Source organism: Diabrotica virgifera, chromosome 9 (assembly GCF_917563875.1).
Source record: "Diabrotica virgifera virgifera chromosome 9, PGI_DIABVI_V3a".
In the NCBI taxonomy this organism is placed as follows: Eukaryota; Metazoa; Arthropoda; class Insecta; order Coleoptera; family Chrysomelidae; genus Diabrotica; species Diabrotica virgifera.
In genome coordinates this window covers 71,772,677-72,349,392 of record NC_065451.1, presented here as the reverse complement: position 1 = coordinate 72,349,392, position 576,716 = coordinate 71,772,677, and the positions used below count along the sequence as shown (strand labels likewise).

Genomic DNA, 576,716 nt, shown 5'->3' with positions numbered 1-576,716 from the left:
GTAAACGGTTTGAAATTAGTGTTTTTTAAGCATAACTGACATGGCATGATTGTGGTGATATGAATATATTTGTATAACAACCTGCAATAATTTTACTGATTTGAAATTTTATTTTTATATACGAAATAACTACACAACCATCCTGCCTCTTTGTAAATAGCTTTATATTAACATTCTTGAGATATGTCCAAAATGGCATGACTCAGAAAATCGTGTAAATTTCCACGAATTTCCTTACACATTTTTAACTATGTTTAGTGAAAAAAGTGTAACTAAACATCCTGCCATTTTGAATAATATCTACTTAAATTATTTATTTTATAATAAAATTTATTTTATGACTCAGAAAGTCACGGAACCAGGGTGAAAATTTTCCACAAAATTTTCGAAGAGACAAGTGCAGAGACGTCATGCCAACGTTTTTTCGATCGTTTTCAAATAATTATGTTTAATTTATTAAGTTGGCAGGACTCAGAAAATTATTTTCATTACATGTTCGTATATCCATATACTCCCTTAGTCCTTTTGCAACCCTCCTGCCCAAAAAATTTTCTTCATAAAATTGATAGTATCCTGTCATTCTATGGATATGGCAGTTCTCAGAAATTCATCGCAACTCCCCATTTTTTCCTCATGGAAAATCTAATTTTCACAGGAAAATGTCACAGGAAACCCGTGGATTTTTCCATAAATTGTAAGTACCGTTTCTAACCTTCCAGTATTGCAAAGGGCAGGACTTAGAAAATCGTGGTTGAAGTTATGTTAATATCTCCCAGTTTATCTGCTAAATACCTCTAGAATGACTGTTCGAGCAACTACAATCGTTTATTTCATTAACAAATTTTGTGACAACCTAAAAACCATAATATTAACAGTATTGTAACCAGTCTAAATGAATCATCCAGGCCACAAATTACAAACTGTAAATCGACTTGTTTCTAATCAGGAGTTGATTTGCTCATTATAATTTACTATACACAATATAAATTTTATAAATTTGTACATTTTCGTCCTACATAACAATTTTGCTATATTGTTTAATATTAAAGAGAATAATTTTACTGACATCACTCATTTGGCGATTGATTTGTTTATAACAATAGCCTAAACACAAATACTGAAACTGGCTATTCATTGTATTTCCCCCATTGTCAGGCTCCAAAATACAAGTGATTAACTCCATTTAATATTTGGAACAAAATCTATAATTCCACTAAATTGTTATTAACGGTACAGCATTTAAATACGTGTTACAATGGAAAATTCCTGTAAATTTTCTATTACATTAATCTGACATTGTTTATTTTCCATTAACGGTCGCAAATCATGTCATTGCGGACTAAAATCACGGTTTGGTTTAGTTCACCCAGAAATTTTTGCTTCAACTACTGTACATTTTGTACAGAAATAATAATTATCTGTTTATAATGTAGATACTATCTATATAAATATATTAAAATAGATATAAATTTAGATAAGCAAAAATTTAACAATATTCCAGAATAATGGTTAGAATAATAATTCAAATCCATTTTCAAAGTTAAGTTTTCATAGTACCCACATAACAATGATGTTCGCATCATGTTCTAAGCATATCCTACCAACATTCGTCGAAGTATATCCTTTTTAGTATATGCGTAGTACAAGCATAGCATGTACCATAAAAAACATTCTAAATTTCATGTTCTTTGCATGTGCCTCAAAGAATATTCTTGCACCGAATATACTGAGCACATTCGGGTACGTAGTATCTCGGAATGTTCGTAAAAGTTTATTCTTAGAATATACCTTAATCGAATATTCTTAGTATATGCGTAAGTATATGCAAAAGTATATACTTAACACATACCTACTTGTATATACTTTTAAAATATCTAAAAAATAATATACTGTATGTACGTACCTATAGGAAGAAGAATAATGTGAGCCTATAGATTATCAACTTCGCGTTAAGAATAATTAATAAAATTTATGTATTTTAGTAGGTACTCTGAACTATCTAATTCATTTTTTTAAACCGTTTTAATTGTATGGTAAAAAGTTTAAAACTTAATTCTATTGTGAAGAAAAATGAGAAATTCTCGTTTCGTTTTCAGTTGAAATGAATATACCATTTTGATTTGAGTTTATACCATAAGTAAAATAATTTTCGGGAATCCGGAAACGGCCATTCATTGTCATTCTGACCCTTGCATTGCATTTTATACCTGCACAAGGGAAGGGGGTAGGTAACAAAAGAGCAAAATATGAAAATAGTTTCCAGTACAGTTATGCATTTATGTCTACGCTGTTAGGTAGGACCAAGTATTTCTAGTAGCTACAAGGACTAAAACATTTTTAAGAATATAAAAAGCAGTTTGAAAATAATAAATTCATATTGGTACTTCAATATTTCCTAAATACCTAGTAAGTAAAAGTATGTATAATGTATATAGATACCTATAAATTTTAGTAATTTACATACATATTATAATATATTTGGCTATTATATAATTATATAAGCAGCATTTTTATTTTGATGTGCACATAATAACTAAATATATTACTTATATTTTATATATAGGCTACTTACCCATATAATATTTATTATACATAGGTACCTATATAACGTAACTAAAGTTTATATATTTTATACTTACTTTTTAGGTAATATTGTAGAATGTAATAACTACATTCTCATATGCAATTAGAGTATGTAAATATAATATATTAGTAGAACCAAAGAATACTAACACACCCTGTGGGTGTGTTAGTATTCTTTGGTAGAACCTATAGGATGAGATTGGGTGATGTTGAAAACATACTTCTGAGAAATACAGCACATCCTTGGAATATTCTTCCCATATACTAAAAATATGTGCGATAGTACATTCTAAGTATATAACTAGAAGGTATATAGCACTTCCTTGGAATATTCTTCCCGTATACTAAAATATGTGCGATAGTACATTCTAAGTATATAAATAGAAGGTTTATAGCACCTCCTTAGAATCTTCTAAAAAGTATGTTCTTGGTATATACTGAAAAGAAGTGCGGTAGTACATTCTAAGTATATACATAGAACGTTTAAGTACTGTAATGTAGTATATACTCAGTATATGCTCTGCACATTCGCAATGGTAATTACGCATATTCTAAGTATATACTTTTTCTGAAAAGTATGTTCTATGAATCTACTAAGAACATGAAATTGTTATGTGGGTAGAGGTTGAGATTAACACTTCTTACAGATTGTAACGGTCCACCCGTTATAATATAATTTTAGCTCTTTAATTATTTTTTATAATTATTTTCTCTTGACCTCCCAATTAATTTCTGTAACTTTCTCGTAAAGGACCACTTATGTGACGTCACACGTCGACGTCTGCGGAACAATTGTAGATTGCAATTCCGTGACATTTAATTCATGTTCTGTGGTCGTTTGAGATGCTCCTCTTGGAAGGTGAGGGAGAAGTTCCGTGGCACTTGTGGTTGGAGATTCAACGAGCATGGATGGATGGCGTGTGCAAATAGTAGGTCAAATTTAGAGGTTAGACCTCCAATATGTGAATTTTGAAGTTTGGATCACCAAAAACTTATTTCTGGAAGGAATAAGTAATTAATCCAATGGGATTTCTGCACAACATCATCGTATCACACGGTAAATAGCAATATCTGTTTTTTATAAATAGTTTTTATAACCACCTGTTGTCACTCTTGTTCCAGGTGACAAAATATATATTCTTTCTGATGTGTGCGATGTGTAAATTTAATCAGTGAATTGTTCTTTTAATTATTCTATTATCTATAAGTAATATCTTTTAATTAGTCCCATATCTATAGATAATATTCATCCGGAGAAAATTCTAATAGTTTTAATTTTTTTTGGTTATACTAAAGTAACTTCTAATATCATTGATAAGTACCCTATAATAATTACTTTAAAGAAATCATATTTATTCCAAATCCACATGTCTGTAATGAGAACTCACATAAACTTTGTCAAGGTCAAGTACTTCAGTAATTAAGAGGTCTCTTTTTGTGTGTTTTTTTATTACTATCTATTCAAAAAAAAAACACTTTCCTAGTTTTTCTTCCTTTTCTTTGATTTATTGTATACTTGGGAAATTGAAATAAACGGGAGTTATGTTTTTTGTAGCCACCCATGTGAGAACTTAAAACACCTCGAAACACCGTGAGGCCAATCTCCAACCATAAGTCGCCAGGGAATACGTCTTTTTGGGAACAAGCTATGGGAGCGTTCCAGCTCAATTTTCGTCTTGGCACCTGGGCCTACAGGAGTCATGGGGTCGCACCATCCTGGTGCATCATTTTCTAGGATGCAACCGCAACCTCGTTTGGGAACATTTAGTGAGGTGTTGTAGTAACTATTGGTTTTTTTTATATTTCAGACTATCTGTTAAATACACTATGTTTTTTTCCAGATTTAGGTTACCTCTGGTTTTTTTTGACATATTTGTATATTAGATTATTTGGTTCCCAAACTTTGTATCTACGGTAACTTCTTGTGCACAGGAATAAGCCTAGAGAAAATTAGGTTTTTAATACTTTACTATTGCTTTGATATTGGTTTATGTAATTCGGGTAAATTTATTTTTTAATATTACTAGCTTGTTTCCCAAATATTTTACTGTTATTCGCTTTATTCCATTTGTTCGGTTAATTTAGGTCATCGTCGGTATTTATCTCAACTTAATTTCTACTTTAGTCAATTGTATATTTAACTTTATTTATTCATTATTGTATTTTCCCTTAGTGAGGCTTGGGCCTATTTATTTGTATTATTTTCATCTTTGTCGGTTTCATTAATTGTACCATTTGGTAGAAGACTCATGTGAGTTGTACCCTATATATATGTAAGAGGTATTTAAGTTTGTAACAGATAACATTATTGTTGTTATCTTAGATATAACCTCTGTATAACTTTTGTCATGTTAGAGTCACAGCATAATATGAACTTGCTTAACTCAGAGATTGTTAAAAATCTGGTAGTTAATTTTAATAAATGTTTATTTATTTTGTATATCATGAATTTTATTATTCCTTTATGTTCATTATTACAGAGTTAATATATTTAATACTTGACATCAGTATAAGATACCTGGGAAAATGATCGAAGATCATTTTCATGGCTCCCATGATTTGTTAGATTTATTTATATTGTTCGTTTTTAGAAATTATTCATCTTCATTCCTCTTCAGTACATTATTCTTATTTTATTAGTTCACCTTTTAGTCATCATTACTATCTATATAGAGCTACTGTTCTTCGACAGGCATGCAAACGAGCCGTATCCATCCTTGAGTGTCAAGTGGTTTTCTTGCATCTCTTGCTAGCCAACTCTATTCAGTTTGCCTCTGTCTCTTCCCACTTCTACTTTTATCCCTTCTAATCCCCCTTTCTTCAGTACAACTGCAAAGTAGTATTTTATTTTATTTTTTCCGACTTCGTGCTTATTTTCATAAGAGCCCCAACTATTTAACTATTTAGTTATATTTACCTAGTCTTTTTTTTTCCTTACTTCTGTTGGAGTACCTATATCTTTCTTTTTACTTTCACTCCAACAGAAGTTTTCTTATTTTTGTTACAAGATATAGTCGTAAATAATGAAATGCTAGATTATGTGAGGTCATTAAGGGCACCCAAAGTCCAAAAATTTAATTTTTTAAGTTTTTTGGGTTATGATTAAAAATTATTCTCTGAAATCTTCTCTTTCCAACGGTATATAACACATTATAGTATAAAATATCCATGATTACAAAATTATTTGTTTTCTGAACGTCTGCACTCAACTTACCGTGTACCGGTAGCTTTATAGCCTATTAGAGTGTTTTACGTCTTTGCGATTTCCCGAATACTAGGTTTTTAACTTTTGATGTCAGATATCTCTGGTTCCTTAGACGATCGAAAGTCCAAATTTTTACAGTAGTTGTAGGTAGATAATGGGGGCTATGCTGTATCCTTTACGTAAAGTGATTACATACATGTGTAAAGTTCAGAATTACGTACATCAGATTACAGTCGTCAAAACATAAGTGTGTAAAGTGGTATGATGTGTCAAAAAAATTACGTATCATGTTATTTTAGGGTTCTGTCATGTCCTGACTGTCAGTTAATTCATGTTAACCCAACTTTTTGCTTGTTTTTAAGTTTAATGTTTATATTTTGAAAAGATGAATTTTGTAAATCGGTTATTTATGTAGTTAAATGCTGTGGCGGAAAGACATAATTTAAATCTAGAGTGACTTCAGTTACGAGATGGATTACGAGACAACCAGTAATCCGTTTTTATGAGATATTTCAGTGCCAAGAACTATTACTGTGATAAAATTAAATAAAACATTGTAATTACTACTAGATTAACAATCTTATATTTTTTATGTTTAGTGATAATGTTTAAAATTTAATGGACTAAGCTCATGTTGTAAGTTTTTATGCTTCTTTTAAACAATGCTTTTTTGTCTTAATTTCATTGTATTTACTGAGAAAAGAATTATAAATTTATTTTAGACTTGATGAAACAAATAAATTTTGCGAAAGCTTGATATTAATACATTCACTGACACAACTGCATATTTATGAAGTCACTCCTTAAGAAGATGTGACTACATGTGAAGTGTGTCCGTTAATGTGTCTACAGAGTTTTTTTTATTCTACCCCTTAACTTAATGACTGCAACCTCAAAATACAGATAACAGACTAAGAATTCAGTTTTTTCACCCATTTAGTGAAGATGTTTTGTTTACAAATCTATAAACATTATCAGTTTATCTACATTTCTGTATGCTATACCGCTATACCTACTAGAGGTGTATGCTAGCTTGGGAAAAGATCACTACAGGAGCAATGCAACCAATTTGTGACAATAATGTTAGAAGATCCTAACGATTCCAGAGCAACAACTAACACATCCAAGGAGGAAGCAACAGCTACCTGAGGAAAGGAATGTGGAATGTTTCAAACAATCAATGTTTAGAGTTTTTCAAACAAGGAAAGGCTAACGCAGACCTATTCTAACTTGGCTATACTGTACTGATGATAGCTAATGAGTCAGAGACATGTGTCTGTCTTCACATAGTATATCTTAAACATACTGTTTTTTTCCATCCTTGTTGCGAGACGTGCTGATATATACTTCTTACTTGATTTTACTGTCAACTCGCACTGACCATGAGGAAGTGGTTCAAGCACTTCAAAAAATAAAGGAATCGGAGGATATTCCTGGGGAAATGTGGAAGCCATTAGGAGAGGCAGGAATAAGTTGGCTAATACGTTTATTTAATAGAATTATGGAAGTTGGACAAATGCTAAACGAATGGAGAAGCAGTATATTTGTACCCGTTTATAAAAACAAAAAAAATACAATAATGAACAAACTACAGAGTCATAAAACTACTTAGACACTTCATGAAAATATGGGAGAGGCACAGTAAGTACTCAGTTCTTATTTATACTCGTTAGTTTTGGATCAGTAAACAAGGGAACTACATAGACCTGGATAATGCGTACCAAAAAAAAGTTGATTAATAGCTAGCTGAAAATTATTTGTTAATAGATTAACAGTGTCTAGTCATACAAACTTTGATGTATGGGAACAGGGGAAGTATTAATTGTGGAATAAGTTAAGAATTTGGAACGTCAGACTTTGAAAACGTTCCATGCATTTTGTCGGACAAAACTTCCAATTGATTTGTTTCCATTTCATTACTCTCATGCAAAAATCAGACTGGTGTTTATCACCAACTGGGCATTTTAATGAGTGGAACAAGAAGAACATGTCAAATGACAGGAATCATGTTGGTTAGTAATATCAGTCTGATTTTTGCATGAGAGTTTAATGAAAGGGTAACAAATCAATTGGATGTTCTGTCTGACAAAATACACGGGAGTTTTAGTAATCTACGTTCCAAATTTTTAAACTGTTCCACAATTAAAACTTCCAGTGTTTGCTTACATCAAAGTTTGTCCGACTAGACACCGTTAAGCTATAGGGCTTTTCATTCACAGTCATTTGTTTCGAGCTTCTGTCATATGCCGTATAATCCGTGTATAGAGCTTTTCATCGATTGTCATTTGTTTCGAGCTTCTGTCATGTGTCATATTATATTAATATATCTACGTCATACGTCTTTGGTTTGTATCACTGGTATATGCCAATAACGTATGACGTAGATATATTAATATTATGTGACACATGACAGAAGCTCGAAACAAATGACTGTGAATGAAAAGCCCTATATTATATAACATATGACGGGAACTCGAAACAATTGATGAAAAGCAAATTTTCAGCTTGCTATTAATCAACTTTTTTTGGTACGTGGGATCCAGGCATAGCAGGTTAAGGGTGCACTCACTAAGGAGACCAAAGGATGATATCCTCGCCTAGAACAGAGTATCCTACTACTCTTCATTTTCGTGAACGATCTCATTGCATTTAACATAATGCATCGGGCGATCCATGATATGGTACGAGGGATACCAGGGAGCGAGGGTCGGCGCCTCGTTGTGAGCACAACTTTACATTCCCTGGTACTTACTGTATCCTGATGATGTAGTGTTAGTAGGAAATAGTCAAAGCTACTTAGAACAAAAACAAAAATTCATTTTATGATATAATATATTGAAGTACTAAACAACTATAAAATCACTAAAAAATTAAACACTAAACCAATTAAACTAAATATCAAATACAGGTCTATCACACAAACAACTTGGTTTCACAAATAAAAATAACAGTATTTATTAATATTTTAATATAACATAAACATTTTCACATAACCAAACTAAACGGCAAGTAATTTTTGTTTAGAAAAGTTTAAAATTACGTTTACGCGTGCGTTTACCTAAAAGAAATTACATACGAAGGTAGGCAACCCCTTGGATATCATCGATACAGCATACCGATTTTACACACAAGATTACAGCCTGTAATTCGAGTTTACCGTACGTAATCGGTTTACGTAAATGATACAGCATAGCCCCCAATATCTAGTCCCGCGTAAAGTTTTATTGAAAAATGTACAAAAACAAGTAAAATAAAAAATAAAATCTTAACTTTTTTGGGTTATTTTTTGTAAGAGTATATTAAAAAATTTGAAAATAAATGTTTCTTTCACTGTAACTTTAAAAAAATCTACGTGGGACTAAACAATACATGTAGTTTCAAAATAAAACAAAAATTAGGTCACTAAGTGCTTTGGTTACAGAGCTATGTAACATAATGTTAACATTGTCGTTAAATGGGACTTTGGGTGCCCTTAAGGCCATGCACCATCGAGAAGGCAGTTTGTTGCAGCAGGCGACACTTTTTTGAACTCTTTTGCTAGACTTTGTCCTGGTGTGTTAGACTTATCATTCACCGGCACGAAATTCCGCCACCCAAACTTTTTGATTAAGTTTAACAATCTCTAACTTTACCATTTTGTACTACGATTTTTAAGATTCTTGCATTAGTTTTTAGGTACATGTATTTATGTCATTTTTTGTTATTCCGGTAACAAAACATTTTTGCTTAGATGGCATTATAAGGGGGTTAATGAATTGGGTAATAAGAATTGAAGGGCTGATTTTGTGTCATACTCCTTTTGTATTATCCTGGAGGTATATCTAAGGTTTTTTCAATTTACTGAACATCTCTATTCTTGTAAGAGTTGTAAATAAAACACTGCTTTGAAAGTTTATTTAATTAAACATATTAAACGGACTAAAATTAACAAAACAAAACAATTCAATAGCGGTTATGTCCACCTCTTGCAGCGACGACTACTCGCAATCTGTTTGACATCGAATAAATATGTGTTTTCCTTGCCTGGGGAATATCACGATATTCCTCTGCAAGGGCCATAACTGTACCAAATTTTCTGGAGGCCTAGGATGAAGGCGAATAGCTTTTTAAATGCATTCCATAAATGTTCAAAAGGATTGAGATTTGGGCTGCGTGCGGACCATTCTAATCTTATCAATATAACCTCTATTTTATGAGTCAATCAGTGTTTTTATTTACAAAAAATGGTACAGCTCCTACAAGAAAAAAGATATTCGGATTATTCAAAAAACAAAACTTTAGTGATGCCTTCGGGATAATATGACAGGACTATGAAACAAAACCAGCTGCTCCATTTTTCCAAAGAATTTTTTAAAGTTAGGAGAGAATACAATGCTTCCATTCACCCTTGTATATTGTCATGCAGGCAAAGTTTTTTGTTACCGAAATAATACCAAACGATACAAATAGATGTACCTATAAACTGGTGTAAGAATCTTGAAAATCGGAGCATAAATAATAAAGTTCTAATTTGTCAAACTTAATAAAACACTTTGGGTGGCGAAATTTTGTGCCGGTAAGTGTAATAATAGGGATGTTCACTAATTTTTAGATATAGTTAAATGCAATAGATTACAAGGTGTATAAAAACGTAACAATCATAAAACTGTTTAAAAATGTATATTTTTTAAGATAAATGAGTTCAAAATGTTGATTTTCTTGGAGGCTAGAAAAACGGTACCCTGCAGCGAGGCTACAGTCTGTGACGTCAGCAGTCGTAACGTCTTTGATCGACTAGTTTTGTATACTTATTTACGAAGTGTATTTGAATGTGCGCAGTTTTTTACGTATTTAATTATTAAAAATAAAGCCAAATAAGTGGTGTTTTGTTCCTGGGTGTGTAAGTACATCAAAAAACAGTTTTGACAAGATTTTTATTACCGTTCCAGCCAATTTAAAACAGAAAAAGAAATGGTTTGTTGCAGGTAGAACTTAAAAAATAACTAACTTAAAGAACTAACTTAATAAAATAAACATTATAGAAGTTTTCCAGAAACTTTCGGCCCTTGGTAATAATGTAATTGTTCTTTCTGCATTTACATTTTTCAAAAATACTTATTAATTTTCTCAGGATTCGAAAAAAATGAATGAATTTAAATAGCATTGAACCAAGATTTTGCACCTACCCCCTTAAAGAGTAAATGAAAAAGTTTCGGGACCTCAAATTTGTATTCCTTAAACTGGGATATTCCTAAAAACGGGATTCTAATAATACATACAGTAAAAGTAAACCTTCAAATAACTACATGTGGATGTAGGTATGACTTTATATTATATTAAAATCATTAATAATTTAGTGAAAAGATTGGTTGAAATGAAAATTTATAATACCCAAGTTCAAAAATATTTTTTACCTTGGAACAGTTGTCAACTCGAAATACGAAACAACCGAAATAAGATCTAGAGTTAAAAAGGACATAGCAACATTTAACAATATGCATGAGAAATATTTTCACCCATTGCGACATAATATCTCTCCCACTAAAAATGCGGCTGCTAAAATGTTATTATTTCCGGTCTTGCTATATGGCGCAGAGGCCTGGACAATAATGGAAACATTAATGAAAAAGCTAGAGGCATTCGAGATGTGGGTGTACCCACGTATCCTCAAAATATCCTGGGCGACCCACACCAACGTACAGGTATTGCGTCGAATGGGAAAACAAAAAGACATCTCTTTTACAAGTACCTAAGAAACGAAATCTTAAATATTTCGGTCATATCATGAGGCATGATAAATATCGTATACTCCAACTGATAACGCAAGGTAAAATAGAGAGCAAACGCGGACCCGGAAGAAAAGACACTCATGACTTAAAAACTTACGCCAATGATTTGGACAAAAATCGATCGAGTTATTCAGAAACGCCTCAAATGAAATTAAAATTGCCATGATGATAGCCAACGTCCACAACGGACAAGGCACATGAAGAAGAATAAAAATATGTTTAATACACCTAACCAAGGTAAAGTAATAACCAGCCAATGTATGTATACAATATGCATGCGTACAATGCATACATACAACTTTCTCTATTTTTTTTTGTGGAGTATTAAGCATTTATTTTTTTAGCTTAAAGAAGACATGAAAAATTATATGGAATATACACTCAGTAAAGCTGTGGTAGATTTATTTTTTTACAAGATGCCAATAAATCATACACCATTGTTACATCTACACTACAGTCGGTAGTTTATACGAATCGGCTTTCTGAAAACCTTCTTCCATTTTATTTGTTTATTTTTGTAAAACCCAAAATATGTCCTTACAAACAGTCTATCCACTTTAAACTAAACAAATTCACTATAAAACTCCACTTTAACCCTGATAAAACAAGAAGAGAAATAAAATGACCTGAAACGTCAAACAGGTAAACAGTAACACTATGAGAATGGCGCGCGCTTGGGGTATGCAACTAGTGACGTCAGGCCAATAGAGAAGCGTTCTTGAAATTTAAAATAATGCTAGATTTCTAATAAAGATTTTGTATAGGAAGGCTTTTTCAATTTTGTTGAAATTTTGGACAATTATTCCTAGGGTGTTTCTTAATCGTTTTACATGTTTGAAATTACTTTTTAATTTTTTGTGAACATCCCTATTGTTGTATTTTGAGTTTCCAGGTTCAAAGTTCCCCTCTGATATAGATTTTCGATAGATCACAAAAGAGTTCTAGACCTTTAAATGGAGTATTATCCCCTTTTGTTTGTTTGCGAAACTATCAGCTATCTCATTTCACACAATTCCCTTGTGACCTGACATTCACAGCACAGAAAAGTTACTTTGCTGCGTTCCACCAGCTGTCTGAAATATTTTTTACAGCCACAAACAAACTTTGACTCACAAATAAATGACTTTGAAGCCTTTAAGGTAGCTTGGCTGTCTGATAACATAAAGACTTTTGTCTACTTTTGACTACGAATGTCTCGGTTGAGAAATTTTTGAGCACTAATGTCTACAGCACATTATATTGCAAACCTGAAAAATAGTTGGGGCATTTCCAAGATATTTGGATAGCCTGAAATTGGGCCCAGTACCTCTCACTCCTGCTCTTTCATCTATCTTAGATCCATCCGTATTCCATACGAGTAAACATTCTTCCAGTTTCGGTTCAACTTCTTTACCCATTTGGTGGTTGTTTATGACCAATTCAAAGGGCGTTTCGAAGTCGAATTTGACTGGCATGACATCTTTGGGCCTTAGAATCTAATGGAATTTCTTCCAAGATTCTTAGGCCACCACCTCCAGGTTTCAGTATACTTGTCTGTCGTAGCTTTAAGGCGGTGGATATTGCATCCCTCCTTATATAGAACTGCAAAGAAAAAAGGTTCAGCATTGTGATTCCTAGAAAAGCTTGCCGCTGCACTTCTTGCAGCAGCTGTTGTTTGTTGTGTGACGAGTGATGCGTATTTAACCCTTGGCATAATAATTGCTTTATATGACCAGAGGGTCATCTTCGATTTTAGACAACAAGTCTTTCTAAATGTCTTGCGGCATTTCCCCCATTGTCAGGCTCCAAAATACAAGTGATTAACTCCATTTAATATTTGGAACAAAATCTATAATTCCACTAAATTGTTATTAACGGTACAGCATTTAAATACGTGTTACAATGGGAAATTCCTGTAAATTTTCTATTACATTAATCTGACATTGTTTATTTTTCATTAACGGTCGCAAGTCATGTCATTGCGGACTAACATCACGGTTTGGTTTAGTTCACCCAGAAAAGTTTTGCATCAACTACTGTTACAACTACAATGTACATTTTGTACAGAAATAATAATTATCTGTTTGTAATGTAGATACTATCAATATATTAAAATAGATATACTGGATATAAATTTAGATAAGCAAAATTTCAACAATATACCAGATTAATGGTTAGAATAATAATTGAAATCTAAGCATTTTCAAATTTGAGTTTTTCACAGTAGAGGTTGAGATTAACACTTCTTACAGATATTCATCTTCTTACACTACTATATAACAAGTTCTCCAATCGGTTTTATGTTTGGAATTAAAAAGCCTTCATTCTAAAGCATTAAAAAATAAAAACAGTTAGTTTTACAATACAGTTGCAAAAAACGGCTATTTTGGACTTTTCGCAGGCCGTTTTGCAATAACAAAATAAACTTAATTATACTTGTTATAGCTTCAATTGTCGGTTTTTTAATTTACTACAATTTTCTATTTAAAAGTTTTTATCTAAAATAAATATCCTAAGCTGTAAAATTAAAAATCTTTAAAAATTGCAAATTTAAGAAATAAAAACGACATTAATAAAAAAGCTCCCAAAATTTTTGGTTACACTTTAGTATATAGAAGTTATTCCTGGCATAGTTCTTTACAACACCTGATAGTTTTCAAAAATTCCTGAATTCTATCCTGAAAGCGACTTATTTATCACCCATAGCTTGGACTCACATGGTTGATTCAGAGCATACCTTTACACTTTTGGAAAGGCAGAAAGTGACATTTCAAACAAAGTGAGATATTGGACATTCTTTCACACGGTCTGACGGTGTGTTTCCATGCGATAGATGGATAAATAACCGAAAGGTGAATACTTGGGAGAATGCTAGGACATAGTTTGCAATCAGTCACGAAACTGATGGACGAGATGCTTAGGTCGTCGTTACTCAGCAGCTGTAAATTTGATGGAGATTTATAATGACGATAAAATCTCGAAACTAGCAAGAATAAAATTCTTTAAAGATTTAGGATCCAATTTTGTGAGATCACTGTAGGAAGATATAACGTAAAATCCGATTCTTAACGGATGTCGCAGGAAGATTTAAGAAAGGAATACTTTACAAGTACAAGCAAGCTAACAATATTTAGAGTGTCAACACGCTCTGACAAAGTCTCAAGCAATGAGGAGGAGACCCAAAAGATTTTTAACTAACAAGTCTCCGATGGATTCCTTGGTTGTCATTATGTCAATTTCAAAATGTTTCCCGAAAGAAAAGTATACGTGATACGTGTTTCTAGGTTTTTCCGTTATTAAAAAGGCTTTGTAAGAAGACCGAACTGAATCAAAACGCACTGAATGGTTGATAAGTATTATTATGCTCTCTATTTTCTCTCTGTTAAGAGATTGATCAACATCTTGTTAATTCGATTAAGTAATTAATTATTTTAATTACTACTCATGGAAACAAACCCAAAATTTAATAAAACTTTTCAATAAAATTTATTCTCAGGGCTAATTGATTTTAAAGTATTACCTTTAGTTTGTGGCTTCTAGTATTTCTCGTTGCTCACTTCATCCAGGACAAAACAAGGAAAATAAATGTACTTAAAATCATGTAAATTCTACAAATATTATTTATTTATATGCTATACCACAAATATATCGCCCTTGCGCGTGCAAAGGGAGATAAGTCCAAAACTGCCATTTTGAGATATAAACGTTTAAAGATTTTTATGAATTTATAAGCAAATTTTAAATAAAACAACTTAAATCTAATTAAAGATGAATTAAAAACTTTATTTAATTTTACAAACTAAAAGAAAATATTAAACTGTAATTTTGAAAATCATGATAACACGAGAAAAAAAATAATTATATCCAAATGCACAAAACTTTAGCGTACATAATCCTATCTGCACTAATATTCATCTAGTGTATCTTCTTCCTCTTCTGAACAGTAGAGTAGTCTGCAACATCGTTCTTCATCGTTCTGTGCAGGTAAGTTTTTATAGAAATCGCGAAATACGTCATCTATGTGTGGTAATAAATCCATTAGATTATTTTCTGAAGAAATTGGATTTGGAGATATATTTACATTTTGGTAGATTTAATGGAGGAGATGAGAAACCTCTTCTAAGAAAATTCATTGTTTTAAATGGTTCATCCTCTTTGTAACTATTTTTATATGAAAACAGTCCAAATTCTTTTTGATATCTAATCCATTTAACATCTTTCCAAATAAAGCGGTTACCGTCATATCTACCTTTCTTACTTGTAATGAACTCTTTAGTAAACTTGCAAAATCAATAAAATTATTTCTAGTCATTTCTGAACCTTAAAGGGATATCTTTTACCACACAGTCGAACAAGTCGATACCAGTCTCTTGGATGTTCAATTTGGCTTTCATATTTTTTCTTTTTTTTTTTCAATTATCGAATGGTCGCTATCACACTCCATTCTTGTGTGTCCTGGAATTAAAAATTTATGATCCAATGTATCGAGACCAGAATTAAACATTAAGACCGTAAAAATTGCAATGAGATGTGAGTTTTTATTCTGCCCTTCACAAGTGTCCAAATACAATGTTATTTTTCTTACTTCTGGTGGGATTTCTAAGAGCTCTTTATATAAACAAGAAGCTATTTGATTGGCTCCACGACCAGAAATGGTTTCATACCACATACAAGTAGTTTTGTTATTACCACAATAATGAATTGTAAGGTTGTACGTCCATAGTTGCCTTTTATAAAAACCTATTGAAGTGTTTAGGCTGGGTATGGGTAAACACTGCTGCAAATCAAAAGAAAAAACTCTCTGGGTCTTGTCATCTTGACAAATTATTTTTTTTTCTTTTTGCTCCATATGCAGCTTCTGCTTCTTCTTGATGCCGATTTAGTTCTCTTCTTATTTTTTCCTTTTGTTCTTCTTTCTTTTCATGCACTATAGTGTTATGTAACTTGTCACAAGTTTGACATGTATCCTTACTATATTTTTTATTGAAATGTTCATTGTATGAAAAGTAGTCTCATATATCTTTCTACTTACGGGACTTTGAGGTTGGATCCAGGTTTTATATTCAATATACATTCTGGTGAATGTCTAAAAAGAAGGTAAAAAATGTCTATCTCTAGTTTTTCACGACAATAATGACTTTTGTATGTACATAGGTATAAGACGTATGTTGCTTTATCATGTCAATTATGTTTGAACTTATTTTATTCGCAGGTAGATGGCTTCCCCTTTTATCTTCTTTTGTTATACCGGAAAAGCTAGTTTTTGTAATAACATTTTCTATAAACTTATTCGACAAATCAAATGTTTTTTGAAAGCACTGTTTACAAACTTCAACGAGCTCATCAGCGATCTTGAAGTGATACTGATAGCTACAGGCTCTTGTTTTTGATGAATTAAGTTTCATTGTCTTTTGTTCCTGTCTCAAAATAAGACTTGAACAATAAGCAACCATTTTATTATAACCCAAATGGTAATACAAATAGACTTAACTCCACTGGCACTGACCGACATTATAGTGTCAACAGAGTCTATTTGACATAAATTCCTTGAACACATTTCAAAATGAGTTATCTTCGGTACCACTAATAAGTTTTGCTCGTAATATTAAACAACAGAGATAAATCCTTTTGCCCAATAAAATTTCGATCTAAAACGTGTTCATTTATGAAGTTATCTCCATTTGTATATTTTCAGACTTAACTCCGTTTGCACGCGCAAGAGCGATATGATTCCACATGTATGCTAAAACTCAATTTTTTTGTAAAAATTTCTTATCTAATAAATTAATCGTTAATTCTACTATCTCATTTTTTTAACAAATTTCCCTTTAAAAGATTCGGTATACTGTTCTTATTATTATAAAAATAAAACAATTTTTTTTTTTTATTTAAATTTACGTGTCTCGACAACTATGGTCATTGACACGGGAAAAAAACAGTTACAATAATTGGTTACAATAGTTGGTTACAATAATTGGTTACAATATTTGCTTAAACTACAAGTTTTAGGTGCTTTTACAAAATTTATAAACATTTTATATTAAATTATACAATTTAGAGTCTCTCAGAAAAGCAATCAGAGAGTTCATTGAAACAGGTGAACTAAGTATATCACTAAGGGTACCAATAATGTTAAGCTGTCGCGGGTGGAGCTGAAAGTACTGCATTCAAGTAGGATATGTTGTATGGAAAGCCGCGTGTTGTTGCAGCTTTCACAGACTGGTGGATTTCCAGAACTCATGAGGTAACCGTGCGTGAGACGAGTGTGACCTATTCTTATTCGTCTGATTGTGGCTTTGTCTCTTCTTTTTTGTATGGGAATTTGCGATGGTCGAATTATTGGTTGTATTTGATGTAATTTTGATGTGCTTCTATTCCATTGATCTTGCCAATTTTCCAAAACTGATTGCTTACAGGATATTTGAGGTCCTGATGGAGCTGTATCTTTTCGACAGGATTATTAGGGCAATTAGCTTTTTTCGCTGCTTGGTCCGCTTTCTCGTTACCAGTAACACCTACGTGCGAAGAAACCCAGATTATGGAGACTGAGGTACCCGAAGTTAACAGCTGATGGCAGTGAGTGTGTACCTTATTGACTATTGGGTGTTGTGATCTTAAGGTTTTTAGTGAATGAATCGATGACAGTGAGTCGGTGCATATGGCTATACGTTTGCTGCTTTTTGGTGTGACTTCTAGAGCTTTATTTATTCCATATAATTCCGCTGTATGTATACTGCAGATTGTAGGGAGGCGGAATGACGCTATTGTTTCATTTGTAGTAGTAACTGCGCAACTTGTACCATGTTCATCTTTACTGGCGTCTGTGTATAAGATTGTATCAAACTTTTCCATGTCGATCATTTTATTGAACTCTTGTTTAATCATAAGGCTGGGTGTTTCCTTTTTGTCGTATCTACATAGACTAATGTTAAAACTAGGCTGCTTTCTGGTCCAAGGCAGGGTATGAGGGATACAGATCGGGGTCATATTTGAAAAATCTATGTTGTTAATTAACTGGTGTAATTTGCGGTCAATTGGGTATACAGACCTAGGTTTTTCTGTTGGATCTATTACTGTGTGTCTGGCAACAAGATTGGCAGCTGGATTTGAGGGGTTGGCAGAGACCTTTGCAAAATAATTCAGAAGGAGTCTTTGTCTCCTATCAGTCAGTGGAGGTTCATAGGCTTCGACATGGATGCCTTCAGATGGGCTAGATCTGAAAGCACCAAGACAAATACGAAGAGATGTGTTCTGAACGACGTTAAGAGAATTTAAGAGAGACTTGCATGCAGACATATAGAGTATGCTACCGTAATCAAGTTTGGACATAATTAGAGCTTGGTAAATTCTGAGTAATACTTCCTCTTCAGATCCCCAGTGATAGTGAGCAAGGGATTTAATTATGTTTATTCTTTTTAAACAATTAGCTTTAGTGGTTTGTATATGATTTCTCCAAGACAGCCTTTTATCAAATTGCATACCTAAGATTTTATGGTTATCTACTACACGAAGCGAAGTTCCATGTAGTTGTAAATTAGGTTGAGGAGACCTGTATTTTTTACTAAATTGGATTACTACAGATTTAGGTGGTGAAAATTTGAATCCTGTACTTTCTGACCAATTGGTAATAGACCTACCTTGACAAAATATAATGATATCATCAGCGTAAATAGCGTGTTGAACTGGTGCTTTTATCATAGTGCTTATGTCATTAATACAGATTAAGAATAGTGTGGTGCTAAGTATACAACCTTGAGGTAGTCCATTCTCTACAGCTTGTGTTGCAGACATTTTACCATTTATGGACACTTGAAACGTTCTATCCGTTAAAAAGTGATTACTAAATGTTGTTATATTACCTTCTAATTTGAGGTCACTAAGTTTTGCAATAATTATTGATTTTGAGGTGGTATCGAAAGCACTCTCTATGTCTAGAGCAACGGCAATTACCTCATTCTTGTTTTGCATGGCGTACGCAATTTCAGACTGAAGTGAAACCAAATTGTCCTTAGTGCATCTATTTGATCTAAATCCTGACTGAAATGGATTTAGTAACTTATGTCGTTCTAAGTACAAGTTAAGACGATTATTTATCATTTTTTCTAAGACTTTACATAATGAGCAAGTTAAAGAAATTGGTCGAAATGAACTGGGTAAGGCTGACATGCAGTAATTCTTTTTAATTGGAATCAAAATGGATTTTCTCCATAGTCTGGGAAACAGTTGATCTGTCCATAAAAAATTGTACAGATCTAATAATTTTCTTAATGTATCTGAATGTAGTTTTTTAATAAATATTGAGGGAATGTCATCTGGTCCGGCAGCAGATTTTTTTAGAGAGCTAACAACATCATAGAGTTCGTCCAGAGTAAACGGTAGGTTAAGTGGATCAGGGTTAGATGAGGAGGACTGAGGAGGGTGCTGTTCGTCTCGTGTCAATAAATGGTTAATTCTGTTTTTGGATTTTTCTAAAAAATATTGTGCAAAAGTATCAGAGATATTCTGGTCGTCTGTGATAATATTATTTTCGTGGATAAGAGCGGGTATTTTATACGTTGTGTTGCGTCCATTAATTTGTTTAATTTTGTTCCATACTTAGTTGGAGATGTGTCAGCGGTTATAGTACTGGAGAATTTAATCCAAGATTCTCGTTTACTTTCTTTTATGACTCGTTTTGATTTGGCCTTTAGTCTCTTGAAATTAATTAAGTCCACTTCTGCTCGTGTTCTGCGAAATTTGTTTAAGGCCTTTTTGCTAGCTTTAACTGCTAGCTTGCAAGATAGGTTCCACCATGGTACAGATTTATGGGATGGATTAATAGTGTACCTTCCAACGTGTTCCTCTGATGCTTGCAGTATGCATCTATTAAATTCATCAACATCCGTATCAGCATTGTTTTGATAAACAATTTCGTTAACTCGATTCTTAACAGATGCGCTGAAAAGCTCCCAATTAGCTTTTGAGATATTCCATTTGCTCTTAACATAAGACGGTTTAGCTTCATTATTAGTGATGAAGATAGGGAAGTGATTGCTGTCATAGAGACTATCAAGCGTGTACCAGGTAAGAAGAGGAGCTGTTTTAGGATCACTAATGCTCAGGTCAATTGAAGAGAAGGAGCCAGATTCTATATGAAAATACGTGCTACTTCCTGTGTTTAAAAGACTAACATCATGATTAATGATAATATCTTCAACGATCTTACCCCTACCAAACGTATTTTTAGATCCCCATATAATACCATGAGCGTTAAAATCTCCAACAAGAATAAATGGAGCTGGAAGTTGGTTAATGAGATTTAAAAGTTCAGCACTGGCAAGATTATAGTTAGGGGGAATGTAAACATTGCATATGACAATTTTGTTAGGGCACCATGCAGTTACTGCTACAGCTTCTAGCGTTGTGTTTAACAAAAATTCTTGGTGAAAAACATCATTCGAGATAAAAATGGTGGATCCGCTGGCTCTTAAATGCGTTGTCCTAATAAAATGATAGCTAGAATAGTTTTTAAGATACGGATTGTGTGTTGTGTTAAAGTTAGTCTCTTGTAAGCAGAGAAAGTCTGGGACGTGATCTGAGATTAATTGTTGTAAGCGTTCAAGACGGGGAAAAAACCCGTCACAATTCCACTGAATTAATGTGAATATAATTACAGATTATTTTAAGGAATTTTGAGACTGTTGAGATAATTGAGATACGTCTGAGTTGCTGTCTTCATCGCTTACGTCATGGGACATGCTAGATACACTTTCGGCATCATCAGGTTCCAGTTGGAGTTTAATTTTTTTATTTATACGTGTTATACGATATCTAATTGCCCGTTCTTGGAGAGATGGGTACAGAAATTGTAAATTTAAGATCAAAGATTTAATATCGCTCGTAAATTTCAATGCTTCAGTGTAAGGATCGTTATTTCCAAAGGTGTTTTCAAGGAAAGCTATCAGATTATCTTGTGGAAGTATGAATGCTTCTGGTGTTTTATTGTAGGCCTCTTTTATATCCTCTTTAGTTTGTTCAGTCAATCCGGTTTCTATTGGTGGGTTTGTCCTTTGTTTCTTTCTTTTTTCGCTTAATGGTTTTATCCTGCTGTATGTGGCTGGCAGGTGAAACGGGTGGAGGCATGCTAATAGTGTCATCTAGGGAACTGTTTTCATTCATGGCCGTTGATACTTCTGAGCGACCTCGTTTAAGGCCTGGTTTTACTGCAGTAGTTGTGTCCTGTTGTGCAGTATCTGTAATAGGGATCACGCTGGAGGTGTCTGTCGGCTGTGTGTTATCTAGTAAAAGGGTTGTGTTCGTGGATAATTCGGGATTTGAATTAGAAGTTTGGGTTACATTAACAGTTGGAGGATTAGAGCATTTAGAAGCAATGTGTCCTGGTTGTTTACAAATAAAACACTCCATTTTATCTGTAGATAAAAAGATTCTGTTGTCAATACCTTCAAAAGGTATTACAATTGACGTTTGTAACTCAAAATTATCTGTATTGGAAAAAACATATACTTGGCGTCTAAAGCTAAGGATGTGAGAGTACTCATCACCTGGGATACCAGCTCTTATAAAGGAAATCGGGGAGGCTAACTCAAGCCCAAGATTTTTAATGGCACTTTCTACTAAATCGTGCGGAACGGTTGGGGAAATATTTGATATGACAATTCTTTTCGTGGGGGAAACCAGTCTGCGAATATTTAGGGTAATGTTCCCTATCTGAATATTAGGATGCGATGTTAATAAATGTTCGACTAGATTGGAATTGGTAAGATAAATACATATCCTATCATGGGATATCCTAGAAGCAAACGAAATTTGTTTGGGACCGATAATGTCGCCTATAGCTCTAGCATAGTCATGTAATTTAAGATTTTGATCAGCATGTAATACTACCGCTTGGGTGTGCTTTGGAAACGAAGGTTTTACTATGGATGTAACTATGGATGCATACGAAGTTGTTTGTTTAGAAGTTGCATTATCTGTAGTTTTAGACATATTTGAAGCTGAACTGTTTTGCACGTTACTGCCCATGTAGTCAGAAGCAGAAACAATATTATGAAATATAATAATTATTTGTTTAGTTTAGAATTTTGTTGATATTTACGCATTTTGCCGGCACCACTGGTAGCCGGCTAGATCACTTTTCGATGTTTATGCTAGTCCATTAATATTATTGATGTTCCTAATTAATGTAAAAAGCAAAAAACTGGATCTAATTATAGTTCCGAATAAACTAAACAAATCTAATTTAAAATGTTCAAATACGTACGTTATAATTATTGTTATCACTCTCACTGGTAAACTCGTATTTCACTGCTATTAATAAACACAGCTGCGATCGTCGATGTTTACTCGTTGAGGTACTACAATCGAATCAAAACAAATTATGCTGTAAAATTGTTAAATTAAAACAAATATTGTATGTAATATAAAAGAATTCTCTCCTTTTTACAAATAATCTGACTAACCTTTTTTATCTTCTATACTTTGTATCATGGATTGTGTTGTCCTCGGTTCCCCCACACGTGCTCCTTCGGATGCTGCGACGCTCCTTATTTTCCAACTGCTTCACCAACAAACAGCACTCGCTCAAAATCTCTCCTCAATTTAGTCTCTCTGACTCGATACAAACAATATCAATCTTTATACTTCCAAGATTTTTTTCTCAGCTTGATATCTTGTGCAAAATTGATAAAAACCGGCTAATCGTTCCAGACAGAAACTGCAATCTAGTCGGACACGAGGAGATTTTACTTCTCGACTCGATCACGATATCGTCTCAAAAGAAATCTGCAGAATATCCACCAACTTAATCACTTCACACAAAATCACTACTTTCTGAACTGGACTGCTCTCTTCAGATCTTAATTACACAGTCACTCTTTTTCCTTCATCCATCTGAGACTCAAACACTCTGTTCTCCCTCCATCCATATCTTCGCCAATCACAAGCATTCTGTCTACACATTACTTCCCTACTTTCCTTTCCTAAAAACAAATAGTGTTTCCCGTCTTGTCAAATTCCAGGAGATACCAAAATTAATTTTTGTCTTACATGCTAGAAAAACCATATATTCTAAAACTAAACAATTTTGTTTATTGCCGTCTTTACTTTCTAAGAACCATTTAGAAACACTCTATTGTTTGCGTAAAACGCAAATACATCCACTTTCTAAAATCGAGCGTAAATTAGTTCCATTGTTTTGAATTGTTAAGTCCCTTCATAGAATCTTAACCACTAATCGTTTTTCACTTTCCACGAAACACTCCTTACGACTAAATATATTATTTACAAATTTTGGTCATATACAGGGCTATAAAAACTACGATCTCGTGGTCTTTGACATAAATTAATTTTCCAAATTCTTCCCAAAAAATTATACAACAGTATATTTAACTATTCTACCAACGTATGCCTTTAACGAACTTTAATCAGGAAATATGAAGTAAGTGTCGATAACGGTTAAAGTAAACTGTGAACATATCCATGCCATCGGAAGATGCTAGGAATCTATTCCACTAAATCATCAGCAGTTAAACCATCTAAACCGCTATCCGTTTTTACTCTTTACAAAATATGTATTCATCAAATGTAGCTTTAAATATAATGCACATTTTGCGCTTTAAACCATTCAAAAGATTATGTGATAAGTTGTCGACAAACCCTGCGTTAATTTATCCGGTATAGTGTCCTAAGTATAATACAAAATTTGTAAATTTAGGATGAAAACACTATCCATAAATTTTAGCTGAAAGTTTTAGCTAAACCTAATAAAGTATTTAATTGTAGCGATATTTCCAAGAAAATCCAAACTACGACTCCCAACTCCAGAAAACCGTCCAATCTGTTTTAATAATTTATGGTAACTCACTATCAATGCCAGTTTAAAGCCGCATAGAAACTTTTCTAAAGGTTTATGTGTCGACCTTCATTTAAAATGTTGTATTGTGCCAAAGAACGACATGGAGTCTAAAATATTACAAAGCAGGGAATATAACTGAAAACTTCCCAGAAACTTTGCGAGATTTACCTACTTTAGTCATGTATAGTGTATGGCTAACTTTGTGACTTTTCAATACGAGTATAGAATTCTCAAAGAAGCGACGAAAAGAACTTCGAGAGTATTCAACGTTTTATATCTATATATTTTTACGAAAATAGCCTTATTAATGGTTTTTACTTTAAAAAGTTTTAAACAGTCTAATCAATAGCTGTGCTCATTTTTCTTCTTCTTGTCATGCATTCTGTAATAGACGGCAGCTTTTAAAAGTTTAGCAGCATGAAACAAAACTCGCATATTTAGTTTAATATCTATACACACTGATCAGATAAAGATAATAAATAAAAAAGTATGTTAAGGCACCATAAAGATAGCATCTACATTGTCATAAACAATAACACTGGTAAACACACAGTTTGCTGCCGAAATTTTTTTTGCTGTTTCTAGGTAATTTGGGTCTGCCGAATCCAAAAATGCGACCAGATTTGCTCCATCCGATCGTTTTCAGAAAAAACGACAACAGATCCCATTTTTAACATATTATAGAGTAATTTAAAGCATTACATACATATATGTAGTGCTGCTACCCATCAAATAAACAAAACACGAATAAAAAGTAAGATATTTAGTACAACAATATACTTACAAAAATCATCACATATATCTGCAAAAAAACTTAACTTTTCATCTAACCAAACCAGCATCGCAGCACAAATCTGTTATACGGCGTCACCTAAAAACTAGCATAGACTGACAGAAATTCCTATGACAAAAAATAACTTCGAGACAGAACTAAATATCATTAGACAAATAGCAGTAAACAATGGCTATAACGAACAAACAGTTAACAGCATTTTAAACCAAAAACTCCATAAGAAAGCCTTGAAATTAGTGTATCCACCACCACAGAAAGAACCCAGTACCTTCTGCTCTCTCACATATAATGGCAAAATAACAACAAAAATAGCCAGATACATAAAAAAGAAAGGAATAACACCAGCTTTCAGAACTAACAACAACTTAAGCAAACATATTAAAAACAATAAAAGCCGAAAGAGAAAGCAACTACAGAGTGGTGTGTACAAACTAACTTGTGGTGACTGTCCGAAAACTTACATCGGTCAAACTGGCAGAACTTTTGACAAACGGATAGCAGAACACAAAAGGGCTTTCAACAATAGAAAAACAGACACTTCTACATACGCACTTCACCTTCTAGATCATAATCATTCTTTCAATGAAGATTTTCAAATTCTACATATTCAAAATAAAGGCCTTAAGCTATCACTTTTAGAATCAATGGAAATTAATAAATTGAAAAATACAGATATAATTCTGAATGACCAACTCGAGACAAACAGCTCCCCACTCCTCAACCTCTTCAGTTAAAGACTTAAAAACGCAAACACATTGTAAAATATATCACTTGAGAAAGGCACTTTGCCGAAACAGCTGTAGTAATAACATAGTTGTAATAAATTTTGTGGAAGTATAGAAAACAAACGTTTTTCAGTGTTTTATTGTGAGCAAGTAACGGTCGAATCCATCAATTATTCCTTTTATATGATTTTCTTGCAAAGGCTTTAAAAGGACGGTCCCTTTGAAGACTACAGCAGTAATCCGCCGTCACGTGAGTGCCCCATCTTCCCTGATACCGCGCTTCCATCGTTTTGATATCTTGGTGAAAGCGTTCCCCTTATTCCTCAAGTAGAAGGTCACCAAGATTTTCTGGGAAATGGTCTAAGTGGCTGTGAAGGTAATGAATTTTAATACTCATATACCGTGTATATTTCTTCCACTATATCCCGGCAATTTTCTGATTTATTGTTTCCAAGAAAATTTTCCACAACTTTCATAAAAGGGCACCATGAATTACATTTAATTTTTCAGTCATCGATTCTGTAAAATGCGAATATTTTAAAATTGTAGTATCTGAGGCCCATTAAATAGGTGTTCCGGGTTTCAATTTTTCTTTACTAAGTGCAGGGAATTTACTGGACAAGTATTCAAAACAAGGACGATTATGGTCTAGAGCCTTTACAAATTGTTTCGTTAGCCCTCGTTTAATATGTAGCGAAGGTAATATTATTTTTTTTCGGTCGACCAATGCTTCGTTAATTACGTTAGCTTCTCCTTGAATTAAAGCATCTCTAGAACGCCATTTTGTTCTACTTCGGTGTTGGTCCTTAGCCCTGCTATCCCAAAGACACAGGAAACAAAGATATTTTGTATAGCCACCTTGTTGTCCCAGGAGAAAGTTCACTATCTTAAAATCAACACAAATCGCCCACTGATGTTGGTCATACTTGATGTCTTTTAGCAACAGCGATATTGTTTTATATTCTTCTTTCATTTTTGTAGAATGCCCAATTTGTATACTTCCATATTTGTTGCCATTATGTAGAAGGACACACTTCGTTTGGAACTGTTGATAAAAACACGCCAGTGATCTGGTGTATACTCCGATACACCCATTTTTTCTAACAATCTTTTAAAATTGGTACAAAAAACCATATAATCTTGCTGAGAAAAAGAAAGGCAAAAGATCTTTTTCTCTATTATGGTAGTATGAAACTTTGGTGTCTGGGTGAAGAAAATTCTTTTTCCACCTTCCTCTACCGAAAGTATAATTTTCCGGAACTGATTGTAGAGAGCAAAGTTGTACTTTTCCTCCCTAGGGGAGAAAAGTAAAAGTGACGTCATGGTATTTCATTCATGAAATATAACTTATTGACGCCCTGTACAATATCTATTTTCTATTACGTAAGTATCTATACATTTTAACGTTTATTTATAAAACACCCTGTATTTTGCAGAATGGTAAAAAACAGTAAATTTTTACTTTGTTTTAACAATGTCTACATTAATAATTTGACTTATATTTGACATTTGACAGATATATTGTACCTACTTGTTAGTTTTAGTTTTAATAAATTTTGTTGGTTAGTTACATAAACAAATTAAGTAAAAATGAAAAATGACTTGTTATTAATTTGAGGAAGGTGGAAAAACCATATGTATAATATGGGAGTAAAGTGCCTTTTCCTCCCTTGAATGATTACTGCCCTCCGCTAAGCGTCGGGCGGTAAACTTCATTCTCGGGAGGAAAAGTAGCACTTTCCTCCCTTGTTATACAAATAGCTATTCCTTGAGTCTGGAGGCAAGCAACTCGGAAGGATCCTTTGGAAGGTTCAAATTTCTGATAAGATCGCTTAGCTATTCCTGTGTAAAGCGCTTAGGACGTGTTGAATCCCTTTCAAAATCACTGTCTTCCTCAAATATATTTGTTTTATAATTTGCTAAGTTTGTTTATAAACATATTGCAATAATTATAGTGGTAGAATATACAGAAATGTAACAGTATTTAAGTATTTGATGAGTATGTTATATCTCGAAAACTAGAGCTGATACAAAGAAAAGGTTTGTATTTTTGGAATGAGGACAGATAAATTAACCAAAATCAGTTGATTTTTTTTCCAAAAATTTTTAACCAATTTTTTTTGGTGGGCTGTGTAATCTGAGATAAAAAAAGGAAATACAGAAAGAAATAGTTAAAATCAGAAAAGAAGAAAAAAGTAAAGAAAAACAGAAAAATAGGCTGTAAAAAGTTGATTGTGAACGGGTAGGAATGGATATAGAATAAAGAAAACCGGTAATTAAAGGTCGTCCTTTACTTTATTAATTCATCTCGTTGTGGATCTACCTCTTCTTTCACAAGGTAAAGCAGTTTCACAAGGTAAAGTTATTTAGTGTTATTTTTACTAGTCTGGTAAATTTTTTTGGTACACCCGAATGTTTCATTGTTCGATACAATTTGACTATATCGATTGTCATATGCTTCTCTAAAATTTACAAATAAAACACGCAAAATAACCTTACTTTTTAAAAAGTTGTAACGGTTTGACGTTTCGAAATTAGTTTTGAACTCTTTAATTATTTTTATATTTATTTTCTCTTAATATAATAATTAAATTCTCTAATATTCTCGCAGAGGACTACTACTTACGTGACGTTACACGTCTTCGGCGTCTACGGAACATACTCGTTGAATCGTTCCTTGACGTTTAATTCGTGTTCCGTGAGAGTTTGAAGTTCTCCTTTTTGAACGATAGAGGAATGTTCGGCACTTGGCTGTTGGCTGTCTCGAGGAATCGCGGGTTGATAATTTCAACTAAATTACTTATATTTAACATCTCCAGTTTAATTTTTAAAGTGAAAAGTAGTTATTACCAATTGTTGTTTTGGAGAAAGCAGAGAAGTGTAAAACACAAATGGAATCTGGATAAGAATCACCCGGTAAAATATTTATTTATTCCTAATAATTTTTTTAGTTAGCCTTGTTTTTTGTTATGGAACATTTGATACAGTTGAGTCCGCGAGTCTTCACCCGTGCGTCATTAATACCTGGCGAGATAAAACACAAACTTTTATCTAGCATCATTCTCTTTCACGCATGAAACTCATGACAAACCAGCTGCCGTTTGTTATTAAGTAAAAACACATGTTATTTTTATGAACCATCTAGACTCAATGCATTGAAAAGAGATAGGTACAAAAAAGACGATTCGGTATGTTTTCATATTTTAAGCACAATTTTTTTGACGTTTCTGCTTTGTTTATTTTTGTGTCTGTCAGTCAGTTGAATTTTTTGCGGTTTTTGTCTAATTTTTGCGTTTTGAAGTTTCTTTATATTACACAAACAGTTGTTTTCACAACTAATTTTATATTGGGCTCTGAAATTTTAAAGTAAATAATTATATTTTGGCAATTAACCCATTAACCGCCAAGCAAAGAAATACTGCAAAAATATGTAATATATTTGATTAAATAGAGTAAAATAAATTTAAACAATAGTAAAAAAATTGTTTTACACTTTGATAATGGCAGGTGTCACAACAATAAAATGGTTCGTTTTCGAACCTTTGGCGGAACTGAGCTATAAAAATTGAAATACACAATTTTATTTTTTGTGAAAAGTCTCAAAACATTTAGAGTGTAAATGGACCTGGCATTTTTGATAAACAAAAATAGTATGGTTAGAACTTTGCCTACATCTTCTTCAGCTTCTTTGTCAAAAACGAAGTCGAACGGCCCTCTATCTTTTTTAGAAATTATTTTAGATGTTTCCAGTTTACACTTTTCAATCCTGTATCTCTCACTATGCCAGTTGCATAAATTCGACAAATCGACATATTGTCTACAACACTACACAACCTGCCTTATGTAGCCCCCCCCCCCCTTCAGCCCTAGATTATAATAAAACTGAATACCAGAATACCCGTCTTTCTAAAGGTACGTACCCACTATATTCGTAATATTGGACCACCAAGGCGGAGCGCACACTGTTGCACGATACGGGAGCGCCACTATGTTCACGAACCTCTTGCGCTCGCTGCAACTGCTCCAATCGATACGGTATGCGCTCCTCTACATATAAACCAACACCAATTGGAACGCCGAGGCAGAGCGCGCACTGTTGCACGGTCCGGGAGCGCCAACCATTCACTATGTTTACAAACCTCTTGCGCTTCGCGCTCCCTGCAACTGGTCACATCGATACGGCATGCGCTCCTCTACATATAAACCGCCACCTATTGGACCGCCGGGGCGGAGCGGGCACTGTTGCACGGTCCGGGAGCGCCAACCATCCACTATTTTCACGAACCTCTTGCGCTCCCCGCAACTACTCCAATCGATAGGGTATGGACCCCTTACATATAAACCACCACAGATTGGAGCGCCGAGGCAGAGTGCGCACAATTGCACCGTCCGGGAGCGGCAAACGTATCCACTATGTGGAGCAGTTGCAGGAGCTGAGCGCAATCATAGTGGATACGTGGTTTTACACATTTTACACATAAAAATGTCCCAACAAATTACTGCCTGTGCGTCACCTTGAAATTCCTGATCAGACAGGATTATAAGTCGACTTCCGCCAATGGTTCGTTATCGAACCATTATTTTCAAACACGAGATTTGATGACTCAGAAAACTTTTTTTGTTTTTTTACAACAATTGATGTACAAATAGGTTAAAAAAATAATGTTTTAATTTATTTGATCAGAAAAGTGTTATGCCAATAAAATTACTACAGTAAAAATAAAGTTGTGTCGAAGGATTGAAAATGTCGAACGTTTAGAAAATATTTTTGTGATGAAAACATAAGTTTGGAAATTAAACAAAATTAAATTTAGTTACACTTATATCTTCTGGTTGCTTAAATAATACAAAGATTTAAAAAAAATTAACGAATTGTCAAAAAAAAATTCTACAAAAAAATGGTGCGTTTTCGCACCGTTGGCGCTAAATGGGTTAATATTTAAAACATACAAAGCTAACGTCACTCACACAGTAAAGAAATGATTGTGTTTAGATTTCGGTCAAAGTGAATAAAATAACAAAAATAAAATATGTTATTAAATTTTTTTATAAATTGTTTATTTATTTATTAATCAATAATAATAAAATCATTTATTAAGCTACTTCAAATGTAGCTGTAATTCTGCACAAAAATTTTGAAGCAAAACTTACATTTGACATTCTATATATTTGATAACGTCAAATTTTAAAATAAAATCCGTAATCGGAACAGTAGCCACTTTCTGTCAGTTGTTGTTACGTGAAATAAATTTCCGACTTATTTCGTATGCATTAAATGATGACGCACGGGTAAAGACTCGCGGACTCAACTGTATATTAGGTTCATTGTTAAATTTCTTAGTCAACTAATTATTTGGATTTTATGTAGATTATTACATGTTTAATGAATATTCATTCAAGGAAAATTATATATTAATATACTTTTACGAAACATATGCAATTCTCAATTAATATTGGAAATACTTATCATTTCTCTGTAGGTTTTAAATTTATTGAACATCCAATATTTTTATAAATTCAATATATTTTTACAAATATCATATTCCCTCAGATAAATCATATTCAAATTTCAAATTCAATGTCATTATTTGTTCATATCTTCATACCCAAAATAGTTCAAGGTTGCGTGAGATTAGTTTTTTCTCCATTTAATGGTCGCTTTTTCTGTATTATTTCTTCTAAAAAGGTTTTTCTCATCTACTTATTTCTTATTCTCTTTACTTTTTGCTCACCGGTTTATATAAGAAATAAAACGAAGGATATGTTTTTAGCCATTTGGAAGAAATATACGAAGTCATAGCCCTTTAAACATCTTGAGAAGCCCTGAGACAGCCACAGCCAAGTCAATCTGGGAGTATGTCGTTGGGAGCAAGCTATTGGAGCGTTCCAGCTCAATTTTCGTCTGGACACCTGGGCTACAGGAGGTACAGTTTTGCACCACCATGGTGCTCATTTTCTGGGACACAGCCGCGGAACTTTTTTTGAGTAGGTCAAGAAGTGTGTCGGTTTGGAAACAGTTAGTTGGGACATTGAGTAACTATGGCGTGTCATATCACAGGCATTTGGTTGATGTACTATGTTATTAATTATCTTTTTTTTTTCAGATTTAGCTTACCTTTGTTTTTTATATAACGTATTTGTTTATTAATGTATTAGGTTCCCAAACTTATTTACGACCCTATGGTACGTTACATTGTGCACAATCGGTAATCAGTCCCAGAAAATTAGGTTTTTATAGTTTATTATTGGTTTGATATTTATTTTGTAATATTAATTGCTTGTGCCCAAATATTTTATTGTTCATTTACTTATCTTCATTCATTCGGTCAATTCAAGTAAGTTGCATATTATATTTCTTCGGTTCAATTTCATTCATAAATTTTTTCTTAATCCATTTTAGTATTTTCTCGTAGTCAGGCTTGTGCCTATTTATTTGTATTATTTTCATTTTCGTCGGTTTCAATTTAGTGGTACGTAGCAAGCGTACTATAACCATTTGGTAGAAGTCTCATGTGAGTTGTACCTTATGTATATGTAAGAGGTATTTAAGTTTTGTACATACATATAACAGGACTGTTGTTATATTGTATATCATGTTTAACGTTAACTTAACTTTTGTATAACATATGTCATTTTAGAGTCACATAATATGCACTTTGGTTTAACTCAGAGATGGTTAAAAGTCTAGTAGTTATTTTTAATAAATGTTTATTCATTTTGTATATTATTTATTCTTATGTGTGTGTGTGCGTGTGTGTTTGAGGAGATGGCTTGGAAGCTAGTCCTTTAGCCACAGAATGGTAGTAAAGGTTATTGGTTTTTAAATAATATATCCAACTTTAAAAAGAAAGTTACATATTAGCTCAAATATTTCTCTACTGTCTAAAGAAAGTAAATGGGTGATGTTTATGGGAGTCTGAATTTTAAGATCTGTTAATTTGAAATAGAACTGATCTGTTTCATACTTATGTTTACCGCACTTGAAAAGAATATGGTTGATGTCACATTGTGAAATATATTATCACATAAGCATAACCCAGAAGGGATAATATTTAACTTAGCTAAGTGAGCTGGGAATGCGCCATGATTGGTTTTCAGACGAGTTATTGTCGCTGTAGTCTTCTTCGACGTTGCGTATTTAAAAATATAGGGAAGATATTGTGGTAAGGTAGGGTGGATAGTATAGTACTGATTATTTGAGTTCGCTGCTATTTTTTTCCATTTTTCTTTCCATTTTATTAAAATTGTGTTATTATAACGTAGCTGTAAGTCATCCAGTGTGAATATAGGTAAATATAATCCAGCATGGGTAGCATCCTTAGCAAGCTGGTCAACCATTACATTTCCCTTGATGCCGGTATGACTTTTTACCCAAATAACTGTAATGTCTTTATTATATATTTTATTTTTGATGGCACACAGAATACTATTTCTTTTATGTTGAGTCATATTTGAGTTTAATTCTTTAATGACCGAGAATGAATCTGATAATATAACTGCTTTATTTAATTTGTGTAAATTTAACCAATCTAACGCTTTTTCTATTGCTACCGCTTCAGCAGTATATATTGAACAATGTGATGGAAGTTTAATTTTCAAGGATTCGCTTTTATGTGGAATGTAAACTGCACAGCCTGTGGCACCATCCTCTTTTTTGGAACCATCAGTATACATTATAACGTAATCATTATAGTCACTCAATATGGATTTAAATAAGTCTTAAGATTTAAGATTTAAGTGTCATTGGATAGATTTTTGAAAATGATTGAGCACGTATTTCTCAGTTTTTCGATCCGATGTTTAGTTCGCGAAATATTCGACCGTTCCGCTACTTTTGGGACACCCTATATATAACTAAAAATTTGTCGTTTTTCTCGGTTTAATGTCGTGTTTTCTTATTAATCCCCTCAAGATCCTACCAGTGTTTTGTTAATATATTACATTTAAATATATCCCTCTACCAACTCTCCCTTTAGCAAAGTGCAGAGAAAAAGTATGATATTGAATACTACTATATTCTTCCCCTATACCGGAAAGTAAGTATACATATATCTTATAGTCCAAGAGGCAGCGCTAAAAAATCTCTTTGAATTTACTAAAGCTAGATCTTTCACAGTTGATTACTGTGATTGTGTAGAGAAACATACTGCGGTCAGTCAAGCGAAACGTAGAACAGGGGTTACTGAGAGGGTATCAAAGTTGCTTTCCTACGTAGGTAATTAAATCCATCTACTAAGGCTGAAAATCAGTACACACATTCTAAATTAAATATAATAAAAGTTAAAAATGAATAACCATTTTCAATTTCGTTGCAAAACGAAAATAGAGCCGAACCATATTCTAGTCCAATCAGAGCATGCTGCAAGCACCTCGACCGGTTTCGAAACTTATCAGTCTCTCATCAGGAGGCACATATGCTGCTCTCCCTGATCCAACCAAAACAAACCCCAGCGTGCAGTCCCGGATTGCAACGAACGAAATGGCATAGATGCTCTAGCGGCAACTGCTACCAAAAAGACTAAGTTTTCACTCTAATGGCATATAAAACAACATAATGCTATTCTACACCCCACCAGAATGAAAACAATGGGAACCTTCTCTGGTTACTCCTCCGAGGCTTCTACAATTTGCAAGCCATACGGATGCTGAGACTAAGGAAGATGAGGGAATTCTACAATTTACAAGATGTAAATGGGACGTGAATTGACAGATGGGACGTGAATTGTAAATTGTAGAATTCCCTCATCTTCCTTAGTCTCAGCATCCGTATGGCTTGCAAATTGTAGAAGCCTCGGAGGTGTAACCAGAGAAGGTTCCCATTGTTTTCATTCTGGTGGGGCGTAGAATAGCATTATGTTGTTTTATATGCCATTAGAGTGAAAACTTAGTCTTTTTGGTAGCAGTTGCCTCTAGGGCATCTATGCCATTTCGTTCGTTGCAATCCGGGACTGCACGCTGGGGTTTGTTTTGGTTGGATCAGGGAGAGCAGCATATGTGCCTCCTGATGAGAGACTAATAAGTTTCGAAACCGGTAGAGGTGCTTGCAGCACTCCCTGATTGGACTAGAATATGGTTCGGCTGTATTTTCGTTTTGCAACGAAATTGAAAATGGTTATTCATTTTTGATTTACATTTACTCTGTGTGGAGCATGAAGGGAACCATTCTCGTTGGAACTTTACCGCGCTGAGCAGATGGGACGTGAATTGTAAATTGTAGAATTCCCTCATCTTCCTTAGTCTCAGCATCCGTATGGCTTGCAAATTGTAGAAGCCTCGGAGCTGTAACCAGAGAAGGTTCCCATTGTTTTCATTCTGGTGGGGTGTAGAATAGCATTATGTTGTTTTATATGCCATTAGAGTGAAAACTTAGTCTTTTTTATAATAAAAGTTATTACAGTCGGTCAGCTGTATGACGGAACAGAGCCGGTCGGTCGGCCCCGGTGAATGTACAGGGTATTCACTATATTTTGACCCCCTTGAAAACTCTTTTATTTGCAGAATTAGAAAAAAATGTGAAATACAATAGTTATTCGATTTTTTAAATTATGATTTTTTGACATATATTTTGTACTAGTGACGTCAAACATTTGGGCGTGATGGCGTAATCGACTATTTTTTTTAAGTGGGAATAGGGGTCGAGTGCTAGCTCATTTGAAAGGATATTCAATTCCCTATTCAGTAATATAAATATTAACATAAATAATTATACAGTGTGTCCAAAAATTTTTTTTAATTTAATTAATTGTTTATTTAATAATTCAAAAATTGGTTTTGGACATCCTGTATAAATAATAATCTTAATATTTACAGTACTCTATAGAGAATTAAATAACCTTTCAAATGAACTAACAGACGACCCCTATTCCCATTTAAAAAAATAGTCGATTACGGCATCACGCCCAAATGTATGACGTCACTAGTACGAAATATATGTCAAAAAATCATAATTTAAAAAATCGAAAACTTTTGTATTTTACATTTTTTTTCTAATTCTGTAAATAAAGCAGTTTACAAGGGGGTCAAAATATAGTGAATAACCCTGTACATTCATTGGGGCCGACCGACCGGCTCTGTCCCGTCATACAGCTTACCGACTATAATAACTTTTATTTATATTCAATTTAGAATGTGTGTACTAATTTTCAGCCTTAGTAAATGGATTTAATTACCTTCGTAGAAAAGCAACTTTGATACCCTCTCAGTAACCCTGTTCTACGTTTCACTTGACCGACCGCAGTATGTTTCTCTACACACTCACAGTAATCAACTGTGAAAAATTTAGCTTTAGTAAATTCAAATAGAGTTTTCAGCGCTGCTTCTCCGTCTATTATACGTGACATACTTTTGTTACCACTGCATATGAATGCGTGCATGTATAGGCCAATCAAGTTAGGTTTTTACTAGACATAACGAAAAAGACGAGGTTTGACAGTTGAAATGTGTAGTATGAGATATTACAAAAAGACTACCATCTTGGGATTCGCCAATTTTTTAGTGGAACATTTTTTAAATAAACAATCAAAACGTTAAACTTAGTTTTTTGCTCATAACTTAGAAACTTGTTTATTTAGAAATTTGACGTCCACAGGTAACTTTTTCAGAAAAAAAAGATACATCGAATGAGATATGCTAAATGAAAATCGGATAATAAACAAAAAAGTTATTGAAAAACGGAAGACAAAATCACTGTTTGTGAATATTGTTAATAACAATTTTATTGTTTATTAGAATATGTTTTAATATTACTAAAATTGAGGGCATTATGGTGTTTGAATGGTGTGTAAAAAATGGTCTAGATCTGTTAAATATTTTTCGCAAAATTAAATTTGTTTTTAAAATTTTTTGAAAAACGAGCTAATTTCTGAGGCTGGTTTAGTTAATATGGCTAAATGTATCTCAATAATTCGGGGCTCATTTCCTTCCTTAAGATATATACTAACAGCCTATGAAAAAAAAAGTAAAAAAAAATTACATATACGTACACAAAATTATTTGTTAATAAATAGCAGTTTTTAAACTTATAAACAATTACAATAATTACAAATTAAATGGAAATAAAAAATACGGAAAGCTGGTTAAAATACACAACTTCTAAAAAAAAATTTTAGGTTGTAGGGCTCTTGGGGTCTGAGATAGCCCCTTTTTTGAAAAAATCACTGTTACGTTAATTAACAACACTAAGATCTAAAATTAACCAATATTTTATATAAAAAAGTCCAAAGTCTTTAACAAAGTTTTTATCAAGAAAAAATGTTAAAAATTGTTTAAACAGTAGTGTTATAAACAAAAAGTATTTTGCGTTCCGACTAAAGTAAAAAATAGCGGGCGTAGTCGACTGACTGAATAGTGGGCGCGGTTGGCGACCGGCAGCAACTCCTAAAGTTACGTTATACCGACCACAAAAATCAACTTTAAAGTGCATAACAAATTTTCGTCATTCCTATGTTTTAGAGGTCTCCGAATCCGAATTGGAGTTTATTTTTTTCTAGAATTAGTGGAACATGTTCAAAATTAAATTTTATGCAAAAATGCGATAAATCAATTTTGATGAATTTTCAATTTTAACTCACTGTATTTTTGGTCGCTGTAAATATTTCCTTTTGAAAATTTTACTGTGTTATCTTTGAAGCATTTAGATAACCATAAGATTTGTCCAAAATGATTAAACACGTTAAAAGAGAAATTGTTAATTTTTAAACATTTTGTCGTCAGATTTCGTTAGTTTCATGTTTACTTAAAAAAGTTGAGTGACAAACTTTTTAGTTTATAATTTTAACTAACACAGAAATAAAATATAATTCATGAAGAAGTTTTCCAAAAAAATTTAATTCAAAATATATGCAATAGGAAAAATGTTATGTGATTTTATAGACGAGCGGCACACTGGCACACCCCAAGAAAAGCTTATTTCTCGAGATACTGATACTAATTTTGGTAATACTTTATATTTTTGATGGTGCTGAAAACGAAAATTAGGGTTGTATTGAATTTTACGTGGGGGAACATTATCAAAATCGCAACTTTACCCTAAAAATAAAAATCACGTTTTTTGCGTTTAACTTGCTAAAACTCAGTTCCATTGTAATATTTTTTTCTGAAATTTTTATAGTACATATTTCTCACCATTCTGAAGACAATGGGACCTGCTTCAATATTTCTGTCTTGCTATAAAGAAAGTTAAAAATTGTTTGAAGTAAAAGGTGCAGATTATTGAATTGCAATGTTTAATCGCAGTAGTTGAGTGACAAAATTTGAAATTTAGCTGTTTAATTAATTTTATGTTAAAATCTAGAGTACAGAGAACAAAATATTTTATAGAAAAAAAAGTGGTGTAACTTTTAATTTTAAGAAAAACGTGATTTCATTTTTTTTATTTTTAGGGTAAAATTTCGATTTTGACAATGTTTCCCCATCTAAAATTCAAAATAAAGCTCATTTTCGTTTTCATTGTCAAAATAACTGTCAAAGTTTAAATACATAATTCAAAGTTTCTCTTCGAATTTTGTGATTTAACCACAGATTATTTAACGTAGATAAAATTTGTTCAGTCCATTCTTGTATCGACATATCGAAGTAATTTAGTACAGCAAAAAACACCCTGTTCGGGACTGTGACAAGCCCAGTCCAGGAAAACTAATACACAGGTACGCAAATGATGATAAATATATTTTTCAAAATATGTTTCCATCCGGGATAAATACAGAGTTTAGTAATAATTCAATAACCAACCCACAAATGTATCAACAAGTCAACACACAAGGGCAACTAGCCATGAATGTACAAACCACGCCATATCTAATATCGATGTCGCAACCAGCACCAACTAAACCAATGCCACCTAACTTGTACCCTCCACTACCACAGACACAAATTCCATTAGTGCCGATCACATATCATAGTTCTGCTTCAAATTATCAATTACAACGATTGCCATCCACCAGTGAAGAAGAGGAAGAAAACAACGAACCAGCTAGCAGCAACGATTGGCAAGAAATTAGAAGCTCAAAAAGAAGAAAAATCAGAAAAACAACAGACAATGCAAACAGTACAAATATTATTGTAACAGAAAATAGATTTGAAGCGCTAGAAAATGAAGTAATCCCTCCCAAGGAGAACAACACAGGAAACCCTCCACCAATTTTCATACACGGTGTACAAGACTATCAAAAAATGGTACAAAAAATTAAGGATGTAGCAGAAAGGGAAGAATATCATACAAAAAGTTTAACCAACAATGTCGTAAAATTAAGTTGTGGCACGCCAGATACATATAGAAAAATGGTTAGATATTTTAATGAACATAACATTTATCACCATACATATCAGTTAAAACAGGATCGAGCCTATAGAGTTGTAATAAAATACCTTCACCACTCTACTAACACCGAGGATATAAAAAACGAACTCCTAAAACTTGGTCATAAAGTTCGAAATATAATAAATGCACAACACAGAATTACTAAAGAGCCACTTAATTTGTTCTTCGTGGATCTCGAACCGGCAGCAAATAACAAAGATATTTATAACTTAAGGGGGCTACAGAATAGAGTTATTGAAATTGAACCTCCCCGAACAACCAAAAATCGCATAATACAATGCATGAGATGCCAATCGTACGGTCACTCCAAGTCATATTGCAATAAACCATTTGTATGCGTCAAATGCGGAGGAGCCCACAATACCACAACTTGTAAGAAGACTAGAGAAACTCCAGCAAAATGTGCATTATGTGGTGGGGATCACCCCGCAAATTATAAAGGATGTGAACATTACCAAAAAATTTATAATATTAATAACAGGTATCATAACAAAGGAAACGTATTAAATCCAGCAATAAATCAAATACATACACAACCCAGAATATATACACAACCCAGGATTCAGAATCAGTATGAAAGTTACGCTCAAGCTGCAGCAAATAATCAGAACAATAACGAAGATACAGCGAGTATACTTACCAAATTTCTAGAAGAGTTTAAAAATTTATTTAACCAGCTAATGCAACAAAACAGTATGGTGCTCAACATGATTTCCATGCTAGTAAATAAAGTAAACTAACAATGTCAAAGTTCATAAGAATTGCCCAATGGAATGCCAATGGTCTTCCTAATCATAAAGAAGATATAAAACTATTTCTGGAACAAAATTTCATTGACATACTACTAGTAAGTGAAACCCATTTTACAGACAGAACCTACTTCAAGATACCTAAGTATAAATTATATTACACAAATCACCCAGATGGTACAGCCCACGGAGGTTCAGCCATATTGATAAGAGAAACTATAAAACATTATGAAATGCTAAAATACGAAACAAATCACATTCAAGCAACATCTATAAAAATACAAACTCTTCCATATGATATAACTGTCACAGCAATTTATTGTCCGCCCAGGCATAGACTTACAAAAGAAGATCTTCTACCCTTTTTCGAAACTCTAGGGCCAAAATTTATAGCAGGTGGAGATTACAACTGTAAACATACGCTATGGGGTTCACGCCTAACAACCACCAAAGGCAGAGAGCTAGCAAAAGTTATCCAGGATAAAAGCTACTCATTCCTATCGACGGGATCACCGACATATTGGCCAACCGATCCAAATAAAACACCAGACCTATTGGATTTCTTTATTACAAACGGAATATCTCAATCATATACAGATGTAGTACCAAGTTTTGATTTATCATCAGATCATAGTCCCATAATTGCCACAATTAGCACAACGGTGATAATCAAAAAACCAACACCTCGACTGCATAACTTCAAAACAAACTGGGATACATACCGGCTAATCATAGAACAGGAAGTAAATCTACTAGTGAGATTGCAAACTTCCGAACAAATAGAAACAGAAACTAATAATCTAATCAACTTACTTCAAAATGCTGCCAAACAGTCTACCCCTCAACCTGGACAAAAAAAATTTTCAACCAACATTCCTCTTGAAATAAAAAGACTAGTAGCAGAAAAACGAAAAGCCAGATCAATTTGGCAAAGAACTCACAGACCAGACGACAGGACAGTTTATAATAACAAAACAAGAAACTTAAAAACAGCTCTAGAACAGATGAGAAACAACTCATTTGAAAACTATGTATCAAACCTTTCGCGTCAAGATAACTCTATCTGGAAACCAATCAAAAACAAAAATAAACCAATAAATACTTCACCTCCAATTCGGAAAAACTCATTACCACCAGGACCATGGGCAAAAAGCAACAAAGAAAAAGCTGATTTATTTGCTGAACATCTAACTGAAGTCTTCAAGCCACACGACAATGACCAAGTAAAAGAAGTAGAGCAGGAACTAGCCTTACCAATTAATCAACGAGAGCGACTAACTTTAATTACACCGAAGGAGATCAAAGATGAAATTAATCATTTGAATGAAAAGAAGGCACCAGGCACTGATCTCATAACAGCAACAATGCTAAAACAACTTCCTAAAAAAGGTATAATGAAGTTATTGTACATATTAAATGCAATCTTAAGACTTAATTATTGGCCTATATCACTAAAAATTGCCCAAGTAATTATGATACCGAAACCTGGTAAAGCTTTAACGGATGTTTCATCATACCGCCCAATAAGTCTACTGCCAATAATGTCAAAACTTCTTGAAAAGCTGTTACTTAAAAGAATTATGAGCGACCTAGAATTCCAAAACTGGATCCCAGAACACCAATTTGGATTCCGGCAAGGTCATTCTACAGTGCAACAATGCCATCGCATATCAAATGTAATTAATAGAGCTTTGGACAATAAACAGTATTGCACAGCAGCCTTTCTGGACATTAGCCAAGCATTTGATAAGGTATGGCACCCAGGATTACTTTATAAAATCAAAAAATCCCTACCCAACAAATACTTTGACTTATTAAAATCATATCTAAATCACAGAGAATTTGAAACTAAAGTGGAGGATGAACTATCAAACCGTAACAAAATTCAATCAGGAGTCCCACAAGGTAGTATATTGGGTCCACTTCTTTATGTACTGTACACATCCGATTTACCAACCTCTCCACAAACCACCATTGGAACTTTCGCTGATGACACAGCAATATTTGCAACTGAAGAGGATCCAAGAGCTGCAGTATTAAAACTTCAAGAACACCTAGACCAAATTGGACAGTGGTTAAAGAAATGGAAGATAGAAGCTAACGAAACTAAGTCAACACATATAACTTTCACACTAAGGAAAGACCAATGCCCAAATATTAGCCTTAATCAAGTCAACATACCACAACAGAACATCGTCAAATACCTGGGGCTTCATCTTGATTCTAAATTAAACTGGAAACAACACATTTTAAAGAAGAAGAAACAAATTGAGTTGAGAGTGAAAGAAATAAATTGGCTTATAGGTAGAAAATCTCGACTCTCAATTGAGAACAAACTGCTGATTTATAAAACAGTCATCAAACCTATATGGACGTACGGTATAGAACTATGGAGTTGTGCCAGCAAATCAAACACAAAAATTATCCAAAGAACTCAATCAAAAATTCTACGCACCATCGCAAATGCCCCGTGGTACATTTCCAACCAAACCCTTCATACAGACCTAAACATCCCGTTAGTCAGCACAGTAATTCAAGAAAGAGCCAACAGACATCACGAGAAATTGGAAGACCACCCCAACCAATTAATATTACCATTACTGCAGCCACTAAACAACAGAAGATTGCGAAGATTATGGCCCATAGATCTTCGCTGAAACTGAGGTGAAACCGCTGGGTGATGTACCTCATAACGCCATTTTAGTGTACAATAATACATTGATATATGTTATTGTACTTGTTATCAAATTAGCTTATAGAATATGTAATTCTGATTGCTAATAAATGCTTACAAAAAAAAAAAAAAAAAAAAAATTTTCGTTTTCAGCAGAATCAAAAACATAAAGTAAGGCTAAAATTAGCCATTCAAATTGGTTGATATCTCGAGAAATGAACGTTTTTTTTTGGGGAGTACCACTCGTCTATAAGGTCGTGTAACATTTTTTGTCTGTTGCATATTTTGACTTGAAATTTTCCAGAAAACTTCTTCAGGACCTATGTTTTAATGCTGCGTTGATTAAAATTATAAACTAAACAGTTTGTTACCCAACTTTTATAAGTTAACAGAAAACTAATGAAAATATTGTTTAAACAATTTTCCGGCCGCGGTAGCTCTTGGTACCCTCTGGATTTGTTATAAGGAACTTTTTTTTTGAGTAAGCTTGTGCAAAAAATACGAATCGAAATAATTTACCTAACAGGGTCGACGATACAGCCTGGACTACACACGAATTCAAAATAGAGAAGAAAAAATGGCCTATACCTACCAATCGGGTTCTACTGTACCAAGTTTACTATTTTTTTTATCTATGATACCAAATTAAGATAATAATGTTTATCTTATTTTCATTGCAAAATTATCCAAAACAAAGCAGCTAATGGGATGTATAAACCTTTTTTGAAGTGGCCTTTTTATTGTCATTCTTTAAATCTATTTATTTAAAATATAATTTTACTAAATAAATGTGTAACTTAATAATATTCATAAAATGCAAGTTTCTACCAAAATATATAAATATAATATTAAGCTTCAAATCCGGTATACTGTCAGTGTTAAAAATGGGCTGCAACGGTCTAGCGCTAGCGAATGGTAGTCCGCGAATTTATTCTCATTCGGCTATGCCCATTATTTTTTTTACTTTAGTCGCAACGCAAAATACTTTTGTCTATAACACTACCGTTTAAACAATTTTTAACATTTTTTCCTGCTAAAAACTGTGTTAAAACTTTGACTTTTCTTATAAAATATTGGTTAATTTCAGATCTTAGTGTTGTTAATTAACGTAACAGTGATTTTTTCAAAAAAAAAGGAGCTATCTCAGACCCCAAGGGTCGTAGGACCTAATTTTTTTTTTTTGTAAGTTGTGTATTTTAACAAGCTTTCCGTATTTTTATTGCCATTTAATTTGATCTAATTTCTACGAAATTATTGTAATTGTTTATAAGCTTAAAAACTGCTATTTATTAACAAATAATTTTGTGTACGTACATGTAATTTTTTTTAATTTTTTTTTCATAGGCTATTAGAATACATCTTAACGAAGGAAATGAGCCCCGGATTATTGACATACATTCAGCCATATTAACTGGACCAGCCTCAGAAATTAGCTCGTTTTTCAAAAAAATTTAAAAACAAATTCAATTTTGCGAAAACTATTTAACAGATCTGGACCATTTTTTGCACACCATTCAAACACCATAATGCCCTCAAGTTTAGATATATTTAAACCTATTCTAATAAACAGTAAAATTGTTATTAACAATATTCAACAACAATGATTTTGTCGACTGTTTTGCAATAACTTTTTTGTTTATTAACCGATTTTGATTTAGCGTAATTCATTCGATGTATCTTTTTGTTCTAAAAAAGTTACCTGTGGACGTCAAATCTATAAATAAACAAGTTTTTAAGTTATGAGCACAAAACTAAGTTTGACGTTTTGATTGTTTATTTAAAAATTGTTCCACTAAAAAATTGATGAATCCCAAGATGGTAGCCCTTTTTTAATATCTCATACTACACATTTCAACTGTCAAACCTCGTCTTTTCAATTATGTCGAAAAACGGCTTATTTTTTACTAACTTGATTGATCTAGTATGTGAGTGTGAGGGTTACACAACATACGTACGTACATGTGGGTATTTATGTATGTGTATGCATAAATATATGTCCTTTGATATTGGCTTGATTATTAACTTTAGATTTAAACCAGAGCACTTAACTAACTCTTGTTTTTTGTTGTTTGTAGCATTTAATTTTACTTTAACCGGGACATGAAGATGCTGTGCAAAGTGTAGAGAGCGAAACCGGTCGTTAGTTGTAAAATAAATTGTTTGTGAGAACGTCTCTCTTTTCTTTACTACAATAATGTAAAATTGTTCATTAAAATCTTATATGGTGAAATATTATTGATTGCAGCTTTGAATTATATTCATCATAATACACCAGAATAATAATAGTGGAAATAATACATCAGACAAAAGTACATTTCCAGTGTAAGCAACAAAAACTAACTTTTAAATTCCTCTACTAGAAAATTAGCTGTTCTATTCGGAACAAAAATCCATCTTTTAAAATATCTAATATAATTGCGCCAAAATCAGCAAAACAAACTTATCTGAATAGAGGCGATGCGGAGATGCGATTCAAAACTGCTTTTAAATTCCGTCCAGCTTTTGCTGGTCGTTGTTTAATTTGATTCCCGGATAGGAACTTTTCCCGAATGGTAAATATTCTGATATTTCAAATGCATTTTAAAATGAAAGACCTATTTGAATTCCTGATACCTTTTAATGCAAAGGATATTATTGGCCCAGACAGCTGGGATTTTTCAAATGAAAAAAATCTCTCTGAATATATTACTCGAGCTATACTGATGGTAATGAAGATCATTTTCTTTGTAAAGGGAAATTTGGAAAGTTAATTTTAACCGGAGGGGGAGTGATTGTATGAAAATTACGAATATTATGAACAGAATCGAGTTTTTCTCTAAATTGGCTTTTGATGATGGGTATTGTGTCAGATTTAGTTTTTTTCAGACTTTTTTTATTATTACATTACTCCCTAAATTGATTATTATACAAGGTATCTGCAAAAAAGAAAATATAGTTAACAGATAATAAAAAAAGATTTTGCGTACTTTGTACGCCCGTAAGAAGTTATACTTCTGTTATTATGATTTCGACGAAATAATAAATGTATTTTAAACAATTCAATTGTATTTTTATTTACGACTTAAAATAATTTTACTGTTTAAAATAATACCAAAAATTAAAAAAAAAAAAATGTAAGGCTACGTAAGGTTTTCCCCAGCAGTCGGTCACCCCTTTTTTACAACTGTATCAAACACCAACCCCGTAGGTACATATTATGTATGCATCTTTACATGAAGAGAAACCTACAACAAAAATTGATAACCTCGCAACACTCGCATAGCCGCTTTCAATGGGTGCGTTCGGATGACCACAGCGGCTGACTGTCAGCACAAAGCAGCATAGTGGTAGTATCCAGCGCTAATAGGGAAAGCTTATTAACCTTTAACTACCCGCGCATCAAGTTATAACATAACTACACGCGTGGCGTACTTTGTACGCCACAAGAAAATACACTTAAAAACAGCGGATTTGTTTAATTTTTTTTTTAAATACACTTAGTTGTTTGTTATAAACCTTATTCGGCATCAGTGAATACTTGAGTTCCTCTTCAGCAAGCCAATTGGGATTTATAACTGGAATCATGGAATAACTGGATTCCATGATAAATAAAATTACTAATAAATTTTTTTTTAAATGTGATTTTTTACAGGAGAAAAGTATTGTTTACAAAGAAAAATATATTTTTTGCCATAATGACTAAAAAACAATTAAAATATGTACTTATATTACGACTTATAGTAATATACTGCCGTGCTTAGCGAAAACGCCGTATCTGCAAAAATCTGAAAAAATTAGATTTATACATTTTTCTAACCCAAATGTGCATATCTATCTTATTTGCTTACTAAAAATGACATAAGTTAAGACAAAATACATTAAACACAACGCATTTTATGCCGTATCTGCAAAAATGTTCATGGATACTTAGAATAAATGCGTCATCTGAAAAATACTTAGAAAAAATGCCGTATTTAAAGGTCACTTGCCGCGTTTATCCTAAGCAGGCACTAGATGCGGCGTTCTGCCTAAGTATTTGACAGATAATTACAGCATGTGTAAAATTTTAAGGTTAGTTTGTTTCCATTTTTCAACGTGAACGGTTGTTTGATATAATTTTTTAAATATGTCAAATAGAAAATAGGACAAAGTTAATGCAGCAGAAGGCTATTTTTCTTTATCAATAGAAAATCTAAACACATATTATGTTTGAGTTGTTGGTGATCAAGAAATAATGTGAGGTATAGCGGAGTTTCCTATGTGTATGAATATTGTTGTTAATGCGACATTGTATTATTACGTTACATCAGGCATTTTAAACAATGCAAATTTTATAAAGTTTGTTCGAAATAGGAATTTTGGTACGAAGTATTTTGATCACCGTACGTCGTAGAATTTCCAAATAAAAAATGTGTTATAAAAGTACATAGTTAAATTAATGTATAATAATTAATAATTAAAAATAAACTTGATCGTAGATGTTAATCCTTTCTGGAATGTTGTAAGGGAACGCCCCTTAGCGGCAAACTTATTAATTCCAAAACTATTTCCAACACTTTTTTTATCCATTTTCATGACACACTTTTATAAAAAATGTTTTTATTCTCCTTTTTCATCGTTATATTGTATTTATTATACAGTAGACTTCCTCTATAACGAGAACTGAAATGGCAGACTAATTACCTCGTTATACGCGGATCTCGTTATATCAGACAACAATTATATTGTGCATACATACCTATATCGTTGTCTAAAATATTAACTTTCTATTATATAGTGATGCCATTCGGAGCAATATAAGTTGCTAAATATTGTTTCTTGGACAATAAGGCTTCGCCATCATAAATTATAAATTTTTTTACAATGTTCAGTATCGGCCAATAAATAAACAGAACAGGAAGAACTTTATTGTAGGTAGGCGTGGATTTTTATTAAAGCACTACCCTCGATATCTTCAGTGGAGTCGGCCTCAACAGAAAACAGTGGAGGCATGTTGTCGAGTCGGCTAAAGGGTCGTTTAAACACAGCGATAAATCAAACAACTTATCAAGGTCAATCGAGTTGTTGCAACTTATCATTGTGTGTAAACGGTGCATCGCACAACTTATCAAAGTTGGAGTTGGGTTGAAGCTGGTATCGCAGCGTCTAAACAGCGTTTCAACTTGTCATCACAACTAGTTGCTGTGACTTATCGTTGTGTTTAAACGACGCTTAAAACCCACGAAGTGTTAGTAACGCAACGGAGTATTAAGTACTACTCTGGAGAAGCGCACAGATGTTGGGAATTTATGTATACAGGTAGGCAGTTGGGCTATTTACTTATAGCCATTACAGCGCTAAAAATAGATAAAGAATAATAAAGATACATATTTTACGATTTCATTTTTCCTCGTTATAGAAATGTTCAGTTCAATAGGAATTTCATGGGACATCTAGTGTACCTCGTTATAAGCGAAACCTCGTAATAACCGTGTTCGCTATAGAGAGAGCCTACTGTATTATAAAATAAGAAAATGCTTAGCGCAAACGCAGTACTGCATTCTTCCTAAGGAGGAAGAAGTAAATTTTTATGTAGTGTACTTAGAAAAAACGCAGTAACATGAGTTTTTAGAGTAAATAAAATATATTTTGCCAACCTTATGTATAAATATGAATTCTATGATATTTATTATCTATATAAAGTAGAAAACAAAAAAAAATTCTAAATAGTTTTCAACGGCTAGACATTTAAACAAAAACCGATTTTACTCAAATGCGATCTCTCTGCAGATACGGCATTTTTCCTAAGGACGGCAGTATAATCCTGGGGTATATTGTCCACCACCGGAAACAACAAATAATAAAATGTAAATTACGATCTTTCCAGAACGCCGATTATAACGAAACTAAAACCAAATTGTAAAGAACATTCCAGTGATAGGTTAGAAAAGTAAGCAAGGTCAAAAATTAAATTTTTAAATATATTTCCAGTAGAATTCTTATATCTGGCGTACAAAGTACAAAGTACGCCAGCACGTGTAGTTAAAGGTTAAATCTCTCAGCGGCTGACTGCCATCGTTGTTGTCTGAGAGCTATCGCTTTACTCGCTTTACTCAGCTGTCCAGTCGTCTTCCTGACGCGCCCAATATTTCGATCTAAATTTCGTAAACAATATGGCAAAGGACAACATAAAAAATTCGGAATGGGACGTTTCGATGCCGGCGGTTCATCGCCAGTCCATTTCATCGCAGTCATATCTCGCATTTCCTAGAATTCCTAATTAATACTAAAAATAACCAATAATTGTAACTGTCGAAAATTCGGAAATATATCATATAGCGATTAATTGACTGGCGATGAATCGGCCGGCATCGGCATCGAACTGGCGGCATCGAAACGGCGGCGATGAAACGTCCTTACTTACTTACTTTACTCCTCTTGATTCCATTTGGAACATAGGGCCTCTACAGTCCCCCTCCATTCATCTCTGTTTCTGGCCAGGGCTTTCACTTCTTTCCATGTTAACCCATTGTCTTCTAGCTCTCTGGTAATATTTCTTTTCCAGGATGTCATTGGTCTGCCTTGTTTTCTTTTTCCAGTTGGTTGGTAATCCAGGGCTTGTTTGGTTATATCATCTTCATTTTTCCTTAATGTGTGTCCAATAAACTTCCATTTGCGTCTGTTTATCGTTTTGGCTATCGGCTCTTGATTAGTTTTTCTCCAAAGTTCCTTGTTACTTATCCGATTTGGCCAATATATTTGCAATATTCGTCTAAGGCATCTATTTACAAATGTTTGAACCTTTTGTATAATCTTTTTCTCTATTTTCCAAGTTTCTGCTGCATACAGCAAAATACTCTTTACATTTGTATTAAATATCCTGATTTTGGTTTTGGTTGTTAATCTATTGGACTCCCATGTTTTCTTCAGCATATAGAACGCATTTTGGGCTTTAGTTATCCTTCCATTAATTTCCTCTTCTATTCCACCGCTAGCGTCAATTATGCTTCCCAGATAGCAAAACTTCTGTACATTTTCTACTTCTTCTCCTTCAATGAATATACCCATTTCTCTTTCCGTATTTATCTTCATAAGTTTGGTTTTTCTTGTGTTAATCTCTAGTCCTATTTTTCTTGCTTCTTTTGTCACCTTTTCTGTTTTTTTCTGCATATGTTGTCTTTTTTCGGACACCAGACATATATCATCTGCAAAGTCTAGATCTTCAAGCTGACCGAAAGCATTCCATCTAATTCCTGTTTTATTTTTCGTTGCCTTCTTCATGACCCAGTCAATTAAGATCAGAAATATGGTTGGAGATAGAATACACCCCTGTCTGACTCCACTGTCTATGTTGATTGGTTCTGTGAGTTTCCCATTGTGCATGATTTGTGCGGTATAGTTTTCATAGAACATTTTGATAATTCTTATACATTTTAATGGAATTCCATATCTCTTTAATATTTCCCACATTTTTTCTCTGTTAATCCGGTCAAAGGCTTGTCTAAAGTCAATGAAATTTATATAGATTTTACTCTGCCATTCTATTGTTTGTTCTACAATGTTTCTTAATGTGTTAATATGATCTGTGCATGCTTTATTACTTCTGAAGCCCGCTTGGTTTGGTCTTAACAACTGGTCTATAGTTTCTTTCATTCTTTCTAGTATCATCCTTGTCATGACTTTACTCACTGTAGAAAGTAGTGTTATTGCTCTCCAATTGTTGCAATTCGTTTGATCTCCCTTCTTGGGTATCTTTACAATTATACCTTTTTTCCAATCATCAGGTATTCTCTCCTCCTGCCATATTCTGTTTATTAGTACATACAGGATTTCTTCCGATGTTTCTCTATCTGCTTTCAGTAGTTCTGTGGTAATGTTATCTATTCCAGCTGCCTTCCCTGTTTTCAGCTGTTGTATTGCTTTACTTACTTCTTTTTTTGTGAATTCCGATTCGGTGAAGTTTAGTTCTTCCTTTATTTCTTCATTTTCCATTTCGTCTTCTATTGTTCTGTTGGCATATACTTCTCTAAAATGTTCGATCCATCTCTCAACTATTTCCTTTTCATTCTTCAATATTTTCCCGTTCTTGTCTTTTACATGCTCAACGTTCATTTTTCTGCGCAAGCTTAGTTTTTTCGTCGTTTTATATAGAGTTCCCATGTCGTTGTTTTTTGCTGCTGTTTCTGCTTTTATTAACAGTTCTTCGTTATATTGTCTTTTGTCGTTTCTCGCACTTTTTTTAACTTCTTTATCTTTCTCTCTATATTCTCTCTTCATTTGTTCCCTATCTCTTAGATCATTTTTTAGCATTTTACATTGATGAAACGTCCTAGACCCTACAATTTTGGTGAATTTTAACAATATTTAATTATACTCCAGTGTTCTAATATAAATTATGAAATACACACACCGGCAAAATTATCCAACCTGTTATCCGATTTGAGTGATCCTTTTAGTATGTTATAGCTTTATTATTTAGGAATATCGGTGTAATAATATTTTTGCTAGACAGGTAAATGTCATTTTATACCGGGTGTAACAATCATACTGTGTTTTTTCTTAAAGTTCGGAACACCATGTGGAATATTCTAGCATATATAAAATATTGAAATTAAAACTCAATTATAGCCTTAGGCTTTCTTAACATTTTCTTTTTTGATTCATTTGCTTTTGTTGGAAAATAAAAAAGTTATGAGCTGTAACAACTAGCCATGTTTTTCATCAATAAATCCCCATAGTAGGGGAGGAAAGTACATATGCTAAATTTGCAGTTACTCGAGCGTTATGGGAACCTATTTGATTGTGAAGAGTGGGTGCTAAAACCGAAAAAAGTTAAGATAAGGTTTCCATAAAGTGTGGGACTCACCATTTTTTAATTTGATTTTACATTTCCACCAATCGTTTTTTTCCAATTATAGCGCCATCTATCCATAATTGGAAAAAATGTTGCGAATAAAATTTGCTTATTTTTACGTCAAGAATCCAAATCTGCAATAAAAATTGGGGGCTCCTATTTAAGATTTTAAAGTAACCCCCCATCCCACCTCCGTGTGGGGACGTGTTGCACGTGGGGACGTGGGGGGGTGGGTGCAAAATTCAATAGATTTTTGAAAAATATTAAATACGTGTATTTTGCAGTTTTACGGTCTGATGTTCATTTCGCGAAATATCGTATTTAAAATTTTTAATTTACCCCCCACCGCTCTCCGTGGGGTGACGTGTTTAGTATTGTTCGATAGATTTTTGAAAAATATTGAACACGTATTTTTTAGTTTTTCAATCTGACGTTTATTTCGCGAAATATTCACTTTTTTTTTGGAAAGTTTGTGAATCATTCATTTTCTTACGCCCCGCTCAAATCGTCAGATTTTTGAAATATACAGTATTTTGCATGTACTTAACTTACCTTATCTTAATCTGACGACTTCGAGTTTTTCTAAGAATAAATTTTTTTTCGGTCCCCCTTAATGAATTCCCCGGTGTTAAGAACCAATATATGGTACAGGTACATTTACAGGGTTTCTCCCCATGTGATAATCTGACGCGCTCGAGTAACTGCAAGAATCTCCGCCTCCCTACCATTATCCCCTACCATCATTATCTGCTTAATTTAGTAAACAAGCCTAAAGTAATTCAATAGATGTATTAAATAAATAAAAAATGTAAGCGATGTCACAATGACGACCTCCCGTGGATTTCAGCTAAAGTAGCTTCGAGGGGTTTTAATGTCAAACGCTGAGCGCATATGCATTTCAATCAAGTATTTAATATTCAGAATTTACTTTTCCATAATTTTTTATAAATTTTATATATAGTATGGTATAGTTAGACCCAAACCCAGACATCCAAAGTGAAAGTTATCCTCCAACACCAAATTGTTCTATATGGTCCACATAAGGTTCAGAAAAAAGTCACACCATTTTGAGCGTCGGGTTTGGGGGGGAGAGGGGGGAGAAATCTGCAAATTCGTAGTTTTTTACGTTTTTCGTCAATATTTCTAAAACTAAGCGGTTTAGCATGAACAACCTTCTACACAAAATTGTTCTACATTAAATTTGAAATAAAAAAGGCCCTATGCATAACCCTTCTAAAATGAACGGTTCCAAAGTTACGGAGGTAGTATAGTATAATTGGTCCAAAAAAAGGCCTAACCCAGACATCCAAAGTAAAAGTTTTTCTTCAACACCAAATTGTTCTATATGGTCCACATATTGTTCAGTAAAGTTGCACTATTTTGAGCGTCCGGTTTGGGGGGAGATGGGGGAGAAGTCGGTAAATTAGTAGTTTTTTTATCTATCTTTGGTTCAAGAAGAGACAGGAGAACCACAAATACACCAAATCAATATCGTTGACTTATGCTTTCAAATAGTGTCTAAGCCGTCAGGATCAGACATACACACGGCTCAGTATAGCCGAAAAACTGAAAAACAAACTTTGAAAATTTTGGTTTTTCGACAATTACTCAAAATTTCAACCTACGAATTGCGCCAATAACTAAGCGTTTGTAAAATGACTCTAGACAAATCTAACGGTGTATACCTCATATCCGGGAAAATTCGAATTTTTAAGTTATAGGCTTCATAAGCATGATCAAATCTATTTCCTATGGGAAAAACGGTTTTTCAAGCTCAATAATTCCTGTAATTGCTTTAGTTATCATACTTGACCTTAGATGCATCATATACTACTTTTCAATATGTTTCAAACTCATGTTTAGTGATCAAAATCGGTTAAGCCGTTTAGAGGTTATTAAGCTACAAATGTATAATCCAATTAACAATTATTCCCAAAATGGTTTATGTAGTTGTAGTGGTTACGACGCTAAATTTGATCTGGCAACGGGCAATCCGAGTATACTTACCGACCATCCCAATATTTTTTTCAATCTATTTCGAATAGAAAAAAATCTAGTGTGCATTCGATGGACACTAGATCATTTGGTAGATAATGCGACAAAGGCGCTATTTATAAAGCTTAACGTTTAATCGAGAAACATTGCATTCAACTTCATACATTTAATATATAAATAACTTTGAAAACTCCTGATACAAGAATAAAAACCGCCAAACGCCGTAAACATGAGTGGCGCATACAATATTCCAGCTACAAAAGATCTGATATGAATATTACGTGGGGCGAAAATGTATTTTCATTTTGATGCAAAACAAAATTCTAGTTTTATTTTAAAATATTTTTCCATAATATTTGCTAAATTTGAATTAAACGCGCCACAAAAGGGTTTCAAAATTCAAACTGTATCAAAGTTACTCTTTTGTGTCGCGTTATACTTCAAATTAACCAAATATTATGAAACATTTTTTTAAAATAAAACTAGAATTTTGTTTTGCATCAAGATTAAAATACATTTTCGCGCCACGCAATATTCATATCAGATCTATTGTAGCTGGAATATTGTATGCGCCACTCATATTTACGGAGTTTAGCGGATTTTTATTCTTGTATATTTATACCAAAATAATCAAACGATAAACGACATCGACGTGCATTGCTTACTGAGTAGTGGGATAGAAAAAGGGGAACTGGAAGTTGAGACAAATAAAATGGGATCGAACACAGAAATCAGTCATCAGTGTTGGGAAACCGGTTTCGGTTTCTGTAAGCTTAAAATTTCAATTTCGCGTGCGCGGGGGCTAAAGATTTCTCCATGTTTTCTCTAAATTCATTATTTTTTCCAAAGGTAACTTATCCGGTTTTTCACCGGTTATTACTTTCAAAAGAGAAAACCGATTATAACCGGGGCAAAAACAACCGGAAATACCGATTTTTGTGGAATAAAAAACCGGTTTTAACTTATAACCGGCAAGTTTTTTCCAACTTTACTACAGGAAATTCATTTGCCCTGTGGATTTTAACTAATACAAATAAATTAACAAGACAATGAACGAAAATAAAGAAAGTTAATAGAGATTTATTAATATACTTCCTAGTTCATAAGCCTTTTGCATACATAATTGAAGTTTACAACTTTCTGTTTCTCCATTGTAAATAAAGTAAAATTAAAACTTGAGACTTAGTGCAGTCTCGTTTTTTGTGTGTTATTTCTAAACAAACGTAGCTTTAAAGGTCTATCGGCTTACGTCCCCAATTACACGTCGAACCCCTTTGGACAAACAAATACTTTGATTTAAGGACTGTGTTTAAAATTCAGGCAAGCGGTGACTTTGTTCTGGTCTTCTCATGCACCTTTTTGTACGCCATTGACTACCAATCGAATTTACAGTGAAAAACGGATCAAATGGAATTGTAAAAGAGCGTAATGAGAGAGTGCGGATTTTTAAAAAAAGTTTATTTCAAAGCAATATTTGTCTTTGATGAGAACGTAACTGGATATATAGATATAGGGAATTACACGTTCTTTTTTGTTGTATTTACTTTTTTAATGGACAACTTTAGGATTTAATGTACATCGTTGTCCTTTCTGCAGTTCGTTTTGAAAACCGTCAGAGTAATTTAAACATTCTTTGATAATTAATTAAAAGCGTTTCATATTGTATCAGTATACATGGAGATACACTGGTATAAACTATTTTAAATATTAGATCAAAATCACAGGACTTGAATCCTCTTCTTTATGTCGTCGATTCATTCTACTCTATTGTTTCTTACCCAATTCTTAATGTTTTCCAGCTTACATCTTTATTGTAAATCTGTACTGTTAGCTCTATCCCATAGTGTCTTACCATCGATTTTGCGAAGAATTTTCATCTCTGCTATTTATTTTTTTGTCCTCTCTGCGTTAGGTCTTGTTTCAGCCGCGTATGTTATTAAAAACAGTAAAAGCAACTTTGTTTCATTCAGGCAACCTGCTGCTCAGTTTGCACTATTCACTTAATCTTGCAGATAATACCATGCTTTTAGAACAAATAGAATAAAAAACCAATACAGAAGTAAAAACTTCGAGATGTATTCTGGTATAAAATCGTTTATTTAAAAGTATAAAATGTCATGGATTGCATAACGTTTTCGTTCTAAACAGAACATCTTCAGTGTCTAGAATGAAGTATTTCCACGTTAGTTTAAAGCAAAAGGTTAAAAATGTGACTGTTAAAATGAAAAATGTGGGAATACTTACATCCTGCCGAGTATTTTGAAACTAGCACACTGTAAATAGTGTTAACATCATCATATATGGTTTACATAATGTAATATGTTAAAATGTTATGACTACAAGTCGATGTTAATAGATAAAGTGGAACACATGCTAAAAGGGTGCCATGGTTCCCTGCTCGAAGATGCTAGGTACTTGCCAATTCAATGGGCACATACCAACTGAGAAATTAGGAAGTGGATATACAATTTGACAAGGGTGACATGACATGACAAGATAAAGCCAATTTTTGGTTAAAGTTTCATTTGATTTTGGATTTTTTAATAAAATGCAAAGGTTTGTCTGCAAAAATAATTTAAATTATTTGAATAATAAAATCTACTGTAAAGTTTAAATTAGCAACTCTCTATTCCAGAATCACTTATAGATTCATTAAATTTAATGCAGATATATTACATGGTTTAAGTTGTGACGTCATCGGATGTGAAATGACGAGATGAAAGTTGAGTTTTGTTGAAACAAGGAAATACACTACATAATAAAAGATAATTAGACTTGCGTGGAAAAACAAAGCTAAACAAACCGAAAAAACCAGAATTTAAGAGTATTTTTATGTGATGAAATGTTGGTTGCCTAACAAGGCAAGCAGGCAACAATAAATAGAATAAGTAAGTTTGGAAGCAGAGCTGCCCATAAATAAGTCTAAAAAAAGATTATCATCATAGGTAGAAGAAATATCAACTAGCCAGACATTGTCAGAATCACTGAAAAAAAGTAGTACATCAATTTGTGTATATGTTTTATTTAATGATCATACGTGAAACCCCCATTAATAGTGTAATTATAAAATAAATAATAATAATAATCAATAAAATAAAACTAGTACTCATACGAAGATACAATGCAATAATACAAACAATCACAATATACATAAAATATAAAATGTAACAAATAATAACATATTTAACACTAAATTTAACAAGACGTATTAACAATAATGAAACAGACGTTTTTACAACAATGAACATCATAAAGCCAGATATCTCTTCAGTTGATCCAATGAAATATTGAAAACATCAACATTACTACTATTCAATAATCCCATATACCTATCGACTGGGCTATGAAAACCTTAGGATGTTTTGTGGTAAGAGACACTGAATGTTTTATGATAGCGCAGGGCTCGATAGGGAACATTAAAATCAATTTCGTTCAAGAGACTTGGACAATCAATTTGTGCGTTAACACGTTCAATGCCAATAACGCGCTGGCGCGTCGATACATGACTTTAGCTAGGTGCCGACGATGCTCTCGCGCGTTCAGACTTTCATCGATTATTATCTTGGATTATTTCACTGGCGCTACAACAGGGCTTTTTATATTTTAAAGGCAGGTAACTAGAGGTATCAATTCTCTAATTTTGTTCTTGGTTTTTCGATTTACGACTTTTTGTCCCGATAGGATGTGTATATCTGTTGGCTTTGTATTAAGTGTAAATATCAGTAATAGCACATATAATTCTGCAAATGCTTATTAATTTATCGGATTACTAACCGTGTAAAAATTAAACATTCCCAGATTTCGGTATTTCCCCTATTTTCTAGAGTCGCTAATCGTAAAGCTTGGTAATACCCGGATAATTTCGGTGTTTCCCCTAAATGTTATTTGAGTTCTTTTACATCTCCTTTGGTTATTTTATATTTGAATGGCATAGGGTAAGCATACGGAAGTGCAAAAATGAATAACACTGACGATATTTTACAAAGTGGCTCAAATTCAAATAAAAAAATAAAATTAGATATGAAAAAAAAATTAACAGAGGAAGAACTTTTGAGATTATTAGAAACAAGCGATGAAGAATTTAGTGACTTTCTTGATTCAGACAGTGAATATTTACCAGAATCTGAGGATGAAATTGAAAATACTTTACCTACAGCACTTATTGAGGATACGGAAGATACGGTATGTTACAAAATTAAATGCAAATATTAACTTTTTATTAAAACATATTATTTAATTGTAGCCTAATCTACTCGTTGATGTTGATGAAAGCGATAAATGGAAAGAAAATTTTGATGGTATGAAAAATTTTCCTTTTTTAAAACACCAAGAGTTACTAGTAGAAGTTTCCGATAATAATCCAGTTGACTTTTTTCGGATGCTACTTACAGATGAATGTTTGCAGCAAGTATGTGATGAGACAAACAGGTATGCCGAGCACATTTTCTTATCTAATGCAGGGGCGACACATTCTAGGATTTTCGATTGGAAAATTTTGACTTCCGAAGAACTGCTAGTCTTTTTAGGATTAGTTCTACACATGGGTCATATTTCGTTGCCTAGGATTGAGGATTATTGGAAAAAGAAAGATCCTCTTTTTGCTAATGCAATTTTTTCCACTTTTATGGGCCGGAACAGATTTATGGTCATAATGCGATGTTTGCATTTTAATAATAATCCAGAAGAGGGAGAACAAGTACCTGAAGACAGAATTTATAAAATTAGACCGATGATAAACTTTTTCAATAAGAGAATGGAAGAAGTTTATTATCCTGATCGTAATTTGAGCTTAGATGAGTCAATGGTATTACACAGAGGACGACTTAATTTTAGACAATACTTAAAAAACAAAAAACATAAATATGGGATTAAGTTGTATATGTTGACCGAACCAAATGGTCTAATTTTAAAATTTTTAGTTTATTCTGGAATGTTTGACGATTCAGGTGGAAAAGGACATGTTAATAAAGTGGTTTTGCACCTTTTAGAAGGGAAACTAAATGTAGGCCATTGCGTTTACATGGACAATTTTTACAACAGCTTTGATTTAGCTAAAAATTTACTTGAATTTTCCACTTACTGCACAGGAACTCTTAGAATTGACCGTAAAAATAATCCGGCAGAAGTAAGGCAAGAAAAACTTGCTAAAGGTGCAACAATTGCCCGTTGCCGAAAAGGGGTATTAGTTGGCAAATGGAAGGATAAAAGGGACGTTTACTATATAACAACAGAATGTCAAAACACTTTACAAGAAGTTACAACAAGAAGAGGTCAACATGTAATAAAACCAGAGCCTATTATCAGATATAATAAAAATATGTCTGGTATTTACCGGCAAGACCAGATGCTTGCCTATTATCCGAGTCAACGAAAAACTGTACGATGGCCAACAAAAATATTTATACATGTTATACAGATGATGGCTATAAATGCCCACATACTATACAACAAGTACTCTGGAAAAAAGATTGGTGTTTACGAATTTCGTTTACAACTCGTTAGATCCCTTTTAAAAGTTATTAATTCTGAAGCCAAACTTGTTCCAAAAGATCATTCAGTAACAAAACGAGAGGTAAAGGATGTAAAGGGAAAAGTTATGAGAAAACGCTGTAAAACTTGCTGTCAACAAAATATTCGTAAAGATACAATTTACGAATGCAAAGCCTGTCCCGATACCCCTGGATTTTGTCTGGATTGCTGTCAAATATCCCACAAAGTTTAATGTTGTTTTATTTACTTATAATTTATGTTATTTTGTATTTCTTGTTTTGTTTTGTATTAGTAAATAAATGTTCCTACTGATTTTTATCAATATTATTTACAAAACGCACCAGCGCGTCGAACGGCTTATGTATACAAATACTAGAGTCGAGCGCCACTGACGCTCTGGCGCGTTCACCACCAACCCCTCTTGTATATATGTGCATTTAGTTTAAAAATACTTACTTTATTCGGACTTTTCCAGAAACTAATAAATAAACGTCTTTGTATCAAAAACAGTAAGCGGCTCCTGGTGAAAGCCTACCCAGAATGGACCGGCAGTTAACGTGTTAATCAACTTATATAGAAAGATTGCACCAGAGATGTCATGACGTAACATGAGAGGAAGTAGAGAGAGATGTGATTCTACAGTTGAGTAATCATGGTTAACTATGGTTAGATAAGATTTGAATGCGCAGTAACCAGTAACGTAACAATTTATTTTGGATGCTCTCGACCGTATTGATATGGTTTTAATAGTAAGGGGACCAAACTACCGAACAGTACTCCAACAAGGATCTAACAATTGAGCAATAAACCAATCTCGTTGCTACCACCGAAAAACACAATTTTTCATAACAAAACCTAGAAGCTTAGATGGCTTTACAGAAATAAGGTGTCTGCAGGTAATAACGCCAGGTTGGTAATATCGCCAACTCATGATTTCTCAGAAAGTATGTTTGCTAAATAATAAATGGCAACATGGATATGTTCCTCATAGTATTCTAAATCCCGTGATCATGTTTGCGATGACCTTAGATTTGCCAGCGGTGTTTATGACAGTTGAGTATCAGTGTTCGGTGTAGAAGGAGTACCGTTTATAATTTTACATCTTTTGTGTTTATTAGATTGGAGCGGCGTTATTGATGAGTAATATTATTTGCTTTCAGTGATTTGTACTTTGTTTCCTAAGGAATAAAATGATCCATTCAGATTTTTAAGATAGTTTTGCTTATCTTCGAAAACCAAATTACAAACAATTTATGTGCATGTCGGTAATATCGCCAAGTACAATGGATGGTAATAACTCCTTGGCGTTACCATCCCTTCTTGGAGTTTTGGTTGCCTTGGCAACTTTCTCCAGATACGTCTAAGGTTGTAAAAATTAAGTCATCGACAAGCAACAGTGATTCTAATGATATAGAGTTAAGTGAGATGGAAACGTCAGATGAAGAAAAACATGACACTTCATTTTCAGATACGCTAACCAGTCCAGATTATGGTACAAAAAGGTTATTGTACTTAAATACTTACTTATTGTTATTTTTCAGCAAATATATCATTTTGAAGTATAATGTTCAATTGTTAGACCGTATTTCATTCGAAATAATAGGTTGGCAAAATTGCCAACAAGGGTTGGAAATATCGCCAAAGATGACTTTTTTTTAAATTGTCCAGTAAATGTGTAAAAATACCCAAATTTTTTTTTTTAGTGGATTCTACGTAATTTCAAGTAGTTCATTGAACTGCTGAAGTTGTGACATTTTTTTTAATATGACCCACTATCCAACAAAAAAATTCTAAAGCTTAGCTTGGCGATATTACCTTCAGATACCTTAGTATTAATGCGTTCTACAAAAGAAAGTTTTTCGTCCATAATAACACCTAAGTCTTTAATGGAAGAAACGCTATTGAGTGGTTGGGTACATATAGAATAACTCGTTTCAACCCTCCCAACCTTATGTGTAAAACTTATGAAAGAGCACTTATTGGTATTAAAATGAAGTCTATTTTGAATGCACCAGGCATGTAGACAGTCTAAATCCTCTTGTAACAAATCTTGGTCTCTAATCGTTTCTATAACTCTCCAGAATTTTAAATCATCAGCAAATATTAAACACTTACTATTACGAAAGCAGTCAATTCATGAAAACCAAACAAGACCAACTTACAAAAAAGAACTTGATGCTTCACACGATCAAAGGCCTTAGAGAAATCTGTGTACATTGCAGCGATTTGCTTACGATCCTCCATCTGAGTAAGAAGGTCAGACTGATAGCATACCAAATTCATCGCAGTGGACTTATGTTTGCAAAATCCATGTTGTGACTCACTATCGACAAGACCAAGAAAGCTGCTTAGCTACAAGGCAGTTAAACAGCTTAGAAATGCATAGAAATGCTTAGATTGGATGCAGATACCACGGTAATTTTCAACATTATCCTTCAAACCATATTTATAGAGAATTGTATATTTTGCTACACCTACAACTGGCTAAATTATATCTATCGACAAACAGCTTTTTCCCATAAAGGCAAGATGTCACTTCACCCAGTACATGGCGTATAAACCCGATAAGTTTGAAATCAAATTTTGGCTTACAGTTAATGTCTAGTCCAAATATTTACTGCACGGATTTCCTTACCCACGGAAAGATGAACAACTACCAGACAATTAACTTCTAGGGGAACATGTAATTGTCCGTCTAATGGGACTATAAGGGAGAATAAGGGAAGAAATGTCACGATACATAAAAAGTATTACGAAAGAAGGCTACCAGCAGTATTGGAACGATAAACCGAGCAAGAAAGGATATTCCTCCGTCAATAAAAAACGAAAAGATGGAATGAATTATACAAATCAAAAATTTTCATACACGAAGACTTGAGCTAACCAGGAAAACCAGGTGTACCAGAGAAAAATGATCAAAAATGTTCTAGCGCTGAATTCTCTATACTCAAACAATATTGAAATAGGCATAGACAAAAAGGAGAAACCTAAAACCATTACCTACTACAACTATACAAAATACGGAGTAGACGTTGTAGATCAGATGGTCATACAGTGCTCAACCAAATCAGCTTCAAGAAGATTGCCGTTGCAGGCTTTTTTTAATATCTTAGATACTGTAGGAATAAATGCTTGGATTTTGTATAAGGAAGTTACTGGTTGTCAAATATCTGGGCAAACTTTCCTACTTCAGTTAGCAGAAGAATTGCGACCAGATCATCTGACTAAGGTCAGGACAATATCAACGGAAACAAATCAGAGATAAAACACCTCAATCAAATAATAAACGTAGGCAGTGACAGAAGCTACAATATCTCGGACATGCAATGCAGAGCGAGAAGTATGGCATCCTATGACTCATAATGCAAGGAGGGGTAGATAGCAGAAGAAGCATAGGAAGAAAACGAATTTCATGGATGAGGTTTGGATGCAGCTCAAAACAACTATTCAGAGCTACTGACTCAAAAATTAAAATAGCTATGATGATTGCCAACCTCCGTAGCAGAGATAGCACCTTAAGAAAAAGAAGAAGTGAAAAACTGGAAACTAAAACTAAAATAAAACATGTCAAAGTCATATACATCTGTAAAATTTGTGTGTAGGTCTTGTACAAAAAGCAAAATTAAAAAATTTTGTTACTACATAAATTGTGCTTAAATAATTAAATAATTTATTTAAATTAACTAATTGTTTTTGTTAGTAGGTATTAACTGAATATAGGTTTTTTTTCAATTAAAAAACGATACGAAAACGACTGGCGATAGAAAATTCTAATACCCGTCATTTTGACCCCTCCGGTGCTTCTAGGTATGCAAAAATGTTGGTGCTTCTAGTGTTAACTTAAATATCGACATAATAACAGAATAAATATGATATATTTTGTTTAACATAATTAATTTTGCTTTCATTTACCAAAACTACTTGTGTCTACTGGGTGAAGGTATATTTTTAAGTACGTACCTAATGCAATAAACAATTTACATTAAATTAAGTTAGTGGCTCCTTTTTCGATTTGATCAGCGTATTTTATTAAGAATCCATATGATATCCATAATGAATAGTTCTGCAACTGCTGGCAGATATTTAATTACCTCTGTGGTCCACATTAAAATTCCATTCGAATAGCATTCGTCCACAACGAATCGTGAGGTGAGCAAAGATGCGGAAATAAATAAATGTTTTTGACATTTATTAAGAGAAATTCCCGGCTTCATCCATATTCAGATACGGTTTTTGCATATCGCATCAGCAATGCTGTACGCAGCTATTTTTGCCAAGGATCGGCCTTTTGTTTACGCTCCGCACTTGCTGTTTCATAATTTACTTCAGGATATATTAGAATCTTTTGATGATGTACTGCGATATGTACACTCACCGGCAAGAAAAATGAGCACCCTTATAATTTCTGACGAAATTGCTCCGATCATTTTATTTTTCTACGATCCGTTAATATGGGAAAACTAAATTAGATAGAAATTCCTAAAGATAGCTATTTACGAGAAATTTATTACCTTTGAATTGAAAATTTGCAGATGTTAGAAAATCTCGACAATATGAATCCTCGTAAGGCGGTGCTTAGATTCTTACGTATACAACGATGCGGGGTGCATTTGCACCTTAACTGTATAAGTATGTGAACTTCGGGGAAATTGGTTTGAAATATAATTAGTACTTATTTATTATACTATGAAACAAAATTTTACAAAAAACTCCTCATTTCTTCTTAAAAAATAGTTATCTTTGCAAGACAAATACATGACATTTTTCAAAGAGTGACAACACAAAGTTTGTTCACATAATATATTTATACCGGGACTTTCGGCCTTTCTTCTCTGACATAAGTAACACCGACCTTGCCCCTTAGCACTGTTAGCTTCATGTGGAATATCAGAAATTTCCAATTCAGGATATGAAATTTTCATCTGCAATCTAGTCATTTTTCTAAAAAATAACATGTAAACGCAAAGAGTTTTAAATGCTGTAATGGATGGAATGCGTTTAGAATTGAATTGAATGCGAATAAAAAAAGGGACAAAAATTTCTGAGAGTTTTCGGTATGTGAAAAAATCGATTTTCATTTTGTAATTTCAAAGGGCTGTAACTTTTTTTGTGTGCACTATTGTATATAGGTAAGTGGGGTTTAATCAACCTATTTTTGACCCCAGAATCTGTGGTATAATTTATAACCAATCTTTTCGGGACACCCTGTATAAACACATACAATCATAACTTGATATCCACTATAAGTATACAACACCAGACTCCCAATATTCAAGTAAAAACATAGCTATTTACCTACAAGACATTTTGTCTTGTCAATTTGGCTAAAAATTGCGCAAATTAATAAACAACCACAATTTACAAAAACCTCTTATTGAAAACGATTTTCGGAGTGAAATATTCTTAGAAACGACAAAATAAAACAAAAATAAACGTAACATAATTTCTATTATAATCTACTGTCGTTTAATCCCACATAAATACAATAGGTCCTAATCGAACTAGAGCGTGTTAGTTCGAATTGGACAACCTCTGTAATATTTTGTAGTTTAAATAGAGAAATAATTAATATTAATTGGAAAGGATCACACTAGAGTAAATCTATTGTGTTGTGCACGTGCTCGTAATATTTGTGTGAGTAAAATTTAGTTTTACTGTACTCACTGACATAAGATATAAACATTCACAACACCTCTTTTAGCAAACAATTGTTTTTTGCTCTTATTAATAATTAAAATAAGCCTCTTATTGGAATAACTAATCACGAACGTACTATACACAAATAGAAGCTAAAAATAAATAGATTTTCAGGGTTGCTTTTGACTACGAAGGCACCCCAAATAAAAATATGAGTTCACTGACCGAAAATATCACCACAATGACAAACATCTCACAGCCGTTAAATCACCCCAAAACCATCCTTTCCAAAAAAAAGATCAAGCCATAGTGATCCATTCACATTTTTTTCCTTAATTATTTTTAATTTTTTAGAAAATTGCTGTTACATAATATATGTAACACTAGGACGATGTAGGAGCAAACATATTTAAAATATTTCCGATTATAAATTTCAAAATAACAAACAAATACAAAACTAGATAAATGAAAAGTCATAATTAAGTTATTGTAGATTAAAATCTATGCTGCACTTTATGCACACTCCCACATTGCACTTGCAACCCGCGGTACGCATATATGAACTGCAGCATTCATCTGCAAAACGTCTCCTTTTCTTATCAGGAATGTAGGTCAGGAGATGATTAATCTTATCATATCTTATATCTACGACTACTTTGGATGAAGATGGCTTGCCTCTTTTGGTTTGGTACCATATTTCGTAAGATACGATGTTACTAGATATATTCGAAATTCTAGTTGTGGCATAGGATCATAGGATCTATTATGCCCAGGTATGTTCAGCATCAATGTAAATAGACCATTATGTTCATAGTTATGTCCAGCATCAATGTAAATAGACACCACCATCATTTTTAGAGCCAATTTCTACTTGGTATCTAGCTACATGAGTATCTTAAAATAGGGGATGATGAAGAAGATCCAGAGTTAGAAATTAGAACCACGAAAAGATGTAATGAATATAAATATCTCGGATCTATAATATCTAAAGAAGGCACTACCAAAAGAGACATCGAAAAGAGAACGCAGCAGGGCAAAAAAGCGGTAAATATTCTGAGCTCTCTACTGTGGTCTAAAGATATAAGGCAAGAAACGAAATTGACAATCTATCGTACCTTGGTAGAGCCTATTATGACTTATGGGGCAGAAGTTTGACAGATGACAAAAAAAGATAGGAAAAGAATAGAAGTAGTAGAAATGGATTATCTAAGGAGAGCGTGTTGTATATCTAAAAAAGATCACATCAGGAATGAAGATATTAGAAGGAGGACACATACTGTATATTCCAGTGTAGATAAAATTGAAACTAGACAACTAGTGTGGTATGGTCACGTGAAACGAATGAATGAAGATAGATGGCCAAAGAAAGCTTTAAATTACATACCACACCAAAGAAGAAGAAGGGGAAGACCTTCAGTTGCCTGGGAGGAAAATGTACGGCACATCATGAAAGATAGAGCCATCAAAGAAGACGAATGGATGGACAGAAAACGATGGCGGTCGAAATGCGAGAAGCGGCAGAGGCTGTAGGAACCTCGCTGATAGATAGATAGATCTAGCTACATTCTGGTCCATAAGATCAACTTCAACTTTACTTTCACTAGTATTTTAGCTTTTGCTGATGATCTGGAAGTCTGAGCCTCGTCAATATCATCATATATTTCGCAATCTCTTTCACTATTTCGTAAAACAAGTTTAACAGTTTCTCTTAGAATTCTCTCGGACAGCCTGTTAAAATCATTATATTCCTCATCACCAAACTCCTCGTCTGTAAGCACATTCAATTCTGGGGTTTCAGTACCTATATATAGCATCAACGTCTAAAGTTTCAACGGCATCAATTATCTCCAGCGCCTCTTTCCAATTCCAAAAGTTCCGATTTTTGCTCCCATATGTTCCTAGCGTTACATAAATGTAACACCAAAAATTAAAGGAATTTTTTACAAAACCAGGATAAAATTTCTAAAAATTTATAATATCAATAAGAAAAGACATTAATTTATTCTCAATTGAAAATACTTTAAACAAGATATAATAACAAAAGAATAGTAAAAATAAACTTACTCACCGTCACATAAAACACTCAACTAAATAAACAGGTTAGATCAAATCCTCGAACCAACTGCTGAAAACTAGCAAACAAGTGTCACTTGAGAGCCTTACATCATCATCTAGTTAAAATTAGGATGACTTCCCGAATTTAAGGCTTAAGATTTTAGCGGTTTCTGCGTTACATATACGTAACGTTAGGAGCTTAAGGGTTAAATTATATTTTTTTTGCATACATATCATACTAGTGACGTCACCCATCTGGGCGTGATGAAGTAATCGATGATTTTTTTAAATCAGAATAAGGATCGTGTGATAGCTCATTCGAAAGGTTATTCAATGCTCTATTAAATATAAACATTAACAAAATGTTGTATTATAATCAAAATTTAACCCTCACGTACAAGTTGTACATACAACTTCAGTGAGGAACTGAGTTTATTTTATATGTACAATTTATTTGCTACAAATAAACTCCATTATTATATTATTATTATTATATTATAATTATTTATACCCATAAAAATGTTTTTGAATTAGATTAATTGAGACAAAAAATATGTATATAATTTATTTACTTCAGAAATTTATTTAAGACAGAAAAAATGTTTACTTGGTAAATACATAAATTGTTTTCGCTTAAATTCAATATTAAAGCTGCCACCCACCTGCCTCTTAGCAGTTTGAACATTTAATTTAAGCGAAAAGCAACGTTTATTTTTCAAATTAACATTTTTTTCTGTTTTCTGACTCAGTCAAATGTATTTTGCATTAAATAAATTACATCCATTCTTCCTTTTGTCTTAATTTATTTAATTCAAAAACACTGTTTTTGGGCCGCCTTATAAATAATTATGTAAATGTTTATATTGCCATAAAAGAGCAGAAATGTGAAGCAATATCAACAGTTAGACCGACTTATTGGCCAACAGATACAAACAAAATACCGGACTTAATTGATTTCTTTGTTATTAAAAATATTTCATCCAACTATGTATGTAGATATTAATGAAGGTTGGGATATGAATTCAGATCATTCACCCATAATACTCACTGTGAGTGACACAATTATCAGAAAGGATTGTAACCAAATACTAACAAATAAACTAACAGACTGGGAAAGTTTTAGATCAATCCTTGAGATAGAATTGAATTAGTACCATTAAAAAACCTGAACAACTAGATGAGGAAGTTGAGTTGCTTGTACAAAATATACAAAAATCAGCATGGGAAAGTACTCCTACTATAAGATCAAACGTCAAAGGAAACAACTATCTGAAAGAAATTAAAAAGTTAATTAAAGAGAAAAGAAAACTTAGAAGGAAGTGGCAACAAACCAGAGCACCCCAAGATAAAACAAATTTAAACAATGCTCGTCAAAAACTTAAAAGAGAGATTCAAAATATAAAAAATGAGTCAATCAGTTATTACCTGAGAGAGTTGACGGATGATAGTAGCACAGAGTACTCTCTATGGAAAGCAACCAAAAGGCTAAAAAGAGCAGTAACCCATTCTCCACCCATTAAACTAGAAGATAATAGCTGGGCTAGAAGTAATGAGCAAAAGGCAGAGAGATTTGCCACATATTTAGAAAATACATTAAAACCGCATGATGACCAAACTAATGATCAAATATCGATAGAGCCTAATCAGACAGAGGAGAGAATCAGACCAATATCCCCGAAGGAAGTAGCTGATGAAATAAAAGACAATATAAATCCTAAGAAGGTCCCAGGATATGATCTAATTACTGGAGAATTACTAAAAAACCAGCCTCGTAAAGCCATAGTCAAATTGACCAACATCATCAATGCTGCATTTAGATTGAGATATGTTCCAAATTTATGGAAAATAGCTGAGGTTATAATGATGCCAAAACCAGGAAAATCACCAAATGAAGTGTCTTCATATAGACCATTATCACTTTTACCAGTGATGTCGAAGCTTTTTGAGAAACTTCTGCTAAAAAGAATAAAACCAATAATAGAAGAGAAAAAAATGATTCCAAACCATCAATTTGGCTTCAGAAATAAACATTCTACGATTGATCAGGTACACAGAATTTGGCTTCGCTGGAAAGTCCACATTAAAAAGAAAAGGGAAGAATTAGGTATCCGTTACAAAAAAATGTATTGGCTGATGGGAAGAAACTCTGCATTGTCCACATATAACAAAATACTTTTATACAAACAAATACTTAGACCAGTATGGATGTATGGTTGCCAACTCTGGGGCTATGCCAATTCAAGTAATATTCTGATTATCCATAGATTCCAGAATAAAGTATTACGGAACATCGTTGATGCTCCTTGGTATATCCGAAATGTCGACCTCCACAAGGATCTTGAGATGGAAGATGTAGACAAAGTTATCAAGAAGATGGCAGGTAGTCACGAACAACGGCTCCATAGTCATGTAAACATCGAGGCCATCCAGCTCCTCGATAATACTGGGTTAGAAAGAAGACTCAAACGAAGAAAACCATTTGAGTTAGTGTAAAGTGTTAGTGTAAAAGCAGAGCATAGTGTTGTATTGTGTGTTAGTTTTAGTTTTAAAATGTTTTAAAAAAAAAATAAGAGGCACCATAGGGCTAAGATCTTAGAGTATGTATCATTTAGTAACATAAGTTAAAGAAGAATAAAACAGAACTTAAACAATTCGTGGAGAACATAATAAAAAACACTCTACAGATAAATATTAATGTAAAAACAGCTCATAAAATAGGAAGAAAAGTATGCTTAATTGAAATAAATAATGAAGACGAAAAAGAACAAATCATGAAAAACAAATACAAATTAAAAGAACTGCAGCAGGAAAAGGTATATATAAATCATTACATGACAACAAAGGAGCGTGAGAAGAACAAGCAAATAAGAAAAATGGCAAAAGAAGAAGAATTAAAAGAAAATAAGGTGAAAATTGGATACAATAAAATAACTATAAATGGCGAGATATGGAAATGGAATAAGACTATGAAAAAACTAGAGTAATAAATCCAAAAAACGAATAGCAGAAATTGAAAGCGACATGAAAAGAAACACAACGAACCTGGCAAATAAAATGGACACGAACAAAAATATATATGAAGCTACAAATATAGCGAGGAACAAAAATGGTGAGATATATAAAAATACGGAACATAAGGAAAATGAAAAGGAAATCATAAAAATGACTACATGGAACGTGCGAGGTATTAACGGTAAAGAAGAGGAAATAATTGAAGAGATGAAACTACAAAATATTGACTACTTGGGAGTAACTGAAATAAAAAAGAAAGGTAGAGGAATATTAGATCTAAATGATGATTACCGCTGATATTGGTCAGGAGTTGACTTAAAAGAATGGGGCGCGGGAGGTGTAGGCCCAATAGTAAAAACAGAAAAGACAAATAACATAATAGGTGAAAGATATATAAACGAAAGATTATTGGTAGTGGAAGTAAAACTAGATAATACAAATATAACCAGCATAATCGTAGGATATGGGCCAAGTGATAATGCCAAAAAAGAGGAAAAAGATGAATTCTTTGAAATATTACAAGCAGAGATGGACAACGAAGGAGAAAACATTATATTAATGGGAGACCTAAATGGTAGGGTGGGAAGAGACAATAAAGGGATTGAACGATACTTAGGGCAACATGGAGAGGAAATGAAAAATGATAACGGAAACAGAATCATAGATCTATGTATAGCAAATGATATGGTTATAACGAATTCAAAATTTATGCACAAAGACATACACAAATATACTAGAGAAATCTCATCGAGAAAAGAAAAATCCATAATAGACTATTTCCTAATAAAAAGAAAAGACCTAAAGATGATTAAAGACGTAAAGGTAAAAAGAGAGGCTGAAATAAGCAGTGACCATTACTTGCTTTTAATGGAACTAAGGGTGTACACACATAACACAACAGAAAAAAGCAAGAAGATAACTAAAGAAAAAATAAAAAGCTACAAATTAAGAGAAATAGATAGTAAAGAGGAATACCAGAAGTAGTTAACCAAACAGTTCGAGACTATAAAGGCAATTAACACAGGAATAGAAAATAAATGGAAGCAATTTAAGGAAATCATATTGAAAACAGCAAAAGAAGTATGCGGAACAATTAAAATCACAAACATATATTCGAAAAAAAGTAAATGGTGGACAGCGGAAATACAACGTAAAGTGAAAGAAAAGAAAAAAGTATGGAAAATGTATCTAAAAACCAAATCGGAGGACGATTTCGAAAAATATAAAATGGCCAGAAACGACGTTAAACAAGAAATTAAAACGGCAAAAAAGAAGTCTTGGGAAGATTTTGGACACAAAATGAATGAAAACTATTTTAATAACCAAAAATTGTTCTATGGTACATTGAAACAGCTAAGACAAAAGAAAACACATAGATTAAGAAACATAAGAGATAAAGAAGGAAATATATTAACTACAGAAAGAGAAATAATGCAAAGATGGAAGCAGTACTTTGAAAAACTAACAGAATGGAAACAATATCAACATGAAAAAGAGGAAGACATGATCGAAAATACAGAGGAAATGCAGCAAATAACAAAAGAGGAAATTGCAGAAGCCATTGATAAATTAAAATTGGGAAAATCTCCAGGACAAGATGAAATCGCAGCTGAAATGTTAAAGTACATGAGTGAAAATTCAAAAGAAAAATTCCGAGAACTACTAAATGAAATAATCACAGCAAAGGAAATACCATCTGATTGGAAAACAGATATAATAGTACCACTGTTTAAGAAAGGAGACGCAAGAAATTGCGAAAATTATAGGGGTATTACATTGACAAGCGTTCCTGCCAAAATATTCAATAGAATAATTGAAAAAAGGCTAAGGGAAAAACTAGAAATAAAACTAGAAGAATCCCAGCATGACTTCAGAAAAGGAAGGAGTACCCAAGATCTGATATTCATATTGAGACAAATAGGAGAAAAACTATTGATGAAAGGCAAAGAGATACACATATGCTTTATTGATCTAAAAAAAGCTTTTGATAGAATAAGAAGGGAAGATATATGGAAATGTTTAAAGAAAAATGGAATAGAAAAGGATATGATAGAAATAATTAAAGCCTTATATAAAAATAATAAAATAAAAATAAGGACTCACAATCAAAAATCTGATGAATTCCAGGCAAATATAGGACTAAAACAAGGCTGTGTACTAAGTCCATTACTTTTCTCAATGGTACTAGATGACGCAATAAAGCAATGCAAGGAGAAATCTAAAGACATGATATTGGGAAAATGGAAAATGAACAATGTACAAATACAAGAATTACTATTTGCAGATGATATGGTATTGTTAGCTGACACGGAAGAGAAACTGCAACAAATAATAAACACTTATATAAAAGAACTAAGAAAAATGAACATGGAAATAAACACAGATAAAAGTAAAACAATGGTTATGGCAACTACAAAAAAAGTGATAAAAATTAAGGTTGAAGGACAAGTTTTGGAACAAGTAAACAGCTACAACTACTTAGGTACAATTATTGAAGAAGATGGTAAAATAGACAAAGAAATAAACAATAAAATAGGAAAAGCAGGGACAATTTATAATACATTAAGAAATACGTTCTTTGGAAAGAAAGAGGTACCCAAAGAAGTCAAAACACAAGTGTACCAAAAAGTGGTTCGACCATCAATCGTCTATGGGACTGAGTCGTGGACGCTAACAAAGAACAACAAAAGAAAAATCAAAGCTACAGAGATGAGATTCTTGAGAAAAATAGAAGGGGTCACACGAAGAGACAAAATAAGAAACGACACAATAACTCAAGCTCTAAAGATAAAACCTATAGAGACAATTATAGGGGAACGACAGTTAGGATGGTTGGGCCACATCCACAGACTAAACGACACAAGAATAACGAAAAAAGTATATGAAGTCAGAGTACAAGGGAAAAATAAAGTAGGTCGCCCAAGAATGAGATGGGAAGAACAAGTTAGACAAGAAGCAGAGAAGAGAGGACTGCAATGGAGTATGGTAAAACAATTGGCTCAAAATAGAACAGCATGGAAAAGAAGTATCAAAGAAGCACCACAAGATTAAAACATATGGACAGAAAAATGGGTCAAATAAGTAATTTATATTTATTAAAATTTTATTGTTAAAATAAAAGTTTTGTATAATTATTAAAATGTATTGAAATGTAGATATTGAACTAGTTGTAAACAGCCCAACACCGAAAGGTACGAATGGGCTTAACTGATTAAATAAAAAATAAATAACAATAAATAAAGTTAAAGAAGAACTGATAATTGGTCAACTGATGACCAGATTTCAATAGTCTAAACACAGCTTGTGTTTAATAAAAAAAATGTATACAGTGCGTCCATAAAGTAACGCATAAATTCATTATTTCGTAAACCGGCGAATTTAAGGAAAAATCCTGAAACAGGTCGATATTTATTTTTAATTTCCGATTTTTTGACATATATATCATACTAGTGACGTCATCCATCTGGGCGTGATGACGTAATGGATGATTTTTTTAAATGAGAATAGGGGTCATGTGATAGCTCATTTGAAAGGGTATTCAATCCTCTATTTACTAACATAAACATTAACATAATTATTTATACAGGGTGTTCAAAAAAACATTTTTTAATTAAAATAATTGAGACAAAAAGAAGAATGTAAGCAATTTATTTAATTCAAAATGCGTTTTACTACTGTCAGAAAACAGAAAAAAATTTATTTGACAAATAAACATTGATTTTCGCTTAAACGAAATTATCAAACTGGCAAGAGGCAGGTGGGTGGCAGCTTTAACATTGAACATAAGAGAAAAACAATATTTATTTGTCAAATAAACATTTTTTCCTGTTTTCTGACAACAGTAAAACGTATTTTAAATTAGATAAATTACATACATTCTTCTTTTTGTCTCAATTATTTTAATTAAAAAATGTTTAAAAAATTGAAGAATCTCAGATGCAGAACCCACCAATTTAATAAGAATTAAAATGGTAGATAGTATTTTAAAACTGAGATTTTTCGTGTTTGAAAGTTCTTACTGGTACATCCTTAATCTGCGACTTTTTCAATTAATAAGACAGCTGACGACGTATATACAAAACGAAAGGGAAACGATCAAATTTCGCTTTCATTCGTCTAGGAAAAACGGAGAGCAGAGGAACTTTCAGTACTCAAATCCGAGTAAAGGAAATAAAAATAATAAATGATGGTTTTGCTTGTTTTCGATTCAGAGGGTTGCACACCAGCTAGACAGGCACTGTTTCTACCCTTTCAGGCGTCATCAGTAGCTTTCGATAGTGTGCCCACCTCTGAACCGAAAAACAGCTCCACTATCATTTTAAAGGGAATCTGAAAAATAATTCAAATTTCCCATCAGACGCGATACAGCGACATCTACTAACAAATTGAAGAATCTCAGATGCAGAATCCACCAATTTAATAAGAATTAAAATGGTAGATAGTATTTTAAAACTGAGATTTTTCGTGTTTGAAAGTTCTTACTGGTACATCCTTAATCTGCGACTTTTTCAATTAATAAGACAGCAGACGACGAATATAGAAAACGAAAGGGAAACGATCACATTTCGCTTTCATTCGTCTAGGAAAAACGGACAGCAGAGGAACTTTCAGTACTCAAATCCGAGTAAAGGAAATAAAAATAATAAATTATGGTTTTGCTTGTTTTCGATTCAGAGGGTTGCACACCAGCTAGACAGGCACTGTTTCTACCCTTTCAGGCGTCATCAGTAGCTTTCAATAATGTGCCCACCTCTGAACCGAAAAACAGCTCCACCATCATTTTAAAGGGAATCTGAAAAATAATTCAAATTTCCCATCAGACGCGATACAGCGACATCTACTAACAAATTGAAGAATCTCAGATGCAGAATCCACCAATTTAATCTCAGTTTTAAAATACTATCTACCATTTTAATTCTTATTAAATTAGTGGATTCTGCATCTGAGATTCTTCAATTTGTTAGTAGATGTCGCTGTATCGCGTCTGAAGGGAAACTTGAATTATTTTTCAGATTCCCTTTAAAATGATGGTGGAGCTGTTTTTCGGTTCAGAGGTGTGCACGCTAATAAAAACTACTGAAGACGCCTGAAATGGTAGAAACAGCCTGTCTAGCTGGTGTGCAACCCTCTGAATCGAAAACAAGCAAAACCATCATTTATTATTTTTATTTCCTTTACTCGGATTTGAGTACTGAAAGTTCCTCTGCTGTCCGTTTTTCCTAGACGAATGAAAGCGAAATGTGATCGTTTCCCTTTCGTTTTCTATATTCGTCGTCTGCTGTCTTATTAATTGAAAAAGTCGCAGATTAAGGATGTACCAGTAAGAACTTTCAAACACGAAAAATCTCAGTTTTAAAATACTACCTACAATTTTAATTCTTATTAAATTGGTGGATTCTGCATCTGAGATTCTTCAGTTTGTTAGTAGATGTCGCTGTATCGCGTCTGATGGGATATTTTGAATTATTTTTCAGATGCCCTTTAAAATGATGGTGGAGCTGTTTTTCGGTTCAGAGGTGGACACACTATCGAAAGCTACTGATGAAGCCTGAAAGGGTAGAAACAGTGCCTGTCTAGCTGGTGTGCAACCCTCTGAATCGAAAACAAGCAAAACCATCATTTATTATTTTTATTTCCTTTACTCGGATTTGAGTACTGAAAGTTCCTCTGCTATCCGTTTTTCCTAGACGAATGAAAGCGAAATGTGATCGTTTCCCTTTCGTTTTCTATATTCGTCGTCTGCTGTCTTATTAATTGAAAAAGTCGCAGATTAAGGATGTACCAGTAAGAACTTTCAAACACGAAAAATCTCAGTTTTAAAATACTATCTACCATTTTAATTCTTATTAAATTGGTCGATTCTGCATCTGAGATTCTTCAGTTTGTTAGTAGATGTCGCTGTATCGCGTCTGATGGGATATTTTGAATTATTTTTCAGATGCCCTTTAAAATGATGGTGGAGCTGTTTTTCGGTTCAGAGGTGGACACACTATCGAAAGCTACTGATGAAGCCTGAAAGGGTAGAAACAGTGCCTGTCTAGCTGGTGTGCAACCCTCTGAATCGAAAACAAGCAAAACCATCATTTATTATTTTTATTTCCTTTACTCGGATTTGAGTACTGAAAGTTCCTCTGCTATCCGTTTTTCCTAGACGAATGAAAGCGAAATGTGATCGTTTCCCTTTCGTTTTGTATATACGTCGTCAGCTGTCTTATTAATTGAAAAAGTCGCAGATTAAGGATGTACCAGTAAGAACTTTCAAACACGAAAAATCTCAGTTTTAAAATCCTATCTACCATTTTAGTTCTTATTAAATTGGTGGATTCTGCATCTGAGATTCTTCAATTTGTTAGTAGATGTCGCTGTATCGCGTCTGATGGGAAATTTGAATTATTTTTCAGATTCCCTTTAAAATGAAGGTGGAGCTGTTTTTCGGTTCAGAGGTGGGCACACTATCGAAAGCTACTGATGACGCCTGAAAGGGTAGAAACAGTGCCTGTCTAGCTGGTGTGCAACCCTCTGAATCGAAAACAAGCAAAACCATCATTTATTATTTTTATTTCCTTTACTCAGTTTTGAGTACTGAAAGTTCCTCTGCTGTCCGTTTTTTCTAGACGAATGAAAGTGAAATGTGATCGTTTCCCTTTCGTTTTCTATATTCGTCGTCTGCTGTCTTATTAATTGAAAAAGTCGCAGATTAAGGATGTACCAGTAAGAACTTTCAAACACGAAAAATCTCAGTTGTAAAATACTATCTACCATTTTAATTCTTATTAAATTGGTGGATTCTGCATCTGAGATTCTTCAATTTGTTAGTAGATGTCGCTGTATAGCGTCTGATTGGAAATTTGAATTATTTTTCAGATTCCCTTTAAAATGATGGTGGAGCTGTTTTTCGGTTCAGAGGTGGGCACACTATCGAAAGCTACTGATGACGCCTGAAAGGGTAGAAACAGTGCCTGTCTAGCTGGTGTGCAACCCTCTGAATCGAAAACAAGCAAAACCATCATTTATTATTTTTATTTCCTTTACTCGGATTTGAGTACTGAAAGTTCCTCTTCTGTCCTTTTTTCCTAGACGAATGAAAGCGGAATGTGATCGTTTCCTTTTCGTTTTCTATATTCGTCGTCTGCTGTCTTATTAATTGAAAAAGTCGCAGATTAAGGATGTACCAGTAAGAACTTTCAAACAAGAAAAATCTCAGTTGTAAAATACTATCTACCATTTTAATTCTTATTAAATTGGTGGATTCTGCATCTGAGATTCTTCAATTTGTTAGTAGATGTCGCTGTATCGCGTCTGATTGGAAATTTGAATTATTTTTCAGATTCCCTTTAAAATGATGGTGGAGCTGTTTTTCGGTTCAGAGGTGGGCACACTATCGAAAGCTACTGATGACGCCTGAAAGGGTAGAAACAGTGCCTGTCTAGCTGGTGTGCAACCCTCTGAATCGAAAACAAGCAAAACCATCATTTATTATTTTTATTTCCTTTACTCAGTTTTGAGTACTGAAAGTTCCTCTGCTGTCCGTTTTTTCTAGACGAATGAAAGTGAAATGTGATCGTTTCCCTTTCGTTTTCTATATTCGTCGTCTGCTGTCTTATTAATTGAAAAAGTCGCAGATTAAGGATGTACCATTAAGAACTTTCAAACACGAAAAATCTCAGTTTTAAAATACTATCTACCATTTTAATTCTTATTAAATTGGTGGATTCTGCATCTGAGATTCTTCAATTTGTTAGTAGATGTCGCTGTATCGCGTCTGATGGGATATTTTGAATTATTTTTCAGATTCCCTTTAAAATGATGGTGGAGCTGTTGTTCGGTTCAGAGGTGGGCACACTATCGAAAGCTACTGATGACGCCTGAAAGGGTAGAAACAGTGCCTGTCTAGCTGGTGTGCAACCCTCTGAATCGAAAACAAGCAAAACCATTATTTATTATTTTTATTTCCTTTACTCGGATTTGAGTACTGAAAGTTCCTCTGCTATCCGTTTTTCCTAGACGAATGAAAGCGAAATGTGATCGTTTCCCTTTCGTTTTCTATATTCGTTGTCTGCTGTCTTATTAATTGAAAAAGTCGCAGATTAAGGATGTACCAGTAAGAACTTTCAAACACGAAAAATCTCAGTTTTAAAATACTATCTACCATTTTAGTTCTTATTAAATTGGTGGATTCTGCATCTGAGATTCTTCAATTTGTCAGTAGATGTCGCTGTATCGCGTCTGATGGGAAATTTGAATTATTTTTCAGATTCCCTTTAAAATGATGGTGGAGCTGTTTTTCGGTTCAGAGGTGGGCACACTATCGAAAGCTACTGATGACGCCTGAAAGGGTAGAAACAGTGCCTGTCTAGCTGGTGTGCAACCCTCTGAATCGAAAACAAGCAAAACCATCATTTATTATTATTATTTAAAAAATGTTTCTTTGAACACCTTGTATAAATAATTATGTTAAAGTTTATATTAGGGAATAGAGAATTAAATACCCTTTCAAATGAGCTATAACATGACCCCTATTCTCATTTAAAAAAATCATCGATTACGTCATCACGCCCAGATGGATGACGTCACTAGTATGATATATATGCCAAAAAATCGGAAATTAAAAATAACAGTCGACCTGTTTCGGGATTTTTCCTTATACTTGCCAGTTTACGAAATAATGAATTTATGCGTTACTTTATGGACGCACTGTATATTATTGCATAGAGCCTTGAATGACCTTTCGAAGGAGCTATCACACAACTCCTATATCTGATTATCACTGACTTCTCATTAAAATATATTATCGATTACGCCATCACGCCCAGATAGATGACGTCACTAGTATCATATATATGCCAAAAGATTCTAATTTAAAAATAAACATTGACTTGTTTCGGGATTTATCTCCAGAGTCACCCAATCTCGAGAAAATGAATTTATCCCAACTCAAACGTCCTCACTGTATATTGTTTAATAATGTATAATTTGTTGTAATTTCTGTGTCAATGATTATTGTAATCGAGACAAGTTAATTCATATTAAAATTGGATCATAAATAAAAAGACATTTCAGATATTTTTACATTTTTATAGGTATTTGAAAAACCTGTTAAAAGGCCCTTTTTTATGCAGATGGAAACATAAAAGATTAACGTTTATGTTTTATTTATATCGGGGTAAATGATTATTTTTCTGCTGATCTATTAAGCTTTTTATCCAAATAATGCTGTTAAATCTTCCAATCTCTTTAATTGATATTACTTGGAAATCGCCAAAAAAAGGCAAATAAAAAGCAAACTGGAAGCTGTACGGGTTGGTTCATTAACTAAAATGTTTCCCTAATTAGAGAAATTGCTAGATATGTGAATTTTATACTTTCGAAATGGATTTTCACACGCCAAGCTCGAAGTTAACTTCATTCCAAAAAGGGGCTTTGTACTTTACGTTTTTTAAAAGCATGTCGACGAAAAAATTGTAGCTCCGATGAATATGTGCCCGCCGTTGAAAGAAATGTACGGTTGAAGGAAAATAGGTATCCGGTGGAAAGAATGATATAAAATTAAGCGATAGCTTTTAGGTTGTGTGGTGTTGTATTTTTTTGTATTGTTGAATACCGAGTGAACCTTGAACTTTAAATGTATTGGTATGAGCTGAAATAGGGAAAATGTAATCTAAATTATGCAAAGTGTAATATTGATTCTTCTTTTTAAGCTACTATCTCCTATCGAAGATTGGCTATAAACATGGCGATTCTTATTTTATTTACAGCAGCTCCAAACAGTTGGTTAGAGCTCAGACTAAACGATTCGCTGGGATTTCGTAACCAGGGGGTTCGTCTTCTTTACATCTCTTTTACCTTTTATTTTGCCCTCTATAATTAAACGCAGCAGACTATAACGAGGACTGCTTACCATAATATGACCGAAATATTCAAGCTTCGATAACACCAACGCTCAAAAGCTTCCAATGTCTTATTCTCTAATTGCTTCAATATCCTGACCTCAGATCCGCAGAGCAAAGTTGTAAAAACGTAGCAGCGCAACAACCTTATCCTTAGGCTTTTGCCACACGGGCGATTTTTTACGGGGCCGTAAGAGGCGTAAAAATAAGCGCGAAAATTGGTCCCACGGAGAGAATAGTAGATGGCCAAACTGAGCTGTAAAATATCGCGCAGCAACATCGAACCGGCGCGGCCCATCTTTGGCGTCGGCGTTGTGTCACAAACGAAGGGACGAATTCATTTTATTGGCCGTCGCGTACTGCGTGGTCAGACAAGCGTGTTTGACTACGAGCTACATTTTCGTTAAAAAATTAACTAAACCCATTTCGCCGGAATTATTTTGTTTTCAAAGGACACGGCACACATCTTATGGAAAATGTAATTCACTCAAATTCAATAAAATTTATATGAATAGATTTGTTTTAAATTAACGGTCAATTCTTATCATTGCGCCAACTCTTAATTATGATTATTTACGGCGCAAATTGCAATTAAAGTTTATCGAAATCACATTTTCGGAGTCCATAAATGTGTCAGTTACAATCACTATTGCTCTGGGTGCTATTCAAAACAGCTTAAACCCCGCTGGGCCTAAGCGGATTAGTGAAACTAATCCGCTGATTTATGGAGTACCGATAATTTGGGAATTTTAAAATATTTTTTCTCTCTCTAACTTATGTACGTACGCATTTGATTTCAGATTTATTTATATCAATTTCTGCTCTTATTATTGAAAATACAGAGTTGGCGCAATGATAAGAATTGACGGTTAATTTGAAACGAATCTATTCATATAAATTTTATTGAATTTGAGTGACATTATATTTTCCATAAGATGTGTGCGGTGTCCTTTTAAAATTTTACTTGTGTGGGTTTTGTGTTTTATTTGCACTGGTTTTCACAACCAACTGGCCAGTCAATTTCATAATAATATTTTAAACTATAACTTATCACTAACTCAGGGGAGTAATGTGTAGTGTGTGTATGTGTGTTGAGTAAGTGTCTTGTTACTTTGCAAAGTCGACGTCATTGTCTTTGCAAAGAGACGCTAATTGTATCCGAACGTCTGCGGTTCCTCCGGTGAGTACCGATCCCACAAGGACAGAACCTATTTTCATTTATTAATTTATAATAAACGAAAAATTTCTGACCCTGGTGAGATTCGAACTCACGACCATTCGGACCTTTCGATCAAAAGGTAGGCGCTCTTACCACTGAGCCACAGAGGGGGTAAAATTTTCTACTTATACATAATTATCAGTAGTAATCTTGTTCTTAATAAAGAAATATTCATTAAATTATTTTACTTTTTGAATTATAACCAGTCCTATAAACAGGACTCTGGGCGTTATTAGTCCAGGAACCGAAGCATTTCACCTCGCAATTTTTACAGAATGAGAATAAGTAGTGGATAGTTCAAGGATCAAAATCTATATGATGCCGAAAGGCGCTTTTACCATGGGGTCGGTTGCCACCCCATATTAAAGGTGGAAATTTTTTATTATATTTTGACAGCAAAAGTTGATAAAAACATTCATTCTAAGCAAAAAACGTTCTATACATTTTTTTGATAAAATTAATACTTTTCGATTTATTCGCTATCGAAAGTGTTAGTTTTATATAGAAAAAATCAATGTTTTTCGATATATACTCATTTACCAATCACTCAATTTTTGCCGTAGAAAAAATTTTTTCAAACCAAGTTCTTGGGAATTAAATAACCTACAATTTAATATTAAAACATTTTTTCGTATATCTGATGCTAATCTTTCTATTTTGAAGAAAATGGCATTTTTTACCAAACTACAAAAAGTCGTTATTCGCTTTTAACTCTAGTTCTTTAAAATCTAATCATTCTAAGCCAGTCAAACTTTTAAGATCTATTAATAATACATAAATAAAGAAGAATTAATAAGGCCAATGACTAAAAGCAAAGCTAACTGATATTATTATGCTTCCAATTAAATTTCTTTTTTTTTTGTTTTGAAAAAAATATATTGATTTTTTAACCGTAACCCTTTTAATTTTTACCTTAAAAAGTTTGTTAAAAAATAATTTGCTAAGTTTTTACAAGATCTATAAGACTGTTAATACCAAATCCTTTTAAAATCCTCAGTCGCAAAAAGTGGTGACTTTGAAAGGGTTGGTAAAGGTGATTTTTGCATGTAATTACAAGTTTTAATTGTCAATAGCTCACTCAATTTTTACCGTAGAGAAAATTTTTGCAAACCAAATTCTTAGGAATTAAATAAGCTACAATTTTTGTATTAAATATTTTTTTGTATCTCTGATGATAATCTTTCTATTCTGAAGAAAAGGGAATTTTTTACCAAACTTCAAAAATTCGATATTTGCTTTTGACTCCATTTTTTTTTTAAACTAATCATTCTAAACCAGTTAAACTTCTAGAACCTATTAATAATACATAAGTAAAGAAGACGAAATAAGGTCAATGACTAATTTTAATCAGGGTGGTGATTATGGGTTTGCTTTCGATCAGTTTTTCGCTGAAAAATATAGGGTCTGACATTCTTTTCATTATAAGCCACCTAATTTTTGAGCTAAAGACTTTTTTTATTTTTGAAGAAAGATATTTTTAAATACTTCAAATTAGTTTAAACAAGTGATCCTCGAAAAATGCATAGTTTTCCCGTCTTTTGACTTTGAAACTACAACAGTATTTAGCATTTGCCCAAGAATACATAACATATAATAAAGTATAGTTCGATTACTATTGGTCTTAAAGAAAATTTAAAAACAAGGTTTTGTTGATTTTTTCAAAAGGTACACTTTTTTAAGCAAAGTGGTTTTGATAAAACAAAAACTTTTTGAGTTATTTGCAGAAAACTGATTAAAAACATTAATTTTTTTAATATAAAACTAACACTTTCGATAGCGAATAAATAGAAAACTATTAATTTTATCAAAAAAAATGTATAGGACACTTTTTGCTTAGAATGAATGTTTTTACCAACTTTTGCGGTCAAAATATAATAAAAAATTTTCACCCCCGACATGGGGTGGCAACCACCTCCATGGTAAAAGCGCCTTTTGGCATCATATAGATTTTGATGCTTGGACTATCCACTAATTATTTTCAAATTTTCAAGCAAATCGATCCATTCTGTAAAAATTGGGAGGTTTTGTCCTATTTTAAGCTTCATTACTTGGACTATATAGTTATCATAATATTGAAAGTATGTATGAATAAATTTAAAACAGTTATGAGAATTAAAATTTTTATTTACATCTATTCCTGTTTTCAATTTCCACAGTATGTTAGTGGTTTGGCTTTACAATTTTCTCCTTGGCATGGTCTCTGTTTTTCACGTTTTTCCATTGAGTGTCTTTTCCCATCAAATCGTACGTCCATAAAAATTTTTAATAATAATAATAACGTTTTCACTTTTTGAAAATGCTGAGAAGGCGTTTTATCGAAAACACAATTCCACCGTGAGACCACGCCCTAGCCAAAACAACGACCTAAAACCTGTATTTTCATCTCGCGACACGCCGTAATTTACATCCACGTGTAGCCATGCTTTTTACAGCGCTTACTGCCGCGTAATTTTACGGCGCTTACTGCTCTTACAGCGCCGTAAAAATTCGCCCGTGTGGCCAAAGCCTTAGATCCATTTTTTGGTCACTACTACATAATAGATGTTTTATTTCCACAAATTTTGCCCTTGCTAGTTCTATACGGCTTCTAATCTCTTGTGTTTGTTTCGCGTTTTGACTAACCAATGTTCCTAGATATTTGTATAATATTTTTGCGTCAAAATATAAGAAATTTGGCCTGGCGCTGGTGGGATGTCCCTACCGATTTAGTATCATAATAACAAACAACAAACCCTCCAGGAGCGGATTCGTTAAAATTAAGGGGAAAGGAACAAATGCAAAATTTTGACGCCTGTCAAAATTTTCAATGTGTCTTAAATGTAATCATTTTTTTCGAATCCTGAGAAAACTAATATGTAAATATTTTTGAAAAATTTAAACGCAGAATGAAAAATTACTTTATTACCGAGGGCCGAAAGTCCCTTGGAATGAATTAAAAGTTTCTTTTGAATGAGATATTTAAAATTAAAAATCACACTAAATTTTCTCTTAGTTTTTCACCCCTGTAACTAATTCAAATAAACATTATAGAAGTTTTCAGGGACTTTCGGCCCTCGGTAATAACGTAACGGCTTAAAGCCGAAAGTTCGTACCCATCCCATTAACAAAAAAAATTCAAGTCTTCAAGTAGATATAATATTTTAATGGGGTTGGAATAATAAATATAAATTTAAATATCATATCATTATATTTATTACGTATTTATATCTATGTAGTTATAGGTGTATTATTATGTACAATGAAATAAGAGAAATGAACAAATTAAAGAAATTAAGGAAATTAATGATAATAACAATAAAAGATTAAAAGAGTGGTAGCAAAAATCAGAATTAAAAAGATAACATAATAAAAAATAACATAGAAAATAACATAGAAAAATAAAATTTGAAGTTTAGACGGAAAAAAATAAATACAAATTACAACTCTATGACACTATCGCTGTCATCTTCACTAGAATCGTTATCTAATGTTATAATTATTGGTTTAATATGTGAGGTTAATGTTCTGTAATGATCTTCCGTTTTTATAACATGTGAAACACAATTTTGCCACAGTGTTGGGGAAATCTTTTTTATTTCTTCTACAACATGTGACACAGATTCGCTACTAAATTTGGGAAAGCAGTTGTTTCGCCGTAAACTTTCCTTAAGTTGGCTCCAGATTAATTCAATGGGGTTGAAGACACAGTAGTAAGGAGGTAATCACAATACATTATGACCATCACGTTTGGCTAATTCGTTTATAACAAATTGTTTCTCAAACACTTTTGTGTGAAGAATTTCCAACATTTCTTTTTTTGTATACAGTCGGAAAAATGAAAGAATACTCATGAACGAACATATAAAACACGCTGTATTTTCCTCTCACCGTGTCACAAAGAAAATTGTCCAGTGCAAGTACATGTAACAGTAATTATTACATGTACTTGCGCTGGCCAATTTTTTGTGTGACACGGTTCCAGGAAAATACAGCGTGTTTTATATGTTCGTTCATGGGTATTCTTTCATTTTTCCTACTGTATGTTTCTTCAAAGTACAAATCATTGTCATACAAAAAATCAGATATCTGTTTTTTTGTCGAACCTACACCGGGGATTTTTCTAATTTGTTCGCTGTGATACGTTGCGTGATCCATTACAATTACATTTTTGGAGGCAAATTTGGCAACACCTTCTTTTCAAACCATTCCTTAGACAAGCTACTCGTCATATTTTCATGGTAGTCCAGCTTTGAATCTTTAATGTTTTTTTCCGATAGTAAAAAACTTTCCCCTCCAAGCCAGCCATTTTTGGATCCAATGTTCAGAATAATTATTCGCTCTGCAATGAAATAACCTGTAAATAATATAAAGTACGGCCCTAGTAGATGTTCCAAAACTATTGCCACCCGTCGCAAAGACAATTGAGGGATTAGTAACGTCAACTATTTATTATGATACTAAATCGGTAGGGACATCCCACCAGCGTCAGGTCAAATTTCTTATATCTTGACGAAAAGAATACTTATCTAGTTTTTCTCTCTGGATATTATTATTACTTTGTATTGATAATCTGTTGCCTTTTGGATGTAGAAGAGACAATTTATTAATCGTTCGCATGCTATGAGTTGGTCACACCTGGCTGACAATTGGACACCTCATACCTTTGGAGAGAAATCACCTGTATGTAAAAATGCCTTTTTCCTTAGGTACCGTCTCCTCTAAGGAGGTTAGTATTCATCACAACTATTTTCACTTTTGAGATTGCAGCTCTGAACAAGTCGACGGAACTGCAATTATACCACTTTCTCATATTGTTGAGCCAGGAAATGTGTCTTTTTCCAATACTTTGTTTTCCCTGCTTTTTTCGCTGCATTATGGTTTGTAGCAACACATATTTATCCACTCTCATAACGTGGCCGAGATACATACATCATACATAATCTTTATTTCAAATCTTGAATGGGTTGCATGTGAGAGTTCATTTTAAATGAAGTAAAAGTAAGACTTACAGAAATCTAAATTAAATCGATAATTTTTGATAATTTCCCGTCGTCAAGTATATTACGTCAGATGCCCTTCGTTGCTACGAAAAAATACATTCAGTGACATTAATGACAATAAATGTTTTAAAAATTATAAAAGTGATGACTTTCAACCGTCAAATTAATATTTATAACAACTGTTTGTTTAATTGTACTAATTTGTACTTACATAAATAAATTACAATAAAATTTTGGTTTTGAACAGTTTTATTCATGAAATAATCGCAACAAATTGTACTCGATCTCTAAAATTAATATAGAACTTTTGCCTAGTGACACTTTGACATAATTTAACTCGCCTTCGGCTCGTGAAATTAAAACTGTCAAACTGTCATTCGGGAAAAATTCAATAATTTTAGAGCTCTTGTGCAATTACTACTGATAATTATAACTCTTTTATCGTGGGGCTGCAGTATAAGTTCTTCTACATTCTCTTCTGTTTTTTTGTCAAAGTTTTTGCTCGCCTGCAGTCTATATTTCTTTTTGTTAAAGCCTTCTCTATGGTGTTGTTCCATGTTAGCTGAGGTCTGCCTCTTTTTCATTTGCCGTGCACCTTACACTCCTAGACTATTTTAGGAAGTCTCTCGTTTGGCATTCGATTAAGATAGCCAAACCATCGCAGCTGATTTTCTCTAACTCTATCCAGAACTGCTTTTGTTTGCAAGTGCTTTCTGATTTCCTCCTTTCTGATACGATCCCTCCTGGAGGCCCCAAGTACTCTCCTTAGGTATTTCATCTCTACAGCATATATTCTCGAAGCATTCCGTTGGTTTATTATTCATGATTCGCTGCTATTGGTTAGTGTCGCCACGTAGATGGAATTAAAGACATTTAAGTTCGTCTGTCTGGTGATTTTCTTTTTATTGAGCAGAGCCTTCCCTAAAGCATGAAAAAGTCTTTCGGTGTTTCTTATTCTGCTGTCTACTTTTGTTTTAATATTTCCATTTTTGTTAATGAACAGTCCTAAATATTTGAACCATGACACTTGTCCAATTGTTTCATCGTCTATTCTGATTTTGAAATCTTGTTGATGCGGTATACTCATCACTTGTGTTTTCCTGGCATTTATTATTAGTCCTCTATCTCTGAATGCTTTATTCCATGTAGCGAAATTTTCTTGCAGTTGTTTTGCTGTAGGTGCCAGAATAACGAGGTCATCCGAGTACGCCATTGCGTGTATTGATACCTGCTGCATGAGTCTGTATCCTATGTGATAGGCTTTTATCATTTTATTTATTTATTCATTTATTAACCATACATACTAAATGTCTCATTACATGGCTAAAAGAATATACATTTATAGCTGTATATTGTTAAATAGGTGACTTTCTGAGTTATATAAAAGTTATACAAATTATCTCATTATCATTTCCAGCATTGTAGAGGCTTGAATATTTTTTTTTTCACAGAGGTGTTTAAAATTTGACTTAGTATCAATTTATAAAACTTTGTCCGATACAAGGACCAATCTACATCAATTAAATTGTTTAATAACTTAAGTACATTGGCAAGGGGAGATCTTGTTGCAACAAGATTGTGAGTTGAACATTAATGAAGATCGTGTCCGACGAGGAGCAATATTGAATGGAATGAGTGAAAGTATATATAGGCTGTTAATTTTATTGTTAATTATATCGTATATAAACATAATTACCATTATGTCCATTCTTTGTCCTAGTGACAATATTTTAAACTCGTTTCTTAAGTAGGCTGACCTAACAGAGTTATAATCAGGCCATTTTTTGTGTTTTTTAAAATACAAACACCGAAGAACATTTTTTCTAATCCTTTCAGTGTTGACATATACTCACAAAACCATATTACGCTTGCAAATTAAAATTTACGTCGCACTAAATAGTATTGTCGCCAGGGGGGGTACAACGGCCTCCTTAATTCAGATGGACTTACCCAAGTTTTTTTTTATATATTTTGACCCGTAGAATACGAATTTTTTGGGTAACAGTTGATCCGGATGTCGATAAGATTGTTATAGACAAAGAACTTGAGGAATTACATAACAGCGATTTCTCGCAAAACAAAACATCTTTTTATATTTTTTGGGTCATTTTAAGCAACAAATATTCCTACAAGTTTTTTCGTAGAATGCATAGTTTTCGAGATAACCGCGGTTGAACTTTAAAAAAATCGAAAAATTGCAATTTTTGAACCAGAATAACTTTTGATTAAAAAATAAAGTAGCAATTCTGCTTACCGCATTTGAAAGTTTAAGTCAAATTATATCGGTTTTGATTATTTGCATTGCTAAAAATTAATTTTTTTATTGTTAAACTAATCTATAAACACATAGTGTTTCCCGTGCCTAATACATGCGTTTTAACGTATGCTACGTAGAAATTGCCTCGCTTGCACTCGTAGCTACTCTACCTACTCGTTCGATTTTAAATGAGAAATCATTGAAAACATCACTCACATACTAGGTGTTTATAGCTTTGTTTAACAATAAAATAATAAATTTCTAGCAATGCAAATAATCAAAACCGATATAATTTGACTTAAACTTTCAAATGCGGTAAGCAGAATTGCTACTTTATTTTTTAATCAAAAGTTATTCGGTTTCAAAAATTACAATTTTTCGATTTTTTTAAAGTTCAACCGCGGTTATCTCGAAAACTATGCATTCTACGAAAAAACTTGTAGGAATATTTTTTGCTTAAAATAACCCAAAAAATACAAAAAGATGTTTTGTTTTGCGAGAAATCGCTGTTATGTAATTCCTCAAGTTCTTTGTCTATAACAATCTTATCGACATCGGGATCAACTGTTACCCAAAAAATTCGTATTCTGCGGGTCAAAATATATAGAAAAAACTTGGGTAAGTCCATCTGAATTAAGGAGGCCGTTGTACCCCCCCTGGCGACAGGACTAAAAGTAAAATAGAGAAATTTTATTGTATTAATGTTTGTAAATGCCATTGTCTGTCTTCTAATAAATCCAAACAATTTGTTTGCCGCTGATTTATATGTTTCCCAAACGAAAAAACTTGATTGTATGTTACTCCCAAGTCTTTTACTTCAGTAACCCTAGCCAATCTCTCACCTCCCATCTCATAATCAAAAATAACTGGTTCCTGTAACCGAGTTATCGTCATAACTGTACATTTATTAATATTAAACTCTAACTTATTAACTATACTCCATTCGTAAATACTATCAATGTCTCTCTGTAACTTAATACAATCACGTACTGACTGAATAATTTTGTACATTTTTAAATCATCTGCAAATAAAAGACACTCAGTATATTTACAAATATAAGGAAGGTCGTTATTGAATATAATAAAGAGAAGAGGTCCTAAATTTGAACCCTGAGGAACTCCGGAATTGGCGTAAAACTTTCCTGATACATTACCTTTGTGTCGAACTACAAAACGTCTGTTTTCCAGATAGCTTTTGATGAGTTCAATAAAATTATTAGACAAGCCATATGTACTTAACTATTTTAGTAACACATCATGATTAACGCGGTCAACAGCTTTTCTAAAATCCGTATACGGTAGTATAAGGTTGCAATTTAGTGCTTAATGTGTCAGCAACCTGGTCTGCAAAAATAAATAAATTTGTATTTACTGACTTGTTTAGCACAAAACCGTGTTGTTGAGACATTATGTACTTTTCTATATATGAATATAACTTGTTATGTATAATCTGTTCAAAATGTTTGGCGGGAGCATACATTATTGCTATAGGTCTGTAGTTTTCAATGTTTGGTAATGTTCCAGATTTATCTATTGGTGTAGTAACTGCAGTTTTCCAAATTGTAGGAAAGACTTTAGAATTAACTATGCTATTAAAAATATGTACCATCGGTTCAATCAACCACTCACTACAACCTTTTAATATATTACAGGGGTGGCCAAACTGTGACTCGCGAGCCACATGTGGCTCTTTGAAGGATTATTTGTGGCTCTCAATAAATGTACCTGAATTACTTTTAATTTTTGTGTTTCAAAATGTCTTAAATTACTAACAACAAATATAAAAGACAGTGTAACATCAGGACTTCGACAAGGAGACCCCTTATCACTGTTGTTATTCAATTTGGCCTTAGAATATGCAATAAGTAAAATATAATCTCAACTGACAGGAGAATTTGCGAATCGAGGATCAAAACTATCGTTGGCCTTTGCTGATCATATAGGTGCAGTCGCTCATTCTACAAGAGACGTAGGTACGTGAGAGAGGTGTTTTCACAACTCGAGGAAGAAACAGGCAGTCGGAGCCTTCGAATAAATGAAGGGAAGACGAAATATATGCTAGTTACATGAAATAAAATAGTAGAATAAAAATCCAAGACCAAGAGTTAGGCAGAATATAACTATTAATGACCACAACTTCGAAGTAGTAAAAAAGTTTAAATAGTTGGGGGCGGTAATCACAGATGACATATAAAAAACATCGTCAGACATAATATGCTTTTATATTATAAAAGCTAAGATAAGATGGACATAGTGTTAAAGACGGGGTTTTTTGAGAGACGATAGAAGATCAGTAGGCCGTCCCAGAAAAAAGTGGAAGGATGATGAAGAATCGAAGTATCCTGAATTGTAAAGGATGCTTGTAGAATTATTTGCATATTTGAAACAACGACGTGAACCATTTTATTTCATTTTAAAAATCGTGAAATCCAAACAGTGAGAGAAAAATGTTCTATATTTTTTACAGTTTTTGGTGTAAAAAACTGATCAACAGGTAATTGTTTAACTGCGGCTCGCGAAAAATTTCAAATTTTGACAAATGGCTCGGACTATCAAGTAGCTGGGCCACCCCTGTATAATATATAAGGTGGAATACCGTCAGTACCCGCTGCTTTCTTTGGCTTTAATTTTTTTACAGCTTCTTTGAAATCATTGTAATCTATTGATTCAGTTGCGAAAAAATCATTATGCAAGTAAGAACTATTACCACAATCTAAATTATAAGTCGCTTTATCTGAGGTGTATGTAGATGCAAAATACTTAGCAAATAATTCGGCTGTATTTTCACCATCAACATTCTGACCTAAGTAAACAAAATTTCCAGCATGAGCAAAATTGGATTTTTTGTTTTTAATATAGTTCCAAAAATAATTTATATTACCCTCCACATTTTGTTGCACTTCCTTTAAATATTTATTCTCTTCTATTTTTATTAAGCATTTTAATGCACGTCTGCTTGCCTTGTATTTTTCTAAATAATAATTTGAGATATTCTGTAATTTTCTGAGTTTGTTTGTATTTTTAATTAAATCTTTTATTTCTTTTGTATACCAAGTAGGAAATAATTTGGAATTATTAAATGTTTTAAATCTTGGTACACAGTTCTGTATAATTTTATTCCATATTTTATAAAAAGTTTCTAAAGCTAAGTCTACATTTGTTTCATTTTTTACTGCGTCCCAATTTGTATTTCGGACATTATTAACCAACAGTTCAAAATATGCTTTTTTATAATTATATTCATTGGACAAATTTACTTCAAATTTTTGCTTATTATTTTTATTGTAGAATATACAAAAATTAAGAGTAGGGTGATAATGATCTTCCTTTACACATGGCGTTAAGTCTTGTGTTACTACATATTTTTGTATGCTTTCATTATTTCATCTGTAAGAGCTTAAAATCACAATGAGCTTAGTATGCCACCTTGACGTACCCCAACTATTGTCCTGAAAGTTTCCGATATCTTCTTTCCCTGTCTTACGTGTACCTTCGCATTTTCGGTATAGAAACTTTTAATGGCATTAGTTAGATTATCCGGGACATTTTTCCTGATTAAGGAATTCCAAATGATTTGCCTTGGGGTTTGATCAAAAGCACTTTCAAACTCGATAAATCCCATAAATATCTGTCCATTTCTTTCAACGGTTTTTTCAACTCTCTGCCTTAATGTGAAGACTAAATCTTGGGTGCTTCTTCCCGGTCTGAAACCGCACTGATTTTCTTTTAGATCTTCCTCCACTAAATTTCTAGTAGTCGCTCTTCTAGTACTCTTTCGTACCCTTTGACAGGGACACTAAGTAGCGAGATACCTCTCTAATTGTTACAGGATTTAGGGTCACCTTTCTTTAAATCAGCTCTACAATGGAGGTTGTCCAATCTTGCGGTACTGTTTTGGTTCTACATGCCGTATTAATCAGATATACCAATATGCTTTTTCCTGCTGGTGACAAAAATATTTTCATTTCAGGGAATATGTCGTCACAGCCTGCCGCTTTCCCTAACTTCAGCTGCTGGATTGCTACTTTTACTTCGTCCTCTATGATTTCTTTATTTCCCTCGGGTACCTCTCTCTCTCTCTCACTTGATGTCATCAATTTGGACCGTAGATTCGAAATTTATTAAATCTCTGAAATGCTCTCTTCATCTTTCTATTTTCTTCTGTTCTTCCAATATGACGGTTCCATCTTTTGAAAAAAGGTTATTTACGGCCACTTTCCTGTTTTGGATTTTGAGGTTTTTAAGGGTTCTGTAGAATAGCGTTTGGTTTTCCCTGCTATTGTTTTCCGTTGCTGTATCCAGGGCCGCCGAGAGAGATGAGCGGGCCCCGGTAAGAAGTGAAGAGCGGACCGCCGGCAAAAAGTGAAGAACGAAAATCATTGTTTAATTTTTATGGAAATAAAATTATCAATAATGAGTAAGTAATAAAAAATATTTCAGATATAACTTTTATTAAATTTTGATTATATTTTTAATTATAGTGAAAATATTTACAATACCGGAGCTTTTCGAGTTTTTTGATTGGGAAAGATGTGTATAATTTTCGAAAAATCGCATGATTTTACCAAATCATTCTCAATACACAAAGTTGCTAGGCCAGTTAACTGATCCTGTTTCATTTTAGATCTCATAGCATTTTTTATGATAGAAAGAAAACTAAAGGATCTTTTCCCCTTTTGCGACTTTCACCGGTAATGTGCAAAATATTATTGACGCTATAACGACGTTAGGAAATATGATTTCAATTTGGGATGTTTAATTTTATTAAGTAAATCTATTGGAGGAAGTTGAGATTCACAAATATTCTCCTTGTATATCGCTCTATCGCACAGTGTTCAAAATTGGTCAAAACGTGATCGAAACTAAATTTGTTTAAACTGTAAAAGTTATCTCGCTGAGAACTTAAAATATTTGAGGTATACCGTATAACGAGTATATATATAATAGGGGTCGTTTTTTAGTTTTCATCCATTCATTAGGGGGTATTTTACTTAAAAAATATCGTTATACAGGGTGATTCATTAATAATGTCCAATCTTTGAGATGTAGATTTTGGACCTCAAAATATTAGGATTTAACCCAAATCACTTAAATAAAATGTGGCTCCATACAGAGTTACAGGGTGTTTTATTTAAAAATTTAAAAACTATTTTTGCTCAGTGGTTTAAAACTTTTCGACGTATCCTTTTTATACTTGGCAAAAAGTGTAGGTACTGTACACCCTATACAATTATGTTAAACAAACGTTTCTGGCTATTACCGGAGGCGTACGACAGGGGACAGTGAATGGTTGACCCTTCCCAAATTCTACGCCACTGGCGGAAATGCCATTTTTGCGCAATTTTTCTATTCTCCAATACTCTCTATGCAAATAACATACACTTCATTCGCAACGATAAAGTCATTAGTTTTCGAGATATTTGAAGTTAAACATGTAACGGCACAGATATTTGATTAATGTATTGTGCCGCTTAATGTTAAACTTCAAATATCTCTAAAATCAATGATTTTATCGTTAAGACTGAAGAGTATATTTTTCATTCATAATGAGAAAATCATCAGTTTTCAAAATATTTGAAATTAAAAATTAAGCAGCACAATACATTAATCAAAATATCTGTGCAATATATTCTTGTTTCAAGTTCAAATATCTCGAAAACTAATAATTTTATCGTTAGGAGTGAGGAGTATGTTATTTACATAGAGAGTATATTCTCTATTGAGGAATAACACTACTTCATGAAAAATAAAATCTCTTTTCGTAACCCTAACAACTAACATGTGTTTGACATACTTGTAAACAATACGTACGAGTGCAATTAATTATTAATTCAGACAAATGCGAGCGGCGCTCGATGCAAACTTATGCGCATGTACTCAGTTGCGCACCTTTGCGCAGTTTGTCTTATATATTTTTTTATTCCTTACATTGTAGTCTTTCATATAGTGAAGGATATAATTTGGCACAAGATGGCACAATAAACGTAATACGCTGTCAAACATTAATTTTATCAAAAATTGGATAGGTTTTTAGACAGCCGATTATATCAAAATCAAAATCACCTTTCAGTAAAGCTAACTATGCTATTTTAATCTTTAAAGTATGTACTTTTATCTCAAATAATTACTTTTATATTAGCTATCCACATAAATGAAGTAATTATTAAAGTAAAAGGCAGCCTCTGAGGATTTAAATTTGATGTATAAAATTATATTGAATTTTGTACTTTTGATCATTAATACATCTGGCCCTAAAAAACATAAAAATCAATTTTTGCTGAGAAGTTGCATCATGAGTAGTACAAACAAACCCCTTAATTTTGGCATTCTCAGATTTATTATTTTTTTAGTTACGATCACGTTTCCTTCAATTTTGAACACCGTGTATCCTCTTCTTTATAAACTAGCGCAATATATCAATTTTTTTTTCTTTATACCTACTGTCGTTATCTTCATCTCAGAATGTTCATAAAATTTTAAATAGTGAATGAATTTCAATTGCTGCATTGAATCTTCTGGTTAAGTTGCTTATTAAAATCTATGACAATATTAAATATTTCACAGCGAACTATTGCATCGGGCTCAAAATAATTATCAGTCGTCAGTCGCCTCAATACTAGGCTCTATATTTTAAAATAGAGGTAAAGGTCATATTAAATATAGCTGAGAATTAACTAAACGCATTATACACATAAAGTGAGGAGCAAAAAAAACGAGAAAAATTACGCCTTTGGTCTGGTCGAAGCCGGGCCTCTTACGTCGCCGGGCCCCGGTAAAATGTACCGGTTGTACCCCCTCTCGGCAGGCCTAGCTGTACCAAAGTCTGGCCATTATTTTTGCTTTGCTATTTTTACTAAATTCTTTACTTTCTCTCTTTCTGATTGATAATATCTTTATGGTCCTTGGTAGATTTTGTTGATAGATATGTTTTCCTAACTTTAAATGTAGTGGTATCAGCTGAAATAGGGAAAATGTAATGTTAATTATGCAAAGTGTAATATTGATTCTTCTTATGACGGTTCCATCTTCTATCGAAGGATGGCTATCAACATGGCGATTCTTACTTTACTAACAGCAGCTCTAAATAGTTGGTTAGAGCTTAGACTAAACGATTCCCTTAGATTTCGTGACCAGGAGGTTCGTCTTCTTCCTCTTTTAACTTTTATTTCTCCCTCCATAATCAAACGCAGCAGACAATAATGAGGACCCCTTACTATATGCCCAATATATTCAAGCTTCCGCCTCTTGATTGTCTGTATAATTTCTTTCCTCTTATTAACCCTGTCAAGGACGTCAATATTGCTAATTTTGTCTACCCATGATATTCGTAGGATTCTTCGATAACACCAACGCTCAAAAGCTTCCTATTTCTTATTTTTTAATTGCTTTACTATCCTAACCTCAGATCCGCAGAGCAAAATTGTAAAAACGTAGCAGCGCAACAACCTTATTATCCTTAGATCCATTTTTCGGTCTCTACTACACAATAGACGTTTCCTTTTCACAAATTTTGCCCTTGCTAGTTCTATACGGCTTTTAATCTCTTCTGTTTGTTTTGCGTTTTGAATAACCAACGTTCCTAGATATTTGTACTTTTTCTATCTGGATATTATTATTACTCTGTATTAATAATATGTTGTCTTTTGGATGTAGAAGAGACAAATTATTAATCGTTCGCAGGCTATGAATTGGTTACACATGGCTGACAATTGGCTGACAATCACCTGTCTGTAAAAAGTGCCTTTTTCTTTAGGTACCGTCTCCACTAAGGAGTTTAGAAATCATCACAGCTATTTTCACTTTTGAGATTGCAGCTCTGAACAAGTCGTTGGAACTGCAATTAAATCATTTTCTCAGATTGTTGAGCCAGGATATGCGTCTTCTTCCAATACTTCGTTTTCCCTGTATTTTTCGCTGCATTATGGTTTGTAGCAACGCATATTTATCCCCTCTCATTACGTGGCCGAGATATTGTAACTTTTTTTATCTTAATCGTATTCATTATTTACTTTTCCTTTTTCATCTTTCTGAGGACCTCAACATTTGTTATTCTGTCCACCCAACTTATTTTTAATATTGTTCGGTAGGTCTACATCTCAAATGCTTCAAGTTGATCGCTTATTTATTTCTTTAAGGTCCAGGCCTCCACCCCATACAGCAGCACTGAATACACTTATGAACGTAACATTCCTATTTTGAGTTGCAAACTAAGGTCTCTAGTGCATAATAATACTGCGTAAAAAGTGTAGTGAATCATTAACCATTCAACATATTCTTCACAAATAACAAAAAAAATCTATACAATGTCTTACGAATGTGATGCTCCGCCAATTAGAATTTCTTCAGAATGTACTAAATTTCCTTCGAAAAATGAATTTGTATTACAATATTGAACATTGCTTTATTTTCCCTTTTTTTTATTTTTATTGTAAATTATAATGTAATGTAAATTTTATAGTAACAAAATTGGCTTAGTGTCAATAATGTTGTAGTTTGGACAGAATAAACTAAAAAAACAAAATATCCTAATTGCAGTAATTACTCGTAACTTGGCCACAGTAGAGGTGTTGAAGAGCCAAATATTGTATCGTAATCGTATCGGTATTGTAACGGTTAGTCACGTTACTCAAGTATTTTTCAAAATCTTTAATTATTCTTTTATTATTATTTTCCCTAAATCTCTTTTTAATTCTCTAATTTTCTTGTAATTAACTATTTACGTGACGTCACACTTCAGTGTACGGAACGTACTATACGCCACCTAGTGATGAATATGACTTCGTGTTCTGAGGTAATTTAATGTTTGCCTTGTCGGAGAAGCGGATTTCGCTCGTCACTTGACTTGTGAGCCGGAATAATGTAGTAGCCAAAATGGCGGAGAATTTTTCTAGAAATTAATTAAGTCTTTTTTCTACAGTTCCCAGTTTCTTTTTAAAATAATATTTTAATACGAAGCTGTGTTTTGAACCAGGGAAAATGGCAGTCAACTAGGAGTATTCCCGGTAATTATTCATTTTTTATATACCTAGTCATATTTTTTATATGACCGCTTATGGTAGGGGAGCCCAAGCGGGGATTTTTGCAGTTACTCGAGCGCGTCAGATTAGCATATGGGGAGAAACCTGGTACCCTGCAGATGTACCTCTACCATATATTGGCTCTTAACTCAGGGGAGTTCGTTAAGGGGGGTCCGAAAAAAAAAATCTATCCTTAAAAAAACTCGAAATTGTCAGATTAAGATAAGGTAAGTTAAGTGCATGCAAAAGAGTGTATATTTCAAAAATCTGACTATTTGAACCGGGCGTAAGGAAATGGGTGAGTCCCAAAAATTCACGAGAAAAAAGCGAATATTTCGCGAAATGAATGACCGATCGAAAAACTAAAAAATATGTGCTCAATATTTTTTAAAAATCTATCGAATGATACCGAACACGACTTCCCAAGGAGAGGGGTGGGGGGTAAATTAAATTATTTTAATAAGAATCCCGCGATATTTCGCGAAATGAACATCAGATCGAAAAACTGTAAAATACACTTATTCAATATTTTTGAAAAATCTATCGAATGGCATCAAACACGACCCCCCACGGAGGTGGGGTGAGGGGTTACTTTAAAATCTTAAATAGGAGCCCTCATTTTTTATTGCAGATTTGGATTCCTTACGTAAAAATAAGTAACTTTTATCCGAAACATTTTTTCAAATTATGCATAGATGGCGTTATAATCGGAAAAAACGATTGTTGGAAATGAAAAATTAAATAAAAAAATGGCAAGCGCCCACTAAAATGGAAAACTTTACTTAACTTTTTTTGATTTTAGGACCTACTCTTCACAACCCAATATATCCCCAAAGCGCTCGAGTGACTGCACATTTAGCATGCTTTGCTCCCCTGCCATTATATTGTCTTTGTAAGATATTGGATTCTCATTGTTGGATTCAAATCAATTTCTATTTGGCTTTTATTTAGATTAATCGATGTTTATTTAAGATTCATTCCAGGAAAATTCTATAATCTTTTTCTAATATTTTTTTAATTAAACAATGAATTTATAAATTAATGTTTTTGCACATCCAATATCTACAGATAATATTCATTCAGAGAAAATTCTAATAGTCTTAATTTTTGGTTCTAATTAAGCCAAAAATTTCTTTTAAATTCTTATAACATCATTAATATTCTTATAACATCATTAATAAATATGCTATAATTATTTTAAAGAAATCTTATATATTCTGTATTTGAATTCCAAATTCAGGAGTCTGTAATTTGAAATTGTCGCATATATTCCTTCATATTCTGTCAAGGTCAAATTTTTTCAAAACTATTCAATAATGAGAGGTTTTTTTATGTGATTAATGACCCTTTTTACATTATTGTTTTCCTAAAAACACTCTAATTTCTCTTTTCTTCTTTGCCTTTTTTCGTACATTTTTACGTTGAAACTAAGACTGGGGAAATATTTGTTTTAGCCTTTTGGAAAAGTAATATAAAACGAACATGGGAAGTCATAGACCTCGCCCACCTGAGAGGAACTTATTCCGGCTACAGTCAGTCAACCTGGGAGCAAGTTTGAGCTTTCCAGCTCCATTTTCTATCTTCTTCACCTGTGCTTGCAGGAAGCATGTTTTGGCACCATCCTGGTGCTCATTTTCTGGGCACCAATTGGGTTAGTCGTTTGAGGAATGAGTTTGTTTGGGAACAATCAGTTTGGTGAATTTGGTAACTATTGCATTTCATATCACAGACATTTGGTTGTTGCCCTATGTTTATTAATTACTTTTTTTAAGATTTAACTTAACTTTGTTTCTTTTTATAACATATTTATATATTAGTGTATTAAGTTCCCAAACTTATGTAAACGGTAAGTTACTTGTGCATAAGGTAATAAGCCCAGAAAATTAGGTTTTTGGACTTTATTATTGATTTGATTGGTTTAGGTTTTAAATTTATTTTGTAATATTAACTGCTTGTTTCCCAGATATTTTGGTGTTCATTTGCTTTTCTTCATTTGTGCGGTCAATTCAAGTCGTTTGTATATCTATCTTCACTTCAATTTATTTAACGTTCATTTTACTTAATTCATTTTGTTGCATTTTACTTTAGCCAGGCTTGTGCCTGCTGATTTATATATTGTTCATATTTGTTAGTTTTAATTTAGTTGTACGTAGCAAGCGTACCTACTATAATGATTTGATAAAGGTAGTCTCATGTGAGTTGTACCCTATATGTAAGTAAGAGGTATTTTATTTTGTAATATACAGGGTGTCTGCGTAACTTCTAACCATATAGGAAACTTTTTTAATATCAGTTTTACGAAAAAAAGTCATTCTTTATAAAGTTCTCTGCATAGTCTAAAACCTAAGATGCAATCATCAGATATCAAATTTTGTCAACAGTATATGAGGTATGTCAAAAAATATGAATTTCGTTCAAGAGCAAACTGCCTTTATATTTCAAAATATCAAAAAATTTTATTATGAAAAGTTATTTGTAATTAAAAACCATATTTAAATATGCAATAACAGCCTCCTACTTGAAAAAAAAAATTTCTGAAATTCTCCTAAATTACCGATTTCGAACATCATTTTTATTTATTAGACATGTAATAACTCTTTTATTAATAATTTTAGGAAAAAAAAGTTATTCTTCATAAAAACCTGTGCATGGTCTAAACCTCAAGATGCAACCATCAGTTATCCAAGTTTGTTAATTTTATACGAGGTGCGTCAAATAATATGACTTTCTAAATTCTTTCTAAATATCTTCATATTATTTGACACACCTCGTATAAAATTAACAAACCTGGATAACTGATGGTTGCATCTTGAGGTTTAGACCATGCACAGATTTTTATGAAGAATAACTTTTTTTCCTAAAATTATTAATAAAAGAGTTATTACATGTCTAATAAATAAAAAGATGTTCGGAATCGGTAATTTAGGAAAATTTCAGAATTTTTTTTTTTCAAGTAGAAGGCTGTTATTGAATATTTGAATATGGTTTTTAATTACAAATAACTTTTCATAATAAATTTTTTTGATATTTTGGAATATAAAGATAGTTTGCTCTTGAGTGAAATTCATATTTTTTGACATACCTCGTATACTGTTGACAAAATTTGATATCTGATGATTACATCTTAGGTTTTAGACTATGCAGAGCACTTTATAAAGAATGACTTTTTTTCGTAAAATTGATATTAAAAAAGTTTCCCATATGGTTCCAAGTTATGCAGACACCCTGTATAACATTACTGTTGTTATAATATTGAATAATATTTATGTTAAACTATAACTCTTGTCATGTTAGAGTCACTTAATATTTAATTTGGTTTAGCTCAAAGATTGTGGAAAAATCTAGTAGTTATATTTAATAAATATTTACTTCAAAAATGAATAACCATTTTCAGTTTTTAATATTTACTTATTTTGCATATCATTTATTCTTATTTCCTTATATTAATAGTTACTGAGCTAATATATTTGACAGCAGTGTAAGATACCTGGAAAGTGATCGAAGATCTTTTCCTGGCGCCCATGATTTGTTTGTTTTTATCCAATTTGTTCTTCATTAGCAATTATTCATCTTTATTCAGGTTCAGTACATTATTCTTATCTTAATATTTCTATTCTTAGTCATTATCACTATTTACTTTGAGCTACCGTCTTTGAAAGGCATGCAAATTGGCCGTATCCATCCTTGAGTGTTAAGCTATCGTTCTCTTGCATATATCGCTAGCCTAACTTCATTCAGTTTGCCTCTGTCTATCCATACTTCTATTATCATTTCATCTCACTCCTTTCATCTTTTCATTTCCCCACATAATACAAAAAGTAGTATTGTGTAACATCGGCTTCCACAACGTAGATGTCAACCTTTTCTTTTTGTACTTCATTTGTGTTCCATTAGCTACGTTCATTTTTGTTCCAGTTTTTAAACAATTAAATTTTTTACTGTAATTTTGCTGTATATTTTCAGTTGTGTTGTTTATGTTAAGTCAACTAGATGCAATTGTATTTGCAGAAATTATGTTTCCTTAACCCTTATCCGGACAACACATTTTACTTACGTAACCGGGCAACTCGGTTCCGTTGGGCCCACCATTGTTCGTGAATGTACTATTCATATTTACCCATATATTTCTAATATTCTTTTTTCATTTTTTACTAAAGTTAAATTTAAATTGTCTAGATTAATAAAAGGTGTTACTATAGTATGCGGTCTACCTTGAGGGTGCGATCTACCTGAAGGATTTGCCATATTTTCATGCCATACTTATCTGGTTTGAAGGCATATACTGCTTGAAAGGACACCTACCTCGATACGAAACACGTTGTTCATCTACCGTTATGTTTTTTCCTGGTAAATAGTATTTCTGAAAGTTTTGTTTGACTTAATTCCACACATCGCGTATTGCTGCTAATTTGTCGTTTCTTCTTCGTTCAGACCTCGTGTCCTTATCGTCAAATCAAACATATCTTAGCAAATTTTTGAATCGTTTTAACCCCATGCTACCTTTAAATATAGTAGGTCCATAAGACTTACTCCAAAGTATATCTACATTATGGATGTTGGCACTCAGCTGCCCTGCAGCCTGCAGTTAGTAGTAGTCCAATAAAGGCATATCTGTGGAGTCGCAATATTTCCAGTTCTCTATCCCAGGACTTTTTCGGCTTCTTCATTTGTACACTTCACTATTTCGTTTATAATTTTTTCGTCCACAAAAAAACAAAATGAATCAACAGGATCATCTACACTTTGACCATGCGCTATAGCGCTGGTTTCCTCGAAAGCGGCACCGACAAACTGCGACCGTAGCACTGCGATGAATTACGTCAGATTACGGTGAAAAATTCAAGGTTCTTCACTGCGGCAATGGAATGTGCAAACTCAGCAAGCGGTTACTTCCAACGCATCCTTGGAAACCACCGCTATTATTTTGCATGGTACAGTTTTTTATGAAGTCATTCATCGCAGTGTTACGATCGCAGGTTGTCGGCACCGCTTTCGAGGAAACCATCGCTTAACATTACTTTGTGCGTTTTGCTTTTTATTATGTCGCAAGATCGTACACGTCATGTCTGTTGTGGTTGACTCTTCCAGTTGATTCCATCCTTAGTTTCAAAAATTACACACTCTGAAATTTGGGAACTTGTAGCTACACACTCTTCTTCATTATCACTCAATACTACTTGCTGATCATTCTCTTCACTTGCTTCCGAAAAATGATCTTGAATTTCAGAGTCAATTTCAAGGCCACCTACTTCAGGAGATTTTTCATCATCGGAATCTCATAAATTATTAGCAATATATTGCAGTTCTGCAGCTAATAATGGTTTTCGGGACATTTTATTCGCACTATCTACTTTCACTCTAATTCAATCTAATTTTAGGAGCTTAGTTGTCGACACTAATATCGATATCAAACGATTGATAGCAGATGCATTATTTATTTTAAAATATGTATAGGTACCTACCTAACAATATTATTGCATTGCAACAATGATTATCAGCTTTTAAAATTAATTTAGAATAGATATAACACCTATTGTAAGTATCTCTTTGATGTTCACATCAAAAAGATGTTTACATTGTTTGTTACAGGTTTAGACTTTATTATTGGATTTTCGGAATCATAAAAGTCGTTTAAATAATCCATGAAAACATTGCCTGACTGCCAGAATAACTTCTGTAGCAAAGATTTAGACTTTAGGTACAAATACAAATAGGGTCCGATGGGCCCGTGTTGCCCCTTTACGTGACAAAATTCTTTCGACGCAATAATTTCAAAAATTATAATGAATATTTTGCAGGCCAAATCCTCCAGTCCCTGGAGGTAATCCCAGCTCAACCTCTTTCTGCATTTTTTTCCTCGGAAAAATTAACACTGTTGGCATGTACGCTCCACTCGGAGACATGCAAATAAGGCTAGTTACGGTTTCACCCCTTTCGGGCGAAGTTAGTGAGCCGACTTGTCGCTTTCCCTTACATGCTATAATTTTGGAATTGTTCTTAGGATTTACTATGATACCAGTTTCATCACAATTAAATATTTGAGCTGCTGTAAATTTGTACTTGTCTACCAAGTTCGTAAGCAACGAAAAAAAGCTATCCACTGCCACTTTATTGAAGCCCATAGCTCTAGCGCCAGATGTTGACTCAGGTTCCCGAAGTGATAAAGTAGGATTTCTCTTTAAAAATCCATTGACCCAATCTTGGCCAGCGATTTCGTTCTTAAATCTGTGGGGTAGGCCATTTCTTACAGCTAACTGATAAGCTAAGGTACCCAACTCTTTCATCGTTAGACCAAATAATCGAAACTCCATAATTTTCAAATAACTCATGAGCTCATGTTCTTGCCTTTAGGTAAAGACAGATTGACACTTCCCTGCTGTTTTGTCAATATGGTACCGTGGATCTTCCCTTTTTTCTTAACGTATCTTTCCAGGGTACTTTGAGAAACATTGAATTGCTTTGAAGCCTTAAAGTAACCTAATTGACCAGAAATAACTGATTCGACACTTTCGACAGCATTATTCATACTTTCAGTAGACCATAACTGTCTATTTGTCTTCCTTTTGTATACTCGAACCATCTGAAATAGAAGAAAAACGGTTACGAACCTAATATAGGCTTCATGTTTAATAAAAATAGTGTGGGGCGGAATGGGGAAGTACCCCAAGCACATAATTTATTTCAACAAAGTATAGTCACTTGAAAACTATTGCTAAGAAAACGTTTGACTAGACTAAACGAAAGCTAAATAAACACCCTACAAGTATTACCAACAAACATTGTAAAAAAACAAGCGTGTGCAACTTACCTTGGTCATAAAATCACAAACAGTTACAAATTATATGCGAAAAAGCATGCAACGATAGATTCACTTTGTTAACGGCAAGAGAACTAGGCAAACATGTCTGCCGGTCGTCACTCCCACTACACTGATGTACTTTTCCTTATCGCCGCTTGGCTGCAGCACGTCATTGACAATAAAAATACCAAACTTCATTCCGCCCTGGTACCCCATTCCGCCCCGCCTTCCCCTACATGTAGAATCCTGAATAGCAGATTTTTTAATGCGACGAGAACTTCAGTAATATACAACGAGGGCTCTCTGAGATCACGGCGTTTCTTAAGAAGAGTTACCAGGGGCATCATTTGATAGGGTCAGGGGGGGCATGTGCCCCCCCCCCGACCCTGAAATCAATTGTGATCAATTCTGTATTATGTTTGCATATACATAAATGTATTGTGTATATAATGCTTGCCCCCCCTATCAAAATTTTAAATGACGCTCCTGAGAGTTACACTTACCGCAGAGCACAGACGCCACAGACTAACTTGGGCTCTGTAACATCGAAATTCTCAGGAAGAATATAAATCTGTGCTCTTTACCGACCAATCTCGCTATTAAAGTTAGTCGCCGCTTACGTGTTTGGACCAATCCGTTAGTCCCAAGAAATCATCGAATTGTCTAGGAAATTCGTCCATTTAGAGGTTGTACTGTTACAGTGTGGGTAGAATTTTTTTTGAATTATAGAGATGGAATCATCATCAATAATATTCCACGCCGCTATTGGTCAAGACTTTCTTTTTCTTGATGATAATGCAACTGCGCACCGGTCTGACACTGTAGTTAAAGCTCGAGAAAAAATCAAGGTATTCCTCATTTGTCATTGTCATTACTCTCGGGGTCTTCTGATCTCAACTACATTAAACATGCTTGGGATCAACTCCAGAAGGCATTAGATGCACACGAGCCACACCCTGAAGAAATTGGGAAACCTATTGCGACAACTTTGGATGCAAATCAGGCAAGATGTGCGTAACAATTTAGTAGAAAGTATATCAACACGTTGCAGGAGTTATTGAGGCTCGTGGGGAAAACACCATCTATTAAACAATTGTTTGTTGATCCACTAGGAAAAATTTCCTGTAGCTGGCTGTATACCATTAATTTCAAGTAAAATTTAATAAAAAAATTTTGGCTTGGTAAAAGGTATATTAGTTTAAAAAGCTCCTATAGGGCTACAAACATAGAAACAAAATGTTTTCGCTCTGTAAAAAGAGCATCATCAGTGTTACAAGAACATGGTGAGCCAACCAAAAAATACAAAGGTCAAAGCCTTTAAAAAACATACTAAAAGTCTTATATAGTTGCTAACATGGCAAAATCCAAAGGATGGATAAAATTCCTATGGCTACGGCTCTAGGGCAACATATGACTCCCACACGTGGTAAGTGAGTCCCACACGTAGGACCGTAGCCATAGGAATTTTATTCGTCCTTTGGATTTTGCCATGAAAGTAACTATATAAGACTTTTGGTCTGTTTTTTAAAGGTTTTTTGACCTTTGTATTTTTTGGTTGGCTCACCATGTTCTTGTAACACTGATGATGCTCTTGTTACAGAGCGAACACGTTTTGATTCTATGTTTGTAGCCCTATAGGGGCTTCTTAAACTAATATACCTTTTACCAAGCCAAAATTTTTTTATTAAATTTTACTTTTAATTGTTTGCTGGATTTTGAAAATTGATTTGGATGTTACAAGAGATTTTGACAATTTTAGTTTTTATTTTTTTCGAAACTTTTGGGTTGGTAGATTTTTGATACAAAAGAGATGCAATGATATTAATTTATTTTATAATAAGAAAATGTATCATTTACGTTAGAATTTTTTTGTTTTTAAAGAATTTTCTGTAAATATCTCTAACTTTTGACTATTATATTCTATTTATAGATTTTTCTCCATTTTTAAAGCTTTTATACTTTATAAAAGATTTAAAATCTTTTCAGATACATGCAAACAAGGGTTGAAGGATTAATACGTCACAACCTTTTCAGCGGCCATCCATCTATATATCAAGTAAGGCTCCCATGTCTCGCGTATACCGTTATCCTAGGCAAACATCTTAAGGACAAAGGACGAGAGACTTCGTTAGGTCGTTTGTTTTAAGGGGCTCCTAAAGCCCGTTCGAAAGCAATTAAAGGATTAAAATAGGTTTAACGTGGTCTTATGACGACAAATGGGATTTGACACGATCTATCTGATTTTATTTGTGAATTGTGTGCCGGTGATTTAGATGGGGGATCGCCGCTGGAGATCGAAAAAACTAATTGATAATTTATTGAGGGTCCAACAGTTAGAGCCAACTACACTTTTAACGCTACACTGATAAAAATTCTACTTATACAAGATTTATTCATTAATAATTGTTATGTATTTTTGCGTATAGATAGCATTGCTATGTGTGTTTTTTTGTAGAGGTAGGAAAGGTACTCCGTCAAAATAGTACCGTCGAAAAAGCTCCGACAAAATAGCCCCGACATAATATCCCGCACACAAAATAGCTCCGACAAAATAGACTTCAGACAAAATAGCCGTAGAAAAATAGCTCGCCCACAAAATAGTCCCATCAAAAATAGTGCAGTCACTGAAGGTTTTCACCTCCGATTTCGTTGAACCTCCATCGATTTTCATGAAAATTGGTGAGCAGTTAGAGTTAGAGTTAGAGCAGCAGTTTGTAGTCGCTTTTAATCCTACTATAAAACTGAACCAATTATAATATAGGTAGCGATGGGGAGTTCGTAGTCCCCCCTTAGGCTTTTATTAGGAAATAAACGGGAAAACCCATCGTTATACCTGTCCATGTAATAAACTAATATTTGTCTGCAGAAAATCCAAATTTATTATATTGTTGTAAAATTCTTTTCGGTAGTATCGGTACATTTGTCTAAATTTAAATACCTACGCACCAATCATATCTACAGATGTTGAAAGAATTTTTCCACATACATATAAATAATATCTCTACAGATAGAAGTGGACCAAAGTTTATAAGAAAATTTTGAAAAACATATTGTTTAATTGTTTTTATACTAATGGCCATGAATAAAAAATATAATAATATGTTAATCATTTTTCGACTTTTCTATTATATTATAGTTTAACACTTTTGTAAATTTTTATTTATTGTTAATCATACGATAATTAAAAATAAATGTAATTTAATGTTAGTGTCCTCTATTCATATTTATTTCATATCCATGTTTACTTACAGGCTTATTTTTTTGACCCTAGCTTATTTCATAAAAGCTTATTTTTGCGTCATTTTTTGCTTATAAAGTGCTTATTTTGACCTTTCTGTCATACTTATAATCCGGGCTTTAAAATCATAACAGATCAGTAAGTAAGTATCTATTTAGCTGAATGCATTTTTGTTTTCAGTAGGGTTATTGTATGTTTATAACATAGTAAATACTCTTAAAAGAGATTATTTTACTACGTATGCATTTGCACATCTTTACATTCATGGTATTCGGAGAATGTTCATATATTCCTACATTCATTTTGGAAGCCTTCTAAAGCATCTGTTAAATTAAATTATCATAGTTACCAATCCATTTTTCATGTAGTCATATTTTGTCATTCAAATTTATGGTCAAAAATACTTTACATACTTTGCCATCCAGCCTAAGATGTAAAAATCCATTCGTTTGATATAGTTACATATACAGACCCATATCTTTGTCGGCAGCTGAAAGTTTCAGTAAACAAATATTTACCTTTCAAAGTATAATACATAACGTCGAGTCAGAGGAGAAGGAACATACTTTATTCATACTTCAAAAAGCAAAAGCACCAGTCGCTTTTAAACCTTTTAAAATTTTTCACGTCGTGGAAAGCTTTCCACAAATAATTTTATAAAGTTTAAGCCGAAATCTTTATTGGAAAATACCTATGGTAGTGACATTCGCTTGGCATGTGTAATTTTTCATTAATGGGACCGGAGATTTAAATCATTCAGGAAAGGAATGTGGGGTTCGTACAGTGTATAAAATACCGTGGTTTTATTTACTGTTTACGTGGAGTATTTAATTTTATCGTTCAACTTGACGAAATGTGAAAATATCGGAATAAGAGTTTTAAAATAATATTTATGAAAAAATATGCTTTACATCTAGTTTAGAAAAATATAACAAGGGTTAAGAATGTGAGGGTAGGTAATAATGGAACAATTGATTGAATGAAACACACTCTTTTACAATACATGGTTTTTGTCGATTTACATTAGTCAGATTTTCAAATTAGTCCAGAAAGGCACTGCGCATCCGCTAGAAAAAATATTATGATTCGGATTTTTTGTGCAATCTTACTCAAAAAGGACTCCTTTTAACAAATTTGCATGTTGCCAGGACCAAAAGGTGGTCAAAAATTGTTTAAACGTTTTTTTATGTTTTTTTCCTAAAATTATTTTTTTTTTGCATGGAAAAAAGTTTTTTTACGTTTTTTGGATCATTCCAAACAGAAAAGGTCTTAGTGACTTTTCTCTAAAAATGATAGTTTTTGACATATAAGCGATTACAAATTGAAAAATTGCGAAATCGGCCATTTTTAACCCTCAAAAACTATGTGAAAAACTGAAAATTTTAATGTTGCCAAGGTGGGTAGATATTCTTTAAACATCGATTGATGAAATCCCGAAGAGATTTTTATTTTTAAGATAATATTGTGGCATATATGGTATACTAGTGACGTCATCCATCTGGACGTGATCACGTAATCGATGATTTTTTTAAATGATAATAGGGGTCGTGTGCTAGCTGATTTGAAAGGTTCTTCAATTCTCTATTCAGTAATATCAACATTTACATAATTGTTTATACAGGGTGTCCAAAAAATTTTTATTAAATTAAATTATTTGACAAAAAAAGAAGTAGAAGGACAACCTGTATAAATAATTATGTAAATGTTTACATTACTGAATAGAGAATTGAAGAATCTTTCAAATGAGCTACCAGACGACCCCTATTCTCATTTTAAAAAATCATCGATTACGTCATCACGCCCAGACGGATGACGTCACTAGTATACCATATACGCCACAATATCATAACTTAAAAATAAAAATCGACCTGTTTCGGGATTTTTCCTTAAAGTTGCCGGTTTACGAAATAACGAATTTATTCCTTTCATTTGCACCACACTGTCGGTGGAAAATAGTGTCACGCACGCTTGATTATCAATTAAAAAACAAAGGAGTTTTGAATATTGTATTGCAAAACACTCTTCGGGATTTCATCAATCGATGTTTAAAGAATACCTACCTACCTTGGCGATATTCAAATTTTCAGTTTTTCACATAGTTTTTGAGGGTTAAAAATGGCCGATTTCGCAATTTTTCAATTTTTAATCGCTTATATGTCAAAAACTATCATTTTTAGAGAAAAGTCAATAAAGACCTTTTCTATTTGGAATGATCCAAAAAAACCTAAAAAAAACTTTTTTCCATGCAAAAAAAATAATTTTAGGAAAAAACAAAAAAAAAGTTTAAAAAATGTTTGACTACCTTTTGGTCATGTCATACATTTGCATGTTTGCAACATTCAAATTTGTTAAAAGGAGTCTTTTTTGAGTAAGATTGTGCAAAAAATCCGAATCAGAATATTTTTCCTAGCGGATGCGCAGTGGGTTTCTGGGATAAATGCTATTACATGGAAACGGGATTAAATCTGGGATATAAAGTCACCCTATAATGAGCCCAAAATGTAGCGTAATACACAATGAGATCAACAGTGACGAATTTAACATACTTACTTGAGTCAGACAGGGATGCGTGCTTTATCCGTTTATTTTTATCACAGTTGTAGACAATATTCTCTTCAATCCAGCACAGATTCCTATATAAGAGGCATTAAATGGAGGTTAACCACACGCCTATGCGATCTAACATAAGTCAATCATATCTGCTTCTTAGGACAAAGGTTTCAAAATGTGTGTGACCAATTGGAGACACTTTCCACTGAAGTCAATAAAATAGGTCTCAAAATGAATAATCATAGAATCAAATTCATGAGAATAAATGCAACAAATAACCTACTATTTACTATTAACAACATGCAGATTGAAAATATCGAAAATGTTACGTATCTTGGAAGTGTTATAACAGAAAGCGGAGGTACATAAGACGATATTTATATGAGGATACAAAAATATTAACAAGCAGTCAGTACACTCAACCCGGATTGGAGATCTGCCCTGTATATACCACAAAGAAAAAAATCCGAATAATTAAATCAAATGTCATTTCTGTTCTATTCTACGGATTTAAAACATGGAAAGTAAAACACCGTTATAGACAACCTGCACGTCTTTGGTGACAAACCCCTATGAAGAATTGTTCGTATTTTCTGGCCTAACATAATCGGAAACGAAGATGATCTTGTAACGTTACAAACGTCACATATTTGATATTTTATTTTTAAATAATTATTTTATTCTATTTTCTTTAATATTTCATTAATAATAATTATCTTCTATTCGTTTTAACTTGCTTTTTCGTTAAAAACTTGTTTGGCGCCCTCTTTTATTATCCTCTTTTATTATCTTCTATTTACTATATCTCTTTTTATTTAAGTCATCAAGTCATCATACTAAACGTACTCCGTATATCCTTACTCTCTAAATATCTGTCTTTCAATACGGAACATGCCTGCTACTTCATACGTACTTGGTCGTCATTTCAAATGTCGTTTTCAATGACAGTGACACTTCATCCCTACCCGCTGACAAACTGAAAATGGATGGGAAGAATTATTCCTTAAAGAGGCATGTAATTCGAATATAAGATTTATTTCACATCAATACTTAATATTCTCTTGGGGTGAGTTTTTCATACAGCCTTTGTCTAATATGTTTTATATCTAACCTAACCTTCAATGTCAAAGCATGTGTTCTGATATTTTAGTTTAAATATTTTTTTTATTTTCATATATGCACGTTTAAATCAAATTTTAACTTGTAGTGATTTTCAATCTTAATTCCATTTAATTTATTCTTGTCATCTGCTACTCTTTTTGTTTATTTCTTAAAGAATGGCAAACTTTGGCACATTGGGTTTAACTTCTTGATTGTCACTTATACTCATTATTCCTCTAGTTTTTTGAAATAAAAGATCACCGTTCTCCCTCCGGGAGTTTCAACAACCATCAATCGCCGGCGATAGAACAACGAGGATAAAATCACCAAACAATGAACTTCATCTAGACTGCAACCAACCTACACCTGTAGGCTTGGTGGCCCTGAACACCTACAACCCCAGAGCCCGTTGCAGAAAAAACAGCAGTACCATTCGACATCAAGAAGTTACCATCGAACCAACAACACAAGCCATACATAAGTATAATCCAGAATTGTTAGTTTTTGGCAAGAATTTGAATATGTATATTTATTAATGGCAAATGGACCCGAGGAGGTTCCTACTGAATTACTAAAGCTCTTGAATGATGAATCAATAGATATAATATTGCACTTATTTAACGCAGTATACAATACTGGTATTATACCTCAAGAGTGGCTGTTGTCTACATTCGTTACACCGTCAAAGAAATCCAATGCAAAAGAATGTTCAGAACATCGAACAATATCTTTAATGAGTTATCTACTAAAGATATTTCTAAAAATCATCCACAACCGAGTTTATCAAAAGTTGGAGTCAGATATTAGTAATACACAGATGGGGTTCAGAAAAGGACTAGGTACTCGAGAAGCTCTCTTCGGTTTGAACGTTCTTACACAAAGATGCCTAGACGTTAATCAATAAGTACATGCATGTTTTATCGATTTTGAAAAAGAGTTTGACAGAATACGCCACGATAGGCTAAGAGACATTCTTGAAAGAAAAGACATTGATCATAAAGATCTGCGAAAAATTCTCAACTTATATTCGAATCAGAAAGCTAACATCAAAATAAAAAATTAGATATCAAAAGCAATAGAAATACGTAGAGGAGTACGACAGGGATGCATTTTGTCACCACTGCTATTTAATGTATATAGTGAAAGCATCTGCCAGGAAGCCCTTTTGCAAGCAAATGAAGGAATCGTAATCAATGGAGAGGTTGTAAATAATATTCGATACGCGGACGACACTGTACTAGTTGCAAGAACAGTAAAAGAATGACAACGATTACTTCAAACATAAATATTGCTTGCAACAATTACGGCATAAACATTAATATCAAAAAAACCAAGTATATGGTCTTCAGTAAAATCATGACACAACCGACACATATTAGTATAAACGGCATTCAAATTGAAAAAGTATCAAGTTACAAATACTTGGGAACTTTAAATAAACGAAACTGGAGACCAAAACAATGAAATAAAAACACGTATCGAAATTGCCAGGGCCACCTTCATAAAGATGAGAAAATTCTTCTGCAACAGAGATATAAGCATCCATCTACGATTAAGAATGCTAAGAGGCTACGTATTTACCACGCTATTATACGGTGTCGAGGCCTGGACTCTCAAACAGAACAACATAAAAAATATTGAAAGTTTCAAGAAGTGGTTCTACCGTCGAATGCTGAAGATAAGTTGGTCTGAAAGAATCACAAACCTTGAAGTAATACGAATTATAGGAAGAGACCCAGAAATTTTGTTAACGATAAAACGAAGAAAACTCGAGTATTTGGGTCACCTGATGAGAGGTAATAAATACGCATTACTTCAAAATATAATGCAAGGGAAAAGAAAAGGAAAACGGAATCCAGGCCGTAGAAGAATGTCATGGTTGCGGAATTTGAGAGAGTGGTTTGGCTGCACCACTAATGAACTTTTTAGGTCAGCTGTAAACAAGGTCAGGGTAGCCTTGATGATTTCCAATCTCCGATAGGAGTGACACAAGAAGAAAAAGATATTTGTTAATGCATTTAGTAAGTCATATTTCTATTATATCTTTATCGAACAATAAACATGATAAGTTAAAAATATTGTTTTGTCTGCTTCCATTCCGAAACTTCATAGTTCATAATATCTAAGATTAGGACAAGACGAACACACACCCTGTGAGACTGAGCTAAGCTAGGGGTATAGCGATGGCTATCTTGGATGATTGACGTAATATTTTCGAATATTATTTCAATTAGCTGGGGTAGTCCATCGCCTTTTTCGTTTCAATCTATTACACCTGGCAGAACAAAAGAGGCCGGAAAATAAATGAAATAAAGTCCAGAAAGTGGCGTTGGATCGGTCATACAATTCAAGAAAATATAACTCAAGTATTGCAAAGACTAACTAGAGTGAAATCCGCAAGGAAAAATAAAAAGAGGACGCCCATCACAAACTTGGACGGGATAAGAAGTTAGGGACAGTCTTGGAATGAGGTGGAGACCTTTTTTTGGAAGGTGGGAATATTCTAAAGACCGTCTGGGAAGGTGTCTCAGGTGTGTCGGATTCAGTCCGTCCTATCTCTATCTTGCCGGGCCGCCTACCGACTAAACCCACCCCCTCTTTCTCCAGCCGACGGGTCTGGAACCGCTCTTAGCGAGCATATCTGACCCATCGACCTTACTCATAGCTCCCCTCCGGCATTCCAGGAACCAACCAAAGAATGCCAGTTGACAGTTACGAGCAACTCCAGTCATTCATGCTTTCATCTATGCACGCTTTCTCATCCATCCATTCATTCTGATATTAAGATGGGGCAGTCTATGTAGGTCTTATGTAAAAGGTCCTTCCCCACCGACTGCCCCACAACCATACAGACAAATATAACATAAAAGAAGAAAGAAGAATAAAAGAGATCAGAAAAAGAAAAAGAGCAGAGAGAGTATGAGGGAGAGAAAAGAAAAGAAAATTAAATGGAGAGAAACAGAGAATAGAAAGAAAAGATAGAGAACATGAACAGGTAAAAACGGAAAGTGAAAATATATGTTTAAAGAACGGTAAGAGTTAAAAATAAAATTAAAGAGATTAATTAATAAAATCCTATAAAATAATAAATAAAGGATAAAATCAGCTAAAAAGTAAAATAGATAAAATAAAATAGGCAGTCAGCGTGGTTAGGGTGTATAGGGTCCTCCCCCGCAACACAAAAATATTTTTTTGTAAATAAATAATATGGGTCATCCCGCCTGTCGCCGTCTCTCTTTTTATTCTTTGTGCTTTATGGTTTTTGTGACAAAAGCAATGACCAAGTCAAAGTCCCTCTTGCTCCCGATAATTCTATCCATGAGCTCTTGTGGCTCACCCAGAGGAGACCCCAGATCCACTGCCGCTCAGTTCGCCCCGCACGATATGCAGGGCACACGAATACGACATGCCGCGCGTCATCCACCATCCCACACTCAGGACATAGATCGTCCGCCGTTTTCCTTATACGGAAGGTATAGTTTCTGAACGATATATGCCCCGTCCAGAACTGTGTGAAGTAGTAGTTGACGCGACAATGTCGGCACTCGTACCACCTCACTACATCTGGAATCAGGCATCTCGTCCAGGCAGCCTTTCCGACTTCAGTTGCCCATTCCCTCTGCCACATCTCCAAGCTCCTCTTTCTTTCTTGTGTCCCTGAACCAATTGCCCCGTTGCCCCTCTAATGCATTCGGACCCTTTCTCTGGCCAAGATGTGCACCAGCCCAGACCCAGCCAACACTTGTAAGGCAATGGTTGAAACGGTTCTGTACGCGCTACTCACCCTAATCAGAGGTCTCCTCTGTGCTCTAAGAAGCATGTCTCTGTGTTTGACTATCTCTAGAAACTCGTGACACACTGGGGCCCCGTATAGTAAGATGGACATGATTGATTGCAACATTACAATTCGTTTTTGTAATCAGGGACCCCCGATATTTGGCATTAATTTGTTTAGTGTGGAGGTCCTTTTTTCTGCCTTCCGACATACCTCTTGTATGTGTGAGGAAAAAATTACAATCCCAAGGAGAGGAGGTGAAGACCTTAGCGCAAAAGAGAACTTGATGGCGTCTTTTCATTGAATCTCTCTGCTCCACTTAGCTGTCAAAGAAGCTTGATATAAGCGTGTTCAATGGAAACACGTCTTTGGTCTGGTTAGCCTTGGATACAATAATTTTCATCACTTAACTGGCAATTAAGCAGTGTTAAAAAGTGTGCAAATGAATACCAGTTATTCAATCGATTTACTTACTACAAATATGTGACAAATGAGTAACGATCATCGAAATTATGGAAACAGTGGCGTCCCGTCAGCAAATGGTACGAATATGCAGGTGAGTAATATGCTTAATTACTCACAGCCTACAGCAGCTTATACACCACAACCACAATGGTATATACCAACAGGACATATGCAAATGCAACCGCAGATGCAATATGCAGCCACAGCAAGCACACACAATCCATATGCAAGCTCAGCAAACAATACAGCAAATTATATATATTCAACACCTGCGGAACCAACTACTAGTGCAAATTATTATTATCAACAACCACAATGCTCTATTGCTACAAATTATCAAAATATTTAAATAAATAGCTACTCGTCCGAGATCAGCGAGTCTAATCAAAAATCACTAGGAAATAAATACCTAAAGGACAATGAAAACTATTCTGAAGTTTCAAAGCAATCTGACATCCAACAAGAAGTGATTCTAGCAGAAAACGAGTACCAAGAAGTTAAATCTAGAAAAAAAAATTACCAGCCCACAAAAACAACCAGACACGATCAGACAAAAAATATAGTTATGCTTCTAAAAACCAATACGAAGTGTTAGCCAACATTCCCGAAGAACCTAGTGCTAGAAATAAAGATAATGCGAAAATTCCGCCATTTATCCTTTATGGCGGTACAACAAAAAGTACAAGAACTTCTTAAACTTATCAAAAAATACGGTCCAAAATTTACCAAAAAATTCTACAAGATGACAAAATGAGGGTGCAACTAACAACCGTCGAGGAGTACAGAAACTTAAAAAAAGTTTTCGAAACAAATAAAATTGTCTACCATACATTTGTTCTCTCAGAAGAAAAACACTTCAGAGTTGTACTAAGAAACATACACCACTCTACACCAGTCTCAGAAATAACCAATGCACTTAAGGATCAGGGTCATCAAGTTATTAAAATTATGAATATCTACAACAGGGAAAACAAACAACCTAAAAATTTTATTTTCGTTGATCTACAGAGACAAGAGAACAATAAGGAGATCTGTAACATAACAAAACTACTAAATGCGAATGTTCGTTTTGAAACACCCAACAAGAAAACAACAATAGTTCAGTGCAAGAGATGCCAAAACTATGGACATACCAGGAACCAATGTACGTCACCTTTTCGATGCGTAAAGTGTGCGGGTAATCATGATTATCGTGCATGCTCAAAGAAAAAAGAAGACGGAAAACCAGCTACGTGCACTTTATGTGGTGGTGAGCACCCGGCTAATTATAAAAATGTCAGGTTTACATAGAAATACTAAACAAGAGATATCCTCAGAAAAATGAAATTTCTTACCAACAAAGCAATAATCTATCAACACAGATAACAACACAAGCTCCTACCCAACAAGCATTTCAATTAAGTAACGATGAAGTAACAAGGGGAAGACATACCTTCTTCCAAATCACCGAACAAAATGTACAAAATCTGTCAAACAATAACAATGAGTCCAATAACAGCTACCTTCTCAACATAATCTCCAGTCTGCAAAAAACTATAGAAGAACAACAAAAAACAATATCACTGCTAACGCACGAAATCCGACAAATTAGAGGAAAACTTATTTCTAGAAAATGTTGACACGACTTTTAAGAATAGCACAATGGAACGCAAATAGAATAATCAAACATAAATATGAGATTGAATACTTCTGTAATATGAACAAATTCGTTATTTTGTTGATTTCAGAATCACACTTATCTAACAGGGCTCAGTTTAAAATAACAAACTTTAACATATATAATGCAGGACATCCAGAAGCTGAGAGATTGAAAGATTGAGAAAGATGAGAATGCCGAGAGATTGAGAAAGGTCAATTGAAAGATGGCAGGAAGAATGGAACAACACGGAGCATGTGGCACAGTGGACAAAAATTCTGCTACCTAACTTGAAGGATTGGATGGACTGTGGTCACAGACGACTGGATTATTTCCTGTGACGCAGGTGCTCACAGGACACGGGTGTTTTAGAGCCTACCTCTCTAGGTTTGGAAAGGCTGACACTGATGAATGTCTATACTGCGGACACCCGGACACAGTTACACATACTATGCTAGAGTGCAACAGATGGATAATAGAAAGGAACAGAATGGAAAGAGAGACAGATGTTAATTTTGTGACAGTGCGAGAAATGATTGAGAGAACGACTGAAAATAAATTTGGTTGTACTAGCATACACAATACACAACTATATCCGTGTAGTGATCAAGAAGAAAGAAGAGGAGGAAAAATAGCTGTACCAACGATATGAGTGAGAGGGAAATATATTGTAAATAGAGGTAGAGGGAATAAGAAGTTTTGATTAGAGGCGAATTGGTGAGTTAGATTGTATGAGACAGATTGTGGTAAAGAAACTCTAAAAAAACATACAAACCAAAACCCAACTTTGAGACCAAGAAAGGGGGAAACGGGAAAAAGAAGGGCATCCTTGCTTACAGTCTGTGGATAAATGAAAGTAAAGTGCTTCGGAAGCGATGTCGACCTTGCAGCGGCCATTCCGCTTTCGGAGCGCTGGGTGACAGAGGAGGGTCTGGTTTAACAGGTAGCCATTCGGCGTTGCCTCGGCTACGAGAGAGCGTTTTTAAAGTACCTCGGGAACTACCGCTGAGGCTACGAAGAATGAATCCTGCACAAAACCTGGTTCTACACAACATCTGTGAAGCTTTTCCGCGTTGCTGCAGATAAAGTGAAGATTGCCATGATGATCGCCAACATTCGTCACGGATAGGCACATCGAGAAGAAGAAAATAGTATAATTTAAGGTATAAATTTTGTATTTTTTTGCCCTCATTTCACTTCCACTTCCACCCCGCTTCCACTTTTTTCCATAATTTTTTGACATTCGATATTGTACCATTATTTTTTCTTCTACTCCTTCTTTTTGCCAATTGTTTTTTTCTGCTGATTTATGTATGGCGTCTTTGATGCAGCTCTACTCCCATTTCACATCAACACATTCTTGATTGTCATCCATTATTAGATATTTTTCCACTTCTTCCTGATATTTTCTTCTTACTTGCTCTTCTTTTAGTTCTTTATTGTCCCATTTCATTTGTTTGATTTTATTTTTACTCCTTCACGTTTTTTGTTTTATTTTTGCTGTTACCATGATATGATCTGAGTCAGCACAGGCTCCTCTGTAGGATCTTACGTCCTTAATTGATGATTGTCTCCGCGTGTTTATCAAAATATGGTCTATCTGAAATTTAGTTAGCTGATCTAGTGATATCCATGTTGTTTTGTATTTGTCAGAATGTGGGAACTTTGTACTACTTATGGCCATATCTGTTCTTGTTTGCTAGGTTGTATAATCGTTGCCCATTTTCATTTTTCCTTTCATGTATTGTATATCTTCCTGCTACAATTTCTGTGTATTGTTCTTTTCCTATTTGGGCATTGCAGTCTCCCAGCACCATGATCGTGGCATCTTTAGGTATATTTTCTATTTTTTCCTCTATATCAACCTATCAATTTTCTTTTTCTTCTCTGTTCGCATTCCCTTCGCGCATATATGTTTAGAAGTCACATATTGCTTGGTTTTGCTTCTATGCTCAAGTATGTTACTTATCGGTCGAAATTGTAGTATTTTTGCCCTACATCTCCGAGTATCATAAATGCTGCTCCATATTGCCCTTGTCTTTCTCTCCCTAAATATCTGAGGCTAAGATTTTTGTTTTCAAATGCACCGCTTCCTTTCCATCTGATCTCTTGTACGGCAGCTACGTTTATTCCGTATCTTTTCAGTTCTCCTGCTGTCTCGTCCATTTTCCTGCAGTTAACATTGTTCTTATATTCCAGGTGCATATTTTCATTATTTTATGTTTTCTTTTTTGTTTCTTTTTCTTTTGATTTTTAATACTATTTCTAACATTATTATTCCCACCACCAATCATATGACTATTACAATAATTAATATTTTTATGTTCCTATTTCTAATCTTATAACTACTTAAATCTATACACTTTTTGTCAGTGTCCTCTTCACTTACAATATCTTCTCTCCCTGTTTCTAGCATGCTCCCTATATCGTTTTTTCCGTGTGACTGTATTAGTTTGTTTTTGAGTCGCTAATTCCATTACCTTTTTTTTCTGGCTCCATCTTCATTCCCTTGCGTCTACTGTAATCTTATTATTTCCCATTTCCCATATTATATGCCAGTTTTTTCCCTTTTTCCCTCATCTCTCTGCTTATATCTCTTAAGGCTTTGCTTTCTGTTGCTCTCTTTTTGTGATCCATATTTTCTCATTCTTTACGTCTTTCGGTTTGCTTTTATTTCGTAGTATGGCTACTTATTCTTCCTCATTTCCTAATTCAATTAGGCACTTGAAATTCTGTAGTGTTTCCTAATAATATTCATATAAAATAAATCAAAACTACCGATTTAGTAATTATTTAATGTTAATAACTATCGATAAAAAATCGAAAGCGGCCATCATGCAAAAGTGATCTGTCATCACTGTCATATGAAATTTTCAACGAAAACTTTTCGTTTATAAATTCGCAAGAGTGTGTGTGTTATTGCGTTGCCGCTCCTGCAATACTCAGATCAGATTTATCAATGGATTGTTTGTAGTTCTTTCTTCTGAATCCAAATCTGTCTTCGAGATAATCGACCTCAAAGTTTAAAATGTGACGTCACAATCCATTTATTTTCTGCCGACACACTACACCTCAGCTGAAATCGTTGCTAGTAAGTAGGCTAGTTTTTTTAATCTCGATTTGTTAAGCAAAGCATAGGTTATTTACATTTGAGTTTGACACTTCGTGAATGTCAAACTAAATTTTTAAGTATTAATAAAATATCAATGACATTTGATAGTGAATTTAATTATTATATAAAATAAGTAAGATGTTCAAAAATACAATTTGAGTATATTTTAAAAGCAATAATTTATTAACAGCTTTAAAAAGGTTTATACGAGTATACGGTCTCCCCTTTAATGATAAATGAACTGTTCCATTCGTTATGAAATAAAAATTGTTATTATAGTCGGTTCGCTAAACTCGACACTACTGGCTAGTGATTTTAGTAGATAATTTTTTTGTTTTTTGCCAATTTTGCCAAAATTGGCAAGATTACTAATTATTTAGTACTTATTAACTAAGTATTTAGTAATTATGTTTTTTTTTGCCAAATTGGCAAAATTATTGACTAAAATCACTAGCCAGTTGTGTCTGAGTTTAGCCGACTATATGAAATAATATTGTTTGGAATAAATAATTATGGTCTGATATGTGCAATTACATCCTTCTAATGGAAAAAAATATTTGAAGATTTTTCTCAAATTATGGATATCAACAACATTTTCATTTATAACTCTTTTATTTTTAATTTGACGAGGAAAAGTTATTCTTCATAAAAAGCTCTTCATGCTCTAAGATTTATGATCATATACAGTATGTCCCTGTAAGTTGTATCCATATGGAAAACTTTTTTATTATTAATTTTACGAAAAAAAGTTATTCTTTATAAATAGCTCTGCATGGTCCAAAACCTAAGATTTAACCATCAAATATAAAATTTTTTGAATATTATACGAGGTATGTCAAAAAGTTTGAATTTCACTCAAGAGTAAAGTAGCTTTATTTTTCGTAATATTGGAAATTGCTATTATGAAAAGTTGTTTGGAATTAAAAACTATATTCTAATATGCAATTACATCCTTCTAATTGAATTTTTTTTTAATTATGGAAAACTCATTATTTTTTCAGTTATTTTAATTCTGATAACTCTTTTATTATTAATTTTACGAAAAAAAGTGATTCTTAATAAAAAGTTCTGGATGGTCTAAAACGTACAATACAACCATATTATATCAAATTTTATCAATTTTATACGAGGTATGTCAAACAAGATAAATTTAGATCAAAAGTAAAGTACCTTTATAGTTCAGAATATTTAAATAAGAAGGATGTAATTACATACTGAAACATAGTTTTTAATTCTAAATAACTTTTCATAATAACAATTTTCGATATTGTGAAAAATAAACGTATTTTACTCTTGAGCGAAATTCATATTTTTTGACATACCTCGTATAAAATTGATAAAATTTGACAAAAGACGGTTGTATTTCAGATTTTAGACCATGCAGAACTTTCTATTAAGAATCACTTTTTTTCGTAAAATTAATAATAAAAGAGTTATCTGAATTAAAATAACTGAAATTAATGTTAGTTATCCATAATTTTTCAAAAAAAAATTCAATTAGAAGGATGTAATTTCATACTAGAATACAGTTATTAATTCCAAACAACTTTTCATAATAGCAATTTTCAATATTGTGAAAAATAAAGCTACTTTACTCTTGAGTGAAATTCGAACTTTTTGACACACCTCGTATAATATTCAAAAAATTTGATATTTGATGGTTAAATCTTAGGTTTTGGACCATGTAGAGCTTTTCATAGAGAATAACTTTTTTTCGTAAAATTAATAATAAAAATGTTTTCCAAATGGATACAACTTACACGGATATACTGTATAAAATTTTATTAATTTTATACGAGGTATATAAAAAATATGAATTTCGATCAAGAGTAAAGTGCCTTTATAGTTCATAACATTTAAATTAGAATGATAAAATTGTACATTAAAACATAATTATTAATTCTAAACAACTTTTCATAATAGCAATTTTCCATATTTGGAATTAAAATACGTAAATAAACAAAGTTTTCGCTATGATAATGCTCGCATTTTCAGTTTGTTATTTATATATTTGTACGGTTTTGTACAATAAATTTAAAGAAAATATAAGTATTTATTAATTTTGTTATGGTTGGAGATAAAATTTTATATGCACTACTGACTTGGTACGTAAATAACTGTTATTAAACATATCGGTGAAAATCGTCCTTATATCGGATTTTAGACCATGATAGGACTAATGACAACTTGATATTCCTACAGTGATTTACTGATCTTTGAGGCGGGTCAACAATATGGAACAAATAATGTTTGAAACAATATTCTTGCATGTATCGAATCCATCTGAATATGGAAAGTTATATCCTTTTTTCCTGCGTACTTTTAATATCGTTTCAAGATTAAGCATGTAGTGAAGTATCTTATTGAAATAATACTGTTATATAGAGGTTTTTAAAGAGAAAGAAAATCCACACATTATGTTTATTCTAAAAACAAAATATTTTATTGATCAAATGTAAAAATATATTAAAATTTACTCTATTTTGCTTTAAAAATTTTTGAGAAAACTTAAACACACTGTCCTTTTTGACATAACATTTCAGAGATTCAAGATTTCAATTAATTCAAACATATTATTGTCTATCTACTCTTCTCTTCCTTTTCCGTTGGAGCAGGTCCAGTTACAGTAAAACTGGCAATAAACACGTTAATAATGGTAATCGTAAACACTCCAGCAGTTACGTAAATATTTAATTTCTTAGCAGCGAGAGACTTTGATTTCCCTTGCATGTAAAACCACGCTTTGTATATCAAAATGATGCCAATAGCAAGTTGCAACACTAATGAGAGACAAATCAGGATGACGTTAACATAAAACGTGGAACTGTGTTGATTGTATTCTACCATATACCTTAGTTGGTTGGCGTTTGCGGTGATTAGGGCGATATCCATCATACCTGTAAAATAAAATACAATTTTAGAAATCAAATAAATAATAAATTGACAGTAAAATATTCCAACAAACAAAAATGAGAACTTACAGAATAATCGAGTTATTTTACAAACGTGTTCGTTAGAGGGGCCAGAACAATTGTACAGAAATACCTAAAACGGCGAAGGTTAATCAGGTAGCAAATCAAGGAGAGGGAACTTCAAGTGAGTAAGTGGGTGCAAATAGTAAATATTCGTTTAAAATGCATTGTGCACGAAATCAGAGGTTTTGCGATATTGTCAGATGAAATCGTTGTATAGTTGTTTATTTAGAATGCATTTAATATATTTTTTAAACATAAATATTAAATGTGTCATGGAACATAGGACACTAAGGCCCACTTGCTGATTCGGAGTTCAACTTAAGTTCAGCGCCATTACCGAGTTCATTAGTTAGTTGAATGTGGTAGCGTGAGGTTGTGTTTTGATTTGCAACGCGTCAACGGCTAGTTGTTGTGTTTATATGTTTTGTTATTGTTTTGGTTCTTTTTGGAGTGTTGTGAATTACTAGTAGTAAGTCATTTTACTTTTGCTTACTTACGTCGACCTTGTTTATTGTTGCAATATAAGTTTGAACATGACCTACAGCTGTGAGGAATGTCTTTCACATTTTTCAGATTCGGATAAATTAAATAATCTGAAATGTAATGGAGATTGTCATCGTTCTTTCTGTATGCGATGTACTGGTTTAAATAAATCCACCACAAAAGCCTTAATAGAACAAAAATTTTCCCATCTAAAACTTTTTTGTTAACTATGTGACTCACCTAGCTTAAGATATTTAAATGAAAAAATAACTAATCTATCTAAAAATCAAATACCTCTAGAAAATTTTGAAGCCTTAACACAAGTCAATAAAAAACTTTCTGATAATCTGCCTGTTTTTATTGAGACTTACGATTTGTTAACTAAAAATGACGATAAGACAAACTGGACTATCTTATTAAAAAAATTGACGAGATCCATAGAATAAATAACCTGCTGAACCCTGAAAAGGTTTTAAAATCTATAAGGCAGATGGAACATGATATTTTCAATGTATCGTCAATTTTTTACGGCGGTTCAGATGAGACTATAAAGGTTCAAATCCAAGACTCAACTTCTACGGAGATTAAGCTGGGATTAGAAAGACTCTCATCAAATATGAGTGAAATATCAAATCGAATTAGCAATATTTCTAAAAATCTATCTACCATCCCAACGAAAAAAGAGGTATTGAACAAAAAAACATTTTATGCCACCACAAGTACCCAAACTGAAGAGCATCAACGTTGCGAAGTAAGTCCAGAGCAAAAGTCAAAAAACACAGAAGATAAATGTCACTTTGTGGTTATTAGTAACTTAACCCCAATATACACCCCTATACAAGTGGTACACTATATTAAAGAGAAGCTAGGTATCAAAGAATATATAAAATGTTACGCCTTCGTTAAAAATGCCGACACGGCAGCTGGTTCTTCATTTAAAATTGCTATAAATCTAGATCATCTATCAACTTATTATTTAATAAGGATATTTGGCCACCTGGTGTAAATATTAAATGGTCCATTGAATCTGCATATTCCGAACCATCGCTTTCGACTGAGACATAAGAATCAGAAGAATATCAGAAGTTCTGTTAGCCTGGTAAATCCAACTACCAGTTTATGCAACAGCAAAGATGAAGTACAGATCACAAACATATGTTCAGACAAGCAGGCAATCGAAATTTGCAAAACTACGAATCCTTTCCATTCGCAGATTAATTTTATTAAAAAAGATACTCTAGAACCATCTATAAATCTGGATCCTTTGACTCCACCAAGAGTTAGATTAACCAATAACTCTAATATTCGATATCTTCTAGCAAGATTAAGGGAACCAGATATCTTAAAAGCCATTAAACTTCATCTTGCATTTCTACACGACCAACCTTCGTCAGTGTTTTATGAAGGATTTACCAACACAAGCGTTAAACTGTTTTTGGCTTCCGAAGGGCTTCCCACCAAGACCGAAGATCTGCGAAAAATTCTTCTAGAATTTAACGAAGTCTATGGAATTGGTCCAGATGAGGTGGAAGCTGATCTTGCTGCTTTTAGGTCCTTTCTAACTTCTGAAAGATTTATCCATTTACAAAAATCACGGGAATGCACCGAAATTACTATTCAGCTCTCTCTCCAAAACGAAATTTTTAAACATCACGACGTGTTCTGAAGGACTAGAATCCTCAAATTATAATATTAGTAATAACAACTTTAGCATGGTTCTGATTAATATTCGTTCTATAAGATACAAAACGGATGAATTGTTTTTGTTTCTGGAGGAATTAGGTTTTCCCCCGGTAGTGGCTGTTACAGAGCACTGGCTTGAAGTCAACGAGCCTTTTTTGTAGAAAAATACATCACAATTGCTAGGTATGATCGTCCAAGCTCAGCGCACGGGGACACCCTGATTTTATCCAGAAATAATGATTTTTCTTTGGTAACAAAACTTTCTGTTAAATGAAGCCCACTTTGAGTTTTCCTTAGTTTACAATAAGAATCTTAATCTTTATATTATTTGCATTTATAAATCACCTGTCTATTCCGTGGAACTATTTTTTCAGAACCTGCTAAATTTGTTAGATTACCTGCCACATAAAAGCAGAAAAATTTTATGCGGAGACTTCAATATTGATTATCCTGCTGCTTGTGCTGCTCGAATATCCTTAGTCAATATATTTGAATCGTATGGTCTAACAAAGCACGTTGATTCTCCTACAAGGATTACTAAAACTTCATCTACCATAATCGATTATATTGTCTCAGACTTCTCACCCCTTGATGTCCGCTCTACAATTCTTAATGCTGGTCTCTCTGATCACGAAGCAGTTTATACGAATTTTAATATTATATATCTTCAGCAAAACCTCCTTAAAAACCCGACGTTTAGGCAGGATTTTTTCCACCCGGAACTTTCGTAAATTCCAAAATTTATGCTTAAACTCTGAGTGGCAATTTTCTTCTTTGGACGTGGATTATAATTTCCGTGATTTTTTGGATAAGCTTGTATGTATCTTCAATAAAGCATTTCCTCTAATTAAAATTAAGCCTAAACATCATAAACCCTGGACTACCAAAGGTATACGAATATCAGCCAAAAATATGAGGTCACTGCTCTATATCAAGAAATTTACAACCAACGTCTCTGTCACTGATTATATCACCAATTACAGGGCAACCTATCTTAACCCTTAACTGGTCCGGCGTCGTCTGACAGACGATTCAATATTTTTAATTATTTTTTATTGCAAATTGGCACCTCCCACAGGCAAGTCGTTATATCTAATCCTTAAACTATTGGTGATTGACAAGTGGGTGTATTTGAGACAAGTTTCTCTCAGTTCCTAAAAAGTTGTCCCAACAATTAGGTCGAGGGTAGTTTCTCAGACGACGCCGGACCGTTTGTGTTACTTTTTTCTTGTTCAAAAAGAACAAGAGGACAATCAGACGGATGTTCTTATTTTAGAAAAACGCAAAAATTATAGTTTATGTCCGAGTAGAAAGCGCAGGATGACAAAATACCTGTGCTTGCGTTGCAAAAAGCCTGTTTTTTGGGATTAACAAAACCACTACCTATGTAAAAATTGCATATAAAATTGGTAAAGTTTAACTGATGCTGGAAACACATATTTTTTATCGATTTTTGTTTTACCTAGTTTTTTGTTTAGTTTGCAGTTTGAACATTTATCCTGGCGATACATTTTTTTTCATGTTGTTTTTTATATCTTTTTTATTTACTTTACGAAATCATGTACTTCTTCACAAATATTTGTACGGATTTCAGTTTTATTTTAATATTTTTTTCTTAACCCAAATAACGCGCAAATCTAATACGTTCACTTTTATATAGATATATCAGTGTATGTTTGTAGCATTTATTCTTAATAAAAAAATTAATTTTGAGTGTTGTTTTGCTTTCTTGAAAACAGTAGTTTCGCAGACGACGCCGGACCAGTTACGCTACTGATACAGTACCGGACCAGTTAAGGGTTAAACTTCTAAAATCAGCTAAAAAAGTGTACTATCAAAACCGCCTGGGAAGCACTAAAAATATTGCAAAAGAAACTTGGTCCATAATAAACGATCTTCGAAATAAAACCCACACTTCTCAAACATTTTCTCTTCCAGACCCGAAAAATCTAAATGAATACTTTGCTAATGTGAGTAAAAACATTACATCAACTATTTTGCCACAACAAGATCCCATTTCCTATCTCCCTAGTTCAAGAAAGGTCTCGAATTCATTCTTTATAAAGCCAGTTGATATAGCTGAACTTATCCAAACAATCAGTAGTATCAAAAGCAAATCTTCCTGTAGTACTGAGGGTCTATCGATAAAAATTTTTTCTAATCTCCCAGAAAATGTCTTAGAAGTCCTCATCTCACTTATTAATGATTCTTTTGAGAAAGGCAAATTTCCAGAGTGCCTAAAGACAGCCATCATTATTCCTCTTCATAAGGGTGGTGAAAAATCTAATACTTGCAATTATAGACCTACTGCACTGTTACCGGTACTCTCCAAAATTATTGAGAGACTCATAAAAGCTCGACTTATGTCCTTTCTAGTTGAAAACAACATGTTATCACAAAATCAGTTCGGCTTTTTAAATAATAAATGTACCACTGATGCCATGTTTTCTGTACTACATGACGTTTACCAAGCACTCAACAATAATCTTCACACTGCCACCGTTTTTTGTTACTACGCCAAAGCTTTTGATTGTGTAAATCACGACATTTTGATAAAAAAACTAAATTTCTACGGAATTCGAGGTATCTCTTTGAATTGGTTCCAATCTTACTTGGATGATAGGAAACAATTCGTTAGAGCAAATGATATAGACTCTACTCTCAAAAACATTGTATGTGGGGTACCTCAAGGTTCAGTACTGGGTCCTCTACTTTTACTTATCTTTATTAATGACATCACTAGTTTAAAAATCGATGGAAAAATATTTCTTTTTACTGATGATACCAGCATCACTTGGAGCAACTCTAATATTGCTACTCTTAATGCCACTATAACTTCTGATCTACTTATAATAAAAACCTGGTCGGACTCTAATTTGCTCTCGTTTAACGTAGATAAAACAGTGGCATTATCTTATAAAGGAGCTCTTCAACCCTTACCACTTAATAACAGCCAGATTAGTACCGTTGATTCTGTAAAATTTCTCGGAATTTTTTTAGACAGCAACCTTAAATGGTCCCTTCATATCGATTTGTTAAGGAAGAAATTATCTTAAGCTTGCTATGCTATAAGATCTGTTTCGAAGGAACTCAATTTAGCATCTTCCAAAATGACATATTGTCTTTGTTCGAGTCACATCTTCGATATGGTCTTCCTTTTTGGGGTTCTGGTACAGCTGCCCAATCCGATGTTATTTTCAAATTATAAAAAAGAGCAATACGATATATGTTTGGCCTCAGAAGAATAACACATTGTAGAAGCTACTTCAAAGATCACAGAATTTTAACTCTTCCTTCTTTATATATTTTAGAAACTGTTTGCTTAATTCGTAAACATCTACATGTCTTTCCAGCAAGACCGAATCATAACTACTTCATGAGAAATTCTACCTTTGACGTCTATTTACCGACTCCAACCTCTGAGTTAGTAAAGAAATCCATATTATATTCTGCAAAAAACTGTACAACCATCTCCCTGTAAAGCTGCAACATCTTTCTCCAAATTCCGTAAAATGACAAAAGCCTACCTATCTGAAAGACCATATTATTCAGTAGAAGAATTTCTTAATCAATAACTAAGAAGTTACTGTAAGTACCCTTTGTACGAGTAGTATATTTTTTATCTATGTTTGGGTGGCATATGCAGCTGCCTAACTTTTTGCCCGATTAGTTACAAGGTAGACTATGCAATTTGCAATTTATTTAAAATTTTAAATTTTGCAATTAATTTTTTCTGTTTACTTCATTATTATTTTTTTTGTGTTATATTGACGATTTATGTAATTTTAGTAAATAATTGTATTTTTATTGTTTTGTGACTTTTCATAAGCTTTGTCGATAAAATTGTACAATTTTTCATGACAATAAAGCGTATTTCTAATTCTAATTCTAATTTTAATTCTAATTCAAGACATGAAGTGCGTATCACGTACAACGGCACATCATGCCTTGAACTCGGTTTTGGCGCTGAACTTTAGTTGAACTCCGAATGAGCAAGCGGGCCTAAGTTCAGATTTCTGTGAAATTATATACAGTGTTTCAAAATTTACACAGAAGGAAACAAAAGAAATTTTGCTGTGAAACAGGTAACAAATACAAAACCCAAAAACCTTTGAAACCTGATTGATCTGAGAACGTGACCAAAATTTTCGATCAGTCTTACCTTGATCGTTTAAGATATTTCTGTAGATTTGTAACAGAAATTACGTACGAGAAAATTTTAAACAAAGAGTTAGAAGATATCCCGGCAATAACAGAAGTTGAAATTATATTAGTTCTGAAAGAGACGAGAAGTAACAAGGCACTAGGTGAGGATGGCATTGTAATCATCATCATGGCATCTACAGTCCTGGCGGAGTGATTGCCGCCCTCTTTGGAAAAATAATTTGAAAAATAGTAGATTTGAAAAATAATTATCGATAGACCATCAGTACTACAGGAAGATTTACTTTTAATACTATTGCTTGGTAGGATCAGTTCAGATTTATTAACTGGTTTTATAAAGAATGAATTCGAGACCTTTCTCAAATTACAGAAACAGAAATGCCTTATTTATGTTTAAAAGAAAAACATTTTTTAACATAATAATTAATTGTTACAATGTAATATGTCGTTCTAACAACTCTTATAATGTAAACAATTAATAAATGTAACAAAACCTTTACGGACTTTTTGTCTACTTTTTTTGTACTTAGTTTCACGTCAAAACTCAATGTCAGTATTAAGTAAAATTAAGCACCCGACAAAGATTTCTTATAAATTATATCTTCAGAATTGTTAAATTTTTCTGTTTACCAGAAGCCATTTTGAATTCAAAGGAAGTTCGCTTTATTATTGATTTTTTATTATAGACAATTTATTCACAATTAATAAAACTGGCCTTCGCTTTAATTTCCATGGCTACTTGATAAGCCAGTACGGTTTAGAATGTTATCAGGAAGAATATTATAGAGAGTATTGCCTTTTGGGTACACTGTTTAACGTTTTCTCAGTCTAGTTATGATGTGTTCTGATTGTATGCCACATGCTAAATAAATAAATCTATTTATACAGGGTGATTCATTAAGAATGTCCAATCTCTGAGTTGAAGATTCTAGACCTCAAAATATTAAGATTTAACCCAAACCACATAAAAATAAAATGTAACTTGTTACTACGTTACAGGGTGTTTATTAAAAAAATTAGTAATTATTTTTACCCAATACTTTAAAAATTTTTAACATACCCTTAGTATACTTGGCAGAGAGTGTAAATACGGTACACTAGGGTGCATCGAAAAAATAAAAGTTGGAAATATTATATCTAATAGCGTGAACAAGTTGCTAGTTTTTAATTTTTTTTCTAAGCGAATTTTCTGACCCCCCCCCCTTCAACAACCTTGAATTTTATTAAATATCTGATTGTTACGGAAATTTCAATTTATATTATTTGCAATAAAATATATGCTAACTCTAAATAAATAAATAAATAAATAACTAAATAAATATATAAAATTTAAACGATACTTATTGTTTTTTCAGTCTCCCCAACCCCTTTGAAATGTCCCGCTTCGTGAGTCCGTGCGTGTAATTTTCACTTATGTTTGATGCGATGCTTTACTTTGTTATTATTGTTGTCTGTAAATTAAAGATTTTTAAAATAGATAAACCAGGACCATGGGGAATAAAATCAAGATGTGCTGTGGACCACTCCATTTTTGGGCAACCACCAAATATACCTGAAAATGTTTTACCGAAATACAAACAAGCGATGAAGTTTTGTGGTTGCAAGAGGATAAAAACTCAGCAAGAAAGAACCAGAATGTTCTGGTATTGCCAAACAGGTTGTTATTAAATTGTAGGGAATATGGAAAAAACCTTTAATTCGAATAATTTAACATACAAGAATTATTCAGCTTTTAAAAGCCTATCATGTCATGACAAATATATGAAACTTATGGGACAATTTAAGAACAGGCAAAACAGTGAATTTTACGAAAATAAAATTTAATGTTTTAAGAACAAAAGTAAAACTGCACGTTTCGATCTTGAAGCATGCTAATGTGACACTCTGATTAATTGTCTTTGTAGCAAGTCTCAAAGAGTGCCTCTGGATGAGCGCGAATTTCTATTAAATCAAAGAGGTCCCAGAAAAATGGTGATAAGCTCGATTGATAGGGAAAATAAAAACAAATATAATCAGAGAGAACAACGGTAAAAGAAGAAAGTTACCGACGCAAAGACAAAACTTTAGCTCAAGTAAAAAACAGTACCAGGTTTCATGGTCAATCGATCGTGGAAGAACACATAGCACTTGTGCATGAGCCAGGGTGCAAATATTTCGGATATGGGTATCCGCTGTCTGGTATATGAAAAAGTATCAAATCCAGCTGTTGCATGTGACAAAACAGTCGTAAATACTGGCGTTAAGGGTGATATTATACGGCTGTTAGAAGAACATCTTAAAAAACCGCTTCAGTCGTTTGTATGTCTGCCACATTCAAATGATCTACCCCTTGGACATCAAAAGAAGTTTGCCAGTGACCAAATCAAAAAACGTGACTTCAAACTTTCTCCTATAAAAATTTTTATTCAAACGACTACTTTGAGTTAATTAACTAACGAGAGTACCACCTTACAGAACCACCTATATTCTCTAGATTTTCGAGTGACAATCTGCGAGAGAATTCTAACTTAGACCCTTTTAACATTGAGATTGAGAAAAATCACTGCCACATACAATGTGTAGAACGATGTGTCAAGCTTGTGACACAAGCTTCTCTAGCAGTTTGTGGAGCGTATTCGAGGGATGGATTTATAAAACTCGAATTGATTCCAGAAAAAGTATCCTCACTTTAATACTAAATCGGAAGAGATCTTCGAATAGAATGGTTTTACCATATTTTTTGTAATATATATATATATACCTAATTTTGTAATTTTCTTTATATTTATTTTAGTCTTAAAAAACTTGGGTGACGTCAGGGAGACGGATAAGTTAGGCTATTTTGTTATAAAAAGAATGTTTTAGTATACTTTTCTTAAGTAAAATTTTGAATTGCCTTGTGAAACCAGAAAATATTTTCCAATTTAAACCGAATTTATTTATTCAAGTTCTATAAGGTATTACATTTCCCTTACAAAATAAATTCGAGTATTAATGTATTTTTTCTAATTTTTAGTTGCCGTGGGGGGCAGAAAATATTTTTTTATTTCAACTCAATTTTACTAAAAAACTAAATAGTGTGTTAGGCAACTTTTGTGAGCTATTACATTTTCGTTTCGAAATAAAATTTTTTTTCGTCTGTTAACATTTTTTCAAAATTTTTAATTGTCTTGGGGGGGGAGGGGGGCAGAAGATATTTTCCAATTTCGAAAAAATTTTACCAAAATACTTATCAGTTGATTGGGCAAATTTTGTAAGGTATTACTTTTCCATTGCAAAAAAAAATTTTTTTTTCGCCTTTTTCGATGCACCCTACTGTATGTACACTTTACTAGATTATGATAAATAAACGTTTCCGGCTACTACCAGAGGTGTATGACAGGGAACAGTGAATGGTTGACCCTTCCCAAATTTTACCCCACTGACGGAATTGCTATATTATATTATTTTTAAATAATATACTCTTCATTCGGAACGATGAAGACATCCTATTTTGGTTAATGTTCCCTTAGTTACCCTTCATTCTGTTTAACTTCAAATATGTCGAAAACTAATGATTTTAACGTTACGAGTGAAAAGTATTATATTATTTGCATAGAAAGTATTGAAGAATCTAAAACTTATGCTAAAATAGTAATTTCGTCAGTGGCGTAGAATTTGGGAAGGGTCAACCATTCATTTTCCCCTGTCGTACGACTCTGGTAATAGCCAGGAACGTTTGATTAAAATACTTTAATAGGGTGTACAGCACCGACACTTTTTTGCAAGTATGACAAGTATATGTCAAATACTTTTAAAGTACCGGCTACAAATAATTCTTAAATTAATTATGTCAGTGAAGAGCCAGATTTTATTTATTATGTAATTTGGGTTAAATATAACTATTTATATTCATTACTTCATAAGAATTTGGCGTATCTCTCATAGCATGTCATTTTAATTAAAACTGACAGTTGTCAGAATCGTAATCGAAATTTGCTATAAAAACAAATCAATTGTGTTTATTTCATTTATAACGATGTTCCATTTAAGAAAACTCAGAAAATACTCATTCCGGATTTCGACCAACCCTGTGTACTAAAATTAAACATTTCGCTATATTATTAATTTTTAATAATAATAGACTATACTTAAATATAAATAGAGATGTTGATATCAAATCAGTACAATTCTACAGGGTGTGAAGTTTGCTACAAAACTTATAATAAACCTTAATTATCTTTTAAACTACCCTGTATAAAATTACAAAACATCATATTTTAAGAAAGGAGACATCAGGCAGAATCAAAAATGTAAACATATACAGAGTGTCCCAGTTAAAAAAACGAAGTTACAATCAACTTACGGTATAACCGGAAGTAGCAAAGAGACCAAAATATTTTCATTAAATAGTTCATACCTCAAAACCCCTGTATTTCAATTTTCATGATTCGGTTACCTTTAGTTCTCGAGCTATTTCTAATAGGCCATTTATCTGCCTCACCCTGTACATTACAGTAAAATACCGGGTGTCCACTTATATTTTCCCCCATTTTAACTGCCTATAACTTCTAAAAGGCTCAAGATAGAAATATGCGGTTTTCGCTGATATGTTTTATTTAAGTAAAAGTTTTGTCTGAATGGACTGAATTTTTTATATCGCTTTCAAATACGAAAAGAAAAATAGCGGATTTTTTAAAAAAAACGTTGTTGACTTTTTTTTAATGGAACACCCAGTATTTTTTTTGGAAATTGAAAGAAAAGTCATTCACCTATCGAGCGATATAAAGTTTTTCAAAATCGGTTGTCAAATCACTGAGTAATTAATTTTTAAAATGAGAGGTGCAACGTGGATGTCACATACCTAAATAACATAACTAAGCAAATTGATACTATGTTATGTGATTTCCACATTGCATCTCTCATTTTAAAAATTAATTGCTCAGTCATTTGACCACCGATTTTAAAAAAATTTATGTCGTTGGATAGGGAAATGACCGTTTTTTTAGTTTTTAGGTAAATGACCATTTTTTATGTCGCTTTTAAATAAAAAATGGCGGATTTTTGGAAAAAAAGCGTTGTTGACTTTTTTATTGAAACACCCAGTATATTTTTTTGTAGCTTGAAAAAATGGTCATTTACCTATCTAGCGATATTAAATTTTTTAAAATCGGTTGTCAAATGACTGAGCAAATAATTTTTAAAATGAAAGATGCAATGTGGAAATCACATAACATAATATCATTTTTTGCACGATTGATCATGTTTGACTGTTTACCGTGACAGATTTTACGTCAGTAGGTGACATTTACTAGCAACTCGACGGTAAGTAATTAAACTCGAGGGTAATTTTAATTTATTTTTTGAAAGAATAAAGAAAACTAACGAATTATTTATTAATATTGAAACTTATGGTACAATTTGTTAAATTATTTAATGAAATTCCACTTGTTTGGGCTGCGGTTTCACTTCTAACAGAAACTCCTGCAGAATCGCATACATTAGTAGTATCCAACATTTTTTCTCTTCAAATACGCGATCAAAGTTGAAAACTTGGAAATATCAATGCCATCATAAAGAAAAACGGTGGATTTAATCATTAAATATTCTGCCCAGAGGCTTCCAGGAGCTTTCAACTGCATATGTCTTTGAACGAAATATGCCAATAGAGTATTTCCTTCTATTCTTAAATTCTTGCCTTCGCACCATTTTTTAAAACTTTGGTAGGTATTTTGATAACGGATTTTGGATTTTTCGGGAATAATTGCGGAACACCCTTCTTCCCAAGCCCGTTCAATTTCTTCAAATTCACTTTCGCTCATATTTTAATTTATAATAATCAAAATTGTACTTAAAATTATTGACAACTAAATAAAAACTCAATTCTCCATTGTTGTTATGCACCCTAGTTACTACCTAACAACCAAAGTATCTATCTTGATAAAATGAACGAAACTAGTCAATATGACGAAAATGTTTAATTTTATAATTTATAATGGTATCAATCGTGCAAAAAACATTATAAGCATGTCGAACGTTAAGGGTAACCGATCTCAGACAATAATTGGAGTCGTCGCTCCGCTCCTCCTCCAAACAATTGTCTTCGATCGCTATAAAACCCTTTTCAACCATACCGTTCTCCACTACTTAATATACTATTGCTTAGTTATGTTATTTAGGTATGTGATATCCACGTTGCACCGCTCATTTTAAAAATTAATTACTCAGTGATTTTACAACCGATTTTGAAAAACTTTATATCGCTGGATAGGTGAATGACATTTCTTTCAATTAACAAAAAAATACTGGGTGTTCCATTAAAAAAAAGTCAACGTTTTTTTCAAAAATCCGCCATTTTTCTTTTCGTATTTGAAAGCGATATAAAAAAATTAATCCATTCAAACAAAACTTTTACTAAAATAAAACATTTCGTCGAAAACCGCATATTTCTATCTTTAGCCGTTTAGAAGTTGTTATAGGCAGTTAAAATGGGGGAAAATATAAGTGGACACCCGGTATAAGATAATTTAAGTTGATGTTATGCCTATCCTCTTTGTGTAACATATCTCTCTTCTACGGCGCTACAGCCCAAGTTGGGCCTTTCCTTCCCCAGTATCCGCCTCCAAGTATCTCTGTCTCTAGCGGCTCTCCTCCAGTTGTCCATCCTCAATATCTCTTTAGCATCTGTTCTCACTTCGTCTATCCATCTCTTCCTTGGTCTTCCTACTGGCCGACGTCCCACCATAGTTCCATTACAACGTTCAACTAGGGGTTCTGTCATTATCCATTCTTATACGGTGACCTGTCCAGCGTAATCTTCGTATTTTTATATAATTTGCTACGTAGGGTTCTTTGTAATATTGATATAACTTTGGGTTATATACAAAAACAAAGTATAAATTTCCTGACCTGATTGCAGGGAGCAATGTCGTACTTCTCCTCCCTATGGAGACAAACTACTTTTATTTCCAAGGGAGTAAAGGTAAAAGTGACGTCATGATATATGTCAATGATGAAATAACTTATTGACGCGTTGAAATAGCTATTTGCATAACAAGGGAGGAAAGTGCTACTTTTCCTCCCGAGAATGAAGTTTACTGCCCGACGCGTAGCGGAGGGCAGTAATCATTCAAGCGAGGAAAAGGCACTTTACTCCCATGTTATACATATGATTTTTCCACTTTCCTCAAATAACAAGTCATTTTTTCATTTTTACTTAATTTATTTATGTAACTAACCAACAAAATTTATTAAAACTAAAACTAACAAGTCGGTACAATATAACTGTCAACTGTCAAATATAAGTCAAATTATTAATGTAAACATTGTTAAATCAGAATAACAATTTACTGTTTTTTACCATTCTGCAAAATACATGGTGTTTTTAAATAAACGTTAAAATGTGTAGATACTTACGTAATAGAAAATAGATATTGTCAATAAGGTATAATTCATGAATGAAATACCATGACGTCACTTTTACTTTTCCTCCCTAGGGAGGAAAAGTACAACTTTGCTCCCTACAATCAGGTCCGGAAAAGTATACTTTCGGTAGAGGTAGGTGGAAATAACCTATTTCAACGTTTCTTTATAGAACACTATGTATTTTGCAGAATGGTAAAAAACAGTAAATTAGTAAATTGTTATTTTGATTTAACAATGTTTACATTAATAATTTCACTTTTATTTGGCAGTTGACAGTTATGACTGTACCTACTTGTTAGTTTTAGTTCCCGAATAAATATTATTAGTTAGTTATATAAGTAAATTATTTGAAAATAAAAAAGTTACTTGGTATTTGCGGAAGGTGCAAAAATCCTATGTATAAAGTGTCTTTTTCTCCCTTGAATGATTACTGCCCTCCGCTACGCGTCGGGCAGTAAACTTCATTCTCGGGAGGAAAAGTAGCACTTTGCTCCCTTGTTATACAAATAGCCATTTCCAAAGTAATAAAGTATTTATCACTTTGTACAGCAAAATTATACCAATGTATAAAGATCTATTGCTTACTTACAAGGACCCACAATCTTCTTCTTCTTGTAGTGCCTATCCGTTTCGGATGTTGGCGACCACCATGGCAATCTCTACTTTGCACACTGCTACTCTGAAAAGATTTGTAGTGGTTGTGTTGAACCACGTACGTAGATTTTTCAGCCACGAAATCCTTCGCCTTCCTGGTCCTCGCTTTCCCTCTACTTTTCCCTGCAAGACCAGTTGCAGCAGTCCATATCTTTCACTGTTCCTCATGATGTGACCGAGGTATTCAATTTTGGCTGTTTTTATTTTGATTAACAGCTCTTTTTCTTTTTGCATTCTTAGCAAAACACCCTCATTAGTAATGTGGTCGGTATAAGATATCTTCAGGATTCGACGATAAAGCCACATCTCAAAAGCCTTAATTTTCTTGCAGGTGACGTCTGTGAGAGTCCACGACTCAACTCCGTACAACAGTATAGGAAAGATATAACATCGTAGTAATCTGACTTTTATGGGTATCGACAAATCATGACATTTGAACAACTTTGACATTTTTTGAAATGCAGATCTTGCTTTCTCTATCCTACATTTGATTTCTATAGAATGGTCCCAATTTTCATTGACGTTCGTACCAAGGTAGGTATATGTTTTTACTCTTTCTATTTGTTGATCATTCACTCTGATTCGTCCAAATTGCTGTTTGTTCTTAGAGATAATCATACATTTTGTTTTCTTAGTGTTTAGTGAAAGTCCGTATCTCTGACTGACCTCCGCGATTCTGTTCATTAACTCCTGCAGGGCTTCAGAACTGTCAGCGAATACCACAGTGTCATCTGCGTATCTTATGTTATTGATACATTCTCCGTTAATTCGAATTCCGGCCTCAGCATCATCCACTGCTTCTTGAAAGATTTCCTCAGAGTAGATGTTAAACAGCAGTGGGGATAGTATACATCCCTGACGGACCCCACGTTTGATTTTGATATCGTCGGATTCTCCTGCCTCTATCCGGATAGAGGATGTTTGATTCCAGTACAGATTGCTGTTAATCCTTAAATCATAGGTGTTAATTCCAATATTGGTTAATATCTCCATCAGCTTGTCGTGCTTTACTGTATCGAACGCTTTATGGTAATCAATGACGCATAAATATCGCAATATACGTCTCTACATCGTTGAAATAGCACTTGTATACTAAATAGAGCCTCTCTTGTACCCACTGCATTTCGAAAACCAAACTGTGTTCGGCTGATTTTTTCTTCGCACAGTCTATATATCCTTTGATGTATAATTTTTAGAAATAGTTTTAAAATATGGCTCATTAAGCTGATGGTTCGGAAATCACTGCAGAATACGGACTTTGTTTTCTTTGGTAAAGCAACAAACGTCGACTTCAAACATGTTTTTGGTATTACTCCGCTTAAATATATGTTGTTAAATATTTTGGTTAGGCGTTGAGTACCGTCGGTGTTAAATAGTTTTATGAGTTCAGCATATGTATTGTCAGGTCCAGGAGCTTTGCCATCTTTTAGTTGTGATATTGCTCTTTCCACTTCATCTGATGTGATTGGTAAGTGGTCATCACATATGTAGGATGGAGGTTGTTCGGATCTAGTATCATCAAAGAGTTCCTGTATGTATTTTGTCCATATGCTGATTTCTTGATTTCTGTCTGTGATGATATTCCCCTGTTGGTCTCGCAATTTGCTAGCTGTGTTGGATTTCTGAAGACCAGCTGCTTGTTTCACCTTTTTATGCATGTTAAACGTATCATATTTTTGCTCTAACGACTCTATCTCTTCAGACTGTGATTTTAACCAATTTTCTTTGGCCTTTCTTATTTCAGTTCTTATTTGTCTCTGAATCTTGTTGTACATTATTTTGTTGTTTTTTGATTTTCTTCTTTCTTCCATAAGTTGTAGTATATTGTCGTTCATCCAACTTTTTCTCATCTCTTTCTTTTCTATTAGATGTTCTTCTCTGATGCTGTTAAAGGTTTCACATATATTTTGGAGTGATTCTTCGGCATTATATGTTTGCTCCATATTAATTAGCTTCTCTAAAAGAATCTGTGCGACTGTCTCTTTTGTTTTCTTATCTTTTAGTATTCTCATATCGCACTTTTTGTTGCTGTTCTTTTTGCAACCTTCTTGAATCTAAACCTAAATTTATCAACAACAGGAACATGATCTAATGATACGTCAGCACCGGGGTAACCCTTAACTGATAGGCATCCATTACGGAATCTCTTGTTCACCATTATGTAGTCAATTTGATTCCGTATCACGTTTCCTGGTTGATCTTGCGGGGAGACCCAGGTGTACAAGCCCACAATATGTGAGACAAACTAATGTTGAAACAACAGATCCTAAAGTTATTACAAAATGTTTTAACAGTAGTTTTCCTTCTACAATACTTTTTATTAAAGTGTTGTTTCTGTATTTAATAAGTTGGACGGGTTTAAAATTAATGGTTTTTGAAAAAAATAAGATCAAATTATAGAGCGCATTTTTAAATTTTCTTAAAAATCTTCCGTTTTCCCCATGTTACTCGAAAACAATGTGGACATGTATAGAAGTTAAAAGAAAATACTCGGAAAAACTATAAATAACATGACACGAGAAAACTGAAATGTAGCGAAGTAAAAGAAATAGTCAACAATACATTAAATAGAAAATTCAACGAAATCAATAATAAAACAGAAAGCACAGAAGATAAGATATAATCCCTTAACATAACGATAGACGATATTAAAGTTAATTTAATGAAGGACACAGAAGGTAAGAATAAGACGTGGATGACAATAAAGAAAAACAAAAACTATAACTCCATGTATAAAACATTACAACCAGAAATACAGAGAAAGATTAGAGAAGCCAAACAGAAAGAACTGGAGAAAAATGCCAAGAAATCGAAATTCTATAAAGTGAATACGATGACTTCAACGTGCATAAGAATGTCATAGAAATTACAGGCAAACGTAAAAACAGAAGAATAAGTAAACTTGTTAATGATAATGGAGAGATAATCGTGAACAAAGAGAATATGGATAATATCTGAAAAATATACATACGAAATTTATTTTTTGATGAGAAGGAGAACCAGTTCTCAGTACCTACGGAAACAGGACCACCTATACTAGTGGCAGAAATAAGAGCAGCCATAATATCACTAAAAAAGGGAGAACTTCAGGACCAGACAGAGTACAATCTGAATTTCTTAAACTTCTTTATGATGAATATTTAAGAATACTATGTAAAATCTTCAATAATATCTATGACATAGACAATATCCCAAAAGATTGGCTAGTTTCAGAATTTATTACGTTAACAGAAACAAAGATATGATTTTTGCGAGATTTACACCTGCTTTGTGTACTACCAAAAAGCATTTGATACAGTTCAACACCGAAAAATGAAGTATGTTCCAACAAAAGCCCAAATGGATGATAAAAACCGGAGTCTTATACAAAATTTATACTGGAACCAATCAGCCACAATAAGAACAAATCTCGGAGATGAACCAATGTCTCGGAGATGAACCAATGGAAGCGATTCAGATTCTACGAGGCGTTAGACAAGGCTGTATACTTTCAACTATATTAATTAACCTATATTCAGAGGAAATATTTAGTGAAGCCTTGGAAAATTGCAAATATGGAATACTCCTAAATGGAGAACGCCTAAACAACATCCGCTATGCAGACAACACCGTTATTTTTGCAGACAGTTTAAACACTAACAAACAAAGTAAATGAAGTAAGTGAAAGATTTGGGCTACAGGTGAATTTATATTAAAAACTAAATTTATGGTCACCAGCAAAAATAAAATTAGAGACGCTCAACTGCTTATCAAGAATACACCAGTGTACTGAGTAAAACTGTAGGTCGAACAATAGTAAACGAACAATGGGATCATTCACAAGAAATAAAATGTAGAATAGAGAAGGCTAGGAGTGCATTCAACAACATGGCCAAACTCTTTAAAAGCCACAACCTTAATCTGGAGATAAAAGTAAGGCGTTACGATGTTATATCGAGATGGTCGATCGTTATTAAACGAAGGAGAAAAAAAATTGAAGCCTTCGAGATGTGGCTATACAGACGAATCTTAAGGATATTATGGACAAACAAAATATCCAACGAGACGAAATCCAAGGAGAGGTGATGTATACCATTAAAAGGAGAAAGTTAGAATATCTCGGACACATAATGAGTAACGGCACTAAATACAGATCACTGAAGGTAATCTTTCAAGGCAAAGTATTCGGAAAGCGAGGAATTGGGAGAAGAAGAATATCATGGTTAAAGAACCAGAGAAAATGGTTGTTCACAACAACATCTAATCTATTTAAAGCATCAGTTAATAAAATAATTATTATAACCAGAACGATGGCCAATATTCGAAATGAATAGGCACCAAAAGAAGAAGCAGTGCTTTTAGACTGTCTGCAAAAATAGCGGTGTCGTCTGCGAATCTTATGTTGTTTAAGATTTTTCCGTTTATTGATTTATCCTATTCTTTCTCTGATATTGCTTCCTTAAAAATAGCTTCGCTGTGCAGATTGAATAACACTGGAGACAACACTCAACCATGTCTAACACCTCTTTTGATTTCATTAAATAAATGTTGTATTGCAAAACATTTTATACTTAAATATTTTTACGTTTTACTTCATTTTTTCAAAAGTACTGAAAAGAAATATAATGCATGTGGTATTTTTGAAAAGGTAGTTGAACAACCTTTAAACTGAGCTATTACTCATCCCCATTTTCAATAAAGATTTTAAGGGTTGTGTCCGTCCCCAATAATGGGTTGATGTAATTTAATTGAAAATTGGTCTACAAATTGTCCACCTTACAAATGAATTTGACGTATTTTTGCATATTTTTAGATTTTCTCTACAGACCGAATTATAAAGAGCGGTACTTTTTTAAATTGACACTCTGTATAATCTTCTTGTACATATATGTAATATCTTGTATATAATACAAAATATAATAAGTTTCAGTTGAAAAATAACACATTTAATCGAAGAGAAGTTAAAAATTCCCGGTCTAAATTTTTTGACTTATAATTAAATTCTCTCAAAGTTGTCCTCGTTAATTGCACAGTCTGTATTGTTTCTACAGAAAAAATGTATTCAGATGCTAATACCGCATTTATATTCAATTTGAAAAATTTACTTTGCCATAAAAGAATGCTAAATAAGGATTTTTTTGTTATTTTTCATTTAAGGGTTGATTACGAAATTGATTTTTAAAAGGGGAACGTTAGGCAATGAGAGCCAAAAAGTAATTTTGATTTCATTTTAGGGATGAAATAAAATAGTAATTATCAATTCATAGATTTTAGAAAGTGGACCAGGATCGTCCAATCTATTTGGCTGGTAGCAGTGTTGACTATAATTTGGAAGAATTAATATTTATTAATTAATAATTAATTAATATTATTAATTAATATTTAAGAATGTATGTCTTTCTACATGATTATAAGTATTTTCTGTTTTTTTTTGCCGTAAATCACAATTTATATTTGTAATTTGTTGTCAATAGTCCTTATTACAATCTAAACAGAGATAAGAAACAAGGTATGTTACGGACTACGGAATGGTCAGAGTATTAGTTATTACCTAAACTCCTTTAGACAAGCGGCAGCAACCCCTAAAATGACGTTATACCGACCACAAGAATAAACTTTAAGGTGAATGACCAATTTTGGTGATTCTTTATGTTTTAAAGGTCGATGAATCTGAATATGAAGTTTATTTTTATTTAGAATTTGTGGAACATGTTAAAAAATCAAATTTTGAAATATGTTCTGAAAAATAATTTGTTAGAAATAATATTTCTAACATAACAAGTAAACAAAAATACTATAAAATAAAAAATCGTATTTAAATTCGTATTGTGAGATGAAATCTAACACGCGACTGTTCACGTTACAGAAGTGAGCGCGATTACTCCCGGGTTAATGCAAATGAATGAAAATTTGCAGACATATGCATTCGCGGGAACAATACACGAATAGTCAATAAAAAATTTGTATTAATCGTTTAAATAAAAAAAAAACGATTTTAATGGAAAATGCTTAAGTTCTCTTGTTTTTTACAATGTAGAAACTTGAAACTTTTACAGATTGTAGCTAATTATATGAACTAAACATAATTTCCCTTTTTACGTTAACTGTTTACATTATGCTTCATAAATAAACAATAAAATTTCAAATTTTTTGCTGATTCCGACTAATTTTCTTGTTGGTACATCATATTTATAAACAGACTAAGCGGTGATGATGTTGAACGCTTATAGGTATCTTTGTTTATATAAACATCAGCGCTTATTCGTGTCAAATTTCAATATGATACTAAACAAAACTTGAACCAAAACTCGAATTCAAAAAATTCGTGTTTTTAACGTAGTCTTAGAAAAACCACCGGTAGAGACGTTTCGTGCTACAATAAGTATCATTAAAATTCGTAATTCGCGAGAAATTAACAGGGTCTACACCGTGCAATAATAGTAAAGCATTAGAAGCGATGGGAAAACTGTAATAGGTATAAATAATGATTTTCATTTAAGAAATGTATGAAGAAATTATAGAAAATGTACAATGTATGTATCAAATGTTGAAATAAATGCAAAAAATGTGTCTATCATATACATCCTTTTTTTAAACATGACGATATATTTTAATGTTTGTAAAGCGTAAAACTAAAAAGTAAAAAATAAAAAAATATGAATTTTTTTAAACGCTTTCTTTTAGTTTCGAGTGACTAAAATTAAAAATATTATAAAAAATCAACTAAAAAGCAAAACCTAAAAAAATTCAAATTCGAAGGATTATTCGAAAAAAACTGTTAGACAGATTAAATATACAAAATCTCACACATTCGTTAAAAAACTGAAAAAATCTAACACATTCTTAAATAAAAGCGTGGGGCGCGAAAAGTAAAAAAGTATGTATCCTCAAACCGTTTATACGATGAAGATGCGCCACACGCTTTTCTAACGAATGTGTTAGATTTTTTCAATTTTTTAACGAATGTGTGAGATTTTTGTATATACAGGGTGTATCATTCATAATTTTCCATATAGTAACTGGAGAAACCTTAGTACAAAATACGAAGATTTAACCTAAAACACTTAAATAAAATGTTGTTCCTTACTGAGTTACAGGGTGTTATATCTAAAAATTTAAAAACTATTTTTGCTCAGCATTTTAAAACTGTTCAACGTATCCTTTTCATACTTGGCAGAAAGTACGGCTACTAGACACCCTACTAAATTATGATAAACAAACGTTTCTAGCTACTACCAGAGGCGTACGACAGGGGATGGTGAATGATTGACCCTTCTCAAATTCTACGCCACTGGAGGAATTACTATTTTAGTGCCATTTTTAGATTCTACAATACTTTCTACGTAAATAATATACTCTTCATTGATAACGATAAAGTGATTAGTTTTCGAGATATTTGAAGTTAAATATGGAACTGCACAGTTATTTTGATTAATTTATGATATGATTCATTATGATTAAAATTTAAAAATTATTTGTACCCAGTACATTAAAGCTATTTGACGTATCCTTATCATACTTGGCAGACAGTGTAGGTACTGGACACCCTACTAAATTAAGATAAATAAACCTTTCTAGCTACTACCAGAGGCGTACGACAGGGGATAGTGACTGGTTGACCCTTCCCAAATTCTACGCCACTGACGAAATTGCTATATTAGTGTAATTTTTTTATTTTGTAATACTTTTTATGTAAATAATATACTCTTCATTCGTAACGATAAAATGATTAGTTTTCGAGATATTTGAAATTAAAAATGAAGCGACACAATACACTGATCAAAATAACCGTGTCGTTTCATTTTTAACTTCAAATATCTCGAAAACTAATGACTTTATCGTTACGAATTAAGAGTATATTATTTTCATAGAAAGTATTGGAGAATCCAAAAATTGAACTAAAATAGCAATTTCGCCAGTGGCGTAGAATTTGGAAAGGGTCGACCATTTACTTCCCCCCGTCGTACGCCTCTGGTAATAGCCATAAACGTTTGTTTAACATAATTTAGTAGTTTGTATAGTACCTATACTTCCTGCCAAGTATGAAAAGGATACGTGGAATAGTTTTAAAATGTTGATCAAAAATAATTTTTAAATTTTTACATAAAACACCCTGTAACTCAGTAAGGAACCACATTTTATTTAAGTGTTTTAGGTTAAATCTTCGTATTTTGTGCTAAGGTTTCTCCAGTTACTATATGGACAATTATTAATGAAACACCCTGTATAATCTCTCGTAACAGTTTTTTTCGAATAATCCTTCGAATTTGATTTTTTTTTTATTTTTTGCTTTTTAGTTGATTTTTTATAATTTTTTTAATTTTAGACACTCGTAATTAAAGGAAAGCGTTTTTTTTTATTCATATTATTTTTTTTTAATTATGCCACTATTGCATTCAGCGAGCGCTTCTATGTGTATATACAGGGTGTCCCGAAAAGATTTGTCATAAATTATACCACACATTCTCGGGTCAAAAATAGTTCGATTGAACCTAACTTACCTTGGTACAAATGTGCTCATAAAAAAAGTTACAGCCCTTTGAAGTTACAAAATGAAAATCGATTTTTTTCAATATATCCAAATGGACATGTATCATTCATATGGCAGGGACATCTTAAAACAAAATTATAGTAAAGTTTGTCCACCCCATAAAAATTTTATGGGGGTTTTGTTCCCTTAAACCCCCCCAAACTTTTGTGTTTTTGTTCCAGATAATTCATTATTGTGGTACCATTAGTTAAACACAACGTTTCTAAAACTTTTTTGCCTCTTAGTATTTTTTCGATAAGCCAGTTTTTATCTAGCTGCGGCTTCTTTTTTAATATATTTACATAAAAATTTTATGGGGGTTTTCTTCTTATAAACCCCCCAAATGTTTGTGTACGTTCCAATTAAAACTATTATTGTGATAATATTAGTTAAACACAGTGTTTTTAAAACTTTTTTGCGTCTTGGTATTTTTTTGACAAGTCACCTTTTATCGAGATGTGGCTTCTTTTTCCAAATATACTTACCTAAAAATGTAAATTAAAAAATAAATTTTCAGATTATAAACAGGTCTCTATAATCGTAATTAACCATATAAAAATATGTGGTGGATTCGACAACTATTCAAAATATGTCGATAAACACTGGCTCATCGAAAAAGTACTAGAAGGCAAAACAGTTTTAAAAACATTGTGTTTAATTATTGGTGCTACAATAATCATTTAATTGGAACATACACAAAAGTTTGGGGGGTTTAAAGGAACAAAACCCCCATAAAATTTTTATGGGGTGCACAAATTTCATTTTAATATTTTTTTAAGACGTTGCTGCCATAAGAATGCCACATGTCCATTTGCAATAAAAAACCTCTAAGAGTTTTCGATATATGAAAAAAAAATCGATTTTCATTTTGTGACTTCAAAGGGCTGTAACTTTTTTTGTGTGCACTATTGTATATAGCTATATAGGTAAGTGAGGTTCAATCAACCTATTTTTGACACCAGAATGTGTGGTATAATTTATGACCAATCTTTTCGGGACACCCTGTATAATAATATGATTTTAGCATTCAACACAAATCTTATGATTACGAGTACGATGACTTATCTCGATTTATATTTGGATCCGAATTACCGCAAAACAGAGCTTTCCGTCATTACACATTAGTTAGAGACGAATGGTTTTCTTAATATATAAGTCCATAGAAACAAGTCTGTAATAAATCCGAATATTATAACAAGGTCAAAGTCAGCGATATATTTGATTCGAAATATCCCACATCCCGCAGCATCCGTTACGCTCATTATAACAAATTCGATATTACAGTATTAATTTTGTAATTAACACCGTACATTATGAAGTCGGGAGTCGCTCTCTTAATTATGTTGCGGGTCTAATGGTATTATCTATTGTCGAATCCAATATCTAAGCAACCAATAATTTGATTCCCGGAGCTGATATGTTTGTTTTAATTGGTAAGCCTACGTATGTTGCGATATATGTTCTAATGAAGGTACCTACTGTTTCCAAATCAAAAGGGAATGATTAAATTTTGTTATTGGAGATATTGATAATTGGGTTATATGATCTTAGTAGAAAGAAAACAATCTGTAGAGCTTCCTACGACAAACAATTTCTATATTTTTATGTTTTTACATTCAGGTGAATGAAGGCAATGCATGAGAGGCTGATAAAACTGAACCTTACAATTATGGTACAAAAATTAACAAATATAATAAGAGTATTACTCCTGTCGCCAGTAGGGGTACAACGGCCTCCATAATTCAGATGGACTTACTCAAGTTTTTTTATGTATTTTTACCTGTAAAACACGAATTTTTTCGGTAACAGTCGATCCGGATGTCGATAAGTTTGTTATAAACAAAGAACTTGAGGAATCACATAACAGCGATTTTTCGCAAAACAAAACATTTTTTTTTTGAAGTTATACTTCTTTACGCGCGATATGAGGGTGAATTTTAATAGGATTAAAACCTTTGATCCCGGCGCAGTCGCATTAAAACTTTGTTCTGATTGGATGTTCAAATGACATGACAAAAATTATCCAATATGGCAGCTGTGGGACTGTGGTTTGGTTGTTGCGTTTTAAAATTTGTAGGAAGAGAAACAACAAACAAAAAGTTAGTTAATGGATATACTGCCTTTTAAATAGTTTTCATATTATATTTTTGGACTTATTAACATAGAAGAGATGATTGTTGCATGCCAATGTGAAAGCCCATCAAACTGTGACTAGTATGAGTGCCGCAAAATTACTGATAAATAACCTATTAGCTCGAAAGCGTAGAGAACTGTGGATAACAACAATCAACCGGGACGATCTACGATCTCGCTTATTCAAAGCTAAAGAATCTTACACTGGTAAGTGTTTTAAAAATAGTTGATCAAATTTTGTTATGATATTTGAACATAGCACGATGCAAGTGATTGCGAAATTTATTAGTCGTTATATTGATACATAGTATGTAATAATTTTATTTACATAATTTGATTACCATCAAAATGTCTATCAATATTCACCTAATATATTGTTTTCTTATTGTATGTTTTGTTGTATTTTTTTAATTCTAAATAATTTCAATTCAAAATCAAAATAATTTGCTTTACATAATTCAAAAATGTCAAAAAGTTTAATCCGTTTAGTTAGTCGATCTTCGCACATAATGACACACTGTCTTTGTGGCGAAGCGTTTAATGCGAGTGAACCTCAATACAACGCCAATAACAGGAGCGCTGGTAAGTTGGTTCGAATCCCAATAGAAACTTTTATTTTTTTATTTTTTTTATACATTTTATGATTGTAAGTATATTTCTTATATAATTTTATTTTCAGAAAATACGTATTTAGTTAAAAAAATTTCCGACAGTTAATATTCAGAAATCATTTGTGGCATTTTTAATGTGTTTGTGTGTGTTTTATTCTTTTATTATTTTAACTTTTGGCACTGTTTTAATAAAAATGTTTGAGAAGTAGTAAGTATAAATTAGTTTAATATTTAAATAAAATATAAATGAAAAGTATATTAATTTCGTTTAAAATCATAAAATCATATAATAGAAGTATAACTTCTTACGTGCGTACAAAAGTACACACACATTATTGTATTTTCGGGTCATTCTAAGCAAAAAATGTTTTACAAGTTTTTTCGTAGGATGCATAGTTTTCGACATAAACGCGGTTAAACTTTCAAAAAATCGAAAAATTGCAATTTTTTAACCGAATAACTTTTGATTGAAAAATAAAATAGCAATTCTGCTTACCGCATTTGAAAGTTTAAGTCAAATTCTATAGGTTTTGATTACTTTCATTGCTAAAAAATATTTTTTTATTTTAAACAAAGCTATAAACACATAGTGATTGAATGATGTTTTCAATGCATTTCTCATTTGAAATCGAACGAGTAGGCGCGCATACAGACAATTTCTACGTAGATTACGCACATTAAAACGCATGCATTGGACACGGGAAACACTATGCGTTTATGGCTTTGTTTAGCAAATAAAAACTTAATTTTTAGCAATGCATATAATCAAAACCCATAGAATTTGACTTGAACTTTCAAATGTTGTAAGCTGAATTGCTATTTTATTTTTTAATTAAAAGTTATTCGGGTTCAGTTCAAAAATTGCACTTTTTTGATTTTTTGAAAGTTTAACCGCGTTTATCTCGAAAATTGTGCATCCTACGAAAAAACTTGTAAGAACATTTTTTGCTGAGAATCACCCAAAAAATACAAAAAAATGTTTTGTTTTGCGAAAAATCGTTGTTATGTAATCCCTTAAGTTCTTTGTTTATAACAATCTTATCGACATCCGCATCAACTGTCCAAAAAATTCGTGTTCTACGGGTCAAAATACATAAAAAAACTTGGGTAAGCCCATCTGAATTAAGGAGACCGTTGTACCCTCCCTGGCGACAGGTACTACTACAGTACAGGTACTGACTATATATGATGTAGTGACTGGTAATGTATTGGTTAGTGTAAAAGATAATTTCTTTGAGAAAATACACTCAGAAATTATTAAAGAAGGCAAAGCACGGAAAAATACACCTATTCATGAGAGACTTAAACAGCAGAACAGGTAGAAAACAACACAGAGTCATAGGTGAATTTGATGAGGACAGTGTAAATGATAATGGTACCAGACTCTATGCGGACAAAACGAAACAAAAATTGCCAGTGGATTCTTTCAACACGTAGATCTACACAAATAAATGTGTACACAAAATACATAAAGTTTACAGTCTATCGTAGACTACAAAATCGTAAGAAAAAAGACAAACACCATTTTTAACAAGATGTATTAGTATACAGAGGAGTCACCTGTGGCAGTAATTAATACTTAGCAAAGACCAAGATTACATTTGGATTAGTGAAACCACAAAAATTATAGTGAGAATATGAATTGGAGAAATTACCACAAAAGAGATAAATTCTAAAGGGTAACCGGTGAATTGCTCTAACGCAAGTTCTCGAAATCAATTGCTCGAAAACGAATTGCTCGACAGGAAAATTGCTGGAAATACAAATTGCTCGAATAAAAAAGAAAATTAGATAGAGACATAAAGTAAGTGTACGCGATGGACTTCCTAAAACAAATAATTTTATCGAAGGTTGGCATCGCTGATTCCAAAAATGCAAATAGGTGCTGACCATCCAAGCATTTGGAAATTTATTTCCATCCTAAGGCTAAGGCTCCACGGGCGAGAAATTGACGCTAGCAGTAGCCGTAAAACGAATTTAAGGTTCCGCGGAACGGAATAGGAATAGCCGAACTGAACCGACTACGCACAAGTCCTGTAGTCGGTACAGTTCGGCTATTCCTATTCCGTTCCCCGGAACCTTAAGTTCGTTTTACGGCTACTGCTAGCGTCAATTTCTCGCCCGTGGAGCCGTAGCCTAAAACGTGAACATAGTTTAAATGAACTAAAAACTGAACAGTACATAAGTAACGAACAATCTGAAGAGTGTTAATATAGAATAATGGTGGGGTGGTATAGAAGATATAGAGATAGTTCTGATAGATTATAAAGATGTTACCAGGAAGTGGTTCCACGAAAGGTTTAAGATTTATTGTTTACATCTGGAATTTCTCATTTTTTTTAATAGCAGAAATATTACAACCATATAAAAATGTCTCTAGATGGTGCAGCTACAGAAGCCATTGGGCACCAAATTCAGAATCTGAGAAGAGTCTTCAATTTCGTTTACTGTAATGTGCCGGTTTTTAAACGAAAAAAGTATAAAAACCAGAAATTTGGTGTCATCTTGCTAAGGAACGTCGAATAATATATTCTTGCTTGTACATTTTTGGCGACCTTAAAACAGTACTTCTGGTTGTTTGTGGAAACGGAGTTGCAAGAACAAATTTCTCACCTCTAAAACCCCTCCAATATTATCTACCATCTTTGGTTTATAATCTCTCATTCGACACCTTATTTTTTGTCATATCTCTCTATCTACAGAGACAGAGATCTAAAATTGGCATTGATGATTTACCTACTTCGCTTTTACGTGTTCTAGGCCTTACTTTATGGTGTCGAGTCCTGGATTGTGAATAAAATGGATCTAAACCGCTTTGAAACTTTCTAAATGTGGTGCTATAGATGAATTTTAAAAGTTTCTTTTGTGTAGAACATGCGAAACTCCACAATACTAGAACGTCTCAGCAAGACTACTGCGATTATAAAAAGCATTAAGAAGAGAAAGCTGGAGTATTTCGGACACGTATTGAGAGGTAATAATACGATAATAATAATACTTGTGGGAGTTTTTTGTCAGTTCTTCTATCAGGCGCGGCCCCCTGCGAATGGGGTATGCTTTCTGGGTATTCGTAGCGCCAATACCCAGAGAGTAGCAGGGATACTTGCAGTGGAACAAAACTGACACCTGGCAGTAGGTATAAAATGTATACCCATGAAAATGGTGGATAATCATAATTTATGTTTAGGGCCGTTGCCTGGGGATCACCAGGGTACGTCTGGAACCGGCGCTGGACGTGACAGCATGCGGGACGTCGGTGGTAGGGTGTTGAGGAGGCGGGCCCTTGTTATACAATCAGATACAGCCCAACAACAACAACCACAAGCGAGCCAAACAACAGCAAGAGCTCCACCCGCCGAAGGTTCTGCGCTGGAGCATCAGCCGGCGCTCACTCAAGCGGGACGACTGAGGCAGCGCATGAAATGGACTGTGTCCATTAATGAAAACATTTTGCGCTTCTGCTACAAGCTGACAAACCTCGGTCAAGAAACAATCGGCTACCGACAACAGATGTATGCCGAATTTTGCAGGACGTACCCAGATATTCAAGTATCGGAGCAACGAGTATCAGACCAATACCGGGTAATCATAAGAAATAATCTTATTCCAGAGACTAGACGCGATACCATCAAAAGCGAAGTCCAACGGGAGATTAACAACCAAGGGCTAGTTTTAGATCAAGTCCCCAATGAAATCCCTGATGAGCAGATTCCTGAGCTTCCCATACCAGAAACTCAACCTGATAATACACCTCAGGAAACCAACGAGTTACGTAATAACCTAGTAAACGAAATGGCTCGCGGCGTACAAGCGTTTAATGAAACAAACCCACTAAGCAGACCACCGCTACCAAGAATAAACTCGTGTAAGAAACTAGGTGCGCTGTTACAAATTGTGAACACTGAAGTCCTACCCAATTACGTCGTAGAAGCTCACACATTAGAATATTTGCATATGCTCATCCACTGTGCAGCAACATTAATTGCTAATGTAATGGGTATTGCGATTAGAACCCGACGGGGTACTAATAACGGAAGAACTGGTAATAGAATTGCACCCTGGGAAAAAAAGACTGCTAGGGAAGATTGAATTACTGCGTAGGGATATTGGTCAAGTCACAGAATATTTATGAGGAGTACCAAGTAGAAAAGTCATTAGGAGAGCTGAAGAATTAATGCGGAGCACTGCAAGACACTCGAGATACGATCCAGAAAATAACACAGCCCAACAATGTCTGGATACATTAAAACAAAAACTCTTCGTCTATTCAGGGCGACCTAGGAGGTACAAAGTTAGTAATAACCGAAAATGTGACAATGCACTTTTTGAGAATTCCGAGAAGGCGTTCTACCGAAACCTCAATTCCACAGTAGAAAGTGTCGACAAGTCTTACCCAAGCCAACAATAAATTCATGAGTTTTGGGGAAATCAACTTTCAACACCAGCTGCTTTTAACAACAATGCTGACTGGATAGAAGATACGGCGCACAACTGTCACCACTACGTCACTGCTAAATACGAACCATCCACGACTGAAGAAGTCTCACATGTCATCAAAGAGCTTTATAACTGGAAATCTCCTGGACTAGACGGAGTTCAGAACATCTGGCTTAAAAAGTTTTGGTGTACTCATGAGTGCTTATCAACATTAATTAATCATGTTATTTCTAATCTGCAGGAAATAGAACCAACGACATTACCGCGGCATTTAGGAGGAAGAGGACTTATGGATATAGGTGAGCAATTAGACAAACAGATTGCTAATTTAAGAACTTATTTTCAGATGCAGGCTGAGACATCTACTCTACACCGCGATATTTGCGCAGTAGATGACACAACACCGATCAAACTGAGGAAACCAGAAATGCGCATAAACCATCTCATTAAAGACGAAAAAATGCGCACCTGGATGGGTAAACCTCTACACGGGCGACATCCCAATGAAGTCAGCCAAGACTATGTCGACAATACAGCGTCGAACTATTGGTTGACATCAGGAAATATGTTCCCTGAAACGAAAGGTTTATTACTGGCCATTCAGGATCAGGTTATGGCAACCAGAAATTACCTGAAATATATCGTCAAAGACCCTCAGGTTCAAAACGACAGAAGCCGATATGGATGTCAAGCCCAATAAACCATTTAACATCTTACAGGGGGCTGTCAGGCATTTGCTGCAACTGAATACAAGGAACGGCATGACGCAGTGGGAAAAATCCTTCATCAAGAGATAGCTTTCAAGCTAGGACTTCACCAAACGGACCATCTCCCATATTATCAATACATCCCTGAGAGTATGCTTGAGGATGGCAACTGCAAGCTATACTGGGACCGCACTGTGCTCACGGACCAAACAGTGGCACATAATAGACCAGATTTCGTACTAGTTAATAAATTAACAAAGACAAACAACTAGTAAATTTACTGAAAAGATCGCCAAGTACAAAGATCTGAAAATTCAAATACGAAGACAATGGAGAATGCAAAGTACCCAGACGATACCTATTATTATGTCTACTACTGGAGTCATTCCGAAGAACCTCCTCGAAAGCATAAAAAAGCTGGGTCTAAATGGGTATCTTTACAAGACCATGCAGAAAGTTGTACTACTCGCAACGGCCAGATGTGTACGAAAATATTTGGGAGATACACCTGCATTCCAAGTCACCTAGGGCTCGATAACACGGAAAGAGTCCCACCAGAGCTCAATTCTTTTGATACCGAAGGTATCTGGGATGAGTCAATTTTCCCCTTAGAGGGAGTGTGAGCCATATGGCTAAATCTAGATACTTTGTTTTATCGATATTGACGTCCAATCCCCATCTTGAATATTCCTCGACCAACTTACGCATGATCTCTGTCGTTTGCTATTACGACCTGGTCGTCGGCGAACTGGAGCGTGTAGAGGCATGCATTGTTTAGCTCGATATGTACTCACTTCATTTACTTTCCCCTTCCAGCCTTTAAGTGCTGCTGCAAGGTAGATTTTAAACAGTGTCGGAGATACGCAACATCCTTGTTTAAGCCGCTTAGTTACTGAAAACTGTTAGTAAGTGAGTTTCCTATCTTTACCCGTGAACGTGATCCTGCATATAGATTTTTTAGCTTACTGGTGAAAAATGTAGAACTTCCCACATCTTATTTAAGGGTATATTATCATAAGCTTTTTGTAGGTCAACGAATGTCAGGTGCACTTCTCTGTTTCTGGATGTTTTTTTTTTGCTATATTTTTTTGTTTTAAACTAAAAATACGTTGTCTCTACAGCAGCGGCGAGCTCTAAAGCCCCCTTGTTCTTCTTGAACATGGGGGCTTGACATCGCAATAATGCTGATACATTACTGCGATTATAAAAAGCTTTAAGAAGGAACAGCTGAAGTATTTAGTACAGGTAATGAGAGGTCCCAAATATAGGTTGCTACAAAATAATATGCAAGGGAAAATAGCAGGCAAACGCAGTCCAGGACGAAGGAGAACCTCATGGTTGAAGAACTTACGAGATTAGTATTGGTTTGATACAAGCTTGCGTGGCCCATTAAAATGGCCCGGTCAAAACAGCCCCGTCAAAAGAGCCCCGTCAAAATAGCTTGGATACAAAGTAGCCTCGACAAACTAGCCCGTAAACAAAATAGCCCCGACAAAATAGATCTCACACAAAATAGCCTCGGCCAAGACAGCCCCGGCTAAAACAGCCCCGGCAAAAACACCCCCAATAAAAGTTTTACCTTTTAACTGAGTACTATTTATTTTCTCATCTTCTTCTTACGATGCCGTATCCTTAAGGACTTGGCCATTACATTTGCCCATTTAATCCTATTTGCAGCCACCCGGAATAGTTCTATGGAGGTCATATTCGTCCAGTGTCGTAGGTTTTTAAGCCAAGTGTTGCGTCTTCTTCCTGACCCCTTTTGCTATTTTATCATAACATCAAGAATTTAATAAATCCTCGTCAAAAACATTATTACAACATATCCCAAAGAATTAGTAAAACAATACTAAACAATAAATAGATAATGTTTCAATATAAAAATTATAATGTTCAGTACCTATATTAATTCGAATATGATAAAAATACATTACAAAAAAAAATAATAAAGAATTGACATTTATATCTCCAGATTTTATTAAACTCTTCTAATCCAGAACTACGGAATCATCGTAATTTTCAATTAGTGTAAGAACTTGATTATTGTAAGAACTTGACCTAACAGAAGACACAGGGTTCGAGTTCTCTGAAAGGACCATTTTCATTTAATGTGGTTAAGATAAACATCTGAATAGAGGACAATTACCATTTCCGAAAAAATGTATTTTTAAGAAATTATTTCATGACTAGTGATGTGAGTTGATAATATTTCCAAGCGAATATTCGCGAACATTGGAAAGTTTCCGAGAATATTCGTCTATAAAAATTGGAAATCTCCTGACAGCGAATATTCCCGGTAACTTTCAATGGAAAATTCTCGAGAATATTTCCGAGAACTTTCAAGAATGTTTCCGAGAACTTTCCATAATATTTCAGAGAACTTTTGGGAATATTGACAAGAACTTTTGAGAATATTTCCAACAACTTTTGAGAATATTTCCAAGAGCATTTTGGACTTAAGAGTCAGTGACGTAATTTGAATTTACATGGAAGTAGCGCTATTTAATTCACACGGCCGGCGAATTCCACTGCTAATTACAAAAGGAACGTTCTTTTGAACATTACCTTCATTAATTTTATACTAAAAATGCCTAAAGCTATACTAAAATCACAATAAAGATGCACTAGAAATAAACAAACCAAGACACGTTGAATGTTACGAGGAGTACTCCCAAATCATGATATACAATGTATAAACTTTGCAAATCATGATTTGGGATTTACAATGTATTATTGTGTTTTCAATTTTATCAATCAAAGGCAAAATTAAATTTTTTTTTTAAATAACGCGGGCACATAAATTTGATACACCCTGTATATTGAGCTGTAAATATTTATTAGAATTAAGTTTGGATGTAAGTGGATTTCTCTTTTTAATGAGCTTTCCGATGAACCATTAAATACTTTTGTGAATAATTAAAGTGAAAAGGACGATGTATTTAGATTTAAAATGAAAATAGATTGTTTATTACGAGAACTATAGAATCCACAGGTAGATGTAATTATCACTTTCTGGGAAAGTGGTTTAAAAAGAAAGTTTGGAATTTTAATATCTTTGTTCAACACGAGTAAATGTTGTAGAGTTTCCCCGAAAGTAATTAGGATGGTCGGAATAATTTTGAAAAAGACTGTTTGTTTGTCGAATGGAAAAGATTGTTTATGATTCTTGGCAAGTTGGAAGGGGAAAAGTGGTTTGAATGATTGAGAGAGTTTGAAAAAGAAGTCATTATGTTTTTGGCATCGCTGAGGAGCAGTTCGACGTTTTCGTGGATAGATAGTTAGCAAGTACCAGTGGCTGTTTGATAGTGGAGAATAGTGTTGAAAAGTGAAACGAGAGACAGATCAAATTGAGACGAAATACCTCTTTGATTCTGTATTATTGTGAGAAGGAGAGCAGAGAATTTTTGGAGTTTGGTTTGAATCGAGTACGTGTCAAAAGAGGCCCGGCTTGTTGGAGAATTGGTGCTGGTATGCTGATAGTTTTGAAGCTGGAGAACGGAGAGGGCTTTGATGAGTAGCCTTTAACATAGTCAACGAGGGAGAGCTGTTTTGGGTCACGAGAGGACATCAGAGTGAGTGAAGCAAAAGGTCAGTCAATTTATGTGAAAGAGATTTTTATGTTCGGAAACTAAATTTTTGAGTAAAAAGCATATGAATTAAAATTCCAATATTTCAAAAAGTAAATAGTAAATATAGGTAATCTTGCGAATACATAAATTTGTTTTGTTTAGTTTGTTTTACCAAAGTCATCGGGAACAAACCTATAAATTGTTTTTTTTTAACTATAATAAATTTAAGTGGTAAAAATTTCATTCGGACATCTGTGTCCACAGGTTTCTAGATTTGAGAGATTTTAGAGTATTGGTTTTGATAAATAAAAGATAATTTTGTATGTTTATTTTAATATTTTGCTTTATTTCTTTTCCCTATTTTATCCCGATTAGGATCAACTAAGAGATACTGAACCCACGAGAGAAGATAAGTATAACGTGAGATAATTTAGATTTTTTTTAATAGTATAAAAAGGCACCCTGAGATTTTTTATTCATGTTTATGTATGATTTGCGACAATTAAATAATTAATCAAATAAATAATAATTAATATAAAATTAATAAAAAGCAGATCATAACAACATGGCGAACCAACGTAGGACATTAAAGTATCTCTGGTTGTGAATTTGAAGGGAATAGGAAACGGAAAAACAGGTGAAGGAAAATTTATTTGCCCGTCGGAAAGAGTTTGATATATTTAAAATTTTTTGAAGTATTTGTTTGACTTAATTTTTTTATCTAGGTACAATTTTACATAATTATTTTAATTTTTGATTGATTTGAATTTTGAAATATTTAAAAATTTGTGGGATAAATTGATTATATTTGGGGAGAGAAAAATTTTCGTCTCGACAGCATACAAGGTATTTTCAAATTTCAAATTATTCGGGGATAAATTTTAACTACATGTCGATAACAACCAGAAGCAAAAGCAAAGAAAACAAAAAACAAGAAGAACATTTGGAACAAGAAGAAAATATAGAACAGGAAGACATTTTCGAAACAACAATCATGGCATCAGAACAACAGGAATTATCAGGAACAGATAAATTATTACAACTGATGCAACTCCAGTCACAAAAAATGGAACAAAAAATGGATGAAACACAACAAAAAATGGGTCAAAAAATGGATGAATCAGAACAAAAAATGGATAAAAAAATGGATGAATCACAACAAAAAATGAATCAAAAAATGGATGAAACACAACAAAAATTGGATCAAAAAATGGATGAAACACAACAAAAAATGAAACAAGCAATAGAAGAGAACAACAAGAAAATGGAGGAACGCATAGGAAAGTATGAAATGAAAATTAAAGATCACATGCAAGAACAAGAAATGAGAATGAAGGATCACATAAAAGAACAAGAAATGAAAATTCAAAATAAAATGGAGGAGTTAACAAATTGCCAAAAAAAGGAACTAGAAAATTTGAAAAATAAGTTGGAAAATGCTATTCAAGTAGACAGAGAAGAAGTGAAAAAAAGAATCACAGAAATAGAAAAACAAGTCACCGAAAACAGGACGCAACAGAATGTCGGAGAAAGAAGAGAAACGATTATCCATAGTACAGAGGATGTGAAAATAAGATTTGGCGGGGATGTAAAAAAATTACACCCAGTAATTTTCATAAACAATTTAAAAAAGAAATTACGATACATCTGTAATTTCGAGACAGCCAAAGAAACGATAAGGAACTATCTTAAAGATGAGGCGAGTTTATGGTTCGATAGCAAAGAAGAAGAATTGGACAATTGGCATAAATTCGAACAAAAGTTCCTGAGTTATTTCGGGGGAAAAATACAACAGCTAGAAATAAACAAGGAATTGCAAAATGGGAGGTACCATGATAGAATGGGTATTTCAGAGAAAACATATGCACTACAATTATATAATAATGCAAAACATCTACAGTACAATTATTCATCCGAACAGCTAGTAGAACTGATAGCCAGACATTTTGAAGATACCTTAGAAGATCACATAACTTTACAAAACTACAAAGATATCGACAGTTTGTGCCAATTCCTACAAATACGAGAAGCAAAAATGAGAGAAAGAGAAATAAGAAGATCGCAAGATAATTATAGACAACGCGAAAATCGAGACTATAGAGATAGAAGACAGAACTTTAGGAGAGATTATACAAGAAGAGAAAACGAAAATAGAGACAATGGATGAGGAAACTATGAACAAAGAAATCGGCAATGGAACGAAGACAGATATCGAGAAAACCAGAATAGAAATAACACCCGCACAAATCAAGAGGAGAGAAATGATAATAGAAGGAATGAACAGGAAAATCGTGGAAAGCGATACGGTTCCGACAGACAAAGAGAAAACAGAAGAGCGGTAAACAACACGCAAATACATGAATATGAGGATGAGAGAAAAAGCGACGGAAGAAGAAGCGAAGGAGAACAGCAATCGTTTTTTTCACGAAGGCGCTCACTAAAAACAAAAGAACAAACAGGAATTTTTTGTCACCCGAAGGAATTTATTAAATTAGCAGGAAATAATGATAAAGGAAGTGGATATAATTTAAAATTTGTAGATGGTTTTATCAATGAGAAACCGATTAAAATTATGATTGATACTGGGTCAGAAATTACTTTGATTAACAGGAAATTAATAGAAGAGGTTGATTTTATGAATTTGATTTACAAAATTCCCAGGGTAAACTTAGTGGGCGCAAATAAACGGACTTTGGCAAAAATAAATGAAGGAATACGAATAAAGGTTCGATTGGGGAAGAAATTTTATGCACTACAATGTGTTATAATGCCAAACATGATGCATGATATGATCGTAGGAGTGGATGAATTGTCAGAAAAATATGTGGTGATAGATTTCAAAAATAACACGATGAAAATCACAGATGGAAAAGAAGAAGAACCGAACATTCTGAAAATGGACAAGGAACATGAGAAAAGAAAAAAGGAAAATGTAGACAAAAAACAAACGGTGGAAATGAATTTGGCAATGAAGCAAGGACAGGGAAGGAAGAGGAGAAAGCAGCAGAAGATAAGTAAAAACAATGAAGCCTGGGATTCCTCGAAAAAAGAGATGAGCCCAGAAGAAGAAAAAGAAGAAAGAAGATTGATAAAAGAAAATGAAGATTGGGATTCCTCGAAAAAAGAGATGAGCCCAGAAGAAGAAAAAGAAGAAAGAAGATTGATAAAAGAAAATGAAGATTGGGATTGCTCGAAAAAAGAGATGAGCCCAGAAGAAGAAAAAGAAGAAAGAAAATTGACAAAAGAAAATGAAGCTTGGGATTCCTCAAAAGAAGAGATGAGCCCAGAAGAAGAAAAGGAAGAAAAAATATTGACACAGGAAAACGAAGCTTGGGATTCCTCAAAAGATGAGATGAGCCCAGAAGAAAAAGAGATCAGAATAGAAAAAGAAGGCGGAAAAGATACAATTGAGACTGCGGCATTTAAAGAGGAAGTATGCAAAGTAGAGAAGACAGAATACACAATAAACATGTGTAAAGAATCGGAGGAAAAAGAAAGAAAATTGATATGTGGAGAAGAAAAGGAGAAGGAACTGCGTGTAACATTGAGGAAATGTGAAAATTTAATAAATGAAGAAAACAGAGCAGCCAAAAAGTATGAAAATTCATTTGAGACTAAAGACTTAGAAAATTTTCGATCGAAAAGTTACCCTATCCCATCTAAGTACAGACACTGGGAAAAAGAAAGCAATTGTTTTTCAGGTTGGACTCAATATTTTGACACAATAGAAAAGTTGGAAAGAAATCTTTTGTAAAAGGTATAAAATTTTTTTTATTAAAAATCCCTTAAAAGTGCTACATCACAACAAAACGTTTTCGATTTTTATAAAAAATCATCATCAGTGTTCGATCTAAAAATAAGTATAACCGATTTAATGAATATAAAGTTATTATTTAAATTTTGACAAAGGTTAGAGCAAGTTGGTTATACTTACAAACTGGATGCTAGCTGAGCCACAAAAGAAAAATATCTGGGTAAAGACCCTTTACATAAAATATAGATGCCTTAAAAGTGCATACTTCAATAAAAAGGCCTGTGATGGTCACATGGCAAACAGGATAATGCCCTAAGCTAAGGTATACAGGTTTCCCAACACGTGGGATCCAAATTGAGTTGATCACATTTCAATGACTTAATGGCAACTGAATGCGAAATGAGTGATGTTTCTGAAAGGTGTCAAAAGACAGATGGACAACGTGACGTGGAATTTACCCTGTATTACGACAGCCAACTAATTGTTAGTAAAATATTTAATGAAAATTTACATAGTAATAACCAACATCAACAAAGTTGTGGCTATAATTACATTTAAGTAAGTACCTTGAATATGTAAGATGAACGTGAAGTATGAAATGATTTTTATAATGAGAAATAGCCAAAATCTATGCAGCCATCTATACATGTTCCTATTCAAATTGAAGTAAGTCCAACTGTGCTGTTGAAAATTTGATTTACTATGAATTAAAAGGAGTGTTTGGTTTAATTGTACCAATGGCAGAGTAAATTAGAGAGTCTGTAGTAAATGGAAGTCTGATATTAAAGTAGTGTTGAAATTAAGATAAGTTGTATGAGTCACAGGAGGCAACTGATATGATATAATGATATGTGAATTAATTGGTTAAAGTACCTGAGTGTTGATATTGGAAGTGAAGAAGAATATAAATTGAACTAATACCCTGGCAAAAGTATGAGGTCCTTTAATGTAACATAAGCATCTAGGACTAAACATGTTTATGAAGTAGGGATTTTTTCTATTTTTTATTTTTTATACCAAGTTATCGAGTTGAATTGAAAAGGTTTCAATTCAACTTATTCAAGCAATAGAAAAGTGTTGTTGTCGAGAGAAAATCATATTTTTGTTGCACTTATTAATACTGATTTTATCTCAAAACAAGGCGGGGATGTTATTGTGTTTTCAATTTTATCAATCAAAGGCAAAATAAAAATTAAATTAAATTTTTTTTTAAATAACGCGGGCACATAAATTTGATACACCCTGTATATTGAGCTGTAAATATTTATTAGAATTTAGTTTGGATGTAAGTGGATTTCTCTTTTTAATGAGCTTTCCGATGAACCATTAAATCCTTTTGTGAATAATTAAAGTGAAAAGGACGATGTATTTAGATTTAAAATGAAAATAGATTGTTTATTACGAGAACTATAGAATCCACAGGTAGATGTAATTATCACTTTCTGGGAAAGTGGTTTAAAAAGAAAGTTTGGAATTTTAATATCTTTGTTCAACACGAGTAAATGTTGTAGAGTTTCCCCGAAAGTAATTAGAATGGTCGGAATAATTTTGAAAAAGACTGTTTGTTTGTCGAATGGAAAAGATTGTTTATGATTCTTGGCAAGTTGGAAGGGGAAAAGTGGTTTGAATGATTGAGAGAGTTTGAAAAAGAAGTCATTATGTTTTTGGCATCGCTGAGGAGCACTTCGACGTTTTCGTGGATAGATAGTTAGCAAGTACCAGTGGCTGTTTGATAGTGGAGAATAGTGTTGAAAAGTGGAACGAGAGACAGATCAAATTGAGACGAAATACCTCTTTGATTCTGTATTATTGTAAGAAGGAGAGCAGAGAATTTTTAGAGTTTTGTTTGAATCGAGTACGTGTCAAAAGAGGCCCGGCTTGTTGGAGAATTGGTGCTGGTATGCCGATAGTTTTGAAGCTGGAGAACGGAGAGGGCTTTGATGAGTAGCCTTTAACATAGTCTACGAGGGAGAGCTGTTTTGGGTCACGAGAAGACATCAGAGTGAGTGAAGCAAAAGGTCAGTCAATTTATGTGAAAGAGATTTTTATGTTCGGAAACTAAATTTTTGAGTAAAAAGCATATGAATTAAAATTCCAATATTTCAAAAAGTAAATAGTAAATATAGGTAATCTTGCGAATACATAAATTTGTTTTGTTTAGTTTGTTTTACCAAAGTCATCGGGAACAAACCGATAAATTGTTTTTTTTTAACTATAATAAATTTAAGTGGTAAAAATTTCATTCGGACATCTGTGTCCACAGGTTTCTAGATTTGAGAGATTTTAGAGTATTGGTTTTGATAAATAAAAGACAATCCTGTATGTTTATTTTAATATTTTGCTTTATTTCTTTTCCCTATTTTATCCCGATTAGGATCAACTACTAAGAGATACTGAACCCACGAGAGAAGATAAATATAACGTGAGATAATTTAGATTTTTTTTTAATAGTATAAAAAGGCACCCTGAGATTTTTTATTCATTTTTATGTATGATTTGCGACAATTAAATAATTAATCAAATAAATAATAATTAATATAAAATTAATAAAAAGCAGATCATAACAGTATATACATTGTAAATCATGATTTGGGAGTGCTCCTCGAACATTCAATGTGTCTTGGTTTTTGTGATTGTAGTATAGATATAATGCATGGGAATATTTCAAAAGTCAAATAATAAATAAAGAGAAAAAATTCAAAACTACAATAAAGTTATATCATTAAAACTTCCTGTAAAAACTAGATGGGGTTCAATCCTCAATTGTATAAATAAACATTTGCGTCTAAAAGTGCTTTACCGAGGCTTATGGTCATAGAGGGAGAAAATTTTAAATATTCATGGAATGTTAAACAGAACTACTTGGATGATGAAATATTTTGGATAAAGTTGCAAAAAGTAGCAGTTGTGCTAACACCAGTTGTGAAATGGACTGGATGCTTTATTGGAAGGCAATATGTTTAAAATATCCCAGGTTGTCGAGGCATTTAAGGATACAGAAAATATTTTTACTTAGTATATTCCATTACTTGCAATCAGTAAGTCTGAAGAAAAGGAATGCTTATCTAAATTAGAAAATATAAAAAAATTGCAGTGAAACCTTTGCACTATGCTGCAAACTTAACCTGGTTCTTCTTTAACAGAACAAAGCCTCACTGGTGAAGAGCATATATTAGCTATGGAGTGTATAGACAAGATATTAACCAATCATCCCAAGTTTATTGACAAAAAAGAAAATATTTTTACAGAAATGTATAAAGTTCTGTAGTGTAGTACGCGCTGGCGTATTTTGTACGCCAGATATAAGAATTCTACTGCAAATATATTTAAAAATTTAATTTTTGACCTTGTTTATCTCTCTAACCTATCACTGGAATGTGCTTTACAATTTGGTTTTAGTTTCGTTATAATCGGAGTTCTGGAAAGATCGTAATTTACAGTTTATTGTTTGTTGTTTCCGGTGGTGGACAATATACGCCACGATTATATTAATATAAGTAGTAACATAAGTACATATTTCAATGTTTTTTTAGTCATTATGGCACAAAATATATTTTTCTTTATAAACAATACTTTTTCTCCTGTAAAAAATTACATTTCAAAAATTTTTTTATTAGCGATTTTATTTATCATGGAATCCAGTTATTCCATGATTAGAGATGCATCAAGTCAAACTAGTTTGATTTTACTCAACAAACTTGACTTGACTTGAAAATCAAACTTTTTGTATAAAAAAGATTGACTTGACTTGATTTCGATATCTTTAGGTTTGACTTGAATTCAAACATCTTCAAACAGTTTGAATATTACGCAACGTGTTTATTTGTTCAGTGGCGGATCAACGGGGGGAGTAATGGGGGGGGGGGGTAGGGGAAATCCAAAAAAAATTTTTGACAAATTTCAATAAACATATAAATGTATTGGTTGATATGATATTTAAACCGCAGACAGACAAATAAAACCCAATACACGCGCCAGTTAGGATAATAATTATTAAGAAAGCTTATAGCGTCTTATAGTATGATACAATTGATCCAAATAATGGCATAAACCAGACATCCAAAGTGAAAGTTATCATCCAACACCAAATTGTTCTATATGGTCCACATAATGTTCAGAAAAAAGTCACACCATTTTGAGCGTCGGGTTTGAAGGGAAGAGGGGGAAGAAATCTGTAAATTCGTAGTTTTTTACGTTTTTCGTCAATATTTTTAAAACTATGCGGTTTAGCATGAACAAACTTTTATACAAAAATGTTCATAATCCTTCTAAAATGAACGGTTCCAAAGTTACGGAGGTAGTATAGTATAACTGGTCAAAAAAAGGCCTAACCCAAACATCCAATGTAGGAGTCTTCCTCCAACACCAAATTGTTCTATATGGTCCACATATTGTTCAGTAAAAAGTTACAACATTTTGAGCGTCCGGTTTGGAGGGGAGATTGGGGAGAAATCGGTAAATTAGTAGTTTTTTTTACGTTTTTCGTCAATATTTCTAAAACTATACTTTAGCGTAAACAATGTACTATACAAAATTGTTCTACATAAAATTTAAAACAAAAAAGGTCCGATATATAATTGTTATAAAATCAACGCTTCCAGAGTTACGGAGAGTGAAAAGTGGAGGTCTTCGATATTTTTTATATTTTTTGGGCAATTGATGATTTTGGGTGGTGAGGTTGACGTTTCTTCAAAGGCTTATCACTAACATGCCACTGAAATAGGAAATTTTATTTACAAAACACAATCATGTTAAAGAAAATTTCTTTCATCAATAATAATATTATAAATTGCCCAAAAAATATAAAAAGTATCGAAAACTTCCACTTTTCACCCTCCGTAACTCTGAAACAGTACAAAAACAGTAGTTTAATTTCTGTACAAAAGCAGATCTTTGGTCAATGGATTTTATTTGGCTTTCAGTACAATCAGTAGATTGTATAAGTTGGTGACAAGGAATGTGCACCAAAACTTCTTTACAATATTAGGCAAAAATTACAATACTGGGGTTACCAGCTTCCTACGCCGAAACAGAGCGTAGTTATAGCACATACTCTTTCATACATAATAAAAGGAGAAATAGACTGACTATAGATAGAGCAGGGAAGTTAATGTATAATAGCTCATAATCAAAAACTTATAAAAGACCATAAACCTGGAAAAATGGTAGGTGATGAGAGTCTTTCTATAACTCATGTGTTGGAACCAGGGCAAGACTCTAGATCCATATCAGAAAATGAAAGATTAAGCGAGACGGAGAGAGACTCTTCATAATACAAAGTCCAGCTTGTGTGAAGAAAATTTCTCTGTGTTTATAATTATAATTCCTTAGAATTTTGTAGTTTCTTCTGTTATTATTAGTTATAAAAAAGTTCCTGCTTTAATACTATACAGGGTGTCCAGAAACTCTACCGACAAACGAAGACAGGAGATTTTTCAGATAATTTTAAGATAATTTAACCCAATTCACTTAGTCCGAAAATGCTTCCTAAGAGAGCTAGAGCTCTTTGAAGATGGCGTCTTGTAATTAGTTTTTCTTAAATACCTCCAGAACGCTTCTATTTAGAAAAACAAAAATTGGTACGCATATTTATTTTCAAGATATAAATCTAATCCATCCATTACAAATTTCTAGTGCCGATCATAGGCGTCCGTTTTGGGTAGGGCAACGGTTATTTTATCGCATAACTTTTTTCTCTTTAACTTTTATGCATTTCTGCCAGTGGATTATTAAATTGTAAAGTATTCTAGTGCTAAAAGGTACTCTTGTTTTAAATCGGTAGGACACACCGTTTTCTAGAAAAATCGATTTGAAAATTTTTCGCTTTTTGAATTAAAAAAAAAATTAAAAAAAAACTGTTTAGAAAGACGAAAACTGGTACATTTATTTATACTCCAGAGATAAATCGATTTCATTAATTGCGAATTTAGTACTGGTCATAGACGTCCGTTTTGGGTAGATCAACAGTTATTTTATAGCATAACTTTTTTGTCTTGAATTTTTGAGCGTTTTTGACACTAGATTATTAAATTATGAGGTATTTGAGTACTAAAAGTTACTCTTACTTTATGTTGGTAAAATACTTAGTTTTTTGTTGAAAAGTTCTTTCAATTTTTTTTAAATTCCAAAAACGAAAAACTTACAAATTGATTTTTCTAGAAAACGGGGTGTCCTACCGACTTAAAGCAAGAGTGCCTTTTAGTACTAGAATACCTCACAATTTAATAATCCGGTGTCAAAAATGCATAAAAGTAAGGACAAAAAAGTTATGCGATAAAACACCCGTTGCTCTACCCAAAACGGACGCCTATGACCGGTACTAGAAATTTGCAATGGATGGAATCGATTCATCTCTGAAAAGTAAATATGCATACCAATTTTCGTTTTTCTAAATAGAAGCGTTCTGGAGGTATTTAAGAAAAACTAATTTCATGACGCCATCTTCAAAGAGCTCTAGCTCCCTTAATAAGCATTTTCGGACTAGGTGAATTGGGTTAAATTATCTTAAAATTATCTGAGGAGGCTCCTGTCTTCGTTTGTCGGTAGAGTTTCTGGACACCCTGTATACAGGGTGTTTCATTAATAATTGTCCATATAGTAACTGGAGAAACCTTAGCACAAAATACGAAGATTTAACCTAAAACACTTAAATAAAATGTGGTTCCTTACTGAGTTACAGGGTGTTTTATCTAAAAATTTAAAAACTATTTTTGCTCAACGTTTTAAAACTATTCGACGTATCGTTTTCATACTTGGCAGGAAGTATAGATACTATACAAGCTACTAAATTGTGATAAACAAACGATTGTAGCTACTACCAGAGGCGTACGACAGGGGATAGTGAATGGTTGACCCTTCTCAAATTCTACGCCACTGGAGGAATTACTATTTTAGTTCCATTTTTAGATTCTCCAATACTTTCTACGTAAATAATATACTCTTCATTGGTAACGATAAGGTTATTAGTTTTCGAGATATTTGAAGTTAAATATGAAACGGCACAGTTATTTTAATTATTTTATGATATGATTCATATGATTAAAATTTAAAAATTATTTGTACCCAGTACTTTAAAACTATTTGGCGTATCCTTATCATACTTAACAGAAAGTGTAGGCACTGTACACCCTACTAAATTAAGATAAATAAACGTTTTTAGCTACTACCAGAGGGGTACGACAGGGGATAGTGGCTGGTTGACCCTTCCCAAATTCTACGCAACTGACGAAATTGCTATTTTAGTGTAATTTTTTGATTTTCCAATACTTTTTATGTAAATAATATACTCTTCATTCGAAACCATAAAATGATTAGTTTTCGAGATATTTGAAATCAAAAATAAAGCGACACTATACATTAATCAAAATAACCGTGTCGTTTCATTTTTAACTTCAAAGATCTCGAAAACTAATGACTTTATCGTTACGAATGAAGAGTATATTATTTTCATAGAAAGTATCGGACAATCCAAAAATTTAACTAAAATAGCAATTCCGCCAGTGGCGTAGAATTTGGAAAGGTTCAACCATTCACTTTCCCCCGTCGTACGCCTCTGGTAATAGCCAGAAACGTTTGTTTAACGTAATTTAGTAGTTTGTACAGTACCTATACTTTCTGCCAAGTATGAAAAAGATACGTCGAATAGTTTTAAAATGCTGAGCAAAAATAATTTTTAAATTTTTAAATAAAACACCCTGTAACTCAGTAAGGAACCACATTTTATTGAAGTGTTTTAGGTTAAATCTTCGTATTTTTTGCTAAGGTTTCTCCAGTTACTGTATGGACAATTATTAATGAAACACCTTGTATAGGAATAGAGATTACCTGAAGTAAGTTCCTATACAATCAATTTTAGTTTGTTTATTGTAATGTTACCTTTTTATTTTAATATTTTATTAAATAAAATAACTTTTTTAATTTTAATAATTATAATGACTAATAACAAAATATTCAGAGTATTTTTTAAATTAAGTTAAATAAACTTTAAAAGTATTTTTGGACATTTAATTTATAACAGATTTTTGCTGTAGTCGGAATACAACAAAAATAAGTAAACTACTGATTTGTATAATTTATTATAATAATTTTAATAAAAATGTAATATTTCCATAAGTTTCCGAAAGTTTCCAATATGCCCGGAAAGTTTCCGGAAACTTTCCGGCGTTCGAATCTCCCCGGAAATTTTACATCATGACTATTTATTTTCTGAAGAGAGATTTTTTGTCGGGACTATTTTGTCGGAGCTATTTTGTCGGGGCTATTTTGTTGGGGCTATTTTGTGGGAGAGCTATTTTTCCGCGGCTATTTTGTCTGCAGACTATTTTGTCGGAGCTATTCTGTGTGCGGGATATTATGTCGGGGCTATTTCGTCGGAGCTTTTTCGACGGGCTATTTTGACGGGGTATCACAAGCATGCTATTTACGGTGGCAGTGAATAACACTAAGATAGCTATGCTGGTAACCAACGTTCTAAAAGGACACGGTACGTGAAGAAGAAGATATCTATTCTAATAACGTAGGAGTTGTGTTACCGAACGGACAGAGAGAAATTAATAATTTAAGGTTTTTAGATTTTATCGACGTCTCTATTTGAATTTGAATATATAGCCCCGACATAATATCCCGCACACAGAATAGCTCCGACAAAATAGTCTGCAGACAAAATAGCCGCGGAAAAATAGCTCTCCCACAAAATAGCCCCGTCAAAATAGCCCCGACAAAATAGTCCCGACAAAAAATCTCTCTTCAGAAATAGTCATGAATCATGAAATAATTTCTTAAAAATACATTTTTTCGGAAATGGTAATTGTCCTCTATTCAGATGTTTATCTTAACCACATTAAGGTGACACAGTAGCGATCAACAGGTAGCCAAAACGCGTTCCAAGATTGAGGCTGTAATTTTGAATATTTTTTCGACATATTTGGCACACGTATTCGTAATATAATAAAGAATGGCGGTACAGAGCCAAATTTAAAAAATATATTAATAGGTGGAAATTACTCTGTAATTAAATAAAATATTAAAAAAACGAGATTGTACCCAGTGGCGTAGCGTGAGTGTCGGCCGCCCGGGCGGAAGACAATTTTGTGGCCCACTTATTTAGGTATTTTAATTTATTTTGTAACATTACATACATTAATTATAGAAAACTTTTCGGCGAGAACAGTCATCATTATTTTGCATTATACAGGTTGGATTTTAAATAAAAAAGTTTACCTTTTTTAAGATAAAGATTAAAAGTATTTAAGATTAAAAGTTTTACAATCACGTTTATTAATACAAAAATTCTTTTACTTTAACCAATTAGATACATTGATATAACTTAGGTACCTACCACTTAAGATTAGGTACACCTTGACGATCGACAAAATTAAATAAAATTAATTTTTACTTAGAACTAGAACGATACTATAATGCTATATTTTTATTTCTATTGAAAAGTAATATGAGTATTTGTTAGAATTAAAAACAAAACTTCCGTCTTCAATTAAAAATTTATACGTCTACCTTTCTTAAGAGCAAAGTCTTTTATTGCACCATCAATGTCTATCGCATCACACACCTCTTGCTCAATAGACAAAATAGCCAAATTAGTTAGTCTTAGTGTACTAATTGTCGATCTTAAACAATTTTTATTCATTTTCAATTTTGAAAAATTGCTCTCACAGCTGGTGTCAAATACTCGTGGCTCAGTGGAGTAGGCTCTTCAGATAATGTAAACACCAATAGCAATTATAGACTTTATTTAGAACACCGACACTAGGGTAGTTACCCCGGGAGAATGTTGAGTACTGATTGTGACTTGTACGAGATTTAGTTGAAGACTCTTTCTCTAGCTGAGATATCTAGTTTTATAGAAGCTGAAATTGGGTGCGTGATTTGTGTATCTAATGAAAGTAAATAGTTCTACATTCGTCAGCACTTTTGCATCATTTCCAAATTATATTGTTTAATATTGACAAATTAGTATATAAATTAATGATCCACATGTATAAATATACAAACAAATTATTTCGTGCGATCTACTGGGTGATATAATTATACTGTTCAATATCGGAGATTAATTCTGAATATTTGATATTGGACAGCTGGCCTTGCTTATAGCAACTGTGAAAAATATTCGGAACATTATTAAAATATTGGACAGAGTATCTTCCAGCTTGGATTTAACAATAAATTTAAATAATTCAGGTGAGTCTGCATTAATCAATTTCGTTCCCTGTAGCAGCAACGAAAGTCCGCAGTCGAAGTTTTTCCAGCTTGAAACCCTGCTCGTCAATTTCGTCAGATGCGTAGTCTAGATTACATTCAGTGTTGTCTGGATCTAATAATATATAGCCGGCGTAAGATAAACAAACTTATCCGTTAAATTCTGTTGCTGTTCAAAATGCTCACGAATTTCTACAATAACTCTATCTAACGAAGAAAACAGCTTTCGTCTCAACTCATTTTTCCGTCATCGAAAATATGCTTTCTTGGTATGCGCATCCGAGGTTTAATGGAAATTCCAAGTTGTTCATATATATTTTTGCATACCCTACAGCGCAATTTGCCCATTCCTCTCTTTTCTCTGTCAATATCATCTGCAAAGCATTTATTTTCTGAGCGCACAATCTTACGTCAAGTCTCCTTGTTTGTATTTTTGTGCATCATTCACTTCATGTAGCACCGGTTGCCACATGCCCAAAAAAGAAAGAAGGGAAAATGACTGCATCGAAACTAGTAAAGCACCTGCATCTGTCCTAGTGTATAAGCTTTCACCTGCCTCTGTCAGTTATTTCCAAAGTGACGAGAATGTCTTTGTAATGATGCCATGTCACATTTACGGCATCGCCTCTTGCATTCCACCGCGTGTCCTGAATCCTTCTTTTGCCTGTAGCTGCTATCAGAACTTCCCAAGGATGTGTCGATGAGAAAAAAAAAATTAAGTAAAGTTCTAAAGTGCCGAAAAAAGTTGTGCTGATTTTTAGTCATAAACGGGAAATTCCCACAAGTCAGTATAGACGTTGTTGCCAGTCGCTACAAAATATCATTCAAAGAAAAGGAATTCCCCGAATTCGTCACAAAATAAGTATGTAATGAAAAATTCCGTGCTCCTTTCAATCGGTCCGAATTTGTAGTTGCGATAAAAATATAAAATGGTTCAAATATTTACAAAATATTTTTATTATTCATTGTTAAATTTTGCCGCCCCCTAAAAACTGCCGCCCGGGGCGGACCGCCCCTGCCGCCCTGCTGCCCCCACTGCGCTACGCCACTGCCTGTACCGCCATTAAGAAGAACAAAAAAATACACTTTCTTCAAATAAACTTTTTTATCCGATCCTAGATTTTGTGTCATTTTGGAACTACTAATGAAATAAAAAAATTTAGTAGTTTAAAAAAATTTATTTGAAGAAAGTGTATTTTTTTGTTCTTCTTAATGGCGAAACAGGCTCGTTTTTTTAATATTGTATTTAATTTCAGAATATATTTGAATTATATCTCTAGTTTTGGCATGTGTAAAATGAATTGTTTTATTCGTTTGTTGAAACGCTTGCAATTTGGAAATGAATTTTATTCTGTACTCGACGAACTCAACGGGCTTTAAGTAATGATTTTTAAGTTGAAATGCAATATTTCAGCAACGCTTTTAAATATAAAACCATTTGGTTGTTATTAATGGTAGGGGAGCCCAAGTGGGGAATTTTTGCAGTTACTCGAGCTCGTCAGAAAATAACATGGGCAGAAACCTTCTTCTTCTTATTCTTCTTCTTCTTTTTGTGACTTGATCTGTTTTTTCAATGTGCCTCTACAGGCACGTAGCTAGGATTTGTGTTTGAGGGGGGTCTAAACACAACTCAGATTAAAAAAAATTATTAAAAAATCCTTTATAAAAGATAAAAAAATTATTAAAATCTCTTAAAGGGCTACATCAATCACAGAACGTTTTTGATATATAAAATATCATCATCAGTGTTAGAACTGGTTGATCACATGCTGAGTCACCAAAAAATACCAGTGTATAAACCCTTTAAATGGTATAAAATTAATTAACATTGTTACTTAAAATTATAAACGATTGATAAAATTTATAAAGATGAGGCCCTTAGACACTGTATGACTACTTATCATCTGTTTAGCAACCCACGTTATGGATGAGTCATACAGTACCTAAGGGTCTTATCTTCATAAATGTTATCCATCGTTTGGAATTTTAAGTAAGTAACAATGTTAATGTAACAAATTGCATATAATTTAAAGGGGTTTCAATAAAAAAAAATTTGTGATTGATTGTAGGTATATAGCCAGTGACAGGAAAATTCTTTCCTTGTGGATCACATTTTTTGTTAGATTAGAGGGTAGGGTATTGAAAAAAGTATTCAGAATAAATTTTAGATCCATATGCAAAATTTGAAAAAACTATTTTAATACTTTTGCATAATGCATGGTAGCATCTAATAGCATATCTAATTTGCTATTTTCTGATTTAATTAAAAAAATATTTTTGAAAATAATAAAATATTTTAACCATGTAAAACATATATTTTTAAAATTATTAAAATCAGTGTTTACTACTTTTAGCGCGGTAGGTAGTGTCAAATTTTACCGGAGCATTTTAGCACGGCTGGTTTCTTTTTATTTAGGTAGGTGTTCCAAAGCTTATTAACAAATGATGTGTCAGCTGGCCCAAAAACCGGGGATTTTAGACAAGAATAGGTAAAATATGAAATTTTATGGACAAACGCTACAACTTAAATGACAAATATTTATACACGTTATTCAGAACATTTGATAGCCTTGCTTACTTGGCTCCTACCTTTCACTCAGGAGATCCAGGTTCAAATCCTGGCACGGAAAATTATTTTTTTTTAAATTGACATTTTATTTTGAAAAATAATTATTTTTATAATACCACGTTTTTATTATTTATACGAGACAATATAAAAAAATCTGTTTGTCTTTTATAGAATCGCAAACTATGCATTTTTGGTCATAATAATATTATGATTGATCTTAATAAGCAAATTTGTTGTATGTACATGAACCTCTGAAGGTTCCTGAGTTGGTAAGACCAACAATCTAAGTGGAAAGTGGAAAGGGAGACATTATTTGTTATTTTTTGGGCAAACTGTTTTTTCTTAATTTTATATGTTGTAGAACCGAAAGATACAACCCTAAATTTTCACTTTTCTCTCACCAACCCTTTTTAATAGCAATCTAAATATTTCCCTATTCTCTATAATACATAAAAATGAATGTTTGTCTGTACCTATGTCCCTTATAGAATCGTAAACTATGCATTTGGTAGAAAAAAGTATAGGCACGCAATATTTTTTAGTATTTTTTGGCTTTCTGGTAATTTTTAGGTATTAAACTTTCAAACATTATTTAGTTTTAAGGCGGTACGAAGTTTGCCGGGTCAGCTAGTTAATAATAAAAAAATATTCTTGGACTAGTGTGGCAAAGATTAAAAAGTATAAATCAATAATTTATGAATTTTAGATTGTAATAAAAAAGCGTCAGCTGCATCATGTACGTTGCAAAAAATGTTAGCTGGCCAAGTGGACATGCCGTGGTATTATAAAAATAACTATTTTTCAAAACAAAATGTCAATTTAAAAAACAAAAAGATTTTACCGCGCCAGGATTTGAACCCGGATCTCCTGAGTGACAGGTAGGAGCCAAGTAAGCAAGGCTATCAAATGTTCTGAGTAACGTATATAAATATTTGACATTTAAGTTGTAGCGTTTGTCCATCAACTTTCATATTTTACCTTTTCTTGTCTAAAATCCCCGGTTTTGAGCCAGCTGACACATCATTTGTTAATAAGCTTTGGAACACCTACCTAAATAAAAAGAAAACAGCCATGCTAAAATGCTCCGGTCAAATTTGACACTACCTCCCTGGCTATTTACTAAGATATAACATCTATATGACGGCAATAATATCACCCTAGTAAGTTGTTTTTAATACCTAATTTCACCATTGTTTCTTTAATATTATTTTAGCGTCCCTGATGATGTTAGTGACTAGGTACTAACGAAATATATGATTCCGTAGAAAAGGGTATATGTACCTGGTCTTCTATTCAGCTGTATACACAATAGTTTTTGGTTATTTGATGTAATATATCTGGCTTTAATTCAACGTTCCAATGAAGGGACCAAAGAGCCAACAAACTGAGTCTTTCGTTTCCCATCTTGTTTCTGGTAAAGTTTTTACTCGTTTCATTGTTGAGAACGATCGTTCTAAACTGGCCGTTGTGACAGGGATAGTTGCCAAAATTGTAAAGAATTTGTAAATGTTTGGAAAAAATCTTTATTACAATGTTCCATTACGCGGAGAACTTCAGTATTTGGTTCCAAAGAAGATATTGTATTACAGTTACACCATAACATATATTCAGATTTTATTGCTGTAAGGGAAGTGTCGCGAAAGTAATGGGCAGACAAATGTTGCCTCTGTAGAGGCAAATCCAGGTAAAAGAAAATTTGAAATTCTGATAGAATTTTTTCGTTTTTGCTAAATCTGATTTTTAAATTGGATATAAGTTGATCCATACACTGAATAAAATAGAAATAATCCTAATAAAAAAAAATAACAATAATTTCGTTCACTTTTTCAAAAATAATAATAATAACTTGGGGATAAATTTGCTGCCTTGGTACCAAAATTGAGGGGGTTTGGGAGGGGTCCGGACCCCATGGACCCCTCCCTTGCCTACGTGCCTATGCCTCTAGTAAGTTGTCGTTCCAACGTTTTCGTGGTCTTCCCACTGATCGTCTTCCTATTTCGAAACAGTCTCTTGCTGTCCTGACTACTGTATTTGTTGTCATTCGGCTTATGTGGTCATACCATTCTATTCTTCTGTTTCTTACCCAGTTATTAATGTTATCCACCTTGCAGCTCCGTCGTATATATGTACTTCTAGCTCTGTCCCATAGAGTCTTACCATCGATTTTTCGAAGGGTTTTCATCTCCGCTGTTTCGAGGAATTTTTTGCCCTCTCTGTGTCGGGTAGTGTTTCCGCCGCGTATGTCATTATTGGTTTTATGGCTGTTTTGTAAATTCTGCCTTTTATTTCTTTTCCGATATTCCTATTTCTCCATATTGTGTCATTCTGACAACGTGCGGCTCTGTTTGCTCTATTCACTTGATTTTCCACTTCTGTTTTGAGCCTTTCGTAGCTAGATAGTGTGATGCCTAGGTATTTAAACTCCATCACATGTTCTATTATCTGACCTTCCAGCTCCAATTTACATCTTATTGGATATGATGGTATCTTCTTCTTCGCGTGCCATATCAGAATTATCCGACGTTGGCGATCACCATTGCGAAGGCTTCTCGATCTTCTGCAATATGGAATAGTTGTCCTGCATTTGATATCTGAGTCCATTCACGAATTTTTTTTTAACCAAGAAACTTGTTTTCTTCTTACATCTCTACGGCCCTATATTTTGCCTTTAAGGATCAATTGTAATATTTTATATCGACTTCCCCTCACTATATGTCCCAGATAAGACATTTTTCGATGTTTAACAGTCTTTAGCAGTTCTCTATCTTTGTTGACCTTCCTTAGTACTTCTTCATTAGTTTTTCTTGCTGTCCAGGGTATCTTCAGCATCCGTCTATGAATACACATTTCCAATGCTTCAATTCTGTTCATAATCGATACTTTTAGCGTCCACACTTCTGCACTATACAAAAGTACGGACCAAACATAACACTTGACCATTCTTTGTCTTAGTTCTAAACTGAGATGATTATTGCAAAGAAATGACTTCATTTTCGTAAAAGTAGTTTTAGTCATTGCTATTCTACGTTTTATTTCTATGTCTGGATCTAGTCCATTATCACAGTTCCCAAATATGTCATTTTGTGAACTTTCTCAACTTGGACTCCGTTTAATTGAAGCTTTGCATCGGGATGTGAGTCACGACTAAACACTAAAAATTTGGTTTTGTTTGAGTTTATTTTAATGCCCATTTCCTCTTCTACCTTGTGAATACGATTAAGCAGAATTTGGAGACCTTCAATATTATCTGACAGAATTACTGTATCGTCTGCATATCTTATAACATTAAGTAGTTCTCCGTTGATTTTTATTCCATATGGCTGTCTCTCAAGTGCCTTTTTAAATAACTGGTCCGAGTAAACATTAAACAATGTTGGTGACAAAATGCAACCTTGTCTGACTCCTCGTTGTATGGAGATTTCATCGGTGTAGTTATCTCCAATTTTGACCGTAGCAGTTTGATTCCAGTACAAATTTTTAATGACACGAATATGTTTGTCATCTATTCCGATTTTTTCAGTATTTGCATTAATTTTGCATGCTGTACCTTATCGAATGCCTTTTCGAAGTCTACGAAACATGCAAATACATTTTTTCTTTGATCACGGCATTTTTGTAATAGGATGTTAAGCGCAAAAAGTGCTTCCCTGGTACCCATGGCATTTCTAAAACCAAATTGGGTATCTTCGAGATCTTCTTCGCATTTGCGTCTAATTCTGTTGTGAAGTATTCTTAGGAAAATCTTAGGAGTGTGGCTCATTAGGCTAATTAATCGATGTTCTGAGCATTTTCTCGAATTGTGTTTTTTAGGTATTGCGACAAAGATGGATTTGAGCCAATCTGTGGGAATCAATCCGGTGTTATATATCGAATTAAAAAGTCTTACTACTACTTTTATGTTATCATCCTCTATTAGTTTCAGCAACTCAGTTGGTGTATCATCTGGACCACAAGTTTTTCTAATTTTAGCACTATTTATAGCGTGTTCTACTTCGCATTTCATAATTTCTGGGCCGTCAGTACAGTTTTGGTAGAATTCGGCAATATTATTCCTATCATCTTCAAACAACTCTGATATTATATACAGTTGCCATTCTTTTCTTATTTCGTGCTCATTTACAATAATTTTGTTATTATTGTCAACGAGCACAGCGGGAACTCGTTTTTTAAATATGTTACTTATTTCTTTTAGTTTTTTGTGTACATTAAATAAGTCGTGTCTAGATATCACATCCTTCATTTCGTCGCACCTTTCTCTCATCCATTTTTCTTTGGCTAATTTGATCTCCTTTTTTATTCTTCTCTGCAGGTGTCTATATTCTGTTTCATTAGACTTGATCAGCCGTCGTTGTTCCATCAATTTCAAGATGTCGTCTGTCATCCATTTATGTTTCTTGAATAAGTTTTTTCTATAATCATTGTTTGTGGAGATTTCGTTAACTTGACTTTTAAATTCACTCCATATTTCTTCTGGATCTTCTAGTTGTTCTCCGATGTTTTTTATTCTATTGTTAAATTCTTTTTTAATGCTATGTTTTATGTTTATATCGTCAAAGTTAAGTACATTGGTTTTTGGTTTTTTTCGCTGAATTCGTTTTAACCTTAGTTTAATATCTGCTACAAGGGGTTGATGATCAGATCCAATATCTGCCCCAGGAAATGTAGTGACTTTTTTGACAGCATTTCGGAAACGCTCATTTACAAGTACATAGTCTATTTGACTTCTTGAAGACTCAGGGTTTCTGCCATCATCAAATGGGGCTTTCCAAGGGTATAGTCGTCGCTTGGGTAGTTTATACCAGGTGTTTGCAATGATCATATCGTTTTCTTTACAAAATTCATACAATCTCTGTCCTCGATCGTTAGGTTGTCCAAGACCATAAGAACCTACAGTCTGACCTCGTCGACCTTCTCCAATTTTTGCACTGAAGTCGCCTATAATATATACAATTTCTTGTTTATTAAGTTTCTGCAAGATGTCTTGGATCTGATCATACAACTTCTCGACTTCATCGTCATATTTTCTATCTGCAGTCGGGGCATAGATTTGAAGTATGTTAGTTTTAAATGGTTGAGTATTTATTTGGAATAATATTATTCTATCCGAGACTGGTACGAAATTGGTCACATATTTACTCATTTCTGATATTACTAATATACCTACACCATTTTTGTGATGCGGATCTTCTGTGCTGTTACCGGAATAATATAATAAACTTCCGTCCTTTTTACAAGTTCCTGACTCTGGCCATCTCATTTCGCTGATTCCCAGTAGGTCTATTTTCATTCTTTTCATTTCTTGAATTGCGTTGTCAAGTTTCCCAGCCGCAAATAGACTTCTAACATTCCATGTGCACATTCTAAAATTAGATTTCTTTATTTTTAGGATTTCTTCTCTAGGTTTTCGCATGTTTACGACCTGAGAGGCCTCGTGGTATAAACATGTCTCTCCTCCCTGCCGAATCTTGGCCTCCGCTTTCCATGATTAGTAACGGTTTGCAATTGAAGTGTCAATTCTATGGTGATTTTCCTGGGGGTGCTCTATGAGCCATTAATGCAGTGGTTCCCCTTTGCCTTCTACATTCTTATGCCGTTGACCATTATTTGTTGATTCATCCGCCTTCGGGGCCTATTTCTCAACCCCAGGACAAAAGAGTGCCCTGCCACTCACCAACTCATCCGCCCTAAGCTGTTGATCAGTAAGTGGGGGATTACTTATACCGGCAATCACTCGGACGTCAGAGCCTCATTTGTTATCTAGCAGGATGTACCGGATGACCATAATCAAGATCATCACGCGGGCTGGTATAACCATTCGTTTTGTCTTTTTTCAGGAAATTAACATGTTAAATTTTCTGGCGGTTATGTTAAATTGGTGCAGCATGCGCTGTAAATCATCTTCACTTTGAGAGATTAATATTGCATCGCTTGCATAGCAGATTATTTTAAGTTGTTTTTCTCCCATTTGGTATCCTTCTTTAGTTCTTACTTTTTTTATTATTTCTTTTATGATCAGGTTGAACAATAAAGGACTCGAGGAATCCCTGCCTAATCCTATTGCCGGCTTCAATTGGGTCAGTTAGTTTATCTTCCACTTTTACTTCTATTGTGTTGTTCTGGTAGACGTTTTCGATCGTTTTAATTATTCCTAGAGGTACAAAAGAAAAATGGAGTATTTGATTCACATCATGCGAAACAAAAAATACCAGTTCCTTCAACTTATAATCCAGGGTAAAATTGAAGACAAGAGAGGAATAGGACGCAAGAAAATGTGCTGGCTCCGAAACATAAGGCAATGGACAGGGATTAACGACATACAATATCTGATACGCATTGCAAGAAATAGAGAGTTAATGGAAAATGTGATTGCTAACATCCATTAGTGGATTTGCATTTGAAGAAGAAGAAGAAGTACAAAGGGACTCCTTGAGTATAACAAATGGATAACGTCCTTTAATTTGACCCTGTCAAATGCTTTCTTAAGGTCCACGAAACATAAATATTCCGGACTGTTGTATTCCAGCGTTCTCTTGAACTTTCCTCATTACAAATATAGCGTCAGTGCATGCCCTTTCCGACCTAAAACCTTGTTGTTCATCTGCTAATGGTATAATTTCATTTTATTTGTTTGTTATCACTTGGTTGTTAATTTTAATGTTGTGTTTAATAAGTTAATTCCTCTGTAATTCTCCGGATCCGATTTGTCTCCTTTTTTTGAAGAGAGGTATTAGGATGCTTGATCTCCATTCTTGTGGTATTCTGTTTTGTTCTATTATTTTTTGTATTAGTTTTAATAGTTGCTTAGTTAGATGTTGTCCTTCGTACTTTAGGAGTTCGTTCGATGTTCTGTCCTCTCCTGAAGACATATGACTGGACAGAAACCTTGTACCCCGTAAATGTGCCCCCTACCATATATTGACTCTTAACCTTCCGATGACCAACCTTTTTTTGTTACACGGATGACCAAGGGGGAGAAAAAATGACCCCAGGTCAAAAATGTAAAAAATGACAATTAACAAAAAAATGAAGTTTTTTTTTATGGCATGGACTTTATGTCATTCAGCCAGTCACAACATCAGTATTAGTGTCATGTGTAGGGTGTATGTTGAGTAATTGTCTTGTTACTTTGCAAAGGCGACGTCATTAGCGTAAAACTACTTGGAATTACACATTATAGACAGTATTTTACTAAACATCAACTTCAGAATATATTTTTTATTCGTAAAATATAGGAAATTTTTTATATTTCAAAATATGAGGATATCGAGAATGATATTAAAGTCAAATAAAAAAATAATGAGTTAAATATTGAAAATACTTTTGAATTTATTAAAGAAAAACCTAGGTACGCTGGGTTCACAATTTCCCCCGCTTGGTCATCCGAAGGTTAAGACAGGAGATTTGGTAAAGGGGGGTCCAAAAAAATATCCTTAGAAAAACACGAAATCGTCAGATGAAGACAAGGTAAGTTAATTACATGAAGAACAGTGTATAATTCAAAATCTGAAGATTTGAGCGGGGCGTAAGGAAATGGATGAGTTACAAAGTTTCACAAAAAAGCGAATTTTTCGCGAAATGAGCATCATATCGAAAAATTGAAAAATACGTGTTCAATATTTTTCAAACATCTATCGAATGATACCAAACACGGCCCCATTTATAAAATGGAAAGTCCCCACTAAAATGGAAAACTTAACTTGTTTGGTTTTTTGGACCTAATCTTCATAAACCGGTAAGTCTCCATGACGCTGTAGTAACTGCAAATTTAGCATCCAACGCTCCCGTACTATTATATCGCAAATCCAAGTCGGGTACATTCAGTTTGTAACATATTATTTGATATTTATATTCATATTTATGAATAATTTTATTATTTATGTGAACATTTCCAGTATTAATACACCGAACAAAACAAGTTAAAAAATATACGATTTAGCCTGATCAATAAAATAATATCAAAATATAATTCGGTACAGATTGGAGCAAAGTTTATATCAAAGTTTAGGTAAAAACAAAACAAATTTTCAAAAAAGTAGGATATGATTTAAACAGGGTGTCCAGAAACTATACCGACAAACGAAGACAGGAGATTACTCTCATAATTTTACGACATTTTAACCCAATTCGTCTAGTCCGAAAATGCTTCCTAAGGGAGCTAGAGCTCTTTGAAGATGGCGTCTTGTAATTAGTTTTTCTTAAATAACTCCAGAACGCTTCTATTTAAAAAAACAAAAATTAGTACGCATATTTATCTTCCAGAGGTTAATCGATTTCATCCATTGTGAATTTCTAATACCGGTCATAGGCGTCCGTTTTGGGTAGGGCAACGGTTATTTTACCGCATCACTTTTTGTCTTCAATTTTTAAGTATTTTTGATGCTGGATTATTAAATTGTGAGGTATTCTAATAATAAAAGGTACTCCTTATTTAAGTCGGTAGGACACACCGTTTTCTAGAAAAATTGATTTGAAAATTTTTCGTTTACTGAATTTGTGAAAAAAAAATTCAAAAAAAAACGGTGTATTTTACCAACCTGAAGCAAGAGTGACTTTTAGTACTAGAGTACCTCATAATTTAATAATCTAAAGTCAAAAATTCTTAAAAACTAAAGTCAAAAAAGTTATGCGATAAAATAACCGTTGACCTACCCAAAACGGAAGCATATGACAGGTACTAGAAATTCACAATTAATGAAATCGATTCATCTTTGAAATATGAATAAACGTACCAGTTTTTGTCTTTCTCCCGAACCTCCCGAAGTAACCTAGCCTTAACGCGGTAAGGGCGCACTGCCGCGTCGGACGTGTAGCACGTCCCGACTCGTGGGAACTACATGGATAGACCAACACAAAAAATACCGATGGGGGACAAAAATGACGAACACCGGCAAAACATACAGGAAAATGAGAAGGAAAACGATTCAAAACCGAATGGGGGAGAACAGTCGCTAGACGACTTTAGAAAGGATGGAGAAGAAGAAATGACCAGTTTCGAAAAAGAACTCTTAAGCACACACAAGGAACGAAGGAGAATGAATAGGTCGACTGTCCAAAAGCAGTCAACATTAGTCGGGGAGACAATCGATTTAGAAGACAGCGAGAACGACAAGGAAGATATAGGAGAGGAAATATCGCAGGCGGATGCAGAAGAAATGTAGGAAGGATTGCGAAATGCCCTTCAACAGAGTGTGCTAGCCACCATCTTGCTTGAAGAAGCAAGAGATGGAGGGAGTATAAACACAAAAAAAAAGAAAGGGGGACAGCATAGAGAGGATAAATGACCTCAAGAGGGAAAGACTAGAGAAAAGTATAAAATTCCCGAACGAAACAAGAAAAGAAAAAATAAATAGAAAATTGCAGGAACTATTCGAGAAAGTAAGCGATAAACTAGGGGAGGGAATGGATACTGAAATAAGAAAGCTGTTTGGGATTATAAAATCTACCAACAATAAAATAGACGACAGCATAGACGAAATCAACAAAACCCATGAAGACACAAAATGTGAACAATGTAAACTAAAAGTTGAAAGAAAAAAACAGAAAGAAGAACAAGAAAGAATTACAAAAGCACTACATATGGGGGGAGGGAAAATAATTTTCCGAAGCATATGCGATAGTAAATGGGAGGAAAAGGTATTTACGAAAACAAAATGGGAACAGGGGGGGCTACTGGAGTCAGTTGAAAAGAAAACAAGCTTAATAATAATCCAACAAAATGCTAAAGATAAAGGGGTCGAAAACATTTTAAAGGAGACAGGGGAGGACCTAGCAGATATGTTAGAAAAAGGTGAAGAAGGAGAAATAGAGCACTTAGAGACCTCCAAGAAAAGAGATAACAAAAAGACAACCTGGTACACCTTTGTGGCCAGGATAGGGAAAGAGAGGGGAGGAAGCCTATACGACATGGCAGAGAAGGCAATAAAAGCAATGAAACGTGTAAGCGAACTCCCAACGGTCGTACGAGCGGTAATTGGAAACGATCTGAACAAAGAAACAGTAAGAAAATCACTCGAGTACGCAGGACAAAGCGAGGATATTTCCTGGGAAATAATTATAAGAGGTAAGGAAATAGGTGTAGAGAGGAAAGGAGACCAAGAAGAAGCCCTCCTAATAAAGATGGGAGGGAGGAAGTACACTGAAGTCATAACGGAGATGAGAGAAAAAATTGATATAGGGAAAATGGGCCTACAGATAGAGAAATTAAAGAAAACAACGGAGGAGATTTACTAGTAAAACTAAAGGGGAGGGGGCAGCACAAAAATTAAGAACGGAGTTGGGTCAAAAAATGACTGGTATGGATACCGCAATACGTAGAAAAGAAACGTATTTCATGATAACGCGTTTAGATCCGGGGGTTAGTGAAAAAAGCCTAAAAAAATCCATAAGAAGCTACACGGGCATCCCAGAGGAGGAAGTTGATGTAAGAGTCCTTAGAACAAATAAATATGGGGAGCAAGTAGCCACAATAACCGTACGACCCTCCAAAGCAGAGGAGTTGAGGAAGTACGGCTCGATAAAGGTAGGTTGGATGATATGATCAGTCATGGAGAGGCACAACCCGATACGGTGCTACAAGTGTCTTAAGTTCGGTCATAACACATATGACTGCAAAGAAGAAAGTAGAGCAGCTTGTTGTTACAACTGTCTGAAAAATGGACACGGCAGTAAATTGCACAAACAAAGCCTTTTGTTTAGTGTGCAAAGAGGAGGGGCACAGGATGGACAGGATGGCCTGTCTAGCCTACAGAGCCCTAGTTTACGGAAGGAGAGGAGAGGGAGAACCCCCCTTAAAAAACGAATAATAAAGAAACAACAGATTTTTTGCAAAAAAATGGCCTATCCAGCCTACAGAGCCCTAGTTTACGGAAGGAGAGGAGAGGGAGAACCCCCCTTAAAAAACGAATAATAAAGAAACAGATTTTTTGCAAAAAAAAGGTGGGCCCATATACAGCCCACCTAGGGTATATATTTTATTTATTTATTTATTTATGTATATTATTAACTATTTTATCTATATTTTTATTTATTTATATTTATTTATTAGTCAATTTTATTTATACTTTTTTATCTATTTATTCATTTTATTTATATCAAATTTCATTAAATTTTAAACTTCTTAAAAATGGAGAATCCGATGTAGGGGCGACTCTCGGGAACTGAACCAAACGGACCTCAAGGATCAACCTGATATACGGATATTGCAGGTGAATGTGGGCAGGGCTCGAAGAGCACATGACCTTGTCAACGCAAAAGCCTGCATGCTAGAATCTGATCTGCTCATCGTCCCCGAACCGGACAAAAAGATAACCTCGGAAGGTGGATGGGTACAAGACAACGGAAAAAATGTGGCGGTGCTCATTAGAAATAGGGATCTAGGAGTGCGGGGTATTGTCAGGGGCGGAAATCATAATCCTCATTAAACTGAGGGACTTCAGCCTTCTGGCATGCTACGTATCTCCGAACATCCCTATGCAGAGATACCAAAGCATCGTAGACGAAATAATGAGTGCCGCTACAAACGAAAAAGACGTGATCGTTGCCGGGGACATCAACGCGAAGTCAAGGTTGTGGGGTTCCCCCATAAATGATAAAAAGGGGGAACTCTGGAATGAATGGATAGCCCAGGCTGGCCTCCAAGTTCTGAACAACAACAAACCAACTTTTGTGAGAGGGGCCAGCCAGACACACATCGATGTAACATTAGCAAGTGAAGGGCTATCCCGCAGAATACACGACTGGGATGTCCTCGACGACCAGCTGTTTACCCACCACCTATACATTAGGTACGAAATTAAGGTGAAGGGGGGAATAAGACGGTCGATAGGACACACTGACATCTATTTTAACAAAACCACGTACCTATCGGAGGTCAGAAAGATCAACGAGGAAGAGATTTCTGACCTTGGCCAACTAAAAAGAGCACTAAAAGATGCAGCAAAGTTGGCCACCGTGAAGAAAAAGAATGATAAAAAATCCCCCTATTGGTGGACGGATGAGATTGAAGATCTACGGGAGAGATGCCTCAGAGCTCGCAGGAATTATACGAGAAGCCAGGGCAGCCTCGAGCTCAAAGAAATATACAAGGAATTAAAGAAAGAATTAAATAAAGAAATAAAACAGGAAGAAAAGGAAAAGTGGCAGGCCCTTATAAAAGCGTTGGACAAAGATGTATGGGGAGATGCCTACAAGATAACCATGAAGGCCGTGAAAATAATCGCCCCATATAAATTGGATAAGGACCAGCGGATGGAATCGGCTGAACTCCTCTTCCCAACCAAAGACATCCAGAATTTTATAAAAACATTTCCAAATATGGTGGAGGAGTTTACAGAAGAGGAAATAAAAACCGCTGGTCAAGAGATGAAGACAGGGAAAGCTCCCGGCCTTAACGGGCTGCCACCAGAGGCAATCAAGATAGTAGCAACGGAGAAACCAGGTTTGATCAGAAGAATATGCAACGACCTACTGCAGAAACAAGAGTTTCCCAAAGACCTAAAGGAAGCGAACCTAGTTCTGCTCCTAAAACCTGGGAAACCCCCCGATTCGGCATCCTCTTATCGGCCAATATGCCTCCTAGGCTGCCTTGGTAATTTCTATGAGGCGCTTATCAAGAAGAGGCTGGAAGGCGTGTTGGAAGATGAGAGAGTGCTATCAAACCAGCAAATGGATTTAGAAAAGGCCGATCGGCAGTCGATGCCGCGGCCTGGATAAGGGACACGACTAGAGTAAGCAAAAAAAAGTGGGTGGTCCTTGTTCTGTTGGACATTAAAAACGCTTTCAACTCGGCAAACTGGGGCCTCATTATAGACAGAATAGTCGAGAGTGGGGCTCCCGAGTATGTGTCCAACATAATAAAAGACTACCTATCTGAAAGAACCGTATGTATATCCAAGAAAAATAAGATGAAAATGACCGCGGGTGTACCCCAGGGGTCAGTCCTGGGACCCTCACTATGGAATATATTATATAACGCGGTACTAGAAGTAAACACGGAGAGAGGAGTAAGGGCGATTGCATACGCGGACGACCTGGCCTTACGAGTCGAAAATGATTGGGGCATAATAGAAAAAGTAAACCGAGCAATAAAAAGAACCGTGGAATGGATAGAAGAAAATGATCTAAAACTAGCAGTAGAGAAAACGGAAGCGATAATCTTGAGGGGACCGAGATATAGAGAAAATATATTATTCCAGTACAAAGACTCCGTAATAAGACCCCAGAAAACAGTTAAATACTTAGGAATAACTTTTGATGACAAAATGAAATTCGGACCACACATAGAAGAGGCATGTCGGAAGGCGGAAGAAAGGACCTCCACACTAAACAAATTAATGCCAAATATAGGGGGTCCGGGATCACAAAAACGAGTAGTAATGTTACAATCAATCATGTCCATCTTACTATACGGGGCCCAAGTGTGGCACAAGGTTCTAGAGATGGCCAAATACAGAGACATGCTTCTTAGAGCACAGAGGAAACCTCTGATCAGGGTGTGCAGCGCGTACAGAACCGTTTCAACCATTGCCTTACAAGTGGTGGCTGGGTCTGTGCCGGTGCACATCCTGGCCAGAGAAAGGGTCCGAATGCATCAGAGGGGCAACGGGGCAATTGGTTCAGGGACACAAGAAAGAAAGAGGAGCTTGGAGATGTGGCAGAGGGAATGGGCAACTGAAGTCGGAAAGGCTACCTGGACGAGATGCCTGATTCCGGATGTACTGAAGTGGTACGAGTGCCGACATCGTCGCGTCAACTACTACTTCACACAGTTCTTGACGGGACATGGATCGTTCAGGAACTACACCTTCCGTATAAGGAAAACGGTGGATGATCTATGTCCTGAGTGTGGGGTGGTGGATGACGCGCGGCATGTCGTATTCGTGTGCCCTGCATATGGTGCGGGGCGAACTGAGGTGCAGCTGGATCTGGGGTCTCCTCTAGGTGAGCCACAAGAGCTCATGGATAGAATTATCGGAAGCAGGAGAAACTTCGACTTGTTCATTGCTTTTGTCACAAAAACCATGAAGCACAAAGAAGAAAAAGAGAGACGACTACAGGCGGGATGACCCATATTACATATCATATTATTTATTTACAAAAAAATCGTTTGTGTTGTGGTTGGTAGTCAGCGGGGGAGGACCCTATACACCCTAACCACGCTGACTGCCTATTTAATTTTATCTATTTTACTTTTTAGCTGATTTTATCTGTTATTTAATATTTTATTGGATTTTATTAATTAATCTATTTAATTTTATTTTTAACTCTTACTGTTCTTTTATTTTCACTTTCTACTTTTTCCTGTTCATGTTCTCTATCTTTTCTTTCTATTCTCTGTTTCTCTTTCTTTTATTTTCTCTTTTTCTCCCTCATCTCTTTTATTCTTGTTTCTTTTTCTTATGTTATATTTGTTCGTATCGTTGTGGGGCAGTCAGTGGGGAAGGACCTTTTACATCCGACCTACACAGATTGTCCCATCTTAATATCAGAGTGAGTGACTGAGTGGGTGGATGAGAAGGCGTGCATAGATGAAAGCATGAATGATTGGAGTTGCTCGTAACTGTCAACTGGCATTCTTTGGTTGGTTCCATCTTGGTTTGGGTGGCGTCCTGGCTGCCCCACTACCCCGCGCGCGGCGACCGGTCTGGTGCGGCGCGCGGGGGCGGGGGGCGGCCAGGCGGCCGGCTAATCCGTGGAATACATGCTGGGAGTGCCGGAGGGGAGCTATGAGTAAGGTCGACGGGTCAGATATGCTCGCTAAGAGCGGTTCCGGACCCGCCGGCTGGAGAAAGAGGAGGTGAGTTTAGTCGGTAGGCTGCCCGGCAAGATAGAGATAGGACGGGCTGAATCCGACACACCTGGGACACCTTCCCAGACGGTCTTAAGAAGATTCCCACCTCCCAAAAAAAAAAAGTTTTTGTTTTTCTAAATGGTTATTTTTTCAATTTTTTTTTTGGAAATTCAAAAAACGAAAATTTTTCAAATCGATTTTTCTAGAAAACGGTGTGTCTTACCGACTTAAAACAAGAGCACCTTTTAGTACTAGAATACCTCACAATTTAATAACCCAGTGTCAAAAATGCTCAAAAGTTAAAGACATAAAAGTTATGCGATAAAATAACCGTTGCCCTACCCAAAACGGACGCCTATGGCCGTTACAAGAAATTCACAGTGAATGTAATTGATTTATCTATCGAAGATTAATAGTTATTTAAGAAAAACTAATTACAAGACGCCATCTTCAAAGAGCTCTAGCTCCCTTAGGAAGCATTTTCGGACTAAACAAATTGGGTTAAAATATCTTAAATTTATTTGAGGAATCTCCTGTCTTCGTTTGTTGGTAGAGTTTCTGGACACCCTGTATAATTTACTATTTTATTGGGAAATAAGCCACAATTTTAAATTTATTGACGTTTCGACTTTCACTTCGGAGGTCGTTTTTAGTAAATATATGTATTATAATTTTTTGTAATTGGATTTGTATTCGTTGGGAATGAGAGAATTAGTATTAAAATATGATGAAAAGAAGATTAAAAAGCAACCTTAATATTATTTGTACACTCTTTCAAAATAATTCATTTTGGTATCAATTTCGATATTAAAAAAGGTGATATATATTGATCAAGTTAATATTTTTTGATAAACGATGACGTTTTTCCGATGCGCAAATAATCTTCCATATGCAAAACCTCTAGACCCAGAGCCGGGATAGATAAAATTTTCTAATTATTTTAGGCACCGTAAGAGTCCCAAGCAACGATTGTCAATGTGAATTTCTGTCTTATTGATAGTTTTAATACACGATTGGATACTCGTCGATATTTTTGTGATTGTATCGTTAGTAAATGTATTAACTTTTGGTACATTTTTCATCTGCCATGTAAGGTGATAAACGATTGAACTGACCTAATAATCCTTGAATTATGTGTGTTGTAACAATAGGGCTTTTCATTCACAGTCATTTGTTTCAAGCTTCTGTCATAAGTGGTATAATCCGTGTATATTAATATTATACACAGATTATACAACATATGACAGAAGCTCGAAACAAATAACAATCGATGAAAAGCCCTATATAAAACATCATTTTGGTCGGTAGCCTGATCTGCTTTCTGCAGATATCACATTATCGATATCTTTCGGAGGAGTATGACAACTAACACTTACAGATGAAAATTTCATAAAATTAAAGAATTAATATTTTGTTCGATATAAGTCCAAAAGTTAAACTGCAGCACTTTTTTCCATGAAATTTGTTGCTCGTTCTACCAGTGTGCTCAGAATTTTTGTAAGGCTTATGATTCGTGAGTAAAAATTCCGTTTGTAGATACCAATTTTTTGAAAATTCATATTTTGTCCAATCCGACTCCAAAGATTAAGCTGTGCTTAGAATTTTCTCCTGCTTACGGTTCGTGAGAAAATTTCGCAAAACTAATCATTTATATTTTGTCCAATTTCAGTCCAAAAGTTAAAATGTTGCACTTTTCTTTTATAAAATTTACCGCTAAATCTAAACGTGTGCTCAGAATTTTTGTAAGGCTTACGATTCGTGAGTAAAAATTCCGTTTGTAGATACTAATTTTTTGAAAATTTCGTAAAATTAAAAAATTCATATTTTGTCCAATCTGAGTCCACTGATTAAGCTGGTGCACTTTTCGTACATAAAATTTGCTCTTCGTCCTTTTCATGTGCTTAAAATTTTCTCCTGCTTACGGTTCGTGAGAAAAGTTCCATTTAGAGATATTTTTTGAAAATTTCGCAAAACTAATAATTTATATTTTGTCCAATTTCAGTCCAAAAGTTAAAATGTTGCACTTTTCTTTATGAAATTTACACGCGTGCTCATAATTTTTGTAAGGCTTATGATTCGTGAGTAAAAATTCTGTTTGTAGATAATAATTTTTTGAAAATTTCGTAAAATTAAAAAATTCATATTTTGTCTAATCTGAGTCCAAAGATTAAGCTGTTGCGCTTTTCATACATACAATTTGCTGCTCGTAGTTTTCGTGTGCTCAGAATTTTCTCCTGCTTACGGTTCGTGAGAGAAGTTCCATTTAGACATATTTTTTGAAAATTTCGCAAAACTAATAATTCATATTTTGTCCAATTTCAGTCCAAAAGTTAAAATGTTACACTTTTCTTTTATGAAATTTACACGCGTGCTCATAATTTTTGTAAGGCTTATGATTCCTTATGATTCGTGAGTAAAAATTCTGTTTGTAGATAATAGTTTTTTAAAAATTTCGTAAAATTAAAAAATTCATATTTTTTCTAATCTGAGTCCAAATATTAAGATCCACAAGGAAAAAGTTTTCCTGTAGTTGGCTGTATACCATGTGATACAAAAACAGTAAATCCTGTATAAAAAATCTTTTTTTAAAATATACCCTTTATACAGGATTTACTGTTTTCTTTTTAAATATTAAGCTGTTGCTCTTTTCATACATACAATTTGCTGCTCGTAGTTTTCGTGTGCTCAGAATTTTCTCCTGATTACGGTGTGTGAGAAAAGTTCCATTTAGAGATATTTTTTGAAAATTTCGCAAAACTAATAATTCATATTTTGTCCAATTTCAGTCCCAAAGTTAAACTGCAGCACTTTTTCCATGAAATTTGCCGCTCGTTCTACCAGTGTGCTCAGAATTTTTGTAAGGCATATGATTCGTGAGTAAAAATTCCGTTTGTAGATACCAATTTTTTGAAAATTCATATTTTGTCCAATCCGAGTCCAAAGATTAAGCTGTATCGCTTCTCGTACATGTAAGTTGCTGCTCGTTCTTTTCGTGTACTCAGAATTTTCTCCTGCTTACGGTTCGTGAGAAGAGTTCCATTTAGAGATAATTATACTAATTTTTCACTCCAAAATTGTGAGAGTTAGGGCGTCATGGGCAACCCCCTTATGACGCACTGGTATGAAAAATAGATAACAACCTATTCTCAGTTCTATAGAATATACCCGCAAAATGTCATAAAATTCGGAGTTTTTTATAAATTATAAGTATGTTATATAGATGTAAAATTTAAAAAATAACGGTTGGTGATCGAAAAGTGAAAATTTAGGGTCGAATATAAATTTTGGTTCTACATCACGTAAAACTAAGAAAAAACAGTTTGTCCAAAAAAATAAAAAAAAAAATAAAAAAAAATGTCGGGGCAATCCCCCTTTTCACTTAGGTTGATTGTACCAACTCAGAAACCTTCCCGGGTTCATATACATCTATTTTGCTTAAGTTGATCAGGTGATCAAATGCATAGTTTGCGAGTCTATAAGGTACATACATACAATCATTAATTTTAATTTATATTTTTCTTTTGGTGCCTATTACTTTCGAAAACTGGCGATCATTCTGGCTATAATTATTTTATTAACTGGTGCTTTAAATAGATTATGTGGCGAACCATTTCCTCAGGTTCTTTAACCATTATATTGTTCTTCTTCCAATTCCTCGCTTTCCGAATACTTTTCCTTGAAGGATTACCTTCAGTAATCTGTATTTAGTGCCGTTTCTCATTATGTGCCCAAGATATTCTAACTTTCTCCTTTTAATGGTATACATCACCTCTCTTTTTTCCCCATTCTTCGTAATATGGTCTCGTTGGTTTTCTTGTCCTTCCATGATATCCTTATAATTCGCCTGTATAGCCAAATGTCAAAGGCTTGAAGTTTTTTCTCCATCGCGTCAGTGAGTGTCCAGGATTCAACTCCGTAATATAATATAATATTTAGAAGACATAACATCGTAGGAGCCATACTTTTATCTCCAGATTAAGGTTGTAACTTCTAAAAAGTTTGGACATGTTATTGAATGCACTCCTAGCCTTCTCTATTCTACATTTTATTTCTTGCGAGTGATCTCATTGTTCGTTTACTATTGTTTTTTATTATTGTTTACTATTGATTTTCTACACAATTTAAAGAGAAGTATAACTTCTATCGTGCGCAGAAAGTACACACACATTCTTTTTTCTATATAATAAGTCCAAAAAATATATAAAAACTGTTTAAAGAGTCAGTTAAATTATAAAATCATTTTTGTTTCTGTTCTCACAACTTTTAAACACAACTTATTTTACCCTGAAAGTAAAAAAAATCACGCTTTTTTCCGTTTACCTCGCTACAACTCTGTTCCATTTAAATATTTTTTTTCTGAAATTTTTACAGTATATAGCTCTAACATTTTTGAAGATAAACGATACCTGCTTCAAACTTTAATAATTCTTATTCTGATAAAGGTTATGAATTTTTCAAAGGAAAAGGTGCGGATTTGTGCATTGCAAAGTTTAATCGCAAAATTTGAGTGACCAAATTTAAAACTTAGCCTTTTAATCACGTTTATGTTAAAATAGAGAGTACAAAGAAGTTCTCTGGAGAATTTTAAATCAAAATGTTTTATAGAAAAAAAAAATAGTGCAACTTTTATTATCCGCATTAGAAATCCCCAATATAACGGTAATTTTTCTAGATACTGACCATGGGCGGTGAATGGCTAATTTTGGTCTTAGATTATGTTTTTGACGCTGCTGAAAACGAAAATGAAATTTGTTTTAAATTTTAGGTGGGAAAATATTGTCAAAATCGCAATTGTACCCTAAAAATAAGCAAAAGTGAAATCACGTTTTTTTGCATTTTACTCGCTACAACTCTGGTTTATTTTAATATTTTTTTCTAAGTACACTCTATTATGTTGCTTACTTTTTGAAGACAATGGTATCTATCTTAAGCTTTTAGTATTATTTTGGTGAAAGTTATGAATTTTTTTAAAGTACAAGGTGCAGATTCGTGAATTGTAAAAATTAATCACAAAAGTTAAGTGGCAAAATTTGAAATTTATCTTATTAATTATGTTTACGTTAAAATATAGAGTATAAAGAAGTTTTCTGAAATGATTTAGTTAAAAAGGTTTTATAGAAAAAAAATGGCGCAACTTTAAATATAGACGTTATATATAATAACGCTTATTTTTCGAGATACTGACCATGGGCGGTAAATGCCTAATTTTGGTCTTATTTTATGTCTTCGATGGTGCTGACAATGAAAAAGAGGTATATTTTGACTTTTATATGAGGGAATATCAATAGTCAATATCGCAATTTTAACCTAAAAATGAAAAAAATAATGGAGTCACGAATTTTTACCTTTGACTCGCTGCAACTCTGTTCTATTTTAATATTTTTTTCTGAAATTTCTACAACATATATTTCTCACCTTTGTGAAGACTATGAAAGCAACTGTAGTATTTTAGTCATTTCTTCATACAAGTTATGAATTTAAAAAAATCAAAGGTGCAGATTCGTGAATTACAAAGTTAAATAGCAAAAACTTAGTGACAAAATTTAAAATTTATCTATTTGGTTACGTTTATGTTAAATCATATAAGTCTGGATCCCGCGTATGAAAAAAAAGTTGATTAATAGCAAGCTGAAAATTTGTTAATAGCTTAAGGGTGTCTAGTCGGATAAACTTTGATATATGGGAACACTGGAACAGGGGCAGTTTTCATTGTGGAACAGGTTAAACATTTGGAACGGTCACACCACGAAAACGGCACATTTATTTTGTCCGACAGAACAGACTTAAACTCTCCGAACAGAGATTAAACTCTCATGCAAAAATCAGACTGCTATTTATAACCTGTCATAATTCCTGTCATTTGACATATTCTACATGTTCCACTCATTAAAACGCCCATTTGGTGATAAATAGCAGTCTGATTTTTGCAAGAGAGTTTAATCTATGTTCGGAGAGTTTAAGTCTGTTCTGTCGGACAAAATAAATGTGCCGTTTTCGTGGTGTGATCGTTCCAAATTTTTAACCTGTTCCACAAATAAAACTGCCCCTGTTCCAGTGTTCCCATATATCAAAGTTTATCCGACTAGACACCCTTAAGCTATTAACAAATTTTCGGCTTGCTATTAATCAACTTTTTTTTCATACGCGGGATCCCGACCTAATAGAGTCAAAGAAGTTTTATGGGGAGTTTTAGATCTAAATGTATTATAGAAAAAATATGGTGCAACTTTTAATTTTAAGAAAAACGTGGTTTAATATTTTTTATTTTTAGGGCTAAATTGCGATTTTGACAATGCTCTCCCACCCAAAATTCAAAATAAACTTGATTTTCGTTTTCAGCACCATCAAAAACATAAAGTAAGATCAAAATTAGCCATTCACCACGAATGATCAGTATCTCGAAAAATTAGCGTTATTCTGAGGATTTATAACGTCGATGTTAAAAGTTGCTAAATTTGTTTTCTATAAAACAGTTTGACCCAAAACTTTCCAGAAAACTTCTATGTACTCATGTTTTAAAAATAATTTAATTTAAGATCTATATTTCAAATTTTATCGGTCAAATTTTGCGATTAAACTTTGCAATTCACGAATCTGCACCTTGTACTTTAAAAGATTCATAACTTTTACTAGAATAAGACTAAAAGCTTAAAGCAGAAACCATTGTCTTCAAAGAAGTGTACAAACTTTGTGTGTATAGTGTACACACTTTAGAAAAAAATATGAAAACGGACCAGAGTTGTAGCGAGCTAAACGCAAAAAAAACGTGATTTCATTTTTTTTTTATTTTTAGGGCACAATTGCAATTTTGACAATATTTGCCCACCTAAAATTCACAATAAGTTTTATTTTCGTTTTCATCAGGGTCAAAAACATAATCTAAGGCCAAAAGTAGCCATTCACCACCCATTGTCAGTATCTCGAAAAATAAGCGGTATATTGGGGATTTCTAATGTCGACATTAACAGTTGCACTATTTTTTTTTCTATAAAACATTTTGATCTAAAACTTACCAGAAAATTTCTTTGTACTCTCTATTTTAACATAAACGTGATTAAGAAGCTAGATTTTAAACTTCGTCACACAACTTTTGCGATTAAACTTTGCAATGCACAAATCCGCACCTTTTCCTTTAAAAAATTCATAAGCTTTATCAGAATAAGAATAAAAGCTTGAAACAGACACCTTTGTCTTCATAAATGTTAGAGCTTTAATATTATGTACTGTAAAAACTTATTAAAAAATATTAAAATGGAACTGTAGCGAGGTAAACGCAAAACAAGTGATTCTATTTTTTTTTACTTTTGGGGTAAAATTGCGATTATGACAATGTTCCCCCACATGAAATTCAAAATAAACCTCATTTTCGTTTTCAGCACCCTCGAAAATATAAAGTATGAATAAAATTAGCCATTCACCCTTTCGTAGTCAGTATCTCGAAAACTAAGCGCTTTTTTGAGGGTGTACCGCTCGTGTATAAAGCCTTTCCTTTAACGTAGATTGTTTCGTGATAACTTCTTACGTGCATACAAAGTACACACACTCTTTTTTTAATATTGGAGTATTTTAAGTATCTTATGGAGTAAAACTGTAAAGCTTTTAAATATCGAGTTTAGAACTGCAAAAATAGAGGGTTCCACCCTCTGAAACTTGGTCAATATAGAAAAATATGCAAAATGCATGTCCCTAAAAATATGCAAAAAACGTCAAATTAATCTGTGAGGGGGACATTTTGTTGACCACTTTTCAACTAAATTACATCAGCCCTCTAGCGGGGGCGGACACAATCCCCAAAATGTTTAATGGAAAAGAGGGTTGAGTAATACCTCATTGTAAAGATAGTTCAACCACCTTTCCAATAAAGATTTTGGGGGTTGTGTTCGCCTAGCTAGAGGGTTGACATAATTTAGTTGAAAACTAGTCTACAAAAGTCTCCATTACAAACAAATTTGACGTGTATTTGCATTATTTTAGATTTGATGCTAAAGGGACCAAATTGACAAACTCTATAAATCATTATACTTTCTAGAAAATATCTTTAGTTTGCACCTAAACTTTGTAGTCCATTCGGGTTAGACGAATAACAGGCCTAACCTTGCATTAGGAGCTGCCCCAAATTTTATTTTTCTAATCTTTAGGGAGGGTCAATATTAGTATAAATTTAAAGTTCGACTGAATTCCACGGTTGCGTTAGCCGCCATCTTGATTTTAAACGAGAACTGTTTTTGCTCAATATCTCCGCCATTTTAAATTTTTTGACAAAAAATGTAGAAACTGAAATTGTTGAAAATGCGATTTTATATAATTTCATTAATTATAATTTTCTTCGTGCGGTCGATATTTTCCGAGTTATGAGGGGAAAATAGTGAGAGTTTAATATTGAATTATTGAATTTTCTCGTTTATTATTAGTTTTACAACAAATATGTACCTATACAGAAATGAAGAGAATTACATTCTACATAATTTTGATCTCTTTCATTTTTTTGCTAAAATTAATATTTAAGGTAGCACGTATGCGGTAATGGCGCGAGCGTAAGACCGGATTGATTTTATAGCAATTGTTTTTGTTCAATATCTACGCCATTTTCAACTAAAATTGTTCAACATAAAATTTCCTACAATTTCTTTTTAACAATTTTTTTCATGCGGTTGATATTTTCCGAGTTACATGGGAAAATAGTAAAAAGTGGTGGGGGAAGCATAATTATTTAATTGAATTTTGTTTCCGAGCTGCCCCAAATTTTATAATTCTATCTTTTAGCCGAGATCAATAGTAGTGTAAATTTAAAATCTCGACTGAATTCCGCGGTTGCATTAGCCGCCATATTGATTTTAAATGAGAACTGTTGTTGCTTAATATCTCCGCCATTTTCAACTTTTCAACCTAAATCGTGGGAAAGAAAGTTGTTGGAAATGCAATTTCCTACAATTTCTTTGGCACAATTTTTTTATACGATCAATATTCTCCGAGTTAAGGGGGAAAATAATGGAAGCGGAGGGGAAGCATAATTATTGAATTGTCTCATTTATTATTAACTTTACGACATAATTGTAAATAAACAAAGATAAAGAGAATTATATTTTATACAATTTTTGAAACTTCCAATGAAACATCAACCACACTAAGTACATAAAAGACATAAAAAGACATTATATGCATTAAGTTCACTTAATTTTATTAGCTAGCGGGTTTGATTGGTTGAATTTGCCTGTTGATATTTTAAGTTTTATGTCAGCTAATATATCGTGATGTTTCAACAATTTTTTTTTAATTTTGGTCCCTGTTGGGGGGAATTTTCCCATTTCTCCCCTTGTAGACCCGCCACTGGTTCTCTCGAAAAATTGTAGTAAATCGTAATTGCAACAATTTCAGTTCTTACACTTTTTGTCGGAAGGTTGAAAATGGCGGAGATATTGAACACAAACAATTGCTACAAAATCAATCAGGTCTTACGCTCGCACCTTTACCACATACGTACTACCTTAAATATTGATTTTATCAAAAAAATGTATGGCATCAAAATTGTACCAAATTTAATTCTCTTCATTTTTGTATAGGTATATATTTGTTGTAAAACTAATAATAAACGAGATAATTCAATAATTCAATAATTATGCTACAACTGTCACTATTTTCCCCTCATAGCTCGGAAAATATCTACCGCACGAAAAAAATTATAATAAATGAAACTATAGAAAATCGTATTTTCAACAATTTCAGTTTCTACATTTTTTGTCAAAAAATTGAAAATGGCGGAGATATTGAGCAAAAACGGTTCTCGTTTAAAATCAGATGGCGGCTAACGCAACGGCGAAATTCAGTCGAGATTTTAAATTTATACTAATATTGACCGTCCCTAAAGATTAGAAAAATAAAATTTTGGGCAGCTCCTAATGCAAGGTCAAATGCTATCCTGATTGGGCTATTGGTATAAAGTTTGTTTTAACCTTAGTCCAGGAACCGAAGCTTTACACCTCGCAATTTTTACAGAATGGATCGATTTGCTTGACAATTTGAGAATAAGTAGTGGATAGTCCAAGGATCAAAATCTATATGATGCCGAAAGGCGTTTTTACCATGGGGGTGATTGCCACCCCATCTCGGGGGTAAAAATTTTTTATTATATTTTGACCGCAAAAGTTGATAAAAACATTCATTCTTAGCAAAAAATGTTCTATACATTTTTTTGCTAAAATTAATAGCTTTCAATTTATTCGCTAAAGAAAGTGTTAGTTTTATGTCAAAAAATTCAATATTTTTAGATTACTTACTCACTTACGATTCACTCGATTTTTACCGTAGAAAAATTTTTTTCAAACCAAGTTCTTGGGAATTAAATAACCTACAATTTGATATTTAAACATTTTTTGTATCTCTGATGCTAATCTTTATATTCTGAAGAAAATGGCATTTTTACCAAACTACAATAATTCGTTTTTCGCTTTTAACTCCAGTTTTTTTAAAACTAATCATTATAAGCCAGTCAAACTTCTGGGATCTATTAATAATACATAAATAAAGAAGAATGAATAAGGCCAACGACTAAAAACACCGCTAACTTACATTATTATGCTTCCAATTAGATTTCTCCTTTTTGAAGTTATACTTCTTTAGGCGCGATTGGGAGTGAATTTTTATTATTCTGTGCGCATGCGCACACAGACAGTATGTCGTTTAGTTGCTAAATCTTTCAAGTCATGTATAAATATATCAGTGCAAAAAAAGGTGTGAAAAGAATATATTATTGATTTTTTTTTGGTAAATATATTTATTATAGTTTTTGTGTCTTTGGATTTGTCTTCCTCAGGAGTAATGTAAGTATTATTAAAACATTTATATTTATGTATTATACTACTTCACTTCGTCTGTTTGTTACCGTGAATTATTATTAGAGACTGGAAAATATGCACTAAAAAATGTCTAAAATATGCATGCAATATGCATTTTAAAACAAGCTGAATATGCACAATTAACATGCAAATATGCATTTATATATGCACTTATTTTTATATGAATAATTTTATGGTTTACGTTAAATACATAAATAAATAAAAAATAATAAAAATAAATAAATAGGTTTGAATTTAAACCAAATTGTATTATTATTTCTTAATATATTTTTTTAACTTCAGGTTTTGTGACAAATAAAACGGCAAAATATTTTATTTTGACCACAAGATAAATAAGAGTACAATAAAATAAATGTACATATTTTTATTGTTACAATATTGATTCATATTTTCTAAACTAATATTATAAAAAGAGTACAATAAAACAAATTTACATATTTTTATTGTTACAATAAATAATCATATATTGATTCATATTTTCTAAACTAATATTATGTCTTCTATCTGTTAATATTTGTTTATAGGCAGAAAAAGATCTCTCAACGTCACAAGATGTAATTGGGGCATATTTAAACTTTGCTATTAGAGACGGATCCATATTAATATTTTCATCGAAGTTTCCAAAATTGATTATATTATTTATTGAACGCAATAAAGTGAAACCCTCATTTTTGTTTAAAACGTCATCAAGTTTATCTTTAATTTTTACTCCAATTTCCCCATTCAGATTTGTTATTTTCTGTTTAACCGAATCAACAATAGACATACTATTGTGAAGACATAAATTTTGAGCCTCTAATTTTGTAATTGAACTTTCAATGATATCGAAATTCGATTTTATATACAACAATTGATTTTTAATAGACTTTTCTTTAAAAATATTTTGACAGTTATCAATAGCGGTACAAGTCGGATCAAAACTTGAAATAACGCTTTTGATGTCGTCGTAGTGTTCAGATAAAAATATAGCACTTTTAAGCCAAGTTCCCCATCTGGTTAATACTGGTTCTGGTGGTAAAGGAATATCGGGAAGCATCTCCCTATATACCTGTACACGTAGTGGTGCTTTCAGAAATATTTTTTTTACATTATTTATTAAGGTGTTTACATTGGGAAATTCAATTCTAACTTTCTCTGCAACTCTGTTTAGGCCGTGCGCCAAACATGTACAGTGAATTAAATTAGGGAAAAAGATTTTAAGATTGGATGCAGCTTTCATCATATATGAGGCGGCATCACTAAGCATTAATAATATTTTTTCAAATGGTACTTGATCAGGTAAAAAAAAATTTGTTAGGGATTCGTTAACAAATCTAGCTATTGTAGCATAGTTTGTTTTTTCCAAACATTTTACACTAATTAAGTATGAGTTTTTAAAATCGCCAGAGTCGTTAAGAACTCCAACAATTAGATTCGCAATTTGTCGACCCTTTGTATCCGTTGTTTCGTCGACGGAAATCCAAAGATAATCGGCTTTTAACTGATTTTTAATACTCGTCATCACATCTTTGTAACATGCACTGACATATTTTTTCCGAAGAGTTGAAGAACTTGGTATTTGAGCTGGTTTATCTTTAATCTTGCAATAAGTTTTTAAAAAGTTTTGACACGATTTATGTTCTAACTTGTGCAGAGGGATATTGCAGTTCAAAAAAAAATGGCATAAATCCTTTGCAAAGGTTTCTTGCCCAACTGACGTATTCTGAATCTGCAAACTGTTCTGTAGAATCTGCTGGCGAGGTTTATTATCATTTTTTGATAGCTTAGTTTGGTGAAGTGAAGTTTTTATGTGTTGAACTACTTGGAATTTCTTTTGACATGGAATCTGGAATATAATGATAATGATGTTTTAGATGTTTTCGTAAATAGATACCTACATTAAAATGATCAAACTTTTTAAACCTCCCCCAATTTTTTTTTATTTCTCAAAGTGAAATTGAAATCGTCAAACAATAAAGTACAGTCAGTGTACCGTAGTATACAGGGTGGGCCACTCTCAACACCTCGCTCTGTATAAGCCAAACCGTTGCGAACTTTAAAAAACAGTTTTTGAAGAAATGGGACGGTTTGTCATTTTAGAATAGACAGACACATAGATGTGCAAAGAAGTTTGATAAGTTTAAAAATCTATTGAAGTGGAGAACTTACCTTTTTATCACAAATGGTGCAAAACATACTTTCACTGTCGATAACTTTTAGATGATTGTTACTTCCAATCCAACTTCTGAGAAGACTTGATTTTTCCCTTGCTACTTTAGGCATTTTCACAATAATAATAAAATGATTTTTTTACACAGTATAGTCAATAACTTGCAATCACAAAAGTTGAATAATCGGCGATTGATTTAAGACTAACCATTCATAAAATAAAATAATCTATCCTACCCTTAAAACAGTGTTGCCAACTCGACCAATATAGTATTTGCCAAACCTCACAAGAATGATGGAATGATCAGTTCAACAGTAGGTATTCCATTATCAACTAATAAAAAATCCCTATAGCAAGCATAACCCAGTACAGATAAATTATTTGTTTTAAAAAATGCTGAAACATGATCCTGTAGTTAATAGTAATCTCATGGTCCACAGACATAAGTACTAATATAAACATTATTGAAGGCGAAGGGATTTGCTGATGTAGGTGTGTATGTGTGAATGGTTAAACATTTTTTGTTAGGAATCAGATTTGACTCACTGATATCAGTTTCAAGTTCCTGTGAGAGAGTTCCTAAGTTGTTTTAGTAATTGTAAGGCCAACATAAAAATTTGTTCTGAATTAGAAGATTTTCGATTTTTACTAAATAATTTTTATATTATTTAATATGCTAGAAAATATGCTATATGCTAAACAAGAAATAAATAAGCTAAACAACACAAAAATATGCCAAATCTAGCATAAAATAAGCTAAATTGGCAACGCTGCCTTAAAATTTCGTTTTGGTTGGTTTTCCCAGAATAATTCATAGTTGGCCGACACCAGCAGAAAGTACAGGTAATATTTGTAATGTTATTCAAAATATAATCGGTATTTACTTAGGTAATTTGTAAATTCTGAGAAGTCTATAAATCTTAAATATCCGGATAATGATACCTGCAGCTATAAATAACGCCCATTATGTTTATGGGTACAACAACAAAGGAGCTTAACAGCAAAATATTTACTTTCACATTTTATTTTAATGGATGTTGATGTTACTAATATATACCTTATTTTTAAATGGGGTAGAGTAAATTCCCATCAAAATATGCATTTATATGCTCTTAAATCTCCAAATATGCAAGGCATATGCATTTATGAAAAACATGAGAAATATGCAGCATATATATGCATATGCATTTTGCATATAATCCAGTCTTTAAATTATCATTATTTTCGAGACGATACAAACACAGACCTCGTAGCATGATTGGTATAGCATTCGAGAGGTCTTGAGTTCAAATCCGGACCATTCCTATTCTTTTTTTATTTTTGAAGTTATACTTCTTTGCGATCGAGAGTGAAATTTTATAATGCCGGGCGCATGCGCACACAGCCAGTATGTATTTCGTTGCTAATCTTTCAAGATATGTATGTATCAGCGCTGTCAGCGCAAATAAGTCATATTATATCATATAAAAGGATATATTAGTGTTCTTAGTAAATGTATTATTTATTATAATTTTTGTGTCTTTGGATTTGTTTTCCTCGGGAATAAGATATTTTATAATAATAGTAAGTATATTTAAAGTATTTTTGTACACTTCACTTGGTCTATTAAATTTGTCAGTATGTATGAGAAATCTTGTAACCTGTCAAAGCAAAAGGTATATAGCTCAGTGGTAGAGCGTGTGACCGGAGATCAAGAGGTCCCGGGTTCAAATCCCGGACGATTCATATTTTTTTGGTATCGTTTTAATAAAAAAATTTTAAAAGTGGTAGGTAAAGAAAGTTAGTTTAATATTTAAATAAAATACAAATAATCTGTTAATTATATTAATTTCGTTGAAATCGTAATAATAGAAGTATAACTTCTTACGTGCGTACAAAGTACACACACATTCTTTTTTTTTTGTTCAAAAAATATACTGATTTTTTAACCGTAACTTTTTATTTTTTGTCTTAGAAAGTTTGGTAAAAAAGAATTTTGTAGGTTTTTACAAGATCTACAAGGCTATTGGTATTAAATCCATTTAGTATCCTCAGTCGCAAAAAGAGGTGACTTTGAAAGAGTTGGTAAATGTGGTTTTTGCATGTTATTGCAAGTTATAATTATCAATAGCTCACTTAATTTTTGCCGTAGAAAAAGTTTTTGCAAACCAAGTTTTGGAAATTAAATATGCTCTAATTTAATATTGAAACATTTTTTCGTGTCTGTGATGCTAATCTTTCTATTCGGAAGAAAAAAAGGAATTTTTTACCAAACTACAAAAATTCGTTAATCGCTTTTAACTCCATTCTTTTTAAAACTAATAATTCTAAGCCGGTCATACTTCTAGGATCTATTAATAATATATAAATAAAGACGACAAAATAAGGAAAATGACTAATTTTAATTAGAGTGGTGATTATGGGGTTAATTCCGATCACTTTTTTACTGAAAAAAATAGGGACAGACATTCTTTTCATTATAAGTCACTTAATTTTTGAGCTAAAGATTTTTTTTTTATTTCTGTGGATAGATATGTTTAAATACTTTAAATTAGTTTCAACAAATTATCCTCGAAAAATGCATGGTTTTCCCGTCTTTTGACTTTGAAACTACAATATTTAGCATTTGACGAAGAAGAGCTAACATATAATAAAGTATAGCTCGATTACTATTGTTTCTAAAGAAAATAAAAAAAAACAGTTTTGTTTATTTTTTCAAAAGGTACATTTTTGTTAAGCAAAGTTGTTTTGATAAAACGAAAACTTTTTGAGTTATTAGCAGAAAACTGATTAAAATCATTAATTTTTTCGATATAAAACTAACACTTTCGATAGCGAATAAATCGAAAACTATTAATTTTATGAAAAAAATGTATGGAACGTTTTTTGCTTAGAATGAATGTTTTTACCCACTTTTGCGGTCAAAATATAATAAAAAATTTCCACCCCCGCGATGGGGTGGCAACCACCCCCATGGTCAAACCGCCTTTCCGCATCATATAGATTTTGATCCTTGGGCTATCCACTATTTATTCTCAAATTTTCAAGCAAATCGATCCATTCTGTAAAAATTGCGAGGTTTTGACCTATTTTAAGCTTTATTACTTTTTTTTTTTTTTTTTGGAATGAGGTGGAAAGATTCGTAAATTGACTAGTGAAGGTGTCCCTAGTACTGTTGGATTCAACCAAACCAGAGACATACGCCGACGGCACGGTGTCAAAACTAAGTGACAGAGGGCCCCCTTCGGACATCCCTGCCAGGTCACCTACCAACTAAAACCACCCCCTCTTCGACCCGAGGTATCCCTGGACGAGTTCATTAGCGAACGAAACATGGGGATACCCCGCGCAGACCGGATTAAAGGTGCCCTTAGAGCTATTTATTATATCTACAACACTTACCTAATAGCGGTGAGCGTGTAGGGAAAATATCTAGTTCCCAAGCGAAGGAACTTGGAAACATTGAGAACAAAAAGAGAAGGTAACTCGATACATTTTTATACAATAAAGAAGAAAGAAAGAAATAAAGTTTTTTTTTTATTTTTTTATTTTTTTTTACAGTTGACCGCTATGAAGGAGGTAGACTCCCTCACCCAGCTTGTTCTAATCTTTCCATTATAGACTTTCTTTTCATGATGCTTGTTATATGGTCGATTATACACTCGAAATTCTCTTTGCTGGTCATTGCAATCTGCATGATGTTGTTGGGCGAGATAGCGCCAAACCTATTCTGCAGCCTTTGTTGTTCTACGACGAAAACATTGCACCGGAAAATGCAATGTTCCGCATCGTCCCTCTCGTGACACGTGGTGCATATATCATCGTTGGTTTTTTTGATGCCATATATGTAAGACCTAAAAGATCCATGACCCTTCAGGAACTGAGTAAAGTAGTAATTTACCCGTTTAAATTTACAGTTGTACCAAGCTACAACATCGGGGATCAGTGTTTTGGTCCAGCGAGCCTTCGTGGTCTGTACCTCCCATTCCCTTTGCCATTCCATTAGCATGTTTACTCGTATGGTCCTTCTCACCTGTTGTAAGTGGCCATCGTGTGCTTCATACAGCATTTGTCTCTCTTTGGCTAACAGGTGAATAGGAAGAGTGCCCGCTATCACCTGTAAGGCCAACGTAGAAGTGGTTCGGTACGCGCTCACCACTTTTAAAAGAGGCTTCCTTTGGGCCCTTGTTATGATATCTTTGTACTTCTGGTATTTTAGTACGCTGATCCAGACGGGGGTTCCATATAGAAGGGTCGACTGCACCACTTGGAGGTACAAACTTCTCTTGTTGCTGCTGGGCCCTCCAATGTTAGGTATTATTCTCTGGATAGCTGCCGTCCGTTCGTCTGCCTTCTTAACCACTCTTAATAAGTGTTTCGTGTATCTTAGGCCTCTGTCCAGGTCAATACCCAAATACCTCGCACAGTTCGTCGGCTCTAGTTGGCTACTACCTATTTGGAAGGTCAAGTCCGGCCCATTTCTTGGAGCTTTAAGGATGACCACTTCTGTCTTGTGACCTGCAAGTTCAAGATCATTATTTTCCATCCACCTGTTCACTTTCTCGCAGCATTCGTTTACGATTTCCACAAGGTCCCAGTACATGTCGTTGGTGACCAATATAGCAAGGTCGTCCGCATAGGCTACTGCCATGTTGTTTCTACCGTAATCGATATTTAAAACCCCATTGTACAAGACATTCCACAACGTTGGACCTAGTACAGAGCCTTGCGGTACGCCGGCTGTTAGTTTCATCTCAACATTTTTGGCCACTGATACATGTCTCTCGCTTAAATATCTTTTTATAATATTGATCAGGTATCCCGAGACATTAGCGGTTTCTAATTTAGTAATAATATGGGCCCAGTTGGCCGAGTTAAAGGCGTTCTTTACGTCAAACATTACTAAAACGGCCCATCTTTTTCTGGTGTTCTTCACAATGTCTGTAATATGCTTGACCGCACCTATAGCAGATTTTCCTTTCCTGAAACCGTACTGTCTGGTTGAGATGATGTCTTTTTCTCTCAGCTCTCTTTCAAGACGGTTTTTAACAATATTCTCATACAACTTTCCTAGGCAGTCGAGTAGGCATATCGGTCTATAGGCGGTGGCTTCTTCCGGGTCTTTGCCGGGTTTGAGTATTAGAGTTAGTCTCGCGAGCTTGAGCTGGTTAGGAAACTCTTGTTTTGTCAGCAGCTGGTTCAATATGGCTCTGATAGCGTCTGGCTGTGTTTTAACTATTAGTTTTATCACCTCTGGTGGCACACGATCGGGTCCTGGGATTTACCTACTTTAATGGACTCTGCTGTTTTTATGAGTTCCGCATTACTTATTTTCTCCGGACAGATATGTGGATTGTACGTATGTTCAATGCCGGGCTTGTTGGGAAAGAGAGTGTTAGCTATTTCTATCCTTTTCTCATCACACAGATTGTATGGGACCTCGAACTTCAGCGTTTTGGTGGCTATTCTATAGGCATCGCCCCATACGTCATTTTCCAGTGCCTCGCACAAGTCTTGCCAACATGTGCGCTTTGCGTTCTTTATAAGTTTGTTTAGTTCTTTCTTGACGGATTTATATTCGTCTTTTGTCTGCTGGGTCCTGTGTCTCTGGGCGATTCGTCTGAATTTAAGGTATTCTGTCCGTTTCGACTGAATTTCGTCATTCCACCAATAGGGTACGGTGTATGAGGCGGTTTTGCTCCTACTACTTAATTTGTATGCCCTAGTAATGGAATTCCTGAAGGTGGGAAAGTCAGTGGCTTCTCCCCGTAGATTACTAATCAACTCCGCAAATCTTGCTTTGTTGAAGTCAAGTATCTTCCTGCCGTTCTTTTTTGTTACCTTTGTGCCAATCTCGAAGAAGATGTACTTATGGAAGGTAAAGATGTTATCATCTAGCACGTCCCAATTCGTAATCTTTTTAGCGTAGTTTTTGGATGCCAGGGTAACATCTATGTGGCTCCGCGATTCACCTCTTTCGAACGTGTGTTTCCCATTATTCATCACTACCATATCGGTAGAGGCAATCCATTCGTTCCATATATTCCCTTTGACGTCATTTCTTGGGGACCCCCACCATATGGACTTGGCGTTTATGTCGCCAGCAATTATATAATGCTTCTCTGTTATTGCCGCCTCTATGATGTTTTCGACCTTCTCTTGGTATTGTGTGATGTTGATGTTTGGTGAGATATAACAGGCTATAATAGCTACATCATTGAGTTTTAACTTGATGAAGCTTTCTTTCTTGGTGATTTTGCTTATGGACAGGTTCCTATTAACCAAGAAGATGGCGACGTCAGCCCGCTTGTCGGCGACCCAACCAAACTTTTTAGAGATGTTTTTATTAGGTTTAGGGACTATAATGAGGTCTGCTTTTATTTCCAGAGATATGGCGTGAATCAGATCATGTCCCACCTTGGCCCTTCCGATATTTACTTGTAATATTTTGAGAGTATTCGCACCGCTCGAAGCCATTTCAGATCAATTAAATGTCTATATCTGCTTAGAGTGCTTAGTCGGGGACTCTCTAGGCTCTGTCCCATGGGTAGGTGGGTCACCCACCGTGGGTGTAGGGTTTACATCAGGTTCCTCATTTGGGGTTAAAGAGGATGAACGACAAGGCCGTTCGGTCCGTTGTACGTGTTCGGCCGCCACGCTGTCGGACATGGAGCCAAACTGCTCCACGAGGGTGGAGTGAGACGCTTCATGGAAGACCTCGTCGTCGGCCCTCGCGATATCCTCATGTGAAGGCGTTGAAGCACCAATCCTTGACTCATCAGTTTTCTCTGAGTCTATGTCCATTTCGGTCGGAGTGGGGGTAGGGGGGGTGATGTTTTTTGTAGGAGTAGGGGGCTGGTACGCCTGTGTAAGGGGAGTCTCAAGGGTCTTCGTTTGGTCTGCCAATCGAGCTCTCTGGAGAGCCGACCGGAATTCCTTACATTTACCGCTGCCAATACGGTGTGAGTCTTCGCAAATCACGCAATAATCCGCCTCCACACAAGATTCGAAGGTGTGACCGTTCTTTCCACACTTCGGGCAGAATCCAGGACGGTCAGGGCCATTACACTTGCTCACGTCATGAGTATATGACCAGCATCTCTGGCACCTCTTGATGCTGTACCTCCTTTCCACCTCACAACTCACGAGGCCGACCTTCATGTTTCCCATATCTATGATTCTCCTTGCCGCTTCCGCGGAAAGGACGACCGTCGCTGCCAAGGTGTTATTCCGCATGGGACGCAAGTGTTTGATGGAGTAGCTAGGTTCCCATTTACCCAGCTCTCTCGTAAGAGCAACCTTGAGGTTCTCTGCATTCGTATTCAAGGTCATCCCTCTAACGTGGATGACGGCCTGTCTCTCCTGGCCTATCAGTTTGGCTGATACGCCGCTATCCTTGATAATAGCCTTTTTTATCATCAAGGCCGCGTCCTGATCTTTGTCGATTGTAATGAGTAGATTGCCATCACCAGTGCTTCTAAGGCTACGAACTGCCTCCTTGGCCTCGCTGTTTCCCACGGCTTTCTCTACTCCAGCCAGCAGCTGGGAGTAGGTCGCATCCTTCTTAGACACAATAAATCCAAACGTCGGTCTTTCCCGTCTGGTGGCTGTAGTGAATACTAAGACGGATACATGGGTGGTGTTCCGGAAGATAACTTCCGCCATCTTCCTCAGATCAGGCACCGGCATATAGCTTACGTGGTGCAGGGCCACAGTGTCATTTTCTTGAGTTTCCTCCCTGACACGCTCGAGTGCGAGCCAGAGCTCTTCCGGTGTACCGGCTGTGACCTTAATCACTTTGTGTGATTTCGTTTTTCTTCTGTCGCCTTCCCGGATGGTGATTGAATTTTCCATAACCTCGAAGTCCCCTTCCAGTGACGATAAATCGGGATACCGGTCTCTATACAGTCTTTGAATACTAAAATTCATCTTCCTGTCATTGGGCTCCAGAGCTACCACCTTCACGCGGCAATTGGATTCCAATGGGTTTGAGACCTCAATTGTCGTTTTTTTATATATCTTCTCAGGCCACTCAAAGTGGGCGTGCCTTTGGAAGTCCGCAAAAGTGTTGACTGCTTCTAGGCTCGCCATCTTGACCGCCCCGGGAGGGCCGTGCCATGCGTCAGTTTGCGTGCCGCAATCCATCATGACGGGTCTTGGCACATCAGAGCCTTCAGCGCATGCAAGGTCACATTGGACGTCTGAGTCTACAGTTATTTTTTCGATAGGCTCAATAGCGTGACTATTCAACCACTCGCGGATGTGCTCCATACGATGGGTTGCATGCCGCTTCTGGAGCTGTCTATGAAGATCTTTTACGGGTCTTGCCGTATTTGGGTACTCTTGTATTAAGGAAGCAAGTCGGTGTATCTGTTTTGTCATATCCTCTATGTATTCAAGCAGCTCCATTGCTTGACTACACGGTCTCTTTTTATATATTTCGGAAATCGACCTAGTGTACGAGGCCTTTCTCTTTAGATTCTGGTCGTCAGGAAGAGAATTTGTTCTCCTCCTGGCTGTGTCTAGTTTTCTTCCCGGCTTACCGCCCGGGTCGCCCGCTGTTTCTTTGAAGGGTTGATTAAACATGTAAATCCCACGAGTAGCTAGGGAAAAAAGAATCCACCACCGCAGAGCCCCGCATGTGGTGGTAGGGCTGCGTACAACAGGGTTTCGCCAGGTGCCCCGAGGGAACCGTTCGTGGCCACGTATCGTGTGGTCATCCATCCTTCGGCACGGTGTCCCACACCTTGGATTACGGATTTTTTCTCGCTGGTTTACTCCATCGGATTTTTACAGGTTTTCTCCTGTTAGGTATGAGGAAAGGATAATTGGGTAAGGTGTGACATGTCGGCTATCCCTGATAGGTGTGTCGAAAAAAAAAAATTCGAAATAAGTGCGTGGTGGTAACCGTAGCCTTGACCCCCCGCACCGACGAGTACGTCTGGTGCGCGGGGCCCCGCCGCCGGTCCCGACTGGGATATGCGAATTGAGTTTGCGGGTTGGGGCAGCCGTAGGAAATTAGGAAAGGTGCATCCCCTGAAGGGGGCGAAGGCGTCGCAACTTTTCGCCTCAGTTGCCACGCCTTTTTAGCGTCCAGCGGCGGTGTCCGGTGCACAGGCGCTAGACGCTAGGGACTGTGTTTGGTTTCACTGGTCGCGCTCCCCTCACAAATTCAGGGACCAAGACCAGTTACTTGGCCCTCCCACCGACGTCGAGGAAAAAATTACAGTCCCAGGGAGGGGCTTTATTACTTGGACATTCTGTACTGAATTACATTTTGATTTTATTTTATTTAATTAGGTTATTGATATACTTCATATTTATGAAATAGTTTACTTTATTTCAACATTTCCGATATTAACACACCGAACAAAACAAATCGATAATATTCACTAATAAATAAAGGATACATTATGTAGTCTAAAACAGTAAAACCCGTTTGAAAAGGCTAATATAACAATATCGTCAAAGCTAATTGTCGACAAATGGCTATTTTAAATAGCTTTGTTTACAATGAGAAAATTTGCAACTTTGTTTTTGTCATTTAACAAGCCTGCAGGCCATTTATCCGCAGAATTATAATACATTTCGTTGACAGCAATGCAGGGTTTAAATTTCTGTTTAATTAGTAAGTGACACAAATAAAACATATACATAATATGTTACTGCAGTCGAACCTGCTAATTATGTTCTATAGAATCAAAACCTACTAGTACTAGATCCATGTTTTGAAATTTTTCAAGAGACGAAAAAATATTAAAAATTTAAATTTTCCAAAAAGTATCCGGGATTCCTCAATCAAAGGGGCATCAATAAATATCATAAAATGGCACATTAATTTATTATAGTAATTTCTCTGCAAGGCCTTACATCTTCAGAAATTTGTACTTTTAGTTTTGGATTTAGCAGATTTTAATTCTAAGACCACAATATCCAAATCCACATGTTTACGTGCTTTTAGGCGCAATTAATGCATTAAAAGTGGGTATGGCCATTCCACGAACATACGCCTGTTTTGGATTATTTCGACAACGAATATTTTACTGTGCAACATAAGAAGTACGAAAGTAAATGGCGCTAATAATTATTCCAATAAACAACAATGTAATTTGCAATTTACTTTCGTTCTTCTTATTTTGCACAGTAAAATATTGCATTTTTGCAAATTTTGCACTGTAGATTAATATACTTGAACTATCAAAATGTGGAAAAAAGGGAAAAACAAAAAATTTAGGAATAAGGAGGTTTTGATTTTGATGTGCTCAATATATTAGAATACCGGTTATAAAAATACGATTTATTATAATAATGACACTTAATAGCATATTTTTCAGGTAAGCGAATATCTTTTTATGTACAATTTTCAAAGAATTTAAATAATGTATGGTTTACTAGGGTGTGTCATATTATAAATACTTCCCCAAAACATCCACTGGATATAAAGTAATTTGCGATTTATCTAAAAAATTTATATTGCCCACCCACTTCGTTGCCTGTTCACAAATTATTAGAATCGGTTAATTTAGAATTCATCCAGAGGCCTACATAAGTGTTTGCAAGTTTTGCATTGCATTATTAAACGATTCTCTCTCTCTCTCTCTCTCTCTCTCTCTCTCTCTCTCTCTCTCTCTCTCTCTCTCTCTTCTCTCTCTCTCATTTTGGCATCAATTGGTGCTACACCTAGACTTCCGCTAATATCACTCATTTTTAATTTTATCATTTTTGTCATTCCACTGATCCATCTAAGCATTCTCATTTCCGCCACATGCTTTCGTTATTCCTCTTTCTTATTAACTGCCTAACATTAAGTTCCATATATCCTAGCCGGTCTTATGGCTGTTCTATAAAATTTTCTTTTCAGCTTGTTTGGAATTTTATTGTAATACAAAACACCGCTTCCTTCCACTTCATGCATACCTAATTTTAGTACATGCATCTCCATCTATTTCTTCTGTCTCTTGCACCTGTCCTAGCACTGGTCGTTACACCCTTATACATATCTCTCACAATTTTTACATATTAACCCATCATGACCCGAGTTATTTTTAATAATAAAAAAACATTAACTAACTAAAAAACATGTGTTACATAATTGTAACGCTAGGTCACTATAGTACCGTAACTAACATAAAACAAATTCTTAAGAAAGACAATGAAATTTATTTTAAAACTAGAATGTCTTCCTATGAAAAGTATAATTATTGCAGTCAATACACATGCCGACATAACATTTGCTACACATTGTTCGAGTAATACTGCTACACTCATCTGCTGCACAGCGACGTCTTTTGTTGTGAACACTACCCGTGTTGAGCTGCCCCCCCCCCACTTGCAAAAATTAAAAAACGAATAGCCCTGATTTATGAGCTATTTATGAGATCTCATATTCCGCAAACTAAAAATTTTGAGCTCATTCCACTGAGCAGGAATTTAATAATTTAGGGGGGGTAGCTGAGTCAGCCCCCCCCCCACTACTTAAAAATAGGAATATTGAATCGGTTTTTGCGGCAGAATTACGAGCTATTTATGAGCTCTTGAAATTATATAGTTGCGATTTTTGAGCTCATCCCCTTCACCCCCAAACAACCCTTTAATTGATTTAACTTAAGAGAAAAATGCTGAGAAAACTTAAAATATATCGTATTGAGGATATAATTCCTACAGCGTATATACTCTAAGAATAAACTATTAAATCACGTGCATTTCGATTATTGAGCTACAACCCCTTCGCAAGAAAACCACCCTATCTTCCCGGCTTAAGAGAAAGTTGTACTTGAAATGCATTAAATTAATTATTTGGCGACTACATATCATTTAATAATTTATAAGCTTTCAAATTACGCGCATTTAAATCGGTAAATTGCAATTTATTTTATATAGTGCAGTCACTGAAAGTAAAAATCAACGATTACCTTCAATTTCGGTGAACCTTCATCGATTTTCACGAAAATTGGTCAGTGGTTAGAGGATACCCCAAGAAACAAAGGTGACATGATACCACCTTGCGCCTTTACCTTGAGGGTGGATACCGCCCCTTCTCGGGGGTGAAAAATTATTTTACAAAAAATAACTGCACAAATCTATAAAAGAACAAATTATAAGCAAAATGTATTATATAAAGTGATTAAAATAAGTCAATACTTTTTAAGTTATTAAAGATCAAAAATTTTAATTATTCGTGAAAAAAATGCATGTTTTGAAGCGGTTTTTCGTAAATCACTGAAAAACTAAGTTTTTACAAAAAAGTTAATAGTAGTTTTATTCGTATAGCTTATATTCTAAGAATAAACTCTTAAATCACGCGCCTTTCGATTATTGAGATACAACCCCTTCGCAAGAAAACCATCCCATATTCCCGGCTTAAGAGAGAGAGTTGTACTTAAAATAATTTAAATTAATTATTTGTCGACTAGATATCGTTTAATAATTTATGAGTTTGCAAAATATACGCATCTCAATTATTGAATTGCCATTTTCTTTCTATAGTGCAGTCACTGAAGGTAAAAATCAACTATGACCTTCCATTTCGGTAAATCTGCATTCATTTTCACCAAAATTGGTGAGCGGATTTTGATGCTATCAACTTTTTCTGGAGCTCATTTTGGATAGGTATTTCTAAGTACTTTGATAAGTATTTAGTACCTAAGTGTTATAAAATGCATCTCTTTCCCGTTATTTAAGCTTGAATCCTTAGATTTGAACAGTCGCAGAAAAAAATATATATTTAATTACCAATAACTTACTTTAAATTAACATTAAAGGGTTTTTCAAGTAAGCAATTTACTATATTTTTTATTGGCTTCAATTTTAGTGATGAACACTTTTTTGTAAAAACTTACAGTATTTGAGTAATTTATGAAAAATCGCTTTAAAACACGCATTTTCTTTCACAAAAATTAAAATATCTGATCTTTAATAACTCAAAAAGTAATAATTTATTTTAATCACATTATATAACAAATTTCGCTTACAATTTGTCCCTCTCTCGATTTGTGGGGTTATTTTTAATAAAGTAATTATCACCCCCGAGAAGGGGTGACATATACCCCAGGTTAAAACCCTAAGTTGTTATTGTTAATTCGTGAAAATGAATGGAGATTTACCGAAATCGAAGGTCGTAGTTGATTTTTACCTTCAGTGACTGCACTATAGAAAGAAAATGGCAATTCAATAATTGACATGCGTATATTTTGCAAGCTCATAAATTATTAAACGATATGTAGTCTCCAAATAATTAATTTAAATTATTTTAAGTACAACTCTCTCTTAAGCCGGGAATATGGGATGGTTTTCTTGCGAAGGGGTTGTAACTCTATAATCGAAAGGCGCGTGATTTAAGAGTTTATTCTTAGAATATAAGCTTTACGAATTAAACTACTATTAACTTTTTTGTAAAAACTTACAGTTTTTCAGTGATTTACGAAAAACCGCTTCATTACATGCATTTTTTTTCACGAATAATTAAAGTCTTTGATCTTTAATAGCTTAAAAAGTATTGACTTATTTTATTATTTTTATATAATAAATTTTGCTTTTAATTTGTTCTTTTATTGATTTGTGAAGTTATTTTTAATAAAATAATTTTCACCCCCGAGAAGGGGCGGTATTCACCCTCAGAGTAAGGGCGCAAGGTGGTATCATGTCACCTTTGTTTCTTGACGTATCCTCTAACCACTGACCAATTTTCGTGAAAATCGATGAAGGTTCACCGAAATTGAAGGTAATCGTTGATTTTTACCTTCAGTGACTGCACTATACAAAATAAATTGTAATTTACTGATCTAAATTCGCGTAATTTGCAAGCTTATAAATTATTCAATGATATGTCGTCGCCAAATAATTAGTTTAATGCATTTTAAGTACAACTTTCTCTTAAGCCGGGAAGATAGGGTGGTTTTCTGGCGAAGGGGTTGTAGCTCAATAATCGAGATGCACGTGATTTAATAGTTTATTCTTAGAGTATATAAGTTATAGGAATTATATCCGCAATACGATATATTTTAAGTTTTCTCAGCATTTTTCTCTTATGTTAAATCAATTAAAGGGTTGTTTGGGGGTGAAGGGGATGAGCTCAAAAATCGAAACTATATAATTTCAAGAGCTCATAAATAGCTCGTAATTCTGCCGCAAAAACCGATTCAATATTCCTATTTTTAAGTAGTGGGGGGGGGCTGACTCAGCCCCCCCCACTAAAGTATCAAATTCCTGCTCAGTGGAACGAGCTCAAAATTTTTAGTTTGCGGAATATGAGAGCTCATAAATAGCTCATAAATCAGGGCTATTTGTTTTTTGATTTTTGCAAGTGGGGGGGGGGGGGGCAGCTCAACACGGGTGTGAACACTGGCTGTCCCAAAAATGTCGCTTATTAGGTTTGCAATCGTATCCACTCACGATGAGAATGTCAATGAATTTCTTCCGAATTTCTGTGCGCATCTATCTGGACAGTTTTTAAATATGGCATACCTACTTGTTCTGCTACTAACATCTGGATAATATTATCATCTAACATTTTTTCGAACAGAGCAACAGGATCTTCGATATCTTTTTTATAACTTCGCACAACAAAAGGTCGTACATGTGATGGAACTAAATCACAATTCTCGTTCCAGTTGGTTTTACTGTTCAGCTTAATTTTTGTTTTGGATGACGACCCTCTCTTCCTGCTTTTCAGGATGCTCATTTTCTATAGTTTCTTTGTCTGTGTTTTGTTCACATGCTTCATCTAAAGAAGTTTCGTCATCATCACCATCTGTATATTTTTTAAATCCAATTTACACTTTATACAGAAGTTGACGGCCAGTGGCCAGTTAGATTGTCTAAAGTGCCTCCCTCATCCTCATTTCCAGAATCCTCAACTGTTAGTCCACTGGTATCCGGAGGCTCAAATGAAGATTTCATTTGCATTATCTATATTTGCTAATTCCGTTGCTTCTTGTAGAATTTAGACTCGTTTAGAAAGAAATAAAAGGTATTAATACTTATTTCAAGAACGAAAACGATGCTCCGGTACTCCGGAAAGCCTAGCGTTACATATATGTAACTCTACAATTCAAAGCTGGTTTTGTCAAACATACAGAAAGTAATGAACTATTTTCACAGACAACAACAAAAAAGCACTATTTACCAGTATTTTTGTAACAATATCATGCGGTTTACTCTAAAAATAAGGTTTTTGCAGCACTTACTCGAAACGAATGTTATGCTCCATGATACTTGTTAAATTATGTATACATAGTTCAGACTTCAATTACTCACTAACTAAAACAACTGTCAGTCTGGCTTTGCACGGAAGGGTTTTGTTTGTTTTGAATGCCTTGCACTACCATCTAAGTGATGGTAGCCAAACTGAAACTTCATATAAAGTCCACTAAGTACCTCTGCAAGCGTTAGATAAAAGTAACATTAGGTCATAATGGGTTAACCAGAAATTCCTTTCATTGAGTGGCCACCACAGAACCTCTCGAGGAACAGGGCCTATTTTACCACTAGGCCCACATTTTAATGGGGCCCGAAAACATCACAATAAGAGAATTTTTATTGAAAAAACAAATTAAATTTTATAAATTATTTTATTTTACGAACAGGAAATGATAAATGATAACAAACTAGGTTAGAGTGATATTCATAAACCATAAGTCCATAAACCATTCTTAAACCATAAACCATCATAAAACTGCAATAAGAGTTGTAGGTATAATAGATTGCCTTGTCGGCACCAATAACAATAAGCAAAAATACACCACTCCGAAGGAATAACCAGAGATAGGATTAAAAAGAGCTATCGTCACGTATTGTCATATTTATTTAAAATGCACTTTTAAATTAAATATTTAGTTTGATTTTTAATGCCGTTTTATGCAAAGATAAGATATTGCTTGCTTGTATGTATTAGTTTTCAGTACTGTGCTTTTTAAGTTAGTTCAACTAATCTATTCATTAATCATTAGTCGTTTTATTAAATTTCTTTAAACACTTATTTTTCTTATCTAAGTAATCGTTTCGTTATTATCATGAGTTACAATCATTTAAGTGACAGTGAAAAACGAAAACAGCAAAAATAAAGAGAACGGAAACAGCAGGCACAAAAAGATGCAATATTATCTTATTTTACACCTCAAAACAGTGCGCAAAAAGGAAGTTCGTCCTCCCATTATGTTCTTCTTCTTCTTGTTCTATGGCACTACAACCCAAATTGAGCCTTAGCCTCCTTTGTTTTTTGCCTCCACACTTTTTTATCTGTGGCTGCTCTTATCCATACACGGACTTCTAAAAATGCTTGTGCATCGCTGGTTACTGTGTCTTCCCAGCACTTTCTAGGCTTTCCAACCTGTCTCTTTCCCTGCATCCTAGCGTTCACTGCTTTTTTTGGTAGCCTATCCTCTCCCATTCTTATCACATGTCCAGCCCATTGCAATCTTTGTATTCTAATGAAGTCTGGCAGGGGTGTTTCCTTATAAAGTTGATAAAGCTCGTTGTTGTATCGAATTGTGAAGATTCCGTTTTCCCTCACAGGTCCTAGTATTCTCCCCAGTACTTTCCTTTCGAATGTGTCGAGTTTGTTTTTGGATGTTTCTTTTAGGACCCATTCTTGACTGCCATAGCATGCTATTAGTCGAATTAAGGTTTTATAGATTCTCGTCTTTATATTTCGGTGGACACTTTCAGATCGAAATATATTGGAGAGGACTAAATAAGCTCTGTTTGCCTGCGGTATTATTTTCCATATTTCTCCATCTTCTGATCTGTCGGCATATATTTCTACTCCCAGGTATGAAAACTTTCCAACCGTTTCAATGTCACCTTCAGATATAATGCTTTGTGGGACTATATTTTTTCTTGTCGTCTGTATCATCATTTTTGTTTTTTTCTATGTTAATTTCCAGACTTAGCCTTTTCGTTTGCTTCTTTAACTCTGCATATGTTTCCTGCGCTCCTGTTCATGTTCTACTCATAATATTAATATCATCGGCATAAGAGGCCAGTTAACGGTTCTGTTGGTCAGGAGGTTTCCTCGTCCAGTTTGCAGTTGCCTAACCGCATACTCCAGTGCCAGGTTAAACAATGTTGGGGCCAGCCCATCTCCTTGCTTCAATCCCTGCGAGACTTTGAAAAAGTCTGTCCGGTGGTTTTGTACTCGTACACATGTCTGATTTTCATACATTGTGGCTTTAATGAGTCTAATTAGCCTGTGTGGTATTGCCAATTCAGCCAATATATGAACAGCTTATTTCAGAAAGGGACCTAAGTCAGTCTTTTGTTATTTTTTGTTAAGAGTGGATTCATTCACTATGATGGTAGACATACAGTTTATTGTAGAAAGGAACCAGGTTAAATATATTATAATAATAGACAAATCGTATGGCGTACTTTTCGTTTACTACAGAAAAGCAGTTTATATCCTGGCATATACATATCTCGAAAGTTAGTAACATGAATCGAGTCCCTTTCTGAAATAAGTTGTTCATATAGTATAGTCTGTCCCATTTTACTGAGTCATATGCCTGTTTGAAGTCTACAAACATGTTGTGAACATGAATTCCGTGTCCCATGATTTGCTCAAGACCTGCTTGACTGTAAATACTTGATCCATTGTCGATCTTCCCCGTCTGCAGCCCGTCTGATACTCTCCAATTAATATTTTCTACTAGTGGTTGTAGCAGCTGGTTTATAATATACTTACGTGAGAACTTTATAATAATATGCTGTACATATTAGAGAAACTCCACGGTAGTTTTTGCACTTTAAACAATTCAACAATGTTAAAAAGAAAAATTTTATTTATTGTTAATAAAAATTTAAATTCTGGTTCAACTATATTTCTATTAAATAATTAATACATTTAAAAAATTATTATTATTACTATTAAATTTTAGTTAGGGGCCCGAAAATTATGTAGTGCCTCGGGCCTGATTTGAAGTAAAATAGGCTCTGTCGAGGAACTCTATCATATGCTTTCTCAAGATCAGTGAATATAATATGAGCGTTTGCTTCTTTATTCCTGTATTTTTCCACCAATCGCCCTATAATGACAATTGCATCTGTTGTTGATATGCCCTGCATATAGTATAGTATAGTTGATCCAAAAGATGGCATAACCCAGACATCCAAAGTGAAAGTTATCCTTCAACACAAAATTGTTCTATATGGTCCACACATTGTCCAGAAAAAAGTCACACCATTTTGAGCGTCGGGTTTGGGGGGGGGGGGAGAGGGGGAGAAATCTCTAAATTCGTAGTTTTTTAAATTTTTCGCCAGTAATTGTAAAACTATGCGGTTTAGCATGAACAACCTTCTATACAAAATTGTTCTACATTAAATTTGAAATAAAAAAGGCCCTATGCATAATCCTTCTAAAATGAATGGTTCCAAAGTTACGGAGGTAGTATAGTATAACTGGTTCAAAAAAAGCCCAACCAAAACATCCAAAGTAAAAGTTTTCCTTCAACACCAAAATGTTCTATATGGTCCACATATCGTTCAGTAAAAAGTTACACCATTTTGAGCGTCCGGTTTGGGAGGGAGATGGGAGAGAAGCCGGTAAATTAGTAGTTTTTTTACGTTTTTCGTCAATATTTCTAAAACTATGCTTTAGCGTAAACAATATTATATACAAAAATGTTCTACATGAAATTAAAAAAAAATATATATGTTCGATACATAATTGTTATAAAATCAACGGTTCCAGAGTTACAGAGGGTGAAAAGTCGAAGTTTTCGATCCTTTTTATATTTTTTGGGCAATATTTATGATATAACTATACCAAAAACCCAGACATCCAAAGTGAAAGTTATCCTCCAACACCAAATTGTTCTATATGGTCCACATAATGTTCAGAAAAAAGTCACACCATTTTGAGCGTCGGGTTTAGGGGGGAGAGGGGAGAGAAATCGGTAAATATAAAAAGTATCGAAAACCTCCACTTTTCACGCTCCGTAACTCTGGAACCGTTGATTTTATAACAATTATGTATAGAACCATTTTTGTTTAAAATTGTATGTAGAATATTTCTCAATAGAACATTCCTTACGCTAAAGCGTAGTTTTAGAAATATTGACGAAAAACTTAAAAAAAACTACTAATTTACCGACTTCTCTCCCACCTCCCCCCAAACCGGACGCTCAAAATGGTGTAACTTTTTACTGAACAATATGTGGACCATATAGATCAATTTTGTGTTGAAGGAAAACTTTTACTTTGGATGTCTGGGTTAGGCCTTTTTTTGGACCAATTATACTATACTACCTCCGTAACTTTGGAAACGTTCATTTTAGAAGGGTTATGCATAGGGCCTTTTTTATTTCATATTTAATGTAGAACAATTTTGTGTAGAAGGTTGTTCATGCTAAACCGCCTAGTTTTAGAAATATTGACGAAAAACCTAAATAACCACGAATTTGCAGATTTCTCCCCCCTCTCCCCCCCCCCCAAACCCGACGCTCAAAATGGTGTGACTTTTTTCTGAACATTATGTGGACCATATAGAACAATTTGGTGTTGGAGGATAACTTTCACTTTGGATGTCTGGGTATGGATCTAACTATACCATACTAATAAATCCAAATTCATTCTCGAATATTTCGGTTTGTTTTTCACGTATCCGTGTATCCACTACTCTGTCCCATATTTCATGGTGTGACTAAGTCGTGTTACAGCCCTGTAGTTTCTATATTATTATATATACATAAGATTTTGTTTTTTGAATTATCCGAATATCTTTTTCCTAGTAAAGGCTGTAAATAACTACATTGTTTTAAGTGATCGAAGATTCATTTAATTAAAAATTTCAAACGCTCCAAAATTAACATTAAAAGAAAACAATTCAATAGCGGGTATGTCCACCTCTTGCAGCAAAGATTGCTCGCAATCTGTTTGACATTGTATAAATACGATGTGATATCCTTACCTGGAAAATAGCCCGATATTCTTCTACCAGAGCCATAACTGTACCAAATTTTCTGTAGTCCTAGGATGACGGCGAATAGCTATTTTCAATTCATCCCATAAAAATGCTCGATAAGATTGAGATATGAGCTGTATGCCGGCCAGTCCAACGATATCAATCCAACGTCTATTTAAGATATTTATGTTTGAGTTAATCAGTGTTCTTATCTCCAAAAATTTGTGCAGCTCTTACAAGAAAAGAGATAGTCGGATAATTCCAAAAAAATCTTAGTGATGCCTTCGGAATAACACGAAAGGACTATGAAACAAAATCAGCTCTTCAATTTCCCCACAGATTTTTTTAAAATTAAGAGAAAATACAACGCTTCCGTTCAGCCCCGTATAATACCATCTAAGCAATTTTTTTTGATTACTGAAAAAATAACAAACGATGTCAATACATGAAATACATGTGTGTACAAACTGATGCAAGAATCTTAAAAATCGGGGTAACTACAAATAAAAAATTTATAAATTGTCAAATATTTATTGGCGGAATTTTGTGCCGGTGAGTGTATAATTTAATGTAACCTAAATGACATAAAAAATAACTTCAAATTTAATACATTGCAGGTATCTATAATTGAATTGTACTAATAATTTATTATTTTAATTGATATTATTTACACTGAATCCTTTGATTTAATTATACAAATAATTTTGCTGCTTAATTTAATATAAATCTACTTGACGGTTTATTTCAATGAAAGCATTACAAACGATTAAGTGAATAACAGTTTAGCAATAATTAATTTAGAAATGCAGGAATTGGAATAAAGCTAATCAATATAAAAATATATTTACAAATTTAGGTAAAATTTTAACAAGAGGTAATAATATAACATACACGATGTGAAGAAAAGAAGAAAGCCCTTATGTATATCGCACCTCCCCTCAAATAGTGTCGCAACTCAAAAAAAGATAAAAACAGTTTTATTGCAACAACAGTTTAATTAAAGGGTTGTTAAAAACCAAACGGGTCTATGTGACATTAAAAAAAATGAATTAAGCGCATATATCGAAAGTTAAAATTAAACATCACTTGCTGGCAAAATGATCCAATTAATTTTTAAACGTTCTGCGCCACCTCTTGGTAAGGGGAAAATTAGGTTTACAGATGTTCTTTTCAGATGTTCTTTTCAGTAGTGGCAAAGTGATTCAAGCGCGCTTAGACCGTTATGCCGCTGATTATTGTCAGTTTTTGTTGATTCTTATCCACCTTGTTTTTGCAAGTTTCGTATAGTTTTCCAAAAAAGTTTCAAGTATATGCCATGAAACAAAATGATTTTGTCGACTTTGATTACCTTCATAGGCTTATGTGTGATCCAAAAAAAGACATGGAAAAGCGACCAATAAAATGGCGAGGAATCGTGTGGTTTGAGTACAGATATGAAAACTTTTTATTCCTTGTGTTCCATACAACGAGGCATTCAAATAATTGCCTTGCTTTCCAATCTGAAAAGTGCTCATTACTTAACGTAGGTAATTACTTAACGTAGGCAGTTTATAGTACAAGTATTTGTCGTTACATAACACTAGAGTCATTATATGATTAACCAAAATCAACGGTGCACCAAACATAAACAGTGTCACATATCGACTTGTGCAAGGCATTTTTTCCATCTAAGATGTGAATAAAACGTCGTTTGTCGAGTTAAGACAGTATATGTCATTACTTTATCCAGAACAATCTGTGTATGTGCTCAAGAAAAGTGACACATTTGTCACTTATTTATCTTTCTTTTTGCAGTATTTTTTGGTTAATATTGTTACTTGCATTTAAAGTTACATCATTAGAAAGTATAAGTCTGTTACCCAGATAATATTTCTTCTTCTTCCTCTTTATAAGCAATTCTGTTCATTGTTCTTGTTCTTTTTAATTGGCGGATAGATACTTCTATGGAACGTTGTCACTCCATCTTTTGCGCGATCGACCGATACTTCTACCTATTGGTGATTTATTTCTTGTTATTTTGACCACATGTGTCTTCCCCATTTTGGTTATGTAGTTATTTCAGTCTTTTTTGCAATTTTGTGTCCATTCGTTTATACACTGTACGTCACATTGTCTTCTTATGTCTTCATTCCTCTTTCGATCTCTCAGCTCAGCGTATTTCCTGTAATTCTTCTCAGTATTCTCATCTCTGCCGTTTCCAGTAGTCTTTGTGTTGTGACTGTATCGGGTCTGGTTTCTGAGGCATACGTCATTATTGGTCTTACACTAGCTTTATAAATTCTTGAATTCATCTCAGTGTTAATATATCGCCATATCGCCGGTTCGAAATAAGAGTGACTTAACTGCAAAATGCCAAATTTCTCAGGAGAGCAAAAAAAAACGATTTTTAAATATTCAAAATAGGGAATAAATGAGGAGAAATCGTCAAGGAGCATCGGTATGGCGTTTATTCTTACAATGATGGTTTTTATTTTCATCCCCATTGGTTCGAATTTCATTATCTCAGTTTAATCCCTCCATTTTTAACCCTATCTACAGTTGCGTCATTCTTGATCTAAAAATTTTTTCTGCACAAAAAAAACTATTTTAAAATCTTAAAAAAGGGGTAAACCCTGTAGTTGGCTGTATATCTTCAATATAACAACGTGGAATAAAGTAAACACTTATGTTGTATGTAGGCGTATGCTTATGAATTTATTAAAAATTCTTAAAATTTATCCACAAGGGAGTGGAAGTACAAAACGTTTTCGGTCAAACTGACCATCATCAGTGTAAACGTCCAGTGTAAAATTGTAACTAGCCACTTCAATAGGTGTAGAAACCTCTAAATTATATTATTGTTACATTCTATATTAAAAAGTAGTCGACATAAAGTCGATATCTTAAGATTTTAATGACCACATGTGAACGTATTTCATCCTTGCTCGAAAATTGCACGAGGTACTTGTGTTCTAGTGAGAGGTTAACGACCAACTTGTTATTTTTAATATTTATTATGCCGTTTATTCTTACAGCGATAGCTCTTATTTTTATCCCTATTGATCCGAATTTCATTATCTTAATTTAGTCCCCCCATTTTCAACTCTATTAACAGTTGCGTCATTTTTCATCTGAAACAAGGTCTAAAATTGTACGTATTTCAATAACGACGCAACTACCCTTTGGTGGCTCGGCACATAGTTACAGTTCTGCATCTTTTGTATCATAACACAGTATTTTAGAAGTTAATTACGCAATAAACAAGAATTGACCAAATTTGCAGTTACGTCATTCTTATTCCGGACCGGCGATATAGTGTTATTAAGGCATCCTTCTAATCTATTTGCTTTTTGTACTTGGTCTCTCACTTCTTTTTCCAGGTCTCCGTAACTTGACAATGTAATTCCAATGTATTTTACTAACATTACTTGTTCATTACTTATAAAATCAATTACCTGAGAACGGCAGTTCTCGTCAGTGGCGCACACCTACACCCCCTACACGCGACGCTATATATTATATACACGAAATTTTCGATTTTTTAAATCTGACTGAATTGAAAATTGGGCCAACTCCCATCTTAAAGTTCAGGAATAGACTCACCCACTCATATGTCAACCATCCATTTTGGTCCAAGGGTGTGGATTTTACGGCCCTTCCTATTTAGGGCCTGTTTTTCGTTCTCGTCCCCAAAACTCCCAAAAACTTCGAAAATTTAACTCTACACTAAAGTAGGTACACAACGGCATATTTTTGGCGGTATATATGTTCGGTTAAAGAAGAGACAGGAGGACAGTAAATACACCAAATCAATAGCGTTGAGTTAAGCTTTCAAATGGTGTCTAAGCTGTCAGGATCAGACATACACACACACGGCTCAGTATAGCCGAAAAACTGAAAAACTAAACTTTGAAAATTTTGGTTTTTCGACAATTACTTAAAATTTCAACATACGAATTACGCCAATAACTGAGTGTTCGTAGAAGGACTCTAGACGAATCTAACGGTGTATACTTTATATCCGGGAAAATTCGAATCTTTAAGTTATAGGCTTCATAAATATGATCAAATCTATTTCTTATGGGAAAACCAGTTTTTCAAGCTCAATAATTCCTCTAATAGCTTCAGTTATCATACTTCACTTTAGATTACTTTACTAGTCGATACTAAAATACTACTTGTCAATACGTTTTAAACTCATGTTTAGTGAACAAAATCGGTAAGCCGTTTAGAAGTTATTGAGCTTCAAAAGTATAATCCAATTAACGATTATTCCCTAAATGGTGTATGTAGTTGTAGTCGTTAAGACGCTAATTTGATCTGGCAACGGGCAATCCGAGTTCATTTACCGGCCATCCCAATATTTTTGTCAATCTATTTTAAATAGAAAAAAAACTAGTGTACATTCGATGGACACTAGATCATTTGGAAGATAATGCGACAAACGCGACCATTTATAAAGCTTAACGTGTAATCGAGAAACATTCCATTCAACTTTATAAATAATTTTGAAAAACTCCTGATACAAGAATAAAAAACCGCTAAACGCCGTAAAAATGAGAGGCGCATACAATATTCCAGCTACAAAAGATCTGATATGAATATTACGTGGCGCGAAAATGTATATTCATTTTGATGCAAAACAAAATTATAGTTTTATTTTATAAGATTGTTTCATAATATTTGCTAAATTTGAAGTAAACGCGCCACAAAAGGGTTTCAAAATTCAAACTGTATCAAAAATACTCTTTTGTGGCGCGTTTTACTTCAAATTGGGCAAATGTTATGAAAAAATCTTTTAAAATAAAACTATTTTTTTGTTTAGCATCAAAATGAAAATACATTTTCGCGCCACGTAATGTTCATATCAGATCTTTTGTAGCTGGAATATTGTATGCGCCACTCATTTTTACGGCGTTTAGCGGTTTTTTATTCTTGTTTCTATTTTACATCTGATTTCATATTGGTCCTTTACTGATTACTATTGTTTAGGTTTCTGAGATGAAATTGTCATGAAACGACTCATAACGTTTGTGAAGACATAATGAAACAACTATAATATCAGCTTCCTTTTAATATAAAGTTTCTCTCTGACAGAATATATGAAACCCAATAGAAACAGAACAATCTTAAAGTCAGATATTATGGTGTGTTGGAAAATTTATTTACCAAACCAGCTTTTTTAACATGGACAACGCCGTTTAATATGTACGCCGTTTTGTTGGCTAAAAAATTTGATGGAGGTTTCCAAGAAAACTAGTCTTAGTGCTAACACATAAACTTTATGAACCTTAAACATATTAAAACACCATTTATTGTTTTCTATTTTAACATGAATAAAAAATGGGCCTAGATCCCGCGTACCAAAAAAAATATTAAAAGCAAGCTGAAAATTTGTTAATAGCTTAACAGTGTCTAGTCGAATAAACTTTGATGTACGGGAACACTGGAACAGCGGAAGTTTTAATTGTGGACCAGGTTTCAGGTTTCGAACGTCAGACTACGAAAACGTCTCATGTATTTTGTCGGACAGAACTTCTAATTGATTTGTTACCCTTTCATTAAACTCGCGTGCAAAAATCAGACTGTTATTTACCACCAATGTACTTCCTATCATTTGACATATACTACGTGTCGGACTTATTAAAATGCCCAATATATTTTTGTCGGACAAACATTTTTTCATATATTATATAAAGTTCGCTATTGTGAGCGGCAGTGGAGTAACGCCATAATCGTTGGCCTCATACGCCAGTGCACGTGGGTTCTAGCCCTGCCAAAGACAAACCATTTTCATTTCCAATAATGACACGAGCCGTCTCACCGTGCCACGGAGAGCACGTAAAGCCGTCGGTTCCCCTGGGCTAGTGTACATCAGCACTAGCTACTTAAAACAGGGTTAAAGATGTAAATGGCGCCGGAACTGTCCGAAAGGATCTCCCCGGCAAAAATGCCATACGACATTATTATTATTATTATAGTTCGCTATTGAATAAACTTAAAAACAACCTACTAGTTTTCATAATCATAAATTTGTTAGGATGACATATTCCACATTTAAAATTACGTTCAACAATTAAAACTTCCCCTGTTCCAGTGTTCCCACATATCAAAGTTTGTCCGAATTAGTCTAGGCGCCAAATAGAGGTCACCGTGTCCTTTTCAATTCTCATGGACAAACTCAACGGTTTCTTATGGATTTTTGGCTGCTGATTACGAATTTCGAGGGTGGATTTCGATCCGAGTGGTCAAAAAATTGTTTTAAACAATTTAATTGTTTATAAATTATTTATAAGGCTCTGGCTCATAAACTAAAAGAGATAAAAAAAAATGTTTCAAATAAAATTTGTTCCTTAGTAAAAAACGAAGAAAAAACGTTTACTAAACTTAAATCCGACAATTAGAACTCAAGATATTGTAAAATTAGTGCACAATGCAAATTGCAAAATAAGTATTTTTCGAAGCTTTATCAATCGTAACTCGGCTTCTGTGCATGCAAATGAGCCTTAGAAGGTCTCATTTTAAAGCTTAATTAAGAGGCTTCCAAACAAAGTATGTTAAATTACTTGATCCTCATTTTTTTTAAGTTATACCCGTTTGACATTATAATTTTCTTAAAAAAATTGTACATTAATTTGTTTATAAGGGTTTCAAGCAATTTTGAGCTATAAACATTTATACTTTAAATAATAATAATGATACAAGAACTCAAAAGAAACAAATTGAGCTTATGAAAATGTTCGTAAATTTATTTTTGGCCAAGATGTCTATATTTTAATGGCGCGCTATGAGGCGCAAGATTGGCTCACAACGTAAAGTTTCACGCGCTAACTTCTCGATGCAAATTATAATTTCTATGTATATATACGTTATCTTCATTTTTAATTTTTGAAGATCCTAATAACATTTTATCATATAATTTTTATAATTAAATCATCATACTGTAGGTACCTCGTATCACCTTTCATTCTATTAAATTTGTCTTCTATTTTTTATAATAAATGAGAAAAAAAAAACCATTAGAAACTAATATTTCAGAAATACGACTAAAAAATAAGTTGATATTATTTAAAAGACTAAGTTTTTCAACCTAATAAAAATATTTGTAAATTAAATACTTTTAAAAGATTTTTAATTGAAAAACTTTATTGGCCCATTTCCTGGTGACAACCTCCAAGGCTTCTACAATATGCAAGCACATGGATGCTGCAGTGAAGACTAAGGGGAAGGAATTCTACACTATGCAATTCACAACCCCCGTCTGCAGCGTGGTAAAGTTCCAGCGGAAAATGGACCTAGTTACTCTATAGGAGTAATACTAATAAAAATAAAAATGTATACCATTTTTATTCATTCAGTTGCGGTGCGAAACCAAAACTGTCTTAATTTTTACTCAGATCAGAGAGTGCAGCCAGCACTCTAGAGAAAAGCAGCCTATGCAGTCTTTGATGAACCTCTAAAAAGAGGTGAAATCGTCGATAAGAGTGCTGGCTGCACTCTCTGATCTGAGTAAAAATTAAGACAGTTTTGGTTTCGCACCGCAACTGAATGAATAAAAATGGTATACATTTTTATTGATATTATTTATTATCACTATTTTTACAGACATTTTCTTTCATACATCTGCATCGAGATATACAGGGAATTTCAGCTTTTTTACATCTGCATAAGTTATTAGAGCAATTTTTACAGACACATGGTGGTACTAAATCTAATCTTGGAAGGCATTAAAATTAAAACTTTTTGGGGCTTCAGAGTTTCGTTATCTATATGATATTCATATACAAGTGGATCAAGTTCTTTTGCAGTATCTTCGAGGCACTTTAATTGTGTGTACACCACATAAAATGCTCATTTTATATGCAATTGGATTGAGTCTGATATTGCTGGCATATCTTGCAAACTTCTTTTGGAAGTCTATTACTTAAACTTTAAAATGAAACCATGAAAAGCTCATTTCAAAGCGTAGAACCCGAGTTACGATCGATAAAGCGTCGAAAAATACTTCCTTGACTGTGAGCCGATCTTGCGCCTCATAGCGCGCCATTAAAATATCGACATCTTGGCCAAAAATAAACTTACGAATATTTTCATAAGCTCAAATTGTTTCTTTTGAGTTCTTCTATCATTATTGTTAATTAGCGTATAAATGTTTATAGCTGAAATTTGCTTGAAACCCTTATAAACAAATTAATGTACAATTTTTTTAAGAAAATTATAATTTCAAACGGGTATAACTTTAAAACAAATGAAGATCAAGTAATTTAATAAACTTTGTTTGGAAGCCTCTTAATTAATCTTTAAAATGAGACCTTCTGAGGCTCATTTGCATGCGTAGAAGCCGAGTTACGATCGATAAAGCTTCGAAAAATACTTATTTTGCAATTTGCAATTTGCATTGTGCACTAATTTTACAATATCTTGAGTTCTAATTGTTGGATTTAAGTTAAGTAAACGTTTTTTCTTCGTTTTTTATCAAGGAACAAATTTTATTTGAAACTTTTTTTATCTCTTTTACTTTATGAGCCAGAGCCTTCTAAACAATTTATAAACAATTAAATTGTTTATAACAATTTTTTGACTACTTGGATCGAAATCCACTTTCGAAATTCGTAATTAGCAACCAAAAGTCCATAAGAAACCGTTCAGTTTGTCCATCAGAATTGAAAAGGACACAGTGACCCCTCTAGCGCCTAAACTAAATAAACATCATTACTATTAACAAATTTTTCGCTTGATATTAATGATCTTTTTTTTAATACGCGGGATCCAGGCCTAAAATACTATACTGACTTACCCTGAGCAACGGTTTTCTTGGCTGCAAAACTATTTGCAGGCTTTTTAATTTCCTGATCTTCCGCTGCCTCAACATCCACATTACCACCATCGTCAGCTTCTTCTTCTTCTTCTTGAAGCACTGATCTCTTTTTTCTTCTGCCATCAGTTTCATCTTCATCATCGTCGAGTGCCTCATCTTCATCTTTTTCCTCTTCTTGGTCTTCGTCTTCCTCTTCTGACTTTACTTTAGTTTTACGTTTTGTTTTCTTTTTGGGTGTTTCATTGTCTGGTTCTTCTTCTTCGCTCTGATCTTTTGTAGTGGTTTTAGTTCTGGATTTTGTTTTCTTTTTGGGTGCTTGATTGTCTGGTTCTTCTTCTTCGACCTGATCTTGAAAGGTACTTTTAGTTTTGGATTTTGTTTTAGATGCGGCTTTATTGTCTTCATCTGCAAAGTACAAAAAGGGGTGAAATGTAATAGAATAACATTATTAGCCCGTTCAATTTGGCTTTGGTGTAAAAGTCTAAAGTTTATTTATTTATTTTATATGATAATATCAAACTAATTATAATAATATCTATATTATAAGTAATAATATATATTATAAGTATTATAATAATAATACTTATAATAATGACAATAGTTTCCCGTTTTATACCGCTGACGCGGCTCTGGGATTATAGCAGAGCATTCTGCTAACTATATCTAGGACCTACGGTATACATAGGGTGGAACGAAAAAATTTTTTTTATAATTTCAATGTGTAGTGGTGATAAAAAGTTGCATATAGTCATTGTTATGCCACAAATAAAATATTTTTGCAAACAAAATATTTTTATAGGTGCCGCAAAAGGGTTGAAAGTTAGAATTTTTAGTTAAATTTTGCGAATTTTGATGATTTCAGTTTGGTGAAAAATAGCTATTGTAATGTCTTAATTTCTATTTTAAATGATAAATACACACTCTAAAACCACGCTTTCAAGATAATTTTAGTATTAACTTACCACAATTCGCTCTTTATTTTTACTAAAACTGGCAAAGCTTGAACTTGATTTCCACATTTAAGAAATGTTTAATTAATAGTAAATATTTATTTTATTCCTTAATATAACTTAATATTCTAACTATAGTAGAAGGGCACATTTCAATAGTAGATGAACCTGTATCAACCGGGTCTAGGACATTTCGCCGTCGCCGTTTCGCCGTCGCCATTTCGCCGTCGCCGTTTCGCCGTCGAGCCATTTCGCCGTCGCCGTTTCGCCGTCGAGCCATTTCGCCGTCGCCATTTCGTTGTTAGCATTCGTACTTATAATTTCGGGATGATCATTACTTGTATATAAGATTTGAATAGTTTCCGAACGATTATATACTATCACATTTGCATAATGAAGTTTTTTTATTTTTAATACACTAAAAACAATTGAAATTGAAATCCCTTTTCTCAATATTAAGATTAGTCCGAAACTTCAATGCCGATGGAGATATTTTAGAATATCTTAGAGGACTTGCCCATAATTATGAAATGTATCTTTTTAAATATTTTTAATACTGTAAATATTTTATTTTTCAGACGAAAACAATGTATAGTTGAATACGAAAATATAACTTGGTTTTACGTGGTTTTACCAGCAGCATCAGCATTTTATTTACACTGACAATTAGTATAAAAAAAATTAGTATGTTATCACTATCACGTTCTTGTAAACTTAACCAATGCCGGGATGGCGACGACGAAACGGCCGACGGCGAACTAGCTCGACGGCGAAACGGCCGACGGCGAAGTGGCTCGACGGCGAAACGGCGACGGCGAAATGGCGACGGCGAAACGGCCACGCCGAAACGTGCTAGTCCGGTATCAACCTTCCTAGGGCATATAACTAATGCTTCCGGAAGAGGCAAAGCTATAAAATATAGGGGAATGGAGCATTTTAAAAAGGTGACAATCCTTTGAACACTTCCAATATAACAGCTTCCGGGTGTGATGGAACTGGCACTAATACTGGTGTTAACAATGGAGTAATAGCTTTAATAGAAAAAAACCTAAATAAGCCGCTGAAATGGCTGATTTGTTTGTTCTATACCAATTAATTGCGTTTGCGTCATTTGTTTTGCACATTGGATGGAAAAACTAAAGACCCTAATTAATTTGGAGGGCTTTTAGGGAAACAACTCCACATGAACAACTGTGGTTAATTTCGCTCCCATACAAAACAACCTCCCTATTCTAGATATTAAGGATGATCTAAGCACAGATCCAAAATATTTACTTGAAATATACAAAGCAATCTCCAGTGATGGATGTCCTTCTGATCTTTCTTTAAAAACTCATGGGAAATTAAATCATTTACGATGGCTTACGTTGGCCAATCGCCTTCTTCGGATATATGTTGCAACAGAGAATCCTTCAAATAATCTGAAAAATGTAACTATGTATTTGATGAAGGTGTATGCCATAGGCTGGTTTTATATCAAACTGAAACCATTTTGTGTAAATGGATCAAAACATCTATGGAGACTTATCAAATTTTCACGTTATCTTTTTTTGTAAAGAATATCTCCAATATCCAGTAAAGAATAATTGATCCAGTAATTCAAAGGAATGGTTAGTTCTCTCACCCAGAAAATGTGCTTCTCTCCATGTTATGTGACAAGAAAACACATAAGGGAGCTAGGTCTGCGGCGACTTTTGAAGGCAAGATCGGAACTCATAAATTAAGGAAGTTTGTTGTCCCGAAGCTTAACTTTAATGCCAATGACTACATTGATATAATCAACTGGATGTAAGAAGAAATTAATGAGCTTCCTATGACAAAACATATATGTAACTGACGAGGACTTAAAAAAGTATATAAGTACAGCAAGAGACCCTAGTTGTTGTTGGAATTCAACTTTATTATTTTTGTTAAGTGTTAGAATACACATGTGGGGTCTCTCTTCATGGCTGGGCCAATTCTCCGAATGCATTAGGGCGATAAACTCTTACCTAAGATTGCACATGTTACAAGGGATGTGAATGCCAGAACTGTACGTTAGTGTTAGTTCTGCGTTCGATAAGTAGTCTCGAAGTATACGTTGTAGAAGACACATCTTAATTTCTTTGTTTGTATATTATTATAATACGGTTCGGTTAAAATAAATAGTTTGTTTAGTATTATTTGTACCTTTTATTATCTACTATTTCTAATAGGTTCTGGGCTCAGTTACGTTGTTAGCTCACCTGTATTAAGATAATAATTAAAAGTGTACAGTCGCGAAATTTTCGTGTTAACCGAATACATAATGGCGGAGAGTGCGAAATATAACGTCGAAAAGTTGAACGGCAAGAACTATCAATCCTGGAGTTATTTAGTGAAAATGTTACTCATCAATGCTGATCTATGGGAAATAGTTTCGAGTGAGTTACCGTTAGAAGCAGATCGAAGCAGTTCTTGGAAAAAACAAAATGATAAGGCTTTGTCAACTATAGCCTTACTTGTCGACGTTAATCAATTAGTGCATATCCGGAACAGGGAATTCGCGCGAGATGCGTGGGTAGCGCTAAGGGAGTATCATCAGAAATCAAGTTTGTCTAGTATGGTGTTTTTGTTAAAGCAAATCTGTAGGCTATCGCTAGAGGAGAATGGTGATATGGAAGCACACATTAGTTTATTCCTAGAATCGTTGAATAAACTGGCCGCCTTAGGGGAAGAAATTAAGGACAGGTTCTCAGCAGGAATTTTGCTGGGAAGTCTTCCAGACTCATACAGTTTTTTGATTACAGCGCTGGAAAGTAGGCCATCGAGTGAATTTACTCTAGAATTTGTTACGAGTAAATTAATAGATGAGTACAGGAGACGTCAGGGAGCTTTGGGAAGAAATCAGGAGGAGTCGGTGATGAAGTCAGTATACGAGGGTAACAAAAATAATGGTACTGCAAGGGCAGAAGCAAGGCAGTATTATTTTTGTAACCGGAAGGGCCATTTTAAACGAGATTGCTTTAAGTACAAAGCGTTTAAAAAGGAAAAGGCCAATAAAGTCGCTGAAGGTACTGTGATGCATGTTTTATGGTCAATTATAGCTCAAGGGACGGAAAAAGGGATTCTGCTTCGTGGTATGTGGACTCAGGAGCTTCGAGCCACATGGTTAATTACAAAGGATTCTATACCCAATTTGACGGTAGCCGAAAGGGCGTTGTAAGTTTGGCGGAGAAATGGCAATACTCCGAGGTTCAGGGTATAGGAACAGGACTTATTGAGTGCGTGACTGGATCGGGAGTGGAAAATTTAAAAATCGACGAAGTGTTGTATGTGCCGGGATTAGACTCAAATCTGCTTTCGGTGAAAAGCTAACAAGTGCGGGACATAATGTGCAATTCGATAAAAACGAGTGTAAAATCGCTTTACACGGAAAAGTCGTCGCGAGTGCGGTGCCTTCACCGGACTTATACAAACTTTCAACTGTGGACCATGGATTGAGTGCTTTGGAGCACTCCAGCAACTGTCAACATGCATGGCATAGACGGTTTGGACACAGGGACATGGATGCAGTCAAACACTTAATGGAAAAGAAAATGGCAGTCGGGATTGATATGACAGACTGTAGGATTAGGGAAACTTGTGAATGCTGTATGAAAGGTAAAATTTTACGTAAGAGTTTTCCAAAATTTTCTCATAGCAATACATTTAATGTTCTTGACTTATTACATTCGGATATTTGCGGGCCCATGAAGACTGTTACTCCAGGGGGTAAACGTTATATTTTGACTTTAATTGATGATTTTTCTAGATATACAACTATATATTTATTAAATCATAAAAATGAAGCGGTAAAATGTATAAAAGAGTTTATAGACTTTGCGAGTAATCAGTTAGGTAGGGTTCCAAAAGTAATTAGGTCGGATAGGGGTGGCGACTACGTAAATAATAATTTAAGGGAATCTTTAAAGGGTAAAGGTATAAAAATTCAATATACAGCAGGGTACTCTCCAGAATAAAACGGGGTTGCAGAGAGAAAGAATCGATCTCTAGTTGAAATGGCTAGGTGCATGTTAATCGATGCGGGTTTAGCAAAGAAATTTTGGGGGGAAGCGATAGTGACAGCAAATTATTTGCAAAATCGATTACCTACTAAGTCGAAAGAAAAAACGCCTTATGAATTGTGGCATAAAGTAACACCGAATGTGTCGTATTTGCAAATATTTGGGTCTAAGGTTTATAGCCACATTCCCAAAGAAAAAATGAAGGATAAATTTGATCCAAAAGGTGAGTCGCTGATATTTGTAGGTTACTCTGATGAATCAAAAGCATATAGATTGTTAAATGTAGATACAGAACGTATTGCAATTAGCCGTAGTGTGGTGTTTTCCAAGAGAAATATATGCGTCGAGAAAAAGGAGGCAAAAAGTGAGGAAATATCCATTGTGTCCATGATGGAACGGGAAAAAATAGAGCCAAACGACGTAGAAGACAGAGAGGTTGCAAATTTTGAAAACACGGAGGAAATAGAAAATTCTACGGATACATCTAACACGTATGAGAGCTTAAGTTGGGAACAATCCCATGACGATGACGGTGATTCTAACTATCAATTAGATACAGATCTCGATATACAGAATTCAGGTGATCGTAGATCTAGCAGAGTAAATAAAGGTGTTTCACCTGAGCGCTACATAGCAAAGTTGACAAAATTCCAAGAAGAAGAACCAATAATCTTTAAAGAAGCGCTTGAAAGAAGTGATAGTGAAAAATGGAAGCAAGCTATGCAAGAGAAAATCACGTCTTTAAGGAAAATTTTTTGTAAAAGCAATATTGATACATATTTATATATCAAGGTAATAAATAATGAAAGGGTTTACGTACTTATATACGTGGATGACATTTTAATAGCAGCAAAGGATTCACAGGTAATAATTGATATATTTGAAGAGAAACTAAAATGTAATTTTTATATAAGGAGTTTGGGATTATTACAAGATTATTTAGGTATGAAGATTGAAATGTGCGATAAAGGGATATGTAGTTTAAATCAGGCCAGTTATATTGACAAATTGCTGAAAAAGTTTATGATGAAAGATGGAAAAGAGTTCAATATACCGCTGGATGTTGGATACTATAAGCCTAGCAGAGAAAAGCCGGTGAAAAACAGTGAAATATATCAACAACTGATCGATGGTTTATTATATATTGCGGTAAATACTAGACCGGATATATTGGCAAGCGTCACCATACTAAGCCAACAGAATAAAAATCCAAATGAAGTAGATTGGAACGAAGCAAAGAGGGTGTTAAGATATTTAAAGAAAAGTAAATATAAAAAGCTTATTTTAGGACAAGAAGGGACAGATAGTGCATTATACGGCTATGCAGACGCTGACTGGGCAGAAGACAAGGGGAACAGAAAATCAAATAGCGGGTATATATTTTTATTACGGGGTTCGCCTATAAATTGGGGATGTAGAAAACAGAATTGCGTGTCTCTATCATCAACTAAAGCAGAGTACATAGGATTGGCTGAAGGATGTCAGGAAGCAATTTGGTTAAAACAGGTTATAAAGGAATTTGTGGGTTTAGAGCCGGAATTAGTTATATAGAAAAAGGGGTTGTGAACTTTAGGTATTGTCCTACCGAGGATATGATAGCCTATATGTCGACTAAACCGCTGAATAGGGTTAAGTTAGAGTACTTAAGTAGTAAAGGGGGTCTGTTTGACTAATTCAAAAATAATTTTAGTTGCGAGGGGATGTTAGAATTCAACTTTATTATTTTTGTTAAGTGTTAGAATACACATGTGGGGTCTCTCTTCATGGCTGGGCCAATTCTCCGAATGCATTAGGGCGATAAACTCTTACCTAAGATTGCACATGTTACAAGGGATGTGAATGCCAGAACTGTATGTTAGTGTTAGTTCTGCGTTCGATAAGTAGTCTCGAAGTATACGTTGTAGAAAACACATCTTAATTTCTTTGTTTGTATATTATTATAATACGGTTCGGTTAAAATAAATAGTTTGTTTAGTATTATTTGTACCTTTTATTATCTACTATTTCTAATAGTTGTCAGGTGCAGTGTGTGGATTTTCCGTGTTTTCCCTGTCATACACAGGCAGTCAAAAGAGTCATAAACTCGTGACTGAGTCATCTCTTAGTGGCTGTGGTTTTGAAGTAAAAATGGCTTTGTTAGAACAAAGATTGCTTCCCAAAAGATTATGTCCAAATTTGAAATAAAAAAACAATTTATGTAAGTATCAAGATGAATATTGTAACCAAAGAAATTTTATAGCAATGTGTACAAATAGCAATGATAGCAATGTTAACTGTTATTAGAAACAATATTTGACTAAGAAATGTTAGCTGTGGCACCAGGTCCAATATATAAAATATTTGAAACTTTCTGTATTTTTTTGTTAAAAACCTATCTTTTCAAAGCTTTTGCGGCACCTCAAGATGTAATCCTAGAACAAAACTATTTTGTAGTTTTATTGTAGACATAATTAAGGATGTAATTCACACTATGCGTGCCAGGCACCGGCAAGCGACGGGCTTTGCATTTGCATGCGACATTCTTTTCGAAACAATCTTTGCCTAGCATGTGCCGTGAAGGTCACGACAGTGTGAATGGTACATTCCATGTCAAATCACTCAGGCAAAAAATTTTGGAGCTCCGATTTGTCTGAAAATTGGTATATAGCTTCTGCGGGACGTAAAAATAAGATATTTAAGGTCAAAAAATCTTCTTCTTCTTTTTTTCTCAAAATGTTATTTTATGCGGTTTTACAGTGATTTGGTGTTTATTTAAACAAATTTGAATTTTCTGTCGTAAAGTATCAATGAAAAACATAATATTTTAATACAAAGGACTCAAAAATGTCATTATATGGTATTATAACAAGTTATTTTGAATCAAAACAAGTTTTTGATCAAATTTTATAGTGTAAAAAACGTTAAAATACCGTTTTTTACATTTTCCTCCATTCCCAAAATACATCATCATCGATTTGGCTGAAAATTTGCCCACAGATAGCCAAAAGATAGTACTTTAAGTGGTTAAAAGGATTTAAATTATATTACAATACCAAAAAAGTTACATGTAGTAATATCAGACTCAAAAGTAGGATTAGTCCAGTCGGGATAGCATTTGACCTTGAATGCCGAGCTGCCCAAAATTTTATTTTTCTGATCTTAAGGAGAGTCAATAGTAGCCTAAATTTAAAATCACGAATGAATTCCTCCGTTAAGTTAGCCGCCATCTTGATATTAAAGCAGAACCTGTTTTGCTCAATATCTCCGCCATTTTTAACTTTTCGACAAAAATGGTAGGAACTGAAATTGAACTGAAATTGATAAATCGTATTTACAATTATTAAAATTTCATTTTAACAATTTTTGTCGTGAGGTCGATAATTTCGAGTTAATTGTACTTACAGTAGACGCCTATATTTTTGACTGTAATATTGCATGTATTATAAACTTTTTTGGTTATTATAATATAACTCAAATCCTTATCACCACTTAAAGTACCATGTTTTGTCTATCTGTGGGCAAATTTTCAGCCAAATCGGTTATGACGTATTTTGGGAATGGAGAAAAATGTAAAAAACGGTATTTTAACGTTTTCTACACTATAAAATTTGATCAAAAGCTTGTTTTGAATCAAAGTAACTTGTTATAATGCCATATAATGACATATTTGAGTTCCTTTTATTAAAATATTATGTTTTCCATCGATACTTTACGACAGAAAATGCAAATTTGTATAAATAAACACCAAATCACTGTAAAATCGCATAAAATAACATTTTGAGAAAAAAAGAAGAAAAAGATTTTTTGACCTTAAATATCTTATTTTTACGTCACGCAGAAGCTATATACCAATTTTCAGACAAATCGGAGGTCCAAAATTTTTTTTGCTCCAAAATTGAGTGATTTGAAATGGAATGACCCGAATACCTTACCGGCAAGCAATCTGCAATCTTGGTTGTTTAAAAGCAGTTTCATATTGAGAAAGACGGTCAATCATTACGATAGAGGATAGAGAATAGAAGTATTTTCTTTTTGAAAAGGTCCCTCAATATCCGCCAATTTTTCTTCTTCTTTTGGCATCATAACTCGGGATGGGTCTTTGCCTGTCTGGCTATGCCCTTCCATTCGGATTTCTCTTGTGTACTTTTTCTCCATTGTCTTATGTTCATGGCTTTCATGTCGTCTTCCACGTCATCCATCCCTCTCGTTCTGGCCCTTTCTTTTTTTTTTTCGCCTTTCATTCGGCTTCCATTGTAATATTTTCTTTGTTGTTTATTCATTGTTTTTTCTCTGCACATGTCCCAGCCATGACAGTCTTTGACTTTTCACAAATTGTACAATATTGTAACCTTCATTAAATTCATTAACCTCGTTGTTTCTACTGATTCTCCATGTGCCGTCTTCCTCTTGCACCGGGCCATATACTTTTCTCAGTATTTTTCTCTCGAATGTCTTGAGTTGGGCTCCCTTTTCGTCATTGCTCTGCTCAGGTGTCACAACCATACGGGTCTAATCAATGTTCTGTAGATAGTCATTTTGGTTCTTTTGTCTAATAATTTCGATGTCATCAATCTTTTAATAGCATAGTATGTATGCTTCTTCTCTGGAAATACGTGCATTAATTTCGATCCTTACGGAATTCTGCTGATTTCTGTACCCAGATATCTGAAGGCATCCACACGTTCAAGAGTATTGTAACTATAATAAATTAATTTCACTTAATAAAATGATATATGCTAATTTGACCGATTTTCAGTGCAAGGTTATTTACTAAAACATTTTTTGCAATTTCCCTAAAACTTCTTAAGGTGGACAATATTGGTTTTGATTGACACCTCCTCAATTGTCTATTGTGATATAATTTTCATTGTTAGGTGTTCTTTTGACGGTCATGTCATTCGTTTTTGCTTCGTTTATTTAGAGCTCCCTTTTTCGTGCTTCAGGATCAATGTTTTAGAACGCTTCAGTTAGTCGTGTTAAATTGTAGAACTACATCGTCTGCATATGCAGTAATTTGTACTGTCTTGGTGTTTAATTGGTTTTTCTGATGAGTGACTCAAAAATTAGGTTGAATATTATGGTTCAATATGCAGCCATAAGTTGTTAAATACATCCACTGTCATTCGGTTATATTTAAAAAATTTGTCTGGTCGTCTAAAAGTTCGGAGTGTAAGGTTGCAAATTCTCCTTCTTTTGTGCGTTTTTTAGCATTTTAAGAACCTAACAACGTCTTTTTTTTATTTCTGCAATATTTGTTTCCATATTCTGTTCCTTCGTCTAATATCAGAGCAATTTTTATTAACGTTCAATTTCAACATTGTTCACTACACAAAGCAACCAACCCGCGACAAGCCTTTCGCAGTGTGAATTTTCTCCGAAAACCTTGCCCGTGCCTTGCCGTTGCCGGCCCGGTTCCTTGCACGTCTAATGGGAATCAGGCTTAAGGCAACTTTCGAGTGCTATTAGAAATTTCTTTGAAAAAAAAATGTTTTTCCTATCCTTTGGTTCCACCCTAGAAGGAAGATAACAGGGCCAGTGCTATGCTTCAACCGCCTATTATTACCTCTGGTTTTACCCAAGGTACTCATTTTATTCAGGCTAAATCGACCTGGGGCCTATAGACATTTTAAAAATGTCTAGTTGTTCTTGCTGGCGCTGGGATTTGAACCTCGGTCTACCAGCACGGTCGGCCCTGATAATACTTAATAATAGAAATAAATAAATTTAATTTTAATACTTATAGAATAAGCATTCCGCCTGTGTTACCTCGGTTGCTCGAAAATCTTAACAGCACGACAACCGGACCAAAGCGCGTATAAAATAGGAAGATTTTAAAGGTGAGGCCAGCGATTTTCTCCGATGTAGCCGTAGCTCAGCGGTCAAGATACTGGCATTCTATACCAGAGCGCACGAGTTCGATACTAACAAGGACATTTTCATTTCTAAAAATTATAATGAGCCGTTCCCATGCTTCGAAGGGCACGTACAGCCGTCGGTCCCCTTAGGCTAGTGTACGTCGACACTAGTGACCTAAAACAGGGTTAAAGACGCAACTGGCACCGGAATATTCTGAACCGATCTCTACGACAAAAACGTCATACGATACCCCGGTAAAAAAGAAATACACTCAGAGAACCGACCATACATCGGCAGGTGCAGGACAGAAACATTTGAAGACGACTTTAGCAAGGTAAAGTACCACCAGAAATGAACATCGAATTACGATTAAGAAAGTAGGAGCAAAATTTTGGACCAATGCTTTTTAAATACATTTTTTTGATTCCTGAAAAACCTAACAAATATTTTCAAAAAATTTAATAGCAGAATGAAAGATTACATTATTAACCGGGGCGAAAAGTCCCTTGGAATAGAAAAAAAAGTTTTTTTGGAATGAGATATTTGAAATTAAAAATCACACTAAATTTTCTCTTTTTTATCAGCTCTGTAACTTATTAAAATAAACATTATAAAAGTTTTCGGGGACTTTCTCCCCTCGGTTATAAGGTAATATTTCATTCTGCGGTTAGCCTTCCTCAAATAACATAGGTTTTCTGAATATTAAAGCTAACATCGGGTCCTAGAGACCGACATAAAAAAAATGTTTCCATTGACACACTTTCAAGCGTAGGATTGTGTTTACTCCCTGAAGGACTAAAATTAAACATAAATGATACCTATTTTTAAATTATTAAACCTCTTTAACATTAGAAAAGTACCAATGAAAATAAAATAATCACATAACATCTAATTTGTCAAAAACAACCTGAATATTTCCATTGCTGTTTTCTTGTACCTAGTGTTACCCAAATGCAAGACCAAGACGAGACTTAGATAGTCTTGGTCTTGGTCTTGCGCCACTACACCTGGTCTTGGTCTTGGTCTTGGTCTTGGTATTGCGCTCCCGGTCTTGGTCTTGGTCTTGGTCTTGCAGCAAGAGTCTTGCAAGTCTCGCAGTTGCCCATTAGCATATTGCATATCTTAGAACAACGTAACAGAATAGGTACATTTTAAGATTGAATATCATAGCCATAGGAAAAACCAACCAAACTAATAAATATCTGACACCGGGTGGGGGTTTGAACTCACGGTGTAAGTGATCCGGGCCCATATTCTAACTAACTAAAGTTTATTGGAAACATGCATTTTTTAGTGTATTTGCTATTCACTATCTGTGATTTGAAAAGCATTCAATTCAGTGACAGATCTGCACAGTATGTTAATGCCAGTTCTAATTTTTATCCAATACGTTGGGTTGGACAGACCAGTATGGGTTTCAGATTTTATGGCACGTCAGCTGCTTCACAAGCAAAGTGAAACTTACTCTTCAATATCTCACTTGTTAGCCTTATATATAAGGCTATATAGCCGTATTCTTTAACAATATCGCTGGAAAAATGTTGTTGCTAGACAGGTGAAGTGTCATTGTATACCGGATACCGGGTATACCAATCAAACTGTGTTTTTTCTCAAAGTTCGCATCATTTTGTGGAATATTCTAGCATATAAAATACTGAAATTAAAACCCAACTATAGTCTAATGTTTTCTTAACATTCTGTCTTTGATTCATTCGCTTATGTTGTATAACAAAAAATTTAGGTATTTTATCAACTAGCCATGTTTTTCATTAATACAGGGTATTTTTAAATAAGTATGGCAAACTTTAAGGGGTAATTCTAAACAAACGAATCATGTTACATGGGTCATGTATGCATGCCAATGGTGAATATTAAATTCTTAATTGTATGTCAAAAATGCGCAATAACTACCTCATAAAACTCACCAAATTTCATTTGCATATTTCAACCGGTTTTAGAGCAATAAATAATCAGTTTGTAAGAAAAATTTTAATACCCCTATTTCGGAAACGAAGCATCTGCGGACATACCCTCCTATTAGAGGTGAAACTCACAAAGTGCACTTTTTTGAGATTTTGACATTTTCATCAATTTGAACTCAATACGGTACTGTCCAGCTCTGTGAAATCAACTGGGGCTCTATTCTAATTGCTGAGATAATTTTATGGTATACTTCACTAAGTGCATGATTGTGAATTTCGGTTTCAAGGTAAAACCCAATGAAACTTATTATTGCCCTTAGTGAATTTTTCCTTACAATCTGGAGTGCCGAATCAGTAATACATATTATTTAGTGATCTTTCAAACAATACATTATTAAACATTAACTGTTTATTATTTTTGTGTTCATTATCTATTCGGCGATTGATTAAAGAAATGAGCTTATATTATTTCTTTGTAGCAAATATTTTACATAATCTATTTTGCGATCAAGCAGGCGACTTGTGTGTTATATTGTATTGTTGAAACTGTATATTATTCGTGTGCATTACCTGTTCGGCGATTGATTAAAAAAATATGGGTTTAAATTTCTTTGTAACAGATAGCCTATGCTCACATAATGAATAACATTATCTATTTTATGGTTAAGCAGGCGACTTTTGTGGCTGTCGCCGAAAATAATGGCATTTATTTTCAAACAACGAAACTTACTGTTCATTTTTTAAAGAATAGACGGTTATTTTTGATAGATCGTTAGTAGTTGTAAGTCAGCAAAATTTTGTATAGGTACCTTTGTATGTATAAAATGTATGTGGATATTTTAACAGTAACATTACTTCTGTTTCTATCACATGTGATTTTCTATAGAGGCAACTGTTTTGTATAAACTTATTTATGTACTTAATAATTATTTATTAACTTTGTATTCATTACCTATTTCATTTTGAATCCCAACGTCATGATACTTTATGGAGATAAATTCATTAACTTCTCAATATCCAATAATTGTGCTCATGGAAAAACTCATTAAGTACAAAGTGTAGCTATTGAATTTTACCTCTAATAGGACATACCTATGTTTATAAATCATAATCAAACTGCCATTATTTTTGGTGCTGAATTAGCCTGTAAGGTTACCATACTTATTTAAAACACCCTGCATTGATGAAAAACATGGCTAGTTAAAAAAGTACCTAAGTTTTTTATTATCCAGCATAAACGAATGAATTAAAAAACAGAATGTTAAGAAAATATGTATTTAAAAACACAGTTTGTTTGGTACACTCGTACCAAAAACCTGGACAATTAAGTTCAGAGCAAAGAAATCATCTGCTGTTAAAGATGTGCAAAATATTTTATTCTCCTATATACTCCCTAAAACGACCTTTAGTTCTAACCGCAAGACGCAAGAGTCTCGCAGGCTTAGTCTTGTTCTTGCTTAAGTCTTGCATGCTAAGTCTTGGTCTTGGTCTTGCTAAAATTAGGCGGTCTTGGTCTTGGTCTTGGTCTTGCGAAAACGCAAGACCGATTTTGGGCAACACTACTTGTACCTAGGTTCACTTTTTACTCCTGGCAATTGGGTTAATAAATTATCAGCACTTGTTTGCACGGTCTTTCGTTAATTTAAATATTTCTTTCATCGAGTAGATCATGGATCTAACATGGATCTCTGAGACAAGATTTGCCGATAATTGCATAATTAGTTGACACTGAAGACTCAAACTTAAACACTCAAAACAGGCACCTGAATCAGGCAGCTACTGATGGCGACGAAGATTCACGAACGATTTGGATATAATCGTAAAAACTCTAACTGGTAGGTCTCACAGACCCAATGTTAGTCACGGAAGATTAAATTTTTCAAAAATACCTAGCTTCCTCAGGATTCTAAAAAATAAATGCATTTAAAAAGCATTGGCCCAAAATTTTGCGCCTACGCTCATAACATGCTGAAATATTAAATTGTTGACCAGAAAATTATATCGTTTACCCACAAAATCTAGGAGAAAGGGAAAAGGATAATCAAAATACCAAAATTTCTTACTCATTTACAGTGGAAAGTGCAATAAAATTATAGAAGCTTAACCCATTCATATCAGCTCCACTGACGCGTACGCGCGTCCATATGACTATAGATCAGTGTCATAAGCATTTAAGGTAAGCGTCCACAGGTCCGCATCGTACGCATCGTACGCATCGGATTAATTTTTCATACTGCGTCCACTGTATCGGCAGCGATCGGATTGCCGATGCCACTACCTGCTAGGGTAGAAAAATTACTAAGGTAGACTTCAAAATTTGTTGTTTATTTATTTATTGGTTGTTTATTCATTGGTTGTTTATTTAATTTAATAATTAATTTATGCATATTAACTATATTAAATATAGTTGTTAGTATGATATTTTAATGTATCTGTTTAGTAATAAAAATCCACAAAAACGTAAAATGTTGAACGAAATACCTATCTACAAAACGAAACATGCTAGGTACATACAATCTAATATTAAAAGAAAGCCTGTAACATTTACTACAAAATGCAATACTAATATACAATATACAGGGTGTACCATTTAAAACAATGAAAAAAAAGTGTATTTGCAAATAGTGATCACATTGTATTTTATATTTATATACCTATGTCAAAGATATTAAATTATTTAAAAATGACACTATACTGATAAAACTCTCATATGTCATTTTAAATATTTCAGCTTATACACCAATTCTCTCGGTAGACCGCAAGCTATAGCAGAAACACGACGGTAGAACGCATAGTGTCACCCATTTTCTAACTAATTATACATTTTGATATAAAGGAATACACAAAGCTCTTACAATCTGGTTTAAATGGAAAATAGTAACTACATCAATAAAAGTTTTTTAAAGATTAATAATTATTAAAGTTGCCTTTCTGAAATCGGTAAAATACTTTCTATGTTTTTAAAGAGTTTGGCCAAACTGTACTTGTAACACTCTTTGAATGAGTAATAGTTTTAAAATGAGTAATATTTATGATATTTTAATCCCCATAATCAACTTATCATGGGCTGTAATATTTTTATCTGAATATACCTATCTATAGGTATATAAAATAAAAGTAAAACTGAGTTTACTTGTTTCATTACGAAGAAGAAGATCGTCAAATGCAAATTAGTGCGCACCTACATTGGATCCGTTTTTCTCCGATCAGATCAGATCAGATCAGATCAGATCCGACAGGCGGTACCTACATTGGATCCGTATTTCTCCGATCAGATCAGATCCGATCAGACCGGTTTTCCGGCGAGGGTGCCTACATTCGTTCAGTAATCTTCCGACCACCGACCACCGACAATGATGAAGATGTGTTATTAATTTGTTGGCTGTTGTTGGAAAACAACGTTCTTAAAAGACGCAGAAAAAAACGTAGATGGATGTATATGTATACATTTAATAAACACAGATCTTTAGGAGAATTTAATATAAACGAAAATCTACGTAACTATCCTGATAAATTTAAAATCCTATTTCCCATTTTTTCGTCACAAGAATGTAAAATAATTCATGAGAAAAGAAAAAATATATTGATTTATTACAAACTAGTATCCATCCCAATAAAACTATTTACGTAGAGGCACACAATAGGGTGTTTCCTATTCTGTGCGAGAGGTAAAGAGATTTTGTAACCATTATATTCAAGACAACATTATAAAATATCTATCTTGTAGAGATACATTATTACAAAATTAAATATTAAGATTTGGAAACTATTTATTGTTGATTTATTTCATGAAATAGTTAAAACAAAAAATTCAATTAATTATATCCAAATACCGGAATGAAACCAACCACTTCTTGATGAGAATAGGAGAAGCTACTCCCGACATCGGCCGATATCGGATCTGATTTGATCTGATCTGATCGGAGAAAAACAGATCCAATGTAGGCACTCCCATTTAATACTATGGGTTTATTTTTTATTCCGACGTCGGATCTGATCGGAGAATAACGGATCCAATGTAGTCACCCTCATTTAATACTATGGGTTTATTTTTTATTCCGACGTCGGATCTGATCTGATCTGATCTGATCGGAGAAACACGGATCCAATGTAGCTGCAGCCTTAGCCGTAGATTAGCTCCCACTGGGCCAAGCGAAATTCTGAACAGAGCGCGTGGGGTGCGTCCATTGGTCGGCATTCCGAATGATTCATCGGCACGCATCGCAAAAGTTGTCTCTAGAAGCAACCCTTCGGCATTACCGATGATGCGATCCGTACGATGTGGATCAGTGGACGCAGTTACATAAGTTTTTGTACAAGGCAAACTAAAATCCGTTGCGTACTATGCGTGCGATGCGTACGATGCGGGTCTGTGGATGCTTGCCTGCTAGGTAGGTTGTTACGCGGGTGGTCGCGCGTGAGATTTTCTCTCACATGTCCAACTTTTGCCTTTCTTTACAAAATTTTACAAAAAAGATGAGGTTTATTTAACGATAAAGCCATTTGCTTTAAAAAGACACGATGTTTTTTTGTTTTATTATTATTATCTTTATATAAAATGTGACTATTGATGCCGCCAATATTTAACATTGAAAAATATATAGTAAATGACCATCTACAACTAACCCGTGAAACAGAATATAGGATTTTCATATCATCGAACACATCCTCGGCGCCTTTTATTACATCATAAAAGGATATTATTTTAGGTTTTAAGGGGAAAAATAAAATTAATTTTTATACACAGTTGGTGACGCGGGTGGTCGCTTGATCAGAGAATCTCTCATATGAAGCACACTGACTCAACAATATGGTGATACCAAGTAAACTGAATCACTATCTGAGCGGACGAGTCTATTAGATTGTCAAGGGAGGATAATTAGGAGACTAGAATGAACTATAGCGCGTATAATTTCCCAGAAAAAAAGTTGTGCGCAATTTTCTAAAACCGTGAGAGAAAATCTCATATAGCGACCACTGGCGGCTTAAACGGAATTATTTCTGCGGGCGCAGGAGCTAAGGTTGAAAATATTAAAGCGGAGGTGAAACCTTAGGTTAAAAGTGGACTATTTACTGGACAAAAAATTTGAGAACAACATAAAATACTGGTTTTGTAGCTGGTAAGTATATAAATTTTTATTAAAAATTTCTTAAAAAAGATCTTTTTGTTCAGGCGCCGTGTCCGTATTCAGACGTTGGCTGTCGTCATGTTTATAAGTTCCTGAAACCTCTCTCTATCGGCTGTTGCGCGAAATAATTCTTCTACCGTGGAACCACACCATTGTCTAATATTACGTAACCATGAAAGTTTCTTTCGACCAATCCATCTCTTTCCCTCCACTTTTCCTTGTATTATAAGGCGAAGTAGATGGTATTTAGGCCTTCTAATTATATGGCCGAAGTATTCTGTTTTTCTCCTCTTTATGATGTTTATGAGCAGACGTTCTGAATTAGACGTTCTGAATTCATCATTTGGAGAACATTTTCATTGGAAATATGCGAAACCCACGATATCTTTAGGATTCGTCGATAGCACCACAGTTCGATTGCTTCTAATTTATGTAGCAATGTGGTTTTTAACGTCCATGTTTCACAACCATACAATAATATAGACACACGTAACATTTTAGGACCTTCTTGCTAATCTTCATCGACAGGCTTCGGTTACATAAAACTGGTTGCCAGGTTATAAAAGCCTTACGTGATATTTCAATCCTGGTTATTATCTCTTCATCACAATCGCAATTTACATTTAACCAACTGCCAAGACATTTAAAATGGTTTATTTGTTCTATCTCCTCTCCATCAAGAGAAAACATGCCTTGATCTACATTTAGCTTTCTAACTGCCATCCACTTTGTCTTTGAAATATTGATTTTTAGGCCTCTCCGATAACTTGCTTCACTGACTAGATTTACTAATGTCTGGAGATCGTCTAATTTTTTTGCAAGAATGGCTGTGTCGTTAGCATATCTGATATTGATGATTACTTCCCCGTCCAGTCTTACTCCCTCTTGTCTGTCGTCCAAAGCCTCCCTAAAGATTTCTTCAGAGTACAAATTAAAGAGACTGGGTGACAAAACACAACCCTGTCGCACACCACGTTTGATGGGTAGTTTTTCAATACGACTATCTCCAACTTGGATAGATGCTACTTCTACTTGATTGTAATGTAAGTATTTTAGCAGTCTTATATCGTAGTGGTAATGCTTTTCTTTGGTAATGTTATAAACAATGACTCCAACCAATCATCTGGTATTTTTCCTTCGTTGTAAATTTTGTTAAAGAAAGTGGTTAAGTAGGTAATGTTTTCCTTATCCAAAAGTTTAAGTAGCTGAGCAGGGATTTGGTCTGGTCCGGGTGCTTTATTGTTTTTGGCTTGCTGTATTTCTTTTCTGACTTCAGAGTTCAGTATACTGGGACCTCTGTCTAACTGGTTGCCACAGGTAGTATGTGGAGACTAAAGACTAAAAAACAGATCTAAGTTGGACTAAAAGTACATCAGAGGTTAACGAACGTTTTCGGTCTTAACAGACCATTATCAGGTTAAACTCTAGATCATGGTAGTTGAAACGAGCCACAGAAATTGGTCACATGACCTTTAAATTAACAATTTTAACCCCTTTTGGACTTAATCAGATGCGTCTATGTTTAAAGATTAAAAATTTTGTACTGAAGTTTTCATCTTTGCTTAAGACTACACCGTGCACTTGCTTGTTAAGTGAGAAAGCCAGAACCAACGGAGACTTCAGTCAGGTCAGAATTAGGTAGGTATAGTAGGGTAGGGCGTGGCTAGTTGAGCAATTTTTCACTTAATTGATCATAGCTCATCAACGATAAGTCCAAATTGCTTGTTACGCATACTGAGAGGAAAGTTATTTATTCCTTTCTAAAAGGCTCCATAGTAATATATTTCTAATAATTTAACAACTACAACGGTTTACGTAAAGCAAGTCCTACTTACTCAACGTACCCCATAGGTGAGGTAAGTTGAGCAAGGGTTTGGGGCAAATTGAGCAGTTAGAAAATTTAGCCAAACTATGGCATACATGTTTACTATACTAAATTGGCAATCGAGATGCAGTAGAAATAAACAAACCAAGACACGTTAAATGCTACTTGGAGCACTCCCGAATCATAATTTACAATGTATATGCATTGTAAATCCCAATCATGATTTCCAAAGTTTATACATTGTAAATTATGATTCGGGAGTGCTCCTAGTAGCATTTAACGTGTCTTGCTTTGTTTATTTCTACTTCATCTTGATTGTAAATTTAGTATATACCTTAAATAAAACTACTATTTTACAGTTACCTTTTTGTTAATAATATTTTATTGACATAGTGAAAAAAAGACATTAACGAGATATCAGAAACCTAATCAGCATTGTAACTGTTGCAATTAACGCAATCGAAAGAATATCCAGAATTAAGTGCACATTTTGTATGCGCCCATTCCTTACAAACTTGGTACTGGATCCATTTTTTCCTGGTAAACTTTCGGTATAGGCTTCGCAGCAAATCAGGCAGCTATAGTCATCTTCGTCACTGGACTGATGTATTTGTTTAGAAACATTTTTCCTCTTTTTTTTATCAATCTTCTTTAGCTTCTTATTGCGTTGTTCCTCTTTTGCGTTAGTTGAGCAACTATTGCTCAACTAATCCCAACCAGACAATTTGAAACATAAGTGAGGCTATGAAAAAAACTGTTAAAACTAGAACAAATTCTTTAGTAAATATCAAAAATACATTAAATTTATGAAACTATAACACTTACCTGATATAAAATAGATGATATTTAACTGATACAGAAGAAATATTCGAAAATACAAATTTTTTACTTTTGAACCTCAAAATATACAAAGCGTGCTTCTATCTCATTCGATCGACAGATCGCAACTGGCGGCTGTGTTGCCAGATGAAAATTTTTTGTAACAGTAGCATAGGACATAAAAAACAGGAGAAAACAGGAGATTTTAATAATTTCAAATAAAACAATAAAATTTAGTTAAATTGAACAAAATAACTATCTTATGGCTATTTTTCAAGGCCATTAATTAAGTAATTAATTAAGCAGTAATTAATAGAAGTAAAGCAAGACAGTCCATGACTAGTTTCTGACTGATTCGCATGCGCAGTTCCGTTTTCAAGCGCTTGAAAACGGAACTGCGCATGCGAATCAGTCAGAAACCAGTGATGGACTGTCTTGCTACACTTCTATTAATTACTGCTTAATTAATTACTTAATTAATGGCCTTGAAAAATAGCCATAAGATAGTTATTTTGTTCAATTTAACTACATTTTAAATTCAGGTTTCACAAATGTTTAAACTTATTGTCTGATAACGCTAGATAATCTCTCAAATTTAATACCAACATACCATATTCTAGTGGAAAATATAACAGAAGATTTGAGATTGAAAACAGAAGAACAGGAGAAGAAGTATGAAAACAGTAGATCTCCTGCTAAAACAGGAGATCTGGTAACACTGGCGGATGTGCGATGAGTTTCTCTCGACCGCCGGCTTCTTTTTGCCATTTGAAGTGCTGGCGTGCGGTGTGTAGTTACTGAGATATTTTGATTGCCCAACTTACCCCTGTGCTCAACTAGCCCCGCCCTACCCTACCTATCAAGATATTTTATAGAACCTTAATCCTAAGCTTATTACAATGTGTGGTTAATGAATGGTGTGGTAAGTTTTCGGCCCAGGTAGAAATTAATAAATTTTAATCAACGGTAATACCACGAGTCCTCTAAATTTTATCGATACATTTTTTTGTTTTCACGAAAACTTCTTTATTTGGTAAAATTACGAAAACAAACCGAATGATAAAATCACGAGTCCGAAGGACGAGTGATTTTATCCATTTCGGTTTGTTTGAGTGATTTTACCCTAAATAAAGAAGTTTAAGTATGAAAACGAAAGAATTTATCAAGCAAAATTTAGAGGACGAGTGGTATTTGAAAAGATTATTTTGTGAACCAATATATATTATTAGTAAATACGGGCATCTGTGAAATATTTTTAAGACAACTAGGATCAATGTCTTAAGTAGGTTATAGATAAATTATTTTATGATTTAAAAATGAACCAATTTATTTATTATATTGTTAATACATAAAAAACTGTTAGTATTTTTAAAATATCTATGTACCAGGGCTGTTCATAAATTAAGTTAGTAAACACAGGTACATAAGTTTTATCAGGGAAGAGACTGTTTTATCAAGGAAGAGGCTATTTTATCAGTATTACACTCAATGATTGGCTAGAACGACGCGTGGTGATTGGCTGAAAAAGCAAAAACGTCAGAATTTGACAGGTGAAAAAAATAATCTATTGTACTTTTAATTACATATTATATCTGCTATTCAGTGTGTACACTTCTCGAAATTTAACGATACTATTCAAATACGAATGACTTTGTAATATGATTAAGATAAGGTTTTCTAAAATATCTTGATAGGTACGATACTATACGAGGGCGAGGGCCAGGAAGGAGAAGACACTCGTGGCTTTAAAATCTGCGGAAGTGGTTCGGGCTCACATCAGTCGAACTATTCAGAAGTGCCGTAAGCAAGATCAGAATTGCCATGTTAATAGCCTACGTTTGCAACGTACAGGGCACTTGAAGAAGAAAAAGAATTAGAGATAACTATTGTAATAGGGATACAATGACTATCGGACAATTACATTAATGAGCCACACATTGAAAACCTTCCTTAAAATCATACATAACAGAATCCACGTGAAATTAGGACAAGAAATAAGTGATTCACAGATGGGTTTTAGAAAGGGTCTAGGAACTAGACAAGCATTATTCGGAGTCAATGGGTGCGTTCGGACGACCGTAGCGGCTGGCTGCCAGCAGAAATCGGCTGAGTGGTTGCATCCAGCCGTGATAGGGAAAGCTTAGTAAATCTCTCAGCGGCTGGCTTCCAGCGGTGACGTCTGACAGCTACTGCTGGCTCAGCTGTCCAGCCGCTGTGGTCGTCCGAACGCACCCAATGTTCTGACACAACGATGTTTGGATATGAATCAGGATATATATGCTTGCTTCATAGATTTTAAAAAAGCTTTTGACAGAGTTCAACATGAAAAGCTTTTAAGTATTCTTAAGATCAAAAACATAGATAGTATAGATCTACAAATTATATCGAATCTGTATCAAAATCAGAAAGCAAGAGTAAGAGTCGAAGGAGAACTGACAGAGGAAGTAAGTATACTTAGAGGAGTTCGACAAGGGTGCATACATTGCATCTGATTGTAATACTTCTACTTGATTGTAATGTAAGTATTTTAGCAGTCTTATATCGTAGTGGTAATGCTTTTCTTTGGTAATGTTATAAACAATGACTCCAACCAATCATCTGGTATTTTTCCTTCGTTGTAAATTTTGTTAAAGAAAGTGGTTAAGTAGGTAATGTTTTCCTTATCCAAAAGTTTAAGTAGCTGAGCAGGGATTTGGTCTGGTCCGGGTGCTTTATTGTTTTTGGCTTGCTGTATTTCTTTTCTGACTTCAGAGTTCAGTATACTGGGACCTCTGTCTAACTGGTTGCCACAGGTAGTATGTGGAGACTAAAGACTAAAAAACAGATCTAAGTTGGACTAAAAGTACATCAGAGGTTAACGAACGTTTTCGGTCTTAACAGACCATTATCAGGTTAAACTCTAGATCATGGTAGTTGAAACGAGCCACAGAAATTGGTCACATGACCTTTAAATTAACAATTTTAACCCCTTTTGGACTTAATCAGATGCGTCTATGTTTAAAGATTAAAAATTTTGTACTGAAGTTTTCATCTTTGCTTAAGACTACACCGTGCACTTGCTTGTTAAGTGAGAAAGCCAGAACCAACGGAGACTTCAGTCAGGTCAGAATTAGGTAGGTATAGTAGGGTAGGGCGTGGCTAGTTGAGCAATTTTTCACTTAATTGATCATAGCTCATCAACGATAAGTCCAAATTGCTTGTTACGCATACTGAGAGGAAAGTTATTTATTCCTTTCTAAAAGGCTCCATAGTAATATATTTCTAATAATTTAACAACTACAACGGTTTACGTAAAGCAAGTCCTACTTACTCAACGTACCCCATAGGTGAGGTAAGTTGAGCAAGGGTTTGGGGCAAATTGAGCAGTTAGAAAATTTAGCCAAACTATGGCATACATGTTTACTATACTAAATTGGCAATCGAGATGCAGTAGAAATAAACAAACCAAGACACGTTAAATGCTACTTGGAGCACTCCCGAATCATAATTTACAATGTATATGCATTGTAAATCCCAATCATGATTTCCAAAGTTTATACATTGTAAATTATGATTCGGGAGTGCTCCTAGTAGCATTTAACGTGTCTTGCTTTGTTTATTTCTACTTCATCTTGATTGTAAATTTAGTATATACCTTAAATAAAACTACTATTTTACAGTTACCTTTTTGTTAATAATATTTTATTGACATAGTGAAAAAAAGACATTAACGAGATATCAGAAACCTAATCAGCATTGTAACTGTTGCAATTAACGCAATCGAAAGAATATCCAGAATTAAGTGCACATTTTGTATGCGCCCATTCCTTACAAACTTGGTACTGGATCCATTTTTTCCTGGTAAACTTTCGGTATAGGCTTCGCAGCAAATCAGGCAGCTATAGTCATCTTCGTCACTGGACTGATGTATTTGTTTAGAAACATTTTTCCTCTTTTTTTTATCAATCTTCTTTAGCTTCTTATTGCGTTGTTCCTCTTTTGCGTTAGTTGAGCAACTATTGCTCAACTAATCCCAACCAGACAATTTGAAACATAAGTGAGGCTATGAAAAAAACTGTTAAAACTAGAACAAATTCTTTAGTAAATATCAAAAATACATTAAATTTATGAAACTATAACACTTACCTGATATAAAATAGATGATATTTAACTGATACAGAAGAAATATTCGAAAATACAAATTTTTTACTTTTGAACCTCAAAATATACAAAGCGTGCTTCTATCTCATTCGATCGACAGATCGCAACTGGCGGCTGTGTTGCCAGATGAAAATTTTTTGTAACAGTAGCATAGGACATAAAAAACAGGAGAAAACAGGAGATTTTAATAATTTCAAATAAAACAATAAAATTTAGTTAAATTGAACAAAATAACTATCTTATGGCTATTTTTCAAGGCCATTAATTAAGTAATTAATTAAGCAGTAATTAATAGAAGTAAAGCAAGACAGTCCATGACTAGTTTCTGACTGATTCGCATGCGCAGTTCCGTTTTCAAGCGCTTGAAAACGGAACTGCGCATGCGAATCAGTCAGAAACCAGTGATGGACTGTCTTGCTACACTTCTATTAATTACTGCTTAATTAATTACTTAATTAATGGCCTTGAAAAATAGCCATAAGATAGTTATTTTGTTCAATTTAACTACATTTTAAATTCAGGTTTCACAAATGTTTAAACTTATTGTCTGATAACGCTAGATAATCTCTCAAATTTAATACCAACATACCATATTCTAGTGGAAAATATAACAGAAGATTTGAGATTGAAAACAGAAGAACAGGAGAAGAAGTATGAAAACAGTAGATCTCCTGCTAAAACAGGAGATCTGGTAACACTGGCGGATGTGCGATGAGTTTCTCTCGACCGCCGGCTTCTTTTTGCCATTTGAAGTGCTGGCGTGCGGTGTGTAGTTACTGAGATATTTTGATTGCCCAACTTACCCCTGTGCTCAACTAGCCCCGCCCTACCCTACCTATCAAGATATTTTATAGAACCTTAATCCTAAGCTTATTACAATGTGTGGTTAATGAATGGTGTGGTAAGTTTTCGGCCCAGGTAGAAATTAATAAATTTTAATCAACGGTAATACCACGAGTCCTCTAAATTTTATCGATACATTTTTTTGTTTTCACGAAAACTTCTTTATTTGGTAAAATTACGAAAACAAACCGAATGATAAAATCACGAGTCCGAAGGACGAGTGATTTTATCCATTTCGGTTTGTTTGAGTGATTTTACCCTAAATAAAGAAGTTTAAGTATGAAAACGAAAGAATTTATCAAGCAAAATTTAGAGGACGAGTGGTATTTGAAAAGATTATTTTGTGAACCAATATATATTATTAGTAAATACGGGCATCTGTGAAATATTTTTAAGACAACTAGGATCAATGTCTTAAGTAGGTTATAGATAAATTATTTTATGATTTAAAAATGAACCAATTTATTTATTATATTGTTAATACATAAAAAACTGTTAGTATTTTTAAAATATCTATGTACCAGGGCTGTTCATAAATTAAGTTAGTAAACACAGGTACATAAGTTTTATCAGGGAAGAGACTGTTTTATCAAGGAAGAGGCTATTTTATCAGTATTACACTCAATGATTGGCTAGAACGACGCGTGGTGATTGGCTGAAAAAGCAAAAACGTCAGAATTTGACAGGTGAAAAAAATAATCTATTGTACTTTTAATTACATATTATATCTGCTATTCAGTGTGTACACTTCTCGAAATTTAACGATACTATTCAAATACGAATGACTTTGTAATATGATTAAGATAAGGTTTTCTAAAATATCTTGATAGGTACGATACTATACGAGGGCGAGGGCCAGGAAGGAGAAGACACTCGTGGCTTTAAAATCTGCGGAAGTGGTTCGGGCTCACATCAGTCGAACTATTCAGAAGTGCCGTAAGCAAGATCAGAATTGCCATGTTAATAGCCTACGTTTGCAACGTACAGGGCACTTGAAGAAGAAAAAGAATTAGAGATAACTATTGTAATAGGGATACAATGACTATCGGACAATTACATTAATGAGCCACACATTGAAAACCTTCCTTAAAATCATACATAACAGAATCCACGTGAAATTAGGACAAGAAATAAGTGATTCACAGATGGGTTTTAGAAAGGGTCTAGGAACTAGACAAGCATTATTCGGAGTCAATGGACGCGTTCGGACGACCGTAGCGGCTGGCTGCCAGCAGAAATCGGCTGAGTGGTTGCATCCAGCCGTGATAGGGAAAGCTTAGTAAATCTCTCAGCGGCTGGCTTCCAGCGGTGACGTCTGACAGCTACTGCTGGCTCAGCTGTCCAGCCGCTGTGGTCGTCCGAACGCACCCAATGTTCTGACACAACGATGTTTGGATATGAATCAGGATATATATGCTTGCTTCATAGATTTTAAAAAAGCTTTTGACAGAGTTCAACATGAAAAGCTTTTAAGTATTCTTAAGATCAAAAACATAGATAGTATAGATCTACAAATTATATCGAATCTGTATCAAAATCAGAAAGCAAGAGTAAGAGTCGAAGGAGAACTGACAGAGGAAGTAAGTATACTTAGAGGAGTTCGACAAGGGTGCATACTTTCACCACTCTTATTCAACGTCTACAGTGAAGAAGTCTATTTCAAGAAGCTTTATTGGATATTGTGGAAGGTATTTTGGTCAACGGAAATAGCATTAATAATATTAGATATGCGGACGATACGGTCATATTTTCAAGTGACATGGAAGATTTACAGTACATAATACAACATGTATACAATGCATGTGAAAGGTACGGACTGCAAATGAATCTCAAGTAAACGAAATCAATGATATTCTCAAAAAAACCACAAAATGTAGATAACCTGACCATCAATATACAACGATCGAAATAGTAACAACATATAAATATTAAGGAACGTGGCTAACCGAAGATGGAGATCAAACAAAAGAAATCAGATCTAGAATAGAAATGGCAAGAAACACGTTCATAAAATTGAAGAAGTTACTTTGCAACCTTAACCTTAATCTCGAAATCCGCACAAGAAGGCTACGTTGTTACGTTTTTTCTACTTTACTATACGGCATGGAAGCGTGGACAATAAAACAGTCTGAAATCAAAAAATTAAACTCCTTTGAGATGTGGTGATACAGCAGAATTCACAGAATATCGTGGACTGAAAAAGTAACTAATATAGAGGTGTTACAAAGAATGAAGAAAGAATGTGAAGTCATAAAAACTGTTAAAATTAGAAAGATTTAATATCTGGGTCATATAATGAGGGGCGAGAAGTACGTATTACTTGGGTTAATTATGCAAGGGAAGATACAAGGGAAGAGAAACCCAGGGCGACCCAAAATATCCTGGCTAAGAAATTTTAGAGAGTGGTTCGGTTGCAGCTCATTAGAATTATTCAGAAGTGCGGTCAATAAAATTAAAATAGCGATGATGATTTCCAACCTCCGATAGGGGAAGGAACCTGAAGAAGAAGAATGTAATAGAGAAACAAAAAAGATATGACAGAATAACGTGGTCCAAAACGTACGAATAATAATGTTAAAGTAGAGTTCATATGTTTTTGGAAGCAATCCATTATCATAGACTTTAAGTCGCATTATTTTCAGTAGTAATTGCACAAGAGCTCTAAAATTATCGACTTGTTTCCGAGTGATAATTTGATTGTTTTATTTTCACTACCCGAAGGGGAAAGAAATTGTGTCAAAATGGCACGAATGCAACAAGTAGATAATAATTTTAGAGATCGAGTGTAATTTGCTGAGATTATTTCATGAATAAAACTGTTTTTTAAATCAATTTAACTAATATTTTATTGATATCTTCACCTGAATGTTTGCTAAACCTGTTTCTTGGTGTTCTCTGTAATAAGTTGTAAAACGCTAATTGTCATTAATGTCACTGAATGTTTATTTTTGCGTAGTAACGAAGGGCATCTGACGTAATTACTGACGACGGAATATTATCAAAAATTATCGGCATTAATATCACAAAAGAGTGAAAATAAATTGACAATAATGCGACAATTTTTCGAAAACTTGCTGTCTGAATATAAACACAAGAGCCCGCATGGCTCGAGTGGCAATTGCCCAATGACAACAAGTTTAAGAAAAAGTGGAGCATTATGTTTTTATTTATTCTTACTGTCGGGTGATATTCGTAAGGTTATTTCTTAATACACACATACAAAATTTAAGTCTTTGGTAGCATATATTATTATACTATATACAATTAAGTATATTACAAAAGACAGCAGAACATGACAAGAGAACTAAGAACTAACAAGATAACAAGATAAATAAGAACGTATATAAAAATTCTAGCAATTCTAGCAAAAATTCTAAATTTTCCAGCATCCTGCGAGGATTTAAATTCCACATCCTTAAAGGAGTCTATGCAGTTCAGAAATTGAAATCAGGAGAGGATTTAGGCAGGGATGTATTATGTCTCCCTTACTATTTAATGTATATAGTGAAACCATTTTTAATGGAGCACTATTAAGTCAAAGTGAAGGAATAATAATTAACGGAAGATCTATTAACCACGTAAGATATGCAGATGACACCGTGATTATGGCATGCTCTGCTGAACAACTCCAATTACTGCTCAACAAAACAAACAGTTTCTGTGAAAAATACGGACTAAAATGATTATAAAAAAAATACCAAGTTTTTTGTAAAAGGTATTTATTAAAATACCCTAAATAAGGGTCACAATACAAAACGTTTTCGGATTAAGGAATCCATCATCAGTGTTGTCAGTTGGCCATTGAAATCCAATATGTGAGGTTTTCTCCAAAAAACTTCCAATCACGTGGGAAGAGTCCTGTGTTGCCCTGGGTAACATCCAGGCATATCTTTAACATCAGATGAGCTTTATATAAATATGTAAAACAACCATATCATTTATATTTAAAGGGTTTTTACCGAATACATTTTGGTGGCTTAGGCAACACTGATGATGGATTTCTTAATCCGAAAACGTTTTGTATTGTGACCCTTATTTAGGGTATTTTAATATATACCTTTTACAAAAAACTTGGTATTTTTGTGATTTATGGTATACAGCCAGCTACAGGAAGTTTATTTTCCTCGTGGATATTATAAAAAAAGACCAAATACATGATAATAACAAAGAAAACAAATGTACAAACAAACATACATTTGGGGAATGTACCTATAGAAAGAGTAGATAAATACAAATACCTAGGAACCTGGATTTCAGACAATAATGATCAAACAACGGAAATAATGGCTAGAATAGAAATAGCAAGAAATGCATTTGTAAAAATGAAAACAATTCTCTGCAACAAAGACCTTAGATTAGAACTGAGACATACAGCTTTGAGATGCTACCTGTTTTCAAATACTGCAATATGGACTTGAAAGGAAAGCTGGACATAACACATAAGCTGGCTGGAAAGCCAGAACACATAAATAAGCTATAGTCCTTTGAAATGTGGTGTTAGAGGAGGATGCTCAGAATAGCATGGACACAGAAAAAACTAACACGGAAATATTGCGAGAAATGGACAAACAATACGAAATTATAAACACGATAAAAATACGAAAGTTACAATATCTAGGACACTTAAAGAGGGGACAACGATACGAACTACTAAGACTGATCATACATAGAAAGATAAGAGGAGGAAGGAGTTTAGGAAGAAGGAGAGTGTCATGGTTGAAGAATTTAAGGAACCGGTTTAAATGCAGTTCTATAGAACTCTTTAGAGCAGGGGTAGATAAAGTGAAGATAGTAATGATGATATCCAACCTCCGATTAGGAAACGGCACTTAAAGAAGAAGAAGAAAGAAGTCTGTGGCTCGGTTAAAACCGATATAATATAAATCTTGAATAAGTTTGATGCTTTAGTCAGGCCATGGAGTTGGAGTATCTACATTGTAAAAATGTGTCCTTTATGCTATGGCATGCTGGACGAGCCATACAGTCTGTAGTCAACAGGTATGAGTGGGAACACAAAGTGTATCAATACTCATACGCTTATGAAACGCATCTGGCGCATCATAATAGTCTTCACCTTTTACTCTTTTTCAACTTGTCTTGAGTGGAATGTCTTTAATCTTTCCTATCAGACTCTCTTGCTAACTCTTGTTTCTTCCGACCCCGAATGGCGATTAGGTTTCCAAATGCAAACGGGTCACTATATTTCCTTCTACTACAGCCTCTAGTAACCAAGCGATTACCGGTATAAGTAATCCCCCATCTACTGGCCAACGGCTTCGGGCGGATGAGCTGGTAAATGGCAGGGCACTCTGTTGCCCTGAGACTGAGAAATTGGTCTCAAACGCTGATGAACCAAGAAAGCGGTCAACGGCATCAGGATGCAGAAGGCAACGGGAAACCACTGTATAAGGTATCCGAATGGATTCCCTTGTAAAAAACATCAATGGCAAAGTTCCCTAATCGGATTCAGGGGGGAACAGTGGCGAAAAAAGTCTTGAAACTGAAAAAGAAAGTTATAATAGCTACTTGGAATGTAAGAAGCTTGCATGCAGCCAGGAAATTAATAAATATGACTACATCTGAAAATACTTGGTATCAGCGACGTACAGTGGAAACGATCCGGCAAATGTTTAACTAGGAACGGCATGTTCTACTATTTGGGAACTGATGATACAAACCACCGGTATGGTGTCGGAATAACAGTCGAAAGGGAAGTCAAAAAATCGGTACTAAGTTTTACCCCATTTTCGGAACGAATCATAGTAATCCAAGTAAAGTCGAATAAAGCAAACATTAACATTATTCAAGTTTATGCACCGACGGCGGAGAAAAAAGATGAGGATATAGAAGATTTCTACACGCAACTAGAATACATTCTGGAATCGACCAACAAAGAAGAAGTCACCGTAATCATGGGTGATTTCAACGCTAATTAAGAAAAAGGAATGGATGACACACGAAATTTTGTACCTCATGGAGGAAAGGCGAAAAAATAAAACTAACGACAAAATACAAAGAATATAACCGAGAGATTAAGAGAAAAATCAGAGAACCCAAAGAGAAGTGGGTTCTGGAAAACTGCAAGGAAATAGAAGAATATGAAATAAAGTACGATAGCTTTAACATGCATAAGAAGATCAAGGAAATAACAGGTAAAAGAGTAAAACAAGCATCCATCGTAACAGACAAAAAAGGTAAAATAATTACAGATTCAAATGAAAAACTGAAGAGATGGAAAGAATACATTGAAGAACTGTTTGCAGACAAAAGACCCGAAGGCTTAGGAAACTCAAGACATCAAAAATGACCCATTTTTAAGGTGTCTCGATTTGTTGGCCAGGAGTGTAAAAGTGCATAAACATGTCAAAATAATTAAGGCCAAACTAAACGATCAGAACCGACCTCCGGAGCACCTGGTTCCCAGGGTCACTCCTAAGGCACGTCATCTGGAGGTTCGAGTATTATCGACACTACATTATTGCAAACAGATTACTTGGAGGTCCTTGGAGTCGCTGAACACGAATACGCCATCAGAACCACTCCCGAAGCTCCTGGTGCCCAGTGACACTGCTAAGGCATGTCATCTTCTGGAATTTCGAGTGTTTTCGGCAATAAATTGATGCAAGTAGACTACTTAGGAGTTTTTGTGGTTATTGAACACGAATACGCCGTCTGAACTGATCCCGGAAGTACCTGGTGCCCAAGGTCACTCCTAAGGCACGTCATCTTCTGGAAATTCGAAGGTTTCGGCCTCGAACCACCAGATGACGTGCCTTAAGAGCTACCCTGGGCATCAGGTGCTACGGAGGTCGGTTCTGATAACGTATTCGTCTTCAGTGACACCGAAAACCCCCGAGTGACAAAATCTGGACCTTAATACACTTATTTTGACATGTTTATACACTTATTGTTGAATGCATTTTATGCACTTTAAAATTCAACTACGCATTTCCACCCATTTTTCTATGAAAGATTTTTTTCTAAAACCTCCTGGATACAATAAGTCGGTAGATGCTGCATTTTAAAACCGATTTATTTTATGCTAAAAGCACTGGTCTAATAGCGCTACCAGTATTTTTTTGTTCGAAGTTAATAATCATGCTTTGTTTGCTCATAATCGGTACATCTTAAACGTGCTGAATTCCAATAAACCAAACAGTAGGTTGACTCACAAAATGGATAGATATCAACCAGTAGAATAGGCTGGCTTCAACAAAGTATTTAGTAGGTACAGCAAACCATCTGCTGACAATATGAACATTGATCCTCCACCAACTCAAAAATGCAAAAATCGTCGCCATTTTAAAACCAGGGAAAAGTAATAATTCACCGAAAAACTACCGCCCCATCGCACTCTTAAGTATGGTGTACAAATTGTTCGAAAGACTGTTGTATAACAGAATCAGCAAAACCATATCCCAACACTTACCAGTGGAACAGGCAGGATTTCGGCCAAACCGCAGCTGCACAGACTAGGTACTCGCCCTGACCAATTATGTGGAATCAAACTTTCAAAAGCAATTAAAAACAACCGCTGTCTTCATCGATCTATCTGCTGCTTACGACACTGTGTGGCGACAAGGGGAAATATACAAATTAATGCGAATAATCCCATGCAGAAAGACCACTGAGGTTATTAACGCCATGCTATCCAACAGATGTTTTAAAGTTATATTGGGAGACAAGACTAGTACCCAAAGAAAACTGAATAATGGACTTCCACAAGGATCCGTGCTGGCTCCCATGCTTTTCAGCCTCTACATAGCGGACATGCCAGAAACCACATCAAAAAAGTTTGGATACGCAGACGACTGGACGCTTGCCGCAAGTCATAAAGAATTCGTGGTCACTATAAAACATGTGTCATCTAACAAACGATTTAAACGCCCTAGGGAATTATTTCCGCAAATGGAGATTGCAACCCAATCCAACTAAGACAGAAGTGTCCTGCTTCCATTTGAACAACAAGATGGCCAACTATCAACCTCAAATCCATTTTGAGGACAGACACCTTAACTATAATAAACACCCAAAATACTTAGGTGTTACACTTGACAGAACGCTAAACTTTAAAGAGCATCTTACTAAGACTGCTGCAAAACTCCGAACTCGTACCAACATCCTGCAAAAGCTCTGCGGCACTACATGGGGCTCCTCAGCACCCACACTTAGAGCGACAGCATTAGGACTGGTATACCCCGTAGCGGAATACTGTGCACCAGTATGGATAAACAGTCCACATACTCACCGTGTTGATGTACAACTCAACCAAGCCATGCGAACTATATCGGGCACAATCAAGGCCACGCCCACTTACTGGTTACCAGCTTTGAGTCATATAGCTCCACCACCCATCCGCCGGGAACATGCCCTTGTCAGAGAATTTACAAAAATCAATACTGATCCTGAGCTCCGCTCCCATGTCGGAACTTCCGCCAGAGACATAAATAGGCTCCGTTCAAGACACCCGCCTCTAAAAACAGCAAAAAGGCTAGTAGATCAAAACTTTAATGTAACTGAACGGTGGAGAGAACAATGGGAGAATAACGCTGCACCAGCTAACTGGAACATGCCATGTATTACAAGCAAACCTGAGGGCTTCAACCAACCGAGACGAATTTGGACCACACTCAATAGAATAAGGACGAACTGTGGCAGATGTTCCGACTCACTTTTCAGATGGGGAAAAATACAATCACCAAATTGCGACTCCGGCGCCGAAAGGCAAACAGTAAAACACATGGTAGAGGAATGCCCGATTAGATCCTATAACGGCAACCGTTCGGATTTCCTGGTTGCTACAAAAGAGTCAATCGAATATATTTATAATCTAGATGTTTGTTTGTAGAATATTTTTGTATTTACTGTTGTTTGTAATTTATATATATGTATATATATGAACCTGTGATGTAGCCATACGCTAAATAAAATAAATAAATGAACATTGATAGAAAATGCAAATGAATACCAACTGCCCGTTTTTCATTCCTTCGTAGACTATGAAAAGGCATTTAACAGTATCAAGATATGAGCCATAGAACAAACTATTCATAACTGTAGAATACATTCGAGATATAAAACGCAACTATAATAGTCCAACTAGATGAAAATGCAAATCCAATTCCAATTAAGAAAGGTGTTAGATAAGGCGACTTAATATCGCCAAAGCTGAAAATGAGAAATGGCAATGAGACAGAACAAATCCAAAAATATATCTATGTAGGTCAAATTATAAACTTAACAAGGAGAAATAAAATGTGAAAATTACTAGAATACCAAGACTGGCATGGGCATAATTTTGAAAACTCAGTTCGATACTTCAGAAATGCAAAATACTTCAGTACTCGAGGAGCAAAGCTTTCAACTAGTGCATGCTTCCTATCATGACATATGGATGTCAAACCTGGACCCTAATCAGGGCAAATATAGATAAACTTAGTCACAACATGAAGGAATTAGAAAGGGAAATGTTAGTTAAACGACTGTCAGGTAAAAAGAGGAACCGGTAAGGTCAAAAACAAAGGTCGAGGAAATCACAACAAAAGTTATCAAACTCAAATGGAGCTTTGCTAGACAACAGATCAATGCTTGAACGCTTTAATACAATATTGGAGACTCTAGAAAGGTAGATGACATTAAAAAATTAGCCGGAATTGAAAGTATGTTGTTTACGATAAAGATTGATAAATGGAGTTGGGGAAGGAATATGTGAAACAGTGAACCATAGAAAGCTAAGATGAGAAAAAATAATCGATTAGCAACTAAGTTAGATAACTACTAGATATAGCAGACCGGTTTTAAAACGCCAACCAATATCAAATCCCGTAATACATGACGTTCATAAAAAAATTACAGAATCGAAGAATATATTACAGATTTAGTGATTAATCTCTAGGTACTATAAAGGACACCACTAGGTTCCACTATTGTATACCTAGATAAATGAACAATAAATAAAATAAGAGGTACACATCACGCTATATAAAGAATAAAAGGTTAGGTATTACCATCAAAGACATAACCTAGGTCTAGAGCTGCATTCCCGGGACACATTTCCCGGGAAATCAGTAAAAAATGGAAATCCCGATTTCCGGGAATTACAGATTTCCCGGGATTTTAAAATATTTTATTTTAAATTATGAGCGGAGAAATAACTAAGTCACAATGAATAAATGATTCTGATACAATTATTATCTCTGCTTAAGAGGATGGGTACGTATTTTCGGCTGTAATGCTATTCAAATGGGGATTAATTTTTTTCGAATCCTGAGAAAACTAATAAGTATTTTTAAAAAATTTAAACGCAGAATGAAAGATTACGTTATTGTCGAGGGCCGAAAGTCCCTGAGAACTTCTATAATGTTTATTTTAATAAGTTACAGGTTACAGGGGTGAAAAACTAAGAGAAAATTTAGTGTGATATTTAATTTAAAATATCTCATTCAAAATAAACTTTTTATTTATTCTAACGGACTTTTGGCCCTCGGTAATAATATAGTCTTTCATTCTGCGTTTAAAATTTTCAAAAATATTTATTGGTTTTTTCAGGATGCGAAAAAAAAAATGAACACAATGTCCGTGGTAATATTTCCAAATCTATCTTTGTCATACAACACACTCAGTCGAATATAATATTGTCAGCATACTGTCAGTCAGACAGGGAAAATCAGTGATAATTTTAAATATTTGACATGGCATCGGGAATATTTTGAGTTGTTGATTAAATAATATTGATATATAGTGTATTTGATAAATAATTGATTTAAGACGTGAACCTAATAAAAAGTTATTTTTCTACAACCGTGTTAAAAATGCAATTTTTAGCACTCCATACGTGCGTTAAAAATGTTACTTTACGGCACTAGTGCTTTAAAATTTTTATGGCACTGCAATTCGTATTGACCGTATAGGAAATTTTGATGTAATGTCAAAAAAATATAAAAATGGAATGTTAGTCAAATTCAAGTAAAAGTTTTTGTAGATATTGTCCTGTAATTACGTTTGTAGAAAAAATATTGTATGGTATGCGTGTTAAAAACTACATTTTTAAGGCACTCATGTGAATTGCAGATTTTCACATGCGTGCCTTAAACGTGTACTTTTAACACTTATATCATAAATAACTATTATTCTGTATTATTTGTGAAAGATCCAAGCAGAGACTACATCAGGATAATATATTCTGTGATCCAAGTATTTTGTTCTTAAAGATGTTAAAAATTGTAAGCATTCCATAGTAACAATATATTATTAAAAAATCACTTTAGCACTTTTTCTCGATTGAGTATTAGTTTTGTTAGACATATAAATCATTACAATCACTGAATACATAGTTACTGAAAAAATTATCGAGTATAATATCACAAGAGAGTGAGAATAAATAGAAAATAATGCGACAGTTTTTCGAAAATTTGTTGTCTGGCAATAGACACGAGAGTCCGCAGGGCTCGAGTGGCTATTACCCAATGACAGAAAATTTGAGTAAAAATGAAGCATTATTTTCTTATTTATTCTTACTGTCGTGTGATATACGTAAGATTATTTTTTAATACGTATATTATGAATATTTTCTTAAATGTGACAGTTGTCAATACTAGGAAACTGGTTGCCATTAAACAGAAACAATCTAGTTAAAAAAATTCTATCGGTAATTTTCTACAGTAGATAATTCTCAGTATAATTTTAGTCTGATTGGACAGAATTAAACACGTGATCAAATATCTTACTATACGATTGGAAGTTAAAATAATTAAAAAATAATCACATTTATTAACTGAATTAATAATTTGCAATTATAAAAATAACAGTTATCCAAGAACATTCAAAAGCCATCTCTTCAAATTAATGATGACATTTTCAAGCAGAACGACATTCTATAATAGTAATGTTTACATATCCCATACCAGTGTGAATTCTACTACACGTAATTTGCCGTGTAGACAGAAAAAGTAGGGATACCCGTAAAATATTTGCGAATTAATTACCGATGGCCTTAATAATCATTTTATATCATTTCACTTAAAATATTTATCATACAGAAGTAAAAACTTCTTTTGTATATTGGTATAAAAAGTTTTATTAAAAAACATAAAAGTCCTCCAAAAGGATTTGCAAAACGTTTTCAATCTGAATCAGATCATCCTCAGTGCGTTCTGCTTCGTAAAAGAAACTAGCAACTTTTTGAAAAAGGTTACATCGATATTAATGGTTTACATAATAATTAAGTGATATTTGTAGCGACTCCAAGTCGATGTTACAAGATGAAATGTGCTGAAATGTGCTAGGAGTGCTCAAAGGGCAACATGGTTCCCTGCTCGTTAAGAACTTGTGGTTCTTGCCAGTTCAATGGCCACAGACCAACTTTGATTGACACAGTCCATTGAACTGGCAAGAACCACAAGTTCTTAACGAGCAGGGAACCATGTTGCCCTTTGAGCACTCCTAGCACATTTCATCTTGTATCATCGACTTGGAGTCGCTACAAATATCACTTAATTATTATGTAAACCATTAATATCGATGTAACCTTTTTCAAAAAGTTGCTAGTTTCTTTTACGAAGCAGAACGCACTGAGGATGATCTGATTCAGATTGAAAACGTTTTGCAAATCCTTTTGGAGGACTTTTATGTTTTTTAATAAAACTTTTTATACCAATATACAAAAGAAGTTTTTACTTCTGTATGGTTTTTTAACTATGGTATACAGCCAGCTACGGGGACTTTCCCGTTGATTTTAAAATATTTATTTTTCAGTTATATTTTAACCCGGGAGCAGTCGCGCTCACTTCTGTCACGTAAGTAGTCACGCGTAGAGAGAAAATCTCACGATACGAATTTAAGTGCGAATTCAAAAGAAATTTCTATGTTATAATATTTTTATTGACTTGTTACGTTAAAAATATATATTTGTAACAATTTTAAAGCTAATTGGTTCTCACCGAAGCCCTAAATTTCACAAAAAATAAATAAAAAAAAAAATAAAAAAAAAAGAATTTTAGAAAATTCCCACGCATTACTACAATCTTCCTCGAGGCATTTACGAGTGAAAAGTTATGTTACAAAATTTTTCTTCAAGTTATCACGGAAGGATAAAATTAACTAGTTTTGATGGGAAATAAGCCACAATTTTACTAAAAACATGATTTTATTAACGTTTCGACGCCCAAATCGGGTGTCGTTGTCAAAAAAGGATAAAATGTTACGATTTTTTGGCGCGACTGCTCCCGGGTTAAACCTTCCAATTTTGGGGTAAAATCAGAATGTATCACATCCCTCAGCATAAACATTATTTTGTTTATGCGACGATCTGATTCATTTTGAAGCATCCAGAATTATAACATAAATATGTATTTTGAATTAAAATTATGTTTATGGAGAATTAGTACATAGGAAATTTAATACGTTATTAGATTAGTGCAAATCAGCTGACTGGACGTTTAAAAAAATACTCACTTCACTAAAAAGCATCAGACCTACATCAACAGAAAGTGCGTTTTCAACTTTAGCAAATTTCTGTACAAAAAAAAGAGTCAGCCTGAAAGATCAAACACTCAACAATTTATGTTTTTTTTAAAACATATTTCAATAATAAAAACAACGAAAATTCAGATTAAACAAATTTATAATTTTTCTATTTTTAAAATTTTCTTTAAAATTTTTAATTTTCTGGTAACATTTTTAATTTGTAATCAAAATTTTTATACTAATTGCATTGAAAAATTAGAACAAAAACACTGTCTTCTTTTTATTTTTAAATTTCCCGATTCCCGGGAAATCCAAATTACTAACTCTCGATTCCCGGGAAATCAAAAGGGGCCGGGAAAATGGAGCTCTACCTAGGTCTTTGATGTAACCTAGTAACCAAAGGTACCAAACCTAAAAATAAGCAGAAGAACAAGAGTCACGGATGCAGTTGAAAGAATCTTTTTCTTCTTCAGGTGCCATCTCCGCTACGGAGGTTGGCAATCATCATAGCTATTTTAATTTTTGAGGCAGTAACTCTAACCAAATAGTTGTTTTGAACTGCATCTAAACCATTCTCTCAGATTCTTCAGCCATGAAATTCGTCTTCTTCCGATGCTTCTTCTGCCGTCTATCTTTCCTTGTATTATAAGTAGTAGGATGCCATACTTCTCGCCCCGCATCACATGTCCGAGATACTGTAGCTTTCTTTCTTTAATTGTAAGTTCAACTTCCTTTTTTTTACCTATTCTTCTCAGTAGTTCATTGTTCGTAATTCTATCTACCCAGGAAACCCTTATAATTATTCTATAGGTCCACATTTCAAAGGCGTTAAGTCGTCGCATTGTCTCTACATTTAACGTCCATGATTCAAATCCATAGTATAGTACACTGTATACGTAACATTTGTTCGGCGTACTTTAAGAGCTAATGTTAAATCTTTGCTACATAGGACCGTTGACAGAATACCCGTGGCTAAATGGCCTGGTGCCGGACATGTTGCCAGATTGACAGATGATAGATAAACTAAAAAGATTCTGGAATGGCCACCAAGAAAAGAGGCATATCGAAGCAGTGAACGACCACCGACCAGATAGATGGATGATATAGAAGAGGGGTCGGCAACCTTTTTCGGATGGCGAGCCATGTTCAAAATAAAACCTTTTATACGGGGCGCATATTCAAATTTAACTTAAATAGTCTTCTTCTTCTTCAGTCTGTTTGCATCCACTCCTGGACAAAGGCCTCCAATGAGTTCTTCACTTCTCTCTGTTTTGTATTATTTAGTGCCAGGTACTCCCCACTTGTGATTTGATATCGTCTAGCCATCGTTGTTGTGGTCTTCCACTACTAAGGCTTGCTCGCGTGGTCTCCGATGTATAATGTTTCTCGTGCACATTTCGTTGTTTTGTCATGTCACGTGTCCTACCTAGTTTCATTTCATTTGCACAATTCTTCCAATTACATCTTCTACCTTCGTCCTGCTACATATGTCCTTATTTTTGTATATATTTTTTAGAGATACTCGTAACATAGCTCATTCGATGGACCTGTGTTTTTCTTAATCTATGCAGAGTGAGTTTTATGTATATAACGACTCAATAATCTCGGAAACAGCTTGCACGATTTTTATAAATTTTTGTGTAAGGGTCTTGTGATACGGCCGATATTATCGGCTATTAACGTATCACAACGTATCAAAACGGATCTTCCGTTTTTCTGAAAATCTAACGAACTTTCTTATTTGAAATGGGACACCCTGTATATTTTTTGCAATTTTAAGTCCTTAAGAAATGCTGATTATTTTTTGTCTCTATATGTTTGGACGGGGTCGAGTTCGCTCCCAATGGTAAGAATTTTACCTGAACTAAAAAAGGTAGAGTCCGAATTGGCTCCCATAGACAAAATTTATTTTACCTAAACATGTCGAAAATATCACCCAGCGTTGTCACTTCTTTCAAATTTTCTCTTTTTGTTAGAAACAGGTACCTTCCTAGAAATATCTATGGGAAAGGAGGAAGACCTAACCCTTCGGTCCTAACTTAACTTTCGGGTATTAGAGTGTAGAGCGCAAACCGGCCGATTTCAGGTAAGAGCGCAAAACGGTCGAGCGCATACCGGCCGACACCGATAATTTGTGTTAAAATTGCCACATATGCCAATGTTGAACTAAAACAAACTCTAAAAGTATTTGTCTAAAAGTATAATTTTCCTATAAAAAGTCTATATCACTATGTAAATTTCCTAAGCAGTATAAATATTACACGATTTGGCAACAATGTCTAATGTTTCCGCGATTATATGAGAGCCTACCCGCATTCATGCGGGAGCCAATTCGTACCCTTCTAAAATATACCTGAACGAAGCGGAGCGAACTCGACTTCACCCATATGTTTTATGTCCCTATACCTAAATTCCATAATTTCGTCGTTATTGTTATATTTATTTAACAAAAAATTTAAAACAAGTTATAAAAATTAATTTTCTCGGCCCGACCAGACATTATTTTAGGTTCTTTGGATCATTTTAAATAAAAAAAGGTCCCTTGTAATTTTTCTCTAAAGTCGATCGTTTTTGAATAGTTATAAACAATTTTATACAGAAAAAACGAAAAATGACGATTATCAAGGCTCAAAATCCGAAGTAAAAAATATAACTCTTGTAATTACAACCTAAATTCAAGTTCAAACCTTATTATACGCAGTTTGGGCTTATTTCATTTTAAAAGATTGTTTTTTAATTGTTACTGCAGCATGTTCGCCCGTTCTCTCATAAGCGATTCATTTACACTCTTCTTAAAAAATAATATTTTAGAATAAAACATGCCAACAATTCTCATGGGGAGCTGATAGAAGAATTCTTAAAATGTAATTTAGGCTCTTCGTGATTTCAAAAATAATGTTTTTTATTTATGTTTTTGAGCATTGAAAATCGTCATTTTTCATTGTTTTCGGTATTAAATTGTTTATAACTCAAAAACGTTCAAACGTACAAAAACATTCGTTGTTTTCCGAATTAAATTGTTTATAAATTTAGAGAAGAATCTTAAAGAACATTTTTTGTTAAATAAATGTAGCAATAACTCCGAAATTGTCGCATATAGGTATAGGGAATATTACATAAAAATAATTAGTCTTTTTTAAGGACTTCGAAACGCAAAATATATACAGGGTGTCCCATTTGAAATAAGAAAGTTCATTAGATTTTCAGAAACACGGAAGATCTGACAAAAATGTAAATACCACCATAATATCGGCCGTATCACAAGACCTTTCAGGAGAAGATAATTGAGGCGTTCCATACATAAAACTCACTCTGTATATTCATTTTTCATCTGTTTTAAGACATTTATAACTTCCTATTTAGTCATTTTGGTAGTATTTCAGATCCTACATTTAATATTTCTATACCGTGGTTTTCTGGTTTTGCTACGCTAAATGAGTAGGTATAATTCTGTATAAATAGTAATCTCCAACAATATTTTTTATTATCTTATTTTTGTCGTTTTAGTGACTCCATTTTTATCTTTTATCTGGTGTATTTATTGTCGGTTTTCACTACTTATTTAGAGTTTTTAACACTTTCAAACTCTTGTTTTTCCTTATAATATTTTCAATTTGTTCGGTGTTGGTGTCCGTGATGTCTTGTCTTATTCTTTTTCTTATTGCCTTATTAAGTTTCTTATATTCTGGTGAATTTCGGTCCCTGCAACTTCTGTCCTTAATCGTATTATTTTTCATAAATTTGTTGATTTTTCCTAAAATTGTATTAGTGCTTTGAAGGGATGCACAAAAAGTTGCAAAGCGCCGCATGCGGCCCGCGGGCCGCAGGTTGCCGTCCCCTGATATAGAATATAGAGAGCATCACCACCCATTTTATGTGAGAAGCTCAAGATAGAAATAGGTGGGAAATTTTACGGGAGGCCTAAGTTCAACAGTGGACAAATATAGGCTAATTGATTGATTTAATAATTTAAACTTTTATTTCTTTTACTTTTCTATAAATCAAAGTTACCTTTATCAATAATCTATAAAACATTTTACAAAAGTTTACAATTATAGTAGACACTATAAAAATATTATACATTACAATAACCATTTTAACAACTAATAAACTTTTCCTTAAGATATTTAGTTCACGAGCTTTTTTTCGTCATATTCGTACTTCCGGTGAGCTTCAGCTAAAGAGAGTAAAATTGGATAGAAATCCTCAACGTCTCGTCTGGACCTGGCGAGTGGTTTTCTTTGATTCAGATTTTCGGCTATGAATTTATTTATGTAAAAGTCCAAAGAGTTTTGGCATCCTCCAACCAGATGGCATATATTGTAAGCTAATACCGGATAGAAGAAGACTAATAAGCCTGCTATAGCAATACCCACCGCAAACATTGCAGAGGTACGTAGAACGCTTGTAGAGATTCCCCAAGTGGTAGACCATAGACTCCTTGAAGAACTGTCAACTGGTTCAAGATCTTTGGAACCAACATCAAGTGATTTTGTCATGCGCGATTTTTCATTTACTGGTTGGATCTGCTGGACCTGTGCTGGAACATCATTGTTCTTAGAAGTGGATAGTTCCTCTGCAAGAGACTTCACACTTTTTGCTAGGTTATTGGGCGGTCTTTGGGTTATTGTTATTACTTCAGATGATACAGAAAGAATATTTAAAACGGTGACAATTGCAATGACTAGATATACTGCAGTGGTAGATTTCATCTGTAAAAAAGTATGGTAATTAAAATGTGACATCATTATTTGTTAGTAAATATTCCTAAATTAACAACTAATCATTATGATTCAGTGAATTTGTACTCTACGCCCTAGTGGGAATGTTTTGGGGTAGTTCTGATTTCTTCCATTATATATGGATTTTGGGCTGCTGAATCGGAATATGAGGTTTGCGGACAAAATTTCTTGCCGGAACATTGAAAAAATCGCGAAGAAAGCGAAAAATTTCAGCTTTTTTCCACTTTTTTGCTCAAATCTCGAAAATAATTACCTTTTAGTTAATGGTCTGTTAACAGAAATTAAAGTACTTAAAATTATCTACAAATATAACTACAGTGAAATCGCGATTATCCGAGCTAATTGGGACCGCGCATACCTCGGATACCGAAAAACTTGGATAACGCGGAGATCGGGTATTTGCTTAAAATAAGCGAAAAATTCAAAAGTTATGACGTATGTAATTAGTTTATTATGTAAAATTGAAGTAAACCTGTATACATAGTAGGTATATTGTTAAAATATATACATAAATAGGAAAATATTTACATACGTACTGGATCATTTTCATGTTTTAAAAAAGTCTTTGATAGATTTCTGCCCCAGCTAACAGTGTTCGTATATATAACGTCAAACAAACGTCAACACTTTGGGAGAAGTTACGACAAAAGTTACATCAAATTTTACCTAAAATATACGTATAAAAGTCACAGCGATGTTACGTAACAATTTTACGTTATTTCTACGTAACCTTTTTAACGTCACAAAAACGTCACTTTTTAGGAGAATTTTCGGTATAAATGATATTTATAAATAGGACTTAAAATTATTGTGTAAATAAAACCACATACATGATGCTGACACATTTATTAAATATTTGAAATAAACATTTATTACATATATATTTGACATTTATGTCAGAAAAAGAGAGAAAGTTATTAATAGCTACTTTATATTACAATACATAAACATACCCTTGAAGTAATCTTCATTCGTAAACTGCACACTTTCATATAAGGGCTAGGCTGCTTCCCCATTTTTAGAAGATATTTCCATACATTTCGTTTTTCAACTAAACTGTCATTGAATAGAATTCTATTTTGTTTATCTTATTTAGGGAAGGAATGAAACGATAAATTACTATTAGGTACACTTTATCCAAGAATCACATTAAGGCACACAACAATAATAATTCGATTTTTTGACATAACTCCATACTCCATAAAAACAAAAACGATTTTAATCTGTTTTCATCACGGAAATGTAAGGTTAGGTATTAATGGAAGGTTCGAAATAAATACGCGATGGCGCTGTAATCTCAAACGAGATCTTATACGTGTCTATACCTACCAAAAAGCCACGTGTTAGAGACGAATAAATTAATACGCATTAAAACTTACCAAACAGCCACGTTTCAGAAACGAATAAATTCATACGTATAATATACGTATTAAAATTTCGTATCCGTAACGTCATTTTTTGATAGATGTTACGTAACAATACAAAAAAACCTAAATTTAACGTTAATGTAACGTTATCTTGCTAGCTGGGGCGTCAACTTCTGGCCTCGTTTTGACGCTGCGATGTTACGCCAACGCTAAAGATGAAGGACATCGGTAGGGGTTGACTCTTCCTGTTGCTCAATGTAGGCGAGGGCAGCTCCAATCACCTTCATTCCTTCGGAGTGAGATATTTTCTCGACCATCTCATCTGTGTCATCCTCAGTGACATTGTGTGGGTTGATAACCATGACGGCGATTGCATCATCAGTCAGTTCCATTTGCTGATCTTGCATAATCCACTCGTTGACGTCTTCATCATTTATCGGCAATTTCGTTGGTAACTGATTAGCGAGGTCTACTATTTCAGCAATACAGTTTATTTTTTTTTCCATCACTTTTTGCTTTAATTTGAAATAGCTTTCGCCATGACTTTTGCAAAGTTGATACTCTCACATCATCCCACGCTGAAGCTATCCAGTAAGACACATCCTTAACGGTGATCTTATTAAGGGATGCTATCACAGTCATTCCCTCATCCAACCAGGTCAACAACACCTGGAGAAGCCTTCGACGATAGTTCCGTTTCATAGCCTCTAAAACTCCTTGGTCCAGAGGTTGAATGAGAGATGTGACGTTTGGTGGCAAGAACACAGCTTTAATGTCACCGCTAACCAACGAATTTGCATCTGGATGAGACGGCACGTTGTGCAAAAGAAGAATAGCTTTTCTTGGTAGATTTTTCTTTTTTAAGTAGGCCTCAACAACGCAAACGAACTCGTCAAAAAACCAATTTTCAAAAATTTGGCTTTTTGAAAAATTTTTTCAAAAATTTACTGCCTCGGTTAATCCAGAGGCTCGGTTAGTCGGGACTCGGATAATCGCGATTCCACTGTATTTACTTTTTTTTCAGACGAACCGTTTGGTCTAAAGTACAAGTTGAAAATTGCCAATTTTTAACGGTCTCGGCAAAACCCACTTTTTACATTCCAAAACTTTAGTTTTTATTAGAATGCTGTCATTTGATACATTTCTCCTAGTTTTCTGTACAAATAATAAATGTTAGTTCATAATATGAATATGGTATGTCTCTTCTCACTGCTTCCATGAATCCATTCCATCCTAAAATACCGAGAATGTATCTGCTTTTCCCTTAGAGCCACAGAAGATCAGGCACAGATGGAGTCACAGTTTCAGTTGGTGTGAACATTCCCTTCGGATCTTGATTTCTGATAAACCTTAAGGTTTTGTCCTTTCAAAATGTATTACCTCAGGTGCGGGTTTAGTTTTTAGCCGAGGAATGGATTGGTTAGGAGCTATTGCATGTTTTGGTGCAATACAAGAAATGCCACCCATGACGTAAAAAGTGTGGTATCCGTCGATTGTATGAACGTTAACCCTTTCTGTCCCAACGCTGCATATATGTATATGTTTTTGAAAAAGTGGGTCTGTATTCCCAGCCGCCGTATATATACATTCAAGGTGTATGGTCTCAATTTACCAAAGCCGAAAATATGCGTTGCTTATAAAATTTTAGACTCATTGGTGTCCCAATGCCGTAGAAATATGTCAGAAAATGTTAGATTATTGTCCCCAAAGCCTCAATGTTGGCGCCTAAGACAGGTCATGCGGACCCATTGCCGTATATACAGGGTGTCCAGAAACTCTCCCGACAAACGAAGACAGGAGATTCTTCAGGTAATTTTAAGACAATTTAACCCAATTCACCTAGTCCGAAAATGCTTTCTGAGGGAGCTAGAGCTCTTTGAAGATGGCGTCTGGGAATTAGTTTTTCTTAAATATCTCCAGAACACTGTTATTCAGAAAAACGAAAACTGGTACGCTTATTTTCATTCCAGAGATAAATCGATTCCATCAATTGCGAATTTCAATTACCGGTCATAGGCGCCCGTTTTGGGTAGGGCAACTGGTATTTTATCGCATAACTTTTTTATCTTTAACTTCTAAACCTTCTTGATAATGGATTAATAAATTGTGAGATATTCTAGTACTAAAAGGTACTCTTGCTTTAATGCGATAGGATGCACCGTTTTCTAGAAAAATTGATTTGAAAATTTTTCGTTGATTAAATTTGAAGAAAATTTGAAAATTTTTGTCAAAAAAAGATGGTGTATTTTACTGATTTAAAGTAAAAGTAACTTTTAGTACTAGAATACCTCATAATTTAATCATCAAGTGTCAAAAATACTTAAAAAAAAATTAAAGACAAAAAAGTTATGCGATAAAATAACCATTGACCTATCTAAAACGGACGCATACGACCGGTACTAGAATTTCGCAACTAAGGAAATCGATTTATGTCTGGAAGATAAATAAACGTACCACTTTTCGTTTTTCTAAATAGTTTTTTTTTTAATTTTTTTTTTTCAAATTCAACAAACGAAAAATTTTTAAATTGATTTTTATCGAAAACGGTGCATCCTACCGACTTAAAGCAAGAATACCTTTTAGTACTAGAATACCTTACAATGTACTAATCCAGCATAAAAAATGCTTAGAAGTTAAAGATAAAAAAGTTATATGATAAAATAACCGTTACCCTACCCAGAACGGGCGCCTATGACTGGTACTGGAAATTTGTAATTAATGTAATTGATTTATCTCTGCAATATAAATAAGTGTACCAATTTTAGTTTTTCCAAGTAGAAGCGTTCTGTAGATATTTAAGCAAAACTAATACCATGACGCCATCTTCTAAGGGCTCTATCTCCCTTAGGAAGCATTTTCGAACTAAGTGAATAGGGTTAAATCGTCTTAAAATTATCTGAAGAATCTCCAGTCTTCGTTTGTCGGGAGAGTTTCTGTACACCCTGTATTTGTTCACATATTTTAGATATATGCTATATTGTAGCACTAGTGGCAACGCTTATAGGTAGCTGCTAGAAGGTGAAGGAAGCTAGAAAAGACCAGAAAAACAAAGAAGCGAATCGAGATACATGTGTGCAAGATGTGGAGTCGGCCTTTGCGTAGTGTCATGTTTTGAGAAGTGCCACACAAAAGAAAACTTTTAATGTTAATTTACATTACATTATTTTTTTTAAGTTAGTTACATTTTTTCAAGTTGGTTTTGCTCTCTGATGAGTACTTTTAAAAAGAAAATCTTTAATTTGGTTAAAGAAATCTCATTAAAAAACATGTTTTGGTCATTTATTTGTTTATTTATATGCGACATATATATAAGGCAATGGGACTCTAAGCATGAAAATACCTTTGGGATTGAGGGACCAACATGCAAATTAAGGCCTTGCGTAGAAAGGGTTACAATCAGCGTTTTCGTACACCTGTTGTGTAAAGCACGGCTGGTCAATGTCTGCGGATCGCCTGCGATCGCTGACACTTCCAGATAAGCAACGCGCTTGCTCAAAGTCTTGTAGCGGCAGTAAGGCCCAGATACTTGGTCTCACCATTCCTTACAGGGTTGGGCGTTTCTCTACAAAAAGTACGGCTCAAGAAAATAGGTTGATGTAGTTTCCTCTTTGGGGTTTTGTTCATCCTATACAGAAGCTGTATAGGATCCGCAGAAAATGGACCTGCCGTGCTTTATACAGCAGGTGTACGATAACGCTGATTTTAACGTACATACAATCGACAAATGCCACACTTTTCATGTCATATGTAGCATTTCTTTTACCAAAACATGCAGAAGCTTCTAATCAATCCATTCCTCGGATAAAAAAGAAACCCGCGCCTGAGGTTTATGGAAGTCAGGGAGCTGTTCAACTAATTCATTTTAAAAGGACAAAACCTCAAGGTTTATCAGAAATCAAGATAACAGATCCGAAGGAAATGATCAGTATGATCATACCAACTGAAACTGTGACTCCATATGTGCCTGATCTTCTGTGGCTCTAAGGTAAAAGCAGAGACATTCCCGGCCTCTTAGGACGGAATGGACTCATGGAAGCTGTCACAAGAGAAACAACCTACGAACTAACATTTATTATTTGTACAGAAAACTAGGAGAAATTTATCAAATGACAGCATTCTAATAAAAAATAAAGTTTTGGAAAATAAAAAGTGGGTTTTGCGGAGACCGTTAAAAATTGGCAATGTTCAACTTGTACTTTAGACCGAACGGTTCGTCTGAAAAAAAGTAAATAGTGATATTTGTAGACAATTTTAAGTACTTTAATTTCTGTTTCCAGACTAAAGCTGAAATTTTTCGCTTTTTTCGCGATTTTTTCAATGTTCCGGCAAAAAATTTTGTCCGCAAACCTCATATTCGTATTCAGCAGCCCAAAATCCATATATAATGAAAAAAATCAGAACTACCCCAAAACTTTCCTAGTCAAAACACAATTTTATTGAATCATTAACCAAAATCCACAAGAAAAATATATTCCTGTAGCTAGCAGTATACCATTATTCACAAAAAATTAGTAAAATCCTTTATAACGGATTTTAAATGATTACGAGTTAAATAATAAAAATGATAAATAAGTATGTTGCGATTTTACAATTTATATATGCCTATTGTTACATTACGTTACAAAATTTTACATTTTTTGTATAACCTACTACAGCAGTATGACATCACCACTACAATGTAGCTTGAATCAACCAACAAGCAAATACTTCAAATGCAAACACAGACGTAAAAAGTGTGTATAAACCTCAAACAAGTCTATGTAAAGATGAAAGTGGGCAAATAATCAGTGACCAACAGAAAGTCACAGAAACCTGGAAGCAATATTTTCAGACCCTACTTGGGACACAAGTAAACATGGAAGATGAAATGGGTACGAACTACATAGAAGAGAATGAAGTAGAGAATGGAGTAGAAGCTGCAACCATAGATGAAGTTTTTGGAGCTATTAAGGCCCAGAATAAAAATAAAGCCCCAGGAGTTGTCGAAGACCAGCAGAATTGTATAAGGTAGGTGGCGACCACCTAGCAAGTCACATTCACGCGCTCATCAAAGACATACGGCAAGAAGAGAAAATATCCGACAACTGGAAGAAAAGTATAGTATGCCCGATTTATAAAAAAGGAGACAAACTCCAGTGCAAAAACTACCGTGAAATTTCTCTACTATGTACAGCATATAAAGTCCTCACGTATATTATAAACCAGAGCGGCTTCAACTACTACACCGAGAGAACAATTTCTTTTCTCCTAAAACACCGATTTCTTTGAGCAATATTTCTTAAAAGTTAACATATCCTATTAACTTAAACATACCGGTTCACATATAAAGAAACGAGTTTTTTAAACACAACTCAATAATTTCTTACAGATAATTTCTTCAATACTAAGAAATGCATTAATGACTACATTTAATTTTCTTATCCTAAAGTTTTTATTTCTTAAATTGAAAACTACAAATATTTTGCAGTATAAGAAATACAATGTTAAGTTAATGCATATTTATATTTGTGAACAAGAAATTTTCTTGCAATTAAATAAATATTTTAAACCACAAGAAATAATTCTTCAGAAATACCCTCTGTAGTAACTGTGGTTATAAAATAAAAACTTTGTCATTAATGCCGAAATGTTACTTGCAAAGAGATTTTATTCCACAAAAGAATTGCGCAGATTAACTATTTATGATTTAGTCGTCAGTGTTTGTCAAGATGGCGTGATATGTTCATGTTCATATAGATGGATGTTGGATTTATTGGTGTACTTTAAAAATTAACGGATATTTTGAAGGTACGTACATATATAGGTATTAAATAAAAGTAAATTGAGTAATTTAAGATGTAATAATAATATTGTTGCGCATCCGAATGGTTAAAAAAGAAATATAATAGTATCTTTATATGCTTTTTAGGTATAATGATGGACGACTCTGAAATAAAGGAGATTATTATTCTAACTGGGAAATATGCCACAATTTAAAGCTGGAACAGAATGATATAATATATAGCTTCAGAACAATATTAAGAAAGGAGTTATTAACCAACTGCGGGACCTTCCAGAACTTCATACATGTAAGTACCTTTTTAAAAATGTGTATACTTATGTATCAACTATAATAGGTTTCTTGAATGTATCGTCTTCTATAAAAGTATACAATATAACGCTATATCAAACATGGCGGGTGCAACGCTGAGGATTTTTTCTGTTAATTTATTTGAAATAAAGAAATCAGTTAGTCTAAAAGAAATATATGTTTATGGTTAAGAAATGTTATTGCCGAAAACCGTGAATTAGTTAATATGTATTAAATGACTTAGATGTAAACTAATAATACTTTCCCGTAATAAAATTTCTTAATGATTAGGTATGCTGTCTCTTTTAGATTATAAAAATTAAGAAAATTACATATTATTATGTCTGCTTCAATGTTTTACATTGGTTGTATTTTCCCTCTTGTTTTAGCTAACAATGTTTATTGTGTGACTTAATATTATACAGATAAATAATTAATATTTCATTAACAAAAAGAAAAAAATAAACAAATATGTGTAGGTTAAATAATGCCATATGTTTGAACTAAATATGATTGATTATTATTAATATTAATAGTTCTCACGTGGGGCCGTGTATTTGTTTTTTTTGTATTTCCTAAATTTGTCAAAATAAATATCTATATCTTTATAAAAAAAATTTTATTAAAGTAAGTTTACTCTTTCTACATAACGATTTTGTTTTAGTGAATTGCTGATATACAAAGTGCTATTAACAAAAGAAGGAAAATTTTAGGAAGTTGGATTTGCCTCTCCATCCTTTTATTGTTGTGTAGAAGCCAGTGGTTTAAGGGTGGAGAAAATATTTGTATGTAATAATAACGTTTTATATCTTGTTTTATTAATAAATAATGATTTTACCTTAACACAATGATTTATTTCGCCGTATGTAATATCACTTTATTTTCAAGAAATATTAACTTAACTCTAAATATACGTTTATCTCTGCGAAATATATTTCTTAACATTAAATAAATAAATTATTAATAGTAAAATAATAATATTCCTTACTAAGAAATATTATTACTCAGAAAGAATTGTTTTCTAATGTGTAGAAAATATATTTTTATGACTAATAAAATTAATTAACATCAAGTGTAATTTCTTTCTGATAAATGGGTTTGAAGTTTGCCAGAAAGTGATAGTTCAATCATGTTTAAGATATATTTCTTTGGCTATAGTAGAATTTATTTGAAATATTTTAGAAAATTATATCTTACATACAAAGATATATTTCTTAGGCAATATGCCAAGTCGATCTTTCTTACATATTAATAAAGTTTCTTTATGTCAAGAATTTTTTTCTCTCGGTGTAGCAGAAAATATTATTGGAGAGTAGCAGACCGGTTTCCGACGGGGAAGATCGACACTGGATCAAATATTTACAGTCAAACAGATCTTGAGAAAATCATGGGAACACGATATTGATGTTCACAACGTATTTGTAGACTTCAAATAGGCATACGACTAAGTCAAAAGGAACTAACTCGACAATATATTGGCTGAATTGGCAACAGAACAGAAGCTAATTAGACTCATTAAAGCCACAATGGATGAAACTCAGGATATTAATATTATGAGTAGAAACATACGCAGAGTTAAAAACGCAAAGAAAAAGGCTAGGTCTGGAAATTATCACAGAATAAAAAAAAAATAGCGATACAGACGAGAAGAAATATAGTCCCGAAAAACATTATAATACATAAAGATGACATTGAAACGGTTGGAAAGTTTACATACCTGCGAGTAGAACTATATGCCGACGGATCAGAAGATGGAGAAATACGAAAGAGAATAACGGAAGCAAACAGAGCTCAGTTTGCCCTCTCCCATATATTTCGGTCTAAAAATGTGTACCGAAATACAAAGATGAGAATCTATAAATTCTTAATTCGACCAATAGGGGCCAATTCTTCTATGGCAGTGAAGCATGGTTCCTGAAAGAAACATCCAAAAACAAACTCGACACATTCGAAAGGAAAGTACTGAGGAGAATACTAGGACTTGTGAGGGAAAACGGAATCTTCAGAAGTCGATACAACAACGAGCTTTATCAACTTTATAAGGAAACACTTGTGCTAATAGGCCGGACATGTGATAAGAATGGGAGAGGTTAGGCTACCAAAAAGAGCACTGAATGGTAGAATGCAGGGAAAGAGACCGGTTGGAAAGCCAAGAAAGCGCTGGGAAGACACAGTAAACAGCGACTCACAAGCCCTTTTAGGAGTCCGTGTATGGAGAAGAGCAGCCACAGACAAGCAAGGGTGGAGGAAAAAAATAAAGGAGTAATCAAAAAGTAGTTATTAATCAATACCCATTGCCCACGTGCACAATCCTATTTATATTTTGCTTTTTGGAATATTTAAAAACAATTAAATTTTCTTCATTATATTTAGAAGAAAAATTAAAATTGTCATATGGACAAAATAGAAGACACGATTTTAAAGAAGTATATGTGCAAAAAGATTTTTCTGGACTAATTTGAATTCTCCAAATACTTACGATGTCAGTGACAACTGCAGAAGCAGAACGATGTTTCTCTACCTATATTGAAACGTATCAAAACTTTCCTTAGAATAGTATGGGTCAGGATCGACTAACTGCACTCGCCATGTTGTCAGTTAAAAAAAGATTCAAGAAATTTTAAGTTTTAATGAATTGGATCTTGAAAAATTTATCTAAAAAAACAGGCGATTTGACCCTCATTACAAAAATTTCTTGTAACATTTAAACAATAAATTTTAAGTTAATAAAATACGTTATTCATTGTAATTTTTTAATAAAGTCCTTTGACTTTTACCATTTGACGACACTCAAAAAATTTTACCTTTTACCTATAGGCAAATACAGCTGCAGAACAGGTCCACGTTGTTATCTACTTTTATATCTTAATATGTGTTCACCCCCAATGCTTTACACCAGGCGCCGCCACTACCCTAACTAAAGCCTCAGCTAACCCTAACTACACCCTAAACTGAAAGTGACACAGAGAAGAATGGAGCGATCCATGTTGGGAATAACTCATCCATGTTGCGAGACACAATAAAAAACGAAGAGATCAGGAGAAGAACAAAGGTGACTGACGTCATCGAAAGGATAGCCAGATTGAAGTGGAGATGGGCAGGACACATAGCCAGAATGACAGATGGGTGATGGACAAAGCACTGGCGAAGCGTCCATGTAACCACTGTTACCATTGGTAACATTTAAAAATCTTGCAAATAAATATTTTATGACTACTACGAAATAATTCCATTTATATTTTTTACCAACAGAAATATTTGTTAATACGTAGTACCTACCTAATTCAGTAAATAGCCAACTAGACGCACGAAAATATTGGCGAGATTACATGTGAACACATTTGAATCCGTTGCACGTTATTATACTCTATTACCATTTCTAGTTCCGGTAACGAAAGATGATTCTCGCTATCGCCCGGGACTGAAAATTTTGAAGGAATGACGGCTCCAGAGACGGCGCGGGCACGCTGTGTATATCAGTATTGTAACTATTTTACAATCTGGTAACGTTAGTTTAGTAGCTATTCGTGCATTTGAACATAGAAGAATGTTGCTGCGTAATCGATCAACTACTTGAAAAGTTATTGTCCTTGTATATTTTTTTATATATATAATTTTGAAGAAAAAAATGAAATTATTGAAAATATAAGATTTAAAATATAAACACTAGTTTTCAAATTTTTTTCTGTTTCCTACTTGTTTATTTTTGATGTTAATTTTATTGTAGAATAATCTGCTTAGTTTGTTTATTATTTATTGTTATACCTATTACATGCATATAATACATGTATACATAATTAATTTGTTTAATTAATTTTATCCCACAGGATTGAAAACAAAAACTTATATTTGGGAGGTTAAAAATAATTTTTATCTACTTTATGTCATATTATGTATAAGTTTTTAGTTTGTGAAAACTGTCATTATAGATAGCAGTGCGTGAAGGATTTAAAGTGTGCCTGAAGTAACAATGTATTTTAAATGGGATTTACTTTTTCGCACACTTTCAATGAGTTTTTTGGCACACTTTCATATAATCAAGTATCCTTAACTTTCGCGTTGTCATGGCGATGACAATATGAGCAGTGACTTACAATTTACAACAAAATTCTTGACAGTTTTGTGGTTTGAAAGTAGTTAGGATTTTTAAATGTCAAAGTTCTAAAAATTGTAGAATAGAAATGAATTCCAGTGACGAAGAGTTACAGTTTTTTTATTTGTTTATCGTAGATAAAATATTGTATGAAACTGCGCGTGAAGTACTTTTTGCTAACTTACGCGATGTATAGCACTCGCTCCGTTGTCGCTCGTGCTCTAAATATCGCGTGCGTTCGCAAAAAGCATACTTCACGAACTGTTTCATAAATAACTATTTTTCAATAAGATTTTTTTTACATCTAGTTTTGGTAACACTTTAGAAAAAGTCACGCTTCGCCACTGGGACAAAGAGATTATTGGAATAGAGACCAAAACAAGACAAGAGAAGCATCGATCGACCGTTACAAGATGGACCGACGATTTACGAAGGATAAATAAAACTTAATGAGAGCGGCGCAGGATAGGTGGGGTTGGAAACAAGGGAAGGAGGCCTATGTTCAGCCGCAGTATAAAGAGGGACAGTAAAACCACTTCTCTGTCGGCACTTTGATCTCAAGAAGTAATACCGGCAGTACGCAATTGATAATTCACCAGTGGTGGATGCGGGTTTTCCCTGTTAAAACCCCTACGTTTCTATGCGACTAGCAATGCGAGAGTGGGGCAAAAGCGACTAAAAACATTGCGCGGTCGCCATGCGTGACTACAGATTTTACTTCCAATTTTTCGGAGAATGGTTCTACTGTCCCTCTTTATACTGTGGTTCAGCAGTGGAATTTTGATGCTGGATGATGAAGTAAATTAAAATATCATTTAAAAAGCATAAAACACCATATTTTATATTATGTACTATCAAGTGAATAGTGGATCGACCCATACGAAATCCTGCTTGTTCTTCTGCTTCAGAATCTAAGTATTCTTACTCGATTCGATTCTTTAAAACCTTTCCATATATAGAAATAGAAATATTTATTGATCCTTTCAAGACATTTTTACAAATGTTTTTTACAGTTGTACTTGTTATGTACTTTTACAGTTTTTTTTTGAGTGAATTTGATGGCCTTGGCCGAGCCAATTAGCCAGACATTTTGTTATTTTAAAAACAAACCAATTTGATTTTTCAATCAGAGGAATTTTTTCTGTATTTCTAACTCTAAATACATAACAAACTAACATTATTATCTACAATTATTATCTAAATAATACTCTGTTTTGGTTGTTCATATACAGTAATATAACTTTTTCTACAACCACTATTCAAAGTGCACTTTTCTGCACGGTTTTATGTTAGCAAACTTGACATTTTCTCACAGTATAAGATATTTGACATTAGTGTGCAGAAAAGTGACGTTTCTGTGCCGCAAAGTGACGTTTCTGTGCCGCAAAGTTCTTTTCTGCACAGTTGACTACCTCATTCTGAGTAACGTTATATTCTGTTTACATCCGTGGACTACCGCATTCTGAGTAACGTTATATTCTGTTTACATCCGTGGTTAAACTTTAGACAAATATATAACCTATAAGACAATTATTATATTTAACTATAGCATAGAAACTAAATTATGGATGTTACAACTGTTTTATTTTACAATTTTATTCTTATTAAACATTTTATAATTATCAAATAACCAATAAGGATTTAGCAACCTGTGCAAGAGACGTCGAATAAAGTAGGTTTTGTGTAAATCCGTGACTGCATAAATATAATGTCAATAAGGCATAAATTTAAACAAATTAAGGCAGTGCATTAATTTTTTAACTGATTTCTGTGCAATTTATTTAGGTATAAGGAATTTAAATTGATTAGTAGGTATTAATTAAATACAGTTTAAAATTTATCACATAGGTACCTATTATAATTAATCGTCGTTTGGAAATTGTGATTTTTTATTTTTAGGAAAAACTGTGCTTGTAGAAAAGTATAGTGTGAAACACGTGCAGAAAGGTAATTTCTCACTCGTTTGAATTGCGGCACTCGCTTGCGCTCGTACCGCAACTTTTCAAACTCGTGAGAAATTAGTACCTTTCTGCACTTGTTGCACAATATACTATTGTCCTATACAGTAATATTTGGTTTTTTGTCATATACAGTAATACTGCCGTGCTTAGCGAAAACGCCGTATCTGCAAAAATCTGAAAAAATTAGATTTATACATTTTTCTAACCCAAATGTGCATATCTATCTTATTTGCTTACTAAAAATGACGTAAGTTAAGCCAAAATACATTAAACACAACGCATTTTATGCCGTATCTGCAAAAATGTTCATGGATACTTAGAATAAATGCGTCATCTGAAAAATACTTAGAAAAAACGCCGTATTTAAAGATCATTTGCCGCGTTTATCCTAAGCAGGCACTAGATGCGGCGTTCTGCCTAAGCATTTGACAGATTTTTACAGCATGTGTAAAATTTTTAATAAGGTTAGTTTGTTGCCATTTTTCAACGTGAACGGTTGTTTGATATAATTTTTTAAATATGTCAAATAGAAAATAGAACAAAGTTAATACTGCAGAAGGCTATTTTTTCTTTATCAATAGAAAATCTGAACACATATGTTTGAGTTGTTGGTGATCAAGAAATAATGTGAGGTATAGCGGAGTTTCCTATGTGTATGAATATTGTTGTTGATGCGACATTGTATTATTACGTTACATCAGGCATCTTAAACAGTGCAAATTTTATAAAGTTTGTTCGAAATAGGAATTTTGGTACGAAGTATTTTGATCGCCGTACGTCGTAAAATTTCCAAATAAAAAATGTGTTATAAAAGTACATAGTTAAATCAATGTATAATAATTAATAATTAAAAATAAACTTAATCGTAAATGTTAATCGTTTCTTTTTTTTTATATTAACTCCATTGAGTACAACAATCTGCCCACTGGGCATTAAGCATTTGTTATGGTAAAAAATCGTTTCTGGAATGTTTTTAATTTTAAAATTCAAGAAACGCCCCTTAGCGGCAAACTTATTAATTCCAAAATTATTTCCAACACTTTTTTTATCCATTTTCATGACACACTTTTATTATAAAAAATGTTTTTTATTCTCCTTTTTCATCGTTATATTGTATTTATTATACAGTAGACTCCCTCTATAACGAGAACTGAAATGGCAGACTAATTACCTCGTTATACGCGGATCTCGTTATATCAGACAACAATTATATTGTGCATACATATATCATCTAAAATATTAACTTTCTATTAGTGATGCCATTCGGAGCAATATAAGTTGCTAAATATTGTTTCTTCGACAATAAGGCTTCGCCATCATAAATTATAATTTTTTTTACAATATTCAGTATCGGCCAATAAATAAACAGAACAGGAAGAACTTTATTATAGGTAGGCGTGGATTTTTATTAAAGCACTACCCTCGATATCTTCAGTGGAGTCGGCCTCAACAGAAAAGAGTGGAGGCATGTTGTCGAGCCGGCTAAAACCCACGAAGGGTTGTAACGCCACGGAGTATTAATTAAGTACTACCCTGGAGAACCGCACAGATGTTGGGAATTTATGTATACAGGTACGTAGTTGGGCTATTTACTTATAGCCATTACAGCGCTAAAAATAGATAAAGAATAATAAAGATACATATTTTACGATTTTATTTTTCCTCGTTATAGAAATGTTCAGTTCAATAGGAATTTTATGGGACATCTAGTGTACCTCGTTATAAGCGAAACCTCGTAATAACCGTGTTCGTTATAGAGAGAGCCTACTGTATTATAAAATAAGAAAAAGCTTAGCGCAAACGCAGTACTGCATTCTTCCTAAAGTCAAGCGTCCACAGACCCGCATCGTACGCATCGTACGCAACGGATTTTAGTTTGACAATCGATAATGCGATCCGTACGATGCGGATCAGTGGACGCGGTTACATAAGTTTCTGTACAAGGCAAACTAAAATCCGTTGCGTACGATGCGTCCGATGCGTACGATGCGGGTCTGTGGACGCTTGCCCTAAGGAGGAAGAAGTTAATTTTTATGTAGTATACTTAGAAAGAACGCAGTAACATGAGTTTTTAGAGTAAATAAAATATATTGTGCCAATCTTATGTATAAATATAAATTCTATGATATTTATTATGTATATAAAGTAGAAAACAAAAAAAATTCTAAATAGTTTTCAACGACTAGACATTTAAACAAAAACCGATTTTACTCAAATTCGATCTCTCTGCAGATACGGCGTTTTTCCTAAGGACGGCAGAATATAACTGTTACAAGCTAACATTGTTCAGCTACACAATTTTTTATAGGTACCTAACACCTAAAATAACATATTTAGACTCACATTTTTAGACATTTTAGACTTTGTATATACAAAACAATTTATACATAAAAAATAAAATAGTTTATAATAGTTTATAGGCTGTCGTCAAAGAATTTTTTGACTGAATAGTAGCATTTGGCTAATAATAAATTTTTGATTTTATTTTTGTAACTGTTAAAACTAGCAATCTCCTGCATTTCATCGGGAAGTTTATTGTACAATTTCATTCCCATAAATTTAAAACTATTTTCTAATCTTGATGTTTTAAACTGGGGTATTCGGAGCTTATTACAATTTCTTGTATGGTACATGTCGATGAGCATTAGTTTCAAATTGATTGAAATTTTCTTTGACAAACAGAAGAGTGTGGTAAATGTACAGACTATAGAATGACATGATTTTGTATTTTATAAACGTTGGTTTACAAGTTTCCCGAAATTTTAGCCCGAATATTTTTCGAATAATTTTTTTCTGAGTTACAAAAGTTTTAGAGCTGTCAATAGAATTTGCCCATAGTAGTATGTTGTAACTCATATGACTGTAAACAAGGCCGTAATAGATATTGATCAGTGCTGATATCGGCATAGTATCTTTTATTCTAGAAATAGCATAAAACGATTTATTTAATTTTGTATTTATTGCATTGACTTGTTCAGTCCATCTCAAACGGCAATCTATATTTAAACCTAAAAAATTTGTTGTTGTAACTGACGAAATAAGTATATCGTCAAATTTAAATGATAATGAGTATACATTGCTAAGAACATTTTGGGAATGAAAATATAAAAATTGAGTTTTATCAACGTTTACTATTAATCCGTTTGCTTTGGACCAATCTACAAATGACCTAAAAACACCGTTGGATAATAATATAAGTTCCTCTTTACTAGGCGCAGAGATCGCTAGTGCAGTATTATCTGCGTAAATAGTAATAACTCGAGATTTAATGTAATCAGGAAGATCACTCATAAAAATAATAAATATAAGCGGTCCTAAAACAGATCCTTGAGGGACTCCTTTATCAATATTGAAAACTGTTGAAGCAGAATTCTGATATGAAACTAACATTTTTCTATTGCTCAAATAGTCTACTATCCAGTCCAAGAAATCTCCTCGGAAACCTAGGTTGTAAAATTTATTTTTAATAAAGTTAAAATCCAGACAACCAAAGGCACGGGACAAATCAAAAAAGAGACCTGCCACATGCCTTCCCCTGTCAAGATCTGTATATATATAATTAAAAAAATGACATGCAGCAGTCAACGTTGACTTCTTTGACCTAAACCCATGTTGATGCGGGGATATTATATCGAATTTGTCGAGAAAACAAACAATTTTATTATATACAACCTTTTCAAAAATTTTTGATAAAACGCTCAGCACTGCTATCGGTCTATAATTCGAAATTAATCCTGGATCATTTTTTTTTTGTGTATAGGAATAACTCTTGCGCTTTTAAGTGCGTCAGGTAATTTGCCATTAGCAACCGATAAATTAATTAAGTAGCTCAAAGGAGCAGATAGAGAAAATATTCCCGATTTTACGACTTTTGTGGATATGTTGTCCAAACCAGTAACCGGTGTTACCTTAGCCATAAATTTCATCCATAAATTTTTTTTTCATATTTTCACAAAAATTTGATATAAATTTATCAAAAATGAATAAAAGAGATAATATTGACAAGAAAAATGTTATATATGTTTGGAAAAAAAATTTAAACGGGCGATGTATTGACGGTGAGTAGATAATGCCACTCAAATTCAAAAATCCTTTATGGATGGTACGTTAGTCAACTTTTTTTCTCAGTTTTTTGTTAAATTCTCAAAGTAAATATAATAAAGCATAACATATAAAAAAAACGTGATGGAGGTATTTTCCAAAACAAGAGAAAAAAATTCTGAAACTTAGATGTATTGCGGGCTATTCGGTAATACGTCTCAAATTCAAAAATCCTTTATGGATGGATCGTTAGTCAACTTTTTTTCTCAGTTTTTTGTTAAATTCTCAAAGTAAATATAATTCAGCATAACATATAAAAAAATCGTGATGGAGGTATTTTCCAAAACAAGCGAAAAAAATTCTGAAACTTAGATGTGTTGCGCGGTATTCGTTAATACGTCTCAAATTCAAAAATCCTTTATGGATGGTACGTTAGTCAACTTTTTTTCTCAGTTTCTTGTTAAATTCTCCAAGCAAATATAATAGAGCATAACATATAAAAAAATCGTGAGGGAGGTATTTTTCAAAACAAGCGAAAAAAATTCTGAAACTTAGATATATTGCGCGCTATTCGTTAATACGTCTCAAATTCAAAAATCCTTTATGGATGGTACGTTAGTCAACTTTTTTTCTCAGTTTTTTGTTAAATTCTCAAAGTAAATATAATAAAGCATAACATATAAAAAAAACGTGATGGAGGTATTTTCCAAAAAAAGAGAAAAAAATTCTGAAACTTAGATGTATTGCGGGCTATTCGGTAATACGTCTCAAATTCAAAAATCCTTTATGGATGGATCGTTAGTGAACTTTTTTTCTCAGTTTTTTGTTAAATTCTCAAAGTAAATATAATTAAGCATAACATATAAAAAAATCCTGATGGAGGTGTTTTCCAAAACAAGCGAAAAAAATTCTGAAACTTAGATGTGTTGCGCGGTATTCGTTAATACGTCTCAAATTCAAAAATCCTTTATGGATGGTACGTTAGTCAACTTTTTTTCTCAGTTTGTTATTAAATTCTCAAAGTAAATATAATAAAGCATAACATATAAAAAAATCGTGAGGGACTTATTTTTCAAAACAAGCGAAAAAAATTCTGAAACTTAGATGTATTGCGCGCTATTCGTTAATACGTCTCAAATTCAAAAATCCTTTATGGATGGTACGTTAGTCAACTTTTTTTCTCAGTTTCTTGTTAAATTCTCAAAGTAAATATAATAAAGCATAACATATAAAAAAATCTTGATGGAGGTATTTTCCAAAACAAGCGAAAAAAATTCTGAAACTTAGATGTATTGCGCGGTATTCGTTAATACGTCTCAAATTCAAAAATCCTTTATGGATGGATCGTTAGTCAACTTTTGTTCTCAGTTTTTTGTTAAATTCTCAAAGTAAATATAATAAAGCATAACATATAAAAAAATCGTGATGGAGGTATTTTTCAAAACAAGCGAAAAAAATTCTGAAACTTAGATGTATTGCGCGCTATTCGTTAATACGTCTCAAATTCAAAAATCCTTTGTGGATGGATCGTTAGTCAACTTTTTTTCTCAGTTTTTTGTTAAATTCTCAAAGTAAATATAATAAGGCATAACATATAAAAAAATCGTGATGGAGGTATTTTCCAAAACAAGCGAAAAAAATTCTGAAACTTAGATGTATTGCGCGCTATTCGTTAATACGTCTCAAATTCAAAAATCCTTTATGGATGGTACGTTAGTCAACTTTTTTTCTCAGTTTTTTGTTAAATTCTCAAAGTAAATATAATTAAGCATAACATATAAAAAAATAGTGATGGAGGTGTTTTCCAAAACAAGCGAAAAAAATTCTGAAACTTAGATGTGTTGCGCGGTATTCGTTAATACGTCTCAAATTCAAAAATCCTTTATGGATGGTACGTTAGTCAACTTTTTTTCTCAGTTTGTTATTAAATTCTCAAAGTAAATATAATAAAGCATAACATATAAAAAAATCGTGAGGGGGTTATTTTTCAAAACAAGCGAAAAAAATTCTGAAACTTAGATGTTTGCGCGGTATTCGTTAATACGTCTCAAATTCAAAAATCCTTTATGGATGGTACGTTAGTCTACTTTTTTTCTCAGTTTCTTGTTAAATTCTCAAAGTAAATATAATAAAGTATAACATATAAAAAAAACGTGATGGAGGTATTTTCCAAAACAAGAGAAAAAAATTCTGAAACTTTGATGTATTGCGGGCTATTCGGTAATACGTCTCAAATTCAAAAATCCTTTATGGATGGCACGTTAGTCAACTTTTTTTTTCAATTTTTTGCTAAATTCTCGAAGTATATATGTTATAGTCAAAGCCCGAATTTCAGGCACTCCTAGGTTTGACTAGTCAATCCTCAGGCCTGACTGACGATCTCAGTCAAAGCCCGAAATAAATTACAGTTTCGGCCTTTGACTAGTCAAACCTAGGAGAGACTAAGTTGGTCAGGCAAAGGTCGAAATTTAATTTTATGAAATCGGGGTTTGACTGGTCAAACCCCGACCAGCTATTAAAATGTCATAATTTGTTAGATTAGGTTTAATTAAACGTCATTTTTTTAATTTTGATGTTTATTATTTTTATAATTTCGTAATTAAAATAAAATAAATAGTGTTGATTCTCACATGTTGAGGCATTATGGCATTTAGAGTTGCACAACCCGTTAGACCTTTTTTACACTTACGTAATTTTGAAGAGCATTTCTTATTGCAGTAGCATTTTATAAAGCCTTGTCCTCTAGACTCTAGACAACTTTAGAATCTATTGTACTAATTTCTCTTAGAGACATCTTAACGTCTGAAACATCTTCGAAATTAAGAAAATTCTCTTTGCATTCTCTTATTTGATTTCTTGAAAAAATAATGTTTATTGTTCCGTATTTTGTACCAATTCTATACAAACCGTCAATTGTTTTAGCTTTTATGATACCCAAAATATTTCGATCCATAATATCTCCTTTGGCTATATCAAAGCTGGAGATAGGTATTGTTACACAGACAGAAAAGATTAAAATAAATATAGGAAAGGCGATTGAAGGTCTCCATGCCCAGGCTAATACTTTGAAACAATTAAATGAAAAAAAAATTCCTCAAATTTCGATCGGAATAACTGTAACAATACCTATCCCCAGTTTTGATAAGAGCCAAAGGAGATGCTCGAAATATTTTGAGTATCACACAAGATAAAACAATTGACGGTTTATATAGATTCCTCAAATTTCGATCGGAATAACTGTAACAATACCTATCCCCAGTTTTGATAAGAGCCAAAGGAGATACTCGAAATATTTTGAGTATCACACAAGATAAAACAATTGACGGTTTATATAGAGTTGGTACGAAATACGGAACAATAAACAAACTTCTTTCAAGAAATCAAATAAGAGAATGCAAAGAGAATTTTCTTAATTTCGAAGATGTTCCAGACGTTAAGTTGTCTCTAAGAGAAATGAGTACAAAAGATTCTAAATTTGGAGGACAAGGCTTTATAAAATGCTACTACAATAAAAGATGCTCTTCAAAAGTGTAAAAAGTCTAACGTATTGTGCAACTCTAAATGCCCTAATGCCTGTACATGTGAGAATAAACACTATTTTTGTAATTTTAATTACGACAATATAAAAATAATAACATTAAAATTTAAAAAATGACGTTTTATTAAACCTAATCTAACAAATTACGACATTTTAATAGCTGATCGGGGTTTGACTAGTCAAACCCCGATTTCATAGAATTAAATTTCGACCTTTGCCTGACCAACTTAGTCTCTCCTAGGTTTGACTAGTCAAAGGCCGAAACTGTAACTTAATTTCGGGCTTTGACTAAGACCGTCAATCAGACCTGAGGATTGCCTAGTCAAACCTAGGAGTGCCTGAAATTCGGGCTTTGACTATAACATATATACTAAATCATAATATATAAAAAAAAGTGATGGAGGTAGTTTCCAAAACAAGAGAAAAAATTCTGAAACTTAGATGTATTGAGGTAACAAACGCGACGTCAAAGGATGTATTAAAAGGCATTTTCCAAAGTCTTTATAACGACACACACACACTTTACACTTACACTTTTTAGCATTAAACACTTATTTTGACTGTCGCACTTGACGGACTTCAATCAACTGAAACCTATTTTCTTTTGACAATATATATATAATTTATTGAAGAATAAAAGCCATTAATTAGAAAGTTAACTGATTTTTCTGAAATTACATTATACAAAAGTCACGTTGAAAACTAGACAAGGAACTCGTTATCATAATCTCTAAACAACTCTTACCCGATAATTAGGGCTAATTAATATTCACTTTCAGTGGTAAAACCCTACTAAAATAACTATAAATGAAAAACTAGTCGTTACTAATGACCACAATCCCAGGTAATAAAATCATATTATCTTAATCCCTCAAGAATGGTATTTTCCAAAAATTTACACAAAATATAAGAATATTAGATCTGTCTATAAAACAATTGTTAAGAATGTATTTGGTATTCCTACTTATTCTTCTATAATAACTCAAAATAAAAAAAAATAATTTCAATTTTTCTAATACAAATTCGGCTAATTGACGAAGTCCCTGATCACACAAACAGCCCACACACATAAGAAATTTTTGAAAATGAGACGCATTACCTACACGCCGTTTAAAAATTTTTCCCTCGCTTTCGAATATACCTTGATCACGATATTTTATATCTCATGCTTTATTACACGTACTTCCAGAAATTTTATTATATGTACTTCCAGAATTTAACTAAAAATTTAAAAAAATGTTAACTAACGTACCATCCCCAAAGCATTTTTTTTAAGACGTATTCCCGAATAGCCCGCAATACATCGCAAGTTTCAGAATTTTTTTCGCTTGTTTTGGAAAATACCCCCATCACGATTTTTTTTATGTTATGCTTAATTATATTTACTTTGAGAATTTAACAAAAAACTGAGAAAAAAAGTTGACCAACGATCCATCCATAAAGGATTTTTGAATTTGAGACGTATTAACGAATACCGCGCAATACATCTAAGTTTCAGAATTTTTTTCGCTTGTTTTGGAAAATACCTCCATCATGATTTTTTTATATGGTATGCCTAATTATATTTACTTTGAGAATTTAACAAAAAACTGAGAAAAAACTTGACTAACGTACCATCCATGAAGGATTTTTGAATTTGAGACGTATTAACGAATACCGCGCAATACATCTAAGTTTCAGAATTGTTTTCGCTTGTTTTCGAAAATACCTCCATCACGATTTTTTTATATGTTATGCTTTATTATATTTACTTTGAGAATATAACAAAAAACTGAGAAAAAAAGTTGACTAACGATCCATCCATAAAGGATTTTTGAATTTGAGACGTATTAACGAATACCGCGCAATACATCTAAGTTTCAGAATTTTTTTCGCTTGTTTTGAAAAATACCTCCATTACGATTTTTTTATATGTTATGCTTTATTATATTTACTTTACGAATTTAACAAGAAACTGAGAAAAAAAGTTGACTAACGTACCATCCATAAAGGATTTTTGAATTTGAGACGTATTAACGAATACCGCGCAATACATCTAAGTTTCAGAATTTTTTTCGCTTGTTTTGGAAAATACCTCCATCACGATTTTTTTATATGTTATGCTTAATTATATTTACTTTGAGAATTTAACAAAAAACAGAAAAAAAGTTGACTAACGATCCATCCATAAAGGATTTTTGAATTTGAGACGTATTACCGAATAGCCCGCAATACATCTAAGTTTCAGAATTTTTTTCGCTTGTTTTGGAAAATACCTCCATCACGATTTTTTTATATGTTATGCTTAATTATACTTACTTTGAGAATTTAACAAAAAACTGAGAAAAAAAGTTGACTAACGTACCATCCATAAAGGATTTTTGAATTTGATACGTATTAACGAATTGCGCGCAATACATCTAAGTTTCAGAATTTTTTTCGCTTGTTTTGAAAATTACCTCCATCACGATTTTTTTATATGTTATGCTCTATTATATTTACTTTAAGAATTTAACAAGAAACTGAGAAAAAAAGTTGACTAACGTACCATCCATAAAGGATTTTTGAATTTGAGACGTATTAACGAATACCGCGCAATACATCTAAGTTTCAGAATTTTTTTCGCTTGTTTTGGAAAATACCTCCATCACGATTTTTTTATATGTTATGCTTTATTATATTTGCTTTAAGAATTTAACAAAAAACTGAGAAAAAAAGTTGACTAACGTGCCATCCATAAAGGATTTTTGAATTTGAGACGTATTACCGAATAGCCCGCAATACATCTAAGTTTCAGAATTTTTTTCTCTTGTTTTGGAAAATACCTCCATCACGTTTTTTTTATATGCTTTATTATATTTACTTTGAGAATTTAACAAAAAACTGAGAAAAAAGGTTGACTAACGTACCATCCATAAAGGATTTTTGAATTTGAGACGTATTAACGAATAGCGCGCAATACATCTAAGTTTCAGAATTTTTTTTGCTTGTTTTGGAAAATACCTCCATCACTATTTTTTTATATGTTATGCTTTATTATATTTAGTTTGAGAATTTGACAAAAAACTGAGAAAAAAAGTTGACTAACGTACCATCCATAAAGGATTTTTGAATTTGAGACGTATTAACGAATACCGCGCAATACATCTAAGTTTCAGAATTTTTTTCGCTTGTTTTGGAAAATACCTCCATCACGATTTTTTTATATGTTATGCTTTATTATATTTACTTTAAGAATTTAATAAAAAACTGAGAAAAAAAGTTGACTAACGATCCATCCATAAAGGATTTTTGAATCTGAGACGTATTAACGAATACCGCGCAATACATCCAAGTTTCAGAATTTTTTTCGCTTGTTTTGGAAAATACCTCCATCACGATTTTTTTATATGTTATGCTTAATTATATTTACTTTGAGAATTTAACAAAAAACTGAGAAAAAAAGTTGACTAACGTACCATCCATAAAGGATTTTTGAATTTGAGACGTATTAACGAATAGCGCGCAATACATCTAAGTTTCAGAATTTTTTTCGCTTGTTTTGGAAAATACCTCCATTACGATTTTTTTATATGTTATGCTTAATTATATTTACTTTGAGAATTTAACAAAAAACTGAGAAAAAAAGTTGACTAACGTACCATCCATAAAGGATTTTTGAATTTGAGTGGCATTATCTACTCACCGTCAATACATCGCCCGTTTAAATTTTTTTTTCCAAACATATATAACATTGTTCTTGTCAATATTATCTCTTTTATTCATTTTTGATAAATTTATACCAAATTTTTGTGAAAATATGAAAAAAAAATTTATGGATGAAATTTATGGCTAAGGTAACACCGGTAAACCAGTACTGGACTTGTTTTTAAGATTTATAATTGCGTCTTCAACGTCTTGATATGTAACGGGTGTAAAGAAAAAAGTTTTGTCCGAAATTTTAGAACAAGTACATTTTGTAGATCTAGACAAGCCAAAATATGATTCAAGATTATTTTCAGTTACAGTTGCAAAATATTCAGCAAAAACATTAGCGATATCCTCAGAAGATGTACCTAATATCGCCACCGTTAGAGTTGAGAGTTATATTACATTTTTTTTTGTTTTCTACCTGTTGCTTTATTTACCAAATTCCATGTTGTTTTAGATGTGTTATCTGATTGCATGATAAGCTGTTCATTAAATTGCTTATTTGCATTTTTAATCAGTTTATTATAATTTCTTTTGGCTTCTTTATATGCCTTTTGAGAATTATTATTTTGAAGTTTTTTAGATAACCAATATACATTTTTTACATGATGACCGGCTTTCTTTACTTCTGCGGTTACCCATTTATTTTTACGGTTTTTAGTACTACTTCTCTGTGTTTTCACAGGACAATAAACATTCATGTTAAAAGAAATTATATCTACAAACTCGTTCATGGCCAAATTAATGTCATTTTGACTATACACTTCATCAAAATTAAGTAAAGAAAAACATTTTGAAACTGAAATAAGCAATGATCTGATAAATCGCGATAACAATGTATCCTTCGTTCTGTTTTATGAAAATTTACATTATTGGATTCAATTGTAAGTGTAAAAATTTTATGATCGCTGAAATGACCCTCGTATACATTAGATTTACAAAAATCAATATTAACATTTGTTAACATGTAGTCAATTTTAGTGGTATGTCCTAATTTATTTGTGAAAATCCTCGTAGGGTCCACAGAAGTAATATTCTACTGATAGCTCCGGTTACAGCTGTTCCTCGGTAATTTTCACAATTATAATATAACCGGAATAACTGTAACCGGATCTATGAGTCGAATATATGGAAAGGTTTTAAAGAATCGAATCGAGCGAGAATACTTAGATTCTGAAGCAGATGAACAAGCAGGATTTCGTACGGGTGTATCCACTATTGACCACATTTTCTCCTTAACCCAGATAATAGAAAAAATATGGCACGGAAACAAGAAATTCATATGTTGTTTGTCCTACGGAAAGCCTACGACAGTAAGTGTTCCATTGAAGAAGCTGTTGCAATCAATAGGCCTATTTGCGCTTCATGCCCTAAACGTATCCTGAACTTACCCAGAGGAAGATCGCCTGCGCATTAGGTTTTCGGAGGGAAAAATTAGACCTTATTGAACGTCCAATTTTGTAATGCGCAGGCTTTCTCCCTCTGGGTACGTTCGGGGTATACAGCGCGAATAGGTCTAATGAAAAGCACGAATATTGATATAGAATTAATAAAAGCGATCGAAGTGCTATACAATCAACCAATAACAAAAATAAGACCGGGAATACAAATAACAACATGATTTATAACATCAAAAGGATTAAAGCAAGGCTGTTGCCTGTCCCCTACTTTATTTAAAATATACCTTGAAAGGGCTTTAAAAAGATAGAAACAAACTGTAAAATGAAGCATAATGGGGATACCAGTCACTAACACTATGGTATATACGCTTAATTTTGCAGACGATTAAGTAATAATAATGGCTCAAGATTTTGACGATTGAAACTATATGGCACGAAAATTAATTGAAGGGTATGATATATGGGGTCTAGAAATAAACAAAAAGAAAACCGATGCATTGGAGAAGAACAAAAAGATACACACACAAAAAGACACCACGATAAAAAGAAAACGCACCACCTTTAAAAAGTATCTACGCAAATCCACAGAAAAGAAAAGAGATTGGATGACAGACGAAATACTAAACTTAATGAACAAAAGAAGAGTATATAAGGACAAAAAGAAGAGTATATAAGGACAAAAATAAATCGTTATACCAGGAAACACAAAACGAAATACGGCGACAAATTTGCACAGCAGAAGAAAATTGGTTAAAAGAAAAATGTGATGAAATAGAAACGCTACAACATAAACTTCGACAGCTTTGATGTACACAGGAAAATAAAACAATTAACTAGAAAACCAGAATACAAACAAAATATACTAGTTGATGAAAAGGGAGATATAGTAATGGATACAGAAAACAAATTGATGGTATGGATAAACTATATAGAGCAGCTGTTTAACGACAACCGAGACACAATAGATAACGAATATTTCGTTGAAGAGACTGGACCAGAAATAACAGAAAGTGAAGTAAAACACACCATTAAAGAACTGAAAACTGGGAAAGCTGTAGGACCGGACGAAATACTGACAGAAATATTCAACTTATAGCCGACTGCAATATACATGTAATTGTCGAATTATTTAATATCATATTATACAGAACAGGTATATTACCTAAAGAATGGCTTCTATCAGCATTCGTGACTATACCGAAAAAGAGAAACGCCAGACAATGTTGCGAACACCGTACCATCAGTCTAATGTGCCACATACTCAAAGTATTTCTAAAGATTATTCGTCGTAGAATATACAAAAAGTTAGAACAAGACATTGGACAAACTCAGTTCGGATTTAGAAATGCTCAAGGAACCAGGGAAGCATTATTAGCAGTAAATGTGCTAATACAGAGATGATTAGATGTAAACCAGGACATCTATGTCTGCTTCCTGGATTATAACAAGGCATTCGATACGGTGAAACATAATCCGTTAATAAAACTACTGAGAACAAAGAACATCGACACACGGGATATAGGAATAATAAATAATCTGTATTATGAACAAGAAGCTGTCATAAGAATAAATAATTTAAACACCAATCAAATAAAAATCAAGAGCCGTTAGACAGGGCTGTGTCTTGTCGCCATCACTGTTTAATGCATACTTAGAAAAAATATTCAAAAAAGCATTAGAAGATGAAGTAGCAGGCATAAAAATAAATGGCCTACCCATATGTGAAACTAGATACGCCGATGACACAATACTAATAGCAGAAACTATTACAGATCTACAAGTTCAAGTATTACGTAACGCAGGTTGGGGGGGGGGGTCAAAAATCTTCACAAATTGCGTTACGCAATAGTTAAACTCCCATAAGAGTGCGTTACGTAGGGGAAGGGGAGGTTAAAAATCTTCAAAAATCGAGTTACGTAATATGTACTTGAACGCTCCCTAAGGTTGTTGCAACGAGTGAAGAATTTGGTCTGACACTAAACAAAAAGAAAACGAAATTCATGGTTATATCAAAGAAAAATATTAGAAACATCAATCTACACGCAAATAATAAGACGATAGAACGAGTTCAGAATCATAACTATTTAGGGACAAACATTAGTGAAACAAACGATTATACCAAAGAAATCCGAATTAGAATGGAAAAGGCTAAAGTGCATTCACTAATATGAAGCAAATATTATGTAGAGACCTCAGCCTAAATCTTAGAAAGCGAGTAGGTACTAAAATGTTATGTATTTTCTGTTTTTTATATGGTGTGGAGACGTGGACTCTCAATAAACAATGTCTCAATAGATTGGAAGCATTTGAGATGTGGACGTATCGAAGAATTCTGAGAATCTCCTGGACATACAGAATAACCAATGAGGAAGTACTAAGGAGAATACAGAACAGCAGGGAGATACTGGATTTCATCAAAATAAGAAAACTTTAATACTTGGGTCATATAACACGTGGTGATAGATATGAACTCCTAAAGTTAATTATGGAGGGAAAGATTCAAGGAACGCGCAGCATAGGTAGGAGAAAAATGTCCTGGCTGAGAAATCTCAGAGAATGGTTTTGGATGCAGCTCAACTGAACTGAACTGTGAATAGCAATAATGATTGCCAACCTTCGTCGCGGAGATGGCACGTAAAGAAGAAAGAAGAAGACCACGATAAAGCACTACTGTGACTACGAGTATCTAGGTATCACTATTTCGCACGACGTTAGATGTAAGATGATTAGACAAAGCCATAAGAGAAAGAAATACGTCGTCAGAGAGAAAAGCCATCACAACGTTAAACAGCATTTTATGGGACCAATCCATCAGCAAAGAAAATAAAAACAGGATATATTAGACTATAGTAAAAAGTATCACTCTATACAGCTGTGAGTTATGGGCACTGAAAGAAAGAACACTGGCAACGTTGGGAGCAACGGAAATGGATTTTTGGAGAAGAGCCGCTGGAAGATCTAGAAGAGAAAGGATTACCAACGAATGCATTAGAGAAATAATGGAATCAAACGAACAATCACGGATGACTTAACAACAAAACAACTTATCTGGTTCGGACATATTATACAAAGAATGGATGAACAACGAATACCAAAGAAATATTAAAATGGCAACCAGAAGGAAAGAGAAAACGAGGTAGACCGAGAAAAAGTTGAAACGAAGGAATAAATAAAGAGATGAGAGAGAGGGCCATAGAAGAGGACCCATGGAACAACCGGACGAAGTGGGGATTGGAAGTCGGAATACGACGGAGAACGTTAAAAACCGACATGTAGTAGTATTAATCACCATGTTTTATATGCAATACCAGGTTAATAAGTTATAACTAGAGCTCGGGAAATATGGACTTAAAAAACCCTAAAATATGCATGCAAATATGCACAAAAAACAGTTGAAATATGCACTAAAATATTGGTCCAAGAGCTGTGAGAAATTTTTGAGTAGGTATTTTAGGCAACCTGAAATTATTTCAGGTGACTTTTCCATGATAGCCTAATACAAAAATGCCGGTCTGGCTGGAGGATCAGCGGTTATTTTCCCCAAAAATCCCCCCCCCCCCCCCAAAGTTAAACAAAAGGGTAAAAATTGTTATAACAAAAAATATCATTGACGTGACTTTAATACAAATTTAAATATTCAGATATAAAGAAAATAAACAGGCCAGGCGATTTGAGGGCGATTTTAACTCTGCAAGATACTTGCATGGGCGCTCCAGGATTATTTTCAGGGGATGCATCTGAACTTCAGAAGATTTCATCTGAATCTGTACATACTATTAACGACTATAAAATACACAACTATACATGCATAACTATGTACATTCCTTTCGGACAGGTAGGTGCAATTGTTATTTTGACAGGGTATATTTTAACATTAAAAATAAACATTCTAAAAAAGACAGTTTTTTTGGTGAAATTTTCCAACTGCCAGATGATCAAACAAATTACGCGTACATATAAATGAAACGCGTTATAGGTAATCAGCATTGTGAGAATGTGAGAAAGAGCGTATACCGATAGCTGTTTTCGTCCTATGTTGTAGCTGAGCGAGTCCGTTCGCTCGAGAAAAATCACGTTACCTGGCGATATCCATGTTGTTGTTCCTCGAAACGTTAGAGTATTTATTATAATATATTGTAGTTTTTTAAGTAATTTTTCTTCAATTAAAAAAAATAATACGTACTATACAATGGATTTTGCAAATATGATAGAAAAAGACAAATTTATTATTATAAATACTATACCGGTAGAAAAGTATAAAACTACAAACTAAATTAATTTTGTGTCCGAATCTTGTACTCCTTCTTCAAACTCCTCAGCTGAGCTTAAATATTCATTCTCTTCTTCTTCGTCAGACTCTCCTCGAGACTCAGATTCCTCTTCTACATGATGTGTAAATAGTTGTAATATGTATTTATAATTAATTAAAAATTAATTAGTGATTAAGTAGTTGAGTTGCTACGTATTCTACGTCCTTTTATACTGAGTCGAAGCCTGGACAATCACGGGCACATCTGAAGAAAAACTTGCCGTTGTTGAGATGTGGAGTTATCGAATAATGTTAAATATATCATGGACGGAAACATTAATAAAGATGAAAAAGGCAAAAGAAATACTCAACATTATGAAGGAAAGAAACATGAGCTACTTTGATCATACCTACACTAAGAAATAAACAACGTGATGTGATTGGTTATATAAGGAAAAGTATTAAGCATTGGTAATTTTTCATTAATTCTAAATACATATTACAACTATTTACAGATCAGGTAGAAGAATCTGAGTCTCGAGGGGAGTCTGACAAAGAAGAAGAGAATGGATATTTATTTTTGCACATTTTTCTTTCCTTCATAGTGTTGAGTATTTCTTTTGCCTTTTTCATCTTTCTTAATGTTTCCGTGTTTGTTAAGTGTTGTGTCCATGATATTTTCTACATTATTCGATAACACCACATCTCAACAATGGTAAGTATTTCTTCAGATGCGCCCGTGATTGTCCAGGCTTCGACTCCGTATAAAAAGACAAAGAATACGTAGCAACTCAATTAATGAATCACTGATTAATTTTTAAATAATTCTAAAGACATTACAACTATTTACAGATCATGTAGAAGAGGAATCTTAGTCTCGAGGGGAGTCTAACGAAGAAGAACAGAATGAACATTTAAGCTCAGAGGAGGAGTTTGAAGAAGAAGTACAAGATTCGGACATCGAATTAATTTAGCTTATAGTTTTATATTTTCTACCTATATATTTATAATAATAAATTTGTCTTTTTCTATCATATTTGCAAAATCTATTGTATAGAACGTATTATTTTCCTTTAATAAAAAAAATTACTTAAAAAACTATAATATAATATAATAATTACTCTAACGTTTCGAGGCACAACAACATGGACATCGCCAGGTCACGGATTTTCTCGAGCGAACGGACTCACTCAAATACAACAGAGGACGCAAATAGCTCTGGGTGTACGCTCTTTCTCACACTGCTGCTTACTTATAGCGGTTTTCATCTATATGCACGCGTAATTTGTTTGATCACATGGCAATTGGAAAATTTCACCCAAAAAAACTGTCTTTTGTAGAATATTTATTTTTAAAATAAAAAAATACCCTGTCAAAATAACAATTGCACCTCCCTGTCAGGAAGGAATGTACATAGCTATGCATGTATAGTTGTATATTTTATACTCGTTAATAGTATGTACAGATTCAGATGAAATTTCTGAAGTTCAGATGCACCCCCTGAAAATAATCCTGGGGCGCCCATGCAAGTATCTTGCAGAGTTAAAATCGCCCTTAAATCGCCTGGCCTGTTTATTTTCTTTATATTTGAATATTTAAATTTACTTTCAAGTCATATCAATGATATTTTTTGTAATAACAATGTTTACCCTTTCTTAACTTTGGGGGGGATTTTTGGGCAAAATAACCGCTACCCTCCAGCCAGACCGGCAGTTTTGTATTAGGCTATCATAGAAGAGTCACCTGAAAAATTTTCAGGTTGACTAAAAAACCGACTCAAAAATGTCTCACAGCTCTTATACTATATGCTTTTATGCATTTAATGCATATACATAAAAAACGCAGTAATTCTTGTATTAACAGTATTTAATGTTTTTATGCTGAATAACAAAAAATATGTATTGAAATTTTTATCACCTACATCTTTATATTCATTTATTCTTTATATTTATCATCATCCTCATCATTCTTTATTATATTATTATTAAAGTTAAAACTATACATTATTAAAGGTTGTTCTAAATTTCCTAAAGAAAAATTGTGGCGTATATCTGATAATAATTGTTTATACGCGAAAAACTTCTTTATACTTCACCCTGTTAAGCTGACCTTGTAGAAATTAAAATACAATTTATGAGCTATCAAATACCTACCGTAGATTCAATTCAAAATTTTGGGTTCGTTACACTGTGCAGGAATTCAATATTTTTGTGAGGGGGTTGACTCAGCCCCCCTCCCAGTACTTAAAAATCGAGATATTTAATCGATCTTTGCGGCAGAATTACGAGCTATTTGAGCTTATCCCCTTAAGCCCCAAACAACCCCTTAATTGATTCAACTCAAGAGAAAAATGTTGAGAAAAATTAAAATGTATCATATCGCTGATATAATTATTACTATAATAGCATATAAATTCTAAGAATAAACTTTTAAGATACGCGCATTTCGATTATTGGCCTACATCCCCTTTGCAAGAAAACCTTCCCATCTTCCCGGCTTAAGAAAGAATTGTAGTTAAAATGAAACAAATTAATTATTTGGCGGCTGTATATCGTTATAATAAAATAAATAAAATAACCGCACAAATCGATAGAGTGAAAAATTCTAAGGAAAATAAATAAATCCATACTTTTTGTGTTATCAAAGATCAAAAATTTTGGTTTTTCGTGAAAAAGTGAATGTTTTAAAGAGTATTTTCATAAATAACTCAAAATATGCACTTTTAATAAATGCATATGCACTTATAAAATTTATCCAAAATATGCAAATATGCACTTAATATGCATTTTGCATATTTCCCGAGCTCTAGTTATAACAATAATATTTTTTCAAAACTAATTGGGAATTATTATAAAACAAAAGTCTAATAAGTGTTATCAAAAGTATTATATCAAGAAAAATATACAGGCTGCATCCAATAGCTGTACTAATAAAGGAGGAACTACATAAATTGCATACTGAAGATTTAGTAAGAAAAATAAAAAAATTATCACTGGGAACGTTTTTCGAAAGAAATGGAACATGATTTTTATGGTCTCCAAAAGGAAATATGGCGCTTTATAAGAGGTCAAAGAACGGAGATAAAGGAACTAATAGAACCAAAACACATAGAAAAGGATACATGGATTGACTATCTAAAAAAGCTCTATGCAGAGAAGAAACAAATGATGCTAGAACCGGAAACACCAGAAATTACCACAAATGAAGATGTTAATATAAGTGCACAGGAAGTACGAAAAACACTCGAAAAGCTGAAGAACAGAAAAGCTGCAGGTAAGGATGGAATACCAAACGAATTACTGAAATATTGTGGAGCAGCAATGACAGAACAATTAACAATATTAATTAACAAAATCATAAAAGACAATAAAATACCGGAAGAATGGAGAACGAGCGAACTAATTCTACTATTCAAAAAAGGAGATAAAAAGCAGCCAGAAAACTACAGAGGTATCAACTTGTTAAATACTACCCTAAAACTTACAACGAAAATCTTACAAGACGTAATAAATAAGAGGATAAGTTTAGCAGATGAACAAGTGGGTTTTCGTACTGGAAGATCGTGTACAGATGAAATATTCGTCATAAATCAAATTACTGAGAAATCACTAGAGTATAATTTAATAGACCAGCATTTTTATGTCTGATTGACTTAAAGAAAGCATATGACAGAGTAAGAATCAAAGATGTAATCCATCTTCTGTATAATAGAGAAGTCCCTCTAGATATCATAAAAACTATTGAGAACATCTACCAAAACAACAAAATGGAAGTCAGAATAGATGGACAACTTACATAACCTATAGATATAGGCAGCGGAATAAGACAGGGAGACTCATTGAGTCCTATGCTTTTCGATTTAATCATGGATGAAATCATCAAAAACGTCAACAAAGGAAGAGGATATAGAATGGGAAACAAAGAAGCAAAAATACTCTTGTAGTAAAGAAAAGAGAGACGTTCTCACAAAAAATTTATTTTACCACTGACGACCGGTTTCGCTGTTTACAATTTATACAGCATCATCAGGTCCGGTTAAAGTAAAATCAAATGCTACAAACAACAAAAAACCAGAGTTAGTTAGGTGGTCTGGTTTAAATAAAATTTAATGATACAGCCAATATCAAAGTACATATGTTCATGCATGTACATGAATACCCACATGTATGTGCGCATGGTGTATAATCCTCATACTCACAAACATGCACGCATTCATGTGCAGTGGCAAGCAAAAGTATGTCAAGTATATGATATATACTTACTTTCCGGTTTAAGGGAAGAATGTAGTAGTATTCAATATCATACTTTTCAGTGCACTTTGCTAGAGGGATGGTTGGTGAAGGGAAAGATTTCAATGTAATATATTAACTAAACATCGGTGAGGTCTTGAGGGGTTTAGTAGGGAAATACGACATTAAACCGATAGTCTAATTTGTTAGTTATATATAGTGATGTTATTTTAATTTAATTATATATGGTGATGTTATTTTAATTATTAATGTAGCTTTTAATTATATATAATAGTTAGATGTTGTGCTGGGTGTGCGACTTTTAGAACAGATTGGTCGTTTATGTAATAGATGTGATCTGTTTGTGAATATTTATTTGCTATGTTTAAAAATTGAAAATGAAGAAGAAATTGAACAATAGTAATTTGTTAAAACTTTTTCATATAAAAATATTAAAAATTGTCAAAAAATTTAGTCAAAATGTAAAATCATTCATAAGTGACTCAGAGTTAAAGCTAAGTGTTAAGGCCATGTAGTAAGTAAATTAAACTTATTGTAATGGGAAGTTATATTTATCTATAGTACAATAAACTATGGAATATCACTAAGAAGTTTAAAAAAGTTAAAGTGTAGAAAAGATTTATAATGATAAATGAAAAATGAAAAAAGCTTTGTAAAAACTTTTTATTTCTATTTCTATTGCATACTAATATTTGTTGAGTTAACTCAACAAATATTACTATGCAATAGAATGTATACGAGCGGTCTTGCTCGGAATCGTCCCTTAATTGGTTTAAGGTATCGTTGTAGCCCATATATTGTTGGAAAATAATCAGAATCATAAAATAAACTCTTTATTTGACGTTTTGGTTTCTAGTTCGGGTTCCGTCACTGGCTATATATTAGAAGATACGTATAATTAGATCGATCGTCTAAAAATCAAGTTTTTGGTGGTAAAAAGTGAATTTTAAAACTTATAAACAACAATTAATAAAACTTAATTAATAGTTAAATGGTTTAAAATATTTACATAGTTAAAATTCATAATATTTTATTGTGGAAGTGTAAATTTAGTTTATTAACCTACAAACAAGTAAGACGCGTGGTGACAGAATTTAATAAGGTACTCAAAAATAACAATAACATAAACATAGGCGTAACAATTCAAGGTAAGAATATTCCATATTTTTATTATTAAAAATAGATTTTGGATCCTCTGGACGGTTGGATGGTTAAAGTATTGGATTATAATAGTATAAATATTCTTTAAACCATAATAAATAAAGTAAGCCTAAAATCAACTTAAAAATCAATTTAAAAATAAAATATTTGATTTAAAATCTAAACAAACTACATTTAGCCACTCAAGGAAAGGCGGTTCCTCCGCAGGGTCGACTTGGGATAAACCTTTATCGGTGAGTGGTCGTGTAGGGAAAGGTAAAAACAAATACATCGTCATGGAAAAAATAATGGAAGAAATAATAGAAAAACTTAATAAAATGGAAGAGAGAGAGATTAGGGTAGAAAATAAAATAGATGCTATATCAATCGAACTCAATAAGCTAAAATTAGAAAATGAACTGATCAAAAAGGAAAACCTGGAAATCAAAGAGGAGATGAAATTGCAAGAAAGAAGAATCGAGGCTCTAGAAAAAGAAGTAAGAAAGAAAAACATTGTGATACATGGTGTAGACGAAACAACAAATGAAAATAGAGCAATCCTAAAAAATAAATTCAAAGAAATAACTAATAAAATGAACATTTCAATAGACGAAAACGAGGAGATACAAGATATCTATAGAGTAGGAAACCAAAATAATAAAAGCAGGCCTATAAAAATAGAACTTAAACATGTGTCGAAAAAAATAGAGATACTAAGCCAAACACGCAGACTCAAGGGCAGCAAAATATTCATTACGGAAGACTACTCAAAAGAATACCAACAGAAAAGGAAATTTATAATCCACCAACTGAAATTGGCTAGAGATAAAGGTTACAGAGGGTTTCTAAACTATAACGGGCTCAAAATAGATGGAGAAATATATACCCCGGAGCAGTTGCGATACAAAAATGATAACAATGGAGAAATTCAACCTGAAAATGGAGCAGAGGAACAAAAAACAAAGGGGAGAAAAGCGAGTGAAAGATCCCCAGGAAACGAAATACAGCAAATACCAAAATCAATAAGAACAGCAGAAGGGGGAGCATATAACTCAAAAAACTGAAAACACAGGCACCAAAAACTGCAAAGATACTAGTAAAAAAGACAACGCAAATGGAAAAGGACAACGAAAATAATGGAAAGGAAACAACAATAATAGGTACTTGGAATATCACAAGTTTTTATGGTAAAGAATTCGAATTGACAGAGGAAATGAAAACATACGGCATTGACATCCTAGGCCTGAGTGAAACGAAGAAGAAGGGAAGAGGAAATATGAGATGTGGCGATGGTTACAAGCTCTTCTACTCAGGTGTACAAGAAATGGAAAGAGCAAAAGAGGGAGTCGGTTTTATAATCACGGATGATCTGAGTGGGAGAGTTGTAAAATACCAAGCAATAAACTCTAGAATAATTACCGTAAGTATAAAACTAGACGAGTTAGTTAGCATAATACAAATATATGCACCAGTCGAGGGCACAGAAGAACAGAAAATGTCTCAATTCTATAGCGAACTCCAAACAGCTTTAGACGAAGTGAGAGAAGATACTGAGAACATAATTATTATGGGAGACTGGAATGCTAGAGTTGGAAATGACATCAACAAGGGACTTGGAAGCCTTGGGCGGTATGGAGAAAAAGCTGAGAACAGAAATGGGAAGAAGATGATACAATTTTGTGTAAATAACGACTTAAAAATTGGAAATACATTCTGGTATCAAAATATGGAGGACAGATACACTTTTGAAGCACAGGAAAGAAATGCCAAAAGTCTAATAGATTACATCGTGATTCCTGCAGAAATGAATATTATCAAAAATATAAAAACAGAAAAATTTGCAGAACTTAATACTCAACACAAGCTACTCGTAGCCGAAATGACTACAAAGAAAAAGCAATATATAGTCGATAAGTCATACACTAAGATAAATATTAAGAAGCTGAAAACAGAGAAAGAGAAAAGTGACTATAAACAAGAAATATATGAGGAATTGCAAAGAATGGAGCTGGAAAGAGAGCAATTGGATATGGAAGAAAGATGGAAAATACTAAAAGACACACTATATAAAACAGCAGAGAAAATTTGTGGAAAAAAGTCAATAAATAAATATCATAAGAGAACAGAATGCTGGAGTCAAGAACTAAAGAAAATAATAAAGGAAAAGAAGCAAGCCTGGAAAAAATATCAACAATGTAGAAATGAAAATAACAAAGTAGAATACATGGAGAAACGTAATAGAGCAAAGATAGCAGTAAGGAAAGCGAAAAATATGAGCTGGGAAGAATTCGGAAAAGAATTGGAAGCAAATTACAAAACAGATAACAGAAAATTCTGGAACCGTATAAAGGGTCTAAGAGGGAAAAAAGGTAGGGAACAGTATGGAATCAAAGATAAAAATAACCAATTGAAAATAGAGACTACAGAAATAGTAGAAGTATGGAAACAATACTACGAAGATAAATTCAAACACGAAGAAGTAGAAATATATGAAGCAGGAAGAAATAGACCAGAACTGGAGGAGGAAGAGGAACCAGAGAGTATAAGGAAGGAAGAACTGGAAGAAGCTATAAACAATATTAAACTTGGAAAAGCGGCAGGAGAGGACCAACTAGATCCAGAAATGATAAAATGGATGGGTGAAAAAGGAGAGGACTGGCTATTACAGATATGCAAGGAAGCATGGAGTACAGAGAAAATCCCAGATGACTGGAAGAAGAACATAGCTCTACCAATATACAAAAAAGGACAACATAATGAATGCGAGAATTATAGAGCAATATGCTTGTCATCGGTCGCCTTCAAGGTATACACGAGAATTATAGAGAAGCGTCTAAGATCAGTGATAGAGAAAGAATTGGAAGACGAACAGGCTGCATTCAGATCAAACCGTCAAACAAACGATAACGTCTACATCATAAGAAATATAATAGAGAGACAATGCCGTAAAGGGAATGAACTATTTCTCATGTTCGTCGATCTGAAGGCGGCATTTGATACGATAAACAGAGAAATATTGTGGAAAATATTGGAGAGCTATAATATACCAAAAAAGATGATAAAAGTCATAAAATCTATATATATGGATGTAGAAGGCCAAGTACAAATAAATGGAGAAAGATCAGGCACTTTTAAATGGGATAAGGGAATTAAACAAGGAGATGGACTAAGCCCCCTCTTGTTTATAATAGTCATGGATACTTTAATCAAAAATACCAAAGATCAAACAAGAAACCTTCAATACATAGTAGGATATAAAAACTTAAATGCAATAAAGATCAACTCCCTTCTATACGCTGATGATATAGTTCTAATCACACACACAGTAGAGAAAATGCAGAAACTAATAGATATTTGGCAAAAAGAGATACATAAATTAAAAATGGAAATGAACCTCAACAAAACAAAACTTATGATAATAAATGAAGATGAGAAAAGAGAAAGGAATACTAATATAATAGTAAGGGAAAAAGTAATAGAACATGTATCTACTTTTGAATATCTGGGAAATATAATAACAGATGATGGGAAAACGGACTTGGCAATAAGTAATAAACTGAAGAAGGCAACTAGCGTGTATTACTCTTTAAATAATACAATTTTTGGAAAGTCAGAAATAAGCAACAAAACTAAACTCAGAGTATATAACAGCATAGTAAATCCGATAATGACATATGGGGCGGAAACATGGATTGTCCAAAAGAAACATGAATCAATGATAAACGCGACGGAGATGAAATACATGAGAAAAATAGCCGGAGTTACGAAGTTTGACAGATTCAGAAATGAAGATATAAGAAGAGAGTTGGAACAAGAACCGATAATTAGGAAGATCGAAAACAAACAATTAAGCTGGTTTGGACACATACAACGAATGGAGCAAAATAGACTTACAAAGAAGGTACATGAAGCCAAAATGGGAAACAAAAGAAAAAAGGGAAGGCCGAGGAAGACATGGATGGACCAGATCCAAGATATACGTGAAAGGAGACACATCAGTATGAGGGATATGAAGAACCTGGCCACCAATAAAAGCAATTGGAAGAAGTGGATAAAAGGCGGAACCCGACATCCGACGCCCTGAAGGGCACTAAGGATTATGAGAAAGAAGAAAAGAAGAAGTAATGGGAAGTTATATTTATCTATAGTACAATAAACTATGGAATATCACTAAGAAGTTTAAAAAAGTTAAAGTGTAGAAAAGATTTATAATGATAAATGAAAAATGAAAAAAGCTTTGTAAAAACTTTTTATTTCTATTTCTATTGCATACTAATATTTGTTGAGTTAACTCAACAAATATTACTATGCAATAGAATGCATACTAATATTTGTTGAGTTAACTCAACAAATATTACTATGCAATAAAAATAAAAAGTTTTTTAAAAAGTTTTTACAAAGCTTTTTTCATTTTTCATTTTTCATTTATCATTATAAATTTTTTCTACACTTTAATTTTTTTAAACTTCTTAGTGATATTCCATAGTTTTTCATTGTACTATAGATAAGTATAACTTCACATTACAATAAGTTTAATTTACTTACTACATTGGCTTAACACTTAGCTTTAACTCTGAGTCAGTTATGAATGATTTTGACTAAATTTTTTGACAATTTTTAATATTTTTATATGAAAAAGTTTTAACAAACTACTATTGTTCAATTTCTTCTTCATTTTCAATTTTTAAACATTGCAAATAAATATTCACAAACAGATCTCATCTATTACATAAACGACCAATCTGTTCTAAAAGTCGCACACCCAGCACAACATCTAACTATCATATATAATTAAAAGCTACATTAATAATTAAAATAACATCACCATATATAATTAAATTAAAATAACATCACTATATATATAACTAACAAATTAGATTATCGGTTTAATGTCGTATTTCCCTACTAAACCCCTCAAGACCCCACCGATGTTTAGTTAATATATTACATTGAAATCTTTCCCTTTACCAACCATCCCTCTAGCAAAGTGCACTGAAAAGTATGATATTGAATACTACTACATTCTTCCCTTAAACCGGAAAGTAAGTATATATCATATACTTGACATACTTTTGCTTGCCACTGCACATGAATGCGTGCATGTTTGTGAGTATAAGGATTGTACACCATGCGCACATACATGTGGGTATTCATGTACATGCATGAACATATGTACTTTGATATTGGCTGTATCATTAAATTTTATTTAAACCAGACCACCTAACTAACTCTGGTTTTTTGTTGTTTGTAGCATTTGATTTTACTTTAACCGGACCTGATGATGCTGTATAAATTGTAAACAGCGAAACCGGTCGTCAGTGGTAAAATAAATTGTTTGTGAGAACGTCTCTCTTTTCTTTACTACAATAATATGGACTCACACATGCAACCCATTCATTATTTAAAAATACTCTGCTACGCAGACGACGCAATATTAATAGCCCAAGATCAAGATAGTCTGCAAAGATTAGTCCAATCAGATGCAAAATAGAAATTGATGGTATCAGTATTGAACAAGCAATGGAAGTATTATTATTGAAGTACCTTGGAATTACATTGTCAGGTTACCAAGACCTAGACAAAGAAGTGAGAAATCAAGTACAAAAAGCAAACAGATTGGCAGGATGCCTTAATAACACTATAATATGGCGAAACCGACATATTAACACTGAGATGAAGTCAAGAATTTATAAAGCCAGTGTAAGACCAATAACATATGCATCAGAAACAAGATCCAATACAGCCACAACACAAAGACTACTGGAAACGGCAGAGATGAGAGTACTGAGAAGAATTACAGGAAATACACTGGAAGATCGAAAGAGGAGCGAAGATATTAGAAGAGAATGTAACGTACAGTGTATAAACAAATAAACACTAAATAGAAAAAAGAATGGAACAACCACATAACCAGAATGGGGGAGACACGTTAGGTCAAAATAGCACGAGATAAATCACCAATCGGTAGAAGAAGTACCGGCCGACCGCGCAAAAGATGGGGTCACAGTCTTCCATAGAGGTATCAATCTGCCAATGAATAAGCAGAATTGCTTATAAAGAGAAAGAAGAAGAAGAAAAAGAAGAAGAAGAAGATTTATAAAATCAAGTTTCTCTCGGTCTCATGACATGTTGGAGTAGCAGGTAATGAAGCAGCAGACCGGAATGTAAAAGAAGCCATAAATGATAACAGTATCCCCATGTCGCTCCAATCTGTAAGTATGGATCTAAAAAGCTACTTCATAAAACATGTTTTCGAAAATTGGAACAACAAATGGAAATCCACATCGTCAAATCTTCAGGAGATAAAAAACAGGGTTGGACCATGGCAACCACCCGAGGTATACAGACGAAATCAAATAATTATTTCCCGTTCACGACTTGGACATACCCAGTTTTCTCATGAATATTTGCTGAAAAAAGAAGAACCTCCAATTTGTGATAAGTGCGGTTTACCCCTTACAGTGAAACATGTGCTAGTGGAAAAGTGTGAAAAGTTCGATAGCCATAGAATTAAATACCATTTAGCTAACAATATTAAAGACATTTTAGACTATAACAACGCTACTAAACTATTTTTGTTTCTAAAAACTGTAATTTACTAAACAAAGTGTAATCAACTGTTGCTATACCGCTAATAACCTTATTAGGTTAAAGCGTATTGTAAAAAAAGTCTATAGCCTATTTTTACAAATACTATGTACTTTAATTAGTTATATGTATACATATAGACAAGGTGGAAACAACGGGTTCGTTAGAAAAAATAGTCCCATGAGATTTTTTTGCATAATCACCACATTCGTGAGACATCCCAGAATAAGGTTCAAGAAGTCGCCTACGTGAAAAGTGGTCCAAATTTTTTTTAACAATTTTTTTTAATCAAATTGCAAAAATCAGTATTTTTGGCCCTTATAAATTTTTGTGAAGTTTTTTGGACCATTCTGGACAAAAAAGGTCTCTTGTATTTTTTCTCTATGAAGTTGATCGTATTCGAGTTATAAACAATTTAAAATCGAAAAAAACGAAAAATGGCGATTTTCAAGGCTTAATAAATTCGTTAAAAGCTATTATTATGAAAGTCAGAAAGTGACTAAATAAAAGTTAAAAGCCCCTCCTACAATATCCTGAAGAAATTTTTGTCATTGTCATTATTTTGTTACTAAGCTGTTATTTTTAAGTAATAATAATGAGCGCCTGCACGTATTAGGCGGCCGTCTATGGTGAGTGTAAGAGAGATGCCATTCCGGCAGTCCAATGGGGCATCTTACTCGCACTCACATTTACAGCCGCGTCAATACGATCTTACGACTTATTGTTAATAATTAAAAATAACAGCTTAGTAATAAATTAATGACACAAATTTCTTCACGATCTTGTAGGGAGGCTTTAAACTTTGATTTAGTCACTTTCTGACTTTCATAATAATAATTTTTAACCGAGTTATTAAGTTAAAAACAGCCATTTTCACGTTTATCAAATTTTAAATTGCTTATAACGCGTAAACCATCAACTTTAAGAAAAATTACAACAAATCTTTTTTATCCAGAATGGTCCAAAAAACTTAACAAAAATTTTTACTGGCCAAAAATATTCATTTTTGCAAGATTATGATTAAAAAAAATGTTAAAAAAATTTGGACCAATTTTCGCGTGGGCGACTTCTTGAACCTTATTCTGGGGTGTATTACAAAATGTGATTATGCAAAAAAATCTCATGGGAATATATTTTCCCACGAACCCGCCGTTTTCGTCTTGTCTAATAAGACATCTTAGGCAAGCTTAATGAAATTCTGAATTACTCCGCGAAGACAATAAATTAAAAATTAACAAAGAATAATAAATAGAAGTATCTTTATTAACAAAAAAAAAAATCAACAGCACTTACCTTTACTTAATAATTTTTTCGGTAGCCACCCCAAACGCAATTTGCAGACAAACTGTTCGAAAGCAAAGTGATGACTGAATGTCAGGTACATCGTACATCACAAATCACAAATACCTACCTTCTCATCTAACAACAAATTACCTGGATAAGCACTTAGGCCTACTGATAAAGCTTTGCATAAATCTTTTCTAGCGTTTCGTAACTTCCTGAGATGCCTCCCGCAAGGGTCATTGTTTATCGTACCCTTCACAAGAATTTCGGGTGAGTGGCGATACCGAAAACAGTGGGATACTGTTGTAATCTCAAGTTTGACGACAGATTGATTTGTCTGTCTGGTTCGTGTTTTTTCATTCGCATTAAGGATAAAGATGTAATAATACATAAGGTTGTAGTAAATGTAGTACATAACAATACAATATAGGTCTGGATCCCGCGTATGAAAAAAAAGAATGTGTGTGTACTTTGTACGCACGTAAGAAGTTATACTTCTATTATATGATTTAAACGAAATTAATATACTTTTTATTTATATTTTGTTTAAATATTAAACTAATTTATACTTACTACTTCTCAAACATTTTTATTAGAACAGTGCCAAAAATTAAAATAATAAAAGAATAAAACACACACAAACACATTAAACAAGCCACAAATGATGTCTGAACATTAATTGTCGAAAAATTTTTTAACTAAATACGTATTTTCTGAAAATACAATTATATAATAAATATACTTACAATCATAAAATGTATTAAAAAAAAAACAAAAAAGAAAGTTTCCACTGGGACTCGAACCAGCGCTGATAAGAGAGGTTGGTATTGGAATTCATTCGCCTTCTCCGCTTAGCCACGGACACTATGTGTCATTATTTACGAAGATCGACTAACTAAACGGATTAAACTTGTGATATTTTGATATTTTGAAAATTGATCAAATTATTTTAATTTTGAATTGAAATGATTTAGAATTGAAAAAATACAACAAAACATAGAGTAAAAAAACAATACATTAGGTGAATATTGATAGAAATTTTGATTGTAATCAAATTATATAAATAAAAGTATTACATACTATGTATTTTGGCAGATCAAATAGGTAGGTTTATACCCATGATACATTAACAATTATTACGTACCTGTTGCTTTTAAAAACTATTTAAAAGTCACTACAATATTATAAACTTTTTTGTTTCTGTCCTCACAACAATAAAACTAATATATTATACATTTGTTTACCTTTACCTTTACCTTTACCTCCAAACCACAGCTGCCATATCGGATAATTTTTGACATGTCATTTGAACATCCAATCAGAACAAAGTTATAATGCGCATGCGCCGGGCTGATAGGTTTTAACATATAAAAAAATCACCCTCTATCGCCGGTAAAGAAGTATAACTTCAAAAAGTTGTGTCTTAAGGGTGTCTACTCAGATAAACTTTGATATATGGGAACACTGGAACAGGGGCAGTTTTAATTAAGGAGCAGGTTAAAAATTTGGAACGGTCAGACCACGAAGACGGCACATGTATTTTGTCCGACAGAACAGACTTAAACTCTCCGAATAGAGATTAAACACTCATGCAAAAATCAGACTGCTATTTATCACCAAATGGGCGGTTTAATGAGTGGAACATGTAGAATATGTCAAATGACAGGTATTATGATAGGTGATAAATAGCAGTCTGATTTTTACATGAGAGTTTAATCTCTGTTCGAAGAGTTTAAGTCTGTTCTGTCGGACAAAATAAATGTGCCGTTTTCGTGGTCTGACCGTTCCAAATTTTTAAACTGTTCCACAATTAAAACTGCCCCTGTTCCAGTCTTCCCATATATTAAAGTTTATCCGACTAGACACAATTAAGCTATTAACAAGTTTTCAGCTTGCTATTAATCAATTTTTTTTTCATACGCGGGATCCCGACTTAATACGTTTTCAAACAAAGAAAATAATTATTCATAATATTCTAAGGGCCGGTTGTTCGAACGCTAATCAAGAAGTTGATTATAATCAATCATTTATTGTAATCAATTTTCTTGATGGGAATCAAATCGCGACATGAAAAATACATGTAAAACACTAATCAGTTATTGATTGTAGGTAAAACAGTAATTAAAATATAGCCGCAGCTCTTAAATTATTAAAAATTGCTTATTATTATTATTGATTTGTAAGTAAAAACAAGAAATTAACCTCAGAAAGAGTTTAATTATGTTTTATTTTAAATTAAAACCAAAATAATAAAATAAATCAGTCAACATAACCTCAAAATGCGACATCTGTCAGAAGTACGCTTAATCAAATATAATTGTAATTAAATATTTGATAATGATCAGTTTTGATTAGCGTTCGAACAACCGGCCCTAAAGCTTTTTTTATTTACACATACAATATACAATCCCAACAACATAGAGTTAGTAGTGGAGTAACGTATATACAGAGTGATTGATTAGTGGGGTAAAGCTCAATAGATCCGCTATAGTAATAGATAGCAATAAAAGTTAATAACAAAAATTTTAGCCAACTTCACATTACAAAATTTGTTAGAATGTTACAGGTCGTTCGATAACACAGTGGCAGACCAAACTTATGTTTTTTTAAATGGAACACCATATATTTTATTTTATACTCGAAATCCTCCTAACTTTTCTATCACAAAAATATAAAGGTTCGTTATGTTATACAGGGTATTTACAAAGTTATAACCAATTTTATATGAAAATCGTAATAAGTTCAACTACTTGTATAAATAAAAATAAGCACAACAGCAATGGTTTATTAATGCCACATTGTTTATTTATTGTCAAAATTTTCAAGAAATATTGACATTGCCAATTTTCTTTATATCTAATACAGGGTGAGTCAAAACGCAAGTACATTATTTTCTCAGTAATGTTAAATGAAACACCCTGTATTTTATATCATTATTGAAAAGTAACATTACCGTACTTTAAATTTTATATAACATTCCCTATGTCCAAATTTATTAGTTTTCGAGATATTTTCATTTTTCAGAGCAAATTATTTTAGGTGTCTAAATTTATCTAAATTTTAAGTAAGCCATAACTGAATTGATAGACGATTACTGATTATTATATCTCGTATTGCCGTTCTCGAATTACAATAATTACTTGTAGTCACAATTTTTTATAAGCTCGGTTATCGTAGTCACAATTTTTTATAAGCTCGGTTATCACGATTTTAAAGCAAATTCCCTGAGTACGGCTCCTACTTGTTCCTCCAGCGCTGTCCATCGTGCTCCAGAATACGATATCAACTTCTCATTACTACAATTTTTCTGAAAATTCTAGATCACCCTGTACGGGTGGGGTTATAGGGTGGGTTTGTAATTCTTCGAACGGCAATACTCATATAATATGGATCAATTTTCCTTAAGGTAAGTCAATTGATCATTTAATTATATCTCGTATTGCCGTTCTCGAATTACAATAATTACTTGTAGATGTTCAAAGACATAGATCTAGTATTTTCTACAACTTATATTTTTGCAACACCAAAAAACATATAATATAATTAATAAGTAGGAATATACTTAATTTTAAAATTAGTTACGACTGGAATCCACCGACCCTAAGATCCCCTTAGCGAATGCTGCAGGATCAGCTGACAGGAGTCGATTATAAAATTTCGCAAACATATTAGATTTTTGCGTCCAGCCAGTTCTAGACCTAATAACCACAATGGAAACTTCTGCCCTATAAGCTGCCGAAGTGGCTGAGTGTCGAGTGCTGTACCCCGAAAATTGAGTAGTATCAATGCCACTAGCCGCCAGTTGAAACAATTAAAAACTACTCTTTTTATCTAAATGTAACAAATAAAGAAAAAAAAAAATAGTAATAAATTTTACAAAAAAAAACAAACACAAAATACAACATTTTGTGAAGACAATTAAACACTACTTTTGTATGTAAATGTAACAATGTAACAAATAAAGAACGAAAAATAATTTATCAGTAATACATTTTCCAAAAAAACATGTTTGAAAAAATTAGAAGCTACATTTGATAAAATATTTTTAATATTTAATTACGTAAAGTGTTAAAAATTACCCCTAAAACATTTATGCACGTCTAAAAACGATCATTGAATGAACTAATTACTCTAAGAAGCATTTGTAAATTAACACATCGAAATACACTGTGTATTCTATTTCTTATCTCATCCCTTGTTGTTGGATGTGCTTTATAAACTTCATTATTAACGTAACCCCAAAAAAATCAGTCCAGTTTATTAAATTCTGGTGATTTGGGTGGCCACGCTACTGGTCCATTGAAAAATTAAAATATCTCGAAAACTAATAAAATTAGACATAGGGAATGCTATCTAAAATTTAAAGTACGGTAACGGTACTTTTCTACAGTGATATAAAATACAGGGTGTCCCATTTAAAATTACTGTTAAAATAATGTACTTGCGTTTTGACTCACCCTGTATTTGATATAAATAAAATTAGCAATATCAATTATTTTTGATAATTTTGACAATACGTAAAAAATATGGCATTAATAAACCATTGCTGTTTTGCTTATTTTTATTTATACAGGGAGTTAAATTTTACGATTTTCATATAAAATTGGTTATAACTTTGTAAATACCCTGTATAACATTTGAGAAACCTTTATATTTTTGTGATGGAGAGGTTAACGGGATTTCGAATTTAAAATAAAAGATAGGGTGTTCCATTTAAAAAAACATAAGTTTGGTCTGCCACTGTGTTATCGAACAACCTGTAATATTGTAACTAACTTTGTAATGTGAAGTTGGCTACAATTTTTGTTATTAACTTTTATTGCTATCTATTACTATAGCGGATCTATTGAGCTTTACCCCACTAATCAATCACCCTGTATACAAAAGCATTCATTTGATGTACATTCAATAATAAGATGTATACAGGGTGAATCATGAGGAACTGTGTATAGACCTACCTAGTATAGTGGCTCCAATGGGAAATAACAAATTATGAAAAATAAAAAGTATCTGCTCACATTGTTGAATAATATAAAGGTCAAATTTTGAATTTCGACTTTGACTTTCTGTAATAGTCTGAACACTTTTTTAAAATTTCCTTTCCTTCAAAGCAACACAAATAGAAAGTATGTTAGTATTACCGTTACCCCTGTTTATTATACTTTAGTTAAAAAGCTAAGACTTGATTTTTTCCTTTATTTCCAAGTATTTTGAGTATTTCTCTTGGTATCATCTTATGGATCTGGATTCCGCTTACCAAAAAAAAGTTGACTAATAGCAAGATGGAAATTTGGTAATACGGTTTACGGGAACAATGGAACAGGGGGAGTTTTAATTGTGTAACAGTATAAAAATTTGGAACGTCAGATCACGAAAACGTCCCATGTATTTGGTCGGACACAACATCCAATTGATTTGTTACCCTTTCATTAAACTCTCATGCAAAAATCAGACTGATATTACTAACCAACATGATTCCTGTCATTTGACATGTTTTTCTTGTTCTCACTCATTAAAATGCCCAGTTGGTGATAAACACCAGTCTGATTTTTGCATGAGAGCTTATACTCTGGGCTAATTAGCAAAATTCATGGAAAAGTTATTTACCAGCAATTTTATTGCTGGAATCGAATTATAAGATCCCATATATTAATAATATAGGTATGCAAAGTCCGCAGATAGTGTGCTACTTTTTTTATAAACAAAATGGCGCCGACAAATCGTATTTTCTTCAATTATTGCTCTATAACTCCGAAGATTTTAACTTTACAACAAGAACACCCAAATAAAAATTCACCGCAATTAAATTCTGCATAGAGATATGTTTTTTACGATTTGCTTCGACGAAAATTTTTCTCGGAAAATGCGGGTTTTCCTAACAAAAACTATAATTTTCAAATAAAGTTTTACGTAAGTAATTATTAATTAATAATTAAATAACTTAGTGCCATCAAAGCTTTCTTTATATAGATTGTAATTCCAGAAGCCGGTAAAAATTAAACGAATATTTTAGCAACAATTCAATTGTTAATTAACAATTTACGATCGCAATAATAACCAAAATAATCATGATACATTGATCAAACTTATAAAGATTATAAAGATGAGATGCTTATTTAATATTTTATCGACAAAATATAAATTTTTCTTTTTTTTTGCATAATTTTTAAATTTTGAAAAAAAAATAGTTATAATACGCTGGTTTAATTAGTAAAGTACAAAGAAAGGTTATTTACAAGCAACTTTATTGCTTTATTCGAATTATAAGATCCTGTATATTATTAATATAGGTATGCAAAGTCCACAGATAGTGTGCTACTTTTTTTATAAACAAAATGGCGCCGAGAAATCGTATTTTTTTTAATTATTGCTCTATAACTCCGAAGATTTTAACTTTACACCAAAAACACTCAAATAAAAATTCACCCCAATTTAATTCTACATAGAGGCATGTTTTTCCCGATTTGCTCCGACGAAAATTTTCCTCGTAAAATGTGGGTTTTCCCAACAAAATCTCGAATTTACAAATAAATTTTTTGGGCCAGTAATTATTTATCAATAATTATATAGCTTAGTGAAATGAAAGCTTTCTTGGTATAGATTATAAATTCAGAAGCCGGTGAAAATGAAACGAATATTTTAGCAACAATTCAATTGTTAATTTACAAGTTACAGTCGCAATAACAAGCAAAATAATCATAAGACATTGATCAAACTTAGAAAGATTATAAAGGTGTGATGCCTATTTAATATTTTGTCGACAAAATATAAATTTTTAATTTTTTTGCATAATCTTTAAATGTTTAAAAAAATTGTTATAAACAAATTAACATTTCTTAGAAATTGTTTATTATATTCTAATTTTAAAAAATACTTAAAATGCGTATTTCATAGGTCTTGAAAATGAATGCTTTAAAAAAATTTTCCAACCATTTGCAAAAAAGTTATGAAACAGCAAAATAAATATACGATTTCTCCATTGCTTATAATTTGTTTTAATTGTTTCAAAGCTTAAAAGTGGTACAATCTAATTACTTACAAAGAATGTCAAAAATTAGTGCAATGGTTATATTTTAATCAAAGATTAAAAATACTTATTTTGTAATTTTTAGCGCGAAAGTAGGCTTGATACAGAGCCGGAGATAAAACGTTCACTCGAAGCGACTGACACGCTTAAACTCGCGCGAGTTGTGTATGTGGGCGGGTAGCTACGGTACTGTATTATTCTACTTTCTCGCGTGTAAATTACAAAAAAATGTATTTATCACGTTTAATTAAAATATAACCATTAAACTGATAATCGATATTTTTTTATAAATAATTAGCTTGTACTTCAAACTCACTTCTACGCTTTGAAAGAATTAATAAAAATTATAAACACCGTAGTAATCGTATGTTTACTTTTCTGTTTCATAACTTTTTTGCAAATGGTTGCAAAAACTTTTAAAACATTCATTTTCAAGATATTTGAAATGCACATTTTACCTATTTTTAAAAATTATAATATATTAAAAACTCTCTGAGAAACGTTAATTTGTTTATAACTATTTTTTTTAAACATTTAAAGATTATGCAAAAAAATTAAAAATTTATATTTTGTCGACAAAATGTTAAATAGGCGTCTCATCTTTATAAGATTTCAAAGTTTGATTAGTGTATCATAATTATTTTGGTTATTATTGCGACCGTAAATTATTAATTAACAATTGAATTGTTGCTAAAATATTCGTTTAATTTTCACCAGCTTCTGGAACTATAATCTAAACCAAGAAGGATTTTAAGTCACCAAATTATTTAATTATTGGTAAATAATTACTTATCTAAAACTTTATTTGAAAATTAAAGATTTTGTTGGGAAAACCCGCATTTTCCGAGGAAAATTTTCATCGGAGCAGATCGGGAAAAACATGACTATGCAGAATTTAATCACGGTGAATTTTTATTTGGGTGTTTTTGTTGTAAAGTTAAAATCTTCGGAGTTATAGAGCAATAATTGAAAAAAACACGATTTTCGGGCGCCATTTTGTTTATAAAAAAAGTAGCACACTATCTGAGGACTTTGTATACCTATATTATTAATATATAGGATCTCATAATTCGATTCCAGCAATAAAATTGCTGGTAAATAACTTTTCCCAAAAATGGCCTATTCTCCGATAATCAGCCCAGACTATTAATGAAATGGTAACAAATCAATTGGAAGTTCTGTCCGACAAAATACATGGAACGTTTTCGTAGTCTGACGTTCCAAATTTTAAACCTGTTCGACAATTAAAACTTCCCCTGTTCCAGTGTTTCCATACATCAAAGTTTCCGACCAGACACCGTTAAGCTATTAACAAATTTTTAGCTTGCTATTAATCAATTTTTTGTATGCGGGATCAAGGTCTATTATACTGTAAACAGTAATTCACGAAAAGGATGTCAAAAATAGATGGAAAAAGTACTTTGACAGTTTATTAAATAAAAAACATAACACCAGTTAAGTTAATAGAGACAGTAACCGCAATGGTCAGCAAAATAAGAAACGTGGAAGTGATTCAAGTACTTCAAAAAATATGGAAAGCTATAAAGCAGTTGAACCAGATGATCTTCGTGAGCAACTGTGGAGAATATCAGGAGACGCAGGAACAAGTTGATTACCAGAATTATTTAATAGAATCGTGGAAGTTTCACAAATGTCAGACGAATGAAGAACCGGCATATTAGTACCTGTTTACAAAAACAAGGTACAACATACAACAAAGTACAAATCACAGGGCCATAAAACTAATCAGCCGCACCATGTAAATATGGGAATAAAGAGTAATTGATAGACGAATACCTAAAGAAGCCGAAAAATTCGGTAATCAGTTTGGCTTCATGCAGGGCTGATCAAAACCAGATGTAATTTTCATTATAAAGCACTTGATGGAAAAATACAGCAATAAGAAACAAATTATTATATGGTATTAATTGATTTTGATAAATCATACGATAGAGTTCCTCCACAGATTCTGTGGGGGCACTTAATAAGAAAGGAGTTCCCGATGAATATGTAAAGATTGTGGAAGATATGTATGAGGAAGTAACAACTTGTGTTAGCACAGGTGTGGGAGAGGCTGATAAATTTCATGTGAAAGTAGGATTGCACCAAGGCTCGGTGCTTAGTACTTAATTTTTTATCATTAGTTTTGGATGAGTAACAGCGAAACTACAGTGTGACATTCCTAGTTGCTTAATATATGCTGATGATGTAGTGTTAGTATGAAATATTAAAAGCTAGTTGGAACAAAAATGGTACAGTGGAAACCGGGTCAGTTCATCGCCGCCGTTTCGATGCCGCCAGTTCATCGCCGGCCGATTCATCGCCGGCCGATTCATCGCTGGCCGATTCATTGCCAGTCAGTTAATCGCTATCTGATATAATGCCTATTATATTTTCGACAGTTACATTTATTATTAGTCCTGTCGCCAGGGGGGGGGGTACAGCGGCCTCCTTAATTCAGATGGACTTACCCAAGTTTTTTTCATGTATTTTGACCCGTAGAATACGAATTTTTTGGGTAACAGTTGATCCGGATGTCGATAAGATTGTTATAGACAAAGAACTTGAGGAATTACATAACAGCAATTTCTCGCAAAACAAAATATTTTTTTGTATTTTTTGGGTCATTCTAAGCAAAACATGTTCTGGCAAGTTTTTTCGTAGGATGCATAGTTTTCGAGATAAGCGCGGTTGAACTTCCAAAAAAATCGAAAAATTGCAATTTTTGAACCAGATAAAAAAGCAATTCTGCTTACCGCATTTGAAAGTTCAAGTCAAATTATATCGGTTTTAATTATTTGCATTGCTAAAAATTAATTTTTTATTCTTAAACAAAGCTATTAACAGTAATAAACACCTAGTGCGTGAGTGATGTTTTCAATGATTTCTCATTTAAAATCGAACAAGTAGTACTCCAGGCTGTGGGTGAAAAAACGTGATATAATTCAGAAATTTTTGAAACCTATCAGGTGTTGTAAAGGACGATGTCAGGAATAACTTATACTAAAATGTAACCAAAAATTTTGTGCGGTTCTTTATTTATATCGATTTTCATTTGTTAAATTTACAATTTTTAAAGATTTTTAATTTTGCAACTTAGGATATTCATTTTAGAGAAAAACTTTTAAATAGAAAATTGTAGTAAATTAAAAAACCTGTTTAATTTCGTTAATACGTTATTGCAAAACAGCTTGCTAAAGGTCCAAAATGGCCGTTTTTTGCAATTGCCTTATTTATTGTAAAAATAACTTTTATGTATTTTTTAAGGCTCTAAAATAATAAGGCTTTCAATACTAAAAATAAAAAAAATTTGTAGTGCCCGATTGGTGAACTTATTGTTTAGATATTATAATTTGTTTATCCTAAAAGGTCAAATGTGCAAGGCTATAACTTTTTGAAAAAAAAAATCGTACAGAGTTAATCCAAGATCCACTCTCCTTCTAAAGACTTGTATTTTCATATTTTGATGTAAATAAATACGTATAACATTTTTCAACCTATTATTTCGGGTTTGAAATTAAGGGGGCAAATTTCGTTATAAACATTTAGAACTGAACCCGCCCCTGTACATCCTATGAGTTTTTAACTTGCAGGTTATTGTTGCTGAAAACAAAGTAAAGATTTAAAACTAAATAAAGATTTTCTACGACCAACTGAAGACGAGATAATTGTTTTTGTTTTCTTAAATCGTAGTGACTTTATTTATAACAATTAAGAAATTATTTCACAGTCATTTACTAAAGAAAGTCTTATATTATCTTAAAATAAAAATTATTTTAACTGAAAATTACATTTAATTATTAAAATTATTTTTAAAGTGTAATGGAGATTTATTTTTCGTTACGACTATGATTTATTGTGGCGGTTGCCCTTAGCAACGGCTAGCAACTTATAGTACATTGTATCACGGTTTTTGCTTTAAATTTTAAAGCACCGCTTGGATTGACATGAAATTTGGCAAACACATAGATAACACGTTAAAGAATAAAAATGATATTGGGCCTCTGTGTGCTTTTGTCCTGGGGGTGAGTTTCACCCCTTATGAGGGGTGAAAAAATATATGTTCAAAATAAGTTCGGAACTGGATAAAACGTCTAATTTTAAGCACTTTTCGTTCTATAGCATTTTTTCACCAAGTTAATACCTTTCGAGTTATTTTCGAGTAAATACCTTAATTTTTCAACAAGAACAAAAACACGTTTTTAGGCGGTTTTTGACAAATAACTCAAAAAATAAGTGTTTTATTGAAAAAATAGGTTTTAACAAAAATATAGAAAATTAAAAATTGAAAAAAATGATGTATGCATGAAATCTCTAGACCCAGTATAAACAAAGTTCTAGCTAATGACAAATAGGTTCATATCCGTTAAATTTTAAAGTGAATTATTTTAATGTGAAATAATCAAAAAATCATTAACTTTTTGGAGAAAAATCATTTTTTAAAGTACTTAAAAATATATGTATATCTGTTTTTAAAAAATGTTTATAGCATCAAAAGTAAGCAAGTTACTCTGAAAATAAAGTCGATCTCTTTTTTTTTGGTCAAAAATCTCGAAAGTCAACCCCCAATTATCTTCGGTTCAAATGGCTTATTTAAAAAAAATGTTTTAAAGTAAATCTGTTTTAATTTTTAATTAAAAAAATGTTTTTTTCTAAATAACTTAAAATTTATTAATGTGCCCAAAAATCACAAAGAGTAAAAAAAATTAGTTTTTGCTGTTACGAATATTTTTGGATTTTTTGCTTTTTTCGAAAGGCAAAAATTTGTTAAGATATGGCTGTTCTAAATTTGCATACACTCTTGATTATTGACTAGTTCAAGTCCTTTCAACTACTGCCCCTTCAAAAATAAGCACTTTGAACCGATGAAACTTACAGACATAAACGACACATACACGAGTAACACAACATTGAAGTAAAATTTATTAATTTCATTTTTGATGCTAATTAGGGGGTGACTTTCCCGAGTTTTTTGGCCAAAAAAAAGAGGTCAACTTTATTTTCAGCGTAACTTGCTTACTTTTGATGCTGAAAACTTTTTTTTTAAAACAGATATACATATTTTATTTTTTTAAACACTTTAAAAAAGTTGTAATGATTTTTCTCCAAAAAGTGCATGATTTTTCGGTTAGTTCACGTTGAAATAATTCACTTTGAAATTTGACGGATATGAACCTCTTTTTCATTAGTTAGAACTTTGTTTCTACTGGGTCTAGAGATTTTTTCAATTTTTAATTTGCTATATTTTTGTTAAAACTCTTTTTTTCAATAAAATACTTACTTTTTGAGTTATTTGTCAAAAACCGCCTAAAAACGTGTCTTTTTTGTTGTTGAAAAATGAAGGTATCTACTCGAAAATAACTCGAAAGGTATTAACTTGGTGAAAAAATGCTATAGAACAAAAGGTGCTTAGAATTAGACGTTTTATCCATTTCCGAACTTGTTTTGAACATATATTTTTTCACCCCTTATAAGGGGTGAAACTCACCCGTAGGACAAAAGCACACAGAGGCCCAATATCATTTTTATTCTTTAACCTTTAACTACCCGCGCATCAAGTTATAACATAACTACACGCGTGGCGTACTTTATACGCCACAAGAAAATACACTTAAAAACAGCGGATTTGTTTAATTTTTTTTTTTTTTGAAAAAATACCTGTTTGTTATAAACCTTATTCGGCATCAGTGAATACTTGGAGTTCCTTTTCAGTAAGCTAATTGGGATTTAAATGTGATTTTTTACAGGAGAAAAAGTATTGTTTACAAAGAAAAATATATTTTTTACCATAATGACTAAAAAACAATTAAAATATGTACTTATATTACGACTTATAGTAATATAATCCTGGGGTATATTGTCCACCACCGGAAACAACAAATAATAAAATGTAAATTACGATCTTTCCAGAACGCCGATTATAACGAAACTAAAACCAAATTGTAAAGCACATTCCAGTGATAGGTTAGAAAAATAAGCAAGGTCAAAAATTAAATTTTTAAATATATTTCCAGTAGAATTCCTATATCTGGCGTACAAAGTACGCCAGCGCGTGTAGTTAAGGGTTAACATAGTATCTATGTGTTTGCCAAATTTCATGTCAATCTAAGCGGTGTTTTAAAATTTAAAGCGAAAACCGTGATTCAATGTATTATAAGTTGCTAGCCGTTGCTAAGGGCAACCGACACAATAAATCACAGTCGAAACGAAAAATAAATCTCCACTACATTTTAAAAATCATTTTTAACAATTAAGTGTAACTTTCGGTCAAAATAATTTTTATTTTAAGATAATATCAGTTTTTCTTTAGTCAATGACTGTGAAATAATTTCTTAATTGTTATAAATAAAGTCACTACGATTTAACCTTTAACTACCCGCGCATCAAGTTATAACATAACTACACGCGTGGCGTACTTTGTACGCCACAAGAAAATACACTTAAAAACAGCGGACTTGTTTTTTTTTTTGAAAAAATACACTTAGTTGTTTGTTATAAACCTTATTCGGCATCAGTGAATACTTGGAGTTCCTTTTCAGTAAACCAATTGGGATTTATAACTGGAATCATGGAATAACTGGATTCCATGATAAATAAAATTACTAATAAAAAATTTTTTTAAATGTGATTTTTTACAGGAGAAAAAGTATTGTTTAAAAAGAAAAATATATTTTTGGCCATAATGACTAAAAAACAATTAAAATATGTACTTATATTACGACTTATAGTAATATAATCCTGGGGTATATTGTCCACCACCGGAAACAACAAATAATAAAATGTAAATTACGATCTTTCCAGAACGCCGATTATAACGAAACTGTGTGTGTGTGTGTTTATGTTTTATTGGCACTGGTTTAAGCAACCAACTGGCCAGTCAATGTGTTTTGAATTCTCTCTTTTACAAAATATATGCTTAGTATCTAAATTTAAAACTATTAGTACTACTGTTTTTTTTTACTCTGTTTTTTTTATTATTTTTTTTATTATATTTTTTAACATTTTTTTTATTACATTTTTTAATTTTTTTTTTTAGTTTTTTTTTTTTTTTTTTTTTTTTTTTTTTGTATATTTTTTTATCGCGCTAAGACCTAAACCCGATTCAACCTCGCGGAGGTTTAGATCTTAGTAACTTTTTATTTTATTTAATTATTTTTTTTTTTTATTTTTTTTTTCTTTTTTTCTTTTTTTCTCAGAGCTTTAATTTTAAACAATTAACATGGTTGTACAAAATTTTATAAACATCTAGATTGTTTGATTGTAAAAGGTATATAAGATTAAAAGGAAATTGTACATTAACTTGAACTAGATTGGCAAAAAAGTTTGATATTTCAATAAAATGTAAAGGACATTCTAACAGCATATGTTGTAGATCAGCTAGCTCTCCACATAAACATTCATCATTATCTACAAGTCCTATTTCTCTTTTGTAGACTGGAGTCAGACAGTGATTACTTCTTATTCGACAAATAGTTTTGATAAAGCCTTTGTTGGAAACTTGATTAAACCATGTCTTGATGGGAAGTGTAGGCTGGATTTTTTTGTAATAATTTCCTTTGTCTGAATTATTGTATTGTTCCTGCCATTTCGTCCGTTTGATAGATCTCATAATAGAAATTATGTCTCCCATAGGAAGTTGATAAGTATGCAGAGTGGATTCCTTCGTTGTTGCTTTTTTAGCCAGATCATCTACTATTTCGTTGTTTTTTATACCAATGTGTGCTTTTATCCAACACAATATTATATTTTTGCCCGATTTCAAAGCTTCACTGTTCATTGCTATGATGTCACTGATGATATAATTTTCTGCAAAATTATGTACATTATATTTCAATGTCTTTACAATGCTTTGGCAGTCTGTAAATATAACATAATTGAGTTCTTTTTGATTAATACATATTTTGTATGCTTCTTTGATTGCAATGAGTTCAGCTGTGAAAATTGTCATTTTATCAGGTAATCTGTTGTTTATTTTTATACTTTTTTGTGGGTAATATATAGCATATCCAACTTTTCCTTCCATTTTTGAACCATCCGTATATAATTTCTGATAACTCCCCCAGTTTTTTTGTACACACTGAAGGTGGTCTATTTTAGTAAGGAAGTCTGTCGCACGAATATTACTTAAATGACAGTTAACTGGAGATAAATAATCTTCATAATTTAGCTTTCGAGACGAGCTTTGTTCAATTTGGTGTATGTCGCCAATGGAATTAGAAACGTTGAGGAAGCTTTCCACAACTAAAAGCAGTTTCTTTTTTTCCCAGTAATAATGAGTTAGGTATGAGGTGGTTAAATGAACAATTTTATTTAATAGCAGTTTATCGTTAACCGCTGTTTTAACTATAAATTTCTCACTTAGGTATTCCCTGCGTAATGAAAGTGGAGGTTCATTAAGTTCACATTCCATGACCAATATAGGTGTGCTACGAAGATAACCAGTGCATAACCTAAGTGCCTTATTTTTGATCCTCTCGATTTTTTGGAGTACAGAGTTTGATGCTGAGCCATAAAAAATAGATTCATAGTCTAAGATTGATCTTATCAAATTTCTGTATAGTAATATTGATATGTTTGGATCAGCTCCCCAGTTACTGACACTTACAGTCTTCATGATATTCATTGCATTTTCCATTCTTCGTAATATGTAATTTGTGTGTTCTTTCCAATTTAATTTGGAGTCTAAAAATACGCCAAGAAATTTTATTGAAGTTTTATAAGGAATACTAGTATTATCAAATTGTAGATGGCTTTGAGGAACATATCGTTTTTTAGTAAAGGTAACAATGGTTGATTTACTCTCTGATATTGTTAAGTTATTATCGGTAGCCCATTTTTTTATAATATTCAATGTCGATTTAAGGTAGTTATTACATCTATCTATTGACTTATTTTCTGCATATATCGCAACATCATCAGCGTACTGTAGGATTTTTATGTGTTGAGGAAGTTTAGTTTCTAAGTCAGCAGTATACAGTATATATAATATAGGACTTAGGATGCTACCCTGAGGTAGTCCCAAAGATGTGTATCGGGAGTTAGATTGATCTCCATTTAATCTAACGTGAACTGCTCGATTAATGTATAAGTTAATGATGTTCCATGTTACTATCTCGGGTATTCCAATTTCCAACATTTTCGCGTATAGTATGTGAAGATTAACGTTGTCGTAAGCCCCTTTTATATCTAAGAACAAAGCACTAACTGCTTTCTTATAAGTAAAGGAACTATAAATGTCTATTAAAAAGTGGCAGAGGCTATCTTGTGTGGATTTACCTTTTCTAAAACCAAACTGACTTCTTGGTAATAGGTCGTTCTTTTCTAGCCAAAATTCCAGACGGTTTTTAATAAGTCTCTCATATGTTTTTAGTATACAGGAAGCCAGACCGATTGGACGGTAAGAATCCCAATTCTTTGATGATTTTCCTGGTTTTAAAACCGGGATAATAGTGTAAACGTGCCAATCGTCAGGAATCTTTATGCGGCGCATCCAAATTTCATTATATATATTTAGTAGTGCAGCCTTACCAATTCTTGAAAGATTTGATAGCATCGAGTAATGGATATTATCGGCACCTGGTGCTGAATTTGAGTTTTTCTTCAACGCAAAGTTTAGTTCAGTGGCAGAAAATGGTTTGACTAGGAAACGGATTGGTTCTGGATAGTCGTACAGAGCATTTAGTTGTAAATCAGGAATTACTAATTCTGCAGACGGCGGTGTGATATTTTGATGGAACTCTTCTATCCACGAAGCTTCCGACAGAATAACAGGGACTTTGTTCTTTGTTTTTCTATTTTTTATTCGGTTAACTTTTGACCATACATCTTTAATAGGGACTGACCTATTTAGGGATCCGACATAATCTCTCCAGCTATTTCTTTTAGTTTGTTTAGTGATCTTCTTGACATGTGCATCATCTTTTTTATACTTAAGTAGGTTTTCATGGTTTGGATTTTCTTTGAATATACAAAAACTTTCCTGTCTTCTTCTGACTGCTTCTTCACATTCTAAATCCCACCAGTATTTTCCTCTGGAAGTCGGTTTTTTTATTTTAAATTTGGGGATGCAGTAGGATGCAGTTGTATTCATATTGTGCAAAATTTGTTCATAAGAATTTATATCTTTAAATTGAGAGAATACATCTTCCGAATACTGTTCATATAATTTCCAGTCGGCATTCTTTAAATTCCACTTTTGTGAATATGGATTATATGTATGAGTTGGTTGATCCTCTAACTCTACTCTTATAGGTGTATGGTCTGAACCAAATAGGTCTTGAAGTGTTTTCCAAGTGATCAGGTGGTTTAAGTCAGGAGTACAAATGGTCAGGTCTATTGCCGATTTCGAGAAGTTCCTAAAGAAAGTAGGAGAGCCATCATTTTTGAATATTAAATTATTATCGTCTATACAGTCCATCAAGATTTTACCTTTCATATCTGTTTGGTTGTCTAGGCCCCAGGCAATGTGGTGAGCATTAAGGTCACCTCCTATTATAAATGGTCTTTCTATAGATGTTATGAAATTGTTCCATTGTTGTAACAATAACTTGGTTCCTGGGGGAACATACATAGATATAAATGTGACAGTATATGACTTAAACTTTATTTTTATTGCTACTTTATTGACGTTTATTAAATCTACTTTCATGGTGACTTCCTCGTAATATAGGTTTGAATTTATTAAAATTGCTGAGCCACCGCCAACAGTTACTGAAAAGCGGTCGTCTCTGACAATATTGTACCCGTGAAAGTTATAATACTTTTCTGGTTTAAATCTAGTTTCTGATAATAATGCGATATCAACTTTCTGGTCTTCTAATAGGTGGATAAGGTTTTCTCTATTAGAGTTAGCCGATCTACAATTCCATTGACAAATTACCAATCTATTCATTATTATATAAGAGAGAACTTAAAACTGATTGAATTGAATTTACTAGAACTGATTTTTCTGGAATTTCAAAATTTTTGTGATTTATATTAGAGATAATACTTGTAACTATATTTGATATTAATTCTGTTAATTCTTTTGATGGTTCATGTATTTTAGATCCTTGTTCTGGATTAAATGTAGATTGATACGAAGAAGAGGTGATAATACCACCAGGTCTGTTGGACATGGGGTTTAACTTTATTATTTTTTGATGTTCCATTGTTACTTGGTCTGGTGAGGAAGAGATAGGTCGTTTGTATTTTGGTGGTTTTATTATTGTATATCTATTTGAAACTGAAGGTAGAGCGAACTGATTGGAAGATGTTTGAGACGTGGACAATTGAGTAAAGGAATATGAAGAGGATGGTGCATTCATATTTGGAGTTTGATGAGAATTTATTGAGGAATTATTGGCTGCTATAGATGCATAAGTTATCTTAGGAAAGAGTTTAATTGTTTCCTTAAAAGATAAGCTGTTTTCAGACATATAATGTTTTATTTTCTTTTGGCGATCAAATTCTGGGCATATCTCCCATTCATTAGTGAAGTGTTCACCTTCACAGGATAGACATTTTTTGTTAAACGATGATAAAGAACAAGAATCGGAAAGGTGAGATTCATGACACTTAAAACAGCGAGGATTACTTTTACACTGCTTACTCATGTGCCCATACCTATAGCAGTGGTAACAGATAATTACCTTTTGCTGGTATTTTTCAACAGTGTGTAAGACATGATTAATTACTACATACTTTGGTATATTCTGGCATTTAAAAGACACAATAACTGATTTTGTTGGATTAAATATTACTTTGTCATCTGCTACTATTTTTCTTGTTATTCGTTTCACATACTCAACCGAGAATTTGCAATGGTGATCAAATTCCTTTATTCTATTTTTAAGATATTCTTCCGATATATCTGAATCTATATCCCTTACTACACCTAGTTTAAACAATTGAAATTTTGGAATGTATGCGGTCAGATTTTTTTGAATAAGGAATTTGGAAGTAACTAAAGCATTTGCGCTACTATAATTTTTAAATGAGACCCTAACTCGGTTGCGTCCGATTGAGTCAATTTTTTTTATATAATTGTCAATTTCTGGATGTAACGTAAATAGGATCTCGCCTATTTTAACAGCGTTTAATTTTCCTGTAAAATTTAAACTGGAGTTTTCAATGAAAATGTAAAAAGGTCCTAAATCAATTTTTTCGTATAAATAAACAGGCCTGGTTTTTTCTGGTTGATCTGAGTTTACTAAAGTATTTTGTTTTTCATTAATATTGTTAAGATTAATACTACTACTTATCTTATTTTGAGGCTGGTTGGGTAGAAATCCATTTAAATCTTGTAAATCACAGCTACTATCCATCGAATTCTCAATATCAGGCGGTTCGCCTCCACTAGATGACTCCATAGAGGAGTTTTCAAGTAACGTTTAACTTATGAACACTTTCAAAATGTAAACTAAATAAGGAAAAGTTTAACAAAACTAAACAAACTAAATTAGAACGGTATAAATCAAATAATCCGCCAAAAATTAATATTTTTTGGAGAGATTTCCAAATTTAAATTAACTTTGACAATTATTTTGACGTATCTGAATATCAATTTCGAAGACAGACTAAAATGCATTGATTTTAACGAAACTAAAACCAAATTGTAAAGCACATTCCAGTGATAGGTTAGAAAAATAAGCAAGGTCAAAAAATACATTTTTAAATATATTTCCAGTAGAATTCTTATATCTGGCGTACAAAGTACGCCAGCGCGTGTAGTTAAAGGTTAAGAAAACAAAAACAATTATCTCGGTTTCGGTTGGTCGTAGAATATTTTTATTTGGTTTTTAATCTTTATTTTGTCTTCAGCAACAATAATCTGCAAGTAAGAAACTCATTGGATATACAGGGGCGGCTTCAGTTCTAAATGTTTATAACGAAATTTTCCCCCTTATTTTCAAACCCGAAATAAGAGGTTGAAAAATGTTATACGCATTTATTTACCTCAGAATATGAAAACATAAGTCTTTAGAAGGAGAGTGGATTAACTCTGTACGATTTTTTTTAAGTTATAGCTTTGGACATTTGACCTCCTGGGATAAACAAATTATAATATCTAAGCAACAAGTTCACAAATCGGGCACTACAAATTTTTTTTATGTTTAGTATTGAAAGATCTTCATTTTAAAGCCTTAAAAATATATAAAAAATATTTTTACAATAAATAACGCAATTGCAAAAAACGGCTATTTTGGACATTTCTCAGGCTGTTTTGCAATAACGTATTAACGAAATTAAACTTGCAATAGCACAAGTTGTAGGTTTTTTAATTTACTACAATTTTCTATTTAAAACTTTTTCTCTAAAATGAATATCCTAAGCTGCTAAATTAAAAATCTTTAAAAATTGCAAATTTAACAAATGAAAATCGTCATAAATAAAAAACCGCACAACATTTTTGGTTACATTTTAGTATAAGTTATTCATGGCATCGTCCTTTACAACACCTGATAGGTTTCAAAAATTCCTGAATTATATCCTGAAATCGACCTATTTTTCACCCACAGCTTGGACTATAGGTACAGTTGAGTCCGCGAGTCTTTACCCGTGCGTCATCACTTAAAGCATACGAAATAAGTCGGACAGAAAGTGGCTACTGTTCCGATTACGGGTTTTAATATAAAATTTGACGTTATCAAATATATAGAATGTCAAATGTAAGTTTTGCTTCAAAATTTTTGCGCAGAATTACAGCTACATTTGAAGTAGCTTAATAAATTATTTTATTATTATTGATTAAAACATTCGGAGTACGAAGACTGGGTCAAGCGTGACCCGAAATTCACTTATTTCTTAATATTTCATGAAATAATTTTTTTACAAATCTGATTGATCGTAAGTTCTCCTTATTTTTTTCAATCTATTTTTCGTGTATCATTCGTGAACATGCAAATTGCAGTTTTTCCTCTACGTAAAATCTATAATGACGGGTCACTCCTGACCCGGTCTTCGGATTTCGAAGAATTTTTCAATGTGTTTGTAGATACACGTAAAACGCAGCCGTCTCTGTTTACCAGTGAATGTATTCAAGGGCAAATGATTATGTTTGTAGAAATATTAGTGGATAGTTAACCTTGGGAGCAAATGTAGTGTCTAATAGGCACATGTCCATTTCTGATTTATATACCAAGTAAACCAAAGAAATACGGTATAAAGGCTTAGACCCATTGTGACGCTGAAAATTTTTATTGCTGTAACTTTGAGATATATACTGGAAAGATTGGTGATCAATCTGAACGTAACCAAGGCCCAAGAGTTGTCAAAACACTTGCAGAACATTGGTATAGGTCTGGTCGAAATATTACAACTCATAATTTTTTTACCGACATTTTTTTATCTGAAGAACTATTATCCAAAAATTTAACTCTTTTGGGTACTATCAGAAAAAATAGAAAGAGTTTACCCAAATCATTGCTTGAAATGACAGATCGCTCACTATATTCTTTAACCCGCCAGTGGTCGCTATATGAGATTTTCTCTCACGGTTTGAGAAAATTGCACAGAATTTTTTTTCTGGGAAATTATACGCTCTGTAGTTCCTTCTAGTCTCCTAACTATCCTCCCTCGACAATCTAATAGACTCGTCCGCTTAGATAGTGACTCAGTTGACCTAATATCACCCAATTGTTGAGTCAGTGCGCTTCAAGTGAGACATTCTCTCATCAAGCGACCACCAGCGCTACGAACTGTACATAAAAATTAATTTTATTTTGGCACTTAAAACCTGAAATAGTGTAAAAAAAAATTGTAATTATTGTCATCAATCAATTTTTCCAGAGCATTCTTGTTATATTTGTGTGCTGTGCCGTAAATTATCAAGATACGGAGATTGATTAATATTTGTTTAATTCCGATTATTTCTTTTTATTTTATTATATTATTATCTATATTATGTTATATTATTTTTTTCTTATTATTAGTTAATAAAAAAGTTTAAAAGCTGTTTTAAAAATTCTATTTTGTAAAAAAAGGCAAAATTTGGATATGTGAGAGAAAATCTCACGCGCGACCACTTATGTAACAATCTACCTAGCGACCAATGCCGGGTTAAAATTTATGTTCACTAAAAACATTACCTTAGTTTCATATGTAACCAAGCCTAACAAGTTTGTTATATTATTATCGACCTTACATGATGAACATGAAATTTCTGATGAAAACCAAAAGTTTAAACCAAAGATTATTTTGGATTACAACAAAACCAAAAGTGGAGTCGATATTTTAGATAAATTGATCAGAGAGTACACATTTAAAAGAGCAACAAGAAGATGGCCCTTACGAATATTTTTCAACTTTTTGGATATTGCGTGCTACAATGGTTTCGTTCTCTGGAATACGAAAAATCCCGAATGAAACAGCCAAGTAAATATAAAACATCGCAGAAAACTATTTCTGGAGGAGCTTGGAAAACAGTTAACCTCGCCCAATATAAACTGAAGAGCGGAAGCAATACAAGAAGAACCCACCGGATACCCTAAATCCGTAATCGCTGCAATAGAGACCACCAGTGTTAGTGTAAAAAAGCAAATCGAAGTGCCGCAATCTGCAACAAAACGAGGTCGTTGTTATTCTTGTAGGGGTAGTGACAATAGATATTCAAAAAGGTGTGACATGTGTAAAAGATTTGTTTGTAATACCCATTCAAAACGCGAAGAAGTCCATATTGTCAAAATTAAATGCAACTACTGCCAAAAAGACCAGGATGGTGAACCATCTTAAAAAATTTAAATACAAAAATTTAGGATTATAATTTTTATGTTTCTTTGTTTTTTGTTAAATTAAAGATACTGTTTAATAATACTGACTATTTAAAACATCCTTATAAATAAAATGAGAATGGGTCACGCTTGACCCATCTTCGTAATCTAAGTAAGTCAAATAATCTCCGTACTCCGAAGGTTAATAAATAAATAAACAATTTATAAAAAAATCCAATAACATATTTTATTTTTGTTATTTTATTCACTTTGACGGAAATCTAAACACAGTCATTTATTTACTGTGTGAATGACGTTAGCTTTGTATGCTTTAAATATTAATTTAAATATTAATGGATTCCAGCAGTGCAATTGAAAAAATCAGCAGTTGTTCAGTCAAAAATATATCAGAGTTTTGGCCTATTGAAACAAAAATACTTATAGTTCATGCAACTGAAAATGGCTTTGACATCAGATTAGCATGGATACCAGGACATTCAAATATCCCGGGTAACGAAGAAGCTGACACCCTAGCTAATATAGGAAGAAATTTGAACATACCAATGGTCATGCCCCTCGATGTCCAAGACATATATACTGACATTAAATCTAAAGTGTATGATGATTTCAGAAATAAATGGAACAACCTAATCAGAATCAAAGACCATCAATACCGAAAAGTACAACCTACGTTTCCTAAAAATAAATGGTTTGCTATTCTTCCATTCATAGATCGAAGACACATCACTACAATTATTAGGTTACGTACAGGGCACTGTCTAACAAAAGAAAACTTGCATAGGATGAACCTGACAGACAATCCCTATTGCGAATGTGGGAAAATAGAAAATATTAATCACATATTTTTTGAATGCCCTATTAACTCCATTCCAAACTGGGATATCTACAATTTTTTCGCCAATAAAGGACTTCCCACCCCGATAACAATATATTCAATTTTACATAACGTAGATGAAGAATCAATCAGAGCAATTATGAGGTTTCTTAGCATAAACAGAATAAAATTATAATGCTCAACTAGCTACAACTTATTTATAATTCATGCTTATTACTAATAGATTATGTTTGTTATTGTACCTTGTACAAAAAGTAAATATTTAGTCAAAGTTATCACCATAGCCAATTTACTTCAAAAGAGATCAAGAAGTAGACATATTCGGTGGGCCCGACATGGTCATGAGCCAGTCAACGTCGTGACCACCAACCTGATCGAACTGGCCAAATTGCATAAAGCAAGGCCAATAACCAAGCAAGCAAGCAAATATTAATTGCCTAAATATAATTATTTACCTTAAAATTTCAAAGCCCAATATAAAATTAGTTGTGAAAACAACTGTTTGTGTAGTATAAAGAAACTTCAAAATGCAAAAATTCGACAAAAACCGCAAAAAGTTCAACTGACTGACAGCCACAAAATTAAACAAATCAGAAACGTCAAACAAATTGTGCTTAAAATATGAAAACATACCGAATCGTTTTTTTGTACCTATCTCTTTTCAATGCACTGAGTCTAAATGGTTCATAAAAATAACATGTCTTGTTACTTAATAACAAACGGCAGCTGGTTTGTCATGAGTTTCATGCATGGAAGAGAATGATGCTAGATAAAAAGTATGTGTTTTATCTCGCCAGGTATTAATGACGACTCGCGGACTCAACTGTAGAGTAGGTACTAGTGCAAACGAGGCAATATCTACGTAGGATGTATTAAAACGCATGTATTAGGTACGGGAAACACTATGTGTTTATAGCTTTGTTTAACGATAAAAAAAAATAAATTTTTAGCAATGCAAATAATCGAAACCGATAAAATTTAACTTGAACTTTCAAATACGGTAAGCAGAATTGCTATTTTATATTTAAATCAAAAGTTATTCGGGTTCAAAAATTGCAATTTTTCGATTTTTTTAAATTTTAACAGCGGTTATCTCGAAAACTGTGAATCCTACGAAAAAACTTGTAGAAACATTTTTTGCTTAGAATGACCCAAAAAATAAGAAAAAGTTTTGTTTTGCGAGAAATCGCTGTTATGTAATTCCTCAAGTTCTTTGTTTATAACAATCTTATCGACATCCGGATCAACTGTTACCCAAAAAATTCGTGTTCTACGGGTCAAAATACATAAAAAAAACTTGGGTAAGTCCATCTGAATAAAGGAGGCCGTTGTACCCCCTGGCGACAGGACTATATTTCTTTGTAGTATTAATTAGGAATTCTAGGAAATGCGAGATATGACCATTCCCGTTGCCATACTTTAATAGACTTTTAAGCTTTTATAATATAAAATATATTGTAATGATAGTCTTTTAAATTTCACGGTCAACATTTCCGACCAAGAAAAATTGTTTCTTAAATTCGAAAAGAACCCAAAATTTCTGTACAAAAATTTAGGGGAAGTAGAACAGTAAATATAATAATATTTTTTATCTTTTTAATTATCATAAGATTTGACCTTAATTTAACGTCGTGTCGTGTCATCTCCCATAATACAAAATCAACTGACTAACTGGCGATGAAACGGACAGCGATGAAATGGACTGGCGATGAACCGGCGGCATCGAAACGGCGGCGATGAACCGGCGGCGATGAAAAGTCCCATTCCGTGGAAACCAGCTCTTGAGGGGCAAAGTTTAAAATTTAATAGGATAAAACACACTATTTTGGAATGCCCGTTTAGAGATGCAGATACTGCAAATAAGGTGATGTCTTTGGATGGTGAAATGATTGGAAAAAGTAATAGTTTTAAGTACCTAGGATCGGTATTACAGAATAAAGGGGAAACAGATACAGAAGCATGCAATAGAATTAGGGTTCGATGGATTAAGTGGCAGAGAGCGAGAGCGAGAGGGGTGTAATGTGACAAAAAATGCCAATGAAGCTGAAGGGAAAATTAAGAGTATAGTTAGAATAGTATAGTAAGAATATAGTTAAGAGGAACGAGGAACAACGAGTGCGTGTGGAGGAAATGAGGATGCTTAGATGGATGAAGGAGGTGTCAAAAAAGAATACAATTAAGAATGAATATATTGGAGGAAGTTTAGGGGTGACACCAAGTGATGAGAGAGCATAGGTTAAGATTGTAGCACGACAAATTAAACAATCATAGAAATATACTTTGTGCTACGTAACTTTTCGGAGTGCCTCGGTAGCTCTAGTCTCAGAGACCTAGGAGAAGGGTTCTTAATAGACTTTAAATATCATAGAAAGTCAAATTCTCGGTGGGCGCCATAATAAAATATAGAATATAGTATATGTTGTGTACCTGTAAAAGTATAAAACTAAGAATGCCGACTATTTGAAATATTTGTACTTACCGTAGCTACTCTCATGCATGGTTACTTTCTAAGATGGATAGAGATTGGTAAAGAAAATCTGATAATTAAACAAACTTGCGAGAAAATGTAAAAGTTAAAAAAATAGCGCAAGTACCTTGTTCTTTTGTTTATCCGTGGTTGTTGCATAGTCCATGCGGCAGTTAAGGTGTTAAACAATTTCCTTGATGTCACGGCAAATTTGCTGTCACGGCACATAACTTCACTCATTTTGACAGATAAAGTACAGCTAATAATTATATCAATGTTGTAATTCCATTAACCGCTTTTATATTTAACACTTGGATATCAGTATTATTATTATTATTATTAAGTAAACTCTATTAACTAAAAGGAACGAAAAACTTTTCGACAAAATAAAACCAGATTTGAACTAGATTAAACCATTACTCGAAACTCAAAACTGGGCCGAGAATTTGCACTCTCTACGACCGTAGATCCAGCGGAACATCTGAGTTTACTTCGGCTCTGGAACTTTAACTAAACTGCATTAAATACATTTAAGTATCTCCATTCGCGACGGAAGCACACCTGACATCTATGTTAGACTCCCCAGAACTGATGTCCAATGTCTCTCGGAATCATCATCATCATCATCATGGCATCCACACTCCTAGCGGAGTGATTGCCGCCCTCTTTGGGCTCTTCCGATTCGTTTGTCTCGGTGAATCAATCCGCATTAACATTTTGGTTTTACAATTGGTTGTCTGACTTGGCATCTTCTACAATTTTCCTCCATTTGTTCCTGTTTTTGCTTCTGGTTACCCATTCTCTGACTCCCATCTTCTTAAGGTCCTCCACTATCTGGTTCTCCCATCTAGTTTTGGGTCTTCCTCGTGGTCTGCCTGATACATGTCCCATCCATTCTATATGTCCCATCCATCTGAGTCTCTGTGCCTTGATAAATCTGACGATGTCTTCTCCGTTCAGAAGTTCTCTTACTTCGTGGTTCATGATTTTTCTAAATTTATTATTACCTAAGTTTAGTGGTCCTGATATGCTACGAATTATTTTCCTTTCTAGGATCCTCAATCTTTCTTCCGCTTTCTGTGTCAGACACATTACTTCAGCACCATGTGTGATTACTGGTCTAATTGCTGCTTTGTAAATTTTCAGTTTTGTATTCTGAGTAAGCTTCTTATCTTTGAGGAAGTTACTGTATTTCCAGTAGGTTCTGTTACCTGCCTGGATTCTTTCATTAATTTCGATGCTTCTATTATTAGTTCCGTTAACTGAGACTCCAAGATATTTAAAATGTTCTACCTTTTCAAATTTATATTCACCAATATTTAAGCTTATCATATTAACTGGGTTTTTTCTTGAGCATATTAGGTATTTTGTTTTGTTTTGATTTATTGCTAAACCCCTTTTGGATGCTTCTTTGCATAACTTCATAAATTCTTCCTTTAAACCTTTTAGGTTTCTGCCAATTAATGCTATGTCGGCAGCATACGCCACAAGTTGCGACGTCGATGTTATAATCGTACCTTTTATTTCTGTAGCTCTTATTGTTCCTTCTATAGCGACGTTAAATAGTGACGTTGATAGAGAGTCACCTTGTCGTACTCCACTTGCTATTTCTATATTTTTGGTGATTCCGTTATCTGTAATTTTTGCTGCAGTCGATCCTTCCATTGTCATTTTCGTAAGCTTTATAAGTTTCATTGGTATATCTAGGTTTTCATGTCTTCTATTAGGTCGGGTGTTGTTAAGCTGTCAAAGGCTTGCTTGAAGTCTATGAAAAGGATGTGTAAGTCGATATCATGTTCGTAACATTTCTCAGTTGACTGTGTGATTATGTGAACTGCGTCTATTGTTAACCTTCCCTCTCTAAATCCGTGCTGGTAGTGTCCTATTTTAGTTTCAATGTATTTTGAGAGTTTTTGTCTGATTAATGATGTCAATATTTTGTAGCAGCTGTTTAACAGTGTTACTCCTCTATAATTCCAATTCCTCTATAATTCCTCTATACTCCTCTATAATAATGATCCAATTCTCACTCCTCATCTGAACAACAAATAGAAAAAACCAAGGTAAATACTAATCACGTTTCCAGAAAGCGGAGATTTCTTTCCTGGCCAACAGGAAGCAGTAAACAAAATTCTCATGACTCTTTCCTAGCTCAATGTTTTCTCATGAGAACTGCAACGTAATCATTAAATCGCAGCTGCTCCACTCGATGCAAACGAAACGTGTTATATAAACAAAACTCGCCTCTCAGCGATTAGGCTCTTTGAAATAAGGGAGCGTTCAAGTACTACGTAACGCGATTTTTGAAGATTTTTAATCCCCCCCTACGTAACGCACTCTTATGGGAGTTTAACTATTGCGTAACGCAGTTTTTGAATATTTTTGACCCCCCCCCCAACCTGCGTTACGTCATACTTGAACAGTCCCTAAAACCGCATCTCTCAGTATAGTAAACAACATTGAGACACAAATTACATCACATCAGTGGCGTAACAAAATCCGTCGGGGCCCCCACCCCGCCTAATTGGAAATGAGGCCCCCCTTAAAAAATTACTAAATACGACATGTGTAGCAAAAATCAAAAACTTATACAGTCGGTTCTCTAAATTCAGACACAACTGGCTAGTGATTTTAGCAAAAGTAATTTTGCCAATTTGGTAAAATTGGCAAAAAATAATTAATCAATAGGTAATAATTATTAAATAGTTAGTAATTTTGCCAATTTTGGCAAAACTGGCCAAAAACAAAAAAATTGTCCACTAAAATTTCTAGTCATTTGTGTCTGTGTTTAGCGAACCGACTATATTTTGAGATGCCCACTAAATGAATGAGAACTACGGCGATACCGTGTAATTTTCAGTGTCACCACCGAAGCCGCGAAGTGGTCAAGTCACTACTTTTCAAGTTATTTACGAGTGAAAATGTTTATTGTTTAACAAAAAAAAAAACACGTTTTCAGATGGTTGCAAATATGTAACTCAAAAAGTAAATATTTGATCGAAAAAAAATGTTCTTAAGAAAAATGTAGCTTATAAAAATGATAAAAATTAAGTCTATTGAACCAGTAAATGCAAAATTGTAGCTCATGAAAAGTTGTTCTTATTAGCTAAATTCCAAATCGAACATTTCAACGTGAAATAACCGTGACAATGGTAAAGCGCTAACGATTAATTTTATTTGGGGTGCTAATAAGGAGATATGTTCACGTTTCTTTTTCAGCAAAAAAAAAGGGGCCAACTTTATTTTGAACTCGCTCGCTTGGTTTTGATGCTAGAAGCTTGCTATGAAGCGATATACAAAAGATTCTATAAAAAATAAAAATAAAGCTTGTTTTTAAACATTTCAAAAAAGTTTTAATGAGTTTTCCCCGAAAAGTGCTTCATCTTTTTGGTAATTTCACGTTGAAATATTCGATTCGGAATTGGACGAATAAGAACCATTTTTCATGCACTACAACGTTGCTTTTACTGTGTCGATTTCTTTTATAAGCTACATTTTTGCTAAAAATATCTTTTCCATTATTTCATTTATAGATATTCTGGCCAATAGAAACCTACAAGCATAAAAATTACAGCGGAAATTTTTTTCGATAATTTTCTGTCGTCAAGTATTACGTCAGATGTCCTTCGTTGCTACGCAAAAATGAACATTCAGTGACATTAATGACAATTAATGTTTTACAACTTATCAAATAGAACACCATGAACTAGTATAGCAAATATTCAGGCGAAGATATCAAGAACACATTAGTTAAAATGATTTAAAAACAGTTTTATGCATAAAATAATCTTACCGAATTACACTCAAGCATTTAAAAATTGCCAATTTGTTTGGCCCTCGTGACACTTTGACATTATTTTACTCCCCTTCGGGTCGTGAATTGTCGCAAATTGTCAAGCAAATACGTCGTGACGCTGATAAAAGTTCAAAACGGTCATTTATTGGGTTATTATGCACTGTGTTTATGACAACTTACAGTTTTCATCATTGGTGGAATAGAATAAAATAGAACGAAAATTAATAAATTATTACATTATTACATAGTATGATATGAACAACTACGTGCACTACTAACTATTAGCGAATATATGTACAATTTTCTTAATACATGTCTATCTGATGGGCAACTGCAATTTCAATACAGCATTGCTTAAAAAACGTTGCCTATGTGTGGTTACTTACTTACTTTCCGTGTCCGGGACACCAACAACTTTAAATTCTGTATTTCCAATGGTTGGCCACATAGATGGCCCTGTCATTTGCTATAATTAAGTCTTGTTCTGTGCAGGTCTCTCTCATCTCTGTGCATGATAGTAGATGCCGGCTGGTCTGAACCGCGCCACAGTCGCAGGTATCGTCCTCCTGGTATCCCCATTTTTTCAGGTTACTAGCACAACGTGAAACGCCGGTTCTTAGTCTGTTTAGCGCTTTCCAACTCGGATACGGTAAATTGTGTCCAGCAGCCATTTCCTCCGAGGGAGGAAAACGTGTCGCGGTAGTTGACGCTTGCCATAGGTGTATTCGGCGCGTCTCTGGCGCTTCGGGGATGGATCTTGATGTTTTCAGGAAGCTTTTCCGAGATCTTAGTCTGCTTGGCTGAGTTTGGTGGTCATATAAGGGGTGTCTTCGGTCCGTCTCCTGCTTTTTCCGTTCTACCTCTGACGTGACCTTCCTCCTGATTGGTGGTGGAGCAATTCCAGCAATGGGGTATACCTCTTCGATAGATGTCGGTTTCAGGCAACCCGATATTATACGGACCGTTTCATTTAGAGCCACGTCGACGCTCTTTGCGTGAGCAGAGTTTGCCCATACTGGTGCTCCAAACTCCGCGGCCGAAAAACATAATGCCAAGGCAGAAGTGCGGAGAGTGTGTGGTTGTGCTCCCCATTTTGTATTAGTTAGCTTGCGGATGATATTATTTCTGGCACTTACTTTCTTTTTGACATCTTGACAGTGGTATCGGTAAGACAGAGTTCTATCCAGACGGACGCCAAGGTATTTTGGCGTCTTGTTGTGTTCCAGCATCTGACCACGCCATTTCACCTCCAGCGACCTTCGGGCATGCTTGTTTCTCAGGTGGAAAGCACATACCTGGGTTTTTGTGGGATTGGGTTTCACATGGTTTTTATCATAGTATAGAGCTAAGTCTCCCAGGGCATCTGTCAGTTTCACTTCGACTTCATTGAAGGTTCTTCCCTGAGCTGCCACCGCTGTATCATCAGCGTAAATAAATTGCCTTGTTTGTGGGTGTATGGGTTGGTCGTTGGTGTATATGTTGTATAGAATCGGCGCGAGGACACTTCCCTGTGGTAGCCCATTTTTTTGGTCCCTCCACCGACTGTTCTTGGACTGGAGCGTTACGTAGAAGCGTCTATTCTGGAGAAGACATTTCACTAACCTTGTTAGTCGGAAATCCTTTGTAGTTTCGTAGAGTTTTGCGAGTAGCCGTTGATGGTTAACTGTATCATAGGCGGCAGTTAGGTCTATGAACACTACTCCTGTTATTTCCTTCCGTTCAAAACCATCTTCAATATGTTGGGTGAGATTAAGAATTTGACTGCAGCAGCACTTTCCGGGCCTGAATCCTGCTTGTTCTGGAATAATTTTAGTCTCCACATATTCTGCGATCCGGTTCAGTATCATTCTTTCAAAGGCCTTGAAAAGGTGGCACAAGAGAGATACAGGTCTAAAACTCTTTGTATCCGCCGGATCCTTCCCTGGTTTTAAGAGGGCTACCACTCTAGCTTTTCTCCAGATTTTGGGGATTTGTAATGTACGGATGCACCAATTCATCATTTTTACGAGCCACTCTACGGTTTTTAGTCCAAAGTTCTATATTTGCTCTGTTCGTATGTCGTCCAGGCCAGCCGCTTTATTATCTTTCATTTGATGGATCGCGCCTCTCATCTCCTCTAGACAAAAAGAGGTACCTAGAACATCTCTTTCTTCGTCGATATTCCGTTGAGCTCTCACCTTATTCTTTCTTGATGTCGTCTTACCGTCCATTAGAAGATGATGGGCTATCTGATCGGGTGTGACTTCTGTCATGTTGACTGCCGGAGCAGCGGGATCGTTGCCAAGATTCCTAATCAGCTTCCAGGCACGTCTGCTGTTTTGTTTCATGTCCAGACTCGTGACCAGCTTGCACCACCTTTCCGTTCTGTTGGCGGATATCGCATGTATCATTTCCTCCCCAGCCTGTATTGTCGCTTCCGAGAAAGGGTCTTCTTCATATAGCTGTTCGTATCTTTTAAGTAGGGGTTTAGATTCTTCATTGAGCCCCGCTATGTACTCAGTTCGACAACCTCTAGGGATAAATTTCCGTGATACTTGCTTTACGATTTCTACAAATTTATCGTATGAATCAGGGCAAGGTTCTAGCTGGGAAACTTCTTGATCCAATGTTTCAGAGAATTTTTCCCATTTTGCTTTAGTAAAGTTGAACCTTCTCTTGAAAGGAACAATTTCGTATCTGATTGCCGCGTTGAAAAGACAAATTATTGGTCTGTGCTGTGTCTTTGGGAGGGCGCTTCCAACGATTTTTGTCACCTGGTCTCCAATTCTGTCGCTGACAAATATATTGTCTGGGTTGTAACCTCTGCGCCATCTTCCGCTGTTGAACGACGCAGGCTGCTTTGGATCGTGAATAAGTTTTAGGTTCATGCTTTCAGCCCACTTTTCTAGTTGTTCGCCATTGGAATCTGTTTCGTTGTAACCCCACGCGACACTGTGACAGTTGAAGTCACCCAGTACGAATTTGATTTGCTGTGATTGAAAGTTATTCGGTTCCTCAAAAGCAAAGTCAGCGTTTGGTGGTTTGTAGATTGACGTTACTGTACAGGAGTTTATCTCCACTGTGAGGATCTCGATGTCATTTTGATCTGTTAGAGATGTGGATGCTACGTCGATATCTGGTCTGACGAAGAATGCGCTACCATATTGGTCGTGTCGTCTCTCCAGTATGAGCTTCATACCCCGAATCCTTGATCTGCGGCTTGCAGTACCTCTATGGGTCTCTTGAACCAGTAGAACATCGACACCATGTTCTCTGCACATATTAGACAATAGGTCTTCTTTATCTGCTGATAGTCCTTCAATATTAATTAAGGTCGTCATCAAGAATGGCCTTGATAAAGACCGTTTTGATTTTGATTGCATCTGTGTTGTTGGTGCACCGGTGTTGAAAGGATTAGCCGACATTACTCGTTTCCAGGGGACGCCTGATTGTATTCACAAGTGATCACAATCTACGTGGAGGCTCCTTTCATGTACCCCTATAATAGTTTAACCACTCCTATGTGGTTAAAATAATATAACAATAACACATTTTTACATATTATTATATAAGTCAAGATGGGCCTCTGACATGTTGGGGCCCCCCGCAAGCTTCATGCTGCGCGGGCCTCAGTTACGCCCCTGCATCACATTCTGCAGAAAAACTGACCGTATTATATTCGATGCTCGTGAGAAACACAATGATAGATGATAAAATTTAATAGTTCTTTAACGAAAAACCATTAGTGCTGTTTCACATTATAAGAATTTTGATCGTGCGATGGTTAAAATCTACATAGTGGCTCGAGCAATCATATGGAATATTTCTCCCTTCACCGCTTGAAACGCTCGGAGAAGGGCGAGCCACTATGTAAATTTCAACCATCGTACAGTGAAAATTCTTATAATGTGAAACAGAACTTACACTTGCTTAAGAGGAAACAGTATCGATCAACAGGTAGCAAAAACTCGTTCCAAGATTGCGGCTGTAATTTTGAATATTTTTTCGAGATATTTGGCACACGTATTCGTAATATAATAAAGAATGGCGGTACAGAGCCCAATTTGAAAAATATATTAATATGTGGAAATTACTCTGTAATTAAATACAATATTAAAAAAACGAGCCTGTACCGCCAGTAAGAAGAACAAAAAAATAAACTTTCTTCAAATAAACTTTTTTATCCGATGCCTACATTTTGTGTCATTTTGGAACTACTAATTTTTTTTATTTCATTAGTAGTTCCAAAATGACACAAAATGTAGGCATCGGATAAAAAAGTTTATTTGAAGAAAGTGTATTTTTTTGTTCTTCTTAACCCTTAAACGCCCAAGGCTGGCTAAAAAATGTCCACCTAATGCGTATTCCCTTGTAACATATTTATTACGGGTTTAAAAATTTTAAAAAAATTATTTATTGTTAAATAGACAGCCCTTTGTCGAATGTTAATTTGGTTCTACCGATATTTTTGAAAATAAAAGTAGCATCTTGAGTTAAATATGGGTGGGCATAAAAAGTACACCCTTGGTAAAACTTTTTCCTAAAGGATTCTATATAATTTCTCGTTGGTAGGAAGATAATCCATATAATTATCGACTTATAATTACATAATCTACATAATTATCCGCCAATGAGGACGCTGAAAGAAAGAATTTGGAGAAAATCGACAAATCTGAATTACTCGCTTTTACTGGTATGTTAATTTTGATGTACATTTTAATTTTGTTGCAAGGTTTGTAAATTGTTTATATTAATATTTTAGAAGATGCTGTGTTTATTAAGCATAAGATTTTTAAGCCTAATTCATTTCCAACAACTCTCAATAAATATCTTAGCTATTTTCGAGGTGGACATTTTTTACCCACCCTTGGGCATACATGGAACCTAAAAAAGGTTGGGCGTTTAAGGGTTAATGGCGGTACAGGCTCGTTTTTTAATATTGTATTTAATTACAGAGTAATTTCCACATATTAGTTTATTAAGAATACGTGTGCCAAATATCTCGAAAAAATATTCAAAATTACAGCCGCAATCTTGGAATGCGTTGTCGCTACCTGTTGATCGCCACTGTTTCACCTTAATATCGGAACGATAAGTTTGCACATATAGGGTGATGAGTGACTGTCTTCGAGACCGTTACAAGATGGTTTGGTCATGTTCAACGCCAATATGTTAATCACCCAATAGTAATAATTACTGATCTATGGATTCCTTGAAAGAGGAGAGACCAAAGAACCTGTGGGGAGACGCATAGGCAGGACATGCCGATAAAGGAAATTGAGATTAATTTGACTCAAGATAGAAACTTATGGAGAAATGTAATTAGGGAAACCAACTCCGCATTTATTAGATAGTATAAGAAGATGTTCTAAATAAAATGTAGATACTAAGGGATTTGACAGGACACTTCTATCTAACCAGCCCTAAACATCCATTCTTGAACGTTGCTCCTCTTTTCTTTTTTTTTTTCATCTATATACTGGAAACCTTTATGTTTCATTTTACCAATATCGGAGTAAAATAACTAAATTTTAATGTTTAAACTAATTTTTTTTGCGTAAATTTAATTGTATTTTAATCGCAACAATAAGTAAAATAATTCATGCCAATCCTTCAGTGATATTTGCAGTTTGATCTCATTTATGCAAATTAATCAATTTATACAATACACATAATTACCGATCAATTATTTCGAATGAGCTTCTGCTGAGTTTAGAGATTTATAATATAAATTATATCGGTAGTCGGTATAATACAAGGATTAGCTTCTATTAACGATGTATACTATTACTCAATGATTTGGTCTCCCCCTAAGCTACGATAATTAAATTAATTAATATAATTAGTTTAGATTACTTACGGCAAATATGTCAAATATGAACAAAACAAAGTAAATAGTGTAATAAGTAATATGTCAGCTGGCTAGGAGGCGCTATTTAATTTTTTTAGCAATCTAGATTTCTTTGGAAATTATTAAATAGAAGTATGCATTTTTAATCCTGTATTACAAAATTAGACCAAATTTATCAACAAAATAGCGGAAACCGCATGTCGATACCTTTTTTCTATCTCGAGATATCTTAAGAAACGTGTAAATTTTAAATGTTACTGTCACCGGTGATAGTCTAGTCGCAACATAGGGGGTCCCGTGGGAAATTCTAACTCGCCCTGATTTGATGGTGGTATTATAGGTTTTTGTGGTGGAAGTGGTCTGCAAGTCTAAATATGGTTAATTGTTATTAACAAATTATGGTAAAATTAGGTAGTTTTCACGTATTATTAGAAGCCCTTTAAAGAAATTGATAGTGTTAAGGTATTTTTTGGGGTATTTTTTCGTCGCTGGATCGAATGCGACTAGTAGCAATTACTCAAAATATGTTCTTATTTTGTTAATAATAAAATAATTGTTTATTCGCCGAAAAGGTCGAAATAAATAATGCGCTATCTACAGCAAGTTTGTAGTCTTTTTCATAGTATTTGTATACGCTGAACCGATTGACACTAGTCGTGATAGCTTAAACCACGTTCCGACTCTGTTATTAATAAATTATTGCAAAAATAACGATTTATTTCCAGAGAATGGTAGTTCTCGCCAGTGGCGCACACCAACACCCCCCTACACGCGACACTATATATACACGAAATTTTCGATTTTCTAAATCTGACTGATTTGAAAGATGGGCCAAGTCCCATCTTAAAGTTCAGGAAAAGACTCACCCATTCATATGTCAACCATCCATTTTGGTCCAAGGGTGTGGATTTTACGGCCCTTTCTATTTAGGGTCTGTTTTTCGTTCTCGTCCCCAAAACTCCCAAAAACTTCAAAAATTTAAGTCCGACCTTTGCGGCTTCTAATAGTACTGATCATTACCTTTCCAACGCATATCTAATTTTGAAAATCGATTATACCATTCAAAAGTTACCGAGCTCAGAAGTATGATTCAATTTTTATTTAAAAAAGGGAAAATTATTGCGGATATGTATTATTGTGTATCAATTTGGCAATCAAAGATAGAATAAAAATTTATTTTTTTTTAATATAACGCGGGCACATAAATTTGATACACCCTGTATATTGATTTGTAAATATTTATTAGAAGTTAGCTTTCACGTGGTAGGTTTCTCCTTAATGAGTTTTTCCATGAAGAATTAAAGACATTTGTAAATAAGTAAAGTGAAAGGAACATTTATTTAAGATTATAATTTAAAAATATTGTTTTCTTATTACGGGAAAGGTAAAACCACAGGTAAATGTAATTATTAGTTTTTAGAAAATTAAAGGTAGAGAGATTTGGAATTTTAATTTTAAGGATTGTTTGAAAGAATGGCTGGGTTTTTCGAATGGAAAAGGGAAATGTTTCTGATTGGCTTGGCAATTTGAAAAGTGGAAAGAGAAGTTGAAATGTTGAGACAGTTTGGAAAAGAAAGATTATTGTGTTACCGGCATCCGAGAAGAGCAGTCAAAAGCTTTCGTGAGTAGTTCAGAAGCAAGTACTAGTGGTTGTTTTGATAGTGAGAGTAGCTGAAAAGTGGAACGAGAGACAAATCAAATCGAGAAGAAATACCTCTTTAATTCTGTAAAGTCCAAGAGAGTAAGTTACAAGAATTATCGTTATTAAAATTATTTGTGACACCAAGTAAAAAAGATACTTGGGTCTCAGGAGATTATTGTTGAGAGAAAGAGAGGAGAGAGTTTTGGAGTTTATTGAACGAGTACTGGCAAAAAGGGGCCTGGCTTGTGTTTTGGAGAAATAGTTGCTGGTATCCTGCTGGATTGTTTGCTGAGAACGGAGAGGGCTTTGATTGGTAGCCTAACATAATCAACAAGGAGGAGCTGTTTGGGTCAAGAGGAGACATCATTGTGTGTGAATCAAAAAGGTCAGTCAATAACCTATGTGATAGATTTTCTTTATAATCAGAAGTTAATTTTTTTTTACGTAAAAGCATATGAATTTAAGATTCCAACATTTCAAAAATTTAATAGGAAGTATAAGTAATTTTGCGAATACCAAATTTATTTGGTTAGCTTTTTTTTATTAATGGTATCAAGAACAAAGCGATAAATATTTGACTAAGTTTTCACTCTAATGGCACATAACATATCCCACCAGAATGAAAACAATGGGAACCTTCTCTGGTTACACCTCCGAGGCTTCTACAATTTGCAATCCATACGGATGCTGAGACTAAGGAAGATGAGGGAATTCTACAATTTACAATTCACGTCACATCTGCTCAGCGCGGTAAAGTTCCAACGAGACTGGTTCCCTTCATACTCCACACAGAGTAAATGTAAATAAAAAATGAATAACCATTTTCAATTTCGTTGCAAAACGAAAATACAGCCGAAACATATTCCAGTCCAATCAGAGAGTGCTGCAAGCACCTCTACCGGTTTCGAAACTTATTAGTCTCTCATCAGGAGGCACATATGCTGCTCTCCCTGATCATATGGGAGAGCAGCATATGTGCCTCCTGATGAGAGACTAATAAGTTTCGAAACCGGTAGAGGTGCTTGCAGCACTCTCTGATTGGACTGGAATATGTTTCGGCTGTATTTTCGTTTTGCAACGAAATTGAAAATGGTTATTCATTTTTTATTTACATTTACTCTGTGTGGAGTATGAAGGGAACCAGTCTCGTTGGAACTTTACCGCGCTGAGCAGATGTGACGTGAATTGTAAATTGTAGAATTCCCTCATCTTCCTTAGTCTCAGCATCCGTATGGCTTGCAAATTGTAGAAGCCTCGGAGGTGTAACCAGAGAAGGTTCCCATTGTTTTCATTCTGGTGGGATATGTTATGTACCATTAGAGTGAAAACTTAGTCTTTTGCTAGCAGTTGCCGCTAGGGCATCTATGCCATTTCGTTCGTTGCAATTCGGGACTGCACGCTGGGGTTTGTTTTGGTTGGATCAGGGAGAGCAGCATATGTGCCTCCTGATGAGAGACTAATAAGTTTCGAAACCGGTAGAGGTGCTTGCAGCACTCTCTGATTGGACTGGAATATATTTCGGCTGTATTTTCGTTTTGCAACGAAATTGAAAATGGTTATTCATTTTTTATTTACATTTACTCTGTGTGGAGTATGAAGGGAACCAGTCTCGTTGGAACTTTACCGCGCTGAGCAGATGTGACGTGAATTGTAAATTGTAGAATTCCCTCATCTTCCTTAGTCTCAGCATCCGTATGGATTGCAAATTGTAGAAGCCTCGGAGGTGTAACCAGAGAAGGTTCCCATTGTTTTCATTCTGGTGGGATATGTTATGTGCCATTAGAGTGAAAACTTAGTCAAATATTTATCGCTTTGTTCTTGATACCATTAATAAAAAAAAGCTAACCAAATAAATTTGGTATTCGCAAAATTACTTATACTTCCTATTAAGTTTTTGAAATGTTGGAATCTTAAATTCATATGCTTTTACGTAAAAAAAATTAACTTCTGATTATAAAGAAAATCTATCACATAGGTTATTGACTGACCTTTTTGATTCACACACAATGATGTCTCCTCTTGACCCAAACAGCTCCTCCTTGTTGATTATGTTAGGCTACCAATCAAAGCCCTCTCCGTTCTCAGCAAACAATCCAGCAGGATACCAGCAACTATTTCTCCAAAACACAAGCCAGGCCCCTTTTTGCCAGTACTCGTTCAATAAACTCCAAAACTCTCTCCTCTCTTTCTCTCAACAATAATCTCCTGAGACCCAAGTATCTTTTTTACTTGGTGTCACAAATAATTTTAATAACGATAATTCTTGTAACTTACTCTCTTGGACTTTACAGAATTAAAGAGGTATTTCTTCTCGATTTGATTTGTCTCTCGTTCCACTTTTCAGCTACTCTTACTATCAAAACAACCACTAGTACTTGCTTCTGAACTACTCACGAAAACTTTTGACTGCTCTTCTCGGATGCCGGAACACAATAATCTTTCTTTTCCAAACTGTCTCAACATTTCAACTTCTCTTTCCCCCTTTCAAATTGCCAAGCCAATCAGAAACATTTCCCTTTTCCATTCGAAAAACCCAGCCATTCTTTCAAACAATCCTTAAAATTAAAATTCCAAATCTCTCTACCTTTAATTTTCTAAAAACTAATAATTACATTTACCTGTGGTTTTACCTTTCCCGTAATAAGAAAACAATATTTTTAAATTATAGTCTTAAATAAATGTTCCTTTCACTTTACTTATTTACAAATGTCTTTAATTCTTCATGGAAAAACTCATTAAGGAGAAACCTACTACGTGAAAGCTAACTTCTAATAAATATTTACAAATCAATATACAGGGTGTATCAAATTTATGTGCCCGCGTTATATTAAAAAAAAATAAATTTTTATTCTATCTTTGATTGCCAAATTGATACACAATAATACATATCCGCAATAATTTTCCCTTTTTTAAATAAAAATTGAGTCATACTTCTGAGCTCGGTAACTTTTGAATGGTATAATCGATTTTCAAAATTAGATATGCGTTGGAAAGGTAATGATCAGTACTATTAGAAGCCGCAAAGGTCGGTCTTAAATTTTTGAAGTTTTTGGGAGTTTTGGGGACGAGAACGAAAAACAGACCCTAAAAAGAAAGGGCCGTAAAATCCACACCCTTGGACCAAAATGGATGGTTGACATATGAATGGGTGAGTCTTTTCCTGAACTTTAAGATGGGACTTGGCCCATCTTTCAAATCAGTCAGATTTAGAAAATCGAAAATTTCGTGTATATATAGTGTCGCGTGTAGGGGGGTGTTGGTGTGCGCCACTGGCGAGAACTACCATTCTCTGGTAATAAATCGTTATTTTTCCAATAATTTATTAATAACAAAGTCGGAACGTGGTTTAAGCTATCACGACTAGTGTCAATAGGTTCAGCGTATACAAATACTATGAAAAAGACTACAAACTTGCTGTAGATAGCGCATTATTTATTTCGATCTTTTCGGCGAATAAACAATGATTTTATTATTAACAAAATAAGAACATATTTTGAGTAATTGCTACTAGTCGCATTCGATCCAGCGACGAAAAATACTCCAAAAAATACCTTAACACTATCAATTTCTTTAAAGGGCTTCTAATAATACGTGAAAACTACCTAATTTTACCATAATTTGTTAATAACAATTAACCATATTTAGACTTGCAGACCACTTCCACCACAAAAAACCTATAATACCACCATCAAATCAGGGCGAGTTAGAATTTCCCACGGGACCCCCTATGTTGCGACTAGACTATCACCGGTGACAGTAACATTTAAAATTTACACGTTTCTTAAGATATCTCGAGATAGAAAAAAGGTATCGACATGCGGTTTCCGCTATTTTGTTGATAAATTTGGTCTAAGTTTGTAATACAGGATTAAAAATGCATACTTCTACTTAATAATTTCCAAAGAAATCTAGATTGCTAAAAAAAATTAAATAGCGCCTCCTAGCCAGCTGGCATATTACTTATTACACTATTTACTTTGTTTTGTTGATATTTGACATATTTGCCGTAAGTAATCTAAACTAATTATATTAATTAATTTAATTATCGTAGATTAGGGGGAGACCAAATCATTGAGTAATAGTATACATCGATAATAGAAGCTAATCCTTGTATTATACCGACTACCGATATAATTTATATTATAAATCTCTAAACTCAGCAGAAGCTCATTCAAAATAATTGATCGGTAATTATTTGTATTGTATAAATTGATTAATTTGCATAAATGAGATCAAACTGCAAATATCACTAAAGGATTGGCATTAATTATTTTACTTATTGTTACGATTAAAATACAATTAAATTTACTCAAAAAAATTAGTCTAAACATTAAAATTTAGTTATTTTACTCCGATATTGGTAAAATGGAAACATAAAGGTTTCCAGTACATAGATCAAAAAAAAAGAAAAGAGGAACAACGTTCAAGAATGGTTGTTTAGGGCTGATTAGATAGATAGATTAGATTGATAAGTGTCCTGTCAAATCCGTTAGTATCTACATTTTATTTAGAACATCTTCTTATCTATCTAATAAATGCGGAGTTGGTTTCCCTAATTACATTTCTCCATAAGTTTCTATCTTGAGTCAAATTAATCTCAATCTCCTTTATCGGCATGTCCTGCCTATGCGTCTCCCCACAGGTTCTTTGGTCTCCTACTCTTTCAAGGAATCCGCAGATCAGTAATTATTCCTATTGGGTGATTAACGTCTCGGCGTTGAACATGACCAAACCATCTTGTAACGGTCTCGAAGACAGTCACACATCACCCTATATGTGCGAACTTATCGTTCCGATATTAAGCAAGTGTAATGATTTTTCGTTAAAGGACTATTTAACTTTAACATATATCATTGTGTTTCATAAAAGATCAGTGCACTAACTTATATCAAATCAAAGCTCGAGTACCGCAGGGTAGTGTCCTTGGACCAGTTTTCTACCTACTCTACACAGCAGATCTTCTTACAAGCCAAAATATCATCACAGCCATATATGCAGATGACACAGCAATCATTGCAGCTCACTCAAACCCGTACATCGCCTCGCAACTGCTCCAGACAAATCTCGATAGAATAAAGATCTGGTTACAAACATGGCGAATTGAAGTAAATGAAAGCAAGTCACTACATATTATAACGTTCACTAATCGAAAAGATACGTGCCCAACCGTCTCATTAAATAATCAAGTACTACAACAAAGGGATGATGTAAAATACCTAGGTATGCACTTGGACCGCATATTAACGTGGAAGAAACACATATTCACGAAAAGAAAACAGTTGGGTCTGAAACTCAATAAAAGGCTGATAGAAAAAAGGTCACAACTGAGTTTGTACAATAAAATTTTAGTATACAAGGCAGTGATTAAGCCAATATGGATCTATGGTATACAACTTTGGGATCTGCGTCGAGATCCAATATCGACATCATGGAGAGATTCCAATCGAAGACCTTCCGCATTATCACAAATGCACCGTGGTACATGCCGAATGAATTCATCAATCGTGATCTTCAAATGAAGACTGTCAAAAAAAATTGCCAGTTATGCCCAAAAAGACGACAGACGACTACAAAACCACCCCAACAGGCTAGCGAAGAACCTAATGAGACCCCAGGCAAACAGAAGGCTAAAGCGTTACACTCCAAGCGACATACCAGCAAGATTTTAGATTTAAAATTTTCAAAAGTATTTTATTTATTATAGTTTTATTTATAGGGTTTTGTTTATTATTAGAGTCACAAATAATTTTTGTTAAGTACTAAAATTATGATTTCATAGGATATTGTCACTGGACAGTCTCCTGCAAGTCTCTTTTAATTTTTAAATAATTTACTTATTGTAATCATTATTAGAGATTGTAAATAAATGGGATGTTAAAAAAACTAATTGTGTTTCTCACGAGCATCGAATGTAATACGGTCAGTTTTTAAACCCTACAAAAACCTAAGTGTGTGCATTCCATCTCAACAACCATCTGGCGCATGTAAAACTGAATGTTTCTTGGGAGCGACAACGCTTGGAACATACTGATAGGCCCAAATATCTTGGAGTGATACTAGACCCATCACTAACGTATAAATTCCACTGTCAGAGCACAAGACAAAAGGTTTCTACGAGAAACAACCTTCTCCGGAAACTTGTAGGGAGCAAGTGGGGCGCAAACCCCAGGTCTTAAAGTCAACAGCTGAGGCCTTATGTTTCTCAACAGGGGAATATGCTTGTCCCGTTTGGGGTAGATCTAGACACGCCCAACAAGTCACCACGGCGTTAAATGAAACATGTAGAATAATGACTGGTTGCATGAAGCCTACCCCTCTCCCCTACTGTACCGGGCAGCTGGATTCGCATCACCAGACGACCGTAGATACGCCTCACAATATGTGGAGAAGTTCAGGCAAACTTTCGATGAAAGGCACCAATTATACGGGTTTGACGAACCACCAGGAACCAGCCGACTTAAATCAAGGAAAAGGTTTATGAGAAATGTCAGCGTCGAACCACCCGAACTGTTCCCCCTACATCCAGAACGATAGAACTGCGGAACTACGATCCAGAACTGGTTGGGTATGCAAGGGATTCATGGAAGTAAAGATACAATCTAGTGTTGGAATAAAACTATTAGACTCATGACATTATATTCTTCTTCTTCATGTATTGTGCCTCTTCACCAGTTCTTAACCGATTTTGAGCTTGTATTCACGACATTCTAATAGGTAAAATTTAATCTATACTTCTCAATTAATGAGTGACCTTTTGTGCTTTATTAAATCTTAATCAATATTTAATTTAATTGTGTTTATATGTTTATTTTGGTACATATTACTTATATAAAATTTCATTATGTATTCTGGTGCCTGGTGTAAGCTTATCCCAGCAAGGGAATTTCACTGGAAACTATGATAGTTATAATTTTTTTCATATTCATTAGTTATATTATTTTTTATTAATAATTGTTAATTTTATTATTAGTTATAGAAAAAAAATCTTCTTCTTCTTCTTCTTCTTGTAATAGGACTATGTCCTGTTTCTTCTGTTACAGTCTTTGCTGCGATCCGGAGCTCCAACTCTCGTACCATCGTTTTTTGGGTCTTCCTATGGGTCGCTTGGTGTTGGGCTTCTGTGTTTTCGCCCAATGCGCCATACGTTCAGGGTCCATCCGATCTACGTGGTCCCTCCACATGCGTCGTCGCGCTCTTGTCCATCTCACTACGGCCTGAACGCCTAGCTCTCTCAATGTGTCTTCGTTTCGTACTCTATCTCTGAGTGTGATACCTCTTATGGATCTTAGGGTTTTCATCTCTGTTGTTCTCATTATCTGTTTGGTCTTTGTTGTCTCGGCCCTTGTCTCAGCTGCGTATGTCAGTACGGGTCTAACACATGTCTTGTAAATGCGGACTTTGCTTTCGGTGCTCATATATTTATTCCGCCAGATTATATCCCTCAGGAACCCAGATATTCTCGCTGCTTTCATTGCCTGTTGTTTTGATTCTTGCCACAGATGCCTGTCGCTAGATATTTCCACACCTAAGTATCTGCAATCCATTACCTGTTCGATTATATGGTCGTCCACTACTAACTTACATCTGATTGGGTTCCTGGATATTACCATCGATTGGGTTTTCTCTTTGGATAGTGTCAGGTTATACTTTTCGGCGGTTATTTTGAATTTTTGTAGTAGGCGTTGTAAGTCATCTTCGTTCAGAAAAAAAATGTTGATTTATATTTTGGCCAACCCCCCAGACGACCAATGGTCATGGGGAAAATGTTTTATTAGGCGAGCTATTATGTTACTTTAAGCATTACTGTAGTTAAAAGCAATAAACATTTCTGAATCTGAATCTGAATCTACATCCAGAACGACCTAATGGAATGAACCTGGACTGGAGAACCTGGCGTACACTCAACCGCATACGCACAGGTGTTGCCCCTGTAAAACAGAACCTCATTAAATGGGGCATCAAGACAGATAACGACGCACTTTGTGAATGTGGGGAAATACAGAACGTGGAGCACCTGAGAGTATGCAGACTTTGCCCATCACAGTGCACCCTCGATGATTTATGACTCGCAAATACAAAGGGTGTAGACGTGGCCCGATATTGGGCAGAAAAACTGTAGTCGGATCCAGACACGAAAAAGTAAAGTAAGATTGGTAAAACCTGACATGGTTGAGTAGGGTAGGATGATAGGAAATGGAAGTTTTATTTTGGAGCTATTCCGAGAGACATTCGACATCAGTTCTGGGGAGTCTAGAGTGGAAGTCAAATGTACTTCCGTCGGCTTCGGCAGGCGGAGACAACTGAATGGAGATAGTTGAATGGAGATACTTCAATGTATTTAATGCAGTTTAGTTCAAGTTCCAGAGCCGAAGTAAGCTCAGATGTTTCGCTGGATCTACGGTCGTAGAGAGTGAAAATTCTCGGCCCAGTTTTGAGTTTCCAGTAACGGATTAATATTCCAAATTTGGATTTCTTTTGTCGAAAATTTTTCGTTTCTTTTAGTTAAGTTTACTCAATAATAATAATAATATTGATATCCAAGTGTTTAATATAAAAGCGGAAAATGGAATTTCAAATTTGATAAAATTATTAGCTGCACTTTATCTGTCAAAATGAGTAAAGTTATGTGCCGTAACAGCAAATGTGCCGTGGGTCGTGACATCAAGGGAATTGTTTAACACCTTAACTGCCGCATGGACTATGCAACACCCACGAATAAAGAAAAGAACAAGGTACGTGCGCTATTTTTTTTTAACTTTTACATTTTCTCGCAAATTTGATTAATTATTAGATTTTCTTTACCAATCTCTGTCCTTCTTAGAAAGTAACCTTGTAAAATTCCCTCATCTTCCTTAGTCTCAGCATCCGTATGGCTTGCAAATTGTAGAAGCCTCGGAGGTGTAACCAGAGAAGGTTCCCATTGTTTTCATTCTGGTGGGATATGTTATGTGCCATTAGAGTGAAAACTTGGTCTTTTGCTAGCAGTTGCCGCTAGGGCATCTATGCCATTTCGTTCGTTGCAATTCGGGACTGCACGCTGGGGTTTGTTTTGGTTGGATCAGGGAGAGCAGCATATGTGCCTCCTGATGAGAGACTAATAAGTTTCGAAACCGGTAGAGGTGCTTGCAGCACTCTCTGATTGGACTGGAATATGTTTCGGCTGTATTTTCGTTTTGCAACGAAATTGAAAATGGTTATTCATTTTTTATTTACATTTACTCTGTGTGGAGTATGAAGGGAACCAGTCTCGTTGGAACTTTACCGCGCTGAGCAGATGTGACGTGAATTGTAAATTGTAGAATTCCCTCATCTTCCTTAGTCTCAGCATCCGTATGGCTTGCAAATTGTAGAAGCCTCGGAGGTGTAACCAGAGAAGGTTCCCATTGTTTTCATTCTGGTGGGATATGTTATGTGCCATTAGAGTGAAAACTTAGTCTTTTGCTAGCAGTTGCCGCTAGGGCATCTATGCCATTTCGTTCGTTGCAATTCGGGACTGCACGCTGGGGTTTGTTTTGGTTGGATCAGGGAGAGCAGCATATGTACCTCCTGATGAGAGACTAATAAGTTTCGAAACCGGTAGAGGTGCTTGCAGCACTCTCTGATTGGACTGGAATATGTTTCGGCTGTATTTTCGTTTTGCAACGAAATTGAAAATGGTTATTCATTTTTTATTTACATTTACTCTGTGTGGAGTATGAAGGGAACCAGTCTCGTTGGAACTTTACCGCGCTGAGCAGATGTGACGTGAATTGTAAATTGTAGAATTCCCTCATCTTCCTTAGTCTCAGCATCCGTATGGCTTGCAAATTGTAGAAGCCTCGGAGGTGTAACCAGAGAAGGTTCCCATTGTTTTCATTCTGGTGGGATATGTTATGTGCCATTAGAGTGAAAACTTAGTCTTTTACTAGCAGTTGCCGCTAGGGCATCTATGCCATTTCGTTCGTTGCAATTCGGGACTGCACGCTGGGGTTTTGTTTTGGTTGGATCAGGGAGAGCAGCATATGTGCCTCCTGATGAGAGACTAATAAGTTTCGAAACCGGTAGAGGTGCTTGCAGCACTCTCTGATTGGACTGGAATATGTTTCGGCTGTATTTTCGTTTTGCAACGAAATTGAAAATGGTTATTCAATTTTCGATAAATATTTGTTTGAATTAGTTTAATTTATATGGTAAAAGTTTCTTTTGGACAGTTATGTCCACAGGATTTAATTGATAAATTTACAGAGCATTGCTTTTGATAATAAAGGTATTTGTATGTGTTTATTTATGGTATTTCTATTTATTTCCTTTTCCTATTTTATCCCGATAAGGATCAACTAAGAGATACTGAAGCCACGAGAGAGGATAAGTATAACCTAAGACAATTTAATTAAATTTTTTATGACAAAAGGCACCCTGAGATTTTTTCTAAATATTTTTTATGTATGATTTGCGACAATTAAATAATTAATCAAATAAATACTAATTAATATAAAAGTAATAGAAAGCAGATCATAACAGTATGTATGTGTGTTTGAAAGTTAAACCGATTTGAATTTTTTTTCTGTGTTTGAAGAGGGGATCAGGGTCGATTCACAACCGGTGTAGTTTTTGTGTGACCGGTGTGTGACTTTTACCATCCATAAGCAAGCTAGAGGACTTGGTAGGTACAAAACGGCATATTTTTTGGGGGTATATATCTTCGGATCAAGAAGAGACAGGAGCACCACAAATACACCATACCAATAGTGCTGAGTTAAGCTTTAAAATGGTGTTTAAGCCGTCAGGATCAGACATACGCACGGCTCAGTATAGCCGAAAAACTGAAAAACTATACTTTGAAAATTTTGGTTTTTCGACAATTACTCAAAATTTCAACCTACGAATTGCGCCAATAACTGAGCGTTTGTAGAAGGACTCTAGACGAATCTAACGGTGTATACGTCATATTCGGGAAAATTAGAATTTTTAAGTTATAGGCTTCATAATTATGATCAAATCTATTTCCTACGGGAAAAACGGTTTCTCAAGCTCAATAATTCCTGTAATAGCTTCAGTTATCATACTTGACCTTAGATCCATCAGATACTACTGGTAAATACGTTTCAAACTCATGTTTACTGATCAAATCGGTTAAGCCTTTTAGAAGTTATTAAGCTACAAAAGTATAATCCAATTAACGATTACTCCCGAAATGGTTTATGTAGTTGTAGTGATTACGACGCTAAATTTGATCTGGCAACGGGCAATACGACTTCACTTATTGGTCATTTCAATATTTTTTTCAATCTATTTCGAATAGAAAAAATCTAGTGTACATTCGATGGACACTAGATCATTTCGGAGATAATGCAACAAAGGTGACCATTTATAAAGCTTAACGAGTAATAGAGGAACATTGCATTCAACTTCATACATTTAATTTATAAATAACTTTGAAAAACTCCTAATACAAGAATAAAAAACCGCTAAACGCATTAAAAATGAGTGGCGCATACAATATTCCAGCTACAAAAGACCTGATATGAATATTACGTGGCGCGAAAATGTATTTTCATTATGATGTCAAATAAAATTCTAGTTTTATTTTAAAAGATTTTTCCATAATATTTGCTAAGTTTGAAGTAAACGCGCCACAAAAGAGTTTCAAAATTCAAACTGTATCAAAGTTACTCTATTGTGGCGCGTTTACTTCAAATTTAGCAAATATTACGGAAAAATCTTTTAAAATAAAACTAGAATTTTGTTTTACATCAAGATGAAAATACATTTTCGCGCCACGTAATATTCATAGCAGGTCTTTTGTAGCTGGAATATTGTATGCGCCACTCATATTTACGCCGTTTAGCGGTTCTTTATTCTTGTAGTACGTTTACTCACGGTTTTTGCTGTAAGATTAAAAAAAACCACTTAGATTTACATGAAATTTGGCAAACACGTAGCTAGAATGTCAAACAAAACAACTGGGGGTGAGTTTCACTCTTTTTAGCGGTTGAATTAAGAAAGCTTAAATATAAGTCCGGAAGTGCATAAACTGATTAATTCTAATGGTAGGGGAGCAATGTATGGGAGCACCTATTGGGTTGTGATTATTAGGTCCTTAAATCAAAAAAAGTTAAGTAAAATTTTCCATTTTATTGGGCGCTTGCCATTTTTTAATTTAATTTTCCATTTCCAACAATCGTTCTTTCCGATTATAGCGCCATCTATCCATAATTAGAAAAAATGTCTCGAATAAAAATCCAAATCAACAATAAAAATTTGGGGGTCCCATTTAATATTTTAAAGTAACCCCCCACCCCACCTCCTTGGGGTGTCCTGTTTGGTACCATTCGATAGATTTTTCAAAAACATTTTGAAAGTGTATTTTGCAGTTTTTCGATCTGCTGATCATTTTGCGAAATATTGCGGGGTTTGTATTTAAAATTTTCAATTTACCCTTCACCCCTCTCCGTGGGGAATCATGTTTAGTACCATTTGATAGATTTTTGAAAAATATTAAAGACGTATTTTTTAGTTTTAGAAGAAACTTTTTGACTCGCCCATTTCCTTAAGCCATGCTGAAATCGTCCGATTTTTGAAATATACACTCTTTTACATGTACTTAACTTACCTTATCTTAATCTGACAATTTCGAGTATTTTTAAGGACAGATTTTTTTTTCGGGCCACCCTTGACGAACTTCCCTGTGTTAAGAGCCAATATAATATATTATATTATGATAGAGGTACATCTGCAGAAGACCAGGTTTCTCCCCATATGATAATCTGACGCGCTCGAGTAACTGCAAAAATCCCCGCTTGGGCTCCCCTACCATAAGCAACATTTGTTCTATACAGTTTTTTCACTAAGTCAATACTTTTTGAGTTATTTGCGAGTGAATAATGTTCATTTTTCAACAAAAAAACCACGTTTTTGGTGGTTTTATAAGCACTTTCGAACTGATAAAACTTACAGATCATATAAATTCAACATAAGTAAAGCAATTGTGAAGCGGTAACGATTAATTTCATTTGAGGTGCTAATTAACGGGTGATTTTCCCGTTTTTTTATCAAATAAAAAGGGACTAACCTTATTTTGAGCGTAAGTTGCTTATTTTTGATACTAGATACTTTTTCAAAAACAAAAATAAAGTTTTTTTAAAAGCTTCAAAAAAGTTTAAATGAGTTTTCCTCAAAAAATGCTTTGGTTATTTTTTGTTGAAATATTCGATTTGGAATTTGACGAATATAAACCTGTTGTTTGTTCATTAGCTACAACTCCGCTTCTACTGGATCTACGGACCTCACACATACACCATTTTTTTTCACATTTTTATAGTCTATATTTTTGCTAAAAAAAATTGTTTGAAAAAATACTTACTTTTTGAGTTATTTGCTAAAAACCGTGGGTTTTTCGCATTTCTCCAGAGATTTTTTAGGTGAGGCATTCGCTGGTAGATGAATAGGACGTGGAAGCCTATTTTTGGCCATTCAGATCACCAGATTTAACTGCTTTAGATTTATATTTATGGGGATGGATTAAAGATCTTGTTTTTGGAACTAGGCCCACTACTCGAAAAAACATGATCCAGAGAATAAGAAATTCCATTCAGAGCATTCAAGAGCAGAAATTAAGACTGCTCTTCAATCTACCCTTGAAAGAGTAAATGCTTGCATCGAAAATGATGGGCAACAATTTGAAAATTTAGGTCGTCACTAAGTACCTAGTTGTTTTTATTGTTTTGATATATTTTATCGTATTGTTTGTCTTATTGTTGTTTTAATTCATTATATACGTTGACATCTGGAAAATGTTTTTTTTGATACACTGCATTTTTACAATCTACTCTAAACACAAAGTAATAAGTAAATAGTCTGAAAGTAAATTAACGTGAGTTAGGTACCACCCAGTGACGGTTCTCTAAGTATTATTCTTTATTGTGGTAGGTCGTCTGGCCATATTCTCTTTAGTCTTCTTTCAGCAAGTGGTTGGGTGAATAAATTATTTATCAAGTCGTTGGTGTGGTCAGTGGTGCGATTTTGATATTTTATTGAACGATTTTTTATTAAGTCCTTGATTAGTGGGATGTCCAGATCATTGTGGAGTGTCTGGTTGGATACATACCATGGAGCTGTACTTATCATACGGAGAATTTTGGATTGGAATGTTTGGAGTATCTTCGTATTTGAAGGTTTACTGCAGCCCCATAGTTCTATTCCGTAAGACCAAACTGGTATAAGTATAGCTTTGTACAGAAGCAGTTTATTTTCAAGAGATAACTGAGACTTCTTGTTAAATAGTCAGTTCATATTTTTTAGTTTAAGATTTAATTGTTTACGTTTAATTTTAATGTGTGTTTTCCATATGAGTTTTTCATCCAGATGCAATCCCAAGTATTTGACAACTGGCTTGATGGGAATCGGAGTATTTTATAGAAACTTGAGGACATGTAGATTTTCTGGTTGTAAAAGTAATTTGTACTGATTTTCTGGCATTAACATTTATTTTCCATCGCTTGAGCCAGTTTTGTAATTGGTCTAAATGATTTTGAACTTTTTGTGATGCTACATTAGGGTCGACATCCACTGCTAAGATTGCCGTATCATCGGAAAAAGTAGCTAATAAGGTATCATTTCTGGTTGGAACGTCGGCTGTAAATATCAGATAGAGAAATGGGCCGAGAACGCTACCCTGTGGTACGCCAGATTGGATGATGTGGTAATTTGAGAAGTTGTCTTCAATTTTGACTTGGAAATATCGGTCAGTCAGATACGATTTTAGAATAAAGTATAGTTGGTCTGTCATGTGTAATTTTAGTTTATAGAGGAGACCTTGATGCCATACCCTATCAAATGCCTGTTGTATATCGAGAAACACTCCAGCGCAAAACTTTTTTCTTCAAGAGTTGTTTTAATTATATTTACTATTCTGTGGCATTGTTGTATGGTTGAGTGTTCACGTCTAAATCCGAATTGGTGTTGTGGTATAATTTCGTTTATGGGGACAACTTGCTCGATTTTATGTAATAGTAGCCGTTCTAATACTTTCGATATTATTGGGAGTAGGCTTATCGGGCGATATGAATTTGCTTGTGTTGCGGGTTTACCAGGTTTCGGAATCATAGTAACTTGAGCTAATTTCCATTGTATTTGAAAGTAGCGAAGACTATATGCTGTTCTATATTACTGTTAATAACACCACTGCTTTTCTCGGTAGCTTCTGAAGTAATTCTCCTGTTATCAAATCATAGCCAGGAGCTTTCTGAGGATTTAGCATTTTTATTTGTTGTCGAACCTCTGTCGGAGTAAATGTTGTCAGAGGAAGAGATAGTTGACATGGAGTTTCGAGGTACTTTTTTATATCGTCATCTTCATCGTCATTGTTTTCTGGTGCTGAGACTACAGTTGCAAGATGCTCTGCGAATACGGTGGTTTTTTCTTCATTTGTGCGGCCCTAGGTCATATCTGTTTTTCTTAAAGGTGGATTTGTTATTGTCGACCGTTTAAATTTTTTTGTAGGTTTTCATATAGAGTGGTCTTCACGTGAGAGGTTCGAAACATAAAACTGGAAGGAGTCGTTTTTTTCCTCATGTAGTGCTCTATTTAGTCTATAACTTATCCTATTAAGGTACGTTTTATTTAATGGATTTCTCGTTTGTTGCCATGTGCGTCGGTCGAGCTCTTCTCTTTTCTGCTACAAGTGAGAGTAACAGTTATTTTTAAAATTTACACGTTTTTTAAGATCTATCTCGAGATAGAAAAAAGGTATTGACATGAGGACTTTGCTGTTCTGTTGCTAATTCGGTATAATTTTATAACAAAGGATTCAAAATGCATGCTTTTATTTAATATTTTTCAAAGAAAACTAGATTTCTGAAAAAAATTAAATAACGGATCCTAGCTGGCATATTACTTATTAGGCTGCTTCGAAATTATAACTTTACATTGACGAAAAAGAGCTGTTTTCAACAAGACCAAGTTTGCAAAAATCTATTTAGCAGAACCGGACTTGCAGCCATTTTTTTACAACAAAGTTCCCACTCACACCTTTTATTTGCAAAGGTGCAAACTTATGAAATCAAATATGCGCAGAACTTTATGACGAATACGTTGATCGGATTTTCAGTGCCCTTTCATTAGGCAAATTTTGTAAAATTTTGATTTTTTAATTTTTGATATTCAATTACGCCCTCTAGCGGTAAACTTACAATTATTATGAAAATTATTTCCAGGCTTTTCTCGAGGCAACTTTTGTTATACATTTTTTTTCTCAAAGCTATACTATAAACGGTTCCTGAGATATGGCTGAGAGCCATTCTTATTGGGACACCCGGTACATTACCTACGTGTAATAAGCACTGATGCTGGAATTAGTATTCTGTAAACGTTCTGTGTGATGTAACCCAATTTAAGGATTTTTTAATAAATAAATATTCCTTTTAGAAAGGAATTTAACTATTTTTTTATTTGAACAAAGATAATGAATTTTATTAATCCCAGACAGGTATATCAAGAAATTGAGAAAAAATATTATACATAACCATTGAAAGACACCTAATACAATCCTGTAATGACTTTAAAAGAATTGGCTGCAAGCAGCTCGCTTTATGGTATATTGATTGACAAGCTTCTAAGACCCAAGTTTTGTAGTTTAAAAAGACCCAAATCTTCTCATATATTTTGACTGATTAGGGACAGCCTCAAAAAGTTTTTGATACAGGTTTTTTTGCTGTGAGTTATATTATATTGACGTAGATATTGTATGTTAAAATAAACATGTTGCTGAATAAATTTAGTTTTAAAGCAATATGGGATAAGAATGAGGGATTACTTTTTTTGTTTTGATGGATTAACTTAATGTGTAATGTAAAACAAACAGGACTGCATTGAGGTTTAACATTACAGTATTTAGTTGACAGATTAGTATAGTTATTATTATCAATATCGGTTACAATTACATATTTATTCACTCTTATAAATGTATAATAAAATAAACTTATTTATTCACTCGCAAATACCAAAAAGTATTGACTTAGTGAAAAAACTTTCTAGAAAAAAAAAGTTGCAAAAAAAGTAGAAAATAGGGGTTGTTGTGTTGTTTGCTAATACGTAGTGGCAAAAACTTGAGGAAATGAAACGTGACCTTGTACTAGTTGGTCGTTGTTTATCTGCATTTGCGGAGCATACGCCACTGGCTGAGTTGTAAATTGGCCTGGCTAACTCATAGCTGGTATCGGAAATCCGTATAAATTCTGTTGTGGCTGAATCCGTTGAAACGGCGAAGCAACATTGTAGTTCATTTCACTGAGAGTTTTTTGGTAGGGGAGCCCAAGCTGGGATTTTTGCAGTTATTCGAGGCGTCAGATTATTACATGGGGAGAAACCTTGTACCCTGAAAATGTACCTCTACCATATATTGGCTCTTAATGCAGGGGAGTTCGTTAAAGGGGGGCCGAAAAAGAATCCATCCTTAGAAAAACTCGAAATCGTCAGATTAAGATAAGGTAAGTTAAGTACATACAAAACACTGTATATTTCAAAAATCTGACAATTTGAGAGGGGGTAAGGAAATGGGTGAGTCCCAAAGTTTCACAAGAAAAACCGAATATTTCGCGAAATGAATGACAGATCGAAAAACTAAAAAATATGTACTCAATATTTTTCAAAAATCTATCGAATGATACCAAACACGACTTCCCACGGAGAGGGGTGGGGGGTAAATTTAATATTTTAAATACGAATCCCGCGATATTTCTCGAAATGAACATTAGATCGAAAAACTGAAAAATACACTTTTATTCAATATTTTTGAAAAATCTATCGAATGGCACCAAACACGACCCCTCACGCAGGTGGTTTGGGGTTACTTTAAAATCTTAAATGGGAGCCCCCATTTTTTTGCTGATTTGGATTCTCTACGTAAAAATAAGCAACGAGTTATAGATGGATTGCGCTATAATCGGAAAAAACGATTGTTGGAAATGGAAAATTAAATTATAATATCGAAAGTCCCCACTATAATGAAATACTTTCCTTAACTTTTTTTGGTTTCAGGACCTACTCTTCACAACCCAATAGGTCCCCAAAGCGCTCGAGTGACTGCACATTTAGCATATTTTGCTCCCCTGATATTTTCAGTTTTGTTATTGAAATCACTTTCAATTTATCAATAATAAAAACCGAGTTTGTTATTTTTAGAAAAAGTACCGGGTCGTTCGAATATATGGTATTAAAAATATATTAAAATAATTAAAATCACATTAACGCGGTGGAATGCGGCCGCTTTGGTCTAAGGTTTGTGGTCGACTCACAAACTACAAAATATCACCTTTTTTCTGTAACATGTTAATTATGTGTATACCAAATTTCAATAAAATCCAAGCGGTTCTTTAAAATCAGGAGCAAAAACTGTGAATAAATGGACTAAGAGTGTTAATATGAAGTGATTTTCAGATAAAACTATTCACCTTCAATAATTATGAATCACTGATTTTTAGCAAAAACGCAAAAAATGTCAAATAATACTTGAAGGAGGAGATATTATGCCATACTTAACCTTCCCGAGAAAGGCACCCTCTCACCCCCGTATATCCCTTATTTTTTTTAATTACTTCCACATTTTTTATTTTATATTTGGATTCTCCTCTTTATGCTGATTTTAAAAATGTATAACACTTAATGCTTAAAGTCATTAGTTTATGAGAAAAATAAAAACAAAGACAAGAAAACTGGATTGAATAAAAATAATTTTTCTTAACAATTTTAAAGCATTCAGACTTTCACTAACAAAAATTTTAACAATAATTATTCAAAATTTCAGAAGTCATTTTGAATAAATATTGTTAAAATTTTTGGTACCTAGTGAAATTTGCATTCCAAATGTTTGTAGGTATATAATATATTTTTTAAATAATTGTTTTCAATCCAATTTGCTTGCATTTGTATTTAGTTTTCTTATAAACTAATCCCTGTAAGCATCATGTGTTATACATTTTTTTGAAATAAGTACAAAGAGGAGAATCCAAATATGGAATAAAAAAAGGTGGAAGTAATTTAAAAAAGATTTAGGGATGATACGGGGGATGAGAGGGTGCCTTTTTCGGCAAGTAAAAGTATGGCATAATGTCTCTCCCCTCAAGTATTATTTGACGTGTTTTTGCGTTTTTTCCAAAAAGCAGGGGTTTAATTTTTATTTAAGTTGGATAAGTTTATCTGAAGAGCACATAGATTAATTTATTTTGTCAAAAATACTCACAACTTTTACAGTCGGACATAAATGGACAGAATTTTAGAATTAAGCAGGTAGACTACAAATTTTCATACCAAACACACCATTTTGATACCCCAATCTTTTGATAATAATACATACATATAACTTCAAAAAGTTATGTATCACCTAAAATTATGCTCATTTGCATACTTGATTTCTTCATGAACAGATTAACGGATTCTGCTAATTTTTTTTATTATTCTAAGTTTTTATTTGGTATTTACACAGTTGGGCAAAGGTTTACTCAAACTTATTTTTTGTACTTATACCGGGTGGAAGAAAATAAATGTTTTTCTTATGTTAAGTTTGAGACAGCCTGTAGTGAGGACAAGGTACAAGTGTGAGTATACATTGAAATCGTATTGTAGGCTTATATTTTGTGAGCGTTTTGTTTTTTGAAAGTCCCTGATATCTTTAGAAACAAAGAAAATAAACGGTTTTATTCTTTAACATATTTTTTAACTGAAACAAAAGTTTGAGTCCCCTGTAGGGAGCAAATGGTACCAAGGTTGGTATGCAACGAAATTAAGTTGTAGTCTTATATTTTGTGAACATTTCATTTTTTTAGTTTTTATGATATCTTTAATGGTAGGGGAGCCCAAGCAGGGATTTTGGCAGATACTCGAGCGCGTCAGATTATTACATGGGGAGAAACCTTGTAACCTGAAAATGTAACTCCACGGGAGTTCGTTAAGGGGGGCCGAAAAAACAAATCTATCCTTAGAAAAACTCGAAATCGTCAGATTAAGATAAGGTAAGTTAAGTACATGCAAAACAGTGTATATTTAAAAACGTAAGAAAATGGGTGAGTCCCAAAGTTTCACAAGAAAAAAGCGAATAATTCGCGAAATGAATGACACATCGAAAAACTAAAAAATACGTTCTCAATATTTTTCAAAGATCTATCGAATGATACCAAACACGACTTTACACGGAGAGGGGTGGGGGGTAAATATTAAATTTGAAATTCGAATCCCGCGATATTTCGCGAAATGAACATTAGATCGAAAAACTGAAAAATACACTTATTCAATATTTTTGAAAAATATATCGAATGGCACCAAAAATGACCCCTCACGGAGATGGGGTGGGGGGTTACTTTAAAATCTTAAATGGGAGCCCCCCTTTTTTATTGCAGATATGGATTCCTTAAGTAAAAATAAGTAACTTTTATTCGAGACATTTTTTCGAATTGTGGATAGATGGCGCTATAATCTAAAAAAACGATTGTTGGAAATGGAAAATACAATTAAAAATGAAAGTCCCCACTGAAATGGAAAACTTACTTAACTTTTTTTGGTTTTAGGACTTACTCTTCACAACAAAACAGGTCACCATAACGCTCGAGTGACTGCACATTTAGCATACTTTGCTTTCCAACCATAATAATAACAAAGAAGTTAGAAGGTTTTACTCTTTAAGTAATAATAATAATAATATCGTATGGCATTTTTGCCGGGGAGATCCTTTCGGACAGTTCCGGCGTCATTTACATCTTTAGCCCTGTTTGAAATAACTAGTGCCGATGTACACTAGCCCAGGGGGACCGACGGCTTAACGTGCTCTCCGAGGCACGGTGAGACGGCTCGTGTCATTATTGGGAATGAAAATGGTTTGTCTTCGGCAGGGCTCGAACCCACGTGCACTGGCGTATGAGGCCAGCGAATATGGCGTTACTCCACGGCTGCTCACAATAATTCATAATAATAACAAAGAAATTAGTCGGTTTTACTCTTTCAGTAAAACTAGGTAATAAGTATTTTTGAAAAATTTAAACGCAGAACGAAAGATTACATTATTACTGAAAACTTCTATGTTTATTTTAATAAGTTACAGGGGTGAAAATTAAAGAGAAAATTTAGTGTGATTTTAATTGCAAATATTTAATTTAAAGGAATCTTTCTATTTTTTTCAGAAGGACTTTCGGCCCTCGGTAATAACGTAATCTTTCATTCTGCGTTTAAATTTTTTAAAAATACCTACCTACTTATTAGTTTTCTAAGTTCGAAACAAAAATGAATACAGTAAAAACAACATTCGAAAAAAATGAATACAGTAAAACACATTGAAAATTTTGACAGGCGACATTTTGCGCCTTTCCCCTTAATATATGTTTTGAATGATGACATGCGATAGGTGAGGAGGCCATGTCTTATCATACACTAAAATGAAATTATTTCCTATATACAGGGTGATTGATTAGTGTGAGGAAGCTCAGTATATCTGTTATAGCAAAAATTGCAAAAAAAAGTTATTGGCAAAAATTGTAGGCAGCTTTAAACTCCACATTTTAAAATTAGCTACAATCGTACAGGGTGTTCCATATGATGGTGGCAGACCAAACTTTTGTTTTTTTAAATGGAACATCCTGTATTTTATTTTAAATTTAAAATCTGCTTCACTTCCACATCACAACAATGTAAAGTTTTATTATGTTATATCGGGTATTTAAAAAGTTATAACCAATATTACCTGAAAATCGTATCAAGTTTAACTCCCTGTATAATTAAAAAAGAGCATAGGAACATTGATCTATTGCAGCCATAGTTTTTTAATAATTGCTAAAAATTATAAAACATATTCGTTTTCATAATATTCGTTAAATCAAATACAGGGTAAGTCAAAATGCAAGTACATTTTTTTCTTGGTAATTTTAAATAGAACACCCTGTATTTTATATCACTATCGAAAAGTACTAATATCGTGCTTCAAATTTTATGAAGTACTCCCTATACCTAAAGTTACCAGTTTTCTAGATATTTTTATTTTTCCATCAAAGTATTAATTTGGCAGATATTTTAACGTTTACCAATAATTATTGTGAGTTGGCCATGATTGATTTATCAGAAACTGACAGTTTGACATTATTGTTTATTAATTCAGTATTGGGGTACACCGTAAATTAGCAACAATTATTATTTAGTAATTCAGTAATTAATTCAATTTAAATTAGCAATAATGAATTTTACTACTCATGAAATGGTAGATATGATCTGGATTTTGGGAAATGCAATAAAAATTCATTACTATCAGCTAGAATTTATCAAGAACGGTTTCCAGATAGGCGGCAACCTAGATAAGATACATTTGAAAAATTGAAAGATCGATTTAACCGCACTGGTTCAGTGAATTATGAAAAACATGAACGAACAAAAACTAGTGTGACAGAGGAAAACTAAATGAGTGTGTTGATGACAGTTACAGAAAACCCACACACAAGTATAAGGAGTATTTCCAATAAACAAGAACTTAGTTACTACTCTGTTCAAAACATTCTATCTAAAAACAAGATGCACTCTTATCATATTCAAAAGCACCAAGAATTAAATAATGATAATTTTCAGAAACGAATAGCATTTTGTGAATGGGCCTTAGAAAAAATTAACGAGCAGAGAGATTTTTTTGATTATGTCCTATTTGGTGATGAAGCTACATTCCATCGAAACGGTTCTGTTAATAGGCATAACTTTCACTACTATTCAACAAGTAACCCATACCACATAGTAACATAGTCAAACAAGATGGTCTCTAAATTTGTGTGGAGGTACCGTCGGTAACCATGTAGTAGGACCATATTTTTTTGAAGATAATTTAAATGGTGAGATTTATTTAGATTTTATCGTAAATTAGTTACCGATATTATTAGAAGAGGTTCCACTAAATACACGTGAACAAATTTGGTTTCTACATGACGGCGCTCCTGCGCACCACAACGAATTAGTACGTGGTGAACTTAATGATAAGATTGGTGAAAGATGGATCGGAAGGGATGGACCGGTAAGGTGGCCCCCAAGGTCACCAGAGTTCAATAAAATGGACTCGTTTTTTTGGGGTTACGTTAAGAACGAAGTATATAAAATACCTCCAACAACAAGAGATGATATAAAAAATAGAATCCGAATTGTATTTCAAAATATTTCTTTACAAATGCTTAGTAATGTAAGCAACTCTTTCAATGGCCGCTCTCAAGTATGCATAGATGTTTTGGGAGGTCATTTTGAACACCTTACTTAAGTAAGATAAGTTAAAATTACTGTTGTTTTTTATTTTTTTGTGTTGTTATTTTTTTTTTAATTTTCCGTCGGTTATTTTATATAAATTATATTTAAAATAAATTGTTTTCTTTTGTGTGTCGTTATTTCGTTACTTATAATAAACAGGAATGTCAAACTGTCAGTTTCTGACAAATCAATCATGGCCAACTCACAATAATTATTGTTAAACGCTAAAACACCTACCAAATTAATACTTTGATGGAAAAATAAAAATATCTAGAAAACTGATAACTTTAGGTATAGGGAGTACTTCATAAAATTTGAAGTACGATATTAGTACTTTTCGATAATGATATAAAATACAGGGTGTTCTATTTAAAATTACCAAGAAAAAAATGTACTTGCACTTTGACTTACCCTATTTGATTTAACGAATATTATGAAAACGACTATGTTTTATAATTTTTAACAATTATTAAAAAACTATGGTTGCAATAGATCAATGTTCCTATACTCCTTTCAAATTATACAGGGAGTTAAACTTAATACGCTTTTCAGGTAATATTGGCTACAACTTTTTAAGTACCCGGTATACCATAATAAAACTTTACATTGTTGTGATGTGGAAGTGAAGCAAATTTCAAATTTAAAATAAAATACAGGGTGTTCCATTTAAAAAAACATAAGTTTGGTCTGCCACCATCTTACGGAACACCCTGTAAGATTGTAACTAATTTTAAAATGTGGAGTTTACAGCTGCCTACAATTTTTGTTAATAACTTTTTTTTGTAATTTTTACTACAACAGATCTACTGAGCTTCCTCACACTAATCAATCACACTGTATAGTGCGAAAGGGACAAAGTGTTCAAATAAATAAAATCTGTCCAATGTATCTCTCGCTATTTAACACATTCGCTACCAAGCGGCTCATATATGAGCCACACGGATATTTCGCACAGACCAGCGTCACACATTTGAGCCGGAGATCCCACCGCTCAAAATGTCGAATAAAATAGTTACGTTCGCAGATAGCGTATTGCGTTTTGGATGTGGTCTATAGAAAAGTGCGGCGCATATATGAGTCAGATGGTCTGTGTGCAGCTCCTACCGTTTAGTAGAAATTTAGCGAGCACGTGTGCAACATTGTCTCTGAATTGTGCTGTGTTTTTTTGTTGTTTTTAGTCCATGTAAGTATGTTTGTTTAGGGCGGAGGATGCTCTAAAGCTGTAGAGAAAGCAAATCCTCTAGTAGAAGGAATACTCCAAAATCAAACCCTGGTCCTCCAGGTCGGGGGTTGAGGCATCGGGTTAACTCCCCGTTACTCGGAAAAATTCAAACTGTTAAAAAACCTAGCGAAACGCCTCGGAATCGATTGATTATAAAACGACGACACATGCTACGGAAAAGGATGACGAATATTGGAACTTGGAACGTACAAGGGTTTAAACAAAAAATAAATGAAGTAATACACGAAATAAATAGACTGAACATAGACATCGCAGTGATTACCGAAACAAAACGAAAGGGTCAAGGATCAGAAAATATCGGAGAATATGATTACTTCTACAGCGGGGTACCAAAGGAGAAAAGAGCACAACAAGGTGTAGGTATACTTATACGCAAGAAACTAAGGAGATTCATAACTGCTTGGGAAGCCATCAGCGAAAGGCTCATAAAAATGAATCTAACTATCAAAGGAAAAAAGATTACGATTATTGGAGTATATGCAGTAAACGATGATGCACTGGTGAATATTAAGGACGACTTTTTTGAAAAGCTACATTCAGAAATTGCAAATATCGGCAGATCACGAGAAATTATAATCTTGGGGGACCTAAACAGTAGAACAGGCAAGAAACAGCACAATAAAGTCATAGGCCAATATGGTGAAGAAGCTATAAATGACAATGGTACTAGGCTAATAGCCTTATGCGAACAAAATGATATGAAAATCACAAACGGATTCTTCCAACACCGAGATATCCATAAATATACATGGACACAAAATACCCGAGGGCTGAAATCAATCATAGACTATACAATCATAAGACAAAAGACTAAATTGATTGTACAGGATGTGCGGGTATATAGAGGAGCCACTTGCGGCAGTGACCACCATCTATTAAAAACAAAGCTCACAATAGGAATAGATAGAGCAAGAGATTTAAAAGAAGCTGCAGCGGAAATAGAAAAATTAACAGAAAAGAAATACAACCTAAACAGCTTAGAACAAGAAAGCGTGAGGGATTTATACAGGAGTAGATTAGATAAAAAGTTAGAAACCATGCAATTTACCAGCAATGAAGAGCATTATCATTATATAAAAACATGTCTTCAGGAAGCAGCAACAGAGGCCCTCGGACTCCAAATAAAAAACCACAGAAAAACTCCGTATTGGTGGGACGAAGAAATAGAACAAGAGATTAAAAATAAAAGAGAGAAGTATAAAAAATTTCTGAACACAAGGACCGACGCCGATAAGGTAGAATACAAGAGGGTCCAAGCTAAAGTGCGAAAAATGATATGCCAAAAGAAGAATGAGGCTTGGGAGCAAAAGTGTAACATGATTAACACACATTTAGGAGGACGGAGAAGTACAGAAAGTTGGAAAGTATTAAAATCGCTACGACAGGAAAAGAAAAGAGATATAATATCAGCAATCACACCGGATCAATGGGACGAATATTTTGAAAAACTCCTAAATGAGGACAGAGCGGAATTTTTAAATAACAGTGATACCAGCAATGTAAATATCTTAGCCTCACCATTACGGGTAACAACAAAAGAAGTAGAAGAAGTATGTAAGTTTTTAAAAAATAACAAAGCACCAGGACCAGGGAACATACCAGCTGAACTAATAAAATATGGCACAACAAAATTATATGAAAACCTGGCTAAACTCTTTCAAAGATGCATCAACGGAGCGGAAATCCCAGAAGAATGGAAGACATCATGGATATCCACCATACATAAAAAAGGCAGACGGGATCAATGTGACAACTACAGAGGCATCGCTGTAACGAACTCGATCAGCCGAATATACGGAAAACTGATTAAAAATAAAATCGAAAACGAATATAAAGATATAGAAGCTGAAGAACAGGCAGGATTCAGGGCAGGGAGATCAACGGTTGACCATCTGTTTTGTATTACACAGATTATTGAGAAGAAACTGGCCGTCAACCAGGAGGTGCATCTGTTATATGTGGACTTAAGAAAAGCGTATGATAGCATCCCACAAAACAAATTATGGGAAGCATTAGAGAAAACCAATATAAGCGCAAATTTAATAACAGCGACGAAACAATTGTATACCAAAACTGCATCAAGGGTGAAAGTTGGAAGCAGGCTATCGAGAGGATTCCAAATTAGCAAAGGCCTAAAACAAGGGTGCTGCCTTTCACCGACATTATTTAAGATCTACCTCGAACAAACTCTAAAACTTTGGAAACGCAAATGCAAAAACATGGGATTACCGATCAGCAACAATACAATATACACTTTGTCATTTGCAGACGACCAACTTGTACTAGCGCAAGACTACGATGATATAGAATATATGACAAGGAAATTAATAGAGGAGTACAAAAAAGGTGGTTTGGAAATAAACATAAAGAAGACCGAATATATGTGTATCGGTGGGACACAGCAGGACCTTACACTGGGGAATGGCGAAATTATTAAACATTGCGACGCATATAAATACCTTGGTATGACCATCACACAAGAAGGAAGCGTAGACCGGACGATAGAAGAAAGAAACAACCAGGGAAGAAAAGCAATTACCCTTCTCAATAGCATCCTCTGGGACCAGTCAATATCAAACAACAACAAACATAGAATATACAATACAATTGTTAAGAGTATAATCACTTACAGCAGTGAAGTATGGCAAATAAAAGAAAGATACAAGAGAAAACTTGAAGCAACAGAAATGGATTTCTGGAGGCGCTCAGCAGGAAAATCAAGATTAGAAAGGGTAACCAACAACAGAATTAGGGAAATAATGAATTTGAAACACACAATAGTAGATGACATTAGTACCAAACAGCTTAGATGGTATGGACACGTACAAAGAATGTCCGAAGAACGACTCCCGAAACAAATCCTAACGTGGACCCCTCATGGTAGACGAAAAAGAGGAAGACCCCGCCTGAGTTGGAGAGAAGGCATAAATCGAGAAATGAGAGAAAGAGAATTGGATGAAGACCTTTGGATGGACCGAAGTGAATGGCGACTAGGCATCGGAAGACGTAGGAGAACGTTTTAAAACCGATATATATATATATATAAGTATGTTTGTTTTACCTAGTATTATGTATGGTATTTTGTATGATATTCCACTACAATTCAACGATTGTTACTACAAATTAAAGAAAACGCTGTCGGTCTAAACTTGAAAAGTAAGGTTATGTTACGAAATATTTCTTATTTCAGGTGTATGGTCTATTTCAAAGAAAGAAAATCATAAAAGGCTGTGTTTACTAAAATAAAATACTACACCAGCTTATTGTTTTATTGCCAATTCTAAATAGTAGTAATAAGCCTAAAAAAAGTCGATATGAGTTGCATAGTCTCTAAATAAAGATTTTGTACATATGCTGTTGCGATTACTAGATTTCGTAGGTAAGAAGCTTCGTATTGCTATTTCATATTTACACGTAACATACGTAGTAAAACCCCTTTGAATGTTGCTAGAGAATAACTTTTTCAGGGTTTTGCTGTGATGTATAAAAGAACTATTCTAACATAGAAGGAGCTTCAAGAAGAGACGGCCCGAATTATGAACTCAGAAAATGATGACAGTCTTTCTGATATACTAGAACCTGATGAAATTCCTGAAATGTTTTTAGATTCCGGCAGTAGCTACAAGCCTTCATCAGAATCGGGTTCTAGTGTAGAACAAAATCCAGTTAGTGACTCGGAACATACCAGTGATGAAGCAGTTAGTGACCTTGATAAAAATGTTCCTGAAATGGACAGTGCACCAGTAAATAATCAAGATGACAGCGACTGGCTCGAAAATCGACGATGAACCGGAGGTGTTTGATTTTTCAGAAATTGAACGTTTGAAAATAGATATATCAAAAGAATGTACACCCAAAGATATATTTGAACTATTGTTTGATGACGACTTGTTTAAAAAAATTTGCGAGTAGATTAATTTACGTGCACTGTCAGTTATTGGCAATATAATACCGAATCATTCTACAATGAATAAATGGAAACCAACTACTCCCCATGAATTCCGCCGTTTTCTCGCATTATGCATACTAATGGAAAACATAAAAATGCCAAACATTAAGTGCTACTGGAGTACGAATCCACTATATTCCCACCCAATATTTGGAAATATCATGTCGAGGAATAGATTCGAACAGATTCTACGGTGTTTGTGTTTTACCAAGAAAGATGATATAAAAACTTCCCGTTTGCACAAAATTGAAAAAGTTGCAGACCATGCTTTTGAAAACATGCGTAAAGTTTTATATCCTGGAAGAGATCTCTCCTTAGACGAAGCCTTGCTGCTTTGGCGTGGACGATTAATATTTCGCCAATATATTCCCAATAAGAGTGCGAAATACGGAATAAAGCTGTATGAACTTTGCACCCCAGAGGACTTTGTTTTGAAGTGTCTAGTGTATACCGGAAAGGACATAGTGAACAATGAGATTGGCCATGCACAAGCTGTAGTTACAAAACTTGCGGAGCGATATTTTCGAAAAGGTCACACACTGTACTTAGATAATTATTACAATAGTGTAAAACTTGCAGAATTCCTTTATAAAAACAAGACTCATGTGGTAGGAACATTGAGGAAAAACCAGAAGGGAAACCCAAAAGTGGTAATTAACTACAAATTACGCAAAGGAGAGAGCACTTTCAGAAAAAAGAAAAATTTGATGGTTTTGAAGTGGAAGGACAAGCGCGATGTGCTTATGATATCAACATTGCATGGACCTGGATCTCAAAAAACAACTAATAAACGAGGAGTAGAACAAGAAAAACCCAGTGTAGTAGTCGACTATAACAAACGTATGTCCGGTGTTGATAGAAGCGACCAAATGCTCTCATATTATACGACACCCAGAAAAACTATTAGATGGTACCTAAAATTATTTTTTCATTTTGTCGATGTATGCTTATGGAATGGTACCTATTTGCATAATGTTGCTAAGGAAAAAAAAATTACGTACTTAGAATTCAGGGAGCAGCTGATACTTGACTATCTTCAAATTCCACTTTCATCAAAGAAAAGTCAGGTAAAACCTTCATCTCATTATCCCAAAAAATCAGAAAAACGAAGAAGGTGTCGTATTTGTTCCTCAAAAAAAAAGGACCCTGACATTCTTTGTTTGCGAGAAATGTAAAGACAAATCTGGACAATTGATTGGGTTGTGCGTAGATCCATGTTTTCAAGAGTATCACGAAGGCAGCCAGTAAATGCTTTTTTTTTATCACACACATCAGATTTGTTTTTATTTATTTTCTTGTTTTTTTTGTTTTTTTTTTACCAGCATACCTTATTTTATTTCTGTTGTGACATAAATATAATTAAATTTATTTAAAGTTGTAAGTTTTTTTATGTCTCATATATGAGACATATGGTCTATAATATTACCGGTTATGCTATAGACCAGCGTCTCATAAATGAGCCGCATCAAAAAATCCCACAGGAATTGCATATTTTTATCTCAGATTAGGTAAGTTACAATCAGAAAAGGTTTTTCTTAGTGAATTTGTCATAATCTATGTTAGGTCCAGCAGGACGAAACCTAAATACACCCCTGGTAGCGAACGTTTTAAAGAGCCTCCACATAGACACCAAATCCGTACTTACTCTCAAGGAAATTCACCCCAAAACATCCCCGAGCCTCCATTAAACATTCTTGTCTCTCTTATGTTGCGCTGTGCATATCGATCACTTGATCGACAAATAACTCTTAAGGTGTCGACCAGAATTGTTAAAGTTATGTGTCTTTCTATTTTTAAAGTTTTGTTAACTGATTTTTTATTGTTAATTTAGTTTTGTTTCAGTTAAAACACGTCATATTAAAGAATACACTCGTCTATTTTCTTTGTTTCTAAAGATATCAGGGACATTCAAAAAACAAAATATTAACAAAATATAAGACTACAATACGATTTCGATGTAGGTATACCGAAACTTACACCTTGTCCTCACTACAGGGTGTCTCAAACTTAACATAAGAAAAACATTTATTTTCTTCCACCCGGTATAGGTTCAAAAAGAAGTTTGAGTAAACCCTTGCCCAACTGTGTTAATATATATATATATATATATATATATATATATATATATATATATATATATATATATATATATATATATATATATATATATATATATTGATGCACGTTAAGTTGTGACTTCCGGTATACAGAAGAGGCTGTCCGACTTCCACCTTTTCTACTAGGAATTATTTTTTAAAAATTGTGTATTTGGTAAAAGGGGGGCTTATAAAATGGGTCTACCTATTGAGGGGAAAGGATTTACCAAAATAAATTTTGTATATATATACGTATATACCGAAGCGTACAGCATACGTTATGGCTTCCATATATAGGGTAGTTCAAGGTGCGTTGTCACTTCCAGCGGTGTTGTCATATTTTGGAAGTCACAACGACTCGTCTGCTGATTTACCTCTTACTTAAAGCGTAATGTGTGATCTTTTGAAACTTTTACTGTGAATACAGTTGTGAATGCAGTTCTATGTTTTAAAGTTGTCTATTTAAATTAAAAGATTGATATTCTTTTGATTAAACAGGTTTACAAAAAAAATACATTTCGGAATATTTGACGAAACCATATGACTAGGGGGTTTTTGGGGTCGCTGGTCACGAATCCGGGGCCGCTGACCTCTATCACGTCAGGTAATGGTAATCTCAAGGTCAAATCAAGATAAACCGACAGTCGCTCTGAAAAAGTATATTAGGGGGTTTTTGTGGTCGCTGATGACGAATTTGTGTCCGCTGACCTCTATCACGTCTAGCTCAAGGTCATTTCGAGGTCAAATCAAGATAAATGGACACGATCGCTCTGAAAAAGTATATTAGGGGGTTTTTGGGGTCGCTGATCACAAAACTGGGGTCCGTTGACCTCAACCGCGACAGGTAAAGGTCATTTCAAGGTCAAATCAGTTTTGTGGACTTGTCCTGATTTGGCCTTGAAATGACCATTACCTTACGTGGTAGAGCTCAACGGACCGCAGTTTTCATGATCAGTGACTCCAAAACCCCTATATTTTCAGAGCGATTGTGTCGATTTATGTTGATTTGACCTTGAACTAGACGTGACAGAGGTCAGCGGACTAATGATTCGTCATCAGCGACACCAAAAACGCCCTAATATACTTTCTCAGAGCGACTGTCGATTTATCTTGATTTGACCTTGAAATGACCTTTACCTGGCGTGAAAGAGGTGAGCGGACCCCGGATTCGTGATCAGCCACCCCAAAAACCTCCTTGTAACATGGTTTCGTCAAATAGTCCGAAATTTAGTTTTTTTTTTGTAAACCTGTATTATTTATGATATGATTGATATTTATTTTACAAATACTAATATTTTATTATTGCTGCAAAATGAATTTTTTGGAATTAATTAAAAAAGTGTTATTAGTAAGTAATTTATTTATGAAAATTATATCAAAAATTTTAATAAATAAATTTGAACTTATAGGAAATTTTAATATTTATTATTTTTCTTGATTAAATTTTGAATTTTAGATTTTATTACAGGCACCGTCCTTTTAATTTTTGATGTACCAATAATAATGTGTAATAAGAAAATTAAATGGCTAAATACACCAGGTGGGGTTGAGCTGCTAAAAAGCTATCTAGGTCCATCTTTTTAGAGCAGATTAGTCCCAGTCTGCTACTCGATACTATTGACTGTGCTTCTCCAGTTCTTTCTATCCTCTGTCTTTTTCTGCTAGTCTCTAATTCCTGCCCTATATAAATTTTCCTTTACTTCCTGTAACCATTTATTCTAGTTCCTCCGCGTCTCCTTCTAATTCCGGGTTTCCATTGTAAAATTGAGTTTATAGTTGTTACGCTACCTGCTCTCCATATATGCCCCAACCATCTAACACTGTGCTGAAATCTGAAAATCTGGAATAATATCTACCCGGGTCGAAACATTTTTTTTAATATATGAAAATAATTATTTATGAAACAGTTCGTGAAGTATGCTTTTTACGAATGCACGTGATGTTTAGAGCACAAGCGACAACGGAGCGAGTGCTATACATCGCTTAAGTTCGCAAAAAGTACTTCACGCACAGTTTCATACAATATTTTATCTACGATAAACAAATAAAAAAACTGTAACTCTTCATCACTGGAATTCATTCCTATTCTACAATTTTTAGAACTTATTTAAACATTCTAATTTCTTTCAAACCACAAAACTGTCAAATTTTTTTTTGTAATTTATTGCTCATTATGTCATCACCATGACAACGCGAAAGTTAAGGATATTTGATTATATGAAAGTGTGTCAAAAACAGTGCGAAAAAGTAAATCCCGTTTAAAATACATTGTTACTTCACGCACACGTTATCCATTAAATAGATCTATGCAGATCGGCCTTATATCGGATCCTCTACTATTAGTCCGTTCGCTGACGGTAAAATATTGCAAAACCCATAAATTTTAAAAAACCGCTTAGATCAGGGGTGGGCAATTACTTTTAAGCGCGGGCCAAAATGAAAGTTTCAAAATGTCTCTCGGGCCGGAGGACTATACCGGATATGTACGCTGTGCTCACGCGAATTTTTTTGGTGTAGTTTATTCCCTGCCCAAGAAATAAATACTATAAGTATTATTTTAAAACAATTGGACAAAGAAATTTGACTGTTAATAATTAGAAAATGGTAATAATAAATTGTCCTACTTGGGAATACATGCGAAAAACTTGTGCCCAGTAAAATATGTCACGTAATTGAAAAAAAAATGGTCATCATATTAAATCATAAGAAGATCCAGAAAAAGAACCAGATAAAAAATGAAGATATTGAGCAAGTGGACAAAATGAAATACTTACTTAGGAGTCTGGATTACGGAAGATTTAAATTCGAAATCATAAATTCGATCAAGAATAGAGCAATTGAGGGTAGACTTTTTGAAGATGAGGACATTTCTGAGTCACCAAAGACTCAATCTGCAAATCTGATATTAGTTGATAAAATGTTGTACATATATCCACTCTATTCTTTTTTATGGTGCCGAAGCTTGGATTGTTAATGCTGACTTAATGAGAAAGCCGGAAGCTTTTGAGATGTGGCTTTTTGGGAGAATTTAGAAAATACCGTGGACCGATCATATACGAACAAAATGATGTTGCACGAAATGGAAAGAGACAGAGAACTTTTGACCTCCATTAAAAGGAGACAGACAGCATATTTACGGCACATGCTCAGAAATGATATGTACGAGTTGTTCGAAGGAAAAAGGGGTCCTGGTAGACGACAAATATTCTGACTGAAAACATTTGAGACTGGACCGGGTTAAACACACAGACGCTTTTAAGAAAAGCAGAAAATAGAGACGAATTTGCAATGGTGTTTTAGCCAACCTTTATTAGTGGAGTCGGCGTTAGAAGAATAATAATAAATTAATGGTAATTAAATAAATCAGTTATTGAAAGATTTTATTTTCTTATTTATTTATATTTTAACGATACAAATTAATTTATATTGATACATATTTTGTAAATATACCTAATGTTAAATAAAATTATAAAAAAAAAGGCAAACATTAAACGTTAAAATTAATAGAATACTCATTATAAGTATAACTTCTATAATAGTTAATGCGAAACGTGAAATCGCGAATGTTCATGTGATATTATTTCTTCAAAATTGGGATCCAAATCACCTGTAGCAATCCTTAATACCGAGTGTAGATTTTCGTCAGTAATTTGTGATCGATATTTATTTTTCGTAGAAACCATCAACGAAAAAGTTCTTTCACAAATATATGTCGAACCAAATAAAACTAGGTATTTTTGAACATAGTTTAAAAAATGTTTAAAATGTTCTGTATTCAAAGCACCGTAGAAAGCACTCAATTCGTTTGATTGAACATTTTCTTTTAATAAATTATTTGCCTGTAAGTCAATTAATTCTAGCTGAATTTCAACAGGAGCTTCTTGCACATCGAAATTGAAAGGTTGACTAATTAATGACAAAGGTTTTTCAATAGCTTTGAAATCTTGAAATCTTCTTTGGAAGTCAGTATGCAGGTCTTGTGTTACTGAACTATATTTAAGAAAATCAGAATTTTTCAATAATTCTCGTCGTGTTTGTAATGATGGGAAGTGGTTTAATATTTTTTTATTAAAGTTCTCAGCAAATAAGTTTAGTTTTATCATAAATGCTTTGACATTTGAGTGCATATTGAAAGCGAACTGGTTTTTCCCTTGTAAATTTACATTAAGTTCATTTAAATATTTTACAATATCTACAGAAAACGACAAATCGTTTAGCCATGCCTCATTTTGCAATTCAGGAAAATCATGTAGTTTTTCTTTTATCGACAAGAAGGATACTATTTCATCAAGCAAATATTGAAATCTGTCCAAAACTTTACTGATGCTAAGCCATCTCACCTCAGTGTAGTAAGGAATTTCGTAAAAGTCACTTTCAATTTCTTTCAAAAATTCAACAAACTGTCGATGATTTAAGGCACGTTCCCGGATAAAATTTACAACTTTTGTCACAACAGTAACGACGTGATTCAATTTTAAAACTTTTCTACATAACACTTCTTGATGAATAATGCAGTGTAAAAATAATATGTCTTGTTCTGGCTGCAACTGTTTTACTTTGTCGCTGATTCGTTTTAGTAAGCCCACATTTTTCCCTGTTAAACTAGGACAGCCATCCGTAGTGATGCTTACTATTTTGTTCCAAGGTAAATTTATTTTAACTAAACACTCTTCAACAGCGTTAAAGAAGTCTTCACCGGTAGTTGTATCTTTCATTGGATGCACACTAAGAAGTTCCTCGCGAATTTCACATTTTTTGTTAATGCCCCGAATAAATATTAATAATTGACTTGTGTCAGTAATATCGCAGGACTCATCCAACGCCAGAGAACAATATGTAAAATCAGCAATTATTGTTTTTAGCTGGTCGAGTAAATTTCCTGAAATATTTTCGATCCGTCGTACTATTGTTCTCCTTGACAGGCTTAAATTTTCAAAAATATGTTTTTTTTCAGGACAACATATCTCCGACACTTCTACCATGCACTGTTTAACAAATTCTGCTTCAGAAAAAGATTTACATAACTTAGCAATTTTGTGTGCAATAACATAACTTGCTTGTGTGGTAGATTTCTCGATGTTACTTTGTTTGCTAAAAATATTTTGTTGTTTATTTAAGTTTTTTGCTAAGTTGTCTGCAGCATTTTTAAGTTCTTCTAAAGAAAACGATGCATATTTTGGATGTTTTGATGTAAAATGCCTCTTTAAATTATATTCCTTGAAAACAGCAATGGTTTAATGGCAAACTAAACAAATTGCTTTCTTACCAATGTTCGTAAAAAGGTATTTTTCTGTCCATGCTTCATTAAAATTTCTGCATTCCAAATCAACTTTTCTTTTTTTAGATTGTATCATTTTGCAAATGCTTACAAATAAATATTTTAATACAATAAAATAAAAACAATGTTTTCAAATTTTACTTACAAAATGTCCTCCACTTTTTAAATTTATTATATATTTGCAAAATAACACACACTGTATCAAAAGAAAAAAGAAATATGAGGAGTAATAGGAAATACGACCAGTGCTAAATCAAAATAAACTTATACGCGTCTTTCGAAGTAGTTGTAAAACTTCGGCAAAAATCGGTAACAATGAATTTTATACTGAAGTAGGTATTCCAAACAACCATACTTAATTCAGATTTAATAAATAAAGAATCATATTATTGGGACCAAAGTGCTGAGGTATTTAGATCATAAACTGTCAGTGATATGGTTGAAATAGATACCCAAACACCGAGTGCTTGTCTTGAGACCTTGAGAGTTAAATACGATTATTAATGCCGAATAAACAATTATGAATCTCCGGGGATTTCCCTATATTTTAAAAGAAATTTAAAGTAAATAGTTACAATTAAACAGTTTTTAAAAATATAGTTAGCTAAGGCTGTTCGTAATTATAATACTCTCTATTACTTATATATTTAATAATTTATGTGAACACTATGCAAACTATTACTGTTGATTTCAACAAAATCACATAAAAGGGATTAAAAAGATTAGGTACTTGCGGGGTTTTTCAACGGGCCGGACAAAGTAAGCGAAAGGGCCGGACCCGGCCCACGGGCCGGCTTTTGCCCACCCCTGTGCTATAGCCTTATTCTTTAACTATATCGCTGTAATAACATTGTTTCTAGACAGGTAAATTATCATTGTATACTGGGCGTACCAATCAAACTGGTTTTTTTTTTCAATTTTCACAACACCCTGTGGAATATTCTAGCCTTTATACAATATTGAAATTAAAACCCAACTATAGCCCCAGGTTTTCTTAACGTTCTGTTTGTTATTCATTCGCTTATGTTGGATAATAAAAAAGTTAGGGACTTTAACAACTAAACATGTTCTTTATCAATACATGGTGTTTCTAAATAAGTGCGACAAACTTTAAGGGGTAATTCTGCATGAAAAAATAATGATCGTTTACTTGATAAAGCTATGTCCGCAAATGCTTGCAAATATAAAATTCTTTTGCCAAACGATCATTATTTTTTCATGCAGAAATTACCCCTTAAAGTTTGTCGCACTTATATTTAGAAACACCTGTATCGGTAAAGAACATGGCTAGTTGTTAAAGTCCTTAACTTTTTATTATCCAACGTAAGCGAATGAATAAAAAAACAGAATGTTAATAAAACCTGGAGCTATAGTTAGGCTTTGATTTAAATATTTTATAAAGGCTAGAATATTCCACAGGGTGTTGTGAAAATTGAGAAAAAAAACCCAGTTTGATTGGTACACCCGGTATACAATGAAAATTTACCTGTCTATCAACAATATTATCATAGCTATTTTGTTAAAGAATAAGGCTATAACATATTAAAAAAAATTACTTAAATCGGACAACAGGTTTGGGAGATACGAGACATCAAAAATTACCCATTTTTTTGGGGTGCCCGTTTTTCGTGCCGGTGAGTGTAGATTAAATTAGAAGTTCATTGTAAAAAAGGAAGTAAACAAAAACACGAGAAAAATGAATTTATATAAGTAAATAGGTAAGTAAATATTATAGATTAAAATAAGTACAGAAAATATATATAATTATAGAGATATATAATCACTTGATTAATTATTTATATGGGAAATAAGTAAATAAATAAATACTTTAAAATGTATAATATATGTCTGAATTGCCAATATAAATGAGTGAGATTAAATAAATTATTAGAAGAATTTTTTTGCTTAGCAACAACACTTTAGTTTATTTTAGTAATATTTTGTATTTTGACAACGGCACCCGATTTGGGCGTCGAAACGTTAATAAAATTATTTTTTTCATTTTAATTGTGGCTTATTTCCCATATAAATAATTAATCATAAAAATGCCACAAGGAAATAGCTTCAGAACAACATATAATCACTTATTGTACCTTCATTTAAGGCTAACTTTAAAAGTAAAGCAGATCTGCTATTATTCATGTTTAAAAACAAAAGGCACACAAAACACTAAGTACGATTAGGACCGCGAATCTACAACAGATAAATGTCTGGAAACCGTTACACAGAGTTGCCAAAAAACGGAAGTCACACCGAGCGGTGTGGTATACGGAAGACGCTACGCGTTGTGTACATAGCCTGTATAGTAGCACGGGAGCGACACTAGCGCTAGTGATATACCGTCGAACTAAAATCTGATCTTATGAGTATGTTAGATACGATATGACTTCCAGCGAAATTTTTAATATAAGCCTTCTGATACCATCTAGTAGCCAAATTCGTAAAAATATAGGCAAAACGTTGTGACTTCCGAAATCGGAAGTCATAACGGTATATATGAAGTAACAACGTATTACGAGAATCTACTTTGGAAGTCACATGGATACATGTATCAATATATATATATATATATATATATATATATATATATATATATATATTGTTGTGATCTTGCTTATTGATATGAGATAATATTTTTATCTGTCATTTAATTTAATCAATGCTTTAATACTAATCTAATTAATTTACCAGATCACATATCAATGTGTTTTCAATCTCAGGGCTTTTTATAAAATTAAGTACTTACATACGTGGCTTCTAAGTATTTCTTAATGGTTCCTAATCGGGATAGGAAAGAAAAGAGTAAAATAATAACACATATGGGTTACAATTGTAATCAAAATATTGTTTATTTTATTTAAATGGCAATCACTGCTTAATATTTGCTATATCTTATTATTCTTAAACATAACATTTACACATGGGAATCTTATTTCCTTTTTGTTTCCAATTGAAAGTTTTTATTAACATTTAACTATTATGATTTATTAGCAACAATTCTATTTAAGTTTGATGAAGCTTTTCTGATATTATTGATTATGTTTCTTCAATTTTAAATGTGGTATTTAATACGAAAAACCCATACATTCATGTCCAAACAAATGAGACTGACCTTTTTCTGGTGCACTGAGAATGTCTTCACACAAGACCCGTTTCCTGCTATCCTTGGCTGCAATCAAAACCTCGTCCTGGCTTCCAGTAATGTTCTCCTCTGAAACTAGCTCGTATAGCTCTCGTTTCCTGCTTCTGTCGTGATGCTGTGTTCTACCTTTTTCGAAACTGCAATCAGCTACCGGGAACTCTTGGCTCAAGGAGGTTCTTTTACTCTCAACCTGGCCTACCTCTCGTTCTACGATCGATAATCCACACTCACGGAACTACACCGGCTTTCTCACTCTCCGTACACTACCGTCTACTACTCGACTTCACTTCTCGACAGCTCAAAACATTCTGATCTCTATTTGTCATTCATTCCCCTACTTTCTAAATATCCCTTCCAGATTCACAAATCAAACTTCCACCACCAACTCTCATTCGCAGTATTCCTCAAAACCAATTTTTAAACTTTCTAAATATGCTTAATGGATTTCAAAGAAAATAGTTAATTCCCATTCTAAAATTACTTTCTACTATATACAAATTTTTAATGACCTATTCTCTATTTCCACTTAGTCTTATTTAGCATCGGCTAATGATCGATCCTTCCGCGAACAACGATAATGACCTATTAACGATTTCACTTGAGTCTTATTTAATCACTTCTTAAAATTAAATATAACAATTTGTTGTATACAGGTTGTTCTAAATTTATATGCCCGTGGTTGAGAAAATTGAAAATATTTTATATTAAATTGAATTCTGTTTATAATTATCAAATTTTAATTTTCATATCAAATAGAAATATAACAAATCCCCGCCTTGTATTCGATAAAATTTATCTGCATTTTTAAATAAATTTTCTCGAGGCAAAACCAACTCCCTGTATATTTCCTTACTTTAATCTACGTCTTATACCCCTTCTTCTTGTATTACTCTAATTAGTCCCACCTGTAGAGTAATTGTTTCCTTATTTTCAGTGTCCTCATCCTGTGTTAGAGTGTCGGCTATTATGTTGTCTTTCCCTTTTTCCCATATCAATCTTCTGTCTTTTTCCTCAGATTTTTCACATACTTTTACCGTGTATTCTGCATCCTCGTTTTCATATGCCTCCTCTTCAAATGCCACTGTTTCGATCATATCTTTTTCGCTTTCATTTGTTAGCTTTATTTCTTCTTCTCCTGAGCTCATCTCTTCTTTTGAGGAATCCCAGTTTTCTTTTGCTTTTGATACTCTCAAATTTTCTTCTTCTGGGCTCAACTCTTCTTTTGAGGAGCCACAGGTTTCATTTTCTTTTGTCTTTTTCTGACTTTTTCTCCCTTTTCTTCTTTGTCCTTGCTTCGTTGCCAAATTCATTTCCACTGTTTGTTCTTTACCTGATTCGTCCGTATTTTGTTTCTCCTGTTCCTTGTTCTGTTCTTCTTCTTTTTCTTCTGTTAGATTCATCGTATTATTTTTAAAATCTATCACTACATGTTTTTCTGCCAATTCGTCAACTCCTACTATCATGTCATGTGACATGTTTGGCATTATTACACATTGTAGTGCATACCTCTTCTTACCCAGTCGTACCATTACTCGTATGCCTTCATTTATAGTTGCCAATGTCCGTTTGTTTGCGCCCACTAAATTTACCCTAGGTATTTTGTAAATTAAATTTGTTAAGTTAACTTCTTCTATTAGTTTTCTGTTGACCAATGTTATTTCAGATCCAGTGTCTATCATAATTTTAATTGGTTTCTCGTTGATAAATCCATCCACAAATTTTAAATTAACTCCATTTTTCTTTTCGTTGTTTCTTGCCAATTTAATAAACTCCTTGGGGTTACAAAAGATTCCTGTTTGATTTTTGGTTTTTAGTGAGCGCCGTCGTGAAAAAACGCCGGTTGCTCATCGTAGTTTATATTTTCGTCATAATGTCTCTCTCCGTCATATTCATCTGTCTGGGTATTATTTACTTCTCTTCTATTTTCTCTTGGTCTGTCGGATCTGTTTCGGTTTTCTCGATATCCCTGTTCATTTTGTCTACCATTATTTCTGTTTTCTTGATTTGCGAGTGTGGTGTTTCTATTCTGGTATTCTCGATTTCTGTCCTCATTCCATTGCCTATTTCTTTGTTCATAATTTCCTCTTCCGTTGTCTCTATTTTCGTTTTCCCTTCTGGGATTAAATTCTCGTCTTGTATAGTCCCTCCTATTTTGATTTCTATCTCTGTAATCCTGTGTTTCTCGGAGCCTGTAATCTTCTCGCGACCTTCTTGATTTTCTTTCTCTTAAACGTGATTCTCTTATTTGTAGGAATTGGCATAAACTATCTATGTCTTTGTAGTTTTGCAATGTGATATGGTCTTCCAGCGTTTCTTCGAAATGTCTTGCAATCAGTTCGACTAATTGTTCCGATGGGTAATTATATTGTAAATGTTTTGCGTTATAGTAAATTTGTAATGCATATGTCCTTTCTGATATACCCATCCTATCATTGTATTTCCCATTTTGCAATTCCTTGTTAATTTCCAATTGTTGGACTTTTCCCCAGAAATAATTCAAAAATTTTTGTTCAAATTGTTGCCAACTGTCAAATTCTTCTTCTTTGCAATCGAACCATAGGCTTGCTTCATATTTTAGATGGTTTCTGATAGTTTCTTTTGCTGTTTCGAAATTTCCGATGTGCTGTATTTTCTTTTTCAGGCTATTTATGAACGGCACTGGGTGTAATATTCTTACATCCCCGCCAAACCTTATCTTCACGTCATCTGTGCTATGTATAACCATTTCTCTTCTTTCTCCTACATTTTGTTGAATATTGATTTCCGCAATCTTTCTTTCCATTTCTTCTCTGATTGCTTGAATAGCGTTTTCAAACTTGTTTTCCAAATTTTCTAGTTCCTTTTTCTGGCCATTCGTTAACTCCTTTATTTTATCTTGAATTTTCATTTCATACTTTTCTATGCGTTCCTCCATTTTCTTGTTGTTCTCTTCTATGGCTTGTTTTGTTTCCTTCTGATTCTCTTGCATTATTCTTTTTGTTTCATCCATTTTTTGATCCAATTTTTGTTGTGTTTCATCCATTTTTTGCTGTGTTTCCTTCATTGCTAGTTTTGTTTCCTCCTGATTTTTATCCATTGTTCGTTTTGCTTCATCCATTTTTTGTGACTGGAGTTGCATAAGTTGTAATAGTTTATCTATTCCTGATAATTCTTGCTGTTCTGATGCCATGATTGTCGTGTCTAAAATATCTTCTTGGTCTGAATGTTCTTTTTGTTTTTTGTTGTCCTTGCTTTGGCTTCTTGTCACTGACATTTGTTTTCAAGAAGTACTGTCCCCGCCAAATATGAAATTTTACTAGTATGTTACCAAGACGACTTTTTCTCACCCAAATATTATAAATTGTCAATAAATATATCAAATGTAAATATCGTAAAAATAAAATATTAAATCAGTTATGTAAAATTTGTACCTAAAGAGATCTAAAATTTTATGTTATCAAATGTAAGTATCTCACTTTTTACCACAGGCATATAAATTTTCAAATACCGGCTTTACTCTTTCTATCCTTCAAATTTGCCACTAGAAATACTTTACAATGCCCTCCACGTTGGACGACAGTTATTGTGATCTTGCTTATTGATATGAGATAATATTTTTATCTGTCATTTAATTTAATCAATGCTTTAATACTAATCTAATTAATTTACCAGATCACATATCAATGTGTTTTCAATCTCAGGGCTTTTTATAAAATTAAGTACTTACATACGTGGCTTCTAAGTATTTCTTAATGGTTCCTAATCGGGATAGGAAAGAAAAGAGTAAAATAATAACACATATGGGTTACAATTGTAATTAAAATATTGTTTATTTTATTTAAATGGCAATCACTGCTTAATATTTGCTATATCTTATTATTCTTAAACATAACATTTACACATGGGAATCTTATTTCCTTTTTGTTTCCAATTGAAAGTTTTTATTAACATTTAACTATTATGATTTATTAGCAACAATTCTATTTAAGTTTGATGAAGCTTTTCTGATATTATTGATTATGTTTCTTCAATTTTAAATGTGGTATTTAATACGAAAAACCCATACATTCATGTCCAAACAAATGAGACTGACCTTTTTCTGGTGCACTGAGAATGTCTTCACACAAGACCCGTTTCCTGCTATCCTTGGCTGCAATCAAAACCTCGTCCTGGCTTCCAGTAATGTTCTCCTCTGAAACTAGCTCGTATAGCTCTCGTTTCCTGCTTCTGTCGTGATGCTGTGTTCTACCTTTTTCTAAACTGCAATCAGCTACCGGGAACTCTTGGCTCAAGGAGGTTCTTTTACTCTCAACCTGGCCTACCTCTCGTTCTACGATCGATAATCCACACTCACGGAACTACACCGGCTTTCTCACTCTCCGTACACTACCGTCTACTACTCGACTTCACTTCTCGACAGCTCAAAACATTCTGATCTCTATTTGTCATTCATTCCCCTACTTTCTAAATATCCCTTCCAGATTCACAAATCAAACTTCCACCACCAACTCTCATTCGCAGTATTCCTCAAAACCAATTTTTAAACTTTCTAAATATGCTTAATGGATTTCAAAGAAAATAGTTAATTCCCATTCTAAAATTACTTTCTACTATATACAAATTTTTAATGACCTATTCTCTATTTCCACTTAGTCTTATTTAGCATCGGCTAATGATCGATCCTTCCGCGAACAACGATAATGACCTATTAACGATTTCACTTGAGTCTTATTTAATCACTTCTTAAAATTAAATATAACAATTTGTTGTATACAGGTTGTTCTAAATTTATATGCCCGTGGTTGAGAAAATTGAAAATATTTTATATTAAATTGAATTCTGTTTATAATTATCAAATTTTAATTTTCATATCAAATAGAAATATAACAAAATATATATATATATATATATATATATATATATATATATATATATATATATATATATATATATATATATATATATATATATATATATATATTTAGCCTCTCATGACGTCCCCCCATGTTAAACTGTAGTCTCTCGTGGCGTCCAGGTCTTCGTGGACTCCGATATACGGTTGCCACGAGGATTTTCTCTAAAATTTATCGCAGGTGAAAGGTACCACTTCCTACAATGCCTGAACAAAATATTGGCCGGATGTCCTCAGACACGTTATCTGTATAATAATATACACATTACTTGGAGCAGTTGCCGTCAGGCGCGCCATGTTCGCTTGCTGTATATCTAAAATCACTTTAACGGTTTTGATGACGTCCAAATATATATTTATTCAGTTTAAGGTTGTCGCGGAATCCGTATATATCAGTTTATGTTCTCATGGCTTCTACTACGCTGTTGCCACCTCAAATGTTGGTATTTAGACTTCGGATATTATTATAAATGATTATTGTAGTATGTTAAAACAGTTATTGTTGTGGCAGATTAATGATATTCTTTTTGTATAATTAACAATGTATTTTTTTACTGCAAACATAAAAAAAATTAAAAAGTATGTTCATTAAAATTGATGAATTTATCATACCAGTTGCCGAAACTGGTGGTCTAATTGCTCAATTATTGTAACATATTATAGAAGTGTTAAAATTTAATTCATAATTCTTTATTAGAAGATCCAGATTTAGAAATTAGAACCACAAATACATTTAAAGAATATAAATATCTCGGATCTAAAATATTTAAAGAAGACACTACCAAAAGAGACATCGAAAACAGAACACAGCAGGGCAAAATAGCGGTAAACATTCTAAGCTCTCTACTATGGTCTAAAGAGGTAAGGCAGAAAAGGACAATCTATCGTCCCTTGGTAGAGCCTATTATGACTTATGCGGCAGAAGTTTGGCATATCACGAAAAAAGATAGAAACAGAAAAGTAGGTAATAGAAGTGGATTATCTAAGGAGAGCGTGTGGTCTATCCAAAAAAGATCGCATCAGGAATGAAGATATTAGAAGGAGGACAAAAACTGTATATTACAGTTTAGATAGAATTGAAACGCGACAACTAGTGTGGTATGGTCACGTGAAGCGAATGAATGAAGATAGATGGCCAAAGGAAGCTTTAAATTACATACCACAACAAAGAAGAAGAAGGGGAAGGCCTTCAGTTACCTGGAAAGAAAATGTACAGCACATCATGAGAGATAGAGCCATCAAAGAAGACGAATGGATAGACAGAAAAAGATGGCGGTCGAAATGCAAGAAACAGCAGAGGCTGTAGGAACCTCGCTTATAGATAAATAGATAGAATTCTTTATTACAATATTTTTAATAATATAATTTTTCTATTCTCATATTATAACATATCAATTATTATGATGTCACCAACTGTATCATAAATAGAATAAGATAGATCATTAGATAGAACTAAGAAAGCAGGACGACCTTCTCCAGGAAGTACATAAAATAATGCCCTCTATTCGTAACGGAACATCATAAAAAATATGGGAGACTTTTAAACATTGTTTGGTCACACCAATTGATCATCAAAAGATAAATAATCCTGTGAAACGGAAACACTGGATAACATATGAAACCTTTCAAATCATTGAGAATATGAGAATAGAAGAAATCTTTGTCAAAGTGGTGTGCATAGTGAAAGGGAAAAAGCTAATTTAAGAAACCTCAATACAGAAGTAAGACGAAGATGCAAGGTAGACAAAAAACTGTACTATCAAAGTATATGCAAAGAAATTGAGAGACATGATCAGAATAATCACCCGAGAGATCTATTTAGAAAAATACGCTACTTAACAAGAGACTTCAAATCCAGAACTTGGACCATTGAAGACAACACTGGAAGTCTGAAAACAAACAGAGAAGATATAGCAGAGACATGGAGATCGTATTGCAGGGACCTATGTAAAGATGAATAACGCCAAGAACCTGTTAACCAAATCTTTGACGAGGTAGAAGAAGAACCTGATATACTTGAAAATGAAGTAAGACTAGTGATCATTAAGCTCAAATATAATAAAGCACCAGGTCCAGAAATGCTCAAAGCCACAGAAGAAACTGGCATAAAATTACTTCATCTACTCTGTAGCCAAATATGGCATTCTAAACAATGGCCTGAAGACTGGACAAAATCTACAATAACAACAATTCATAAAAAAGGCAGTTTCCATCAATGCGACAATTATAGAACTATTTCTCTTACATCACATGCCAGTAAAATAATGCTACACAATATAATCAATGAGACTAAAAACATTCCTTCAAATAGAAATTCCACAAGAGCAAACTGGATTTACCAAAGGTAGAGGTACTCGAGAACACCTGTTGAATATAAGACAGACAAGCGAAAAATCTAGGGAATTCAATATTCCAATGTACATGACATACGCTTTATAGATTATCGTAAGGCGTTCGACAGGGTAAAGTGGAGACACTTATGGCGAATACTAAAAGAAGTAGGTGTACTCCAACACCTTATTTCGCTTATAACTGAACTACACGAACACACTACTGGATCAGTCAAAGTGCTTGACACACTTTCAAACGAATTTCATCCAGAACAAGGTGTTAGACAGGGATGTATACTATCTCCACAATTATTCAATATATATGGAGATGATATTATGAGAAGAGCACTTGAAGGATGGGAACAAGGTATCTCAATAAATGGTCATAAAATAAACAACCTATATTTCGCAGATGACACAGCCCTTCTTGCAAATAGTCAATCAGAGCTGATTGATCTTATACGATTGGTTGAAATCGAAAGTCAAATATTTGGTCTGCAATTAAACATATCAAAGAAATGCGAGTAAGGGCCAAAATAAAGATGAAATTAGCCAAAGACAAAAACCGGAAAGTAAGCACAAGAAGAAGATACAATGTCGAAGCTTAAACAAGAAAACACAAGAATCGAATTCTCAAAAAGACTGAAATTAATCCGAACAGCAGTGTCCCAACATGAGGAAACAGTGAAAGAAATATGGAAGAACTTCAAGGATATTATGCAAAAACTGCAAACGAAATTATAGGGATGAAAAAAAGAGAAAATAAATGGATAACCGGAGACACATTGTACTCCAGGGAAATAAGGCAAAAATATACGTTCGGGACACTTGACCAGCTAGGTTGCAAATGGACTTTTTGGATACTAATATATACCTATTACATTATAAATACAAAAATGTCTTATACAGTTCGGACGATAATTTTAGTTATTAACAAATAAGGGTCAAAAATTACAGTATTTTCGTTTAAATCGCTACAGGTAAAAATAAGTAATTAAATATCTTATATCAGATACACTCGGAAAAATGAAAGAATACGCATGAACGAACATATAAAACACGCTGTATTTTCCTGTCACCGTGTCACAAAGAAAATTGCCCAGCGCAAGTACATGTAATAATAATTATTACATGTACTTGCGCTGGCCAATTTTTTGAGTGACATGGTGATAGGAAAATACAGCGTGTTTTATATGTTCGTTCATGGGTATTCTTTCATTTTTCCTACTGTAGAGTATTCATTTTTAGTAGATGAACAAAGGTTTAAAATGGCAGTTTTTGAATTTTGGTACGATTATTTGCTGCTTCGGAAATTGCAAAATACAACTTAAATTTCGAAAATAAAAAATTTGTTATAACTTTTGCAAAATTAAACTTAGACTGATATTACATGAAAAATTGGGTCAAACAGTCCATGTCCAGTCCAGATAATACACAAAAAATTTCATGCGATTCGTCAATTAGTTTACACTTTATTCAATGTGTTTATATAAAAAAGCCTTTTCTTTGCAATGATCAAGCATGCTTTTCTTCATAAAATAATAATGATACAGCAATTTTGTGGAAACCACATGAGAGAAGAATACTTATGTTTTCAAATTTTTTTAAAAAATAATAAAAAGTCATTTTTATCATTCCGAAAATATTTTAGTAAAATAGAGTCATTTTTGGCTTATAAACAATTTGAATAACTTTGTTAGTATTGACTGCAAACTAAATTAATCGACTTAGGGATCGAAAAAACCTACCGGTTATAACCTAAAACCAGTTTTTTTAATTCGAAACAACCGGTTTCACTGGTTGTTTTTTTGTCCCGGTTATAACTGGTTTTTTTCTTTTTAAAGTAATAACCGTTGGAAAACCGAATAAGTTACTTGTGGAAAAAAATTAATTTAGAGAAAAATGAAGAAATTTATATATACTATCGATCTTAATCATATAATATTATAAATATAAATAATAAATGCGAAGTAATCAACCCAAACAACCATAATTCAACTTTTATTTACTAATAGAGACTGGACGAAAGTGTCACATCAGCTTTTATGAAACAGTTATTTAGAATAAATGTTTCAAAGACTGCTGAAATAGTGCATATGATGATAATATTTACATAAAAGTAAGTGATCTGCTTGAAATTGATATTCCAACCATCATCAACTAAAAAATTGTTTATACTTGAGTACATACTTGAGACTCTTGTATGAAATGTGAATACCGAAATACTATTAGGAATCTCCATTATCTAATTTTTAAACAATATATAATTCTTACCAAATAAAAGGTAGGTATTATACAAACGTATTAAAAAATATTACCTACTGAAATTTTTTGATGGCAATAGATTAGCAAAATAAATACTGAATGGGTTTATCGAATTTATTTTTAAGTAAAATACCTATAAGTCATTTGGACATTTTTTAAAACTTGATAGATCCAAGGGACATTTTGCTAGATCGGTAGGATCATCACTTTTGGGAATATCCCAATTATTAACAACGCAATATACGCCGACGCCGTCTACAACGAGCGATGAATCACAGATTGGTGTACTCTCGCCCATTTTTAGGGTAATTTGAAAGCGCCTGGGAAAATTTTTATAGGTGGAATTGGTTGGGGAATTTTTCGGGAGGAAAATTGAGCAAACTAAAGTGCAATATAAATGTAACATCATAACTTATTGAGTATTTGCTTTTGATTAAAAAAACCGAACACCTGTTTTTGGAACAACCAATTTTTTGCCCGGTTATAACCGCCAGGTTAAACCGTAAGTTAAAAAAACCGGTATAACCAAAAACCGGTTTTTTGTTCAACAACCGCCATCCCTAGACTTTAGGATTTAAAAAGCTGGTACTTTTAGATTATTATTATATTATCGGTTTATAACGTTCTCCGTCTTCCGATACCCGTTCGCCATTCCTCTCTGTCCGTACATTGATCTACTTCCCGACCTCTTTCATCCATGGCTTTGTTTATTCCTGCCTGCCAACTTTTTCTCGGTCTACCTCATCTTCTTCTATCTTGCGGTTTCCAGTTTTGCACTTGTTTTGGGATTCTGTCTTCATGCATTCTTTGTACGTGACCAAACCATCGTAGTTGTATTTCGTTGATTTCGTCATTTATTGTATGTGTGACGTTCATTATTTCTCGTATCCGTTCATTGGTGACATGTTCTCTTCTTGATCTTCCTGCAGCCCTTCTCCAGAAATCCATTTCGGTGACCTCTAACATTCGTTTTGATTTTTCCTTCATATGCCATACTTCGCAGCTGTATCTTATAATACTTTTCACTACGGCGTTATAGATCTTTTTCTTGTTTTGTTTTTTTTCTGCTTGTCCCAGAGTACTGAGTTTAGGAGCCTAATTGCTTTCCTGTCCTGAGTGTTTCGTTCTTTAACGGCTCCGTCCAGTGTTCCATCATTCGTGCTTTTCATATTCATACCCACGTATTTATATTCGTTACATTTACTGATTGTTTCTCCTCCTTCTATCGTCGAGGAAATAAAGCATTTTGACTCGCAATTTTTTCGTCCTGCATGGATTTACTTAAAATTTTCGCAGAAGGTAGGGAATAGTCCAAGGATCATTTTCTATATCATGCCGCTGTACGCTAAAAGCTTGGGGTGGTTGCCACCCCATCTCGGGGACGGGAAATTTTTATTACATTTTAACCATGTAAATCTATGTAAGGAGTAATTCTAAGAAAGAAATGTTTTTTACATTTTCTTCGTAAAACTAATATTTTTCGAGTTGTTCGCGCTTGAAAGTAACAGTTTTTCGACGAAAAAATCGACTTTTTTAGTAGTGCAGTCACTTAAGGTTTTCACCTCCGATTTCGTAGAACCTCCATCGATTTTTATGAAAATTGGTGAGTAATTCGAGAATACCTCAAGTAACAAAGGTGAGATGATGCCAACTTGCGCTTTTACCCTGGGGGTGGATGCCATCCGTTCTCGGGGGTGAAAATTATTTGATTAAAAATAATACCATAAATCGACAGAGGGACAAATTATAAGCAAAACTTGTTATATAAAGTTATTAATACAAATCAATACTTTTTGAGTTATTAAAGACCAAAAATTTTATTTTTTCGAAAAAAATGCATGTTTTAAATCGGTTTTTTACGTATTCCTCAAAAACTATAAGGTTTTGCAAAAAATTTATTATTACTGAAATTGAAGATAATAAAAAATTTAATATACTCCTCACTTAAAGAACTAATGTTATATCAAGTGAGTTATTGGCAATTTAATGTGTATTTTTTCGATGAGTACTCAAGTCTAAGTATTCAAGCTTAAATATCGGGAAAACGATGCAATCTATAAAATATACCTGCTAAACATTTGTCAAATTACTTCAGAATACCTATCAAATGAGCTTCGAAGCAAGTTAAAAGCGTTAAAATTAAGCAAGTTATGATGAAAATAAGAGAACCCTTTGGAATTTTTTAAGAAAAAGTGAAAAATAAATCATACGCGATTTCCACAAAAAATAAAATTTATAATAATCCTTATAAGAACTTCTTCATATTAGCATAAGTAATGATTTAAATAATTTTGACCGGTTTAAAATGCATATTTTTGAAAAAAAGGTATAATTTTAAGAAATTATAATTTTTAAAATTATTGTAATTTTAATATTCTTTTGATAATAACTCCAAAAATACTCAATACACGTAAAAATGATGTATAACCAAACTTTATATCTTTTTGTCACAAAAAACTTTACATGTTTTGTTATTTCTACAGGGTAAAAAATAACCGAGATAGAAACGTTTAAATCTTAAATTTTGCTGTGAGAACCATGCAACCGGGGCCATTTAACCTTTTATTTTTAAAAAAGTAAGGGGTTTAAGAGATTAAGATTAACTTGGTGAAATAGCCCTTGAAATTAACTTTTAAACGGTTTTTAGCTGAACCTCACATCGTAAAAATGAACGGAGTTATTAAAAAAAAAACAGTAACATTTTTGGAGACATTTTTAAAAGATAAATTTTGAAAACATTTTGGAGCATAAATTTTAATGCTATCAACATGTTCGGGGGCTCATTTGATAGACATTTTTAAGTACTTTGACAAATATTTAGTAAGTTTATGTTATAAAATGCATCATTTTTCCGTGATTTCAGTTTGAATACGTAGATTTTTTTACTTGCCGAAAAAAATATACATTCAATTACCTATAACTCACTTTTAGTTAAAACTAAAAGGTTTTTCTAGTAAGGAGTTTATTTCATTTTTTATTAGCTTCAATTTTAGTAAGAATAACTTTTTTGTAAAAATTTATAAGTTTTTGAGTTATTGATGAAGAATCGGTTTAAAACATGCATTTTCTCAAGAAAAATTAAAATTTTTGATCTTTAATAACTCAAAAGTTTGGATTTATTTTAATAACTTTATATAATAAATTTTGCTTAGAATTTGCTTCTCAATCGAACTATGAGGTTATTTTCAATAAAATAATTTTCACCCCCGAGAAGGGGCGGCATCCACCCCCAGGGTAAAAGCATTGAGATAGCCTCTAACCACTCACCAATTTTCATACAAATCGATGGAGGTTCAATGAAATCGGAGGTAATAGCTCATGTCCAACTTCAGTGACTCCACTATAGAGGGTTTTTTGAGAATACCTCGAAAAATATGCATTTAATAAAAAAAAAAACTGTAGATATCAAAAATTTATCTTTTAGTAACACAAATTAAATTAAACTTAAATAATCTTTTTTCGAGTATACTGTTAGACCTTTCAAAAAATAATAATATGAAGCTGCTAGCATGAAAATTAAGAGACCTATGATCAAAAAAAGGTCGGTACCTGGTATTCTCTATGAAAAAATCAGTGAAAACAACCCCCCAACTACCCTTCTAATTAAAAATTGATCTTCACCTTTCTGTAGTTCCTTTTATATTTGTATTATCAATACACCCAAGAAGTTTGACCTATTTAAAAGGCCCAATTTTAGAAAAAGTGGAGTTTAAAGAAAAATTGATTTTTTGCAATTTCCTATTTGTCACCTTTTACTTCAAAATATCTCCGAAAATACTGGAGATACGAAAAAAAAATATGGACTACTAAATTGTAGCTTATTATTTAACAAGTAAAATTCCCTTGTGCATAGATTTTCATTACAGTGAACAGTTAGCGAGATATAGCTATTTAAAACCTCTATTTACGAGCAAACACCCCCTTATTTGAGTCATTTAAACCCACCTCTTCACAGTTCACAGTTTTATAACTCTTCAAAAATCCTACAAAATAATTTTTGAAAAAACTTTTTATCGCCAAAAATGAAGGAGACAATTTTTTTTGAAAAATTCGAATAGTCCGCTTATGAATCATTTTCAATGTATGTTTATGTATAATACCACAGAACCGGTTCGTATACTGGAAGATGACTAAAAAACTATTTGTATTTGTATTTAACATATTTGAAAATTCGTATTTTTGTGAAAATGAATGTTTTTGTAATTCTTTAATTCTACTTTTTTTTCTATATAGATCTATTAAATTATCTACTTATAAAAATTATGATGTTATTAAGGGTGGTTTTTAAGGGTTGAAATATTATGAAATTTTATCCTAAAGTATAAAACAATCATTATTTAACCAATCAAAACCAAAGTTTACCCGTAATATAGTTTACAATGTTTTTATAGAATTTTTGTCAACAAGGGGTAGGTTACACCCCTAAAATAATCAACGCCCTTAAGCATGATATAAAATATGAAGTTCAGGGTGAGATGATCCTAAATCCCAATTTTTTATGTAAATCGATGCAAGCCGAAATGATTCTTCTAGGATAAGTAAATTTTTTATATATAGCTCTAATAAGGGTGGTTTTAAGGGTTGAAATATTATGATAGTATATCTTAAAGCATACAACAATCATTTTGTACCTAATAAAAATCAAATGGTGACAATATTAAAGTCTAAAATGTTGTTTTATAAATTTTTACAATTAGGGGTAGTTTTCACTTTTCACATTTCTATGTTTATATTTGTATTCTCCATTGCCTCCCATACCTTTACCAAAGCTACACTGTCGTATGCCTTTTTCAGATCAATATAATCTACGAAATGAATCTCTTGGTTAATCGCGGTTTTCTTTTCCATGACTTGTGCGTCCATTTCCTTGTGTTCGTCTTCTATTCAGTTTTTTAAGATCCTTCCGTATATTTTAATTTTGCTGATTGTTGGTGTAACGGAAATACCCCTGTAGTTATCACATTGTTTTCGATGTGTACTTTTACATAAATGTTAAAAAAAACTTTTACCTTGATTAATTACGGTCAAAGTTAGCCACTTTTTTTATTTAATTCACGGCTAGTTTGTTTATAACAATTAAGAAACCTAACTAGCACTATTTTGAAGTTCAAGGTACGTACATATATAGTTTATGTGTAAAAGTTTGAACAAACTTGAACAGAGTGGTTAATATATCTTTAAAAATGACGTCCTAACGAAATCGACTCGTGGTCGGTGGAGGGGAATTATTAAAATCCGTGCACTCAAAAAATGAAATTTACTTTTCAAAGATATGTTGCGTTTAATATCTCCGGAGTTTTTTGATGGACTTTGATCATTATTGTTTTAATTTATATACACTTATAGTCTTGTAGAGTATGTTATGTATACATATACCCACCTAACAATACAAAATGTTATGGGGCCCCTCTTATCGCTCAGGGATATGAAAAATAAATTACGACCGATTCTAAGACCTACCGAGTATACATATATAATTTCTTAAAAATGGTTCAAGCGGTATCGGAGGATTATTGGCAACTAACATTACGACAGGAGAATTTTATAGATGTAGATAAATAGATGGCTATTAAAAAATAGGGGTTGGTGATAGAAGGGTGAAAATTAAAGGTTGTATATATTTTTAATGGTACATAATATAAAATGAAGGTAGACAATTTTCTCCAAAACAATAAAAAACTGGCAGGGGGCAACCCCCCTTATAACTTATGGGTATAAATAATAGATTACCACCTATTTTCAGTCCTACAGAATATACGTGTAAAATTTCATAAAAATCGGTTAAGCCGTTTCGGAGGAATATGATAACTAACACTGTTACAGGAGAGTTGTATGTACATAGAAGTAACTGTGAATTAAGTAAGTAATAAAAGTGCCTAACTTTGCTCGTAATTAACCTAGGCGAAAAGTTTTTTTTTTGAAAATTCGTGTAAAAATATCAGCTTTTCAAATCCCAACGCAGATTTAGTCAATATGTTAATATGGTTATTAAAATTGTTTATAAGCCAAAAATGATTCTACTTTCGTAAAATGTTTTCAGAATGCTAAAAATGACTTCTTATTGATTTTTTAAATAAGTTAAAAATATAAGTATTCTTCTTTCCTGTGGTTTCCACAGAATTGCTGTATTATTATTATTTTCTGAACAACGACATTGCAAAAAAGCTCTTTGTGATAAACAAATCGAATAAAATTTAAACTAATTGACAAATCGTCTTGAAATTTATTGTGCATTATGTAGACTGTTTGACTCAACATTTCATGCAATATCAAAGTCTTAATTTCATTTTTGCAAAAGTAATAGCAATTTCTTTATTTTCAAAATTTAGTTTTATTTTGCAATTTCCGAAGTAACAAATAATTGGATCAAAATTCAAAAATTTTAAACCTTTGCTTATCTACTAAAAGGTGAATAATCTAAATAAGATATTTAATTACCTTATTTTTACCTGTAGCGATTTAAACCAAAAACTGTCATATTTGACCCTTCTTTTTTAATAACTAGAATTCTCGTCCGAACTGAGACGGGCATTGTTGTATTTCTAATGTAATAGGTATAACTCCAAAAAACCCATTTGCAATCTGGCTGATCAAGTGTCCCGACAAAAACCTTATTTTTCTGGACTATTGCAACTAAGAGAAGAAAGAACGAAACTTAAAGAAAAAATGTTACAAAAAGAAGCAACCGAAGAAGGAAAAGCAGTAGAAAGAAAATAAAAGAAAAAATATAGCGGTTAAAAAGCAAGCCAGGAAAGACAAAAGATACTATGTATATGGTATGGTAAAAATGCCACAAAAAGCTGCGCAAGAAAACGACCTGAAGATACAGTACAATATCATCCGAAATTTGACAGGGAAAACACTAAACAGTAATAAACAAGTCAAAGATAAACAAGGAAATATAATTAAATCAGAACATAAAACAATACAAAGATGAAAAAAACACTGCGAGGAAATATGCTCAAAACACCAGATATAGACGAAGATAATGTAATACAGGAAACAAACATTAGAACAGTTGAAATTACGAAAGAAGAAATACAAAACACACTGAATCAACTAAAAAAATGGCAAAGCCGCTGAAAGCGGCAGCCTACCGATAAATTTAATAAAGGCGGACGCAAACAAATTAGTAGAAATGTTACACAAACTCAAGATATGGGCCGACCAGGAGCTCCCACAGAAATGGAACGAGGGTGTAACCATTAACGTACCAAAAAAGGGTGATTTAAATAAATGCGAGAATTGGCGAGCAATAACACTGCTAAGTGCCACATTCAAAATAATGTCAAATATCATATTGAATAGACTAAAGCCAGAAATAGACAAGAAACTAAGACTAAGAAGCAACCAAGAAGGCTTTCGTGCAAAACGCTCCACTATCGATCACATTGGTTCTCTGTCAGTACCTTTGTATCTTGTACCTGTACCGTTGTATCTCCTGTACTCTATAATTATCTTGGAACAAGCTAGGGAATGGCAAAAAAATATAAACATAATGTTTACTTTGACTTTGACTTTGAAAAGGCATTCGATAGTGTAAACAGAGAACAAATGTGGAAGATTCTAAAACTATATAGACTACCAACAAAATACATAAACTTAATCAGACTATTTTACAAAAATATACAGCCAGACTAGAACAATCCCCGACATTATTTCTAATAATAACGGACTGGATCGTGCAGAAAGTAAGCGATAATAACTATTGAAATTGCATGACTAGTTGGAGGATTTGTAGTTCTCAGATGACATTTTTCCCCTAACCGAACATAGCAGCCATGAGCAAAAGAAGCTTGCAAAATACTCCAAGGTAATGGGCCTGAAGATTAAGACAAAAAAAAACAGCAACCACGAAACTAAAATTAAAATACAAGGAAGCAAATACGGGAGGTAGATAACTTTACAAATTATCTGGCATCAATCATGGAAAAAAAGGCGCTAGCAAGTAGATCAGATGTAGAAAAAAGGATAGTAAAGGCACAATATGCACTCATTATATAATCATAATGCATTAAGGAAAATCTGGAACACACGCGATATATCAGAATTAACCAAAATCAAAATATTTTCAGGAAGAGACAGGAAGAAACAACTAGCAAGAAATTACAAACCTTTATAAATAAATCGTTGAGGAAAATCCTAAAAAATATACTGGCCAGATAAAATAAAAAACATAGATCTACGGAGAAGAACAAAACAAGAGAAAATAACAGTCACGATTATAAATAGGAAATGGAAATGGATTATACTGACTCTGAGGAAGGATCAAAATAATATAACCAAACAATCACTCGAATACCAACCAGACGAAAGAAGAAGAAGAGAAAGATCTGATAATAGGTGAAGAAGAATTGTAATAAGAGATCATGAAGGAATTGGCCTGAGATGGAGAGAAGTCAAACAGAGAGCGAGAAACAGAGAGCAAAGAGAAATACTTGTATAGCAAATTTCGAAAGAATAAAACAGAAAAGGATGCGCTGGGAAGGGATTACAGGAAGAGATAGATAGATAGATAGATAGATAGATAGATAGAGAGAGAGAGAGAGAGAGAGAGAGAGAGAGAGAGAGAGAGAGAGAGAGAGAGAGAGAGAGAACAATAGCGATTATTTATCAAAATAAAATTTAATAATAAACCTAACCTAGCCTATCGAATGGCTCATCAAACAATTATTAACTTTAAAAAATCAACATTTGTCAAGGGTATATAGTGGTATTGTTAAGTATATTACATTATAACTTATTCCATCAAAATCTTCCGAAATCCATAATTTTCTTCCATCGAAATAAAATAGAAAATTTAACAGTTTAGAAAATACATCATTCATAACTACACCCAAGAAATAAGTTTTTCTAACCTGATTTAAGAGTATAAAAAAAAACGAAAACCAACAATTTACAGCAAATCCTTATCGTATATCCGAGCAAAACCACCTAATTGGCAAAAGTTATAAATAGAATTTGTCTGGGTTCTACAACTAAATTTGCACATAAACACGACCAAGGTTAAATATTTTACTTGATATTATAAGTACATTGTTGCCAGTATAACGGATGCCAAAGCGAGCGCTAACTGTATGAAATTATTCTTGTTAATATACACGCTGTATATTGATCGGAAGTCACGAAGAGTCAAAACTATACGGAAGCCACGAGGGACGCAAATGCAATATATATATATATATATATATATATATATATATATATATATATATATATATATATATATATATATACCAGCGCTAACAGGCCTTATAGGCCTACGGCTTCTAAATTCTGAATAATATTTCTCCATTCTTTTCGGTCCTCTGCACTCTTTCTCCAGTCCTTCACCCCGATTCCTTCCAAATCCCTCTCTGCAGCCTCTAAGCATCTCTTCCTTGGGCGACCTCGTCTTCTTTTTCCCAATGCTCTGTCATTCAATATTCGTTTGACGTTTCTAGTTTCTGGCATTCGAGTAATATGTCCCAGCCATCTAACTCTTTGGGCTCGTATTTTTGTCGTTATTTTTGGTCTCCCATACATCCTCATTACTTCTTCATTTGTTCGTCTCCTCCAGGTTTTCTTCGCTATCTGTATACCTCCAAAAAATTTTCTCAGGACCTTCCTTTCCCATATCTGCATCTTCTTCTCCTCTTGTTGATTCATTACCCACGTTTCGCTCGCATACAACACTGTGGGCCGTATTATCGTTTCATACATTCTGATTTTCGCGTTTATTAATACATTTTTTGCTTTTAATATCGTGTTTAAGGCACCCACAACTCGACTTCCCATCAATAATCTTTTATCTATTTCTTTTTCTTCCCTTCCAGTACTGGTTACAGTCACTCCCAGGTATTCGAATTCTGCTACTTCCTTAAATTTATATTCATCTCCTTTTCTTTTAATTTTTATATAGTTATCCTCTTTATTTATATCTCCTTTCATTACCATGTATTGTGTTTTTCCTTGGTTGATTCTTAATCTATACCTTTTTGCTTCCGCTTCGAACTTTTGGAATATTTTTTGGAGATGTTCCTTTGTTCTTGTTAGGATGACTAAATCATCAGCGTAAGCTATAAACTGCTGTCTGTTGTTAAATATGGTACCGCTTGTACTAATTTTTATCCTTCTTACTATGTGCTCTAGTACCAAGTTAAATAAGTCTGTAGATAGAGGGTCACCCTGTTTCAGTCCTTTATTCACTGTGAATTGTTTTGAAAAATTTCCTTCCAGTGTTATCCTGTTTTTTGTATTGTTGAGCGTCATTCTCACTAATTTAACCAGCTTTCCTGAAATACCCAAGGATCTCATTGCTTAACTATGTTAATACCAAAGGTAAATATAAAATAATAAAAAAAATTAGCGGAATCCGTTAATCTGTTCACGGAAAAATTAACTATAAAAATGAGCATAATTTTAGGTGATGCATAATAGGGTGGATCGATTATCGCAATATTTTAAAAAAATTAACACATTGATTTGGAATACCCACCAAAAGTTTTCTTTAGTAACGACAATAAAAAAGTGTTATTACAACTTTTTGATAAAATTACATCTTCTGCCCTCTACCGGCCTTTGAAAAACGAAAAAAAATGTTGGAGTAATAATCACAAAAAAAAAGAATGTGTGTGTACTTTGTACGCACGTAAGAAGTTATACTTCTATTATATGATTTCAACGAAATGAATATTCTTTAAACAGTTTATTTTTATGTTATTTAAATATTAAACTGATTTTAATGCTTACCACTTTCCAAAAATAAAAAAAAAATAGGAATGGTCCGGATTTGAACCCAAGACCTCTCGATCTCTAGTCGAATGCTATACCAATAAGGCTACGAGCTTTGTGTGTGTATATATATGTAGTCTCGAACATAATGACAATTCCCGGTAACAAACAGATGAAGTGAAATATAATAAATGTTTTAATACTTAATACTAACAATCTTACTCACGAGGAAAGCAAATTCAAAGACACAAAAATTATAATAAATATATTTACTAAAAACACTAATATTATATTCTTTTCTCACCTTTTTTTGCACTGATATATTTATACATAATAACTTGAAAGATTTAGCAATTAACGCCATACTGTCTGTGTGCGCATGCGCGCAGAATAATAAAAATTCACTCACAATCGCGCCTAAAGTAGTACAACTTCAATAAAAAAATTGAGAAATTGAATTGGAATACCCACCAAAATTTACCTTTAGTAACGACAATAAGAAAGTATTATTACGACTTTTGCATAAAATTACATTTTCTGCCCTCTACAGGCTTTTGAAAAACGAAAAAAACAATTTTTTGGCATTATTAACAGAAGCCCGGTCCTAGCGGCCCTGGTTTGTTTAGTCTATTAGTCCCATCTTCGAGGTGCGGGGGTGCTGCGACTTTGGACTTTCAAGAAACAAACTGAGAAGAGAAAGAGATCAATCAAGAAAAGGTTTTATGCAAAACTCCCCCTAAACTTTGAAGGCCATATATTTTGACGGAAGGAAAGATAAAACCTTCGTTATCGAAAATATTGAAGACAAGCCCCACAGAAGAACCGCACTTGAAGAGCACGTTTCGTTAGTTCAAGAGCCAGGCTCCATATTTTTAGGTCACACAGTACCCCTTTCTGGATCGGCTCTAAGCATTTGTCAAAGTATTGTGAACTTTTTAGAGAGTTATAGGTAAAATCTAGAAAAACTAGTATACTATAACTATATTTAAATTTAAGAGGGAGGGTAGGGAGTGGATAGAAGAATAAATATGATATAATATTTCAAAAATATTTCAATTATTGGATATCATTTTTATAATAATAACATGTACGTATTACTTAACTTTTCAATTAAAATCATAAGTTCGTATTTTTAATTTTTTTTATTTTTTCAGCCCCCGGTAGAGGACAGAACATGCAATTTTTTTGAAACAATAATTGGCAACTTTTGCGCACTATTCCAAAAAAGATTTCGAAACTTCGATTTTTCGATCTACCCTAATAATGCATAACTTTAATGCATAACTATAATGCATAACTTTTGAAACTATGTTTATTATCAATATACATAATATATTTGTTATTTTCTATTTGTATAGGTACTTATAAAATGATGACGCATCAAGACATCAATAACTAAACATGTGTATGTGTAAACATCTACCTGAAACCACAAAACCTCAATTTGCTTCTCAGTACAAACAACAAATTCACCATGACCTTCCTGTAATTAATTAAAATAAGATACAAATTTTAAAATATCCTCTACAAATCTGAGACGTCATAATAATGTTGAAATAGGAAATTCATTTAATTTTCTGTCTCTAAACGAATTTGGTGAAAAAGCTTGGTAGGAAATTGGAAAATTGGATAACGAGTTCTGAGAGTTTTAAAAAATTCATTTTATTACGTTTAAAAATCGTAAATTTCGTCGAATTATTAAGAGGAAACAGTAGCGATCAACAGGTAGCGAAAACGCGTTCCAAGATTGCGGCTGTAATTTTGAATATTTTTTCGAGATATTTGGCACACGTATTCGTAATATAATAAAGAATGGCGGTACAGAGCCCAATTTAAAAAATATATTAATATGTGGAAATTACTCTGTAATTAAATACAATATTAAAAAAACGAGCCTCTACCGCCATTAAGAAGAACAAAAAAATACCCTTTCTTCAAATAAATTTTTTTATCCGATGCCTAGATTTTGTGTCATTTTGGAACTACTAAAATTTTTTATTTCATTGGTAGTTCCAAAATGACATAAAATCTAGGCATCGGATAAAAAAGTTTATTTGAAGAATGTGGTCTTTTTTGTTCTTCTTAATGGCGGTACAGACTCGTTTTTTTAATATTGTATTTAATTACAGAGTAATTTCCACATATTAATATATTTTTCAAATTGGGCTCTGTACCGCCATTCTTTATTATATTACGAATAGGTGTGCCAAAAATCTCGAAAAAATATTCAAAATTACAGCCGCAATCTTGGAACGCGTTTTGGCTACCTGTTGATCGCTACTGTATCACCTTAAGTACTACAAATAAGATGTAAACTTCCTGATATCAGTATTTAGTTATAAAGGGTATATGGAAAAAATAGGCCATAATTTAAAACACATACTTTTGAGGACAGGGAACGATCGAGCCGATGTTGCCTGATATAATCCGGTCTCGATAAAGGATCCTTTAAGCTATGGGAACGATTGTACCGGTGCACAGTGTTACGATTAGAACCAGCTAGGTGGACAAAATTATTTTTGAAGTGAAAACTTATTTAGGGACGTTGTGCGATTTTTGGATAGGGTAAAAAGTATTGAATTCGCGACCGTCATCGCGACCGTCATCGCTTCGGCGAAATAAATTTTTGTGCTTATCAGTATTATGTGTATGTATTGTTATGATCTGCTTTCTATTACTTTTATATTAATTATTATTTATTTGATCCATTATTTAATTTACGCAAATCATACAAAAAATATTAGGAAAAAATCTCAGGGTGCCTTTTGTCAAAAAAAAAAAAAAATAATAATTAAATTCTCTTAGGTTATACTTATCCTTTCTCGTGGCTTCAGTATCTCTTAGTTGATCCTTATCGGGATAAAATAGGAAAAGGAAATAAATAGAAAAATCATAAATAAACACATACAAATACCTTTATTATCAAAAGCAATGCTCTATAAATTTATCAATTAAATCCTGTGGGCATAACTGTCCAAAAGAAACTTTTACCATATAAATTAATCTAATTCAAACAAATATTCATCGCTTTGTTTTTGACACCCTTAATAAAAAACAAGCTAAACAAACAAATTTGGTATTCTCAAAATTACTTATACTTCCTATTAAGTTTTTGAAATGTTGGAATCGTAAATGCATATGCTTTTACGTAAAAAAATTAACTTCTGATTATAAAGAAAATCTATCACATAGGTTATTGACTGATCTTTTTGATTCACACACAATGATGTCTCCTCTTGACCCAAACAGCTCCTCCTTGTTGATTATGTTAGGCTACCAATCAAAGCCCTCTCCGTTTTCAGCAAACAGTCCAGCAGGATACCAGCAACTATTTCTCCAAAACACCAGCCAGGCCTCTTTTTGCCAGTACTCGTTCAATAAACTCCAAAACTCTCTCCTCTCTTTCTCTCAACAATAATCTCCTGACACCCAAGTATCTTTTTTACTTGGTGTCACAAATAATTTTAATAACGATAATTCTTGTAACTTACTCTCTTGGACTTTATAGAATCAAAGAGGTATTTCTTCTCGATTTGATTTGTCTCTCGTTCCACTTTTCAGCTACTCTCACTATCAAAACAACCACTAGTACTTGCTTCTAAACTACTCACGAAAACTTTTGACTGCTCTTCTCGAATGCCGGTAACACAATAATCCCTCTTTCCAAAACTATCTGAAAATTCAACCTTCTCTCCTTCCCATTCCAAATTGCCAAACCAATCAGAGACATTTCTTCCTCCCCATTCTTTTTTTCATTCGAAACACCCACTCATACTTTCAAAAATATTCCTACCATCATAATAATTACTTTCCGGAAATTCTACTAAATTTACTCGGGGTTCATCTCTTCGGTGAAATAAATTGGTACGTATATTTATTATTTGTATGTATATATAAATTGAGTGGAAGTATTTAAATTTAAAATAAATGTAAAATCTATTTTGGAATGGGGAAAGAGGATTGATTTCGCGACTATCATCTCGACCGTCATGGCTTCGACGAAATAAATTTTGTACGTATATTATTGAAGTGAAAACTTCAATAATACTTGTGATGTGGGACGTTGCGCACTATTTAGATGGGGAAAAAGTATTAAATTAGCGTCCGTCATCGCTTCGACGAAATTATTTTTTGAAGTGAAAATTTCTTTAGACACGTTGTGCAATTTTTAGATGGCGAAAATGTATTAAATTAGCGACCGTCATCGTTTCGACGAAATAACTTTTTGAAGTGAAAATTTCTTTAGGGACGTTGTGCACTTTTTAGATAGGGAAAAAGTATTGAATTAGCTGCCGTTATCGCGACCTTCACCGCTTCCGTGAAATAAATTTTTGAAGTGAAAACTTCTTTAGGGACGTTGTGCACTTTTTAGATGGGGAAAATCTATTGAATTAGCCACCGTCATCGCGACCATCATCGCTTCGGCGAAATAAATTTTTGAGATAAAATTTATTTAAGGACGTTGTGCCCTATTTAGATGGGAAAACGTATTGAATTAGCTGCCGTTATCACGACCTTTACCGCTTCCGCGAAATAAATTTTTGAAGTGAAAACTTCTTTGGGGACGTCGTGCACTTTTTAGATGGGGAAAATCTATTGAATTAGCCACCGTCATCGCGACCATCATCGCTTCGACGAAATAAATTTTTGAAGTGAAATTTTATTAGGGACGTTGTGCACTATTGAGATGGAGAAAATCTATTAAGTTAGCGACCGTCATCGCGACCATCATCGCTTCGGCGAAATAAATTTTTGACATAAAACTTATTTAAGGACGTTGTGCCCTATTTAGATGGGAAAACGTATTGAATTAGCTGCCGTTATCACGACCTTTACCGCTTCCGCGAAATAAATTTTTGAAGTGAAAACTTCTTTAGGGATCAGTGGCGGCTCGTGACCTCAGTATGCGGGTAGGCTACACATATACTTCGGATAGGCGACAAAAAATATCCTACAGTTTGTTATACATTTTGAGCCGTCTTGCAATACTAAATGTAATCTATGAGCGCAACAATGTGTAAAAATTGCTTTTGGAGCATCTACTTTAATTTTTGATTGTAATCCGTTTAAAGAGCCAGCCATTACACTTGCACCATCATAAAATTGAGCAATTAATTTATTTTTGTAATCATATGGCTCAAGCACGTTTGAAATTAAACTATATAGAGCGTCTGCGGATCTTTTATCGCTAACATCAAAAAACCCTAAAAATCTTTCTGTTACCTGACCAACTTTGTTAACAAAACGGATTGTTAAAGTACACTGTGATTTTTCGGTTATATCAGTAGTATCGTCAGCTAGTATAGAAAAAAATTGGCTTTCATTAATTTCTGTTGAAATTTCATTTTTTACGTAATCGGCAAGACAATCTATTAAATCATTTTGTATTGTTTTTGACAAACCCGTGAACACCCCTTCTATTTTTTAACATGATCCTGGATTTCCTGATGCGTTCAACTACTAAATTAAAAATTTCTTTAAAATTACCCATGTTTGAAGAATTATGGCTCTCATCACGACCGCGAAATATAAGTTCTTGTTTTGCTAAAAGAATTGTAACATCAATTTCTTCAACTTCTTCAATCTTTTTCAAATTCTTCATTATATATCTTATTAGATAGAGAAATATGTCCAGCGAAAGCACTGTCAGTAGTTTGTTTATTTTTTTCTAACCGTTTTAAATCTAAGCAATTGTTTAAATGTTCTTTCGAAGATTCATGTTTTTTTACACTAGCTGATAAATTTTTCAAATCTGAATATCCCTGACTCACCCAAACATTTTGCTTCAAATTTGAGAGCAACAGACAAGGCCAACAGAAAAGTGAATTTTTAAAATAACTTTTGCTTAGCCATTTATGATTTTCATACAATATTGTTTTAAACGATCTCCAAAATGGTTGATTGTCTTTTGTCTTATCTGTGGATAAAATTGTTAAATTTTGTAAAGGTCGGCCCATTGAAATAATTACTAATCTTTCTTGATTTTGGCGCCTTGAAAAAGGCGTCTCGATCAAACTGCATATTACATCGTTTAAAATATTCATATTCGATGACTAAAGTTTTTCCACCAATAAAACTAACACACCTACGTTTCAACAACGTCAAATATTACTTATTTTATTTATGTATCAAATAATAATTTACTATTCGAATAAATTGATAAGTTAACAATTAACCTCGCTTTAAATTTTTAATTATCTATATAATCTAATAACACATTATTCAGTTTTCATAAACAAATTTAAATTGTCCTACCTAGTTTTATTCAATACTTAACCTACTAATAACAGCCAAAATCAAAAAACAATTATTTTAAAACAGTTTCACAAGACACAAGAGAAGCAACTGATAAAATTTTGTAGGTCCGGCTATAAGACTCTGTGCCTATCCGCCCGTTCAAAATCGTAGAATACGGTCGCTACGAGCAGACCTGCAGCAGGTCTGCTCGCGTAAACAGAGAGAGATCGCACGTCAATTCGGTGTTGGCGTCGTTCTATTTCAGGCTACGTTCCCGAGTGCCTGACCAAGGAGAATATAGAATCTATAAGTACTACTGATACTACAAGGAGCGTACAATAATTATAACTACGGAGAAAATTTTTTGGATATTTTTAAAAATAATTTGGATAATTTTTGCTATTTTATTGTAGATATTGTGTCAAAATTTATAAATTACAATTTTGAAATAAGTAATTTATATTAATAATTTATATTATTGTACTACATTTGAAGAGGGTAGGCGGCGCGACGCCTACCTTGCCTACCCCGACGGGCCGCCCATGTTAGGGATGTTGTGAACTTTTTTGATTGGGGGAAAACATTGCATTTGCGACCGTCATCACTTTGCCGAAATAAATTTTGTACGTATGTATATTACGTGTATAATATATATAAATAGCTTAGGACGTACGCAACGCGTATATAATAAAGGTATATCACTTCTGTTTGGATGGGGAAAAAGCATTTGGATGAGGTGGCGACCGTCATCGCTACGGCGGGATATTAGTAATTTATATACTATAAGTTGAATTCGCTATAAGTTCGACCGAAGTTATAAAGGTTGGAAGAGGGATAGTGTGTGTACACGAAGACGCTTGGTTAGAAATTTTCACTTCTGTCGGCACTCTCACGAGTGCCTTAATTTATTTTAATCATATTAACATTTGTGTCGAGCAATTAAATAATTTTATAATAAAATAAAAGATTTTTATTAGTTAAAAACCAAATCATAAAGGTTCTAGACAAAGAGGTTCTCAAAAGACCTCTTTGATTCGGTTAGGCCTGAAGAATAAATAAAAAAATTAAAAACAAAAGTTTTACTATACTTAATACATTATAAATACAAATACATTATAAATACAAAGAAGAATAACTGGACTGGAAGACATCATATAACGCATTATGAAGTTGAAGTGGAAATGGTCAGGACACGTCGCAAGACAGGGACAGCAGATGGACAAGGAAGATTTTAGAGTGGCGGCCAAGGGCTGACAAGCAAAGTCGTGGAAGACTACCCACCAGATAGACCGACGACATTAACCTTTAACTACCCGCGCATCAAGTTATAACATAACTACACGCGTGGCGTACTTTATACGCCACAAGACAATACACTTAAAAACAGCAGATTTGTTTATTTTTTTGTTGACAAAATACACTTAGTTGTTTGTTATAAACCTTATTTAGCATCAGTGAATACTTGGAGTTCCTTCTCAGTAAGCCAATTGGGATTTATAACTGAAATCATGGAATAACTGGATTCCATGATAGATAAAATTACAAATAAAATTTTTTTTGAAATGTGATTTTTTACAGGAGAAAAAGTATTGTTTATAAAGAAAAATATATTTTGTGCCATATTGACTAAGAAACAATTGAAATATGAACTTATATTACTACTTATATTAACATAATCGTGTCGTATATTGTCCACCACCGGAAACAAAAAAATACTAAACTGTAAATTACGATCTTCCCAGAACGCTGATTATAAAGAAAATAAAACCAAATTGTAAACCACATTCCAGTGATAGGTTAGAGAGATAAACAAGGTCAAGAATTAAATTTTCTAATATATTTGCAGTAGAATTCTTATATCTGGCGTACAAAATACGCCAGCGCGTGTAGTTAAAGGTTAAAAGAATAGCTTGGCTGTGTGATGAAATACAAATCCATACATAAATAAATATTCGTCTGATGACGACAATAACTCAGATGTGCTTTCTTCATTCTCAAGTAGATTTGACAGCGAGGCACTACTAATCAACTTTAAAACCTCTGGGTACAATTTGACCAGATTTTTTTTTTTGGAATTTTTCAAAGGCTCTCCATCAGTGGATCAGATGTTATAAGCAACATTGCAAGTAAATCTGTAAGTAGTCGTGGTATTTAATACATCAACAGTTTCTGTTGTATTGCTCCCGGAACCTGCGACAATCTTTGTTCCTTACTTTTTGACCTTCTTTTGAAAGCTGCACAAGTGGAATTAATGCTGATTTGATTATGTACTTCCATACCATGAATAAGTATTTTATGCATAGTGGCTGGCATATAGTTCCATGAATAATGGCTATGAGCAAGTTCTCTGGATTAGAGACAGAAATTTATAAATCTCTAATAAAAATTTTGTGCTCGAGTGTGCTGGTTATAATAAGTCTTATTATCAATGGTAAAGTTGCAGTTATTACATATAAATAATAGTTAAATATTAATCTACAATACAGGGTGTCCAGAAACTCTACCGACAAACGAAGACAGGAGAATCCTCAGATAATTTTAAGGTATTTTAACTTTAACGCAACTCACCTAGTCCGAAAATGCTTCTTAAGAGAGCTAGAGCTCTTTGAAGATGGCGTCTTGTAATTAGTTTTTTTTAACAACTCCAGAACGCTTCTATTGAGAAAAACGAAAATTGGTACATAAATTTACCTTCCAGATATAAATCGATTACATGCAGTGCGAATTTCTAGTACCGGCCATAGGCGTCCGTTTTGGGTAGGGCAATAGTTTAAGCATTTTTGACTGGATAATTAAATTGTGAGGTATTCTTCAACTAAAAGGTATTCTTCAACTAAAAGTTACTCTTGTTTTAAGTCGATAGAATACACTGTTTTCCAAAAAAATCGATTAGAAAATTTTTCTTTTTTTTTTAATTTTCAAAAAAAAAAAAAAATAAAAAAAAAACTATTTAGAAATTCGAAAACTGGCTCGTTTATTTATATTCTAGAGATAAAACGATTTCATTAACTGCGAATTTCTAGTACGGGTCATATGCGTCCGTTTTGGGTAGGTCAACGGCGATTTTACCGCATAACATTTTTATCTTTAATTTTTAAGCATTTTGACTCTAAGATATTAAGTTCTGAGGTGTTGTAGGACTAAAAGTTATTCTAGCTTTAGTTTGGTAAAATACACCGTTTTTTTGAAAAAAAAATTTATTTCTTTTTCAAATTCAAAAAACGAAAAATTTTCATATCGATTTTTCTAGAAAACCGTGGGTCCTACCGACTTAAAGCAGGAGCACCTTTTAGTACTTCGGAGTAGGTGAATTGAGCTCAATTGTTTTAAAATTATCTGAAGTATCTCCTATCTTCGTTTGCCGGTAGAGTTTCTGGACACCTTTTATAACGTTATGAAATACGTCCACCGATAATAGCAATTTCCTATTTATTAGATACATTGGTAGTAGGTACAAATTGCTGCGTATTATTTTTCGGAAACGAATAGAACTTGAGTTGACTATTTCCTGTTGTATTTTTACAATACATAATGCAAAATTTCTTAATATAGTCGGTTCACTAAACTCAGAGACAACTGGCTAGTGATTTTAGCAAGTAATTTTGCCAATTTCGTATAATTGGCAAAAAAAATAATTACTGAATAGTTAATAATTACTAAATAGGTAAAATAATTACTAATTTTGGCAAAATTGGCAAAAAACAAAAAAATTACATACTAAAATAATTAGTCAGTTGTGTCTGAGTTTAGCGAACCGACTATAGTAGGCAATCAATTATTCAACCACGTACTATTGGTATAGTTATTTTCCTAACAAGTGCAGAAAGTCATTATTTTCCGCACGCGACTGCAGTTTGCCGAACGACGCGAAGCGGGAGTTCGGCAAGTAGTCAAGTGCGGAAAAGAGACTTTCTGCAAGAGTTAGGAACAATATTTTTTCTAAGAGTCTTTAAAAAATTACCAAATCTTAATCAGTTAATTTACTTAATATGAAAATACATACACAAATTAATTCTTTGACAAGGTTGTCAAAACCAAACTTTCAATATAATTAGTTAGCATGGCGACGATCTTGGTTTCCATGACGATGATTCAAAACGACTGTTATTGTCTACCGATTTGACTTTCGAATATTATGCCAAAATAATTTTATTTCATCGAATTGTCGCGTTAGTTTCATTAAAACAGGAACACAATAAGATATATTTGAAATAAATTAGTAAATAATATCTAAATATTAGTTTATTGCATGTATTATAATTACTTTAAGGCCATATTAACATATCTAAATTAACACGCGTGCGGAAAAGTAAAAACCGCGTGCGGAAAAGTAACACGCGTGCGGAAAAGTGAAACTTTCTAAACTAAAATGCGTGCGCGAAAGTAGACATTTTTGCACGCTCGTAGAAAAAAAATAGCATTTAGGCATTTTTGTTAATTATAATTTTAATCTCGAATAGTTGATATTTATATTTTTTACTAAGTAAAATAAAAAAGGTCGTAGAAAAAGTATAATATTCTTCTCGCATGTAAGGGCTGATGAATTACGACACTCGCCTACGGCTCATGTCGCAAACTTCATCATCGTGAGTAATAGCCATCATTACATGCTCGTAAAATAATATAACTATTAACACATTGTGTGCCACGCTTTAAACGGGTTACTACTCTCAGGGGCACTGATATCCACGGCCATGAAAATTGGTCATACGTGTATATCAAAAATGAGCGACGTGGCCCCTGGCGAAATATCTCTGTCTCTCATAATATATGAGCGACGTGGCACGCAATGTGTTAAACAATTCTGTAACTTTATACATATACTTTATACAAAGTTTTTGATTAAGTTTGATAATTTATAACTTTATTATTTGTACTCCGATTTTCAAGATTCTTGCCAAGTGTATAGGTACATGTATGAGTATCTTTTGGTATTATTCCGGTAACACAAAAATTTTGCTTGAATTGCATTATACGGGGGTGAATGGAAGTGTTGTATTTCCTCCTAACTTTAAAACATTTTGTGGAAAAATGGTTTTGTTTCATAGTCCTGTCATATTATCCCGGAGGCATCACTAAAATTTGGTTTTTTGAATTATCCGAATATCTCTTTTTTTGTAAGAGCTGTACCATTTTTTGTAAATAAAAACACAGATTGACTCATAAAATAGAGGTTGGATTGATAAGATTAGAATGGCCCGCATGCAGTTCAGATCTCAATCCTATTGAGTATTTATGGGATGAATTAAAAAAGCTATTCGCCGTCATCCTAGGCCTCCAGAAAATTTGGTACAGTTATGGCCTTGGTATTATCCGGTTATATTTATTTGAGAAAAATGCGATAAACAGCACTATGACCGACGAATAACAGGATAGTACCGACCTATATGAAACATAATAATATGGTATATTTTATAAGAAATTGGTTCTATAAATTTGTATTGTTATAAACAAAGCTTAATTTTATGTCTTGATGATTTTGTGTAAGTTTAAATTACTTTTATCATATTTCTGCAATGCATTTTCTATAAGATGTTCAAACAATAATTGGTTTGTATACAAAAACTAATTAATAATTGAGCGAACGGTAGGTAGTGAAAGATAAAAAAATATATACTTAATTAAGTAGTTTATAAAACCTTGAAATAAAAATTAAAAGTTTATCTATTCAACACTTATTTACATTATTATTTTCTCTTACGAACTGATTTTCAAAGATTTGCACTTATTGCAACAATAAGTGAAGTGTTCATAATAAGGCCACGTTTTTCTTAAAAAATTGAAGCAGTAGTTTGGTGTTGAACATATGTTGATAATCCCTACACCTGATTATGTAAGAAAATATTCCGGGTAAGCTCAGTATTGAGAGAAAGTTGTCTTGGTATTACACTTCGTCACTTTCTTCCTCTGAATCACTGTTCTCCACATTGATAATAATTTTGTTTATAACAGGAATGTTTTTAAGATATTCTTTTTCGATATTTTTTACGTGCTCTATTGCTTTCTTCCAGTTATCCTCAGAGATATTTTTAAATTCAGAATCTATTAGTTTCACGACAGTGTTATAACATTTTGGACTTACATTTTTTTGTCTCACATTATATTTCAGTTGAGACCATAACAACTCTATTGGATTTAAAACGCAGTAATATGGTGGTAGTCTTAAAGTTGTATGTCCATTTTTACTTGCTGCATTATCAATAATATATTCCTTTACAAATAATTTTGTATTAAGTACCTCTACTAATTGGTCTTTAGTGTACCAATTTTCAAAATATAAATCTTGTGATAATAAAAAATGTCATCATCTTGCAATTCATCCTTTCTAGCGTATTTATTCGGAATTTTTTTAAGTTGTCTAGAATGATATGATGTATTATCTAAAACAATAACACTGTTGTCTGCTAAATTTGGTAATAAGTTATTTTTAAACCACGATTCGAAAAGTTCACCCGTAATATCTTGATGATAGTCCAAACAACTGTCTTTAATGTATTTTGCACTTAATATAAGCTATCGGTTACCCAACCATCTTCCCCTCTACAATGCAAAATGCATATTCGTTTGCCCCTGGAAGGTGGTACATTAACTTTGCACTTTACATTGTCATTACTCCAACCTTTGCCAATTGTTTCGTTAGTGTCAAACCACGTTTCATCTAAGTAATAAATTTTTCTTCCGCTATTTCTGTACTCGGTTATCTTTTCCAAATATTCATTACGCCATTTTATTAAACGGGCACTTTCCATTATAGTATGCCGTTTATTGATTGTTTTATACTTAAAAAAAATTTGATAGTAAAAATTATCTTAAAGTTGATTTACAGCAATTAATAATATTTATAGATTTTGATTCAGCTAAAATTTGGTTAAGTGTGGGTATAATATTACCTGCAAACATATTATAAATGGTTTCTGAAATGGGACCTAAAAGATGTTGCTCAATAGATCGATGTAGTCCAAACTCGCTCCTTTTTTGTCTATTTGTAATGCCCTCTTTTATAATTCGATATACAGTAGCACATGAAACTTTTGTTAAAGCCGCAGTTTTTAAAACACTCTCGTGCCGTTCCAGTTCTTCACATAATCCATTAAACACATTTAACACAATTTCTTTAGCGTCTTTGGATAAATGTTTTCTTTCTGGCTTTTTAATACTTCCTCTACTTGGTCCAGCAACATTTTCAGGATTATTTGGTGGTAGAATTTCCTCATTTTCTTCAACAATTTCTACGTCATTATTCTCAACAATTTCTAATGCACTATTCTCCCATGGAAGCCACATTTTTATTTACTTAATTTTTTTCTGATAGCGAAATCGTCACTAATAAATGCGTGCTCTCTTTACAGAGTTTAAACTAAAAATTATAAATACACATAACAATACCGAAAGCCACATCAGTCTTTTTGGCCGTTCAGAATTTCGTGGCAATTTAAAAACCTTTGTCAGCACAGCGCAGGGCTGTGACAAGAACCCGACAATCGAGTAAGAGGAGTCATAAACTCATAAACTTTTATTGATAATAGGTATAAAAAGGAGCTTACATCGGCAACTTTTAGCAGCAGCGTAAATAAAAACATTATTGTGATTAAAGATAAAAACATTATTTTGATTAAATAGACATATAGTCCAGAAAGCCACTGCGCATCCGCTAGGAAAAATATTCTAATTCGGATTTTTTGCACAATCTTACTCAAAAAGGAGTCCTTTTAACAAATTTGCATGTTGCCAGGATCAAAAGGTGGTCAAAAATTTTTTAAACGTTTTTTTTTTTGTTTTTTTCCTAAAATTATTTTTTTTGCATGGAAAAAAGTTTTTTTGGGTTTTTTGGATTATTCCAAATAGAAAAGGTCTTTAGTGACTTTTCTCTAAAAATGATAGTTTTTGACATATAAGCGATTAAAAATTGAAAAATTGCGAAATCGGCCATTTTTAACCCTCAAAAACTATGTGAAAGACTGAAAATTTGAACGTTGCCAAGGAAGGTAGATATTCTTTAAACATCGATTGATGAAATTCCGAAGAGTTTTTTGCCATACAATATTTAAAACTACTTTGTTTTTTAATTGTTAATCAAGCGTGCGCGACACTATTTTCCACCGACAGTATGGTGCAAATGAAATGAATAAATTCGTTATTTCGTAAACCGGCGATTTTAAGGAAAAATCCCGAAACAGGTCGATTTTTATTTTTAAGTTATGATATTGTGGCATATATCGTATACTAGTGACGTCATCCGTCTGGGCGTGATGACGAAATCGATGATTTTTTTAAATAATAATAGGGGTCGTGTGGTAGCCCATTTGAAAGGTTCTTTAATTCTCTATTCATTTATATAAACATTTACATAATTATTTATACAGGGTGTCGTTCTACTTCTTTTTTGTCAAATAATTTAATTTAATAAAAAAATTTTGGACACCCTGTATAAATAATTATGCAAATGTTTATATTACTGAATAGAGAATTGAAGAACCTTTCAAATGAGCTAGCACACGACCCCTATTCTTATTTAAAAGAATCATCGATTACGTCATCACGTCCAGATGGATGACGTCACTAGTATATCATATATGCCACAATATCATAACTTAAAAATAAAAATCGACCTGTTTCGGGATTTTTCCTTAAAGTCACTGGTTTACGAAATAACGAATTTATTCCTTTCATTTGCACCATACTGTTGGTGGAAAATAGTGTCGCGCACGCTTGATTAGCAATTAAAAAACAAAGGAGTTTTGAATATTGTATTGGAAAAAACTCTTCGGGATTTCATCAATCGATGTTTAGAGCATATCTACCTACCTTGGCAACATTCAAATTTTCAGTTTTTCACATAGTTTTTGAGGGTTAAAAATGTCCGATTTCGCAATTTTTTAATTTTTAATCGCTTATATGTATGTCAAAAACTATCATTTTTGGAGAAAACTCACTAAAAATCTTTTCTATTTGGAATGATCCAAGAAACCTAAAAAAAACTTTTCCATGCAAAAAAAAACAATTTTAGGGAAAAAACAAAAAAAACGTTTAAAAAATTTTTGACCACCTTTTGGTCCTGGCAACATGCAAATTTGTTAAAAGGAGTCCTTTTTGAGTAAGATTGTGCAAAAAATCCGAATTAGAATATTTTTCCTAGGGGATGCGCAGTGGCTTTCTGGACTAATAGCAGTTATACTTATTTAAATATAATATATTATTTATAATTGTACCTAATGAAATTATATTTTACAGTACTTATTTTTGCGTTTTTCTGAATACTATCCTGTAACAAGGCAAAATATTAAAGAGGAACTATTAAAACAGATGTTATTTGATCTAAGCACATGGATATTTTGTTCGGTATACCCTTAGAGGATGGAAAATTTTACACCACCCTCTGGTATACCACTTGTACACCAATTCGTCTATCTCTTTAAATTTCTCAAATATCGGTAACCGAGCAATAGAGGAATATCGGGCTATTCCCGAGGCAAGGATAACACATCTTTGGCCGCACCTACATTGGATCCGATTTTCTCCGATCAGATCAGATCCGACGTCGGCCGACGTTGGAATAGAAAATAAACCCATAGTATTAAATGGGGGTGCCTACATTGGATCCGTTTTTCTCCGATCCGATCAGATCAGATCAGATCCGACGTCGGCCAACGTCGGAATAAAAAATAAACCCATAGTATTAAATGGAAGTGCCTACATTGGATCCGTTTTTCTCCGATCCGATCAGATCAGATCAGATCCGATATCGGCCGACGTCGGGAGTAGCTTCTCCTATTCTCATCGAGAAGTGTTTGGTTTCAATCCGATTGGTTGCAAGTTGAGTTGCAAGTTGGTTGCAAGTTGGTTGCAAGTTGGTGGCAAGTTGGTTGCAAGTTGGTTGCAAACTGGTTGCAAGTTGGTTGCAAGTTGGGGGTTGCAAGCTAACAGGTTTAAATAAATTCAATGTCATCATGTCCTTAACACATCTTCATCGGAACTCATTGTCGGTGGTCGGTGGTCGGAAGATTACTGAACCAATGTAGGCACCCTCGCCGGAAAACCGGTCTGATCGGATCTGATCTGATCGGAGAAAGACGGATCCAATGTAGGCGCCGCCTGTCGGATCGGATCGGATCTGATCTGATCTGATCGGATCGGAGAAAAACGGATCCAATGTAGGTGCGCACTTTATTCGGTGCCAAACAGATTGCGAGCAGTCGTTGCTGCAAGAGGTGGACATACCCGCTATTGAATTGTTTGGTTTTGTTGTTAATTGTGTTTTGTTTTGTTAATTTTAGTGAGTTTGATATTTTTACTTAAAAAAAGCTTCAAAGCAGTGTTTATATTTACAGCTCTTACAAGAAAACAGATATTGGGATAATTCAAAAAAACCTTAGTGACACTCCCAGGATAATATAAAAGGAGTATGAAATAAAATCAGCCTTCAAAATTTTCCCACAGAATTTTTTAAAGTTAAGAGAAAATACAACGCTTACATTCACCCCCGTATAATGCCATCTAAGCAAAAAGTTTTTGTTACCGGAATAACTACAAACGACATCAATACATGTACCTACAAACTAATGTAAGAATATTGAAAATCAGAATACAAATTAATAAAGTTATAGATTGTCAAACTGAATCAAAAATTTTGGTTGGCGGAATTTTGTGCGGGTGAGTGTACAAATAAAGGAAAAAGAACAAGAGGAAGACCGAAGCTGAGATATTTAGAACAAATAGAAAATGATATAAAAACCTTAAAAATAAAAAACTGGAGAAAAAAGCACGAAACAGATCAGAGTGGAGAAGAATCCTGGAACAGGCCAAGATCCAGAAAGGGCTGTCGAGCCAATGATGATGATGATGATGATGAGTGTACAAATAAACAAAGTTTTAGTTATGATAATGCTCGCATTTTTAGCTTGTTGTTAAATAAAATTAACTTCCATCAAGAAACGGTCGAATCCATCACTTATTTTATAGTCCTTGTAAATTTACATAATTTTTTAGCATACCCTTAAATATTGATTGCTTTCCATAAATACATTATTAAAAAGATTGACTTGATTTTCATCTTGTGTTACCCTAACGTCTAGACGAACTTCATTAAAAAATAAACACAGTCAATTAGTCCAATGACAGCTCCACCTATCGAACTGGTTATCAATCATCGTCAACGAATTTGAGGGTGAAATCAATAATTCAAGCATTTCTAACGACAATAATCGACTGTACTTGTAGTCCAGAGAAATAAGGTTTTTGTCGGGACACTTGAGCAGCCAGGCTGCAAATGGGTTTATTGGGTACTATTTATATCTAATACATTATAAATACAAAAATGCCCGTCACAGTTCGGTCGAGAAACTTAGTTATTAACAAATAAGGGTCAAAAATGGCAGTTTTTCGTTTAAATCGCTACTGGTAAAAATGGGGTAATTAAATATCTTATTTGTAGTATTCTTCTTTTAGTAGATGACCCAAGGTTTAAAATGTCAGTTTTTTAATTTTGGTCCCATCATTTTTTTCTTCGGAAATTGCAAAATAAAACTAAAATTTCGAAAATAAAAAAATTTCTATATCTTCTGTGAAAATGACCTTAAGAGGAAACAGTAGCGATCAACAGGTAGCTAAAACGCGTTCCAAGATTGCGGCTGTAATTTTGAATATTTTTCGAGATATTTGGCACAGGTATTCGTAATATAATAAAGAATGGCGGTACAGAGCCCAATTTGAAAAATATATTAATATGTGGAAATTACTCTGTAATTAAATACAATATTAAAAAAACGAGCTTGTACCGCCATTAAGAAGAACAAAAAAATACACTTTCTTCAAATAAACTTTTTTATCTGATGCCTAGATTTTGTGTCATTTTGGAACTACTAATGAATTAAAAAATTTTAGTAGTTCCAAAATGACACAAGATCTAGGCATCGGATAAAAAAGTTTATTTGAAGAAAGTGTATTTTTTTGTTCTTCTTAATGGCGGTACAGGCTCGTTTTTTTAATATTGTATTTAATTACAGAGTAATTTCCACATATTAATATACTTTCAAATTGGGCTCTGTACCGCCATTCTTTATAATATTACGAATACGTGTGCCAAATATCTCGAAGAAATATTCAAAACTACAGCCGCAATCTTGGAACGCGTTTTTGTTACCTGTTGATCGCTACTGTATCGCCTTAAGATTTTCGTATTGCACGAAAAGTTGAGTCAAACAGTCCATAATGCACAAAAAATTTGAAGATTAGTCAATTAATTTAAATTTTATTCGATTTGTTTATCCCAAAAGAGCTTTTTTTCGCAATGTTAATAATAATGCAATAATAATGATATAGCAATTCTGTGGAAACCACGTGAAGGGAAAATAGGTATGTTTTTAACGCATTGAAAAAAAAAATTCATTAAAAAGACGTTTTATCACTCCGAAAACATTTTACTAAAGTAGAGTCATTTTAGCTTATAAATAATTTGAATAACTTGGTTAATATTGACTGTACTGATCTACTTTGGGATTTCAAAAGCTGGTATTTTTACACGAATTTCAAAAAAAATCTTTTGGCCTAGGTTAATTACGGTCACAGTTAGCCACTTCTACTATTTAATTCACAGTTACTTCTATATACATAAATTTCTCCTGTAACAGTGTTAGTTACCATAGTACTCCAAAACGGCTTGGCCGATCTTTATGAAATTTTACACCGATATCCTATAGGACTGAGTATAGGTTTGTTTTAATCTATTTTTATAATTAAAAAGTACATACCACCCTTAAATTTCACGTTTTTATCACCAACCCCTATTTGTTAATAGCCATCTATATATTTACATCTACAAAATTCTCCTGTCACAGTGTTAGTGGCCATACTCCTCCGAGACCGCTTGACCGATTGTTATGAAATTATATATGTATATTTGGTAGGTCTTAAAATTGGTCGTAATTATATTTTTCATATCCCTGAGTGGTAAGGGGGTTCCCCCAACATTTTGTAATATTAGGTGGGGATATGTGTACATAACATACTCTATAAGACTACGAGTACATACAAATTAAAAAAATTATAATCAAAATCCATCAACAAGCTCCGGAGATATTAATCGCAGCATATGTTTGAAGAATCAGTTTCATTTTTTGAGTACACGAATTTTAATAACTCCCCTCCGCCGACCACGAATCGATTTCGTTAGGACGTCATTTTTAAGGCTTTATTAACCACTCTGTTGAAGTTCAAAGTTTACTCAAACTTTTACAGATAAACTGTATACCTTCGTCTTCAAAATTGCGCTAGTTAGGTTGAATATTTGTTGTAAACAAAGTAGCCGTTAAGTAAATAAAAAATTGACTAACTTCGACCGAAATGAACCTGGGTGAAAAGTTATTTTTTGAAAATTCGTGTAAAAATACCGGCTTTTCAAATACCATTGTAGTTTTAGCCTACAGTCAGTATTAACAAAGTTATTCAAATTGGTTATAATCCAAAAATGACTCTATTTTAGTAAAATGTTTTCGGAGTGATATGAATAATTTTTAATGATTTTTTTTAATATGTTGAAAATATGACTATTCTTCTTTAATGTGGTTTCCACAGAATTGCTACATCATTATTATTTTCTGAACAATAACATTGCGAAAAAAGCGCTTCAAGATAAACAAATTGAATAAAATTTAAACTAATTGACGAATCGTCTAAAAATTTTTTGTGCATTATATGGACTGTTTGACTCAACTTTTCGTGCAATATGAATATCTTAAGGTAATTTTCACAAAAGATATAGCAATTTTTTTGTTTTCGAAATTTTAGTTTTATTTTGCAATTTCCGAAGCAACAAATTATGGAACCTAAATTCAACAACTGCCCTTATAAACGTTGGATCATCTACTAAAAGAAGAACACCATAAATAAGATATCTAATTACCCCATTTTACCTGTAGCGATTTAAACGAAAAAACTGCCATTTTTGACCCTTATCTGTTAATAACTAATATTCTCGTCCGAACTGTGACGGGCATTTTTGTATTTATAATGTATTAGGTATGTAGTACCCAAAAAACTCATTTCCAACCTGGCTGCTCAAGTGTCCCGAACATGGTATATTTTTGCCTTTTTTCCCTGGCGTATTAGTGTGGGTCAGTAAACAAAGGGGAAATACCACGATATAAAGACACAGGGGAAATACGGGAAATACCGTGTAATCGGCGATACCGTGTAATTTTCAGGATCACCACCGAATTGCATGAACATTTGGGTTTAGGTTCCTCTTATCCTCCACTTCACTTTTAGACTTGTGCCGCTGGTTGCTTTTACTTTGGGGTGAAAGCCATCCCTTTGCAGGGATGAAAAATATACGTCAAAATAAGTCCGCAAATGTATAAACTGACTAATTCTATGCAACTTTTGATTTATAGAGTTTTTCACAAAGTCAATACTTTTTGAGTTACTTGCAAGTGAAAATGTTAATTTTTCAACAGAAAAGCTAATTTTTAAACAGTTTTTCGCAAATAACTCATAAAATAAGTATTGTAGCGGTTATTTACTGTGTAATTACTTCTAATTACAATAAAACCAGCGGTTCGTAATTTATATACGACTTTATTTTTATTTATACAAGTTTACTTTACAAACTTTAGCTTAAGACTAACTCTATTTACAAATATGTCCTATTTATATATGCGATACAGATATTCCAGAAATATCTATATATCTCCAGCTATGTCCATGTGACTCGACCGCTTGGACGTCATCGGCGCTGCATCGGCGTATCTCGAAACATCGATAGTGTTCTGTCTGTCCGGAGACGGGAGCTGGTATACGAGGGTAGGTCAATAATTATTTTGTTACACTGCTCCCCTCTTAAGATCTGAGCGTCCCGATCAGCAACTCTAGATGGCCCAGGATGGCGGAATCTACAGGATTCTCCAGCTCTGCATACACCCCTAGAAAAGAAGTAACAGTCTACTGTCTTTGAAGTGTATGACATCTTCGGGTTCATGCAACACACAGTAATCCGTACGCCAGTTTCTCTGAAGATCACTTCCAGCATGCTTCTCACAATCTTCCAATCCAGATTTTCTACTGCATGGCCAATTTTTGGTAAAGCCAAATCTTTGATGTCATAATTACAGACCATTTTCTTCAAATTAGTTAGAGCACGCCATATGTTCTCGTAGCTTGGCGTGTCCGTATAAGACTTCCTGGTCACTATATACAGCAAAGATCGAGGACCATCTTCCAATCGCAATACTCTTCCAATTTTAGGTTGTTGATTCCTTAACTCGTCCAGGCGGCCGAACTTTCTATTGAATACGGACGAGATTCCTTTAGTCATCTCGAGGTCTTGTGCAACACAGTGGGCTAGAGAGACGTTTTCTGGAACACCAAACAGATCTTGCTGAACTTCTGTGGTCACGCCGAATCTAGCACTCTTTCTTTCTGCGTAATTTGACATAAATTCCTTAAAACTTGGCTGTGGTGCATCTTTCATCTCCTGTTGGAGGACTCGGGCTTCCTCTGTTTCATTTGAGCCAGCATATGGTGCAAGACGATTTATGTGAATAACTTTTGGTTTACCGTTTGGTAACTTCTTAATTCTGTATATTACGTCATTTATTTTCTTCTTAACTTCATACGGACCTTCCCATTGTCTTTTCAGTTTAGGACACAGGCCTCGACGACGTTGTGGATTATAAAGCCAGACAAGATCACCTACTTCGAAGCTTTCATTCTTGCAGCGAGAATCATATTGATCTTTCATTCTGTCACTGGCTATCTGGATGTGTTGTCGGGCAAGTTCATGAATGTTGTTCATTCGTAACTTCAGGCGGTCTACGTATTCTTCGCCTGCAACATATTCCTCGGAAGGTCTGCAGCCAAACTCTAGGTCGCAGGGCAAACGAACTTCACGACCCAACATCAGGCAGGTTGGTGTTTGACCTGTAGTTTCATTCACGGCCGAGCGGTAGGCCATCAGGAATAAATGAATGTGTTGGTCCCAATCTCGCTGATGTTCAGATACAACTTTAGACAAGTGTTTACCCATCGTTCGGTTCATCCTCTCGACCATTCCATCTGATTGAGGATGCAGGGGTGTTGTTCTGGTCTTATTGGCACCAATCAATTTACAAACGTTTTGGAAAAGAGCTGACTCAAAGTTTCGCCCTTGGTCGGAGTGGATCTCCAAGGGAACACCAAATCGGCTGAAGAATTCTTTAACAAGTACCTCTGCAACGGTAGCAGCTTCTTGATTCGGTAATGCATAGGCCTCGGTCCATTTCGTAAAATAGTCCATGGCTACCAGAATGTATTTATTTCCAGCATCGGTTTCTGGAAATGGACCTGCAATGTCGATTGCTACTCTTTCCATAGGACTTCCAACATTGTACTGTCTCATGGGTGCTCTCTTTTTACCAACTGGCCATTACCGGATGCACACAGTTCACATTTCCGGCACCATCTTCTTACATCATCTTTACAGTTCACCCAATAGAACCGTTCTCGAACCTTTTGCAGAGTCTTCGTAATACCAAAGTGTCCACCTGATGTACCGTCATGCAACTGACGCAATACTTCTGACACTTTACTTTTAGGTACAATCAACTGAAGCTTAGATTCTGTACCATCATCGTTCTCAAAGGTTCTGTACAGAAGATCATCTTTTAGTATCAGGCAATTCCATTGGCTCCAGTAGGCCTTGACTTCCGGACTACATGCACTAATGTTTTGCCAACTAGGTCTCTCACCTCGACGCATCCAATCCAATACTCTTTTTATACATGGATCGTCTTCTTGGGCTTCTTGTAACTGTTGTGGCTGCCATTGCTCATTAACGACGGTGGTTCGTCTCACGGGGCAAAATCGTTCCTCTAATTTGGCACAGTGATTACAATTTGCACTGCATGGTCGTCTCGAAAGGGCATCAGCATTTGAATGAACTCTTCCGGCCCTGTGTTCTATCTCATAATCATATTCTTGAAGTCGTTCTAACCATCTTGCCATCTGGCCCTCTGGATTACGGAATTGTATGAGCCATTTTAGAGCAGCGTGATCTGTTCGAAGAAGGAACTTTCTGCCGTACAAGTATTTATGGAAATGTTCGCAAGCCTTCACTACACCCAGCAGTTCTCTTCTGGTAACGCAATAGTTTCTTTCTGGTTTCGACAGGACTTTGCTGAAATAAGCGATGACTTTTTCCTGTCCATCCTGGATTTGTGAGAGAACAGCTCCTATGGCACTGTTGCTAGCATCGGTATCCAAAACAAATTTTCCTGCCTGTCCCGGGTAGCTTAATATCGGTGCACTGATCAGAGCCCTTTGTAGTTGTTCGAAAGCTTTTTGACACTCCTCACTCCATGTATATTCTTTGCCCTCCTCCGTCAACTTTGTTAGGGGCTTGGAGATATTGGCAAATCCTTTGACAAATCGTCGGTAATATGTACATAGGCCAAGGAAACTTCTAATTTCATGTTTATCTTTTGGTACTGGCCAATCTTTAATTGCATCAATCTTTTCAGGATCAGCTGTTACACCATTACTCGATACAATATGTCCTAAGTACTTAACTTCTCGTCGAAACATGTGACATTTCTTCGGACTTAACTTCAAGTTCGCTGCCCTCAATCGTTGAAAGACGTCTATTAGATTCTTGGCATGTTCATCAAAGGACCTTCCAACCACAATTACATCATCCAAGTAAACCAGGCATGTTTTCCATGTTAGACCTCTTAAAACTGCCTCCATTAATCTTTCAAATGTGGCAGGGGCATTACATAAACCAAACGGCATAGCCGTAAACTGCCAAAGCCCTGATCCTATCGAAAATGCGGTTTTCTCCCGATCGGCTGGCTCCATGTCTACTTGCCAATATCCACTTTTTAAATCGAGTGTGGAAAACCAACGAGAACCGGAGAGAGTATCCAATGTATCGTCTATTCTGGGCAAAGGATAACTATCTTTTTTTGTTACCGCATTGAGCTGGCGGTAGTCGATACAAAAACGCGTTGAACCATCTTTCTTCTTTACCAGAACTACTGGTGATGTCCATGGACTGTTCGATGGTTCAATTACCCCTTGTTTGTCCATATCCTTGATAATCTCTTCGGCTTCATCTCTTTTCGCAAATGGAAGTCGTCTAGGCCGTTGTCTGATTGGCTGAGCGTCTCCGGTATTTATTTTATGCGTTACTATGCTTGTTTTTCCCTTATCCTTCGTGTCAATAGCAAAAACATCTTGATACTCTATCAGCATAGATGTCACTTTTTCCGTTCGTTCATGATCAAGATCTTGGCATCTTTCAATGATCATCTCAACAAGCTCCTTTGGATACTTCGCCTTCGATGATTTCTCATTGGTATTCACAGAGCAAATTGAAGCCACGGGAACACACTGCCCGATCAAAGCTCCTCTACTTAACTTGATAGCAGTTTCCCTTAAATTCATAACTCTTACAGGAATCGCATCTCGAACTTTTACCAAAGTTTTCGCCGTTAGGAGTTCGACATTATCCACATCTTCGACCATCCTTAAACTTCCCTCTCGGCAGTGTCCATCAAGCATGGTCATCAGAATTTTCTCACTATTACCGGGTATGGTTACGTCGCATGTAGTAAGTAAGCGGATGACATCTTCTTTGTCGTCGTGAAAGGGCAACTCTTCACCATTGATCTTGAGAACTCCATTTTGAACATCCAATATTGCCCCCACTTTCCTTAGTACGTCCATCCCCAATATGAATTCGTCGGAGATCTCGGCAATTAATACTTGATGTTCAACTGTGGTCTGGCCAATGGATACTGACATATTAGCCTCGCCATATGTATTAATTAGCTCACCAGTCGCTGTTCTAAGCTTTACTGTTGCAGGTGATAATTTATTATGGTCTCGTACTACATCTGGACGTGCGATAGTTCTCGTTGCACCTGTATCCACCAAAAATGATCTACATCTATTACTGATACGACCTTCGATGTATAAGTTGTGGATTCCACCGGAGGACGTAAGGTTGACAGTTACTATGGGGGCTCTAGTTCTCGAGGTCGGCAGTTGCCCCTTGGTGTCGACCCGCTCTAGTTTTCCGACGGCTGTACGATCTTCTTACAATTACGACGAATGTGGCCTACGTCTCCACAATTCCAACATCTAGGCTCGCGTCTCTTTGGCATCTGATTACTTAATACTCTCCGTATAATTTCCTCCAGACGTTCATCGTTGTGTTCGTCACTTTCTTCAATGGTTCTTACTCTATGGCCTCGTGAAGTTTGACTAGCCGTTTCGTGTTCCAATGCAATAGCAAGTGCTTCATCTAAAACTTTCGGTCTTGCTAGTCGTAAAGCTTTCTGTAGTTCATTATCTTTCAGCCCATTGACGAAGGTATCTACTGCAATTTCTTCTAAAACGCTGTCTGGCACCTCTGGATAAGCCAACCGCACCACACGAGCCACATCTGCTTCAAATTCTTGCAGATTCTCACTTGCTCGTTGACTTCTACTTCGCAGTTGTGCTTTGTATACTTGTTGTAGATGGGCATCTCCATAGCGTTTTTCTAGACGAGTGAACAAGGTCTGGTAACAATTTTCTTGACCCTTGGGAATTGACCTTAATATATCTGCAGCATCACCTCGTAAAGCAGCAGTCAAGGAAACAGCCTTTTCTTGTTCGGTCCAATGATTGGCGGTCGCAATAGCTTCAAACTGTCTAAGATATATGGACCAAGAGGACTTTCCATCAAATGGTGGTAATTTGAATCTCATATTATGCGACGTTTCGTCTCTCGGTAGTTCATCTTTCACTAAAGGATCTAACGTTGCTGCATTAACTGATGGTTGTACTTTTGTATCGGTTATCCTGCTCTCTAGCTGTTTGATCTTTTCTTCTAACATTTCTTTACTGTCGTCTACGCTTTTCTGTATCTTATCGAATGTTCTAGAAACCTCTTCAAATTTCTCGTCGTTCTGTCTACAAACGTCTTTAATTACTTGAGAAACACTTTCAAATTTCTCGTTGCTCTGTCTACAAACTTCTTTAATTACTTGAGAAGTCTCGTCAAATTTTTTAGCAACGTTCTCGAATTTCTCGTCGCTTTTTCTACTAACTTCTTCAAGTTTCTCGTTGTTCTTTATAGAAGTTTCATCGATCTTTTGAGAAATGGTTTCGAATTTCTCCTTGTTTTGACTACATACGTCTTTAATTATTTGAGAAGTCTCATCGAATCTTTTAGCAACATTTTCGAATTTATCGTCGCTTTTTCTACAAGTTTCATTGATCGTTTCAGAAACAGTTTTTAATTTCGATAAGATTACTTGTTCTGCTGACTGGAAGTGGAACGTCTCTGGGTCATCTCCGTTCTTCGTGAGGACATCCTTGAGTCGTGCTTGTAGGACTATCTTGCACCCACTGCTGTCTAATTCGTACTCTTCTAATTGTTCACGGAGCTGTTTTATGGTCAGTTCTTGTAGCAACATCTTTGGTCCGCACACACGTACTTTTCAAAATGTCTAAGTCTTTCCGAATACCGAACAATCAACGCACTTCAATTATTCCCGACGAATAAAGTTCAAAAGTCTTTCCGAATACCGAACAATTAACGCACTCCGATTATTCCCGACGAATAAAGTTCAAAAGTCTTTTTTTCACTTTTCATTTATTTACACTCCACACCGTTAACACCACTGTAGCGGTTATTTACTGTGTAATTACTTCTAATTACAATAAAACCAGCGGTTCGTAATTTATATACGACTTTATTTTTATTTATACAAGTTTACTTTACAAACTTTAGCTTAAGACTAACTCTATTTACAAATATGTCCTATTTATATATGCGATACAGATATTCCAGAAATATCTATATATCTCCAGCTATGTCCATGTGACTCGACCGCTTGGACGTCATCGGCGCTGCATCGGCGTATCTCGAAACATCGATAGTGTTCTGTCTGTCCGGAGACGGGAGCTGGTATACGAGGGTAGGTCAATAATTATTTTGTTACAGTATTTTATCGAAAAAATATTGTAACAAAAGAGAAATCTTGGACGACCGCCGTATAACAGTAAACACCTCGAGAATGACGTCATCGAATGATCTAGGCCTCGGCGGAAAGGAGGGGGGACTTCTCGAACGTACGATCCGTAGGCGGAACACGCTGATAGCTAGAGATGGGCGTCGATTGTTCCAGAATAACAACTGGGTATAAATACCAGCATATTTGTAAATACAGTTTAGTCTTAAGCTAAAGTTTGTAAAGTAAACTTGTATAAATAAATAATAAAGTCGTAAATAAATACGAACCGCTAGTTTTATTGTAATTATAAGTAATTACAATAGTCACGTTACAGTTGGTGTCGGTGTTCGGTTAACTTAGTGCGATATAAATAAGTGAATTACAGAGAGACTTTAAAAGACTTTTGGACTTTATTCGTCGGGAATAGTTAAAGTGCGTTGATTGTTCGGTATTCGGAAAGACTGTTAAAAGACATTTTGGAAAGTACGTGTGTGCCGACCAAAGATGTTGCTACAAGAACTTACAGTAAAACAGCTCCGTGAACAGCTAGAGGAACGGGATCTGGACAGCAGTGGGCTCAAGATAGTCCTACAAGCACGACTCAAGGATGTCCTCACGAAGAACGGAGATGACCCAGAGACGTTCCACTTCCAGCCAGCAGAACAAGTAATCTTATCGAAATTAAAAACTGTTTCTGAAACGATCGATGAAACTTCTAGAAAAAGCGACGAGAAATTTGAAAGTGTTTCTCAAAAGATCGACGAAACTTCTAGAAAAAGCGACGAGAAATTCGAGAACGTTGCTAAAAAATTTGAAAGTGTTTCTCAAGTAATTAAAGACGTTTGTAGACAGAACGACGAGAAATTTGAAGAAGTTTCTAGAACATTCGATAAGATGCAGAAAAGTGTAGAGACCGTAGAAGAAAAGATCAAACAGCTAGAGAGCAGGATAACCGATACAAAAGTACAACCATCAGTTAATGCAGCAGCGTTAGATCCTTTAGTGAAAGATGAACTACCGAGAGACGAAACGTCGCATAATATGAGATTCAAATTACCACCATTTGATGGAAAGTCCTCTTGGTCCATATATCTTAGACAGTTTGAAGCTATTGCGACCGCCAGTCATTGGACCGAACAAGAAAAGGCTGTTTCCTTGACTGCTGCTTTACGAGGTGATGCTGCAGATATATTAAGGTCAATTGCCAAGGGTCAAGAAAATTGTTACCAGACCTTGTTCACTCGTCTAGAAAAACGCTATGGAGATGCCCATCTACAACAAGTATACAAAGCACAACTGCGAAGTAGAAGTCAACGAGCAAGTGAGAATCTGCAAGAATTTGAAGCAGATGTGGCTCGTGTGGTGCGGTTGGCTTATCCAGAGGTGCCAGACAGCGTTTTAGAAGAAATTGCAGTAGATACCTTCGTCAATGGGCTGAAAGATAATGAACTACAGAAAGCTTTACGACTAGCAAGACCGAAAGTTTTAGATGAAGCACTTGCTATTGCATTGGAACACGAAACGGCTAGTCAAACTTCACGAGGCCATCGAGTAATAACCGTGGAAAAAGGCGATAAGAGAAAAGATGAACGTTTGGTGGAAATGGTACGGAGGGTGATTCGTGACACGATGCCGAAGAGACGCATGAAGAGGGCTGGAAGAGTTGGTTCAAATACAGATGCTTCCTCGATACGGCCATGCAGTGAAAGTTGTAATCACCGGCTTAAAGTAGATGAACAGCTTTGCCCTGTGAGACGAACTACCGTCGTTAATGAGCAATGGCAGCCACAACAGTTACAAGAAGCCCAAGAAGACGATCCATGTATAAAAAGAGTATTGGATTGGATGCGTCGAGGTGAGAGACCTAGTTGGCAAAACATTAGTGCATGTAGTCCGGAAGTCAAGGCCTACTGGAGCCAATGGAATTGCCTGATACTAAAAGATGATCTTCTGTACAGAACCTTTGAGAACGATGATGGTACAGAATCTAAGCTTCAGTTGATTGTACCTAAAAGTAAAGTGTCAGAAGTATTGCGTCAGTTGCATGACGGTACATCAGGTGGACACTTTGGTATTACGAAGACTCTGCAAAAGGTTCGAGAACGGTTCTATTGGGTGAACTGTAAAGATGATGTAAGAAGATGGTGCCAGAAATGTGAACTGTGTGCATCCGGTAATGGTCCAGTTGGTAAAAAGAGAGCACCCATGAGACAGTACAATGTTGGCAGTCCTATGGAAAGAGTAGCAATCGACATTGCAGGTCCATTTCCAGAAACTGATGCTGGAAATAAATACATCCTGGTAGCCATGGATTATTTTACGAAATGGACCGAGGCCTATGCATTACCAAATCAAGAAGCTGCTACCGTTGCAGAGGTACTTGTTAAAGAATTCTTCAGCCGATTTGGTGTTCCCTTGGAGATCCACTCCGAGCAAGGGCGAAACTTTGAGTCAGCTCTTTTCCAAAACGTTTGTAAATTGATTGGTGTCAATAAGACCAGAACAACACCCCTGCATCCTCAATCAGATGGGATGGTCGAGAGGATGAACCGAACGATGTGTAAACACTTGTCCAAAGTTGTATCTGAAAATCAGCGAGATTGGGACCAACACATTCATTTATTCCTGATGGCCTACCGCTCGGCCGTAAATGAAACTACAGGTCAAACACCAACCTGCCTGATGTTGGGTCGTGAAGTCCGTTTGCCCTGCGACCTAGAGTTTGGCTGCAGACCTTCCGAGGAACATGTGGCAGGCGAAGAATACGTCGACCGCCTGAAGTTACGAATGAACAACATTCATGAATTTGCCCGACAACACATCCAGATAGCCAGTGACAGAATGAAAGATCAATATGATTCTCGATGCAAGATTGAAAGCTTCGAAATAGGTGATCTTGTCTGGCTTTATAATCCACAACGTCGTCGCGGCTTGTGTCCTAAACTACAAAGACAATGGGAAGGTCCATATGAAGTTAAGAAGAAAATAAATGACGTAATATACAGAATTAAGAAGTTGCCAAACGGTAAACCAAAAGTTATTCACATAAATCGTCTCGCACCATATGCTGGCTCAAATGAAACAGAGGAAGCCCGAGTCCTCCAACAGGAGATGAAAGATGCACCACAGCCAAGTTTTAAGGAATTTATGTCAAATTACGCAGACAGAAAGAGTGCTAGATTCGGCGTGACCACAGAAGTTCAGCAAGATCTGTTTGGTGTTCCAGAAAACGTCTCTCTAGCCCACTGTGTTGCCCAAGACCTCGAGATGACTAAAGGAATCTCGTCCGTATTCAATAGAAAGTTCGGCCGCCTGGACGAGTTAAGGAATCAACAACCTAAAATTGGAAGAGTATTGCGATTGGAAGATGGTCCTCGATCTTTGCTGTATATAGTGACCAGGAAGTCTTATACGGACACGCCAAGCTACGAGAACATATGGCGTGCTCTAACTAATTTGAAGAAAATCGTGTGTAATTATGACATCAAAGATTTGGCTATACCAAAAATAGGCCATGCAGTAGAAAGTCTGGATTGGAAGATTGTGAGAAGCATGCTTGAAGTGATCTTCAGAGAAGCTGGCGTACGAATTACTGTGTGTTGCATGAACCCGAAGATGTCATACCCTTCAAAGACAGTAGACTGCTATTTCTTCTTGAAGGGTGTATGCAGAGCTGGAGAGTCGTGTAGATTCCGCCATCCTGGGCCTTCATCTAGAGTTGCTGATCGGGACGCTCAGATCTTAAGAGGGGAGCAGTGTAACAAGAGAGAAATCTTGGACGACCGCCGTATAACAGTAAACACCTCGAGAATGACGTCATCGAATGATCTAGGCCTCGGCGGAAAGGAGGGGGGACTTCTCGAACGTACGATCCGTAGGCGGAACACGCTGATAGCTAGAGATGGGCGTCGATTGTTCCAGAATAACAACTGGGTATAAATACGAGCATATTTGTAAATACAGTTTAGTCTTAAGCTAAAGTTTGTAAAGTAAACTTGTATAAATAAATAATAAAGTCGTAAATAAATACGAACCGCTAGTTTTATTGTAATTATAAGTAATTACAATAGTCACGTTACAATATTATTGGCAAAAGTACGGTTTACTGTAACAAGACCGAAATCATTAGACCGAAAGCAGTAGACCGAACTCATTAGACTGAAAAGCACTTTACCGAAACCTCACTAGACCGAACAGCATTAGACCGAAAAGCAGGAGACCGAAAAGCATTATATTGGTAGGGGAGCCCAAGCGGGGATTTTTGCAGTTACTCGAGCGCGTCAGATTATCACATGGGGAGAAATTTGGTACCCTGCAGATGTACCTCTACCATATATTAACTCTTAACACAGGCGCGTTCGTTAAGGGACCCCAAAAAAAAATTTATCCTTAAAAATACTCGAAATTATCAGATTAAGATAAGGTAAGTTAAGTACATGCAAAAGAGTATATATTTAAAAAATCTGACGATTTGAGCGGGGCGTAAGGAAATGGGAGAATCAAAAAGTTTCACAAAAAAAGCGAATATTTCGCGAAATGAACGTCAGATCGAAAAACTAAAAACTACGTGTTCAATATTTTTCAAAAATCTATCGAAAGATGCCAAACACCACCCCCCACGGAGTGGGGTGGGGGGTTAATTTAAAATTTTAAATACAAATCCCGCGATATTACGCAAAACAAACATCAGATCAAAAAACTGCAAACTACACTTATTCAATATTTTTAAAAAATCTATCGAATGGTACCAAAGACGATCCCCATGGAGGTGAGGTGGGGGGTTACTTTAAAATCTTAAATAGAAGCCCCCATTTTTTATTGCAGATTTAGATTAGTTGCGTAAAAATAAGCAACTTTTTTTTGAAACATATTTTCGAATTATGGATAGATGGCGCTATAATCGAAAAAAATGATTGTTGGAAATGGAAAACTAAATTAAAAATCGAAAGTCCCCACTAAAATGGAAAATTTTACTTAACTGTTTTTGGTTTTAGGACCTAATAATCACAACCCAATAGGTCCCCAGAGCGCTCGAGTGACTGCACATGTAGCATACTTTCCTTCCCTACTATTAAAATGCCCAATTGGTGATAAACGCATTCTTATTTTTGTATGAGAATTTAATGAAATTATAACAAATCAATTGAAAGTTCTGCCCGACAAAATACATGCAACGTTTTCGTAGTCTAACGTTCCAAATTTTTAACCTGTTCCACAATTAAAACTTTTCGTGTTCCAGTGTTCCCATACATCAGAGTTTCTCCGACTATAAGCTTATCGACACCGTTAACATATTAACAAATGCCGTTCAGCTTGCTATTAATCAACTTTTTTTTTTGGTACGCGGGATCCAGGTCTATTATTAGAAACAGTTAAAATGGTGTTAACGTCACTCTACCCTTAATTTATTTTTACCTTCACTAATTTGTTTAACTGATAAAAATTATTTCACATCAGACTGTACAGAGTAACAATTTACACAGTCTATATACAAAATAATTAAAAAAAATACAATATACAAAAAGACATACAAGATCTTAGCATAATTACTGCAATCTTTTTTAATTTATGTACCATTTCGGTCTAATGCTGTTAGGTCTAGTGAGGATTCGGTAAAGTGCTTTTCGGTCTAGTGAGTTCGGTCTACTGCTTTCGGTCTAATGATTTCGGTCTAGTTGTCGTGTACCCAAAAATACATCTTCTAAAAAAACGAAGTAGTCTGCAGACCCACCAGAATTTCAGAAAGCATAAAATTACAAATAATACTTAATGCATCTATCTAATATTTGTTGAATATTGCATTGTCATCCAGTTCTGAGCTGTTCTGAAATTTCAGATCTCCATCTGGTCGGGAAGTATGTTTATTATCAATTATAAAATGTTTCCCAGACAAAGTGATAAAGAGACAGACAAAGAACAGTATATTTATATAAAAACGTGGTAAAATGACTGACATATTTTAGACTAATAGTATTTCTGAATAGGATAGATTTATGGACTCAAAAAATGTGATTTCCATAAACTTTAATTAGAATTTAACCCGGCATTGGTCGCTATATGAGATTTTTTTCACGGTTTCAGAATATTGCACCAAACTTTTTCCCTGAAAAATTACACATGCTGTATCTTCTTCTAGTCTCCTAATTATACTTCCTCAACAATCGAATAGTTTGGTCTGCTGAGATGGTGGTTCAGTTGACTTAGTATGGCCGGATTGTTAAGTCAGTGCGCTTCACGTGAGACATTCTCTCATCGCGCGACTACCGTGTATAATATTATTTAGAATTTGTAAACTAAACTATTTGTAAACTAACATCTAAAATATCAGAAGCCTTTTGAGTCTAATAAACGTAGTTTATGCATATTCGTCGATCTCTCTAAGGGGTTTGACACGATATCTCACGAGATCTTCTTGAAAAAACTTGAGAAGTATGGTCTGAGAGGACGGGTTTTGACATTACTAAAAAGTTCCTTAACTGACAGAAAACAATTTTTAGAAATTGATGGTGTCAAAAGTGATCCTAAAGTAATTAGTTATGGCGTACCGCAAGGGCCCGTATTAGGGCCTCTACTTCTTACACTCTATGTTAATGATATGCTCAAACTAAAAACTGTTGCAAGCATAATTAGTTTTGCTGATGACACTGCAATTTTTTATAAGGCCGATAATTGAGAAGACCTTAAAATTATAGCAAGACAATTATAAAATATTACAAATTATAGCAACAAGACTTCAAAATTATAAAAACATGGTTGCAAATAAACAAACTCACATTAAATTATGAAAAAACTAAATATATACCTTTTGCAGTATTTAAAAATTCTCTGCCAACTTTTAGTTCATTAAAAATAAATAAAAGACAACAAATATTTAAAGCAGAGTACATAAAATATTTAGGAGTTATAATTGACAGGCACCTTAAAACGGGACTTCCAAATAAAAAATATTATAAGAAAAATACGAGGACTGCTACCAAAATTTCGCTATTTAAAAGAGTTTTTGGATGTTGAACAGCTTAAAATGCTTTACCTGTCTCTAGTACAATCTCATCTTGTATATGGGATTTTAGGATGTGGTGGAGTAGCTGATTGCCATCTGATGACCCTTCAAAATACTCAGAAATGGTTTCTTAAACTAATATATGAAAAACGAAAGACATATCCCTCAGACCAACTTTTTCCTGAAACTCAGGTTATTGATCGGCAATTGTATTGCTTAGAGAGCTACTTAAAAATATTCATAAAGATAAATTTCCTCTTAAAAATAAAGTGTGAAATTATGAAACAAGAAGAAAATTGAATGTCGAATGTCTTCACACTTTAAAAACAATCACGCAACGGTCAATTACATATTTTGCTCCAAGAGTATACAATCAATTGACTATAAATTTTAAAAATATCGAAAAATTTTATTTGTATAAAAAATTAGTTACTGCTTGGGTAAAAGAAAAAAGGGAGTTGTGTAACAATTTAATAAATTTAAATTACTTATACTAGATAAAAAAACAGAAATTTGATTAGAAACAGTAAAAATAAAATAATGATTTGTAAAAAAAAACAATAAACATACACCTGTCAATATTAGACAGATCAAGTCAACAAACATGTTTATGTTTTAAGACTTTTTTTACATTTATTTTATTGTAAGTAAACTGAAATAATTGTAAATTATTGTAATAACTATTGATTTGAATAAACGTATATTATCCCAGATTTAGCCATACGGCCCACACTCCCTCTAACGGGGAAAATTCACTCATCCCAGATACCTAGGGTATCAAAAGGATTGAGCTCTGGTGAGACTCTTTCCGTGTTATCGAGCCCTAGGTGACTTGGTATGCCGGAGTATCTCCCAAAAATTTTCGTACGCATCTGGAAGTAGAGAGTAGCACAGCTTTCTGCATAGTGTTGTAAAGATGTTCATTTAGACCCAGCTTTTTGATATTTTCTATGAGGTTCTTCGGAATGACTCGAGTAGTAGAAAGAATAATAGGTATTGTGTGGGTACTTTCCATTCTCTATTGTCTCCTTATTTGTATTTCATTCAAGATCTCTATACTTGGCGATCTTTTCGTTGTGCTTAACACGCAGATTATTTTTGTTAGGTATTGCCACCTCTATTAATGTTGTTTGTCTAGTAAGTTTATTAACTAGTATGAGATCCGGTCTATTGTGTGCCACTGTTTGGTCTGTGAGCACAGTGCGATCCCAGTATAGCTTGTAGTTGTCATTTTCAAGCATTCTATCAGGGACGTATTGATAATAAGGGAGATGGTCGGTTTGGAGAAGTCCAAGTTTGCTAGCTAGTTCTTGGTGAAGAATCTTTCCTACTGAGTCGTGGCGTTCTTTATAATCAGTTCCGACAAACGCATGGCAGCCCCCGGTTAGATGTTGGATGGATTCCTGGGCTTGACATCCATATCGGCATTTGTCGTTTTGGACTTGAGGATCTTTCACAATGTACTTCAGGTAATTTCTAGTTGGAATAACCTGATCCTGAATGGCAAGTAGGAAACCCTCTGTCTCGGGAAATATCTTTCCTGGTACCAACCAGTATTTCGACGCTCTATTGTCGACATATTGCTGGTTAACCTCATTGAGATGCCGCCCATGCAGGGGTTGCCCAACCAGATGTTCATTTTTTCTTGCTTAGATAGGTGATTTATGCGCATTTCTTGTTCCTTCAGTTTAAGCGGCGTTGAGTCATCTACCGCGCAGATTGCACGATGTAAAGTAGATGTTTCAGCCTGCGCCTGAAAATAAGTTCTCAAGTTAGCAACTTGTTTATCTAATTGCTCATCTATGTCCATGAGTCCTCTTCCCCCTAGATACCGCGGTAATGTTGTTCTCTCTACTGCACTGCGAGGATGATGTTTTTGTGCCTTTGTGAGAAGTAGTGTTGCCCAAATGCAAGACCAAGACGAGACTTAAAGAGTCTTGGTCTTGGTCTTGCACCAATACACCTGGTCTTGGTCTTGGTCTTGGTATTGCACTCCCGGTCTTGGTCTTGGTCTTGGTCTTGCAGCAAGAGTCTTGCAAGTCTCGCAGTTGCCCACTAGCATATTACTATTTATTAAACGTTACTTTAGATCTTAGAACAACGTAATAGTATAGGTACATTTTCAGCTTGACTTAACATACATGTTGAGGCAGATAAACTTTCCTATTAAAAATATCTCCAGAACTAAAGACAACAGAATCATGAAAATTGGATTGGAGTGTTTTGAAGAGTGATCTATTTAATGAAAATATTTTATCTATTTCCTACTTCCAGTTATACCGAAAGTTGCCTATAACTTCGTTTTTTTAAATGGGACACCCTGTATATTTTTACATTTCTAAATTCTCTTCCATGTCTTCTTTCTGAAATATGAGGTTTTGTAATATCATATAGGGTAGTTTAAAAGATAATTACGTTTTCTTATTAATTTCGTAGCAGTTTTCACACCCTGTAGAATTGGTTATTTGACATCAAAAACTTTATTTATGTTCAAATGATTTTTAATATAGTCTACTATTGTTAAAAATTATTAGTGTAGCTAAATGTTGAATTTGGTATTCAGGGTTGGTCGAAACTCGGAATGAATAGTTTCTGAGTTTTCTTAAATTGAACGCCCTGTATTTTAGTATTGTAATGAAATGATATTTTATGGTACTTTTTTATTTATTAAGCATTCTCGATACCTAACTGCCTTAATTTGTGCTTAATTGTTAATCGAACTAACAATCTTAACTACGTAGGTATTTTGATAGCTCAACAATTATTGGTAATTTTTAGGATCAGTCTAGACTTCTAGACTAGACTCTAGATTAATATGTATCTATTTCCGAAAAATTATTTGTTATTGAATTATTTGCGAACATTTTATGTTCACGGCCAACCTAATAAAATTTCACATATTTTTTGTTGCAAATAATATTTGGCTTGAATCACCAATAACTCACAAACTAAAGCAGTTAGGTATAGGAAATGCTTAAGAAATAAAAAAGTACCATATTATATCATTACAATACTAAAATACAGGGTGCTCCATTTAAGCAAACTCAGAAAATACTCATTCCTAGTTTCGACCAACCCTGTATTCTAAAAGTAAAAAATTAGCTGTATGATGTATTCCACGAATATACGACTGTTTTGGATTATCGCGACGACGAATATTTTAGTATGCAACATAAGAAGTACGAAAGTATTTTGCTCTAATAATTACTCCAATAAACAACAATATAATTTGCAATTTTCTTTCGTCCTTCATATTTTGCACAGTAAAATATTCGTTGTCGCGATAATCCAAGAGAGTCGTACCTATATTCGTGGAATGGGGTATACTAACAATTCTTAACAATAGTAGATTATATGAAAAATCATCTGAACATAAATATAATTTTGGATGTCAAACTACTACAATTCTACAGGGTGTGAATATTTCTGCGAAATTAAGAAAAAAAGAATGTGTGTGTACTTTGTACGCACGTAAGAAGTTATACTTCTATTATATAATTTTAACGAAGTAATTGTATTCTATTTAAATATTAAACTAACTTTCTTATCTACCACTTTCAAAAATTTTTTATTAAAACAACTAAAAAAAATAAATCGTAGAGGATTGGAACCCGGGACGTTTCGAACTCTGACCGAACGCTCAACAACTAGACCACCGAGGTCATGTGATTGACACGTACGTTTCGGATATAATTAAGAGTGCAGCTGATCTCACTACTACCAACTTTGTTAAATTTCGAAACAGTAATTTCACTTTTATTTAATAATGGTACGGTAAACAATCCTCATTTTTTAATATGTTATTCCTTACAAAAATACCTTTAATTTAAGCACAAATAATTAAAAATCGTAAATTTGGGTCAAAAGTTATTAACTTTTTAAGAATTCCCATAAGAGCCCATGTTAAAACTTAACTTTGACCCTTAATAGTAATTAAACGGTACGGTAAAACATTTTTTTAAAAATCAAGTCTTAGTTTTTTGAAGTAAACTATAACATACTAAAATTTCATGCAAATCCTTAATTCTTTGCCGAAGGTGTAGAACGTCATTAAACTTGTGATATTTTGAAAATATCAAATTATTTTAATTTTGAATTGAAATGATTTAAGTGCACTTTACATCAACAATAAATTGAACACGAAATTGACAAAGTTATTCAAGGCCAAATTTGACGAGTACAAAATGTATGGTTTGTAAAAGAAAATGAAGGAATTTGATGAAATAGAACAATTGGATATGTTTTATTTTGTCAAATTTCTTTATTTTCTTTTTATTCACGGCAAAATTGGATGTAGAATTGTGTTTTGTATAAGCCAAATTTGACCTTGAATAACTTGTCAATTTCTTGTTCAATTATTGTTGATGTAAAGTGGACTTTAGAATTGAAAAAAAATACAACAAAACATATAGTAAGAAAACAATATATTAGGTGAATATTGATGGTAATCAAATTATATAAATAAAAGTATTACATTATTACATACTATGTATTTTGGCAGATCAAACAGGTAGGTTTATACCCATGATACATTAACAATTATTACTTACCTGTTGCTTTTAAAAACTATTTAAAAGTCACTACAATATTATAAACTGTTTTGTTTCTGTCCTCACAACAATAAAACTAATATATTATACATTTGTTTACCTTTACCTTTTCCTCCAAACCACAGCTGTCCTACAGCTGCCATATTGGACAATTTTTGACATGTCATTTGAACATCCAATCAGAACAAAGTTATAATGCGCGTATGCGCCTGGGTGATGCGTATGCGCCTGGTTTTAACATATAAAAATTCACCCTCATCGCGCGTAAAGAAGTATAACTTCAAAAATTTAATTCTCTTTTAAACTACCTTATATAACATTACAAAACATTTTAACAACGAAGACATCGAGGAGAATTTAAAAATGTAAGTAAAAATATAGAGGTTGTCCCATTCAAAAAAATGAAGTTATAAGCAACTTCCGATATAACCGGAGTAGGAAATAGATGAAAATATTTTCATTAAATAGATCACTCTTTAAAACCCCTTCGTTCCAATTTTCACGATTCTGTTTCTGTTCCTTTAGTTACAAAACCAACCAAATTAATAAATGTATAAACAACTCACATCGGGTGGGGTTTGAACTCACGATCTAAATCTAAACTATCCCTGCCTATAGGTACTCTCACTAACTGAGCTATCTACGATGTCCCACGGGAGTCAGTCTGTTTCTTAATAAACATTTGCACTTAATAACCTTACATGTGCTAAAAACATGGTTAAACACACAAAAAATCCAATAAATGGCATAAACTTGACTGTATTAAAGAACATTATTGTCTAGAATGATATTTTGTTTGACCCATTGATATAATTGCACACTCTGCAAAAAGTTTATATATCTACGATAGTCTTTAGTATTTAAACTGATAAGGAAAAACAATCAAGTGGGTGTCGTATTATATCAGCTTTGGTGACATCATAACAAGTTTCAAAAGGATATTTATTACTGTCGGTGTCAAAACACAAGATTATTTTATGAAAGGACCAGACATCAAAATCCAGACAATGACAATGAATTTCAGAGCGAAGGCGTCGTCTGCTATATAAGAAAGAATGTATTATAAAATATTTTATTTTTACATTGTACAAATTTATTATGACCTCTGAGTACGTGTCAAATAAATGAGGGGCTCGGTAGTAAACAATGATAAGGGACAAATTTTGATTTTTCGCGAAATAGTATGTAAAAGATGGCAAGGGACATGGCAAAGCAGACAATTTTACTTAGTTATCCTCCTAATAATAGATCGAGCCAGATTAATTTCCTAAAATTTGGTAAGGGACATGCATAAGCATGAAAATAATGTTATGTGTCCATGATAATGCATGTTGTTCAAATCTAAATGGATTTTTTGCTGTTAACAGTGACAATTCTGAGAGCTACGATGATTGCAACTCAGATAAAGATCCTAAATTTCAAGTATTTAGTGAAGCTTGGTCAAGTTTCTCTAAAGAAGACAATTTCTTTATATTCTTAGAATAAATGTTCGCCAGTAAAAAATGGTAAGGGATGTACAGTACAACCTTGTTTAACCGGACTAACTGGGCCGGAAGCGATCCGGTAAATCGAAAATCCGGATAATCCGGAAATATAATAAGGTTAATAAAACTACATGTGAAATGATAACGTACTATATTTACACCCTATATGATTTACGCCAGCATTAGTTTTTATTTACAAAAAAGTCATTGATCTTCCTTTGTTTTAATTTTGTGTGACGTTTCAATGCGGCACGATAACGTAAACGTTTCACAATCAAAATTATTTTTTTTTATTTTTTCATTCCGGATTGATCCGGATAATCCGGACATCCGGATGAACGAGGTCCGGATTAACGAGGTTGTACTGTACTTAACATTGTTTACATCCACGTTCACTTTGCATTAAAACTTAACATTTTTTACTTGCAAACATGAAAATAAATTCTCTCCAGAGCTATATTATTTTTATTTAAACGTTTTAGAAAACCTGAAAGATGTAAAATCATTTTGGGAATTGATTCCAGCTGTTTACCACAAATGGTATCTAAATTTAAAATGAATTCCTAGTACCTACCAAATTATGTTAAGTCAACACCACTTAACACGTTACGTTAAACTATTTCAAATATTTTAGGTAAACAATGTTAAGTTGTAGTTCATATTTTCATACTTTTCTCTAATTCATCATTATAAAAAAATATTTGGTTTTCCATATTTTGCCTACGTATTAACAACATATTCAGCTAGTTTTAACATGCTTCATACTCTTATATTTTTTAGTAAAAAATGTAAGAATATTTTTTTCAAAATTCAATATGTACTTCAAAACTCAAAACTTCTTTACTGTCCCTTACCATTTTTTACTGCCGGACCTCTCAAATATGTCAAGTGTTCTTTTAACACTCGTAAAGCGGTGCTTAGATTCTTACGTAAACAACGGTGCATTTGCACCACATCTGTATATCCATTTTTTTATATGTGAACGTCGGTAAAATTGATTTGAAAGATAATTATGACTTGTTTATTATAGTATGAAACATAATGTTACAAACAAAGTACCCATTTCTTCTTAAAAAAAATTATTCTCGTTGCAAGATAAACACATGAAATTTTTCACAGAGTGACCAACACAAAGTTTTTACACAAAATACAGTTATGTCGGGACTTTCGGTCTTTTTTCTTTGACATAAGTAACACCGACCTTGTCCCGTAGCTCTGTTAGCTCCAAGTGGAACATCATTTTTCTAAAAAATCACGTAAACCTAAAACTTTTTAGATGCTGCAATGGGTGTAATGTGTTTAGAATTGAATTTAATGCGAATAAAAAAATGGACAAAAATCAAAAAAAATTATTAAAAAAGATAGGTGAGAAAACGAGGTCTGGGGTGCGGCTGCACCCCGCACCGCCTTACGAGGGTTAATGTATATTTTGATTCGCTATGTATGTTTATTGTATTGTTCATAATGCGCATAAGTCCAATTTTCCAAATTTTTTTACCTTTTTTTGCGTCTCATAGTCTCTAAGCATTTACCCGAACTACTATATTCCCTAAAACGACATTCAATCCTAACTGCAAGACGCAAGAGTCTTGCAGGCTTAGTCTTGTTCTTGCTCAAGTCTTGCACGGTCAGTCTTGGTCTTGGTCTTGCTAAAATAAAGCGGTCTTGGTCTTGGTCTTGGTCTTGCGAAAATGCAAGAACAAGACCAAGACTGCAAGACCAAGACCGATTTTGGGCAACACTAGTGAGAAGTGTTCTTGCTTTCCGCTGAAGACCTTCTATATCCGTTTTTGACCACCTGATGAGTAGCTAAGCGCGGAAAATGCATATGTATTTAATGCCTTAAACAAATTTTTACTATTGAGATATGACCGATTAAGCTTTCTTACCCTTCGTAGAAACTCAGAAGTTAGTTCGGTTTTCATTTGTTTATGATCAATTTTCCGCGCTTGCTTTACACCGAGATATTTATACATGCCATTTTCACCCATGGCCTCAATGTTCTGGCCATCTTGCATATCGAAACCACCGGGCTGAACCTGTCCTCTGACTATATTTAAGATACGGCACTTGTCTAGACCGAAGTGCATACTAATATCATAAGAGAAGGTTTCGACAGTTTTTAGCATCTGGTCTAAGCGTTTTCTAGTGGAAGCCATTATTTTAAATCATCCATATACAACAAATGATTAAGCTTCGCTACAACAGTATTATTATTTTTGATGCTAAAGGCTGAGTCAGTGGAATTTAGTAGCTGAGATAGTGGGTTCAATGCTAGGCAGAACCAAAGTGGACTCAAGGAGTCCCCCTGGAAAAGCCCCCGGTTAATTGGGATGTCTTCAGTCTCGATATTTTTTTCACCAGGTATTTGAAGGTGAATTTTTGTCTTCCACTCAGTCATTATATGCTTTAAAAAGGTCACTATATTATCATCGACTTTATATATTTCCAATATATCTATAAGCCATTCATGCGGCACTGAATCAAACGCTTTCTTGTAATCAATAAAAGCAGTAAAGAGATTTCGTTTTTTGATATATGCCTGGTTAGAAATGACCGAGTCGATAATAAGTTGTTCTTTACAGCCCATGGAGTCCTTAGCGCATCCTTTCTGTTGAGGCTCTATGATATTGTTTAGAGCACAGTGTTGGTAGGTACGCCGGGCTACACTGGATGTGACCAATTTGTACAAAGTAGGTAGACAAGTAATTGGGCGGTACTTGGCTGGATCTTGGGTGTTATTTTGATCCTTCCGTATTAGATAAGTGGTTCCCTTTGTAAGGAATGATGGTATTTCCTGCGGATTAAAAATAACATAATTAATTAAAATTGACAATCGCTCATGAACACACCAAAGCTTCTTTAGCCAGAAGTTTTGAACTCCGTCCGGTCCAGGAGATTTCCAGTAGTGAAACTCTTTGATAGTATTTGAGACTTCTTCAGTGGTGAAGGGTTCGTATGGAATATTATTGTAATGTTGACAGTTGTTCGTCGTGTCTTCAATCTTGTTATTACTATTCTATATTGTAACATTACTTTAGTTTGTAATTGCAATATAAATCGTGTAAAGATAATTTTAGAACTTGCCCTGTTGCAGGACAATAAAGCAAAGGTACCTACTAGTACAAATATGAAATTTACATATGTATTAAAATTAACCCGGGAGCAGTCGCGCCGTGAGAAAAAATCTCACATTTTATCCTTTTCCGTGATAACTTGATGAAAAATCTTTCAACATTTCTTTCCACTCGTAAGTGCCTCGGGGAAGTTCGTAGTAATGCGTAGACATTTTTTTATTTTTTTTTTAAATTCTCTTTTGTGGAATTTATGACTTTGGTGAGAACTAATTTGCTGTAAAATTGTTAGAAATAGATATTTTTAACATAACAAGTAAATAAAGATATTATAAAATAGAAATTTGATTTAAATTCGTATTTAAATCTATATTGTGAGATTTTTTCTCTAAGCGCGACTACTTATGTTACAGAAGTGAACGCGACAGCTCCCGGATTAATATTATAGTGTAGGAAACAAAGGTTGAACCTTGCAAAATGGACACAAGTCCGGTTTTATTTTTTTTTCTGGTATATCAAGGGGTGCTTATTATAAGACTAACTTTTTCTGAAAAAATTTCGCCCCGGAACCCCCCTTTTCACCCCTTTAAAGGGGGTAATTTGTGGTTTTTGCGGAACGTAGCCCTTCCTGTACCTTTTACAAAAAATTTCTTTTATAAAAAAAATGAAGAGAACTATATTTTCTACGATTTATTTCCCGACAGCATCTGTCTATCATCCACAGTTTAGCGGGGGTGGCGCCCCAAATTTGACAAGTTTTTAAAAAAGGTGTTTTTAAAAAAAATATATTTTTCCCTAACTGTAACGGAAATTAAGAAGAAATCCCACGGAAATTATTCACAAATAATTGATTGATTTTTTGGTATAGGTTTCACTTAGGAGTAATTGCCCTTTTTTTAATTACAGGGCGTTACATTTTAAAAAACCCCTTTTTATACCACCTGAACCATTTATGCTAGAGTAAAAATACTTTCAGCGATTATCCATGTACTGGTGCTATTTACAAATTTGTATAATGCACCCCCATTTTTTCCCCTGAACCACCCCAAAAAAAAGAAGAATTAATAAATAAAGTGATTTTCTTGGAGTCCTTCACACACAATGCCCTTTATTAATATGCTTCATAATATATCATTTTGTGCACGTTATTATTACCCATGCATGGACACCAAAAGCGATTTCATGGTGCAACCCCTGTAGCAAAAAAAAATAAATAAAATGGGGGGTTGAAATTTTTTTTTTTTGTTTTTTGCTTTTTGATCCATATGGGCATATGCTTCATCAATAGTGCTTTTTAAAAAATATATATGGTTATTGCAACATCCATGCGGAAACCACCCCTATCCTTGAAAATATACTGCAGAAACTACCCCTATCCCTTGAAGAGCATGTTTTTACGATTTTCTCATTACCTATGCATTATTTTTAAACAAAACTTATACAAGGTTAAAGACCACTATTTACTCTTACTTATGAACCTACAAATTATTATGACTTATGCACATTTTACAATCTTTGCGCCCTAAAGCCACAGTGGTGGCCCAAAATAAATTTTTGCATATTTTCGCCACCTACACGCATTTTATTGATTTAATGCTACCTTAATAGCACAATATTTACCCTTAGGTGGTCGCTAAGCAGTGGCGGATCAAGGGAGGGGTGATGGGGGTGATCACCTCCGCCCACTCTCAAACCAAGTGATATTATATTTAAAGATTATAAAAATATTCATTTATTTTTATAAAAATACTTATATTATATTATTTTTATAAGAATGGCGCACTTTTTATGCTTTGGCGACAGTGGCGGATCCAGCATCGTTAAGAGGGGGTGCCAATTGGTTAAATTTCTATAAAAATAAATGAATATTTCTATAACCTTTAAATATAATATCTCTTGGTTTGAGAGGGGGGTGGGGGTGATCGCCCCCATCACCCCTCCCTAGATCCGCCACTGCTTAGCGACCACTTAAGGGTGAATATTGTTCTATTAAAGTAGCATTAATGCAATAAAATGCTAGTAGGTGGCGAAAATATGTAAAAATTGATTTTGAGCCACCATTGTGGCTTTGGGGCGCAAAGATTGTAAAATGTGCATAGGTCATAATTTGTAGCTTACACTGTGATGTTTCATTTTACATAAGTACTTTATCAATAAAACGAACAGATGACGAAAATAAAAACAAAAACTGGAGCCCGCCAAAGCATATATGAGGTTTACGGCGTCACTGTGCCGTAATGATTGCTTATACGAAAAAAATTAATAGGACCTAATTTTTAGAGTAAATAGTGGTCTTTAACCTTGTATATGTTTTGTTTAAAAATAATGCATAGGTAATGAGAAAATCGTAAAAACATCCTCGCCAAGGGATAGGGGTAGTTTCTGCGGTATATTTTCAAGGACAGGGGTGGTTTCCGCAGGGATGTTGCAATAACCATATATATTTTTGAAAAGAACTATTGATGAAGCATATGCCCATATGGATCAAAAAGCAAAAAAAAAAAAATTTCAACCTCCCATTTTATTTATTTTTTTTTTTTTGGCTACAGGGGTTGTACTAGGAAATCGCTTTTAGTGTCCATGCATGGGTAATAATAACGTGCACAAAATGATATATGAAGCATATTAATAAAGGGCATTGTGTGTGAAGGATTCCAAGAAAATTACTTTGTTTATTAATTCTTCTTTTTTTTGGGGTGGTTCCGGGGAAAAAATGGGGGTGCATTATACAAATTTGTAAATAGCACCAGTACATGGATAATCGCTGAAAGTCTTTTTACTCTAGCATAAACGGTTCAGATGGTATAAAAAGGGGTTTTTTAAAATGTAACGCCCTGTAATTAAAAAAAGAGCAATTACCCTTAAGTGAAACCTATACCAAAAAATCAACCAAATATTTGTGAATAATTGCCGTAAGGTTTCTTCTTAATTTCCGTTACAGTTAGGGAAAAATATATATTTTTTAAAAACATCTTTTTTAAAAACTTTTCAATTTTAGGGCGCCACCCCCGCTAAACGGTGGATGATAGACATATGCTGTCGGGAAATAAATTGTAGAAAATATTGTCCTCTTCATATTACTATAAAAAATTTTTTTTGAAAAAGTTACAGGAAGGGCTACGTTCCGCAAAAACCACAAATTACCCCCTTTAAAGGGGTGAAAAGGGAGGTTCCGGGGCGAAGTTTTTTCAGAAAAAGTTAGTCTTATAATAAGCACCCCTTGATAGAACAGAAAAAAAAATAAAACCGGACTTGTGTCCATTTTGCAAGGTTCAACCTCTGTTTCCTACACTATTATTATTTCTTCATTTTTAGATTAAAATGTACAAGCGCAACAACACTCACATTGTGTAAAGCAAATAATAACTTTTTTCTACAAGCACTATTCAAAGTGCACTTTTCTGCACGGTTTTATGTTAGCAAACTTGATATTTTCTCACAGTATGAGATATTTGACATTAGTGTGCAGAAAAGTGACGTTTCTGTGCCGCAAAGTGACGTTTCTGTGCCGCAAAGTTCTTTTCTGCACAGTTGACTACCTCATTCTGAGTAACGTTATATTCTGTTTACATCCGTGGACTACCGCATTCTGAGTAACGTTATATTCTGTTTACATCCGTGGTTAAACTTTAGACAAATATATAACCTATAAGACAATTATATTTAACTATAGCATAGAAACTAAATTATGGATGTTACAACTGTTTTATTTTACAATTTTATTCTTATTAAACATTTTATAATTATCAAATAACCAATAAGGATTTAGCAACCTGTGCAAGATATGTCGAATGAAGTAGGTTTTGTGTAAATCCGTGACTACATAAATATAATGTCAAAAATGTGTAATAATTGTTTAAATTTAAACAAATTAAGGCAGTGCATTAATTTTTTAACTGATTTCTGTGCAATTTATTTAGGTATAAGGAATTTAAATTGATTAGTAGGTATTAATTAAATACAGTTTAAAATTTATCACATAGGTACCTATTATAATTAATCGTCGTTTGGAAATTGTGATTTTTATTTTTAGGAAAAACTGTGCTTGTAGAAAAAGTATAGTGTGAAACACGTGCAGAAAGGTAATTTCTCACTCGTTTGAATTGCGGCACTCGCTTGCGCTCGTACCGCAACTTTTCAAACTCGTGAGAAATTAGTACCTTTCTGCACTTGTTGCACAATATACTATATTAAGTTTGGAATCTATTTTGAAAATTTTATTTCGTAAAAAAAGGCATAAAAAAGGCAAAAGTTGGATGTGTGAGACAAAATCTCACGCGCGACCGCTGACGTGAAAGCTAACCTAGCGATCAATGCCGGGTTAAACCGTTATTATTCAAAATTTAGAGTTTGCGCAATAATATGAAGTGATTATAATTTCGAGACAAATCCATTATGTAACTTTTATTTTATTTGATACTACATTTTTCATTTTTAACTATTTAGAATGGGAAATAAGCCACAATATTATTAAAAAATGATTTTTATTAACGTTTCGACGCCCAAATCGTGTGCCGTTGTCAAAATACAAAATACTATTAATATAAACAAAAATGTTGTTGCTTAGTAAAAAAATTCTTCTAATAATTTATTTAATTTGACTCATTTATATCGGCAATTCAGATACATATGATACATTTTAAAGTAGAAGACTTTAAAATGATATTGCCAATATTTATGAGTTGCGTTCCTGGGACGACTTTACTGAAAGATAGTTCATTCGATTACATGAAATCAACCCCAACTCAAGAATATCCGTCACAAAAAAAAAATCATAGCATGTGATCTGTCTTTAAAAAGACAACCACATGCAACGGTGACATTAAAATTCTCGCGTTAGAGATCTCATAGTAAATCACGAGGGAAAACCAGGAAAAACCTCGTGATACTATCCCGACATCGTAAGTATTTGGTCTTACATTTAATTTACTCTCAAAATTAATACCAAATTCTGACTTTACTATAATTTTGTTTAAATTATAAATAATATCAATAATACATGGGTATATAAGTAATACTAAAATATAAAATATGTACTAACTCGACTATTGACTTACTAATTGTGGTATTTTCTTTCTATTGACTTCCTCTTTCAGTATGGGTATCCACATCCTACTGCATTCCACCGAGGAATTTGCGACACAATTGGTTTCGTTTAGCATAATTAGAGCCGCTTCTTTGATTTTTCTTTTTTTACTATCTGTTTCTTTCAGGACTATACTTGAATCTCTCCACTGAACTCTATGTTCATTATCCCATGCGTGTTGACATATTTGAGATCTATCAAATTCTCTATTTTTAATATAAGATTATAATAATAAAATATAAATAATATATTAATTATAATATATTATTATTATAATAATAATATATAAAATAATATATAATATATAATATAATATATAATATAATATATAAAATAATATATAAATTATAATAATAATATATAATTATAATAATATATAAAATTAATAATTATAAAATACCTTGTGAATGCGAACAGTTTTATATAGGTGAAACATCAAGACCATTAAACGTTAGAATAAGTGAACATCAATCTTATATTAAAAATAGAGAATTTGATAGATCTCAAATATGTCAACACGCATGGGATAATGAACATAGAGTTCAGTGGAGAGATTCAAGTATAGTCCTGAAAGAAACAGATAGTAAAAAAAGAAAAATCAAAGAAGCGGCTCTAATTATGCTAAACGAAACCAATTGTGTCGCAAATTCCTCGGTGGAATGCAGTAGGATGTGGATACCCATACTGAAAGAGGAAGTCAATAGAAAGAAAATACCACAATTAGTAAGTCAATAGTCGAGTTAGTACATATTTTATATTTTAGTATTACTTATATACCCATGTATTATTGATATTATTTATAATTTAAACAAAATTATAGTAAAGTCAGAATTTGGTATTAATTTTGAGAGTAAATTAAATGTAAGACCAAATACTTACGATGTCGGGATAGTATCACGAGGTTTTTCCTGGTTTTCCCTCGTGATTTACTATGAGATCTCTAACGCGAGAATTTTAATGTCACCGTTACATGTGGTTGTCTTTTTAAAGACAGATCACATGCTATGATTTTTTTTTTGTGACGGATATTCTTGAGTTGGGGTTGATTTCATGTAATCGAATGAACTATCTTTCAGTAAAGTCGTCCCAGGAACGCAACTCATAAATATTGGCAATATTATTTTAAAGTCTTCTACTTTAAAATGTATCATATGTATCTGAATTGCCGATATAAATGAGTCAAATTAAATAAATTATTAGAAGAATTTTTTTACTAAGCAACAACATTTTTGTTTATATTAATAGTATTTTGTATTTTGACAACGGCACCCGATTTGGGCGTCGAAACGTTAATAAAAATCATTTTTTAATAATATTGTGGCTTATTTCCCATTCTAAATAGTTAAAATTGTAAAAATGCCACAAGAAAATAGCTTCAGAACAACATTAAGAAACCGGTATGGGCCTAGCGTGTGTCAAAATTTTAGGAAATTGGAAACCTTCTACGAGAAACTGGCACACTGTCAAAATTCTATCAAATTCTTAAAACGATGTAGAGATAACAACTTAATACCGAAGGGCTTGAGGTTACGGCCAGCATACTCAAGCAGAAGACTCCAAAATATTCTACATAGAGCCAGTTTGTCAATGATCCGGGAAAGGTTACAATTTCACAGGTCAAATTTATTTTTTATTGAACAAGACATCGTAAGTATTAAAGATTTGCTTTTCGGAATGATATCAAATTCTGATTTTGATCGAATTATTTTTAGTTTACACATAATTTATCAAAATTCATATCAGAAACAAAGAAATATACATTTAAATAAATTTAATATTCTTTTAGAACAAAATAGTATACATACTTTTGATAACCTAAATAGAAATAATGACATATTAGCGACAGTTGTCAATCTATCAAATAGACAGTTAAATGCAACGGAGAATTTGGTATTGTCAAAGGGTTTAAACTATGCTGTTACTCATCCATCTATTCCAAAATTAGAAATAATTAGTTCAGTGGAAAAAATATCACAGTGTTTACCAACTCATGAAAAAGAACAGTATAGGGTACTATGTAAACTTGAATTGGAAAAGACAAATCAAATTGAACAGAACATCAGTAAAGAGGAAATTAAAGCTTTAAAAACTTTAAAAAATGATGACTCCATAACGATCCTACCAGCGGATAAAGGAAATGCAACTGTAATAATGGATAAAATACAATACGAGGACAAAATTACAGATCTAATTACAAATGGACCTTATACCAAATTAACGAAGGATCCAACGAAAACACTGGAAAACAAAATCTATAGAACTTTATTCAAATTTAAAAATGATCTAACATACTATCAAAGAAAATTAATTACACCTCATTACAGTAAGTCACCACATTTTTATGGAGTACCGAAAATTCATAAAGCGAACATACCACTTAGACCCATTTGTAGTACCATCAGTTCTCCTTGTAGTGAACTATCAAAATTTTTATTAAACATTATTAAACCATTTGCTAATAATGATGACACATTTATAAAAAATACAAAACATTTTGTAAACAAATTATCAACTATTGAGTTTAATCCAAATAATATTTTAGTAAGTTTTGACATAAACAGTTTATTTACAAATGTGCCATTAGATAAAACTTTAAACATAATCAAAACGAAATTAGAGAATGATGATACATTGACAACTAGGACAAAACTAAATGTATCAGCTATAATGGAGTTATTGACATTATGTACTAATAATACCTATTTTCAACTAAATAATGAATTTTATAAACAAAATTTTGGTCTAGCAATGGGCTCCTCTTTATCTCCATTATTGGCTAATATATTTATGGAGGATTTCGAAACTAATATCATTTCTAAACAAAATTTAAAACCCACTGTATGGTGGAGATATGTAGATGATGTGTTTTCAATATGGCCTCATAGATCAGAATTGTTGGATACATTCCTGAATATTATAAACGATCAAGAAGAGACAATAAAATTTACAATGGAAAAGGAATATAATAACACCCTGCCTTTCCTCGATGTTTTAGTCTTAAAGAAGGATACTGGATATGAGACTCAAGTGTATAGAAAACCAACACATACCAACAGATATCTCAATTACAAATCAAATCACAACATCAACGTTAAAAAGGGAATCATAAAATCCTTATATGATAGAGCCAAAATTACTTGTTCTAACGAAAATTCCTTTTTAGAAGAAAAACAATTCTTAACATCTGTTTTATTAAAAAATGATTATCCTTTATCGTTTATAAATAAGGAATTGTCAAGATTGGATCGAATGGAACAGAGCAACATAGAACGGGATCCTACAACATTCACAAGAAATAATACGAGGAAAATATCAATACCATACATAAAAGGACTATCCGAGAAACTTAAAACAATAGGAAATAAATTCAACATTTCAACAACATTCAAAACAACCAACACATTGAGATCTATTCTATCCAAAACTAAACCTAACAATGAACAAGAAAGGACAAAGAATTGTATTTATAAAATACCTTGTGAAAGCGAACAGTTTTATATAGGTGAAACATCAAGACCATTAAACGTTAGAATAAGTGAACATCAATCTTATATTAAAAATAGAGAATTTGATAGATCTCAAATATGTCAACACGCATGGGATAATGAACATAGAGTTCAGTGGAGAGATTCAAGTATAGTCCTGAAAGAAACAGATAGTAAAAAAAGAAAAATCAAAGAAGCGGCTCTAATTATGCTAAACGAAACCAATTGTGTCGCAAATTCCTCGGTGGAATGCAGTAGGATGTGGATACCCATACTGAAAGAGGAAGTCAATAGAAAAAAAATACCACAATTAGTAAGTCAATAGTCGAGTTAGTACATATTTTATATTTTAGTATTACTTATATACCCATGTATTATTGATATTATTTATAATTTAAACAAAATTATAGTAAACTCAGAATTTGGTATTAATTTTGAGAGTAAATTAAATGTAAGACCAAATACTTACGATGTCGGGATAGTATCACGAGGTTTTTCCTGGTTTTCCCTCGTGATTTACTATGAGATCTCTAACGCGAGAATTTTAATATCACCGTTGCATGTGGTTGTCTTTTTAAAGACAGATCACATGCTATGATTTTTTTTGTGACGGATATTCTTGAGTTGGGGTTGATTTCATGTAATCGAATGAACTATCTTTCAGTAAAGTCGTCCCAGGAACGCAACTCATAAATATTGGCAATATCATTTTAAAGTCTTCTACTTTAAAATGTATCATATGTATCTGAATTGCCGATATAAATGAGTCAAATTAAATAAATTATTAGAAGAATTTTTTTACTAAGCAACAACATTTTTTTTTATATTAATAGTATTTTGTATTTTGACAACGGCACCCGATTTGGGCGTCGAAACGTTAATAAAAATCATTTTTTAATAATATTGTGGCTTATTTCCCATTCTAAATAGGTAGTTAAAATTGTAAAAATGCCACAAGAAAATAGCTTCAGAACTACATTTTTCATAAGATGTGTGCGGTGTCCTTTTCATGCTTTTCGTGCATTTCTGTGGAGACAAGGAAAATTACAAGATATCGCCGTATTTATTGACTGACCTACAACGACAATTAATAATCGAACGTACCTAGCGGTATTATGATACAATCAATAATTTAATGTTTGTTGTGTATGTAGGTATCTGGAATGAATACCGGAAAATCAAATAGTAGCTCTCTCTGATTCCAGTTCCCAGTGCCTACTACTGTTAGCTGTAAACTGCACGGGTGGTTGCCGATTAAGGCTGTTAGCGGTTATGTCAGGGGGAATGGTCTACCTCAATAATTTCAATTGGTTTTCTCCATTACGATATTTCAATTAGACGAGTAATTTGTTCAGGAATGTTGGTACTTCAGAAATCATAAAATCATATAAATCGATTGTTAAGATAAGCTCTGTAAGCCAGTTTATATTACTTCATTTACTATAACTAATAAAATGGGCAGAAGGCAAAAGAAAAAAACATTGAATATTTTAAAGCCAAACCAGATTTTTATGAATTAAATATATTTTTTCACTACATTGCCTCACAAAATAAAACAAATAAGTGAAATTCCAAGATTTTTTGAAGTTATACTTCTTTACGCGCGATATGAGGGTGAATTTTAATAGGATTAAAACCTTTGATCCCGGCGCAGTCGCATTACAACTTTGTTCTGATTGGATGTTCAAATGACATGACAAAAATTATCCAATATGGCAGCTGTGGCACAGCTGTGGGACTGTGGTTTGGTTATGTATGGTTGTTGCGTTTTAAAATTTGTAGGAAGAGAAACAACAAACAAAAAGTTAGTTAATGGTTATACTGCCTTTTTAAATAGTTTTCATATTATATTTCTGGACTTATTAACATAGAAGAGATGATTGTTGCATGCCAATGTGAAAGCCCATCAAACTGTGACTAGTATGAGTGCCGCAAAATTACTGATAAAAAACCTATTAGCTCGAAGGCGTAGAGAACTGTGGATAACAACAATCAACCGGGACGATCTACGATCTCGCTTATTCAAAGCTAAAGAATCTTACACTGGTAAGTGTTTTAAAAATAGTTGATCAAATTTTGTTATAATATTTGAGCATAGCCACTTTGCACGATGCAAGTGATTGCGAAATTTATTAGTCGTTATACGGGCTCTGATTGGGTGTTGAAATGATCTGTCAATAATAAATAATTGTTCAATATGAAGGTAAACAAATGTATAATATATTAGTTTTATTGTTGTGAGGACATAAACAAAAAAGTTTATAATTGTAGTGTTTTTTAAATAGTTTTTACAGCAACAGGTACGTAATAATTGTAAATGTATCATAGGTACATACCTATTTGAACCTACCAAAATACATAGTATGTAATACTTTTATTTACATAATTTGATTACCATCAAAATTTCTAATTACGTATTTTTTATGGGAAATAAGCCAGAATTTTACTAAAAAATGAATTTATTAACGTTTCGTTATCTAAATTTAAATTAAAAATAATTTATTATTCAATAGTATTTTGTATTTTGACAACGAAACCCGATTTGGGCTTCGAAACGTTAATAAATTCATTTTTTAGTAAAATTGTGGCTTATTTCCCATAAAAAATACGTAATTATAAAAATGCCACAAGGAAATAGCTTCAGAACAACATCAAAATTTCTATCAATATTCACCTAATATTGTTTTCTTACTCTATGTTTTGTTGTAATTTTCAATTCTAAATCATTTCAATTCAAAATCAAAATAATTTGATTTACATAATTCAAAAATTTCAAAAGTTTAATCCGTTTAGTTAGTCGATCTTCGCACATAATGACACACTGTCTCCGTGGCGAAGCGTTTAATGTGAGTGAACCCCAATACAACGCCAATACCAGCCGCGCTGGTAAGTTGGTTCGAATCTCAAAAGAAACTTTTCTTTTTTTATTTTTTTTATACATTTTATGATTGTAAGTATATTTATTATATAATTTTATTTTCAGAAAACAAAATTTCCGACAATTAATGTTCAAAAATAATTTGTGGCATTTTTAATGTGTTTGTGTGTGTTTTATTCTTTTATTATTTTAATTTTTGGCACTGTTTTAATAAAAATGTTTGAGAAGTAGTAAGTATAAATTAGTTTAATATTTAAATAAAATATAAATAAAAAGTATATTAATTTCGTTTATAATCATATAAACATATAATGGAAGTATAACTTCTTACGTGCGTACAAAGTACACACACATCCTCTTTTTCTTTTTTATCTTAGTCTATTGTCTATTGATTATGTTCAAAATAAGAGAGCTAAAAGGAACTACAACGTTAACGGGTTTTATTGTTTCATATGGTCAATGGACCTCTATGTATGAAAAAACCGTTGAGTGCTACTATTTAAAGGGGTGCGTTTTTTGAGAAAGGGATGAATTAGTCCCTAGGCACAGGGTGAATTAGGGTGAGTTCTCTGCACTTTTTGTACAAACACGTCTACAGAAAAATTGTTCCAGGTTAAATTTACTATCGAAGTATCACCTTTTAAAGTCAAAAATATTTTTCTTTGTAAAAATATATTCAAAAAAGGAGCAAACAAACACACAAGAAAGCAATTTTGTTTTTTGCCCCATAACTTTTTTCCACGATGATATAGGTATAAGCTTTACAGAAAAAAATCTTCCATCCTTACCCTTTCAAACGACCTTTGGTAGAAGTCTCTAGGATTTACAGTTTTCAAAAAATGATTTTTCAAAGTTCGTTGCTCACAGCATTTTTGGCCCATTTTCCCCATTATTTCGCAAACATTGTTCTCTAACTTTTTTCTAAGCATTCGTAGGTATATATAATGGTATACTTGGTACGAAGATAGGTCAATAATTACCTTTAAAATGGTCTATTATACAGGGTGTCCAGAAACTCTACCGACAAACGAAGACAGGAGATTCCTCAGATAATTTTAAGACAATTTAACCCAATTCACCTAGTCCGAAAATGCTTCCTAAGGGAGCTAGAGCTCTTTGAAGATGGCGTCATGTAATTAGTTATTCATAAATACCTCCAGAACGCTTCTATTTAGAAAAACGAAAATTGGTATACATATTTACTTTCCAGAAATGAATCGATTTCATCCATTGTGAATTTCTAGTACAGGTCATAGGCGTCCGTTTTGGGTAGGGCAACGGTTATTTTATCGCCTGACTTTTTTGTCTTTAATTTTTAAGCATTTTTGACTCTGGATTATTAAATTGTGAGTTATTATAGTACTAAAAGGTACTCTTGGTTTAAGTCGATAGAATACACCGTTTTCTAGAAAAATCGATTTGAAAATTTTTCTTTCCTTGAATTAAAAAAAAAAAGATTAAAAAAAGACTATTTAGAAAGATGAAAACTGGTACATTTATTTATATTCCAGAGATTAATCGATTTCATTAAGGGCGAATTTCTTGTACCGGTCATAGGCGTCCGTTTTGGGTAGGTCAACAGTTATTTTATAGCATAACTTTATTGTCTTTAATTTTTAAGTATTTTTGACACTAGATTATTCAATTATGAAATATTCGAGTACTAAAAGTTACTTTTGCTTTAAGTTGGTAAAATACATCAGTTTTTTTTTTAATTTTTTTTAACTTTTTTTTTCAAATTCCCAAAACTAAAAACTTTCAAATCGATTTTTCTAGAAAACGGTGTATCCCACCGACTTAAAGTAAGAGTACCTTTTAGTACTAGAATACCTCACAATTTAATAATCCAGTATCAAAAATGCTTAAAATTTGAAGACAAAAAAGTTATGCGATAAAATAACCGTTGCCCCACCCAAAACGGACACCTATGACCGGTACTAGAAATTCGCAATGGACGGAATCGATTCATTTCAGGAAAGTAAATATGTATACAAATTTTCGTTTTTCTAAATAGAAGCGTTCTGGAGGTATTTAAGAAAAACTAATTACATGGTGATTTGGGTTAAATTTTCTTAAAATTATCTGAGGAATCTCCTGTTTTCGTTTGTCGGTAGAGTTTCTGGACACCCTGTATAAGGTTGTACGACTACTTTTAAGCAAGTTATGGTTTTTCAAAGTTTATTATAACTTCATTATAACTTTTTTCTTGTACATTTAGGTATATACGTTGTGCAATAAAAAGAAAGTTTATTTTCCTTACTTTAAAATGGTGTATTGTAAAAAATTCTAGGACTATTTTTAAACAAGATATCCGTAGGATATCCAAGGGTATCCGTAATTTGAGAAAAATTATGAATTTTTTTATTTTTTTTTATTTAGAAGAATATAATTGCATATAATAACACAATCTTTAATTCCAAATAACTTTCCTTAATAACATTCTTTGATATTGTGAAATATAAAGGTACTTTACTCTTGAGCGAAATTCATATTTTTTAACATACCTCGTATACTATTGATAAAATTTTTTATTTGATGATTGCATCTTAGGTTTTAGACTATGCAGAGAATTTTATACAGAATATTTTTTTTTCATAAAGTTAATAATAAAAAAAATTTCCATAAAATGGTTTCAACTTAGTGGGACATATTGCATGTGTATTATGTCACAGTTTAAAAAAGCATAACTTGTTTAACAATAGTCCTCGAATTTTTTGCAATACACCATTTTAAAATAAAGAAAATAAGCTTTCGTTTTTATTGGACGAGGTATAAACCTAAATGTACAATAAAAAAAGTTGTAATGAGAAATTTAAAAATAATCGTAAAATTTATCAAAATCATCAATAGTCTAAAATTTGAAAAACCCTATCTTGCTTAGAAATAGTCATACGGCCCTATAAAATAGACCATTTTAAAGGTAATTAACTTTTCTTCCTACTAAATGTACCATTGCATATACCTAAATCTGCGTAGAAAAAAGTTACAGAACAATGTTTGCAAAATAACAAGAAAAATGGCCCAAAATCGCTGTGAGTGGCAAATTTTGAAAAATTATATTTCGGAAACTATAAATCCTAGAGACTTCTAGGAAACGTCATTTTAAAGAGGAAGGACGGAAGTTTTTGTGAAAAAATACCTGTACCTATATTTTCGCAAAAAAAGTTTTGGGGTAAAAACTAATTTGCCTTCTTTCGTGTTTTTTTTGCCCCTTTATTGAATATATTTTGGCAAAAATAAATATTTTTGACTTTAAAAGGTAATATTTCGATAGTAAATTCAACCTGGAACAATTTTTCTGTAGACGTGTTTGTACCAAAAGTGCATTGAACTCACCCTAATTCACCCTGTACCTAGGGACTAATTCACCGCTTTCTCAAAAACGCACCCCTTTAAATGGTAGCACTCCGCGCTTTTTACATATTTAGAGGTCCATTGACCCTATGAAATAATAATAAATCCACGTTAACGTTGTAGTTCCTTTCTAAAATACATAATCATTAGCCTATCTGTTAAGTTGGCTTTTATAATAATTAAGTATACTCCTATTCTTCTTTTTTATAGACATGACTCTGTCTGTTTTTTCAATGTGCCTCCAGTAAGTTGTCGTTCCGTCGTTTTCGTGGTCTTCCCACTGATTTTTCTCCCCCTTTTTTTAGTAGTGCTGCCTGTATGCCGTCTGGGCCTGGGGCTTTATGGTTTTTTAGGGACGAAATTGCGGACTTTACTTCAGCTAATGTGGGCCCTGGTATTTCAGGTTCGGCTAACTGGTACTGTCTTTGTTGCCCTGTCGTTGTGGCGTTTTCTGTATTTAAAAGTTGCTCAAAATACTTTCTTCATTGGCGGCTTATCTCTTCGTCGTCTGTGAGTTATTGTCCTGCATCGTCTTTTATAAATCTTGGGCTGTTGGTCATGTTGCTCGTCATTGTTTTGAGGTCCCTATAAAACTGTTTAGACTGACCGGTTCTATGTTCCTCCTCGAGTTGGTGTATTCGTGCTTCTAGGTACTGTTTCTTTTTTTTTTCTTAAAAGTCTTCTCGTTTGAGTCCTAACTGTTGTATTCTTCCCTGTTACCTTCTGTAGGTCGTGTTGGTAACTCCAGCCTCTTGATTGCTTTCTGCTGCAAGCTGTGTTCGCACTCCTGGTCAAACCACTGGTTTTTCTTCTTGTTATTCCTTTTTTTAGTATTAAAACGTTTATAATAAATGCTACGAAAAAAATTTCCTCGCGTATGTCAGAGTACTAGCGATGCTAATTTTATCAAAATTTTACACAAACAAAAACAATAAAAACAGTTGTTGAAAAACAAATTCTTACCTACTAAATCTTCTCGTTTGGTCTTATTGTTGACATTTACATCACTGCTCATATTAAAATTTGTCTTTATGAAACACAAAACCATCTCCGTACACGGAGAAGAGAAAATTAATTCAAGACTAAAAAGTTGCTTTTCTAAGGTCCAAGACTTGTCAGGCCGTTACAAATATTTTGTTTTCTTCAAATATTATCTAAACCTTTTTACTCTAAGGTTTGTCCCGTGTCTTTATTGACCTGCCCCTTGGTCTTTTCATTTGTCTTCCCTCTTTACATACTTGTTTAACTGGTCTTTCTTGATTGATTCTAGTCGTGTGTCCATACAATCTCAGTTGGACCTCTTCAATTTTCTTAATAATTTTTTGGTCTATGCTCTGTATTTTCGATCTTGCTATATCTGCAAACCTCCAAGATTCACTACCAAAAACCAAAATCGACAAAAACACTGTCTTGCAGATGGTTGCTTTGGCTTCTTCAAATACTTTGGACAAAAACTTGCACTTTATATTCTCGCAAGTGAAAAATAATATTTTGATTATTTGATATCCACAAGTGCCTTAATTCAAGTTTAAACCTTCTTATCATTTCCCGATGCGATTTCTGGTATGATTTATTCTAAAACATTGTTTTTTAATCGGTAATGAAGCGCTGATGGCTGGACAGGCCTTAAGAGGGAAGAATAAGATTTTTGCCAGAAACTTCTCCTAATTTGAATTCTCGTTGTAGAAATGAGCACCCGCGCTCTCATACGCGCTTAATCAACTTTAAAAAACAATATTTTAAAATGAGACAAACCCAAAATACTTATAGGTAAGAAGATATAAGGTTTGAACTTAAATATATGCGCTTTGTGAATTCCAAAATGATATTACTTACTTATGTTTACGAGCGTTGAAGATCGTAATTTTTCGTAAATTTCAGTTTTAAATTGTCTATAAATCAAAAATGATCAACTGATTTTTCCTTTATTATGGAATGCGTCATGAAAGTTATAATGCAAAAATCTCATGAGAATATTTTTCTGAAAGAACCCTAGCTTTTACTTTTAAAACGTTTATAATAAATGTTCCAAAAAAATTTTCTCTCGTATGTCAGAGGTATGTCTAACGATTCTAATTTTATTAATGACCGACTGGTATATTATTTGACAAATAATGACATGATTTCGAAGTCAGTTAAGTATGATATAATGCCCTAGGGCATTAAGAGTTATTAAGCTACCAAGGGTATAATAAGGATAATAACGCTTGAGGTCAATGGTGTATATACGTTGACCGAAAGCGTTATTATCTTTAATACCCGTGGTGCCTTCAACGGTTAATATCCGACTAAATTCTTCTTTATATGCAAAAAATTTGAATGAATTTTAAATTAATTAGTTTTCAAATAAGTATATTTAGCAGCAATAGTCGTAAGGTAATTGTGGTAACCATAGTTTTACTTAGGTTTTTATTTGTTAACTTGACAGTATCTAACTAGTTATTTAAATTTAACGCCCAAGGGTGATATTTTTCAAAATAACGCCCTAGGGCATTAAAGTCGGAAAAATGAAAGAATACCCATGAACGAACATATAAAACGCTCTATATTTTCCTGTCACCGTGTCACACAAAAAATTGGCCAGCGCAAGTACATGTAATAATTATTTTTACATGTACTTGTACTGGACAATTTTCTTTGTGACACGGTGACAGGAAAATACAGCGTGTTTTATATGTTCGTTCATGGGTATTCTTTCATTTTTCCGACTGTATATCATATTTAACTGATTTCGAAATCATGTCATTATTTGTCAAATAATCTACCAGTCGAACATTAATTTAAATAGCTAGTTAAATACTGTCAAGTTGACAAATAACCTAAGTAAAACTATGGTTACCACAATTACGTTACGACTATCGCTGGTAAATATACTTATTTGAAAACTAATTAATTCAAAACTCATTCAAATGTTTTGCATATAAAAAATAATTCAGTCGGACATTAAACGTTGAAGGCACCACGGGTATTATAGATAATAACGCTTTCGGTCAACGTTTACCCCTTGTTCCAAAGGCTTTCGGTATATACACCATTGACCTCAAGCGTTATTCCTTGGTACCTTAATAAGTATAAAATTCTACATAAACAAAACCGATAAAACAGATGTTGAAAAATTCATTATTACCTTCTAAATCTTTTCCCCTAGTTTTATTGTTGTCATTTACGTCACTACTTATGTTAAAATTTGTCTTTATGAAGCAAAAAGCAAGGCCTAACCACACAAAATACCGTACCCGGAGAAGAGGAAGTTAATTCAACATTGAAATGTTCTACGGACTCTTATTCACATATTTAACTCTACACTACGACTAAATTGTTACCCTAGTAGGACCTGGAAAGTTGGCCAGATAGTTATGATATCCAAGCCCGGAAGGAAGCCAGAAGAGTTTTGTCTTCCTACTAATTCCTACGTACCGATAATCTCCCGATACTCCCAATTCTTTCATTGGATTTTGAGAAGCCATTAGAGAGATATCGCAAAGGCTAACGTTAATACCGTGTCAAGACGTTAATAAGGTATAACGTTCTATTTCAACATAGGCATCAAGAGAGTTATCGCAAATGGTCTGGAGCCGGGTTTAACGTTATTATTATGACAACCGACGTTTGGGATTAAATGTAACCTAGAAATTAATGTTGAGGAATACTATAAATGTTTTTTATTGAAAAAAGAATTTGGATTCTGAGCAGGTTGACTTGCATTTTAATTTTAATGATTTAGCCAACAATAAATATAAATAATCAGTATAAAAATAATATAAAATATCTGAATAACTAATATCCTAACCACAAAAAGTAGTCTATTGTAGACAAAATAAGAACACACGTTTTTCTCAACACAGGAAACACGGTGATTCACAGTTTTTACTTTATAAAATATGTATTCTATAAATTATTTTTATGTTTCATCTCAAATGTCAAATTAGCGTTAACGTTCTTACTGTCCCTTATTTCGACCTAAATAGCGGGAAACGTTATCCGGTATTAGCGTAACATTCAATCTGCGCTTGCGTACATGTCAAAATAGCGTATTCCGCTATTAGCGTGCGATAAAAATGCCTTTGCGATATCTCTCTATTATGTTAAGAGACTAAAAACTATAATAGACGAAAAGAAAATATTTCCAAATCAATAATTCGGTTCCGCAATAAACACGAGATAATAGAGCAAGTTCATAGTGTGGTAAATCAAATCAATAAGTACCGAATAATTATAGTATATTGTGCAAAAAATGCAGAAAAGAACTAATTTCTCACGAGTTTGAAACGTTGCGGTACAAGCGCAAGCGAGTAACGCAATTCAAACGAGTGGGAAATTACCTTTCTGCACGTGTTACACACTATACTTTTTCTACAACCACAGTATTTGCTTAAAATAAAAATCACAATTTCCAAACAAAGATATAATAATACTACAAAAGTTACACCCTTTTGAGGGGGGGGGGGAGATGGGAGAGAAGTTCTGTAAGACGAAAAACGTAAAAAACTACTAATTTACCAACTTCTCCCCCATCTCCCCCCAAACCGGACACTCAAAATGGTGTAACTTTTTTCTGAACAATATGTGGACCATATAGAAAAATTTGGTGTTGGAGGAAAACTTTTACTTTGGATGTTGGGGTTAGGCATTTTTTTGGAAATTATACTATACTACGTCCGTAACTTTGGGACCGTTCATTTTAGGAGGATTATGCATAGAGACTTTTTTATTTCAAATTTAATGTAGAACATTTTTCCATAGCAGGTTGTTAATGCTAAACCGCATAGTTTTAGAAATATTGAACGAAAAACGTAAACAACTACGAATTTACCGATTTCTCTCCCTATTCCCCCAAACCCGACACTCAAAATGGTGTGACTTTTTTCTGAACATTATGTGGACCATATAGAACAATTTGGTGTTGAAGGATAGCTTTCACTTTGGATGTCTGGGTTTGGGTCTAGTTATACCATACTATTTAGATTTTAAAACAAATATTTAAATTCACACAAACAATGTTTAACTTAGGTTTACATAACTTTAAAAACGATTATGTATTGAAATGGTGGGCCGGCGTAGCTCAGGCGGTAGTATGTTTGGCTCGCGTGCTGGTAGACCGGGTTTCAAATCCTAGCGCCGCACATAGGGGTATTTGACCGATCTGGCTGGCCAAAAGTCTATTTTGTCAAACATCTTTTGGGATAACATAAAGTACGTGTTCTATTAGCCCGATAGTTGCTATACACTGGGCAAACTCTTTCCCGGTCCCACGATATCGCCTACTCAGGCAATATCCAGTCAAAACTTGACCATCATCGTTCATAGTGTAAACGATTTTCGCTATTAAAGTGTGATCGCTAAGTTTGAGATTAAATACTATTTACTGAGTGATTGTTACAGTGTAAACAATTATGGATCTTGAAAATACAGGTAAGATCACATATTAATATGTGTAATTTTATACTATATTTGTACAATGCGGTTTCTAAGCAGCGTATTGAACTTTATCATTTTTTTGTTTAAAATTTGATTTGTTTTTAAAATTCTAAAAGAAATTAGTTATATTTCAGGGTGCTTCCCGGTCATATTTTTTATTGGGATAAATTTGATAGACCTCTTGAAATATGATGTTAGAGAAATCACCTGCTATTTTTTGCTCTTTTTCGTTATATTTACATTTAAATTGAGGTAGTCGTAAGAACCAAATTGCACAAACCTTTTTTTTTTCAGCTTTTAACACAACTCTTGTTTGTTTTAGACATGCCAAGTGGTTCAAATTACAGAGTTTTTTCTAGAAAAAGATTATACGATAAAATGCAAGAACAAAACTTGCCGAATTTGAAGCAAAAATAAATTATTTAGAAAATGAGCTTTTAACACATGAAGATTACAGTCAAGACCAAATAAAAGAGTTGAAGCGTAAAAGCGACTTTATAAGATGGCCAAAAGCTAATAGACAGCCAGCCAAATTCTTAGAAGCCACATAAGCCCGAAATAAACATTTCAGGATGTACCGTAACAGCTTTGCACGACAATTTTCAAGGGTGGAATGCAATCTAGACTTCTGTTAAGCTCTGATCCTTTAATAACTTGTTTAAGACCAAAACAGACAAAATCCTCAAAATCTTTTTCAAAAGAAACTATCGAAAAGTTCATTCCAGCTGATTTAGACGAAAATGTTAATAAACTCGGACTCCCAAGAACTAGCTGAAGATAAAGCAGATGACTCAGAAGAACCATGGAATTCATCGTCCAGTTGATGTTATTTCAATTTAATTACAATTTTTTATTACATTTACAATTGCATTTTTGTTTATTTTTGCTTGTACATAAAAAATATTCTATACCTACTCGTTTTTTTTAATAAACTATCAGAAATAATTTCCTTTCATACAAAATATTAAAAGAAACATTAAAATTAAATAATAACGCGATAAATCATTTTGGCCAGCCAGATTGCTGAAATACCCCTATGTGCGCCGGCAAGAAAAACTAGACATTTTTAAAAATATCGATAAACCTGAATAAAATATGTACCTTGGGTAAAGCCAGGGGTTGAAGGCGGTTGAAGCGTAGCACTGGCCCTGTTATCTTCCTTGTATACCGGTGGCCCTAGATATAGCACACTACCCTGCTATAATCCCAAAGCCGCGTCAGCGGTATAAAACGGGAGACTATTATTATTATTTATTGGAATGATACTCTACAAACTCTAGTACATGTCATCAGCGTCATTGTAAGAAAAACGCTTATTGCCTACTAGGCAGATTTCAGATCCCTCTAGGAGATAAAAAAAAACTAGAGTTCAGTTCATTAAACTGATCACCTTAAAATAAATTTGAAATTTTTATCCTAAAGACGCTTATTATTAAAACATTTTTCATAAATGTTACAAAAAGCTCTTTGTCGTATGTAAGAGTACTAACGATGGTAATTTTATTAATTGTACACAAACAAAGACGATAAAAACAGCTGTTGAAAAACACATTCTTACCTTCTAAATCTTGTCCTTTAGTCTTATTGTTGGCATTTACGTCACTGCTCATATTAAAATTTGTCTTTATGAAACAAAAAACAAGGCACAAACGACACAAAATACCGTACACGGAGAAGAGGAAATTAATTCAAGACTGAAAAGGTGCTTTTCATGATAAGGACTTGTCAGGCCGTTACAAATATTTTGTTTCCTTCGAATATTATCATCGAAATTGATAAGGAATATAATAAAGGAAATAATAGGAACTCGTTCTAGATTTGTTACAGGTTATCTCTTTAGGAACTCTAGTGCAAAAATTAGCTACTGTTCCAGTGTCGTGCATGAATTCTGCTTCTTTTCACGGCGTTTTCAAATAATCTAGATTTTTTTTATTTACACAAAATCACGTCAACCACACAGGGTTATTCGTTGATATATCAAACACAAAAATATTACAATAAATACAATACAATAATTGAAGAAAATGAAAATATATTATGTCAAAGTGTGTAAATAATTTATTTCTTTAGCTGAGCGCTTTCGACATAAACGTCATCGTCGGAACTAATGCTACAGTAAAAAAAGAAATCTTGCAAGAAAAAGAAGTAAAAAACCCTTTTTGTAAATTATTTTTTTATTGCTATGTCCAAGATATAAATATTTCTTCTAGACTAGTACAATACTAGTCAGCGAGCTTTTCTGGATCAATAAGAGAGAATATAATATATCTAGAGTGCTATGTATTAAGAGTATAAGTCAAAAATGAAAATTTTTTATTAGGACTTTTCAAAGTCTTTTTTACCACTGATGAAATAACTATTACAACTAAATATCAAAATGGTGACGAAATATGATTAATAAATTAGTAATTAACTATTTTAGTTTCTACTTTGGTAATACCTTATTATTAATTATATAGGGTGTCCCAAAAGTAGTGGAACGGTCGAATATTTCGCGAACTAAACATCGGATCGAAAAACTGAAAAATACGTGTTCAATCATTTTCAAAAATCCCCAAAATTTTCAATGACACCAAACACCAACCCCCACTACACCCCCTGGAGGTGGGGTGGGGGTAACTTTAAAATCTCAAATGGAAACTCCTAGATTTTCTTGCAGATTTGGATTCGTTACGTAAAAGTAAGCAACTTTTATTCAAGACATTTTTTCGAACTGTGGATAGATGGCGCTATAATTGGGAAAAACGATTTATCCTGATACCATAGGTAAATTATAGAAACGCTCTAATATCTCGAGAAATACACTTCCAAATGAGAAACCAAAAAACAGGTTTTTAATATTTTTCGAAAACCTATCGATAAACACCAAAAATGACCCTCCAACCCACCCCCTGGAGACGGGGTGGGGGTAAATTTAAAATCTTAAATAGCAACCCCCACTTTTTATTGCAGATTCGAATTCGTCATGAAGAATTAAGCTACATTGATTCGAAACATTTTTTAAAATTGCTGATAGATGGCGCTAATAAATCGTATTTTCCAATTAAAGCGCCACCTATCAACAATTCTAAAAAATGTTTCGAATTAAATGTTGCTTAGTTTTTCATGACGAATCCAAATCTGTAATAAAAAGTGGGGGGTTGCTATTTAAGATTTTAAAGTTACCCCCCACCCCACCTCCAGGGGGTGGGTTGGAGGGTCGTGTTTAGCGTTATTCGATAGGTTTTTGAAAAGTATTAAAAACCTTTTTTTTTGGTTCCTCATTTGGAAGTGTATTTCTCGAGATATTAGACCGTTTCTATAATTTACCTATGGTATCAGGATAAATCGTTTTTCTCAATTATAGCGCCATCTATCCACAGTTCGAAAAAATATCGTGAATAAAAGTTGCTTAGTTTTACGTAACGAATCCAAATCTGCAAGAAAAGCTAGGGGTTTCCATTTGAGATTTTAAAGTTACCCTCCACCCCACCTCCAGGGGGTGTAGTGGGGGTTGGTGTTTGGTGTCATTGGATAGATTTTTGAAAATGATTGAACACGTATTTTTCAGTTTTTTGATCCGATGTTTAGTTCGCGAGATATTCGACCGTTCCACTACTTTTGGGACACTCATAGAAGAATCCCGAAAAATCTTTTTTATGACTTATACTCTTAGTACATAGCACGTTAGATATTATGTATATTATATCAGTTTTATAGCGTTCTATGCCTTTCCGTTCCTAATCGCCACTCCTTTCTATTGTGGCAGTATTCCTCTCTTAGATTTCGTTCAGACATCGCCTTGGAGATACCCTTTATCCATGTAGTTGCTGGTCTTCCTCGTTTTCCTTTTTCTGTGGGGGTCCATTCTCACACTTTTTTGGGGATTCTCCTTTCATCCATTCGTCTTACGTGTCCGTACTATACTAGCTGTTGTCTTTCGATGTCATCTCTAATTGTTCTTTCTATTTCCATTTGGTGTCTAATGTCGTCGTTTCTTAGGTGTTCTAGTCTAGATCTTCTTGTTGACCTTCTCCAAAAATCCATCGCAGTGGCTAGTAATTTATCTTTGTACTTGTTGGTTAATTGCCAGACTTCAGCTCCATAGGTTAACACTGGTTTTAATATTGTGTTGTAAATTCGTTTTTTATTTTCTGTTCCTATATTTTTTTACCACAGTACCAAATTCAGGGATCATGTCACCTGTAATCCCTTTACTATCCTTTCTTTAATATTTTCTTCGTTTCGTCCTGTACTAGTTAGTTTTATTCCCAGATATATGTATTCTTTGCAGCTTGTAATTGTCTCCTGTTGCAGGTCCAGGTTCTCCGTTTGTTCCTTTCTTTCGCATAGATATAGATATTTTGTTTTTTGGTACTCACTTCAGGCCCCATTTTCTATATTCCTCTATTAGTTTCCTTGCCATATATTCAAGGTCTTCCTTGTCCCGTGCAATTACAATTTGGTCATCTGCATAGTGCAGCATGTAGAGTATCGCATCCGCATCTCCTATCGGTAGTCTCATTTCATTGCATTTCTTCTTCCATTGTCTAAGGGCTTCATCAATAAAAATATATATAGATATAAATATTAAATAATACTGGCGATATACTGCATCCTTGCCTTAGCTCTTTATTGGCCAGGAAACCTTTTGATATTGTATTTCCGCTTTTAATTTTGGATGTCGATTTTCTATATAGTTCTTTGAGTGCTTGTATAACAGATACATTTATGCTGGTCTTTTCTAGTACTTCCCATAGCCTATTACTGGAGACCGTGTAATATGCCTTCGTTAGATCTACCATGAGTAAATGCAACTCTTGGGCTCTTGACAGCCTTTTTTTGTTTTACTTGAGTTATACAGAAAATGTCGTCTATTGTGGATCTACCTGCCCTAAAGCCGCTTTGTTCCTCTGATTCGTGTGGATGGTATCCTTCACATATTAGATCTTTTAGAATTCTTCCGATATGAGCGGATATGAATGATTAAATAAATTAAGCTGAATTGATATTTTATGATTACTTAAGAATAAACATTCTTTGTATTTTTTGACAACCAAACAAAATAAATCTGCTCCTTTTTATAAAATCAAAGATAGTGGTAAACACAAACTTCCAAATTCCTAAACCCCTTGCCAAGTTTCGATAGTTTAGAACAAAAACTGACCGAATTCTAAACACAATTCCAACAGAGAGCAGCTCTAACAACTAGTATGAACTAACACAGAACAATGCCAACATATCAGATTGCATTCATAGAACAAACAATTAGTTAAACCATGCTGCATTTTCCTCTGCTTAACTCCACGCATTATCTTTAAATCAGTCTGGAACGCTGACAGAGAGGGGCGTTGCTTTCTGACGGAACTTGTTATCCGCTACGTTATTCAGTAAGTAACTGAAGTTTTATAGAGAAATAAATGTGTGAAGTCACAGGTTGGATTCTAAGATTTTGTTTTCGTTTAATAAAACTAAACAGATAAATACATACACACTTTCATTAACACTTAAGGGGAACGGAGCAAAATGCAAAATGTTGACGCATGTCAAAATTTTCAATGTGTTTTAAATACAGTGCTAGTCAAAAGTCCGTACCCCCCCTCGTATCTTTTGAACGCATATACCTTTAAGAGTGAAAGTTGAAGGGAGGAAATAAACGGACGTAAGTCCTTAGTCATGACAAGTGACGTAATAGTGATAGATGACGTTACAGAATGGGACCTTATGGCAAGTGATACCTCCTTTGAGAGGTATTCAAAATACCTATTCAGTCGTACTAATTTTTTTGGGTTTAAGTTGATTTTTATTTTGGTGATTAAATTAAATAAATATGATATTGTTTGTAGATTCGTATTTAATTAATAGAAATTCAAATGTCCGCCTATGGTTTTTTTGTCAAAAAAGTTGACGTTTTTCAATTCGTTCGTAGTTTTTACGTCAACGTCAACCTTTTTGACAAGTAGTCATAGGAGGAATTTTGAATTTTTATTAATTAAATGCGAAACTACAATTTTATATTTATTTCATTTATTCATCAAAATTAGCTTAAACTCAAACAAAATTAGTATGACTGAATAGGTATTTTCAATACCTTTCAAACGAGGTATTACTTGCCATAAGGTCCCATTTAAAATTATCTGTCACAGTGGCGCTGTAAAGTCATCTGTCACTATTATGTCGCCTGTCACGACTGGTTAAGAAGCTCACGTCCGTTTATTTCCTACTTCCAAATTTCACTATTATAGGTGTAACCGTTCAAAAGATACGAGGGGGGTACGGACTTTTGACTAGCACTGTATATTCATTTTTTTCGAATCCTGAGAAACCTAATAAGTATTTTTCAAAAATGTATACTTAGAATGAAAGACTACTTTATTACATACATTTAAAACACATTGAAAATTTTGACATGCGTCAAACTTTTACATTTTGTTCCATTCCCCTTAAATACAATGTTATTATACTTTAACTAATTGATGGATACGACCGTTACTTGATGGAAGTTCATTTTATCTCACAATAAAACACTGAAAAACGTTTGTTTTTCTATACTTCCACAAAATTTATTACAGCTATGTTATTACTACAGCTGTTTCGGCAAAGTGCCTTTCTCAAGTGATATATTTTACAATGTGTTTGCCTTTTTAAGTCTTTAACTGAAGAGGTTGAGGAGTGGGGAGCTGTTTGTCTCGAGTTGGTCATTCAGAATTATATCTGTATTTTTCAATTTATTAATTTTCATTGATTCTAAAAGTGATAGCTTAAGGCCTTTATTTTGAATATCGATGGCTTAGTGTGAAAACCTCGTATCTCATTAAATTACAATTTTACAGGAGAGGCAAAAAACTGATTTTCTGCATAATATAACCTAAAAACAAAAATTACCGTTACATATTTTTAATTCGATCACATTGAGACAAATATCTGATATTGGTCTAGAGCTAAAAGTGTTAAATGTTGCTATTAAATTGGAAATACAAATATTAACTATGAAAAACACGTAAATATCCTTGCAGTATATAGAGCCTTTGCCCAAGTAACTATGATAACCTCGTATATCTTGATATACGTGTTTTTCATCTTAAATGAGGTTGTGTTTATTATTATTTACGAGGTTTTCATTTTTCATAGCTTATTGCACACCTCCAAATACTAGGTTGATACAGTACAAATCTTTTCATTTAAGGTTCATAAAATGTTTCTGCATGCAGGACTACCTTTTACTGTTCACAAAAAACATTTCTCCAAGACAAATCTCTCAAACAAATACTCCAAATTAAGTACCAAAGTCTTGGATATAAATATACGTGGTATTCACACTAAATCAAGAGAGAAATCGAAATACGTGGTTTCTTTTTTCGGCTGTAGAAAATAGTCTAGTGTATTTGGATTTTTTCTAACAGTTGTAAATCGTGAGATACAAGCTTTTCAAACTAAAACCACCAAAATGTCATTTTCGAAAAAAAATGAGATACGAGGTTTTCACACTAAGCCATCGATATGTAGAATTTGAAACTCTTCATTGAAAGAATGATTATGATCTAGAAGGTGAAGTGCGTATGTAGAAGTGTCTGTTTTTCTATTGTTGAAAGCCCTTTTGTGTTCTGCTATCCGTTTGTCAAAAGTTCTGCCAGTTTGACCGATGTAGGTTTTCGGACAGTCACCACAAGTTAGTTTGTACACACCACTCTGTAGTTGCTTTCTCTTTCGGCTTTTATTGTTTTTAATATGTTTGCTTAAGTTGTTGTTAGTTCTGAAAGCTGGTGTTATTCTTTTCTTTTTTATGTATCTGGCTATTTTTGTTGTTATTTTGCCAGTATATGTGAGAGAGCAGAAGGTACTGACTTTTTGGTTTAAAATGTTGTTAACTGTTTGTTCGTTATAGCCATTGTTTACTGCTATTTGTCTAATGATATTTAGTTCTGTCTCGAAGTTATTTTTTGTCATAGGAATTTCTGTCAGTCTATGTATCATGCTATGGTAGGCTGCTAATTTGTGTTGTGTAGGATGGGATGCTGAATTGTGTATAGTTGTGTCAGTATGGGTAGGTTTATGATATACGGAGAACTCATGTTTGTTGTGTAGTCTGGTAATCGTTACATCTAGAAAGTTTATTATGTAACGATTACCAGACTACACAACAAACATAAGTTCTCCGTATATCATAAACCTACCCATACTGACACAACTATACACAATTCATCATCCCATCCTACACAACACAAATTAGCAGCCTACCATAGCATGATACATAGACTGACAGAAATTCCTATGACAAAAAATAACTTCGAGACAAAACTAAATATCATTAGACAAATAGCAGTAAACAATGGCTATAACGAACAAACAGTTAACAACATTTTAAACCAAAAACTCCATTAGAAAGCCTTGAAATTAGTGTATCCACCACTACAGAAAGAACCCAGTACCTTCTGCTCTCTCACATATACTGGCAAAATAACAACAAAAATAGCCAGATACATAAAAAAGAAAGGAATAACACCAGCTTTCAGAACTAACAACAACTTTTTTGTCATAGGAATTTCTGTCAGTCTATGTATCATGCTATGGTAGGCTGCTAATTTGTGTTGTGTAGGATGGGATGCTGAATTGTGTATAGTTGTGTCAGTATGGGTAGGTTTATGATATACGGAGAACTCATGTTTGTTGTGTAGTCTGGTAATCGTTACATCTAGAAAGTTTATTATGTAACGATTACCAGACTACACAACAAACATGAGTTCTCCGTATATCATAAACCTACCCATACTGACACAACTATACACAATTCATCATCCCATCCTACACAACACAAATTAGCAGCCTACCATAGCATGATACATAGACTGACAGAAATTCCTATGACAAAAAATAACTTCGAGACAAAACTAAATATCATTAGACAAATAGCAGTAAACAATGGCTATAACGAACAAACAGTTAACAACATTTTAAACCAAAAACTCCATTAGAAAGCCTTGAAATTAGTGTATCCACCACTACAGAAAGAACCCAGTACCTTCTGCTCTCTCACATATACTGGCAAAATAACAACAAAAATAGCCAGATACATAAAAAAGAAAAGAATAACACCAGCTTTCAGAACTAACAACAACTTAAGCAAACATATTAAAAACAATAAAAGCCGAAAGAGAAAGCAACTACAGAGTGGTGTGTACAAACTAATTTGTGGTGACTGTCCGAAAACTTACATCGGTCAAACTGGCAGAACTTTTGACAAACGAATAGCAGAACACAAAAGGGCTTTCAACAATAGAAAAACAGACACTTCTACATACGCACTTCACCTTCTAGATCATAATCATTCTTTCAATGAAGAGTTTCAAATTCTACATATTCAAAATAAAGGCCTTAAGCTATCACTTTTAGAATCAATGGAAATTAATAAATTGAAAAATACAGATATAATTCTGAATGACCAACTGGAGACAAACAGCTCCCCACTCCTCAACCTCTTCAGTTAAAGACTTAAAAAGGCAAACACATTGTAAAATATATCACTTGAGAAAGGCACTTTGCCGAAACAGCTGTAGTAATAACATAGTTGTAATAAATTTTGTGGAAGTATAGAAAAACAAACGTTTTTCAGTGTTTTATTGTGAGATAAAATGAACTTCTATCAAGTAACGGTCGAACCCATCAATTATTTAGATGGAGAAATGCTCAATCATCTGCGTTTTGTCGACGATATAGTACTTATTAGGCCGCCTGTTACAAGCAAGTCGATTTTGAAAGTGCTCTCTCGGAAAAATTGTGAATTTGGGTATGTACACTTTATATTTAAACTGAAGAACTGTCAACCATATACCAATAGATGCAAAGAAGAGTTTGAGAAGAAATATTTCAAAAATATCATTATATTTTTCTAATAAGAGGAAAAGTTCAAAATTAGTAAATTATTCCTTAAAATTAAAGTAAAAGTTTCTAGCATAACCAATTTTAATACATTAACTTTTTACATTATAAGTAACGTTTTTGTTCAAAACAGTAATTACGGTCTGCTATAGTAAAGGTGAACATACACTAAAATCCACCGTAGTAAAGATATGGAACAGAAAATCGATGCGATCCTTGAAAAACTATTAAAGTTAGACTTACTGAAAAAACAAAACATGAGAATGGAAGACAAAATCGACGCAATCACTAAAGAACTGGCAGAACTAACAGGAGAAAACACAGAGTTAAAAGAAAAGAATCAAGAACTTCAAACAATATTGCAAATTCAAGAAAGAAGGGTAGAAGTATTAGAAAGAGAAGTAAGAAAAAAGAATCTGATCATCCAAAGAATAGAAGAGATCGAAAATAAAGACGAAATGCAAATCAAGCATAAGATTTCAGAAATATCAAGAAAATTGCAAGTAGAACTAAATACAGATCAGGATATTATAGAGATAAGAAGACTTGGTATCAAAAATGTTAATAAGAAAAGACCGATCCGCATAGAATTCAAAAACTGGAGTAAAAAAAACGAGGTCCTTAATGAAGCAAAGAAATTAAAAGGTACAGACATATTTATAAATGAAAACTATCCAAAACACATACAAATTCAAAGAATTGAACTTCGCAAATATCAAAAAGAAGCAAGAGAGAAAGATCAAAATGCAGGTATTCGTTATAACAAATTGCTTCTAAATGGCGAATTATTCACTTTGACTCAATTGCAAACCTTAACAACAGAAAATGAAGCTACAGTAATAGAAGAACAGAAGAAGAATAGAGCTAGAAAATATGGTGATAGATCTCTCTCGGAGGAAGAGTTATCAATGAGCTCTACTACAGAAAGGTCAACGAAAATAACAAAAACAGCGTACTCAAAAAACAAGTAACTAAAGCAAGTTAGACGGAGACAAAGAAAAAAGAAAATAAAACGAAAATTGCAATGGAAGAAGACACTACCGAAAACCGAAGAGAGGAAGAAATAATCACTGTCGCTGCGGACGCCTGCAGCGTACTTAATAGTAACAGTAATGTATTTAAAAGTAATGATAAGGTGATTAATTGTTATGGCGGCGGCGTCCGCATTGAGGGTGAAAATAGTAATAGTTATAGGTACAATAAGAGAAATGATGATTTTTTTATGAGAACATTTGATAATTTTGATTTTGTTTTTAATAGTGATGTAGACTTTATTTTTAAGAACAGGGGTAAAGATAACAGAATTGTAAAGGTAGGTCAGAAAAACGAGCAAACTGCAATATTAAACCAAGACATAACTCCTCATACTTGTAATGTTAGGGAACGTCAGGGCAATAATAGGACAAGGAATATTGGACAGGGCCGTCGTCATCGGTTGACCGCTGAAGGCATATCGGGGGATTTTCCCAGCTCTAGTCAGATTAGCGCAAAAAATCAAAATACAACAAGTAATGCTGAAATAAAAAGTGGCCACGATGGCGACATAGAGACTTAATGTACGGAAGAAACTAAAAAACAGGATAAAACAAATAAAAAGGTGAATAAGTACAACAGGAAAAAGAAAAATAAGAAAAGTGGAAAAAATTTAATTGGAACTTGGAATATAAGAACATTAGGAGAAATAGGAGAACTACAAAACCTTTTTGAACAAATAAAAATCTACAAAATAGATATTTTAGCGTTGCAGGAAATGAGATGGAAGAACGAAGATATCTGGGAATATGGAAAATATCTAATATGTCATGGTAATTCAAGAGGTGGACAAGGTGGGATGGGCTTCATAATAAGTGAAAGATACAAGTATGCGGTAAAAAGCTTTACTAACATAAATGAAAGGATAGCTATTCTGAAAATGAAAGGCAAGTTTTTTGATATTAATTTCATTAATGTGCACGCACCTACAGAGGACAAAAAAGCAGAAGAAAAAGAAAATTTTTATGCCAGATTAGACCAAGAAGTGTCAAATATAAACAATTATAGCGTTAAAATAATTTTAGGAAATTTAAACGCAAAAATAGGAAGAGAGGAATTATACCAGGGAACAATAGGTGCACATAGCCTGCACGAAATAAGTAATGACAACGGGCAAAGAATCATAGATTTTGCAACAGACAAAAAATGGTGATAAGCAGTACAAAATTTCCACATAAAAATATCCACAAAGAAACATGGGTTTCTCCCGATATGAAAACAAGAAACCAGATCGACCACGTCTTAATACAAGCAAGACATGCTTCAGACATTTCTGATGTGAGAAGTCATAGAGGGGCAAACAGCAGCTCCGATAACCACCTTGTGCTAATTAAATATAAACAAAAAATTACCGCCAAAGAAACAGAGAAAGGTGAAAAAAAGATCAAATACGCTTCAGATATATTGGCCTCTAATGAGGAAAAGAGAGCAAGATATGAAACGAAAATAGAAAACATAATTGAACAATATAATCAAGTAAATGAAAATCAGGTCAGAAATATCGAAGATAAATGGAGGGTCTTAAAAGAATCAGTGATAACAGCTGCAAAAGAAGTAGTGGGGGAAAGCAAAGAACCTAGCCAAAAAAGATGGTATGACAAAGACTGTCAGAGACTAATGGAACAAAAAAACCAAGCTAGGCTTAAAATGATGAATAACAGCACGGAAGAAACCAAAGAGGAATATACTACAAGAAGACGACAATTAAAAAAACATCTAAGATTTAAAAAGAGGAAACATAATAAAGATAAGATTGAAAGGCTAGAAGAACATGAACAAAAACATGAAATAAAACTATTTTATAAGGAAATAAATCTTGAAAAAAAAGGTTTGCAACCAAGAACAAAATTATGCAAAGACAAAAATGGGGACTTAATAGCAGACGAAAAGGGAGTGTTAAAACGGTGGAGAGAACATTTTCATGAACTGTTGAATAAACAAAATCAACGTTACGAAATAGAAGAGCTAAGATTAGTAGGAGAGGCTGAAGTGGACCAATATGATCCAACAGAAGCAGAAATAAAAGAGGTAATAAAAAAAATGAAAAATAACGAGGCCCCAGGATGCGATACAATAACTGTAGAAATGTTAAAATATGGAGGACATAGAATACAGAGTAAAATATGAAAGTTAATATACCCTATTCCACGAACATACGCCTGTTTTGGATTACTTCGACAACGAATATTTTACTGTGCAAAATAAGAAGAAAGAAAGTAAATTGCAAATTACATTGCTATTTATTGGAATAATTATTAGCGCCATTTACTTTCGTACTTCTTATGTTGCACAGTAAAATATTCGTTGTCGAAGTAATCCAAAACAGGCGTATGTTCGTGGAATGGCCCATACTAATAGAAATAATGCCGGAACAATGGAAAATTGCAGTGATATGCCCTATACATAAGAAGGGAGATAAGTTAGATTGCAATAATCACCGGGGAATATCACTACTAAATGTTGGATACAAAATATTTAGCAAAATATTGGAAGGAAGACTAAATAATATAATGGAATAAACAACAGGGGATTACCAAGGAGGTTTCAGGAAAGGCAGGTCAACTATAGACCAAATATTTACAGTAAGGCAAACGCTGTAAAAATTCTACGAGCGGAATACCGAACTACATCATCTATTTTTAGATTTCAAACAAGCGTATGACTCAATAATTAGAAAGGAATTATATAGCGCAATGCAAGAGTTAAATGTACCAAAAAACTAATCAAATTAGTAAAACTATACCTAACCAACACCAAAGCAAAAGTAAGGATCCAAAATCAACTGCCCGATGAATTTAACATTAATGAAGTTCTAACACAAGGGGATGCACTGTCAACAACACTTTTTAACCTTGCGTTAGAACAAGTAATCAGGAAAACTCCTATAGATAGGGATGGTACAATATTTACAAAGCTCAATCAGGTCGTTGCCTACGCAGATGATATAGACATAATCAGCTGGACATTAAACGACCTAGAAAAAACTTATACATATTTTAAAGAAGCCGCACAGACTATGGGTCTAGAAGTTAATGTCTCAAAGACAAAGTACATGATAACAACTCGGGAAAAGGTACAAACGAAAGGCAACATATTATCTCTGAGCGGGCAAATATTTGAAAGAGTGGACCGTTTCAAATATTTAGGATCAACAATAACAGAAGGAAATAAAAACAGTGATGAGGTAACAGCAAGAATTTCGCTTGGAAACAAATGCTTCTACAGCCTACAAAATATCATAAAGTCAAAATCAGTATCTATTAATTCAAAATTAAAAATATACACAACAGTAATGAGACCTGTAGTAATGTATTCATCAGAAACATGGACCTTGACTAGTGAACAAGTGGAACAACTTCTTAGATGGGAAAGAAAAATCTTAAGGAAAATATATGGACCTATACAGGAGAATGGAGAATGGCGTATAAGAATGAACCACGAAATAAATAGAGTGTTTAACAGACCGACTATAATAAAAGAAATACGAAGTAAACGACTGAGTTGGTTAGGACACGTAGAAAGGATGGACGATAAGAGAAATACAAAAAAAGTACTTAGAAAAGAATTAAATGGGAAGAGACCGAGAGGTAGGCCTAGAAAGAGATGGATTAATGGTATTAACCAGGATCTGAAAGACCTAGAAATACGAGAATGGGAAAAACAAGCAAAGGAAAGAAAAACAAAAACATGGGCAGCTTTAGTCAAACAAGCAAAACACAAATAACGCCGAAAAGACCTCCTCAAAAAAAAAGAAACAAGAAAGTAATATTTTAGATAAATATCGTTTAGAACTTTTGAGGAGTTATGCGTGTGGCTGGCGTCCACACCATGTAAAACTTTAGAGCCTAGAAACCCCAACGGGCGACCATGGCCCTCCATGGGCTGTCAGCGGTCACCGATGATGATGACGATGATGATAGTACTTATTATCGAAGATCTGGGTGAAGCACAAAAAATGCTACAATAATTGGAAAACGTATCTTCAACAACAGATCTAAAAATGAACATCAGTAAGACCAAATTCATGACTTTAGTTCCCAACGAACACCTAACCATCCAACCATTAAAAATCAAGTGGTAGAATTGACAGAAAAGTAGGTATACATATATCTCGGTCATGAAATCAGAATAGGCAAGGACAATCAAACCTGCAAATTTCAACGACGAATAACACTTGCTTGGGCGGCGTATGGTTCACTAAGAGACATCTTTAAGAGCAACATCCCAATATCCATGAAACGGAAGACCAATGCGTTCTTCCTATTATTATGGAGCAGAAACTCTCACGCTCACAAAAACAACAGCACTAAAAATGCGAGTGGCACAAAGGCGCCTGGAAAGATCGATTCTCGGCGTGACAAAAAAAAGAGAAAAAAGGAACAGGTATCCAAGAACAGGTAACAAGACCAAAGGAAAAGAACAGGTATCATTGATTTCGTCGAACGTATAGCCAAGCTGTAATGGAATTGGGCAGGTCACGCAGCGAGACTGAAAGACTCAAGATGGACCAGAAAACTAATTGACTGGCGCCCAAGGGAAGACAAACGCAGCAAAAGACGACCACCAACACGCTGGATGGACGACATTAAACGAATATCCAAGAAATGGTAACAAGACGTGCAGAACCGTGGAGAGTAGCGAAAAAGGGAGAGACCTATGTCCAGCAGTGGACAAATGAAGTTGCATGATGATTAATAATTTATATAGTACTCTTATTAATGATATCTACTAATTTGGCTCAAAGAACTGTCGTTCCCATCTCTACTATACTTCGCTGACCGTTAAAACCACTAATTCCCATGGGAATTAAAAGTGCACATGGTACAATCAGATTTTATGTATTTCATTTTAGCGGGATTTTCAGATTTAATATTCTATTACGAAGTTAAACTAGAAGGTCCTTTAAAACGCTTTGTGCCAAAATGGATAATCACTGACGAGAGGAAACTTTCGGAAACATTAAATAACCGCGCTGATAAAACAAATGGGACTACAGACTTAACAATACACGAAAAATAGCTGAGTTTGTTTTAATTTAATTTTGTATGTTACAAATTAAAATTATGAATAAATGTTAAAATTGAGGAAATTATAATGTTTTTAAAAGACTGAGTTTTCAATCTGATAGCACACAAAACAACATCAAAAAATGTTGCTCTACAACCTACCAGTTTGAAAACAATGGGAACCTTCTTTGGTAATACCTCCGAGGCTTCTACAATTTGCAAGCTATAACGGATGCTGAGACTAAGGAAGATGAGGGAATTTTACAATTTATAATTCACGTCCCATCTGATCAGCACGGTAAAGTTCCAACGAGAGTGGTTCCCTTCGTACTGCAATCAGAGTAAACATGTAAATCAAAAATGAATAACCATTTTCAATTTCGCTGCAACACGAAACTACAGCCGCATCAATATTCTAGTTCAATCAGAGAGTGCAGCAAGCAATTCTACCGGTTTCGAAACTTATTAGTCTCTCATTAGAAGGCACATATGCTTCTCTCTCTGACCCAACTAGGACAAACCCCGGCGTGCAGTAACGAATTGCAACGAACGAAATGGCAGGGATGCCCTAACGGCAACTGCTAGCAAAAGACTATGTTTTCAATCTAATAGCATACAAAACAACATAAAAAAATGTTGCTCTACATCCTACCCGGTTGAAAACAATGGGAACCTTCTCTGGTAACACCTCAAGGCTTCTACAATTTGCAAGCCATAACGGATTCTGATGCTGAGACTAAGGAACCTCGACTTTACCACGCTGAGCAGATAAGACGTGAATTATAAATTGTAAAATTTCCTCATTTTCATTAGTCTCAGCATCCGTTATGGCTTGAAAATTGTAGAAGCCTCGGAGGTGTTACCAGAGAAGGTTCCCATTGTTTTCATCCTGGTAGGATGTAGAGCAACATTTTTTGATGTTGTTTTGTGTGCTATTAGATTGTAAAATTGGTCTTTTGATAGCAGTTGCCTACTAGTCCTAGGCATCATCATCATCATCATCAGTAGCTCGACAACCCTTTTTGGGTCCTGGCTTGTTCTAGGATTTTCCGCCTTCTGTTCTGTTCCTTGCTTTGTTCTTCCAGTGGGTAATCTCAAGTGTTTTCAGATCTTGTTCCACTTGTTCCATGTATCTAAGTTTGGGTCTTCCCTTTGACCTTCTCCCTACTGGTGTTTGCTTCATTATATGTTTTGGTGTTTCGGTCTCCAACATTCGTTCAACATGGCACATCCAGCGCAGACGTCCGATCTTTATGGATGTTATGACGTCGGGTTCGTTGTATGTTGCGTATAGTTCAAAATTATATCTTCTGCGCCATACGTCATTTTCTTTCACCCCCTTATATATGTGTCTAAGAATTTTTCGTTCAAATGTACCTAATAAGTTCTCATCGCTTTTCGACAGTGTCCATGTCTCTGATCCATATGTAAGGACCGGTTTTATCAGGGTTTTGTATATTTTGCATTTGGTTTTTCTCGTGATGTTTTTAGATCTTAGATGTTTAATGAGTTCATTATAATATGTTTTATTAGCAATATGTATTCTTCTCTTAACTTCTTCGCTGACATTGTTATCTGCGGTAACTAGTGAACCTAGACATGTAAAAATTTTTACGCTTTCGATGTTATAGTCTCCTATTGTCACATTCTGTAGGTTTTTTAGCTTGTCGATTTGCTGGCCTTCATGTATTTGATTCTTATATCATTAATATTTGGGCCACTGTTTTGTGCCGCTCTTTCGATAGCATTAAATGCTACTATCATTTCTCTTTTGCTTCTAGCTATGATATCAACATCATCTGCAAATGCCAATATTTGTACACTTTTTGTTATTATTGTTCCTCTGGTGTTGACTTTTGACTCTCTAATTATTTTCTCTAATGTGATGTTGAATAGAATACCGGATAGGGCATCTCCCTATCGTAGGCCCGTTCTAACATGGATTGTATCTGTTAGTGCGTTTTGAATTCGAACCCTGCTTTGTACTTTAAGTGTTTCTTTTACTATATCAATGAGATGAGTTGGAATTTTAAACTCTTTCAGGGCGTTGATCAGAAATTCTCGATGAATACTATCATAGACACTCTCAAAGTTAATGAAGAGATGATGTGTTTCTATATTAAATTCACTAGTCTTTTCCAAGATTTGTCTCAAAACGAAGATCTGATCTATGGTGGACTTCTGCCTGCAGAAACCACGTTGATATCCCCCAACTATTTGTTGCGCATGTGGTCTCAATCGCTCATATACAATATTTGACAGTATTTTATATACCACAGTCAGTAGCGTTATTGCCCGGTAGTTTTTACATTGAAGCTGATCTCCCTTTTTATGTAGTGGAATGATTACTTCGGTATTCCAGTCATGTGGCAGTTGTTTATTATTCCATATGTTCACTATAAGTTCGTGTATCGCATTCAATAGGGAGTCTCCGCCTTCTTTTATTAATTCTGCGCTAATGTTGTCCAATCCAGGTGACTTGTTGTTTTTCAGTCTGGTAACTGCTTCTTGCATTTCAGCTACTGAAGGGGAGTTGTTTCTCTGGTATCCGTTTGATACAGTATAATTTCATCGTATAGTGGATCACCGTTTTGTTCAAACTTTTCTTTAAAAAATTCAGTCCATCTTTGCAGTATTTCACTCTGTTGAGTTACTATATCCCCTTCTTTGTCTCTGCACATCATTGTTCTTGGTTTAAATTCTTTTCTGCTTTTGTTAAGTTTTTGGTAGAATTTTCTGGTTTCTGTTGGTTTATTTAATTCTTCAATTTCTTGGAGTTCTTTTTCTATGTGTTCTCTTTTCTTTCTGCGGCGTATTTTCTTCTCTTCCCTCCTTAGCATTCTATATTCCTCCTCTGCTTGTCTTGTTCTATGTCGTTGTTGTAGTCGTTGATATGCATTATTTTTTCTGTCTGTTATGTTACGACACTCTTCATCGGACCACTTCCCTTCAGTTGATTTGACCTTTTTTTGTAGACCCAAGGTCTCTTTGGCAGCGCCTTGTATGATGTTTTTATACGCTTCCCATTCTCTGTTTATATCCTCGTGCTTTTGTCTGTTTTCTAGCCTTCCTTTTATATATTCTTTGTATTTGGTCCTTTTGCTGTTGTCTGCTAAGTTTTTTATTTCATATTTTTCAATTTTAGATCCCTTTTCTTTTTTAGTGTTTGAGATTCTGGCTCTTAGTCTACTTTCCACTAGGTAGTGATCTGAGTCTGCATTTGCCCCTCGTCTGCTGCATACGTTTATTACGTCTGAGTGATGTCTAGAGTCAATAATAGCATGATCCATCATGTTTACTGTAACCCCATCTGGAGATCTCCACGTTCCCTTATGAATATTTTTTCGCTGGAAGCATGTGTTGGAAATGACCATGTTAAGGGAAGTTGTTAGATTTATTAGTCTGATGCTATTCTCATTGAATACTTCATGGATGCTGTGCTTACCTATCGTTGGTAGGTATTGTGGCTCTTTTCCTATTTTTGCGTTGAGATCACCATAAATAATTTTGATGTCATTCTTTGGGCATGAATGGTATGCAGCTTCTAGGTGTTCATAGAATTTTTCTTTGACATCGTCTTCTTTTTCCTCTGTAAGGCATGCACATTTAAAATGCTATAGTTAAAAAAAGTTCCCCTTAGTCGTAGGATACACATTCTAGGGTTCATAGCACGAAAGTCTCTTACGAGGTGTTTAACTTTTTTATTTACAATAAAGCCAGTACCTAGTGCGTGGTCTTTAGAGTCGCAACTATAGAATATAATGTGGTGTCTTTTGTCAATGGTGCCAATCCCGGTCCATCTCATTTCCTGCAGAGCTGTTATATCTATGTTATATCTATTCAGTTCAGCGAGCAGACTTTGGAGGGCTCCCGGTCTGTATAGGGATCGGATGTTCCATGTCGCAATTCTTAAATCGTGTACCTTTTTCTCGCGCAGTCGTCGTCGTTTGATCAGTCCGGTTTTCTTTCCTTGAACGTTCGTAACATGTGTGTTTTCTAGGATAGGGTTGTTAGCCCTACGCCCAACCCCCTTTTCGGAGGGCGATTTCTCCCTTCCTCGTCGGCCCTGACCCTACTTTCCACTGGGGTTGGTTACCCAATCTCCGGTAGGGTTACTCAGGGTTACCAGGGTCCAACCGTGTGATTAAGTCACACTTCTTGGAGGTGAGGATAGGAATTCAGTAGGAGTGGCTAGAGGTGTTATCAGCAAGCGACACCTTGTATTGCGCATCACTACTCCTTTGAACCCCCTACTAATCCTAGTTGTCCATGAAAATTAAATTTTCTCCTATTGCACCTCTCCAGAGCCTAACTACTGGTTATCAACATACCCATGAGTAGTTAAAGTTAATTGGATGAAAATTAAAAGAGTTTTTTACGGATCACAATTCCTCTTCAGAACATTATAATTCCCCTTGTAGATTTGTGAACAGATCTTACAGTTTTCGTTCTTGCTTGTCTTCCTCGACCTCTAAGTACACGATTTCGTGGGTCTTCTGATTTTACACAAATCCTGACTTGTTCTGAAAATAGCATATTTTGTCAATTCCCAACGTTCCAGTTTTGGTGGCGAAGACACCAATTTAGGCGATCAATCTTGTGCTGCCAGGATAAGTCGGGAACCCATAACTGTCTCCTGCTATATACTTCTTGGCACGAAATCTTCTTCTTATTGTTTCAACTGAAACAGTTACACCTGTAGCTTCCAAAAGCTGCCTTTGGAGCTGAAGGTGAGAAATGGGTAGGTGTCTTCCAGCTGATTTGACAATTAAATGGTCATGGCGAGCCAGTCTTACTTTTTGTCGGCTTTATTTTTGAGCTTTCGTAGCTCCTGTTACCTAGCATAGGTTTTGGACAGAACGCCCTCTGTTACGCCTATCTCTGCAGCTATGTCCCTCTGAGAACATTACTTGCTCCGCAAGATCAATAATATTTCCCCGTTGTAAATTCTATAACCCCACATGATGCATATTTTTGTCTTTGGACGCAAAAGTTAGTTTATTTATTTTCGTTCAATTTGCAACTCCAGCAAATAACCTATACCGTACCGAGCTGTACTATCTGATTGTCTTATCGAATTGTTTATTTTCAATAAAAACCTTTATTCTTCACGACAATAACAACTTTTTTCAAAAGAAATAAATATATTATTTTGAAATACATGATGATTCCATATAAGTTTGGGTGTATATGTATACATATTAATGAGACTTTATGTCTGCTTATTACTGAATTGTTAAAATTTTCTATAATAACACCAAACATTTAAGTTTTTTAAAATTTGAAAAATCTTATTATTTTTCTTTAAAATTTATTTTATTTTTTAACGTTATAAATATCACATCTTTAGGTATTTATTACTTAAGGAAGCAGAAAGTTAGTAATAGACGGGGAGTCTGGAGCCGAAAAATCATGGTCATAAGTAATATGGACTTTTCCATAATTTTTTTTATAATTATTGATAGTTGATAATAATTGATCATTGTGAAGTAAAAAGAGATAATAATAGTAGAGGTGAAAACTATCGATATAAACGTATAAATTAACATTACATTACATAGTTCCCTACCTTTAGACGTATCGGAGGAGTATGACAACTGTCACTGTGACAGGATAATTTTATCAAATATCACGTAACGAATATTGTAGCGAGACAGTGTTCTCGACCGAGTGCTCGTTTGGTAAAAACATACTAACGAGTACTTGGCCGAGCACTCGACCCAGTCATATAGCGAGACAGTCACTCGGATCTTGTTCTATTTACTAGGCCGAGTCTTCGACCTCCCACTTTTCAATCGTATACTCGCCAATCCACTCGGTATGTGTAAACAACACTCGCTGTGTAACTGTGCATATTACCACTTCATCAGAGGAGACGACTTGTGTTAATCAATGTGATTTGTGATTCCCAAAAATAGCTAACAAATGTAACTCAGATAGGACAATAAAGTTTAGTTCAATTGTATAGATAAGTCACACCCGTGCTTATGAAATTTCAAATCTTTGTTTGGAGTATAAAAATAAATAAAAACGCGATGCAGCATAATATGTATCGATTGTAGAAGAAATAAATATTGTTGGCTTTAAAACTCAAGAAGTGAAATAAAATAAAAAATTTAAATTCGACATATAGACAACACATAAAAAACTCAATGAATCAAAGAAACCAGGAGCAGCGAGATTTGGTCTTCTTAAAATCCATTGTCTATATTCCAAAGACGCTTATGTCCTTCTCATAATATATCCGTCAATTCTTGTATAGGCCGTTTGATATGTTTTTAATGTTAGCTTTACATATAAGTACACTACTCCTTGCTTACGTGTTAGTTATATTTGACGTATAAGTACACTACTCCTTGTTTTTGTGAATCGAAACTAAACTGACTCGCCTCCAAATTAAAAAATTACCAAATACGTATAAACCGTTTCTCGCACTCACCACTGTCTCGGCCTAGTAACAGTTGGCTGTCTCGTCACTATACTCGTTACATGTAATCAAGCCATGAAGGTGGAACACTATGTAATGTAATGTTAATGTACACTGAACCAAAAAAGTACGTAAATATAATGAAAAAACATTGATTCAAAAACGGGGAGCATTAATTTTCGTCCAAAGATCAGTATCATTGATCCAATGTAAGTAGATACATTAACTAAAGCACAAAAACATTAATTTTTATGAATTAGTACGTTAATTCAATGTACTCTCTAGTTAAAAATCAATGTATCGGTACATTGAATCAATGGATTGGTATATTGAATCAATGTATCGGTACATTGATTTCTAACTAGAAAGTACATTGAATGAACGTACTAATTCATAGAAGTTAATGTTTTTGAGCATTAGTTAATGTGTCTACTTACATTGGACCAACGATACTGATCTTAGGACGAAAATTAATGTTCCCCGTTTTTGAATCAATGTTTTTTTTCATTATATTTACGTACTTTTTTGGTTCAGCGAATGTCATCTTCATGTATATTTGTATATAACATACAAATAGTTAATAAGTAAACAAAATGACGACTTAATATCTACATAAATATTACAAATATAGGTTGAAGCGCCGATTTTTTGCCGATTCTCAAACTAATGTTAAGTATCTATAAGTTTAAAGAAAAAAAATATATATTTTTAATTAAAACAAACAACTTTTTATAATGTAAGTTGGAAAAAACTGAATAACTAAATATAACAGAAACTGATTCTTCTTATAAACTATATAAAAATATATATATTTATATTATATAAAAAATGTATACCTAATATCGTGAAAATAAATACATCTACAATAACATCTTCATAAATACAACATCTCTCTGGGATTAATTATCACCACCCATACAAAAAAACAAATAGTTGAATGGCATTTTTCTTTTATTTCAAAAATCTAATATGATCTTCGACTTCTTGCTGGGTCTTCCCGATGTAAGAATGATTACTGGAAATCTCTGATGGTATATTTTATTATATATTTGGTTGTCCATTAAGATCTTTTTTTTACCATCTTATTAGTTCGTACAAAATATCGATGTAGAACCCAAAGAAGAACTGGATGTTAGCCATCTACAATTTATATTAATAATTATTATAAAAAAATAAATCTAAACAGTGAACATAGTTTAATTTTTTGGTATCACTTTTTTTATAGAAATATTTTAATTTATCCTGAAAAAAATTGCTAGATGTTGAGATGTTTATTTTTACTTTGATAGATACTACCGACTGCAAGAGTTAATAATATTTTTCAATTTATTACGGTTTAATCACCTAAAGATTTAATTTACTAATCTTTTATAAGATTATACCATTTAGAAATATTTTCAAATGGTTAATATTTTCTTTTACATATGTGTCGAATTAGCTTTTGAAAAAATTTACAGAGAACAAAAATTAAAAATTAAATGGGTACTTACATTCCGTAATGTCTTCATGGGTAGTCTTTTCAAATAAAAATTTATTTGTTTTATCCTTGATATGACTTTCACACTAAAAGAAAGGAGATAATTCTTTCGAAATTGCTGTCCCATCCATCAATAAGTCCATTTCCATTTTCAAATGCCACTCCAAAGTCCATATCAATCTGCAAAAGTGGAAATAGAAGTACAACTTTTTTTTTATAGAAATCCAACAAAATAATTTATAAATAGTTAAAAATATATGTAAATACATACCTTAGAAAAATCAACCAAATCACTAGTGCCAAACACCGCTCCTCAGAGTCTTCAGGGTGACTGTCTGCTAGGAGGTGGCAACTGTTGTCACGTGATTTTTTTACACCAATAAAAACACTTATAGAGTTTTAAGAAATGTATCGGTTTATGTAAAAGATTATTGCTACAATGTATTGATCATTGATTCAGGTATATTACATTAATACAATGATTGCGTTACATCAAAACAATGTATCGAGTTATTATTAATCAAAGTCGAAAACATTGATTTAATGTTACGAAAACATTGATTCAATAAACAAGTTCGTAATTTAAAGAACACTGTACATTAGTGCAACGTTTTATATTTATTAATTTAACCGCATAATCCTGATGTATAGTTTCATATATACAATAAACAAATTATTAGTATTATGAAAAAAGTCATTGGATAGACAAAACTATTCATTGGATTAATGATTCTATTTATTATTTTTTAATGAATAGAATTACATTGTAATAATGAATATGGTCATTACTTAATGACCACGGGTTTATAGTATTAACGAAATTTTCATTGATTCAATGTAAAAAAATCAATGATTGGCGTTCATTGGTACTATGTACAATATTTTTTTTTCAGTGTATACATTTATATCAATAATTTCCACCTCTACTAGTTTCATCTCTTTTTATTTCACAATCTATTATGCTTTCCATCTTTTGCGATATTTTGCCGGTTAATAGCGCGCTCATCACTGTATATCCTACAGAGGCAGAGTTTCAAATAAAATCGTTAGGAGAAAAACTGGTGTTACCGACGCAGTTAAAAGAATTACAACGTTGAAATGGAACTGAGCAGCACATGTTGCTAGGTTCAAAGACGAACGATGGACCAAAAAATTTTTAGAATGGAAACCTACCTACGATGCTTATTGTAATCAATGATATTCGATATCCCCCAAGAAGGTTGTCGGATGAAATCAAACGCATCCAGCACAACTGAAAATTTGTCATTTAGGGTGCTAATGACCTTATGCAATGGAGTTAGTTACGAGAGGCCTATGTTCAGCAGTGGACTCAAAATGGCTAATGATAATTATAATGGTGACATTTTTATGGAAGTTTTGTTTAATTTTTCTTATCTTAATGTGGTGAAGTTTGCTCTGTAGACTGATCCTGTCATTGGTGTCTTGTTTAGTAATATGAAAAGCAGGTTTAGAAGTAGAAGCTTGAAGATTTGAAATAGAAAGAAATGTTACCCTAATATAATTTTAGTATGTTTTAAAAGACCAGTGAATTACGTCGTCTTTATTATTCAAAAATTTTATTATCGAAAAGTTCTGTGAAGACGGGAAGCAGGAAATTGCAGATGAATTGCTTCACAATATTGATGTTGCTAGGCGTGCGAAATGGACTGAAATAGTTGAGAATCTAGATTTTAACAACTCAAGTATACAAGCTTGGTCACTACTTCAAAAACTAGGAGGCAGTAACCCACCCGACCGCTAAACCAATCTAGTACCTCCAAACCAAGTGGCATCACATATAGTATCTACCTCAAGGGCAACCCAAAATCGCTTACACACAATTAAAGTTAAAAAAGACCTCAAAATTTTAAAATCTACATGTCCATTTGAAATAGAGTATTCCAACCCTTTCACCTGTGAGGAAATCACGGAAGCTTTTAATGAAATGAAAACGGGAAGAGCCACTGGCTTTGATGGCATTCATGCTGAGTTTTTAAAGTACATTGGGAGATTTACTAGACAATGGCTTGCAAAATTCTTCTCAGATATTCTTCAGACGGGAAATGTCCCTCATCAACTAAGCGGAGCAAAAATCGATGATATTTTATTTATAATCAGGGAAACTTAAAAATTTACAAAAAAATTATCGTCCAATTGCAGTTCTAGGTATGGTATACAAACTTTTTTGAAAGTATGTTATATAATAGCATTAGCCAAACAATACTTCAACATATACCTGTGGAAGAAGCAGGATTTCGACCAAACCGCAGCTGAACAGACCAAGTCCTAACAGGCTTTCAAAAACAACTAAAAATATCTACTGTTTTCATTGATTTATCAGCAGCGTAGGATACCGTGTGGAGACAAGAGATAATCTATAAATTAATGCGAGCGATTCCACGCAGAAAGATTACTGATGTTATTAATACAATGCTATGCAATAGAAGTTTTCAAGTCATCATGGGCGATAAAACCAGTACCCTAATGAAACTGAACAATGGTCTCCCGCAAGGATCGATTCTGGCACCTCTACTATTTAGCCTTTATATAGCAGACATGTCTGAAACTACATCAAAGTAGTTCGGATATGCAGATGACTGGGCACTTTCTACGAGCCATGAAGAATTACAGACTACTGAGCAAATATTAACAAATGACCTGGTAACCCTCGGTAGATATTTCCGTCACTGCAGATTACAGCGCAATACGTCCAAGACGGAGGTATCATGCTTTCATTTAAACAACAGATTGGTTAATTACCAATTAAAAATCCACGTTGAAGACAGATTCCTCAATCATACTAAATACCCAAAATATCTAGGTGTGACACTCAATAGAACGGTAAGCTTTAACCCGCCATTACACGCGCTATGAGGAAATCCCTCACCATATTTGTTTATAACCAATGAAATTGTGTAAGCTAATACGATAACCTTAAGCACCCAGGAATGCCTTTAGCATGGTTCATGAGAGGGTATGAAAAAGTTATAGAATATTTCAGGCGGTCAGTATGCTGTGTGATAGTTGAAAGAAGAGACATCCTTCTTCAAGTGAGGGAATTCCTCACTGCGCGTGCAATCACGGTGAAATCACGTTTCTGTTATCTCAAAGAAACTTTTAGGTTTTTATTTAATATTTAGGTAGGTTTAATTAAAATATTATTGTTTGGATTAGGTTAGGAACAGTGGCACACCGAGCGGGGGGTTTGGGGGTTAACCTTTCAGAGTTAACGTGCGGACTATGATTCCGCTTGTCTAAATATTTGTCGATTTCTGACGATTAATTACGATCTCGGTTGTGGCGTGCTCGCTAGCTTCAAGTGAGGGGATACTCTATTTAGTACTGTTGTGAGAATTGTCTTAGTGCGTTTAGTTCTGCTGCTATATTGACTTGCGGAACGTGAGTCCGCACGTTATACAAGTTGTCACAAATCTTCAGGTAAGATTCAATTTTAAAATATTTTGTTTTTAGGGTAAATATAAAAATATTTATGTAATTTATAATTGGGAGTGATCTACTGATTACGTTTTCTGTATATTTAATTGATATAAACTTATTTTTGTTACAGATTTTTTAAGATGAGTTTCGAAAATCAATTAGCATATCTTGAAAAGCTGCATACGGAATTTCTCTCTGATTCTGAGCCAGAAGCTGAACCTGACGATGATGGTGCTAGTTTGAAAGGAGATTATGAAGAAGTACAGGACCACGATACCTACATGCAAGAAGACATTGAGGAGAGAATCTTAGAATCTCCGAAGATAGCAGCGAAGATTGACTTATTTCCGTTCATTCATGTATCTACTTTGAGCAGCTCAAACATTTATTTTTTATTTAGTCGTTGTTTAGTTTCTTAGAAATAATTGTTTTGCAATTTTTTAATTTATGTTTTTGTGATTTATAGGACTCAAAATGTGAAAAGGATATATCCGTTCACTTATATTTTTGAAGCATGAGTTTAAGTGCAAGTTATAATAAATTTGTTTGCAAATGTTTTTTTTTTTGTCTTTTTATTTAAACAATTGACAAGTTCTCACACCGTTTTTCCGAAAATATTTATTTTTTGGACCTTTTCTGTATGTGCGGACTGTGAGTCCGCACGTTACACTTTATGTACCATCATGCCACGTTATCTCTGAAAGGTTAAAATCCCACCCAGAGCATATAGAAATATATATAAAAGAAAGTAGGAAAATATAACTTTCCTATGAAATATATCTTTCACAAATAATACAAAAAACTTTCGGTGCCCAAGCTAACCACCCCACCCCCAGAGGAAAATTCCAAGTGCGCCACTGGTTAAGAACCCATTTTTAAATTTACCTATTCTAATTGGGAAATAAGCCACAATTTAACTTGAAAAATTGGTTTTATTGACGTTTCGAATTCCACCTCGGACGTCGTTATCAAAATACAAAATATGAATAGTTAATTACATAAATACCACAAAGAAATAGCTTCAGAACAGTTGTTAATTTTAATTTGTATTTTTAGTAAAATTAATTCGCGTAAAGAACGTTAATTTTTCAGTGGCTTGCTGAAATTGAAAATTAAGAAAACTTGCTTTTGATCTATGTATATTATTTTTACTTTTGTTTTGTTAAATTAATAAAAAAATTGGTCGATGTACTTTGTACGCACGTAAGAAGTTGTAACGAAAAAGCGATGGACTACCCCAGCTAATTGAAATAACATTCGAAAATATTACCTCAACTAACCAAGATAGCCATCGTTACACCCTTAGTTTAGCTCAGTCACTCAGGTGTGTGTTCGTCTTGTCCTAACCTTAGAATGAACTCTGAAAATTGGAATGGAAGCAAACAAAACCTAGTTTTTAACTAATCATGTTTATTGTTCATAAAGATATAATAAATAAAATGACTTAGTAAATTGCATTAACAAATGTATTTAAATTCTTGCCAAAAACTAACAATTCTGGATTATACTTATGGCTTTTGGTAGCTGATGGTATCTTCTTGATGTCGTATGGTACTGCTGTTGTAGACTTCTTGTAGGCCTGGGCGGATCTTCGGCGCAAGGCCCCTGCAGCTAGAGGTGGTGGTTGTGCAGTCTGGATGTCATTGTCTTTGCCTTCAAGTGTGCATCACCGGTGATGTGAGGCTTAGGTTCCCGAAGAGGGAAAGGTTGATCTCTTTCCAAAAAACCCAAGAGGAAGATGATTTGTTGAAATGAAAATGATTTAATTTTGGAGCTACTCTGCTTTTTAAAACATTTCCACCTCCATTTTGAGAATGAGATATGGGAGTTGTCACTGTCATTAAAATGACATGACAACGAAACTTGGACCGAAATTTGAAATAACGAACATGAAACACGAGAGAAGATACAATGTAAATAGGGTTGCCTATTATAGAACGAGCGCCAACCAATTTTTAAAGGGGAAATGGGTAAACCAAATAGAAGAAGATAATGATTAATGAAATATTAAAGGAAATAAGGTAAAATAATTATTTAAAAATAAAATATCAAAGATGTGACGTTTGTAACGTTACAAAGTTATACTTCTATTATATGATTTAAACGAAATTAATATACTTTTTATTTATATTTTGTTTAAATATTAAACTAATTTATACTTACTACTTCTCAAACATTTTTATTAGAACAGTGCCAAAAATTAAAATAATAAAAGAATAAAACACACACAAACACATTAAACAAGCCACAAATGATGTCTGAACATTAATTGTCGAAAATTTTTTTAACTAAATACGTATTTTCTGAGAATACAATTATATAATAAATATACTTACAATCATAAAATGTATTAAAAAAAACAAAAAAGAAAGTTTCTATTGGGACTCGAACCAGCGCTGATAAGAGCGGTTGGTATTGGAATTCATTCGGCTTCTCCGCTTAGCCACGGACACTATGTCTCATTATTTACGAAGATCGACTAACTAAACGGATTAAACTTGTGATATTTTGAAAATTGATCAAATTATTTTAATTTTGAATTGAAATGATTTAGAATTGAAAAAATACAACAAAACATAGAGTAAAAAAACAATATATTAGGTGAATATTGATAGAAATTTTGATGGTAATCAAATTACCTATATAAATAAAAGTATTACATACTATGTATTTTGGCAGATCAAATAGGTAGGTTTATACCCATGATACATTAACAATTATTACGTACCTGTTGCTTTTAAAAACTATTTAAAAGTCACTACAATATTATAAACTTTTTTGTTTCTGTCCTCACAACAATAAAACTAATATATTATACATTTGTTTACCTTTACCTTTACCTCCAAACCACAGCTGCTATATCGGATAATTTTTGACATGTCATTTGAACATCCAATCAGAACAAAGTTATAATGCGCATGCGCCGGGCTGATAGGTTTTAACATATAAAAAAATCACCCTCTATCGCCGGTAAAGAAGTATAACTTCAAAAATTGGTTTACGAGACTTTCTATAATATGTGAGTACAACCCATTTTATATTTATACATGTTGACATTCATTCTTCCTCGAAATAAGTCGAACTTATGTAGGTGAGGGCGACGCTCATACGCGTGCAACCACGTCACAATAGAAGACGCGTGTAACGGCGGGTTAAAGAACATCTTACAAAGACGACTGCAAAACTTAGAACAAGAAACAATATTCTACAAAAGTTATGCGGTACCACATTAGGTTCCTCAACGACTACACTAAGGTCCACTGCGCTGGGACTCGTGTATCCCGTTGCAGAGTACTGTGCACCGGTATGGCTCAACAGCCCACAAACCAAACGTGTTGATGCCCAACTAAACCAGGCTTTGCGTATTATATCAGGTAGGGGAGACCGGGGTTAGTAGGCCCACTTTTTGGATTTTGATTTTTTACAATTACATGAAACCAGATTACTTTTTCTGAACTATTATAAAATATAATACAAGGTGTGGACACTATATTACAGTAGAAATAAATACTCAAAACAAATTTTTAAAGGGATTATACGTATTTTTGTTCGGCTGGTCCAGTGGGCGAACTAACCCCTGAAGCGGGGCAAGTGAGCCACATCATTGGGGTAAGTATGCCCATACTTTTAAATGAATATACAAAACGATAATATCAATTAAAATATATTTGTAAAAATATACAATCACTAATCCGCATCGGACAAACAGTTATCGCACACAAAAAAAGGATATCTCCAGCTGTGCAAGCTTCATGAGCCCATTCTTTACATTTAGTGCACTGTACCCATTTCTCCTTACTAACACTATTAGAGAATAATTCGAGACATATTAGACAGAAGCATTCGTCCTCTTCTGAAGATGAATCTATCTCTTTAGCTTTTGTTTTTTTAGAACATATGTCTCTTTTTACATTCTTTAACCCTTAAACGCCCAACCATTTTTAGGTTCCATGTGCGCCCAAGGGTGGGTAAAAAATGTCCACCTCGAAAATAGCTAATATATTTATCGAAAGTTGTTGAAAATGGATTAAACTTAAGAATCTTATGCTTAATAAACACAGCATCTTCTAAAATATTAATATAAACAATTTACACACCTTACAACAAAATTACCATGTACATCAAAATTAACATACCAGTAAAAGCCAGTAATTCAGATTTGTCGATTTTCTCCATATTCTTTCTTTCAGCCTCCTCATTGGGGGATAATTATGTAGATTATGTAATTATACATCGATAATTATATGGATTATCTTCCTACCAACGAGAAATTATATAGAAACCTTTAGTAACAAGTTTTGCCAAGGGTGTACTTTTTATGCCCATCCATATTTAACTCAAGATGCTGCTTTTATTTTCAAAAATATTGGTAGAACCAAATTAACATTCGATAATGGGCTGTCTTTTTAACAATAAATAATTTTTAAAAAAAATTTAAACACGTAATAAATATGTTACAAGGGAATACGCATTAGGTGGACATTTTTTACCCACCCTTGGGCGTTTAAGGGTTAAACCTGCTTTACTTTGCTTTGTCTTCTTCTTTTTTCTCTGCTGCTTCTCTAACTCAAGCTCATCTTTTATTGGTGTATAAATTCTTCTTATCTTCAAGATGATTGTTTATTTTTTTTTGAGTAGTTAATTTGGCTATTTGGTAGTTAATTTCTAATGTGCTATTATTCATCTAATTTGGTGCAATCACTGTATTTGGAGGCCCATCGGTTGTATACCTACGCAGGTAAGAAATCTTGCTCCCCAAAAATATTTCTATTAAAGGGACATCCAGTACAAACAAATCTCGATTTTATATTTTGGGGGGTTTCTTGGAAGTTCTTCCTGTTCAGTAGAAAACACCTACAAATTTTAATCGGCTGAAGAAAAAGAAAATAAAATTAAGTTTAAGATTACCTGTCGGCTTTTAGCGTAACCTATTTGAATATTTATCAAATTTCCATTTTGTTCCTGAACTGCCATAAATTTTTTGCAATATTTTTCTAAGGTTTTTCTTGGTATCTCAAAATTTTTTGCAGCTTTTCTGACCGAAAAATTTTCTTCAAGGACAACCTTCACTGCTCGCTTCATAATATCGTACGGGGTTTTACCCTTCTCACTTTTCCTTTTGTATGTTCTCATTTTTTTTTCTAAAAAGTAAAAGATTTCGTTTTGTATGTAAGCACAATAAAAGACCAGGGTTTAGTTCGCCATATGGCTAACTAACCCCAGCTAATATGGGCCAACTAGCCCCGACTAGAATATTTTACAAAAATGGTAGCCAGTTAACAAAATAAGCGATATTTTAAAACTACAATTCTACCAATATATTACAATAGTAGCATGTATTTGCAGATTTAAAAATAAAAACTTGTAGATTATCTATATACCTACACAAACATTAAAAATGTAACAGAGGTAAAATTTACTCACCAATTCGAAAAACACTTAAACAGCGGTATGCACGCAACGAAGTCTTATAGATAACTAAAACGGAACTCGCAGTTGCAGGGCGAGGTAACAAAGGAGTGGTCAGGCCATTGGCGCACTATCGTGATTTACATAGGAAATACGGCATGTGGGCGAACTTGCCCCTATGGCACACTAACCCCGGTCTCCCCTACTAAACCACATAGTCACCTCACACATCCGTCGAAAACATGCCCTTGTCAGGGAGTATAGAAAAATTAACGCCGATCCTGTGCTCCGCTCTCACGTTGGTATTAACGACAGATACATAAGTAGGCTTCGTTAAAGAAAAACCCTCTGGATTCTGCAAGGATACTAATTGAAAGGCATTTCGAAATAACCGACCGTTGGCAAGAATATTGGGAGAAGAATGCTCCACCTGACATCCGGAATATGCCATGTATTACAAGCAAGGCAGAGGGTTTCAATCAACCAAGACGGATATGGGCGACACTAAACAGAATTAGAACCAACTGTGGTAGGTGTTCTGACTCACTTTTTATATGGGAAAAATACCTTCTCCAAATTGCGATTGCGGTGCTGAAAGACAAACGATTTTTGGTGGAGGAATGCCCCATCAGATCGTATAGTGGCAATCGGTCCGATTTTTTAGTGGCGACCAATGAGTTGATTGAATATATTATGTATGTATTTACCAACTAAATTTTCGTTTATAAAAATTAATTATTATATATAATGTATTGTTATCTTTCTTCATATACAAAAACTGTGATATAGCCTTACGCTAAATAAATAAATTATTCATTTCTCTAATTTCTACACTTCGAAATAAGTAATTAAATTTTCCCGTGAAACAGATCCCTCCCACTTTAACAAAAACTAGCTCCAAATAACTTTAAGCAAAAAAAAAGACAGACCCTATATTTTTTTCCCGCAAAAAATCTCTCTTAATTATATCAAGTAGCACAAATCTCCGAATCCTTTCAATCTTCATAACTTTTAAAATTTCATTTGGAAATTAAAATCGACGGGTCTCGTAAGAACTTCCAAAGCTGTTAATAACCTTTCAGACCCAATTTTTTCTCTGGTTTAGACCCTTACTTTGACGATTTTGTTTTTTTTTTTTTTTTCAAAAACAAATTCCAGATAATTAAATTTGTGTATTGGTTTTCCCAATTTATTAAAAGATAAATATTAGGAGTTTATAGTCCAGTTAGATTATAATCAATGATTAATCCTTTGAAATGATATGAAAGTGTATAGACCAGTAAAGATCTGCGAAAAAACGTGTATTTTTGGATGCGAGAGGTGGCATTCGGATTTTTGCAGATAAAGTTAGGTGACAACTTCAGTAATAATAATTGACTTATGCTCCTTCTCAAATATGCCCGGAACATTAATAAAAAAATTAAAATATTTAAAAATTTCGAAAAACATCGATTTTTTTCTGCTTTCTTTGCTTATAACTTTAAAACGATTCGTTTTGGAACAAAGTCGTAGAAAAATAAAATAAAGATAATTGAATTTTATATGATATACGACTGCTAAAAAATGTCTTAAGGTATTACCTTTTCTGCAATATAGCAATAAATACAAAATAAGGGGGCAAAATAAGTCTGTTGTTATTCAATATTTTTTAACCACTTTGGTGGCACTTAGAACCTTAGTAATTCGCTTAGGAAATTCTTTGTAACATACTTAAATCGTTTACCAAAATTTCATTAAAATCGACTTAATAAATTTTGCATAATAAATTTGCAATCTAAATGTTTTTAAAAAAGTTCAAATTTTTTAAAATCTTTCTGAACAAAAAGTAGACAATTTAGAAGTTGGCTAATTTCTTTACATATAAAGAGGTGCTCTACCTATCTATTACATTTTACAGAATTAAAATCGGATTTGTTAAGGGGCCTCAGCAATGTTTTAAATTTATAAACAATTTTTTGGCTTATAAACAAATAGCTTTGTTTAATAATAAAAAAATTAATTTTTAGCAATGCAAATAATTAAAACCGGTATAATTTGACTTAAACTTTCAAATGCTGTCAGCAGAATCGCTATTTTATTTTTTAATCAAACGTTATTCGCGTTCAAAAATTGCAATTTCTCGATTTTTTGAAAGTTCCACCGCGTTTATCTCGAAAACAATGCATCCTACGAAAAAACTTGTAAGAACATTTTTTGCTTAGAATTACCCAAGAAATACAAAAAAATGTTTTATTTTGCGAAAAATCGTTGTTATGTCATTCCTCAAGTTCTGTGTTTATAACAATCTTATCGACATCCGGATCAACTGTTACCCAAAAAATTCGTGTTCTACGGGTCAAAATACATAAAAACACTTGGGTAAGTCCATCTAAATAAAGGAGCCCGTAGCACCCCCTCCTGGCCACAGCACTAATTTGTTTATAAGCCAAAAAATTGTTTATAACTTTAAAACATTGCTGAGGCTGCATAAATAATCCGATTTCAATTCTGTAAAGTGCATTAGATAGGTCCTTTATATGTAAATAAATTAAATCTTTCTATGTCCTAGTTTTTGTTGTGCAAGATTTTAAAACATTTTAATTTTTTAAAAAAAGGTTAGATTGCAAAATTATTATGCAAAATCTAGTAAGTCAATTTTAATGAAATTGGGTGTACGGTTTTAGCACATTACAAAAATTTTCTAAGCGAATTAGGAAGGTTCCAAGTGTAACCTAAGTGATGGAAAATCATTGAATAATGACAGGCTTGTTTTGCCCCCTTATTTTCTATTTATTGCTATTTTGAAGCAAGGGTGATAAATTAAGACATTTTTAACTAATCGCGTCTGATAGAAAATTTAATTATATTTGTTTTACTCCTATACGACTTTGTTCTAAAATGAATAGTTTTTAAGTTATAAGCAGAAAAATAGAAAAAAAAAAACGAAATTTTTTGAAATTTTTAAATATTTTATTTTTTTTTTATTAATGTTCCGGGCATATTTGAGAAGGAGCATAAATCAATTATTATTAACGAAGTTATCACTAAAGACCGGATTATATGTTCCTGTTTTGACTGAAATATGTGCATATATATGTCTGAAATATGAGTAAAATATATTGAAAATATTCCCTGAAAGTTTAAAATATGTTCTAAATATGTGGAATATGTGCAAAACATTTTAAAGTAACAAGAAAATGTGCATTAAAAATGTATAAAAGTTTTATTAAATAAGGGTAAGTACATAATATATTGACAAAATTAACCTAAATATACCAATGTATACCTATCTAGTACCTATTACTATTATTTACGTTTCTACATTTTATTACTTCTTATAAAAACAATTCACAATCAAATGTTTTCAATATTTTCAATAGTAAAATTATATCGACTATCCGTTAGTAGTAATTTGTATGTTGAAAAGCTTTGTTCAACATCAACTGATGTGATTGGCGCAAATTTTAAAACATTAACAATCTCTGCATTTAAATTGGTATTAACATCAAAATCGCCACAAAAAATTTGGTTTGCTTCCTGTAATAATAATTTTAACTCACTATTTTTCTGTAAAGTTTCATTTCTGTAAAATACATTTTTTATTTATTGATTGTCCAATTTTTCCAGTAATTTCTTCAGCGTTTTCCTTAAATTTCTGAATTAAATTAAGAGACTCTTGTAGGGGAAACGATTCAGTTTTAAGATTGAGGATGATTTGCATTTCGAAATCGCACCAATATTTGTTTCTTCAAAACATAAAATTAGTTCTTTTATAGGGAGAAAATGTTCCGCATAAAAACAGGCAGCTTTTAAATATGTTCCCCAACTTGTGATTATAGGCTCCGGTGGCAAAGGAGTATTTGGTAATTTTCTTTATATATCTGAATCCTTAAAGGCGATTTTAAAAATATTTTCTTCACGTTGCTAATTAAACTATTAATTGTAGTAAATGAATTTTGAATTTCTTCCGCCACTCTGTTTAAACCATGCGCCAAACTCGTCACATGAATTAAATTGGGATATAAAACTTTTAGTTGTTGGCCAGCTTTGACCATGTATGACGCAGCATCGGAAACCACAAGGTGCCATAAGTAAGATTTTGTTAGTTGGATCAATGTTGGGAAGGAAAAAGTTCATGAAAGCATCATTCATAAACCTAACCGTTGTACATGGTTAACTGTGTCAAGCTATTTACAGCCAAAAATATGTCAAAATATGCCAAAATATGTCAAACGGTCGAAAATATGTTCAAACCATCACAATATGTTAAAAAAAAAAACGAAAATATTCTAAATATGTAAAATTAAATTAGTGTCAAACGTCTTTAATTATCATAATTCGTCCACATTCTGAAGCGTTTGATTGTACCTTTGATGGTTATCGATATGCAAAAAACATATAATCCGGTCTTTAGTTATCACCTAACTTTATCCGCAAAAATCTGAATGCCCCCTCTCACATCCACCTAAAAACAGATCCTTACTAGTCTAGTAGTAGAGTATACAAACAAGAATAAAAAACCGCTAAAAGCTGTAAAAATTAGTGACGCACACAATATTCCACTTACAAAAGAAATGACATAAATATTACGTAGCGCGTAAATATATTTTCATTTTGATGGAAGATAAAATTCTAGTTTTATTTTGAAATATTTTTCCATATTTGCTAAATTTGAAGTAAATCGCGCCACAAAAGTGTAACTTTGATACAGTTTGCACTTTGAAGCTCTTTTCTGGCGCGTTTTACGTCAAATTTAGAAAATATGAAAAAATCTTTCAAAATAAAACTAGAATTTTATTTTCCATCAAAATAAAATAGTTATTTTCCTAACAAGTGCAGAAAGTCATACTTTTTCGCACGCGACTGCAGTTAACCGAACGACGCGAAGCGGGAGTTCGGCAAGCAGTCCAGTGCGGAAAAGAGACTTTTTGCAAGCGTTAGGGACAATATTTTTTCTACGAGTCTTTAAAACATGACCAAATCTTAATCAACTAATTTAATTAATATGAAAATATATATATATATATATATATATATATATATATATATATATATATATATATATATATATATATGAGTTAGTTAGAAGCAACCTACCTTGCTCGTTTCGGTACGAAACCGATCTGTGCCTCTACTTTGAGGCCACGAGATGTCACCTGGTATTTATTGAAAAATACCTACGGCGTCAAACAAGCAGGAAATAATCGCAACTTTCTACTTTTTAAAAAGTATGAAAATAATATGTAAAATATTATACGGGAAATAAATATTCTACCTTCGTCTGTGCTGCCATCTTGGGAACGTTTTCGCTGTCTACAGCTCATCAGCCAAGCTCTCAGAACAGACGAAGATGTAGAATATTTCCTCCGTATACCCGAGGCCGTAAGACAGCCATGCAGTCCTTATGGGACTAGCGCAATCTGAGTTAGTTAGAAGCAACCTACCTTGCTCGTTTCGGTACGAAACCGATCTGTGCCTCTACTTTGAGGCCACGAGATGTCACCTGGTATTTATTGAAAAATACCTACGGCGTCAAACAAGCAGGAAATAATCGCAACTTTCTACTTTTTAAAAAGTATGAAAATAATGTGTAAAATATTATACGGCAAATAAATATTCTACCTTCGTCTGTGCTGCCATCTTGTGAACGTTTTCGCTGTCTACAGCTCATCAGCCAAGCTCTCAGAACAGACGAAGATGTAGAATATTTCCTCCGTATACCCGAGGCCGTAAGACAGCCATGCAGTCCTTATGGGACTAGCGCAATCTGAGTTAGAAGCAACTAGTTAAATTACATTTCATACAAGAGTCTCAAAGTACTCAAGTATAAACAATTTTTAGATGATTTTGGGAATATCGATTTCAAGCAGATCACTTACCTTTTTATGTAAATATTCATGTGTTTCATAAAAGCTGATGTGACACTTTCGTCCAGTTCTTTATTAGTAAATAAAAGTTGAATTATGGTTGTTTGGGTTAATAATTACTTCGCATATTATTTATAATACATATAGTAGGGGAGCAAAGTATGCTAAATGTGCAGTCACTCGAGCGCTTAGGGGACCTATTGGGTTGTGATTATTAGGTTCTAAAACCAAAAAAGTTAAGTAAAATTTTCCATTTTAGTGGGGACTTTCCATATTTTAATTTAATTTTCCATTTCCAACACCCGTTTTCTCCGATATAGCGCCACCTATCCATAATTAGAAAAAATGTTTCGAATAAAAGTTGCTTATTTTTACGCAAAGAATCCAAATCTGTAATAAAAAAATAGGGGTTCCTATTTAAGAATTTAAAGTAACCCCCCCCCCCCACCTCCGTGGGGGTCGTGCTTGGTACCATTCGATAGATTTCAGAAAAAATATTCAGAAATTGTAGTGTATTACCTATAAGAAATTACCGTTAAGCCGGGTCCAGACTATGTAACAAAACATGTTAAATAACAAAGTTTTGTAACTTGTTACAAAATTTTAAATAAAAGAGTTTTAAAACACAGTGTTGTATAACATTTTTCTGGTTATATAGCATGTTTTATGTTATCCAACAGATGTCGGTAAACATCAAAGAAAGTTATAAAACCGCACCGCGACTGATCTACACCTAAAAACATGTTATTGAAACATTTCTCTGGCATAGTACGCGAGCAGCAACCGTTGGAGTCATATCGCCTTGTTCATTCTGGAGTGATTGTGCTAGATTTTTCTTTGCTCTGTTCACGTAGGATTATTTACGCGATGAAATTGTCGAAAGAACTGACTACTCATTTAATTGAGCTATTTCGTAAGTAACGAGTATTATGGGATTGCTGTGGGATGAGCTACATTCATTGATTAAAAAAAAACAAATAAAAAACACGATGAATAGACTGAAATAGAAGTGAAAATAGATACAGAAACTATAATTAAAACTAATGCACGTACGCCTATAACTCAAGCCAACAAATGAAAAGCAATACGCGGAACCTTAACAGCAAATCGGTGCAAATCAACTCTAAATTTGACATAAATAATATTCTCTACAGAGCAGAGTGTTCAGACATAAAACTTTAACATTCACTTCATTCGCTACACAGATGCAGACTGCTTCATCAGCTACTCAAACAGGCACTCAATCATACAATATATCTGAGCCTTTCTATTCCGTCCACTACATCTACATCCGCTACTTCTCCAGCTACACCAATTCAAACAGACAGTGACACTCAATCATGAACAGGTGAAGAAGATAATACTGAGGAATTAAATTTTACAGAAATGTTATACTTCCTCTCTGAAACAATGAGTAAAAAGTTTAAAAAATATACTTTGCTAATAATATAACTGTTAATCTTTCTCTTACTGGAATTGCATCTCGAAATGTCTTTCCTGCCTATTTTATGGCCGATTTCATTTATAAGAAAATCAAAATCAGAACTTTCTATTCTTAAGAAGCTTTTAAAACTGCCATCACATTTAATGTGTCCTGTCGATGGATCTATGTTATCTCTTTCCAGATCAGCTAAAAGAGCTGTACCACTACCTATATTTTGCTCGAGCTGCTAATGAAGGACACACCCAAAATATTAATTTAACACGCCGGTGTCGCCTCCACAATATTATACAAGCTGCTGTTGCTATGAAGAGATCCTCCATACTTATATGACGCAATTTTATATACTACCTAACCTACCAGCTATCCATCTAAAATGTTGCAAAATTTATGCGCATGTTGTTGTTTTGTTTTTTGTTATATAGTCTGGATACTCATGCTATATATAACAAGTTACATAACAAAGTTGTACAACTTTGTTGTACAACTTTGTTATTAGCATGTTTTGTTACATAGTCTAGACCCGGCTTTAAAAGTTCCCCGTTTCAGGAAAAAATATTGTCTAAGAGTGACTAGTGACCTAGTGGGTAGACCTCGGATAAACTCGGATTCGTAAAGCAGAGGTTTAGATTTCAAATCCGGGGTGTGGATCTCCGATTTTTTTATTTATTGTTACTGCATTCATGTCTATAGACAATGTTGCAATCTATTATGAGCACAATAAAAAAATATAGTAATAAAATAATAAATAAATATTTCAAAAAAAAAACAAGAAAAAAAATACAATCACTGGAAGCGAAACTAAACAATACGGAAGAAATATAACCACTGGATTCGGAACTGGATATGGAACTGGATAATATTAGAAAACTGATATTATAATATGTAAGCACTACGAGCCTAGTAGGCCCATGGCTTGATGTACTATTCTTTTCCACTCCCTTTTGTCAGTCGCTTTTCTTTCCCAGTTCCTTAAGTTAATTCTTCTCATATCTTCTCTAACTCCATTACTCCATCGTGACCTCGGTCTTCCTCTTCGTCTTTTCCCTGCCAATGCACTAGATAGTACCATTCTGGGAATTCTAGATGGAATCATCCTCTGCACATGGCCCAACCATCTAAGTCTTTGCGCCTTAATTACTGCTAGTATGTTAGGATCTTGATAGAGCTCAGTTAGTTCCTTATTTGTTCTTCTTACCCATTGTCCATTTAAGTTTTTCCCACCAAATATTTTGTGCAGTATTTTCCTCTCCCAAACTAATAACAATTCTTGATGTTTTTTTGTTGTGATCCATGTTTCAGAAGCATACGTTACTATCGGCCTTATTACGGTCTTGTAAGTTCTTAGTTTTGCTCTTCGTGATATATTTTTACTTCTTAACAACCCATTAAAAGCAAATATAGCGCGGTTGCCCGACATAATTCTCTTTTGTATTTCTTCTTCACAGTTAGGATCTCTTGTGAAGACAGTTCCTAAGTACTCAAATCTCTCAACTTCTTCGAATTTATACTGTGTTCCCTTCGCTGTTGTCATTGTTATGTATTGCCCCCGAACGAATTGCTTATTTGTTCATTCCATATACTTTGTTTTTGCTTCATTTATATACAATCCTTTGGTTGCTGCCCTCTCCTCGAGTTTCATGACTGTTTCTATAAGTTCTATTTTGCTCCTAGCCAAGATTACCAAATCGTCTGCGAATGCCAAGCACTAATGTTTTTTGTGGTAGATCAGACCTGTTCTATTAATGTTTGCTTCCTGTATAACCTTTTCTAGTAATATGCTAAACATTATAGACGATAATGGATCACCCTGCCGCACTCCTTGTTTGACCTCAAAGCTTTCTGTTATAGTATTGTTTTTCTTGACTTTATTATACTGATATATCATACTGATATTGTTTAAAAACACTAATAATATTGATATAAAATGTTAATCAATTTTATTTATTGTTATAAGAATCAAAGGTAAATATGATTAGGCGAATGAAGCCTTAGGTTTCGCAGTCAATATCCCAACCACACACACATGTTGCAATCTATTTCAATACGGTTTATAGTACAAACTATACATTTAATATCAAAATAGTGGGATATATTTTTTTAGTTGAGGACACTTGGTCACATTGCATTGTTTCAAGATAAGGTGAAATATCTTCAATAAATGGAAAAAAGCATGTATGTCATATATTATAATACTTTCTATACTCTTAATATGTAGTCTCGTATAAATTTGTAGTGACATGATTTTAAGTATAAGAACAAGAAGCTTGCAACAATTTTCAGAGAAAATAGAAAACTAAAACTATTTTAAAATGATTATTCGAAATAAAACATATGCACATATTCACTGTATTAGCCATCTAGTGGAATAACTGTAAAATTAAGTCAGTAAAAAAGGTACATTAAGTTTAATTAAATTAAGTAAATCATCGTGTATACTAAAGTTAAGGTTGGAAAATTGTCGTTTCAAAATGAAAATCGACAGGGGCAACAGTACCTATACTAAAATACACTCTGTATAGATAATTATGTCAATGTTAATAATGCTGGATAGAGAATTGAATATCCTTTCAAATGAGCTAGCACACGCCCCTATTCCCTATTTAAAAATAAGGGGTGGTGGAAATGGAAGGGAGGGGGTTGAAAAATGACAGATATGTATGTACCGTAAAAACTGTGTTCCCTTAGATCAAAAGTCGGGCTTTTATATTTATATGTTAAGTTCAATATAAATTTCACATAACTGAACTATCACTGTATCCTCCATTTTGATTATTATTGTTCTTAACTAACGCTATTTTCAAAATTCTTGCTTTCCTATCCATCTTTAATGTAAATTATTAAAAAATATAAAATATTTCTTTATTAACGCTAGTCTCCGATAAGGCTACCGTGATTTAATGCTGAGGTACTAAAATGTTATAAAAATAACAAACAGTACGAGCAAGAACAAAGAGTCCACATCCTTCTTATAACTACAAGTGACTGAAGCATCGAAACAATAATAATTCTTACTGTGTTATACAGAAAAAGGCAGTAGAAATGATTAATCTCATATTTATCGACAACACTGTATGGTCCTCACTTGATGAGCTGTAAGGAAATATACACGTAAAGTTGTCCTCACTTTGTGGGCATAACGAAAAAGTATATACAGTCTCACTTTAATAGCTGCGTATAATGGCCTCACTTGGGTGGCAATATACTTGAACAATACGGGACACATATACGTAATTTTTTTTGTGTATACTCGTCATTTTTTAATTGTATTTACTTGTCAAGGTCACTATGAAGAGTTGAAACGATTATGTCTACGTTTTCTACCGGTCCTCACTAAGTGCGCGTAATGTCAGGACCTCACTTTGATATCTGTGCATAAATATATATATATATATATATATATATATATATATATATATATATATATATATATATATATATATATATATATATATTGATACATGTATCCATGTGACTTCCAAAGTAGATTCTCGTAATACGTTGTTACTTCATATATACCGTTATGACTTCCGATTTCGGAAGTCACAACGTTTTGCCTATATTTTTACGAATTTGGCTACTAGATGGTATCAGAAGGCTTATATTAAAAATTTCGCTGGAAGTCATATCGTATCTCACATACTCATAAGATCAGATTTTAGTTCGACGGTATATCACCAGCGCTAGTGTCGCTCCCGTGCTACAATACAGGTTATGTACACAACGCGTAGCGTCTTCCGTATACCACACCGCTCGGTGTGACTTCCGTTTTTTGGCAACCCTGTGTAACGGTTTCCAGATATTTATCTGTTGTAGATTCGCGGTCCTAATCGTACTTAGTGTTTTGTGTGCCTTTTGTTTTTAAACATGAATAATAGCAGATCTGCTTTACTTTTAAAGTTAGCCTTAAATGAAGGTACAATAAGTGATTATATATCTCTATAATTATATATTTTCTGTACTTATTTCAATCTATAATATTTACTTACCTATTTACTTATATAAATTCATTTTTCTCGTGTTTTTGTTTACTTCCTTTTTTACAATGAACTTCTAATTTAATCTACACTCACCGGCACGAAAAACGGGCACCCTAAAAAAATGGCTAATTTTTGATGTCTCGTATCTCCCAAACCTTTGGTCCGATTTAAGTAATGTTTTTAATATGTTATAGCCTTATTATTTTTTTTTTTTTTTATTTAATGTTGTAATATTTACAATCTGTCCTCAACTGAGAACAATAGGTAAATTATTTGACAAAAATTGAAAATTTTGACCTGTAGAGGGAGATCCAGTGATCACCCTCTTTACATAAATTAAATTAAAACAAATTAAAATAAGTTTAGTTATCACAGATTATTCGAATCTTCTTGCTAGATCCACTACTTTGAATCTCTTCAGGCGTCGTACATCATTGTGGTCATCAGTAAGGTTGCTGGCTAACTCATTTGGATGAGATTCTAGTCTCTTGGAATATTTTTTGTAATATTCCGTTATTACTGTTTTTATGGATGGCACATTGAGGTCTTGCTCTATCACATAGTTTGGCACGTACCAAGGGGCATTCAGCATGGTTCTAAGGACTTTGTTCTAGAATCTCTGCAATATTTCTAGGTTAGTTTGACTGGCTGTCCCCCAAAGTTAGATACCATAGGTCCACACTGGTTTTAATATAGTTTTATATATCAGCAGTTTGTTTTCAAGTGATAGTTGAGATTTACGACCGATGATCCAGTACATTTCTCGAAATTTTATTCCTAGTTGTTTTCTTTTTGTAAAAATGTGTTTTTGCCAAGTTAATCTCCTATCAAGATGGATTCCTAGGTACTTGACAGTATCGGTTTGTGGGAGTTGAGTATCATTTAGTGTTACAGATGGACATGTTTGTCTTCTCATGGTGAAGGTTACATGGATGGATTTACTCTCATTCGCCTTTATCTTCCATTTTTTAAGCCATATTTGTATATTATTAAGGTCTTTCTGAAGGGTTCTGGATGCTGTATTTGGATCATGGTGAGAGGCTAGTACAGCAGTGTCATCAGCAAAAGTTGCACACGTTGTTTTGTTACTTGTGGGTAGGTCAGCAGTGTAGAGCAAGTACAATATCGGTCCCAAGACACTTCCTTGTGGTACTCCGGCTTTTATTGGTCTTAGGCTTGTGTATTCATTATCCTGCTTGACTAGGAAATGTCCGTTGGAAATATAGCTTTTTAGGATTTGATAAAAAGGATGAGGAAGGTTTTTCTTTAGTTTAAAGAGCATACCAGCATGCCATACCTTGTCGAAGGCCTGACCACTGTCCAGGAATGCAGCAGAACAATACCTTTTATTTTCTAGATCACTTCTGATGTGTTTTATCAGTCTATGTACCTGTTCTATCGTTCCGTGTTGTGTTCTGAACCCAAATTGGTGTTGGGGAATTAGTTTCCTTTCTTCTATAACTGGGGATAATTGTTTAAGGAGAAGTTTTTCCAAAATTTTTGATATAACAGGTAGCAGGCTTATTGGTCTGTATGAAGTCACCTGAGTTTTATTTTTCCCTGGCTTAGGTATGAGAATAATTTGAGCAACTTTCCATTGTTCTGGGTAGTAACCTAGCCTAAATATTGCATTAAATACTTGCGTTATCATTTTCAGACCTTTGCATGTCAATTGCTGCAGTACTTTCCCGTTGATCAGATCATACCCTGGAGCTTTTTTTGGACTGATTTCATGCTGGATCATATTTCTAACTTCTTTAGTGGTGATTTTTTGTATAGGTAAATCCATCTGGTAGGGCGATTCCAGGAAGTCATTTATTTCTTCCTCTGTGTCACCATCTTCCATGGGATGTGGCTGGAATACATTAGTGAGGTGATTTGCAAATGCTTCGGCTTTTTCCTTATTATTTCTACACCAGTTTCCCTCTTGGTTTCGTATTGGTGGTATTTGTTGTTTCGGGTGTTTGATTTTTCTCGTGGCCTTCCAAAGGGTATATTCACTATCTGCGTTTGCTGATAAACCTGTAAGATATTCTTGTATTTTGTTATTTTTGATATTATGCAATTGTAGTTTAATTTCCTTGGTGATTTTATTTAATTTCGCCTTGTTCTCATGTGTTCTTTTTCTTCGCCACTCTTCCTTTATTTTTCTCTTTCTAGCAATCATTTCCTTTATTACAGTTGGGCAATTCTCTTTCAATTCTGTTTGGTAGCAGTCAGGGGTAGCATACCAAGCAGCTTCTTGTATAGATTTCTGAAGATTTTCTACTGCTGCGTAGATGTCACTTTCTGTTTTCAATGGGATGTTTATGTCAATTAGTTCATCTAGTTTAGTCTTGAAAATGCTCCAGTCTGTTTTGTTACTGTATAGTGATGGTTGTTTAGTACTGTTTGTTATTTGTGCATACCATGTCGCGATTACGCTAGAGTGGTCAGAGGGTAGATTGTAACAAGATTCTACTTTTGCCAATTTAACATTAATTCCTTTAACAATATAAAAGTCGAGTAGATCAGGTATTTTTGCATTGTCGGTAGGCCAGTAAGTTGGTTCCCTTGTGGTGAGGTAATTTGCATTGGTCGCATTTATAGCTTTAAGAAGTTCTCTGCCTTTTGTGGTAATAATTCTGGATCCCCAGGTAGTATGCTTAGAATTAAAATCTCCTCCTGCTATAAATCTATTTCCTAACGTTTTAAAGAAATTTTCAAACTGTTCCGTTTTGTTATTGTGCTTTGGCGGACAGTATATAGCTGATACTGTTAGTGGGCCTAGTTGATCTTCCACAACAATGCTGGTAGCCTGTAGATAGTCGCATTCATGTTTTTGTATTTCGTAGTGCTTTAGTTTATTACTAACTATTATTGCAGTGCCTCCATGTGCTTTTTCGTTGGGATGTTGCGTATGATAAGTTGTAAATCGTGGAATATTGATGTGGTTTTTGGATGTAAAATGAGTTTCTGTAATCAGCATTATGTCAATTTTTTGTGTGTTAATAAATAGTTTTAATTCTTCTACATGTTGACTTAAGCCATTGGCGTTCCATAATACTAGCTTTAGTAACTGAGTCATTTCTGGTTGAGAATCATGGTCAGGAGGTTGAGCATAGTGCTCATTTGTTCCGTCAGTTTTTTTAACATGTCTTTCAGTTCTGACATGTCTGTGTGGTTATTAGTTTGATTTGGTATATGTTGTGTAGTAGTTTGGTTGGAGGCTTGCTGGTTAACTGCTTGCGTTGCTTGTGCGTATGTTATTCCAGGTTGCACATAGTTGACTGTTGTAGTTCTATCTTGGTTTGTCCTCGCGTTGTGTCGTCTCAAGTTAGGGAATTTAAGTTTTTGTAATTGTTTGTGAACTTCACACCCTCTATAATTTGCGGGGTGATTTTCACCACAGTTAGCACATTTCACATTACTGTCTCTGGTTTTCCTTGGACATTCTTTAGTGTAATGAGGTTCTGCGCATTTGACACAGCACGGTTGTTTATTGCAGAAGTTTTTTGTGTGGTTGTATTTTTGACATCTACTACATTGCGGAATTATTCTCTTGACATGCGGTGCTTCGAATTCTACTATGGAATGCATTACTTGTTTAATGTTATAGATGTCCTTGTTATTATCTTTTGTTTCTAGATCAATGTAGAACATAGGCAGCGATTTTTTAGTTTGGTTGTGTAGTATATTCCATATATTTATAACATTATGGTTTTTGGTTTTAAGATCTTCTTTTATCTCTTCTAAATTTGTCGTGGGGTGCATGCCTTTAAGAACCACTCGGTAGTGTCTTTCACTTTTAGGTTTATAAGTGTGGAAGTCCGTGTTTTTTGTTTTTAGAGCATTGATTATGGCGGTGTATGCTTTGTCTGATTTTGGTTGAATTTTTATTTGTTCGCTGTTGATAGCTTTAGTGATAAAATCATTTTCTGCTACTTGTTGCAATAGATCGATAAGAGGCTTGCAGATCTGCACGCCTGATACAAATATTGGAGGTGGTTTTGGTTTTGCATCTGTATTTTTAACTGTGTCTTCCAAATTGTCACTGTCATCTATTGAACTTAGTGCTTCAAATTGATTTTGTGTTGTTATAGGTTTACTTAACCAGTACTCACCAAGTTTTGTTTGTCTTTTGTTACTTCTAGGCATTTCTGGACTGCTTCTTAATCTTTTTCCGGTAACCTCATTCCATTGCTGTTCTTCAATACTGGCTGTTTGTTCATTTGTTTGGTTTATTTGTAGTGAATCATTAGGTTGTTGGGAACAAGTGGGAATTTGTATAGGATTTTGGATCATTGGAGCCATGGTTTTTACATTTTGTTCATAATTTGGTTGGGAATAAAAGCCTGTTGAAAAGTTGTTTATGTTACCTGCTCGGTTGATACGCCACTGGAATCATTGCTGACGATAACTCGCTGCTAACAGCTTTCAATGAGCCAATGTTCTTTTACTTATTAACGTTAAAAATTAAAATGTTATTAATAAAATATAAACACTCGTAAAATCCGCAATAACTAATTGCTTTGTTTAAAAACTTTAAATACATTCACGAATTTTTAGACACAATAAAATAATTGTTTTGTTTTGTTGTCGTTTCGAATAACTCATTAGCGAAACCGGGTTTGTTTTATCACAGCTTTTTCGTACATAGACAACCGTTCGCTTTGGCTGCTCATTGACAATTTGCCTTATTATTTAACAATATATCTATGATAACATTGTTGATAGACAGGTAAATTTTCATTGTATACCGGGTGTACCAATCAAACTGGGTTTTTTTCTCAATTTTCACAACACCCTGTGGAATATTCTAGCCTTTATAAAATATTTAAATTAAAGCCTAACTATAGCTCCAGGTTTTATTAACATTCTGTTTTTTTATTCATTCGCTTACGTTGGATAATAAAAAAGTTAAGGACTTTAACAACTAGCCATGTTCTTTATCGATACAGGTGTTTCTAAATATAAGTGCGACAAATTTTAAGGGGTAATTTCTGCATGAAAAATAATGATCGTTTGGCAAAATAATTTTATATTTGCAAGCATTTGCGGACATAGCTTTATCAAGTAAACGATCATTATTTTTTCATGCAGAATTACCCCTTAAAGTTTGTCGCACTTATTTAGAAACACCATGTATTGATAAAGAACATGTTTAATTGTTAAAGTCCCTAACTTTTTTATTATCCAACATAAGCGAATGAATAACAAACAGAACATTAAGAAAACCTGGGGCTATAGTTGGGTTTTAATTTCAATATTGTATAAAGGCTAGAATATTCCACAGAGTGTTGTGAAAATTGAAAAAAAAACCAGTTTGATTGGTACGCCCAGTATACAATGATAATTTACCTGTCTAGAAACAATATTATTACAGCGATATAGTTAAAGAATAAGGCTATAACATATTAAAGAAATACTTAAATCGGAGAATAGGTTTAGGAGATACGAGCCATCAAAAATGACCCATTTTTTGGGGTGCCCGTTTTTCGTGCCGGTGAATGTATCTATTAAATAATCTAAATTATTTTTAAAAATCTTATTAAAAGCTTAAATACAAGAAATGTAGGTAAATGTTCTCATTTAACGAAATTTCCGAAAATTGTGTATTTTTTTGACCCAAGTAGGCTGAAAAATCGATTTTATAGTTATTGTTATTTCGAAAGTAATAAAACGTGTAAAATTACAAAAAAATTGAATGTACAATTACAATTGAATGGAATTAAATACACGATAAAATGAATCAAGAGCGATAAAAAGTTTAAAGTAATAAATTCTAGTAATAATATAAAATACAGTAAACTCTCTCCTAAGGGGGTAGGCGCAAAATCTCTGTCCAATGCTATTTAAATACATTTATTTTTTTCGAATCCTGAGAAAACTAATAAATATTTTTTAAAACATACACCCAGAATGAAAGATAACATTATTACGGGGGACCGAAAGTCCCTTAGAATAAAAAAAAGTTTCTTTTGAATGAAATATTCAAAATTAAAAATCACACTAACTTTTCTCTTGTTTTTTCATCCCATTATCTTTATTAAAATAAACATATATTAGGTATATAAGTTATTAAAATAAACATTATATAAGTTTTCAGGGACTTTCTGCCCTCGGTAATAATGTAAGCTTCCATTCTGCGTTTAAATTTTTCAAAAATACTTATTAGTTTTCTCAGAATTCGAAAAAAATTAATGCATTTAATTAGCACTGGACTAAGATTTTGCGCCTATCCCCAACGAGCACCTCCTCTATACGGACGGTATTTAAAACAAAATTCATTTGCCGATATACTGAGCCTGTACTCTTCCGGACAATCCCTTAAAATGATGTGTACCTAAATGAAAAAAAAAATACATAGATATTTTTTCCAAATATTTTAGAATACAAAACTACAATATTTATATTTTATTATTTCAAATTAACACAGAGATGACAACGAGTGATATTTGATAACTCTACCTTATCAGCAGTAGGTAATAAAAATCTGGTTCTAGTGTGGGATCCGTCATTAAAATATTTTGTGTGTCGGTCATTAAAAGAAATGTGACACCATAACGCGTTGCTCTAATAATACTTTAACATTGATATTATGTTGTGACTAAAAATGTTAACGGAATGTCTGCTTGGCAAAAGAAAACACGGGCACAATATCAATTTTCTTCTTTGATATGTTACCTATGTGTATGCCAAATTTCATGTCAATCTTAAGTGGTTTTTTAAAATTTATGGGTTTTGCAATATTTTACCGTCAGCGAACGGACTAATAGAAGAGGATCCGATATAAGGCCGATCTGCATCGATCTATTTAATGGATAACAATAATTATTGGATATGTAATTTAGTATGTTAACAATTATAAAAAACAAGGGGTGCATGATCTAATTTTCTTCTGACTATAATCAATTAATAATTAATAAATGACTTTTATCTACTCTATGTCATATTATAATACAGAGAGAGTCTGTAAAGTGGAATAAATTCAATATCTCAAATACTAATTGTTTTTTTGGAAAATGCTCAGACCCGTCGATTAGTATTTCAAATTGTCCTTTTTGACATTCAATAATAATGTATACAGGGTGTCCCAATTTAGAGATATGACGTCATCGTCGATTTTCTTAAATGGCAACACTGTTATTTTGATAGCTAATTTGATAGGGTTTGTAAAGTTATACATAACTGCAAAATATCAAATTTTTATTCTCTACCATTTACAAGATAATAGAAAATAACAAAGTTATATCTGTAATTTGGAATATATTCAATAATTAAAATACTAACTGTTTTTTTGAAAAATGCTCAGACCCGTCGATTAGTATATCAAATTGTCCTTTTTGATATATAATAATAATGTATACAGGGTGTCCCAATTTAGAGATATGACGTCATTGTTGATTTTCTTAAATGGCAACACTGTCATTTTGATAGCTATTTTGATAGGGTGTGTAAAGTTATACACAACTGCAAAATTTCAAATTTGTATTCTCTACCATTTAGATGATAATAAAAAATAACAAAGTTATGAAAAAGAAGTAATCAACTAATAATTGAATTTAATTATTTCAATAAATTAAGCAAAAACTCATAATGTTGCCCTCAATTATTGTCAAATTGTCAATGGGCAACGTTATGAGCATTTGCTTAATTGAAATAAATAAATTCAATTATTATTTGTTTACTTCTTGTTCTTCATAACTTTGTTATTTTTTATTATCTTGTAAATGGTAGGGAATAAAATTTTGAAATTTTTCAGATGTGTATAACTTTACACACGCTATCAAAATAGCTATCAAAATGATAGTGTTGCCATTTAAGAAAATCAACGATGACGTCATATCTCTAAATTGGGACACCCTGTATACATTATTATTATATGTCAAAAATGACAATTTGATATACTAATCGACGGGTCTGAGCATTTTTCAAAAAAAACAGTTAGTATTTTAATTATTGAATATATTCCAAATTACAGATATAACTTTGTTATTTTCTATTATCTTGTAAATGGTAGAGAATAAAAATTTGATATTTTGCAGTTATGTATAACTTTACAAACCTTATCAAATTAGCTATCAAAATGACAGTGTTGCCATTTAAGAAAATCAACGATGACGTCATATCTCTAAATTGGGACACCCTGTATACATTATTATTATATATCAAAAAGGACAATTTGATATACTAATCGACGGGTCTGAGCATTTTTCAAAAAAACAGTTAGTATTTTAATTATTGAATATATTCCAAATTACAGATATAACTTTGTTATTTTCTATTATCTTGTAAATGGTAGAGAATAAAAATTTGATATTTTGCAGTTATGTATAACTTTACAAACCCTATCAAATTAGCTATCAAAATGACAGTGTTGCCATTTAAGAAAATCGACGATGACGTCGTATCTCTAAATTGGGACACCCTGTATACATTATTATTGAATGTCAAAAAGGACAATTTGAAATACTAATGGACGGGTCTGAGCATTTTCCAAAAAAACAATTAGTATTTGAGATATTGAATTTATTCCACTTTACAGACTCTCTCTGTATATAAATTTTTAGTTTGTGAAAACTGTCATTATAGATAGCAGTGCTTTAAAGTAAGCATGAAGTAACAATGTATTTTAAATGGGATTTACTTTTTCTCACTGTTTTTGACACACTTTCATATAATTAAATATTCTTTCTTAACTTTCGCGTTTCATGGTGATGACATCTTCTTTTTCTTCAAGTGCCATCTCGGCGTAGGAGGTCGGCAATCATCATAGCTATTCGGACCTTGGAGACGGCTGCTCTGAAAAGTTCGTTTGATGTACATCCGTACCATTCTCTCAGGTTGCGCAACCACGATATTCTGCGTCTCCCTATGCTTCTTTTTCCTTGAATCTTTCCCTGCATAATGAGTTGGAGCAAGTTGTATCTCTCTCCACGTGTAATATGTCCGAGATATTCCAATTTTCTGGTTTTAATTGTATTTAAGACTTCCATTTCTTTATTCACCTTTCTCAGAACCTCTTTGTTTGTGACGTGTTCTGTCCATGATATTTTTAGAATTCTTCTATATACCCACATCTCGAATGATTCCAGTTTTTTCATTGATGCCGCATTCAAGGTCCAAGCTTCCATTCCGTAAAACAGAGTCGAGAAAACGTAGCACCTAGCCAACCTTATTCTTAGCTCTAACCTTAGATTTCTTGTGCAGAGCACAAGAGAGGTGATGACATAATGAGCAATAAATTACAAAAAAAAAAATTTGACAGTTTTGTGGTTTGAAAGAAATTAGAATTTTTATATGTCACAGTTCTAAGAATTGTAGAATAGAAATGAATTCCAGTGACGAAGAGTTACAGTATTTTTATTTGTTTATCGTAGATAAAATATTGTATGAAATTGTGCGTGAAGTACTTTTTGCGAACTTACGCGATGTATAGCACTCACTCCGTTTCATAAATAACTATTTTCATATATTAAAAAAAATGTTTCGACCCGGGTAGATATTATTCCAGATTTTCAGATTTGGGCACAGAGTTGGATTGTTCGGGCATATATGGAGAGCAGGTAGCGCAACAACTATAAACTCAATTTTACAATGGAGACCCGGAGTTAGAAGGAGACGCGGAGGAACTAGAATAAATGGTTACAGGAATTAAAGGAAGATTTATATAGGGCAGGAATTAGAGACTAGCAGAAAAACAAAAGAGGATAGAAAGAAATGGAGAAGCATAGTCAATAGTATCGAGTAGCAGATTGGGAAAAATCTGCTCGAAAAAGATGGATCTAGGCTACGGCTCCACGGGCTGGAAATTGACGCTAGCAGTAGCCGCAAAACGAACTTAAGGTTCCGCAGAACGGAATAGGAATAGCCGAACTGTACCGACTACAGGACTTGTGCGTAGTCGGTTCAGTTCGGCTATTCCTATTCCGTTCCGTGGAACCTTAAGTTCGTTTTACGGCTACTGCTAGCGTGAATTTTTCGCCCGTGGAGCCTTAGCCCTAAATAGCTTTTTAGCGGGTAATCCCCACCTGGAGGGTTTAGCCATTTAATTTTTTATTACATATTATTATTGGTACATCAAAAATTAAAAGGACGGTGCCTGTAATAAAATCTAAAATATTAAAATTTTCTATAAGTTCAAATTTATTTATTAACATTTTTGATATAATTTTCATAAATAAATGACTTACTATTAACACTTTTTTAATTAATTCCAATAAATCCATTTTACAGCAATAATAATATATTAGTATTTTTGTTAAAATAAATATCAATCATATTATCATAAATAACACAGGTTTACAAAAAAAACTAAATTTCGGACAATTTGACGAAACCATATGACAAGGGGGTTTTTGGAGTGGCTGATCACAAATCCGGGGTCTGCTCACCTCTATCGCGTCAGGTAAAGGTCATTTCAAGGTCAAATCAAGATAAATCGACAGTCACTCTGAAAAAGTATATTAGGGGGTTCTTGGGGTCGCTGAAGATGAATCCGGAGTCCGCTGACCTCTATCTCGTCTAGTTCAACGTCATTTTAAGGTCAAATCAACATAAATTGACACAATTGCTCTGAAAGTATAGGGAGTTTTGGGGTCGCTGATCATGAAAACTGCGGTCCGTTGAGCTCTACTACGTCATGTAAAGGTCATTTCAAGTTCAAATCAGGAGGAGTTAACAAAATTGATTTGACCTTGAAATGGCCTTTACCTGACGTGGTTGAGCTCAACGGGCCCCAGTTTTGTGATCAGGGACCCCAAAAACACCCTAATATACTTTTTCACAGCGATTGTGTTGATTTATCTTGATTTGACCTCGAAATGACCTTCAGCTACACGTGATAGAGGTCAGCGGATCCGGGATTCGTTATAAGCGACCCCAAAACCCTCCTAATATACTTTTTCAGAGCGACTGTCGATTTATCTTGATTTGTCCTTGAAATAACCTTTACCTGACGTGATAGAGGTTAGCGAACCCCGGATTCGTAACCAGCGACCCCAAAAACCCCCCTAGTCATATGGTTTCGTCAAATAGTCCGAAATGTATTTTTTTGTAAACCTGTATAATCAAAAGAATATCAATATTTTAATTTAAATAGACAACTTTAAAACACGGACAACTGTATTCACAGTAAAAGTTTCAAAAGATCACACATTACGCTCAAAATAGGAGGTAAATCTAGCAGACGAGTCGTTGTGACTTCCAAAATATGACAACACCGCTGGAAGTGACAACGCGCCTTGAACTACCCTATATATGGAAGCCATAACGTATGCTGTACGCTTCGGTATATACGTATATATACACAAAATTTATTTTGGTAAATCCTTTCCCCTCAATAGGTAGACCCATTTTATAAGCCCCCCTTTTACCAAATACACAATTTTTAAAAAATAATTCCTAGTAGAAAAGGTGGAAGTCGGACAGCCTCTTCTGTATACCGGAAGTCACAACTTAACGTGCATCAATATATATATATATATATATATATATATATATATATATATATATATAAAAATGGGGTTGAGGTTTATTGGGTATACAGCTGAATAAAACCAAGTGGTACTCTGTTTAACAAATCGTTATATTTCTATTTTTATCTACCAGGTCAGCTGTTATCTTAAAAAAAAAAAAAAAAAAAAAAAAAAAAAAAAAAAAAAAAAAAAATATATATATATTTAAAGTAAAGAAAAAAGAAGTACTTTGTTGACTTGTTTGGATAAAACAATTTTGAGTTTCGGTGGGTTGGAGTCAATAAAAGGGCTACTAGAAGACTATTTTTTAATTACTCAAGCTTTCGAATGTGTTTACATTCATTTTCAAGAGCTAAAAAGTAACTGATAAAGTGGAACAAAGATCATGTAAAAATACAACTTACCAGATAAATCTAGATTGGTAATTAAACTTGCTTACATAAATAAATACAAATAAGAGAAAAAATGTTAATAGTCATCAAATGAATTCTTCCCAGACTGAATATTATAAAATAACTGCCAAAAGATTTAAATTTTTTGAATTTTGAATTTGAAATATAGATATTAAAATGAATTTTCAAAATTTTTAAGTCAATGTCAGTGAAAAAGTATGTCAAACATCGACAAGTAGCTAAAATTGGGATATATTTAACTATATTACTGACATGATAATTTATTAAAAAAAAAGAAGATGTAAATAAGTAGAAGAAAAGAAAAAAAAATTAAAAATTATTTTCGTAGTTTACAGAAGCACAAACGAATGTAACAGGATACGAAAAAAAAAATTTTATATGTTATGGTGCTATGAATAAATTATAAAGAAATTATGTAGTTATAAATTTTACTTAAATTCTGAATTTCTGATCTTTTATTTAAACTATGATCACTTCTGCTTATAGATACCATTTCTAAAAAAGTCCTTTTGAATTTATTATCTTCATTGCACAAAATTTGAATGTTGTCAAAGTCCATTACATGGTCTTTTTCAATCACATGTTCTGCCAAAGCACATGACGGTTTTTTTATTCTGCAATCGCTTTTGTGAGAAATAACGCGATTGGACAAATTCCTCCCAGTCTCGCCAATATATACAGAATTTAAGTAAAATTTATAACTACATAATTTCTTTATAATTTATTCATAGCACCATAACATATAAAATTTTTTTTTTCGTATCCTGTTACATTCGTTTGTGCTTCTGTAAACTACGAAAATAATTTTTAATTTTTTTTTCTTTTCTTCTACTTATTTACATCTTCTTTTTTTTAATAAATTATCATGTCAGTAATATAGTTAAATATATCCCAATTTTAGCTACTTGTCGATGTTTGACATACTTTTTCACTGACATTGACTTAAAAATTTTGAAAATTCATTTTAATATCTATATTTCAAATTCAAAATTCAAAAAATTTAAATCTTTTGGCAGTTATTTTATAATATTCAGTCTGGGAAGAATTCATTTGATGATTATTAACATTTTTTCTCTTATTTGTATTTATTTATGTAAGCAAGTTTAATTACCAATCTAGATTTATCTGGTAAGTTGTATTTTTACATGATCTTTGTTCCACTTTATCAGTTACTTTTTAGCTCTTGAAAATGAATGTAAACACATTCGAAAGCTTGAGTAATTAAAAAATAGTCTTCTAGTAGCCCTTTTATTGACTCCAACCCACCGAAACTCAAAATTGTTATATATATATATATATATATATATATATATATATATATATATATATATATATATATATATATATATATATATATATATGTTCGGAAAGATTTCCGCGGTCAGGTAAATGAAAATTACTAAGTTCTCGGGAAGAACCGCGTTGAGAATTTATAACTCGACGTTTCGGCACCCTTTTTGGAGCCATTATCAAGAGGGGTATGGTTCCGTTCGAGTTCGGGGTCTCAATCTGCCTACTCCCCTCACTCGTGACGTACCAGTAGTGTCTTGTTCTCTAGGAGAACGGTCAAGCGGCACTGAGGTCTCAATCTGCCTACTCCTCAGTGTCGAGTGACGACCTGTCTTCGCCTGTGTAGCTCCTTTTATACTCTCAGTGCGCGCGGGAACTGTATGCGCGGGAGAGGCCTGAGTGGGATCGACTGACGTGGGGATTCGCCGAAGCAGCGGTCGCCATGTTGCCGGCAGTCTTTTGGCGTCATCGCGTGTGTTTAGGCTGTGAGGGCGTTTTTCAATTTCGATGGCTTCACGGATGATTCTCGATTTTAAGGAGCGGACAGGGGCGATGGTTTTTGCTTTCTCGAAATCTATTTGGTGACCTGTCTGAATATGATGTTGGGCAAGGGCTGAAGTAGTGTCGGAATGTTTTACAGATATGGAATGTTCGTAGATACGGTTTTGGATTCGTCGGTTTGTCTGTCCTATGTATGTCCTTGGGCAACTGGAACAAGGTATCTCGTAGACACCATGGTCTTCATTGGGGATTTGGTCTTTTACGGATCTGACAAGATTGCACAACTTGGAGTGAGTAGTGAAGACGGTTTTGATATTTAGAGGGGTAAGAATTCTACTAATCTTGTCAGTGACACCTTTGATAAAAGGTAGAAAGATTTTGGGTTGATCGGGCGGCAAGTTTTCTTTATTAGATGGAATGGGATTTAGATGTTTCTGAATGCTCCTATTGATTTGGGTTTTATGGTAGCCGTTTTGTAAGACTACAACTTACAAGAACTTACAAAACGGCCAAGAATTCTTACCCCTCTAAATATCAAAACCGTCTTCACTACTCACTCCAAGTTGTGCAATCTTGTCAGATCCGTAAAAGACCAAATCCCCAATGAAGACCATGGTGTCTACGAGATACCTTGTTCCAGTTGCCCAAGGACATACATAGGACAGACAAACCGACGAATCCAAAACCGTATCTACGAACATTCCATATCTGTAAAACATTCCGACACTACTTCAGCCCTTGCCCAACATCATATTCAGACAGGTCACCAAATAGATTTCGAGAAAGCAAAAACCATCGCCCCTGTCCGCTCCTTAAAATCGAGAATCATCCGTGAAGCCATCGAAATTGAAAAACGCCCTCACAGCCTAAACACACGCGATGACGCCAAAAGACTGCCGGCAACATGGCGACCGCTGCTTCGGCGAATCCCCACGTCAGTCGATCCCACTCAGGCCTCTCCCGCGCATACAGTTCCCGCGCGCACTGAGAGTATAAAAGGAGCTACACAGGCGAAGACAGGTCGTCACTCGACACTGAGGAGTAGGCAGATTGAGACCTCAGTGCCGCTTGACCGTTCTCCTAGAGAACAAGACACTACTGGTACGTCACGAGTGAGGGGAGTAGGCAGATTGAGACCCCGAACTCGAACGGAACCATACCCCTCTTGATAATGGCTCCAAAAAGGGTGCCGAAACGTCGAGTTATAAATTCTCAACGCGGTTCTTCCCGAGAACTTAGTAATTTTCATATATATATATATATATATATATATATATATATATATATGTAACTCGTAAAGTTTGGGGACGGTATCGGTTACTTAATGGTGAGTTTGAGGACATTAGTCAAGTTTGGGGACCGTCCTCAAACTTTTTTTTTGGGAAACGGTTAGTTTGAGGACATGTCCCCAAACTGTTGTGCCTATTGACTATTGGTGATTTTGAGGACATATCTGACAATAGTAATGTTTTTAAAGTATGTAAGCTCTCACGGCTGGAAAGTTCATGATGGGTGTTGTTTTTGGGGCTTATAAGTAAAAATTGTAATTGGCTGACGTTTAGTCTGGAACTGCATCACACTTTTTCAAAGTATGGTAAACGTTTATATTACTAATTTAAAAGTTGTTAGGTCATAAATTTTGTGAATTATAAAACATTATTTATATGTTATTTAATTTCACTATGTCCAACCAATATCTTCAGAGCACTAAATGTATTTGCAAAATTGGTTTTACATTACAATCTTAGTTTTTAATAAGCTACCTAGTGATGTTGTAATACAAATAGGGAACGAAAATTGTTGTGGCCGCGCCAAATTTCAAAAGTTGTCATTTTGAATCGAATTCAATCATGTCTGGATTTTAAAGCTATAAGCTACCTTATCAAAAATTAAGATACTAATATGTGTGTAAACCTGTATTGCCCCAGTTCCCAATATATTTTTTCACAACTGTAGCAGTTAGTGCTAGGTTTGTTCTAGTTTGTTCTGTAATTTTTAAGTTTGTTCTAAAAAATAAAAGAATTATTGAAAAAAATATGTGGTTTTTTAACTTGACATAAACTTGTATGGCCCACTCGAAAACAAAAACTTTCCGGAATATTCAAGCAGATAGCCACTTAGTGCTAGGTTTGTTCTACCTCCCGGCGGAAGCCAGAAATTAGTTTTTTCCCATAAACAAAAAAGTTATTCAACATACAATGTAGCGCTCCAATTTTACGTAATTTCAGCTGTTTCTACTACGCCAACAATGGATGGGTGATACCTATGCCATGAAAAAAGAAAAAAAAAGTTTTGTGTTTGTGTAACGTGTAATGTGGCCGTTTTTTTTTCTGTTTTTACTGTTTGGGGTTGTACGGAGGACAAAGCATTTCCAACCAAAATTCATGTTTATATTCACAAGATGCAAATGATAACACCTCAATGTTGTAGTGGTACTTTTTTACTATTTGACGTAAGTAAAAAAAGAGTTTTGTACTTCTTTTTCTTACAAGACCTCTTTTTTTATTTCAGCATTAGCTCCGATGATGACGTTTATGTCAAAAGCGCTCAGCTAAAGAAATAAATTATTTACACACTTTGACATACTACATTTTTTATTTCCTTTATTTTTATTTAGTCAAATTGACTGAACCGGCCGTGGAAATTGTGCGCAAAAAACAGGAGAAACAATTTGAATTTGGAAAGATCTGTCAGGCGCATCTTTAGCGTACTTTTTAGCAATAAAACTCACAAATTTAGATACACTTAAACAGATGTTAGTCAATATACAGGGTGTTTCAAAAGTAAGGTATACTATTTAAGCGGATTCTTTGGTTTATTTTATATGAACGTATGTCTAAAACGTTTTAAATTTTTAGATACAAGGTAATAAAATAAATAAAAGCTACCTAATGTAACAAATATAATAAATAATCATCATCATCATCAATGGTGCTACAGCCGTATGAAAGAGCCTCAACCTTCCCAACTCTATTACGCCAGTCAGTCCTACCCATTGCCAACCGTTGCCAGTTTGCTGCGACTATTTTTCTCCCATCCTCATCTACACCATCGTTCCATTTGAGTTTTGGCCTACCCCTATTTCTACTTCCCACATATTGTGACATAAGGGCTCTTCTAGAAGGGTTGTTCTGCTGTGATCTTGCTAGATGTCCTGCTTATCTTAATTTTCCTATTCTTATAAGAGATACCTACTACGTCTTTACCACCAAATTTTTGTTTATATCTGTGGTATACCTCGTAGTTGTACCTCATCCCCCAAATGCCATTTTCACAGATGCCACCAAATATTCCTCTGAGGATCCTTCGTTAAAATATAAGCATAAGGTTTTCATCTGCCTTGGAGATGGTCCATGTCTCTGATCCATATGTCAACAATGGTTGTATAAGGGTTTTGTATATGGTTATTTTTGTTTTTTGGTCGTAAGTTTTTGCTTTTCATATGTCTACTTAGTCCAAAATAGCATTTGTTTGCTAGGATTATCCTTCGCTTGATTTCTTCCGTCATGACGTTCTCCTTTGAGATTAGGGAGCCTAAGTATGTGAATTTGTCCACCACTTAAAAGTAGAGTTATCAACCGTGAATTGGTGACCGATGTTTCTGGCTCTATTGTTGGGTGTTGATGCCATCATCTTAGTTTTCTCCTCGTTTACTTGCAGGCCCATACTTTTTGAGGAATTTAAGAAGGTGGTATACATTTCTTCTAGCTTGCGTGTTGTGCGAGCAATTAGGTCCACGTCATTTGCGTATGCCAAAATTTGGGATGACTTATTAAAAATATTTCCTCTGTTGTCTATTTGGGCATGTCTGATCGCCTTTTCCAGAGCTATGTTAAACACGCCAGCACATCTCGCCAGTACACCTCGCCAGCAAAGATGTGGACATTATCCATGACTTCATACAATTTATTTCTTAGGAAAATATTATAGGCCGATTGAAATCTACGAAAAGATGGTATGTGTCGATATTGAATTCATTGGTTTTTTCCAGTATTTGCCTTAGCACAAAGATCTGGTCTGTTGTTGATCGACAACTAAATAATAAATAAATAAAAAAATAAAAGGTAATCTTTATATACACAACGTTTCAAAAGTAAAGTAAAATATTTAAGGGGGTGATTTTTGGGTTTATTTTAAGAAGAAAACTTTATTCGAGATGTCATAAAGGTCTTAAATTTTGAGATATACGAAACATCTATAAATCCCTAGGTTGTTCAATTTGTTAATAGAACAGTCTAATATTTTGACCACCATGTACAAAGATAGGTATAGGAAACCTTAACAAAGATTGGAAGCTAAGTAAATTTTACATACGATAAACTAATAAAATACAGGACGTTTCATTTAACATAAGTACGTTATTACACCTTGAATATTGTTAATAGAACAATGTATTATTTTGACCACCCTGTACAAAATTTTGCTACAATAAATATCTATTTAAAACGCTGAGTAGTCTATTATTAAGATCCAAGAAAAAAATTTGTCACTGATTCTTAGATTCATAGATATTTACTTTTTTCTAAAACGTTACATTTTTATAAAAATCGAAATAAATCAAAACACCCTGAACGTAGGTATAGAGAACCCTCAACCCTCTTATGCCCTTATAAAAGTACAGCTTATTTTTTAAGGGAAATTAAAAAATGTTACCTGATATAGGGTGTTCCATAAGAAAAAATATAACTTTGATATACTATCTTTTGGAGCACCCTCCATAATTCACATTATTTTTAGATTGTAGTGTTAATGGTCCAGTATATTTCTATGAAGAAATTTTTTTAAAATATCAAGTCGTTTTCCGTGCAGAGACCGAGGCGAATACAATAAACCACCCCGTATAATATTTTTCTATGAAATAAAATGAACACTCTTGTCACAAACTACGTTTCCGTCAATAATTGGTTATTGTCGTATTTTTGATTATAAAATTATTGTAATATTCACTTTATTCCCTTACATGGAGTATAAACTATAATAATACCTATAGTAGTAAGAAAATATTTTATAAGACCTTAATCTTAAGCTTATTACGAAGTCATTTGTATTTGAATGGCGTTAAGTTTTCGGCCCAGGTAGAAATTAATACATTTTAATCTATTGTACTTTTAATTAATATACCTGCTATTCAGTATGTCCACTGTCCACCTCTTGAAATTTAATGATAATACTCAAATACAAATAACTTTGTAAAAGGATTAATATACCGTTTTATAAAATATTTTGACACGGACTATGGATTACTTCATTTAAAGGACATCGCACACATCTTATGGAAAATATAATGTCACTCAAATTCAATAAAATTTATACGAATAGATTCGTTTTAAATTAACGATCAAATCTTATCATTGCGCCAACTCTATATTTTCAATAATAAGAGCAGAAATTGATATAAATAAATCTTACATCAAATGGGTACGTACATAAGTTAGAGAGAGAAAAAATATTTAATACCCAAATAATTGTCGGTACTCCATAAATCAGCGGATTAGTTTCACTAATCCGCTTAGGCCCAGCAGGGTTTAAGCTCTTTTGAATAGCACCCAGAGCAATAGTGATTTGACACTTTTACTGACTTCAAAAATGTGATTTCGATAAACTTTAATTGCAATTTGCGCCGTAATTAATCATAACTAAGAGTTGGCGCAATGATAAGATTTGACCGTTAATTTTAAACGAATATATTCGTATAAATTTTATTGAATTTGAGTGACATTATATTTTCCATAAGATGTGTGCGATGTCCTTTTCACTTCACTATTTTATTGTTGTTCTGAAGCTATTTCCTTGTGGCATTTTTATGATTAACTATTTAGATGGGAAATAAGCCACAATTAAGTTGAAAAAAATAATTTTATTAACGTTTCGACGCCCACATCGGGTGCCGTTGTCAAAATACAAAATACTTAATTAAACAAAAATGTTGTTGCTAAGTAAAAAATTCTTCTAATAATTTATTTAATCTGACTCATTTATATTGGCAATTCAGACATATTGTTATACATTTTAAAGTAGAAGACTTTAAAATTATATTGCCAATATTTATGTGTTGCGTTTCTGGGACGACTTTACTGAAAGATAGTTCATTCGATTACATGAAATTAACCCCAACTCAAGAATATCCGTCACAAAAAAAAATTATAGCATGTGATTTGTCTTTAAAGAGACAACCAAATGCAACGATGACAGTAAAATTCTCGCGTTAGAGATTCCATAGTAAATCACGAGGGAAAACCAGGAAAACCCTCGTGATACTATCCCGACGTCGTGCGTCGTAAGTATTTGGTCTTACATTTAATTTTCTTTCAAAAAAATAATACCAGATTCTGACTTTAATATGTTTAAATTATATATAATATTAATCATACATAGATATATAATAAGGAATACTAAAATATAAAATATGTACTATCTCGATATGTTATTGACTTACTAATCGTGGTATTTTCTTTCTTTTGACTTATTCTTTCAATATGGGTAACCACATCCAAATTTCGTTTTAAACATAATCAAAACGAAATTAGAGAATGATAATACATTGACAACTCGGACAAGACTAAATGTATCAGCTAGAATGGAGTTATTGACATTATGTACTAATAATACCTATTTTCCACTAAATAATGATTTCTATAAACAAAATTTTGGTCTAGCAATGGGCTCTTCTTTATCTCCATTATTGGCTAATATATTTATGGAGGACTTCGAAACTAATATCATTTCTAAACAAAATTTAAAACCCACAGTATGGTGGAGATATGTAGATGATGTGCTTTCAATATGGCCTCATAGATCAGAATTGTTGGATACATTCCTGAATATTATAAATGATCAAGAAGAGACAATAAAATTTTCAATGGAAAAGGAATACAATAACACCCTACCTTTCCTCGATGTTTTAGTCTCAAAGAAGGATACTGGATATGAGACTCAAGTGTATAGAAAACCAACACACACCAACAGGTATCTCAATTACAAATCAAATCACAACATCAGCGTTAAAAAGGGAATCATCAAAACCTTATATGATAGAGCCAAAATTACTTGTTCTAACGAAAATTCATTTTAAGAAGAAAAACAATTGTTAACATCTGACTTATTAAAAAATGATTATCCTTTATCGTTTATAAATAAGGAATTGTCAAGATTGGATCGAATGGAACAGAACAACTTAGAACGGGATCCTACAACATCCACAAGAAATAATACGAGGAAAATATCAATACCATATATAAAAGGACTATCCGAGAAACTTAAAACTATAGGAAATAAATTCAACTTTTCAATAACATTCAAAACAACAAACACATTGAGATCTATACTATCTAAAACTAAACCTAACAATGAACAAGAAAGAACAAAGAATTGCATTTATAAAATACCTTGCGAATGCGAACAATTTTATTTAGGTGAAACATCAAGACCCTTAAACGTTAGAATAAGTGAACATCAGTCTTATATTAAAAATAGAGAATTTGATAAATCTCAAATATGTCAACACGCATGGGATAATGAACATATAGTTCATTGGAGAGATTCAAGTATAGTCCTGAAAGAATCAGATAGTAAAAAGAGAAAAATCAAAGAAGCGGCTCTAATTATGCTAAATGAAACCAATTGTGTCGCAAATTCCTGGGTAGAATGCAGTAGGATGTGGTTACCCATACTGAAAGAGAAAGTCAATAGAAAGAAAATACCACGATTAGTAAGTCAATAACATATCGAGTTAGTACATATTTTATATTTTAGTATTACTTATTGTATATATATGTAGGTACTATTAATATTATTTATAATTTAAACATATTAAAGTCAGAATTTGGTATTATTTTTTGAAAGTAAATTAAATGTAAGACCAAATACTTACCACGTCGCGATAGTATCACGAGGTTTTTTCCTTGTTTTCTCTCGTTATTTACTATGGAATCTCTAACGCGAGAATTTTACTGTCATCGTTGCATTTGGTTGTCTTTTAAAGACAGATCACATGCTATGATTCTTTTTGTGACGGATATTCTTGAGTTGGGGTTGATTTCATGTAATCGAATGAACTATCTTTCAGTAAAGTCCCAGGAACGCAACTCATAAATATTTGCAATATCATTTTAAAGTCTTCTACTTTAAAATGTATAATAATATGTCTGAATTGCCTATATTAATAAGTCAGATTAAATAAATTATTAGAAGAATTTTTTAATTAGCAACAACATTTTTGTTTAATTTAGTAGTATTTTGTATTTTGACAACGGCACCCGATTTGGGCGTCGAAACGTTAATAAAATTATTTTTTTCAATTTAATTGTGGCTTATTTCCCATCTAAATAGTTAATCACTATTTTATTATTTCACCTGCAATTTATTTAACATAACAAAAATTGTTAATAATTTTCAAAATTTGGATATAAAGAATCGACACAGAAAAATATAATAATTGATTAATCCTAATACTCCATCAGTTTCTATATTTTTCCGTTAATTATCTAGATATTTATTTAAAATAAATATGTAATGTTAAGTATGTAAATACCAAATGAAATATAAAATTTCTTAAGCCGGCCCTTTCCCTACTTTTTACCTGACGAGGCAGAGGTCCCTTTATCGCTCTTAAATTCTGCATAAGTAAATTCTTATAATTATTACTTATTAAATTATTAAAGTTAGCACTAGTTGTTGTCTATTCAAATTTTTCTTTGGATTTTATATGGGGCAGTACATTTTTAGGTAGAATTGAAGCAACGGATAATATATTGTGTAACTTTTTTTTGCGCAAATTTCACGCTTTGGCAGAAATGCAAAACAAACCCAGCACTAACTTATGGTCAACATATTTAGATTTCCTCCAATCGTTCGGATTCTATAATAGGTTACAGAGCGCTATACTGTACATATTTTGAATAACTTTTTTGTGTACGCACAACAAATTACACGCTTTGCCAAAAATGCAGAACAAATCTACCACTAACTTGGTGGTTTATACCCTATTCCACGAATATACGACTGTTTTGGATTATCTCAACAACGAATACTTCACTGTGGAAAATATAAAGAACGAAACTAAATTGCAAATTACATTGTTGCTTAGTGAAATAATTATTGGAGCCATTTAATTTCGTACTTCTTATGTTGCACACTAAAATATTCGTTGACTCGATAATCCAAAAGAGTCATATATTCGTGGAATGACCTATATTCAGATTTTATTCAATGGTTTGGATTATATATGGGGCAGTACAACCTTACGTAAAATTGGAGCGCAACATTATATCTTGTATATCTTTTTTGTTTATGCAGAACAGATTACACCCTTTGGCAAAAATGCAGAACTAACTTGTGGTTTATTCAGATTTTCTCTAATCGTTTGGATTCTATTTGGGGCAGTACAGCTTTACGTAAACTTGGAGCACCACATTATAACTTGTAATATATTTTTTGCTTATGCAGAACAAATTACACGCTTTGGCAAAAATGCAGAACAAACTCAGCACTAACTTGTGGTTTATTCAGATTTTCTCTAATCGTTTGGATTCTATTTGGGGCAGTACAGCTTTACGTAAACTTGGAGCACCACATTATAACTTGTAACATATTTTTTGCTTATGCAGAACAAATTACACGCTTTGGCAAAAATGCAGAACAAACCTAGCACTAACTTGTGGTTTATTCAGATTTTCTCTAATCGTTTGGATTCTATATGAGGCAGTACAGCTTTACGTAGAAACAAAGATTTCTACTTGTGAAAATCAAAATATATTCAACATGCTGGACCATCGGCCTGGACTTTTTCGCCTTTGTAGGTTTTATTATAAGAAACTCGATGAGGAATCCAACAACATTGTTGGAAGTCAACTAAAATTAATATAAAATAGTTTACATTATCTATATACATATATCGAAAACTACTTTTTTGTATTACAGGATATTTATAAAAATTGGTTTGTGGATAATCCCCACAAAGTTATGACGAATATAAATTATGACTTCAGAGAATATTTTGACGACACGTCCCTTCTGTTTATACCTGTTCTGTTATACCCAGAGCCGTGCGGTAGGGGAATGCGGGCAAAACGGGGTAGCTGCCTAAAACGGGGTACCCCCTTTTTTTTCAATATCACTCGTTCCATCTATACGACGTTAATGAAATTATATTATAGACTGCTGTTTACGCCTTCTGTCATAAAGCAGATATAATTAACTGTTAGATGATTGTTGTGAAGAGTACATGTGCGTTTTTAGTTAACCAAGTTATAAAATCGGCCGAAAAATAATCCCTCGTTAGTATTACTAAAACAATTTATTATTTAATTAGTGGAGTCACTGAAGGTTTTTACCTCCGATTTCGTTGAACCTCTATCGATTTTCATGAAAATTGGTAAGTAATTAGAGGATACCTCAAGGAACAAAGGTGACATGATGCCAACTTGCGCTTTTACCCTGGGGGTAGATGCCACCCCTTCTCGGGGGTGAAAATTATTTTATTAAAAATTACACCATAATTCGATAGAGGGACAAATTATAAGCAAAATTTGTTATATAAAGTTATTAATATAAATCAACACTTTTTGAGTTATTAAAGACCAAAGATTTTATTTTTTCGTAAAAAAAATGCATGTTTTAAATCGGTTTTTCACGTATAACTCAAAAACTATAAGTTTTTACAAAATAGTTATTATTATTGAAATTGATGGTAATAAAAAACTAAATACATTCCTCACTTAAAGAACTAAACTAATGTTAGTTCAAAGTGGGTTATTGGCAATTGAATGTGTATTTTTTTCGACGAATACTCAAATCTAAGTATTCAAGCTTAAACAACGGAAAAACGATGCAATGTATAAAATATACCTGCTAATCATTTGTCAACGTACTTCGGAATACCTATTAAATGAGCTTCAGAACAAGTTAATAGCGTCAAAATTAAGCAAGTTATGCTGAAAATAAAAGAGCCCTTTCGAATTTTTTAGGAAAAAGTGAAAAATAAAATATACGTTATTTCCACAAAAATTAAAATGTATAGTAATCCTTAGAAGAAATTCTTTATATTAGCATAAGTAATGATTTTAATAATTTTGACCGGTTTAGAATGCATATTTTTGAAAAAAAGATGTAATTTAAAAAAATCATAATTTTTAAAATTATTGTAATTTTCATATTCTTTTGATAATAACTCCAAAAATACTCAATATATGTAAAAAATGATATATACCTAACTTTTAGTTTTTTCTATGCCAAATATTTTACCTGTTTTACTATTTCCATAGGGTAAAAAATAACCGAGATAGAAACGTTTAAATCTTAAATTTTGCTGTGAAAACCATGCAACCGGGGCCATTTAACCTTTTATTCTTAAAAAAGGAAGGGGTCTAAAAGATTAAATTCAACCTGGTTAAATAGCCCTTGGAATTAACTTGCAAACGGTTTTTAGATAAACCAGATATCCTAAAAACAAACGGAGTTATTAAAAAAAAACAATAACATTTTTTGGAAAAATTTATAAAAGATAGATTTTGAAAAAATTTTGGTGCATAAATTTTAATGCTATCAACATGTTCGGGGGCTCATTTGATAGATATTTTTAAGTACTTTGACAAATGTTTAATAAGTTTATGTTCCAAAATGCATAATTTTCCCGTTATTTCAGCTTGAATACTTAGATTTTTTTACTCGCCGAAAAAAATATATATTCAATTACCTATAACTCACTTTTAGTTAACATTAAAAGGTTTTTGTAGTAAAAGGTTTATTTCGTTTTTTATTAACTTCAATTTTGGTAATAATAACTTTTTTGTAAAAACTTATAGTTTTTGAATTATTGATGAAAAATCGGTTAAAAACATGCATTTTTCTCAAGAAAAATTAAAATCTTTGATCTTCAATAACATAAAAAGTTTTGATTTATATTAATAACTTTATATAACAAATTTTTCTTAGAATTTTTCCCTCTATGGAATTATGGGGTTATTTTCAATAAAATAATTTTCACCCCCGAGAAGGGGTGGCATCCACCCCCAGGGTAAAAGCGCAAGTTGGCACCATGTCACCTTTGTTCCTTGAGATATCCTCTAACCATTCACCAATTTTCATGCAAATCTATGCAGGTTCAACGAAATCGGAAGTATTAAGCTCATATCCACCTTCAGTGACTGCACTAAATATCATTACTTCCAACTAACAGTGAATGTGTTCTAGAGTATTTATTTGTCATTATGTTAAAAAATAAAAACTTGTAATAATTTAAACAGGTCATAATCTCAAAATCTGCTCTTTGGGCAAAATGGGGTACCAATAGGTAGGGTAAAATGGGGTACCCTTTTTACCATACCTATTGGTAGTCTTTACCCTTTTACCATACCAAGTAAGATAGCCGATGATCAAACCAAATGGCAGACGAGTAAGAAATCGCAATTGAATAAAACTAAAAAAGTAGAGTCAGATTCAGAAGGCGAAGATAGTGACACTGACTGGTTCTTCGGAAACTTTTATTCAAGTTCCACAGAAGGATAGATAAGCTGATCCAGTTGCCTTAAATGGGTTAAAAATTCATGTGCAGGTGTAGTAGATGAGGATGATGAAGTAGTACTTGTATGCGAATTTTGTCAATAGGCTTTTCTTGGTTTCAATTTGGTACCCCATTTTACCCTATACGACGGGCATAATGGGGCAATTTACATTAGTTTCTGTTTTTTTCATATAATAAAAAACACGTTGACTTTTTTAAATTTAAATTATATTAATAAATAATTACTACTATAACAATGATATTTGTCTTATTTTAAGACCTTAAAAGTTACAGATTTTTTTTAAATCCCAATTTAAACCTTAAGTACCCCATTTTGCCCGCCTTTCCCCTACATATTTTAAATACAGTGCGTCCATAATATAACGCATAAATTCATTATTTTGTAAACCTGCCATTTTAAGGAAAAATCCCGAAACAGGTAGATTTTTATTTTTAAATTATGATTTTTTGGCATATATATCGTAGTAGTGACGTCATCCATCTGGGTGTGATGACTTAATCGATGATTTTTTTAATGAGAATAGGGGTCATGTGATAGCTCATTTGAAAGGGTATTCAATTCTCTATTCACTAATATAAACATTAATATAATTATTTGTACCTGGTGTCCAAAAAAATGTTTTATAAATTAAATTAATTGATACAAATAGATGAATGTATTTAATTTATTTAATCCTAAATACATTTTACTGCTGTCAGAAAACAGAAAAAAAATTATTTGAAAAATTAACATTGATTTTCGCTTAAAAGAAATGGTTAAACTGCTAAGAGGCTAGTGGGTGGGAGCTTTAACATTGAATTTAAGCGAAAAACAGTATTTATTTGATAAATAATCATTTTTCTTCCTTTTCTGTCCTTGTGGAATCGGTACTCACCGGAGGGACCGAAGATGTTCAAAATTAGCGTCTCTTTGCAAAGACAATGACGTCGACTTTGTAAAGTAACAAGACACTTACTCAACACACACTACACATTACTCCCCTGACTTAGTGATAAGTTATACAATTACGTGGCTAAAGGTTCTAGTTCTAAACCAAAGCCAGAATAAGAGAAAAAAAAATTTCTTCCTGTTACCTGACAACAGTAAAACGTATTTTGAATTAAATAAATTACATACATTCTTAACCCCCTCTGTGGCTCAGTGGTAAGAGCGCCTAACGTTTGGATCGAAAGTTCCGAATGGTAGTGAGTTCGAATCCCACCAGGGTCAGAAATTTTTTCATTTATTATAAATTAATAAATGAAAATAGTTTCTGTCCTTGTGGGATCGGTACTCACCGGAGGGACCGCAGACGTTCGGGTACAATTAGCGTCTCTTTGCAAAGACAATGACGTCGACTTTGCAAAGTAACAAGACACTTACTTAACACACACACTACACACATTACACCTGAGTTAGTGATAAGCTACCTATACAATTACGTGGCTAAAGGTTCTAGTTCTAAACCAAGGCCAGAATCAGAGAAAAAAAAACATACATTCTTTTTTTTTCTCAATTAATTTAATTAAAAGATAATATTTTGAACACCCTGTATAGCTAATTATGTTAATATTTATGTTATTGAATAGACAATTGAATACCCTTTTAAATGAGCTATCACATAACACCTACTCTCATTTTAAAAAAAATCATCGATTACGTCATCAGGCAAAGACGGATGATGTCACTAGTATGATATATATGCCAAAAAATAGTAGTTTAAAAATAAAAATCGACGTGTTTCAGGATTTTCCCTCAAAGTCACCTGTTTAAGAAATAATAAATTTATGCGTTATTTTATCTGTATGCTGCAAGTCTTTGAAATGCCGCCCCTTATACAGGGTGTTTTTAAATAAGATGACGACATATAATTAATAATTTTATACGCACCATTGGTGCGCATATTGGTAATGGCCTGAATTCTTTATAGAAAAAAAAATAGTTCGCCGCTGAGATATTTCAAATTAAAAATAATTTTTAAATCCCTGGTTTAATTTGTGACAAAAATATATCTTCCCTTTTTTTCATACGACGACGCTCCGTTTTTATGCAAAAAATATCTTAACGCTTACAAAGTTATGAGTTTCTAGAAGCCAAAATCGATTAATCAAAGAATTAAGAACATGCGTATTAATTAAGAACAGGCGCAAATTTGCTTGCAATGCTGTTTAAATGAATTCATTTTTTTCAAATTCTGAAAAATCTATTAAATATTTTTGAAAAATTTAAACTCAGATTGAATGACTGAAAGAAAGAAACCGAGGGCCGAAAGTCCCTTAGAATAAACAAATGTTTCTTTTGAATAAGATATTTGAAATTAAAAAGTAGACTCAATTTTCTCTTTTTTTTTCACCCCTGTAACTTGTCCAAATAAACATTATAGAGGTTTTCATGGACTTTCGGCCCTCGGTAATAATGTAATCTTTTATTCAGCGTTTAAATTTTTCAAAAATACTAATTAGTTTTCTCAGGATTCGAAAAATATGAATGCATTTAAAAAGCATTACAAGCAAATTTTGCGCCTACCCACTTAACGGCAATGTCTAAAGCCGGCCACTAACGATACTGCGGCGTCGTTCAATTTTGTCGAATTCCACCTAATCGGTAAATATTTTGATCGTGTGTGACCGTGCATCCAACGATATCGTACAATTTTACTGCAGACAGACAGTCTATCTGCTGCAGTACTGCAGAATTTATATCATCGACGATTTTGTCGAACGACACCGCAGTACTGTGAGTGGCCGGATTAAAATATAGATGAACAAATTCATTTTAAATTTAGCTCCATCTGTTAAGACCGCGTCCAAAGATTTTTCGTAATCAAATAAACGCTTTTCCTCCTGGCTCGAATTTTCTTTTTCAGCTGGAAATTCGGAACTTATATCAAGATTTTCTGCAATTGTATTAAATTTTCCTTTGCTCATTAGCCATATTGTCTTTAACTTTTCAGTTTTTCTATAGTTTTTGACAACATTTTTACACAATCTGACACTACTTTAATTTTTGATTGTACTGATAATGCCGCCCCCCTTGTAATGCCGCCGAATGCGAGTGCCTCGCCGCATCATAGCACGGCACTGCCCTGATTATACCCCAGACTGACTGACTTTATTGTAGTTATCTCAAAGAAGAATAATCCCCTTTTTGCATCTCTTCGGAAATTTACAATACTCTGTGAATTGAAAAGAATATACTAATCCCGAGCTTAATTATTGTATTGTTACGGGCTTAAAATTTTTGGACTTTCCTAATAGTTACGATTTTCAGTATTGTGAGATATAAATGTATGGACCTTTGACTAATTGTATTTGGCACTAAAATGAAAAATGTGAATTTTAAGTACATAGAGATATAAAACTAATAAAAATATACCGGGTGATTCATTAAGCAATCTTATCCGGCAACCAAAAGCAATATCTCAGAAACTAACAGTCGTAGAACTTTGGGAAAAAATCCATATTGTGAAATTAACAAAAAAATATTAACATAGCACCTTTATAATATGAATTTATACATACACATTTTATTACACAAAAGTTTATAAGTAAAGAGTTTCTCAGAGGCTTCTTTCAGTGCGTCATAGTTTTTCGATTTCTTTCTAACCCATTAAGTTGGATGTGACGGAAAAAGTGGTAGTTCCGTGATTAAATATAAAAATATTGCAGCGTTACATAGATAAGCGATCTATTTCTAACCTACGTTTGATTCGTTGATATTTAGATGCGCGCTTTTTCCAGCCAATCAAATACGCGTTTTACGAACATGTGACGGTTGTCGTTCAGGTCAGTATTTGTGTACGACTTGTGGTATTTCGAGTTCAACTTCCGACATAATAATATTTGATATTTCTTAGCGTTGTGCAGTTGTGTATTATTTTGCAGCTAACAAGTCAAAGAAAAAAAGTGATATTGTGACGAAGTGTGCTTTTGCCCTGGGGGTGACTTTCACCCCCGAGAGGGGGTGAAAAAACTCGCTATCGCCCATTCTGCAAACTTTCACATGCGTGCCTTAAACGTGTACTTTTAACACTTATATCATAAATAACTATTAAATAAAGAAGCACGTTTTTGATTAATTCATGTGTGGACATTTATTGACCCTCCTTGGTCCTCGCCGTTTCTAATAAAAGGTTGGTCCTGCAAGGGTTAATAGCAAAATATGTAACAATTCATTAGCACTAACTTCAAATTAATTTTTAATTGATCTATCTAGAAATACGAATTGTGTAGTACGTTCTTTAACGGTAAAATATTGCAAAACCTCTAAATTTTAAAGAACCGCTTAGATTGATATGGAATTTCTCATACACATAGCTAACAAGTCAAAGAATAAAATTGATATTGTGCCTATATGTGCTTTTGCCCCGGGGGTGCTTTTCACCCCCTCTTGGGGGTGAAAAAGTATTCTTCCAAAGTAAGTCCGGAAATTGATAAACTGACTAATTTTAAGTAACTTTTGTTCTATAGAGTTTTTTCACTAAGTCACTACTTTTCGAGTTATTTGCCAGTGAATATGTTCATTTTTTCTACAAAAGAACCACGCTTTTAGACGGTTTTTTGCAAATAACTCAAATAGTAAGCATTTTGTCGAAAAAACATTCGTAGCAAAAATATAGCCTTTAAAAAATTTTTAAAAAATGGTGTATATATCACGTTTCTATAAATAGTAGAAGCAGAGTTATAGCTAATTAAAAATATGTTCATATTCGTCAAAATCCAAATGGAATATTTTAACGTGAAATAACCAAAAATGAAGCACATTTCGGGGAAAACTCATTACAACTTATTTAAAGTGTTCAAAAAAACTTCATTTTTGTTTTATAAAAAAAATTCTAGCATCAAAAGTAAACAAGTTACGCTCAAAATAAAGTTAATCCCTTTTTTTTGGTAAAAAATCGGGAAAATCACCCCCTAATTAGTATCTCAAATGAACTTAATCGTTACGACTTCACAAGTTTCTTGACTCGTGTATGTATTGTTTATATGATCTGTAAGTTTCATCGGTTCAAAGTACTTATTTTTGAAAGGGCTGTAGTTTAAAGGGGTTGATCGAGTCACTGATCACGAATGTATGCAAAATTTAGAAACACCAAATCTTAATCAATTTTTGTCTAACAGAAAACCAAAAAAATACATGATATTCAAAAATGCAATGATGACTTTTTTTGTTTTTAGAGATTTTTGGTATCTCTAACAATTTTTAAGTTATTTTGAACAAAAGCATATTTTTCAAAATTAAAATTTTTAAAAATTTTATTTTAAAATCAAATTTTTTCCAAAATAAGCACTTTGTATCGATGAAACTTACAGATCATATAAACACAACATAAGTAAAATAATGTGTGGAGCGGTAACGATTAATTTCATTTAAGCTGCTATGCTAATTATGGGGTGGTCTTCCCGATTTTTTTTGCCAAGACAAAAGGGACCAACTTTATTTTGACCATAACTTGCTTAAATTTAATGCTAGAAACATTTTATAAAAACAGAAATAAAGCCTTTTTAAAAACTTTAAAACAGTTATAATGGGTTTTCCCCAAAAAGTGCTTAATTTTTTGTATATTTAACTTCGAAGTATTCTATTTGAAATTTGGTGAACATGAATCTATTTTTCATTGGCTATAACTCTGGTTTTACGAGGTCAAGAGACCTAACGCGTACACCATTTTTTTTTTACTTTTTTACAGGCTATATTTTTGCTAAGAACGTTTTTTTCGACAAAATACTTACTTTTTGAGTTACTTGCGAAAAACCGTCTAAAAATGTAGTTGTTTTGTTGAAAAATGAACATATTCACTCGCAAATAACTCGAAAAGTGTTGACTTGGCGAAAAAGCTCTATAGAACAAAAGTTACTTAAAATTAGTCAGTTTATCCATTTCCGGACTTATTTTGGACTTATATTTTTTCACCCCCAACAGGGGGTGAAAGTCACCCCCAGGGCAAAAGCACACATCGGCGCAATATCACTTTTTTTCTTTGACATGTAAGCTATGCGTATGCCAAATTTCATGTCAATTCAACCGGTTCTTTAAAATTTAGAGCAAAAACCGTGAAAGAATGGACTAGTGGTTTCATTATTAAAATCGTAATAGCCACAAGCGCGTATGTTAGAGATATTTACGTTTTTCGCTGCTGGATCTATCAGAATGACAGAGGAGTGCTATACATTTTTTTATTCCATTTTGACATGTAAACGGAAGTTTATTTCGCTACCTGCTTAGTGTCAAGATTTCCTCCGCCCTAAAATGGATCTGCCAAAGAAAACACAAACCCTCTATAAAAATAACATTATTTTTGAGCATACATATCTGTTGTTAAATTGTTATTTACATTATATGTTAAATGTACGATTAGAAAAGTTGTTATATATTTCTTTAAACTTTAGTTTTAAATAAAGTTTTTGCAATATTATAGCTCGATATCTGTCCCTTTTTTGACAAAAATAATCTGATATTAAGAATCGTAAATAGAACAGATTATATTTATATATTCATATCGTTTTGAAGTCTGTAGATACCATAGCAATTCAATTAAAGTAAAAAAGTGCTGCAATCTATTTGCAACATTTTGAGTTGAACAAAAGGACCCGTTCCCATTATTTTTATCTAATGTTATAGTTTTGCGCAATAATAGGTCTGGATCCCGCGTATGAAAAAAAGTTGATTAATAGCAAGCTGAAAATTTGTTAATAGCTTAAGGGTGTCTAGTCGGACAAACTTTGATATATGGGAACATTGGAACAGGGGAAATTTTAATTGTGAAACCGGTTAAAAATTTGGAACGTCGGACAACAAAAAGGTCACATGTATTTTGTCCGACAGAACTTCCAAGTAATTTGTTACCCTTTCATTAAACTCATGCAAAAATCAGACTGCTATTTATCACCTGTCATAATTCCTGTAATTTGACATGTTCTACGTGTTCCACTCATTAAAATGCTTATTTGGTCATAAATAGCAGTCTGATTTTTGCATGAGAGTTTAATGAAAGGCTAACAAATCAATTGGAACTTCTGTCGGACAAAATACATGTGATGTTTTCGTGGTCTGACGTTCCAAATTTTTAACCTGTTCCACAATTAAAACTTCCCCTGTTCCAGAGTTCCCATATATCAAAGTTTGTCCGACTATACACCCTTAAGGTATTAACAAATTTTCAGCTTGCTATTAATCAACTTTTTTTCATACGCGGGATCCAGACCTATAATATATTATGTTGTTTGATTGCTGTAAGATCCAAAAATTTGATAATTTTTATCTATTTTTATGATCCTTCAGCATTATTGCTACAAACTTAAGCAATAATATATTATATCTGATGGCTGTTTCCAGATGGTGGTAAGATTTAAAAAATCGATCATTTTTATATATTTTCGTGATTTTTCTGCAATATTGCTACAACCTTGCGCAATAATATATTATATTTGAATGCTGCAAGGTTGCAGCAAAACTAAAAAATCAATGATTTTTATTTATTTTCATGATATTGCTAAAATCTTGCAGGATAACATATTATGGTATTTGAGTTATGTAAGATTGCAGCCAGACTTAATAAATTGGTGATTTTTATATATTATTGTCTATCAATCTATCAATCAAAGATAGAATAAAATTTTTATTTTTTTAATATAACGCTATAAATACGCACATAAATTTGATACACCCTGTATATTGATTTGTAAATATTTATTAGAAGGTAGCTTTCACGTAGTAGATTTCTCCTTAATTAGTTTTTCCCTGAAAAATAAAATACATTTGTAAATAAAAGTGAAGTGAAAGTGATTTAGGAATATAAGTTTAAAAATATTGTTTACGGAAAAGATAAAACCACAGGTAGATCTAATTAGTAGTTTTTAGAAAAATAGAGGTAAATAGAATTGGAATTTTAAATATGTTTGTTTAATGACAGGAATATTTAGATAATTTCCGAAAAGTCATTAGTGTTTGAGTAGAAATATTGTTTGAAAGAATGACTGGGTTTTTCGATTGAAACAGAGGAAGGTGGAGAGAGAAATGTTTCTGATTGGCTTGCCAATTTGGAATGGGGAAAGTTTTGTTTGAATGTTGAGACATTTTGGAAAATAAAAGATCATTGTGTTACCGGCATCCGAAAGAAGCAGTCAAAAGTTTTCGTGAGTAGTTCAGAAGCAAGTACTAGTGTTTTGTTTTGATAGTGAGAGTAGCTGAAAGTGGAACGAGAGACAAATCAAATCGAGAAGAAATACCTCTTTGATTCTGTAAAGTCCAAGAGAGTAAGTTACAAGAATTATCATTGTTAAAATAATTTGTGACACCAACTGAAAAAGATACTTGGGTCTCAGGAGATTATTGTTGAGAGAAAGAGAGGAGAGAGTTTTGGAGTTTATTGAACGAGTACTGGTCAAAAGGAGCCTGGCTTGTGTTTTGGGAGAAATAGTGCTGGTTTGCTGCTGGATTTTTGCTGAGAACGGAGAGGGTTTTGATTGGTAGCCTAACATAATCAACAAGGAGGAGCTGTTTGGGTCAAGAGGAGACATCATTGTGTGTGAATCAAAAAGGTCAGTCAATAACCTATGTGATAGATTTTTTTTTATAATCAGAAGTTAAATTTTTTTACGTAAAAGCATATGCATTTAAGATTCCAACATTTCAAAAATTTAATAGGAAGTATAAGTAATTTGCGAATACCAAATTTGTTTGTTTAGCTTGTTTTATTAATAGTATCAAGAACAAAGCGATAAATATTTGTTTGAATTAGATTAATTTAAATGGTAAAGGTTTGTTTTGGACAGGTATTCCCACAGGATTTAATTAATAAATTTACAGAGCATTGCTTTTTATAATAAAGGTATTTGCATGTGTTTATTTATGATTTTTCTATTTATTTCCTTTTCCTATTTGATCCCGATAAGGATCAACTAAGAGATACTGAAGCCACGAGAAAGGATAAGTATAACCTAATAAGAGAATTTAATTAATTTTTTTGACAAAAGGCACCCTGAGATTTTTTCTTAATAATTTTTATGTATGATTTGCGTTAATTAAATAATTGATCAAATAAATAATAATTAATATAAAAATAATAACAAGCAGATCATACCAATATTTACATAATTTTGCCGCAATATTGCTACAAGTTTGCGCAAGAATATATTATGGTATTTGAGTACCGCAAGATTGTCGGAAGATAAAAAAAAATCGAGGATTTTCATGATCTTGCTACAATCTTGGGCAACAATATATTATGGTATTTGACTGCTTCAAAATTAATTCAAACAATTATTTCCATGATTTTCTGCAATATTGCGACAATCTCGCCCAATAAAATTGATGGTATTTTACTGACGTAAGATAAAAAAATCTATGTCATCTATTTTCACGATGTTGATGCATTATTGTTAGAATCTTGTGCAATAATATATTATATTTTTGGATTGCTGGAATGTTATTGCAATCTGGTCAAGATTGCTAAAAATTTGCATATATATTAAGTGCTATTTAAATAGCAATTTTCAAAACAAAGGGCCGTGATATAAAAAATATTTGTTGGATAAAATCATCCTTCGTCTTTTATTGAGACGGAACAACAACTTCATTTTTGTAGTAAAGTGATCTTTAGTGTTTACAATAAAACACCAGATATGATAAAACTAAATGTATATCCAAATATACAAAAAAAATACTGTTAAAAGAATAGTCCTCAAAGTTGACACTTTACAAAAATAAATGTTCTCAAACTTTACAGTACATGACCATTTCTTTAAAATACTGTATGTTTCAAAAATTCGTATTTTTTTGTGATGACAATATAAATGTATACGAATGTATACAACAAATGTTCGATTTGTACAATGTCCCCAAACTTTACGTTTTACAAACATATATATATATATATATATATATATATATATATATATATATATAAATAATATCGGTTTACAACGTTCTTCGACGTCTTCCGATTTCCAATCTCCATCTCGTTCTGTCATTCCTTAGATCGTCCTCGAGTTCTCTGTCCCTGATTTCTCTATCAACTCCTTCTCTCCAACTTCTTCTAGGCCTTCTTCCTCTTGGCTGCCATTCGAGGATTTGTCTTGGTATTCTATTCTCCGGCATTCTCCTTACGTGTCCGTACCAGCTGAGTTGTTTCGTCCTGATGTCATCAACAATAGTATGTGTAACTCCCATGATTTCTCGGACTCTCTCGTTTGTTATTCTGTCGCGTCTAGATATTCCCGCCGAACGGCGCCAGAAGTCCATTTCTGTTGCTCTAAGCATTTTCTCTGTTCTGTCTTTTAGGGGCCAAACTTCGCATCCATATGTTGTGATGCTTTTTATTATAGTGTTATATATTCTTTTTTTATTTTCCTTAGAAATATTTTTATCCCATAGTACGCTGCTCAGTAAGGATATGCCTTTCCTTCCCTGTATATTTCGTTCCTTAATAGCTGCATCTAATTTTCCGTCTTGAATGATCTTTATTCCCAGGTATTTGTAGTCTTCACATAATTTTATTTCTTGGTTTTCCTCTACTTGGAGGCTATGTTGGTCTCCTCCGATATTCATGTATTCAGTTTTTTCCATATTCACTTCTAGATCCCACTCTGTAAACTCTTCTAATAGTTTTCGCATCATGTAACTAAGATCTTCAGAATCCTGTGCGATGATCACCTGGTCATCCGCAAAGCACAGCGTGTACAAAGTTGAGTCCGTTAGTGGTATGCTAATATTCGTACATTTTTTCTTCCATTTGTTGAGTGCTGCTTCGAGGTATATTTTGAATAGTGTTGGTGAGATACAGCATCCTTGCCTTAGTCCTTTAGTTACTGTGAATCCAGGTGTTATGAGATTTCCTGTTTTAATTCTTGTTGTTTGTTGGTAGTACAACGTTTTTACGGCTTCAACCAATTCTATATTTACATTTGTTTTCTCCAGTGCCTCCCATAATTTAGCCAGTGGGACACTATCATACGCTTTTCTAAGGTCTACAAACATCAGATGGACTTCTTGGCCACGAGCAACTTTCTTTTCAATTATCTGAGTAATGGAGAAAACATGATCTATTGTAGATCGACCTGCGCGAAAACCAGCCTGTTCTTCGGCTTCCATATTTTGGTATTCTTCTTCTATTCGATTTTTGATAAGTTTTCCATATATTCTGCTGATACTACTAGTGACTGCAATTCCTCTATAGTTTTCAGGTTTTGATTTATCTCCCTTTTTGTGGATAGTGCTCAGATGTGATTCTTTCCATTCTTCAGGTATTTCATGGTTATTCAAGCATTGCTGGAAAAGTTGTCTTAGCCGCTTAATTAGAACTTTAGGTCCATATTTGATGAGTTCCGGAGCTATATTTCCTGGGCCAGATGATTTGCCATTCTTCAACTGTTTGCATATGGTTTCGACTTCTCTCTCATTTACTCTGATTGGTGATCCTATCAACCTGACGCCTTGTATACCGTTGGATTGAATCTGTTTGAAGGGCTCTCTTGTCTCTGTTAGTAAATCTTCAAAGTATCCTTCCCAATTTTGTGGTGATATAGACTGAATAATGTCTTTCTTTCTGTCGTTTCTTAAATTTTTTAATAGTTTCCAACTTTCTGAACTTTGGCTTCCACCTATGTATGTATTTAGCATGGTACACTTTTTTGTCCAGGATTCGTTTTTCTTTTGACATATTTTTCTTCTGACCCTCGCTTGCATTCTTTTATAATGTATTCTGTCTTCCTATACCAGAACAGACTGGATCAAAAACTTGATCAAATTGACCTGACATGTAGCACCAATATAATTTACGACAAAATAACACTTGCGATTAAGGAAGCAGCCAGTGAAGCATTAGGCATGGAGGAGATAACAAATACCAGGAAAAATAACAGCATAGTCTGGAGCAATGAACTTGAACAACAGAAACAAATAAAACAACAGAAATATCATAAATGGTTAAAATCACAAAACGCATATGATAAAACCCAATACCGCCAAGAATTAATCAAATATAAAAAAATGTTAACAAAAAATGAGAACAATACCTGGGAACAGAGATGTAGGGAAGTGGAATGCCATCTAGGTGGAAGCAGATCCTCAGAAGCTTGGAGGTTCATTCGAAATCTAAGAAATGAAGACAGAAATAATACAAACCTTCAAATGATTGATTTAAACAAATGGAAACCCCACTACAAAGAAGAACTTCAAGAAAATAGACAGGAATACATAAATACATCACCAAAGCACTACAGTTTAAATGGTCAAGTCGTAGAATTAACTGACGAATTCGTTGAGAGAATGATTAAATCACTAAAAAATAAAAAAGCATGTGGTCCAGAAGGAATACCAGCGGAACTTATAAAAAATGGAACTGCAAAATTGATCAAACTAATAACCTTAATTTTCAACAACTACACAAATGGAGAAAACATACCAGAAAATTGGAAAACAGGATGGATAACCCCAATACACAAAAAGGGTAACAAGGAAGACTGCAAGAACTATCGCTGTATTACTGTAACCAGCACCTTTAGCAGATTATATGGGAAAACTTTAAAAGCTCAAATAGAAAATGAATATGCACCTATAGAGATCGAACAACAAGCAGGATTCCGAGCAGGAAGATCCTGTATCGACCACATCTTCACGCTCAACCAACTCAATGAAAAAAAAGTAGCCAGAGACAGAGAAATACATCTACTATTCGTTGATCTAACTAAGGCGTATGATACCGTACCACTTTGTAAATTATGGCAAGTCCTGGAAAAATCCCCTATTAATATAACTTTAATAAAAGCAGTGAAACAATTCTATAACAATATCCAAGCAAACATAAAAATCAACAGCAGATTATCCAATAGCTTCATGGTGAATAAGGGACTACGACAGGGATGCAGCTTATCGCCAACACTGTTTAAAATCTATATAAATGAGGTCTTGCATAAGTGGCGCAAATCGTGTTCTGGAATGGGGATACAGCTAAACGACGACTCAACATTATACACACTGCATTTTGCTGACGATCAGGTGGTGATTGCCCAGGATAAAGATGATCTAATATTTATGACAAACCGGCTGTTTCAAAAATACAAAAAATGGGGCCTATACGTTAATATGAAGAAAACCAAATATATGTGTATAGGAGGACAGAAAAGTGAGTTACATCTAGAGGATGATATGGTTATCGAGCCAAGCTCTGATTATGTATACCTTGGAACGAGAATCCAACAAAGTGGAAGGACAGAATTCGAAATAGAGGAAAGAATTATGAAAGGAAAGAAGGTAATAGGAGCTTTGAACTCGCTACTTTGGTCAAAAACCATATCAAAAGAAAAGAAAACACAGCTTTATAATAGCATCTTTAAAAGCGTGGTACTGTATGGATGTGAAACCTGGCAACTGAATAAGCGAACAGAACAGAAGTTGCTTGCACTGGAAATGGACTTCTGGCGAAGATCGGCCTGCATCTCCAGAGTCTCACATATAACGAATGAACGGGTACGAGATGTTATGAATAGAAAAACAAACATAATTGAAGAAGTCCAACAAAAACAACTTTGTTGGTATGGCCATGTACAAAGAATGGAGGAACATCGACTCCCAATGCTAATAATGGAATGGCAACCCCCGGAAAGAAGGAAAAGGGGCAGACCGAAAACAACCTGGATAAGTGGAATCCAGAAAGCCATGTCTGAGAGAGATCTCCGACCAGGAGATTGGACAGATCGACGCGGCTGGAGAATAGGAACCGGAAGGCGCAGGACGCTATAAACCGGTGTTATATATATATTCTGTCTTCCACGTTTTCTGTGTTCAGATATTTTTGATACAATTCTCTTTTCTTTGTTATTTCCTGCGAAATATCTTGATCCCACCAATACGGTTTTCGATGTATGGTTTTTTCATATCGCCCTAGTGCTTCTAAGGCAGTGGCGTGTATATATTCTTTGATGTTTTCGTATGACTGATTCACATTTCTGGTATTATCTTCCGTTTCAATTAGTTTTTCTTCCAGTCTACGTTTATATAGGTTTTTAACACTTTCTTGGTGTAAACTACTCAAATTGTATCGTACTTCTTGGAGCTGTTCATTTGAATGATTACCTTGCGGTGTTTCTTTTTCTATCTTTGGTGGAAATGAAATATCTGAACGTAGGAGATAGTGGTCACTGCCACAAATTGGTCCTGTACATACTCTCACATCTGTTGTTTTAAGTCGACTTTTTTGTTTAAGAATGACATAGTTTATAACTGATTTTAAGTTGCGTGTTTCCTGAGTCCACGTATATTTATGAATATTTCTATGCTGGAAATATCCGTTCATTATTCTAAGTCCATTCTGGTCGCAGATATCTATTAGCCTTTCTCCGTTATTGTTTGTGTTATCTTCTCCATATCTGCCAACTACTTTGTCGTTGTTCTTTTTCCCTACTCTGCTGTTGAGGTCTCCTAGGATTATTATTTCTCTCGTGTTTCCCACCTTTGTGATTTCTTCCTCAGGTGTTCGAAAAAGTTACCTTTCACATTTAAAATAGCATCGTCGTTGATTTCATATACTCCCAGAATCGTCATTCTGTATCCTTTTATACACATATTCATTTTTATCATCCTTTCATTGATGCCTTCCCATGATGTTATGTATTTTCTGAAGCGACGGTGTACCATAATTGAGACTCCTTGTTGAGCTCTACGTTCTTTTGTTACTCCGATGTAGAAATGGTCGTATTTACCTAGATTTTCCGATCCTTGACCTTTCCGTTTGGTTTCCGTAATAACCGCTATGTCTATCTTCATATTGTTCAGTTCTTCTAAGATTTCTTGAGTTTCCTTTGAGATACCTTGGACGTTCCATGTCGCAAAAATAATTTTCCTTTTCCGTTAAGAGTATCGCCTGCCCTTTAATTTTATACAAACCCTAAAATCGGGGGGCGCCACTTCCGCCATACACACCGTACCGAAGGTGTTCTTCTCCGCCGTGGATACCGTTGTGGTCTTCATCCGTGACCCTGGACAAGGGACCCTAAGCAGGTACTAGTTTCCCGGGTCAGGAAACTCCTGGAATCTGCGGAGGGCAGGGATTGATTCACTTTCCCTGGTAGGACTGTCCAAAGGAGTTCCTATCCGCTACCTATGAAAATATATACACAAATTAATTATTTTACAAGGTTGTCAAAACCAAAGTTTCAGCATAATTGGTTAGCATGACGACGATCTTGGTTTCCATGACGACGATTCAAAACCACTGTTATTGTCTACTGATTTGACTTTCGAATAATATTATGTCAAAATTATTTTATTTCATCGAATTCTCGCGTTAATTTCATTAAAACATGAACACAATAAGATATATTTGAAATAATTTAGTAAATAATATCTAAACATCAGTTTATTGCATGTATTATAATTACTTTAAGGCCATATTAACATATCTAAATTAACACGCGTGCGGAAAAGTAAAACGCGTACGGAAAAGTAAGACGCGTGCGGAAAAGTAAGACGCGTGCGGAAAAGTAACACGCGTGCGGAAAAGTAAAACTTTCTAAACTAAAATGCGTGCGCGAAAGTAGACATTTTTGCACGCTCGTAGAAAAATACATTTTTGTGCCTAGTAATATTCATATTGTAGCTGGAATATTGAGTGCGCGACTCATGATGGCCTTTATTGCATTATCTTAATCTAGTGATTACGACACTAAACTTATTATAGGGCAATCCGAGTTCATATCCCAGCCATCCCAATTTTTTTTTCAGTATAATTCTTTGTGTGAATCGAATGTACACCAGATTTTTTTCTATTCGGAATAGATTGAAAAGAATATTGGGATTGCTGACAAATAATGAACTCGGATTGCCTGATCAAATTTAGCGTCGTAACCACTACTACTAGACCATTTCGGCGATAATTGTTAAATGTTTAATTATTTATATGGGAAATAAGCCACAATTAAAATGAAAAAAATAATTTTATTAACGTTTCGACGCCCAAATCGGGTGCCGTTGTCAAAATACTTTTGTATTTTGTATGGGAAATAAGCCACAATTAAAATGAAAAAAATAATTTTATTAACGTTTTGACGCCCAAATCGGGTGCCGTTGTCAAAATACTTTTGTATTTTGACAACGGCACCCGATTTGGGCGTCGAAACGTTAATAAAATTATTTTTTTCATTTTAATTGTGGCTTATTTCCCATATAAATAATTAATCATAAAAAATGCCACAAGGAAATAGCTTCAGAACAACATTGTTAAATGTATTATACATTTGGAACTCGATAACTTCTAAACGGCTTAACCGGTTTTTATGAATAAACATGAGTTTGAAAGGTATTTACAAGTAGCGTCTGATGCATATAAGGTCAAATATGATAACTGAAGATAATATAGGATTAAATGAGCTTGAAAAACCGTTTTTTCCATAGGAAATAGAGTTGATCATAGTTAAGAGGCCTATAACTTAAAAATTCGAATTTTCCCAGATACGAGGTATGCATGGTTAGACGCATTTATAGTGCTCCTACTAAGCCTCAGTTATTCGTGCAATTCGTAGGTTGAAATTTTAAGTAAATTGTCAAAAACCAAAATTTTCAAAATTAAATTTTTTAGTTTTTCGGTTATACTGAGCCTTGTATATATTCCATCCTGACGGCTTAAGCACAATTTGAAAGCTTAACTCAAGCGCTATGTTGGGCAAAAAATCAAAACTATCAACTGAAAATAAAATATTAATCTACAAATTCATCCTAAAACCAGTGTGGACTTATGGGATAGAATTATGGGGAACCGCCGCACATTCCAACATTGAAATCATACAAAGATTTCAGTCCAAAATATTGAGATCATTACTAGGAGTTCCATGGTTCATAACCAATGAAGCCATCCATCGGGACGCCGGACTACCATACGTCAAAGATGACATCAAAAAGTGCGCGAAAAAACATACAGAGAAACTTAAAGTGCATCCAAACGTGTTAGCAAAAAATTTAGTGAGTAAACCGCGTACTGTTCGTAGGTTAAAACGAAAAGTTCCGTTAGAGTTAAGTGAACAATAGGTACTAAAAATTAATGTGTATAAGTTTATGTCAGAAATAGTCAGTGTTGTAGGCTAAGTTTTAAAAAAAGGGGTGCATCACTGGATGCCTACCTACATGTCATTCCTAATTATTGTCAGTCCTATTACTTATTGTCTGTTATCTACCTAAACATGTAGGTTTAGATTGTACAGATAGATTGTAATAAATGTGGGGTTAATAAAAAAAAACTCAAGCGCTATTGGCTTGGTTTGACCAAAATGGATGGTTGAGATATCGATTGGGTGGTCTTTTTCTAAACTTTAAGATGGGGTTTGGCACATTTTTCAATTTAGTCAGGTAACAGAATCGAAAACTTCATGTATATGTAGTGTAGCATGTAGGTGGGTGTGCGCCACTGGCTAGAACTACCGTTCTCTGTGATATTTTGCATTTTGTAACATAATATTTATTGTAACATTTTTTGTTTTATAATCGTCCTAGTGCAGGGGACTTTTCAACGCTTCTCATTAGTTTCGAGCTTCTGTCATATGCCGTATAATCCGTATATATTAATAATATATTATGACATATGACGAAAGCTCGAAACAGATGAAAAGTGTTGAGAAGTCCTATAGCCGAACAGCACATTGATTTTAAATACAAAAACCTTTCATTATAAACTTTGTATTTTTAAAATGGTTTGTCTCCTAATAAACAAAGAAAAAGTGATTTTGGCGTTTAAATAAAGTTCATAAAATCCAAACTGATTATCGTTAACATTATTTTTCAGTTCACGTGAACTTCATCGACAAGTTTTTTCCATAAAATATCGAAATGACCACTTTAAATAAGTGACTACTGGTTTTTATACAAATTGCACATCATGGCACGTTTACACGTATCCAGTAACTGGCACCAGTCGCACTGTCACGGCAGCGCTGGCATGGTAGTGGCATCATGTAAACACTTTTCTGCGCCAGTTCAGCGCTGTCTGCCAGCGCGTTCTCGAATAGAAGGTTGGTCAATAATTGTTCATGCCAGTAGTGATGAGCAAAACAAGAACAAGACCAAGACTAGGCTAGTCTTGGTCTTGGTCTTGTTCTTGCAAGCTTGGTCTTGGTCTTGGTCTTGCAGCTAAAAGGCAGTCTTGGTCTTGGTCTTGGTCTTGCACTAGCCGGTCTTGTTCTTGGTCTTGGTCTTACTGCAAGAGTCTTGCTGGTCTTGCTTTTTTGGTAGTAATAATTTGAACCAAACAATTTCGAATAAAATGTACATTGAAATAAATAAAGATGTGAAGAATTAAACTATATTTTTTGCTTTAAAATTTTAACAGAATGTAGAATGAAGTTTCAAACGGATACCAAATTTAACATTATACATTCACCTAATGACCTAATTATTTCTCTCTATATAAAGAGATTAGAGTATATTTTTATAATGATAATGTTTATCAGTAGGAAAAACCTGCATTTACAACCCTTCTTGCAATTGCCGGCCTTCGGTTGTGTCGGACGTCAGACCCCAGCTCTCGCTTTTGAAGTTGTTTGAAACGGAAATTTTTTACGTACACTATTCATTGTCATGTTGTTCATTAATTCATTAAATTAACAATTTTATGCAAAAAAAAATTTTAGTGCCAGTTCCCTATTGCCGGCGTTCGGTTGTGTCACGTTGTGTTTTGCATGCTGTCGATACCTGCTGCCTGCCTTCAGACCACGTCTTGAGTCTGGATTATTGTTTATTGCCCCTGTATTTTAATAAAATGTTAAAGAAAAAGAGCTTCTTAAAGGTGCCACAAATGGTCAGGGACCTTCAATTCACGGATTTTACGAAAAGGGATAAACGGTTTATAGTTGTTAACAGATAATGATCTGCTCCTTTCACTCGAACACTGTATTATTTATCCTACGAGGGTTAAATTTAAGAACATAAATTAAATTTTTTTAAGAGAACACAAAAATCAAATATTTTTTACTCTATTTAATCATTATTTAATATAATTAACTTTTTTTATAAACTAACTAAAACATACTTTTTAGTAAATACGTACATATTTACCATACCTATTTATAGACCTAATACTATAACATAATAACTAAACCTAATGGGGAGTTATAAACGCTTAATTCTGTAATTTGTTATCTTGCAGTTCTTTAATTTTATTTAAACTACATTGCTCTCGTAACACGAGTTATTCGCACTTTTTATTTTCACATATTTTTGGATTGAATACCCATTATGACATTTAAAAAGTTAAAAATATTCGGATGTGGGTAGTAAAAACTAGAATTTAAAACACACTGAAATGATGCGCATGCATTTCAAGTGCGGCACATACTATTTGTACTACTGGCCCTTTCTGGGGAAAACCTAGATTCTTCCAAATAGTTTTCAACTATGAAATCAGTAAAATTCTTTACACGTTTGTCATCCGGGATTTTCACAAATAATTCAACTTCCAACTTGCGTTGATTGTAAAAAATTAATCCAAAAATAATTTTAAAAATTTCATAAAAATAATTTTTGTCATTATGTTCAGAAACTGAACCTAAGCTTTGGATTTTGCGATACCAAGCTTGACACATTGCAATCGACAACCAGTTATTTTTTATTCAGGCCACAATGCTTTCACAGCATTGTGAATCCCTTTTCAAAGCTATTATGATATTTTTTGTATTCATTTTAAATTTAACGACCTACATTTTTCCTCGATTATGCGAAAAGAATTGAAATAAGTGTCAGTATTTTTATTAGACAAAAAAGTAAAAAAGTGAAATCTACTGGTACATAAAAACCGTTTTTAATTGAATTTTTTTTAATGGATTACCCTATCTATAATTACATTTTTTTGTCTTACAAGTAATTTCAATTGTCCTTGAACTGTCGCCGTTTGAAAACTTGCCTTCTGGACACTTTGAAGGTTGAGAAAATGCAAACCGTTTGACTTAATCAAAACGACTTAAAAATATAACCAAAATATTATGTATTTTAAAAATTCGATATTGTTTAAGGTTTCTTACAATGTCAGTATATATTAATGGACTAAAAAAATAAAGTTAAGTAATAAAAACCAATTTTTCTCAAAAAAGTGCAAGAGTCTTGCAGGTTGGTCTTGGTCTGGAGTGGTCTTGCAAGGTTCGGTCTTGGTCTTGGTTTTGTTCTTGCAAGCTTGGTCTTGGTCTTGGTCTTGCAACCAAAAGACGGTCTTGGTCTTGGTCTTGGTCTTGGTCTTGCTGCAAGACCAAGACCAAGACCGCAAGACCAAGACCAGTCTCGCTCATCACTACATGCCAGTGAGACTGGCGCCAGTTAATGGATACGTGTAAACGTGCCATCATGATAAACTTTTTATACACTCGCAGTAGCAAGGCGACTGTATAATAAACGATTTTCAGCGACAAATTCATCAGAATAGAGCAACCACTAAAAATAAAAACTCTGGAGGATAGGAATATTCTATCAAAGCACTGAATCCTCTAGCTCAAGCGGTTGTATCACAACATACACACGCCTACATAATACATACTTTTTCCTCTTCTACCGTTAAGTGTTGATGGAGTTGCTTCTACCTCTGATGAATAATTTCTCCATTCTTTACTGATCTTCGCTACTTGTGTTGCTTCTTCCCAAGATTTGCACTTATTTTATAATATTTCTGCATGGCATGTAGCTGTTTCACTCCTTTATTGGTCTGCCTTTTCTGTTTTTTCTCTTGGTTTAGCACAACACCCCACAATCTTTTAACTTATTTTCTACTGTCCGTTGCTGTTACTATCCGAACCATGCTAATTTTGTCTTCTTTATTGTGTCATGTAACGGTTTGATTTGAAGTATGTTTCTTCTTATTTTTCATTTTTGAGTCTGTGTGTCCTTCTTGTCTCTATCGTTCTTCTGAGGTATTTAGTCTCGGCTGCTTGTATCCTTCTTTGGTGTCTTCTGTTTAATATCCAATTTTATGCTCCGTTTGCTAATGTTGGCCTGTATAGTGTTTCATATATTGTTATCTTTGTTTTCCTTGAAATTCCTCTGTTGTTGGAAAATCCTCTATTTACCGCCTGGAATAATTTTCCTGTACCCTCTTGTCTGTTATTCATCCATTTGATCACTCGTATTTTCTTCCTCCCTTACTTTCCTTACCATCCTTAACAGATGTCATAGACCGAGTAGTATGGCTGAAGTGGAATTGGGCGGGCCATTTAGCCAGAATGAAGGACGGGAGGTGGACCCAAAAATTACAGTGTGCAGACAACGAGCAGAAAGAAGAAGTAGAGGTAGACCACCTACACGATGGACAAATGACATCAAAAGGATTACTGGGAATTGGTTGAAGGAAGAAATTAGGGGAGCCCTATGTTCAACTTTGGATGCAGAAGGCTGAATGATGACGATGATGTCTTTTTAATTGTTATTTTGATAATTATCTGTGTCTCTTCTTTACTTGCATTTAGGTTGTGTTTCTTTGCTTCTAAGTTCCAATTTTCTATGTTGTGTTTCAGTTTTCCTGTTGTCTCAATGAAGAATACGATGTCGTCTTCAAACGCCAAACTGACTATCTCTGCATTTATCATTTGCATTCTATTGCATCCTATACAGTATGGAATAGAATGGTTTTCTTTCACTTCCTTATCTACTACCTTTATAAAAAGTATTGGACTTAAACTACCACTTTATCTAATTGCTTTCGTTGTGTTAAATGGTTGCGATTGCATATTTTGTGTTATTATTGTATTAATTGTTTTGATATATTTAATTTTTTTTTGCATATTATATCAGGTCTTCCTTCACTAGCTTCTTCTCAGGCTCTCCCATATATTTTTCCTTTATAATGTATATTATATCGTCTACATACGTATACTTCTTTATTTTTTAAGGCCTCCTCTATTACTTATTACATCAAAGATATGGTTTGGTGTGATATGTCCTTTTCTGAGTCCGTAAGTCCCTTAGTTTATATTTTATTTCTATTCTCATTTTTATTTCTAGTATAGTATAGTATAGTATAGTATAGTATAGTATATTATAGTATAGTATAGTATAGTATAGTATAGTATAGTATAGTATAGTATAGTATAGTATAGTATAGTATAGTATAGTATAGTATAGTATAGTATAGTATAGTATAGTATAGTATAGTATAGTATAGTATACTTACTTACTTACTTTACTCCTCTTGATTCCATTTGGAACATAGGGTCTCTACAGTCACCCTACATTCATCTCTGTCTCTGGCCAGGGCTTTCACTTCTTTCCATGTTAACCCATTTAGTCTAGGCGCCAAATAGAGGTCACCGTGTCATTTTCAATTCTGATGGACAAACTCAACGGTTTCTTATGGATTTTGGGCTGCTGATTACGAATTTCGAGGGGGGATTTCGATCCGAGTGGTCAAAAAATTGTTATAAACAATTTAATTGTTTATAAATTGTTTATAAGGCTCTGGCTCATAAACTAAAAGAGATAAAAAAAATGTTTCAAACAAAGTTTGTTCCCTAATAAAAAACGAGGAAACAACCATTTACTAAACTTAAATCCGACAATTAGAACTCAAGATATTGTAAAATTAGTGCACAATGCAAATTGCAAATTGCAAAATAAGTATTTTTCGAAGCTTTACCGATCGTAACTCGGCTTCTACGCATGCAAATGAGCCTTATAAGGTGTCCTTTTAAAGGTTAATTAAGAGGCTTCCAAACAAAGTTCATTAAATTATTTGACCTTCATTTGTTTTAAGGTTATACCCGTTTGAAATTATAATTTTCTTAAAAAAATTTTACATTAATTTGTTTATAAAGGTTTCAAGCAAACTTGAGCTATAAACATTTAAACTTTAATTAACAATAATGATAAAACAACTCAAAAAGAACAATTTGAGCTTACGAAAATGTGCGTAAGTTTATTTTTGGCTAAGATGTCGATATTTTAATGGCGCGCTATGAGGCGCAAGATTGGCTCACAGTCAAGTAAGTATGTATTCTTCGACGCTTTATCGATGGTAACTCGGCTTCTACGCATGAAAATAAGCCAATATGTGATATCCATATAAAAATGGATCGAGTTCTTTTGCAGCATCATCATTGCATATAAAACGAGCATTTATGATGTGGCGGCATACACGCAATTGACGGGCCTTGATGATGCTGCAAAAGAACTAGATCCACTTTATATGGATATAATATAGATAATTAGACCCTGAAGCCTCAAAAAGTTTTAGTTTTACTGCCTACAAGAACAGACTTGTACCACCATGTGACTGTTAAAATTTCGTTAAGAACTTATGCAGATGTAAAAAAGCTGATATTCCCTGTATATCTCTATGCAGATTTGCAGATGCATGAAAAAAAATGTTTTTAAAAATAGTATTAATAAATAATATCAACTTACTTTTTAGTTATACTTCTGAAATATTAGTTTTTAATGTTTTTTTCTCATTTAGTGCAAAAAATAGAAGACAATGTAAATAGAATGAAAAATGATACGAGGTAAAGTATGATGATGTAATTATAAGAATTATATGATAAAATTTTATTAGGATCTTCAAAAATGAAAAATGAAGATAACGTATGTATACATAGAAATTATAATTTGCATCGAGAAGTTAGCGCGTAAACCTTTACGCGTTGAGCCGATCTTGCGCCTCTTAGCGCGCGCCATTAAAATATCGACATCTTGGCCAAAAATAAACTTATGAATATTTTCATAACCTCAAATTGTTCCTTTTGAGTTTTTCTATCATTATTGTTCATTAAAGTATAAATGTTTATAGCTCAAATTTGCTTGAAACCCTTATAAACAAATTAATGCACAATATTTTTAAGAACATTGTAACTTCAAACGGGTATAACTTTAAAACAAATGAAGATTAAGTAATTTAACAAACTTTGTTTGGAAGCCTGTTAATTAATCTTTCAAACGACACCTTCCAAGACTTATTTGCATGCGTAGAAGCCGAGTTACAATCGATAAAGCTTCGAAAATTACTTATTTTCTTTTACAATATCTTGAGTTCTAATTGTTAGATTTAAGTTTAGTAAACGGTTTTTTCTTCGTTTTTTATTAAGGAACAAATTTTATGTGAAACATTTTTTTATCTCTTTTAGTTTATGAGCCAGAGCCTTATAAACAATTTATAAACAATTAAATTGTTTATAACAATTTTTTGACCACTCGGATCGAAATCCCCTCTCGAAATTCGTAATCAGCAGCCAAAAATCCATAAGAAACCGTTGAGTTTGTCCATCAGAATTGAATATGACACGGTGACCCCTCTGGCGCCTAGACTAATTGTCTTCTAGCTCTCTGGTAGTATTTCTTTTCCAGGATGTCATTGGTCTGCCTTGTTTTCTTTTTCCAGTTGGTTGGTAATCCAGGGCTTGTTTGGTTATCATCTTCATTTTTCCTTAACGTGTGTCCAATAAACTTCCATTTGCGTCTATTTATCGTTTTGGCTATCGGCTCTTGATTAGTTTTTCTCCAAAGTTCCTTGTTACTTATCCGATTTGGCCAATATATTTGCAGTATTCGTCTAGTCTAAGGCATTTATTTACAAATGTTTGAACCTTTTGTATAATATTTTTCTCTATTTTCCAAGTTTCTGCTGCATATAGCAAAATGCTCTTTACATTTCTGTGGTAATGTTATCTATTCCAGCTACTTTCCGTCTTTTTAGCTGTGGTACTGCTTTACTTACTTCTTCTTTTGTGAATTCCGGTTCGGTGAAGCTTAGTTCTTCCTTTATTTCTTCATTTTCCATTTCGTGTTCTTTTATTCTGTTGGCATATACTTCTCTAAAATGTTAGATCCATCTCCCAACTACTTCCTTTTCATTCTTCAATATTTTCCCGTTTTTTTCTTTTACATGCTCAACGTTCGTTTTTCCGCGCAAGCTTAGTTTTTTCGTCGTTTTATATAGAGTTCCCATGTCGTTGTTTTTTGCTGCTGTTTCTGCTTCTATTAACAGTTCTTCGTTATATTGTCTTTTGTCGTTTCTCGCACTTTTTTTAACTTCTTTATCTTTCTCTCTATATTCTCTCTACATTTGTTCCCTATCTCTTAGATAATTTTTTAGCATTTTACATTTTAGTAATTTCCTTTCTTTTATTTTTTCCCACGTGCTTCTCACAAGCCATGGTTTATTACTTCTTTTTTGTATACCTATCGTTTCTTTTGCTGCTTGTGTATATACATACTTGCATTTATCCCACAGCTCTTCTATCGTGGCATTTTCTGTGTTGTAACTTTTATTATATAATTCTCTTAGCTTGGTCTTATATTCTTCGGTACTTTCACTTCCGTCTTTGAGCCACTGAACGTTATATCTTTCTCGTTGTTCCATTGGCGTTTTCTTACTTCTGGCTAGTTTGAGTTTGATTTTGGCTTTAATGAACATGTGGTCGGATCCTATGTCTGCCCCTCTCATTGCTCTAACATCTAAGAGTGAGTGCCTCCATGTCTTATCTATGGTTATGTGGTCAATCTGATTGTGTGTTTGTCCATCGGGGGAACTCCACCATTGCCTGGTCCCAAGTCCAGGATGAGAAAGGAGGAGGGTTGTACGTGAGGTTAGCAACCTCACCACATAAAAAATAATATTGCTAAAGAAACCTCTACAAGCCTCGGCAATAGGACGGATAACGCGATGACGAAAATGGCCACGGAAATAGATTTGAGAAAAACAACGTACATAGGATGTTGGAATGTCCGAACAATGTTGAAAACAAGTAAAACACATCAAGTGGCAAAATAAATGGATAAAAATAACATTAGTATATTAGGATTATCTGAAATTAGATGGAAGGGATGTGGAAAAACAAGAATTAAACACGACAAAACGGTTATATACTCGGGAAAATGTGGCGAAAAAGACCGACACGAGAGTGGTGTTGCATTCATGATTTCAAAAGAAGTAACAAATGCCCTAATAGAATGAGAAGCCATCTCGCATAGAATAATAATGGCTAGATTCAAAGCGAGATATAAAAATTTAATAATTGTTAATGTATATGCACCAACAAATGAAAAAGAATAGGACATAAAAGATGAGTTTTACCAACAGCTACAGATGGCATACGATAAAATACAAAATAAATATAAAAAAGATATTGTGATGATAATCGGAGATATGAATGCCAAAATAGGAACGAATAATTGTGGAAGAGAAACTGTAATGGGGAAAGAAGGATTGGGACAAATTAATGAGGATGGTAACATGTTTATAGATTTCTGCACCCAAAACAGTTTAGTCATAGGTGGAAGTATATTTCAACAAAAACGCATACATACATAGTATAGTATAGTATATTATAGTATTATTTCGTACAGTTTATGTGCTACACAAAATACGGATATGCGTCTATAGCTTTGACAGTCTGGTGTTTACGTTCTTGTGTACTGGTACAATTATTGCATTTGACAATTCTCTAGGCCTAGGCAGTATTGTTTCTTCCATATTAGATTAAGGATGTATAGTAATTTTTTCTTTGCATTTTCTCCTACATGATATATACAGGGTGTTTCATTAATAATTGTCCATATAGTAACTGAAGAAACATTAGCACAAAATATTAAGATTTAACCTAAAACACTTAAATAAAATGTGGTTCCTTACTGAGTTACAGGGTGTTTTATTTAAAAATTTAAAAATTATTTTTGCTTAGCATTTTAAAACTATTCGACGTATACTTTTCATACATGGTAGAAAGTGCGACTACTATACACCCTACTAAATTATGATAAACAAACGTTTCTAGCTACTACCAGAGGCGTACGACAGGGAATAGTGAATGGTTGACCCTTCTCAAATTCTACGCCACTGGAGGAATTACTATTTTAGTGTCATTTTTGGATTCTCCAATACTTTCTACGTAAATAATATACTCTCTATTGGTAACGATAAAGTCATTAGTTTTCGAGATATTTGGAGTTAAATATGAAACGGCACAGTTATTTTGATTAATTTATGATATGATTCATATGATTAAAATTTAAAAATTATTTGTAGCCAGTACTTTAAAACTATTTTTTGTATCCTTATCATACTTGGCAGAAAGTGTAGGTACTGTACACCCTACTAAATTAAGATAAATAAACGTTTCTAGCTACTACCAGAGGCGTACGACAGGGGATAGTGGCTGGTTGGCCCTTACCAAATTCTCCGCCACTGACGAAATTGCTATTTTAGTGTAATTTTTTGATTTTCCAATACTTTTTATGTAAATAATATACTCTTCATTAGTAACGATAAAATGATTAGTTTTCGAGATATTTCAAATGAAAAGTGGAGCGATACAATACATTAATCAAAATAACCGTGTCGTTTCATTTTTAACTTCAAAGATCTCGAAAACTAATGACTTTATCGTTACGAATGAAGAGAATATTATTTTCATAGAAAGTATTGGAGAACCCAAAAATTAAACTAAAATAGCAATACCGCCAGTGGCGTAGAATTTGGCAAGGGTCAATCATTTACTTTTTCCCGTCTTACGCCTCTGGTAATAGCCAGAAACGTTTGTTTAACATAATTTAGTAGTTTGTACAGTACCTATACTTCCTGCCAAGTATGAAAAGGATACGTTAAATAGTTTTAAAATGCTGAACAAAAATAATTTTTAAATTTTTAGATAAAACACCCTGTAACTCAGTAAGGAACCACATTTTATTTAAGTGTTTTAGGTTAAATCTTTGTATTTTGTGCTAAGGTTTCTCCAGTTACTATATGGACAATTATTAATGAAACACCCTGTATATTTCAACAGCTCTGGATTAATTTCATCGCTTGTAGGAGCTTTTCTAGTCTTTCGATTCATCCATCCAATGGCACTACAGCCCAAATCGAGCCTTGGCCTCCTTCAATAAGCTTCTCCAATCATTTCGATTTACCGCTGTTCTTTTCCATGAACGCGTTCCCAGGAAGTTCCTGGCATTCTCATCGACTTCGTCTTCCCATCTCTTTTTAGGTCTTCCAACAGGTCTTCTTCCCTGTATTCTTGCATTCAGCAATTTTCTGGGGATTCTATTCTCATGCATGCGGACCACGTGCCCTGCCCACCGTAATCTCTGCAGTTTAGTGTGTTGTGCTAGAGTTGGTTCGCTATATTGCTCGTATATTTCTCTATTATACCTAATTCGCCAGTTGTTATTTTCACTTATTAGGCCCACTATCCTACGTAATACTTTCATTTCAAACACATCTAATGCATTGGCAGGTTTCTGTGTCACCACCCATGTTTCGCAGCCATAACTTACTATGGGCCTGATTATTGTTTTATATACCCGGAGTTTTGTTTTCCGGTGTACGTCTCGCGATTTGAATATGTGGCCCATCGCGAAATAGGCTTTATTTGCCAGCACAAGCCTTCTATTTATTTCCGCTTCTTCATTGCTTGCAACCAGATCCATTCCTAGGTACGTGAATCTATTCACATGTTCTATATCGTCAATAAAGTGTTGTTCCGCCGGTCTCTTTGATCTGGTTTGTATGAGTAGTTTTGTTTTATTTGTGTTTATTGCTAGCCCTACTGCTTCTGCACTCTGTTTCAACTCAACGTAGGTTTCTTCCGCTGCATTCATTGTTCTGCTCATTATGTTTATATCATCCGCGTATGCTGCTAATTGGGTAGGTTTGTTTGTAAGTATGTTATTTCCACTCACCGTCAACCGTCTAATTGCATATTCAAGAACAAGATTAAAAAGCGTTGGAGCCAGTCCGTCGCCTTGTTTCAGTCCTTGCGTTATCGTAAACGCATCAGTGATCTGTCCTTGAATACATACTTGTGCTTCTGTTTCTGTCATTGTCATTTGCACTAGTCGTATTAATTTTGATGGTATGCCAAATTCTTCCAATATATTAGGTAGATTTATTAGGTACTAGTTTTCTAGTCTTTATCTTGTTCAAATCTGTTGTTCCCTTAGCACGCTACACTAAAAAAATGTCCAGACGAAAATCTTTTACTATAAAAAATACTGGATCCTCTGTCTTCTTCTTCTTCTTTTTATGTAGACTGTCTGTTTTTCAATGTGCCTCCAGTAAGTTGTCATTTAATCTTTTTCGTGGTCTTCTCACTGATCGTCTTCCTATTGGGGAACCGTCTCTCGGAGTCCTTACTACTCTATTTGTTTGTGTGTTGGACAAATTAAACAAATAGAAAATCCCTTGTAAAAGGTATATTTAAAAGACTCTAATAGGGGCTAAATCACATTAAAAAAACGATTTTGGGTTAAAATATAACCCGTCATCAGCGTTAGAAGCCAATAGCATGCATGCGAAAGCCACCTAAATGGGGTCTAGGAAAGTTGGTCGAGAACACTTCGTCGACGGAAAATTAGTCGACAACATTTGGTCGA

The 576,716-nt window shown here is 33.6% G+C and overlaps 2 protein-coding genes across 2 annotated transcripts; both read right to left on the bottom strand.

Moving 5' to 3' along the window:
• Positions 1 to 122,090: 122,090 nt before the first annotated feature.
• LOC114337183 (ABC transporter F family member 4-like) lies at positions 122,091 to 479,043 on the bottom strand. The gene is made up of 3 exons (XM_028287585.2): positions 478,879 to 479,043; positions 229,969 to 230,394; positions 122,091 to 122,580 (listed from the first exon to the last, which is right to left on the bottom strand). Exons 1-3 carry the CDS (start codon positions 478,928 to 478,930, stop codon positions 122,264 to 122,266), a joined length of 795 nt encoding a protein of 264 aa, XP_028143386.1. The 5' UTR covers positions 478,931 to 479,043; the 3' UTR covers positions 122,091 to 122,263.
• A 29,656-nt stretch (positions 479,044 to 508,699) lies between these two features.
• On the bottom strand, positions 508,700 to 510,006 carry LOC126892387 (uncharacterized). Its single transcript, XM_050661904.1, has 2 exons — positions 509,464 to 510,006; positions 508,700 to 509,409 (listed from the first exon to the last, which is right to left on the bottom strand). Exons 1-2 carry the CDS (start codon positions 509,686 to 509,688, stop codon positions 509,326 to 509,328), a joined length of 309 nt encoding a protein of 102 aa, XP_050517861.1. The 5' UTR covers positions 509,689 to 510,006; the 3' UTR covers positions 508,700 to 509,325.
• Positions 510,007 to 576,716: the final 66,710 nt, after the last annotated feature.

What these genes read in the sequence shown, in the direction of transcription:
- LOC114337183 (XM_028287585.2), bottom strand. Translation starts at nt 478,930, where the DNA reads ATGAGCAGTGACGTAAATGCCAACAATAAGACTAAAGGACAAGATTTA. An exon ending in TAAAGGACAAGATTTAGAAG is followed by an intron (nt 230,395 to 478,878) that starts GTAAGAATGTGT and finishes TGTACTTTGCAG; the next exon opens with ATGAAGACAATAAAGCCGCA. An exon ending in CAAGAAAACCGTTGCTCAGG is followed by an intron (nt 122,581 to 229,968) that starts GTAAGTCAGTAT and finishes TTTATTTTACAG; the next exon opens with GTATGATGGATATCGCCCTA.
- LOC126892387 (XM_050661904.1), bottom strand. Translation starts at nt 509,688, where the DNA reads ATGAGAACATACAAAAGGAAAAGTGAGAAGGGTAAAACCCCGTACGAT. An exon ending in GTTACGCTAAAAGCCGACAG is followed by an intron (nt 509,410 to 509,463) that starts GTAATCTTAAAC and finishes TAAAATTTGTAG; the next exon opens with GTGTTTTCTACTGAACAGGA.